This window comes from Rhinolophus sinicus, linkage group LG06 (genome assembly GCF_036562045.2).
Source record: "Rhinolophus sinicus isolate RSC01 linkage group LG06, ASM3656204v1, whole genome shotgun sequence".
In the NCBI taxonomy this organism is placed as follows: domain Eukaryota; kingdom Metazoa; phylum Chordata; class Mammalia; order Chiroptera; family Rhinolophidae; genus Rhinolophus; species Rhinolophus sinicus.
In genome coordinates, this window is record NC_133756.1 from 15,557 (window position 1) to 480,967 (window position 465,411).

The 465,411-nt window shown below is 46.6% G+C and overlaps 4 protein-coding genes and 5 long non-coding RNA genes across 25 annotated transcripts; 1 reads left to right on the forward strand and 8 right to left on the reverse strand.

The window, feature by feature from the left end:
- Positions 1 to 5,381: 5,381 nt before the first annotated feature.
- On the reverse strand, positions 5,382 to 9,675 carry LOC141572352 (uncharacterized). The gene is made up of 3 exons (XR_012497710.1): positions 9,497 to 9,675; positions 8,714 to 8,805; positions 5,382 to 7,699 (listed from the first exon to the last, which is right to left on the reverse strand). It is a non-coding gene; the product is annotated as an uncharacterized LOC141572352 (long non-coding RNA).
- Positions 9,676 to 12,031: 2,356 nt separating this feature from the next.
- On the reverse strand, positions 12,032 to 13,644 carry LOC141572044 (uncharacterized). The gene is made up of 3 exons (XR_012497054.1): positions 12,700 to 13,644; positions 12,513 to 12,575; positions 12,032 to 12,351 (listed from the first exon to the last, which is right to left on the reverse strand). It is a non-coding gene; the product is annotated as an uncharacterized LOC141572044 (long non-coding RNA).
- Positions 13,645 to 15,606: 1,962 nt separating this feature from the next.
- Positions 15,607 to 17,155, reverse strand: LOC109460693 (uncharacterized). 3 transcript variants are annotated; one of them, XR_012497052.1, is made up of 4 exons: positions 16,939 to 17,155; positions 16,717 to 16,778; positions 16,402 to 16,486; positions 15,607 to 15,821 (listed from the first exon to the last, which is right to left on the reverse strand). It is a non-coding gene; the product is annotated as an uncharacterized LOC109460693 (long non-coding RNA). The 3 variants fall into 3 exon arrangements; XR_012497053.1 differs by having other exon boundaries at positions 16,406 to 16,486; positions 16,900 to 17,011; XR_002139541.2 differs by having other exon boundaries at positions 16,900 to 17,004.
- DHRS3 (dehydrogenase/reductase 3) lies at positions 15,717 to 55,548 on the forward strand. The gene is made up of 6 exons (XM_019756341.2): positions 15,717 to 15,911; positions 46,872 to 47,015; positions 47,704 to 47,823; positions 48,174 to 48,412; positions 52,572 to 52,697; positions 55,034 to 55,548. Exons 1-6 carry the CDS (start codon positions 15,717 to 15,719, stop codon positions 55,116 to 55,118), a joined length of 909 nt encoding a protein of 302 aa, XP_019611900.1. The 3' UTR covers positions 55,119 to 55,548.
- Positions 55,549 to 72,837: 17,289 nt separating this feature from the next.
- On the reverse strand, positions 72,838 to 78,489 carry LOC141572045 (uncharacterized). Its single transcript, XR_012497055.1, has 3 exons — positions 77,926 to 78,489; positions 74,341 to 74,454; positions 72,838 to 74,251 (listed from the first exon to the last, which is right to left on the reverse strand). It is a non-coding gene; the product is annotated as an uncharacterized LOC141572045 (long non-coding RNA).
- An 827-nt stretch (positions 78,490 to 79,316) lies between these two features.
- Positions 79,317 to 86,129, reverse strand: LOC141572046 (uncharacterized). The gene is made up of 3 exons (XR_012497056.1): positions 85,722 to 86,129; positions 81,019 to 81,796; positions 79,317 to 80,768 (listed from the first exon to the last, which is right to left on the reverse strand). It is a non-coding gene; the product is annotated as an uncharacterized LOC141572046 (long non-coding RNA).
- A 4,332-nt stretch (positions 86,130 to 90,461) lies between these two features.
- VPS13D (vacuolar protein sorting 13 homolog D) lies at positions 90,462 to 326,865 on the reverse strand. 12 transcript variants are annotated; one of them, XM_074334030.1, is made up of 71 exons: positions 326,735 to 326,865; positions 323,596 to 323,768; positions 317,861 to 317,938; positions 315,202 to 315,392; positions 315,024 to 315,104; positions 312,077 to 312,193; positions 309,500 to 309,604; positions 308,293 to 308,463; positions 307,766 to 307,860; positions 306,796 to 306,964; positions 304,766 to 304,867; positions 304,394 to 304,595; positions 303,449 to 303,628; positions 301,205 to 301,335; positions 300,252 to 300,327; positions 299,654 to 299,824; positions 298,233 to 298,363; positions 296,843 to 296,975; positions 292,753 to 294,966; positions 291,482 to 291,633; positions 284,997 to 286,028; positions 280,654 to 280,744; positions 278,942 to 279,068; positions 277,237 to 277,417; positions 270,530 to 270,712; positions 267,520 to 267,567; positions 265,472 to 265,691; positions 262,135 to 262,345; positions 259,931 to 260,102; positions 259,632 to 259,744; positions 257,658 to 257,870; positions 253,834 to 254,099; positions 252,550 to 252,683; positions 250,142 to 250,297; positions 248,791 to 248,998; positions 247,320 to 247,394; positions 244,829 to 245,035; positions 243,518 to 243,607; positions 241,034 to 241,174; positions 238,484 to 238,606; positions 236,033 to 236,107; positions 232,109 to 232,214; positions 230,736 to 230,888; positions 228,790 to 228,925; positions 227,631 to 227,678; positions 225,216 to 225,366; positions 224,908 to 225,118; positions 220,511 to 220,758; positions 218,848 to 219,039; positions 218,411 to 218,537; positions 216,540 to 216,682; positions 213,350 to 213,480; positions 212,976 to 213,151; positions 208,833 to 208,956; positions 207,785 to 208,020; positions 204,463 to 204,571; positions 199,089 to 199,252; positions 198,036 to 198,144; positions 195,719 to 195,898; positions 193,883 to 193,999; positions 192,942 to 193,091; positions 185,586 to 185,735; positions 184,587 to 184,683; positions 182,230 to 182,378; positions 173,068 to 173,202; positions 171,752 to 171,919; positions 139,977 to 140,109; positions 137,059 to 137,254; positions 104,099 to 104,230; positions 95,140 to 95,380; positions 90,462 to 93,528 (listed from the first exon to the last, which is right to left on the reverse strand). In XM_074334030.1, the coding sequence occupies exons 2-71, from the start codon at positions 323,690 to 323,692 to the stop codon at positions 93,397 to 93,399; spliced, it is 13,206 nt and encodes a 4,401-aa protein (XP_074190131.1). In that variant the 5' UTR covers positions 323,693 to 323,768; positions 326,735 to 326,865; the 3' UTR covers positions 90,462 to 93,396. The 12 variants fall into 12 exon arrangements, with proteins under 12 accessions (XP_074190131.1, XP_074190130.1, XP_074190127.1 ...); XM_074334029.1 differs by having other exon boundaries at positions 232,109 to 232,211; positions 307,766 to 307,866; XM_074334026.1 differs by having other exon boundaries at positions 307,766 to 307,866.
- Positions 326,866 to 337,600: 10,735 nt separating this feature from the next.
- Positions 337,601 to 372,309, reverse strand: TNFRSF1B (TNF receptor superfamily member 1B). Of its 2 annotated transcripts, none has more exons than XM_019756332.2 (10): positions 372,123 to 372,309; positions 354,230 to 354,329; positions 352,380 to 352,508; positions 351,739 to 351,888; positions 351,168 to 351,261; positions 350,539 to 350,777; positions 349,911 to 349,988; positions 349,298 to 349,332; positions 343,406 to 343,610; positions 337,601 to 339,637 (listed from the first exon to the last, which is right to left on the reverse strand). In XM_019756332.2, exons 1-10 carry the CDS (start codon positions 372,198 to 372,200, stop codon positions 339,357 to 339,359), a joined length of 1,389 nt encoding a protein of 462 aa, XP_019611891.2. In that variant the 5' UTR covers positions 372,201 to 372,309; the 3' UTR covers positions 337,601 to 339,356. The 2 variants fall into 2 exon arrangements, with proteins under 2 accessions (XP_019611891.2, XP_019611892.2); XM_019756333.2 differs by lacking the exon at positions 337,601 to 339,637 and adding an exon at positions 342,196 to 342,403.
- An 18,782-nt stretch (positions 372,310 to 391,091) lies between these two features.
- On the reverse strand, positions 391,092 to 455,792 carry TNFRSF8 (TNF receptor superfamily member 8). 3 transcript variants are annotated; one of them, XM_019756324.2, is made up of 15 exons: positions 455,443 to 455,792; positions 442,438 to 442,525; positions 433,973 to 434,086; positions 427,793 to 427,945; positions 422,988 to 423,081; positions 422,458 to 422,618; positions 420,206 to 420,319; positions 417,296 to 417,427; positions 408,019 to 408,112; positions 407,597 to 407,733; positions 406,085 to 406,183; positions 405,874 to 405,927; positions 399,233 to 399,258; positions 396,844 to 397,045; positions 391,092 to 393,252 (listed from the first exon to the last, which is right to left on the reverse strand). In XM_019756324.2, exons 1-15 carry the CDS (start codon positions 455,503 to 455,505, stop codon positions 393,008 to 393,010), a joined length of 1,776 nt encoding a protein of 591 aa, XP_019611883.2. In that variant the 5' UTR covers positions 455,506 to 455,792; the 3' UTR covers positions 391,092 to 393,007. The 3 variants fall into 3 exon arrangements, with proteins under 3 accessions (XP_019611883.2, XP_019611884.2, XP_074190138.1); XM_019756325.2 differs by lacking the exons at positions 442,438 to 442,525; positions 455,443 to 455,792 and adding an exon at positions 441,831 to 441,874; XM_074334037.1 differs by lacking the exons at positions 442,438 to 442,525; positions 455,443 to 455,792 and adding an exon at positions 439,407 to 439,521.
- Between the last annotated feature and the right edge of the window lie 9,619 nt (positions 455,793 to 465,411).

Sequence of the window (465,411 nt, forward strand, 5' to 3'; positions counted from 1 at the left end):
TGAACCAGGGTTTCATCTTAGGTATGACAAACCATAGTAGAGGCTGGCGTGGAGGCTTCTAACCTTCCCTGGTGCCCCCGCAGGGAGCCAACTGGTCAGGGCCAGAGCTCTTTGGTGATAGAACCTGAAACGCTCACACCAGGTGAGGGGGACTTGGGGAGTACCAGGCCTTTCTCTGACAGCTTTACCACATTATCGCAAAGGCTCATCTACTCCCTGCCCCAGGCACTGCAGGCGTCCCCATTACAAGGGTGTGGAAGCCAAGGCTCAGGAGCACCAAGAAACGTGTTCCAAGAAAGGCAGCTGGTGGAGAAGGCACCTGTGCTAATCTCCTAGGGCTGCTGTAACAAATTATCACCAACTTGGCTTAAAACAACAAGAATTTCTTCTCTCACAATTCTAGAGGCCAGAAGTCCGAAAGTCAAGGTGTGGGCAGGGCCACGCTCCCTCTGCAGGAGAAGCATTCCTGGCCTCTTCCAGCTTCTGGCGGTGTTCCTTGGCTCGTGATGCCGTCATCCAGTCTCTCTGCCTCTGTCGTCGCATACCCTTCTCCTCGTCACTGTGTGTCCCTCTTCTCTCATGATGACACAGGTCATTGGATCTAAAGTCCATTCAGATAATCTAGGAGGATCTAGATTCTTAGCTTCATCACATCTGCAAAAGCCTTTTTCCAAACTAAGTCGCATTCTGGAGGTTAGGACACGGATGTATCTTTGAGGGGCCCCCTTGCAACTCACTGTGGTAGGATTTGAAGCAGTGTGGCTGTCACCCAGGCTTTTTAAAGGCATAAAGCATTGCCACAAGTGCCTAGGATGCCAGCCCCTGGGGTTCCTGCCTACCCCAGGTGGATCTTAAAACAAATAAGACCCACTTCCTCAAGATGCCTGGTCATGTGGGGACAGTATAGCCTGGGGGTCCTAAGTACTGGGGACAGGAAGCCTGGGTCATCTTTTCACCTCCAGTAAAGCTTCCCCAAACCCACTTACTCTGCTCTGGACATATTCCACTTAGCTGATGCACATGCCGAACCCTGCCTTTTCCCTTGGGACAACCCCACAGTGTGAATTTGCCTTTGTGACCAATGATTTCTATGTGTCTCCCCAGTACATGCAAGGAGCGGGGGCAGCAGAGTCTGTACCTACTTTTGCTGGACAGCTTATCCTTCCATCATCCAGTGTGGGGCCCCTGGGGTTTGTTTGTTTTTTTATAGCTTTATTGAGCCATAACTCACGTGCCATACAATTCACCGCTTAGAGGGTCCAATTCAATGGTGGTTAGTGCGTGCACAGTTTTACAACCATCACCACCAACTTCAGTACATTTTGTCACCCCAAAAAGAAGCCCTTACACCCATTAGCAGTCACTCGGCCATTTTCCCCGATTCAGGCAACCACTAATCTGTGTTCTCTCTTTATGGATTTGCCTATTTGGGACATTGCATATGAATGAAATCATACTATATGTGGTCTTGAGTGTCTGTCTTTTTCCACTTGGCATAATGTTTTCAAGATTCACCCTTGCTGTAGAATTATACATCAGTACTTCATTTCTTTTTATGGTTGGATATTCCATTGTATAGATGTACCACTTGGGTTTTATTCACTCATCAGTTGATGGACATTTGGGTTGTTGCCACCTTTTGGCTGTTGTGAATAATGCTGCTATGAATATTTGTGTAAAGGGTTTTGTGTGGATGTGTCTTTTCATTTCTCTTGGGTCTTTGCCCTGGTGTGGAATTGCTGGGTCATATGGGAACTCCATGTTTAAGCTTTTGAGGCCCTCATGGGTTTTTAATGAAAGACTGATTGCCCCTCACCAGCCACGTGACTTTGACCTAGCGACTTGATCTCCCAAGCCTTAGTTTCCTCACCTGTATAATGGGAATTGACTTGCCCACTACGTAGTTATTGAACGCCTACTACAGACTGAGCCATATTCTAGGTGCTGGGTCACAACACTGATCACAGCAGGCAAATTCCTGCCCTTGGGAGCTGACGTCCAAATAAAAATAGACAGCCATTTAAATACAGTATGTCAGATGAGAAGTGCTACCGAGAAAAATAAGACAGAGAAGGCTATAGAGAGTGTGGGGTGCAGAATGGGGGCCAGGTGGTATCACAGGGTTAATGGGGCTGCCAGGAAGGCCTCACTGAGGAGGTGACATTGAGCAAAGACTCAGAAGAGGCAAGCGAGTGAGGCTTGTAGAGACGGAGTGTTGGAGGCGTGGGGGTTTGGGGAGATTACACTCATTCCTACTTGTGGGATCTCTTTGCCAGAATCTAATATACACGTTGATTATTTGTGTCCTCTCTATCTTGGGTATAGTTCCTGTGAAGGGAGCTGAAAACCATCATTTCAACTCATTAGAAACCCAGGATGAGATGAATCACTCTACCTTGGGGAAATCTGGGAAGCCGCTGGGAGGAGGTGACATTCAACCTGGGCCAGAAGGATGGGTAGAAATGAGGAGGGACTGGCTGACTCTGCAACCTCTGACCATCAGGGGCTCTCTGGGTGGCTTCTGCACCTTCTCAATGGAGCATCTGTGTGAGTCCAGCATGGAAGCTGACCAGGCTTTCTGAAGCGAGGCTGCCTTTGGGGAGTGCCTGAAGCTTGGTGTGTACAGGGCAGCTCCTGCTTTTATGCAAAGCAGCGGGCACTTCCCTGTCCACAACAGAAGGCTTTGTTTCCTCCACAGGGGCAGCCTTCCTTTCCACATCCTTCTTGTCTCCGTTCTCCCGAAGCTGTCACACCTGTGGACCAGGGGCTAATTTGAAAGTCTGAATCCAGGGCAGGAGAGAAGCAAAAAGTGGCAAGTGACTGCTTTACTCCCAGGCCAGCCTTGGGGAAAACCTCCATCCTGGCGCCTGGCCCTACTTTGTCTTGGTTGAATCAGTAGTTGGTTCATTCACTAGTCCGTTCATTCACCAAACATTTCCTGTACTTCTCCACTGTGCCAGGCTCTGTGCTGGGTGCCGAGGACACCAGATGACTGTCACCATTCCGGCCCTCTCGTTGGGGAGGGAGACCAACATGTAAATACACATGTGCAACAAAATGTCCCTGGCGCTCCGATAGCCATTGTCCTTGGGTGCAGAGCCAAAATACGAGTAGTGTGAGGTCTTGGGAGCCAGACACTGGCTACTGCCCTGCAGCCCAGCACAAAGTGAAAATGCATTCCCCTTGTTCAAAAATCATGAAGGATTTCAAGATTTAACCCTGTGTGGGGCCTTCTCAGTGTGGGGCCCGTGTGACTGCGTAGGTCACACACCCATGAAGCCTGCCCGGCCCATACCTTCCAGAAGCTCCCAATCTGATGCAAGATTTGGACAAGTGAATTTCACCTCCGTCTTCAGTTTATCTGTAAATTGGGTTTGTACCTGCCTATTATATTGGATTGTTGTGAACATTAGATGAACTCTACTGATAAATCTACTAAAACAGAAACTAGCGTATCCCCAATAAGTGATAGTTATTATTCTAATACATTCAAAAAAGGGGGAGAAGGGCCAATGGGTCAGTGGGTGAGGGGCGGTTCCAAGAGTAGCTTTGTTAGAAGTGGTGTTGAGTCAACTGAGCCTTGAAATATGTCTCCACAGACAGAGACAAACTATATGACATTTGCACCTGATTTATGAGGGTACACTAGTTATGGTAGCAGACTCCTTTGTTGTGTTTTGGGTATTTATTCAAATTAGTTTACCTTCCCTAGACCCACCTGGCTCCTCCACATCCTAGCTGTGTAACCTTAACCCCTCCATGCTCAGCTTTTCTTATCTGTAAAATGGGTGTAACAGTAGTATATACCTCAATATGTTGTTCTGCACATAATGCCCTTAGCACAAGCTGGGACATAGGAAGAGCTCTTTATTTTAGTTGGAGGAAGCATCTAGAAGTATCTGAGATGGCAAGAATAAGCTGAGACCAAGCTGAGGGACGGTTTACAAAATCACAGGTGTGTGTTACTTTGCTCGGGCTGCCATTACAAAACATCATAGACAAGACGGCTTAAACACAAACTTATGTTCTCACAGTCTGGATATGGAAAGTTCTAGATAAAGATTTGGTGTTTCCTTCTGTCCTGCAGAAGGCTGCAGATGGCTGCCTTCTCCCTGTGTCCTCACAAGGTCTTCCCCTGTGCACGCTCATCCCTGGGGTCTGTGTGTCCAAATTTTCTCTTCTTATAAGGACACCAGTCAGGTTGGATTGGCACCACCCTACGAGCTTCATTTTAACTTACTCACCCTTTTAAAGGTCCTGCCTCCAAATATAATCAAATTCGGAGGTACTGGGGTCAGGGCTCCAACATGTGAATTTAAGGGGGAACACAATTCAGCCCATAACAACCTGTGCTTTTCAAAAATGTCAAGGTCATGAGAAACAAAGAAAGGTAGAAGTCCAGATTAATCGAGTCAAAAGAGGCATGACGACTAAGTCCCACATGTTCTTCTGGATTACATCCCAGACCAGAAAAAAATTGTTTGTCTTTTGTTATGAAGGATGTTAGTGACACAATTGGCAGAATCTGAATAAGGCCTGTGGATTGCATAATAGTATTCTGTCAATGTCAACATCCTGATTTTGACTTTTTTAAAAAAGTACTGTAGTTATGTAACATAAAGTTCTTGTTTTTAAGACATACGTTCAAGTATTTGGGACTATGGGTCAATCAGGTCTGCAACGTACTTTCAAAAGAATATGGATGGATGGATGGGTGGATAGGTAAAGCAAATGTAAAATATTAACTAACACATGAGTGAAGAGGACACAGAAATTCTTATTCCACTTTTGCAACTTTTCCGTAAGTTTTTTCAGACCTACAGTTTAAAAACTTTTAAACACTGAGCTATAAAAACCAAGGCAGTAGGCAACCATCCAGGGGCAATATGGTGGGGGCAGGGGAGGAAGGAAAGGACACCTATGGGGTGTCAAACAGCCTCTAGGGTCTTACAACAGCCCTGCAAGGTAATTAATACAACCGTCACTTTCAGTCTGAGGAAATGAAGCACAGCATGCTTACCTATCTTGCCCAAAGTCACTTGGGGTTTTGTTTGGGCAGCACCCACTCCCAGGTAGCACCACTTCCAGATGTGGCAGCCAATATTTATACTCAACTCTGTCCCACTTTTTCCACCATCCCCCAAAGCAGCCTCACAGAGAGCCCAGCACCTAGGGAGGGGCAGTTGGGGGAGGTGGGTAACCACTGCTGGATTTACAAATCTGCGGTTTCCTCTGGGTCCCAAAACTTCAGAGGCAGCCTCAGCCCCTTGTGGCCCCACAGACGTTCAGCATTCAAGTAAGATGAAATAAAGACCCAACATGATCCAAACAAAGTGTTTTTATAAACTCATGAAAAGAGTCCTTATTAGAAAGGGCTTAGGCAGGAGGTAGGCGTGGGGGTTGTGACATGTCTGATCATTTCTGCAGGCTCCTGGCAAGCAGTGATCATTAGCAGATTTTCTTCTGGGTAGGCTCAGTGTCAGCTCTACAATATGGGATTTTACGGGATTTGTGCACAGAACTTTCCTACAAAGCAAGGTATTATAGGACGGATTAAGCAGTTCCAAGAAGCAAAGGTTCTGGCTCCCCTGTCTGATTTTTTAGCAGATTTTTTAAGAGGCCCGTGGTCAGGGGCTCTGTGGCCCCACACCAGAACCTCTGTATCTTGCTGACTCTAAAACAAGCATACTTGTACAAAAAGATCACTGACTGGGTTTTTCGTAATATAAACTCATTATGGAACACTGAGAATATGGGGAAAAAAAGATTAATCATCACATGTACTGCTACCCTGCAGACACAGCCACTGTTAACACGCTGACGTGTGTCCTCTGTCTTCTTTCTGTGTGTGGACGTGTGCACACCTGCCTGCATGCATCTGTGCCTGCGAGCATGTGTGCATGTATATGTTATGTGTTCATGTAGAGACGAGAGAGAGAGAGCTCCAGAGCAGGAAGAGGAAGAAGCAGAGAGAATGGGGCTTTGCAGTAAAACTGAGCTAACTTTGAATTCCATACCTGCCATTCATTGGCTCCATGACCTTGGCCAAGCTGCTTGACCTCCAATTCCACAGATGTAACCAGGGAATACAGATCCCACCTCAAGGGAACTGTTTTGATTAACTGAGATTAAATGAAACGAATCTGAAGCATTTCATGCACTACTGCCTGACACACGGTAAATCCCAACCAAATGGGAACTAAATAAATATGAACACGTACTTTAAGCTTTTTCTTTCCAAAAGTGGGATCATATTGGCGATACTTTCTTTCCAAAAGTGGGATCATATTGGCGATACAAATTTGTATCCTAACACTTCAAGGGTTTTGAATCTTATTACTGTGGGAAAACAGATTTCTATTCCCAGGAGCTTAAAAAAAAAAAAAAAGTATAAAATCCCCAATTACACCCTGCTCTTTAGACTAAATTTTTAATGGTGTAATATTGTCACTGCTGTGCATGTTTGGGGTGTTGTTATTCCTTTCCTTGGAATTGACTGCCCCAGCATAAGCTCAAACACCTGACAGGATATATCACGACATCCAGGAGATCTGATTATTTCACCCATGTCCCAGCAACACCACTTAAAACCGCACTGTTTGGACAAGTTACTCCTCCTCTCTGGGCCTCAGTTTCCTCATCCATTAAATGGGAATGGCACCAGTGCCCCTCAGCATGTGGCTGTGATGGCTCTGTGGCATCATTCACATGAAGCACAGGACCTGGTGCCTAGTAAGTGCTCAGTAAAAAGTAAAATAATAATGAAATTTCTTACATTTAAGAGATATAATCTTCACATTACAAATATATGCACTTCTGTTTGTCTCCTACTTGTTTTTTATAAACTGATGAGTGCAATATGCACTAAGACACAGAAATAATTGCCCTAATGGGGCTTTTCAACAATAGAGCCAGAGCTGGCAGGCACTGAGAGAGAGCAGGCCAGTTGTGGTCAAGGAAACAGGAGTCCAGAGTGTCTGGGATGCATGTGCAAAGCCAGGGCCTCACGTCTGTCTCCGCACCTGAAGACAGAGACTGGGCCTTCTCTGGCGTCTCTGAGAGCCCTCATACTAACTGGCAGAGATGCAGCAGATCTTAGGGGTGGTCCACTGTTGAGAGACAATGAAGGGGAGACACCAGGATCTCAAGTTAGACCCCGAGGGTTCTACCTCCTGCTTGAAAGTGTTCAGGCCTGTGGTCGCAGGCCACTGACTCAACATTTGGCAGTCTGTGTCCTCATCTGGTAGGACTGATTAAGACATTACATTTAAGGAGCTAGAGACAGCACTCGGGGTGTGGTGAACATGCGGTACGTTCGCTAGTTGTGATGACTTAAACCCATCATTAGACTCGGGTCAGACTGCTTTTTGTTGTTTTATAACTTTTCAACGAAATCGGTCTCCCCATTGCTCCTCCCCTCCTTACAATGGATGTGATCTTGGGTCCGTCCCTATGAATCCTTTTCCAGAAAGGGCAAGAAAACAGAGTCTGCTTTTCTGAGGCTCATGCTTCATTGATGTCTGAGGTCTTGAAAGATTGACCTTTGCTGCCTGGATAGTCTAGGGCAGAAGTTGGCAAACTACAGTCCACAGGCCAAGTCTGGCCCATGGCCTATTTACGCAGAGTCTGCGAGTCTCAGCATGGTTCTTCCATTTTTAAATGGTTGAAAAGTAATCCAAACAGAATGATATGTTGTCACCTGTGAAAGTTAGATGAAATTCAAATTTCAGTGTCCATAAATAAAGTTTCATTGGCAAACATCCATGCTCATTAGAGAGGGCCTGTCTATACGTTTTATGTATTGTCTATGTACATGTCGTCTGTTTACATATTGTCCATTGAGTCTGTATGACCACAAGAGCCCTTTACAGAAAAGCTTTGCTGACTTCTGGCCCAGGGTAAGTACTCAGCATTCCTCTGGCCTCAGTTCTAGGCCAGTTCCGGTTCCAGGGGAAGCTTTGCACACCCCTCCACTCAAGTTTCCCTACCCTTTACTACCCCCTAGACAGCGGCCTGTCACTGAGGCTCCCTACCTGCCCCCACCCCATCCCAGATAGTGCATTCCTTGAGGACAGGAAGCCAGGAGGAAGACAAAGAACGCCCACTGAGCATCTTCTCCCTGCCAGACACCACGCCCTTCAAAGACACCATCTCAGTACCCGGTAAAATCCCCATTTTAGGGATGAGAAAACTGAGGCTCAGAAAGGCCAATAACCTGCTCAAGCTTACACAGCTACTACATGGCAGAGCTTGTATTTGACCCCAGCCTTGCCAACCCCAGAACCATCCTCACACCGAGACTACACATCCGATTTAGAATGATTTGACAACCAACCAGGAGGCGCTGGGTGCCCTCCTGGCCTTGGCCCAGACTTTCTCAAGTTACACCCCCACCTCCCCACCCCACATTCCCTCCCACCCCTCCCCACCCCCACCCCCGTCTGTGTTCCTGCCACGTTCCCAGCCTTGGCTCTGGCCTACATTTCCATCCGACCTGAGCAGCCAGAATAAACACGGCCTACCCCAGCATCCACTCACAGGGAGCCTGCAGGACCCACCTCCCTGCCGCCACAGCCTGGGACTGGGGACAGTAATGAAAAGGAAGCCTGCCTGGACACGTACACTGCGGCCTGGAGAGGACCAGAGACATAGTTCCATGAAACATACTCAACTGTGTGGGGAGGTTTTCATGGACGGAATGGAGCCATTTTACCTGCTTTGGTTTTCTTCCTTTTTTGTTTTACTGTATCCAATCCTATTAGCCAGGCCTCTCCAAGGAGAAAAGGGACTCTCCTGGCAAATGTTCTGTGTTAGAAAGGGAAGGTGTTTTATGAGGCTTTGAAACACCTCCAGCCTTTGCAGACCAGTGTCTCCTTCCCACGGGGATTTTCCACCCCACCCGTCTGAAGCCTGTTTTCCCCTCTCTGTTTCCTTTAGCCGGTTGGCACCCCAGGTTGGCCATCTCACACAGCTTATGTCCCCCCAGGAGTCCATCTCCACGAAGACCACCCCCACCCCCCCGGCAGCCCAGCTCAAACTTCATGGAACACTGGTTTCCACTAGAAAAGAAGGCTCTCCAAATCCAACCACTTCATTCAACACCGCCAGCTAGTTCTGCTCAGGGCAAAGTAACCAATTGTCCAAGAAAGCCACGGTGTGTGTGTGTGTGTGTGTGTGTGTGTGTGTGTGTGTGTGTGATGCCAAGTATCAGTCCCTCAGGGAAGGGACCTCCTGGGATGTCCCTGAGCTGAGTGCTCAAGGCAGCCTCCAGGTGTCACTGTCTACCAGTGGTTTACCTAGGAGCTGTAGCCATCTCTCCCTGAATGTCCCACAGGGCCTCCTCACCACTGTCCCCATGTCCACTCTTGGTTTCCTACAGGCTGTTCTCAGCCCAGCAGCTGAGAGCTGCTTCTAGAACACAGACCCCATCCATCTCCCCTCTGCTCCTGTCACACTGAAAATGAAACCCACAGCCTCGTGACCTATGGGACCTTACCTCAGCACTTCTCAAACTGCAGTGTGCACGAAAAGCACCTGGAGTTCCTGTTAAATAAAACGCAGAATTTGACGCAGGCGGTCTGGGGTGGCGCATGGGATTCTGCATTTCTCACATGTACCCAGGTGACTCTGATGCTACTGGTCCAGGAGCACAGGCAGCACGGAGGCCCCAGTGAGTTAGCCACACCCACCTCCTTCTCCCGCCCCTCCCCCGCTGGCTGCTCCAGCCCACCGAGCATCCCCCCCAACCCCCCCCAACCCCGTCTTGGTACTTCCTGTCCCTCCATCTGGGTTCTTCACCCAGATTGCTTCGCATTTCAATCTCCACTCCATTCAGGTCTTTGCCCCAATGTCACCTCAGAGAGGCGTTCCCTGGTCACCTGATGAAAACAGCTGCCCAACCCGTCCCCATCAGTCTGACCCCCACCCACTTTCATATCTCTGTCCCCCAACCACCCCCACCACTGTCCCCTACCCCCATCACTCTGGTCCCCCATGACCCTCATCTTTCTTTGCCCCCCCCCCACCTGTATTCTTCCTGGCACTCTTCACCTCCTGGCAATGCCACCCCCATGAGGGCAGGGACTTAGCTGTCTCTCCAACATACACGACAGGGCCTGGCACACAGTAATTGTTCAGTAAATATTTGGCGAATGAGTAAGTGACTGAATGGAGATACACATTTGAAAGATTTCACTACCACTGCTCCCTGGGTTTTGTGTCCATGACTCAGTTTCTTCACTGGGATATTCTTCACTGACTTCACCTTAACACAAGTTAAAGACAAAACACCAATTACAAGATGATGACAGCAGAGCATCAATCCACTCACACAGCGCCGGGCCCTGTGCCACTACACGGTCACACACACACCCGGCCCCGACCCCCAGCCCCCAGCCCCTACCCTTGAGAAGCTCCCAATATGCTGTGAAATTCAATGAGAAAACCAGCAGGAACAGTACAGTGTGATTGTATTGGGAGGGAAGGAAATACAGGAGCCCAGAGGAGGGACCCCTGGGCCAGCCTCGGCTGGGGACAGGAACGCTGGGGACTGAGGGGGCAGCTGGGAAGAGCTTCCTGGAATAAAATACCAATGAGCTAAAAGAAACCCTACAAGATGAATAGGGGTTTACTCAGACAAAAAGAAAAGGTCCTGGAGAAAGTGTGCTGGCAGAAGTGGGGTGGAAGGCGGGGGTGGGGGAGAATGAGTACCCAGCCCGGCTGGTGGGTCCAGTGAGTCCTGACCTGCTCTGGGGCGGCCCAGGAACACCAATGAAGGTGAGGAGACTGGCTCCTCAGCAAGATGAACGGGCCCTGGCCAGCGGGGACCACGCCACCATAAAAACGAGAGCAGGTATTTACTGAGATTCTACAAGTATCTAATCATATCGTTATTACTATCCTCCCTTTACAATGAGGGAGCTGGAAATCAGAGCGGAGAAGTGGCAGATCTGGGATTTGAACCAGAGCTGCCCCGACCCCAAAGCCAGAATCACCGCCATACTCTCCCCTCTGACCCATCCTGCCTTACCCCCTCCATGGCCCCCAGCCCCTATGGGAGCTGCCCAGGTAGAGGACTCAGTTGACTGACTGACAGATTGAATGGGTGAGTGAAGGCAGCCCTGCTCCTCTGTCTTGTTTTCTTGCCTGTTAGGTATCTGTGAAGCTAATGGAGAACTAACAACCCACCAAGAGCCCTTGAGTGAGGGCTCAGTGTCAGGACACAGCCCAAGTGCAAAGGACAGAGGGGCTTACACTGGGGTGAAAGGAGCAAGGAAGCCTTCATGCAGGGCTGGAAATACGAGGCACCACGGATGGGCTGCACAGGGAGGTTCTAGAACAATTGCCTGCTCACAGATTCCTGCCCCCCTACCCAGAGAGCTGGTTCCAGACGTCTAGGCTGGGAGCCCCGGAACCTGCATGTTGGAAGCTCCCTGGGTGGTACTCCACGTTCTGAGACTCTCATGGGTAAAGCAGACAGAGCTGAGCATTTGACCAGGGTTCAAATCCCACCTCCATCTCTTAGCTGCATGACTTTCTTAACTTCTCTAAGCCAGATAAGTAGAAGGCAAGGCTTGAGACCCCTTTATTTTTCCAGCTCTCAGCTGAGAGGATGACAAGAAAAGTGCCCGGTAAAGGGCCACACATGAGCATTCATTTGTTTGGCACTGAGGGTGCAATAGTAAGTAAAAAAAAGATGGAACTTGGCCCCAGGGTGGGGGTGGGGACTGGTTACCTGGTGGCCCATTCAGGGCCAGCAAGTAGGTCACAGGGAAGGCTCTCTTGGGGGCCCACCTGCAACCCTGAGACTGGCTGTCTGGGCGAGAAGGTGGCTCCCGCCTGCCCTGTTGGGTCCTTGCACCTCCCTTGCCGCCTGGGCCAGGAAGGCTGAGTCATGGAAAAAGTTAGTCCTTCAGGCTGTAGCTTGCCTCCCTCCTCCATCAAGTCCACAAAGGCTCCTTTCACATTTGGGGGGGGGGGGTGGTGGCGACTGTGGGGCCCTCTCCCCAGGCTGGGATGTGAAATTTCAAACTTTGCCTTGGCGTTAAATTCCCCAGCCCTTGCCTCAAAGGAAACTAAGGGAGGAGGGGGTACCAAGAGGGAAGGACATGGGGGGGGGAGGGAGAGAAGGAAGCAGGATCATGTCCCATGTGTTCTCACTGAAGCCAGGCCACAGGGACCCTCGGTGCCAGTCTGCTGAGCTGGGCATCCCCCGGCCCAGAACCCCTCACCTTCATCTTCACGTGGAACTTGGGGGTTGGGGCACAGAGAAGGTGACAGCACCTCTCCGCGCAGCTGATGATGGATGAGGCCTGGGGCTCAGAGGGATGCCAGGCCCACAAAACCCACATCCTGAAGGTAGAACAAGGAGAAAAAAAGGTGTGTTTCCTGGCCACGGTCCAACCCCAATTCCTTTTAGGATTGTCTGACATGTTTCTTTTTCCTGATTTTACCCCAAACCTGACGGGTGGGAGAGGTAAGAGAAGCCCCCTGTGTGGCCTTGCGTGACTTACTTAGATTTGCTGAGCCTCTGTCTCCCCCTCATTAAATGGGCACTGTGACATCCGCCTCCTCGGCTGTGGAGGTTAAGTGAGAATATGTGTAAAGGGCCTGATATGCTGAAGGTCAGTTTGGGTTCTCAGCCCCCTGCCCACTCAAACACACACCCATCGAAAATGTTAAGTAGGACCTAGTGGTTACCCAGCTGGTCTGGCATCTGAGCAGTGCAGGGCACCTGCGTAGGATCAGAGGATTTAGGTGACCGTGCGGCTGCGTGTACAAGTTGCTTAACATGTCCTTCAGTCTCCCCATAAAACAGTAGGTGTGTGGGGAAATGAGGCTATGACCTTTGCCAGCCTTTTTAGGCCTGAAAGAAAAAGGACAGCTGGGGAGTTAGCAGGAACAAGGGAGGCTGGAGGCTGGGGCCGCTTGGAGGCGCAGTTTCGCATCCAGGCCACTAGGCGGCCTCAAGGATAACAGATGAGAACAGGCTGCGAGCACCGGGTTCCAGCTCCAGACTTGCCCAGTTATCTTCTTGGCGGGCCTGGCAGACACCGAGCACCGCTGGATGGGGAAGGGCCTATCTTTCCAGGGTTAGGATTTCTTTTCCATTTTTACGGACCTCCAAGGTAAGAGGAGGCAGTCGCTCTGCCAGAGTCCTGCCTTTAGTCGTGGCGTGGGAGTCAGATGAAGGCAATGGCCTGCCTTTCGGTCATCCTTCTAGAGGGTTAGATGGAGACAGGAGAGCACCTCATCCTGCACCCCTCTCCTCCTCTCCTGCCCAAATGGGGTGGGGTGAGAAGAGGAATCAGGTTTGGACGTGGATCCCTCCCTTCTGCACCTTCTGGGAGGATAACCTGGCAAATGGGGATAATGACACCCCCATTGCAAGGTCAGTGGGAGGATTAAATGTCAGAATATAAACTTTCAGTGCAGGAGTCTCTCTTGTCCAGCCCGCCTCTTCCAAACCCTGTTTGCTCTTCCAGAGGCTCTCCAGATAAAGTTTCCCAAATCATCTGGAAGGAAGAGCCTCCCTGCAGAACATCTCCCAGAATGAAAAGGTCTTTGCAGCCCAGAATGAGGTAAAAGCCAGCCATCCACTCCCAAATTAGTGTTTCTCGAGCGACTTTTTCACTGGATCCTCGGCAGAACTACCAGGGGGAACATAAGACACGCCAATTCCAGCGAAACTGCCCCTGCTGAATCAGAATGTTTGGGGGTGAGGCCCAGCACCCCCCAGCTGAACAAGTCTCCTGCTGGACAGCCGCTGCCCGGGGTTACAGGGCAGCTCCCTGGCTCACCCTCTCTCCTGGCCTGGGACCATCAAGGGTAGCAGGAGACAAGTCCCATCAGCACTTTTGAGTGGGGCTGCTTTTCAGTGACTCACCTTCCAGACTTCCTGCAACAGACAGCTCTAAATAGCTGGGTCCCACCCTCCAGCAGGGAAGACGTGCTTGTTGGGGGAGGGCAGAAGGTTACAAGGTGGGTGCCCTGCTTGGGAGCCCAAGGAGACCTAACGAGAGAAGTGGCTCCCTGCACAGCACAGGGGTACAGGTTTAGGACGTTTGTTTACAGGCTTTTGTTATTAAGGAAATTGCTGTCAGTCAAGGTAATTCTAGCCCAGATGAGTAATAAATATGCTCCCAGCTAATCTTATGGGGATTTTATTGGCACCTTGGGGGCAGAGGTTCCTTTACCCTGCCCACCCTTTTCCCTCAAAGCAAAATCCTGCTCCCCAGCTGTTCCCCCGTCAACCTGAGGAACTCGGAGCAGCTTTAGAAAGTGCACTCTAAGTGAAGACAGAAGACGTCTGGGCAAAGGTCGAAAGTGGCTTCCTGGTCCTACCTGCAGGCAGGGGGTGACCAACTGACCTGAAATAAACCCTGGGCGACCTGGTTGGATCAAGGCAAGCGCGTGCTCCCACCCCCGCCCCCACCCCCGGGCCTGCCCCGAACTTAGGGGCGGTCACCTGGTCCCCGAGCGACCCAACTCGGGGAGACCGCGTCCCGGGCTAGGAGAAATGTCTTGAGCAGGGAGCCGGTTCGCAGAAGCCGGTTTCAGAGTGTTCGAGTTACCGCTGCCAGCCCTCAGAGGCACTGCCGGCAAGTCCCGGCTTGCAAAGAGGGGAGCCACCCCCGGGAGAGCGCGAGTCGGAGCGAGGCCGAGTGCGCGCCCGCGCGCGCACCCCGCGACAGCGCAGGGGGAGGGGAGGCCGCGGCAGCCACTCAGAGGAACCCGAGGGAAGCCTCTGACCAACTTTAACTGTCAATCAGACTTAATTGGGTATTAAAAAAAAAATGGGGGGGAAAAAGGGCCGCCCTCTATCTCTGCGCCGCTGCTGCCCTGGGAGCGAATGAATAAGGCGGCGCAGACTCGGGCGTCCCATCCACGCGCGCTCCGCACCCGGGCCCTCTCCAAGTTGGAAAGGACAAAAAGAAGGCAATAAATGCTAACAAGGGAGAGAGAGGGAGCAGGATCGAGCGGCAACTCCCAGCCTCTGCTGGAAGAGAGAGGGAGGGAGCCGGAGAGAGCGAGCGCGCGCGAGGGCGAGCCATGCACGTAAAGAAACTGACACCCGGACCCCCCACTTCTCCTGCACGTTGCTGGCAATCAGAGCGCGTTTAAGCAATTTCCTGAGCCCAAGAATAGCAATGAGTCGGGAGACTTTCGCCGGCTGAAATTGGGAGCTCCAATCACTCCCCCCCACACTTTTTTTTTTCCTGGAGAAGGGGTGGGGGGGGCGCTACAATTTGGAAACAGCTTTTTTTTTTTTTTTTTTTAATCTTGCACTTTGAAACCGCGGGACTGTAGCAGAGTGCGCGCGTGTGGTTGGTGCCTTTTTTTTTTTTCCTTCCCCTGCCTAAACTCCTCTGTCAGCCTGTAAACATTACCTGAGAATTCCCCAGCCGAAAAGGCGGCTGGGGCAAGAAACTTCTTGTTAGAACTTCCCACCTCCGGCTTTCCCTCCACCCCTCTTACTGTCCCAACCTTCTGAGACGCTGTTTCTCCTCCCGAGGAGGATTTATCTTTTATTTTTTTCTCTTTTTCTCACCCGGTGCTTTGCATTTGGGAAGAGGTGATTTCAAGAGTGGCCAGGTGGGACGCCTCTCTCCCCTTATTCGGTTTATTATTGTTTGGGGTGTTTTCTTTTTCAATTCCTGTTTTGTTCGGCCCGGGGAGTTTCGCCCCCCGCCCTGCCCGGCTCCGCGGCGCGGAGGATGGTGTGGAAATGGCTGGGCGCGTTGGTGGTGTTCCCTCTGCACATGATCTATCTGGTGGCGAAAGCAGCCGTCGGACTGGTGTTGCCCGCCAAGCTGCGGGACCTGTCGCGGGAGAACGTCCTCATCACCGGCGGCGGCAGAGGCATCGGGCGCCAGCTCGCTCGCGAGTTCGCAGAACGCGGCGCTAGAAAGGTACGGGGGCCACAGCGAGTCCAGGGGGTGGGGGCTGAAGGTGAGAGCGTGCGCCCACCTGCTACCGCTGCTGGAACCCGCGCCCAGGGTCTGAGGGTCGCCGGCCACCCGACTTCTCTGCGCCACCCGCAAATGCTGAGCTAGTCAGTTTCACATTGTAAATTTCCCGGGTACCGGACTGTCTTTTTCGTCAAGTCAGAAGATCCACTCCTTTGGGATCCGTGACTGACTGGCGGGCTGTTCACCCCCACCCCGAAACTTAGGAGACCCACCCATTTCCCACATTGCTTCCTCCCAGAGGAAGGTGTTGTGTTCCCCCTCTCGTCTTCCCCTCTTTGCCACCACCCTGGTGAGTGCAGGGTGTGTGCGCTCCTGGGTAGAGCTGGGAGCTGCCTGCTCGCTGGCGCTTCATATTTTCCTTGGCAACCCGCTTGCCAGCCCCAACCTGGGCTGCTGCCGCTCTGGAGGCTCAAAGACAGGGGATAGATACTTGCTTTGAGTTTGAAAAGGAGGGGTCTGTCTTGGATGGTCTGGCCTGGTCTGACAGGCACTTGGAGGCCCAGGTGTCTGGAACCCTGGAGAGAAGGGGACAGGGGTACCCAGCAGTTGATAAAGAGCCCTTGTTCTCACCTTCAACCTTGCCCCTCCCCCCAAATACAGCCCCAGAGGGGATCCCTCCAAGTTCTGCTTTCAACTTTTTGGTAGTCCCAGCACCTCTTCCTCCAGTTTTCCCAGACCTGGTGCCCGAGAGTGGGGAGGGTGAGCCGGCTGTCACCCAACTCTGACCCAAGCCAGGCTGACTCACCCAGTGACTAGAGCAATGGAGAGAGATTTGAGGCGGGCCGGCCGGGGTGTCTCCAGCAAACCCTGTGAAGAGGAAGAGCAAAAACAGGGAATTCGTTTGAAACTTAAACTGTTGAGAGCAAGGGGGGGTGGGGGGGAACGAAAGGGCCAGCAAAGCCAGCTGATCTGACTGGGAGCCACATACCTAGGAGATTAAGTAAATATGTACTGTAGAAAACCAAACCTGCATGTAATTCCAGGTTGCTTTTGTTTTGTTAAATACTGCCCTGAGATTTACAATTCCTCCGGGGTGGCGCAGACTGGGACTGAACTTTGGAGCCTCAGCTATCAGCCAAAGCTGATCGCCCATTAACTCTTCCTGCACCAGCAGTAGGCGCCTGTCCTGGCCGAGCTAGCTGGGGTCAGCTGTCCGGGTCTCCTGCTTCTCCTTGGGTGGTTTGGACAGCTGCTTGACCTTGCAGTTGGAAGGGGAGTTCGGAAGTGTTTTTAACCCTTGGACACATGGAAAAAGGAGAAGTAACAGTTGTTCTCAGCAGTTTCATTTCCTTGGGGTGATGCCCCATTGAAGGGCTCCCAAAGCCCTTTGTGGAAAGGACTCAGGATGGCTGATGAGGGGGATGTGGAGTTTGGGACAATTGCATGGGGATGAGGACAATCGCGTGTGATTGTCATTCCTTAGCTGTCTGCATCCCATAGAAACTTTCTATGGACTCTTCCAGCTGGCCCAAGTCCTGGGTCGCTTACTGCTCTTGTAACTGGCTGCAGCAGGCATATGAAGAGCTCCTTTAGTCAATCTGGAAAAACTTGACTGACCATAAACAAGCCTAAATTGAAAGAAGTATATGGCTTTGAGGGAGGAGGGTAGAAGAGTGCAGAGTGGACCCTGCAAGTTCATGCACTGGGAGCCATGCCTTCCAGGGAATAAACCATGTCTTCCAGGGAATAAACCCAAGCCACTTAGAAATATGTCTTAAATTGGTTATCAGGTCTCCAGAAACAGCATCCATGGGGAACTATGAAATTTCCAATGCCATTCTCCCTCGGTTCAGTCATCGGACCAGTCATGATTCCCAGAGCGCTCCCTGGAACTCATAATTATCTGACCAATTACTTGAGCTACTTTTTAATGAGCCATCTTCTTGCTGTCACGGTGGAGAATTTGGAACCCAGGGTTTTTGCCTGAATCTCTCTGGGGCCAGTGAGAGGGTCTTGGAACAACCTCCAGACCTAGGAGTGTTTGGAGGTCCAGTGGGCTTGGGGACAAAGGGCCAAACGTTGCGGGGTGGGGACTTTACAAGGGAGTGCTGGAGTGGGTTGTGTGAACGGTGGACTCCGGACGTGGCTGAAGAGAGCTGGGGAGGCCCGCTCCGCCAGGCAGCCTGCAGTGGTGTTAGACAGGCAATGGTGTCAACCACGGACAACGCTCCGCCCTTTGGTCGAAATAAAAGCTGCATCTGAGCCCTTCCAGCCTGGATTTGGGTGGGATTGGCCCTGGAGGGGAAAGCCCCCCGAAAGAGAAAGAAAGGAGGGAGACCTGAGTCTCTGGAAGCAGCTGGCATGTGCAGGAAAGGTCTGTTTACTTTGCGGGGGAGTGACAGTTTTGCCCAATGACCTTGAGTCAAACAGGATTTGGCAGTGTTTGTTGGCAGTAGGGTGCCTTAGGCTGCAAAGGTGACCCAAATGAGGGTTTTTCTTAAAGGGTCACAAAGGCTCCAGAAATTAGCAATTTCCTCACCTGGAGACAGTTCTCCTTCCCCACCATGTAGTGAGGTTGCCACAGCAGGGCCAGTCATGCTTGGGGTCTTTAAGGGGAATGCTTTGGCTGGGGTATTGCCCACTACACTCCTTTTTTATTTTCTCTGTCCTCCTGCAATTCCTCCCCGAAAGCATTCGGGGAGCTGGGGCCCATCCCGCTTCCTTCCAAGGCTCCTGGCTAGTCAGCTGGCCCAGCCTCCAGTCTTTGACCTTGACGTGGTTTTAGCAGGAGCCCTCGGCAGGAGAAGTGGACTGTCTGTTTGTCAGTATTTGCAGTGGCTGTTCCAGACTTTGGTCCAGTATGAGGAAGTGGCTGGACATGAGGCCTGGGCCATGATTGCAGGCAGAGGCCACATTCCACGGCTGGCCCAGTCCCTCCACCGAGGAGGGGTAGAGCTGGGACTGGGACCCCTTTCATGGAGGTAGTATGACAGCTGGATCAGAATTACGTCTGCTGTGCTATTATTGAATTTACGGTACATGGGTTTATGGCCCTATTCCTAAAGCAGCTAGCCAGGAACCAACCCTTTATGTAAATTGACAACTCCGATTCTTCATCACATCCATTCAGCAAATCCCATGTCCTTCCCATTTCTGGCACTGGGGCAGGCGCAGGCCCAACTATCCATGACAATGGTCTTGGAGAACTTAGTGCAACAAACTTGCCTGAGGTGTCTGTCTGGTGGTTGACGCCACTCCGGACCCAGAGAGGAGAGGTGGGTACAACAAAACTGGATAAAGACGCAGAGATGTGGCCAGGTGCTCACACAGTCAAGGCACAGATTCAGTGTGCATGAGCTTCCTGTGGCCGCCATAGCAAGTTTCCCCTAACTCGGTGGCTGACAACAATAGAAATTTATCCTCTCCCAGTTCTGGAAGCCAGAAATCTGAAATCAGGGTGCTGGCAGGGCCTCACTCCCTCCAGAGACTCTAGGGGGGAACCTTTCTTGCCTCTTCCGGTTTCTGGTGGCTCCTGGCTGGTGTTCCTTGGCTTGTGGCAGCATCACTCCAATCTCTGCCTCCATCTTCACAAGGACTTCTTCCCTGTCTCTCTGTGTGTCTCTGTGTCCTCTCATCTTCTTATAAGGGCACCAGTCATTAGATTTAGGGCACACACGAAATTCAGTATGACCTCCTCTGAGATCCTTAACCAGTGATACCTCCAAAGACCCTGTTACAAATTAGGTCCCAAGGTGAGTTTCCAGGTAGACATGAATTTTGGGGGGACACTACACAGAGGAAGCCCAGTGGAACTGTTAATCTAGCTCACAGAAGGCTTCATGAAGGAGGTGACGTTTGAGTGAGCCTTGAAGAAGGTCCAGACTTTCAACCAGAAGGGATGTGAGAAGGGTGATCGAGGTACAAGAAACCACCTGACCAAAGGCTTGTGTATCTGGCTGAACTTGGGGGAGGGAGGCAGAAGGCAAATAAAGAAAATATTGTTAAAGTGGGATAGGAAGCTAGGAAGGTAAGTACTCAGACTCTGAGTTAGGCCAGTGTTGATATGAATAGGAAAAAGGAGAAAGAGAGCAGAGGGGTGCAGGTAGATAATCTTGTGGATCCCAGAGTAAAATATCTGTATTAAACAACTGATGTGTGATGGAAGTCCCAAAGGCAGGGGTGGCTTGGGGGACAGCAGTGGCCTGTCTTCCCCATCCTCATCCTGAATACAGCATTTGTTGGGAATTTCCAGGAAAAGTACTGGGCTCCCATTTGACCTGGCCTGGGAGTCGGAAGGTCAACTACCTGTCCTACCTGTGGCGTCTAGAGAAAGTCTTTCTGCTTGTAGCATCTGGCACTTGGGTTTCAGACAATGGGCTTTGTAATCTGGGCTGTCTCGTGAATAGACAAACACCTCCCTGTTATGGCCCCACCTTCTTCTCCTGGGGAACAAAGCCAGCCACATCTGGGGCCATTGCCCCCTCTGGCCTGGTTCACCCGAGCTAAGAGACCAGAGACTGGATTCTAGACTGGGCTCTGCTGAGACCCTGGGAAAGTCGCCACCTACTCCAGGCCGCAGCTAAGAATCACAGCTATGGAGAGAGCGGGGACACAACAATCGCTAAGATCCTGGCCTGCTCTGAAAATCTCATATTTTCAGCATCCCAGAAAAGCTCCCTGAGTTGCGAAGAGGAGACTTCTGCAAGAAAACCCATTTGTCCTAAGTGCTGCTGATTTCAGCCTTTCTTGTTAGTCATCAGATTCCACTGAATGAAAAAGAAGCTTCTCAGTTGGGAAATGTGCCCTGGGTGGGTAGGCCACTCCCCCACCCCCACCCCAGGTAGCCATCTGCCATGGATTTATTTCAGTTCTTATAGATGTTAATGTTTTCAACCTGTAGCTTTGAAGGGAGAAGGGGGGCAAATTGCCCAACTAGCATATCAAGCAGAACTTCCTGTGTTTTTTTTTAATCCTAAAATCACCAAATTGTATATTTGGGCTTCAGAGAATGCTCCCTAGATCCAGTAACACAGAACGGGAGTCAACAAGTCCCTCTTTGGTCTACGCAGTAGCACATCTGCTAATTCTTGTTCAGACTCCAGGTGCTCTGGAACTCCAGCTTTTCAGAGCCCAGGGCACTTGTTGACCCCTGCACAGAGCCCTTCTGATTTCTTTGGCATTATGCTTACCTCTCTGGTCCGTTTCCGTCTTGTTATTGGTTGAGGTGTCACTTGAGAAATCATCTCAGCCATATTCATGGGGTTGCCCCTAGCCGTCCTGTTCTCTCCGGGAAAGAGATCTGGTTGTGCAATCACTGCCGCTTGTTCCTGAAGGCCTGGTCCCAGCCTGCCACCATTACAGTCCAGTATAGTTCTGGGTCTCAGTTGAAGACGCATTCCAGACCCAACACACTCTCCTTTGTCTTTGGGCAAAAGCAGGACCACACCTAGAATGTTATAAGATGTTCTCCTGTTGCCTTCAGAAGACACAATCTAAAAAATATACCAAATATATGAGATATTTGAAAGGAAATGTTTGAAACATTATTCCGATGAACCACACAGGCCAGGAAACAGTTGAAACCACTGAACCGGAGACAAGTGAATCTCTGTAGATGTGGCATTCTCCAATGTGTGCTCATGAGGGTGGTATTAGAGTTCTGAAAATGAGGACAGGTCGGATTCTCACAAAGAGAGTGCGAAATACCAGAACAGGTTAGCCAACGAATGGTTGATGGGACTCATTCATTTATTCAACAAAACTATGGTGCCCCTTTTGTGTGCCGGTACCATTCTAGGCACTGAGGATACAGCAGTGAGCAAAGCGGACAAACATCCCCACTGTGTAAAGCCAACAGTTTAGTGGGGCAGGCAGATGGATAATAAACAAGATACATAAAGGAGATAGTACGTTAGATCGTAGTAAGTACGAAGGAGAAAACAAATGAGGCAAGGTGGACAGAAAAGGCCACGGCAGGAAAGGAGGGAGCAGCATTCTATACAGAGGGAAGATGAAGGGCTCTGAAGAGAGAAGGTACCTGGGGTATTTGGGGAACAGCAAGGAGGCCAGTATGGTCTGAGCAGAGTACGTGAGAAGGAGTGGAGGAAGAGTATGGTGGGTGGGGGAACAGGGCAGGGGTGGGGGAGCAGGGCAGGGGTGGGAGAGCAGGGCAGGGGTGGGGGGACAGGGCAGGGGTGGGGGAGCAGGGCAGGGGTGGGAGAGCAGGGCAGGGGTGGGAGAGCAGGGCAGGGGTGGGAGAGCAGGGCAGGGGTGGGAGAGCAGGGCATGGGGTGGGGGAGCAGGGCAGGGGTGGGGGAGCAGGGCAGGGGTGGGGGAGCAGGGCATGGGGTGGGGGAGCAGGGCAGGGGTGGGGGAGTAAGGCAGGGTAGCAGAATAGGGTAGAGGTGAGAGAGGGCAGGGATGGGAGAACGGCAGGGGAGCAGGGCAGGGATGGGGGAGCAGGGCAGAGGTTAGGAGAGCAGAGCAGGAGTAGGAAAGCAGAGCAAGGGGTAGGAGAGCAGGGCAAGGGCTGGGAGAGTAGGGCAGGGGTGGGAAAACAGAGCAGGGGTGGGGGAGCTGGCTAAGGCAGGCAGGGCCCAGCAGTGATCTCTAGAACACTGGTTTTAGAAGATGCTGACGCTGACGTGTCCTCCGGTATCTTTACAGTCAAATGAAGTGTATGGTCGGAGGGGGAATCGGGATCGGCTGGTGTGCAGCTGGTAGAGTGGGTGGGAGTCACCCAGGACCCAGGCCTCAGAGTCTGCTGGGGAGACCTGCTGTCAGCCGGGGCCTGATCTGTTCTTGCTCATGTCTTGGGTGAAAAATGCTGCCCAACTCGAGGGTGACGTGGCTCTGGGGAATTGGGACTATGTTGGATTTGTTCTTTAATTCAGCCAGCTAGACCTTGGAGCTGCTGCAGGGAACCCATAAACAAGGTTCTCTCCAGGTGGCACTGACGTCCTGGTGCGATGACCATCTCCAGATTGATAAAGCCTCTGATGCTTTGGACCAATGAGTGCACTCTAGCAAGGAATAATGATTAATTGCCCTAAAAATAAAATAAAAGTGGCTGTATTGGGACCCGGAGTGAAGGCGATGATTCCTGCTCTTTCGAAGGACTTCTGGTCAGCGTTGTGGTCAGTACTGGTCAACACTGTGAGAGGGGGCTGGCGGGTGTCAGGAGCAGGCTCGGAATGACCAGGACTAGAGGCGATGACTTAGGGTGGGTGGCAAATCCGTGGGCGTTTTTAGGGGGCTGGAGACGGAATCAGCCGCCTCCCCTACTGCAGAGGCATGAGACCTCGGCCAGGGGGCGTGGAGGGCCACAGGCCCCTGAGCATGAAATAGGTGGGGCGCCCATGCTGGGATCCCCTTCCCGCTCTCGCTCTGGGAGCTTCTGCAGGTGAGCAGGCTATTGTCAGCTGGGGGAGTTTGGCTCTGGGTGACTATCCAGGCCCCTTCACCCCTTGGATTCTGTGAACAGTCATTACCAGAGTGACGTCAGTGAGACGTTGACCCAGCCAGGGTCAACGTGGCCAGGAGGAGGACGCCAGCTTTAATCTGCCAACATTTAAAAATTAAAAGAAGGAAACCCTTCTCAGCATGACCTCACCAGGGTCCTTCAGCGGTTATGTCAGGTTATGTCAGTTGTTTGTCCCGGTTTGTCAGGATGCTGGAGAGACGACAGGAGGAGGAGATGGAAGGGTGAAGGGCAGACCTACGTTTACATCCTTCACTCTGAACGTCAGCTGTAACTTGGACCCTGGGGCAGGGGTGGGGGTGCTGACTGCTTCCTTGAGCTCCTAGTAGTTAGTGTATGTGACCGTATGTGATGGCGGTACAACACGTGGCTGTTGTACCGTACGTGACTATACTATTGTATGAGTGGGACTACATGCGACTACAGTATTATCATGAGTATAGTACTAACGTGACGGCGGTACTCTACATGACTGGTACAGTGCATGAGTGTGGCACTGTGCATGACTGTGGTACTGTAAGTGACTGTGGTACTTCCTGGTACTGTGCATGACTGGTACTGTGCATGACTGGTACTGTAAGTGCCCGTGATACTGTGCATGACTGGTACTGTGCATGACTGGTACTGTAAGTGCCCGTGATACTGTGAATGACTGGTACTGTGCATGACTGGTACTGTGCATGACTGGTACTGTGCATGACTGGTACTGTAAGTGCCCGTGATACTGTGAATGACTGGTACTGTGCATGACTGGTACTGTGCATAACTGGTACTGTAAGTGCCCATGATACTGTGCATGACTGGTACTGTGCATGATTGGTGCTGTAAGTGCCCGTGGTACTGTGCATGACTGGTACTGTAAGTGCCCATGATACTGTGCATGACTGGTACTGTGCATGATTGGTACTGTAAGTGCCCGTGGTACTGTGCATGACTGGTACTGTAAGTGCCCGTGATACTGTGCATGACTGGTACTGTGCATGACTGGTACTGTAAGTGCCCGTGGTACTGTGCATGACTGGTACTGTAAGTGCCCGTGGTACTGTGCATGACTGGTACTGTGCATGACTGGTACTGTAAGTGCCCGTGGTACTGTGCATGACTGGTACTGTAAGTGCCCGTGGTACTGTGCATGACTGGTACTGTAAGTGCCCGTGGTACTGTGCATGACTGGTACTGTGCATGACTGGTACTGTAAGTGCCCGTGGTACTGTGCATGACTGGTACTGTAAGTGCCCGTGGTACTGTGCATGACTGGTACTGTGCAAGACTGTACGGTGCTTTTCCACATTCATTGTTTTGCCCATGCCCAGAGGAAGGTGGGGTCAGCAGCTAAGATGCAGGTGAAGTGAGTTGCCCAAGCCTGAGTTGGACTTTGAACCCAGGATTCATAGCTTCAAAACTAGGGCCTTTCCCGCAGGAATAAATCCCCTCAGCCTGGCCCGCCTACCCCATTCAGGGTTATGGAGAGGTCAAGAGACAAGCTGTTAAATAATGGGGCCTAGTACACAGAGGGTTCTGGAGAGAGGACTGATAAGCAGTACGGGAGTCAACAGGATGGGGCCAGGATGTAGTTAAATTTACTTTTACAAAAACATTTTTTTAAGCACCGAGTAGCAATATTTGCATACAATGACTGGGATGCTTGCCAGAGGATTGAGGTAGTCATCGGTTATCAGGCTTTGCTTTAAACAACGAACTGATAAGCAGGAAACCAGCACAGCCATATTTCATCCATGTGACAACCAGGGTAGCACCTCAAATATGCAGGGAGCCAGCTTTCAGGGATGAGTGAGTGCTGGCTCCTTCCAGCTAAACCTGAGGTCACCAAGCTGGATCCTTTGAAGCGACTGAAAGCTCTGACACAGAAGGGAGAGATCACTGTAAATTAAAGGAAATCTTAGAAGACTTCTTGAAGGACGGTGGCCACTGAGGTTGCAGTAAGTTTTAATCTTTTGCTGGTTGTAGAGCCCTTCGAGGATCTGAAGATAGGATAAACCCTATCCCAAGAAGAATGCACAAAGATATATAATTTAATACTCTTAAGGGGTCGTCGGACACTCCCCCCCTCCTTCCATGCCCTCATGCCTATCCCAGACGCCAGGTTAAAAAGGCTCGGACTGGATCTGATCAAAACCCATCTAACTCCTTGAGGCTTGGAGTCATGTCCAGGACTGAGGCTCAAGTCACAGGCAGAAGACCCTCTGGTATCGTGCGACCTAGAAGCCAGGGCCAAGCCCAGGGTGGACAGTGCAGATATGTGGCCTGGTGGTGCTTAATGCCAATACAGTCAGCCTGGCAAAGGCCCCCCAGCCCAAGCTTTTCTGACTGTTGGCCATCCCCTGCTTTGGGGAATGTGACCTGAATCCCACTTCAATAGCCTTTCAAGAAAGGAGGTAGAAAAAGCATTTGGATCAATGAAACCTATGGTCATTTTTGTCCGCACGGAAACATACTCCTGGGGTGTTTATAGATCATTGTCTCCTGTCTACATGTCCCCGCTTCTAAAGACCTCTGACCCATCTGAACCCTGACAGCCTCCAAGGCAGCCCCCAAACGCCAGTTGAGGTTCTAGACCCATATTTCCCAACAGGGTCCCAGAGTCCCAAGGGGCTGCAAAAAGGTGTGACCATGTGGGAGGTGGAGCAGATAGGCTTCTGAGGGGCCCCCACCTCCCCTTAACTAGATCAGCTTCACTTCTGTTTCATAGTTAGAATTCATGTAAGGTGTGTGTGTGTAATGTCATTGCTATAAAGAGAAAAAAGAATAGGCTTGAAAATAACTGCTAGGAAATTACTCAGGACACACTCCTCTCCCCACTTGATGTTCCTTGCTTGGATCTATTGAGTGTCTTCTCACTGGGTCCTCAACCTTTGGCTCTTCACTCAAGGTGAGGAAGCTTGTGGACAAAGGGTCCTCCTCTTAGTTTGCGCCTTTGCCCCTCAGGAGAGGGCCCCCCACTCCCACACCAGGCGTGTGAAACTCCAGGCCCTGCTCACCCCTCGCCATGGCCCCTCCACCACCACTAGGGAGCCCTAATTACTCAGCCAAGACTTAGCCTCCCCACAGGGACCCAGTCCAAATTCAGCTTCCAGCCTTTGGAAAATGTGACGTAGCCCCCAAAGTCAAGGACTGGTCCAGAGGCAGTGTCCCAGCTGCCAAGGGCTTTTGAGCGGTAGAAGCCAGCCCACCAGCCAGAGCATGTATGCCATTTGTAGTGCCAGCCAGGGTTGCTGGGGGTCAGTGTCTGATCCCATAAATTCTAGGGGGCCTCCCAACGACCTGCTGTGTGACCTTGGACAAGTAACTTATCTCCCTGGGCTGCAGTTCCCCCGTCTGAAAAATGAAGGTATGACGATTTCAGTGAAAAACCATACGTAACCTCCAAGTTCAGCATGAGAACATTTGCAAGCAGTGAAGGCTCCATCCCTTCAGGGAGGGGGGTACAGTGGACAACCCCTAGCCCCAGCTCTGTACCTTTTGCTTATTGGACCAGGTGTTCTGCTGGGCAAGAGAGGCAAAAGCAAGGAACGTGCTGACCAGACTCGCCCTGGTCCTGGGATTCCCCAGGAAGGAAGGGGAGAATTCTGCCTGTGCCACAGAAGCCCTCGGGAATTTCAGCTCTTGACCCTTTCTGGAAGCCAGTGGGCGGGAATCACTCTCCCCATAGGGAGGTCTCAGAGCCTGTTGAGATGACTGGGGACAACAGCCCCTTTCTTCATGGGCAGGGGCTGGTCCAGTGCAGGCCCTTCTGTGGCTGAGGCGTGGAGGCTGGTCTGGGGCTGGGCATCTGCTCTGGTCCCGGCTGCCCTTACACCCACCCAACTTCCCCTATGTAGGCATTAGTCATTTTCATTTCTGCATCCAAGTAGCTCAACTGGTCAGGGTTGGGCTGTGGTGAGGTCAAAGTCATGGGTTACCATGGCAACTCGCCACGCTTTGCAGCTACTTGTTGCCATGTGTCTTCTCCAAAAGATTGTAAGCTCCTCAGGGGACAGGGGACACATCCTCTTACTCACCGAGTATTCTAGGCACCTGGCACAGTATCTGACACACAGTAGGTGCTTAATAAATGTTTTTTTGCCTGAGAAAATGCATGACTGACCCATCATAGCTAGTTAGAGCTCATGTTTAGTGAGCACCCACTATGTGCCAGGGACCATTCTGAGCACTTTACAAATAATAAAGTTATTTACTCCCCATAGTAAGCACCTTCGTGGGTACTATTATCAACTTGTCACTGGTCAAGACTCTGAGAGTCAATAACAAGATCACACAGCTAGTAAGCAACCAAGTAGGATTTGAACCCAGGGCATCTGCTCTTGAACCAGTGAGTTTTGTTGCCTCTCGGTTAATCATTCTATGGAATAGAATAGATCACGTTGACAGCCCCTAGCAGAGTCTGTGCAGGGTGTGCCTGCAGCAGCCAGGGAGTCTAAATGGGTCAAATACCGTCAACTACAGCTTTTCTGATGCTGGGTCTAGAGGTGTCCTTTAGATTGGTTTATTGACTTGTGTGACCGACCAGAAGGTCCATGGGGAGGTCTAACTCCAGGCATGGTTTCTGGGACTCAGTGTTGTCAGGACTCTCTCTCCTTAGGCAGGGCCTCTCTGCCCTGGGGCTGTTCACACCTGCCCTTGCTGCCTTAAACCCCCTCCAGTCCAGTGGACAGACAGACTGGTGTCCTCTGCTCAGCGGTTCCAAAGGGTCCAGGAATTGAGTCTCCCTGGCTGTGACTGGGTTGAGCCTGAAGCCATCACTCATAATGGTTCAATGACTGAGTGTACCAGCCCCAGCCACACCGTGGTGTTTGAGAGTAGGGAGGTGGGTTTCTGTGGGTGAAATTGGGTGCTGTTACCAGGATCAAGGGGATTGGGAGCAGATGTCCAGTCCTCCTTCTTGTGGAAGGATCAATCCAGCTTTCAGTCATCTCAAGGGGAAACTTCCAGGAGATCCAGGCCTGCCTGTTAGCTGTCCTCCCAGGTCTAGTCCTGCAGACCTTTTCAGGTCATTTACTGACACTCACAGGTATAAAGATCGGATGGACTTTTCAGGGTTGGACTGAAACCTCCCTGCCCTCAGGGAGTTTATAGTTCAAAGAGACTAAATAAGCAGCCACTCAAGGTGGCCTAGCTTGTTGTCAACAGACCTCGTTGTCATTTTTTCTAGATTTAAGGTCCCTGTGATAGGAGAGGCAAGGAAGCCCCTTTGCTGGGTCCCTGTTCATGGTGAGATTTCCCTGGGTGTGAGAATCCCTCTCTCCCTCCTTTCTGGCTGTAGGCAGGTGAACAGAGGGAGCTGATACCGGGTCCTTACAAGGTGGGAGGAAGAGTTTCTGGGGTCCTTTAGAGCTCCCAGGACCGGGGGGACGCAGGCGAGCCCAGCCGGCCCCAACTGACCTCTCACAGGCCCCGAAGCAGGTCATCGTGGGGAGCTGGGACCAGCATGACTACAGAGGGCAGCATGACCTTCCTGCAGGCAGGCAATCCTGCCAGACACACTCATGTGAAGTCAGGCCACCCTTGGCTCCCATAGCCCATGTCCTCACATCTCACTTGGCAGAGACAGGGAGTCTCACCTCACCTCTCCAGGCAACTTCTGTGAACACACACTGAGCGGGTGGGGTCCTCCAGGCCCTCCAGGAGCACAGGGTCAGTATGGGCTGGGCACACTGTGTCCTCTGAGGCTCATGCCTCCTCTGCTGGCAGATCCATTGTCCTGGGTGGGGGGGCCCCTTTAGCCTTCGTGTTGACAGATGTGTATATGTATGTGTGCACATACGCTCACACATGTGAGCGTACGCACCCATGCTTGTTTGTTTGTTTTCCTTAAATGAGCCAGTATAGAATAATGATTTCCGATTTTGAGCTCAAGAGTCAACAAACCAAAGTTTGTATGCTCGCTGACTTCCACTCACTTGCTGAGTAGCTCAGGCCAAGTTACTAGACCTCTCTGAGCCAGTTTCCTCATCTGTAAAATGGGGATTCTGTGAGATAATGTATCACAAGACCTGAGCACAAAATGTGTTCTTGGTGTGTGTTGGCCATGATGGTCAGATTATGGATCGCGTTTGACTATCCACTCCAACGCCTCTTGTGCACGCTCTACAACAGCCTCTGGGGCATTTCTTTATGACAGAAAGGATTCGTCTTAAGTAATACTGATAGGTTAGTGTGGGGAGGGGCTGCTATGCCCCTGAGAGCCCTTAGACTTTGGAGCCGACAGACTCTGGTTTCAATCCCAGCTCCTCTGGCTGGCGGCCTTAACCAAGTCCCCCAACCTCTCCGTATGAGCTTCCTGGGGCTGCGCTAACACCTTGCCACCAATGCCGTGGCTGAAAACAGCACACATGTATTCTCCTACCGTTCTGGAGGACAGAAATCCAACACGGGTCGCACAGGGTTAAAATCAAGGTGTCAGGGCCACATTCCTTCTGCAGGCTCTAGGGGAGAATCCGTTCCCTTGCCTTTTCCAGCTTCTAGAGGCTGCCTGCCTTCCTTGGCTCGCAGCCCCTTCCTCCATCTGAAAGACAGCGAGACTGCATCACTCTGACTCAGCCCTCCACCATCACATCTGCCTCTCCCTTCTCTGTCTGCTTCCACTGCTAAGGCCCCACGTGGTTACACGGGGCCCACCTGGGTAATCCAGGATAATCTTTCTATTTTAAAGTCAGTTGATTAGCAAATTTCATTCCATTTGCAACCTTAATCCCCCTTTCCTATGTAAAGTAAGATATTCCTAGGTTATGGTGCTTAGGATGTAGTAGGTATCCTGGGGGAGGCCATTATTCTTCCAGCCACTCTCTCTGAGCCAACTTTTCTCATTTATGAAGCTGACGGTGCTACAGTCAACCTCCAGGGCCACTGGGAGGAATCCAGGAGATTGCCTACCATGCCAGCCAGGGGCTTGGAAAATGATGGTTGGATCGTCTCTGAGCACCAGCTGAATACAAAGCTCTATTTCAGGTGCCACCCAGAGTCACTAGGGATGGAAGATGTCACAGTCCCTGCTGCAGAACAGCTGGCAATGTGACTAAGGCAGTAGAACGTTATCAGGGAAGGTTTGTCCTTGGAGAGCAAAACAGAAACGGGAGACTTTGACCCCGCACTGGGTGGGCGTATGCTCCACAGAAAACTATGGGCCATCCGGAAACTCTGGGCTTCCTATGGGGGTAGATCTCCCAGGAGGGAAGGGCATACAGAGGGGCTCTCCTAGGTCACAGGGACCAGGTGGGCATTGCAGGGGAAAAACACACACGGTTCCAGGTCCCAGCCTCGATCTGGCTAGGAAGATGCACCAGTGGCCCTCAGTGATAGGATGGTGTGGTGAGGGCTTTGATGGAGCAAACCATGGCAGGAGACAGCAAAGAGCACATAGCATGGCTTCCAACCAGTCTTTGAATCATTAACAAAGTTCTTCCTACATTCAAAGCGACTTACAGAGACAATCTGATTTGCTTCTCAGAGCACCCCTATGAGGTAGGAACTATTACTGATCCCGTTTTAAAAAATGAGAAAACTAAGGCTCAGAGAGGTCAAATACTTGCCTGAGGTCACACAGCACACACAGAGCCATGGAGTTTGAACCCAGGCAGTCTAGCTTCTGGGGAAGGAAGGCTGGCAGTGGTGAGGGCTAGGGTCTAAGGTGAGGCATCAGGATGAGGTGGGGGCTAGAGGAAAATATCCCAAACAGGGGAAGAGCGTGTCTGGAAAATGGGAGATGAGAGACTTTGGCCCCTTTGAGAAATCCCAGAGAGTTTGGGCTGGCTAGAACTAAAGTATGAGTGGGGAGTGGTGGGAAATGGGCAGGGCCAGACCTCACAGAGCTTGTTGGTCATGGGGTGGAGTTGGGACTTGACTGGGAAAGCACTAGGGAACCAAAGAAGGGTTTCCACAGGATGCATGAGCAGACTGGCAGAATGGAAGGGGAGGGAAGCCTGATGGTGGAGAGATGGGGGAGGGAGGGGGACTCTCTGTGGACCAATGAAAGCGCTTTCTACAGGGCTGGTGCTAAGGGGAAACCCCACCACCTCTAGCTTCCTGGGCTGAGGTCCATGCGGGTTTGCTCCCAGCATCCTGGCCTTTGCGGGATGTGCTGACCAGGCCATTTCCCATCGCAATGTCCCATGCCTCCCCTAACCCCTCAGCTCTGTGGGCCCGATCCTCAGCCTGATAGCTGGATGACAGCCACCAGCCAGCCAGAAGGGTCGACTCCATGGTGTTTGACCTTCGTCTAGCAGAGATTCAACCAATTCCTAATAGCTGTAGGATAGATAGTCACGTGGCACAGCTTGCAAGTTATTTAAAGCTTGTCTTTGGAAGGCCAGTCCATAAATTATGCTTAATTAGTTGAGGGTCTCCCTGAGACACACCAGCGCAAGGACCTCCAAATTTCAGCAGATGCTGAAAGAATTTCCCTGATAAAGTCTGTCTTTCCTTTCCCAAAACAACAGCTATATTCTCTCCTCTGCCAGCAGCGTCTAGAGTGTTGCCAGGCTTGGGTCCCAGCTCAGCTGCTTCCTGGCCACACCCTTAACATTTCCAGGACCTCAGTGCCTCGTCTCTAAAATGGGCCAGTAGCTCAGGTCCACAGCGCTTAGGGGACTTGCCTACATGTGTGGGTCAAATGAAGAAAAAATAATAATTTTAGAGTTTTGGATTGTGGAACTGGAGCTAAGGGGTTGTGGGTTCACTATAAATGGCAACTATGGCGATGACTATTCTGTGATAACTTTTGACCCTAACTCTAATACGCTTCCGTAATGACTGCTTCTCCTTTTTGCACAGGTAGCGTGGGTGTGCAGTCCCCTCGTAGTTAGCTAGCTATTGTCAGCTGCCTATTTGGGATGTGTTATACATTCTGCATCACCAAGTGGCCCTGCTGCCCAGGAAAGGGGTGGAAGGCTCGTGACATGGCATTTGGTCCCTGGGTACTGTTATTGAGCACCCTCTGCGTCATCGCCCTGGCCAGCTTCCTGGGTGTGCGACCTGTGCAGTCACACAGGATCCCACGCTCAGAAGGGTCCTGCACTTGTTAATGTCCTACTGTCACTGTCTTGAAATTCTCAGTAATTTTGGAAATACGGGCCCCGAATCTTCATTTTGCATGGCGCCATGCAAATGATGTGACTGGTACTGGTGACAGCTATGCCGCATGGCTAGTCAACTTTTACCCTCCTGAGGTCCCCTCATGGGAAGCTCCGTTTCACAGGGGAGGCAAAATGATTTCATTTATTGGTTCACATACTCAGCAGGCACCTCATTACCATGACAGGTGCTGGGATGAGAGCCTCCATTCTAAAGTGTGTGTGTGTGTGTGTGTGTGTGCGCGCGCGCGCGTGCATGCGCACACGTGCACACTTCAGGGGAGGGGGCTCAACAGTAAACAAGCAAAGAAATGACTTAAAATTTCAGGCAGTGACAATAAAACAGGGTGGCGTGAGGGAGAGGGATTTAAATATTAACTTCAGTGAGAGAGAGGCTAGAATTGGCTCTGGCGTTAAGCTCTGCCTGCTGCATTCCTGGGGTACTTTTTAAAGACCTGGGGTCATTTCTAGGTTCCCCCAAGGCCCCACCAGGACTTAAGTTGGTGAGGTCCAAGCAGGGAAGGCAGTGTGTGGGGTCCTTGAGCCCAGGGGACTATTTATTCACATGTCTCCACTGCCCCAGCTTCTCACAGTGAACCCTGAAGGCCAAGTTTGGGAGGCAAGTGGGTGAGGAGAGGGCCTGGGTTGGTTTCTCCGTGCATCTCTAAGTTGTCACAATTCCAGGTGCTGCATCTAAGGCTTTTAACGAACCCTCGGAGCCTGGTGAGGGTTTCTTGCGGTTACTTGCACTTGTGACCTTCCCCACACCAGCATAGGGAGGACACTTTGGAATCTGTCCACTTCCCCAGGGGGAGATAGTAGAGCCCAGAGACGCCAAGTGACTCATCCAAAAGTCACACAGCAAATCAAACCCAGAGCAGAGTGCTGGCCTGGCCGGCCCCAGCCAGGCTGCTTTCCATTACTAAGGGTAGTTCAGACAATGGCCGCTGCCAAGGGTTTGCAGTCCAGAGCCCACCTGACAGCTCCCTGGAATAAAGGGTGGCCCCTTGCTTGGTGGAGGCAGGGAGCAGCTGGTGGGGACACTTTGGCATCTGCTCACACCTGGAGAAATGTCTCCAGTACTAGCTCCGCTGAAGAGAAATGAGCTTCCCAGGAAGCTGAGAGCAAAGTCAGGCACTTCCCCAGTGTGGTGGGCAGAAAGCCCAAAGCTGGGGTTTGGAGGCCCCCTGAGGAGGCACAGGACTGGTCCTTACAGGATAGGCTGACCCCAGGTGGGTGGAAGCTGCCAGCCCCCAAGGATGCCCCAGAGGAGGGAGGCTGAGCTCCAGCTGGGCCGGTGCCCGCCAGGGGGGCGGTGGAGGAGGGCGTTGGGACGGTTCACGCTGCGGCCAGCAGACTGGCTGCGTGTTGCAATGTCTGGTGGCGTTTGCAGCATCCTGTCCGTGTGTGCAGCTGGGGTAACCTCAGGCCGGCGTGGAGGAGCGTGTGTGGCTTGCAGGCTGCGCGGCCCAGAGGCTGCTGGCACCTTGCATCTCATTTACAGCTCTGGGTTCAGCCGCAGGTCAGCGGCGCCCGTGACATCACCGCGTTTGTTTACTGCTCGGCTGGAGGGAGGAAGCGCGGGCGGGCGGTCCCTGCTGCGGGAGGGGTACCCCCCACCCCCCATCCGCGCTGGAGCCCCCATCCACACCCCAACCCCGCCCTCTCCCCTGTGCACACCCCCTACCCCAACCCGGCCCTCCTCCTCAACCCCCACCCCTACCATATGTATCCCCCTATCTGCGCCCCAACCCAGCAGCGCCCCTCCTTACCCCCTCCCCATGTGAGCCCCACCCGGCCTCCTCCCCACCCTTTCCCCTCCCCTATCCCCACACCTCCTCCTCCGCACCCCTACCAGATGCCCTACCCCACCTCCTCCCTATCTACCTACTCTTTCCATCATCTTCCAATCCGCCAAATGGGATCCCAGCCCAATCCCCACCCAGGACTCCAGCCCAGCCCCGCCCCATTCCCTCCTGAGACCCCAAGCGGCCCCCACCCTCTGCCTGCCCCCGGGCCCACTTTCAGAAAGACTTCCTGGAGCCTCCTGCTAGACCCGTTGAGGTTTTTCCACGACAGGCTCCTCCTGCCACCCCCTCAGCCCATCATGTGAGCGGCAGACTTGCCTCCCTGCATGGAGCAGGCCTCTGCCTCATTGCTGTCCGGGGCAGGGTTGGGATGGCCCGCCACTGTTATTGGAAACTGGCGTGTTTACCAGGGCGCTAGGTGGGTAGCTGGCCTGCTTGGCCTGCATCCAGGTACCTCTGTTTGGGGAGGCTGCCCTGGCCACCTGGGACTCTTTCCTCACTCAGGGCCACCCCTCCCCCTCCCTCTGCTTACACCCAGTGTTGTGGAAGCTGGAAGGACTTGGGGATCCAAGGCAGGATCTTGTTTTTCCTCCATACCTGGGACTTGCCAAAGTCGCCCTTCCCTGGAGAGGGAGGCTCAGGGGCTCAATACATGGCATCCCCATTTTTCCATGTTCTCAGGTCAGACCCTTTGGGGTCCTCTTCCTCTGGCAGCCCAACCCTACAGCCATGCTGACTCTCTCCTCTTGTATCACCTCCACTCAAGTGCCTCAGCCCCCCTCCAATCATATCTGACACCTGCCTGCCAATACAGCAGCTCTCCACTGCCCTGGTTCCCACCCCCATTCCAAACTGCCAATTCAGCAGTCAAAACTTGTTCCAAAGGCTGTCATTTCTCTGTTCACAACCCTGAAGGGCTTCCCATCACTGGGAATAGACTTCAAAGCCCCCCAGCCCCCCTGGCGACAGCCCCCAACCTCCGTTCTCCACTTGGCTTCCTTGCTGTCCCCCAACATACTAAACTCACTCCCCACCCCAGGGCCTTTGCTCTGGCTGTTTCCTCTGCCTGGAATGTGTGCATTGCTGCTGCTTTCACTTCCCTCGAATCTCTGCCCAAATGTTACCTTATCAAAGGCTTTCCCTGTCTTTGCCCCATCTAAATAATACTCCCAGCCCATGAGCACGCTATCTACCCCCCTACGATGCTTCCCTTACCTTCCATGCACTTTTGGCCGCCTTTATATATTATATAGTTTGTGTGTGTGTCGCCCATCTCCCCACATACAAACATGAATGTAAACTCCAGGAGAGAGAGATGGATTTATTTTCTGTATCCCTGGGCCTCCAATAGTGCCTGGCATACAGTCACTACCCAGTAAATACGAGGGAGGGAGGGAGCAAGGGATGGGAGGCAGGACCAGCAGTAGTGAAGGAGTTTGGCTTTGGAGCTGGACTCCAAAGTGTTGCTTTGAAACTCCTGGCAGTGCAGCCCGTGCGAGTTACTCAGCTTGTCCGAGCCTCCTCCTTGCGCTGGACTTACGGTCCTATTTCTCAGGATAGTAATACTGAAGATGTGCACCGTGCTGGAGAGTAGGCTGTAAATGCGGGCTGTCCTCGCCCCTCCTCGGCACCCGCAGCTCTAGGTCACCTGGGGGTCTCCACCAGGAGGTCCAGAGGGAGGAGCCGGGGCAGAGGTCATGGGGCTTCAGCCTGTGACTCTGGGCCGGCCGCCCCCTGTTTTGCCAAGTGCAGCCTGAGGACAGAGGGAAGGAGGCCCAACTCTTGGGCCAGTCTCCTAGGCTGTTAATATTTGTGAGAAGAAACATGAGCCCATGGGTTTCTGGCTGGAAGTGAGAAGTTGTTCGCTTTCCGTACAGGTCAGCTTTGGAGACAGTTTCCTGGAGGGTTTTCCCAGTGGTCCCAGAACCAAAAAAATTCACAAGAATCACACCCAGGGAAGAGATGGGGACTTAGCCGGTTGTCACACTTGGTTTCTGAGCAGCTGCTCTTGGCAGGTGGCGGTGGTATCAGGTCTTGAGGGGGTGCCCTCTATCCTCGGGAACATGAGGCACCCAACAGAGAGGGAGGCGAGTGTCTCAGCAACTGGAAAAGAGATCTGGGAAGTAAAAAGGCAAGGGACATGCACACAGGTATGTACCGCAGCTTTATTCAGAATTGACAAAACTTGCAGCCAACACGCCCTTCAGTAGGTGAATGGATAAGTGAACTGTGGAACATTCAGACACTGGGATAAACAGAAATGAGCTATCAAGCCAATGAAAGGACATGGAGGAAACTGAAATGCATATGACTACATGAGAGAAGCTCGTCTGAAAAGGCTGTGTGATTCCAGCTAGTATATGACACTCTGCAAAAGGCCAAATTATGGAGACAATACCAGCGGTTGCCAGGGACTGCGGGAAAGGGGGAGGAATAGACAGAGCACAGAGGATTTTTAGGGCAGTGAAATGCCTCGGTATGATTCTGCAATGGTGGATACGTGTCATGACACATCTGTCCAAACCTTAAGAACGTACAACACCCAGAGTGAACCCTAATGAGCACTGTGGACTTGGGGTGACGATGTGTCAGTTGTAACAAATGGTGCTTATATCAGTTGTAACTCTGGTGCTTATATTGATATTGGGGGAGGCTGTGCATGTGGGGGGACCAGAGCTGTGTGAGAAATCTCTGTGCCTTCTACTTAGTTTTGTTGTGAACTTAAAACTGCTCTAGAAAATAAAATCCCGTCATGAACCGTTTATAAAAGTCAGGGATACGGTTGGGAAGTGAATGTCTGTGAGGGTGAAGGGTATTTTACTTGAAGGCATCTCTGGTAAAGACACACTCGAGCAGAGCCTATAAGAAGAGAGGGTGTGGGGAGAGGGCCACATGGGGCAGAGAGCAGAGAAGAGCTGGTATGAAGGCCCCGAGAGAAGTGAGCTGGGTTGGGAGGGCAGGGCCAAGGGCAGAGAGCTGGAACTCATCAGATCAGGTGGGGACTGAGGGCCCTATGCTCATGGTGAACCTGTACATTTCACTCTGGGTAAAATGGGGGCTATTGGGGGTTGTGCCCACAGTGACAAGGTCTGACTTGCGTTCTACAAAGATCTCTCTGGCTGCTATGGTGAGACTAGGCTGAGCAGGGACAGGGGTCTTGGGGCAAGGGTTGAAGCAGGGAGACCTGTTTGGGCTGTTGCTGTGGTCCAGCTGAGGGGGGGGGGGGGCTGGGCCCAGAATGGCAGCCACAGAGGAGGCAAGAAGTGGTCAGCTTCTGGCTTCCAGGGTCAGACGGACCGGTTGGGTGTAGGATCAGAGAAAACATCAATGTGGGACAGTGAGAGTCTCCGGTGGGTAAAGGAACTGGGCACCTCCTGTCCTCATCAGTCCTCCCTCTGCCATGAAGGCCCCCAGGATCCTCACAGTGGGGTGAGGGTCATCATTGTCACCCAGTCAGCAGACACTTGGCCAGCAACTCTGCGCTACCCCATGGCAGGGCAGCGGTGTTCCCTCCTTCCCTGGGAGCTGGATGCCTTCCCGTCCAGTCCTTCTCATGTGGCAAGTGCTCGATGAAACCAGTGCAGTGAATGGAGCTGTCCTTTTATGGGGTCACCTTGCTTCTACAGGTGGAGTTCAGAGGCCGAGGGCACAGGTTGGGCGTCAGACCGAGCAAGTTGGAGTTTGGCCCCACGACGTACTGGGTAACCTTGGGTGTATCGCATAGCCCCTCCGTGCCTCAGTTTTCTCATGTATGAAATGGATGCAGTACCTCCCTCCTGCAGCTGTCAGGACCAGGTGAGAGGCTGCCGCAGGTACTCAGCAGGGTGCAGGCAGGTAGTGAGTGCTTACGGTTATCCCTGTGACTCCCAAGGGGCCGGTTCCGGGCTGGACGTCAGCCGGGAGGAAGTCTCTGCCCAGCTCCAGGCTGTGGTCAGGGACCTGTGGAAGGAGGACAGCCCCTCTAGCTGAGGAGCTTCATAACACTCCTCTCCCACAGCTGAGCCAGCGGCAGCCAGAACATTCTCTGCAGGCCCCACGGGGACGAAGCCAGTGTAAGCCTACCACTCACAGCCACATGGGGAAGTCCTGCCTGCCGCGTGGGCAGCACGCAGTGCAAGGTCAGCAAAGGGGGAGACACGCTCAGCCTAACAGGGAGGCCCAGTGGTTTTGTCACCTCTGACATGCTGGGGTCACGGGTCAGCGGTGGGACACAGGTAATCAACCTGAGGCTGCATAAAGGACAACCTGCGGCCATGTAGAGTTTGGAAACAGGGCTCCCAGGAAGAAAGGTAGAAAGATTAAGAAGTCTGGGAATGTCTCAAGTGGTACCCCATCACTGTCATCCATTCTGAAGGGTTGTCTTTGGAAGAAGGGTGGTAGGCTTGTTGGGTGTGGGTGCGGGGTGACAGGTTGGCACTCCCAATGGGTGAGAGCGAGGGGCATCCAACTGGGGTTTATTCCTAGAGAAAAAAAACCTCTGGAAAAACAGGGGCAACTTGGGTCCCAGAAAGGAGAATGTCGTGGCTCAAGGGTGGTAGCCATTGAGACTTGATTATTTTTTAGCATCAGAATCATTGTAGAAATGACTGGTCTAGAAGCCTAATACAAGTCCCACGGCTCTGGATGACCTGGGACCCTATCTATCAAGCCCCTCTACCCCTCGGCAGCCCCTAAGGGTCCTCACTGGAACCCCTAGGGTTCTCCAGAGCTCGGTGTGGAAACCTCTCTTACTGAGAAGTCCTCCTAACGGGCCACCTGCAGTCCACTCTGCAGTCGGACAGTTTTGACGCCGGTCTCCGCCTTCTTGGGCCAGACGTGTGGACAGAGGAGGGTCTACTAGGTCAGGTGGAAGGATGGCAGTGGAGAGGTCTCTGAGATTCTGTGGTTCTGCCCCAACCAAGGCTGTGTCTAGAGGCAGAGACGCCCCTGCTGGGGTCTTCCAGGTGTCCGTTACCCCAACAACTCCAGTTTTCTGGGGGATGGTGAGATCTTCTGCAAGCAAGGAGGGATCTATTTCTGTTCCTGGGTTAATAATAATAATAAACAGTAATTATAGTTAGCATTTATCGTGTTCTTTCTTCATCCTCTCAACCACCCTTCAAAGTGGGTGCTGTAATAACCTTAATTTATAGAGCGGTTAAGTGGGTTTTCCAAGTTCGTGTAACCCAGAAGTGGCAGATCAGAGACCTGAGCCCAGGCAGTCCAGCTCCTGAGCCTGTGTTCTAGGCCACCCTACTCAAGAGAGAGGGGTCTCTTTTTGGACACAGACAGGGATGGGAAAGAGGGGAGAGCTCAAGATTTAACTTACACTACACACATACCTATGAAAAGTGTTTGCCCATGTTTCAAGTATCACCTGCCGGCACACACACCCACTCACCCAGTTCTCGTTGGTACCACCCCTGCTCTAAATCTAGAGTATTACACATGCAGTTTTATTGCTTGCCTGTTCTCATCTGGCCACAAGGATGGATTTGTATTAACACCCCCTTGCTGGAGGTGCTGGGTGGAGAGCTGTGCGCCCTCTAAATTGCAACCTTCCCACTCCCCACCCACCCTGCACGTGGTTTGGGGTCTCTGGTGGGTATTTTCTTTCCTTTTGAGAAGCCAGCTCAGCACCACTCTGGTCCAGAACACGGGGCCCCTGGGACATGAGCTGGCCTGCCAGACCTACCCAGGGACTTGGATCTTTCCAGGGCTGCCAATTATAAACAGATGCTCCTCGGGGGACCCACCCAGAGACCCCCCCCCCGGCTCATGTCACTGGTGGGACTGTGCTGTGCAGCTGAACTCCAGCAATGAACACCAAATCCAGGCGTGAGTGAGAGCCCCTGGGCGAGGGAGGCAGGGCTGGGTAGAGAAGAGCCTGTTCTCTGGTCGGCAGATTTTTCTGGAGGCCTCCTGTGGCCAGTGCCATGTGCCAACGTTCATTGGGTTTTCCTCGGTGTTTGGCCCATGCTGGCTGCTGAGGTGAGATGAGTAGGATTTTCCAGGGGACCTTGCAAGCTTGTCCGGGAGGCAGGGGGACTCACAAACAGGCCCCAGCCTGCTGGCATCTGTGTACTAGTGGAGGTACAAACAAGGGTTCATGTTGGCGGTTGGGAACGTGAGCTCTGAATCGCACGGCTCTGTGAATGGTGAGCAGTGTGACCTTGGGCAAGTGCTTTTCCCTGTCTGAACCTCACCCATAACATGGAGACAGTAACCATACCCACTGGTGGGAGTGTGAGGATGGAAGAAGCAAACACATGGATGTAGTCAGCACAGCACCCGGCCCCCAGCAAGTGCTCAGTAGATACGAGCCATTGTTATAGTGTTGTTGTCGGGAGGATAGAAGGACCAGCCAGGGAAGCTTTGGGACTGAAGGGGCATTCACGCAGGGTCATTCACGCAGGGTCCTGCAGGATGAATAGGAGTCCACAAGTAGACTTGGCATTTAAAACAGAGAAAAACAGCCTGTTCTGGACACCAGGTAGGGTCACAGGGAACTCAAAAGGAGTGCGATTTAGTTGCTGCCCTCCGAGAGATAGGCTATAAACTCAAAATGGAGATGACAGCACACATAGGGCCAAGTGCAGTATGTAATGTGAGTGTAAACCGGGAACTCTGGAGGCCCAGCCAGCTCCCTCACTCATCCACTCAACAAATGGGGAGAGAGATGCCAATAGTCACCTCACAATGGATGGGAGCCCTGAAGAGGCACTTCCAGGGGGCTGGGGAGCCGCAGGGATTGGACCCACTGTGCTGAGTTACTGTGTGTAAATGACCTGTGGGAAAGCTTAGTGCTGCCCTCCTGTCTTAAGATCATAAATAATGGTACTTGTCCTTTAGAGACAAGCCCAAGGAAGCAAACGACCGGCAGCCATGATTCCACCCCGAAACCACTGTCCCTGTGCTCCCTGGTGACTTCCAATTAACTGGTTACATTTTTAGAGTTGAGCTTATCCTGTAGGGATAATGCTGCACCCTTTCTTCTGAACATTACATCCCTGAGCATTTTTCCGTGTCACGAACACTCATCAATCTTGTGGCTGTAGAGGAGGATACATCAAGGGGCCGTGCTGTGCTTTTCTCAGCTCTTCCTCCCCATGGAAAATAATGAGAGCACGTACTGAACACTCGGTGGGTGCCAGCATCTGCGCGCTAAATCCCCACAAGACCCCACAAAGAGAGGAAATGGCTTTTCTTCTACTGGGAGAGGGAATGGTGGTAAAAACAAACAAACAAAAAGCCTCAGTTCAAATCCAGCTCTGTCACTTAGTTGCTGTGTAACCTCATTAGTTGTTTAGCCTCTCTGAGCTGCAGTTTCCTTATTACACGATGGACGTACCGTGTTTCCCCGTAAGATCAGTTCTCATATTAATTTTTGCTTCAAAAGATGCATTACAGAGTATATTCAGGGGATGTCTTATTTTTTCATGTATAACCATCTACATTTATTCAAATACAGTCATGTCATCTTCTTCTGGAAATTCTTTGTAATGTACTAAATGCGTCCATCTGGCTGACGATCTTAACTGGGGCTTATTTTCAGGGTAGGTCTTATTTTCGGGGAAACACAGTAATATAGCGGCCTCGTAAATCTCCCAATTTAAATGAAGTTCCACGTGTATTCCTCATCCCACTCAGTAATTTGTGTCTGGCTGTTTTCTCATTCCTTCGTGTCTTCTCCCACTGGAACACGGGCTCCCCGAGGCAGGAACCATGTCTGTTTTGTTCTCTGTTGGATCCCAGTGCTGGGCACAGCGCCCAGCCCACAGCTGGCCCTCTGCGGTCCTGGTGAGCAGATGGATGGGATTGCTGAGAACATGGAGCGAGACGAAGCAGAAGAAGGATGGGGTGGAAATGAACGCTGTGCAAGGACACGTGGAATCTGGGAGCAGAATTCTAAAAGCTCAGAATATCCCACCATGCCTTGGGGCTCAGGGGGGCATCTGTGGAAGACAAAGGCTCTGGGTTCAAATCCTGCCTCCACCACCCACTGAGTGTGACTTTGGGCAAGTTACTTCACTCCTTTGAGCCACAGTCTCCTCAGCTATGAAAAGTGGGTAATAATAGCCTTCAACGTGGGGGGCCGCACTGGGCTTCAGGCTCACTGTCACCTCTGTGGGAGTGGCTCTCAGGGAGACAAGTGCAGGAACTGCGTCTCTGCTAGGAGGCCCTAGCTGGGCAGGGCAGCCATGACCAGTGTGAGCCCACCTCCCCTCCCCTGGGAGGCCACAGGTCTGCCCTCCTCCTCGCCTCTCACGAGGCGCTGGAGGACAAGCGACCCGTTTGCCCCAGAGGGGAGGGCGGCCAGCGGGTGCTGAGCTACCCTGAGCCCTTACTTTATAAACCCAGCTTAAGAGTAAATCCTGGGCCGCTGACCCCCCGCCCCAGATGCTCCCTGTCATGGGAGTTAATTAAGAGGAGGCCATATTGGGTTCCAAGGAATCATAAATCTGCCCCCTCCCCACACTCCTCTCAGACCCTGCCTCCTGCCTGCCCAGTCCTCACCCTCATTCTGGTACTGGGTGGACTTCTTATTCTGTCAGCTGTCCAGAGTCAACCCCAGGTGACTCGGGGCCGGGGCCACCTGGGCAGTCCCGCTGAGCTGGACTTGCCACTTTCCCAACTCTCGGTCCCCAGAGAGGTCTGAGCAGGGGACTGGAAGAGAAGCCAAGAAAGGACAGTGGCTACAGTAGCTCCAACCATTGCCCTCACTCAGCTCTGTCCCTCACCTCTCATCCCCAGGGAACTAGCCCCTGGCCACCCCATCACCATGGAGATGCACCCGGGTCCTAAATGGGAACATGCCTAGTCTGGCTCTCGGGGACACTGAGCATCTACCAAGGGCCTGAGGAAATACACAGCAGAGCAAAAGGCTACGCACACACACGCACACGCACACACAGACACTCACACACACACACACACACACACTCACAGAGACACACAGCAAGGCACACACACACACACCTGAGTTTCATTTTCTTCTGAGACTAACCACTTGCTTTGCTTCAAGGGTCCCAGCCTCTGACCTGGCTCCACACCTCACAGCTCAGCTCCAGGGTGGTTCTGAGGCTCTGGGGAAACCTCGGGTGTCGCTTACTCTTGGTCTAAGTAAACTCTGTGTTCAATGTTCTGGGACCCTCAATGGATCGGTCAAGGAAGATGGGATGGTCTCAGCCTTAGAGAGGCCATTTAACCACCTCCCTCCCCACCCCACCTGTGATCCTGAACTTTCCTTCATTCACTCAACAAACAGCACATGGTGAGCATTGGGCTACGAAAATGAACAAGCCAGGATCCAGGCCCTCAGGGCTCCCAGCCCAGTGGGGTTGGGGGAGGAGGGCAGAAAGCAAACCTGTCACAGAGCCCAGGAAGAGGTGGGGCTCTGAGCATGGAGGTGAGGAGGCCAGTCCCGCAGCCAGCAGCGCTGTCCTCCACAGACCCCTGAAAGGAAATGGCCAAGCCTCAGGGTCCAGCCCAGGTGTAGTCCCACCCATGAAAGGCAGTGGGGCCAAGCCTTCGTTTCACCTCCTTCCCCCCCGCCTGTGTCCCTCTCCAGCTTGTCCCTCCAGCCGGGTCACCAGTGCTGGCCTCCTTGGTGCCCTGATTTCTGGCTTCCTGGCAGACCACGGCGGGGCCTTAGACTCCTGTCCGCCTTGCCCTACCTGAGAACTGGGGGGCCAGAGAGAGTTAGTTAATCTGGGCCAGGAGCCCCTAGGCCCTTGGTGCCCCTTCTGCTGGAACCCCATGCACACCTGTTTGTGCTGAGAGCCCAGGGTCCCCAGAATGAAGGGCACGCATATGGGCTGCTGTCCCAGACCCTCTGAGGTGACCACTTGTGCCCCCTGTACCTTCCAACAAGCCCCCCACTTTAAGCCTCCCCTCTGTTGATTTGTCCAGAAATTCAGTCCCCAGAGGCACCTCTCTCCGCCTCAGAGACTGTAAAGAATCATGCAAGCCCCAGGGTCCTGTTCACATATGAGCTGGAGGTGAGATGGGGTTGAGCAGTGACCAGAGCAGGAGAAAGGGGTCATGGATTATCTTCAGCTCAGGCAGACATACTCAGAAATTAGATGGATGGATGGATGGATGATGGGGTGTGGTTGGTAGAAGGAGGGAGGGAGGGAGGGAGGGAGGGAGGGAGGGAGAGAGGGAGGGATGGGTGGGTGGGTGGATGGGAGGAAGGGAAGGGAAGGGAAGGGAAGGGAAGGGAAGGGAAGGGAAGGGAAGGGAAACGAAGGAAAGGAAAGGAAAGTTTGGGTAGGTGGATGGTGAGTGGATGGATGGAAGGGAGGAGAAAGGAAAGAAGGTAGGTTTGGGTGGATGGATGAGAGGAAGCATGGGTGGACAGACAGATGGGATGATAAGGAAAGATGGAAGGAAACTTGGGTGACAGTGACTACAAGGCAAGGGTGAGTTCTGGTGGAGTGGAGGATGCCTCCACCAAATTGCCTTCCTCGAACAGAGATGTTTGTCTCTTCTCTTCTCCATTAAGTGAATCTCCCGAGCCTCTCCTGGAGGAACCCATGCTAGGTCTGTTTTTAGTTCCACAGACAAGAAACTGTCTCTGGAAGCCTGTGTAATTTCAGTCGGGTTGCCCTTGCTGGACTTTCGTGGTCACGGAGTGCCACTGATGGAGTCCTCTCCGTCAAAAACCCTCCCTGTATTTCAAGACTTCAATTAAAATAAGTGGTTGGATGAGGCAGATTTTCAAACTGGGCTTTCCCAGAGATGTTTCAGCAGTTGAGAAAACACTTTTATCTTCTTTTTTAAATATTTCAGAAGTTTTTAAAACTCGAATAAAAAGATCTAATTCATTGGAGACCACCAGCAGCTCTCTGTGTCCCATCATCTCTACCTATTTGGACCCTTTCTGCTTAGGTGAAATTTCTGAGATTTCAAGGTAAACAGCTGATAAACTGTTACTGCCCACACTGCTTATTGGTGTGACTGTTCTCTACACGGAGTCACAAAGCAAATAGAGAAATCAGTTGTTTGTATTCTGTTCTGGTGTGATTGGTGCTCCATCTGTATTTCCCACTTAAAACAATTTGCCTTCCCAAACAGCCTTTCTCTTCTCATTAGTTGCTTTTAGAGTAAGAAAATATGGACTTGGACATGTAATTTATTCCTGGTACTGGTTTCATGCATTGGGGTTTCCATGTTGGGTTTTATTTTTAAAAGAGAAATGTCATTGATAATTTTAGAAAGAGAAGAAACAAAAATAGAAACCCATTAGACGAATCCCAAAGGAGCCTTTTATCTCTTCCTTTCTCTGATTGTCTTCAGCCCTGGCCTCGCCTCCCTCTGTGATAATTAAGCTGAGTTTGAGGGTTCTTATTCCCCGCCGCCCCTCCCCCCACCCTTGACCCCCTGGCTTCTGACCCTTTTACCAACAGGGACTTCTCTGGACCCAAGGACACATCATGAGGAGGTGTGTCATTCTCACTTAGGTCAAAGTTGAGAATTAGCCAGGCTTCTCTGCTGAGCCCTTATGGTCAGCCATTCATAAATTTGTCTAACCCCCTTTAAGAATCCATTTCGTGGTCCTGCCAGGCTCACCTCCTGGCATAATGAGTCCCGAGTTTATTACCTGGGGCGGGGAGGGGAGGCAGTTTCCTTCTCAGCGGGAGCCTGGCTGCCTCTCTTCCTGGCCCTCCTTCCAAGTGTGACTGACTGTGACCACAGCTAGGTGGCCAGAACCTCCCAGTGCGATCTAACCGCTGGTGTTCATAAACCTGGCTTGAGGCCTAATAGTGGAGAAGGCCAGCTTGTTCCTGAGAACATTCTGGAACATTGTATGAAAGCGCTCTGATATTGCTTCTAACTATGTAGGGAAACTGGAATTGGGCTGGCCGGAGATGTTCTGCTGGAAGGAATCTATAAGAAAGACGTAAATAACACGTCGCTCGATTGGTCAGAAATAGGCTCAGAGGGCCGGCCCGGTGGCTCAGGCGGTTGGAGCTCCGTGCTCCTAACTCCGAAGGCTGCCGGTTCGATTCCCACATGGGCCAGTGGGCTCTCAACCACAAGATTGCTGGTTCCACTCCTCGAGTTCCACAAGGGATGATGGGCTCTGCCCCCTGCAACTAAGATTGAACAGGGCACCTTGAGCTGAGCTGCCTCCCTGATGGCTCAGTTGGTTGGAGCGCGTCCTCTCAACCACAAAGGTTACTGGTTCGACTCCAGCAAGGGATGGTGGGCAGCGCCCCCTGCAACTAGCAACGGCAACTGGACCTGGAGCTGAGCTGCACCCTCCACAACTAAGACTGAAAGGACAACAACTTGACTTGGAAAAAAGGCCTGGAAATACACACTGTTTCCCAATAAAGTCCTGTTCCCCTTCCCCAATAAAATCTTTAAAAAAAAAAGAAAGAAAGAAATAGGCCCAGAAACTATTGGTTCACTTCAGAGTAGGCTGTGTCCCTTTAAAAAATCATATTGCTAATTTGGTTTGCATATTCTCTTTGGATGGAATCAGAGAGACCAGTCCTTCAGCAAATTACTATAAATACTGAATTTCTGATGGCACTCATTGATTTGCAATGGCTTACTTAGTGACCAGCTGTTCAATGCTGTTATTCTCTCCTTCCAGATCGTTCTCTGGGGCCGGACTGAGAAATGCCTGAAGGAGACGACAGAGGAAATTCGGCAGATGGGCACTGAGTGCCACTACTTCATCTGTGATGTGGGCAACCGGGAGGAGGTGTACCAGACGGCCAAAGCTGTCCGGGAGAAGGTACGTGGCCTGGGAGGGTCCGTCCTCAGCTCAGCAGGACACGGAAATGCTGGCCAAAAAGAACATTCTCACGTGGCCTGGGGGAGAGTGTTGCTTATGGCAGAATGGCTATTTCAAGGCCATCTTTGGGGAGTGTCCTGTGAAACTGGCCCAGGTTGCATGTGTATGTGAGTGTGTGTGTGTGTGCACATGTATGTATGTACTTGCGGGTGCATGAATGTGTGTGTTGCAGGGGGGAGGGATTTGGGGTGTGGGTTGATTACATAACAGAAGTAATCACCTGTTGTCCTCTTTGGAAGTTTAGACCTTGTGACTTTGTATCCTAGACCCTGGGGGACAAATGTCCCATGGCCCTCTGGGAAAATCCTTCTCCTGACTCCAGCCATGTATTAGACTGAGTGTATCAGTGAGCTCCAAGAGAGCAAAAACTACCCTGTTAAGTATCTGGCACATGGTAAATGCTAACTATTTTTAAGTGACAATAACCTCACTTATTAGAAATGTGTTCTGTGCCATAAATTAGTTCTAATCCTCACAACAACCCTGGTCTGCTCATTAGCTCCATCTCACAAATCAAGGCTGATGCTCAGAGAGGCAATGTGGTTGCCCAAAGCCCCAAGTCCCGCCCCTTCAGGTGCAGGCCACTGCGGCTGGCTGCCCTAAGGCCCTGCAACCCCTCTCACCACAGGTGGGCGACATCACCATCCTGGTGAACAATGCCGCTGTGGTCCACGGGAAGAGTCTGATGGACAGCGACGACGATGCCCTCCTTAAATCCCAGCACATCAACACCTTGGGCCAGTTCTGGGTAAGGGCTGTCCTGGGCCAGACCCAGCCCTGGGAGTGACAGTGACATGTTCCTTCCCTCCGGGGAGCCTGGGTGTTGTAAGGGAGGTGGGAAAGGCTCACTGGGGCTTGGGCTCAGGCCAGGGAGGGACGTTCAAGGGCAAGGGGACTGGACAAGAGGAATGACCGACCCCAGGAGGCATCTGGACTCAGTGCCCTGCAGCAGGCAGCCCTTAGGCCCCTCCCGTCCCAGGAAGGCTCGGTCACTGGAGTAGTACGTGTGTCCGGGATGGTCTGTTCTCCCTGAGAGAGGGGTAGAGGGGCTTTTGGAAGCTATGGCTGCTCCACACTGACCTCCCCACCTGCCCTCAGACCACCAAGGCCTTCTTGCCGCGCATGCTGGAGCTACAGAATGGACACATCGTGTGTCTCAACTCCGTGCTGGCACTGTCTGCCATCCCCGGCGCCATCGACTACTGCACGTCCAAAGCCTCGGCCTTCGCCTTCATGGAGAGCCTGACCCTGGGGCTGCTGGACTGTCCAGGCGTCAGCGCCACCACCGTGCTGCCCTTCCACACCAGCACCGAGATGTTCCAGGGCATGAGGGTCAGGTCAGTGCAATGGACCAGGGCAGAGGCTTACTGTGAACAGAGGAAGAAGCAAAAATATAAAAATAGCCCAGAGCCCTTTGTCTTTGGCTTTGAGGTCTGCTACCTGATTCTCCATCTGCAAGACAGTGGAATGCTATGCTGGTGTAGGGTCCTGCTGCTCAGGTCAGGGAGCTCTGACAAAGTATCGGTGCCTAGTACCAATGAACGCAGTGGAAAACTATCCATTATACAAAAAGAACAGAGTGTCGGTACACGAGCAACAGGGATGAATCTCAAAAGCATTGTGTTGAGCAAAAGAAGCTAGTGACCAAAGAATGCATTCTGTGTGATTCCATTTGTATGAAGTTCTAGAATAGGCAAAACTGGGCACAGACATCAGAACAGTGGCCACCGCTGCAGAGGTGGGGATATAGTCTGGGAAGGAGTATGAGGGAACTTCCTAGTCTTTAGAAAGGTTCTCTCTTCTTGATCTGGGTTGTGGTTACATAGGTAAAAATTAATCACAGCATACACTTAAGATTTATGCCTTTGATTGTCTGCAAATTATAGCTCAGTTTAAAGAAATACTGAAGCCCAGCCACCCCTCCCCCAAGCCAGTTAAATCAACCAGCACGAAGACCACTGGTTTAGAGTGGAGCCTGGCACACGGGGCACCAGCCTACCTGCACCTGTAATGTACCATATGGCCTTAGGTCCCATTAGTTCCCTCTCTGGCCTCCATTGCTAATCTATAAAATGGGGCAAAGACAATGTCTACACCTAGAGTTCTGTGATCAGGATAAACTGGGATCTAGCATGGAACGCCGTATGTGCTACATAGTAAGTGCCCAATAAATGGTGCTGTCATGATGTGCGGTGGTGAAGGGTCATAGGTAATAAACGAAAATCGGGAATGATCCCCAAACTGTATTTCTTGTGTGATGCAATGCAGCAAATAATAATAGATTTGACTTCTACATTATACGCACCCGCTTCTTCCAAACATAAGAATGACAGGAAAGGGTCATCATGAGAAGTTGAGACAGGTGGCGGAAGGCGTTCAGGTCGTGGGTGCCAGGTGGGAACCACTCGGTACACGGCAGCTGTGATTCTTGATGTGCTTTCGGTGATCAGGAATCAAAACACCAGGTCGGGGGTCACCCCTCAGCTGCTGTACAGTTGTGAAATCTTGAGCCAATTTTGTTACCTCTCTAAGATTTGCTTTGCTCATCTGTAAAATGGTGGAAATGATATATTCTTCACGGGATTATTGGGAGAATTAAAAATAGCACATGGAGCACCTCTAGAGCCAAGCCTGGGGCATCCTAGAGGCTCAGTAATGAACCACTGCTTGTATTATTTTTAATAAGAATAACGTTCTTATTTTTAATAAGAAGACGTTCAGAATAAACGTCTTCATAAACACATATGTTATTAATCCTCCTAGCAGAGTGTATCTTCAGGTAGTCGTTAGAAGTATACGTTTCTACCTGACTTGCGTGCAAATTAGCATAGACTTTGAAGGTAGAGGAGGCTAGATTAATGACTATTAATGATCCATGTTGACTTTTCCCCCCATGAGGTCTTGGATTGCTTTCTTTTCATCGGGGCATACAGGAGGTGCTCAATAAATGTAGATTGAATGAAAATACAGCAGTAGCAATCCACAGTTTTAATTGGACACTGAGCACAGAAGTGGGTGGGACATTTGCAGACCTCACCTTTGTGTATCGTCCTCCTTCTAGCATAGTTTCCTCTCCACCACTTTAAGAAGGAAATTCAAGGTTTTCCTCAAGTCATTTTTCCACAGTGGCCCTAAGTGTGGGCGCAAACTGCCCAGGGCCAAATCCCAGCTCCGTGTCACCTGGGGCAAGTCACTTAGTTTTTCTGTGCCTCGGTTTCCCCGTCTACAAGAAGGGGTTGATAATAGTACCCCCAACTTCACAGGTTAGATGCTCCCGTGTGTGAATCAGCTAGCCTGCCTGACAAGTGGTAAACTCTAGGCGAAGGTGACTTACTTACCTGTGGTTGGGCAGGTGAGCCCCGAGGGCTTGGGAGAAGAGCAGTGAAAGGATGATTAGTGCTTAACCAACTCCCATTTCCTGAAAGAGGAAAAGCACGGGCTTCCTCCCCATCCAGGCTCAGCCCCTTCCTAGGGGTGAGGGTGGGGGACACATGGTTAAAACAAGATTGATGGATTTTCCCAGCAAACGTGGCCATCCATGTAGGTGAGTGCTGCCATTTGTAAACTGTTGTCGGTTGCTCTTCTGTGTCCCAGCCACACCAGACACTTTACAAACACCACCTCATTTGGCCCTAAGCAACCCTGTGAGAGCTCTTAGCTCCATTTCACAGATGAAGGAACTGAGGCTGAGAAACGAAGTAACTTGCTCAAGGCCACACAGATAGAAACTGGCTGCGCACGCTTTTCCCATGAGTTTGTGCTGCTCCGTGGGAGTTAACAGCTCTGTCGGCTCCCTGGATACCCTCCCCACTGTGGAGGGAAAGGAGAAAGTCCTGTCAGCAGATGGGCACAAAGTATCCTCTGTCAGCTTCTCTTGCAAGCGTCGTACCGGAAGGGCCCCCCAGAACCCATGGAGCTTGGGCTCCCCGTCCTGTCTTCCCTTCCCCCAGTAGTAGGGCTGGCCCAGGTGGGGACTGGAAAACCAGACTGTCTGCCGTGTCTATAGGGTTCCAACCTCAGTGAGCTGCCTCAACACGTTTGTCTCTGCAGGACTCCGGAGGCTGGCCTTGCAGACTGCTGGCTTGTGGGATCTTAGCGGCACATCGTGACAGCAAAGGAAGCATAGGGTGGGGGGTGAGATCTGTGGATTCTCTGAGGCCAACCACGTCCGAGCTGGGGGCCCAGGAGTTGCCCTTTGCACAGGGTGACATCAGACCCAGGTGACTCATCGCACTTAATCCTCCTGGTGCCAGAGCAACTCACGAGCCCTTTGTGGGATTGAGGTCAGAGCCAGCAGCCTCAGCCCTGCGCCTGCAGGCCCCAGAGGGGTGGGACAAGTAGTGAGTGAGGGCGGGGACAGAGCAGTGGCCTGGGGCTCGGGCAGGCCTGGTTTGAATCCCTCCTACCCCACGAGCCCCCCAGGGCCTCAGTTTCCTTCTCTGTAAATTGGAGTGAATGATTCCCGTGGAGCACCTAGCACAGGCCTGGCACCCAGGGAGCTTCATCACTGCAGGGGTCTTGGGTCAGATGCCTCTGAATAGGCATGAGAAGCCCCTGATGTTTGCTTATTCAATCCTTCATTCATCAACCCCACAGAAAGCGCTCTGTAAATGTTTATACGAATTAATGAATCAATCAATGAATTAATGAATGAGTAAACCAGCAGGCTGGGCAGAGAAGGGCATTCCCGGCAGAGCCGCTGCTTCCAGACAGATGAGCAGGATACATGTGGGGAGAGGCAAGTAATTCAGTGTTTGTTCATTCAGCAAGAATTTATTGAGCACCTACTATGTGCCAGACACAGCACATGGGGGATACAACATGGAGCAAGACCGACCAAACCTCTGCCCGTGTGGAACTCACAGTCTGATGGGGGTGACAGGGTATTAACAAGGAAACAAGCAAATTGGCAAGGCCGTTCTAGATGTGTATGTGCAGTCAAGGAAATTCGCAGGGGGATGAGATCAGAAGCCACCCTGAGCAGGAGCTGGGAGGAGGGAGCCAAGCTGACAGGACAGCTGGTAGAAGGCCCTGAGACAGAAAAGAACTTAAGTGACAGAACGGAAAGATTGGCCAGGATGGCTGGAGCAGAGCGAGAAAGGACGAGAGGGGTCAGGCGTCAGGCAGGGCCCTGAGGGAGCAGAGCTCTGGAGTGCTGGGAGCCCCGGGGGGTTACGAGCAGGGCAGTGACACCATCTCAGTGGCTTGTTACAGGAGCCATCTGTAGTGCTTTGGAGATGGGGCCTGGGGGCTGGATTCAAAGACCTCGATTCTCAAGGGGAGACTCAGTGGAAGAACTGAGGCACTGGGGAGCTCGTGCCGTGTCTGGAGCAGCAAGGGGAGGGGGGCAGAGAATTCCAAACGGGTCTCAAGTCTCCCAATCCCAAGTCTTCTCAAGAAGCCAAAGGGATGACCCAGACCTGACAGCCATGGAGACTTTCCGCAGAAGCACCTGCTTCTCCAGGAGAAACCCACTGTGTCTCTCCCTGCATTCAGGTTCCCCAACCTCTTCCCCCCACTGAAGCCAGAGACAGTGGCCCGGAGGACGGTGGAAGCTGTGCAGCTCAACCAGGCCCTCCTCCTGCTCCCGTGGACGATGCACGCCCTCATTATCTTGAAAAGGTATGGGGCTGGGATGAAAGCTCTGAGCCAGGCTTTCCGACCGTTTCCCCTTCTCCTGGTGGACCCTGGCGGGGAAGAGGCCTCAGGCAGGAAAAAGTACACATGGGATCAATTAGTCATGTCTGCTGTGGGCACTACAATGAAGAGTGTGGTCTGTGTGCCCAGGATTTCCTGTCCTTACTATGGGGCAGCGGTTCTCAAACTCTCAAACTCTCAGGACCCCTTTACGATCTTAAAAATTATTGAGAAACCCAAAGAGCTTTTGTTTCTGTGAGTTGGATTTATTACCATGTACTGCATTAGAAATTAAAACTGAGAAAGGCTTTTAAAAGATTTCTACATTTGTTTATATTTAAAATATTTATGCATTTATAAATAGCAGTAACAAATCCATTCCGTGTTAACATCAATGACTTTTTTTTATGAAAACTAAGTATATTTTCAAAAAAGAAAAAGGAACATAGTGAGAAGAATGTCACTGTTTTACATTTGTGCAAAGCTCTTTATTGCCTGACTTAATTGAAGACAACTGGATTCTTATATCTGCTTCTGATTTGAATCTGTTGTGCTGTCACATGTCATGTAGCCTCCAGAAAACTCAACTGTACACTCGTGAGAGAATGAGTGAAAAAGGCAGATAATGTCTTAGTATTATTGTAAAAATAGTTTGACCTCGCAGACCACCGAAGAGATCTCAGGTACCCCCCCCAAGGGTTCCACGGCCACACTTTGAGAACCACTGTTCTAGACACTAATAGGCCCTAGCCTTCAGGAAGTTTAATGGTGAAGACAGGGCTCTTGACGCCACAGGCTTGGGACTCACAAAAACGTCATAGTATTTACTACTCAGGTGGGATTTACCAGGGCAGACCACCTGGGGAGATAGGCTTTCTAGAGGAGACCATTCTCCTCCAGAATTTGCCCAGTATCACGTTCCCTAGAACCATCCAGAGTTTGGCCAGCAAACCTTTCCCCTCCCAGTCCCACACTGAAGGGGCCATTTCAGGTGCCCCCCTAAGGACACTTTTTATGGGCCTCTCAGTGCTACAGGGAGACCATCCACCCTGGACTCATGAGTGTCTGTAGACTCTTGGTTCCTCTGAGCCCCCAGCCATCTCCAGTCCCCAGTCCCCAGCTGTCTGAACCCCTCTGACCAGGAAGGCCTTTTTGGGAAGTGAAGTACCCCAGTACCTTTCTCAGACATCGACTCCCAGGAAGCCAGGTGCCCCCCAGGCTGTGTGTCCGTGGTGGGCTCCAGGTAAGGAGCCCATCCAATGGCGGGCACAGAAACCGCATAACCGACGGGACACATCAGTCCTTTCCCTTCCAAACTCAAAGGACTTTCAGAGACACAGAGTGAGGGGGTAGGAGCTGGGGGCCCCCGAGGGCATGTGGTCCACTCCTTGGCCTCCGTTAGTCCGTCCTGACTGTTGCTCTGAGATGCTCCTTGGCCACCTCCCAGAGCCCCTAGGACAGCAGGGACAAAGCCAGGCTGCCACCTTCCACCTCAGGGAGCTTGTAGAAGCTTTCAGAACATTCTAGAAAAAAGATAGTTTGTCTAGAATATCTCAGCGATCTCACAGTAAGCCCCCAGCCTACATTTCCTGTTCTATCCCCTACCGCTTTGCCACAGGAAGCAAAGGCCATCCTTCTCCCCATTTCCTGCACTGCACCCCCTCTTTACTTTCCCAAGAGAAATCTTGACTGGCTCAACTCCAGTACCATCACCTGCAGAAAACTTTCCAGATCTCTCTGGCTGGAAGGGAGCCTTTCCCATCTTGCACCTAGAGTGGGCCAGAGCCCTTCAACTTGACTCAACAAATGGACTGAGGCCCTTTCATGCTGGGCCCTGTACTAGGGGCCAGGATCAGAGATGAAATCTCTGCCACAAGTTCCCCCATGAGCTTGACAAGTAAAGAGTAAAGACAACACCAAGGCTTGTTGAGAAAGCCTGGTACTGTGGGGACCCCAAGGAGAGGCCTGGGCGTGAGTGTGGGAAGTTTCCCGGAAGGAAGATACACCCAGTACCTAACTCCTCAGCCCCACACGTCATTGTTTGTTGAATAAGTGGCGTTTGGAGTTAATCGATCTCTGAGATACCTATGGGCCCTAAAATGCTACGAATGTGGCTTTGGAAGTTTATTTCTACCACCCACCCTTTACTTTGTAAATAGCCGTTTATCCATTTATGTGAAAGCCCTTCTTCCTCCATGGAGGTGAGGGGTGGCTTGTGGAATTGGAGAGAGGGGTGAGGAGAGCTTATGGGAACCATCGCTGTACTGCACCATAGGCTGTGGCCACTGGTCTGACCGTCTTTTCTCCCCCCACACCCTCAGCATACTCCCACAGGCTGCACTCGAGGAGATCCACAGATTCTCAGGAACCTACACCTGCATGAAGACTTTCAAAGGGCGGACATAATGGCAGGATGCAGACACGCTCCAAAGCCACGGCGCCCGAGGGGACCATGGCACCTGGGCACACACCCACACGCCTGTCTCTTGGCACTCTTCTGCTGGGTGAGCAAGACTGCTCCTGTCCTGGAGAAGACTCTGTCTGCCCCTCAGGCCAGCCCCAGGACCTTTGCACAGGACTGATGGGCGTAACTGACCCCCATGGGGAGGCAAGAACCCAGCCAGCAGCCACCTTAATACTTTTGTACATTTCTAATTCTGTAGTTTATTGTTCAATTGCTTCTCAAGTCTAACCAGCCTCAGCAATGTGCATAGACTATTTCTGGGAAGGTCTGTGCCCAGATACTCCTCCTTTCCCTCCGAAATCCACTGATCCTCAGCTTATGCAAACTGGTTGAACGGCAGGAATGAAAAATAAAGAGAGATGGCTTTTGCGAGTTCCTTTGCTGAAATCCTTGACCCCTGGTCCTTGGTGAGTAGAAGGGAGGGGACCAGTCTCAAAACCCTGTCCTTTGAAAGGGAGTTGGTCTGCTTAGGATTCCCAGCTGCCAGGAGTGGAATGGGTGAGAAGGGGACAGATCGGGAGAGAAATTGCAGCTCAAGTCTGGGAGTACGTGGCTCCTTGCTGGCTCTGCCAGGCCTCTCCCAACAGCCATGGGTTAAGGGGCACTTTGCCTCCTACCCACCCACGTCCCTGGTATGACCGTCGTGAACTAGGCTTCAGAGAGCTGCCCCCTGCCCTGCCACCGCCCCGCCAGCCACGAAGCTACCAACTCGGGAGAGCGGAGCCAGTCTGTTGAGCACCCACTGTGGCCCTCGCATGTGCTGGTTGCTGAGAGGGGAACGCTGCTGAGAAGCAAAAACTTGGAAGACCGCTGGCACAACAAAGCCAGTGCTCAGAGGGTGGCCTGGGCTCCCACGCCAGATTTGATGGCAGGAGATAGAACTGAAATAACAAAGGAGAAGGGGGAGGTCTGGAATGGCAGCGGAGATTGACACAGGCTCTGTCAGTAGGAAAAATTATAGCCAAGGAGAAGCGGGGAGAGGTGCATGGCTCCCCTGGTGTGTGTTCTCCCCTGCCGCAGCAAGCTTAATTACCTGGCCGTGGGCATGGGGTACAGGTGGACCACGGAATCTCATCTAAGGAGCCTCTGCACAGCTCGTGGGGGCAGAGCGTGCAGGGAGGGGAACAAGCAGTGAGAAGGTCACCGGCCACAAATTCGATGGAGGAGCGTCCCCCAGGGTTGCTGAAAGCCTGCATGTACACAGGACTCAGAGGGACATGAGTCTTGCAGCCTGGACAAGCGTCAGTCTGGTCTGTGTGCAGAAATGCCAACCCAGGATTACATCCACTGTTAACTGAGCCTCTACCAAGGGCCGCCAAGTCCCGAGACACATTTCACTGAGAATTATCCACTGCCCCCAGCAGTAGCCAAAGACTAAAAAACAGCTCTCAGGGACCCCTTTAGAGGCTTCCAACAGCCACCTTGTATGTCAGCCAAGGTCTGACCCCCAGGTCTCAATGGCTTCTAACGATAAAGGTTTGTCTTATGATTGCCGCCTGTCCTTCGAGGGTGGCTGCAGCTCTGCTCTGGGTCATCTTCACTCTGGGACCCCGGGTGACAGGAGCCTCCATCTGGAACGATGTCCTCTCGTAGCAGAGGTAGACTTACCTGGCCACCTGCGCACTGACTCTGAAAATTTCTGCCAAGAAACCATGTAAGGCATTTCCGCTCACATTTCATTGGCCGGAGCAGGTCATGTGGTCAAGCCTGCCTTGAACGCAGCTGGGCACAACAATCCCCTTGGAGGAGTGGTCTGTAATGTTGAACTATCATACAATCTGCCACACCGTGGAAGAAGCGATCCACAAGAACATAAGGGAAAGTTGAACGTAGGCAGAGGATGGAGGAAGCAGGCAGATAACCGCACTGGAGCTGGTAACCGCTCAGTGGTCCACACCAGGCGCTGAGCAGAGCGTCGAAAAGGCACTGACCTTTTGCGGGGGATGGTGGCGTGGGAAAGACCATTTTGCAGGTGAGAAAACAGGCTCAGAGCAATGAAATTGCATGCCCAGGTTTGTGGGGCTTGTGAGTAGCACAGCCAGAATTTGAACTCCGCTCTACCTGATCCACAATCCCCCTGCTGACTGTCACCTTTGTGTTGGTCCTAGAGGACATGTGCCACCAAAGTATGTGGGGGACAGAAAGCTGCAAAAGGGGTCCTCCTGGCACCTTTGCCAGCCTGGGGAGGTCAGGCCTGGTGTGTCCACGGCCACGCGCATCACCCCACTTTGGCGGGTCTGGACGACACGGGGGTGGGGGCCCTGGGCTCGGGCTGCCCCACTGCTGTCCCCGCACCCCCGTCCAGGTGTCTGTCCCCGGCTCTCACAGGAGCTAGGTCAGGGGTAGAACCATCTCTGGTGAGCAGGGATAGAGGAGGAGGAAGCAGTGGGGGTCGTGGCTGCTGACGTTCCTACCGTCCTTGAGCGGCAGGCAGATCTCTGTGCTTGTCACCAGGCCACAGGCCAGGCCTTTGGACAGGATTTGACTTCTGAGGTTTCCATGACGTTGCATTTGGCCTGCAGGCCAGGAGCACAGTGGGGATCCCAGGGGTCCAGTGGACTCGGCCCAGCCCTCCCCTCCCCCAGGGCCACTGAGAACAGAATCATCGCCTTGGCTGTCTTGGCTGCGGTGGGACCTGTGGTTCCCAGAGCCCCAGGGGCTTCTCCTAATAGCAGGGCAGGGCCTGGTCCCACCCTACGCTTCCCTCTCCGCTGGGATACTTTTAGTCTTTTTCTGGATCTTGTCCCAGGGGAACCAGAGAAAAAGCCTTGGGCAGATTCCCAGGAGGCCCGTCCTGGTCCCTCCCCTGGATGGCTGGGCTGCTTGGAGAGCCTTGAGGGTGAGAGTGGGGAGCTAATTCTGTCCCTTAGCTTAGCCAAGCGAGGGAGAGTGACAAGTACTGAAGTCTGGCTCCCTGCACCCCTGAGGGGCCAATCCTGTGAAGAAGACTGGGCCCTGGGAAAGGACCCAGTTGCGATGCCTGGGGCTCCTCCCCATCTCCAAAGAGAACCAGATTTACAGGTGGGCACCAGGCCCGGGGAGATGCCAGACCCAAGCACATCCTGACTTGGTTCCAGGGGACCAGGCTCTCTGGCCTGACAAGTGGTCAGGAATGAGTCCTGTGGCCACCTTCCCCTCCCCCCCCAGGACCAGAATGCTTTGCCTCTCTTCTCAGACCAAACTGATGGCCAGTAGGGATCAGAGTGAAGAAAGCTTCTGGGCTGACCCCCACTTCCAGCCCCTCAGGTGGGGCAGAGAGCCCTTGCCCCTGGGGATGTCCCAGGCTGATGGGGACAAAAAGAAAAAAGGAGCCAGGTCACAAACAAACAAATCCTGCTGCTCAAGGACTAAGCAACCTGGAAAGAAGAGAACAATTGCAGGTGGGTAGATGGGGTGGGGTGGGGGTGTCATTTCAGGGCCCCTGGGGGCCTCCTGCCTCCCACCACAGCATACCAGGAACTTCTCCCTTGGAGGGGTTTTCTTTTGAGGAAAGGCCTTCCAAAGTGTTGGCAGGATCGTTAATAAGAACACAGAGATCAGATAACCCTTGCTTCAGGCAAAGCCAGGAGGTGACTGTCCCTCCTTGCAGAGGAACAGCTTGTGTGCCCTTTGAGTAGGGCTGTTAGACTGTGATTCGATTTACCAACATTCGTTAACATGTTTCGCTTCATAAACGGAGGGCTGCCTACTGTGGTCCAGAGCCTGGACTTGGGGACCACTGCCCTTGGCTGTGCAGGATCCAGCTGTCTCCCCTCCCCTCTCATGGTTCCCTGAGGCCCTTGGTTTCCAGCAACCCAACAGACCCCTGAGCGCCCAGCTGCTCCCAGCTCACCGTGAGGCCAGGAGGCTCCCCAAGAAGTGGGAGGCCCCAGTATCTGGGGACAGAAATCCAGAGCTGGAGTTCCACAGGCTCTGCTCCCTCCAGTTGGGCATTACCTTTCCTCACCTGCAGGACGGACCAGATGTACCTGCTCTCCTGGATCCAGTGTGAAGGCTCTAGAAACTCAAGGGAACAATGTGATGCTGGCAGCTCCGTGGGTCCTAGTCAGGACCCCACCACCCTTGGGACACGTAGGGTCACTGTCTTGGCCTGGCCTGTGATAGCAGCATCCTTCCAGGTCCGGCTGGCTCCCTTGTGATTGGAGTGGGAGCAAGCTATGCCTCAGAAGACCCCGACCTGGGCAGTGGGTGCAGAGGCTGGGGGAGGGCAGAGGGGCGGTGCCTCATCAGGAATGGGGATTGCTGTTCTGCAGCTCACACGGGCGGGGTAGGACATTACTCTGGCACCTCCCACCATTGCTGGCTCTGGCCAGGCCCTTTGCGCCCAAGTCTCTCCATGGCTCAGGATGAAAACAAACACAGAAGTCCCATGAAAAGGCACTGCTGGGGGTGGCTGGGATGACCACTGCCCTGCTCTCAGGACACAGATCCCCTCAGATGGACAGCAGGCCTCAGAGGCAGGGCCCTCAGAGCCACCATCCTAAACTAGCGGGCAGGGAAGGCCCGTGCAGGACAGCTTGGTCTACCCGGGAGGTTGGCCAAGTGCACAGCTGTGTGACCCAGGGGTCACGACTTCTCTGGACTGAAGCAGCTGTGAAGGAACGTTTCTGCAGGGCCCTGAAGCCTGGATGCACTCGGCCCCCTGTCCAGCCCAGCTCACACAGACCGGCCACCGAGAGTCCCTGGGGCTCTTTGCAGCTCGCACCTCCCCTCTCCACCTGCAAGCCCACCTCAGACGTCTCCTCCCAGAGGCGTCTCACCTGACACTTGGGTCACTCCATCTCAGCCTTTCACTTATTACGTACAACGCCCGTCTCACTGTTTGTCATTATTATCATTTTCATATATAATAGCTTCATTGAGATATAATTCACATACCCACAATTCACCCATTTAAAGTGTACAATTCAATGTACTTAGTGTATTCACAGGGTTGTGCAACTGTTACCACAGACACCTTTTGGAACATACATACAGGATGTGGTTTTGTGTGTCTGGCTTCTTTCACTAAGCATTAGGTTTCTTTTCATGGCCAAGCCGTGTCCCATTGTGTGTCCCCACAGTGTGTTTGCCCAGTCTTCACTCTTGAAGGACATTCGGGGCCATTGTTCCTAACTTGTTCTCTTCTTCTGTCTGACTCTCTCTTCCCCTCTAGACCAGACACTCCATGAGAAAAGTGGCAGGTCCACTTCCGCTCAGCACCTGGGAGTGTGTGGCACAGATGACACTGGGTAAATATTTGCTGTCTGAATGAAGAGGGACCGACTCTTTGCCAGAGACAGCTAACGTCGGTGTGTGGTCTTCTTCCCAGCACACCCTTCTCCCATCCACCTTCCCTTACACTTCCAGACGTGGCCCCTGAATAATCAAAGCAGCATTTATCATTGAACCCTCAGGCGCCACCCCAGTGCTTCTCACCGTGGCACGAGGCATTTCAGTGGGGATCATTCTCTGTTGTCAGAAGCCGTCCTCTGCCCTGGAGGATGTTTGCCAGCAGCCCTGGTCTCTACCCTCTAGATGCCAGTAGTACCTTCCCCTCTTCCTAGTCGTGACAACCAAAACCGGTTTCAAAAATGTCCCCCAAGGTGCTAATCAAGTCCAGTGAAGAACCCTGGCCTGCACACATTTTCTCATTGCTTTTTCATCACAACCCAGAGCAGAAGGAATTGCCATTGACTAACAAAGGAACCTGAGGCCCAGAGAGGGTTAGTGCCTGACCACGGAGAGGCCAGCTGTGGAACCCATGAGGATGTGGAGTTCCTGCCCCCAGGGATGGGCCCTTCACCCCCAGGAAGGAGCCAGGAATCAAGAAGACCTCCATCCTCCCTCGGGCCTGCCAGGTCACCACTTGAGTGTCTCTCTTCGGGCTCCGTTTCAAACTCCCTCACGCCGCCCTCTTGGTGAGTTAAGCCAACATTGCAGAATTTTCCGGCCTGCCTCTCCCCCGCCCCCTAAATCCTTATCATTCCTTTCATTTTTCAATGTTCACAAGACAAAGGAAATAAGCACTTGGAGGAAGACACAAGCTGTGTTTGTTCCTTAGCTGCTGCTGCGATGTAACTGGATCCTGCTTGGAGAGGTCACACTGGGACCATGAGCAGTGCCTGGCTGTGGGCATAACTTCCAGTCTTGGCATGTTGAGAGTGAGATGAGGCAAAATGTCCCCCAAGTGTCACGACGGATTCCTGTAGCAGTGGGCTTCTTGTTGGGAGTTCTGGCCGGGCCTGCACCTTCTCAGCCATGCCAGGTGCCCTCTGGCTGAGGGCCAGCTGATGGCTTGGAGGAACCAACTTGGCCAGTCCAGCTGGGAGCCGTGCAGCGTGCAGAGGAGGGGAGAGGCTGTTCTTTGGAGCTGTATCTGCTTGAGATTCCAAACTCTGGCTCTGTGAGGCCTTGAGCAGGTCACTTAACCTCCCTGAGCCTGTTTCCTCATCTGCGGGATGCGATCCACAGCCCTGGCCTCCGTGGAGCTGTTTGGGAAAATCAAGGGAGTAATACACATAAATTAATGCATGTGGGCTTGGTATTGATACATTAATAGATTTATATTATGTTACATTTCTTTTATTATAAAAGTTGTAAGTTAATGGTTGTATACTTGGTACATGACACATCCTCAGTGCTTCGTATGTATTTAATAATTGAAACCCCCCAACACTGTACAGGAAACAGAGACAGTGAGAGACGGAGTCACCTGCCCAGGGCTCACTACACAGCCAGCAACGGGCAGAACCGGGATTTGAATCCCAGAGTCTAGTTGCAAAGCCCTTGTGCTTAACTCCTGGGTTTCATGGTCTCTTTTTTTTTTTTTTTTTTTTTTATTTTTTTTTTTATTTTTTTTTTTTATTGGGGAAGGGGAACAGGACTTTATTGCGGAACAGTGTGTACTTCCAGGCCTTTTTTTTTTTTCCAAGTCAAGTTGTTGTCCTTTCATTCTTAGTTGTGTCGGGCGCAGCTCAGCTCCAGGTCCAGTTGCCATTTTCTAGTTGCAGGGGGCACAGCCCACCATCCCTTGCGGGAGTCGAACCGGCAACCTTATGGTTGAGAGGACACGCTCCAACCAACTGAGCCATCCGGGAGCTCAGCGGCAGCTCAGCTCAAGGTGCCGTGTTCAATCTTAGTTGCAGGGGGCGGAGCCCACCATCCCTTGCGGGACTCGAGGAGTTGAACCAGCAACCTTGTGGTTGAGAGCCCACTGGCCCATGTGGGAATCGAACCGGCAGCCTTCGGAGTTAGGGGCGTGGAGCTCTAACCGCCTGAGCCACCGGGCCTGCCCGGTTTCATGGTCTCTTGAATAAGAAGCTGAGTATGTAAAGAGTGTGGTGTATAATACTTGTCATTATTCATCAATATGGCTCTGGCTATGCACCCAGGCCGCTTCCTGGCCCCTCCATGTCCATGGCGTTGCCAGATTCCAGGAAGTCTTGGCCCACTGCTTGCTCCTGGTTGCAGGTAGGCCAAGGCCGCCAGCCTCAGGCAACATGTTCAAGGTGGGTCTTCTTTCAGAGCTCGTTGGGATCTGCTCTGCCCCTTTGGCTGTGGGCCTGAGAGTGAGCTGTGTCCACTTCTCCAGTGCCCCAACACATCCTCAGACACACATGTGCACAGATTCTCTCTCTCTCTCTCTCTCTCTCTCTCTCTCTCTCTCTCTCTCTCTCTCCGGCCACCAGGGCTGGGCACAAAGCTGGTACTCATGGCAGATTGCTCCCCCTAGCCAATTTTCAACCCCTAAAAAGTTCCTAGGGCCGGCCCGGTGACTCAGGCGGTTAGAGCTCCATGCTCCTAACGCCAAAGGCTGCTGGTTCAATTCCCACATGGGCCAGTGGGCTCTCAAACACAAGGCTGCAGGTTCAATTCCTCCACTCCCACAAGGGATGGTGGGTTCCACTCCCTACAACTAAGATTGAACATGGCACCTTGAGCTGAGCTGCCGCTGAGCTCCCAGATGGATCAGTTGGTTGGAGCGCATCCTCTCAACCACAAGGTTGCCGGTTCGACTCCTGCAAGGGCACTGGGCTGCGTCCCCTGAAACTAGCAACGGCAACTGGACCTGGAGCTGAGCTGTGCCCTCCACAACTAAGACTGAAAGGACAACAACTTCACTTGGAAAAAGTCCTGGAAGTACACACTGTTCCCCAATAAAGTCCTGTTCCCCAATAAAAAAAAATAAAGATCTTGAAAAACAAAAAGAGTTCCTAGTACTCTGCCAGGTGCCTTGAGGGACACTTAACTCACAGGGTGCCTGCTGGGGGAGTGAACGGTGGTGAAGCAGTCCCGCCAGTCCCCGAGCTAGGAGCTTCCTTCCCGTGTTGTCCCCAGCTCCCCCTAGTCCTCAGACCTCCCTGAGGGCGCAAAGCGTTGGTGGTTTCTTTGTCCAGGTCCCCAGCGACAGACACAGACTCTGCCTGCAGAGGTTCTGGAATGGATGTTGGGAGCTCAGAGTGGCCTGGCAGACCAAAAAGCCAGGCTTGAAAACTGGGCAGAGGCTGAACAATGCAGTCGGACCACAGCCTCCCAATCCTGTCACAGGACAGTCTGACCCTGCTGCTACCACCACGGAAGAGGACCCCGCCCCACTTCTCTGCATCAGTTGTTTGCTCAAAGGCTGGGGGAAGCTGGTGATTGGTGGAGTCATGATTGTACGCCTACATCTCAGTAGCCAGGAGCAGGAAAACAAATATGGAGCCTCTTTGTCTATGGCTTTCAGTCAGGGCTCCTCTGGAACCACCCTGAGCCTCAGACAAGGCCTGGTGCCCTGACTAGCAGATGGCCCCCCCATGGGACCGTGGCATACTCCCTGAGTGACTCCTGGTCCCACCCACAACAATTTTTGCTTAGGCAAAAGGAAGGAGTTATTAGTACACATACTAGAAAGCTCAATGCTAATTGCTTTCAGGTATGGCTAGATCCAGGAGTTCACACAGTGTTTCCAGGACCTGGTTCAGGACCAGTTTCTCTATCTCTGTCCTTCAGTTCCACATCCTCTGGACTGGCTTCACTCTCAGACATCTTATTCCAGGGAAGGCAAACTGGCTGCTCAGCTCCAGCCTCACACCCTCCCAGGTTCAAGGGCAGCAGCAAAAAAAAAAAACCCCAACCAACCAACCAAACAAACAAAAAAACTGTTTCTTCATAGTCATCCGGAGTTAGTTCTGATTGGCTTGATTTGAGTCACATGTTCACATGTGAACCAATCACAGTGACTAGCCTGGGAGGAAATTGAACCCACTGAAACATATGGACTGAGAGTTGTAGAAGGGTTGTTCCCCAGAAGTCCAGTAGGGTGCCCTAGCTGGGAGAGGGGAAAAGAATCTGGGTAGCAAAATCAGGTGTGACCAGAATGACCAGTGGTGGACTTCCTGACTTCCCCGGGGCCTTTCAGAATGACAGCTGGCCGGGCAGTCCTACGTTCCCAGAATGGGACTTTGGCCTCTCCTGACTGACAGTTGGCAAGTGTGGTGAGAGGCAGTTGGCGGCCCTCCTCCTGACTCCTGGCCCCTCCTGACTAGCAATCAGTGGGTACCCGGGGGGCAGCTGGCTGGCACAGTGCTTGGCAGTCGACCAGTCCTATCTGGCAGTGCCTCATGGGGCTGCCCTGAGGTAGGGAGGGAAATCTCCTGGGGTCCACTCCATCGCGCTCTGCCTCTGCCCCTTTGCACCACCACTTAAAGAAGCCTCTTGTCCCTGAGTGGCAGCAGGACTTCCTGTCCAGGGGTGCACGAGGCCATCTGGGGCCAGTAGTGCCAAGGACAGTGATTCTGGTGTGCATGGATTCAGGAAAGATTAGAATGGGGGCAGGGTGTACCTTGCTCATTGGGTGTCACTCAATTTCCAACAAATTGTTGTGAAAGGCCCACTGTGGTCAGGCGCGGTGTGTGGCAATGCACTTGACAGGCAGAGCACGTCCTCCCTGAGTTTTCAGCTCATCAGGGAAGGGGCCCAAGTCACGTGATGATGTATGAGCTGTGATGGGTGTGAGGTGAAGGTGGGATGGCCCTCCAGAGGGTGATGTGTAGCTTCGACCCCGGCGAGTGTTCCCCAGGAGGAGCAGAGAGAAGGCCCAGCTCAGGGAGTGTTTCAGGCAATGAAGAAGGCTGGAGCAGCTGGAGTAAGTGGTGTAGGGAGAGGAGCCACCATGCTCTGGAGAGTCGGTGAGGACAAAGCATAGAGGACACGAGGAGGCTCTGGCAAAGATCTGGGACCTTCTCCCAGGGGCAGTGACATGATCGGACTTGCATTTTTGAAAAGTCATTCCAGATCCAGACAGAACTGAGTTGGGGGGACACAGGTGGAAGCGGGGAGAGGGAGGTGGCCCAGAGCAGTAGGGGGCAGATGTAAAGAAGTGGGTGATTTGCGGGATGGCCAGAGCTGGGACCAACAGGCCTGGGGCTGCCCCGTGCTGTGCTCAGTGAGCAGCTGCCGAGGGACGCACACAGTAGGATCTGTTATTGTACAAACGAGGGATTCCCACATGCACACACGCACCCACACATGCCGGGCCTGTGTGCATTCGTGTGTACAGAGAAAGTGGAGGAAAGTCACTTGAGATCTGGGGGAGGGCGGGATGGGGCAACTCATTCTTTATGCATCTTTGTGTTTTCACTGGTCATGTAACGCGGGTTACTCTTATAGTTCTGAGAGGGGATTTTAAGGAATGAAAAGTTGAGAACAGGAAAGTGAGTGCAGCGGCTGAGAGTGCTGGCTTTGGGGTCAGAGCGACCTGGGTTAGAACCCTTGTTCTGTCATCGACAACTAGCAGACCTAAGGAGGGTGACTCGGCCCACGCCAGCCCCCTCTTTCAGCCATAAAGTGGGGCTGCTGCGTGGATTATGGCAGATCACGTGTGTCAAGTGCTTTGCACAGCGCGGGGTGGCTGTCACTGTTGTGATAGCTGTCCTCTCCCCTCCGCCCCCATCCCTCCCCGCCCTTCCTTCCCCCCACCTATCTCCCTCTGTTCCTTCCTTCCACATCCCCAGGGCATATGTCAGAAAAAGGAGGCTAAAATGAGGGGTCTGTGTGATCGGCCCTGGAGAGTCCAGAACAGACGGAACCGGGGCCAGCAGCCACCCCAGGACAAGGGAAGGAGGCCAGCCCCTCTTCCAAGACCGCTGGTCCATACGTTCATCTCCTGCCCCAGGCCAGGATGACAGATGGCCCCCGAAGGAAAGGTCACTGTCTTGGGAGCAGTTGTGTGCTTGGCGGAGGCCTGCGGGGTGGAGTACCTTCTTAGCGCCTGCTCGGTCCATGTCTGCTGTTTGGGGGCCTGGACCTCGCCAGCAACAGGACTTTATTTTGGTTACTAAGGACGGGAAGGTCCAGGTCATAAATTACTGGCTGGCTGGGCAGCCAGCCTCTCCCTCGGGGCGGCCCGCAGGCCGGAGGCCTCTTCAAGGCCAGTGTGTCCCCCTCCTCTCAGCACGGGGCGGGAGGTCTGGTGGTGGCGGCTCGGAAGCCCAGTGGGGAGGCGGGGGAGAGAGGAAAGGGGTCTCCGGGCCTGGGTTCAGAGCAAGGTTAGCCAAATAGTGGATAAATTAGGCGAGGGAAACAGACAGCTCCCCTCGCAGTGAACTTTTCACCCAGCTAACCTGCTCCTCGCCCACTCTCAGGTGGCGGCAGCTCCCGCATGTGGCTGTCACCTCTCGGGGGGGTTGTCACCTGCCTCTTTCCCCAAGTACCGCCACTGCCACCCCAGGTGACAGGCTGAGGCTAGAGCACCCAGGACAGGCTCTCAGGTCAGAGTCTCATTTAGAAACTTGGGGATTTCATCCAGCCTGAAGTTCAAACTTGGACAGGACGGCAACTACCCCATTCTTCTTCCTCTCCTCACCCAACACCCTCACCCCGAGTGGGGCACACGATTCTATCAGACCCAGCACCTGACTTTGACAGGGCCACCGGGGCGAGGGATGCTTGTCTATCTGAAATGAGCCCTAAGGGCTTAGGCAGGTTCTCCAGCAGAACCTTCTACCCAACTCTCCTTCTCTGCTTGTTTCTGGCCTGAGTAACCCTTTGGGGAACCAGCTCCACCCTCAGGGAGCAAAGGCAAAGGCCCTCTCTACGGCAAAGTGGGCTCAAGGGGTGACCCAAGCACAGGCCATTGCCCGAGGCTCCCTGCCACAAACAGGCTTGCCCCTGGGTCACCAGAGCCCTCTCTGAGGCTGGCCCCCTGGATAGGAGGGCTTCATCGGCCATCAGGCGACAAGGAGTGTGCCAGAGGAGGGCATGGGGGCCAGTCCGAACCCAGGGACAATCACCAGGAAGCGGGTCTGCAGAAGAGCTGGAGGAGGTCCTGAGACCCAGTTACTTGGCCGTGTCCTCCCACTGTCACATTCACTGGTGGCTGCCCAGCCTGGATACACAGATGGTGCTCGGAGTAAATGCGTGACGGAAAGTACGGGTGAGCTGGCCAGGAGGGGAAGGGCAGGCGATCCCATCAGGACACGCAGGACACCCTGGAGTGGGGGCTGGAAGTCACCTGGTGTTCACTCCATGGGCACGTTGAGACTCATGCCTGCTTGGTCCTGAGCACTGCCAGGGACACAGAGAGAGTGAGCCAGGCTAGGTGCCACGATCACAGAGCAGAGCCTATAGTGTGGGAGGATGGCAGGTGAGAGAGATGGACAGGCAGATACACAGACCAACCACAACGGCAAATATCAGACCATGACTGGGGTGGTCAGTGAAGGGCTGAGGAGGAGGTGACATCTGAGCTGAAGTCAGAATGATAAGAAGGGGACAATCTTGTAAGGGGAGTAGTGTGGGGTGAGGTGGGGAGCTGGGCGGGCCCGGAGCCCAGGGCTGATGGGCAGCGTCAGAGGCCAGGCCAAGGTCATGACCTTAGACATGTCCTTGGCTGTCCTGGTAGATTGTCCTCTTGTCAGCTTGAGGCACCCCCACCTCCCTGACAGGGACACCACCTGGCCCTCCCCACCATGGGGGGCTAAGAATCGATGAGCCCGGTGGAAGTGGGTGACCTAGATGGAGCCTCGGCTCTTTTACTTGCCGTCTGGGTGACTTGGGCACCTGACTTCATCCTCGGAGCCTCAGTTTAGATTTCTGTAAAATGGGAAGGAACTCAATGCTTCCCAAGGACTGAGGAAGAGTAAAAGAATGCAGCTTCCTGGGGACTATGCATTCCTCCGGAGAGTGGGGTGCAGGGGGTAGAACTGAGCTTGCAGCTTGGCAGGAGCGTGTGGGCATGTGGCCCCCGTTCTTATCGCCATAGACATGTGAACACAGCCCGCACCCCATGCAAGAAACAAAAACTGGACGGCTTTGGGCCCTGCCATCATGCACACGGTGCCCAGAGGCCTGAGGTGTCTGTAGAAAGGGGGGCTGGAGTGTCTCTCATGCTGTGTCACCTCCAACGTCTGTCGCTCGAGACTGTGGACTCTGAGAAGCGGCCTGCTCCTTCGCTGGACCCAGAGCTGTCTTTCCCATTCAACAAATGTATCTCATTTCAGGCCAAATAATGTGGAGATGCTGGTCCCTCGAGTTGCACTCCTAAGAGGGACTCTGCCGCACAGATAAGAGTCATTTCCTACCGCCCCGTCCTTCTACGCGTCAGGAGCCTGGCAGCCAGCGGACAGGAAGGTGCTGGGGTGGACCCTGTGGGCCTCACCCCATAATCCCAGACTGGAGCCACGGAGACAGAGAGCGTGGGCCCAGGAGGGGAGGGATGGGAACCTGACTCTCCTCCAAAGACACCCCTGATCTCAGAGACTCTTCTTGGGGTCCACAAACCGTCACCCTTTTTTCGTCTCCTAACATAAAACTAGCTCTGTGTTTCCTGATTAGAAAAATAATACATACTCATTATTTTTAAAAATTGAAATAATGTTAAAACACATGCAGTTCTCAGTGGCTGTCTCACTGCCTCGGGCCTTCCCTGAGCTCCCACCCCCATCCCAGGACAGCTGAATCTGTCACAGAAGAACCCGCTCTGATGTGTGGAACGAGTGAATGAATGAATGAATGAATGGGGGGATGAACTTACGCGATCCTTCGCAGAGAGCTGACTGCTTTAAGAATGGGTCATTGCGGGTCACCAGCATCCTGCCCCCCAAAGAAACAGGTTCCTTAATGCCGGGCTGTCACACAGTGGGATTTCCCTGGGGCTCGGTGACCTTTCTGCTTCCTGTCTTTCCCACAGTTCCCCGGCCAGGGGCTTCCCAGAGCAGATGGTCTGTCCATGGGCTCATTGTTTTAAAATATTTATTTAGTATTATTCAAAAGATGGTGTCGTGACAAGAAAGAGAAAAACGAAAGAAAAAAAACCGTAAGGAAAGAAAAGGATATTGGGCATTCACCAACTGCCCGAGCTAACGCTACCTTCCTGCCTGCAGATGGTCCTTGGGACCCAGCTCAGCACAAATTCGTACGGAGCTGCAGTTTTGTGTGGTTTTTTTTTAACTTATGTTTACAATATACAGTTTTACTTAACACTCTAATAGAGGTTTTCTGTATTTCCACATAATCTTTAAAATTCACCCTTGAAAAGTCATTTTAATGGCTTTATACTATTCCTTCACGAGGCTGTCCCGTATTTTCAGACAGTTCTTTCCCTAATGGCTGTACAGGGATGTGTCCGTTTTTTTTTGTTTGTTATTTTGGCCATTGACAACAGCACAATCGTATGTACTTTAGCAGCTGTGGCTTTTGTGTCTTTTAAACCTTTTCTGTGGGATGAATTCTAATAGAGGGTTACAGAGACCAAGAACATAAATAGTTTTATGGCTTCTTTTCTGGGCGTCATCTCGTTTCCTTTCCAAAGGCAACATCACTGTGTAGTGCCATCGGCAGCAGAGTAAGGATCCGAATTTCTCTGCACGCTTGCCAATGCTGGGTGTGGCCTTAAAAACATTTTTCTTTTCTTTTTTCTTTTTTGCTAACATACTGTGTTTCCCCGAAAATAAGACTTACCCCCAAAATAAGCCCCAGTTAAAATCGTCAGCCAGACGGACGCATTTAGTACGTTATGACCATTTTCCAGAAGAAGACATGACTGTATTTGAATAAACGTAGATTGTTGTACATGAAAAAATAAGACATCCCCTGAAAATATGCCCTAATGCATTTTTTGGAGCAAAAATTAATATAACACCTGGTCTTATTTTCAGGGAAACACGGTAGTAAATATAAAATAGTCTCTTGGTGCTGCTGTAGGCTGCTCTTCTTTGATTATTAGTGAGGGTAAACCTTTCCCCTAGTGGTGGTTCCGAGCAGGTGAGTTTGGCCGGTTCATTAACCTTCAGCCCCAGACTGTCAGACATAAACGGGAGGATACCACCTCCTCTTGGCGTCACTGTGATCCTTTTTTTTTTTCCAACTCAGCTCATCATTGTCTTTGTATTTGCATTTTTATAGGAGCTGTAGCCAAGGGCAGTGCTTTCAGAGCACCAAAATTAAAACCTGGTCTTTGCCCTGAAAGCAAACAGTCTATGTTCGTATTTCCAGTATTTCTCAGAACTGCCCTATATGAGTCTTTTAAGAGTAGCTTAAATATACAGTAGTAACTCCATTATCTGGAGAATCCAGACAACTCAGAAATAAATTAATTTTATTCCAGACACAGTTATCTGGGTTGTGAATATGTACATATTTTCCAGCCATTCATACCTGAATGGATGGGTGACGTGCTGCAGAAACCTCCTTAGTTGGAGAGATTTAATGAAGACAGCAATGGAAGAGTTTTCTTGGGACAAGCAAAAGGGTTACAGCATTTTATAGGTACTACAGAAAAAAATTAGGAACATGTCACAGTCGCCAAACTTCACATTTGTGGGTTGGATTTTCTTGCTGTACTTTCTGTGACAATTAAATGAGATGTAAAACTCTTAATGCAGTGCTTGTCATGGGATAAACGCTCAATGAATGCCAACTGTTGTACTCCAGTTTCTTTGTATGTCAATGATCTTTTCATGTTCTTTGCTCACATATATTGGACTCTTGATTTTTTTTTTCTTGTTTGTTTTTATGAGCTCTTTATATATGGTAGCCACTCTGCCTTTAGCTCAGGTTTCCTGACATTTTCCTTTGGTCACAACATTTAGAATGTTGGGAAATTTGTGGTTTTTGACAGCTGCTCCTTCCCCAGAGCTGTCCTGGTTTGCATTAGGGTCACCCTGTCCCTCAACTGTCCAAGAGGACTTGGCTCATTGAAGCATGTGGAACAATTCTTTTGAAATGAAAGGACTCAGAATCTCCACATTCTGAGGGGCTCTTTTCCCAAATGAGGGCAGTTTTCTTGATTTTGTGGTGGTTGTTCTTGCTTTATTTTTTCTTTTGCAGCAAATTCGTGCATGCATCAAGCATCCAATGAGAGCCTTCTAAGTGCAAAATGCTGAATTTGGGGACATAATGGTGAGCAAAATAGATATGTCCCTGCCCTAATGGAGCCCACTGTTTACAGGGAGACACACACTGGTTGATGTCATCTAGACAGTGAGTATTTATTGAGCACCTGCTATGTGCCAGGCTGTCTGCTAGGGGCTGGGGACACCCAGGTGCACAGAGATAGCCCATCATTAACCACATAACCACACAGGTAAATAGAGAGTGACATATAACATGTCTGAGTTATGAACGAAGGGCTGGTAGAGCTCTGAAGCCTATGACACCAGGACGTGACCTATTCTGACTGGGGGTCTGAGGGGAAGGAGGGGTATCAGTTAAGGAAGTCTTCCCGGAGGAGGTAACATTGGAGGTGAGCTCTGAAGGCTGACTGGGAGGTAACCAGGCAAAGGGGTAAAGGTTTTTTTATAACAAAGGGAACAGCACATGCAAAGTCCTTGGGGTGGGAAGAAACAGTCCGCTGGGTCCAGGGTTGGCCACTGGGACTCTGGGATGAAAGGCAGGGTCAGTGTTTAGGGGACCCCTCTCACGGTTTAGCCCACCTCAGGGCCCCATCTGCCCCTGCCCTGCCTGGGCAGCCCTCCTCTTGTCTGATGGCAGGAGAGGTGTCAGAAGCTCACTTTTGGAGGACACATGGCAGAGAGCGAGGCAGGGCCATGTGGAACTTCGCTGTCACCCTGGTACTTTCTCTGACCTCGGTGGGGGAGTGGCCTCCCGCCTTCGGGAGTTCACGGGGAGGTGAAGTCTCCTCCCAGCGGAGACCGGTTTCTTCCCCTCCAGGGAGGCCTGGCAAGGCCAGGAAGGGTGTCTGCTCTGACCTCTCCCCTCCCCAGCACTAGGGACCAAGCAGCAGGGGCCCCCATAACTGTCCTGTCCTGGGCATGGGCTTGGGGGCAGGACTGACACCTGAGGATCGCGGGGCTGAGGCCAGACACTGCAAGTCCCCTGAGCATTTCCCTCGAGGCGCAGGGACCAGCTCAGAGCTCAAGTTCACTCTGTGGCCACAGGCCCATGAGAGTGACGTCCACCTGGAGCACGTCAGGCTTTGCAGTGTGTTCTGTAAATGAAGCCTTGGCTCTCTCCCTCGGCAGCACCCAGGGCTGTCATTGGCTTCCCACAGTCCTTACAGGGAAATTCCAGCCCGTAACTTGGGGCCTCAGGAACGTCTGAATAGACTTTGGAGCCAGACAACTCTGGGTTGGAGTTCCTGATCCATCTCTACTCTCTGTGGGACTCTGGGCAGATTAACTTCTTGAGCCTCAGTTTCTCCACATGTTAAAATGGGTTCACCTTACCCTCTTGGGGCTGTCATACTACTGATCGTGACTTAGGACTCCTAAAAGTGCAGGAGTAGAAGGTGCCAGGCCTTTTTGAGACACTGACCTGGGACAGGCACAGAGTGACTTCTGCTCCATCCTACAGTGAGTCATGGGCCAGCCCCGATTCCATGTGGGAGGGGACCCAGGGGAGTGGATTTTGGGAGGTATGATCCCTTAAGGCTGTCTCTGGAGACTGGCGAATCCGTGTGATCCCGGGGGTGGGGGGGGGTGTGCTTTACTCAGTAGAGGGTAGAACAAGCTTTCTTCTCTCCCGGGTTCTCTGTCTAGAGACCCAGTAACCAGAAGCCTCTTGGTCGGGGGTGGGCAGCTGTAATTCTCGCCTCCCATCTATAGACATACTCTCCACAATATATCTATTCTCTGGAAAAATCCCCCAAAGCCTATAATGAGGCACTAGAAAAAAATGAATGATAGCATATTATGTATTCATTTCAAATGTTAAATAATAATAATTGGTATCATTGCTTGAGAATTTACAATATGCCAACATTGCCCTTAGAAATTATATCTTATTTCATTCTCCCAACATCCCTGTGGAGACGCCACTCTGGCGACCCTCGTCTTGTGGGCTAAACTGTAACAAATGGACTCCCAAATGCTTGTTAACTCAAACACAAGAGAAGTTTGCTTTTCGCTTATGACGATGAGAATTCCTGGTCAGCAGGCTGCCCACCTCCACTGACAGTCTGCCAGACTCAGGTCCATCCAGCTCGGGGCTCTGCTATTCGCTGGCTTGCTAGAGAGAACAGAGCGCTCTGGCTGCTACCTGGAGAACGGCCCTAGGTGTGTGTGTATGTGGGGAGGAGGTGGGATTTGACGGATATGCCCTCATTTGCCTTCTAAATCCACTCTCCTCTTCTCTCCCCCCTCTCTGCCCTGGGAGGCTAACCTCCATGGACTGTATTAGTGGACTCCCAGCCTCTGGCTTCCAGTTAGGTTCAGCCTGTGGGAGACAGTGGCAGGGGATCAGAGTCCCTTGCCTCTCTCTCTGCCGGGCTGTAGTTTGACAGTAGCTGACCTTTTCACCAAAGGTCATGGCTCCTCCCATCAGGTGGCCCTTTCCAGCATCTATAGCTCTCACTCGTCCTGGGGGTGATAACAGGAGGTCTCTTGTTGGTGCCCTTGACCACACCCTTACCTCGTAATCACCCCTTTGATAACCTCTCTGCAGCCGTGTCCTCTGAGGGTGCCATCTACATCCTGCTGTGCTCCCGGCTGGTCCAGGGGGCAAGGGTGGAGGCAAGGACACTGTTCAGGAGGCGATTACGAAAATCCAGGAGACAGACGATGGTGAGTAGATTCATAAGATTTTCTGGTGGATTGGATGTGGAGTTTGAGTTAAAGAGATGCTTCAAGGACAGCTCCAAAATTGACCTGAACAACTGGAAGATTGGAGTTATTTATTAAGATGGATGAGACCAAGGTAGAGAGGGGCTTGCGAAGGGAAAAACAAACAAACAAGCAAACCAACCTGTGAGTTCTGTTTTAGACATGTTAAAGTTTAGGGCGCTTTTAAGACTGCCATGTGGAGATGCTGAAAAGGCAGCTGGAGCTCCAAGTCTGGGTTTCAGGGCAGAGATCCAGGCTGCAGATATAAATTTGAGAATTGTGAATATGTAGATGGTATTTAAAGCCTTGGGATTCAATGAGATAACCAAGAAGATTATAGCTGGAGAAAAGAAGATCTGACAGTGAGCGCTGAGTTTTTTCAGCATTTGGAGGCCAAGGCGATGAGGAGAAACCAGCAAAGAAGACTAATGAGGAGCTGTCAGTGAGGTCGGAGGAAAACCAAGAAACAATGGTTTTCCTGGAAGCCAAGTGGAAAAAAAAAAGGGGGTTTCAAGAAGAAGAGAGCCATCAACAATGGAGAATGCTGCTGGTTGTTCAGGTTAGATGAAGCCTTATAACGAAGATTAGACTTGACAAAATAGAAGCCATTGATGACCTTGAAAAGGAGGTCTTGAGGATAAAAGTTTAATTGAAAAGGGCTCAGAGAAGAATAGGAGACATTTCTGGTTCTATCTGTGGCAGAGTGGCTGGTATTGGACTTATGTTCCTGTCACAAATAACTGTAATACTGGACAAAATATATGAAACAATCATTATGTCATTGAACCACAGCCAATGCAAAGCTATGATCCTCAAGAGAGGGGAAGCACAAAGGCTGAACTCCACATTCAACTTGACTTTCTGCCTAGGGGTAATTTTCAAACGGTGGCACAAGGAAGCAAATTCCAAGCAGAGAGTATAGTCTCACTTGGCGGATAAAAGAGAGTTCGGAGTTTAGGGCTGCTAAGACCGCTGGAATCTGTGGGGCAGATTACCAAAGAAGAGGGAACCACAGAGAAGAATCGGCAGAGATGGAGACCCAAAATTTGCGTATGTATTCCCTTCAGATCTGTAGCTGAGTCCTAAGGTGTACACGCACAGGGCAAGACTCCACAAGGCCTAGCAATACACCTCCTTGGGAGCCGAGGCTGAACAGAGATTTCAGAGGTCTCAGTGCTGAAGTGATATTGTGGTTCTGAGGCATCTAGAGAGGAGAGAACTCAGTGAAAACCCTGAGAATGCAACTGAAAATCCAGAAAGGGTACTGTGTAGAAGTAAGTACATAAGCTAGAAGTAATGGTTTCACCCTAGAACTGTGGGAAAACTGAAATAGACTCTCCTTAACAAAGTCTAAAATCAATTCTCAACAAGATCAAGTTATTTAACGGCTTACCAGAAGAAAAGCAAAGCTAAACAAAACAGTATTCTTTAGAGGATGATATCATAATCCAGAGTCCCCACAATGTAACATTCAAAATGCTTAGCATATAATAAAACATTATTAGACATGTAAAGAAGCAGGAAATGTGACACATAGTCAAGAGAAAAAAGTCAATAGCAGTAAACTCAATGTAATCCATATGTTGGAAATGGTAGACAAAGACTAAAATATATAAATGTATTAAAGGATTCAATGGAAAAGGTGAACAAAACATTTGTGCCAATGGGAAATTTGGCATAGAAATGAAACATTTTTAAATGGAAATTCCTGAACTAAACAATACAGTATCTGAAATGAAGAATTCTTTGGAAGCACTTAATATCTATCATATTGGACATGGCAGAAAAAAGGATCTGTAAACTCAAAGACAGGAGGTCAAAATGAATGGCACCTATCAACCCAGATTCACGATGCTTAGTACATCCAAAGGAGGATAAATACAAAAATACCATACCTAGGTCATCGCAGTCAAACTACTAAAATCCAAAGATAAACAGTCTTAAAAATCAGCTAGAGAAAAAAACAATACATCACATTCAAAAGAACAATAAGAATCATGGCTGACTTAGCAGAAACATTGGAAACCAAAAAGTAATAAGAATGACACCTACAAAGTGCTGAAAGAAAACTGCCAACCTCGAATTCTTTATCCAGTGAAAATATCCTTCAGCACTCAAGATAAAGAAAGATATTTTCAGGAAACTAAAACCGAGATAATTTGTTGTCAGCAGAATTTCACTACAACAAATACTGATGATGTTCTCTAGGCTAAAGAGAAATGATCCCAGATAGAATCCTATATCTGCAGGAAGGAATACAGCGCATCAGAAATGGTAAGTATGTGGGTATTTACAAACATTTATTTAAAAGACTATTGACTAGTCAAAGAAAAATAATAATCATGTCTGGTGGCGTTTATAATATATGCAGAAACAAAACATATGACAACAACACAAAGAGAAGAAAAGGTGTAAATGAAATTATGCTGTTCAAAGTTCTTACAATAATATGAGAAATGATATGATATTAATTCGAGGTAGACTGTGATAAGTTAAGGATGAATATTGTAATCTCTAGAGCAACGCTCAAAAAAAACCAAGCATGTTTAAAAGCCAAGAAGATAATGATGTGTAAAAAATGGAGGTTCATCGTCTGTACCACTCTGGTGTGGGAGCTGACAGTGAGGGAGGCTGACACGCTGAGGGGAGGGGGTATATGAGAACTCTACTTTTCACTCAGTTTTGCTGTGGACCTAAAACTATTCTAAAAAATAAAGTCTATTTTTTTAAAAAGTTGAGAGGACATAAAATGTAATTCTAAAATATACTCAATCCAAAATAAGAAAGGCAAGGAAAAAACAAAGGAACAAAGAGCAGTTGGAACAAATAGAAGACACACAGAAAAATGGTAGACTGAAACCCAACCACACCAGTAATTACATTAAATATGAATGGACTAATAAACATTCCAAAGGAAAGACAGAGAGTATATATACAATTGGATACAAGAATGAGACCCAACTACATGCTGTTCATTAAATATAGGGACACCAAAAGGAGGAAGGTACCAGGTTGGGGGAAAGCTGTACCATGGAAACTAATCAAAAGAAAGCTGGGGAGGCTACGTTAATATCAGACAAAGAAGACTTCAGGACAAAGAACATTCCAGAGATAAAGAGAGATACTGCATACTGAAAAAAAAACAATTCATAAGAAGACATAATAATGCTAATTGTGTCCTATTAATAATCTTAATAACGTAGCTTCAATACATGAAGCAAAAACTGAGAGAATTAAAAGACATCAACAAATCCACAATAACAGAGATTTTAACACTGCTCCTTGAGACCCTGACAGACAGCAGACATAAATCAATACAGACAGATAGAGGCTTTGAAAAAGAGAATGTGAGAAGAGGAGGTGGAGAGGGAAACCCCAATCTTTTAAGGAATTTGACTTGAAAGAGAGCAGAGACGTGTGCAGTGGCTGGATTGGGGTATGAGGTCAAGTGCAGATTAAGATGGGAGAAATGACAGCACGTTTGTACTCTGGTGACGAGAGTCCAGGAGGGGTGGGAAGAGGCGATGCAGGCCAGTGAGAGCACAACGGCAGGGCAAGGACCTTGAGTGACAAGGGAGGAAGGGATATGGGCACAAGCAGAACTGGTCTGAGGCGGTTGTTGTTTATGTGTCAGGGGAAAGAACCTTTCCCAAGACACTGGGCCCTGTCCTATGGCCAGGCTTCCTGGGGACGGGTGGGGGGCAGCTGGGGCAGGATCTGCACCAACCTCTCAGGCTTGGTATGGTCCTGTTCTTCTCCACATCTCTGTCCCAAGATAATTCAAGTTGGTCACAGGAAGCTATCCCAACACTAGAGGCTGGGGACAAGAAGGCTGCTTTTATAATTTTCATACACACACGCTCGTATGAATATATATATAACTGCCTGTATCTATATCTGTATCTCTATCTCTCTATCTCTGTCTATATTTAGTTTCTGTATCTCTCTGGAAAAATACACAAGAAACCAGGAAACTCGATAGTGGCTGACAGGAGTGGGAGGGAGGAACTAAAGTAACCATAAATAAAAACAAACACAGAAGGCAACACTTGACAAACAACACTCAGCAGTCTACTCGACTTCCGGTTCCCTTTTTAAACCCTACATTTTATCTTCTATATACATGTGTTTCCGGATTCCATTGAGAAAATATGAAGAACATTTAAACCCAACAATCTGCCCATAAACTAGGCTGTAAGCAGGTAAGAGTTGTAAATAAGTCTGCCAGTCACCTTTGCTAAGCACTTATTTTGTGCTTAGGATGAAAAAGTCTCACCCTATCACTAGCAGCGAGTCCACAACCAGCAATTCGTCATTCCTATTTTCAATCTGTTGACATATCTTAAATATTATGAATTATTGAATTAAAACACTACTATCCAGACATGCTCATCCGTCACGTGTGAGGGCCTTCTTGACTTGATAACTGGATTAACAAAACAAAGCTGAGGGCCAGAATAGGAGCTGCAAGATGATCCAATGCCTCCTTCCCCCAACGCCTGTGCTTTTTAAACATAATTGGTGTCATCTTCTGAAAGAAATTGGCTGACGTGTGGGACCACTAAGTGCTGTGCTGAGGTCCGGGAGCCTTTGGGTCAGACATGGCCACCCAGGCCTCGGCTGGCTTGCTTTTCCTGGTCTGTTTCACATGTGCGTGTCGCATGCCCATCTCCTGCCTCTGTGCCTGGGACTTGAAACACCCTGGGCAGCCGGCCAGAGGCCTTGGTTTTCTTTGCACAGTTGCCCAATCTGATGTTGGTGTTTAGCAAGCAAAGCGAGGCTCTTGGAGGTCAAAGAGAAACAGATGGCCCTCTTGCCTCTTCTGACCCCAGGGAACTCCATGGACCTGAGAGCACCGTGAGATGCTCCCCACATTTCAGAGCCCAGGAGACGTGGGCTGATCTTCCCTAAGGCTGACAGGCAGTCCTCGGATGGACCGGAAATGACAGGGCCAGGCCGACCCACACCGGGCATCCAGCTGTGAGAGAGCTGGTTGCTCCTGACAGCCCGTGGGCCTTGCATTCTTCCAGCATCAGCCTTGCTTCCCTTCTCCGCTGTTCTGCACCCTCTTCTCATCCAGATGAGAGCTCCCCACAGTTCCACAACTAAACAGATCCATGAGCCTCCAAACCGAGGCTAAGTATCTGGTAGGAATCTGCTCTTTGCCCATCAGAAAATTCCTCAAGAGTCAAGGCCTTAACTCAGAGGCCTGGCTCCTCATGGTGGCCTGTATGGCCCCGAGGCCGGGGGGAGGGAGAATCTGGGAGGGCCTGGGGCAGAGGAGCCTTCCCATGTGGCTCTGTCAAAACCCTGCTACCCACTGCTGTGCATGAACAGGGTCTTCACATCACGTGCCAGGCCTGCATTGCCCGAGGGCCCAGAATCCAGACACTTCCCAAAGCATTTTCTTTGCATTTCTGTGTAACAGCCAATAGTGGATGGTCCTGTCATCTACTTCTGTTCTATCCAAGATGGCAAACGCCAGCTACCTGTGACTACTGAAATGTGCCTAGTCTGAACTGATACTCTCTGAAAGGATAAAACACACACCAGATTTTGAAAATGTAGTGCAAAATAGGAACAGAAAGTATCTCCTTAATACTTTTTATATTGACTAACACTTGGTCACACTTTGGGCATAGTGAGTTCAATATATTCTGAAAATTAATTTCCCATTTCTTTTTCCTGTCCATAAAATGTGACTCCTTTAAAATTTTAAATTATGTGATTTGCATTGTATTTCTATAGGACACTATTGGTCTACTTGGTAACACTAACAGCTGCATTTCACAGAATCCCTTCTGGTTCCGAGGTAGAGCTGCCAAAAGGGGAGGGTGCATGAGATTTGGGAGACAAGGGTGAGCCCAGCCACTATGCCTTGAAGGTCATCGATGGGTCAAGGCGGTGAGAAACAGACCTAAAAGGCTGGTGAGAAACAGACCTAAAAGGTTGGTCGGTTCCAGGCTTTCCTTGCTCTTGTCCTGCAGCCAGCTCTTACTCCTGATGGCCAGCCTCGCTGACCGACACTCACCCCACCACAGCCTTTGCTGCAGACTCACAGGGGGCAGCCACAGAGTCAAAAACCTTTCAAAGATGACCACCTGGGCCCCTCCTCAGTCCTACTTTCCATCCACCCGGAGAGGTTAATGACCTTGTTCTGACCTTCTCACCCCATTTCAGCCTTCACCGCCCAGGCTCCGCCCATAACTGTGTGTGGTCTGAGTCCTATAACACAACCTTGATTCTCTAACAGTCCTGTTTCTGCTCCCTCATTGATGATACCGACCCCTCATGAGGCACTGAGCCCTCACAGACTAGTTTGATTGGGAGTAAACACAACTGAGAACGTAAAACACTGGTTAATGTATCAAAATACAACCGACATGTCTGAGAAGCAAGAGGGCCGCTCTTTGCTGTCAGGCTTTCTGTCCTGGCCTCTAAGATTCCATTTCTTGTCATTCCACTCACCCTGAATTATTCTCTTTCTCCTTCGTCATCCCCCTTTCCACGGGCTGCTTCTTTCCTGTTCACAAGCATGCCTATCTTCCAATTTTATTTTCTTTAAAACATCTAAAAAGAAAAAAAAAAAATCCCCACTCTCTCCTACAGCCAAATTTGAAAAATTCCTCCCATTTGGATCCTATTTCAATGCCACCACTCCCAGAACTGCTAGGGAGAAGGTCACCGATGGCTGAGTTTCCAAGTCCGTTAGCTTCTTTTCAGTCTTGCTCAACCTGACCTCAGAGCAGAGCTGGACCCCACTGCCCAGTCTCTGCCTCCTGAGCCCTTCCCCCCAGAACATTCCCTCTGCCATTCTCACCTCCTGACTGACCTTCTCTCCCAACACTTCCATCAGGTCTCCCACAGGTTCTGACCTCAGCCTTTATCTCTTCTCACTTCACACCCTCTGTGCAATGTCTTTTACTCCGTAGTTTATTTAAACTTGCATCTCCAAAGGAATGACTCCCAAATCTTTATCTTGCCAACACTGCTAACTGGATGTTCCAAAGGGCCCCATGTTTAACGTGTCCAAAATGAAACTTCCACCTTCCAGTTCTCCATCTGTAAGACTCTTCCTGTTACAAGCGATCTTCGTAAACAAATGGACTTTTGAACCAACTCAAGCAAAGCCCAGGGCCTCAAGTGATGTCCTCACAATCTGGTCTCTCTTCATCTCTCAGGTCGGCCTCTCCATTTTGCTTCACTCTAGGGCAGGCCCGCCCTACACGCTGGTTCCCGGCAGCTCCAGCCTCAAGTCCAGTGGAAAGAGAGCATCTCTACCTGGTAACTTCTGCCCAACTCCCTGGATTCACTCTGATTGGACCAAGTGTCCATTCCACAACCAATTCCTGTATCCAGGGACAGGATTACACTAAGTGGCAATTGGATTTCATGTATTCACATTTGGGTGGGTAAGAAATGGCTTCCCCTAAAGGAATTTAGGGTCTATTTCCAGAAGAAACAATGGCTCACCCTTCTTTTGCTTAGCACGATTTCAAGATTCCCCCATGTGGCTTTGTGTGCCAGTGGTTTGTTCATGTCTCTTGCTGAGTAGTATTCCATCCTTACGTTATACTTCAATTTGTTTATCGATTCACCTGTTGAGGGACATTTGAGTCATTTCCATTATTTGGTTATTATGATTAAACGTTTGTGTACAAGTCTTTGTATGGACACGTTTCCATTTCTCATGAGACCTAGGAGTAGAACTGATGGGTCATATGGTGAGTGTATATTTAACTCTTTGAGAAATTGCCAAGCCGTTTTCCAAACAGTCTTACATTCCCACCAGCATTATATGAGAATTCCATGTGCTCCACGTCCTTGCCAATAGTTGCTGTTGTCAAATGTTTTAACTTTAATTACTCTACAGGTGCGTGGTGGTATTTCTCTTAATTACTCTACAGGTGTGTGCTGGTATTAAATTGTGGTTTTAATTTGCATTTCCCTGAGAGTGACATTGCACAGTTTTCATGTGCTTTTTGGCCTTTTGTATATTTCTTTTATAAAGTGTTTGTTGAAATGTTTGCTTATTTTCACTTGGGTTATATAACTCATGGAGCTAATTTGCTAAAAAGATTGTTTAAAAATTTTGCATCTATGTTCATGAGAGATATTGATCTTTACTTTTCTTGTAAAACTTCTGTCTGGTTTTGGTCTCAGAGTATTACCAACCTCATACAATAATTTGGAAAGTGTTTTTGCCTCTATTTTCTGAAAGAACTTGCATAGAATTGATATTAATTTTTCTTTAAATGTTTGATGGCTTTAACAAGTGAAGCCATCTGGGCCTGGACTTTTCTTTATGGGAAGGTTTTGAATTACAAATTCAGTGTTTTAAATAGATGTAGAGATATTCAGATTTTCTATTTCTTCAGTCAGTTTTGGTAATTTGTGCCTTTCATGAAACGTGTATCTACTTTATCTGAGTTGTAGATTCAAGTGCAAAAAGTTACTCAGTATCTCCTTGTCATCTTTTAAATGTCTATAGGACCTGTAATGATGTCCCTCTTTTCTTTTTTCAGTGTGGAGTATTTGGTGGGTGTGGAGGGGTTGAAAGGGACAAATCCTAATCCTCCACTGTAGGAAATCAGTAGATAATACTTCTGATGGAAAGAAGTGAAGAATGGGTGGTAGAAACATGATAGTTGGAAAAATGGAAGTAAACATAAGAAGAAATTGGAAAAGAGTTGAAAGTAGTTACCTGTGGGGGCAGGACTGGTGTGGAGTGGAACACGGTGGGGCAAAGCATTGGAAAACAGTTCATTCCAAACCAGTACAAATTCAAGTGCAGGGTTCCCTCATTCTAGATCTTGCATCTCTCATTTGCCTTTCCCTCCTCTCATTCAGGTTGCACTAACGATGTGCTTCATGTTTCAATCCTTCTGTGAAATCCTCTCATCCTCATCATTAGGGGCTATGACTCAATCTGGTCTCCCTGGTTGTCAGACCCAATTCCTATCCCATCTTCAGGAATGGCCGACTTCGACATCCCCTGGGATCCTCACCTTGGGTCAGGAGTGTACCTAGTCTACTTAAAACCCAGAAGATCATTTTTTAATACTCTTGCCTTTGATATGACAAAATTATCTTCAGTAATAATCACTAACAAAACAAATAATAGTAACAAGAATGCAGACTGAAAAAATTCTATTGAATTTTTTATACACAGATATTGATTTCTTTTTTTCTTTCTTCTTATAAAAAATTTTAATTTAAATTTATTGGGATGACATTGGTTAATAAAATTATATAGGTTTTAAGTGTACAATTCTATAATACAACTTTTAAAATAAATAATTATGCCAGTAAAATTTAAATAAATATTATAGTACAAAAAAGGGCAGAACTACTTAATATTTTAATGTTGCTTTTATGTTTATATTTTATATTTATTGGATGGCTTGATTCTTTTTTGTTGTTGTTGTTATTATAAACCTATTAGGTTGGCGCAAAACTAATTGCAGTTTTTGCAAATATTTTTAACCTTTTAAACCGCAGTAACTTTTGCACCAACCTAATATATAACAAATATTTAATTAAATGCCCAGTAACTAGTAACTGAATTTTAATAAAATCAACATATATGCAAAAGGTATGATTTTGGCAATTAATAAATCATTCCACTGATATAATGCTTTAGTTTCTTTACATTTCATTTAGGAACTGAAATTTGCATTTCCAAACAAAAATATTATACTTCATGATCTGCACTCTGTTTCACTGTTTAACATTTTCAACACAAATAAAAATTGCAAGTGGTCACACAGAACGACAGAACTGAAGCAATTCAAGTTCTATTGCTTCACTTTACGATCACTGTCTACCATCGTTTACTTCAAATATACTATTTAAATACAGGGACATGTAGGAACACAGGGTTGGAGACTTGAACTAAGCCTCACGTCGTAGGCTTGAACAATTCCAAATCATTAGACTTCCTCTCAAAACGAAGGTATATAGCTGAGTGTGTGTGTGTGTGTGTGTGCGTGTGTGTGTGCGTGCGTGTTTGTGGAGGGGGGCGGGGGGCCCCTGCATAACTGGGGTTCTCAGAATTAACTTCCATGTGGAATACATACTTTATTAAAGGATAAGAAATACGAATGGGCTAATTTGAAGCTTACGTACATATTATAACAACTCAACAGAAGTTAAAGTCGCTCAAGATTTTTGAGGGGTGGAGAATTTTTATCAGATTTTGTTTAGAATTGCCAAGTGCATGATGAGAAAAAGAAGACTGGCTTTTAGTCCTCATTTCATGATTGTGTTTTAATTGTCTACAGGCACCCAGGCAACCACTCCCACCCTTGGTATGTCGGTCATGGGACGACCATTCTATTGCCACTCTGTCACAGGGAAGGACACTCATTATTTCTACTTCATCTATTCATTTAACATTCAACAAATATTTTACAGTCAGTAAATGGACACCAGCCACAAACATCCTGCTACTCCTCTAACGTCGCCCCATCTCAGGAATCACATCACCAGTCACCTGGTTACTTACGCTGGGAATTACCCTTGATGTCTCCTTTCCCCTAATCCTCTACATTAAATTAACCCCTCTGTTTCATCTATTCTTCGAAAACATTTCCCAAGTCTATTGCTCGCTCCATCTCCACTGCCCTTTCCTCGTGCAAGCGCCGTTATTTCTCACCTGCACTACTGCACAGCCGTCCACTCTTGACTCATTTGACCCGTTCTCCATTTTGTAGCCAGAGAGGTATTTTTTGAGATGCCAATTTTGCAGTGAAATCCTCAGCCTAACACCTTTCCCCTTACCAAATCCAACATGACCTGGCCCCTGGCCAAGTCTCCAGCCTCACGTGACTACACTCCAGCCAGTATGAGATCCTGGTCGTCCGATGTGCTGAGCAGCTTCACCTCCCGGACTTCACACGTGGACCGCCCTTTCCTCTGCCTCTAGTTCCTCTCGGCCCTCCTGGACTCAGCTACCTGCCTCTTCCCCTGTGACGTCTTCCTTGCCCCACCCTGATGTCCACCAGCCCAGTGAGGGCGGCCAGATATGCAGCAATATCCACTACATATCTCTCGCCCCCAGCACCAAGTCTGGCACCCAGGTAGATGCCCACAGCAAGGGCTGGCAGAGGCTTAGTGATGCTGGAATCAGTCACCAGTGTTGTCTGGGAGCTCCTAGGGATGGGTCTCTGTGGACAAACCATCTAACAGAATGGAGAGCTGCCTTTCTGCAGGCTTTGCCAAACTTCCCAGAAGTCTCTGTGTACCTCTGAAGTTAAGTGCTTTAGCAAAACATGCCCCACAGGCAGCCCTCTGCCCCTCTAAAGTGGCCCTGGGAGTCACCTCAGCACCTCTCCCTGCCCTCTCCCCTCACACTACCTCCCTCAGGGGCTTACTTGCCCAGGGTTTCCAAGGGTCAAGTTGGTCTAGATCCATACATTTCCTCTAAGGCAACATGTACCCATGTCTGACATTCTGGTGCTTTTGTGTCAGACCAGAATAAGCATGAGGTGTGACGTTTTATTACCCCGCGTCACTACTTACACTGGGTGTGCTGCCTGGGTGAGGACTGTGGGAGAGGATGGCCTGGCTCCTCTTGAGACCAGCAAGTGGGTGGGCCCAGCTCCTGGGGAAGGGAAGGCAGCGCTGGAGTGCCACTGTCCAGCATCAAATCCTTCTCAAGGTCCAACTGGATTACGTACTTGGCTGCTATGTTTTCTTCTTTTTTCTAACTTTGTTACTTTAAGGACTTATTGCCATTTCTAAGGAGTACAGCAGAAGTTAGAAATTGCTTCTCTGGCCACTTGAAGATGGAGGTCAGAGCTCTCTTAAACACAAAATAAGTAAGATCATACAGGATTAATATAGGCTATCAACTTGTATCTTTAAGTACCATGTTTCCCTGAAGATGAGACTGAGCCGGACCATCAACTCTAATGCATCTTTTGGAGAAAAAATTAATATAAGGCCTGGTATAACATATTATATTAATTATATTAATTATATTAATTATATTAATTATATTAATTATATTATATTATATTATATTATATTATATTATATTATATTATATTATATTATATTATATTATATTATAGACTCGGTCTTATATTATATTAAAATAAAACTGGGTCTTATATTAATTTTTGCTCCAAAAGACGCATTAGAGCTGACAGTCCAGCTAGGTATTATTTTCAGGGGAACAGGGTACGTATGTATGCATCCATTTGCTTACTAACCTACCTACCATCTTTACATGCCTCAAAGAGAATATACTTGTTTCACATGTTCATGGAACATTTATAAAAATTGATTAACTACCAGGAATGAAAACAAAAACAAAAACACACCAGATTTTTATTTTAAAATGTAGACATCTTCAAGTTACATTTACTAATTATAATCCAATATTTGAAATAACTAATTTAGGGAAGCTAAATTTTTTTAATATTTAGAAATTATAAACATATTCCTAGGTGGTTCTTAGACCACAGAAGAAATCAAAAGTAAAATTAAAAACTATATAAATGAAAGAATGTTTAATACCAAAATCTATGAGATAAACAAAGCTGTATTCAGAAGAAAATTTATAACCTTAAAATGCCCTCATTATTCAAGAAGGTGAAAAAAAACCAAAATAAAGCTAAGTACTTACCTTAAAAAACAAGAATAGTAAAATAAATCAAAACAAGCAGCTAAGAGGAATCAAAGATTAAAATCAATAGAATAAACACAAAGTAGCAAGGAAAAACAAATCCCAACTGGTTCTTGGAAAAGAATAGTAACTTCCTCAAAAACTTATTTATGAAAAAAATAAAAGGTAACAAGATGCAAGATTAGGAATGAGAAAGGAAAAATAACCAGATGTAGGAGGTATTAAAATAATTTTGAGAGAATACATGCAACTGTGTGGCAACAAATTAAAACATCTATGAGAACTGAATGATTTTTAAAAACCAAAAATGCCACCAAAATTGACCTATGAAGAAATCGGACATGTGCACCACCAACTATTATGAATATTCCAATTAGCATTGGGCTCATGGGACAGTGATTAAAGGGAACCACTGGAAAAGATTCTGGAACCTGATGAGTCTGTGGCCTACTTTCATCTAACTTTAAAAAACTAGAACAGGAAATTCTAATGTAATTTAAGCATTGCAAACCATAGAAAATGGTAGAAAATCCCCAGTCCACTTTATGAAGGCACCATAATTTTAATTCTAAAATCTGATGAAGATACTACGAAAAAGGAAAATCATAGACCTCTCACTTTAAAGATGCAAAGACTCAAAAATACCAGCAAATAGAACCAGGTAATGTATCAAAAGAATAAATTAACACATTATGACCAAATGGGGCTTATGTTAGAGACTAAAGATGATGCAGGATAAGGAAATCTATCAACATAACGTTATCACATTAAATAATTAATGGAGAAAAAACAACAATGGTCATAAGAAGAGATGCTGAAAGGGCACTTGCTGCAATTCAGCAGCCATTCTTAACTTAAACTTTTACAAACAAATGAAAAGATGGTCAAGTTTACTGCTAGGGAAATGCAAAATAAACATTGAGATACCAGTTTGCACCCGTCAGGCTGGTTGGCGGAGGTGCAGGAAGAGGGCGCTCCCAGATGGCTGCAACCTGCCATGTTCCTGCAGCATTTTAGGAGAGTGATCTTGCATAGAAATAAAATTAGTGCCCAAGCACATAAACGGGGGTCTGTTTATTGTAGGGATGTCCTTGGGGGGGGCAGGGTTGGATGGACTGAAAACTAAGGGAACGCACATCAATATGGTCATAGTAATAGTTATTATATGGAATAGTTGAGTCACTTATAGGACACGTGCAGCATCAGCTATTACGCAGCACTGAAGAGAATACAGTTACGCCAACCTGAGGGTAACACAGAGGCGTTGCAAGACAGTATGTATGAGTCCAACTTTATAAAAACGAAGGTCAGGAAACTCCATACGAATACCTATATCTATATACATGCCTGCATATGCTTACTTACATGAGCATAATGAGACTAGGGCAACATGCGAGGTGATTCGTTTGGAGGTGAAGTAGAAAGGGGGTGATACTGGGTGGGGGAGCAAAGAGGGGAAAAATACAGCAGCAACTGCCCGAGTGTGATAGGACACATATGTGAAATTGTATTTTTGTTTTGCATTTGTATAAGAAACCTAAAAACAAATTTTTAAGTTTCAACAGGATTATTCCACAGACAGTTCCTTTCTTCTTTCTTCGGTATCTACGATTGCTCGAAAATCATCTTCCAGCCAGAGAAACTTAGCCTGGAGCAGCGACGGCTCCTCAGGACCTGGTCATGTAATCAGTTGGTACCTGCAGGGTGGCGCACTGAGCTGGCCGAAGGAGATGTCACAGGCACACTCTCTCTGTGCCAAGTTTCTCCTTGTCCTATGCTTGGACAGCTCGTCTTGAAACACGGCCCCACTACCCTGGCAGCCCTGAAATAGTCTAGTTGTGCTCTCAGTAGGCGGTGTTAGCTGTATCTCCCATGGTCTCCCCCACTTAGAAAGGGAATATTCTTTAGATAAATGTAGCTCCTGCCTTCTCTTAAGCTCTTGGATTTCTGTTGGACATTTGATTCTGTCTGGCTCTTGTCGAGTTCAAGTGGGCAATGTTGGATGGGGCGTTTGAACACACGAGAGGGAACACTTCTTGATTAATTCAATTCTTTGCCTATTTCATGGTGAATGCGCCTAGAGAAAAACACCCAGGCTACCTGGTCTCATTTTAAATTCATGACCACCAACCTCGATTTAACTGTCTGGTCTGTTCACTTTCCTTGTCCCAAATCACTGTTTTACATCTTTTCCCCTCTCTCCAAATCTCTACCTCCCGTCCTGTACTCACTCGCCACTCATCTCCCTGAGGAAACAGAAGCAACCAGATGACAATCTCCTGACGTTTCTACCTCATCCACTCATCTTCTTGGCCAGCTGGTCTCCCTTTTCTCCTTCATTGTCGCCCGTCCAGCCACTTCTCTCCCTCCCGTTATAGCCAGGTCACTCTAGAGAGCTGTCCATATTATCTTGAATTCCTCTTCTTCAATTTGTCTCTTAAAATGACTCCAGGGGCGGCTGGATGGCTCAGTTGGTTAGAGCGCAAGCTTTGAACGGAGTTGCCGGTTTGATTCCACATGGGCCAGTGAGCTGCGCCCTCCACAACTAGATTGAAGACAATGAGCTGCCGCTGAGCTTCCAGAGGGGCGGCCGGATGGCTCAGTTGGTTAGAGCACGAGCTTTCAACAAGGTTGCCGGTTCAATTCCCGCATGGGATGGTGGGCTGCGCCCCCTGCAACTAAAGATTGAAAATGGTGACTGGAGCTGAGCTGCACCCTCCACAACTAGATTGAAGGACGACTCCCTGAAGAAACCCAATATTCCCCAATTAAAATTTATTAAAAAAGCAAAAACAAAAAACGACTCCAGCCCGGCATTCACCCTCACCACGCCTCTCCAACTGCTCTCAGGAAGGAAGGTCTCCAGTGACCCTGATGCCATAAATCCAATATTAACTGAGGGACGGTCCTCATCCTACTTGATTTATCGGCGGCATTTCATAGTTCATCTCCCTGCTCTCGGAAGTCTTTCTGGACTCTGCTTCCAGGACCCACATTCCAGGCTTCATGTCTGTCTCTGGATGGTCCTGCTCAGTCCCCCTTGCTGTTCCCTCCATCTGTCTAACCTCTCAACTTTGGGGAGCCCCAGGGCTCAGACTGGCGCCTCTTTTCCTTTTGTTACCCACACTCAGGCCCTTGGGAATTTCATTCAGGCTCCGCCTGTCAGCCTGTCATTTGTACGCTGATGACGCCCAATGGGAAACCTCTGGTCTGGGCTTTAGTCTTGAATTCCAGACTCCGATGGCCGCCTGCCTTCCTGACATTTCCTGGGGGGATCAAGTAGGCACCTTGAACTTAACAGATCCCTAGTGAACTCCAAAGCTGCTCTCCCTGAAGTCTCCCCTCCTCAGTAAATGACAATTCCCATCCTGCCAGGCCCAGACCAGCACCCTCAGAGTGGTAGGTGGGGAGCAGCCGACATAAAACCAGGGGCCTGGAGAACGTAAAGTGCTGCAAACTCTTGTAAAGTTAAGGACGGCTCAAGGTGCAGGCTTCGTCCTAGTAATGTGCTTCCCTGGGGCGAGGGGAAAGAGGGTATATGTTATTGGGAACGAAATACGTTTGGCATTTGTCACTGATGATGGTTCTAGAATCTACGGAACACCAAGAAACCAGAAGAAAACAACATGTCTGGGAAGTCAACAAAGCATTTTATTCCACAGGAAGAAAAATAATGACTCTGATATGGGAAACAGGTTAAAGAGTCTTAACACATTGGTGATTGTAATAGTGTTTACATGGTGGAGAACCAGATACTTTGTCTTCAGAGTTTTATCAAGCAGCTATGATGGCATTTGGAGGCACAGATGATGCTTAAACACAAAGAGGCCTTGGGGCCTTCTGCACGGAGGTGAGTGCCCACCCAGCAGCGAGACACTCGGGCTGGTAACAGGCTGCTGTTGTGTTTTGCAGTGAGTGGCAGCCAGGCCCGCCCGGGGTGTGGGGACGCGCTGACCTCTGGCTGGCCTTTCCAGTGGGCAGAGAAAAGCAGCTCTGGTTAGGCAGCGACATGGCTGGCCAGCTGTGCTGGCGCAGGGCATTAGGATGGCTTCTGCTTTCTCCTTATCCAATTTCTCCTTATTCAACGGGGCATTCACGGAGCCAGGGCCAGGGCCTGCTTCCTCTGCAGCTTTGGAGTTTTTCCTGGCCAACCAGGAAACGATGTCCAGAGCCCCTGAAACCTTATCGCCACGCCTGGCACGAGGGCTGCCAGGGCAGGGGAGAGCTTGAGAAGGTCTCAGTGGGCGTCCATCCCCACCCCCACACCCCAGCTCATGTGGGCTTTGGATCCCATTTGAACATTCTAAGGCGCAAATGTCAGAGAGGAGTTGTGCAATCAGAGGAGATGGGCAACTATTTCAAGAGCTGATTAAAATTAGAAAGGAGTGGGGGAAGGGCCTCCGAACACCTCTCTGGAGCCCTCTGGGAAGCACCGTCCCTCAACCAGCTTTCTGCAGTCAGAGCCCAGAATACCCAGCTGCTGCTGGGGGCAGAAGGCAGACTTCTTTTCTTTAGTAATACTAAGCTCCTTAATCCGGTACAGACATTCAAGTGACTTCATTCCAGAGAGTGACAGAAGGCTCACTGACACAAACAATCAACTCTTCTGAGAGTCTCATCTTGAAGAGATCACCATCTCAGGCAGTGGGTTACTGATGACAAAACCACAAGCCAAACTTGTGGGGTGCAGGGACAGAGGCTGGTATGGAAGGCCACTAGACCTGCAGGAAGTAACACTTTGGCCATGGACTGTGGATCCTGTGTGTGAGGCTGACACAATCCTGACGGCTGCCCAGCAAAAGCCAGCCAGCCAACCAACCGACCCAAAACCCACCCCAACCCTTCAAAAGCCAAGTTTCCGTTCTGCAGTCCGTGAACTTAGAGTCCAGTGAAGACCATATAAACGAGGTACAAGGTATAAGGTGATCCTTGAAAACACTGTTTAGCTAAAGCACTTAAAACACTTATGCTAAAGCACCCTTCCTGCGTCTGAACGAACACACACACACACACACACACACACACACGCACGGAGAGGGAAAGGGAGGAGAGAAAAAGAGGGGGAAAGAGACAGAAAGATCAGCTTCATTTGTGTCTTGGAAGGGGTTTGGGTTGTGAGTTACAAACACCCAAACCTACAGATCCACTGATCCACTGAGTCATTTTCGGTCTCGGCCACATGTGACAAGGTTGGAGAAACTGATTCGCTTTGTGTAAATAAAAATTTAAAAATCACAAGGCTAGTCATTCATTGTAGAGTGAGGTCCCTCTCATTCCCCCAACTTGTCTCTTCCTTATAGAAAAGGGAAACACCAACAACAAGGAGGGGAAACTCATACCAGCCTTGCTCCTGGCTGTTATTTAAAACCAAGGACAAGAGATATTTTGGCCAAATCTTGGTACCAGGAGAAACTTACAAAAACAGCTTTTTAATACTCAAATTTCATTCCCTTTTCTCAGACTCTCTCCCTCCCTCTCCCTTCTCGTCCTAGTGTTACCATCACTGTGTCCCCAGGGCTACGGAGTTGGGTGCCTGCCTATGGCTTTCTTTATTCAAAAGAGTCCCAGGTCCTTCTTCTCTGTTGCTGTCCCAGATGAAGAACATTCTTACTGTGGATTTTTGATAAATTTGTGGATTTTTGATTTGTTAAAACAAAGAGCTCCATGGGCTGTCTTCCCCTTTTAAATCAGCAGAGCCTATCAATGTTTCAAACTGACCCTCTCCGCTGATAACCCAAGAGAAAATCACAATGCTGGTGTGTGTGTGTGTGTGCGCAGCAACAGAACACAATTTTATCTCAAAGTTTGACGAGACTTATCAAAAGAAAGCCGAATTGATAGGCAGATAAAAAATAGTGATTTGTGATCATGTAAGGGCTAGCTTTGAAACGGGTAAGAAATAAATAAAAGATGGCTCCCCGAGCCACTCTCGTCCATGTCTGTCAAAGGGCCAGCTCTGGTTCTGAATATTTTGGCTCACAGCTCCACCTGGGGAAGTGCAGGTTTCAAAGGCACCTTCAGTCTCAGTCCGCTCTGCTGTGACTACTCTAGATTCCAAAATGAACACGTAACATTCTTCAACTTCCAACAGTGCCTTTTTACAGAGAGTACCCTGAATCGGACCTGGGGAATTAGTGCAATAGAAGATCTGATATACGTTTATATTACTTTACAGTTAACAAGCCTTTACACACATTATAGGGCCTGTTCGGAAACGTGCCTCTATATTTACAAACACAGTTGTACATATACACATGTTAACAAAATACAGGGCAATCTAAAAATTAGATTCATCTCAGGACACTTTTTCTTCTTACGTTATTCAACCAATACCTTTTAAAATTACTTCCCCACCAGCTAAAGTAACCCCCTCTCCAGAAATTACTACAGTTGTTTTCCGTTTGTATCCTCCCTCCTAAGCATTTACTTTCCCTCATTCCTTGATATCGTCCCCCGAACCGTATTCCGGGTTTGCCTCGAATTTGAGCCCAGTCTGTGGGCCACTGCTCCTGATTGGCGTGGCGTTTGGGTCTGGGAGCGCCTCTCTCCAGCCGCTGGGATGCTTCAGGAGTCCAGCTCCAACTGCTCCTGGTTTTCACTGAGTCTTAACATAAGTTGCTGTTCATAGTACAGGCTCTTTGCATAGTTTATTTCTTGTGACAACTTGATAGCGAGGACCTCCGATTTCACATGGACCTGAGGAGCAGAAAAGAATGAGGAACCTGCCCTGGAGGTGGGGAAGCAGAATCACAGGACACGCGAGTTAAATTCATCCAGGCAGCTGCTCCCAGCCCGGCTGCAGAGAGAACAGTCTGGGTGTACTTTTAAGAAGTGGACACCCAGGGCCCTACTCCTGGTTAATGCTGATACAAGGTCTGGGGGCAAGTCCTGGAATCTGTACCTTTAACACATTCCCCAGGTGGGTGACTATGGAGCCAACCCATCATCGCCTGACATTTCCCCAGGGACCAGTTTCAGCTCTGAGGGGATGAGGACCTGCTGAGGTCAGGCTCCAAGCACGAACGAAGGACTGTACCTTTGGGATTCAAATCTAAAATCTGGCGGTCAAAGCGGGAAGGAGAACCAGCACACGACTGTCCCCAGGCCTTTCTTATCAACAACGCCTGGCTTGTTCACTTGCCTTGAAAGGGGCAAAACTGCAGCTGGGCAAGGCTCCCTCCCCATGACAAGGAACTTGTAGAAATAACTCACACTTTTGGGTGTTAATTCTACTCATCTTCCAGCCCTAGCTTAAGCCAATGACCCCAGGGGAGCCTGCACAAGCCATGAGAAACCCAAGTGCATTCCTGAGCACAGAGAAGGTCAAGGGGAAGAGGCCTGATAAGGTCGGTTGCTATTTCTGATCTGCAGGAAGACTCAGAGAAAAGCAGGACCATTTTGAATGACACATCACGCTCACTTGCAGGCTGGAAAATCCTAGCGTGCTAGGCAAAAAAAACTAAGCAGGACTAACCATGGGTTTCATGAAAAGACACCAAGTCAGAACACAGCGGAGACGGGGAGTTTCCTCACCGTGCTCCTGAGTGGAGGCCACAGAGCAAAGGGGTCTAGAAAGCCAGGTCTGGAGTCGCACAGCACCTGGGTCTGAACCGCACTTCCTTCCGGTGTCGGCCGTATAACCAAGTCACTTGCCATTACCAAGGCTCCGTATCAGCCAAGTGGGGACAATGACAGTCCAACATCAAATGACCCTTAAGAAGTATTTAGTATCCAGCTGGGCATACAGTGAGCCCTTACTGAATGCTGGTTGTCAAGAGTAATGATATTATTTAAAAGTCCCGCCATAACAGTGTCTTGTACCCTTTGGAGGCAAAGTATAAATTTTACTTACAAATATTTATTGAGCATTTACCCTGGATGGAAGCCCATGCGAGGTACTGCTTCATCACACACACACACACACACTTTCCAACTGCTATACAGGACAATCAACAGAGAAGCCAGTGCCTGCTCTAACGCCTTCTTAGGTTCAAATGCACTGAAGAGTCCCATTTTAGGAGTAAAAAACCCCATATATCGTGTCAGTCAGTCCTCACAACTAACCAGAGGTGATGGCACGACTCCTCGCCATACGTGGAGGGGAACCCGAGGCACAAGAGCTAAGTAAGTCGCACAGGCTCAGCAGTGGCAGAGCTGGGACAGCAGCGTCTCCCCGGCTCCCCCACACCGAGGATGAGGAGGCAGCACTCCCGGGCTCACAGCCCCGCCTGAGGCTAAAGTGAGTTCCGAGTGGAAAGCGGTGCAGAGGCGTTCGGAGGCAGGGAGGGCCGGCCCGCGTGCACTCACCATTGGCTTCTGGTGGGAAGGGCCCGGGATGGACACTCCGCTACTCGTGTTCACCGCTTTTTTGGTCACCTGCACATACACCTTCCCATGGTCTTTGGAGACCAGGCAGTGGTAGAGATCGTCGTACTTGACTTCTAGGAAAATGGCCTCACGATCTACGTAGTCTCCACTTTTCAGGAAGTAAACGGCCTTGGAGGAGATGAGCACACAGTAGCTATCGATGTTCTCCACGGCTATAAAGCTGCGAAGGAAGAGGGGAGGTAAGAAAGGCACGCAGAGCTGTACCTCAACACAATGGCCAGGCTCTCCTGTCACTAAGCCCACACACAGGGGGTGTGGGCCCCGGGTGGGCCCTGGTCAAAGGCCTGACCTTGAATCCAGGCTCCCTCACTCACTGCACCGTGGGCAGGTGGCTCAATTGCTCGGAGCCTCCGTTTCCTCATTTATAAATTAGGAACAAAAATGACGCTGGCCTCGTGCGGCTAATGAAGCACTGGTCCCCTTATACAGGGAGCCAGACAAATGTCACTGCAACCTGATGACAAACAACAGTATCAAGAGAAATAGTTTCTATCCTGAATCTGTACCATGTGGGATGTTTTCAGTGAGAGTTTGTACATAGTTTAAGGCTTAGAGAAAACTGTACCAATGCTTTATTGGACAAAAGAGAAGAAAAAACGATGCTTCTAAATGCTGACGGAAGTAGCAGCTGAGGAAGTTTGCCATGAACGCAGGGGACGTAAACAGTAGTGGCTGGAAGGCAGGCCCCGGGAATGGCCACGGGAGGGGAAGAAGCGGAATTAAACAGGTGACCAAACAGGAGAGGGTGGCACCATGAGGCTCTAGCATTTTCTCACACACACGTCCTTTCTATCACCGCTCTAATGAGAGGTCACTCAGTCTCGGCTCAACACCTCCAGTGACAGGGAACCTGGAGGCTACCACGCCATTTTCAGAAAATTCCAGTGGTTAGAAGGTGTTTTGTTAGTAACACTGTAATCTTGATTTTCGTAACTTTCAGGCATCACTTTTAGGGGCTTTAGGACCATTAAAAAAAAAAAGTCTCATTCCTCTCCCTCCATGGAGCTCCCAGACTTAAAGCAGAAATGTATGCACAGCAAACCTCTCAGCTCAGCTACTGAATGGAGAGCAGTGACCCTTGGAAGCCACTGTGACAGCTCTCCAGGGCCTGGCTGCCTCCACTGCATCTTGTGACAGCCTTCCACAATGGGGTGGTGACGTTGGGGGGCAGCACAGGAGAACAGATGATGGCAAGAATACTAAGAACGGACCACAGGCTGGCTGTCAAGCCGCGGCCCCCTGGGACTTGATGTCCTGAGAGGAATTTGCAAACTGCAGTTGCCCAGAGCCCAGGCTCCCCCTGGAGCGGCTGGAGGACAAGGTCCCAGGGCGGCTTTGTTGTGGTGTCAGCAGTTGCAAAACACTCTGATGGGATGGAGGGCTTGCCTGCGGGTTTGCTTTCAGTCCCAAGCATGTGCCAGGCATTTGCTCACCTCTGAGCTTAGAGAGCACCCCCCACCCCCAATTCAAAAACCACCTTGTCTCTCAACCTCTCAACTCCCCATCCCAAGGAGTCACGAGTTCCAACTTCTCCATGAAGCGTCTCAAAGTTTTCCCACGAAACATGCCAACCCCACCCCCACTCTTGAACACTTAACTGCTTACCTTCAGAAGCACTGCAAGCACTTACTTGTTCTCTTTGTCTCCTGGATAGGTATGAGGGCTCTCTGACTAACTGATGTAAGAGTGGGGTCCCTATCCTACCCCCACGTCCCGCTGAGCAGCACCACCGGGCGAGCCACCCCGAGTGCTCGCTCAGTAAGCACCCCCGGTTCCAGTCGCCATTTTAATTACAACCTCGCATGACAAAAATTGGGGTTTATTGTTCTATTCTAACTGGTTGGCAACGCCAAGAAAGTGGACTTGTGAAGTCTTGATGCCCAAATTAGAGCCACCCAGCAGCTTTTGGTGGGGAGGCCACTTGGCACGGAATTTCCCACGTCCCGGAACCCTGACAGCACCAAGGGGGCCGCTTCGCCACTTGATCGAATCGAATGGGATCTAAAGTAGCTGGTCCAGGGGAAGGAACGGAGATGGAGACTGAAAGAAAGAGAGGTTGAGAAAAGCTTCCTGATAGGCAGGAAGTGCTACAGGGCCAGCTAGAAGTTGCCGAGAAACCAGGTAAAGACTGAACAACGGCCTATGGCTTCTGGGCACTGGTGGGCCGGGAGGTGGCTGTGGAGGCTGTACTGGGCTCTCAACAGACCCCCAGAGTCAGGCACTGTAGTCGGGGTGAGAGCAAGAATGCGCATTAAAAGTCCAGCTGAGATGATTTTCTTTGCTCTGGTCCAGCACAGGATGGGGCCCTTCCATGCCCTCACCGTTCCCCCACTCTCACCCCACCTGGGAGCCCCTGTAGCTGACATTTACGCACGGCCTCTAAAAGGGCCAAGGCCTGTCCACCCGGGCAGCTGCTCTGACACCAGGCTGGAGTGGCTGACATTATTAGTGTGCTTTCCACACTGGAACACTTTTATAGGCTTTAAAATAGACTCCTTTTCAAGATGCCACAGATGGCGCAAGTCCTGTCAGGCCAGAGCCACTTGGGAAGGGAAAGGTGGCTCTGAGCTGGGAGGCTCTCCTGTGTGGCGTTTCTCAACACAGTGCCGAAGGGACCGTCCCAGCAGGCAGAGAAACCCCACCAGGCTGGGCCACTCCGGCCAGGCCGGCTTTCTTGAAGACAGGGCTCAGTTTGTTCATCTGAGAGAGGAGACACCATTTGACAGCTTCTGTCACAAAGTTGGTAGAGAAGTCAAAATAACTCCTGGTGATACAGAGCTGTGAGGGGACAGGAGCAGTGAATAGGCACAGGCCTCTCTATTCTGAGAGTCCGGGCCCCATTCATACCCCAAAGTTGCTTCAGATAATAACATTTTTTTGACTTTTACATGAAATGTTCTAAAGTCTTTTCAAATCAAAAGCAGATCAGAGCCAACGGTATAACCAAGAGGAGGCGGAAGGGAGACAGTGAGGCTACAGCAGCTGGAGCATCAGGGTCCCCGCAATGGTCTGAGCAAGAACTGAAACTGACCTTGCAAACAGCTGTGCCTCCATTTTCCTCCTCAACACCCAACAACCAAAGACCAAGGCTGTGTGTGTATTTGTCTTTTTTTTTTTTTTTTACAAAATCTGCAAACCATAAAGAATAATTATCTCCAGACGAGGGGTTTACTCCTGTCATGGAGACCGAGCCCAAACTCGTCACTGTGAGAGAGGAGCTGAAACTCAGGGTGCAAGAGAAGCTTGGCCACAGCAGCACTTGTGACAGTGTCCCCTGCCAGGCCGCCCCTTCCTCTGTCCCTTTCTCCTTCGAAGCCGCAGCACCGCCCTCCCTTCCTGGCCATCCACCTGCAGGAGGCCTGCTTCCCACAGGCTTCCGTTTGCTTCACTGAAGAGGCTCGGGGTCCCGCCAACAGAGCAGCAGCGGCCATTGCTGCACGCGCGTGGAGCCCAGGCACTGGACTTTCTACTCTGTGTGCTGCGTGTCTCCACACCTCACGCAGGGCTGCTGCTGGCCCACGAAGGAGGGCCTATTGCAAAACCCCACGGCCGACACAGGGGAAAAGGAAGCCACAGATTTCGGGACATCCTGAGTGCATCCTTCTGTTCTCTGACTTGCTAGTCACTCAGACGGCGGGAAAAACACAAAGCTCTGGACAAGCTTTGTCCTTCAAATATGAAAACTAGAAGTCACCCAGGACCCTGTTCACACATCTTAGGTTGCGTAGATACTATCTTGGATCCTATAGAAAAAACAGGATTCTCAGACCTCAGTCAAAAGTTTTCCTTTAACTCTCCTTTAAGGAGAAGAGGACACTCTGTCCTTGGGGTCAACCTGAGGAAGTTTCTTGGAGAGAAGAAGCCTGGCACACACAGCTTACATCATTCTCGGAGGGACAGGCACGAGTCGTGGGCGCATCTGGCAGGGTCCGCTGTCATTAATGATACCCCAGACCATGGCCACCGCAGGGTGATCACAGCAACTCCCACGGCATCACTGATGACAGCCTCAGACCACTCACTCTGTGGCCCGTAATGATGTCTCCTCCAAATCCCACGGCCAGCGTGCCACTGGAAGCAGCTAGCCCTAGGTGCCAGGTGGCTCTGCCTGTCACTAGCCAGATGGCTTTGCTCAGAGCCTCCCTGCTGCCATCCATAAAACAAGAATCATCACATACTGTACGGGGCCAAGGTGACGATTAGAGCTGATCTACGAACCCGACACAGAAGAGAAGGCTTTGTTACTCTGTCCTCTGCTGAAAACAGATGCCAAGTTCTCCAGACACCGGAGAGCGTCCCCTCTCAAGTCTACAAATCTTCGCTTTAGCGGGTGGAGAAATGAGTGTCCTTCTAAGAGGCCTCACGGAAAGCAGGTTCAGTACCAACTGCCCTCAGGGAGAGAGAAATCTGCCAAGCCATTGTTTCAACCACCCTCGTGGTTTGATTTCTTTCTTTCTCTCCCACTCCTTTATTAAATCTATTTATACATCTACAGTGTACTCATTTTGGAGTCATTTCAAAATCAGAAGAGTCCTGGGTCGTCATACTCCAGGTGCGCTCCTAGAGGAGGCCCCTCCCCGGCCATGTGCCCCGCCCCCCAGGCTATCAGGACCCCCTCACACTGAGCATGTCCTGAGCTGAGCTGCCCTTGCTTCTCCAGTTCTCTCCTCCTTCAGCGTTGCCTATTGTAGTTGGTGGCATCTCCATCCAGCCAAACAGCCAAGAAGCCCCGTGTCTTTCTCAACCCCTCTCTGCAATCAGACTATGAATTCAGTCCGTCTGTGACTCCACTATGCCACCTCCTAAATAATTCTCGGTTCGGTCCCCCTCTGTTCCTCTTCCCTGTCACTGTCTGCATTGGAGGCACTCCAACTCCGATCCATTTTTCTGTGGCTGTCAAGGTTACATTTTTAAAATGCAATTTTGAGTGGGATCCTCTTTAAAATCTCACCACTGTGTAGGGCAGTAAACTTAGCGTGGTTGTCAAGGCGCTCCGAATTTGGCCTTGTAACCCACCTTTCCAGTCTCAAGGCCTCTGTTCCTTCCCTCCCACACATGTGCTATCCCCACATCTGGCTAACTCGAGTTCTCCAGAAATGCCATGAACTCTTCGGCCTCCCTTTGTCCACTCTTCACTGCATGCATGACTGTCTCTCTTCTCTCCTTGGCACATTTCTCCTATTCCCGCAGGGCCAGGTCAATTGTCCACAGCCTTCCCCAGCTTTCCAGGCATAAATTAATCACTTCCCCTTGTGGCCCCATAACACATGGCTCACACTTCTATTTTAAAAGCAATCATATGTTACAGATAGTGGGTAGTACTCTGTTTCCTCTGCTAGATGGTGAACTTGTCAGGGCAACAGCACATTTCTTATTTGTCCTGCACATAGTAGGATTTAATACATTTATGTGTTAAGTCGTCTCAGAAAATGACAATGAAATTACATTGTGAGGTCCAATGGAATTGCCAGAGTACATGCAACTTTGAACGTTGGGTATATTTCACCCTTAGTAAAGTTAAAGAATTCTCTCAGAACGCTTGATTGAACTTACTAAAGATTTAGCAAGCCATTAACCTTGATCAGAATAGCTGAATAACCCACCAAATGACAGTTTTAATTCAGTGGCATATCAAAGAATGTCCAATTCCCTAACTGTCAATGGTTATCGACAGATTATTTCCTGGTTTAGAAAAGGAAGCTAATGAATTCTATCCCATTCCTCAAAAGGACCTGTCTTTTGTTTTTGTGGGGAGACTGTATATGTTAATGCAACGTTTATCTTTATAATTATATGCTATTAGACCATTACAACCTGTGCTCTAAAAATATTTCTGATCTCTCTCTCTCTCCCTCGCCCTCTCTCTCTCTCTGCAGCTTCTCAGGAAAGATAAACAGGACACAAAATACCATAGACACAAAGGGAACAAGAAAGAATTTTACTCTTGATTTTGTATCTGTATTCTTTGAATTTCCTAACCACATGCATGAAGTTTATTTCATCAAAAAGAGAAAGGACTTATCTGGCTGGTGGGTTTATAGGCTGCTTTGTTTTCGTTTTTCCTAGTTTTCTGTATTAAAAAAATCTCATAAACGTTATTTTCTGAAACTTCATTTTGACAATACAACCCAATTGTCAAACTCCAGAACACAGCACGCTAAAGCAGCTCCTCAGCTCGTGTGGCTGCTCACGGCATTTTTATTGAGAAGGTAAGAGCCATCCTAATGCTTGTAATGCCAGTATGTAACTTTGTGATGAAGGATTTGAAGTAAAACAGGTACTTTTTAAAAAAAATGCAAATGAGGTTCCTGGCTACAGACAGACACTGGTTACAAAGAAAAATTAATTTAATGATAGGACAAATTTTACTTTAACATTAGCTTACGCCAGGATCCTATTTCAAAACCAGAATTCAGAAAAATGGGAAGCAATGGTAATTCTGCAACATACCAGAGAAATATTTGATTGATTTGAGACTAAAGCCTTTTCAGCTGGCCAGACCTTAAATCGTATGTCAGTAACTATCTTTTTAATACTAATTAATTAAATAAAATGAAAAAATTAACTGAAACTTGATCTGGGAGAACAAAGTTGAAGTAACCATGGCACTGGGGACTTTGTGGGGTTTTCACGACATCAGGAAGTAATTACACAATATTTTCCAGAAGTGAAACAGTGAGTCTAACTGGGAAAAAATGTGGAAACATTTAGTTAGAACAGTAGAGCAAGGTATTAAAGAACCTTTTAAGGGGTTAACTCTGAAGGAAAATATGCAAACAATTAGGGCTGTAAACATGTTTTTAATTACAATTCTAGGATAAAAGTCAGAGGTATAATTTGGCACTTGTGTGCTTTTCCTGAAAACTCCTTTCTTGCAAAGTGATGATTCTAATGTCCACGTCACCGTGAGGACCCAGCCTGACAACCGAGGATACATCAGAGAAACATTTGCTGATTCCCTGATGGCGTCTTCTTCATACACTGAGGAAGGCCACGGTCACGTGCCTCCTTCCACAAGCACTGGCAAGATTTAACTCACAAACGGGTGGAGACACATGGTTTTCATCTTTAGAGTCAAAATTCATTCATGCCAGTATCTTTTCCTGGTTTGTACGAATTTCAAGGGTTTCATGAAATCTATTTTGCTGACATCATTTTGATTCCCGTTTTCAGCTTTCCGTGGCTATTTTCCAGTGTGTGCATGTCACTGGGAACAATCCTACGTCAGCTGTGTGACACGCTTTCCTGTACTATACACTTTCTCCCTTGTGTTTTTGGCACAAGTCATTCTACTGAAAATGAATTTCGCAAGGACCAGAGATGGAAATTAAAAGCACAATGTACAGTAATTTTATAATCTCAACCTTTGACCTCCCCAAAGACGGAATAGTGAACATGTGTTAATAAAATGTTGAACTGCAGCTATCCGGCTATCATTCATGGCACAAATATTCCCTGAGAGCCTGTGATGTGCCAGGCACTGCTCTAGGTGTGAGGATTCTTCCACGAATGGAACAGACAAAAGCCCAGGCCCTCAGGGGACTGCCATTCTAGCAGAGTTTTCAGTGTGCCCTGCTGGACCTGAGAATGACTCTCTGAGCTTCTGATCCAAAGGCCTGAAGTTCCACCAGCAAAGTGGTATAACGAGCAGTCCTGGTACGAAATCCTGCCCTCAAGGAAGCAGGAATATACAGTCGTCCCTGGAGTGCAACTGCACGGGGATTCTGGACACTAGAATGATGACCAGAGCTGAGGCTGGACGAAGAGAACAGAACATACTAATGACACATGCTGTGTATGGACTGAATTGTGTGCCCCCCGCCCCCACTGAATTCCTATGTTGAAGCCCTCACCCCAGTGTGACTGTTTGGAGTAAGGAAGTAATTAAGGTTCAGTGAGGTCACGAGGGTGGGGCCCTGATCCTGTAAGATGGGTGTCCTTAAGAGAGACACCAGAGAGCTTACTCTCTTTCTGCCATGTGAGGACACAGTGAGAAGGTGGCCATCCGCAAGCCAGGCTGCCTGAGCTGACTAACATCATTAAGAGACCCTCCAATAACACTGCAGCAGATCTGGAGTGCACAAGACACAACCAGGAAGATGCCATCCTACCCAGCAAGCAACAAATGAATTCTAGATTTGACTGTGGATATCCTCATTCAAATATCGCAACAAAAATACGAGATGAGGTCAGCTCAACACCGTCTCTACCAGTGACACCGAAGGCTATCCTGAGAGCCTCTACTTCAGGCACGCCTCCACCAACCAAACAGCACTCACGGCCCTCAGAACCGTCCTAGCTTGCTTTATCTTAAAGGAGATTCATAAGCATTCAAAGAAACTAAACTAGCTTTTTGCTACTCACCAGGCATAACTAACTGCTTTCCCTGGGCCGGTGGTTCTAACACCTTATGTAAGTTACAGAGCACTTTACGCTAAAAGGGTCCCTGCAGAATATCCTGACATACTGAGTTCCACAACAGCAACTTGGGATAATGTCACTAATTGAAAATACTACAAGATCCCAGGGATGTAATGCTCTGCATTCAAAGAGTAACAAAACAATCTTAAGAAAACTGCAACCACCACCCCCCCCGCCCCAAATTTTTAGCTGTTACTGGAAAAAAACTGCCCTTTTCTAGAAACAGAACATTAAGGTCCTGCTTGGAACTCAGTTTGAGAACTACTGCTTGGAGTAGAAGGCGGTTTCCAAGCAGTTCTATCTAAACCTATAAAACATCTGGGCCAAGGAATCTCTGACCAGTTCCAAGGTCTCAGAGTCAGGACGATACTCGGGTCCGGAAGAACCTTCTCAGACTCCAAGACAGAAGAGACAAGTCGGTGAGCCCCCGGGGCTGGTTTCCCATGGCTTCACTTACAATTCATCCTGTATGTTGTCCGTGAGCTTGAAGAGCTGCTCCTGCCCTTCTGCCTGGCTCTCAGAATAGCGGGGGAGCAGCCCTTGGGGCCCCGTGCAGCATCGGGGTTTCCGTACCCTCTGCGCTTGAGTCCTAGACGGGTAAATGGACAAAAAGCAGAGGTTAAGTATTGCCTTAGAATGATTTCCCGTCCTTGTCTCAGATAAAAGCTCACTACCAGACACACTCGAATTAAATTTAGTGACCAGACTCAAACCGCAGCGTTACATGTGTGAATGTACACTAAGATGGGGGTGAAAGACTCCAGTTCTGAATTAGAGCCGCGCTGTTACCGTTTCCTAGCTATGTGATCACGGACAAATGGGTTGACTTTTGTAGCCCTTGGTTCCAGTTTTCTCTGTAAAATGGGATCTGACCATCCCCACAACCACAGGGCTGCTGTGAAGATCCAATCAATGACGCCCATCGAGCCTGTGCTGACAGAATGGGGGCTACCTACCTACCAGTGGTGGTTGTTCCTGTTACTGTCCTTATTACTAGACACCCCATTTTTCTAGGGATCTTCAGGAGACGCATTTCTACACTTGCAGGGTCAGGAAGGAGAGTGAGGGATCTTAGGCATTTAGTCAGCACACACCCAACTTCTGGGTTTCTTCTAAGATGAGCTTTGCTGCCTGGGTGTAGGGTGAGGGATGCAGTGGTCACATGAGGGAGAAGAAGGGCTCCCTGGGCTGGTCCCAGGCCACAGCCTGGATTCTGCAGTGGCTCTGACTCAGGCCACTCAGCTGTCGGCTGCCCAAAGGAATCTGCTTCGCTATGGCTTCCAGGGTAGGCTGATGTTGTCTTTTTCCACAAACCATATACAGGCTAATTGATAAGTACTTTTTGGTGTTTTCCTAGAAACAGGAGCCCGTATTTGTCTTGGAAAGGCTGTGCATATTTCAGATGACTGATAAGAGTATGCTGGTTCTGTCCTCGACCTTGTACTTGTTGTACTTTTCATTATTTGTTCCTGGATTCCACTGAAGCAAAACACCCCTCTCTAGACATATCTATCTAAAACTGAGGAACAGGCATCCACACGGAGTCAGCACTTCCGAACCACGCACTAACAGCAGTGGAGAGAGACTTCCTACAGGGCAAAGAGTGCCCTGGGGGGCAAATCAGGGAGTAGTACAGACAGGACACGCACTGGTTAGCTGCAACACTGGGACACCTGCAAAGCGCCCCTGGACCCAGGAAACACTCAGCTCATCAGGCCATGATGTCTGAAGCCCGCACCTGGGTAATGTTTGCTGTATGCCAGAAAACCAGAAATCCAGTGATAACTGTTCAGATGTTCAGTAGCAAGGATGCCCAAGTACCACTGCTTGTGGTCTTCCAGGGTGATGTAAAGAGACTGTAAAAAAGTTTCAACAATCTGCACTAAGGATGGATAAAAAAAAATGTTTAATTTATTATCATATACTCACATTCTCCCACTAGGCATAGTCTCAATTCCTTCTTTAAGACTTGGGTCCATTGTCGGCTATTTAGACCCCAACTGTTGATTGAATGTAGGGAGGGCAGTGTAGGGAGCTGCTGTTTTAAGGATGCTAGCCAACCACTGCGAGGCAAGGAAACCGATGGCTGTGCTGTTCCAGGTAGCAGAGCCCCGTTCTCCCGCTGGCTAGTCAAACACCTACTGTCATTCCAGACACTGCCTAGGACAGGATCGTAAAGTCTTTTCCCCAAGGCAGTCCCACTCTTCTGTCCCCCGTGAAGCTGCTGGGAGGCTCAGGCTAGTGCCGCAGAAGCCCAAAGGCCCTGCAAAGAGGGATGTGACGGGATCTGCTGCTCATCACTTTCAATACAGGCTTCGTCTGGACTCTTCGCACCACATCTCCCCCAACCCATTGGGAGGGGTGTAGGCTCAATTTTCATATATCCCCAGTCCAACTGTTCCTCCATCTCTATCATAACTAGCAAATGGTCTCTGGATTTGTAATGGATTACTACAACAGCCCTATAATGTCTTCTTTCTGCTGCCGTCCTTGTCCATTCTCCTCATAACAACGAGAATGACCATTTCAAAATACAAGTTAGAGATCAAGTCAGTCACATGCTCAAAACACAATTGCCTCACATCTCACTTAGGTAAAATATCTGCTCACCGCTTGGCTCCCCATCTGGCATGTAACCGCCACGAGAAGATTTTGTTTTGTTCACTGTTAACTTGGGAACTAGAACAGTACCCAGTCCATGGTAGAAAAGCAGTAGATAGGAGCTGAATAAATGAATGAATGCATTTGTGGGTGGGAGACTGGTCTAAGGGCCATTTTGACTCTTGAGCTGAAGAAGGAAAGGGGATATGCAAACTTTGGTGGAGAGTTTGAAGATTAGAGATTCTGAGCTTTGAAAGTCAACAAGGCCAAGGCAAAATGTGACCCAGCTAGAACCCCATCTTCCTGACAGAAAGGTCAGGGGTGTGTCTGTCCGGTCCCCTGACCAAAGCAAAGGAAGCAGCATGAAGGCCAAGCCATGCGATGATGGCTCTGCTGACACACGTATGCTCCTTGGAAGAATTCATCTTTTCCTGAGTAGCCACAGTGGAGAAACATGCTACCGAGGAGGAGAAAACTTACTAAGAGTCCTGAACTCCTCCGGTGGGACCCAAGGAAGCCAGAGAAGCCAAGGAAAGGCGGCTTGTTTGTGGATCTGAGCCCTTGGAAATCACATCTTGTAACTATGCAACAGTTGGGAATGTAAGTAAGTGTGCCCCCTGTTATCTCATTATCAAATAGCTTTCTGGTCCATTTCATGGCCTGACTTACTGGCCTCCCTCAGGGCCTCCCCCAAATTTCAGTGACCCAACCTCACCCCCACTCCTAATACATTGTCTTCTAACTTGCAAACTACAAACCTACCCAAACACAGAGACTACTCCTTGGTGGGTACACACTGCCTCGTTGTTAAGTTTCTTTTCTTATCTGTCTTCCCAACAGGCTGCCAACTATCTTCCCATTTCCAAGGTCCTCACTTTGTGATCAAGCAAATATCAAGGGCAGGTTGGAAACAGTGCTGATACTGCAGATGGAAGAGCTCATTGAGGTATTTGAGGGTCATTTTCCACAAAGACACAGAAGAGAAGAGGGTTTGACTTTGCCAGAGAGGAAACGTAGTCTTCTCTTATAGTTTTATAAATATCGGGACTACTTCTAGAAGGGGTGATTCCAAGATACTCTTAACTAGAAGCAGAAAGTTGGATTAAAGGAATTCTTCCCACAATCTCCTATTACCTTATCACCGTTGGTATCTGAAAAACTATTCTTTCTTCTCTGAAACTCAACTGAAATTTTAACTTCTGAGGTCCAAGTTGGGAGGATGGGGGGAGAGACAGGGGTGCTGAAAGTTACTGTGTGTGAACAAATTTAGTCCCAAACATATCAGAGAACTATAAACAAAAAACAAGCCAGTGTTTTCCACCGTCATAATCCAGCAGAGTTTAAAGTGATATACTTCAGGGCAGGCTATCGTGTGATAGAACTTTTGTCACCTATTGATGTGACACGACGACAAATTCACGTGACCCTTTGAAAACGGTAGGGCTGTGTGTAACAGAAATCCTAACTTGTTCACACTCTGTGATTCAGTAATACAGTGGATCCACTTTTAAGTGGCTGTTCTTACATCACTTTCATGTACATTCCTGGGAGCCCATCAGCTCCTGGAGGGAAAGGAGTCTCTGCTATTTTTTTTAAAAACTGGACTCATCATTATTCTCAGTTCAAGGTCCACTCTCATCATTGGCCTTTTCTTTACTTATTTAAATGAGGTAATAAATATCTGTGAAACCACCATCCCTGGCACAAAACCTCCATCGCTGACCCTAACTTGATCCTACCTGCACGGTCCTCTGCTGTCGCCTCCCCCTCATCCCATGCCTCCTCTACCGCATTCAGCTGTTATTCTGAATCCTGTATCGATCATTTCCTTGCTTTTCTTCTTCTTGTAGTCTTATCGCATTTCAAAGTATGCTCTGGTAATAGTCCTGTTATACTCTGCTTTTAGTTGTGTTGGGCTTTTGAAAGCGGATGTCAGTCCTTTTTATGTTTTGGGACTTACTCCTTCCCCCTTGAAGTCAGACTGCAAAGATGCAGCCACTCTTTCGTACGCAGCGAGAAGTCATTTATTGTGCCTACCGATGACTATCCCACTGTCTGGCTGCGCCATCGTTCATCGTCTGCACATGAGTGACTGCCGTCCCTTGCTATTACCAATGATGCTGCAGTGAACACTTCTGTACCTGTCTCCTGGTGAACGTGGGCAAGGGTTTCTTCGGGTATATGTCTAAGAGGGATTTGCTGGATCACAGGGCATGAACATTCACCCAACAAGGTAACTCGAATTATTTTAAAGTGGCTGAACCAATTTACACTCCCACCAACGATGCATTTAGGCAGCTAGTAACCTACAGCTTATCTTTCTAACACTTGGTATCGTCTAGGACAACCCTGTCCAATACATAACAACCATTGGCCACGTGTGGCTACTGAGCACTTGAAATGTGGCCAGTGTGACTAAGGAACTGAATTTTTAAAATTTAAAGTAAATGTAAATTGTACATAGACAGCATTGGTTTAGACTCTGAATTTTTGCTGCTTGAATGGGTATAAAAATAGCATCTTTTCTTCTTATTCCCACCTTGTCCTTTCAACCTGAACGGTAATGGTGTTCAACAAAAAAAAGCCGAGCAGACATGGCGCCTGCCCATGGGCACCAGAGCAGAGAGGCCAACTTCTAGGCCACTCAGGCCCACCACTGATGGGCAATCCCAGGACCACCCTCCAGCCTCCCCTGGTTGACTTGCTTCTCTTCTCACGATCACCTTTACTGTCAAGACTGGCTGCTTCGAGGGCAGGGTCTGGTCCTACACCCTGGGGATAATACATCATTAAACAAAGGGGTGGCAAAACTTCACCCACTCACCTCTCATTAGTTGACAGCGTCTCTTACTAACACTCGACATAAAAGGTAGTTTACAACATGAGTCTGTTTAGTGCACATGCAGCAACTCTGCCTCCACAAACCTTTGTTTAGCCAAAGGTCTGCGGTGTATTTAATTGCTGCCAGCTGGGGGCTGGTCGGCCATTTTAAGCCCTCAGCTGCTGCAGTTTATAAATTTCACAGTGTATAGAAAGAAGCAGGCCTTCCAGTCAACCAGCTAATCCAAAATGTCAGCACCAAACCAACTTGAGCTTTGAACTCCATGAAAATGTCAGGGAGTCGGCTGTGCAGCACGGATGACGCTCCCCCCAGGGAAGGGGCTGCTGATACAGTGGCTGATACACTGCAGATATCCACCCCGCGAGAGAGATCGATACAGGAGACGTCTGCGTCTGGCCACTGCTATCTGACACATACTGGAGGCCCCAACCCGAAGATCAGGGTAATGAAAACAATCCATGTCATTTTCTTCAAGCAACAATAAATCCAAACAAGGTGACACAGGAAGATCTAACCAGTTCCACTCGGCTGATCTTGCCTTTCAGCCTGAGGGTCAACAGTTGGCCAGCCATTACTTGTTCTTCGCGTCTATGATGAGTAACTATGTCATAGTTCCATTAGTTGAAGACAGATGTTGTACACACATACACATACCCCTGTACAGCTTAAGCTATTAGTCGGTTGAGAAATCTGTCATGGCCAATGTCTATCAACCAAGTGAGGTTCAAAAACAATCAGTAAACGAGGAGAAAGTGTGTGTCAAACGTGTGACTTCCTAGCGTAATAGAATGTTTATTCAACTGATGGCTGCCACCTTCCTTAGGGGCAGTGTGGACTGACCCCAACAAAGTGATGGATTGTGCCTGCATTTACTTCACGAGTGTATCCAAGGCTTTTGTTGGAATTAAATACCTTTCTGACCTATACTGTGCTCGGCTGGGCACCAACAAGCAGGCTGAGAACAGAAGGGCACCCCAGACTATCTCTCCAAATGCTGTGGGTGGATCACAGCTACAAGATACCAAGATTCGTGACTGAAAGCTTCAATCAAACATGTGTCAGTGCCCGAAAGGGAGCTCAACGGTCTGTCTAAACAGTGCTGTGCGCTGAGTGTGCCAGCTGATTGTCACTGCAGTGCAGCGTCTCCAAGTTCAAGACGCTTGCCACGCCACGAGCGACATCTCATGTCTGACCTGCAGCCTTTTCCTCCCTGTCGCATTCCCTTTCAGAAACTTAGGAGAAAAGCATTTCTTCTCCACAGATTGTACCCCTTGCAGTGAACACTGTAATCAGAGAAGACTCTATTTGAGGATGGAAACCTCTCAAGTTTGGCTCTGTTTACATCAGAAACTCTGCCCCACAGTTCCATGATAAACAGAAACCCACTTTCTAGAACCTACCCAGAGACAGTATTCAATCCTTAGGTTTAATAATAACTACTGAGGTCTGACTGAATTAAACCCTGAACCAAGAAAATTGCACCAAATATCTGCTACAATTTGGAATCTGAATACATGAAAAAAACAGGCTGGGTGGAAAGAAACCCTATGGCAGTAGAGGTTGGCCCTTAAATGAAATTACTACCTGAGGGTCCAAACTAAGGCAGCCAGAAAACAGAGCCTGCTCAGAGCCTTGAGAAGGGCTCGCGCCTGCCTCTGCCCCACCTCCCACCCCGTTTAATGAACTTTTCCCGAGTGTCACACGCGCAGGCCAGAGCCGAGGCCTTTGGGAAGACACGATAAATCCCGTGTCCAGGGAGCCCACGGGAATCTAATGGAGGGGATAAACAAACAGGCGATAATGCTGAGAGGACAGGCCCTGGAACCCGGCTGCCTGAGGGGGAATCCCAGTTCCACCACTGACAAACTGCGACCTATGGCAAGTTGTGTGACCTCTTGGAGCCGTGGTTTCCTCACCTATAAAACAGGGACGACCACAATGGGGTTGTTGTGAGGAGTAAATACGTCAGCACCTGCACTGTGCTCGTAAGAGTCCCTGGTACCTCCGAGGCAGTCAGGAAGATGCTTCCTACGGTGGTAACGCTGGTCTGGAGCAGGCCATGGGCGCACAGGAGGGCCCTGACCTAGCTCAGGGGCCGAAGCCCAGTGGGAGCGAGGGTCCAATGGCCAACCTTTCTCACTTAGTTGCTTATTGGGGAAACGGCTTCAAATGGAAATATTCCTCTTTCCTTTTGCTTTCTTGTTAACGACATTGTAGTTACCTCTCCCTAGAGTTCTGAAGTCATCTGTGTAACAACACATAAAATCCCATTCAATTGTATCGTTGCAATTGAAAACATGGGAAAGATGGTGATTCATGAAATCGTTAGAAATTCAATTACTGTCGCTGTTAAGATTTGGGTAATTTGACGTCCTGCAGTGGGAGACGATGCTTCCTGGGCTGGGTCTTCCCCATCATGGGATTCACACCTGACTTGTTTATAGGGGTCATGGCTTCCTACAACCTAACACATATTTTGGGGACTCCATGACACTGCAACTGTGACAGCTGGTAGGACTAATGCCAACACATATGCCTGTTGGGATTTCAACTCTGAGAACAAAACCACTCCAGAGGTTATTTTCCTCGTCAACTAACCGCCTCTGCGTAGACTACCTGTTCAGGAGGCTGGGGGAGGGGCAAAGAAGACTGGCTTCATAAAGAATTCCAACCACGTGACAATGTCACAGGGAGACTGCAGCCTGACAGATGGGTTTCCAAAATGCCTAACTTTCGCGTGCCTTCTGGGGTAGCTCTGCTTTTTTTCTTAAAAAAAAAAAAAAAAAGTAGACAACTTATAAAATGGCTTGCAACTTTCAACATCATCACAAAAATGAGGCATTTTACGCATGCATGCTTCATTTGCAAGTACATCCTGAATCGAGTGTGTAGTGCTTACAGGAATCCCGCAAGCCAGGGTCAAATTCCCTGCTACACTGTCACCTCTAATGCCAATCCCAAGATCTTTCACATGGGCCCAAATACACAATTTCTGATACATTTCATTTTGTGGCTATTAAGTACAAATTCCAATGATAACAAGCTGACTCAACTAAATAAACCAGATTACTTTTAGATTGGTTTCTAGCAAATGATTACATACTTTTAAAAAATCTTAATATTCTCTCTCTTCTCCCAAAAGCTGATCTCCTGAGAGACAGATGAAAGTTAAGGGCACGGTGGTCTAGAGAACATGAGGCGCTGGAAAAAGACCGACACAGACTGAAAGCCCAGTCCAGTCACTCATTAGCTGAGTAATTGTGAAGAAGTTATTACATGGCTCTCAGCCTTAACCTTATCAATAAATGAGGATACTTACTTGGTTGATAATGTTGAGATGATATACGAAAAGTGCACACAGCACAGTGCCTGGCACATAGTAGGTACTCAAAAAAAATGGTCTCCCCCTCTCCTGCCCTTACTCAAAATTATTGGGTGTCAATTTAAAATACCAAAATGCAAAAGTTTAAAAATTTTAGCCTGACAGAACCCTACGGGAAACCCGACTTACTGAACATGTAAGGAAGACTCATTAGGAGTACATCAAGTGTTTGGACACGTAGATATTTTCTAAAGGAACCACTGCCTAAGTGTTTACTCACTTGGTGTACCCCATCCATTCCTTCTTTGCTTAAAGAACTTTTTAAAGAAGAGCTACAGCTAACCAACGTAGAGGCCCAAGAAATTATACCAAAATGTCAAATTCTTAGAATTGGAATTAATCGAGTTTCGGAATACTGCCGTGAATAAAATTCATCACATCAGAGCTTTTCAGTGGTAGGGCACGTTCTCTCCATGGAGTCTGTAAGAGAACCTGAATCCATTGAAGCCCCAAGAATGGAGCTACCAGGCTGAAGAGGGGCTAGGATGTGTCCTTAGCAGCCTCCACCCCCATCCCCACCCGCCTCCCTTGGGACCAAAGCACAGCCTGTATGGGGTCTGTTCTGGGATTTGTTTGTTTGCCTTTTCTAGACTGCCCAGTCAGGTTGCGTTTCATGCAACCTTTTACTATCAGACGGAGTATGGTGGCAGATGAGATGGAAAAGAAGACACTTCAAAAACAGGCAGGGACACTGACAATGAGAATGAAAGTTCACGCACAGTTGTCACACCCACGAGGATAAAAACAGGATGGGTTTCAGGCCCCGAGGTTAGATTTTAGGTGGTAGAGAGAGAAACCGAGGCCCGAGGAGGGTCGAAGAGCGAGCCAGGGACACGCCCGCTTTCCAGCCACCAACTTTCCCAGGGAGGGGCTGCTGTTCTGAACCCAGCCACGGCCTGCAAAGTGTGGTAAGAGCTCAACGGAAGACACGGACCCCGAGCTTTGCGTCTCTTCTCTGCACTGTTGGTGCACCGGGCACTGTGCCCAGCACACAGTGGGTATGCAACGCACACGTGAGAAAGGAACAGACCAGCGGCCACAAGCCGGTGTTACGACTGGTGGCTGGAGAGCCACAGCTGCTGCTTCGGAAGCCAAGGGAGTGGAGGAGGCAGTCTGTCGTGGAACTTCTCCTCTGAGACAAGCCAGAGACAGGGTAGGAGTTGGTAACGACCCAGGAACCCCTGGAGCACAAGAATGCTGATCATTCCAGCTCGGAGGGACACTAGAAAGTTATTGACCTAGGTCATGTTCTCCAGGGGCAACTGGCTAGCTGCCTGGTGGCCTCAAGACAACGGGCTCCGCCTGCACTTTTCCAGGAAGGAAGAGCAGTGGGGCCTGGAGCTCTGGACGCGGCCCAGGGGTCTGGGTCCCTATGGATAGTCCAGTCCAGGCCTGACACTCAGCACTTAAGCAGCTCAGAATCTTCTGGCCAAGGTGATGGGATCTCTGCACTAGCTCAAATTCCAAGAATGTCTTCAAAGGATTTCTAGTGTGGCTTTCATTAGCTCAGTCCCAACTTTTAGGATCTTTCGACCTAGAAACATAAAAAAAAAATCCAAAAAAAATCAACTCATCACCTACTCCCCTCCTCTGACCCGCTGGCGCTTTTTTAGTGTTTGTCCTCAAATTTAACCTGTGGCCAAGCTTTCTCAAAAGGCCAGGCCACCTCTACTCAAATCTGCCCCTCTACTAACCAGAGATGGCACCTTCTCTTTGAACTTGTGTCACACGGGCTCCGGCCCATCATCCAACACCCCCGAGACGATCTTGGATTTTTGGGACAGAAGAGGAGTGTCCTCTTTGTTCTGGCTCTCGCCACAGTGCTTGGATATGAAGCCAGAGCAGGAACGCGCGAGGAGAACACCCCTGTGTGTGAATGGGGCTGGGTTCAATGGTGTCCTTTCTGTCTCGACAGGAAGGAAGCAGAACACAAGGGGGCAGCTCGGTGATACCCTTCGGTGCGTCTACAAGAGGTACATTTCTGCCTGGTACCACGACGTTCCACCCGGTGACAAAAGACTATTGTTTATCTGGTGATAAGAAGGTCAAGCTGCCTTCTAATTAAGTGCTGCCAGTGTGAACATGAATGGGGCTGATCGCCACAGTCCATCCGCCCTTGGCAAACTGGTTTGTTTGGTCTGGACAGCAAACAACATTCCACACTACTGGATTTTTTTTTCTCCCAGATCCCCTGCGGCCCCATCACCCCCCAAACCTTTTTTAAAAATTACAATCTGTTCTGCTGTCTCGAGTTACATTCTGTAAATAATAAGCAACACTGATGAAATGCAAAAAGCTGAAAATTCGGAAAGCAGAGAGATCTGCAGTATGTCCCACATCTGTGTCACATTAAACGCGCACTCCGCAGATTTGCTGATTCCCGTCTAATCAGCACACGAGGGTGACGTGGGCGAGAAGGGGTCCCGTGCTGCATGCCACAGCAGGCCTGAGGGCCACCAGAGGCAGGCCAAGGGGGGGCGGGAGCTGGCATGACGAGGTGGAGACGCTGAGCCCACAAGGCAGATGACACTTGGTCCAGCCTGCCCGGTCCTGGCACATGTGCACCACAGCCTGGTGGGTCACTGCTGTGGTTAGGTCACGGGACAGCGACTGCTCGGAACGCTCCTTCCCAGTCTTCCATGTTGCTGAGGCTGGGCCCACGGCGGTTAAACCAAATAACATGTTTTAATGACAAAACGTCTCCTTTGAAGGACTTGGCTCCCTGTACATTAAAATGACTACAGAATAAAAATAGAACAGAAGGAAACCAATTAAAAGGCCACTTGGCCAAATGCTTAGAGGCTACCAGAGATGTTAGTTAGTTGCTATGCCAGGCAAAATTTGATCCCATCTTTATTTCTTCCGAGCATGTTACATACATACACGTGCACACACACACACGTGATTGTGTACACACACATGTGCAGGCACTCGTGCTCCCATTTAAGAACAGTTGGCAGAGCGTGAGAGAGAAACGGGCATGATTTAAATTTGTGGCATTGCGCTGAGCCCCTGCATGATCACAACGCTCCGTGTTGGGAAAAAAACCAGATTCAGATTCAACAAAGAGTCTTTCAGCAGGAGCACGAGAGCCTCCGAGGATACTCTGGAAAAACTTAGTGCATCGCCACCTCAACCAGCTCTCTTACATCTCTGTTTTCCCATAACCTTAGGTGAGAAGACACGTAAACTAAGACTGGTGGGCCACCGGGGCCCACAGTATGTCTCTATCCCTGCATTCATGGCATTGACTATGCACTGGTCACTCTGATCGTCACAGCCTTCTTACACGAAAGTGTTTTATTCGTATTCCATTTCATGGAAGAGGAAACTAAGCCTGAGAGAGATTATGAAGTTTGTCCGAGGCCATTCAGCTGATAAGTGGTAAAGACAAACTTGATCTTGGGCTGCTCTGATTCTCTTGGACTCATTAAGCTTGCTACCAGCATGACTGCTGATGAGAATCTCTTTAAGACAGTACTCTAAGCCCATCACTGTGTTAGGCCTTCTGGGGAGCCTGCAGGGCTACAAACGAGGCAACAACAGGCCCTCAAGAAGCTTACAATCCAACTGAGAAGAGAAGACTCACGCCCCTGAAATGACAGCGGAAGAAACTCAGGCCATGTGCTCTGATGGAAGAGCTAAGGAAGTCTGGCCCACATGCTACAGAGGAGGATGGGCTTCCTGGGAAGGCCAGGCTTCATGCAGGGCCCTGCCTAATGGCAGAGTAAGATTTTTATTACTGCAACAACAGACAGCACCAGTACACACCTGCCAAGTTTTGCAAGAACTAGTGGTGAACAAATACTAAGAAATAGAAAGAAACAAATAACAAGATAAAAGCCGGTTAACAGATCACACCACAATCTAGAAACATGTGACTGAAGCCTCATTCTAAATGGTTAAAGCAACTGACTGAAGAACTATAAACAGTGACAGCTCTCCTTTTACAAAGTCATGATGCAGACTTTCACTCACACGAATGAAATTTGCCAAGCTACTAATCTAAATTTCATTAATATTTGGAAAAAAGATGTACTAACATGGATGAGAAACTGACAAAAAGACAACTATTGGAAGGAAGGGTGGGATCCAGACAGGGGAGAATAAATGAAAACAAACCCACTAAAAAAGAAGACAAATGATGACATCAAGGGGTTTAAAAAGGATTGTGGGAAAGAATATGCAAAGATAATTTACAAAGGAAGAAATCCAAATGGCCAACTGACATATGAAGAGACGATTCAACACCCCTCATTGTCAAAGAAATCCAAGCGGTAATACTGAGACATTCACTCTCTCAGATCAGCAGACTTAGTAAGAGTGACAATGCTTTCCTCTTTGAATAGTATCCACTTCATGAAATTCTTGACTGAATTTTGAATGAAAAGCAGACCTGGTAGAGGGCTGGAGGAACGGGCCCTCTCGAGCACTGTGGGTGGGAGAACAAACTGCTTCAACTTCCTAGAAGGCAATTTGCAATGGGTTTCAGAATACAAAATGTATATACCCTTTAACCCAGCAATTGTACTTTTAGAAATTTACCCTAAAGAGAGAATTACAAAAATTGAGAATCGCAAAAATTGGAAATATCCATCAATAATGGACTACTTGAGTATATTATTGTATATATGTGATTTGTTATTATATATATTTGTGGCATTGTTAAAAATGGCGATCTACTTTTGGAATGGAAAGATGTTCTAGAGTCACCGTTGAAAGAAAAAAGGTTACGCATCAATATGTGTGGTCCTATTCACATGAAATCGTACACGTGCGTATTTATGTATTTGTGGATGTGTGTACACATTATCCATTCATATGTAACCTGGCACAGTTACCATTTATTAGCTTTTTGGTGATTATTAATGGCCAATGGGACTGCGTTCTTTTTATTTTCTTTTTGGAAATGGGAATCGTCGTACCTATCTAATTGGTTTGCTATAAGAATTAAAGAGATCATTAGTGCAAGGTCCTTGGAATAGTGCCTACACACTGTGTTTATACATTGTGTGAATTTTCAAAACAGTTTACATTTGTACGCATCTTTAAACTCAAACAATAGAATTAATTTTTCAAAAAGATGATTCAGGAAGCAGCCAGGCACAAACACCGAAGTGTCTGAAGCACACTTAAGCAGCAAAGCATGAATGAGTACAGATTCCTACCACCACATACTGTACACAAGCACGGGCTGGGTACAGACTAGGAAAGAATGAGTCAGGACAGCCAGGCCTCATCTGGAATGGCTGTTTTCTGGATAAGAGGCAGTCTGAGTGGAGCTTTCTCGTGAGGAATGGGCCATGAATTGACCATTCCCATGGGTGCTACTTCTCCTAAGACAGGGAGGCCAGGCTTGTATCACCCTGGAGGGTGGTGTGGCTCATGGATGGATCTTTGTTAACCTGAGAGAGCCCTGCAGGAGGGCTTCTCCCCAGCCCACCTGACTGACTTCTCCTGCTCTGTCTTGCATTTTGACCCTGAAGGGAGGGGAGAGAGGGCTTCTCTTGCAGTAACTGACCAGCTCAGAGCAACATATCTTAACTGACGAGTGGGAGGGGCTAGGCAGGGCCAAACCAGACCCAGGTGCTCACAGCCCTTTCCCTAAAGAGCCCGTTGAGGCATGAATTGCAAGAGGGGTACTTCAAGAACGGGTGAAAGCAAAAGCACTCTGCCTCCCAGCTTGCCCCACGTTCCCCTCCTGCTAACACAGGGGGAGAACATCTGGAACTGGTTTGAGGCTCTCCAGATGCAGAGCCACTAGAGTGAAGTTCGTGTTTCATTGGAAATTGCATTTCAGGGGCTTACAGACTGTCCTTTCTGATTCTCATCAGGGTGAAGTACAACCTAGAAGACAAGCCGGTTCAGAGACCAAATCAGCTTTGCTTTGAAATGTTCTCCTTTCCCCACCCCCTTTTGAAAGCAGAATTAATGGTCCAGGTGGTGAGAAATCAAAAAATGAAAGAAAAGGACTTGGGGTCATCTCAGGTGCATTTCTATGCCTTCATAAAAATCAGACACACACTCCAGGTCAGAGCCCACACCAAGCCTCCAAAGCACTTGTCCTCCTAGGAAACAAGAACCGATAAGACGGAATCCATTTAAATCGTTGGACTGGGGCTTGCCTTTATAGGACTAGAAAAAAATGTGGATTCAAAATGTATTTGAACTTGTTGAAAGCCAGGAGGTGGTGGGGAAAGATGCTACACCCCTTTGGACAAAGGGGGCAGCAGAATCAAGCCCCCCAGATCTGGTGCCAGCCATTGCTCGCACCCCACCGCGTGCTTTTGCAGTTTCCCCCCAGGCACTGGGACACAGGCTTGCAAGCCGCACAACCTGGTCAGCAGTCGGCGCCAGCCCCGCCTCCTGGGCCTCACTGCCTCTGGGAAAAGCAGGTGCATCCAGGAGCCCGTCCACTGCGGAGGCAACAGCGCCTCTTCTTACTGTGCTAACGGTGAATACGGAACCTCTATTTTCGTCTCTCCTGCCAGCTGAGGGTTCGTTTCTCCCTCTGGACCTGGGGGGCAGTTAGGGAGGGTGGGCATGGGGCCCTCCAATGACCAAGTTTCTTGGGGTAGAGAGACACAGGCAGGCCTGGGACACCACCACTGATGCTGACAAAGGGTGAGTCACACAAGGCAAGAGGTGGCTTTTTAGCTGCTGCTCTTTGTGAATCAGATGCAAGAAGCTCAGACTGGATTTCCTTCCGCATGTTACATAAAGCACTGGAACTTTCTAGTCCTTTCTGTCTTAAGGTTTTTGCAGATAAGAATGCTTACAAATCCAAGTTAGTGTGAATGATCTGACTACCTCATGGCATCTTCAATCATCGTTAAACTGAACAAAAATAATTCAGTAGAGCAGCAGCCCACAATTTAACCACGACCTACTCCCTCAGCATTTCTCTCTTCACTTCCCAAAAAATTAGCCACAGCATGGCTGCTTGAGGCCAAATGAGCTCATATACATGACAAAGAGAACCCCCAAACAGGTGGCCCAGTAAAAGGTCTGCTAAACTTTGGGTTTAGCAGTCATTTCATGACGTCCAGACCACATGTTGGCTCCATCCAGGAACTCACTCTCAGAGCCTGTTTTCTAGGCTTTTCAAGCACCTTGACCAGGGAAGGATAACTAAATGGACTCGAACAATCTCGGGGCTGGCCAGCCCCTTAATCTCTTCTCCTACCTCTAGGAGCCTTTTTACAGGCCCCACAGAACCAAAATACACAGGTGCCATCCTTGGCCACCACAGGTGAGCGCATACACACTGCTTGGACGTTCTCCTTCCAAGGCTTCCTGTGCTGAGTACCAGCCGGAGTTCCCGGTGGCCATCTGGTGAACACGGCCCTGGCTGGATGGCAGAGCAAAGACAAGTGGGAGCCAGGATGTGTGTTGGCTACTCTGTGAAACTGGCAAATTCTGAACTTGGAAGGCTGCTATGGTTCATCATTTGGGGAGGGGCTGAGGGGGGCGTAGGTGATGACACGCAGAATAAAGGACCAGGCACGGGACAGCACAGCTGCCGGACACAAACCTCTGTGACCTGGATCTGGTTAAGCTGGTAGGGGGTGAGAGCAAGTGATAAGCACGCTTCACGCTGTGAGGTCAAGTTTACAGTACCTTTCCTCCTAACTTCATTAGTGTCTTTTCCCAAATCTTCCGGATCACAGGCAGATCTCCATTCCCACCTTCACATCTAAGAGTCAAAAAGGAAGTGGATCTGAGACCTGGTAAGATACCTCCGATTTAAACCAGGGGGTCTTCTGACGGGAGAGACCACAAGATGTGCCAGAAGTAGCACAGCAGTTAGGAGTGTGTGCTCTGCATTCAGACCGCCAGGGTTCAAATTCTGGTTCCTTCTCTCACTACTTTTGACATCTTAGAAAAGCTGTGTAACCTCTCTGTGCCTCAACGTTCCCATCTGTAAAAAGTGGGGAAAATATAGTACCTGCCTCACTGGGCTGCTGTGAGGGTTACTAGTCATACACAAAAGATGCTTCAAACGGTGTGTGGGATGCGGGAGCACTCAGTACTTGGAGCATCGTCACCCGGAGCACCTAAGAGGTCTGGTCTGTTGCAGACAAGCAGAGATGGAAATGACAGAAATCCACGTCTTGCTGGACGGCATGAACAAAGGGACACGCAGGTCGCCAGTTTGGCCAAAGGATGCGACTGGCTGACGGACAGGACGGAACTATACCCCTTGACCCACTTTTTCCTTAGGGTCCACCAAAGCCTTGTCTATCTGTCCATTTACTCAATGCAGCGTGACTGTGAGAACCCAGGCTTAGCCAGGCCTCGCTGTGGCCATGCACCCGTCCCCACGCCCACCCTGGTGAGGGGGCCAAGACCCCCCAGGGCGGCCCGCCCTCAACAGTCCACGCACCGGGCTAACAGGCCCCTCCACGGCACACCCTTCCACCTGCTCTGTTTCACCATTTAGACTCGGCTGTGGGAAGCCAGAAGGCGAGGCTAGCCGCAGCCTTCATGGGGGCTGGGCACGGGGAAGGGAATGGCATCGTCCCGAGTCTCAGCAGCTCCACTGTCGGCATCTAACCACCTCTGCCACCAGTGCAGCCTCCTCGGAGACGGGTAGGTTTCCTGTTGTGTCAGCCCCGTTTCCTTCAGCAACATTATACTGCAAACACAGAGCTACTCTGAATGAAGCACGATGGTGTCCCATTTCTGCCGGGGGAGGAGGCAGACTGCTCTGCTTCTCCAGAGGGAAACATTACCGTGCCTTGCCCCTCTCTACACAGCATCTCTTCCCTCGCCCCCGTCCTGAAAAGCTGTTTGAAGAAAAGAAACGTGCAGGCTTTCCTTTCTGACCTCAGATGGGCAAATCCTGAATGGCAGCTGGGTCTATTACATGCAGTGTGAGAGGGTTAAACAGGACAGCCTCAACTCCTTATAAACTTTTGCCCTGTGGATATGTACTCATTGGCGGCCGTACAAGACTCGAGCTGTATTACACGCCTTAACGATATGGTTCAACTGTCGGTCAGGCTTGGGCCTGGCACCGGGCCAGACCGCAATCAATGGGACACAGAACCTCCCCCTTTCAGATCATCACGAAGGCTCATATTATCTCCTTCTCGTCGTGCTGGTTAAATTTATGGAGCAGAACCCTGAAGCCACATTCCTCGGCCTGGGCCGGCCCACGCGGCCCTCCCTCTCTTTGTTCGGTACTGTAAGCGAGCCGTGCTTCGGACGACTGCAGGGTTGTTAGTTCAGGCACTGACTGTTTGCTCATGACTGAAATGAAGAGAGTTCAGTGGAAGGGCAAAAGGACAGCCCAAGTGTAAAACCCCATCCCAGCAGGCCCTGGGCCCCTCCATACAGGCCCCAAGCCGCTCCTGAACATTCGATTCAGCTCTGTTCTCACAAAAGCAGAGTCTTCAGTCTGATCTCTGACAGACCTTCTATGAATCAGCAACCACGTCCTCCTGCATCTGTGGGTCCTCAGGTACCACAGGAGGCAAACTAGCTCTCGGTGCAGCCAAGATGTTAAACGGAGCCCTAGCTCCCCGGCCACCTTCCAGTCTTCCCAGGTCCCACAGTGGCTGGTCTTATTTTTAATATTAATGCAGAAAAAAAATAAAACTTATTTTCCAGGCCTTGGCTGGAAAAGGGTGGGATCCATGAGCAGTGGATGTGGATGTGTGCGCGCGTGTGTGGAAGGGAGGTGTCCACAGCAGATTCGGTCTCCTGGAATCAAACTGGAGAAGGTCCCATACATTGGACCCGCTGAGTCTGCCCGTTTGCTCTCATCCTTGGCCTTCAATATCTTTGATTAGTGTACAGAGGGTTAAACCAGTAGCCCGATGGACAGGACTTTGCTTTAGTTTTAGAGGAGAGCACTCCTGCAATGGCTTCTGAGGTGCACCTGCAGCTCACCCCAGAGGATGCCACCTGATGTCCGGACAGGTGAGTCTTCTGGGAGCTGAATCCAGGCTCTCCAAGGGAGGAGCTGTGGATTCGTGGCTCATCATGTATGTCTGTGGTGCCTCGGTGGGTCTACCTATAAAATGAGGCTACTGGAGTGAACTGTGGACATTTGGAGTGATTGCTAGAAACCTTCCAACCAAGGTCCAAGCATAATAGAGAAAGGAGCTGTAAGAAGAACAGAGAGAAAAAACACAAACCCAAGCCAAACCAAAGACATGGTGAGAGGACCAGGTAGGAAAGTCCGTAAGGGGAGACACCGACGACTCTGTAAGTGCTTTACTGCCAGTTTTGTCTTTCAGACATTGTTACGCAATACCAAACTAGGGCCCAAGCTTGTTTAAAAATAAAACCAGAAAGCCCATACCAGCAACAACATGTAAAAGGGCATTTTCCGATTATGGGTAGAGGCACCTTCCTTGATGGAATCTAGTAAAGTCAGTGATCTGTTTTGAATCAGGCCCTGGTTCAACCTGAAGGTAAAAGAAAAGTCATGCTTCCTCAACCATGTATTTCTGAATGGAAACTGTACGTACATTCTTGCATTTTCTTCATAAGGTTTCCTTATCCACTGTGTTGACGTTTACATATGAGCTAATGACTTTGTCATGCCAAACTCTAAAGCACCTTTTTGGGGGCAGACAGGCGGTGCCATGGAATGAATGGATTCCAGAAAACTGTCGCTTGTTACTGAGAACCCCTTGACTTATGGTAATTCTTCTACTGTCTGCTATTTGTTCTGGCGTCTTAAAAATAGAAGTGATAGAGAGCCACTTCAGTCAGGAAAAAAGAGGCAAGAAAAAGTTAGGGAGGATAATTTAGGAAAGTCTCAAAACAAAAAAATGTGCACTCCATTCAATCTGTCTCCAGGTATTCATACACAGGTTCAGGGTTCAACTAAGTCTTGAGTCATAACAATGCCTCCCACCTCCCGGGACAATCTACACAGCACGTGCACACACATTATCACACAGGTGACATCAATCCTCATAAATGCATCCAGTCTCTGTTAGGTGTCGGCGCGTAACAGAAGGACTCTTGGAGGCTTAGTTTGGCCCATCATGAGCCCAGATGCATCAAGATTCTCTGCTACAGTGAAATCTGCAAAACTGGACCCACCCCTGAGAATGACTCTATTATGGGCCAAGACAGCCTGAGAACTTAGAAACAGTGACCTGGATGCTCCCACTTCCTGCTGGACTTTCTCCATTTCAGGGTCACTTTGATGACCGTATTCCAGGGACATACAATCATGAAGAGGCCACACTCCAAAAACGCAGGAGTACAAGCTGCTTACAAACAGGATGCAGCAGCCGCCACGACACATGCCGGGAGGGGCCATGAGCGGACTTGCTGCTGCCCACACTTCTCCTGGTGTGCTCTGGGCTGCCTTCTCCTCGAGCCATTCGCCACTGCTACCTACTCTAGCCCTGTGGGGAGGGCTGAGGACTAGTCTGATACTAGCTGGGGAACTAAAGGGAAATATATTTTGGAATGTGTTTTTTCACACCACACACATTCCTTCTTGGTGCAAAGGGCCTCTGTCAAGGCTTTTTTTTTTTTTTTTTTACGATTGATTTCTTGGCCATCAGCTAAAAGAAATGGAACATTCAAGTACCTCTACAATGACCAAGCAGGAGAGAAGCCGTCCGTTTGCAACAGTGTGCCTGGATGTTGTATTTGATGTACACTGTCCTCATACCCTCCCCCCATGTGATCTGGCCAGCCACGTCTGGGGCCACTTTAGTTTTCCCAGAGGTGAGATCAGAGGGAGGGCTGAAGCAGTGACAGGGCAGGCCCAGCCACAGATTGAACCCCTCAGGGGATTACATGTAACCGGCTTAAATGGTGCTAGGCCCAGCTGAGGGTCAGGCTAGGGCCAAGGGCTGCTAAGAATGTTTTAGGTACAACACTGCTTCAGATTATTAACCTACGGACTTCGTATTTTTCGATAACGTTATCAAACTTTCATACGTCCCGCCTGAGTTTTCTTCATCTCAGTGCCCAGCTTCCTCCCTGATGGCGGAGCCAGCCGTGGGAAGGGCCCTCTCTGTGAGTTACACAGCTAGTCACACACCTCAGCCATGCAGACAGGACCAGGGCAAGGAGGACGCTCTCCCTCTTTGACTTGAGGAGGGGATACGTGGCTGTCTGCACAAGGCCACAAAACAGGAGCGTCAGGGCTGGAATCAGGGTGCTGGTCTCATGATTTGTAATCCTGTTCTTCTGCCCCGAGGCCGCTGCCTCTGGTACCCAAAGGGAACATCCAGGTAGGTTATTTTGATCACAGATACTTGAGTCGAGGAGGAACTGATCCTACCCTGGCATATTAAAAGAATGTGCACTGTCGTCACTCCAACACAGATCAGAATGGTATTCCCTGCTCCTCAGTCTAGAGGGTGCGTGGTGAAAGCAGTGTTTTCCAGAGCCTGTCATACCTTGGCATTTTGGAAATAAAAATAAAGTCCCATGAACCCTACCCCCAAAGTTAAAAAAAAAAAAAAAAGCATATTAAACCTCAATACAAGTGTCTTTAAAATCTTCCCCTGGAGCACTGTGCACTTGTCACAGGGTCTGTGTGAGTCCAAGTCCCAAACGGAGTGCCAGCCTGGATGTCATCGCCCTAACTTCCTCACCAACCCTATGGCACCCAGAAAATCCTAGGAGTTGCAAAAGGCAACAGGAGCTCAATTGCTGGAATAGGACAAGTGGGAAGATGAGCTTTGAAATGAGTTATGAAGTTAACATTTATAATCTAGAGAAAGCTCATTTTCAAAGCCTCAAAGCTTTACAATAATCCGGAATGATCTCTACTTTCATTATGCAGAAACCATGAACTAAAGGGTGCACGATGAAAGCAATGTTTTAAAGGGCCCATCATACCTCGCTGGAAATGAAAGAAATAGTTTTTCCTTTCAACTCTAGCCCTGAACCCGAGAGCACTTTCTTTTTGACAGCCACTGGGGACCCCAACCCACATGATAACATTGTTGTGAGTCCGTCCTGGCGGGAGCCACACAGATAAGCCCCTGACAGTTCCAACAGCCCCACAGAAGGGGGAATCTGATTCTACAATTCAAAACCCTTCAATAATACTGAACAGCGGACTGTCATGCGTCTGGAAAACATAACCGTTTTTGAAGAATGCTTTCCAAACCACGTAATGCTTTTAAAGCTGTTTATCAAAAGAGCTGGATGAGCAACAGTGGCCTGAAACCGTTTGTCAGCTGTTACAGGGTCGCATGCCCCATCCTAATTTCCGTGAAGACTCCATCATTCTCGGTTGTCCTGCCCTCGGCAGACAACAGATGCCAATGTTTGGAGACATTCGCTACATAACTTTTACCCGACAAACCTGGCTCCAGGACAGATTTCCATGTCATGTGGGGCTTTTGGCTGAACTCTGCTCGAACCCAGAGGCATATCATTTACAGCAGACACTAACAATAGTTTGGGATCACCTGCTCTTCACAAGTGAGTTCAGAGCAAGTTCGTGGCCTCTGCACACCTTCTCCAGTGGGGTTCTCACACACAAAGGCTGAGAGCCCAGGTGAGTTCCTCTACCCCGCGAGTCCACCCATGTGACTCTCACACGTTTGCAGGGCCGAATGTAACTGTCTCTTGTGTGAAGAAAGAGAACGGGAAGGACAAAAACCCAGCAAAGCCTATGAACTTGACGTAGTGTTACAGCAAGTGGCGAGCAAGTTTTCAGGGACAGGAAAAAAATAAGAGCTAAAGACATAATTCCTGTTTCACTTACGTGCAACGTCCCACATATTCAGAGAGAATGGGGACACAGATGCCATTTCCTGAGCCCTGACTATACGCCACATGTCAGCCCAAGTACTTTGTATACATTGTATCATTTAATCCACACCACCTCCCACTGAGGTATGCATTATTATTCCCATTTCATGTGAGTCAAAGGAATCTCACCTCAGAGTTATGAATGGGGCGGGCGGGGGTGGGGGTAGGGAGGTAGGGGGAAAGATTTGCTCCAGGCCACAGCTATGAAATAGCAGTGTGATGACTCAAACCTGGGCTGTCTGACTCCCCACAGGCCCTCTGACCCAGTGTTACAGACGTGGGAACCAAGTGCTGTGGGAGCCCCTTCTTCTTTCCTACAAATGCCTGCTTCCTGTTCACACTGGCCACCACCACAGCGTCCCTTTCCCATTTCTTCCCCACAACCGGGAAGACCTGTAATTTTATGTTATTTCCACATCTCTCTCTGAAACAAGCTCCTCTCTTTGAAGAAAGACCTCTTGCCCTTGGAGTGTCAAGATAAGAAAACTTTCAGCAACTTCCTTTGGAAACTACAAAACACCCATCAGCACCCAGGATCTAAGTAGAGTCGCTCACCAGCTGCCCGCCCCTCTGAAGCGCTTTTATGGTTCAACGAGGGGTGGTGACAGGGCCATGTCACTACCGTGGGGTGTGCGATTTCTTTCATGTTCCTGGGATCTGACAAGAGCCTTCTGCAACCTGTTTCTTTACAACACACAGAATGAGAGATTAAAGACCAGTACCAGACTTAAAGCTGGGGCTGGGACTAGCAACAACTTCTCTCCAGATGCATTCTAAATCTTCCTGTGAGAGAAGGGCCACTGAGCACCTAAGCACACCCTGTTCAGAAGTTGTGACAATTAAATGAGATAATACAAATGAAGTACACAAAACAGTGCCTGGATTATAGTAAAGGTTTAAAAATGTTAGCAATACTATCTATTATTGCTGTTTATTAATGCCACTGAACATCAAGAGTGTTTCAGCAGAAATAATGGATATGGATTTCAGCGAAACCATGTTAGTTCAGAGTTACTAGCTGGAGGTGGAGGGGAAAGGACATCAAGAAAGGATGAATGAATTAGTGAAAAGTCTACATTATATTTATAGGACTTCTGATTAAATATGACTGATTTAGTCCAGAGACCCCTCTGAAGTGAAAGCAAAGGGATACAAATGGCACGAATCCAAAAGGATAAAGAGAAGGTGTCAACAATATTTTAGAAGCTGAAAAGCAGATGGGCAAGTGGTGCTGAAATGTAAGCCTGAGGGAGTGGAAGCCACAAAGCAGTAAGCTAATTAGTAAGGGTAGAGCCCTAAACTTCAGAAAGATGGAGGCAGGAGAGGCTCTGAAGCCCTGGGGCATGAGGGAGGGACAGGGGGGCGTGTGTGTCTGTCGTGGTGGTGAAAACAGGAAGATGGGTTAAAAGTCTGTGTAAGAAGCAGTGAGACCTGTAGGTCCCTCTTTCACCCCCACTCAGCCTGATCCTCCTCAGCAGGCTAGAATCAGCAGGTCCCCACCTGACCCTCCCACCGGAAGGCACCCAGGCCCCACAAAGGGAGTCCCCAATCGGCTTGTTTAGAGCCTGGTCTTTACAAGGGAACAGAACAGCTAGTCAAGAATCACCAAACATCTGGGAATTGTCTCTATTCATGAAAGAAAAAGACCAAAACGAACTGGAAGAAACTTAAGAGTGAGTACGTTACTAGGGCACTAGCTGGATAGATCTCGAGAGCAACCAGTCCAGATCGGAGCCAGAGCATCTAGGGGAAGAATTTCCAAGAAAAAGAATGAAACCAATAAATTACTTAATACATTTTTAAACATACAGAGGAGAGTTTGTGGATAAGTTAGTAATAGACAGATAGACATTATTTTTTTTTTAAATGAGTTGCTAACCTCAGAGTAAAAGAAGTTGAAAGTGAATAGGAATTTGGGGGATAAATTGGGAATATGCATACAGAAAATAAGCAAACAACAATAAAAGTAGTTCCTAACTCCAGGGGGAAAAAACAAACCAAAAAGTTAAAGGAAACATAACCATAGTAATGTATGTGACTTCACTGGGAATACTATTTACAGTCATAATAATGTAAAAACTAAACATTGATTTACCCAAAAGGGATGATATAACTATTGAAAAATGGGGAGAGGGAACATGGAGGTATAGCAATAGCAAGTGAAATGATACCAAGAAATAGTACTAATTTGTTTTTGTTTTTAGAAACAAAACCTCCAAACTGAAGAAACAGCCAAAAGTGTAGAAGAAAGTGGTCGTCTCTGTAGAAAGAGGAAGGGGAAGGTGGGGCAAGAGACTGCTGGTTTTTGTTTTCAGACAGGTAGACGTCTTTGACTTTGAAAAGTATCGATGTGTTTATTTTGATAAAATAAAATTTAATTTGAAAAAATTAAAAAATTGTTGGAGTGAGATAAGGTCAAAATCACCGGTTTTAAAAAACTGTCCTTATTAATTGTAGATACTAAATAATATTTAGTAAAAACATATAAGGTATCTGAAAAATCAAGAGCTCATTAGCCACGTGTAAACAATTAGTAAAACTATAACGATTTGTTTTGAAAAGAGCTGTGACGGACCTGGTAATAAGGCAGAAAAAAAATGCCTGTATCTACCAAACCCCCCCAACATACACTATCACACACAAATGCAACTTTGTTTTTTTTCAGGAACAAATAAAAAATCACTAATGAAGGGGTACTTCAAGAAAGCTACAGGAACCTTGCTTTTAACGAACACCTACGAGTAATTGAGGAATCTTAGCCCCCAAACAGCTTGGTGATGCTCAAGAATCTGGAAGTCTTCAAAACAGTCTGTCCTCAAGTATTTAAATAGTCGCAGTACTCAGTACCTATTGTATCCCTGGAATGCAGTAGGTCAACACTTAATCAGTTAATGCATTTCCACCGTCAACTTTCCTATATTTGAACTAATGTGTTTACTAAGCAATTGGATCTAAATATCACAAGGTCAGAATTGGCTAAAGTGAATTAATGGGGCCCCTCAATAGTTCAAACAAAACCATAAAGACGGTTTGAGGTTCGCATCTGCTCACTGGGGACGTGAAGGCTCGCTACACATGGTGACTTGGCCTTTGACGGCCAAGGAGGCGGGCAGGTGCCGGTCAGGAATTGGATGCCGGAAATCAGTCCAGTCTAGAGAACAGCCTGCCCTCCGCCCACCGGGCAGCTCTCAGTGACGTGGCGCTGGACCACCTAACCCACCACCCAACCCACTGGGGTTAGCTGGGATTCCTGCGAGCCATCGTCCACATAATGAGAAGTTTTGCTCCTTTGAAGTTTTCTGCGGTCCTGGGATTTTATGATACGGCTTGGGTCACCCCTGCCATTATCTATGTTTGAAGTATGTTTGGGGAAAATTGACCAGGAGCTGGCTCTGATGTTAACACAGAACAACTGCCTCGTAAAAACAGCTTTCTACGAGAGTTCAAAGGAGCTTATCCAAATATTGTGGGTTTGTCCTGCTCCCCCAACTTTGCTCGGGTAGAAAGCTGAGGTTTGACCAAGTAAACTCTGACACAGCTATACCTTCTCAATTTCCTGACACAGCTCCGGGCAGTGCTAACTCAACCAAGTGGCCTTTTGACGAGACAGACTCACACTTTGAAGTAATCTGCCCTCCATTTACCACGCTGCGGAAGTTAGAATTTACTGGGGCGGGAGGTTAAGGTGAAGGACTAAATGAGGTAAATTATTGGGAGACGTCTTTCTGCTACGTGATAAAATCTTTCCAACTGTTACTTCAAGAAACCCAGGAAAAGTCAGGAGCAAACCAAGAAGGCTGCTGGCAGGTAGCCAAAGAGAAGCATCACGTTACAGTGGCTCCCACCGTTTAATCCACATTCATCCACCTCTCCCGATAGGTGCTATTCATCAGCAGGATGATGGACCATCGCCATATTCTCAAATAGAAAACAGCCCGTCGAGGAAATTCACCAGGTACAGGTAGTTGCTGGCTGGTAGAATATTCATGGAGTCACAGGAGGTGAGGAGAGTGGCACTGTTTCACATTTCTGCAAATCTCTTTGCGTCTTGCTCAACAGCTGCATTCTCTTATCTGCTCCTACAGTCAATCTGTTGAAACGTCACACCTTGTGCAGCTTCTGCAAAACTCCACCATACACTGATTAGAGAATATTATTATAAAAAGTTTTTTTATCTATCTGTATATGAATTGACATATAAATATATAAAAATAGGCTTGACCTTATGGATCCCTGAGAGGTTCTAGGGTTCATGGTGGGGGGGGGGGGTCCCTGGACCATATTTTGAGAACCTCTGTTCTAAAAGGACCCATATGTGCAAATCTGGTGCTAATTCGAAATCAGTTTGCTCCATGTATTAAAGTAAATCCACTAAGGATACAGATTAGTCACATTGTTAATCTGATTAGAGTTACATAAACCCCATATAATAAAAGTGTTTCTTTTAGAGTATATTGTGATTAAAATATTTTAGTGATTCAATCTTGTTTTCTCCACATTTGACACATTAGTGAGAAACTTATTAAGAATCTGTCTTTGAGAGGCAGTCTGGCAAAACAGCACTAGATGAAGGAACCGGGGCAATGAAACAGGGCTAACTGTAACACCCAAACCTATCTTTTCTCCCCGCCAAGATTACAAGCCTTTGCTTGTAATACAACAGTCTTCAGTTCCCTGCTAGCCGCTGGTCCTCTATGCAGCTCAGACTTGCCTTAGTCAGAAGCTCTGTGGGAGCAGGGATCGGAACGCAAACCTACGTCCTCTCTTGAAAGGAGACTGCAGTTTGTTTTCATCCTGAGCAGAGGGGATGAGTCTGCACGGGGTGGCCATGACAGACACAGGGTAGTTATCGAAACCTAAAAATAAGCAACCTAATGCCTTCGCAGAGGAACGCCATACACAGTAAATGGTTTTTCATGCTTCTCTGATGCACGAAATAAATTTTTTTCCTCAGGAAGAGATATACTGTTCTGTTTCTTTTGAAGTTCAAACCAAAAATCTCAAATGCACATCTTATGTACACAAGACTGGGTGTCATTCCAGAGTCTTATTAGAAAAAGCAAGTCACTGAACAAGGCAGGGACTATGAATGGACAACGGCCTGATTATTTAATTTTTAAAAGGAAGAACGCAAATCTCTCCGTTCTATCTTCTTTGAGCAAAGACCTGCTGCTTGAGACACAAGGTCTGTACTTTAAAGATGTACACGCCTAAAATAAGTTTATTTTTACTTTTGGAAGCAGGACTGTGCCGTTTCCATGAAGTCAGTCATCTCTGCATGCCAAAAATGGCAAAAAATAGACGCTCTCCTTTCTAGAAACGATTATAATGTACCATGACCAAAAAAGTGGTTTTTTTCCCCTAACAGATAATCTTGCATAAAAATGAGTCATGGGATTTCAGAAATGGAAAGGTTTTTCTCAATATGTGTGTGCAGGAACACACACACCTTCTGTTTCTTTCAGCAACAGATAGGAGCCTCCCGTAAGTTCTGCTATGAGAATGCCATTGTCTGGAGCCTTTGAGTGAAAGGGGAGCATGGTATTTAGAGTTCAGCAAGAGGGAAGACGTCTGTGTTAGAAAATAAGACTTCTCTGCTTGTGTTCCTGTGAGATGAATTTTAACTTATAAGGCATGAAGGACTGTCAAGATGAAGATCATCTCAGCTTACTTTTAGACCTGAGTGAGACATCCTGTGCCGTTAACACAGCTCTGAATGCTATTATGCCTCCTGGGATTGCTCAGGAGGGAGAAAATGACCCAGCTCCCGCCAAGCATTCTGTGGAAAGGCGCTTTGGCAAGATCAGGAAGTGAGAATACAGGGCTTGCACCTCATACATACCCCAGGGTGAGCAGAAGACAGATAAAGTGGCTGCCGCTGTCAAGTTCTGTGCCACTTTGGGGCAAAAGAAGAGAGAGACGAACAGTCCCTTCCCTTCAGTTGGACGCGACAATAATTTTTCAGTTTCACTACAATTTAATTCTCTCTCATGATGAAACTGACATGCCAACCAATGCACTGGCTGCCCTGCACAGTAAGTAGCCAGTTACCAAGCCAACAGACATAAGAAACAGAGCCTCAGGGTCAAACTTGTACCAGGCTCTGGCTTTTCACCCTTACCGATCCACATGTGTCTGTATCGATGCTACTAGAGTCCACAGGACTCTTCTGGAAGGAGCAGCTGTGCTCCTTAAACAAGTATGGGGCAGCAGCCACAGGACGACACGGCTTCTTTCTGAAGGGTTCATTTTACTGGGTAGCAATTAAAACCATTTTCTTATTAAAACAAACATGGGATAAAACGTAAAATTCATTTAGTTTCAAGACAAAATGGTAACGTTCCAGGAAATGTTGGTTTCATTCTGCCCCAGACATATGGGCCATCAGTGTACTCTCCTCTGTCCGAGATGGAAAAACGTGAGCACACTGGTGTAGCCTAACAAACATTCCCATTTTTGTTATGTTTTTACCTTTGGAAGTTCCCTAAAGGCCAATTCTGCCTGATGTGTTACATATAATACCAAGAAGAGCAAATGGTTGCTTTCGGAGGCGAATCATTAAAGGCAGGGCTGCCAAACCAGGATGAAAGAGCCGAGCAAGCACTGCCTAGATCCCCTTCGCGCACTTTCTTCTGACCTGTCGGTATTCAGGCTCTGGTGGCCCAAGAACATCTTAACCCTTTTATCCCAGAGAGTCATGGGTAAGACACAAACACTAACAGAAAGGGCTTTTCCTTAAGAAAATCCACTTCGGTTTTACATCTAAGAGGCCATAAACGGAGAGCGTCTTTAACAAATTTTGGGTGGTGTCTCAGAAGTGTTTTTACTGTAAACATCAAATATGCCCACCATAAATCTTTTCTGTGAAGTCAACCAAAAAGTGAGGTGAAAGCTCTCAGAGCAACTGGAATTTCCATCTCCGTGCACAATACAAGGGTCCTGGGATTCCAGAACACTATCAGAGCCCTGATAGCTGTGTTCTTAAACACTGGTCTGCCTTACCCTTCAAGAGCCCCTTCTTCCTTATCTAACTTAAGTAATGAGATAAGCTCCAACACCCCTGAGCTTTGTTAAATTAGTTTAAGTATTTCAAGTTCTGCCAACTCCCGCTCCGCCCCTGCCCCTCCATTTTGGGTCTTGATTAAAAGGGTGAAGAAATGTTTTGGAGGCAGCCTCAGGGCCCGGCTTCATAAATCTTCACGTGCCACTTTCCTATAATGCCACGCAACCCAGAGCTGCAACAGATGGCACTGACAGAAACAAACAAGCAGACCCACAGTCCAGGCGGACACACCTCTTTTCAATGGTGTTTTTGCCTCTATTCTGAAATGGCTGCTCCTGTGTCCGTGCAGCTTTTTACCCAAGTATCTTTTCCAGTATTACCATCAAATACCACCACACAGGCAGAGATCTGGCCTGCATCCCAGTGGGTGCCCTGCTCTGGCCTGGTCTGTTTGAAGGGTGGAAAGGCTTTTCTCCATGGCTTCAATGGCACCACAAGTGTGGCTGCATCTGTGCCATGTTCCTGAACTTGACTTGGGAACAGACAAATGTGGCCCAATACACGGAGACTAGAAGATGCAACCTGAGCCAGCAGAATGCTGCCTTGGAGAGGCTTCTGAGTTCAGTTCCAAACCACACATACTTGTACAGTTAACAAATGCAGCAAGGGATCCTGGCCCACAGCAGTCATGCTGAGGCCCAAGGCTTGGCCGGCCTCCGCCCTCTTTCTTCTCACCCCCACCCCCACCTGCCTTCCCCAGAACTGTTAGATCGCATGGAAATTGCAGAGAAAGGTTAGGTGGCTGTCTTTTGGGAATGCCTGCACACTCCAACAAGGAGAGGAACTTGGAAGTATTTTAATCTAAAGGAACTTAAGGAGGGGGGTTCCCTATAAATAAAGTCGTGCTCAAATAAACACAAGAAGGAGCCAATGTTTCCTGTAAGGGCACTTTTCAGATGGATTACTGGAAGGAGTCTTCTTTCACAGTTTTATGGCTTACTTTGCTATCATCTGCTTAAAATTTGGGTCATTTAAAACATCGATGCTAAGATCTGAGCCTTCATTTGGATGAAATATTACAAAGGAAGCAGCAAGTCTCATTCCAAGAGCAGACTCAGAGGCAGAACTCTTGGACTCCTGGGTTCTATTCCTGGCTCAGTCCCTGGGCTCAGGTCAGCCCTCGGTCAGAATCTCACTTCTAATCCCTTCAAATCATTTGTTAGTCCCTGTTGTCTAAACAGTGGGGAAAAACCCTGAGTAACACCCCTGGATCCTGTTCAATCAACTGGAATGGCTGGAGATGGTCATAACTCACTTCCAAGAAACCAGGGTGATTTATCCCTGAGTAGAACTATCACGCTCCTAAGGGATCTCAGTGTCATCAGAACAAACCCTCAAGGCCCTGAAACATTTCTCCACCTGCAAGAATCTCTGTGCTCCTTTAATGTGACTTTCAAAAACAGTACCACCCAGCGTTTTATAGTTCTTTATAGCTTTCACATTAAAATAACTCTGGTGAGGCTTCAAACCTCTGAGAGGTACAATAAATAGACAGGTATGTTTATCCCTAATTTACAGATTAAAAAACGGAGGCCTAGACAGCCTAAAAGACTGAGCGAGGGCCCAAAGCTAATAAGCAAGGGGGTTGCGACCCAGATCAGTTGTTCCCCGAGACAAGTGTTCTTTGCTCTCTAACGTTGATCTTCACTAAGCACCTTACTTCTGGACCTAGATAAATGGTCTGAGGGAAATTGGTTCAAGTGTATCAGAAGAATCTGTGTTGCCTTCTCAGTGCAACAAAGGGTGGAAGGTCAAGTTTCTTTGAAGCGCGGGTTAGCATGGGTCTAGCATGTGCCCCACTCACCTCCCATACCTTCGGCCACGCCCCCCCCTGCTGGCCCCCTCCCCTGCCTTTGCGCTTCCACGTCCACAGGCCCATGACTACCTGGCTGCTCCTCACTCATCGTTGCAGTTTTTGTTGCTAGGAGGCCTGAATGGCCAGGCAGATGGCTGTTCTGGGAAATCTGCAGTGTAACTTCAGTTAGACTGCCCAGTTACTGTTTGCCTCGAGGCAAAGTGCATAGCTTCTCTGTACCCATTTGATTCTCTTCTCTTCACCTGGTCAATTCTGACTTATACTTCCTCTCAAACAGCACTTCCCTGGAGAAGTCTTTCTTGACCCACTGACCATAGGTTAGCCAACGACCAACCCTGAGCTCTTAGGGAATTTTCAGTCAATATTTACCTACTGAAAAGGAATGAATGACAGATAGAGGCTGGCTGACACTAACTGGAGCCTGCTGTGGCATGCTGAACACTGGTAAATACGACAAGAACACCTGGCTTTCTGCAGCAACCATTCTGTGCCTTTCTCGTGCTCCTAAAAAGAATACAAAGCTTTATCGAGACTTCCAAAGTGACACTGTAGAAAATGCAAGTGATTTCTTCCCGGTCAACATCATTAAAGCTCACAGCACAAAATGAAAATACTTAAACATTTTCACATCTATTACCTCTCAATCCCTTGACCGCTTTGGGATTTTAAGAATAAAGATTTTTTTGGGGGGGTTCTTAGGGGTGTTCTGCTTTACTCCCACTTCGTTAGGTTGTGCTGTCCTAACAAAATACCAGAGGTACAATTCTTGGGCTTGGAGCAGACACGGGAAAAGTAACTGGAAATACTTTCGAGGGCTCCCTACCGCCCTTCCCCCTGACTTCATAAAGCCTTCAAAATATACTCAAGGATTGTTTGAGTTCTGTCGCTGAGAATAGAATGTAACTTAATTAAAGTAAACTACAGATCCTTTTTTAAAAAGCAGCTGCTTCCAGATGGAAGACATTCTGGCAGAGTGCAGTGCATGGCCCCAGTCTAGTCTTACGCATTTCACTACTGCAGTACTGTGTCATCAGTAAAGTTTTCTGGCGACAGACAAATGGATTCATTTGAATTGGGGACGATTTCACTTCAAATTCTATTTGAGGGAGTGCTAGGGTGTGGACATGGCCCAGGCCCTAGGCATCCTAAAAGGGCATACTAATTCACTCAGGAAATATCTACTAGGCAGGCAGCAGCAAAATCCTTCTGGGCTTAAGTGGGGTCCAGCCTGGCTCGGTACCATTCATTATAGCCTTTGTTGATAAGATCCCCACTTAGTCACTCTGAAATGAGGAGGCTAAAATAGGCCACAAACACAAATAGCTAAGTTAAAGGAGTAGGGATTCTGCGGGATTGGGAGCCAGCTGGGCTGTGGCTGATTTCTTGTCTCAGCTGGTACCAAGGCCAGACAGCACCCCCAGCAGAACTGCCATCTTGCTTGGGGAGTTTCGTTATGAGGCTGGGGGACTGGCTGGCACTTTCAAGTTGAAGGAGAACGAAGAAGGGACAGACCCACATGGTGAACCACAACTTCAGGGATTCTAGAACTATGCCTAGGGGCTTAGGAGCAAGACAGCTGAGGGCCTGACAGTTTTCTTAGTGGGCATGAGGGGGTCTAGTTAGTGTGGCAAACGGAGGGTTTGTAAGGATGCAATCCTGTTTCTGATCGCTCTAATGGAGAAAAAAACAACATTATACACACACCCACACACACTCCCAGTATATGCACATATACAGTCAGATACAGGTATAAAGATCTACAAAACTTCATGCCAGACTTTTGTGCCTCATTTTCATGTATTTACATCAGGCAAGCCAGAAATTTTAGCTATGTATATTCAAATATATATATAAATCACATCACTAAAGCAGAAAGTATATGATTAAACATATCAGTATGGACTAGGAGAGGGAGCAGACCCGGGCTAGAAATTGCAAGTCACTGCCCCACGACCACTGACCTGGGGCCACTCAGTGTGGCTGTGTCTCTCACCGCCTGGGCTGTTTCTGATGCAAAATCCAGGGCGCCTGCCACTGGCTTGGTTACAGTGCCAACAAGCCCTTTCCCAAGGCCAGAGATGAAACCGCTGACACCCCCTTCTGTTTTCACACCTTCCACTGTTGAGGTTATAACACTGGTCAGTCCACCGATGATACCTGGCAGAAAAGACAAGGCTACTGTAACCGGACCAAGGACAAGAGCAACAGCGTTTAAAGCTAAACCCCCCAGTTCCGTGCGAAGCAACTCAGGGGCATTCTGTCCACCTCTGGATAGGCCACAGGCAGGACAACTCACGATGGAAAACCAGCAGATTTGTCCCTTAATCAGGAGTCAGAGAATATATATTATATATTAGTCAGAAGTAAAGTATGCTTTAAAAAAAAAATCAAAGCAGAGCTAAGAGGTTAACAGTGAGACTTTGCAATTCCAGAGCTGGGGCAGCATATGGGCTGTCGGAAGAGGATACAGACAGCAGGATTGAGTCAACAGACTAGAAAACAGGACTCTGGGGGAACGTTGGGATCCCATAAAACATAAGGCAGAGAGATAACTAAATACAGGTCCTCGGTTTTCACAGAACACTATGACTGGGCAACACCACCAAATATTTGAATGGGACAAATGCTCCCACACACTATGCACTAGGTACAGGCAAGCAGAGTAAATGATGACGCCTTGATGAAGGTCACCCCCAAAAAGCTGCCAACGCCAGCCAGGACCCTCACTGGAGTCAGTTCAGAAGACCAGCCTAGGTCAAAAAGACATTCAAACATTTTGACAGCAGTGACCTTAAAGAGCCTCAAAAGTAGCCAGAAGTTGGCCAAGGCTGGCGAGGACACGGGCTTGCAGGGAAGCAGTGGGCTCTGTCCAGGGAGCATTTCCAGGATTTGTGCCAGGGACACTCACAGGATGTTTACCCTTTGATGGTGGGGGTGTGAGGAAGCTCTCTAGACTCTTCAGCTCTAGTGAGACAAATTGGTAAAGGAAATTCCTTGGGTGAGAACGTACTAACAATTCACAACGTTCCTTCTGGACTCTGGGTCCATTTGCTCCAATGAGGCAACATCCATTCCCCAACCTTTGGCACAAAGTTCATGGCAGAGACAGAACATGACGGAACCTGGGTCAAGCAGGGCCTACAGTGAGAACTGAGCAGGACGCCTGGTTTTGAAACCAAGGAGATTGTTATCTTTTAAGGGCTTTTTCATCGTGAAGGAAGAGCTCAGTCTAGGCTACTGCTTTTATGCAACCCAGAGCTAAATGGGTCTTCTCTGGATGACGCCACTGGCTCTTGGTCTTAGAATGGCCTCACCATCTCCTGGAGCTGCTGTGCGCGTCATCTGAATGACCCGTGGTGGGAGGGGGGCTGGAGACCTTGAACCAATCAATCATATTCTCAGCACACAGGTGTGTTCATCTAAAAAGTGAGGACAGCCATGCTTTCTCCACACCCCAAGGATGCTGGGTAGATAAAGGCAATTATGCACAGCAAAGCATTTTATACCCATTAAAAAACAGTCCTCTATTTGTTCAATGCACCATCATTACAGTTACTAGAAAGAATGATTAAATCTTTAATCCCAATGATTGCTCAATAATCAACTTTTAAAGTACATAAACAGATTAATGTTACTTCCAGCTTGATGTCCCTTGGGGGCTGCTCCCTTTCCAGGTGGGCAGGCTTAGGGAAACCAAACCTCACTCTTAGGGAAGTTGATAAACAAAATCTCTGTCCTAAATATTGTGTCCTACACACAAAGAGAATATGATTTTTCATTATCCATATTCCTTCTTCTTTCTCCAAATGCAGACAATCAAAACTTGATGAAGTTTTCATATGAATTCTGATCGCTTCAGACTGTTCCTAAGACTCTGGCACAAACAGTTCAATTCAGTAAGCATTACTAACGCATGAGCTACCTGCCAGGGCATCACGAAAGGTACCACTAGGTGTACAGGTGAATACGAACTGTCCTTCTGCTCTCTTGGTTCTCACAGCCTATCAGAAAGTAAGACACACACAGCTGGCTCCATACACAACCCAGACTGCGCGTGTGCTGTGTTCATCGTTCATTCTAACTGGGGAGGGTGGAGCTGGGCAAACGTCACTTGAGTTGAGACTTACAGGCTGAGGAGGATTTTGACAGGCAATGAAGCAAGGCAGAGTGCGGAGAGCAGAAGGACAGCAAGCCTTGGAGGCATGGGGGGCAGTACATGGCTCTGGGCGGCTGAAGGACAGCGTGGCCGGGGACAGTGGTTGGAAAAGTTGGCTGGGTTTACATTTCCAAGGGCCCTGCACGCCACGCTACAAAGTTGTTGAGAAAAATACAACCAAAGGCAAATGGGTCAGAACAAAAGCATTGAAAGTTGGACTTCAAACCAACTCAGAGTCTTAACACACTTATGCCATCACCTACATGTCCTGGGCACATGGATTTACAATCCCGGTGAATGTGCACGTACGTTTACAAGACTCAGAAACATCTGGGTTACAAGGCTGGCAGCCAAATTCACTTGTCACTTTCTGCGGAAGGGGTACTTAGTGAGCAGAAGGCATGTCTTGAAGCAGCAATTCCATATTCTAAGGGGTTCAACTGATTACACCAGAGGACACTTTGGGAACAGAAGCCAGAGAACAGGAAGGAACTGCAACTGCACAACCTTGTGAAAATGAAGGAAGAGTTCTCATAGGCTGTACCATTTCAATTGCAAGGGGGATAAAAACAGCAGACAGCTCGGAAGGCTAGCAGGCACACCCAGATACCAAGCCAGGGTCTCCACTGCTGTCCGCTTTCTTTTTCTACTTGCAATCGGATGGGAGAAGGGGCACCTCTGAGGAACTGTGGCTCCGCGCCTGACAGCGCGTGACTGACTTACCGTGAGCCAGGCCGTGGATGCCGGCGACCAGGTGCTCCCCACTCGTGGCTGCGTGGTACCTGATATACTCCCGCTCCGACTGATGCCGACTATCCATTGTCTTCCCTAGGCCGTCTGATAACGTCCCCGCAAACTGCGATGAATGAAAAACAGAAGGAAAAGAGTTTGAAACCTGGAGCAGTGTTCTTACTATTTTAATCATTTTAAATAAATACCTTCCCTTGCTCTTAGCTGGGATTCAGTAAACAGCAATGGACAGAGACATGAACGGCCAAATTACATGCACTGTGTCCCAGGAGAGTGGTTCCCAAGCACTGGACACATATGAAGTGTGGGGTGCTCACTGGTGGGCACGAGGCTAACAAAACAACTACTAAAAACCCGTAATGCCGTCTACCTTCCACAATACCTACTGCAAATTTCCCAAAACAGTAAAGGTGTAACAAAATGGCCTGGGGGAGAAGGGGCGAGCTTTGGGAGTCTACTAAGTTAAGGACAGAGGCTGTTTGCTCAACAATCATTGGGATACAAAATAGGAAATGTGGCAAACTATGGCTTTAGGGTTTGGTATCACATTTTTAGAGATAGCAACTGCTCTTAATGCCTTTTCTTTCACTTATTCGACATTTACCCAGCGCTGAGGTGCCTGGCCGCAGGTGTCAAAAGGAAACATGAAGTATATGGGCAGGTTAACAGGTTAGGTCACTTTTCATGCAAAGTGGCAGACTTGAACTCATGACTTTAAACGCAAAATCCTCCCCCACCAGTCAGAGAGAGATTTTATTTACCTTGGCATATTTTAACCAGAGAAGCTGTCTCATTCATCAAAGCTGGATAAAAAGGGCATAAAGCTCTGTTTTGTCACAAGACAATTTGAAAAGGTTTAAAGTGACAGTTAATAAACCACAGGGTACTTATCCTCATCGTTCAGGCATAAAAAGGGAAGGATATCAAATATATAATTAACCTTCTCGGGAAGGATCTACCAAAACAAGTGGTTTAAGTGCCAATGACCCAGGACTAACCTCACAGGAAAACTCACAGGAATGTTACTCAGATATAAAGCTCAGTGGGAAGATTCGAGGCAAACAGACTGCCTTGAGGACCCGGTATGCTGGGCAGCCGTCGGGGGGCCCTGTTACATTCTGGTCTGGCAAGGGGGGCTAGTCACACAGATCTGCCCTGGAAGCCATCGGTCCTTAGGCTTTTTGACGCTAGTGACAGGAGAAGGTGAGCTCTGGGCACGGAGGACTGACAAGAGGAAGAAACAACAATTCCAGGTAAACCAATGGTTCCTGGAATAAGATACAGGAACATGCCTTCCTCTTGCTCAGTCCAATTACTTTTCCAATCGAGGGCAGTGATTACTGGCCTTTCTGGAGATGCAATCCCTACAACTATGTGCTTTCGCCTTACCTTCCCTGTCACTTCCTAATTAGAGAACTTAAAGTTAACGAAAATTAACTTCACAGTTTCCGCTACGATGGAGACACCATGGGATGTTGCAAAGCCGACACCATGAATCACTAAGTGGGGGTTTTAGGCAGGGACCCCACCTGAGAGCCACGAGCCAGAGCATCTGACCAAACCAGATTCTAGTTCTTTCTCATCCATTCCAGTAGCTACGTGACCCTGAGCAAGGGGCCCCATCCCTCTCAGCACCTGGAGGACAGAGACAGCACCGACACTGTCACGTGGCTGGAAGGGCTGGTGACAGTGGCTCCGGGGATGGGATCTAGTTAGCATTCTTACTGCTGTTACTAGTCAGCTGCTAGTCCGAGCAGGTACATCTATGTCACTTGACAAAAGCCTCCAAAGATTTAGTATTATGGGCACTCGCACGGGGCTTTCCCATAAAAAAGAAAACCTTGCTTCCCAGCAGATAAACACCAGCCTCCAAAGTGCGTTCCTGGAGTGGTACCGTCTATAAGATTAGAGTGTTGGTTTCCAGAACGCTTTCCAGCTCTGACAGAGTGCGATCTGGGAGCCAAGTTCCAATGTCTTTATTAAGCACTCGCTCTGGGCCCAGCACGATGGCCAGGACACAAACAAGCAGCGGCCTGGGACCTATGCTCAAGGATGACAGGCTCATTAAGGAGACAACAATTCCCTACGCCCCACAGCCAACGACAGGAACCGGAACATAAACTGGTAGCACTAAGGAAGCGAGAGAGGGGAGGGAAATGTGACCCTTGTTTCTGGAAAAGGGGGAAAAAAAGAGTCCCTGCTGTTTTCTGGAATTATGTAGGGCGGCAGCGCTCTTCATTCAGGGTCTGGACAAAAATGCCTCTCCCTGACACCACAAAAGAGTGACAGGGGCCTAAGGGAAAGAGCTGTCAGCAGAAGCGCAGTGTGAGTGCTTCCAGGGGCACGTGGTCCACCTGAGAAGGTCCGGCAACACCCAGGCTACTTCCGGGGTCTTGTTCAGTATGTTCCCGTTTTCTTAAACTCCCACTTTGTGTGAAAAGAGGTATTTCCTTGGAAGACATATTAAAATAATAAGGCAAGGCCCTGTCGACCTGTTCTGGCAGCTGACTAGGAAGAAATGAAAAGTCCCCAAATGTCCCCCTCCCTCCACCCCAGAGAATAATCTCGGCAAACTGCCCAACAGCAGCCCCTCTCCATCAAGTCCCCACTGATAAGACAAATTTCACACCCAGGGTTTACGAGTGAGGCTGTAGCAACACCTAACTGCCCATGATGGTGCTGCAGCAGCCTCGGTGCCCCCAGCACTGTCTGGCCCCGGGTACACGCTGGACGGAACCACACTGACCTCAGGAGGTTGCCCTCAGAGACCACTCTTCCCCCGAAATGCTGCATTCGCCTGTGGGCTTCTTAGGTGCCTTCCTTTTGCCGGGGAAAGGTGCCTACACCTATTCAACTTACTCGAGGACTTCTGTCTGAATTCCCACTGCTCTGTCTATAAAAAAATTACCCATGCAAGCTAACTGGACTTGTCCTTTGTCACTTGTGAGTAAAAGACATAAAGACATTAACAGGATATGATTATAGAAGTCTTTACCCCTAGAAATGTGACTTTGAGAACTCAGAAAACTTGGGAAGAGGTTGAAATCTGTGATGCAGCCAAACTCCGACTGATGAAAGGTCAATCGGATTTTACTGAGACGTTTTGCAGGAACGAAACCAAAGCCAGCCTGGCAAAGGGTCCTGTGGTCCGAGGCTGGGCCTTGGGCCAGTCCGCTGGGCTTCTGAGCACTGAATCCAGGGCACCACAACACTGTGGCCTTCTCGCTCAGGGTGGGAGCATTTAGTCATCCTTAATTCTATCTTTCATTGCCCACCTCAGTGGGAAAGTAAATCACACCCCGTATCTTATTTCTCCCTCAAAGACAGGGCTGGAGAAGGGTGTGATTCCAGTAAGCACTCGTTATGGGTGCCCTCTGGCACTGTCGTCTCTGAGGCTGGGCAGGGTATTTCACCCATGTCCTTGACATTGAAGACGACGGTGGAAACAGAGCAGAGCTATCCGTGAGAGCTACAACATCACGCAGGAGTGACGGTGCAGGACAGCCTTAGGATTCAGTTTGCAATTTTTTCAGAGCTGATGTGCTCTCTGGCATGTTCACGGATGATCAAAATGGGAAATGAAGTATGGAGGCTGATATTCTGATTATTCAGACAAAGGGAAAACTAATGGCAGAGGCCCTGGGGGAGAAGCCGAAAAGCATCAGAACAGGAGCAAGTGCAATCCAGCTATGTGTCCAGTCAACCAACCCATCAACCAAACATAGGAACCCTTCCTGTGTGCCAGGCAGGACAGTGAGAAGCCTCAGTGAGAAGTGGTTTCTGCCTCCTATCTTCAAGGACGTCTGTCAGAAGGCTGATGTGTGGCATAATGGAAAGACATTCACACCAGAGTTCGAATTCTGACTGTGGCATTTTACAGCTGCGAGATCACAGACAAGTAACGGAATTAACTTCTGCGAGCCTCCGTTTCTTCACCTTCAAAATGGGGGTAAGAATGTCCACTTACACAGATGCCATCAGGGTTAGATAATACATGTACAGCACTAGACACTACATGCAAAGTACTGTTATAGCACAGAGCCTGATACATAGGAGGCCTTCGATAAAAACAGTAGCGAGTTACCGGAACTTCAATTTCTTCATGTGTGACATGGGAGCAATCAGATGGCACAGGGCTGTTGTGAGGACCGAGTGAGATGGGGCGTGTGGAGCCCTTGGCAGAGTGGAAGCCAGCATGGAGGGGGCACAAAAGCAGCAGGGCAGAGAGCATGTGCCAGGCTCGCACACTGGGAAAGGACTAGCAATTAGAAGGTAATTTGCAGATAATTTGTAACTCTACTCGGTATAAACATTACCTCAACACCAGAAGGAGCATTTGCAGAGACTTAAGTCACTACAGCTCATTTTGTAGCAATTTCAAGTCCACAAAAACTGAAGACTGCAAGTGAATACTATCCTAGCGAAAATGAAAGGTTCCAAGGGACAGAATGTCCTTCAGAAAACCTGCTATTATACTTGCAAAGACAACAGTGATTTCCCCACCTTCTTTCACTGAAGGAAGCCTCACACACCACACTTGTGAATTCTGGCCACAGCCTGAAGTCATTAATTTCTGTAAAGCTATATTTTCAACTTGGGGGTAGAAACCTCCGAGGAACTCCAGGACGCCAGTTCTACTGCATAGCTGACACACGGTGCGTGTCAATACCCCACCTTCCAAAAATAATCCCATTGTCTACAGAAATGGAGCCACCACAAATTAGGCCGGGTTTGAGGCTGGGCTCAGAACAGATGATTTTATAAAACCGAAATTCAAGTAGATGCTGGAATGGTGCAAGAGGAAAACTTCACACTGTGTCCCTCTGCTGCGTCCTGTCCGTCTTCCTGACCCTTGTAGGATATTCAGTAAGCCTGGGATGCCAAAGATACTTGGCCGGTGTAACAGGAGCCTGGGCTTGAATTTCTCCCCCTTCTCTGGGGTTCTTCTTTCAGTTCTTTACCTAATGGAAATTTCCTCTTTAATATCCTTGCTCCACTGAGTAATTGCTGGTGACAGTAACCTTCTTGTCACCAGAGTAGATGGTGAGCACGTATGACAGGGAAAGGGAGAGAGGTGACAGGACTGTGCAGCGTGAGGGAGGCTCTCGTGCTTTTCCGAGCAGAATGTCGTACAGCTGCACGTCTCAGCTACCAGCACAGTTCCAATTCTGACCGGCTGCGCATAAATTCGGCAAACCCAGCTATACGCTGTGTCTGTACATGAGGGTGCCATGCCCTTTGTGGGGGCTGCCCTATGTAGTCAGTCAGGCAGGGAGGGGCAGAGGAGTCAAATTCTTAGTCTATCACTGACTAAACATGTGCCCTGGTGAAAGCTGCTTCACTTCCTTAAGCCTCAGTTTACCCATCTGCAAAAACAAGGACAAAACAAAACCACCAGATATTCTCCACTCTTAAAGGATGCTTGGAAGGGTTAGGGAGATAATGCGAAACGCTTGGCATAATGTCTGCACACAATCCACCGATGTTTACACGTTTCTTAGAAGTAGTGTGGAGGCTTACACTCGTGTCCTTCCCACCTCCGCCGGTACCCGAGTAGGAAAACCTCCTCCGACTCACGTAGGACCCAAGTCACTTCAGAACTGAGGTCTTCACCTCTTTGCTCTGTTTCACACTGTTAACATAGCCAGAGTTAAACATGATTCTCAGAGTGTGAGTTTTGCCTTGACATTGAAAACCAACCCTCCTGTGATACTCGTGAACAGGGAAGGGTTAAAGGAGAATGTGACCCAACAAGCAGCGGGTATCTGTCACAGACACAGGCAAACCCAACAGCTAGGCCTCACTCGGCCAAGTGGTGAAGGGGGCGGTCGGGGACTGGGGAGGGGCACTGAAAAAAGAAAAGACATGGAACAAGTTGAGGTTTGGCAAGAAAGAGGCATTTTTGGAACCCAGATCTCTATCCACTAGAAGTAGAGCAGGTTTGTTTGTTTTCAGTTCTACTTGGTTGTGATTACGTGTAGCCTCCTTAAGGCAAAGAGACAAAGAGGAGAGAATCCAGAAAAGGGACCCTGAATGCGACAAAGACATTCTAAAGCTGGGACTGACATTCTACTCCAGTAACAGGCCTAAGCCAATGACCTTGCTCCCCCCCGCCCCTGCCACCCCCGGCTGTTTTTTTGGTCTCTGGAGATCTAAAAGCCCTCCTACCCTAAGACATACACCATGTTGCTATTTCACGGATAAACACTTATCAGGCAACAGACACTCCTTTTCAGTTAAGAAACAAAGTTATCCAAAGCCACCCAGAATTATCTCAGCACACAAGGTCTAAACATAAGCAACAAAATCAGACCTCAAGATTGTCCCGGTTCTTAACTAGCCCAAGGCACACGCCTGCTGAACTGGCAAGTCGCTCTGCTGTTCTGACCCACTTGTGAACTCAGATGTGTTTCAGATTAATCTGGAGGCTCAGAGTGGTTTGAAGCGCTCTTGGAATAGGACTTTGCCTTTTCTTTAAAAAGGAATGGTAAGAGTTGACTCCAAGGCTACACACAGAACTAAGCAGAACACCCACAGGAAGACTGAGTTTCAGCGGCAGACAAGTGCCATGGCTTAGTCATGTGCTATGTTCCTTACGTTTTCTCTATACCAATGAGAAAGAATCACGTGGGCAGGGTGAATCTTTAAACCCAGCTGTGGGCTGGATGGTGCCCTGCCTTCCAGCTCTTCATCAGCTGGGTCTCATTGTGCACTTGTCCCCAGGAGAGTTAGGGTGTCATGTTGAGGATTCCAGGCCCCGCCTTGTCTACTGCTGAAAACTCCTTGAAGCACGCAGAGAGAAGCCAGGGGTGGGGTTCTGCACAGTTAGTGCTAGACAAGGGGGATAAGCCCTCCCACCCCGTGAGCCAGCCCCAGTTCTGGCACCCTAACAAGGTTTTTCAGTGTGCCTAAACGGTCCATGCCTCAGTATGAACCAGGAGATAGACTCCCTCGGTCTCCCTCGGGGACAAAATCCGTCTGAGATGGCCACTCCATAAGGCCTGACGTGGCAGATCAATCATGTCCACACGAGGAGAGCACACAGGCTGTGAAAGGCATGGAGGCCTGAGCCCCGCTCTGGCACTAGTGTCAGCTGGGAGAACACGAGCAAAACACACACTCTTCTTAGGCATCAATGTCTCATCTATGAAACGTGGAGAACACTAACCACAGAGTTGCGGGGTTAATCCAAAGACCTTGGTTTTAAATTCTGGAAGATTCTATCAAGCTTCTCCCTGGTGAAAGGAAGTACTGAAGTATTTTGCTGTAAATGTTGTTAAGAATGCATGCTCAAAACTGAGGATTTTTCAGTCCACTTGTCCTTTTGGTTTAATCATTGTGGTTTTTATTTTAAGCAATTGAAATAAAACTATAAACAACCAAAAAAATAAAAGTACTTGGGGGACAAAGACAAAGCAATGAGTAAACGCCAAGGGTTATAGCTGCAAATCCTATTCTTTCTTCTAATGGTATTCCACTCCCCCCTTCCTCCCCAACTGAATCCGGTGTGTCCCATCCTGTGCTATGGGAATCACCTTATATCTGTTCTGGAACAAAGGACAGCATAAAGAAGTCAATTCTAAATACACTAAAATCTCAAAATATAGAAAATTAAGACATGAAACAGAACATTTCACAACAGAACAGAAGCTCAAGCTTATCTCATTCCCAGTCGCAAAGACTTCATCCTTGTAAACTACTTGTATTGCAAATGAACAGATATATTCTCTTCAATGCCGAAAGCTTGGGAGGAAAGCAGATGGGTGACGTCATTGAGAACAATCATAGACGCAAAGTACCAGCGAAATACCAGCATAAGCTGAACTTCTTACTGAAAAAGTCCTATGTTTTAAGGGTTTCAAATGCCTTGGTGAGATTTTTAAGAAAGAAATCTACCCCCAACTGGATCTTCTCATAAGAATGAAGTTTTAAGCGAGTATATGTGCAGAATTGGTAAAGGAAAGCTCCCAACTGCTAAAGACCATGGTAACTTTTGGAATTATAAACATGAGTCAACAATGTTTATGACGACGTATCAGGCACTGCTCAAAGGGCTTGACAGTTATGAAATCATTTAATTCGTTTTATCCTATCAGGCAGCCCGTTATCACAGCTGTACAGATGGGACTTAAAAGAACATGATTATCTCTAACAAACGTCTGCTGAGTGTCTGCTTACAGTCGGTACTGGGTAATACATGAAGGGAACCCAATCATGACTTTATCTCCGCAGAAGTTCCTTTCCTGAACGCCCATGAAAATCTTACAGAGACACCAGGTAAGACATCTTTCCTTTCCCAAGCAGTGGCAGTAACAAAGGAAGGTGGCTGCGGTAAGTGCAGGTAAGTGCATCAATGATAACGTTTCTGAAAAAGTTACATGCAAACACGTGGACAAGACAGTGGTGGGTCAGGCTATCATCCTCTTTCTCAATCTCAAACAAATCCGCAACTCGGACACCTCACCCATTTCCATCAGCAGACTTTGCCCGAGGCCATACAGCCCAGGCTCCACTTCCTCCCTTCCCCAGCCTATCACTCTCACAACTGAAAACGCTCCAGAGAAAGAGGTGGTTCTTCGAACGCCCGTTCCTCAGATCACAGAACTAGTGTGTACCATCTGGGCTGGGAAGAAAGACAGAAGCCAAACTGGGGTGGGGACTGGGACCAGTGACTTCCAGAGCTCCTGCCTGGGGAGAAGAGGCCTGCTCTTTCACCCAGCTTCTGACAGAAGGATTTGCTGGAGCACCAAACCTAAAAGATTTAATTCGTCAGAACTGGTCTGGTCAAGCAAATCTAACTCCAGAAAGAAACTATGGGGAGAGAATAAGGAAAAACCAGCCATGCTCTTAGGGTGAAAAAAGATTTGAAAGTGTATCGAGTTCAGTGTTCATTCCTCTTCTCTTCTTTGAGCCACTCCTCTGCCTGCCCAAGATCACCCAGCCATCTAAGAGTAAGGGGGCGGTCACTGTGGAAACGAAGGTACTGCTTCTTACCACTAACTAGCTTTATGGGGGTGGGTGGGATAGAGCCTGCACTTGCGGAAGCTACATACACAAAGGTCAACACTTCTTTCTAGGTAGCATCCAGGAAGTTACCTGAATGCTAGGTAAGACCTAGGACTGGGAACAGGTCTTCAGCATCTGGGGCAACAACAGAAGCTGAACTTCTCTTTTTGGGGGGTAGCATGGGAATGGGAGGCAGGTTAGCTCCAAGGTATTTAAGTTAAGTCCTGTCTCATGTCTCCTGAGACTTGGCTTGATCCCAGGCTCAAATGAAAGGCCAAAAGAAGGTGCTTTTAAAAATGGACTCAAATGTTTCTTTCCACCCTTCAGATGGGCTAAAATAAAAATACAAGTGCAGTTTAGCTGTATCTCCCAATAGCTCCTCAGAACCCTCTCGTCTTTGCCTGGGATTCCCTTAGAGCCCTTTCAGTAGGTGCTCTTACCTTTGCTACCTCACAACCCCCCAAAGGTGACATTTAGATCCACACCATCTACTTCCTGCAGACCTGGTGTTTTTAAAGCAGAATTAGCCATTCATTGCTGAATTAGCCACTCCTAGGTTAGGAGATCTCAGGTCTAAAAAGCAAGTCCTGGGATGAGAAAGAAAACACAATCCATTTAGCTCAATAGCTGCACTTTCTAAAGGTGACTCAATGGGCCTGTTCTGATATCTTGTGTTGTTTTTAAGAGAAAACCTTTAATTACTAGAAAGATAGGAAAATAGGGGTGCTGGTTCAATGTATTTTCTACTTAAAAGAGAGCTAATCAACCCTTGTTTACTGAAAAGATTCACCTATTTTCTGGTCTAAACAGAACTGATTCTTTAAGACTAAGTTTTCTCAAGGGCCTCTGTTACAACTGTAGGAGTTGAGTCTGATTCTCTACCTCCTCCCCACACTCATCCCCTTCCACTGTCTATCCCCAGAAAAAAAGAATCCTTCCTTCAGATTCTTCCCTTTAAATACCAGGCTTTGATCCTTATTGAAACACAAGTCCCTCTGGGACATTCTTGCTATTATATACCTCTCACTGCAAATGAAAAGCTCAGAAAACAAGTTTTGCAGGGGAAGTGCACCTAGGGGAAATCAAAGCACTGCACACTTGAAGATAGAAGGAAAGAAGAAATATAAATCCTCTCTGGAGAAAAAGAACAGCAGCCAGAGCCTCTAAAATTTTTCTTACGTGATGTCCAGCATTCAATAAAAATTACCAGATATGTAAGTCAACAAAATGACTGAAAAACAAAAAAGAAAAGAAAAAAACACCCAGAAAAGATTATTCACCAGTGATACAGACATTAGTTATTAGACACAGAGTTTTAAAAAAATAGTGTGATAACGGTCTTCCAAAAAAATTATAAAAAGATAGAGAATTTTATCAGAGAATTGAAATTAAGATTTTACTAGACGGCTAAAACAGCAAAGTAGATAAGAGGATCAAAGAGGATTAGTGAACTAGAAAAAAAGTCAGCAGAAAATATCCAGATCAAAGTGTGAAGGTAAAACAAGGGGGTGAAAATACAGAAAAGTGACTAAGAGACATATGAGACACGGTGAAACAAAAAGTCCAACTTCCATGTAATTGGAGTCACAGAAAGAAGAGAGAGAAAGGGCAGAAGCAGTATCTGAAGTGACACTACCGAAGAATTTTCCCAAATTATCAAAAGCCATCAAGCTAAAATTTAAGATGTTTAACAAATCCCAAGCAGGAGAACCATACCTAGGCACATTATTACTCAAAACTAAAGACAAAGAGTAAATCTGAAAAGCAGTCCCAGGAATAAAGACATATCACCTTCAGAGCAGCAATACTGACAACTCTTTCAACAGAAATGACAGAACAGCCATGGAATGATATCATTAAAGGACTGAAAGAAATTTGCCAATCCAGAATTCTAAATTCAGTAAAAATATCTTTGAAAAATATAGGTGGAATAAAGATATTTTCAGGGAAAGAAAAAAAACCCAAAAAACAAAAAACCCTGAGAAAATCCACTGCCAGAAGACCCACAGAGGAAGTTCTTTGGCAGATGGAAAAATGACGCCATATGAATATGCAAAGAAAAGAATGAATAATAACAGGACAAATAGGTATAAATCCAAATGGATACTGACCACTTAACACACAAAAAGTTAATGTTTTTTGAGGGTTAAACGTAATATATGTAGAACTAAAATACATGACATCAATACCAAAAAAAGACAGGATAGGATAAATGGAGGTAAAGTGTTGTAAGGACCTTGCATTGTCTGAGAAGGAAAAAAAAGGAACACGGGACAAATAAATACTCGATGACCCAGTAACTTTTCTCCTCAGTATATACTGGGGAGATTCTTATACATGTGCTCCAGGAAACATGAACAAGAATGTTAGTTGCAACAGGCAAACATTGGAACAGTCCAAACATCTAACAATAAAATAGATAAATAAATTATGACATATTCGCACAAGGGAATACTAGACAACAGTGAAAATGAAGGAGCTACAGGTACATATATCAACAAGGATGGATCTCAAAAATGTGATATTGACTAAATAAAACAAGGTCACAAGGGGATATATTCAGTACGATTTTGTATATAAGTTCAAAACTGACAAAATTTTAAGTGTATTGTTTTGTGACACATACAAGTTTGGCAAAACTATAAACAGAAAAGAAAGACGTGATTAACACAAAATTCAGGACAGAGATTACCTCATGGTATGAAGTGAGTGAAGGAAATATAATCAAGGAAGCTTCAAAAGTAGTAGAATATTCTAGTATATTCTATTATATCAGCATGATATTGTATTATAGTCTATTGTTGAAGCTGAATGTTAGGTCGTGTTAGTCATTTGATTGCTCTTTAAAGAGTACACACACTATACAGTACTCTATTGACTCTTCCATAATTTAAAAAATATTTATGAAACTGTTTTCCTAAACATGCCACCAAAGGCAAATTTCCTTTTCTAAAAACAAAAATTAACTTCATAAAAATTATGCTTGCATTTGAAATGCCGCCAAATTCAAAAAGATCATAAACAAATTCAAAAAAGATCTAAATTTTGCCAAGTGGGTAGAGAAAGAGGGAAAAAGGAAGGAAACCTAAGGAAAAAAGTAAAGATACCTCAGACAGCTATTTATTAGAATCTTGCAGAAAACATCCATTGTAATGATGGAGACAAAAGCAAACTGTACAAAGGTCCTTTCTCTATTCAATACCCTCCTTTTCCCATCCAAAGCAAGGGAAATCTTAGAAATGAATCACTCGGCCAAAGAACGAGAATCTGACTAAAAAGTAATGGAGAGATACGATAGCTTGCATATTCAAATAAACAAGTTAACCACAGAGCCTTGAGACTCTTCTGTTCAAACGCACAATACAAGTTGCTAACAGGACTTTAGTTTCATCTCTTAGTTTAGAGCTGAACTGTCCAATAAGGAGACCACATGCCACCGGAGGCTATAAGCCCTTAAAATAGGATTAGTACAGATTAAGATAACGCTGTAAGTATAAAATACATACGGAACTCAAAGACTTAAGGTGAAAAAAAAAGAATGCAAAAATCGCAATTATTTTTACATATCGATTACACCGTGAAATAATATTTTGGATATAACGGGTTAAATAAAAACATTAAAAATAATTTCACCTGTTTTTTTTTTCCTTCTATACTACTAGCAATCCAACTACTAGAAAAATTTAAAATACGTATGTGGGGGCGGCCAGTTAACTCAGTTGGTTAGAGCGTGGTGCTGATAACACCAAGGTTGCCGGTTTGATCCCCGCATGGGCCACTGTGAGCTGCGCCCTCCTTAAAAAAAAAGAGGGGGGGAAAAAAAAGGTCTGATTTAAAAAAATAAAATATGTATGTGGCTTACATTGTATTTCTATTGGATAGTGCTGGTTTAAGGTCTGATTCTAAAATGCGTAAGGACACAGCTTATTAAATTAAAATTAAACTCAGAAGGTACTCAAATCTTGAATTTCAGTTATTTCCTTCCATTGAGACTTTATGTCTAGAAAACCAATAATATCTTGCAAATGACTGCTATTCACTTGAGCAGAGAATAGATGAAAGGCATTGGTTTGGATTTAGGAAGAAAAGCTTTTGTTGAGACTCAAGATGGAAATATCTAGTAGGAAGGTGGGAAGAGAGTTAATTACGGGGACGTACCCACGTCAGCTACTACTTTTACTGTTTCTGTTTTCGTCACAAGGCTACACAGGCGGCTGCATGGAATGCTTAAAAGCTCAGAGTCCAGCGACAGGGAAATACTGCACATTTGGTCACCTGGGCACCCATACCCCCCAGGATAGTGCCTGGAACACTGACTGTCAGAGCGAAATAAAGATTTGCCTGGCATTCCTTTTCAACTCTTTAGCACCTAGCCCCACCCCACTTCATAGAAATGAGATTCTACTTCACTAAGAAAAAAAATTCTTCCCCCTTCCACCTTGAATTGAATAAATGAACTGACTAGTCATACATTGAGAACCTTCTTCTGTGCTTTTATAAGACCCTGTCTTGGATATTGGTCATCAATCGTATCTTGTATCTTCAATCTTTCTGAACTCTTCCTTACAGACTGACAAATAGAATTAATCTGCTCAATCTTAAAAATGCCTCCTTTAACTTTCCCTCCCATTCAAGCTATTGCTCATCCATTTTGTTCCCTGTGGCCCTACCTTTAAAAGGGTTCTACACTTATTGCCACCCTGCCTGTTTTCCTATTAACTGAAGGTTCTGAAGGCACATGCCTATAGTAAATAATACAAGACAGGGATCAAAACAGCTAATGGTGCCACTCAATACCCACACGTTTGGATGTAACAGGAACCAGAAACATAGGGCAAAATATTTAGTGGCAGCTGATGACTGATCTCTCAGCACCTCATAAGCTGAGCCCAGACATCATTTATTCCTGGGCTGCAGGTATAGAGCTTCAGGTGTGTCCCAGATGCAGCACCTAGGGAAGGAAACAAAAACCACCCAGAGTCCAAGGCAGAAGGCAGGAGAGCAGACAGGAGGAATTCCCTGAGGTGGACAGGACCTCTACCTTTTCTTTTCACAGGTGCCTATGGCTTTGCTGATGGGCAAGAAGGGGTTTCTCAGGGGATCTTAACCTGACGACTGCTGTTAAGTCTACCAAAGGGTTGGAGGGACCGGAAAACTGGAATTCAACGCTTTGGACGTTTCTCCATCTTCAGATAAGTGCCACCTCCTCCTACGTTAGCAAAAGAAAAGTGCAGGGGGCGGGGCAGGGTTTGCTGAGGGGCCGGAGACCTGGGAGGACGGTGTGTGTGGGGGAGGCATCGAGGACGACTCCAAGGAGTCTGAGCAGCTGGGAGTAAGGAGAACGGAGAACAGTTAAAACGGTGTTGTGCCTGGTGATCAAAGATTAGTTCTGTACATGTCAAGCTTTCAGTGCCGATTCAGAGCATCCAAAATGGGATTAGTTTGGCCAAACTGAAGCCAGGAAAGATCTGCAGAGAGAAAAGTCACATGAGAATATATTCAGCAGTTGGCTCGATTGTACAAACATCCCTATACTGGTTAACTTCCATGAAAACACAGAACACCTCTCATTCTAAAATTCTTTGTCTGTCAAAGAGGGGGTGAGGTGCCAACTTCACATGGTCAGTGAGCAGTGGACGCAGAACCATGCTGGCCCCAGTGAACAGAATTGGATCCACAGAAAAGAGCAATAAGCCATGTGGTGAGAATGCAAGAAAAATGTAAAGAAACAGCATTCTGTGTCAGATGAAAATTGGTCCAACTCCTGTGAAAGTGACTCAGCCCACCGAGTCCAGTACACACACGCTCAAGCTCTGGTGACAAGGCTGGTGAAACAACTGCAGAACACACACCGAGGGACACGGGGAAAGCAAGACATTTGATCAGGTTTTACTTGACAAACCATTTCTTTTTCACATTTGCCAAGCAGCCCAATCTAAGTTCCATCGTGAGAGTTAAGGGAGGGGCTGACGCCACCCTGCACTGAGATTTTGAATGTAGGGAAAATGTTAAGGCTCAAAGTTCCAAGAAGCCAGCAGGAAACTTCCAGAGCCTTAGCTTAAACATTGGGAGAGGCAGCAGTCATTCCTATATCAAGATAAATGTCCCCCTTTGAATACATACACGCAAAACTAAAATTCTAACTTAAAATTTGGACACTGTTACTCGCCTTGAGTGGAAAAAGGAAAGGAGTGATTTCTAGAGAAAAATTTTGAAGTGGATGAGGCAGGGGAGGGTTGAGGTAGAAAAACCATGAAACGCATTCCGATATATAATGTGCTCTTCCCTCTCAAATTGAGGCCATGCCTAGTTTAGCTCTGTCTAAAGAAAATGGTGAAACAGTTTAATGGACTGATCCAATAGGGTCGGACACGTCAATTTTCTATAACGTGGATTGGGGATCAATGGCAAACAAACATTCCATCTGGTGTGCTTCAAATTATGCAGAAATGCAGAGTGGAAGAAAGACCACTACTCCTCTTCTTCCTGACTTTCTAGCCCAGTTGGTTTAAGTGAGGTCAAATGCCCTTTTTCCTTTTAACAAGGATCCTGAGTTTGTTTGCTCGGGGTTTCAGGACGGATGGTTTTCTGCTGTCTAGATGGAGACACTATTAGGTTAATTGGAGATGCTGGAGGCAGTCCACGGCTTGGTACTAGATGGAGTCCCTCTGTGGCTGGGCTTGCAACCTTCTTCTGTGAACAGGTTATGATTTGGTTTTAGCTCTAATTATATAAAAAGCAAGTCACGTTTGTTGTTTTCCCCCAAGGGAGTGTGTGTGTGTGTGTGTGTGGGGGGGCTGTTTGTTGATTTCGTTTTGGCCCCCTCTGTGAAAAGTGTAACTGCTCTACCCACACACATACAAAAGTACTTGCAAAAAGTTAATAGTAATATTTGATATATGCAGATATGGTCATATCATGACAATAATACTAGACTTAAAAAGTAAAAACTTCAGTTAGGTCTCTCCTTCTTTAAATTCACTTGTAATTGGTAAGGGGAGAGGAAAGGGAAGGGATGTGAAATGGCAGGCCGGCCTCTTCCTGAGCAGGCCAGTTGGTCAGAGGCATGTGGCATGCTCTGTGGTCCTGGGGACCGCCACGCCACCTAGGCCTGGTGCTGCTGCTCCACACCCGAGCCTCTCCGTTGGGGCTGCCCCCTGTGCCCTCCTGTCCCCACCATTTCCTGTCTACAGGGCGACATCTCCTTAAATGTCAAGCTTCAGCCCAGGTGCTCCCCCCTGACCTTCCGTGCCCTGGGCGGAGACGTCTGCCACCCGTTAGTGCCCCACTGGACCCGCACAGGCTTCTGTCCTGGCATCTGGGACACTTCCTTGTAAACATCTGTTGACAGGACCTTCTCCCGTTCTGGACTGTGACCCTGAGGGAGGAAGACCTTTGATTCATGTTTGCATCTCCTGCACCCAGCACAGAGCCGGGCTTTTTTAATTGCCCACATACAGCTGTGACCTTATTGTGCAGACACAATAAACAACAGATCTGTTAACATGAGGTTCTGCTTCCTGCACCTAAGTCTATATTTAGCCAGTGCTCATGTGGCACTAGAACAAGGTTGAATTGCCCTCAGCAGCTGTGTCGGACAGAGCGTTTCCTGGGTCTCGGCCCCACGCTTTGGCTCGGACAGGAGAGCATCTACAAAGAGCTCACTGTACAACAAGAGGGTACTGCAGGAAAGCACTTTAAACAGTGACTCAAATTCTCTGCACCCTCTCGAGAATGCAACCTTAAATGGTTAATTCCTGCAAACATGACATTGCAGAAGGACCTGAGAACGAAGCCTACGGACACACGGTGCAACTTTTGCCGGGGAAGGTCAAGAGTACGGGCTCTGAATCAGAGAACCCAGGTTTCTAACCCAGCTTTCTTCACAGCAGTTGGCAACTCACTTAACTTCTCTGAGCCTCAGTTTCCTAATAAAGGGGGGCCGGGCCAGCAGGCTCATTGTGAGGATTAAACAAGCCAACCCCTGTGAGACTCAGACAGTACCTGGCACAGAGTGAAGCAGTTCGTAAATATTATCTGGTGCCGTGTTTAAAGATTCCCATTCAGCACGAGCTCAAATTCAAAACCCCCTTCAACTGTGCAGAATCAGTGTCCATCCATGTTTCTGTACAGAACACTGAGGAATCAGGAGGAACATAGTCAACGTTTTTAACACTTAAAGTAAGCTCACACTAACATATTCCACATAGTCACCTTAATTACTCCACTGCGGCTTTTTCATACATTGCACAGTGAACAAGCCTCCTAGTCAGCTTTGACAGCAGATTATGTGAGACAAGAGGCAAGGAAATACAAAATTAACATTGTGGTTATTTCTTATCAGAACGCAGACAAAGCCAGATACACCAACAGTCGGGAATGAAGGAAACAGGTTGTTGGCTTCTGACTGGAATTTCCTAGGATTGTTACCATGTAGTACAAGATTAATCCAAAAGCTTCTTTGCGCACAGTAAGCTTATGTGAAACGTATCAGAACTGATACAGCAGGGGCTTTGGGTTTGTGTGTGAACAAAACTGCTTTCAAGAAATGTATCATTACCATGCTGATTAAGAAAATACCAGATTTAAAGAACCCTAGGTCCATAAATAAGTTAGTGTACCGCTTGTTGGGGGTGGAGAGTCTTCAGGCTAACTAAACAAAACAAAAGAGCAGGTAGACCAAACAGAGTCAGGTGACTTCTTTTCTGAAGCGGGTGGGCTGCCAGACCAATTATGTTAGTACAACACAGTATTTTCAAGACAGTGCATGCTTTGACATTTCAAACCATAACACCAAATTTAAGAGCATTACTGGGTATTACTTTATTTGACCCTGCCAGAAGTACCCTCTACAGCTGGCAAGTGGATTTCCCAAGCAAAAGGAAAAAAAAACTACAACACACCACAAATAGGTAATGATTGCCCAGATGTGTCAAAAGGGGGAAAGGGGCAAAATTCAAGTAGCTGACCTACTGTATTCCAAGAACTGGATGTCCCTAGGGAAAATGGGACAAAATAAGTCTTTGATGATATACGTAATTCCATAAAAATAGTAGCTAAAACCAATACACCATCAGTCTGAACAACAATTTAAGATTAGAGATAACCAGATGTTTAGACTCTTTTATTTTCTGTTTTGAGGGATGAGACAGAGGAACAAAGAATGTGCTGGAAATTTGGAGAATGTGCTCCAAACCTCTCTCCCTGCCACCCCTCTCTATCTCCTCCCTCCTCCTCCCCCTCCTCTGTAAAAAGCCTTTAATTAGCTCACATCCTCTCCTGACCTGGGCTCCCTAATCCATTCTGACACCAGCCTGTTGGCCCAGCAGTAGGGTCTCCCAGGGTCACAGTGCAGGCCCGATGAGCAGGCTCCCAGCGGACCCCCCGCCGCTCTTATCTCCCACACATGCCTGATGAGTTTGGTATCTTCCCTCCCAGCCCTCCTGGGAAGCCGCCCCAGCAGGTGCCCATTGGCACTAGTTTTGTGTTACAGGCCTGAATGAATGATCCCCGCAGGAGCTGCCGACTGTTTTCACAGACACAGAAGGCAGTCAAAAGTCCACCGCGTGAACTTGGAATGACCCCAGCTGCAGAGTCACTGGCGGGTTCATCGGGAGGGCAGGCACGCTTTATTAAACAACTAATACTCTTCACAGATAACTTTCCGAAAAAGCAAAAGTGTTAACTCTTTGCAATCTTGCTCCAACAAGCAAGCAGAGGGGCTCCCCTTTGTGATTGAGGGTTTGAACCCAAATGAGGATTCTGAGACAGAAAGATGGTGATTTCCCCTGGCCTGGAGAAGGGTCAGGACCCAGTCACCATTTGGTCTGTTGCTTTGTTAAAAGTGTTCCAGATTAAACTAAAAAGGCAAAAGCAAAGGTTTCAGGCACCTATTCTGGTGAGGACAGAGACAGGCCAAAGCCAGGCCGACCCTATGGCCATGCCGGAAGAGGGGATACCCAGACTCCCCTGGGACACATGGGGCAGAAAAGGATGACCAAGCCGTGATTGCTCCAACTGCCTTCATCTACCAGGGTCAGCGTGGAATTCATTTCGTTCACAGCAGCCAGAGGCAGCACAGTTAGTTCGTTTTCGAAGGAGGAGTCAGAAAAGGTGCAAGTTCAGATCGAAGTGTTCTTGTAATCGCGTTCCTTCAGGCTTGCTGGGCAGTGGGTGACTGACATTCCATATCTGCAGTGTTCACCCAGAGGAATAGTAAGCGGCCGTTTCTTCCCTAGGTTAGAATCAGTACCGAAGGTCCCCTTTTTTCTTTCTTTCTCTCTCTTAACTCACAGACTTTAGAAGGAACCCAATGACAGCAGTCATTAATTAACAACATGCAGATAAATGTAGGAACATTAGGAGAAATTTTAAAAATTCCATTTAACCAACAAAGTTACATGAATTTTGGCTTCGACCAAAGACTATGCTATGTGTCTATCAAAGTTGTTATCTTTCCCATCTGTCTCACCCGCTGCCCTCTGAACATAATGACGAGGGCCTCCCTGATTATTTGGGGGAAGGTTTGTTTTGTTTTCAGATGGAATACAATCTTGCCTGGGTTTATTCATCGGAGGAGATCCTGATAAAGGACACGAGGTGCTTCCACGGAGCTATACTTCCCTCCCCATTCCGGTGAGCCGACCTTCATCAAAACACATTGTTTCTGCTCAACAAGGCTGCGCGGGCTTTCTACACACCATGCAAGGTGCTTGGGGTTAAAAACACCAACATGAATACAGCTTAGTCCCTTATGGAGACAGACGTATAAACAGATAAGATCAACATAATGAATGCTGAGGAAACGTACAGTCCGGGCTGGGGCCCCGACTCGCCTCTTCCTCACTCCAAAACGGACAAGAAGAAGGTACCATGGCTGCGACTCCATCTCAAAGACAATACCAGATGTGGAGTCAGGAGGCCTGGATTTGAGAGCTGGACCTGCGACTCACTGGCTGTGAGAAACTTACTGGGTCTCAGTTTCTCTGTCTGTAATTTGAGAGGGTGAAAAGTGACCTTCAAGTTCTTTCCCAGATCTGTACCCTGAGACAGTCCATGAAAGTGTCAGAGATTGTGTTGAGGGTCTAGACTGGGCAGGGCTGGCTTTGCCACGTTTAACTGGAAAGAGCGAGAAGAATCGTAGGTTCGGGACCTCTCTTAGGAAGACATAGGGCTTCAATGGAAAGGCAGAGGTTAGAAAGTTAAAATACCACATGAAGTATTATTAAAACGAGGCTTCTCACAGAACGCGTTTTTTCTTTAAATGTAAAATTGAAGTTAGACACTGTTCACTGCTGTGTTTTATCTTTTGAAGAAAAACCAGTGGCAAGTTCTTCCTTGTGTTTAGTCCTAAGAACTGTCCTCTCTGCACATAGCTCACTCATTGAGAGACCTCAGTTTCTCTTGCCAATTGACTTTTAAACAACTGCCCTGTAGCAATCCTCCAAACTTGACTCGCTGATGCTACTGGGTGCAGACTCCACACAGGCAGGTAGCACTCTCAAAAACAGGCTGAGACTATCTGGCTGGCTTTGCCCCTTTTGCTTTGTTTCTAAGTGATCGTGAGACTGAAGATTCACATGTTCGATTGAGATTTCAGAACCGACCATTCACACAACCTAGCGTGGGTGCCAGGAAAGTGAGGCCCTCTCTTGGAAGAAAGGCTTTTTCACAGCTGTCTCCCCACATCAGAAAGCCCCTCTGGCCCTCCTCTGAGAAGACAGTCTGGCAGGAAAAGCAGGGGGCTTAGAGCGGTGAGGCCTATGCGCCAACCCTAGGTGCCAACACTGACCGCATGGTTTTGGCAAAACCACCCAACCCGTGGGACTGAATTTCCCATCACTACAAGGGAAGTGACCATCACACCCGTCCTGCTGGCCCCATAGGGACTTGCAAGGTTAAATTATCTCACAGACCTGAAAGTACTCTAATTCCTGAGTGAAATGGGTGCTTTCCCAAGCCTCCGGAAGAGAGCCCAGGCTGTAAAGGAGCCCTGGGTCCTCGACCGCCCCCACGGCTCCCTGTTGGTCCTCCAGGAATCGGTTACCTTTGCCGTGACTCAATTTCTTCTTCTGTCAAGTACAAACAATCATACTTGCACTTTTTATAAGTTGGTGAAAATCAAGTAATAACAGGAGTATGTTACAGAGGTTTAATTTCTATAAAACTCCAAGGAGCTATCCGTTCTTGTTTTATAACTAACTGGCATCATCCTTGCCAATTTGTAAGTTACCAATAAAGAGATAATAATCCCACTGGCCACAATATCCTGCTCTGAAACGTTACAAAGGCAACAAAGCTGAAGCGATGGGCTGTTTTTGGAAGCACATTCTGCTTAGTTTTCATTTTCAGTGCAAATACTGAAAGTTATTGCTTCCAAACCAATGTGTTGTTATATAAATTCAATAGCTTGCAGGAAATGTTTACTTAAATATTTTCCTCTAGTAAAGCAGGCAGATATTTCCCATAAATATTAGTTTAATTCATTAGATTAAGAGGGACTGGGTTTTTCCCCTCTTCCCCCTATTAACAGTTTCCCAAGGCTTCGTGCTACCTTAAGCAGAGACTGGGCCTGACCCAATAATGCGTGCTGGTCCTCACTCGACCTAGACCAGGATCTTAGGCCTGAGTGATGGGGAGGGGAGGAGAAGAAATAGGACCCTAAAAGTCAACAGATTTTTCCTTACTATACATATAGCATGATTTTTGGATATCAGTCAGCTTACACATCTATTTGGGCGGAAAGTCATGAACTTTTAAAAAGTTTCTATTTCACATAAAAACGGTAAAATAGTTAGACAATAAAAAAAATCCAGCAGGTATGTCCCTTATTTAATAAGTATTTGTTGAATGTAGACCATCTGAAAATGCTACACTGGATAAAGGAGAGCCCATGTGGATACAACCTGGATCACTTCAATTTTTTTTACAGCAAATATTTATGGTTAGTCACAGGGGAAATTGGCAAGAAATGAAGACAGATAAAATCTTTGCCTTCCAGGAGCGTGAAGTCTACTCTGGGATGCAAATGAATAAACAGACAACTGTATCACACATTTCATCTCAACCGACCTCATCCTTAAGGAACAGAATAAAGTGTTCTTTCCCATGGCCCCACAGCACGTACCTCACAGAGATGCAAATGTTCTGCATAGGATCCCAGGTGCAAGGCTTATTCTCTCTGCATTATGATTACTTATAAGTACTTCTCATCTGCCTTACCTGTTCCACACCCCTCAAAAAAAGTATTTTTTTAAGTCTTACTTTCCTAAGTATCTGCCACAGTACCTAGTACCTAACTGACAATGATAAATGTCTGCTTGAATGGATGTTTGAGACATGTGCACAAATGGTTATTATTTTCCAAGGAAAAATGCGGTCACAAGGTGCCCTGGGAATTCAGAGTGGAGACAATCTTATAGGCATTTGGATTGGACCTCCTTATGAAAATGGAGCCATTTGGCCAAAGATGGGGAGAAGGGCATTCCAAACAGAAGTAAAATTATAAGCAAAAGAGCAAAGGTGAGAGAGAACAGGCAGGGCTGAGGAAACAGGAAGGTTGGAGCTTATCTCCAACCTCCTCACGTGCCTAAGTAGGAAATTCCCTTGTCCCTAGAAATGGCATAGAGCGTTTCCCCACTGGTATGTGAAAGGAAAAAGACGCCATCTTTCCCACTTGTCTGTTTGAGGGAAGGCTGGTGTGCCTCTGCTATTCTTTTCTGACCAACTGTGCCGCCCAGTCACCACCACAGGACATGCTAAGCCTCCCTTAAGAGTTCGGCCTAGACACATCATCGCATGGCTACGAGGAAAGCCCAGGGAAAGCCAGACTCCTCCCCTTCTGGAAGTACCTTCCTTTCCTTCCATCGTCTCTCTTATTACCTCTCACCTCCAACAATGTAGAAATGACCTAATGTCCAGATATAAGCTTAACACTTTCTCCCTACCACCCCACACTCCACAAAAAAACTCTGCTTCAAGAATTGTTCTCATCACACTTCTGTTTGTGAGCACCCAAATACATGGTTCTCAAATATTTCACGTAAACAGAACCATGGTTAGTGAGTAATGCAATAAGCCTCTAAAAGGGAAAGCTACATTTTTCTTCACCTCTGTTCTCTGAAACCCACTCTGCAGGGAAGGACATGACAACAAGGCTCAGGCAACACTGACAATAGAAAACGCACATGTAACACAGGAGATCGTCAGTTTCTACAGTATCACGTAGGATTCAAGAAGCACTGTCCAGCAATGTTCTAGAAGTCAGGAGACGGAGGAAGAAGTCCAAAGCTCTCCCACTGTCTGTGTACAACCTTGGGCAAGTTATTTACTTCCACTGGGACTCAGGGTTTTCAACTGTAAAATTGTGGTGGTGGCATCATCATCACCACCAGCACCACCACCAGCACCACCTGCCTGCCTGGTTTCTGGCTTATAGAAAGGATCACACATACATAGATGCTTCGTCAACAACTAAGAATCAAGACAAATAATGGTACTATTATTATCTCAAAGAAAAATGATTAAATGCTACTAAGTTCATCTTACTACTCCTTCCCTCCAAGAAGCAAGCCACAGAGAAAGTCTGTAGAACTAACCATAAAACTCTCAGGAAACACCCACTGTCCCCAACGTTCCCATCTGGCTTCTTAACTCAAACAGTGAGATCACTAAGCATCCGAAAGCCAATCTGCCAACAGAACTCAGAGACAAAAACATCTCCACAAAAACTGAAAAGCTGTACTGTAGACTAAGGGGGAGGCAAGAAGGAAAGAAAAGGACTATTACAATGAGTTTATTTTCTGCCATCAATGGATAGCAGGAAAGCACAACTCTACCTAATTTCATGTACTCTGTGCTGAACACCAAATATTTTTATTTTAAGATGACATCCTAGTTATTTAGAAATGCTTAAAGAAGTCCAGGAAATGGCTAAAAGAAATTACGATTTAACGCGTACATTTGGAGGAAGGTGGCGCTCAGAGCACACACTGAGGTGGCCGGAAGCTTGGGTCTGCTCCCTGGGCAGCGCAGGAGGGAGGGCTGAGTGCTACAAATGCTACAGTATTTAAAGAGGAATAAATCCTGGGTCAAGCACATCAGGTGTGTGAGAAAGTAGTCAGTTGACTCAAACGCTTTTGAGTCACACAGTTTCGGTTTGGATAAGAAGACTCTTTCAATCCTTTTCTCCTATTTCAATCCTTTTACATGAGATTAGGGATTCCCAGATAATAAAGATTAATTCAGAAAGCCTAGAAATCACAGTTGGAAAATCCCAAGGTCCAAGGCAGATGAGTTAAAGTTGGGAACAAATGGAAAACTGTTTGAACTTTACTTTTAAATGCTGTTGTTTCCAACTGCTTGTGTTTTTGCTTTTTACAATGTTGTGGGTTTGGTAGAGGATTATATTTGAGAAGCTGCATTGTGTGGAGAAAAAACATACAGGCAGACTCTCAAATTCACTTTTTTCTAAAATTTCTGGCTCCGACACTCACTCATTGTAACTGACCATTCATTCTCAGTCTCCTTTTTTCTTACCTATAAAACCGAGCCACCTCCTTCCTTGTGGGGTACATGTGAAAACTAGGCAGATGGAAAGCTCCTCGTCCACACCTGACATATATATAGTAGTTAATAAATTATGGCTATATTGTCCACATCCCTTTCTGATCTTTAAGCATTATATTGACCAAAGATTCCTCTTCCTCCTAAGAAAACACTTGGATTTAGCTTTTCTTCAAAATAGAGACTTACAGAGACAATGATAGGAAAGAAAGAAGTACAGGAAAACAGCAAGGGCCTTGCAAATAGAGTTAGTGTTTTGATCTTTTACTGCCAAGAATTAGAATTTGATTTGTCCTTCAATGTTTACAAAATTGAGTTACCGTTCGCCTCACCTTAAGTTTGTCACAATTTTTCAAGAAGCGCCAGATACTGATATGAATAACATTAAAATGCAGAAAAGGGATGTGCTCCTACACTCCTGGGGTAACCACCCAACCTAAGAAAGCTCGACTACATTGTCCTTTTTCTCACCACGTTTACACCAGGGGAGAAAACCACTACACTTTGGGGGACACAGGTATTTCCTGTCTTTTCTGTTTAGCAACTGCACACACTTTGCCACCCACAGACTGCAGTCTTGGAAGCTAAAGTGAATTCCTCTGGAACAGGAGGGGTTCAGTCTAAGAAGATAACTTAAGGACCTGATTCTTAACTGAACTGCTATTTGGAAATGAAGCAAAGTTTTAAACTTTTCAGTCTTTCAGTTTCAAAAATACAGCTTCACTGGTGGTGTCGATCCCCCGCCACTAGACCTCCGGCCGTGGAGCTGCCTGACTGGTGGGGAGGAGGGGGCTGCCAAGCCCCGTTCACCGAGCTCCTTCGTGAGAATGAGCTACGTTGCTGAACAGGGTGGGTGGAAACTGCCTGGGAATCCTGGTCACTCATGTGACTCTCTCGCCACTGCCCAACTCCTACCCCACCTTTCCCCGCCCAACACACTTCCAGTTCCCACAGATATTCGAGATTTGACCAAGTTAGGATGGGTCACTGAGGGGTCATGCAGCATCTAAAATTTGCCTCTAACCAAGAAGACCTCAGACTAAGGGAATTGTTTTAGTTAGTATTCAAGGTTATCAGAGGAAAATAAAACAAAAATTCTGTTGCCAAGAATTTGAGTCATTTCTCTATATACAACAACTCGAAGGCACCTCCTTTTGGCTGGAAAAGAAATCCCTTGGGGGACTTATTTAGGATCAAAGTCTTTTTGAAAATAGAAAACTCGACATTCTCTAAGGGATAGATCACTGTCTGAAGTGAATTTCATTTAACCTAAAGTTTTGTGCCAACTTAAATACACTAAAACCCCAATGCTTAGAAGAAGGCATTCACCTATTACTTGCTTATAGGTACATGGAAAAGCTATTATGGGGATAATCAGCTCAACTATAAAATGGAACAGTCGTACATAATGACAAAAACAGATACAAGTCATAAATTGCCTTTTCCCCTTCAGAATCCACACAGGCAGGCACTCAGTACATTCTTTTGTGCAAAGATAAAACGTCTGCCTTGCCTAAACAGGACTTTTAGTCTTGTTTGAGCCTTTAAATATATTGCCTACAAAACAAACACAAACAAATGCTATTTCTTAACAAAAGGCAGATGGACCCCTCTGCCCTCACAAGGTCACAGTATGTGGCTAGGAGGCTGGCTAATGGCAGGGGCTGGCTGAGGGTCTCTGGCGCGGGGACACCGGATGGCGGCTATGCCCCAGATCTGGTTTCCTGGGCACAAAGGACCAGCGAAAGGTCCTCTTGGAAGGGAAGCGGCTTCTCTGCATACTGTACCCCAGAGAGAGACAACAGAAATGGAACAGAATATTACCTAAAGTTTTCCACCCAACAACTGAAACAGTCTCAATTTCTATTTCTCGTTCTCACTTAACTCACTTGTATTTACCTTCAGACAGTTTTCCTAAAAGTTATCAAAGTTCATTCTGGGACTAGGCAGAGCTTTTGCTGGTTTGCTTTTTGTTTTTCTTGTTGTTGCTTTTATTTTTTAATATATAGAAGCACGTCTAGAACAAATCAAGCGTTTAGCAATACGTATCTCAAATGTGTAACTAAAAATGCGTCAAGACACGAGTGCAGAAGATCCGGGCTTGTTTCTGCAGTTACCTGTTGACCTTGGGCAAGACACCTCACCTCTCTGGGCTTCAGTTTCTTTACTTATATAATGGGACTAATACTACCTACCCTATAGACTGACCAGGTAATTTTGATGATCCGATGATATCACATGAGTAAAGCCGTGTTCGTATGCCTTTTCAAGGGAATGGTGATGGTCATGACCAATCTAACACGAGAATGACCACGACCACCTGAGGGTCTATTTCCTGAGGGTCTGCTTTGTGACACAGATGATACGGTCGTAGTCACCTTACCAGCTAACAAAGTCACATAATAAGCTTCTGGTGGGAAGTTAGCAGTAATTAATTTCTATATTCTCTAGAGTGCCTGTAAGAAAAACTAATATACACAAAGGAAAAACATTATGTAGGAAAAAAACAAGGCCTTTAGAATTAGCTACACTTAGTTTCAAATTTATCCCTGTCATTTCTAGTTGTATGATCTTGAAAAAAATTACTGAACTTCTCCAACTCTCAGTTTCCTGATTTGAAGAATTGAGATTAACATACATAAGACAATGAAAGTATGTAAAGGGTCTATCACAAGGCCTGACAAACAGAAGGTATTCAATAAACACGTCTAAATCAGTATGTGTTCCATAAGGAAGGAGGATGTTTTAACCCTGCTCATACATCTTTTTCCTACTAATGCTGTTTGCACCAAGAAATAATACAAAACTGCTAGGTCTTTATTCAGTTCATGAAAAAAACAAAACTGATTCAAAACAATAAAACAATGGCTAAAACTATATAGAATAAAAGGCATTGACTAAAAAACCAACCGAAAACGCCTATCGCCTTGACAAATATTTAGATCTGCAGAATTCGAGCTGAGAAATTTGGGCTTATTAGAAATAAACGCCATAAAGCAAAAGATGAAGAAATAAACCTACCATACCCCTGCAAAACTTATCAGTAAAATTCACATGTAGCAAATAATGAACCATGAATTCTAATTTCCATGAACAACTGACGCTGATGAAAATAATTTGTTAAAAATAGGGAAAATTATTAAAATATTTGCATTCATAATCATAGAATCAAAACATAGCTGGGATCAAAAAAGTACTCGGGATCAAACGCGTCCTATATTGCCTTGATAATGACACAAAGAGCAAACAGAAAGTAGGACAGAACAGAGCAGAGGTCCCATTAGTGATGATCAAAAGTCTGCTCTCCCTTGCTGGAAGAAATTAAGTATGTTGTTGGCTGTCCTCCCTTAGGAAGACCAGGTGACAGCTGTGCAGAGCAAACACTGAGTTTCTACAGGGGCAGAAAAGGGAATGGGATCATTTGCTCTATTGTTAACATCTGAGATTTTCTCCATTTGAAAAGAACTTTTTATTTTTTTGAGAATAACTATGTAATTTTCCTGTTAAGTGTATGAAAATATTACACAATAATTACAGACAGAAGAGAAACTGGAGTCTACATAAGAGGGAATTTGTTCAATGGGCGTCTCCCCAATTCTCTGGCTTTGAAAGAGGTTAGAGGGTCTCGCAGACACCCAACTAGGAAAAATTCGTGCTGCAGAGAGAAACCTGTTCCTCTGACATGGTTCTGGGGTTTGAAATGCCGTGCTTTTCTTAAGTAAATCCTATTCCAAGAAAAGATTCCGGGCACGATTGGCTTGGTCTTAGCAATGGGATCAGGTCTGGAGTCATGGGATAGAGGCTCGCAGCACGATGGCTAATCCCTAAATCATATCATCTTAGATCTGGAATCCATACGCTGATTTCTGGGGCTTGGGAGATGAGAGAAGGATAAGAGAAACACGAAGGGGATACAAAGGGCATAGACCATTTCCCAGTTATATTTCTTTGAGGCTAATAGTAAATAAACTAAATAACAGTTGAAAATGTAATGAGAAATTCCAGAAGTGGATATGATAGACCCAAAACTAAAAATTTGCTGTGAATGACTCACACCTATCCGCAGACAACTAAGAGCTGCAGGTCTATCACCATCTTATGTGACAGAATGAATTCCCTTTGAACTTCCCATTGGGTTTTCACATACTTCCTCTCTTCTGCTCCTCAGGTTGTTGGGACGGGGAAAATCACTATCACCTTTTCATAGGTTGAAAAAAAGAACCCTCAAGATTAACAGAGGAAAAGATTATTTAAAGGGAGGAAGGGGACTGGAACTCAAGCATCCTGACTACTGGCCCTAAGCTCCCCTCAACACACAGCCCTACATCTACAACAATGACATAGTCTTTGGGGAGGTATGAACCTCTCTGTGAATCCAATAGAAACTTTAGATCCTTGCTCCAGAAAAATAAACATATATGCACTATTTATAATCAATTTCAGGAGGTTTCTCTGCTCCACTCAAAGCCCATCGAACCAAGGTGAAAGCCCTTTGCCTGTGCAGCCAGGTGCAGCAGGCTGGCTGGGGCTTGGCGAGGGCAGTTCTGTCTCCTCTGACCCCTTTCTTTCATCCCTGGAACTCAGGCACTCTTTAAAGGAATACTTCCCACAGGCCAACAGTTGATTATTGTGGTCATCTGCACTTCCTTCAACTCCTCTTGCGTACACAGAAAAGCAAACACAACATTCTCCCAAAGCAACATTAAAGATCTGATTTCAACCCACAAAACTATAAGAAAATGGAGATCTTTAGCCAACCTACATACATGCACAATCACAGATGACCCGAATGGGTATTTAGTTGATCGACCTGCCTTTTGGAGCTACCATTTCCAATATGAAGTGGTAACTTTAAGTTCCTTTGCTTTCTCACCTTAGAGCTGTATGAACTAATTTTTATAACACATCCAGGGGTCTTGGTATCAAAATAAATTACATAGTGATTCCTCTGAGTAGCAACCTGTGCACCAGTGATACTGATTAGCTTACTAAAGGCAAGAGAAATACACGAAGGACCCAACCCCCTGGGGAGCAGCCTTCCCATCTGAGAGGCCTTGGGTCCTGGCAAGCGGTCCCCTTACATACATCCGACAGCAACATAAAGCATGCCATCCAATAAAATGCATGATCATTGTCACCTAGGCGTTCATCCAGATTTGGGAGTGAAGGTAGGAGTAAGGAGTATTCTGCCCTTTATTTCGGCTTAAGTTATATTCTCATCTTCAAAAACAGTTTCCCAGGGGAAATAGAAGAACCAGAAAACGAATGAGGCTTCAATACATGAGGGAGAATAAAGGAGGGCCAACCCTTTTCGTCAGGATATTGCAGAGAAACTCCGGAGAAACCCACACAAAGGCTCACCCGTGGAGAGGTCACAGGCGAGTTTCCAACTTACTCATTCTCATCCAGAAGGTTAACTACCGAGGGAGGGTCCCTAAGAGCCACACTGGGCCAGACGGACTCTGAGTCTCCCACTCTCCGTGCCTGAGACCCTCCTCTACACTGTAACACACTGGCTCTCATGTCAAGGACATTCAGTTTCCTGGTGGCTAAAGTCTGAACATTTTACATTGATGTAAATATAAGATCAAAGTGAAGACCCATTTCTCCTGTTCAAGTCTATATTTTTCGAAGTTTTCATAGCATCGTATCTCATTTTATTCTCACAGAGTGTAAGCCTGTAAAGTAGGTGCATTTCTATTCCTGGTTGAGGAAGACATCTCAGTAAACCGAAAGTGCATTTATTCTTCAAATTAAGGCAAAGCCCAGGGGCACAAAAACAAAACAGGAAGTATAAAACCAAGGAGACTGGCTAGGTTAATTAGAATTTAATAGTGAGGAATACAATCTTTACACGGAGTGTTTACAACTATTTAAGTGCATCTATTTACATCGCGTTTAGTGGCTAAAATAAGAACAGCAAGGAACCTGGCCCCTAGCGTGATGTTGTGCTGCCTGCGGGGGTGACATGGGCAGCAGAAGAAATGACAACGCAGAAATGTGTGTGCTCATTCAGACTTTGAACCTGACTCTGTTTCCAAACCATGATTTAGAAAGTCTCTCTTGCCTCTACCTTTCACCCTTTCTCTAGAAGTAAATGTGTTGCCTATTTTGAACCATAAGCCAAACTGTAACTTTTGGTCTGGTTTAATATACGAGTATAACATTAGTATTAAGAAAAGCGATCTGACTAAAGAACCATCAGCTCTAGAAAATAGTCTGGACAACAGGAATAAATTCCCAGCTTCCACACATTAGCACCAAGAGTGCCACACGATATGGATATGTTATCAACTCCACTTTCTTACCTGCTCTTCAAGATAAAATTCTATGTGGCACCATTGAAGCCCCTTTACAGTAAAGCCATGTTTACATCCTCGTGGCCAAGGGCCCAAGTGCACCTAGGATTTCACTAAACAAACACTCTGTGGTAAACAGGCAGAGAGCAAGGTGCGCTCTCAAACCTGGTTCACTCGTGAAAAGGTCAATTTCTACAAGAAATTGGCTGAGCTGACAGGAAGGGGAGGAAAGCAGAGACCTTTAGAGGCCTTTTGTATGTTGTCAAATAGCACGCCCCAACCCCGTACCCCCTCCAGCTTCAAACATAAAATCCGCTCCTGCCAAAAAATAAATCGTGGAATAACAAAATATCCAGCAAACAAGAGGCCAATGAACAAAAAGCCACCTAGACAGCAAGACACGGGAGAACTACAGCCCTGCCCTTCCCTGCTGGATTCAGATGACGGAAGGGTGCTTCATTCCAGAAGGCTGGATTTCAGTTTGCATTTTATCCTGTAAGCTCTGGGGAATAACTGCAGGATTTCAGGCAGGTGGGCGGCACAATCAGAGTCTATGTTTAAAGCGCGAGTCCCTGCTGGTGGCAAGGTGAAAGCTGCAGTGAAGTCGGGGGGCCGGGGGGCCATCACAGTGGCCCACAGAGGACATCACCAGAGCCTGGACAAAGGCAGTGGCGAGGGAGAAGGAAGAGGAGGTATTTCAGGGGTGCACTCAGTGGGCTGGGTGCTGGGTTATCGGAGGTGAGGGGAAGGCAGGGCGTGTGTGCAATGGAACCAAGGCCACATATGTCACTTCTCACAACCTACGACGTACCACAGAAATTACAGAAACATAAAGGACTCACGCGGTTGATGACAATGGAATTCCACCTGTTTCCTTACCTTGGCAGCAGAGTTTGACACTCCATGTGTGACATTTCTGATAAGGCCTCCGACATTTCCATACTTTATCAGTCCAGTCACTCCTTCAGAAACGTCATTCAAAAGCCCCATGGGATTGCCTAGAAAGTCCACGGATCCCAGGATCCGAGCTGCCTGGCTGAGGAGTTCCTGTCAAATGGAGCAGGGATACAAGAAGGAAAGCAGCAGCTGTTACATCTGCAGACAGTGGCCTGAGCAAAACGCTTAGAATGGGATCTTGAACTACATCACCAACAACTACCTTGGTTCTCATCACGGCAAGCTCCTGTCCTTTCAGGAGCTCCACCTAACCCTCTCCCAAAACACAGGTCCCAGAGGTTGCTTTCAATACGCTCATAAATACACTTCAAAGCCTTTTAGAAGAAGGGAAAAAGGTACGAAACAGAAAAATGTCTTTACAAATATTTATTAGTATATACATGATACTCTCCTTTCCATTGTTCTGACGAACAGGAATTAATCAGCAGCAGGGAGAGTTTGTAAAGGAAAGTAAGGGAGGAGGGAAGATTTGTGGTTCCCTCATAATCTGTGGAGGGGCTGGGGCATAAAGAGGGCACATTCAGACCGGGCAAGTAACCTTCCACTTTCTGTGCCCCTCCACGGCCTGATTCCAGGGTCCAGTGATACCTGTGTATCACTCCTTACAGGTCAATGGAAATATCACCACGTAGGAAAAGCAGGGCAGGAAACAAAGAAGCAAAAGGACTGAGCTGGTGGGGAGGAGGGAGAAAAGGAAGCAAGAATAGGATACATTTTAACATTCACAGCTAATAAATTTGATACGATCTTGACCTATTTATTCATCGTGGAATATATCTTGACTTTATATTTTGGTTTTCACAGTATGCATAATAAATACAAAATGGAAAATATCCAACGTGGTTAAAAAAAAAAATTTAAGTTCAACTCTAGGGCATCTCATACGCCCCAAGAACATTTGTGTGGTTGTTGAAAGTAGGCCCGTGCCTGGTAAATAAAGCGTTCACAGTATTCTCTGTTATCATCAAAGCATCAGTGAAACCCATAAGAGTTGTGACAAATGTAGTGGAAGCCCCTGAGACTAGTTCTGAGGGACAACATTCACAGCTCACACTAAATCAAATGCACTGTTTTGGGATTTTCATGATGTGTACAAGCTTCATGGGCTGCGACCTGACCCATAACTCAACAATCAGAGCTGAAACGTTTAACTGGGTTCTCCATAGTAAGGTCTTAGTAACCAAAATCTGCAAACAAGTCAAACAAACATTCTGCTTGTGCTCCAGCCCAAAGCTCACCTCCTGGAAATGTTTGAGGATATCATTGATGATGAACTCCTTGGTCTCATAGGGATGCACCCGAGTGAATGGGTCCAGATTAATCACAGCATCTTCAAACCGAATCAGTGGAAACCCCAAAGTACTTTTTAGGGCCTAGTCAAGGAAGAAAGAAAACGACATGCTTTAGCCATATGCTGGCCTTCCAGGGTACTGTAATTCTGGATTCTATGACAGTTACAAGTCATGTCAACTTTCCCATGAGAGTTGGGGTTTTGATCTTTATAAACAAGGATTTTCCCTGTAATTATATAAGTGAAATACGAGGAAATATGTATACATATATATAATCATCCCAAGTAACATATATCACACAGAAATAAACACTACTAGCTTCACAGCATAATTCTTTCTGATCTGTTTTGTACCTACGTTTGTCGTGTTTACCTTTTTGACTCAAATATACCACACACACAGAATGGTGCGATAATCAAATGCACAGGTCAATGACTATCAAAGTGAACACAACCATGGAACCACCATCCAGACCAGAAAGTACATTATTATCCCGTTGTGGAAGCACCCCCTCCCCATTCGCCGACTCCGGGTCATTCACTACTCCCTCTTCTCCTAAGGAACCACTATTCTACGTCTATCGCCACAGATCAGTTTTTCCTGCTTTGAATTTTATAGAAATGAAATCATCGGTATGTACGTTGTTGTATGTGGCTTCTTAGAGTCAACCTTAAGTTTGTGAGATTCACTAGGTTGTTGCATACAGCTGCAGTTTCTTAATTTTTACTGCTATATCATATTCCAATATAAGACACTACATAACCTCTGCTGTTGGTGAACAGCTGTGCTGTTTCCCATTTTTTGGCTATTATGAATAATGCTGCTATGAACATACTTGAGCCTGTCTTTTGAGGCACATCTGTACGCATTTTTTCTTGACTGTATACCTGGGAGTGGAACTGCTGGGTCATAAAGAATATACACGTTCAACCCTGGCATACACTGCCAAACAGTTTTCCAAAGCTGTTCAACTGGTTTACGCTCCCTTCAGCAGTCTATGAAATTTGTTATTCTAAATCCTCATCAACACTTGGTACATATAGCTTACCAAAAAAAAAATTTCTGATGCTAGTAATGGTATTTCAGTGTGGTTTTAATTTCCATCAAGCCCCTTTTAATAGGCACACTGGCCATTTGGATATCGTTTTTGTGAAGTGCCAACTCAAGTCTTTCGCTCATTTTGGCAGTGGGTTGTCTGTTTTTTTCTCTCATTGCTCTTTAGGAGTTTTTCTTATACATTCTGTACACAAGGCCTCTGTTGAATAGATGTATTACTACAAATATTTCTTCCCATTCTGTGACTTATTACCCTTTGAATGGTGTTTTGTGATGATCAGACAGTCTTAGTCTTAATAAAATCCAACTTACCAATCTTTATGTTAAGAGCTTTCTGTGTCCTGGTCAAGAAATTATTATTATTATTATTATTATTATTATTATTATTATTTTACCAAGGTCATAAAGATATTCTCATAGGCTTACTTACAGAATTTTTATTGTTTTACTCTTCACATTTAAACTTATAATCTACCTGGACTTGATTTTTACATACAGTGTGAAGCAGAGGTCAAGATCCATTTTTTCCAGATGGATATCTAATTGACTAAGTAATATAAATTGAAAAGATAATCCTTTATCCTAATCAATTTGAGGAGAAATGACAACTTTACAATATTGAATCTTTCAATGTATTAACATGGTATGTCCCTTTAACTATGCAGGTCTGTAAAAAATTCTCTAAATAATGTTTAATTATTTTCTTTGTAGAGGTCTTATGCACCCTTTGTTGAATTTATTCCTAGGTACCTGTGGTAGGTTAAAGATGTCCATAAATTCTTTGCATCTTCTGCCGTTAGTGGAGTCTACTTCCCCTCCACTGAATCTGCACTCACCTTGTAATTTCCTTCAGCCAATAAAATGCAGCAGAATTAATAACATTTTGTGACCTCTGAGACTAGGTCTCAAGAGATCTCGGAGCTTTTGCTCTGCCCTTTTCTGGTGCTTCCACCAGGTGAAGAAGCTGAGGCCATGTGGAAGGAGGTTCTGTTGGCAACGCCAACCGCCTGACATGAGAGTAAGTCATCTTACACCATTCAGTCTCGGTTGACTGCCCGATGACTGTAGCCACGTGAATAACCATAGGTGAGTCCAGCAGAAGAAGCTCCCAGCTAAGTCCAGTCCAAACTGCTGACCCACAAAATTGTGAACAAGTAAAATGCTTGTTTTAAGACATTAAGTTCTGGGGTAATTTGTTACACAGTAATAGATACTGTTAGGTGAAGTTTTCTTAATGCTATTATACATGGCATCTTTCAAATTTTCCTTTTCTCTAGAACTGGTGCTGACATGTAGAAATACAATTGATTTTTGTACACTGTCTCCAGTGACCTTGCTAGATTTATTCATTCTAATAACTTGTCTGTACATTCTTTTAGATTCTCTAGGTAGAGAATCATGTTCTCTACAAATAACAAAGGTTTCATTTTCCTGCCCAGTTCTTATACTTTTTATTTCTTTTTTAATCTTTCTAGCTTTATTGCGTTGGCTACGATCTCCAGAATAAAAATGAACGGACGTGGTGATAATGGGCATCCTTCCTTGCTTTCAATATACAACACTGAGTATGACGTCAGCAATAGCTTTGTATAGATATACTTTACCAGATTAAGGCAGTTGCCTTCTAGTTTTTGTCTGCTGAGTTCTTCTCATAAATGGATGTTGAATTTTGTCAAAAGGCTTTTGTGCCACTATTGAGATAACCATATTTTTTTCTTCTTTCATTTTGTTGATGTGGTGAAATGAAAATATTAAGCTAAACTTACATCTCTGGAATAAAACCAATTTGGTTGTATTTTCCTTCTTATACATTGCTATATTTGATTTACTAATAATTTGTTCAGATTTCTTTCATCTATGTTCATGAAAAAATTGTGGTCCATAATTTTCTTTTATTATTTGTTTTCAAAATATAAACTATAGTATTCTAGTAAACTTCTTAATCACATCTGTAGTTATTTTAAAGTTTGTGTCGATAACACCAACATCTGGTTTATCTGAGGGTCTGTTTCTAATGTCTATTTTTTCTCTTGTTCCTATTTCTTGGTAGGCCTGGGAATTTGTGACTGAATGCGAACATTTTATAGGAAAACTTACAAAGACTTTGGATGAGTCTTTAGCTTCTGGCAGGCAGTTAAAGAGGCTTAGTCCAATGAGGGTTGGGGCTTTCTCAAGGCTAGATTTTAGTCTTTATAAGGCCTCATACAGTCCTTCCGTGGTCTCAACTGCAAACCAATCCCATTCCTCTACTTTTACTCTCCCCAACACCATAAAACTGCTAAAAGGTCTATTGAGCTCTTCAGCTTCTTGGCTGCCACTTTTTGCTTGGCTTCTGTCCGACTAGGTTACTTAGAAATTGGCATCTGCCTCAAGAAATAAAGCGGCTCAGCATATTGGGGTCTCTTTTCTGCCTATCCATTCTCTAAAGATATCAGCCCCTCAATTACCAGCTCTCTTAGTAGCAACGAAGTCCAACTTTTGCTTTGCCAGCCCCATGAGATTGCCAAAAGCTTTACTTGGATTCTCTGCCTTTTGGCAGCTTTCTGCTTGACTTCCCTACCTTTCTCCCCACACCACTTACAAATTAGAAATGTCTCAAGAATAAAAGCAGAGTAAACGTTGGGCTCACCTTATCAAGTTTCCCTCCTTGCATAAATCTTGGACCCTCAAGTCCTGGCTGTCTTGGTAGCTTTCCAATACCTTCAAACAGATTTTTGGGTTTTTTATATCTAGCTTTTCTTGTAGTTCTCAGCTGGTCTGGGTCTGCTATATGCCAGTTAACAATTTCTGGATATGCTTTATTTTTCCAATTGTATTTTTATTTAACATAAGTGATATTTCAAGAATTTTAGAGAACATGCCAAATACTCTTCTTTCTGAATAGGAAAACACTTTTTCATGCTAGTAATGTTTGTACGTCTCTTAGCAGTGATCTTTATGTAGAGTGTGAATAATAAATCTAATTTTACATTTGTCATTTCGTTATCTAGTTAGTCTAACAGCACTTATTAAAACATCTATGTATTCCCCAGTGAATTGAGATGCCTTTATATTAAAATCTCATGTGCAATTTAATGAATATCCAATTTTCCTTTTTTTAATCTTTTAGCATGTATTTTCAGAGGCTGCCTCAAATTTTATTGGAACAAGAGTATGTTAATAATTGAAATGAAATAATATAATTGAAAAAAACACAGATGACACTTTCTAACACCAGAGAGTGGGGAACCTTTTGTGACTCAAAATTCAGATTCAAAGAGGCAAAAGACTGATAAATTTGACAACATAGAAATAGAAAGCTTTTGTATGATTAGAACACACACACCAAAAGCAAAGTAAAAAGACAAATGAAAAATCAAAGAAAAAATACTTGCAACTAACATCAAAGATAAAACTCACATAAAGAGCTCCTAAAATTAGAGGACGTGAAAGACCAATATTATGAACAAGTGATATGACCAGACAGTTTAGTTTAGAGAAAAAAAAAAAAAGGGCCCTAAATCATATGGATTAGGAGAAGAAGGAGAAGCAAAAGGACACTGTGAAAAAGACAAGGAAAGAAACAGAAGGGTAGGAAGAGAACCGGAAAGGACAGATGTCAAGAACAGGGAGGTCAGCAAGGTCAGCAATATCAAATGGCTGACGGACCTACAAAGATAAGGACAGAAAACCGGCCACTGGATTTGGTGCCTTGGGAAGTCATTTGCGACCTCCTACTAAATAATTTCAGAACAAAACATTTTAGAGAGTAAGAGCATCCTCAAATTAGCCTAACCCGCTAATTCGGCCTAACACTCATTTTTAAAAGAGATAAAACCAAAGAAACGTTAAGAGGATGGTAGCGTAGCGAGTTGTTAGTAGCTCTTAGACTTGAACAGGCTCATTTTCGTAGTAGTCACTATCTATTTAGTAGGTGGGAAGCATGGAGACCAGAATGGAGGATTATATTATTTCTCCTGAAAAACTTTCAGCTATACATTCACACACGCCTCACCCATCCACACAGTGAGTGAGGATGAAGCAGTAAGCACGCGTTGTTTTCCTCTTTTCACTGACAGAGAAACTGAGGCCCTGTAGGCTTAAGTGCTTTGCTCAGAGCCACACAATACACATGCCGGAAAGCCAGGTACTGACAGCTCAGCAGTTTGTTTTGTCAATGCGACTCCGAGCATTACTTTCTTCCCAAGAAGAGGAAACAAGATCAAAACAAAGGCTTAAGGCAAAAAGCTTTCTGCCCCAACTTCCTCATGGTAACCAAACATTGAAGAGGAGGAACCACACCAAGCAAGCAGCAAAGACTCTGAAACCTGTATCAGGAAGTTGTTAAAACCCTCACCCCTTTCTGAATGGTTAATGTGCTTTATCTAAACCAAGGACATCTTCTGGGGCTTCAATAAAAATAATCTTTATCTAGTCATTGACGAGTCTGGGGCCTCCCACATTTGAAAAAGCTGAGCAAAAGCTATTGGTACGAATTATCCTGCCACCTTCAGGCTGTTCTGGGTGAAGTAGAAGCGATGAGAGGGAAAGAGACAAACCCCTTTTTCTTAGAGTAACTGAAGGACTAATCAAATACAGTAGTATACAAAGTTGCTGCTTATTTACTCAAGTAGCAGTTTCCTGTCATAAAATGGATTCTGGAGAAAACAATCTGTGCTCATAAGTTCCTAATAAAAATAAGAAACTGTCTTTCCCTACCTCCTCCAGACAAAAACTGCTGAAGTCTTCCAGAAACTAGAGAGTTGAAAGAAGAAATACCTGTCCATATGCCATAAGGTCTCAGATCACAAGCCAGTCCCTGGGCCACGTCCTCTCCTTTCTTAGTTTATCCTGCACTAAACAAAGCTGTCTGGAATTCATTCTTTAAAGGTTTATTTATGGTACATAGAGACTGTTTATGTGAAGCAGGGTATTTGCCCATTTCCCTCTTGGGACGGTGTTTAAAACTACAGGGATATTTCCCTCTCTGGCACTTTCTGAAATACAATTAACAATACTGGATCTTTTTTCCTTTAACAAATCTGGTTTTTATTTAGGAAGGGGAGGAAAAAAGTAAAGGGTCTGAAGTTTCCCAACAAATTATTTCAAGCCTTTGAGAAGACAGTTTTAGGCTTTTTAAATAGTGTCTTTGTTTGAAATTCCCCCTCACCCCCACCCTCTTGCTCTCTGACCATTAAAATGTGGGTTTTCTTCCAAACTAGATTGCTCAATTAAAGCCCTTCTTTTGTAATACCCCAGTGCTCTAAATGGGAAAAGAACTGCTGTAGGCCACCTTGTGAAACCTTTTAAAGGCTCCTGGCCTCTTTTGATCTTAAAAAAAACCCAAAGCAACACTTAAGCTACCTGGCATTTTCGCTATTGCTCTGCTACTCTCTAAACAGGCAAAGTTGGGAGAATAATGGAGGGAATAGGGGGAGGGGCGGGATGTTGTGCTTCTGACTCTGAATTTGTGGAAACGAACGATTATCTCCCCTCCTTCCATCACAGAGTAAAGAACCCAATTGAGACAGCAGATGTGAAACCGCCTGGAGTCCTGAACAGACACTGTATCTGGCAGTAACGTACCCTCAGCATAAACCTGAAGAAGAGACTCTGCTCGGAGATTTCTGACAGATTCGCTTCTGGCCTGGAGTCAAGGGAATCGAGGTAATTATTCCTTCAATACCAAAGACACCGTTACCTTTCAGGCAGACTTGTGATTCCTGCTCCGGGATGGAACTCCATTCCCTACGCACGTACTTTGAGGCATTACATATTCATCGCAAAGAGCATGTTGCTCTTCTGAAGAGCGACTCATAAGGAGATATTACTCTGTTAGGAAACTCTTTGAATAAATGACATTATTTTATGAGTCCCAGACTCCACTAGGAGAACTCAAGACAGTGAAACGGTGACTTCCACAAGCTGAGAATTTAACTCTAAAGTTCCAATTCCCAGCACCTTGCTTGAAACATTAATGGACCCCATTCCGAGTGGCCCCGCCCCGCACCTCATAATGTAGCTGCTCCATTGAATTTACTTCATCATTTGAAAAACGCCTTGAAAACATTCCTTAAGCATCGTGCCAAATGAAACATTCGCCTTCAATGATTCCCAGTCTATTGTATGCAGCGCATACGTTCAATGCCATGTAACAGGGTCCGGAGCTACCTCAACTGGAGAAAATCATACTGCATTTGTCAGTCTGGGGGAAGTTTTCTGCTGGGAGCAATTTGAAAGGCATATTTAGGTGTCTGTGTTTCTTAGTAAGATGATTTAAAAAACAAGAAGTCCTTAACTCTCAGGAAATGCTTAACACTGGTTTGCTGGGCGAGTGCCAAGTGTTCTGGGGGAATATATACTTTATCAAACAAACCCATTCCAAAGGGTCACATAAGTCAAGTGGATACTTGTGGATATTAGCAAGATAGTGGTTTTCCCATGGTTTTCCCCCAACTCCCATGTGAATTATAAATAGCTTCAGTCTCCTGGGAAACATGAAATTAAAGCAAATGAAGCAGACAGGACAGTTGGTCAGGAAGGGCACCATGCACTGTTCTCAGGATGGTTGCAGGAGCAATTACTGCTCCCCTGGTCCCGACCAGCACGCCCAACTGCTCAGCCCCAGTGCGTGCCTTAATCAAGCAGTCACCCCTGGCCTGTCCTTATCCAAATAGGACCTGATGTTGACCAGACTACTGTCTCGTTACCTGTAAGTCTATTTTAGAAGCTGTGAGCTGGCAAACTGTGGACCACATGAGGCCCACACATGTGTTTTGTTAGGCCCACAAGGTTTAAAAAAAACTCAAATTGGTTGCCAATGTTTAAAAACCAGGAGATTCCACATAAAAATCCAGATTTCCGGCTTCACTTTAAAAATCTGAAGATCTGGCAACACGGGGTTCACATCCCTCCCCCCACAACTGGCTGTGCTGCGCTGCCCCCTTCAGATGAGTGTGGCCCAGGGGCCCCAAGCACCGCTTCAGCTCCCTGCACTGCCAGACGGTCCGTCCCTATAGGCATCTGAGTTTATGAATCTAGGTTATTACCTATTTGCTCATATCTCTAGCTATTCCTGTTCAGAAAGAGACCCTCTTGCAGCATCTGAAAGGAGGCCACACGGGGCGGTGGCAAAGTCTTGGATGGTGGGTACTGGGTGGAGGGGTGCCTTGATTACTATCAGAAGAAGATCCAGAAGCAACGGGTGCAAGCTGCACAGAGGCGGATTTAGACTCAACCTAAGGAAAGGCTGGCCAACAATCACGTGGCTCCCACTCGTGCTCCTCTCGCTCCCTACACAGGCGTGAGTGACAGAACACTACGAATTCCAATACCCTGCTCAGTGAGAAAAGGGAGTCACCGAGGACTCTCATGGCTCTAAAATTCTGTTCCTAAAGTTCTAGGAGGCAGCACAGAATAGAAGGAAAACAGAGACTTTGGAGTCAGACAGACTTGGGCTTGAATCCCAGCCCCATCCCTTGTTTTAAAAAGAGATTTTACTGCAAAAATGACAATGGTATTCAGGCTATCTGTCAGGTATGTACCGAGATGATTTGTAGGAACGTTACATCCTGCTATGAGGGTAGGCGAGGTCACAGCTCTGTGCGTAGTGGGTGTGCGGCCGAGACCTCCTTCAATGGGGCAGACATTTCTAGTGTCGACCATTCAAGATGAGGTGGACACTTAGAGGGCACGTAGGTCTTGGGCACAAAAGAAAGATTCTGTCTTGGTTGTAGCTCTCCTCTTGAGTCTGGGAGTGGCCCTAGGAAAGGAGGCGTTCACCTCATTGAGATAAGCCAAGAGCTAAGCAGAGGGTGGACGGATTTTAGTGTAATTCTCTGTTTACTCTCTTTTGTTACTCCTTAATCTTTAGCAAAGTCATACTTAAACATTAAAACAATGAAAGAGACATATATATATACATATGTATGTGAGTCAATAAACCTTCTAAAAAAGGAAATCTGTAAAAATATCTGCTATAAATGATGCTGAACAGAAAAAGCAAATACTAAATACATTCATTCTTTTCCAAAGAAAAGTAATTTCTTAAAACTTATTCAGATATCAGCTCACCTTAAGATCCAAGGGCAGCTTGTTGGAGGTGAACACACTTAGCTTGATCTGGGGAATGCTGATTTTGAGATTTTCAAAGTAGTATCGAATTGGTGTTCCACCTTGCTCAACGGTCTTTTCATGGAGGCTTTCATCATATTTTTCCACCTCTGGTACAAAGGTAGAGTTGTTTTATAAAAAATCAATCTCCTGAAGTCTCATGATTCAAATACTTGATTCACATTTTTAAAAATTCATAGAAAACTGCAAACATCTCTGTCTCTAAACTTAGTTTTTCGGGGTTCAGTAAAACGGACAACATCTTGATGCCACTACTTTGTAAAAGCAGGTCTGTTTTATGCTGTTCACCAAAAGCTCTACAGCTTAATCTTTTGATTTTTGGCTCCATACCATCTGGCAGGTATCATCTTCGGAAAAAACAATCCAGGTGGGAAAGCCAGAGGCCATGGGTGTGCTTGATGGCAACAAGTTTTCTAGAAACCATGGTGTTGTTCTTGTTATTATTATTATAAATGACCTAGATTTTCTAAATTTATTTCATAAGATCATATCCAAATAAGTACTTGGAGGGTAGTTTAACTGAACCATAATGAACAACATGACCAATAAATAATGACTATGAACAAAACATAATGCCTTAAAAAGAAACAGGCTGCAGGCTATGACAAGCAGCATGCTCTTTCCCAAAGGGTGGACATCATTTAAGTGGCATAGTTGAGGCAGATTTTTCCCTTGTTCTCTCATGAAACAAAAAAGATTAATATGGACGAACACACAGCAATGTGCTCTCTGACTCCAAGCTGTACCCCCATCTATTTGGGCAGCTTTTTGTCACTTGGCTTCATGTGTCTTACAAATAAAACCAAAGGGATCGTACATATCTACTTAGCAAACAAATTTATACTGTAAGCTATTTAGTTCTATTTATAGAAAAAAGGAATAGAAAACAAAACAAAACAAAGAGACCTGTTTATCTGTAGTCAGGAAACAGAAATAGCTATAGAAAACAGGGGAGGTACTCCAATGAAAGGCAAGCAAGAATTTTACAAAAGTCTAAATCCACTCTACGATGCTTGGGGAGAAATTTACTTAAAGCAATTTACAAGAAAATCGCATCTAATCAAATTTAAAGTAAAACTTCTCAGGAAGGAACCAAGAGAACAGATACCTGGCAGGCAGGCTCTCAAGTTGCTGTCTAAATACAAATAAACACCGGCATTCCAACCCAAAGTGGAAAACACAGCATTAAACAGACAGCATCTTGCTCTTGGTCCCAAATACACGTAGAGCTTAAATTCTAAGTCTGGGATGAAAAAGGCAAAAATATTTTTCTTGCATTGTGTGTATGCATGTACCTATGTACACACATTCTGGTGTGTGTGTTTTTTTCCACTAGTCAACACGGGAAATAAACATAAAAGTCTGTATCTTATAATTTCTTCAGGCTCAATATTTACTTTGAAAAGACTAAGCATCACTGACTTCTTTCCAGGCTATGTATACAGTCTTGCAAAGGCCATAATGAGAAATCTAGAAAAAGACAACAGCTAAATTATTTCTGTAGCACTGCTAGAAAATTTAGGTACAGTGGTACTTCGGTTTTCGAACGTAATCCGTTCTGGAAGACTGTTTGAGTTCTGAAACGTTCGAAAACAGCCGACAGCTAGGCCTCAGGATCTTGCACTCAGTGGAAGCTGAGCGACATGTTCGACTTCTGAGGCGTGTTCAAAAACCGAAGCATTTACTCCCAGGTTTACGGCGTTCATAAACCAAAATGTTCATCAACAGAGACGTTCAAAAACCGAGGTACTACCGTATTTCAACAGCTTATCTTACCCCCCTCTCTGAAGAAGAGTGAAGTAACTAAAAACCTTTGCGAGGCATAAAGGTTCGAATGTTAAAACTTAAGGAGTTGAGGCTAGCCAATTTTTTTTTGTTCCTCAACTAAACCAAAGGAACTGCCAAAGGGATTTCTGATTCTTGGCCGAGTCTGATTAATAAACAAAGGTTAGGAAATGAAGTGGTTTGCTCAATAACTAACATCATTTCTGTCATCCTAGAGTAGATGAATCAAAAAACACAAAACAAAGAGGAAGAGCACACCGCTTCCCAAAGGCTTAGCACTGGGCATTCCAGGACACCTCTGAGAGGTTTCCTTCATGCACAGGTATACCTCAATCTGTCAACAAGCCACACTCTGAAAGAGACCTGAAACACAAACCTTAGCTTCCTAGCTCAGACTACAAAGTGGGAAGGGCGCTTATCAGGCACCCCAAAATACCTATTTTCACAAGCAGGCTAAAAAATGCCATCCTTGGGCCAATTCCCAGATACAAACCTAAAACATTCAACATTACCTGATTCTGCTTGATCGTAGCCAAAGAAACTTAGCAGCTTCAGGAGCAGTTTCTCCTCAATTTGCACCGTGAATCTCTGAGCCGTGATCATCAGATGCTAGAGAAAAAGAAATTCTGATTTACAGTATAAACACTAGAAAATATCTTCATTAAGTTTTTCTGTCATTAAGACCCCGATGACATGACATGGTTTCTTTACTCAGGTGATTTTTTCGTCATATTGCCAAATTATTTCTGGCTCATCTCTCTATCTACATTGTTACAGTTAGCTAAAAGTTCCAGAAGATTAGTAGACAATTCAGCAACCTGCTGTTTGGTTCCCAGGGCACCTGTGTCTTGTTGGTCAGGAGGACACTTTCAGATGCACGGTGGTGGGTGAACGCTACGGTCCTGAGCTCACATGGCTGGCGGCTAGTTTAAGGAGCACTGGGACTGGGCCTGTGGATTTGAACCACATGCAGGCTTGGCCTCACTGACACCCGTAACAAAGGACCAGAAATGTGGGCAGCAACCTCTTAGCACCCACTCTTCCAGAATTTGCTGCTGTAACAGCTGGCTTGTACACGGAGACTTCTCTAAGAAAGAAGGTCTATCACTTTAACTTGTCTGCTTTAGTAAATGGTGTGGCAGCTTCCATAGGAGGATGTGGGCCCCAAGGTCAGATCCCACCTCCCCATTTTTCCAACAGTCTCTGGATTACACCTGGATCATGCCTGGTCCTGACAAACTAAAAGGTGCTATGCTTTCCTACAGACTCTTCACTCTGATGAATACAGCCTCTGGACCCTCTGGATTCACTACCACCACCTGCAAGGCCACTGAACACACAGTTGAGACTATAAAGTGCTAAGAGGAGTTCCTGTCAATTCCTCTACCCAATTTATGAAGTCACATGTGACTTGAGCCCACAGGACGACTTCCCCCTGCACCCTGCACCACTGCGCTGACACGTGGCTGAGAGAACAAATCAGCCTCCGCCGTCCAACCCCAGCGGCCTACCTTGTAGATGTTGGTCAGCGCACTCTTACTGGGGAGCTTCACTGCGCTCACTTGCACGGCAGGGCCCGTCTCAACGACCTCATTCTCAGTGCTCAGGGGAGTCACGTAGAGCATGAAGGGCTGAGTGGTACCGATGAGCTGATTGTCCACCTAGGACACGAGAAAGCAGCAAACAGAAACAGACAAGTTGCTCAGTTCTCCTTTTGACCTCTGAGTGGGGCCTCACAATACACTGGCCACTCAGAAAGTCCCCTTGCCATCTGACTCTATCTCAGCAGCCGCCGGAAAAATATAATTTCACTGAAGACCAACAATAATAATAGCATTTCAGTCTCAGTGGAGATTGGACAGGAGAAGGATTGCAAAAATTATGTCATAAAGAGAGGAGCTGTCTTGATAGCATGACAACAGAACTCTGGTAAAAACTGTCATAATCCACTTTTTCAGAAGTCTGAAAGTGAATCAAAAGTTTGCAGTAATTCGAGAAAATTAGCTAAAACTCAGGAAGAACAGCGAGCTCTGTGGCATTTTCACTTGTAATTCTCATTCATCTTCCCCAGGTCCACAGAGGCCTCAAAACTCAACAGCCTTGCAACCAAAAACAGCCTGGCAGTCCGTGGGGAGGGGCCAGAAAGAGCTTGCAGCCCCCCCAAAAGCCCCATTCCCAGAGAAATGTCAATGCGGTGACTCGTCTGGCACCCCTCCCTTTCCTGATCTGGTAATTTGTGCCTTCTCTTTTTTCTCCTGATCAGATTGATCTCAAAGAATCAGCTTTGATTTCTTTCTACTACAGTTGCTGGTTTCTATTTCATTGATTTTTTGCTGAGATCTTTATTATTGCCTTTCTTCTGCTTATTTTGGGTTTATTTTGTTGTTGCTGTTTAGCAGCTTAGCAGTATTCTACAAATTCTGATATGCTGTTTTCATTTTCAATCAGTTAAAAATATTTTCTAATTTCGACTTTGATTTCTTCTTTGATCTATGGGTTATTTTGAAGGGTATTATTTAGTTTCCAAATATTTGGGGGATTTTCCTCTTTTTCCGTTATACCTACTTTAATTCCATTGTGATCAAAGAGCATACTGTGTGACTTGGATCCTTTTGAATTTCTTGAGAATTGTCTTTATGGTCCAAAATGTGGTCTGCCTTGGAAACGTTTCAAGTGCACTTGAGAAGGATGTTTTCTGCTGTTGCTAGGTGGAGTGGTCTATAAATATCAATTAGGTCTAGTTGGTTGGTAGGGCTTCGCAAATCTAGTATATCTTTGATGATTTTCTGCTTATTTGTTCTATCAATCATTCAGAGAGTGGTAATGAAATCTTCAATTATAATCGTGTATTTGTCTATTTCTCCTTTCAGTTCTATCAGTTTTTGCTTCATATATTTTGCAGCTCTGTATAAACACTCAGGGTTGTTATAGCCTCTTGATTAACTGTCTCTTTTATCATTAGGAAATTACCTTCCTTATCCCTGGGAATACTCTGCTCTAATTTATTCTGTCTGATATTGCCATTCCCATTTTCTTATGACTAGGGTTACCTTGGTATAGCTTTTCCCCTTCTTTTCCTTTTAACCAATTTGTGTGTTTATTTTTAATTTTTATTTATTTTTTATTGGGAAAGGGGAACAGGACTTTATTGGGGAACAGTGTGTACTTCCAGGACTATTTTCCATGTCAAGTTGTTGTCCTTTCAATCTTAGTTGTGGAGGGTGCAGCTCAGCTCCAGGTCCAGTTGCCGTTGCTAGTTGCAGGGGGCAGAGCTCACCATCCCTTGCGGGAGTCGAACCGGCAACCTTGTGGTTGAGAGGACGCACTCCAACCAACAACTGAGCCATTCGGGAGCTCAGAGGCAGCTCAGCTCAAGGTGCCATGTTCAATTTTAGTTGCAGGGGGTGCAGCCCACCATCCCTTGTGGGAGTCGAGGAATTGAACTGGCAACCTTGTGGTTGAGAGCCCACTGGCGCATGTGGGAATCGAACCGGCAGCCTTTGGAGTTAGGAGCACAGAGCTCTAACCGCCTGAGCCTCCGGGCCGGCCCAGTGTGTTTATTTTTAATGTGTGTTTCTTATAGTAAGTACATAATTGGATCTTACTTTTTTATCCAATCTGATAACCTCTGCCTTTTAATTGGAGGTATTTATAGCATTTACATTTAATTAACTGATAGGTTTGAATAAGTCAACCATCTTCCTATTTGTTTTCTATTTCTCCCATCTATTCTTTTCCGAGTTTTCTTCTTTTTCTGCCTTTTCTTGGATTAATCAAGTATTTTTTATGATTCCATTTTAACTCCTTTGTTAGGTTATTAGTTGTAATTCTTTTGGTGGTTGCTTTAGGCTTTGTAATATTCATCTTTAACTTATCAGTCTCCATTCAAATGACACCATACTACATCATGGGTAAGAAAATTACAGACTGTACTGCCATTTCTCCCCTTCCAGACTTTATGCTATTGTTGTCATGCACTTCACTCTAACATGTTATAGAGCCCAAGATACAGTGTTGTTATTTTTGTCTAAACAGTTGATTATCTCTTAAAGGGGTTTCAACAAGAAAATAATGAAATACGTGGCTTCCCCACGTGTCTGTCGTTTCAGGTGCTCTTCATCCCTTTGGGTAGATCCAGATTTCTAACTGGTACCATTTCCTTTTGCCTGAATGATGTTCCTTAACATTTTTTGTAGTGCGGATCTGCTGGTAATGAGTTCTTCTAGTTTTTCTATGTGTAAAAAGTCCTTATTTCACCCTTGTTTTTGAAAGATATACTTGTTGGGCATAGAATTCTAGGTTGACAGTTTGTTTTCCTTTCAGTACTTTAATTGCTTACTGTCTTCTCACGTTCACTGCTCCCAATGAGGTTGTCATTCTCACTTTTGTTCCTTGCACGTAACTTGTCTTTTTTAGTCTGGATGCCATATCACTAGTTTTGAGTATTTGATAATGACATACCTTGGTGTAGTTTCCTTCATGGTATATGTGTGTGTGGTTTCAAGTTTGAGCTGCTTCCATCTTGAGTTTATAGTTTTCATTAAGTTTAGAAAATTTATGGCCCAATTTCTTCAAATCGTTTTCCTGTCCCTTCCTCTCTCTCCTGTCCTTTGATGATTCCAATTATCCATATATTAGGTTGCTTGAAGTTGTCCCGTAGGTCACTGATGCTATTTTGGTTTTGGGGGGATTACAGGTATAGCTCACAGATACCGTGGATTCGGTTCCAGACCACCACAATAAAGCAAATACTGCAATAAAGTGAGTCACATGAATTTTTTGGTTTCTCAGTGCATGTAAGTGTGAGATAGCACTATGTCTAAAAAACAACATATAAAACACTTTATTGCTACAGAATGCTAACCATCATCTGAGCCATTAGTGATTTGCTGGTAGAGGGTCCTGCCTCGATGTTGATGACTGCTGACTGATCAGGGTGGTAGCTGCTGAATGTGGGTTGGCTGTGGCAATTTCTTAAAATAAGACAACAATGAAATTTGCCTCATCAATCGACTCTTCCTTTCATAAACAATTTCTCTGTTGCATGTGATGCTGTTTGATAGCATTTTACCCACAGCAGAACTCTTTTCAAAATTGGAGTGAATTCTCCAAACCCTGCTGCTGCTTTATCAACTAAGCTTACATAATGTTCTAAATCCTTTGTTATTTCTACAATGTTAGTAGTATCTTCATCAGGAGAAGAATCCATCTTAAGAAATCACTTTCTTCCTTCATCCATCCAAGTTTTATCATGAGACTGTGGCAATCCAATCACATTTTCAGGCTCCATTTCTAATTCTAGTTCTCTTGCTATTTCCACCATATCTGCAGTTAACTTCCTCCACTGCAGTCTTGCACCCCCAAAGTCTTCCATGGGGTTGGAATCAACTTCTTCTAACCTCCTATTAATATAGATACTTTGACCTCTTCCCACGAATCATGAATATTCTTCATGGCATCTAGAATAGTGAATACTTAACAGGTTTTCAGTTGACTTTGCCCAGATCCATCTGAGGAATCAATATCTATGGAAGCTATAGCCTTACGAGATGTATTTCTTAAATAATAAGACTTGAAAGTCAAAATGACTCCTTGATCCATGGACTGCAAAGGATGTTGTTAGCAGGCAATGAAAACAACATTAATCTCGTTGTCCATCTCCATCAGAGCACTTGGGTGCTCCATCAGGGGCACTGTCAATGAGCAGTAATATTTTCAAAAGGAATCTTTCTTTCTGAGCAGTAGGTCCCAACAGTGGGCTTAAAATATCCAGTAAAACATGTTGTAAACAGATGTGCTGTCATCCAGGCTTTGCTGCTCCATCCATAGAGCACAAGCAGAGTAGATGCAGCACAATTCTTAAGGGCCCTGGGAGTCTCAGAATGGTAAACGAACACAGGCTTCAGCTTCAGGTCACCAGTGCAGGAGCCCTAACAAGAGTCAGCTGGTCCTTTGCAGCTCTGAGCCCAGGCACTGACGTCTCCTCTCCAGTAGCTGTGACAGGCCTGGACGGCATCTGCTTCCAGGATAAGGCGCTTCACCTACACTGACAACTGTCGTTTAGTGGCGCCTCCTGCACTAAGTATTTTAGCTAAACCTTCTGGATTAACTTGCTGTGACTTCTCCACCAGCACTTGCTGCTCTGCTTCATCTTGCACTTTTATATTATGGAGATTGCATCTTTCCTTAAACCTCATGAACCATCCTCTGCTAGCTCCCAACTTTTCCTCTGCAGCGTGCTCACCTCTCTCAGCCTTCCCAGAACTGAAGAGTTATGGCCTTGCTCTGGATTAGGCTTTGGCTTAAGGAAATGTTGTAGCTGGTTTGATTTTCTATCCCGATCATTAAAACTTGTCCCATATCGTCAATAAGGCTGTTTTGCTTTCTTATCATTCGTGTGTCCATTGGAGTACATTTTTAATTTACTTTAGGAACTTTTTCTTTGCATTCACAACTTGGCTAACTGGCTCAGGAGGCCCAGCTTTTGGCATATCTTGGCTTTTGACACGCCTTCCTCACCAAGCTTAGTCATTTCTAGCTTTTGATTTAAAGTGAGAGACACTTGAAAACTTAGAGACTACTGCAGGGTTATTAACTGGCCTAATTTCAATATTGCTGTGTTTCAGGGAACGGGGAGGCCCAAGGGGAGGGAGAGAGACAGGGAAATGGCCCTTTGGCTGAGTAGTCAGAACACAAACAACACTTATCAATTAAGTATGCATTCTTATATGGGAGTGGTGGTTCGTGGCACCCCAAAACAATTACAACAATAATATCAAAGATCACTGGTCACAGATCATCGTAGCAAATATAATAATAATGAAAATGTTTGAAGTATTATGAGAATTACCAAAATGTGACGCAGACATAAAATAAGCAAATGCTATTGGAAAAACGGCACCAACAGACATGCTCAATGCAGGGTTGCCACAAGCCTTCAATTTGTAAAAATGCAATACCTGTAAAGTGTAATAAAGTGAAGTGTACTAAAATGAGGCACGCCTGTATTTTTCTCTGGGTATTTCAATTGGAACAGTTTCTACTGCTATGTCTTCAAGTTCACAAATCTTTCCCTCTGCAACGTGTCATTGCTATTCATCGAATCCAATATATTTTTCATTTCATTTTAATCTCTAGAAGTTTGAGTTGAGTTTTTTATGTCTTCCATGTCATTACTTAACTTTTTGAACATGCAGAATAGTTATAATAACAGTTTTAATGTCCTTTTCTGAAAATTCTAACATCTGTGTTAGCTCTGGGTCCATTTCAACTCATTATTCTTCTGATTATATATTGTGTTTTCCTGCCCGTTTGCACAGCTGGTACTTTATGATAGGATGCCAGATATTGTGAACTCTCCTTGGTTGGATGCTGGATATTTTTGTATTCCATTAAATCTTTTATTTATTTATTTATTTTAAAGATTTTATTGGGGAAGGGGAACAGGACTTTATTGGGGAACAGTGTGTACTTCCAGGACTTTTTCTAAGTCAAGTTGTTGTCCTTTCAATCTTAGTTGTGGAGGGCACAGCTCAGCTCCAGGTTCAGTTGCCATTTAGTTGCAGGGGGCACAACCCACCATCCCTTGTGGGAGTCGAACCAGCAACCTTGTGGTTGACAGGACGCACTCCAACCAACTGAGCCACCCAGGTGCTCAGCAGCAGCTCAGCTTAAGGTGCCATGTTCAATCTTAGTTGCAGGGGGTGCAGCCCACCATCCCTTGTGGGAGTTGAGGAGTCGAACTGGCAACCTTGTGGTTGAAAGTCTACTGGCCCATGTGGGAATCGAACTGGCAGCCTTCGGAGTTAGGAGCACGGAGCTCCAACCGCCTGAGCCACTGGGCCAGCTCAATATTCCATTAAATCTTGAGCTTTGTTCAGTGAAGCAGTGAATTTCTTTGGAAACAGATCTATCCTTTCAGACCTTCCTTTTAAGATTTGTTAGGTAGGTCTGGAGCGGTGCTCAGCATAATTACAGCTCAGCATGGAGGCAAGACTTTCTGAAGGACTCTTCTCAATGTCCCATATATAATTAGTTTTTCCAGTCTGGCTGGGGAGAACAAGCACCGTCTCCAGCCCTGGGTGAGCAGCAGATGCTACCCTGAGATCCTTTCGGATGAGTCAGATGGTAGATTCCTCACATGCATCACTGAGCTGCACTCTGCTAAGACTCACAGGGCCCTTCTGCAGATCTCCCAAGTTTTCTTTCTGTGCAGCATATTCCTTCCAGGTTTAGCCGCCTTGGTCCTGTGATTCTCAGCTTTTTGTTCAACATATCCACTCTAATTCTCTCTTCAAGTACCATGGCCTGGAAACTTTCTCAAGGGAGTAAGCTGGGGCCACTGCAGGGATCGCCTCTTTTTTCCCCCCACCTCTCTGGTCACTGTCTTTTGTTGTCTGATGTCCAGTGTCTTGAACCTGCTGACTCCTTGTTTTATCTGGATTTTGGCATTGTTTCACACTGGAGAGTAAATCTGGTTCCTGTTACTGCATCTCGGCTAGAAGCACAAGACCAGTTCCCCTGTATTTTCTTCCTGTGATGAACTTCAATTCCCCTAAACAATGGTTAGATGATTTCCTTTTTTTTTTCTATTGGCAAGATGGGGAACCATGGGTCACCTTCCTCCATGCCACCTTGACTAAGGTACTGAGGGACTAGCTACTAGATTCAGAATTCTACTAGACAGAAAAATTGGTGACACAAATGTAGGAAGAAACAATTATATGCATAGAATGACTTTTTGAAGGCTACAACAGGATATTTCCACCAAAGCACTGAAGTTTCTAGAACAGCAAACACTGGATCTGGTTAGATGTTCAGCAAAAACAAGGAGATTAACAAGTTCCCAATGCACCCCTGCTCCTTACCTGTACATCCTGTATGCTGAGTTCAAGCATATGACTGGTTGCCAACTGTGTGTAGTGCACACTGATTCCTGTAAGACTTGCAAAGACCAGTTCTTCTGGGACTTTATTAATTAAGGACAACCCAATTCCACCTTCTAACTTCACAAGCACCTAAAAGGAAACCAAAACATGGCACACCGACAGTTTAAACCACAGCGCAAGGCAGCCAAGAGAGTACAAGGAAATACAAGGCTTGAAATGCCTCTGCCTTACCTCTGAACAGATGAAAATCACTTAGCAGAGTCTTATTATTCACATGATTGCTCGAATCCCATCATCGCCCCCCATAACCAGAACTCCAGAGTGATATGATAATACCTCTATTGTAGCACTGATGACATTCTACATTTCACTACAGGAAAATAATTGTTCGAGACCCTATCTTCCTGTTTGGGATGCAAGCTCTTAATAAGTTATTCATTGAGCTACCATAATATCCAATACATTGCTTTACATATAGGTATTTCATTTTTTTTTTTTTAATCACTGAATAAATATCGAATAGGTGTGCTTTGTCATGTTCTTTTTTAAACTTTTCACTTTCTTTCCAATTCCCAAACAGGGAGGGAAAGGAAGCTATCAGAGTCAACTAGGGCAAACAAACAAACAAACAAACACCTATTTTGCTTGTTCTCCACCTTTAGTCCTGCTCAAATTCAAATAGTTTAGCTTTCTTTACTGTCACCTTACTTTAGCAACATTTGTTACATTCAACTACAGCTGTCACATAAATACCATATTCACACATTCATGTTGTGATAACATAGAACATTGTGAAGCAACACCTGTATTTAGAATTCAGCTGGGGCATAAAGAAAAGAGGTCTAAACTGAGAAAACTGCAGAGCCAAATTCTGACCCAATTTATGATAAAGAAATGAATTTGCAATACTTAAAACTTACTTCCAACTCCTGCTCTGTATCTGGATTCTTTAATTTCTGCAGCTCTTGTTCAGTAACAGGAAGTTCATCCATTTCATACGATGAACGGTCACTTTTCCGTTGGGAGAAATCTGTTATCTGAGGTCAAATAAAACACCATATTAAGTGGGCTCATACTTCCATAGTGAGACCTATTCCATATCACTTGTATGGGTCAAAACTCACTGCATGCGCCATAATCCTGTGGAAGTTAATTGCTTCCAAAGCTAAGGTGAAATTTATGTAATAGTGAAGTGAACTTGGTTTTAAGTCTACATGGCAAATGCCACGCTGTAGACATTGGAAGCGTTAGGCATCTAGAATTATCGCTGATGTCAAAATATGCAAAACTCACAATCACTGCATTCAATTTTGCCTTAAAGAAGGGTGTTTTTAAAAAGGCACATGGATTCTGATGCATTACCTCAGAGAGTTAGTTCACTGTTACATACCAGCATTTCTCCTTTTTCCTTAGTTCTCCAATTACCATGACCGGATCAATCCGTATCTCCAGCACAGGTCTCTGCCCTGAGCTTCACACCCATGTTTACACTGACTTCTGGACATGTTCATGCAGATCTCACACACTGAATAAGTCCAAAATTCCACTCTTCATTCTCCCCAGAAAATTGCTGCATGTTCATTGGCTAGTGATAGGGACTCTCGTCCTCCTCGTGGCTCAAATCAGAATCCTGAAGGCCATTCTTGACTCCTTCCTCTCTCTCATCCTCACATTCAATCACTAAATCTGACTGAACTGACTGCTCCTTAATAAGCTTTCATTTCTATTCATTTCTCTCCAACCCCCTCATCCCACCCCTGCCACTTATTCTAGTTCGGGTCACCGTAATCTCTCATCCAGATTACTGCAAGAGCCGCCTCACTGGTCTTTCTGTCTGCAATTTGACCCCACTCCATTCTGCACACTGCAACCAGAGTGAGCCACCAATAAGAAAGTTCTGAGCGTGTCATTCTGACTCCTTGTTGACATAGAAAAAACCACAAATCTTTAGCATGTCTCAGGCTTTCAATGATCTGACCCCTGCTTCTATCCCCGGACTTATTTCTGAGCATATGCCCTGTGCCAGTTGGGTCACTCTCCTATCTCCAGGCCTTCCCTTACCAATGTCCCAAATACGAAATAATTTACTCATTATGTTTATTGTTTATTGCTTGTCCGCCCACTAGAACGTAAGGTCCAAGATGGCAGGGAATTCTGTCTGTTCGCTCACTAGTGTGTGTTCAGTACTGAGAACCGTGCCTGGCTCTAGTAGGTGCTTAACAAACAACTGCTGAATAAACATCCTCACTATTAGGGTGCAGCCCCTCCTCCTTTCCCTCTTGATTTGGCTCATCCTTTCAGTTAACTTTTAGAGCTCAGCTTAAACATTACTTCTCTTAGGAAGCCCCTCCAGCCTCCAAATCTAGGACTATAAATCCTTTCTATATACTTTCCACAATACCCTCCGGTCCTACTTTCATAACACAACATTTTAATTGTCTGATTGTTAAATGTTATTAATATACCAATTACTTAAATATATAATAAATATATAATGATGGATAATATTAATATGTACCATTCTTTGCATTATCTTAATTCTTATACTTTATTTTTTATATCATCTTATATTCACTTATACTTTAATTCTTCTAACAACTTTGTGAGATAGGTCTTATCCCTATTTTATAAATGAAAACGTTATATCTTCATATCCAGTATAAATAATTCAGTAAACATTTGTTGAATGACTAACCATTTGGGGGAAAAAGGCACACTGAGATTCATCCATGTCAGTGCTTAAGATAAATTATCACCTGGAGTGCTCTAGTGGGTCCATCTGGGATGACTCTGATGGATAACATTCCAGAACCAGGCCTCATTTTTTGGTTAATAAATTGTTGCTCCGGTGGAACTGGCCCCAGAAGTTCCATGGAAGTGTCAGGACCAAGAACAACTTCAGCTCCATCAAACAAACCAGACAGCCCTCCTTTGGCCTACAAGACAGAGTTAAGATGTGGAAGAAAAGGCAAAAGTGAAGGCATTAGCTTTGATCATTTCACATGTCATTTGAAACAAGTTACCAAATTTAAATTCTCTTTTGAAGAGTCAATGTACAGAAGGGCATTTACTACTTTTTTTCAGCTTTACAGACGAAAAACAGTAGAATTACTTGAGCAAGATGGAAAGTTATGCTGTATGAATTTAGGGAATGCTGAGTAAAGTAATTCCATGAACAGAGTATTTTGGTTTAGTAGTAACTTCTTATTAAAATCAACTTTTTAAAAAAGTACCAAAATACTTGTTTTTCTGAGTATTCTCATTAGGGTTTGCTTAAAAATCTGACACAATCTGAAAATAAAGCAATGACCACTATCAGCTTTCCAATAAGAAGCAAATTCTAGAGTTGAAAACCTCCCCGAAACAGGCCTATGCCTGAACAATCAACCCAAATATTCAAAAGATGGTGCCCCTTCTAAAATAAAACAGGGAGCTGGGAATGTCATCCGATGCCCATTCAGGCCTTTGCAGAAAAGCATCTGTATGCTCCAAGTACAATGGAAGTCTATAGGATGATGCGTAGGAGAGAGCAAATACAGGGCTAGAGACGGCAATGGCCAGAGTACCTAGATCCCCTTAGTTAATTTGCTGTAAATTCTGAGTAACGAAAAGGATACTTTGAACTGGTTTATAGGACAGATATCAACATGGAAAAAGCTATTATGACTGTTGTAAATTTAGAAAGAAAGTGCCTACACAACTTTATAAGGGCCATGTCAGAAAATGTTAAAATGCCTTCGATTACTTTATATGAAAATAATACAATTGAAACAAGCTAATTTCCCAACCACAACACCTTCTGCTCTGCTGAATACTGTATTACAGAGTCATTCACAACCAGAGAAATGATAAAATAGATTCAACAAACAACAAACACCAAAAGGGATTTGGGGGCAGGGGGAACGCTCTTAAGAGAATCGGAATCACATGGGCTTAGAAACAAACCAGAAGTAAAGTCAGGGTCAGACTCAGAACCCAACAATTATAACAAGCCCTCTTTTGCCTCTAGAAGTCTGAATTGTATTGCTAATTGAAAATCACAAATCCATTCCAGATGTGTGCTTCATATAAGTAAGCAGCTTGTCTTTGATGAAAACAGCTCAGGGCAATAGAGATAAAGAAAATAAATCTCACCAAATAGCAGTCAGAGGCTCCTTAGAGTTTTGCTCGCTACCCTAGAGAACAATTTCCCATTATGGCAGGACAGCCTGCTTTCACAGGGACAAAACACTGCAAGTCTCTAGCCAGGGCCTAATGTTCTAGTGTTTACCTTTGGGGTAAAATCCCGGGCTGAGGCAGAAATGCACACAGTCACACGTGTTGTTCTGCCAAATGCCCAAACCTCTGAAATGTGTTCCTACCCAGGCATCTCAGACTCATGGTCTCATTCCCGGCCTGAAGCCAGAAGGGCAGAAAATCCAAACTCCTGGTAATTTTCCAAACACATATTTGCTTATACAGTACTCGGGAGTTCATCCTGGGTAGACTGGCTAAACAGAGGACAGAGGAAACTGACCACAGCAATCTCTGTTCTGACCTTTGCAACGACAATTAAATGCTGATTTGGGCACCACTAAGAATGAAGAAATAAACAGAATCGAGAGCATGAAGAGCTCATTATGATTAGTCACCACCTCAGAGAACACTTTGTAAGACTGTTGTAGCCATTCTATTAACTTCACAGGTCTCAAACTAATCCATTTCACTTAGAGGTGGGCTTTTCTAGCTGACATTTTTCTTCCGTTCTTCTTAAAATTATGTAAGTAATTTATGTCAAAGAATAAAAACAAATAAGCCAGTAAAAAAAAAAAAAAGCCCATCACTCAGAGGCAACCAACCATTCCTAATAGATTTCTTATGCAGCACCTTTAAGAACATTCCCCATGTAAATACACACACATGCACAACCAAAGTTAAGTCTTGACTTTCCTGATTAAAATGAGATAATACGAATTTGCTCTGCAATTAGTTTTTCCCACTTAACAACATATCCTGCATTATCGTAATTGAGACTTTGTTTCAAAGAAGCTCCACCATTGCTTGCTGCTACTGAGGATGTGACAACCTACAAACCTGGACAACCAGCCCATGTAACCCGCAGGTCAGTTTTCCTTCTCGGAAACTCCACGTCTGGGTTGTGCTTCGTCTGCGATCAGGCTTTCTTAGCATCAGCGGCTCATATCTGGGATAAAGGAAAATGTAATGAGTCCTCTGCGTCACATATTTCAGGCCTGAAGAGAATAGCAGGATCACAGTTTTCCTCTTCCTCCTTCTAATATCCTCTACTCTTACTCTAATGGGCAATTAGCCTGATTCCTGTGGCAACTAGGTAGCTCTTAATGAGGAAAGAGGGATAAAACAAAATGGAAAGCAACAAAAAGGGGGACACACAGTAACAGTAACACTTTAAGGATTCATTATATATATTCTTATATAGAATATTCATTATTTATATAAAAGATAATATATTGTTGCATTCTAACAATGACTAGCTGTCATGCAGTATGAGAAAGGTTGCCTGCTAAATATATCTTTAAACATTTTCAATAGTCTTTGCTGTTTTATTTCCAAATACATTTATTTTATATTGGGTTTTAACTTGTTTGTAAGTCATCAAAAATGATTTTTGAAGTAAATAATGTATTCACTGGAAACAAATACACTGATTTCATGGAGAAACTAAGGCAAATAAAATAATTTACTTAAAGTTAAAGAGCTGACTTGAACCCACGGAGTTAGCTATTAAAAAACACATTAGATTACTCTCTAAATAGTTTCTTTCTGCTTTCGAAAGATTTAACAAAATTCTTAAAAAGATTTAAAGTAAGAAATTCTTCTGGATGGAAGTTTGGGTGAGACATTCAATTTTCATAACACATCCTTCTTACTGTTTGAATTTTTAAAACATCTCCAAAGACATTTCCATAATAGCTTAAAAAAAAAAAAAATGAAGGCCCAATGCTCATATTTGGGAATGCGACAGGTTTCCATCACTGAAGAAAAATACACACATAAAAACACAAATTCTTACTTCATGTACAGACTCTCGCTTTTTGGTATAGATTTCCTCTGAGTCTGAATTTGAAAGCAATGAACTTGAATCAAAAGCTGCCTAGGAAAGTATACCTGTTGTCAGTCACTGCAGCAAGACCAGCAATATCCAAGATGGCAGACCCCTCGGCAGAGCGGGCTGCCGAAGGCTTATTGGGGTTGTGGGGCACGGAAGAGCCCTCGTGGGCCAGCATGCCCGTTCCGGTCATCCTCCACAGCTGAGAACGCTTCCCTGGCTCCTGTTGGGCAGACACACAAAAAGCCATCATGTGCAGCCATAGCTTCATACAAGGGCTGAATCAGTTCTCACGTAGGAACTGTATGAAAGATATTTTCTTTCATAAATTCATTATGTGAAAAAGATATTTTCACATAAATTCTTAATTCAAAGTTTCATTGTTGTTAATCCCCAGTTGCACTCGGGATGAAATAAGCTACACTCTTGAACCAAACCAAAAATTACAAATAATGTAAATTTAAACCATTTATTCTTGTCATATACTTAATATTTTCTGGGCAAACTAGTCCGTTGAAGTTCAGGCCAATCACTCACTAGCTATTTTGCTCTGATAACTGCTGCTCCAGATGGTGCTGTGTTCAGGTGTCCTTACCTTAAAGAGTGATTCAATTATATAAAGTATATATGGTATTCTTAACATGTGCTCACTGGTAATACTCATAACTAGCTGACAACCGGAATTTACCAGCAGTCTTCTCCCCTCCCATGTTTATAATGGAAGTATCTTATATTGATGGTTTCCAATTTACAAATTGATTGTATTCAAATATTAAGCTAACTATATTCAAAGGTTATACTAAGTTGATTGCTGTTAATTCTAAATATTTTCTCCTTAGGAGTATTTTATAGACAGTACTTGAACTTCCAGGCCAATCCGCAAAAGTCTATGTCATCTATACATACAAACAATCATCATCATCGTCCTAAGACTCATTGATAATTTACTATGTACCAGCCACTTATCCATGGGGTTTACATGTAGGTAAGTCATTCAATCTTCAAAACAATCCAATGAGGTATACACTATTAATTGTCTTTATTTACAAATGAGGAAATGAAGGCCCCATGAGATGAAGAAACCTCCCCGTGGTCACATAACTAGCAGGTGGCGGAGAGAAGGTTTGCGTCTGCAGCCTGATTCCAGAGCCGACACGCTTAAGCCCTCTGCTACGCTGCCTTTCTACATAATCCGCATAGTTCCATTTCAGTAACACCTAACCATGTAGAAGACTCTGTCTTCGGGAACATACACTCCAGCTAGGCCTGTCAGGATCATATCCACTCTCACCAGGTGGGAGCCCCTCCACAGCCAAGACACTTCTGGGCACCAAAAACTCATCCACACGCTGCCCCTGCACTGGAAAGAGAACTTCCGCATTACATTCTACAAAGTAAGAACTAACAAAGTAATATGAGTGCTGCGCCAAGTGCAGGGATTTGAAAGCCAGCTACACCATTTACCAGCTGAGAGACCTTGGACAAGTCACTGCATCTCTCAGAGTCTCTGTTTCAGGAACTCAGCTGCCGCTTAGGGGTCCTGTGCTAAGTGTAATAAATACAAGGCCCTTAGCGCATGCCTGGCACAGGGTCTGGCCTCGCTAAATGCTCACGATGTTACTATGATTCCACCTCTTCACACAGCACTTTATGTACATTACCTTAGTGGCTCCTTCTCACACACCTGGGAGACGTGGGAAAAGGACACAGTGAGGAATGCGAAATACCAGGTATCACATATTTTTAAGTGATGAAGCCGGAACTCAAACCTAGAAAGGTATGATGCTACTGCCTCCTACATCTGTAAGACATGAAGCTGAGCTGCCTTCCCCATCGGCAACCCCCACGTGCTTCCTTCTGCATTCGCAGGAAGAGAACACATCTATCCTCAGCACCAAACCACATGGAAAAGCATCTGTTATTCTGCAGATGTTCCAGGTCAGGAATCAAAGCGCAGATGCCCAGGAAAAACCACGTTTTCATAATTTCCATTTAAGAATCTGAGATGCACTACTCTCTTCCCAGATCCCTTCTCCACTTCGCAATTTAGAAATAAAACCTTTAGATGAGACTGAAGAAGGCAGAATCCATGGGGGGTGGGTGAATGTGTGTGTGCTCCAGGGAAAGTACAAAATGAGCCCGGAAGAACTGGTTGTGTCAGAAAGTAGGGAAGTGCTCGAGGAATGAGGGGCACGTATCAAAGAGCACGGGAGGTTAAAGAAGCGCCTACTGGCCAAATATGAGAATTAAGCATAAAAATAAACACTGACAGATACTCACTGAATAAAGTAGGAACCCATAAGGACAAACAGAATGCTATGGACTGAATTGTGCTCCACCCACAATGCTTATGCTGAAGACCTAACCAGCAGTCGTGATGGTATTTGGAAATGGGGCCCTTGGGTGATAATTAGGTTTAGATTAGGTCATGAGGGTGGAGTTCTCCTGGAGGAATTAGTGCCCTTATGAGAAAAGACCAAAGGGCTTGCTTTCTATACCCCCACCCGCTGCCATTTGAGGACACAGAGAAGGCAGAAGTCTACAAGCCAGGAACAGGGCCCTGACCAGGGAACTGAACTGGCCAGCGCCCTCATCTTGGACCTCCCAGCCCCTAGAACTGTGAGAAATAAATTCCCATTGTTTAAGTCCTCCAGTCTATAGTATTTTGTTATGGAAGTCCAAGCTAATACATAAATAGAAAATTGGATGACGAACAGGATATTTACATAGTCTCAAAGTATATAGTCTCCACAAAATATTTACTAACTACAAGGGGAAAAGAGAAACTTCGCAGAGGAGAAGGCTAGGAGACATCAAATCAATTAAGTGCTAAAGTAAACATCACCAGTAACAGGATAAATCAAAATCACAGCATCACTTCTACAGAATTTCCGCCAATTTTTCTATAAATCTGAGATTCTTTCGAAATAAAAGGTAAAAAACCAAAACCAGTTTTCATCCTCATCAAATGAAATAACAACTATGAAACTGTGTGTAAATTATAAAATCTTATTTAAAATGTTTTTTTGCTACTAATAAAAACAAAAGCCTGTTTTTGTCTGCTAAAAAGGTACCTGACCATTGGAAATTACAAATATATTTACTATTCATGTTTTGCTGAACATATCTGGTGCTCATATCGCACTTGATAAATCATCTTACTACTGAGTTGGTTTTCTTTCTTTTTTCCTTTTTTTAAAAGATTTTATTGGGGAAGGGGAACAGGACTTTATTGGGGAACAGTGTGTACTTCAAGAACTTTTTTCCAAGTCACGTTGCTGTCTTTTCTTTCTTTCTTTTTTTTTTTTTTTCAGTTGTTGTCCTTTCAATCTTAGTTGTGGAAGGTGCCGTTCAGCTTCAAGTTGTTGTCATTTCAGTCTTAGTTGTGGAGGGCACAGCTCAGCTCCAGGTCCAGTTGCTGTTGCTAGTTGCAGGGGGCACAGCCCACCATCCCTTGTGGGAGTCGAACCAGCAACCTTGTGTTTGAGAGGACACGCAAACTGAGCCATCCGGGAGCTCAGCAGCAGCTCAGCTCAAGGTGCTGTGTTCAATCTTAGTTGCAGGGGGAGCTGCCCACCATCCCTTGCGGGACTCAAGGAATCAAACTGGCAAGCTTGTGGTTGAGAGCCAGCGCTCCAACCAACAACTGAGCCACCCGGGAAGCAGCTCAGCTCAAGGTGCCGTATTCAATCTTAGTTGCAGGGGGCGGAGCCCACCATCCCTTGCGGGACTCGAGGAATTGAACTGGCAACCTTGTGGTTGAGAGCCCACTGGCCCATGTGGGAATTGAACCGGCAGCCTTCAGAGTTAGGAGCATGGAGTTCTAACCGCCTGAGCCACCGGGCCGGCCCTGAGTTGGTTTTCATTCACCCTAATATCCTCATGAACTTGAACATCCTTTGAAGGTCATCTGACAATATCATTTCCAAGTGCTCTTCCATTTGTTTTCAATTCATTTGACTCTGTCAGATTTGCTACTTCTTTTATCTTTCGATTATAACTTCAAAATTTTCTTTTTCAAAATTCTCAACAAAAGCCTAAAAAATTGTTTACTTTCAATTACTATGCCTCATGGTCTCTCTCCTCATCACCATTCCCAAAGCTTATTTCTAAAAGGCATCTCACAATAAGCACAGCCTTAAATACAAGAGTGTGACAACATCTGAAAGAAATTTGAATGATGTGACTTTGAACTGATATAAAAATACTCGCAGGAGTATTGACAGACTCATAGATGGATGGACTTTGAAAACATTAGATTAAGTGAAAGAAGCCGCTCACAAAAGACCATTCACATGAACGTCCACAGTAGGGAAGTCTCCAGAAACAAAAAAGATTAGTGATTACTTAGGGCTGGAAGTAATGGGACCATGGGGGGCGACAGCTAAAGGATACAGGGCTGCTCCCTGAGGTGATGAAAATGTTCTAAAATTGAGTGTGGTGGAGGTTGCACATATCTGTGGATACACTACGAACCACTGAATCGTGTATTTTAAATGGATAATTTGTACGGTATGTAAATTATATCTCAACAAAGCTGCTGAAAAATATAAAGCTGAATTAGAAACACATGTATTACAGTTTCATTTGATGTACAAAATTTGAATTAATTTGAATCTCCTCCCCAATTAAAAATCTGACACGAGTTGCGTAACTTCAAAGCCAAGCGAATCATAAACAAGCTGCATTACTGCTCCACGTGACGCCACTTGAGGTGACAAAAAGTCATCCTCGTCAGCATCAGGGCCACTTCAGTGGTGAACAGACACCCTCTGTCAGGGGCATTTTTGGATTATGTGATTTCCATGATGCAAAACATAAGGAACGCATCCCTCCGGTAAATGTGTTACAAATAATTAGTTAGTGATCTCCCTCCTCTTAAAGTGACTTCTGAACCTCTGTTCTCAAACATCTTTCATTTTGAAATGTGAACTATTTATTACCCATCCTTCTGTCATGTGTAATATTTTTACCCAAATTTTACTGTCTCTTTCTCTCTCTCTCTCTATCTAGGTCTATTAGCATAAATGTGTTCCCTAAGCAGACTTGAAAAGACTGTTGGTATAAAAAAAGGAAAAACAGTACGTTTGATCATTTTTCAATTCTGTTTAGGAAAAAATAGATTAGGGAAGTATTATAACAGAAAAATAGAGAAATGAAAATGACATCACAAATTTGAGGGGAAAAAAAAAAGTTCAAGAATTAAGTTTTCCAGAAAAGGCACCAAAGATGAGAAAGGGCTGGGCAATTCCAGGTATCATGGGACAGTAGGAAGCACGTGACCTGGAGCAGTCAAGACCCGGTGTCCCTACCTGAGCAAGTCATCCAGCTCACGTCTCCATGTCCTTAGTTATAAAACGAGGGGCTGGACTATAAGGCCTGGGTCCCTCCCAGCGCTAAGAATCTTTCATTATAAACTCCAAGTTCTCTTACCTTCTTCTTTAAAATGACTCTTTGTGTCTTCGGTGAAACATCCAAGACGAGCTCTGCACAGGTAATGGCCTTGTTGGAAGCCACAGGCCTTCCTGTCCCCTTCTGCAAACTGGAATTTAAAAAAAAATTATATATCTCTATATATATAGATTCTCCCACATGTATACATGCATGTACATATACGCACACAAGTATTCAAGTACTCATAAGCAAATGCCTAAATCCTCCACTATAAAAAAGAGATTTTTTTTTTAATTGTAAGAGATAAAGTCTGACACAAGTTGCAGAAAACTCAAGGTTGTGTTGTTTTCCTGTATAGCTCAAAGATTCATTTGTCAGAAGATATACTCTGACATTTCTCCTCTCCTGATAATTTTATTAAGTGGCTATAAAAGGATGACGATGTATCTTTAGAGGCCAAAAAACAACAAAAAAACCTAAGCCAGACATTTCAAGGGCCCAAGAATTAGCTCTACTCTTTGCCAGACAGAACATCAGCGTCACTACATCCCCAAGTCTTGGTAAGAAATCATAAGCCCCTTTAGGATGAAAAGTAAACAAAGGTTCATAATCACCTTTCTCCAAGTCAATGGTGTGCTTCACTGTGGCTTAAGAACCCGAAACTTTATGGAATATTGCAGCCTACCTACACTTTGGAGTATTTCAATGAGATTTTGTTTAGATTATTCTCCTGTTTCTACTAATCTTTATCATCAAAAAAGGGGGCTGATAAATTCAGAGTTAAAAACTAGTTTTCTTGGGAAAAAAAAACTAGTTTTCATGACACCACAAGCACAAGTGACAAAAACAAAAAAGATAGATGAGATTTCAACAAAATTAAAAACTTTTATCCTTCAAAGACACCATCAAGAAAGAAAAATGAAAAGCCACAGAATAAAAGATACTTGCAAATCATATATCTTATATGGGATTTGTACCCATATTATATAAGGAACTTTTAAAATTCAACAATAAAAAGGCCAAAGTCAAATTTTAAAATGGGCAAAGGATTTGAATATACGTTTCTCCCAAGATATACAAATGGCCAATGAGCACATGAAAGATGCTCAACAGCATTAGTTATTAAGGAAATGCAAATCAAAACCACAATGAGATACCACTACACACCCAGATGGCTACAATTAAATAACAACAACAACAACAACAAAAAACCCAGAAAATAACAAGTTGCTGAGGATGTGGAGAAACTGGAACCCTTGTACATAACTGATGGGGATGTAAAATGATTCAGCTGCTGTGGAAAACCATATAGCAGTTCCTCAAAAAGTCAAACATAGAATTACCACAGACCCCAGCAATTCCACTCCTAGGTATATACACAGAAGAATTAGAAACGAGTAACTTAAACAAATGTCTAGGCATGCTGACAGCAGCCCTACTGACAACAGCCAAAAGGTAGAGACAACGCAAATGTCCATCAACGAATGGACAAAATGTGGTCTACACATACAATGGAATATTACTCAGCCATAACAGGAATAGAATACTAATACATACATAGAGTGAACCTTGGAAACATGCTAAGTGAAAGAAGCCAGACACATGAGATCACATATTTTATGATTCAATTTATGTGCAATATCTTGGATAGGTAAATCCCGAGAAACAAAAAACAGATTGGTAGTTGCCAGGGCCTGGGAGAAGAGGCGAGTAATGGGGAGTAACTACTTAATGCGCTTGGGTTTCTTTTTAGGGTGATGAAAATGTTTTGGCACTAGAGAGAGGTGGAAGCACATTATAAATGTACTATTAAGTTGGTGCAAAAGTAATTGCGGTTTTTGCAATTATTTTTAACCTTTTAAATTGCAATTACTTTTGTACCAACCTAATAAATGCCGCTGAACTGTTCACTTTAAAATGGCTAATTTTATGTTGTGTGACTTTCACCTCAATTTAAAATAAAAAACAACAAAAACAAAACTAGTCTTCTTCCCCATCGTTAGTTCTCTCCAAAACTGCAAACAAATGGTATCTAATAAACTCCAAAAGATGCCTCAACCTCAGCACAGCAAAATTCCCAGAAACTTCTCTTTTTATCTGCTCCTTATCTGTTCAACCCACTAAATTCATAATCCTGCATCAGGATTCTTCAGTTAAAGAGCTTAGTAACTGCTGGAATTTAACATAAGAACATGAAAGGAAAAACATGATTAGCAACCAGATTCAGAACTGGTTTTTCAGGCACTAAAACCTTAAGCATGTCACACTGTTAACTGTCATAATCTTTCAAACGAAACAAACAAACATGATTCACTTAATTATAACAGGATAAGAATCCCAGCACAATCATTACCAATAAGAACTGCAACAAACAAGGAAAAGAATGGCTATTCTAAGGAAAGGTGTCCATTCAATTTCATTCCTAGTGGAATCTGGACTCTAGGTAGATAAGATACGGCACAGACCAGACACTGTTTTGGGGGCCTAAGGCACATACAAAAGTATCATTCATAAGCAAAATTATTCAGAACATTTTGGAAAGGAATATGACTTTAAATGTGCTGTTCGTCGGGTGGTTTATATCTGTAGTGCTAAAGATTCAGCTAGTTTCCCTGTTTCTTCATGGATAAACTTTAAAACTGGCCCTGGAACCAGCATGGAAACAGTCAACTGTATTTACATGTTGGTGGAACGACTACTGTTTGAAAGCCCAATGTTTTGATCTCTGTGTGCCAATCCATACACCAACCTAACAGGAGAATTAGAATAAACTTGCCATTCTTCACCAGCATTTTCTAAATACAACTAGTCAGACGTCAGTGAAGATCATATTTCTAAGGCAACTGGAATGACTGTCAAGTCAAGCTCTTTGTTTGGCTTCAGGTGAATATTAAAATAGACCCTTAAGTGTCTGCTTAATCAGGATTCTCAATGGGAAAAATAAGTCAGACTGATGATTTGAATAATTTGATGAAGATTAGTCAGTTTTAATGAGGAAAGAGATAAAACAAACTTAAAAATAGCAGCAAGAAGTTTAAAAAAATAACATCTTAAAGCGAGAGGAATTTAAGAGACTGTAAGAATAATACCTTACCGGAGGAGCTGTTAAATACGAGAGTGGATTATTAGGGAGATCTTGAGAAAGAGAAGACTCTTGCCTCTTCAGATGAATGTTAATCTACCCAGAAGACAAGGGCTTAGACTAAAGACCTCTCAAGACAGACCTTGAGCCTAGGATTTAGTAAAGAATGGAAGGAATCTTTCTTCATCCTTCGGCCGCCTGAGAACTGCTTAGAATTTAAGACTAGCTAATAATTAGAGCCTCCTGCTTTACAAGAACAGTAATTTAACCCAGAATTACCCAGAGAATGTATGTGTAGCAGCAATATAAATAAAATTCTCATAATAAAGCTGTCGGTTATCCTGGAAATCATTCATGTTGCAGCTGATCTCAGAGGAACCTGCGCCTTTGACAGTGAGAGTGATAAACGCTGGCAGGGTGGGTTCGTCCCAGGCGTAATCCAATGAAGTCATGGGCTTCACTTCAGTTCGGAGCCGGGGTTCAGCTACACCGTGCTGAGTAAAGACAACTGGGACCTACAGTGACGGCAGAGAGGGTAGAGAGGACTTTCATTCAGATTGGTGTTAATGCAAAATGATTCCGCGCTTCCTACAATACGTTTAAGTTCCAGATCCTTCCCAAATGAATCCTAGACAGGGCATAACCACAAGAGAGGTTCATCATCGTATCTCTTCAAATGCCTTTCTGATCATCTTTCAAACTGCGAAAAGCCCAATTAAAAGCCTGGGCTACAGCCTGTTGGATAAAGGGCTTTAAGAAGCGTTGCCACCCCAAATACTCAGGGGAAGCAATTCTATCCTTTCAGTGGCGTCTCTTCTACCCTCATCCGCCCCATGACACACTTTGAACACAGAAAGGAATAACAATTTTAGAATTCAGCCATGGAGAGTCACATATTGTAAGACGTCGTTATTCAAAAGCATAATTTAAAACAGTCTAATGATTTCCATTTTTCTGCTTTCCTTGTAAAAGCTATAAAAATGCTCACAGTAGAACTGCCCATTCCCACTGTCACTGGACAACCTGATTCTGATTCCTGTGTGTGGACTGGCTGCAGAAGCCACCATGTCAACCAAACGATCAAGCCAGAATAAGCACTGGAGGCTGACAAGTCACGTCTAGACAGGGCTGCCCAGCAATCAAAATGACCCACAGAAATCCCCGTAAGGGTAAGGATTTCTAAGGTTCTCCAGCGACAGAGTTCCCTGCATGGCTTCTTTTAAGCCCAAGTGTGAAATGCATTCATCTTTATCTTAAGGGCAGTCCATATGCCACCCTCCCGCACACGTATAAAACAGCCAAACTGGCTCTCAACTCCCCTTGATACCTTAGAAAAGTTGTCAATGCGGAAAGGAGGGGGCAACTGATCTGTGTCACTAAAGGAGATCCTATAGGTGGCTCCTCGGAGCGTAATTTCCACACGCAGGAAGAAGCATTTCCCCAGGGTATCTCTGCAGAAAAAGGAAACAAAAGAGGCTGCATCAAATGGAGAAAACAAGTTCCAATTCACTTTTCTCTCATCCTTCTCACAATCAGGTCATGGACTGCAATCAATAAATACCACTGTGTGTTCTTTGAGAACATTAAAAAATAGGAAGTGACAGTATAATCACACAGTAAAAAGAATTCATTCACGTTGTACCACAAGATCTACAAATTTTCATTAGTGGGTTTGTTTTGGCTAATAGTATCTATGTAGCAAATGAGTAACTATTGGTTGAACTACACAAAACTGTTGATACTAGACCATTTTTTACCTAGAAAAAGAGCAATTGCATATGATTCAAACTGATATATTGATGTTATTGATAACGAGGGTTCTCACTGTAGGACGAGGGAAGGTGAGGAAGAATCCTGTGGAATGGAGGTGTCAGTATGTAATCGTGATGATCGAATTTAGCAACATCAATAATGGGCCCAACAGACATCACTGGCTCTTGATGAGACGCAATCGAAAACACAATGCACCACTTAGGTCGTATTCTTACCAAAAATGTTTGAGCCAAATCTATATATATATAGGAAACTATCAGAAAAATCCAGAAAATAGGACATCCTACAAGACACTGGCTTAGACTCTTGAAAAAGGTCAATGTCAATAAAGACAAAAAAGTAAAAGTGGGAATATTCTAGATCAAAGCAGAAGAGATCTATCAACCAAAGAAAATACATGAGCCTTGAATTAGTCCTAGATCAGGGGGAGGGGACTGCTATGAAGGACATTTTAAAGGACTATTTATTAGAAAACATATCAATATTAAATTTCTTCACTGTGCAATGATAGTGTATCATTTAGAAAAAAAATGCCCTTGCCTTTAGGTGATGAGTGAAGTTTTTATGGCTAAAGCATCATGATGATTCAATTTACTTTCAAATGGTTCAGAAAAAAAAAAGTATGTATGTGTGGAGAGAGAACATGAAGAACACAGCAAAATGTTAAAATGCAGTAAATCTAGGTAAAAGACAGAGGGGTGCTCCTTCACTACTCATAAGTTTTCTGTAGGTCTAAGTTGTTTCAAAATGAAACGGTGGAGAAAGTAGAAGAAACAGATGGCATAGGTCTACACTCAGTATTCGAGGACGGCACACTAAAACTATTTCAAAAGGATTAACAACGGTACCGGTCCTCTTCCCCCACCTCCACCCATCTCTCTCTCTTTCTTTTTCTCTCTCTCTTAATCACGAGTAATTTTTTTGTTTAATTCGAAATTGGCTTCTCCTTCTCAGACAACAGATCTGGGCAGCCTCCACCCAGGCAGCGTATAAACCAATGGTGGTTTTAGCTACAGAACTCCTTACCTTCCGGGCCTCCAGCCCCGCAATGAAATCTTGTGGGAAACACATGATACTAAAAGACAAGAGTTCTGGAAAAATGTTTTTTCCTGCCTTAGACCCCAACTACTCTTAGGAACACAGCTTGAAAACCTCTCCCAGATGCAATTAACTCTAATAAGGGCCAGGCAAAGGATAATTAAGAAGGGCACCCCACCAACAAAAAGAAAAAAACCCTTGGATAATGGCTTTTTTAAAAAGTCAGATGTAGATACTATTTTGGGTCATCTATTATTAAGTTGGGCATTTCTCTGTCCCCTTACAATGATGTTCTCAATGGAGAACAAACCGTAAGTATAAAAGATTAAATTTTGCATCTAAATGTGCTGAAAAAGCTCCGATTTCAGTGTCTTTAGTTTCCAGAGCATTTGAGGAACGACATGACAGATGACACAAATCAATGGAAAGGCATCGCCTATTCATGGCCTGGAAGACTTACTATTGCTAAGATGTCAATGCTCCCCAAAGTGGATCCCATGATTTAACGCAATCCCTATCAAAACCACAAGTTGCCCACCCCCACCCCCAGAAATAGAAAATTTCATCTCAAAATTCAGATGGAATCTCAAGGAGCTCTAAATAGCTAAAATAATCTTCAGAGAAAAAAAAAGTTGGAAGTCTCACACTTCCTAATTTCAAAACTTATTACAAAGCTACAGTAATCAAAACAGAGTGACACGGCATACAGACAGACATACGGACAAATGAAATGGAGTCCAGACATAAACCCTTGTTTATAGGGTCAAATAGTTTTTGACAAGGGTGTCAAGGCCATTCCATGGGAAAGGAAAGTCTTTTCAACAAATGGTGTAGGGAAAACCGAATATCCACAAAAAAATGAATGAAGTTGGACCCTTATCTAACACCACATACAAACATTAACTCAAAATGGATCAAAGACCTAAAATATAAGAGCTAAAACTGTAGAACTCTCAGAAGAAAATATAGGGGAAAGGCTTGACAATATTGGGATTTGGCAATGATTTCTTGGATACGACACCAAAAGCACAGGCAACAAAAGTGCAAACAGATAAACTGGACTACATAAAAATTAAAAACGCCTATACAACAGAAAACACAATCAACACAGTGGAAAGGCAATGTATGGAGTGGGAGAAATATATGCAAATCATGGTATCTCATAAGGGGTTAATATCCAGACTGTATAAAGAACCAGAACACAACACCAAAAAAAGCAAACAAACCAATTCAACACTGGGCAAAGAACTTGAGTAGATTCTCTCTCCAAAGAAGATGTGTAAGTGTCCAACAAGCACGTGAAATGAAGCTTGACATCACTAATCCTTAGGGAAATTTGAATCAAAACCACAACGAGGTATCACCTCATACCCATTAGGAGATCTACTATCAGAAAAGCAGAAAGTAACATGTGTTGGTAAAGATGTGGAGATATTGGAACCTTTGTGCACTGTTGGTAGAAATATAAAATGGTACAGCGACTATGGAAAACATTATGGCAATTTCTCAGAGAAATAAAATTGGAATGCCCCAACAACTGCATTTCTGAGTATAGACCCAAAAGAATTAAAAGCAGGAACTCAAAGAAATATTTGTACATCAATGTTCAGAGCGGTATTATTGACAACCCAAGTGTCCATCGGTGAATGAATGGATCAACAAAATGTGGTATATACATACAATAGAATATTATTCACTGTTAAAAAGGAAGGAAATTCTGACACGTTACAACATGGATGAACCTTGAGGGTATGAAGCAAAATGAAACACACCAGTCACCAACAGACAAATACTGTATGATTCCACTTATATGAGGTCCGTTGAGTAGTCAGATTCACCGAAAAAGTACAACAGGGGTTGGAGAAGGGGGAAATGAGGAGTTACTGTCTAATGGGTATAGAGATTCATTTTTGCAGGATAAAAAGAGTTTGGAGATTGGCTGCACAACAATATGGATGTACTTAACACTAGTGAATTTAAAAATGATTAAGATGGTCAATTTCATGTTCTGTACCTGAGGCCCACAAAACAATCTGGATCTTTATGGTATCTTTCTCATACGGTACGTGTATTTTACCACAATTAAAAAAAAAATTTTTAACACTTAAAAAGAAAAAAGAAAAAAGCATTTGATGAAAGCAGAAAGAAAAGAGTCATCCTGTGCACACTGAGGCTACGTTTGGTTGATTTTTCTTAACAATAATGACCTGAGGGTCACTGGGTCCGGCCAAGGCCAGATGATTTACTGCAACAGAACTAAACAAGAGAGACTTTGCAGAATGTGTAAGAACAGACAGAAACCTTTGTCATCAGTGTTACCATCTAAATGCAGACAGAATTTTCAGACGTGCAGGCAGCCATGAGCTCAGTGCTGCCCCTCCAACTTGTAACCTCAGACCACAGCAATTGCACAATGCTCAAAACTGTTGACATTCCCTTGAACTCTTTCCATCAAAATGTTCACTCATACGTACCTGGCCTTTGCAAGTTTTAAGACCTTTCTCTGAGCCAGAAACATGTGTGTCCACGTCATGAAAAGTAATATTACCATTTATAGCTTTACAAATATTTAAAATTTCAATGGTATTTACAACTTACTATTTACTTACTGCACCTCAAACAAAGCTCCTTTTCGTCTAAATATAGTTTCTGAACTTACCTCATGTTGATGTGGAAAGAATTATTCTTGTTGACCTCAAAGCCGCCAGACCAAATACAATTGGGAACATCCATTAATCGGACACACAAGAGCTGATCATAGTCGTTCCGAGGCCAATGGAACACCACACTGGAGCCAGGAAGGGTGGAAATGTAACCTTCAGGATTGGCTGTGCCCTAAAACACGCGAGATCACTGGCTTTAGATCAACAAGTCTAAGTACCCACTCTGAGCCCTGCCTCCTACCACAGCTATTCAGGCATGAAACGGTTACTCACGTCACAAAACCTGCAGTGCTGATGGGGAGATAAGCCATGACATGAAAATTCCCTGTGCTTTTAAACACTACCCATTCTTCAAAAGCAAACTGCTTACCTGTCCCCGGGCAAATTCTCTCTGTGCAAACGCAAGCTTGTGAGATGATTTATTATCTAACAGGTAACGGGGGGCAAAGATGACCATACAGGTATCAATGTATCGACCTCGGCCTTTCTTGATGTCAATACCTACAAACGACAAGAACCATTGCCAGGAATTAGTCAGAAAAAAGAAAATTCGTGGTCTGACAAAAATAAATAGCCTTCACAAGTACTTAGTTTCTCTGAGAAAACAATTATATCACCCAGAGAGGCTGTCAAGCCTTCCAAGAATGAAATGAAAACAGCAAAGGCACTTAAAGTATTAATCTTTATTCCCAGTTATGCCTTAAAAAGTCTCAGGAGCAATATCAATATCCCCATAGTTCTTAGCTTCTTCATAAAATGTGTACCATTATACCAGCAACTAAAAAACGCAGGATACCTTCGGCTTCCATTTACAAAGGGGACTACTAAGACAGTTTATGTAATACATTTCTGCTTACATCTGGGACACAAAATTTCCTCTTAGAGAACTTTCCCCTTTTACAGGATATACTAGAAATTTCAGATTACTTAATTGCATTCTGCACTACCCTGAGCTCAGGTGACTCTTCTCTCATATTTCCTTTCAGCTCACTGCCCAAGAGTCCGGCTGAAACCTAATGCTAAATATTATAGAATTTATTCATTCATAAAATAAATGTTTTCAGCACATACTAAAAAACAGCAAACAGAACACACAGAAAATTATAATCAATGAGAGGGAAATCTCAAAACAGCACATCCAAAAGAAAGAAAGAAAGAGAGGGAGGGAGGGAGGGAGGGAGGGAGGGAGGGAGGGAGGGAGGGAAAGAAAGAAAACAGCATTGATTAGCTTAAAAACTCTGACAATTTTTAAAATATGAAATTCAGTGGGATGAATTATTTATTCATTAGACAATAAATATAGCAACTATATTCAAGGAACTGGGCTGAGCCCTGTTTTATACAATGATAAAAATATTTATAGTAGAAATAATACAATATTATTTATTGAACTCTACTACATGCTACGCCCTCTACCAAAGGCTCTACATTTAATCCTCAGAACTACCTTATGAGTTAAGTATTTTCATTCTTTCCATTTTACAGATGAGGAAACTAAGGCACGGAAAGCTAGGGAACTTGCCCTAGGTCACAGAGCCAGTAGGCAGCACAGCTGGGATTCAAAGCCAGGCAAAGCCTGCCCACAAAAGATGTGTTTAACTTGAATCTACAGTGCCGAGGCTCAATTTTTGGAAAAAAGCCGGCTTTTTGTTTCCTGGTGCATCTTAGATTACTCTGGCAAACTCCCAGTAAATGAATAGCTGATAAGATAAAAATGTACAAAATCCTTCGTTTTGGAGGTACATGGGAGATTAAATGGCCAGGCCGTCCCTGGCTTTCCAGCTTGGGACTGTGCTTTAAACCTTCCTGAGAGGCAGCTAGTTATCTATCCAATTCTGCAAAAATATTCAAGTACGAGATTCCACACATTCCCTTGACATTACATGCCAAGAGCTCATGATCCTGAAGAATTACGAAGTCCTAGCTTAGCACACCGTCTATTCTTTTCCTTGGTGTAACAAAATTCAAATCACAGTCTTGTCCCTACAAAGTTTTAATAGTAGTAAGTTTTAATGAATGCTCCTAGCATATGCATTTATACGTGCATTCACGGCATATTTCTGATTGAACAGCTCAATTTGCCTCCTGGCAAGAATTCTGTGGTTCCTTAGTGCCAGCTGCTTTAGAAGGCAGAGCTCCGTTTCCCCCAAATTTGTCCCAACTCTAGCTTCCGGCCAACCTGTGGTAGCTTGTGTTGGAAAGTGTATCAAGGACAAAATACCCCCACAGAAACCCAAACACAGCACAAAGCAGCTTTTGCCTACTCAAGACAAATGTGAGCAAACAAATGTGAGAAAAGAAAATGATCCTCAGCTAGAGGATCAAATAAAGTTCATTTCTTCTATTAAAAATCTAATGTCAACTTTACAGGAGAGAGCCCCCATGTCAAAGGAGAATGCACACAAATTCATGTTCAGAAACCACAAAAAGCGAACTATACTTGGAGGAGACTCTATTATAATAAATCCTCAAACACGTAAACATGTCTAACTCTACGTGGGACCCAGGGTAAATAGCTAAATGATACCACCTCAGTTTTTCCTTCTACAACATGCCTATATCTGCACTGTCCAATATAGAAGCCACTGGTCATATATGGCTATTTAAATTCATTAAAATTAAATAAATGAAAAATTCAATTCCTTAGTCACACTGACCCCATTTCTTAGCGATGTACTCTCAAGCTCTCGACAGCCATACATGGCTAGAGCTGCCGTATTGGACAGTGCAAAATAGAACATTTCCAACATCACAGAGGAGTTCAACAGACAATGCAATTCTAGATGCTTTTCCAGAATTCAACACTAAAAGGTGCTTTGAGATCCCTGGAAATCACATAATAAAGGAAGGATGCACTGCTAACATTTTAAACCTGAGGCGTATTTAAATCAAATTAATCTTAACTCTTCAGAAAATCTTTTGGGCATTCTAGGTGGATATGAGGCATATATCAATAGGTATTCTCCCCTGTCCACCTTCCACCTCTGTAAGCTAAGCTTGTTTAGTGGGCTTCTAATTACTATAACCGCCAAGTGCATTTTATCACATTTTCTGCTTCAAATGTATACATCCCAATCATAATTCCACTTGTGACCCAGACTTCCCCTTTAAGTGGGCAAGTCACTTAACCTCTATGCTTCAGTTTCAAGAGCAATGCTTTCTACCCTCTTAGGGTTTGCAAATTTTAATGAATGCGTGGGAAATGCTTGGAGGATGAAAAGCATTCTAAGCGTTCCTATTATTCCCATGAAAAACAAGGATTTAAGCCAAACTGATCCGTCCCTGACACAGGTGAGTTTGAAATTAAACAGAGCCCCAGATCTCAAAGGGGCAGGTGTTTAGGTAGCTCCTTAGATCCCCAGGAGAACAGATCTGTGTTGATATCCATCTACCATTCAGAGAAAAAGATACCTGACCCAATGCTGAGCAAGAAAACCAGCACTTGCCGCCAGGCCAAAATGTATGACAAGCTTACTCCTCTATGCCTGAGGTCATCGGCCAGCGGTTCTGAGTCTCCTGCTGTCCCGCATGTAACCCACCAATTTAGAGATCAAACACACCAATGTTATAGATCAGCCCTGGGCGGTTTCCTTGCTGGATGACTTTCAAAGCTCGGACACCGCTGCCACCATCCAGTGAAAAGCCCTGACACCAGCCGGGCATGCCTTCAGGATGAATGCCCCTTCCAATTCTCATCGTGCAGCTGTAGGACAGAAAAGCAAAGATTTATATACTCACCCACGAGAAGGTCTCATCCAGCTGTCCTACCCAGGAAACACTGCTGTAGCTAACATCCAAAATCAGAACTTGAATATTGACTCTTCCTCACTCTCACATGATTCCCAAACACAGCAAGGCAATTATCAGTGGTCCAAACTCTATCTTAGAGGTGGCCACAGTACAACAACGTGCAAAATGTATGGACATCTTCAACTGAGCACTTTAGGAAAAAACATTATGATTCTGTGAACATAAGACATGGGGGAAATGCTACCTATTATTCCTCTGAAAAAAACAAGAATTCCAGGTAAAAGGATACTTTCCTGACTCAGGTGTTTCAAAGGTTCATGAAATATTAGGTTGGTGCAAAAGTAATTGCGGTTTTTACAATTATTTTTAACCTTTTAAACCACAATTACTTTTGCACTAACCTAATACCTAACATAGAAAAGTGTGCACACCATTCTGTGCATCCAAGAAAAGTTGAGGCAGAAGATGCAGCTAATGGTACGTTCCTTCTATGGCCTGGTACTAGTGCAATGACAAAGCACTATCTAGTCAGCCAGTGTCTTGCCACAGATCCTGGAACCGTAATCCCAAACGTGTGTTCCGGTTCTACCACGAACAATATAACCCTGGGTGGGGAAACTCTCTCTCTGAGCCTCAGTTTCCTCATCTTAAAATAGCACTATTTGCTGCCCTGCCTAATCCACTGGGATGTTGAAAGAATCAAATGAGATGGTCTATGTGGAAAAGCTTTGGGAAGTGTGAATTCCCTGGATAAAACAATCTGTTGCAAATGTCAAGTCCTAGATCAAAAACTGTCAAAATCCTTTCAGGAACCGTGAGAATGGGCTTGCTGACCACGGCTGGTGTCTGTACATCCACTGTCCAGCGCCCTAGTCAATCCTCTCCTGACTCCCGCACCAACCTTGACGCCAGCCGCCCACCCCCCCATAGGCACAGCTGCCCCCCACTGGCATGCAGTGCTCCCTAAGCCCCCCTCGTAAGCTTGGAGCATACTTCTGCAGATAATGGGGTACAGCATTCTAGCGGTATCAATCAAATATGCCCACTTATCTTTGGATTAAGGCCATAAATTAGAAGACTCCTGTAAAAAGCAGAATGTCAAAACCAAGAACAAAAGTGAATTAACGCTCACGCCATCCATTATAAGGACATGCCATCTAATCAATCCTCACAATTGTTGCCTTTCCCTGCCTTTAAAAATGCAGTGAGAGCCTGGAGATCTTGAAATGGCACATTCTAACTCAAGGGTAAAAGATGGATTTCAAAACCTTACACAAAACTACCTGGATTGGTTAACGGGGTGAAGGCTTTACCAAAGGACCAGTCACGTCACCCGCCGGCCCTCCGTGCCAGCTCCTCTGTGCTGAGAGCTTACAGGGTACGAAAATTGTGCAGAGAACATGTGGGCTTCTCTTCATTGGCAGAGTTATGAATAGAACTACTTCAATACATGTAAAATAAAACTAGCTTTCATTATAAACCAACCAAATGGTTTATTTTCACTATCAAGTAACAGAAATTAGATCCGAAAGAATCCCATTAGGTCATGGTCCCATTCCCCTGCCAAGTGGGGATTGTTATCTACAGTATATTTCTACTTCCATGGATATACTATAGCCTTTGCTAACTTTTCCCCTTCCCTAGGAGCTTATTCCCCCTCCCCATAAATAACTGTACTCACAGGTTCGGCTGCTCTTTGTCAGCATAGCAGAACAAGAGAGGGCTCAGGCTCCGGGCCAGCTCATGCTCCTCAAACTGGCCTGCGGCGTCTGTCTTGCCATTGTCCTGTCTGAAGATCAGCGGTAACCCTTTAGGAAGGAGGGGGAAAGTTTACATCAATCTCACCCAGTCTATCCAACACAGATGCAAATGGTAAAAGAACAAAATCATCGAGGGGGAAAAGAGCGAAAACGGAATTTATTCAGTGGGTGCAGTTCATTGTCTAAAAGGACAGTTTGGACCCTGACTGAGCACTGATTATGGAAGCAGGAGAGTTCTGGCAGCTCGGACGGTTGAAGTCGTCGATGTGCATTAGCTCCATTTAGTGAGCTGAGCAAATAAATGTGAATTCCCGTGACCAACGCCAAAAGTCCCCTCAAACAGCCTCTCTGAACATACCTGTTTTGTTAATCAACCAGTAAGGGGCAGAGATGAAGATCTTCAAGGACCCTTCTGCCCGACACACAATCCGGATGGTGAGGTTCAGCTGCCGCCGGTTGATGTCGTAGAGTCGCATTCTTACCATGTAGTTTTGGGTTCCAGGTGGGATGAGTAATTCCTTACAGAGCGGAAAATTCTCCAGTGATACTCCTAAAGGAGATGCAAGCTATTGTCTTTTTGGTTTCTCACTTTAGTTTGTCAAAATACCCACAGCCAAACGAAACTGGATTCCTTTTGGAAAAATCAGTAACTATGTCTCTAACTGGTAAATAAAAAAGTCTCATTAGTATGGCCATTTTCCTTTGCGGGGGTGAGAATACATACGAAACAAACCAGATGGCCTGGATGTCACACTAGGGGGTCTGAACTGCACAATTAGAATGATGGAAATACCAAAAAGCTATCAATAACAGCCATGACAATGAAGAGCTCTCTATTCACAATAAAGGCAAGAAGAGGATAAGAGTCAAGGTTTCTGCCGCCAACGGCCTGGCTTCCAAGTCCCCGTCCGGCCTTACTAAGCTGCCTGGTGCAGAAAGCTATTTAAACTCACTGCGCCTCACCTGCCAAATGGGGTAACAGCAGTACCTATGTCACAGGATTGTTATGAAAAGTGACGATCCATGTAAGGCAGACGGGGAAGCTAAAGAGTGCTGGGTATGCACACACTGGTGGTCAGGACACTTCTGTTCCATACAGGGGCCCAATAAACATTTGCTGAAGAAATACTTAAATGTCAAAGCACAGACCTATTTTCTTTAGAAGGGACAACTAGCACTGCACTATTTTTATTTTCTAAAGTAAGCTCAAGGGTTTATATATTCATTGACGTGCAAGCTTCTCGCTGTGGGACACATGGCTTAAGGTCAATGAGGTTCAGGTTCCTGTCTATAAAATGGGGAGAAGAGCTGTCTCTCTGCCTGAAATGTGGGCTGTTGTGAAGATCAAATGAGATGATATACGAAACTGGAGAAAGATCAATAGCTAAGTCATTATTATTTCAGCATATCTACAACAGCCTTAAAGAAGCATACTTCCCGCCCAAACTCCACAAGGACCTCTCTGTAAGAGCTACAGATATGGTGGTGATTCTCTACCTCAACTTTCGCCCATCCCTACAGCTGAAAACTACTTGACGCACTGACATCCCAAACCCCAACTTCTTCCTCAGTAAAATGGGACAGATAACTACTGCTTAAGGATTACATGCGATCGTGTGTGAGGCACCTGACATAATGCCTGGAGCACAGTGTGCTTGGCACATGTTTTTGCCTTTCCTGAAATGAGGAGAGAGAGACATAGGATTTGGCTCATTTTATAGCTAGAAAAAGCATGGTTTGAAAAGATGAAATGACTTCCTAGAGCCATACATCATGTGAGCAACATAAGAAAAAAAGGCTCTGTTGAGTGCTGTCTCTGTAAATCTTTTGGACTTGGTCAATTCTTGACAATTTTCTAATTTAGAAGTTTTATACATTTTTTTAAAACTGCATGAATCCTCTGAGCTAGCATACTGAGATACCATGTGTGCTATGATTTCCCTAAAATGTTTACCAAATAATCACAAAATACTGACATTTCCATGGAATTACTACAAATGGTAATTTGACTAAATCCTTACCCAGTTCAATGTTCTGGGATGTGTCAGCTGTGTGCAGAGCCACCTCTCTGCCAGGTTTCAGTGTCCCATTAATTGGCATTCCTTTAACATAAAAGTCAAGTTCACAAGGTAGCAAGTTGCAGATTACCACAGTTGGCAGGAGGTATATGGTATGCCCAGGCTGTCTGAAAATCTGCTTTGCACTGTCAGAAAATATGTTCGAGGGCATGTAATCTGGGTAATTCTCTTTTTTTATGGCCACACAAAACCTATGAAGACAAAATGGTGTAAAAACCATCAGCCTGAATGAAGAACTTGAATTCTTTCCCCTTAGCTGAGTATCAGAAAGCATAACGTTAAAATGGTTCAAGGCTTCAGTAAGGTAGTTGCAATTTTCAATCCAAACACATTAAATGAGGTATAATTAAATCACAATAGAATGTATAGATTTTAAATGTTCAGTATGACTTTTGACAATTACATACATCGCTATAACCACCACCCAAAACCAGTTATAGAATATTTCTCTCACTCCGGAAGGCGACCTCATATACCCTTCCAATCAAAATCTTCTCCCCCATCATTTAAGCAACTACTTTCTGATATTTGTCAATACAGATTAGTTGTGCCTGTTCTTGAACTGCATACTAGGCTATTTTTGCATAAAAATGGAAGTTTCGACAAGATTCAGCCATTTTGTATGCATCAGTATTTGATTCCTATCCCAATTTATGAACATACCATTTTTAAAAATTTACTCATTATCCTGTTGATTGATAGGTTTGTTGATAGCCAATTGGGTTGTATCTCTGGATCAATTTATTGAGAATGGAAAGCCTAACAATACTGAGTCTTTCCATCCATGAACTTGGTTATTTATTACTACTTAGTTATTACATTGGTTTTCTTCAATCTCTCTCAGCAAGGTTTTGTATTTTCTGTACTAGAAAACTGGTACATCATTCCTTAGCTTTTTGATGCTATTGTAAATGGTATGTTTATTAATCACATTTTCCAACTTTTCATGGCTAGAATATAAGAATACAATTGATTTCTATAAATTGATCTTGAATCCTGAAAGCTTTTCTTTTTTCCCCCTTCTTCTGCCCCCACTCAGGTTCAAGCTGTTGTTTCTCAGTCCAGTTGTGTAGGACACAGCTCCCTGGCCCATGCTGGTGTTATGAGCCTTGCGCTCCCCCAGCTGAGGCAGTCGGTCGCTGGTCATCGGTCGGCCGCTCACAGCAGCTCATGGCAGCTCTCACCAGCTGCCGGCCGCTCACAATGGCTGCCCGCCACTCATGCTGGCCACCAGCCGCTCATGGCAGCACACGGTAGCCCACGGCCGCACACAGCAGCCCACGCCAACCTCCAGCTGTTCACAGCAGCCCAGCTCCAGGGAGAGCCATTGTTCACAATCTTAGCTGTAGAAGGCACAGCTCACTGGTCCATGTGGGAATCGAACCAGCGACCTCTGCGTTAGGAGCACAGCGCTCCAACCACCTGAGCCACCAGGCCAGTCCCGAATCCTGAAATCTTGATAAATTTATTTAGGTCCCATAATTTTCCATGGTGTTTTCTACATACATAATTGTGTCATTTGCATATAAGTTTTACTTCTTTTCAGATCTTTATGCTTTTCCAATTTCTTGTTTACTTATTTATCCTTACTGCAATGGCTAAGACGAGTGCTACAATGTCAAAGAGAGTAGCTGCTTCCCAATCTTAAGGAAAAGCATTTAAGGTTTCACCATTAAATAAAATGGTAGCTGTAGGTTTATGATAGATGCCGTTTGACGGGTCGGAAAAGTTCCCTTCAATTCCTAGTCTGCTGTGAACATTATCAGGAAGGGTGCTGGATTTTAGCAAATGTTTTTTGGTTTTTGGTGGGCTTTTTTTTTCTTCATTTACTGAGATGACCTGATGTTTTTTTAGTCTGTTAATATGGAAAATTACATTTACTGATTTTCAAATGTTAAGCTAATCTTACATTCCTGGGATGAACTTCACTTGCTGGATTCTATTTGGTAGTATTTTGTTATGAATTTTTGCAACTCTTCATGGGGGGAATACAGGTTTGCAATTTTCTTTTTCTTTCTTCCCCTTCCCTCCTTGCTTCTTTCCTTTCTTTATAATTATCTACATCAGTTTTGGTATCAGGTATATGCCGGCCTCCTAAAATGAGTTAGGAACTGTTCCCTCCTCCCCTACTTTCTCAAAGAATTTGCATAGAACTGGTATTATTTCTTCCTTAAATGTATGGTAGAATTCACTAATGAAGCCATGTAGTCCTAGAGTGTCCTTTGCGGGAAGGCTTGTTACTAAAATTAATTTCTTTAATAGTTATTGGGCTATTTGGATTTTCTACTTCCTCTTTGTATCGGTTTTGGTAATCCGCTATTTTCAGGAAATCTGTCATTCCAGTGTGGAATTTACCGTATTTTGCCGTTTATAATGCGCACTCACGTTTTTGGCCCAAACTTTAGGGGAAATTTCATTTCAATTTTTTAATTCAAATTTATTTGTTTACATTTAGGTACTTGTTTTTTGTATTATAAAGGAATTTTAGCATTCATTTTTTAACATATTATGGTACAACCAATTTTATGTAACAAATAATTACAAAACACAAGAACAGATACAAGGTATAAGAAATTTTATGTACTAGTAACAAATTTACAATATTGATACCTCATAGAAAGCCAAGAACTCTTCATGTTGCAAGTTAAGTTCAACAAAACCGATTATTGTATTCCAGGGTATTATTTTGCATACAGATATCATTATTGAGTTCTAGAGTTACACTTTTAACTCATAAGCATAAATAAAAGAATTAAAAACATTTATATAGATATGGAATTAATACTACCCATGTATAATGCACATTGTTATTTTTCCCCTTACAAATTTGGGCAAAAAAGTGTGCACTATACACTGCAAAATACAGTAGCTGCATAAAACTGTTTATAACATCTCCTTGTAAAGTCTGTAGTATCTATAATAATGTCTCCTTTCTTTATTCCTTACATTAGTATTTTGTGTTTTCTCTTTCTTTACCTTGATCAGTCTTATTGAAAGTTTATTAAACATGAACCTTTCCAAAAGTCAATTTTGACATTGATTTTGTTTGTTTTTCTATTTCATTGACTTCCATACTTATTTTTATTGCTTTTTTTCAATTTGTGTTTAATTTGCTCCTCTTTTTCTACCTTAAGGGAGAAGCTCAGATTACTGACTTTATATCTTCATTATTTTCTAATATGAGCATTAAAGCTATACATTTCCCTCTAGAACTGTTTTTGCTACATCCTCCACATTTCAATATGTTTTAAATTTCCTCTGTGACTCCTTTTTTGGCTTGTGGGTTAATTAGAAATGTACTGTTTAATTTCCACATATTTGGGGATTTTGTAGGTATCTTGTTATTGATTTCTAGTTTAATTCTATTGTGATCATGAAATATATTTTATATGGTTTCAATTCTTTGATATTTATTGTTCTTTGTTTTATGGCCCCATAGATCGTCTCTCTTGACGAATGTTTAACACATACTTGAAATGACAATGCTACCTGGAGTTGTTGGTTAAAGTGTCTTATAAACAATTATGACAAGCTGATTGATAGCACTGTTCAAATCGTTTCCTATCTTTATTGGTTTTATTTGTTTTATAAATTACTGACAGGGTAGTGTTAAAATCACCAATTATAGCTATGTATTTACCTATTTCTCCCCTTAGTCTGTCAACAACTGACAAATATAGGTAAAGGGTATACTGGAATTCTTTATATTATTCTGATACCTCTACTGTAAGTTTAAACTAAATGAATGCCTGTCATCACTGTAAAGAAAACTAAAGTTGATAATCTTTAAATAGGTTTAAAGTCTAAGTTTAAAACATCTAACATCAGCAATCCAGTATTTTTTCCAATAGTAAATCTAGCAACATATTACTTATACTCTTCCAGAGAGGAAGAGTCTAAATGATTAGATAATTTTGTACAAGTCGCCAAGAAAAGTCAGTACTAGGCCCATGAACCTTCATCAAAATTCCACTGAAATCTGTCATTTGAAAAATTCTTAACCCCAGGGTTTTGCTTCCCAATTGAGGAATGGGAACTGGTAATTTTTCTTCCCTCTCTACTTACCTCTCTTTCTGCTGACACGTACATATACGTTTCTAATCTTGTATGTGTGAGCAGTGTGTTTTTTGGCTGTTTCTCCCATATATTAGATGATAAGCAACAGTCCCTACCCGCACTGAGGGTTCACCCTTGAATTGTTATGAACTCTAACACCAGAACAGAAGGAATAAGAACTTTAGGATTTTAAATAAGCACAACTGAATCACTAGGGGTCCTTAGGGAAAGAATAAAGGGAAAAAAGAAAAGCAGGACTGACGCCCCTGCAGTGCTGTGCGTACCTGAAGAACCGGCTTTTTTCCGTGTCCATTGAGTGGCACTCGCGTTTGCTGCTGCTGACCTCTGTCGTCTTCACTACGTTGGTCCAGTGAATGGGAGCCTTACAGAAAAATACACCCAGTCCTTTGGGCCGGGCCTGTAGCCGCCAAGAAGTGAGGTGCAAAGGCACAGCAAAGGAATCCCCTGGCATGATAGCGGGGAGCACCACAGGCTCTGCCACAGAAATAAGTGTTAGCACTTTTGGGCAAGGTTCCACCCAGAAGTCTGACTGTCTCAGAATGAAAGGGAGACAGACTACGTCAGAACTTACTGTCTGGAGCGGACGGGCTGTCCAGCCTTAGTTCCATTGGTGTCTCAAGTATGTTCTTCACCATGAGGGCAGATCGGACGGTGATTACTTTTCGAGCACTGCCTTCCATGGTCACCGCAAAGACCACCCGAACAGGTGGGAGCGACGAGAACTGGGGAAAAGACATACAGTGAAAAGGGTGTAGCTGTGCTTTTCAAACAAACACACGAAAATGCAATACTAACCAGAATGCCTAAATCAAAAGCATCTTATTACCACTGTAGCTGTCTGGTGAAATTAGTCATTAAGCCCTAAAACCACTCAGCTTTCATAGGAGTGACTATCCCATAAACATACACTATTAAAACAGCCAATTCTAAACGTTTTTATAAAAGTAGATAATCTACCGTGTTTCCCCAGAAAATAAGACCGGGTCTATATATTTTTTCAAACAAGTTCCAAATTATATTCAGGGGATGTCTTATTTTTTCATGTACAACAGTCTACATTTATTCAAACAGTCATGTCATCTTCTTCTGGAACATCGTCATAATGTACTAAGTGCGTCTGTCTGGCTGACAATCCCAACTGGGGCTTATTTTCGGGGAAACAAGGTATGCAGAGATGATATCACAAAGAAAAATCAGTCCTAGGCCTCTAGACACATTATAAAGAACTTCACTTAAGGCTGGTAAAAACCTATCAAATTTTCCAAACATCCTATAACTTGGTAAGAAAGTCTCTACTGGAAATTATCCTTCATTCACAACGCCACTGGGTTCCTACACATCAGCCCTTATATGGAAACTGTGAACAAAACTTATTTTCAACTCTGCTGGAGGGGAATAAAGGCCATCCAAAGCAACTAAAAGTTCAGAAACATTGAGGTAGGACTTTGCAAAACAGTAAATGATTTACCTTCTGTGGTATTTTTCTCCCAGACTAGTATTAAAGTGCGAAAACATTTTTTGAACACTAATAATGGGTTGAGTGCTGTCTAAAATATACACAGAAAAACAGAAGGAAGTCTTGAGATTATAACTTGTCTTTGTAAACTCCAGAGAGTGTGTAATAAAGAGTTGTCTGTATTGATGGGCCTTTCACAGCAACAAGAACTTTTTTTTTTTCTAATGTCATAAAAATCACTCTCTAGGCCCATATTTGTTGACATGCCTATAGAAAAATCAACATTTTTTATTTCAAAGAACTTTAAAAACAAAGTTCTCCTTCTTTGTAGTAACTTTCTAAGTTCCGTACAATAATCACTCTTTTATAAACAGGACACCCAGTTTCAGGAACTCAACACAATGGAGGAAAATATTTTATTTTTTGGTCTTGGGTTGCAGTCACTACTTTCTATTTCCATACGTTTATTCACACATTCAACATACATTTTGTGCTACAACCATGGGCCAGGAAACTTTTTTTTTTTAAGTATAAAACTCCACATCAGGTAAACAAAAGAGGTCTCTGAAACTATTATTCTTAGCATGAGTGTCTAGAACATACCGACAATGCATTTTTTATTGGAGAAACAAATGACACCCCATCCAAGCTTTTCATACTGCCAACTTTTTAATTAAAATGAACGGTATGTGAAAACCAACCTAATAAACAATAAAATGAAGAGCTCCATGTTTTGAACAGAGATTTGCAGGCAGTCCCAATGAAAAGGCAAACTACAACTTTCTGGAGTGTTCTTAGAGAACAAGCCCAGGTACAAGCATTACCAAAGCACCCACTGACCAGCCTAGTAAAGACCCAACAGAGCCAAGCCAAGAACAACTGCTTTAAATATTGATCTTGTCACCTCCAAATGTACCTGAAATGTCACATTTCAAAATTTACTATCCTAAGGAAGAAGAAATTATACGCAAAAACCTAAAAACATTTTTAATGTCATCTTGTGATGATGTTTCAAAAGCCAAATGGGGGAGAAAAAGTCTTACTATTTTTCATTCTTATTTATTTTCATGACCTTTGGGCCCAAACCTATGAAATACATATAGCTAAACAAGGGGTAATTTATACAGAGGGTGCCAAAAAAATGTACACACATTTTAAGAAAGGAAAAAACTACATTAAAATTGTAATACTCACTATATACCGATAACAAAAGATGAATACAAGTCGTGTGCATACATTTTTTTGGCACTCCCGGTATTTTAACTTAGAGAGAAAAGGAGACCATGGACCAAAACATTTGCTTTTTCTTCTCCTTGGCTGCAATACTTGGTCTCACATCCAAGTTAGGTGAAAACATTTTCTTGCAAGTTCTTGTAAAAGGAAGGTAATCATTAATAGAAAAGCACAGAGATAAATTCCAATCATTTATATGTCATAAAGTCCTCTGATCATCAAGAAATAAACACGTATATATGGTTCAGGCGCAGTATAAATACTCAATAGACAGAAACACAGGAAAATCATACTCACATAAACCTGGGGATGAATAATATTTGTTCTGCTGCTTGGGCTGCCGATCTAAGAAAGATTCCAAAAGTGAGAGAGTCAGCACACACCTAAAATCATAACACGCATCATTAAATTCAATGACAATGTAATTTGCTTGAAAGCGTGATGTTTGTAAACGTCACTCTTAGTAAAGTACGGTCTTCTATGAAAACACATTATCTTCAAAGATATGGGAAAAGTAACACTCATTTTACAACCATTCCAGGTACACAAATTTCTTCAGAACATATCAATGCAACAGAAAGTACCTCTGGGGGAAATTAGGCCTTTCATTACTAGACACGAATCTAGGCAGAAAAGTAATCTTAAAAGAAAGTTTCCTTTTCTAAGAAGCCTGGAGCACAAGAGAGGAACGGTAGAAAAAACAGTGTTCTCCAAGAACATTTTTCAAGAAGAAAGCAGGTCTGACAGGAGCTACCACATGTCTGCAAATCCACGCCACCCTACTTGTCACTGGCTGCCTAAACATGAGTGCAGCTATCGCAGGAAGCATCAGGAGTGCTGGGCCCGAGCACCCACGGTGGCCACGTCAGCTGCGATGCCAGCCTCTCCAGTACCTGCACGTTCATCACTCCCCTGGCTGGTCCTCCAACCCCTGGAACTGCAGGCTGGGGAAAAGCTTGGGCAAGGGTATGTGAGAGGATGTGAGATTAGAGAATATGTTAACAGTGGTCATCCATCTTTATGCCAGAGTGGAGACACTGGAGAGACAGCGCCAGAAGGGTAAAGGAGCAGCATTATAAGCAACTGAAAGAAGGGAGTATATAGAGGAAGCATAACAGTATGTGAAGTAAAGCCAATACATATTCGGCAGACTAGTAAATTGCCAGGGGGGCCAGCCGCGTATGAAATGGACCTGCACAGGTGAGGCAATACGTGTTAACGTCAATTTTACATCTTGTTTTTCTACTGCAGTTAACTATTGGCGGGCTTATCTACATATTGTTAACCAATGCTTGTGACTGAACTGAAAAGATCTTATGTCTTCTTCCTAGAGCTAACGGAAATAAGGAACAAGAAATCTTCACTAGAGCCAGGCTCTCACAGGCTGAGCTGTCTGACGCTGGCTTCAAGGGGGTGGGGCCAGGGCGCAATCTACAGCCATTCCCTAGCCACACACCGTAGAGGAAGATGAATTCTTATCTGGTGCTGCATATCGGAAAAAGGTGCCGACTTTGTCCACAGACACGGGGCTCACTTGCTCCCAGCCGTTGACTCTCACTTGCAGCTGATGGATCCGTAGGTCATGGGTGTGTCTGCAGGCACAACACAGAAAAGACAGTGAGCACGACCTTACAAAGGAAAGGAAAGGAGAGGCAGAGTCAAATCTGATTTACTACACGATGACAGAAAAACCCAGTTGGCTAAGCCTGCTGGTGATTGCCTAATGCAAGGGAAATGAAGAGGCTATATTAACTGGGTTTCACACTTAAAACAAAATTGCAAGATTCGCAAACCTTGAACAAGAGTAGCGTTTGCCCTCCTTTTGTATGAACCATGCAAATCTGTACATCAGCCCAGGTCTTTCCCTCACCAACCCCACCCCAACCTTTATAAACTAGTGACGTCAGCTAAAACCATTTCAGTGGGGTAGTAAAATGTTGTACTAGCAATTTAATCATATAACCATACTCTTGGAAATGCATGCAACGACACTTTCCCCTGGGTTCTTTGTTGAATAGCCTACTTCTCTCAGAATCACACTCGGTTATGTGGCTTCAGACCTACAAGACTACAGACAGGTTACGAGGTGGAGCCCTCTGAGTTTAAGGGCTGAAGTGCTCGGCTGGAACTGGAGCAGAAGGCAGTGGGCAGAACAGGAAGCACAGGAGGAAATGGCACATTTAATTCTATTTTAGATTTTGCCTAATTCAAGCCAGAAGTCTGAAATGGGGGACTGGATTTGAGGCTGACAGGAAGAAGGGAGGGAGGCAGGGAGTGGGATACAGTGTGCCAAAAGGGGAAAAGCCAGAAAAGGCATTTATTTTGATGAATTCAAGCAGAACAGTGGAACTTGAAATGGGTTCCAAAACATGGAAACTGACAAAGAGGTCAAACCCCTCCTGATATAACAGAGGCAGTGCTCATTAAGAAACACATCCAACAGTTCTATGAGCTTCTCCAGGAACTTTGTGGAACAGGAAAATGCCCAGAACTCATCCTTGGAAATTCTACCATGGCTTTTGGGTGCATATACCCAGCACAGCGATTTTTTAAAACTATATTTTCCCTGTAAAATCACCGGGGGCCCACAAGTTCAGAACTCTTGCCACGAGGAACAGAAGTTTGCTGGTACAAAGCTAGGAAAAGGAAGACGATTTTGACTTAGGAGCAGGTTTGCACACAAAGGCTTAGAGCATCACGAAAGCATACACTACAGAGGGCTGAAGCCCATCCTGCAAATCTCAGCTCACCTTGGAAACAGATATGAGGCTCAAACGCTAAAATCTTAACCTATTCACTACTCACTGGCTAGCCCTTCCACTTAACAATGTTTGCAAACAGAAGAACACTTTATTAGACATTTTATGATCTCTCAGTGACCAGCCATAACCTCTTTAACGTGTTCCAGTCCCTTGGATGGATGTGTCAAGAATGAGAACATTAGCGAGCGGTCACCCTAGATGAGCTGTTCTTATCCTCCTCATCATTCTGGCTCTGCTTCCTGAAAACATCTGCTTGCTGAAAGTGCTACGTGGCACATATGTATCGTAAAATTGAAATCAACAGGCTTTGATAAACTTTTAAGAATGCCTTGTCACCACTGCATCATGAAAACCAGGCTAGGAGGCAATGAACTTGAGTATTACGATCTATCTCTGCTTCAACCAAATTACGGAAAAACACAGGTTGTCACCTCACCATGCCAAATAAAGAGGTAATTAATGGGGGGGGGGGGGGGGAAGTACGTCCAAGATAGAAAGACAGTCATATTTTTTAAAAGGAAACACAAATTTTCAAAATACCTTTTAAAAATAAAACATTATTTGTGAAAAGACAGAACACTAGGGACTATCATATCGTATCATATCGAGAGCGGGGGAGGGAGAATAAACCACGTTTTACCTGTGTCTTAGCTTTCCTCGTGCTTCAAATTCAAAGGGAATCTCTTCACCCGTGAGGACTTCCCGCCATTCACTAACATTGTGAGCATCATCAAGAAATGTTCCATTCCCTTCTGGAACTATCCCTGGACTCCCGCTGTGAGAGAGTGCAGCCCTGGAACCAAATCAGACAATACCAGCTCGTCCCTCTGTCACACAGAGCTGGGAGCAGAACCCTCCCGGAACGCGACCATATAACCTGACTACAAAGGATGACCTAAAAGGTCAGTAAGCAAAGTTACCTTCATGGTTATTCACAGCTTATCTGACACTTTAAAAACAGCTGATAGCTAGGGGCGGCCGGATGGCTCAGCTGGTTAGAGCCCGAGCTCTTAACAACAAGGTTGCCAGTTCAATTCCCACATGGGATGGTGGGCTGTGCCCCCTGCAACTAAGATTGAAAACGGCAACTGAGCTGCGTCCTCCACAACTAGACTGAAGAACAATGACTGATGCGTCCTGGAAAAACACACCATTCCCCAATATTCCCCAATAAAAAAAAATAGCTGAAAGTTATCATGGCACAGTCACTTGCCTCCAGCAATAGAGTCTAGTAGTCTAGTATATAAGGTGCTTTGTAAACTGAGTCATGATTTTTAAAAGTAGATATTTAAGTGATTACCTAAAATTTAACAGATCTAAACTCTTTTTTAAAAACATCTCCTGTAGAGCATTAGCATACTTAGTGGAGGCAGGGAAAACGTGGTTTCAAACCAATTGATTCTGTGACTCATTTCATGTACTTTGTTACCTAAACTGGACATATCAGCATGTATTTGGAAAGTTGAGCCAAGGTCTACACAAGCAGAAAGTTGTTAGAGAACATTCTCACTCGGCTTAGGTAAATTCTTATTCTCCAAACTCCACCCAATTCCATCTGGAGTAAAGGTCTGTAAGATAATTCTTATGGGAGGGGGAGGGGCAAAGGTGGGGTATGGGAGGTGTTTTCAAAGCAGTCTTGGAAGAAAAATGTAAAATGTTTGGTTGAATAACCATGTACAGCTTCCTTTAAAGTGGTGGGGGAGGGACTGAGGAGGAAAGATGGAATGACTTCTCTTTCACACTTGCCACTTGCATCCTTAATTTGCTTGACTTTCAACATAATGTACAGCAGCACCAGGACCTAATTTGGATAGTTTAGACTCAGGACCTACTTCTCTTGCTATGAGTCCACACAGCACCAGACCCTCCAACATAAATCCCAGCCAGACAGCAAGTTCCTGATTCAAATGGGACCCAGGAGCTTCAAGCAAGGCCCACCTTGCTCAGTGGGGTGGGCACACAGAGCCTGTGGTGGCAGAGGGGGCTCACGGGGGCAGACCAAGCACTCCTCACCTGGTGGGCGTGGTGGTCAAGGTGGCGAACCACAAAGTGCAGCCCGTGTGATTCCTCAGAGCGAACGGGACAAAGGGCTGCCTGCGCTTGGGGGCTTTTACCTCTGCTGCGGACAAAGAGAGAAGAGTGTTAGTATCCCCAGTCTGTGTGGCAGACCCTCCCCGGCTGTTCCCACAGACAGCGCCCCCAATGGTCTCCTGTGCAAAGGGGCTGAAGGTGGGGAGAGAGAGAAGGTACTGCCACAGGCGTGTGGGCAGGACAAAGGGGATCTCCACACGTGGGGCTGCCTGCTCTGGGGAAGACTCAGTCCTTCCTGCCGATGGACTCTTCCCAGCCCCCAATTCTCCCACAGCTCTCAGGGCCTTATCTCAGCAGAAGGCATCAGGGCCTAACTTGGCTAGAATCGAGAGAGAGAGAGAGAGAGAGAGAGAGAGAGAGAGAGAGAGACCCCCACTACCCCCAAGAAGTACACTCTAAATAGGTAACCCAAAGTGCACTAAGATCTATCACACGTACTTAACTAAACTCTGTCCAAAATGCCAGTCCTTTATCAAAGCCTCCTTTGTGTAAAAGTTACGCTTCAGTCTTATTCTGCACGCCACAACAAAATAAAAACATTCTTTCCTATTCTCTTATATTAATAGTTGGGTTTTTTCTTCCCTCCCTGGAAGATCAGAAATATACTATCCCAAAGCTTTTTAAATAAAATTTTTAGCTCATTTTTTGACATAGATATCACCACCGTCTGCTACAAGATACGTACTATGGAAACTACAAAAGGAGCATAAAATATGGTTTCTTTTCACAAAATAGCTTCTAATCAGGGAAACTGGAAAGAGACACTGATCAATACAAGACTGTAAATAACCAAATTCTAGAAAGAGTTGACCTAACTATAAATACTGGAAGAAATCAGCGAAGTGAGAGACCATGAGGCCAGAAACAGCCGAAGAAGGCTGTCCAGTGCCCTGCTGCCCTGGATCCGGCTGCCAGCACCACTGCCCGACGTGTGGCATGGGACAGAGTGTCGTGAGGGGGGGCACTGGCTCCTCTAACCAAGGGCCTGCGGCTGCTCTACTGGCCACACAAAGAAAAGAGGAGGTGGCAGCAGGAACCACAGAGACGGCTGTCCAGTGCTGGGGCCTCCAGGCGGCCGTGCTCCTGTCACACAGACAGCAGCAACAAAAGTGGGTGTGGCCCCGCCTCCCTGTGGGTCCAGCTTTAAAGCACGGAGGCAGCCTACAAAAAGACCAGGTCCCAAATGGTCTGCAGCTGTGGAGAAAAGGACATGTAGAGGTGACTGCCACCGCTGACTGAGAACACTGGAGCAAAAGTAAAATCATCTTCCAGGATGGCATGTTTCCTGCCGGCAGAACAAGACCACAGACTGCCGCAGACCCTGCCGCTCCCACTTCTTGAGAAAGGCATGGGGCAGTGTCCTAAGTCAGAAATTATGACTGCCTTTCAAAAAGTGATCCCTTTTTTTGTCCCTTTCATCTTCTAAAGTTTTCAGAAGTTAATACTAAAAACGCTACAAAACAAACAATTTCCGGTTAAGGCAAGTTCTAGTCTGGTAATGACAATGGCTCGGGGAAGTCTGACAAATGGCCATATGCTTAAAAAAAAAAAAGAGCAGTCTACAGCGTGTTCCCATAATCCGTGGTTAGTCTTTAGAGACACCCCAAATACTTCCAGGGATATTCTCTGCCTAGAATATACCCATTTCTCTTCCCAATGGCTTCACTTTGGTTCCCAAGATTTGTTAAAAAAAAAAAAAAAAAGTGTTCACCAAGTAGAAAATTAAGGAGTAGCTGTGAGGCTGCTGACTAGAGCAGAGGGGGAGTAAAAACTTTAAGAGCTGTCTGCAGGGTAAACAGTCCTCATTGGGGCACCTTGAAAGGCACCTCCCTCTCCACAACTGCGCTGAGAGCGCTGCTTTATTACAGCAGATAAAGGACCCAGGAGGAAAGGAAGCCAGATGTGCTTTCATATCCCACTGTGAGCCAGACTGCAGGTTTCCATTTGCAAATTAGATTTAAAAAGAACAGGTGGCAAATGGCTTTGATCACATTGTAATACAGAATAAAGTGCTAGGAATCCATATAAAGATATTCACAAGTATATTGCTTTGGAATTACACAGCCTACCGTGTTTCCCCGAAAATAAGACATAGCCGGACAATCAGTTCTAATGCGTCTTTTAGAGCAAAAATTAATATAAGACCCAGTATTATATTATATTATATCATATCATATATTATATTATATAAGACTCGGTCTTATAGTAAAATAAGAGCGGGTCTTATATTAGTTTTTGCTCCAAAAGAAGCATTAGAGCTGATGGTCTGGCTAGGTCTTATTTTCAGGGAAACACGGTAGGAAGGCACACTTCTTAGGTCCCCAAGCTCCTTGTTTTGATTACACATACCGGCACTGACTTCAGCAGCCTGCTTCTCGGAGAACAGAAATACATGGGAGTGCTCACAAGTCCAAACCCAGCAGCAGGGGACAAATCTGACATCTCCTGCGTTAGGGTCCAAATCTACTGTGGACTTGCCCTTGGCACAGCACCAGAGAATAAAAGTCCCAAGTCCATCAAAGAGAAAGGAATTCCCTGGTAGCCTCAGGAAATCGGCATCTACGGTAGTGACCAAACCTAATTTCTTCATGGGCTGAGAGAACCTGAAGCTCCTTACATCCAACTTTGGCTTCAAATGGCTCCAGCTGAGGACATTTCTACCCCTTTGGACTTGTTTCACAGAGCAATTTGACCATTACAAACAGCGTAGGTTTTCATCATATATAAGCAGCTCAGTCTGTCAGAAAGGACCTGGTTTGTAAATCATAATAGATTAAAGCCCCAGGCCCGCTACTAGCTAGTCATGTGAATGCAGGCAAGTTATGTGATCTCTCTGAGCCTCTGCGACCTCATGAGGTAAATAGGAATAATGCTCTGCTTAGCCTGAAAGAGTAAATAACTGACATAATGAAGCTCAGGGAATAAATCCATGAAGGTTCAATCATGGGCTTTCTTTGTGAACCATCCCCAAACAATTACCTCAGTAAATCCTTCCCAAAAAACGCCATAGTACTGGCCCATGTATTAATATTCTGAACTCCTGGTAAAGGAAGCTCTGTTGGCCTTCCCCCCCACCCCAATATTGAAGGTCATATGTTTATTCGACATGCATCAAACTATGCCATGACCCAGGCAGGATCTGGTGTCAGCCAAGTACAAACATAAATCATCTGATGATACGCACTCCTTCAAACAGATGGAGACATGCACATTGTGGAATTCCAATTCCTAGGTGTTTCTGGTGTTTTCTATCATATCTGCTTACTTACCAGCCAAATTCTCAAGGAATCATGCAAGGTCACAGATAGAAAGAAAGAGCATTCTCTTTTCTATCTCCTAAGCACCTCAATTCATAGCAAAAGAAGTTAAGGCTTGTGTCTAAGCAATTATTTACTGGGAAATACATCCTCGTTTCCTGACCATGACAGTTCCTATTCCACAGAGCCCCTTGCATTACCATAAGAATGAACGTTCACTGGAAATGCTATAAACAAAGATTAGCAGCACCGCTTGATGGGCGATGGTTTCCTTTCATTTACTTGCTTTTCATTATGAGACATCACCTCTAACTGACACTGCATGTCTGTGCATCAGACGCTGTGGCGTGGACGCTACTTCTACCGAGGGTTAAGGCAGATGGAAGAGACAGCATACAAATCAGCCCATCACTTCCTTCTTATATGAGGTGTCGCTGTGTTCATTAGTTGGAAATCTCTTTCTGGCTGCTAACCCAAAGTACTCCAACCTGGGTATACTCCCACTCGGCTCCCATTCCCAGAAAATTGGTGTCCAAGGCAGTTCTCAAAACAGGAAAATGAAATAAGCCCTCGCTTGGCTATACTGTACCTCTAGCATACATCTGGTGCTCTAGGTTAGTCAGACTGGCTGTGCTCCTAGTTCTAAGGTAGACAAGGGGAAGGCCTGGTAGACAGGAGAGACAAAGTTAGAGTGAGAATAAATGGAGTTAATAAGAAGACTCACCTTCAAAGCATAAGCACAAGTAGGATACATCACAAAAACAGCAAGCATCATGCGGTTACAGGGTCATTCCCTTCAGTGCTTCCTAAGAGCTAAGAAGGCACCTGATAGAAAGTGAGCCAGACAGTTTTGACGCTGGCCTTTATTGGGGAGGCCATGTCAAGGAAGCATGCTGCTCTTTTCCTCAATTGGGGAAAGAAAATGTATTCAACATTCTTTTGAACAGAATGACAAGCCTTTTGAGGATTTTTAATTTAAAGCATGTATGGTCTTAAACGGCCCAGAAAAGTCGCCAACACCAATCAGTACAGATTTTAGTGCAAGTTGCTCCGTTCCGCTTGGAAAAGCAGGAGCAGTTGAATGCTAATCCCTCAGGAGACTCAAAAATTCAAGGGAAGAGTCAGCCTGTGTTCCAGGTTTCAACAGTCTGTGCTAAGTATTTACTTCACAGTAAATTATACCTCACAATATAATTATTTATATTATAAATTAAACATGGAAGTTTTTAGAATATTTATGTTTGACATTTCCATAAACTGGCCTTGTAATACAAAGCTAGTAAGCTCAGTAAGGTGCCACATCATCCAGGTTTACCTGCAGAATCTCAGCCCTTACTCTACAAGGCCAACAACTGTTATGTCAAAAGTGAGGTCATTATTTTCCTTCCCCTGCTAAAGAAAGAGTGAGAAATCAGCAGCTCCCTTAGGCTGAATTTCATATTAAGAATCTCTATTCCAAGGGCTCACATTGACACTGGCTTGACTAAAACATACAAATTTGGGGGGACAGTGACTAAATATTCATGAATAAGACCTGAAAGCCTGTGGTCAGTTCAACAAGGTTCAAATAGACCCACCTTCAAAACAAATGCCCCACAATTATTTTGGTAGATCTGTTAAAATACAATCCCATGTGGTTTACTACCACACCGGAATTTCCAATAAGAAGAGGTTTGGAAATTTAGGTACATTCACTTATGTCTAATTGAAAAGATCACACCTTTATAAGCCTATGTAACCATAAAAATCTATAAGTAAATAAAAATCCGGCTTTAATTTAGCAGAGGCATTTAACATAGATAAAGCAGCTTATTAACTATAAAGAAAGAGGAAAACATTTAAAAAAGTGTGAGGGAGGAGAGAGACAAAAGAAAAGCCTTCACTGGAATCCTGAAGATTAGGCCGTCCTAGCGTTCACACCCACCTCCTGGATAAATAATGTTTTTAGAAACACACTCTCTAAGACACATGACACATTACAAAGATTATTCAGAGTCTTCTGGGTAGACTTCCATGTTACATTCTCTTGACACACAAATTGGGAAGGTTAGGGGAGGAGCAAAAATTGAAGCTGATGATATCTGGAAAGCCCTGGCTCCTAAGCAATGACCTTGAGGCTCAGGAGCAAGAGCCTGGGATACAAAGAGCAAGCACCGCTGACCTTTCCTTGTCCCTCCTTCTAGGAGTACAAGGCAGATAGAAAGTCCATTTATACACCCTGAAGAGAGACGAACCAGTTCAAATACTTCATACACTACGAAAATCCATCTTCCCCGTGACACGTTTGCAGACCAGATGGAATATTTAAGTATTCATGAGCCATGTGAAGTCCAGCCAAGACTCCCCAAGGAAACCACACTGAAAGAGCTGGGGCTGAGTTGAATTTGAATGACAATGGCTTGTGGAACAACTAAGGACCACGCAGTAGGCCACTGCAATCTCCCCAGCTCTGAGGAAATCAGAGCTCCATGAAGCATTAAATGAGGAAAGAAAACATCGTTAACAGAGAACAAACTGACTCCTCTTTCTTCAAGAGGCTGGGTATTCAATTCTTTTATATTTTGTGAACAATACAGGGCCCCCCTTCTAACAATTTTGTCCACATGGGATCCTGCCCTCCCTCTCTTCAAGAATATATCCTAACTATCTCTAGATTGAGAAGACGGAAAAGATGTTTTTAAAAATCCAGCCCAGCAGTTCAATCAATAGGAAAGTTTTGCCGAATAAAACACAAACTGACCAACAGATGGCTGACGGATGTATACCCAGGTACACCAGCTCACATGCAATGTTACCAGAATTTAGGAATTGCCTATCACAGATCCTTTCTCTCCCACAAAGGTGAAATTAGAGCTCACATTAAAAGTATTTTGTGCCAGAAAAATGTCTCTCGTAAAGACTAAAATAGAACTATAGGACATAGTCAGAATTTCCTGTTGGTTTTTCCATAAAAATGATGGCTCTATTCGGATTTCTCAATGAAACATGGCTCCATAGGTCAGCATTGATTTAGTCAGACATCTGTAGAGAAAAATCTTACTTTGTCCAAAGCATGGAGGATCCACTGAAGAGCCCATCCAGTCTTCTGATGCGGTTGAATCGATTTCCTTGTCCTGCTTACAGTAATCTGCCATCCACGATTCCTTGGTGCTTACGTATTGGTCTAGAAAAAATTCCCCAAAGACATTATGAACAGAAGTCAAACAGACTGAAGGTTCACGTCAGATAATTTCTTTTTCCCCCCTTTCTTCTGCCTCCCTCGCCCACTCGGTTCAAGCCAGTTGTTTCTCAGTCTAGTTGGGTAGGACACAGCTCCCTGGCCCATGCTGGTGTTATGAGCCTTGCGCTTCCCCGGCTGAGGCAGTGGGTCACTGGTTGTCGGTCGGCCGCTCACAGCAGCTCACGGCAGCTCAGCAGCTCACGGCAGCTGTCACCGGCTGCCGGCCACTCACGATGGCTGCCAGCCACTCACACTGGCCACCAGCCGGCTCCTGGCAGCCCGCAGCAGCACACAGCAACCTCCGGCTGCTCATAGCAGCACAGCTCCAGGGAGAGCTGTTGTTCACAATCTTAGCTGTGGAGGATGCAGCTCACTGGCCCATATGGGAATCGAACCGGGCACCTCAGCATTAGGAGCACAGCGCTCCAACCACCTGAGCTCCCGGGCCAGCCCCAGATAATTTCAATTCAGCAAAGTAAGCTTTTGTCGAATGCCTCACTATATGCTAGCAATATGCTAGGTTCTAACGAAGTCTGTCCCGTGGAGAACCTCATACTCCACAGGAAGAAATTAATGTTAACAAAACAACCATTACCGCAAAACCATACCACAATGTGAAAGGAGCTAAAACAAAGATATAAATACAATTCTATGGGAGCACAGAACAGGGGAAGACCTCCTCTGCTTTGGCAGAAGTAGGGGGTTACACACCAAAATCCATGGGAATCTTCGGTGCAGGGATCTTTGTCCTGGGCCGTGAAGAATGAGTAGAGATTACAGTTTACCAATGGGATTGGGGCTACAGGGCCATTCCAGGCAGAGAAGAGCATATGCAAAGATTTCAAATTAAGAATGTATATGGCACAATCAGGGAACACTGAATACTTGGATGGGACTTTTGGCACAGTGTTTTGGGGTAGGAACAAAGCAAAGAGGTCTACAAAAGAGAATGACTTAGTGTATGAAGAGCATGGAATCCCACGCTAAAGGACAGGGTTAGGAGACAGAAAGACCACTTAGGAGGCTGTTAAAAAACCCACCAAATTAAAGAGGCTGACATTTAGCTGCCAATTCCCTAACCTGGTTTTACTCTTTTGAGAGAATTACAATGGGGAAAGGTAACAAAATAGTTATTACAATGTACCACACGTGGATAAAGACCTTCTATACTAATTATGGTATTATACTTTTTAGAACAAGAATTACTGGTTTCTGGTTTTCAGTTTCAATAGTTGGTTAGATAAATAAGATTTATTTAAACAGTAAGCAATCACAGCAATGTTTCTGGGTTTCAGCACCGTATTAGGAATAAGAAACTGAAGGTTAAAAAAAAAAAAAAAAAGCTTCACCACTGACAAGAATACCTTTTGGAAGAAATTTTTAAGTAGACAGATATTCACCAAAAATATCAATAGAACTCTTGTTTGACGTAAGCTCTTATTGTAGCTTTTCAAACTTTAAACTTGCGGTGAACAGATTATATAAGAAATAACACGAGTCAAAATAATATGGAAGGATCATAAGATCAATTTACTATTACATAGGAAATGCTACTATCCAGGCAAATGAATAAAAAATATCTGATCATGTAAAACAGTGGTTTTAAAATTTGGGGACCAATACACTTATGGTCTCATTTCACTATACATTCTCTCCAGTTCAGTCTGACATGAAATAAACCAAAGGATCTTCTGAAAGACTCGATCCAACACTGAAGAAACTTCACAGATAATTCCAACAATGAGTGTAAGTTTTCATAACGAAGGTAGTCACTACCTGATTGTATGATAGTTACTCTTCTTTTAGAGGATATTTATACAAGCCTAGAGTGGTTCTGATTCACTACATTGTATCCAGGAATGTACATCTCAGTGTTGTCAAAGACGTTTTTAGAACACACACCATCAGCTTGACAACCCTGTAACCCAATGATTTTTCAGTTAGCTCAACATGGTACTTGATGGGAACCAGTACAGGCAACTTATCCTGCAAACATAGTCAAAATTACATCTTTTATGAATTATTTTGTGAATAGCCTAAGAGAAGTGAATCTAAACCGACTTCTAGGACATTTAAAAACCCCAGTGACCAAGCATGATGGGGAAGAAGTTCGTGATGGACATTTAGGGTCCCCAAGTAGTCCAAGCTCGTGTTTCAGCATTGACAGCATTAACACGGGATGTCAACTCTGGAGCAATGGCTTGCGAAGAACCATGAGGCCATGTTAGGGTTTTTCAGGAAAACAGCCATGATGCGTAAGTGATGTCTCGAATGGGACCAAGCACTTGCTAAAAGGGGATTAACAGTCTTCCAGACAAGGGACGTATGTACAGAAATGTACCAATCTTCTAAAGGCAACTTTCCACTCACCAATTAATACTGAAGTGATATTGACATCCAAACGGGTCTTAGCCTTGGCTTGCAGCTTCAGTCGAGGAGGGTGGAGACGACTAGTTGCCTGTTGTTGCCAGGATACAGAGCATGGCCATGGCTCAATAAACGGCTCCCAGCCTAAAAGAACACAGGAAAGAAGACATCTGTTGGGCAGATACCAAGCGTTTATAGGGGAGCACTGTTCACAAATGTTCAACCAGGGCAAACTATAGCTTAACAGCTTTCTATTTCTAATTTGACTTCACAATGAAAGCACCATCTTTAGCTACAGGTAACCTTACAGGTGCCTGCGCTAGCTAGAGACTCTGAGTAGAAAAGCGTATATGTACCCCCTGACCATGGTCTTCCAGAGGTGAGAAGTTTACGTGCCCTCTTCTACTAAAGAGAGCAGGCAAACCTGTTTTTTTGAACCACTCAAAATGAAAAAGGAGTTTCAGGCCGAGGTTGGAAAGTAGTATCAGTGGCTGAAGTAACTATTAAATTTGGTTCTCCTGTTTATATCAAAAATCCATTGGCTAAACAGATAGGTATACTTGGAAATTAAGTTTTTTAAACTTTTTAACTTAAAACGTCATGTACAAAAACATATATGTATAGTTCAAAGAATAAAATTACTGCAAACACTCATGTACCCACTATTTAGCTTAAGCACTAGAAAATTACAAGTGCCTTTGAAGCCCGAGTGCCCCTCCCCCACCTCATTCCCCCCTTCCCACCAACCTCTCCCATCCAACTCCCGGAAACCATTAGCTGGAATCTTTAATCATTTCCTTGCTCTTCTTTATAGTTTTACCACATATGCATGCATTTCTTAAGAACTTAGTGATTAGTTTGTCCTGTTGGGGATCTTTACATAATGAAATCCAACTGCCTGTGTTCTTTTGCAAGTTTCTATTTTGCTCAACATATCTTTGAGATTCATTCATACTGATGCCATGTAGCTGTGACACATTTGTCTTCACCACTGAATAGTAACCCACTTAGAATATACCATAATCCATCCATTCTACTGCTGAGCGACATTCACTGGATTTGTTTTATTGCTATCATGAAGAAGGCCACTATAAGCCGAGTTGTGCTCACTGCCTGGTACACACAGGCTAGAGAGTCTCCCCAGTATAGACGTGGAAGAAGCATAATCCTGGGTTGTGAGTACACATACACTCAACTTCACTGGGCCGTGTCAAATTGTTTTCCAAAGTGGTTGTACCAATTTACAATGCCAATAGGAGGAAATAAGAGTTCTATGGCTCATTTTCACCAGTACTTAGTAGTGTCACACCTAATTTTTGCCAGTCTGTTGGGTGAGAAAAATGGTATCTCACCATGATCCTTTTCAAAGCCAGTTAATTTTTAACAGTTTTCTAAATATACTCAATCAGTCATAGCTCAGGTGGTTTACCAATACAAATACAATCCAATATGCAGCACAAAATAAGTACATCAACACTTAGTGACCTGAATGTGTTGAAATACAAATTTCAAAGTAAACAACACTTGCTCTGAGAAAATAAATGATTCTCAGAAAAATAGCTACCACGTGTCCTGGAAGAGTTTCTCACAAATACCAAGACTTGGGCCCTTATTCTAAAGTTAAACATTTTGAACAATTATGAAATGCGATTGCTACCTTTGAGTGAATCCAGAACAGAGAGGGAAAAGGTTAAACAATATAACATTAAATGTGACATCTACTCTAGAACAATCATTCAGCAGCACAACAACAAACTGAAGCTGAATTTTCCACTGAAATCAAAGGGACAATCCCTTTGAGGTCAAAGCCTCAGATGGCATCGCAAGGCTCTGTTTACTTTGTCCACACCTACGGAAAACTCTCTGAATGTACAGTCCTTCACAGCTCAAGCGGCTCGGCCCTAGTACATGACAGTTCCTGAATGTCAGTCTGTATAGGCCCTGACCTTGGCCTTTCTGATGGCAGGAAAGAAACCTGAAAATGTCTTGCAGTATATGCAGGTTTTCTGTCTCCAGGAGAATAGCTGGCTCTGACCACCTGTGTTTTACTTTAGGGAGTAGGTACGGTAGGTTACACTTTATCAGTGACTCGGTATGCTTCTAATGAAACAAACAAGTCTGGTAGGGAGTAAGGAAGCTTGAAATTTAAAATGATTATGGGCATAAATCTCCCTTGAAATTTAGCTACTATCAGGGCCAGCCAAATGATCCTTCACTATTGAGCAATTTCATGCTCTAGAATGAGCCAAACTTCAGGACCAAAAGGAATTAACTATCGAAATTTCTATTTAAATAATTCAGTTGCAACATATCAGATATGTTTTTAGAAAAATTTGTATCTTTTGTGCTTAAGTAGTCACTTGTTTTTAATCTTTTCCTGTCCTGCCCCACCCCCTTTTTCCCTCATGCAAAATTTATATAGAAATAGGCCCAGGGATGTATTTGTGTTATTTTTTAAATCCCACCATAATATATGCTTAAACTGACCTGACAGAGCACGGTTATAATAATCTCCAGAAAGGGTGAAGTGGGCGTAGCCTTCAGGGCTGGCTCTCACATGCTGAAGAAAGTTCAGACCTGCAATGAAAGCAAATCTTACTGCAACGCTCAGGCGGGAACAACCAAACCTTTCTTTTGCAAACAAATCCCATCAAAGCGAAGTTAGTTACAGCTAACACTGATGAGCCCGTAAGAAAGCACACAAAAATTTGATATTTGGTTCATCATGCACTTTTTTTTGCATAAATTCTGATTTTTAAAAACATTGCATTAAAATATTATTCATCTGAATTACTGAGGGTTTTGGCACCCCTTTAAATGTTGTGACCGAGGCAAACGCCTCATTTGCCTTCCCCAGCCCCAGCACCCAGGTGTATCTGAAGTCTGTGGGAACATTAAAAATAATTTCTACCTGAATAACTGAAAAGAAGGTAGAGTGATTAAGAGTCGTCATGTCCTGATGAATATTAGCTCAAAATAGTATGCTGACCATAGAAAGGAAGAAATAGTGGTGCCCTGCAGAAAGGATACTCATGGAAATAGTCCACATACCACTTAGTTTTAATCACGTGGCCCTTGTAGTTTGCACAGGGCAAAGCCAAACCTCTACAATGTGGAAAAGATCAACTTAAATCCCCAGAACCAAATTTTTCTTGAAGGGAAAAGAGGCCAACAAGATCAAAACAAAGGAAAATCAAAATGAGATACAGCGGGAGAAGCTCCTTTACTCTGCTCAGAAGCCTCATCGACCACCACTTACAACGGTGTGACTTAGGATAAAGCACTTCTACCCACGTCCACATTCTACTGCGGACAACTCTCAGGAGGACAGGGCTTCGCCTCCTCCCTGGCCCTAAGGAGACTCTGAGGTGAGCTTTCTAATAAGACTGTGTCTTTTATTTTCAAAGGATGTACAGGGTAGAAGCATTCTTTTCTGAACTTATCTTATAAATGCCTTTAATAACACTACAATCACTATAACCTTTATATACATTTTAAAAAAAACAAAATGGAGCGATCAGGAATTATTTAGCTAGAGCTATTAATATAACAGAAATTTTGTCAATGACAATTTCAATTATTCCCAAGCTATAGGCTGAAGGCCACATATGGCCAATAAATACACATTTCTTCAAAATACAAATAATGAAACACATATGTAAAACCACTATCTAAATGTCACCCATACTACTAAGTAGAAGAGAGCATGAATAACATTTAAAAAAAGAAAAAGCCCCAAATAATTCAGCGATCACCGAAAATCTTTTCGATGACCCTGAAAACGAGGAGAACACTCACGGGAGAAGGTGAGCTCGGCGAGAGGAACGTCACAATCCATGCAGTCATCAATGAAGCAGATGCACACACTCTCGGCTTTAATCTCCACGCCCGAGATCAGCTGTGCTGGCACCATCCCCTGGCTCTCTCTGCTGTTAGACGCCAGGGAAAGGGACTTCAGAGGTTCAGCATTCTTAAACAACCAACTGGCTGCCTTTTTCAATTGGCCTTCAAAGAAATTAAAAGGCGATCAGTCCTACCAGTTCCCACAGCTACGCAAGCAACTCAGAGGAAAGAGAGAAATAAAGAGTCGAAGGACATTCTGGACAGCCCAAGAGAACCCTGATCCCAGGTGTATTCTTAGACAGCAAAAAGAAAAAAGTGTAAAAGGAATTCTGCTTTTAAGCAATTAGAACAAGGTCCTCTTTGTTGCATGCCTTCCGCTCCAGTTGACCACACCTTCATGTTCTGGCTCAATTTGCCCCCAGAAAGCCATCCTTCCTCCTACTGTGGCATCTGCTGAAAGAGACGATCCAAACAGGTGCCGCTTGGAACTCAAGTCCTAAATCCACACTAGGTCATTTTGCATATATTGATATGGAGATTTGTAACTAGTCTCAAATGTCTTATTTTGTGCATACTTCATTTTCTCAGCCAATCACAAATTCCTTGAGAACAGACAGCAATGAGAATTGCATGTGTGTAATATACAACTCTTAAATAACAGCTCCCTGAACACAACCAGATTGCTAGAGCTAAAAAAGAAGTAAAGAAAAGCAAAGCAATGCAACCCCCACACTTACAAATTACCGGAGGAACAGTGCTAAGTGGTTAGGGCATGGGCTCTAGAACAAGCTGGCCTGGCTTCCGATCCTGGCACTTACTTAACTAGATGTTGGATCTTGGGCAAGTTACCCGATCTCTCTGTGCCCGACAGCACCCATTTACAGAACTGACATGGGGAGGAAACAAATGAGAACATGGGAAATTCTCAGAGCAGAGCTTGGCATATGACAAAGGCTCTAGAAACAAACATTAGTTACTATTATTGTCTTCATTATTGATGGAATGAAACCTTAGTTACTAAAGAAATAAAAATTAACAAAAATCCAAAAGGCTTGAATTGTTAAAGAGAGAGTTAAAAAATAGGAAATGCAAACATTAAGAGGTATAAAATTAATTAAACCAAAAAGCAATGATGAGTAGATCAAAACAAAACTAAAGAACATAACTAGGTCCACCTTCATTTTTTTCAGAAGGAAAAAGATAGTTAATGCAGACAACTACGTGGTAAGGCCAAGATTTTCACACATTACTTGATCAAGAGAGTAACCTGGTACAATCTTTTTAGAAGATTTGTCAATTCATGTAAACAGCCAAAAAAATAAATCTATACCCTTTGATGCAGTACTTACAATACTATTTACACAAAGGAAATACTTAAAAGATGTGGACAAAAGTTCATACCAAAACATTTTATTATAGAATTGTGTATAATATTGAAAGAATGCAGAGCAACTGAAAATGTTTAAGTAAATTATAATATATCCTTAAGAGGTCAATGTTTACAAATTGTTTACAAAATTCTAATGAGATGGGAAGATACTAAATATGTCATAATTAAATTGTAATTATTCAATAAAATTGCATTTCAAAAAGGCTATAAAACTGTATTTACGATACAATCAATATACAAAATACTACATGCATGTAGATATATATGTGTCTATATATATATATCTACATATTCTAGAGGAATAGAAAAAGAGAACAAACACAATTATAAAGACTGAAATAAAACACAACTTTTGCTGTATCTCTTTTTAAGCAGAAGGGGAACACAAACGGAGGTAGGGAGGTGGTGTGACGCAGCTGAAAGAACACAGACAGACCTGGCTTTGAGCCCATCCTAGCCCCTCACCAACAGATGACCTTACATAAGTTTACTGTACCCATCTGATCCGGTTTCCTCATCTGATGTGGGGATAATAATGCCTACCTCCAAGGGTTATGAGGACTCCACGAGCAGACACAGAGTCAGGCACACAGGAACTCAATACATGGCCATGACTCCCAGGATCCCCACCGTTACCACTACCCGAGTAACAGCGGCTAACATCTATAAAGCACTTGATGTGTGCCAGGCACTTTTTTTTAAGCGCTTTGTATATGTCAAACCTCCAAAGGAAGAAGTTAGTCCTCTTATCCTTATTTTACAGATAAAGAAGCACTGACTGGTACAGAGAGACTAACTTGCCCAAGTCACTAATAAGTAGCCAATAAGTGGCAGAGTCAGGATCTGAAGGAAGCCGGGCAGTCAGCTCCAGAGCCCATATTCTGATCCACCAGGAAGTACTGCTGCTGATTATTACTGACCCAAAGAAGACCACGGAGGGGCTTCAAAATACACTCCGGCTCTCAAGTCACCTTGTGGGAGGAGTAAGGGAGGAAATGGAAAAGGAATACACTATCAAGATAAAGAAGAGGTAATGGAAATACTTAGTCAAATTACCTTGACACACCAAAAGAGCTTTACGACAATCATCCATGCTGAAGCCCAGCTCCTGTAGTCTAGCCAACTGTAACTCTAAGGGAGAAAAAGATATATGATTTTTATAAATAAATTTATGTAAATTAACCCATAGACTAATTTAAGAAAAAAAGAAAAAAATTCAGAAGCTGGTGACTAAAACATTTCATTTCTCTAGGCAAAGTAGGTTCCTCGTGGAAGACTTTTATCAAGTATACCCCGAAAATTTTAGGAGTCTTTTCCACATATTGACTGTGTTTTTAAAAGCTTAAAAATGAAACTTAGCATTATCCACACAACTTTGGAGAAAAACGCAGTTTAAAACTAAACCTTAGCATTATCCATAGAACTCTGGAAGAAACTGTAAAAGGAAATACAGGCTAGAGCAGGTTGGTATGGGGTGTTTTGTTTCTTTTTAAATTAAAAAAATTAGGCATAATTATGACTTACAATTATACTTAATGACATACAGTTACACTCTGAACAATTTAATAGGGCAAAAATAAATCTGAGAAGTGAAAAAGAAGGAGAGTTGGGGCGGCCAGATGGTTCAGTTGGTTAGAGCAAGAGCTCTGAAAAACACAGTTGCCAGTTCGATTCCCACATGGGCCAGTGAGCTGTGCCCTCCACAACTAGATTGAAGACAACGAGCTGCCGCTGAGCTGCCAGAGAGGCAGCTGAATGGCTCAGTTGGTTAGAGCGCGAGCTCTCAACAACAAGGTTGCTGGTTCAATTTTCGCATGGGATGGTGGACTGCGCCCCCTGCAACTAAGATTGAAAACGGCGACTGGACTTGGAGCTGAGCTGTGCCCTCCACAACTAGACTGAAGGACAACGACTTGACTTGGAGCTGATAGGTCCTGGAAAAACACTGTTCCCCAATATTCCTCAATTTAAAAAAATTTTTTTTTTTTAATATTTTGTTGGGGAAGGGGAACAGGACTTTATTGGGGAATACTGTGCACTTCCAGGACTTTTCTCCAAGTCAAGTTGTTGTCCTTTCAATCTTAGTTGTGGAGGGTGCCGTTCAGCTTCAAGTTGTTGTCCTTTCAGTCTTAGTTGTGGAGGGCGCAGCTCAGCTCCAGGTCCAGTTGCCGTTGCTAGTTGCAGGGGGCGCAGCCCACCATCCCTTGCGGGAGTCGAACCCGGCAACCTTGTGGTTGAGAGGACACGCTCCAACCAACAACTGAGCCATCCGGGAGCTCAGCGGCAGCTCAGCTCAAGGTGCCGTGTTCAATTTTAGTTGCAGGGGGCGCTGCCCACCATCCCTTGTGGGAGTCGAGAAATTGAACTGGCAACCTTGTGGTTGAGAGCCCACTGGCCCATGTGGGAATCGAACCGGCAGCCCTTGGAGTTAGGAGCACAGAGCTCTAACCGCCTGAGCCACCGGGCCGGCCCAAAAAAAATTTTTTAAAGGAGAGTTACTGAGTGGGTTTTATAGTCAAACACCTACCTAAGACAGGATCCAAGGTACGTTTTGTCCCGTCTCTGATTTCCTCTCCAACTCGAGCCACACCAGGAAGGTAGCTACCAGGACTGGCCTCCAAGGCCACCGCGTCAGGCACTGCAGTATTGGCTTGTTCTGGGATGGATTTTGCAATGGCAAGAAATAGCTGAACATCATTATAGGAGAGTCTGATATCCAGGGCTTGTAACTGAATCTATCAAAATTAAAAAGGCGGCAGTTTTTTAAGTTGCATTTGGTTTTACATCCACACCTCCTACAGGTACAATTCCTAATGCAAGTTTTAGAAGTCTAATAGACACTACACTAAATTTCTCATTTTGAAGACTGGGAAGACCTTGAAATTAAGCACTAATAGTCATGCTAGGAGATCAAATGTTCACAAAACTGTGCCAAATAAAAAACACTAAGCTAGGAAAATTACTAAAACTAGTATTTCAGTAGGACGACTTTCATACAAGTAATCACTAAAGCAGAGGGTCAAAGAATGACTCCAGGGGAGACAGGATCTCCTGTTAGCGACATTAGTTAATCAGTTTTGCTTTGATCTATTTAATATTTTAAATCTCTGAAACAAACTGACCAACCAACAAAATCGTCTCTTCTTTATTCAAATGTAACTTTCAATGAGTCGAGTGCCACACTATTATTTCCTAAAAGCTGGTCTTCCTCAGAGATTAGCTGTACAGACACCAACACCAGACCGCTTTAAAAAATGGCATGACTGTTCGAACATTCTGGGTATGGTGCCTTATTTATTTACTTATTTTTTAAAGGCTGAAAACCAAAATGGCTTTTCTGTCCCTGACCATCTCCTTTGGTTCAAATGGATTGATTAATAAGCATTCCCCCTCGACCAAAGAAATAAAACGCCAAATTCATAAGCCTTCCTTGCCTGGCTTCACCCTCCCTTGCTTCTACACCTTACAGCCTCCTCACTTCACTACATACCTGCTCGTTCTAGTGAGAGTTTCTTGTCTCACGTTTGCTGGGCCATTCCCGCCCGACTTCACTGCTTTCTAGCATGCTCTCTGCCTATTTACATCCTACCGCTCCACTCAGACAAGCCTTACTTTGAATTCCACTCACAATCAATATTCCCACCTACATTCTTTCTGTAAACTTTTACAGAACTTCAGGATTACACCAGACAATTAAAAGGTCTTTTATCCTCCACAAGACTGCAAGATCTTAGGACAGAGATGATGTCATTTTTTATTCTGTATTTGCTGAAGGAACGAAAATGTTGTTGGGCTCAGCACAGTAAATAAGTAGTTCACGGGCAGGAAAGTGTTGGAGACTTCATCAATGTGTTATACAACAGATTTTTCGTCATTACCTCCAGGATAGGTGGAAAATCTTCACTGTTGAATGCATCCATCAATCCTGAACTATTCTGATAAGAAGAATTCCCCACCAGCTCCACTTGAATTTGTACTGGATCAACAATTGAAAGAGCTGTATCCTGCTCATTCCCTAGTCGGCATGAAAACACCTAGAGAATGAAATGCAATACAGCAAGAATTCATGTCTGATTTAGAAAGAGTCCAACCAGCAGCAGAAAAAGAGACTATCTCAGAAGCAATCAGCCCTATATTATCACAAGACCACTAACAACTGATGAAATAAATACTGTGAAGAGTGAGGCCGGTACTCTCACCCACTCTCACCCACTGCCATGAGCAAGCACAGTGGTTCACCATAGGAAAGGCAGTTAGACAATACATAACAAAAGGCTTAAAAGTCTCACACTCTTAGATGCAAAAATCCTATTTCTTTCTAGGAAATGGCCTAAGGAAATAATGCAAAAATTCACTGAACCATTATTTAATAGTTAAGAAAAACAATTAGGGGCAATCAAGATTGTATCATTCAATCTGTACTATCTACTCAATGGAATGTTTTGTAGCCATTTAAAAGTGATAAAAGACTATATGGAATGCAGGAAGATAGTTACAACAGATTATGTGAAAAAGCAGCCCATTCAAATTAATACCACGCCCCAACTTTAAGGAAAGAAACATTTCAAAATGTCTATACACATTATACACGTATATGGAGGGATAGGTGACTTTTCCCCCTCCTCCCCCAATTTTATGTATTATAGTTGTTACTTTCATAATTGAAAATAAATATATGAATTACTGCAGCTGAGTACGAGGTACATTGGGGTTCATTATATTATTGTTTACTTTGTCCAAGTTCGAAATGTTCTATAATAAAACGTTTTAAAATAAATAAATTTTATTTATGAGGAGAGAGAAGGGCGGGAGGACTCCCTTCCTGGGACCAAATTACTTCGCATACTCAAGAAGAGTACAGAAGAAAGCATTCATTTTGGGCTCCCTTGCTCCACCCCCTACCCTTTTTGCTTTTTTTGCTTTTTTGGCATTTTCTAGTGCTATTGAAAAACATGTGACACCAAGGTCCTTCGCTTTATTTAAAATTAACTCATTTTGCTTTCTTTATAAATTCTCCCCCAGTGACGTATCAAGGAGGTATTAAAATTCAGACCCAATTGTGCAGCCTAAAAAACAAGATTGAAAGGAGTTTCTAGGAATCTCAAATATTTTGCCATGTAGCTTTTCTAAGACTTTGAAGCAGGAAAGTTCCATTTTCCTTTTTTCTTCAGGGGCTTCTGCTACACAAAACCCAATTGTACCTAACAGTTCATTAATCAATCACCAAGATTTTCCATTCAAAGCTGGTATTGTGGTGGCCTGGAAAGCAGATGAATTGCAATTTCATGATCAACTCACATCACACCAGCACGTAAATCCTTCCTCTCAAACTGAGGCTTCTTTACATGAGAGAAGTGGTCAAGAAGTGAAATCTCTACAGGTTTTAATCTGCTACATCTGACCAGAAGAAACATACTGTATGCAGTTGACAGTGAAAAAATAAGTTTTGCTCACTCAATCTCTGAACAATACCACTGGAAAGAACAGGGCATGAAAAGTTCAAATGTAAAGGGAAAGGAAATGATAAGTAACCCTGACCAAATACTCTAATATTATCACAAGAGGAATGTTAGCTGAGATCAGTGAATTAAGGACATTTGATAGAGATAACAAGCTGCCTCATTTCCCCTTCTGTCTCCACAACCCCTGGCCTACAAAGAACCAAAGCAATTTTTGTTAACTATTGTACAACGTAATTTTCAGGCTACAAAGGCCAATCCAGTGCCAATTATCTCCTTCAGGAGATTAAATCAGGGCCTAGAGTACCACTAGCAAAGATTCACTCCTTTAGGGAGGCATGACTCCCTGGATGTGCCCTTTTACAGATCAGATATTCCTAAAAGGAAGACACATAAAATCCTTAACACCGTCTACAAACAAGTTCCCATGACCACAAAGACCTTGGCCTTCATAGCGGTCATGGCAGGGGAAATAAGAACCACTCCTCACCTCCTCACATTTGCCAAGGACCAGACCTGCAGAACTGCAGGACACAGCAAGGAGCCTGACTGGGTGATGGGGACTAGGAGGGTCTCCCTGAACTACTCGAGGAAGGGATGGGGTGAGAGGGACCCTCCGCACACTGTACAGCCTGACATTGGAGGACTCGATTCACAGATTACAATACCGTCATAGATCTGAGGAGAAAACGAAGAGAAGAGGGCAGGCGTCCTCCAGTTCCATTAACTCTTTGCCATAACGGAAGTTTAGGAGGTACAATTCTCTTCCAGCTGCTTTACTCTTGAGCTGAACATGTAGTATTTTGAATAACACATAGATTTCTTACCTCGATGCCAAACAAACTTCCTGAAAAAGGGCGATCGACAAACCGGGGCTTGTAGGTGAGCACTGTGGTGCCTTTGAGAATAATGGCATTGGTATCGACGCAGGAAACATCTTCCACGACCACAAACTCCGTGCCTGCAAAGGACAGCATCGTCAAGCAAGCCACCGCTGCGAAGCTGGAGAGTACCAGGATGTCGCAAGCCAGGCACTCGTTTCCACCGGGGGTTGGGGGGGGGGTACATTAACCAGTAAGATTTGCTCCCCAGGATGTCTGTCGACATTCTCCTTCATGTCATCCTGAACAAATCCTCTGCATTTGGCCAGGCACAGCTGAGCCAACAGGGCACTGCACAGGCAGAAAAGACTGGAGTGCACCCTCTCTTTGTAATATATGTTTAATCTAGGTCTCCAGGGAGGACTAACAGATATCCAGAAGCTCAGGATCATCCCTTCTCCAAAGGATGCCCTGCTTTAAAATCCCAGGAAGGAGATTCAGGTATGAATGTTGGTCAGGTAGCGCAAGACACTACATCATTTATGCAGCTGTCCAAGCTGCTTTCAAAGAATATAGACCAATCTAATGTAGATTTTTCAAATTAGTACCTGCCGTTTCCTACTCATTTGTACATGGCAAGTTTACTTCGCTTTACGCACTATGTGTTTTCATCAAAAAATCATGTGTACATTGATCTTTCAAAACTAAATCAATTTAAAATGCATTGTACTGCCGGCTTCCAAGCCACCAAATAGTACACAGGGAATAATAAAAGATAACAATAAATATACAAATATCAACAGCTGTATCAGAAGAGTTCACTAGTTAACAAAAACCATAATAAATCTGTTTGCAAAGGAAAATATTCTTTTTGTAAAGAAAATAATAATCCCCTCACTTATGTACCTTCTAAACTGATATTTTCACGTGCCAAATTTGCCCAAACTCAGTAAGGCACATCTGTTGGGGCCCTGAAGATCAAACAGAAAATTGAGGCCCGATTTGACACTGGGAAAAAAGACCAGGGCTGAGGGAGTACTCCAGCTGCACATGTGCATTAAGCAGGCAGAGGAGAGGGAAAAGGGACCCTGCAGCCGCAGCGTGGGCCAGAGCCAATTTGCACCTAAACCCGGAAGTCAAGAGCTTCAATGCCTGTTGGTCTGTAAAAGATTCAAATGTACAAGGGCTCTTGTCAAAAAATGAAAGACAATAGAAAAGGTCTCCGGCCAGACACATACGGAGCCTAACATTCAGACTAAGAAGCAGCGACTCACACCTCCTCATGCTCACCTGTCACATTGATCTTCACCTCCAGGTGCCTTTCAGTGGACACAGGAAGGGAAGACCGCTTGGTAACTACTCCACTCTTCACAGTTTTGGGAACTATAGCAGATTCACTGCTAGAGTTACGGTGGCGAGAAGGAGTAACATTAGTTTGTTTCTTAATATCACTGGGAGTGTGGAGAAAATCATGGACTAACAGCAGCCAGTCAAATATGAGAAACACGCGGAGATTGTTGAGAACTACGGTAAAACAGGAAGAATCCTTTGTCGATCTATAAGACAGAAGACAAAAATAAAATAGGAAAGGAGAAACATATTTCATGAACTTACAAATGTATTACTCAGTTTTGGCAGGTGGTATTCCAGCATTTTCTAAACTGACAGCGTTGAGTCTTAATAAACTCTGAACAATGGTTTTAATAAAACATTCAATGTATGTTTTCAAAAGTTACTCATATTTTTAAGCAAGAAGTAATATGCTGTGAAAACGCAGTATAGTGCAGTCCAGCGGTTCTCAACCACTTTTTGTCCCCTAGGAGACATTGGACAATGTGTGCAGACATTTTTGATTGACACACTGGGAAGCCTACTGGCATCTAGTGGGGAGAGGCCAGGGATGCTGCTGAACAACCCACAATGCCCAGGACAGTCTCCACACAAAAAATCATCTGACCCAAACATGTCTGTAGTGCTGAGGTGGAGAAACCGTGATACAGTACAAAGAACACAGGCTGAAAACCTGTCACAAGTTGTATCATCTTGGGTAAGTCACCTACCTTCTCGGAGCCTGTTTTCTCCCTTATAAAAATGAGAATTATTAATATCATAAGAGATAAAGCACCAGGCACAGAATAGCTGTTTGGTAAGTGTCAGTTCCCTTCCCTACAGGCTATTTCACGAAGATCAATGAGTCTCTCTTTCTTTGATGACTAGGATCACTTCTTTATAAACACCAACTTTACACACTATACTAGACGGGTTCTCTAGCTGGAACTGACCTGAGAGTCCAGATCTTTTAACCTGAAAAGGAGGACAAATGACATTTACTGTGGGTATAACCCCAAACACCCTAGAAGAGGAGTTGGGGGGAGGGGAGGAAGAGAATGTTTGTTTTGTAGCCCCCGTTACTCCAAATTCTCTATTTGAGGTGAAAACTCAAGGAGGACTCTCAGCCTGGCTCAAACCATGGGGTGGTCAGGGGCTTATCAGACCCTATTAGTACATAGTAGGCAGAGATGGGGAGGACAGAATAAAAATGGGCTAGAAACACCTCTGTAGGGTTTTTTGGGTTGAACTTTTGTTCTATGAGCCCCAAGTGACTCTGGGGCTCTAGCTACTACGTGTACGTGGTTCCTTGCCCTGACAGCGCTCCTATTCTGGAAAAGCTGATTTGGAGATATTTGCAAGGCTGGCTGCCCTAGTCTCTTATTTCTCCTAAACCTGGCTCACTGCCTCCAGAAAAAGGGCACAATGATGTATGTCTCCTTTATACAGACACAGCATTTTTCACAGAAACACTTTACCCTTTTGTAATAGAGAAAAAATGTTGCCCTCAGTAAAATTTTTCCACCCCATTTTGAACACAGATCGTCAGAGCTATGCACTAACTGGAAAGGCAAAGTGTGTCTGATCTCTTTTCTGGAAAATATTTCAAGCCTTTAAACACTGTGAAGTGATTTATATTTGACATACAAAATCCCAACAGAAGAGCAATTCTTCTTGAGACACATAAAGCGTTCAAAAGTTCCAATCAAGAGAACATTTTAACCCTCTCACTAACAATGGTACTTTTGTTAGCAAGAACCAAGGTAAGACTTTATTATTTGACTCCAAGAAATTATATACCTTAGTATATAAACAGAATAGCATTTCAAGGCTGCTTATGATTTAAAAACAAGATAGGTGGAACAACTAGCTAATAGTTTAGGAAGCCAGATCAATAATAATAAAGCAAATCCAAAAAGAAATTGTTTCTGCAGACGGACCAAATATATGCAAGCCTCCAGTTCAAATAAACATCATCTTCAAACAAAGGAGCTGCGAAGCCCAGCCAGCCTGGCTGCAATGAGCCCGACTGCTAGAAACATGGCGGGCGTGAAGACGGTTAGAAAGGACCTGGGCTTTGCAATCAGAGGCCCAGGTGTGAGTTCTGACTACTACACTTACTAGCTGTGTGACCTTCGAAGAGGTCCTTAACCCCCTCTAAGCTTCTATTTCTGCATCTGTAAAATGGGGAGGAAGTCACCCGCTTTGCAGACTTGTTGTGAGAATTAAATTAAAGGTAGGTAAAGTGCCTGGCTCACAGTAGGGCCCTAAGAGGCAATTAGCACTCCTATTACTGAGCTTTTTAAAAGTGCTTACACTGATGCTGAAGTTGAATACTACTGAATGTCAACTATAATTAAATATATATACTGGGGGTGCCAAAAATATATATACACATGACTTGTAGTCATCTTTTGTTATCAGTATATATTGAGTATTACAATTTTAATACAGTTTTTTCCTTTCTTAAAATGTATATACATTTTTTTTTGGCACCCTCTATATACAGACTCACGGGATGTGGAATACTGCATAGGGAATATGGTCAATGGAATTATAACAGCTATATACAATGTCAGAGGGGTAGTAGATTGGGGCAGGGTATCACTTTGTGAGGGGTGTAAATGACTATTACATTGTTTTGTACACCTGAAAATAAATTTTTTTTTAAAGTTTAAATGTTTACTTTGCTAAACTTCCCAAAGGCACACGGAGAGACCAAGACCTCTTCCTAAAAAATATCTCCACCCTGAGAAATTCACTGAACAGCACACTGAAATGTCAGGCATATTTAAACATGTAAATATGGGAATTATCTTGATGATTTTTCATTTTTTGCCTAACCAAATTTTACCCAGCCTTTCACTGACTGGTCTATATTCACAACACAGCTGATGACACTACGCACTAATAGATGAAATGGACGTCGGTTCCAAAGGCCTCCTTCTGGATTTGCATTGGAGGATTTCTTTAGATCAGGCCTCATTTTTCAGTTTTCAGGTCAATGCTCACTTAGGCATAAAGTCTCACAGTAGTGTACCATAAAGTAACACAAGCTACACCGAGAATAACGCAGGCAGGCAGTGCGCCAGAATTATCTCATTTAATTCCTACCCATACCTTATAAGGTAGGTACAGTGACTCTTTTCTATTTTATAGAAGAAGAAAATGCGGCTCAAAGAGGTTAAACAACTTGTCCTAGGACACACGGCTAGAAAGTGGTAGATCGAGGTTTTGTGCCCGGATCTGTATGATTCTAAAATAGTACATGCACCTTCCACAGACATTACTACCTCCCATAATACCCAGGAGAAAAACAATCCAGTTCAAAGAGGTTAACGCTCTTTTTACATAGAGAAGTGAGTCAGCAAGACTTGCACAGATAAATTAGTAATGCAAGTCAAAACCACTTTCCCTTCTGTTATTTCTATAGACAAAAGTCTCTTTTTTCTCAAACGAGCACAGTTTCTTCCTTCCCCAAGTTGCTTTACATACTAAAAAAGTCTACAGATTTACAGGCAGGTTGATTTCAAGAATCTGGCTTAAAGCTAAACATTTTTTTTTTTTAAACAACAGAGACATCTTTTGGCCAATAGATGAAACTGCAAGGTTACAGGAACACTGAGTTAATATCCAGCATACTGCACTGATACGCCATTATCTATTTATCTTTTCAGTGGTTTCTTGGTCCTTTGATGCTCTAGAGTCGACAAGGCCTTGGACCACTGGCCACAAAGGGAAATACGTCAATAAAGAAAGGCAGAGTCAGGGTCTGGATCTGCTACCTGAAGTGCAGTTCAATCTGAATGGATCCTTGGGTCGTGCTGCTGTTCTTGGAGGGCTGAAAGATACAACTGAATACGTTTGTCATGCCAGGACTGGTCTTCTGCCCAGCGTAGCGGGTGTCAAAAGCCATCATGGAATGGGAAACCAAGTTGATGGACTTGGTTTGGTTGGAAAAGGTCTCACAGAGCAGTTTACATTTCTTGAAGTCAAATCTAAAAGCAAGCAGACAAGACATTAAACTCTTCTATTCTACAAAATTATGTGCATTCAAGATAAAAAGAACAAAAGAAGAAATATGCCTAAGTTCTACAAAGGAGAATAATTTTCATTATGAGATCTTTCACTGATTTGAACAGTGGATTTCATGTCATTGCGCCCTGTATCTTATTTTGCATTTCCAAAGAGATGGTCTTGTCCACAGGAACTTCATGAGGAGGAATCATACCACAGGTTTACCATATCCCTGGTTCATTCGCATGCTCATTTCTCGCCTGAAGTCTAAGAAGGCTGCACACTTGCAATAATCCCCACGGGATTGCTGAGGGGCCCTTCAGTCCTTCATCTGCCAATGTCTGGCCTACCTGAGGCTTCTCTCTCCAGAGTCTGCTGATTTTTTAAGTAAGACCACTATAGCTGAATGGGAACCACCAGATCAAATAATACTCTTCATTACAGAGAAATAATCCACCAGATCAAATAATACTCTTCATTACAGAGAAATAATGCAACTCATTCCCACAGGAAATGCATTTGGGACTGTGTTTTCTTTTTTTAAATAATAAAGAAAGCTGCAATAAGCAACTCTTAATTCTTCAGCACACCACGACAATCCATACAGAATTACTCCACATTGGAAAAAATTAAGGCATAAAAACAAAACAAACAAACAAACAAAAAACCACACTGCTAGCTAACAAGATAACAAATCTGGAGTCCCAGCTTCATTATAACATGTTCTCATCAGCTGAGTTAGATACAGAGCAGGATAGATTTGCAAGGGAAAGACAAAACAGAAGATAGAGTACTTCCCTGGGGAAATTACTAGCCTTGAAGTCCTATTTTAAAATATTGAACCACTCTTCCAGCCGTATCGTCTTACGCTGGTAAAAATTCTATCAGAAAAACAGGAGTAATATCTGCATAACCTTACTTGGCTGTCAAGAGATCCAAATGAGAAGGCCGCCCAGTGTAAAAACACAATGCATTCTTGAAGGTTCTATACTGATTATCACGAACTCCTGGTCTACATCGACCAAGCAAATGATATAAATAAGTCACTGCAAGGTAAGCACATGTTCTTTTGAAAGGTTGCCCAAGTTGCCACTCAGCTTCTATATGTTTCTAAGTCAAAACATGGGTCCAGTATTGCCAAAGCTTCCAATTTTTTCCAAAGAAACTGAAATCCCAACTCTTTATGTGAAAACCCCCAAATTTTAAATGTTGGCCAGTGAGGTGGTCATCAGTGCTGCTCATTGCGGACTTCGGGGTCTCCCACTGTGCAGACACACAGTAAGACTACATTCTTACACACAGTAAGAGTACATCCTGACTCCTTTGTGTGGGGGGGGACCATGTTCTAGCCCCACGGGGTTTGCCAGAGCCTTTAACTGCCATTCGAGACCACTCCCTCTACAGCACCTTTGTTCTCACTGGCACGTCTGTCTACGTTGTCAGCCGAAGTGACTGCAGTGAGCAGAGAGCAGTCCGAGACCCACGGGGCACGAGGAGACAAACATCTTCACTCTTCTAAGTCACTGGTGTTTTGGACTGCCTATTACTACAGCACAGCCTAAACTATCTGGACGGACACAGCGACAAATTTAAACTTTTGAGAAGCACTGTGCACACCACAATCAACTGAGAACCATCCCTCTGCAACCCCTGCTCTACACTGAAGCAAAATACGGGCATTATTTATGTTACTGTTACTGTAATATTACTGTTACTAGAAAATAATAGTATTAAAGCCATACCTGGCGAGGGAACCAGCACCTTCTTTTCCTTTCGGATCTTTCAGCTCTAGACTTACATTTACCATATCCACGAGGAAACACATGCACGTGTACACTTCTCCGCTCAGAACAGTCTGGAAAAGGAAAATGCTCATCAATTCATAGCAGACGATGCCAACGTAAAAGTGGGGTTAGACATGTCAAGACAGCAAATTTGTTCTTCCGTCTTCTTTCCCCGGATAAGTCTGAGGAATGTATGCACAGGATGACCCATCAGCTGAGACTGGGAGACTCACAGAAGAACGTACGGTCTCACTCACATGAATTCTTGGGTCTTGTAAATCGTAAGGCCGCATGAATTCCTCTACGGGCTCTCCAAGGTTGTTCTCTAATAGACCACGGATCAGCTTGTATTTGTACAGATCCAGGGAGCAGTGGACTGAGGAGAGATTGCCATGGATAGATATGTCTGGAACGGTATGACTTATTTCTCTATGAGAAAAAAAAAGGTCCCTTTCACAAATAAATCACTAACTTACAACTGACATATCTCACACCCAAATATAAGAGCTAAAGTGCACCCACCTACATTTTCAACCAGTTAGTTTTTAACTTCCAATGACAAAACTTTCACATGGCTCCGCACGAAGCAAGTTAGTACGACTGAGCGTCATTCTTCAACTGCAGAAAGCCCCTTTTCTCCCAAAACATACATTGACAAAAATCCCCAAATCTGAGTTAACCAAGTAATCTACTAATAAGGAAAAATCTCAGGAGACTCATAAATAATTTAAACATTACAGCTGGAAAAGCAATAAGGAAACGAAGACAAGCTCTTTATTTAATTCTTCAGTTTTGGTGCTAACTAAAGGAAGACATCAGAATTTCATACTGAGCCCAGATGGGACATCAGGACAAAATCTGAATTAGTCGCTTGTCTCAGCTGAGATGAGCAGGAGTAAAGTTGATTATTTCCTGGCTGAGGAAATAATACACCTCACCCCCCCACGGAAGACCTTTTTCTCGACCCTCCCAGGGGTGAAGGACCCATGAGGGGTCCTGCAGACACTACACTCTGAGTTTATAAAATAGAGGGTTAGAACATGACGTGAAAGAGGAATATATAAACAATTCCTTTGTACAGAAACACCTAGATGCAATACAGTGAAAAGAGACCAGTGATGCCACCAGCAAAGACAAGCTGGGGAGGGTTACCAAGTGCCCGCCTGGGTTCCTGCTTGTGCGGCGTGAGACGCTAAGAGGATACCTTGTGTTCAGTTGTCACCTTCTATCTGGCCTAACAGAGTATTATTACCTGCCCGTAAACACTGATGGAAGTGGGTAAAGTTTAGATAAGCAGAGTAGCAAAGCACATTTTGGGGGGGGAGGCATTACTTGAAAAGAAAACAAAGTGTTCCATTTCTAAATAATGAAGCTCCTCTTAAGTCTGCTAAGCCAGTAAAACCAAATACAGCCCATGCCAACCATAACTGAACGCCAGCCAGGGAGCCAGCCCTTCAGTAACAAGAATGAAATGCAAAAATCCCAGTGAGAGCAGCTAAACTGCATCATTAATCCAGACAGGAATGAAAAAGTGACCTTCGAGGACTCGCCCAAGCCCAAGGAGTGCAAAGGCCAAGGAGGGATTAAATCGTGCTCCATACAAACAAGGAGACTGCTTTACAAAATGCTACAAATGAAAACCTCTTTCATTACTTTACAGCCACACCTCTTCTTTCCCTGGCGTTAAGATGCAAATGCTGCTGCTTTCTCTAACATTAATGCCCTGAATTGAAAGACATCACACACTGTACCAGCAGTTTCCCGGCGAGGCACAGGACCAGATGAGCATAAATACCACCGGGGGACCTGTTAATACACACTTGAGGCTCAGCCCTGAGAATCAGCTTCTGGAGGTCTCAGGTAACGTCTGGGAATGTTTAATCTCAAGATCTTTCCCAGCCAGATATGGAATAACAACTGAAGCAATGTTCAAAACTACAGAAAGAAGCATCTTGTGTTTTGAGGCAATTAAAAGGTAAATTAGAGCCAAACTCATTCGTCTTTGTGGAGCACTCTGAGATTGCTTCATGGGATGAAATGGGCAAAACTGTTATTCCGATTAAAGTGGAGCTCCAGGGTAAACAACCAGATCCAGAATCTATTGTACTTGGAACAAATAATTCAAATGTGTCCTCGTCCAAAATGCTAAACTTATGTTCCTTCCTCTTGTTCCCAAGGCACCTGCTGTGACCCCCTGTTTCTAACACTGACGCCAGCACTAAAGTAGAATCATCTGCATGCCTTCCTATAGCCCGCAGCAAACTGGAAGCTCTATGGGGGCAGAAGTTTTTTCTTTCGTCACAGTAGCCCTCGTGTCTACCACATGGGAGGGATTCGATGAACATTTGTTTTACACATGAAGAAAGAAGGGCATGCCTGCTCTCTTTTAGACTTACCTAATAGCACTCATTTCCAAATTAAGATTCTCCTTACGACAGCTATTCAGATAGAAAACACTCACTTGTCCAAATTCCTCTCCACCTGCAATTTCAGGCGACAAGGCTCAGTCAGGAGGCTCCCCCCCGTCTGTCGCACCAAATATGACGGGAAGATCAGCGCTCCACTGTTGTCGTCTGCGGCCTTAGAATATTCTCGTGGACGTCTCTCTGCAGCAAAGATGTCCATGTCTTGTAGATCCACAACAATGCAATCCAGCAGGCACACGTGCTCGTCTACATGGACCCAAGGAAAGAGAGAATGAAGAAAACGAGGCCCGGAAAGGGCTGGCCCTGAACAAAAGCACAAAGCCAAAGGAAGTTCATTCTGTCACGGGAAAATGTCTAGAACTGTCTGCCGCAGACAACTGGGTGTCTGGAAGTCCCCATTCTGGCAGAGACCTCCCTGCCCAAAGCCCCATGTGCTGGACACCTCCTGCCTGCTCTCCTCCACGCCAAGTAAACACTATGCCCCATTTCCTCAGTATCCCTCAGTGTCCTTCCCGTTGCTGTGCTGAGACATTAACTGAGGTTAATGGGGTTATGACTAAACTGACTTAACACGCATCCCTCCCCAGCATATCCAACAGGCCTCTCGTGTAGAGATACCGTTACCCAAAGGTTACAAAATCTTCCAGCAGCAAAACTCTTTTTCAAACAACAATTTCTATCACCCCGGACCTAATCCAACCCACTTTCATTCTTCCCTAGAATACCATAAACTCCTCTCCAGTATACTGACAAATATCCTTCTGGCCCTCACAAAACCATTCTGCCTACAAAATGCCAGAGTAATCCCTTAAAAAAAAAAAAAAAAAAGAAAAACACAGAAAAGAAAAAAAATGAGACCATAACATTCTCTTCCTTTATACACTTTAATGGCTACATTTAATCCAAGGATCTTTCTGTAAATCCCCAGAAGATCCTGCGTAAGCCCACTGCCTACTTTTCCAACCTGATCTTAAGCCATTCTCCACCTTGCTCACGAAGCCTCAGGCTCACTAGCCTGTTTCCCAAAAAAATGCCATGGTCTTTGCTGTCTGAACAGCCTTACCAATGGCGTCACCCTCTTCTCAGTCTCAACTGGGTCCTCTCTGTCCTTTTCGTCCCATACCGTTCTGTCTTTCCTATAACACTTCTCTTAATCTGTCAATATTTAGATGCTTATTGAATGTCTTTCTCATGTAATATGAGAACCATGTCTAACAGTGTGCTAACATACAGGAGAACAAAATACTTTAACACCTGGCATTACGCAGGCACTAAATAAATTAGTTCTTGGTTGTTTTGACTATGTTGATAACTCTGTGAAACAGATGAAAGTGCAGCTGATCTGAAAGAAGGGGGTTGAGGAGATTCCTTCGGGTTGTCATAGAATTCCAGGAAAACACAGAAGCAGTATGAAAACCACTGCTGTAATCCAGTCTTAGCCACAAACAGAGGAATTCCATAAACAAACAGCAAATCAGGAGGAGAAATATTGTTAGGAAAGAGATCTTTCTATTAAACATTGCAAATCACTTCTTAGAGGCATCCACCTCCATGTAAGGCTGGCCTTCCTCCTAACCATTGCTGTCACCATAACAACAACAGAAGACAACACACACGAGTGGCACCATGTGTGCGTCCCACTCCATGCCCCGTATAAATTGACAGGCACCATCACATGGGTTAAGAATTCAGCTCAGTGTCACTATACCATTTACTACCTATATAACTATGGGCAGGTTAAGTTACTTAACGTCTCTTAGCCTTTGTCTCGTCATCTGTAAAATAGGGATTAAAAAAGAACTCTAACAGGGGAGTTATGAGGATGAAATGCAATAATTTATGTAGAGAATGTGCCACAATGTCTGGCATATAGTAAGTGTTCAATAACCACTGCTATGGTGATGATTGTATGATCTCATTCACTCATCAACATAACCAATAAAAACCTTCCTGTCACCTCGTGGGACTGCAAGGAACTGCGGGAAGAGAACTACTCCTCATTTACCTGACGAGCGTGTCAGCAGCCTCCTTCAGCTCGTGTCCTTCAGCTCCCCAAGTCCAATCACATGGACGGATTTTTGTGGCTAATCATATATTCTGCTTCCCCTCTAGCTTCTTGGGGCAACACCTCACTTACCCAATTCATCACCCAAACAGAACCCATTTGAAAACGGTAAGGCCCAGATTAGGCTCTCATTTGGAATGACTAATTCTTAATGCTAGGGAAGGACACCAGTAACTAGATGGTTCAGGGCTTTTCAAAAATGTCAGAGCACCTCTGTTAACTCACACTGGTATTTTTTTAAAGCATTCTTTCTTTCAATTGTTTTAGAATTAAATAGTGGCTTGCTAGGATAGTGTCTGGACAGTGGATTGCAAGGATGAGTCTAAGGATGCAGGAATCATTCCAGTTATAATATCACCATCTGTTGGCAACTCTCTTGTCCTATAACAAAAAAGTCCTAAGAGACAACCTAAATCTCTTTTTTTCTATTTTTTAAAATTATAGTTGACATTCAATATTATTTTATATTCATTTCAGGTGTACAGCGTATTGGTTAGACATTGATGATATAACTGATGAAGTAATCCCCAATAACTCTAGTACCCACCTGACACTGTAGTTTTCACAACATTATTGACTATATGCCCCACACTATACTGTACATCCCCATGGCTGTGTTGTAACTACCAATCTGTACTTTTATACCTTCCCCTTTCTCACCCAGCCACCCAACCCACCTCTCATCTAGTAACCTGTATCTATGGGTCTGTTCTCTGCGTCTATGGGTCTGTTTCTGTTTTGTGTATTTTGTTAGATTCCACAAAGAAGTGAGATCAGATGGCATCTGTCTTTCTCTGACTTATTTCACTAAGCATAACACCCGCTACACTTTCCATGCTGTCGCACCTAAATCTCTTTATTTACACTGTGTCTTGCTAATTAAAGCCACTTTAGAAGTCACCCAATGCTAAATCTACATCCTAAATTTCTTAAGCCTACTAAAGCAGTATCAAAATCACATTATCAGGCGGGCCGGTTGGCTCAGTTGGTTAGAGCGCAGTGCTTGTAACACCCGGTTGCCAGTTCGATTCCCACATGGACCAGTGAACTGCGCCCTCTACAACTAGAGTAAAAACAACATCTTGACTTGGAGTTGATGGGTCCTGGAAAAACACACTGTTTCCCAATATTCCCCAATAAAAATTAAAAAACAAACAAACAAACAAACAAACAAAAAAACACATTACCACTGAAGACACGCTATCACCGTCAGCACCTGCTTGGACAGGATGCCTTCCCCCTGAGTTGCCTGCAACTGTCTCCTGAATTTCCCACCTTCATTAGGCAGCGCTTTTCTCCTCTTTTACCTGGACTACTGGAAACCTGGCCGACAGAGGGTGTGGCTTGTCCTCGCTGTTTGGCTGAGGGTCTGGGCACAAACTCACTCTTCAGGCTGCCCAGACTCATTCCGACAGGAGGCATCACAAACAACCCCTCTGAATGGGTTCCCTTCGGGTCCTCCGTGCTTGTCATTTTCCCCAGACTGTGTTTGGGAGTCCCCACTGGGGAAGCTGAAGGCACAGATTCCTGGGAAGAAACAAAATAAAACTAGAAATCGAGAACAGTATCTTTACTATCCCGGAAGTCCCATCCCAGCCCTTGGGCTCCTGAAAGACTCTGTGACACTTGGCACTTCCCAAGCCTCCCATATCCCATACACAGAAGGGTAAAGGGGACCATGACATTTAGGCCACATCTAATTATTTGCAGAGGTGTTACTATAATTCAGTATTTGTTGAAAACTGGCAATTTTGCAGGAAGACATTATCTTTTGTCTTAAGAGCAAATGTCAAGATGCTAATTGCCACTGGTTTAACTAGATAAAACCAACAAGGGCCAATCTCTCAGCCATATGATACATTGTTGCATTGCTAGAGGGGAGGGCCTTATTGTCCTAAGAAAATGTATCTAACAGCAATATAGTTCCAATGGAAGTGAGCCATGGTAATGTGTTTGCACTTTCTAGAAATCTCCCCTCATGGGTTTACATTACTCATCTCTCAGTAACTGCAAATGAAAACAAAATGGAAAACATAGGCAGTTAGCCATTCCTATTATGTTTTGTTCAAGGACATAAAAATTAAGGGCTAATCCAAAGTAAAATAAATTCTATAATTCTACTGAAAATACTACACACTTCTTTTACATACTTAGTACCTTAACTGCTAACAGGGGTAAATCTTTTTCACTAGAATGACCTAATAACTGGCTTTAGAACTTCCCATGGTTTCTTCACCCAGGCCTCAGAGCTATCCATCTGTGTGGCTTCTGCATCACCAGTGTGTTCTCATCTAGCCTACATGTTTATCCCTCTCATCATTGGAAAAAGAGATAACAGTGCTCTCCTTTAGTTATCTTGGGTGGTAATTACACGTCGCAGTGAAAGAAACCAGTTCTTACTTTCCGAAATTTTTTCTTACAAGGCAAATTACAAGGTAAATGCTATTATTTAAGTATTTCAACATTAAGAACCTTTCCTCTTGCTTAGTTTATTTAAACTCTAGAGTATTTGTTGCTCTTTCATTTGACTCAGCTCTACATCTTCTCTGTAGTTGGTTTAAATAAATCAATGGCTTGAGGAGATTAACTCAAAGCTTTTGAAAGACTGACTTAGAAATTATGATTTAAGTACAAGCTATGATTGAGAAAAATGAAAGGAAAGCATATGTAAAACAACTCAAGCCTACACTCATTAAGACATGGATTTATGTAAAACAATTCTAAACACACAGGAGTCATGAAACTCAAAGGCAAATAACCCCTCTGCAAGCTTTGATTTCAGAATCATTTCCTGTTCTTTAACCACTGGAATGCATTCTAGACAAACCTCACACATGCACGAGTATTGAAAGGCACATGTAAATGAAAAGCGATTTTGGAGGAAAAAAGTCGTTATTCCCTTTACAAGGCCTAGATCCACTGAGCTTGACTGTGCAGGTGGAGAGGCGAGCTTCACAGATTAGTTTATCTGATTACAAATAGTTTAACAAGCAACACACTCCAAGCAACCCTTATGGAATTCTACAGAACAACCACTGGTATGTAACAAGATAAAGTTTTTCCAGGATTTAAGGAAATTAAATCACCAAGAAAGCACTACCTAGACCTTAAATCAATCAATCAATCAATCAATAAGTTGCTTTTGATGGTCCTTAAAACAGGACGTCTCTCTACACAGAAGGAAAGTGCTTCACACACACACAAAAAGAGAGCGAGAGAAACTTTCCCAAGTAATGAGACATTTTAAAGAGTTAGTTTTTTTAAATTTTGTTTTTTTAAGTACATGAGTGTGAATTGACTGCTGAATCCCATAAGGTTTTTCAGAATAACCAGGAGGCAAAAAAGCATATTATACCTTGAAGCAAAACCGATCCTTGTATGCACTGCCACTTAAAATCAAATCCTCAAAAACAAATACAGGGAAAGTTTTTCATTAAAATGCTACAAACTATGTGCATTTATTTGGTTTATTTCACAAAATAAAAACCATTTTGCAAAAATTTCTTGAGATATTTTGTAGTTCTTCTTTACGTTAACTTCAGAGTCAGCTCATGAGCCCAAACACCAGGGGTGCCAAAAAATGTAAGCACATGACATGTATTCGTCTTTCGTCATCAGTATGTATTATTACAATTTGAACAGTTTTTTCCTTCCTTAAAATATGTATACATTTTTCGCGCACCCTTGTATAGATACATCTGTTATAGAAAATCAGTCCTTTACGTTTTTAGGAAGGGAGAGGAACAAAAATGATATTATTGAACTTGATCATCCGTTTTGGTGAACTGATCTCTTCCTAAAAAATTGAGGCCTCAAAACTAAGACTTACCACATACAAGAATGTTCCAAAAAACTTACTGTAGGTTCCAAAGATGGTTCCCTAGGAGGAATTCAACTCAACCTTGGGAAGTAATAGCAGCGGAGTTGGAAGGAAGATGTACCCTGAGGTGAAAATGGGAACAACACTCGTGGACAAACACCAGTTCTGACACATTGATTAATATCTAGTCGTGTTAATTGTAAATACCTCATACTAAGGAAAAGTAAGTAAGAAAGTTTAGAAATAGTTCCCAATCTTTCTTTTTTATGAACGGATCTTTCTGTTATGTTGTTAAGTCCGTGAACAGCATAAGCTTCTCCCTCAACTGTGACAACAAAGTTTCTTCATGAAGACCAAGGTTACTCATTCTCTACTCATCCTACTGTGAAAAGACCGATGATGGTGGATTTCACTTTTACTGTCGCAAAAGGGAGCCTGTTTCTCCCGATCAGAGCAGCCTCCGGCAGTGAGGCCTACTATTCCAACAGGAAGGAGGGCTTCTCACCGCAGGGTAAACACGCCAGCTCTCAGGCATCAGCTCTACCTTAAGACTTGTCTGCCAAGCATGTGTGAACCCGGTGATGCCCTTCCTCCTGCACTGCTGCTTTGCTTCACCCTCTGCTCTCGTCACTAAATCTGGTTTATCTGAGTGGCTGTAAGTAAGGTGCTATGTGGACAATGTGACCTCTAGCCCTTCGTCCAAGTACCCTTCCGCCGAGTCCTGAGCCCAAGGTGACGACACACGGCCATGGTTCCTGTGGTTCTTTCTCACTGCTTTGTTGTGACTCCTCTCCTTAACCTACACATTTCCACTCACTGAATCAAACATTTTCAGTTGAGGATGTTTAGGTTAGTGAGTAAATGGATGAATGAGAAGTAAAACAAATGAAGAAAAATATGGAAACAAAGGAAGAACAATATGGTTTGAAAATCATAAAATTAGTTGAGTTCAGGCATTGCAAACAAATATAGCCTTCCTGTCACTTTCTGCAAAGAGCTGAAGTCCTCGGCAAATTCCTGGGAGGGACTCCATCCTACTCACTCTCCTTCATCTTTTCTTTCTATACCTAGAGAAGTAAACAATAACTACTCAAATTTCTATCTTTTCTGTAATAATCTTTGGAATTCGCTCCTGTAAGTTATTTTAATGAACTCACTGCCCCACCCTTTAGAAAATTCAAAACAGCTATAGCTCAGGAAAGGGCCAATAAGACACACAGCAGGAACAGACTTGGCCAGTTTATTTTCCCCACATAAACCTAATCCTAATACTGGAAAGTAAAACTGTATCGTATCACAGTTAAGAGCATAGAGTATGGAAGACAGACATAAAATTCTAAAGTCCACACTGCACTCCTTACTTACTAGTTGTCTAATCCAAAAGAAATGACTTCACCTTTCTAAGTCTCAACTTATCTAGAAAAATGATGTTAAATACACAAGCTACCTCTTAACGTTGCTAATGAGAACAAAATGAACAACTATGGAAAGAGCTCAGCACAGGCTGATGTATAAGAAGCAGTCAATAAACCTCAGCTACTTATGCTTCAATTGCTGTCAGTCATAAGATCTTACAATCGAGTCTCGGGCAGGGCCCTCTTCAAAGGCTCTCTCCTTCCCTATTTTATTAGCTGTTAGACTAAAAATTAGCATAACTAGCGGGGAATTTCAGAAGTCCTTTTTATGACAAGCTAAAGTGAGTTTACTAATAAGCAGACAGACTGAAAAGCTGCTGTGGAAACTAGCAAGGTTTCATTAAAACACACAGAGAGAACGACAAGACCGTCTGTGGTTCTATTAGGTTGGTATAAAAGTAATTGTGGTTTTTGCAATTATTTTTAACCTTTTAAACCGCAATTACTTTTGCACCAACTTAACAGCAATGTTACTGGGTCTCCTCAAATGCAAATATGGATGGGAGGTGGCTCATTAGACCACACCCAAGGTCCTCTTAGCACTAAGTCTGTGATTTACTAGGTTTTCCCACTTTTATCATTTATTTTCAATTAAGTCCCAATTTTTCCAAATGAAAACAATAGCAAGTCTCATCCCAATTACCTTCAAACATTGTTGTAAGAAATAAACAAGTGCTAAAGTAGTTTTAAACTGTAGAGCCACATACTGTATAAGATTTTATTAAGACACATTTAAACAGCTTCTGATAAACCTTGATGTTCATGATGTCTGCTGAAAAAAGTCACAGAGCGTAAAAAGTTGACTATTATAAGGTAAGTCCATGAGGAAAGCATTATAAAGATGGAAGATTAGTGCTCGCTTCGGCAGCACATATACTAAAAAGATGGAAGATTGGTTCTGTTGGTTTGTTTGCTAAAATACTTCATATAGTTAGTAAGCGTTATAATTTACACTATCTCTATTAAAAGGTTAATTGAAATGTCAATAAAATGTCAAAAAAATTTCTTCAAGCCATATATATGACAAAAGTAACAGCAGTTAGAAAGCATCTTATGGCAACATACGAATTTTTCAATTGGTGTTCAAACACTTAGTTGAACTGACAAGACAGTGGGTATTAACAGCTCACCTTATCTTGTAAGGAAAAGGTCCCAGGAAAACCAGCAAAGAGAAACTTGTTCTTGACTTTCAACTTCCCCAAATTTGCTACAATCAGATTATTTGATCTGGAACTTTCTGGGATGAGGAGAACAGGAGCACCGGCTTCAATATCCAGGAGAATCCGTGAGCAGCGCTGGGCTTGATCTCTCACCTAAAAGAGGAAAGAAAATTGACTTAGAGGTTCAATTAATTCCCTAATTTTACAATCAAATAACCTCAGGTTCCCAAGTTTCATGAATTTATAAATCTAAAACAACTAAAATCACATAGAGTATGGAGTTAAATTAGAAATCAGTAACAAGAAGGTAACGGAAAACCCCAAATATTTGGAAATTAGGTTACTCACTTCTAAATAACCCATGGGTCAAAGAAGAAGAAATCACAAGGGAAACAGAAAACTATTTTTACCTTGGTGACTTAAAAAAAAAAAGCATATTAAAATTCACAGGATGCACTTAAAACAGTAGAGAAAATTGTTTAGCATTAAATGCTTATAAAAATTTAAAATCAATGATCAAGGCTTCTATCTTAAGAAGCTATAAAAAGGAAAAGCAAAATGAACCTAAGTAGAGGGGAAAAAAATAATAAAGAAACCACTTATTTAGAAAACAGATAAAGAAAAATCAATTAAACACAGAACAACTACCCAACAACCTCTTTTCAAGTGCTAACTATAATATAGGCCTCATTAAGTTGTTTTTTGGAAAAGACAGATAAAAATGATAAACCTCTACCTATACTTATCAAGGAAAAAGGAAGGAAACAAAAAATGCCACTATCAAGGAATGGGGGACGTTGCTACAGAACCTACAAACATTAAAAAGATAAGGGAACCTATGAACAATTTCATGCCAACAAACTGACAATTTAGATAAAGTGGACACACACAAACACAAACTATCTATAACTAAGATCATAGTGGATGGTGAAAGAATGTTTTCCCCCTAAGATAAGGAACAAGGCAAAGATATCCACTCTCACCACTCCTTTTCAACACTGTAATGGAAGTCCTAGTCAAAAAGTTCAAAAAGGCACTCTGGTTGGAAAGGAAAAAATAAAACTCTTATTCTCAGACAATGTAATCATCTATGTAGAAACCCCTAAAGAATCTAAAGGAAGTAGAATAAGGAAGTTTATCAAGATTGCACAACACAAGGGCAATATACGAGGTATGATAAAAAAATATGGTTAATGTTTAATTTTTAAAAACTTATTACAGTAAAAGATACATTGCCATTAATCCCCCTCAAAATACTACCCCTCACTTCGAACACACTTGTCCCATCGTTCTTGCCACTTTCTGAAGCAGTTCTGGAAGTTCTCTTTCGTGAGTATCTTTAGTTGCACTGTCATGGCTGCCTCAATGTCCTGAATCATTTGGACTTTGGGGAAGAGCCAGAAGTCGCACAGCACCAGGTCTGGTGAATAAGGTGGATGAGGACACACCATAATGTTTTCATTTGACAGAAATTGCCATATACCAAAAGTGATGTATGACACGGAGCATTGTCATGATGGAGGATGATTTCCGGCACACTTTAAAACAAACCTTCTCTCAACCGTAGCTCACACCCGACTGACTGCAAAAGTTGAAATCTGTCACATACTGTTACTAAGGTTCAACAAGCCGCTTACCATATTGGCGATCCCCACCTTTCCGTTGGATGGCACTCGGCAGCAGCATTCACCGTATTTTTTGATCATACCTCGTACAAGTCAACTATATTTCTTACACTTTCAATAATTGGTCATTGCAGTGTTTTTTTAATACGTATAATTTATAATAGCATCCAAAATTGGAAACACGGATAAATTTAACAAAATATGTGTAAGACCATCTAACCACAAAATACTGCTGAGAAATTGAAGACCTAATCAAATGGAAGGATATACCACACTCAAGGGTCATGTAAAGGTATTTATTCTCCTCACCTCCATGCGCCATCCCATGCCTCACTAGAGTTCAGCAATGGCTGCGTTCCTCTAGGAATCCAGCTTTCTCTGGATTCCCATAGCATTGTTTAATCCCGTGCCCTTTCAAGACTAGTGTGGGTGACAATTCTCCTCATATAAAGATTCGATGCAATTTCAATCAAAATCCTAACTGACTTTCTTGTAGGGTAGACAAGCTGATTCTAAACTTTATAAGGAAAAACAGAGGACCTACAATAGCCAAAATAACTTCAAAAGAAAAAAGATGTCTCAAGACACACCACAAAGCAACAGTACACAAGACAAGATGGTATTGGCATACAATATAAATCAATGCAAAGAACAGAAAAGAAATACACACATACATATATGGTCAATTGATTCTCAATGGAAGTGCCAAGATAGTTCAACGGGAAAAGAATAGTCTGGATATGTATATGGGGGGGAAAAAAATCTCAGCCCTTACTTCACAAAATACACAAAAATCAACTCAAAACAGAAGAGATCTAAAATTGTAAAACTTCCAAAAGAGGACATAGAAGAAAATTTTTGCAAAGATTTCTTTAATAAAACACAAAAACCATAAAAGAGGAAAATCTGACTTCATCAAAATGAAAAACTTCTGCTTTTTAAAAAACAGTGTTAAGTAAAAAAAAAAAACAAATTAGATGAGCCACTGCCTAATCATAATTATTTATCTTTATTCATATTTGTATCTTCCCACTAAAATATAAGTTCCATGAGGGTAACGACCTTGTCTTTCTTGTTTTCCATTATGTTCCTAACACCTGGTACAGTACCACACATCATTCCACAATAAACATTCACTAAATAATTGAAGAAATGAACAAAGTTGTCATAAGATCAAATGAGAAAATATATGTGAAAGCACTTTGAAAACTACAAAGCATCATTAATACAAATAAATAATTATTAACCAATGTACAACATACTTATTTTTGCTATCTCCATTTTCCTTCTACAACTAAGTCAACAGAAGAACAGCAAGAAAAAAAACTCATTGCTGGTCACATAGCTTATAATGACAACACCCAGACTGCAGGTTCTTGTTCCAAGATTTCTAAACTGCATGTCAAAAATCTGTACTCTTGTTCCTCAGTGAATAAAGAAGTTTAATATAAGAGACATCACATAAGGTAGAAGACACAGGAAAAGTATGTCATACTTCTGGGGTAAAAAACAAAGCAAACAATTTATATATGGCACAGTCGAATTAGGTACATGATCTAATTTCAAACATCAAGATTAAAAAGAAATTTAAAGTCCCACTGGATCATTATTTACAGACACTAGAAAATACAGGAATAAAAATACAGCTAAAGTCAAAGGTAGATAATACCACTTGTTACCAGTACAATATTAGGAGAAAGGAATTTAAATATCAAACAAAATAGCCTCTTAATCTTATCAGCAAACAAACGTAAGTCTCTTGCTCTCTCTGTAAATCAAACAGCTAGGACTCAAACAGCTAGGATTAAAGATCCTTGAGAAAATCAGTTTTTCTTCAAAATCCACACATTTAGCACTATTCAAAATAGAGAAACATTCCTTTAACCTGCTTGTTTGATATAATTTGATAAAGCAAAGCTTAAAAGACTTATCTGTTTAATTTCTGCTTCCCCCAGGAAGTTAAACCCAGTTACTCAGTAATGTAGTGTCTCATTTCCCAACCTAAATGGTTCCCCACACTAACACTTACTATTGTTTAAACCACACGTAAAAATAATTGTTCTAAATGTACATAATTCTAACAGACAACATTTAGTAAAGTTGTATTAAGAGTCACAAAACTGGGGACCGGTCCGGTGGCTCAGGCAGTTAGAGCTCCATGCTCCTAACTCCAAAGGCTGACGGTTCGATTCCCACATGGGCCAGTGGGCTCTCAACCACAAGGTTGTCAGTTCAATTCCTCGACTCCCACAAGGGATGGTGGGTAGCGCCCCCTGCAACTAAAATTGAACACAGCACCTTGAGCTGAGCTGCCGCTGAGCTCCCGGATGGCTCAGTTGGTTTGACTCCCGCAAGGGACGGTGGGCTGTGCCCCCTGCAACTAACAACGGCAACTGGACCTGGAGCTGAGCTGTGCCCTCCACAACTAAGACTGAAAGGACAACAACTTGACTTGGAAAAAAGGCCTGGAAGTACACACTGTTCCCCAATAAAGTCCTGTTCCCCCTTCCCAATAAAAAAAAATCTTTAGAAAAAAAAAAAGAGTCACAAAAATGTACATGGCTTTATAGAACTAAATCCTATAAAACAATACCACTTACAGTATTCAATACCATGAGTAGGATTCATTCCTATTAAAATTATTCAAGAAATAAACTATGTACACAAAGATATTCACGGAAGTATTACTCATAGGAATGAAAAACTGGAAGCAATTCAAATGTTAAAAAATGAGAATATGGTTAAGTAAACTGACTTGCTGGACTATACAGTCATTAAATAGGACAGCTATGAAAAATGCAAAGAAAGATAGAAAAAAGATTATGAAAAAAGGTTATGAGAAGATGGATTCCCAAAGTACATGCATAAACACATTTTATGTATTTTATTCTATGTACTATATGCTTTTCTTCAATTTAAAAGTTTTTTTTTTTTTAAAGCATATGTAGACCATAAATATAACACCATTTTATACTCAGTAATTGGCCCAAAATAAAAAGGGTGACGACAATGCAAGTGTTGGCAAGGATATGAATTACAGGGAATTGTTATGCACTGCTGATGGGTGTAATGGAAGCAGCCATTTTGAAAAACAATTATCTTGTAAAAAGAAACATGCAATTAGCCTATGGCTCAGTAATTCCACTCCTAAGTATCTCAGAAAAACTCTTACACACATGCATCAGTAGACATATCACACAACAGCAAGACGCTGTAAACAACCCAAGTATTCAACAGGAGAATGGATAAATCATGTGTGTTACACCAATGAAATACAACAGTGAAAGTATATGAAATGCAATCACATGTAACAACCCGAATGAGTCTCAACACACTAAGTGACAAAAAAAAGCAAGTCACAGAATAGTAAACACAGTTTAACAACATTTTGTAAAGATTGAAACAAGCAAGACAAGATACCACATAGGAACTTTTTTTTAAAGCGATAGGTAGACCCAAAATCAGGACAGTGGTTACCTAAGGAGTTGGCAGGGGACTGGGGTAGGGAGGGATACATGCAGCAGTCTTAATAATGTTTTAGTTTTTATTTTGGTGGTGGGTTCATGGATGTTCATTTTATTATACTTTATAACTTGTATACATGCTCTAGATATTTTTATATCTGTCAAAACCTCGTATTTTTTTGAAAGTTTTAAGGAGAGAAAAAAAAGTTATATACTCCCTGATTATTAACCATAGAAACATGTATAGGGAGAAAATGAAAATATATTAAAACATACCTATGGTGCCATGAGATTGGAAGACTGATTCTTTTTTCTAGATTCCCTATAATGATGATGCTACTTTTAAATTTTTTAAAAATATATTATCTGGAAGACATACAGGAAACCAGTAACATTGGTTGCTTCCAGGGAGAGAAACTAGGTGGTGAGGAAAAATAACTGAGAAGAAGACTTTTCTCCAAAAGTCCTTTTTTACTTTGATTCTGTACCAAATCAATATACAACACATTCAAAAATTTTTAATTTAAATTAAAACATAAAAATTTTAAATGTTGCCACTATAAAGACAGCATTTATTTCGTAAATTATAATCATTTAACTAATAGTTTAAAAATAAATAAAAACAAGTTTTACAAACAACTTTATTACCATCCTTTTGGGTGGTTCCCAGACTGTGGGCCAAGGTACCACAGGACACTGCCACACACTCACAGGTATGCACACTGCCAGGACATTTTAATTTTTTAGGGAAACACATCATCTGTCAGACACTGCACAAACTACTAGCTTGAGGGAGTTCACATTCCATGTCAAATCATGTGACATTCCTTTCAGTGATGCCTTATCTTTGCAAAGCTAGGTCGTAAGCAGTTGCTATGACAAAAAGCAAGAACCATGAGAAAATAAACATGGAACAGGAAACGAGGGCTGTGATGTCCTATCTGGTTCCAAGTTTGAGAAGTTGTACAAAGCCCACGAGTACATACATATAACTAGTAAATAATTGTGGTTATTTATAAATGAAATAAAAATATTACTCTTTCACTTATGTGTTATTATTTTCCAAACAGCTACTAAATTGTTAGGACATATATACTTATTAAATTGTTTAGTCTTCATTACTTTTCAAATGGAAAGGCCATTAGGTGTTTCCTTTGGCCTAGGATGTGCCATGGAGAAACCTCTAAGACATTAAGGGAGCAATGAACTAAGAAGTTTAGGAACTTCTAATCTATTTGCAGAAACCCTCTTTATGTATGTTCTTCGGGACCACTTTCCAAGAGAAGAATCCTCACTAAGTTCTAGAAGGGCCAAAAGCCTTAAGTGGGATCCATAAATTTCTTTTACCTTTTTTTAGAGAAAGGTAAAGCTAAACTTTAAAGGTGATGAGAACGCGATATAACGACTTAAGTTCTCCAATAACAGTACGATTTCTATAGATAACCAACTACATGGAGGACATTACTAAGCATAAAATTACCGAATTACCTTTACTTCTTTCAGTGAAATTTTCCAGATTTATCTCTAGAGGCTTAAAAGTTCCACCGATCAAACTGAAAAAGCAACTTGGGGAAGTGAGAGAACCTACCGTCTGCCCCTCAATTGCAGCTCGCTGCCGTCCTAAGACGTCTTGCAATTGAGTGAAATGCTGGATGAAGGCCACCACCTCGGCCTGGAAGCGCTGCGTGTGCACATACTGCACGGAGGCCATCTGCAGGCTCACTCGGATGTCGTGTTCTCTCCGGAGCAGAGGGTCAGGCCGTCCATATCTACGCACCAAGGCAACAACGTGACTGACAGCAGCAAGGTGCAAGTTGGTATTTAAAGAAAACTTGCATCGATTTAGGGTTTTCCCTAGAAAACAGCTTTAGCTATTCAATGGAAATCCACCTCAAGTTTCACAAAGCGAACTCCAATAATTACTGCCTTTCGAAGCTACAGCAATGTGTTCAGGATGTTAAACACAAGTCTGGTGATAGCCGGGGCTATAAACCGGTAGGTAGGCAGCTCCAGGCACTAAAGTCATTTGATTCCAGAACTCACTCAGAAACCACTTGCGGTTCAGACCTTTCACCTGGGCCTCTAATTCCCTGACTTTAAGGAAAAGGGATTATTCCTGCTCATTCTGTCCTAGCAAAGACTGTGACAATATGAACTTGAAAGATAATAAAAACAAGGCCATGAAACATTGGGTAAAGAAAGGCAACAGAACCAGCATTTCTGGGGGAAACTGTCTTCCAGAGGCAGAAAGAAATCTTCTTTTAACTTCAGTGAAATGTTAGCCAAAGAGACTTAGCATCTATCTTCCAAGATAAAATAGAAAACTTTTCCAGATGGTTTTTGATTTAATGGAGCATGGTGTCCTAATAATAGATTATCATACAGGACACAGTCACTTTTGCTAAGCACCTATTTTGTGCCAGGCAGAGAGTTAAGAGTTTTATATTAATTATCTCGTGTATTACAGAACCATGACACTGGCGTAGGTAATAATATAAACAAATCAATCTAAACTCTCAGTAGAGTATGATATCCTCTCCCTGAAAATGAAAGAAAAAAAGTTCTCAGACATCTTTAGAAAGTTTTTCTCAATTGTTTGAACATCAGAATCACTTTGGCAAGTTAAAAAATAAATACATTTAAAAAGAAAAAGGACTGAGAACTACCCTAGATCATAATATTTGGGGGCAGAGCTGGATATCTACATTTTCTAACAGCTCCCCCAAAGGTTGAGAAACCTCCATTTTAAACTTCCTGCCTTCTGAGAAAACCATTCTTTTATACCTACTTAGACCTAAAGATGCCTTCTGAATTCTAAAACTAACAAGACTCAATCCAGATTATGTTTATACAGAAAAAAAATGCATAATGTAATTTAACACCCATATCTTCAACAACTTTCTCAGGCTGAGATCATTGCAGAATGTTTAGAGCTTGATGGAAGCTGATCTAACATAGTCCCTTCGATATTTAGATAAAAAAACTGATGCGTGGAGATGAAGTGAGTTGCCTGAGGTCACATAACAAGTTAGTGTGAAACTGGAATGAGGGCCCAGGCTTTTTAATAATCAGCATTATTTCAATCATACCCCATCTGTTTATGAAACCTGAGTAGCCCACTTCAACACGCATCCATTTTACTATAAATCAGGATTCCTCACAACTAGATCATATCAAATTTATGTAAGAAGGTAAACATTTTTTAAACTTTTCTTCATTGTTTAGGTAACAAGAATTTGAAACAGTAAGCAATTATGACAAAATGTCGAGTGAGAAAAGAGCGATGTTTTTACTTAAAAGTCTGGAAGATGAGTGCTTCTTCCCCACTTGTAGTGAACCGTTCTCTGTAGAACTCTCCGTGGGCTGTCAGGTCACTTAGCGACAGGCTCCCGAGACTTCCCTGTAAGGCCAGGTCTCCCTCTAGAGATGTCAAAAGTAGAAAGCATCATGTATCTTTTTGTTTTGTCATGCATCATAAATATATCTGGAATGAAAACTGATACACACATGCCTTAGGCTTTTCACTATTCATCAAACTACATGACAAAAGCACATTTTCATACTCCAGTGTCCCCAGAAAAAGTGTTTTATGCAATTTCTCAAGTAGTCTCAGTGCAGAAGTCCAAAGGGGACTGAAATAACGCAGCAACATCATACTTGAACATTTACAAGAGGAAAGAAATTAAAATACACAATTTAAGGCATAACACATTTACAAATACAGATAGAAACGTGATCCCTCTGTGATAAGACCACTGATTAGAACTAGTGAAATATCTAAGGTCTATTAATTGTACTGTGGATAAAAGAATAAAAGAGGAAGTATCAGAGATATGGCAGGTGTTCAAGCCACCTTAAGTGGGTTTTGGTGTGGTTTAATTAAAAAACAAAATTAATGAGCTAGGCAGACACTGGAGACACAGATTTGAAACTACTGCGATGTGTATCAGACGTGAAGCCCCTGGATGGTGGTAGAACAAAGGACTGTGAAACCATGTACACCTGAGATGCGAAGCTATCATGAGTTATTCTTAACGTGGGGTGGATATTAAAAAAGGGATGTGCTGAACTGCTGCTTCTGTAAAACAAATTTTATCATAATTAACATTATAAAACAACGACTAAGGGGTTTATACTGGGCATGCTGGGTCATCTCCCAGCGAATCAAAGACACATACTTATTTTGGATTCTTAATGTCCTCTGGCAAAAATACCCAAGCTTCTCCAATGTGAAAGATCTCTCTCTTCTGGAAGCATTTATAAAGTAATTTATAGCAGGTATAAAAACCTCACTTTCAGTTCATTCTGTCCCCAAAGGACATTCTTGTTTCTAACTACAGTCCACAGTGAGCTTTGTAATCTTCCATATTTCATTACCTGCTCCTTCAGGAAGGAATGGCATTTTATGCACTTTATAAACCCCTACTGTTTAGAACTTGATACAGTGGATCACTTGTGTTCTCCTAAGAATTTCAACTGAGTCCCATTAGAAAGAATGCCAGGTGTGCTACCATACCCTCCTGCTTAAAACCAAGGCCCCTACTAGTGGCTCCCCCTCTTTACATCAACAGTGAACACATGCCCTGGTCTCCCAGAGACAGCCTTGTTATACACCAGGTGTTAGTTAGCATATGATCATTTCCCAGGTGTAATTATTAATAATGCCCCCTTCCACTCTCAAAAATGTCCCAATTTGGAAAAACAAAATCAGATAGTCACCCAGATAGTTAAAAACACAGGTGCCAGGGCCCCATGCCAACGTACTGAATCAGATTCCTGGGATGGGGTGGGGTGCGCCAGACACCTGCATTTTTAACAACCTGTCCAGACGATTCTGATCCATAGGCCAGTATCTGGGAAACGCCACCACAAATCACGGCCAGACCAATAACCACAATCAAGCCACTGCCTCCACACCTTACTTAGCATGTGAGGACAAATCGATTTGTGAACAAGATGTTGAAATTCTTACCAGATTTTGCAAGTTTGATTTTTCCCCACTTACCAATCATTTCTAGGTGTGCCACCAATTTGGACACATTCGCTTTCGCAAGCTCACTGGTGGTCTTATTCAGCACGAGAGAGAGCGAGTGAACCTAAGAACACAGAAGACAGAGCAAGGCAAATATTACTGGGGAAAACAGGGCATCTTTCAGGCAAACAGCAGGACAAAAATCAAGGAAGAAACAGAGAGGCTCAGGAGACCTGAAGCTTTTGTTGATGCCAATCTCATTTCAGCTTTCTTTAGTCAGTCAAATCTAAGGAAAGAGCTGATGAAAAAAGAACTCAACTGCGCAATCTAAAACCCAGGTCCTATGGTGTCTTCGTCTATGGTTGCCTTGTCTAGGCTGTTAGTGAAATGTTTTACATTATGAAACAATTTTTCTCATTTTTGCATTTATCTTTAATATTGCACTCTTCTGTCATCATTCATAGAGGTTCACTAAGTCTCACACTAAGAAATCTGTCAAAACAAAATGACACATGTAATTTAGAATCCTTAATGTCTTTGGACAAATACTTAATTGAAGCTCCTGTTGACTATTGGGACTTCATCTAGGAACCACAGTCAAAGATTTTCTTTCCAGGGCGGCCGGATGGCTGAGTTGGTTAGTTAGAGCGCAGTGCTCATAACCCCAAGGTCACCAGTTCGATTCCCACATGGGCCCTCCACAACTAGATTGAAAACAATGACTTGGGGCCGGCCCGGTGGCTCAGGCGGTTAGAGCTCCATGCTCCTAACTCCAAAGGCTGCCGGTTCGATTCCCACATGGGCCAGTGGGCTCTCAACCACAAGGTTGCCAGTTCGGAGTCCCACAAGGGATGGTGGGCTGCACCCCCTGCAACTAAGATTGAACACGGCACCTTGAGCTGAGCTGCCTCCCGGATGGCTCAGTTAGTTGGAGCGCATCCTCTCAATCACAAGGTTGCCGGTTCTATTCCTCGACTCCCGCAAGGGGTGGTGGGCTGTGCCCCCTGCAACAAGCAATGGCAACTGGACCTGGAGCTGAGCTGCGCCCTCCACAAATAAGACTGAAAAAACAACAACTTGAAGCTGAACGGCACCCTCCACAACTAAGATTGAAGGACAACAGCTTGACTTGGAAAAAAGTCCTTGAAGTACACACTGTTCCCCAATGAAGTCCTGTTCCCCTTCCCCAATAGAATCTTTTAAAAAAAAAGAAAGAAAACAATGACTTGACTCGGAGCTGATGGGTCCTGGAAAAACACACTGTTCCCCGATTGAAAAAAAAAAAAAAAGATTTTCTTTCCAAGAACAACTGAAAACAAAAGAAAGTCAAAATCTTCTGTCTTAGGAATAACATTCTTTGTAATAAATAAATTCTGTATTGTAATATTGTTATCTGAAATATTCAAAGGACGTGTACGTCTAGGATGCATTGAGGCAGGCACGTCTGAGTGCCATCACTGGGGACAATGAAGGAGCAAGCGGAAGTTCAAATCTCAGTTCACACTCACTGCTCCCGAATGGCAGAGACCGTGCCATACTAACCCCTTCATCTTCAGTGCCGACCACAAAGTAGGTGCCCAGAAATGTTGGATGAATAAATGATTAGGGGTAAAAAAAGATGAGGGAAAGAAAGAAAATGAGATGAGGAAAGAAAGAAGGAAAAACACTTGTAGAAGAAGGCAGGGAAAAAAGGACTGATAACTGCAGACGGAGCAATGCGCTCAGGGACGGAGCAATGTGGCTCCAGGGCCACAGAGGTCCCCTTGCAATAAGCTTTTTGACAGAGACCACAAAAGGATCTCAAGGGAATGAGATTATCGTTAAGGGGGAACTATAAACCCTCTGGTCACTTAATCACCAAAATAACAAACACTGGGTCTAAACATGCTTCATTTGGAGCAATCCAGCTGTCACCACCTGAACCACTATCTTAGCATGAATCTTGGCGTCACTGCAAGTGGGACAACCAGATGTTGTATACTCCTGACATAATGCGATAGGATGCACTCAGCCCCACATAAGAAATGCTTTTACCCAAGAGCCGAACCTGAATCTGATCAACTATCTGAAACTAACTTCATTTCTAAAATGAGAAGATGAAAGAAGTCAGATGGCACCCCAAGGAAACAGACAAATCTGGACCGTCGGACTGTACCGCACGCTAACCCAGTTTCTACAAGTCAATTGCATAGGGGAAATAAAGGGGAGACAGGCTGACTTAACTAACAGAGATTTAAGAGACAAGACAGCAAATGTAACGTGTGAAACTCATTTGAGGGTCTCCATTCCACAAATTCATGTCATTTTACTTAATTCTCATTTTGTAGAGGAGGAAACTATGGCTCAAAAAAGCAAAGTATCCCACTGAACTGTGGGTATCAAAGGAAAGACGTGAAGTTTCCTAAACCAGTCATTCCTCTACAATGCACGGGAAATGGGCATTTTTGAGACAATCAGGGAAATCCAAGCATGGACTGGCGGGTGTTAAGTAATACCAAGAAACGCTTGTTAATCTAGATGTGACAGTGCATTGTGGTTATAAAAAAAAGTCTATTTTTATTTTTTAGAAATGAATACTGAAGTACGTAGAGGTGCAATGATATACCTGGAATTTGCTTTAAAATATTTCAGCAAAGAGGTGAAAAAGGAATAAAGTAAATGTGATGAATCTCACAGGCTTGGGAATGGGGGTTCATTATACTATTCTCTCTATTTGTGATGTGTTTGAAAGTCTTCGCGATAAAAATGTTCTCAAAAATTCTTACTCTAAAAAAGCGCATTCTTGAGGGGCATTTATCTAGTCTTGTTCTCCTGTGAAACCAGCTACATCCATCTATGCAAAGCCCCTAGAAGCGCTCCACACCCAACACGAAAGGGTTCCTAAGGCAGGTAATTACTAGGGGCACCAAAGAACAAAGTGATAGTCACGAACACGTGGAGTCCAAAGGAATGAGGGAAGCCTCTCCAGGTGCCGTTCATCTTGCTAAACAAGGTACCAGAGGCCAGAGTTCTGCAAAGGCATCCAGCCACACTGAGGGGTAAAACTGGTTCACGCCCAACTCTTCAGAGAGCTCTCGCCTTTCCCGAGGACTGAAGCCTACTGCCAGCTTAGAAAATAAGAAAAGAGCAACTAAATAAAACATTGTTCTCCTGTCTGACTTCTCCCCATCAGCAAACGCAAGTCCACACATGCTAAGATGCGTCCAGGAGGAACTTCATCCGACGCACACAAATGTAACCAGCCGCTAGCAGGGGCCCAGGGCCCAGGGCTGGTACTAGCTACAGCGATGTACCACCAACTGGTCCTTAAATGTACTACTGCCACACCTCACTGTTTGATGACACAGAGCAGAACAGCCTTAAATTCAAATGATGTCTTCATGTGTGTTTTGTTTGTTTTTTAATTTATTGGGGTGACAATTGCTAGTAAAATTACATAGATTTCAGGTGTACAATTCTGCATTACATCATCTATAAATCCCATTGTGTGTTCACCACCCAGAGTCAGTTCTCCTTCCATCACCATATATTGGATCCCCCTTACCCTCATCTCCCACCCCCCACCCCCCTTACCCTTACCCTCTGGTAACCTTCATGTGTTTTTAAACATTTGCAATGAGTACAAAGGACAAGTTACAAGTATGGCAATCCACGTAATAGTAAAAATAATAATAGCCATCATTCACTGAACGCTAATTTCAAGCCATGCACACTGTGCAAAGGGCCTTACCTATATCACCTCATTGAATCCTTGCAGCAACCCAATAGTGTAGGCACCATTTAACACCATCAGTTTATTGATGAGAAAAATGGAGGGAAAAAGAGGTTAAAAATTTGCCCAGGGCCAAATAGCTGTAGTTTGTGAACAACAAAAGTGCCAGGCTTCCAACCCAGGCAGTCTGATTTTTGAGACTTCATTTCTTACAGCTGTATTGTTGCCCTCAATGAAAAGCCAGAAATGTTCTGAGTGAGTGGGGAGATGACGATAAAAGCCACATTTTAAAGGACCTACTATGTACTAGACACTTTGCAGGGTGCCTTACACACATTACCTCATTTATTATCTTCCTTAGATGATGGAAGATGAGGAAACTGAGGCTCAGAGAAGCTAAGTAATCCACTGAATTATACAGTACAACCCAAAGGAAAGACAAACAGTTACTTAAGCCATTCATTTTCCCTGCCTCCAGATGGAATTTACACAACAACCTTCTGTCAGATAGTAATGTCTACCCTTTGGTAGCCCACATCTAGAAAACTGCATAGCTCCCCTGCCAATAAGACCTATTTTTTAGAGTAAATGTACAAAGCCAGCATTCAAATAAACAAACCAAAATGCATTCTTAGAACTTCAAGGAGTGAAAGGGAACTGATACCTTGAGATCCAGCTTGGTGTTAACTGGGTCCTGAAGTTCAGACTCTGGTACAGCGTTTGACTCCGACCTCACGTTCTGCAGAGGGTCCTCAGGCGGTACCTTCATTGCATGGTTGTCTGCAGTGGAGCCAATTCCAAAGAAATCAAGTATCACAACCCAGGTCTGCAGAGTGATGAGCACGTCCAAGCAGTTAAAATCAACATCGATGCTTCGGTTCACTCGGTTATAAATGGAAGAAAATTCGGGATGCTTCTTATCTACCAGGAATATATTGATGTGGACCAAGGAATCATCAAATTTACTCTTTCCAGCGAGTATCCTGGGCTCGTCCACTGATGGAGAAGGTGGGGGGGTCAAGGGGCAGTCCTGGTCCTGGACTTCCTTGGGCTTCTTCCGGGACGCCGAGGTGGGTCTCTGATACAGCTGGAAGACATTGGGCGCTTCCTCCACGTGAGAAGGGAGAGACCGAGGCATATCAGGATACTCCACGTTGGACACTGAAGGGCACGACTGAGAAAGATATTCTTTCTGTGCTAAACTAGAAGGCTTAGGGGCGCCCCGAGACACCATCAGGTTCTTATACTTGGAATCTGGATTTTTCTCCAGTAAGTCTTCCATCAGCAGAGAGCGCAGGGCGATCTGAATGGAGAGAGTCTGAGGATGGTCTTTACTGAACTCCACCTCAAAATCCTGAAACTTTAAGCTCACGAGCCCCTGGGCCCCCAAAGTCAGATCTCCACTTAGCTGAACTTGAAGCTCTGCGATACAAAAGTTGGCTTGAATCTGGGTAAAGGATTTCACTTCCTTCACAGACAAGGACTTTTGAGAAGAGTTGGAAAGGCTGGAGTGGCTGAACAAGCCATTCTCCTTCCTTTCAATGGAAGGTTCTCCACAGGTACTGAGGGAAGGCAGAGGAGAGTCAGGGCACGGTGAGGAGGGAGCGGTGCCTGGAAACTGATTCAGATCTTCACTGTACACGAGCGTATCCAGCGTTTGCAAAACCTGCTCATACACGTGCTTTGCTAACACCACCTGTACGCAGAGAGAAAAACTCAGTTACTCCGCGACTACCATTAGCTGCACTCGGCTACACTGGCGACAGATTTCCAAAGCTGATTTGTACGGGTTTCTCCTGAGTGATTATAAATTGCTGGATAGCAAGGACTGTCTCCTGTGTTTCTTTTCTGTCCTTACCTCTCTGTAACCCATGTCTATTCACAAGGCCCTCCCCTGGTACCTCACAGAATAATCTAGACACAATAAATGTTCAGTAAGTACCACTGATCATAGGCCTGAGTCAGCAAAGTCACCCTAACCCCACAAAGACAACTGCAGAGATTGAAGGGAACATGGCCAAAAGTCTAACGTGGTTATACCACAGGGCTGAGAAACAAGACCATCGGTTCTAAAACTCACAGGCCACCACCAATTAGTGTAACAACCTATGTTTAGTAAGCTAGACAAACAGACAGTACTTTTTAATGAAATAATGATGATCCAGGATTACTCATGTTTCCTTTCTCCCTTACTTTGTTTTCAATTACAATTTCTTACTAAAACTATTTTCAGACAAATTTTTTATTTACTTAAGGGCAATTTTTAACAGAGGAATTCCAAACAGATATAAAAATGATAGAATTAAAAAGTGACCATTTTGTAACCCCTAATTAAATAATTTATCCCATCCCAGTTCATCGATGGAATAAGCCCTTATAGGAACGATTGACAGAGAATTTTACAATGGAGGGATCAGGTTCCGGCCACTTGAATGCAATCATCAATTTCAGCATCACTAACAGAGAGACAGCTAGACATTATAGGCCTCCTGACACAATGCAATATGAAGTCCACAGCACTACCTTTTGAAGTGTCTGCCCCCGCCCCCAAAAAGAACCAAAAAAGAACGTGAATCCAATTAAACCTGTAGAGTTAAGTTACAGTTTACAGCAAATGTGGGGGAACAAGTTAAGTGACACCACAAACAAACAGCCTAATCCAGAATGTGGGACATTCTGCAAGAGAGCTGACCTGGTTTTCATAACAAAATAAGGGCCTGGGGTGAAAAATGAGGGGAAAACTAAGTTAATAGAGACCCACAAGATGTATCACATAAATGCAATGCATGGACCTTCTCTGGATCCTGATTCAAACAAACCAAAAGTGAAAAGACATTGGTTTTCCCGTCAAGGTGGAGGAATAGGTAAACGCTGTGCTTACGTCATCTCACGACCACATCAAAACTACAACTAAACTACAGAACAACCCGTACTCAGAATCGCCTGAAGTCCTACAATTAAGGACATACAGGAGAAGCCACATTCGAGACTGGTAGGAGGGGTGGTGATGTGAAATGGGCTGGTCGCACACCGTGTGTGGCGGTTAAAAACAGGGAGGGCTATCTCACTGCAGAGGTCCCCCTGAGGAGCGAGGGGTCCCACCCCTATGTCAGGCTCCTAGCCCAGGGTTCCAGTGCCAAGAAGAGAAGTCCCCATAAATTCTGGCTGTGAAAACCAGCGGAGACTGGCTGAGTGAGATGGAGGGCAGCGGCAGTCCCAGGTGATCCTCTTAAAGGGACCATGCATGAACTTACTCGCTGACAGACTCACTCGCTCTGAGCTTCAGAGCTAGAGCAGCAGGTCGAAAGGCGCCAGGGACATACGGGGAGGAACTAAATTGTCTGGCCTCAGGATGAGGGCTGGAGGGACAGCTTTCTCCCTACAGAAGTGCTGGCAGAATTCGTTGTTCCTTTGTTGAGCCTTCGGCCCTCCCAGCAAATGCAAGTGGCTGCTATCTCTGAGTCTCCATCAATGTAACTACAAAGTTTGCCCCGCCCTGGTGAGTCCGGGACGCTGCCCTACCCACTTCCAGGCCCATCCAAACTGCTTCCAGTGGCTTTTCCATACAAATGGCTTATCTTGGCTCATGCCATGTATTTTCCTAAAATCTCTCAAAGGTTCACAAAAACCAGGCAAGCATCTGGCCTCTGCATGCCCTGTATCTCTTGCTGAGTAGCCCCAAACCCGGCACTAGTGGCAGCTGGCCTTGGTTCACAGCTTAGCCTCTCCCAGGCGCCTCCAAGCACAGCGCTGATGGCAGCCATCTGCAGATTGCTTTGTGGCTCATTCCAGGTAACCCCAGGCAGGGCACACACTAAACTTGGGCTATGGTGGGGCCCCTACCAAGAGGTCATGGGGCCAGCATGCCTGGTGGCCAACTCAAAGCCAGAGCACCACCCAGCTGCCTCGATGGATGACACACCCAAAGGGCAGACTGGGCAGGTACCAGAGCCCCGCTAAAGTGAATCCTGCTCTGTGGGTCAGCCCTGCACAACAGCTCTTCCACTAGCCATGTAGTCACGGCTAGTCCTCACAACACATCAGCCTGAGGAGGGTCAATCTCAACCACTGACATGCAAACAGCAACCAAGACTCAATTACAACAGGAAGGCACACACAACCCACACAAGGGACACACCTAGAGCACCCGGCTCTGGTGACCAGGGAGATTGCATCACTGGGCCCCACAGAACCTTCTACATAAGGCCACTCAACTAAGACTGGGAGACATAGCAGCCCTACCAGATACATAGAAACAAACACAGGGAGGCAGCCAACATGGGGAGACAAAGAAACACGTCCCAAATGAAAGAACAGAACAAAGCTCCAGAAAAAGACCTAAACAAAATGGAGACAAGTATTCTACCAGATGCAGAGTTCAAAACACTGGTTATAAGTATGCTCATTATCTCCCTGAGAACTACAAGAGGTAGGAAACACAGAAATGGAGACAGAATACATAAAAAAGAACCAGTCAGAAATGAAGAATACAGTAACTGAAATAAAAAGTACATCAGAGGGAATCAACAGTAGATTAGAGGAAGCAGAGGATAGAATCAGCAATTTAGAAGGTAGGAGAAAATACCCAATCAGAACAGCAAAAAGAAAAAAGAATTCAAATAAGTGAGGAGAGTTTAAGGGGCCTCAGGGACAATATCAAGCGTACCAACACTCACATTACAGGGGTACCAGAAGGAGAAGAAAGTATAAAATTGAAAACGTATTTAAAAAATAATGATGGAAAACTTCCCTAACCTGGCAAAAAAAAAATATATACAAACCTAGGAAGCACAGAGTCCCACACAGGATGAACCCAAACAGGTATCTACAGCAAGATTACTCTACCCAGCAAAACTATTGTTTAGAAATGAAAAATAAATAGCTTCCCAAACAAGAAAAAGCTAAGCATTTATCACCGCCAAACCAGTATTACAAGAAAGGTTAAAGGGACTTCTTTAAGAAGAAGAAGGAAAAAAAAGGATCAAAAATATGAATGGCAGTAACTACATATCTAGCAATAATTACTTTATATGTAAATGGGTTAAAATGTCCAAAAGATATAGGGTGTCTGAATGGATAAGAAATCAAGACCCTTACATATGCTGCTTACAAAACACTCACTTCAGATCAAAAGACATCCACAGACTGAAAGTAACGGTATACAAAAATATTTCATGAAAATGGAAATGGAAAAAAAAAAACTGAGATAGCAATACTTATACCAGACAAAAACACCTTTAAAACAAAGGCTATAACAAGAAACAAAGAAGGACCCAGTAATCCCACTTCTGGGAATTTACCCAAAGAAACCCAAAACACTACTGCGAAGGGACATGTGCATCCCTATGTTCACTGCAGCATTGTTTACAATGGCCAGGATATGGAAGAAACTTGGGTTTCCAACTATGGATGAACGGATAAAGAAGAGGTGCTACATATATACAATGGAATAGTACTCAACCATAAAAAAGAATGAAATCTTGCCATCTACAACAACAGGGATGGACCTAGAGGGAATTATGATGAGTAGAGTAAGTCAGACAAAGACAATGCCATATGATTTCACTTATATGTAGAATCTAAACAACAAAATAAACAAACAAAATAGAAACAAACTAAAAGATACAGAGAACATTTTGAGGGTTGCCAGATGGGAGAAGGATTGGGGAGATGAGAGGAAAAGGGAAAGGGATTAAGAAGTATGAATTGGTAGTTATAAAATAGTCATGGGGATATAAAGTACAGTATAAGGAATATATAGTCAAAAATATTGTTAATAACTATGTATGTTGTCAGGTGGGTACTAGATTTATCAGGGGGATTACCTCATAAGTTATATAAATGTCTAATCACTACGTTGTATACTTGGAACTAATATACTATATGTCAACCATAATTGAAAAATAAAATTACTAAAAATATGAAAAAAGTTAAAAGACATTTTTGAAACAATCAAAAATGTTTCTGAAATCAGAAAATGGATTAAAATTTAGAAGACACCAAGGAGTCCTCGTTAATTTTGTAAAGCATGAGAATAGCAGTATTCGAGTGTGGTAAAAATGGCATGAAGCCTGGGGTTTGCCTTAAAATCTGAGTAATGGAAAAAAAAAAATCTGAGTGATGGATATATAAGGTTCATTAGACTGTTCCACCACTCTTGTGTATGTTTAAAGTTTTTTCACAATAAAATACTTTAAATTATTTAAGTTACTAAGTTAAATTATTAATTATTAAATATCAATGATTAATAACTTAAAAAGAATTCTTTTTAATTATTTTAAGTAAATTTTTTTTATCAAAAACAATATTAAGTCAACCATAAGACTATGTCAGTGGAATCCAACAGAATTCACATTATGTGCTACATTGAAGGTGAAAATTTGGGAAAGCTTTGGGGAAAGTTCTCTCACCCAGAGACCCATATCCAGGAACCACTGATGTCAAAAGGTACACAGTTCTGTTAAGAGCACTCCTATATTACCCCAGAGCAGCTGCCAGACAGACTAGTGACCAATTACTGCCCAACAGTCCACTGTCCTAAGATCCTGCCTGGCCTTGCTGTTTTATGTTAATGCTCTTTGCCCTCATCCCTGTGAAAGAAAAACGACACTTTTAAAGGAAGAGGGATGACATGTATGAACGCGCACACACATACACATACATACACACACACACACACACACACACACACAAATTCCTATTCTGGCCAATTTCATTTCAAAGAGGACAAGACTAATTCTCCTTTGAAAGAATCTGTCAACAGCTCAGATAATCAGATTGTTTTATAGGACGGGCCAAGTTTGTCAAAGTGTGACAAGAATTATATCCTCCTGGGGAAGAGACACTGACTACTTAAGCAGTAATTTTCCTCGTTTCTGAATGGCAATGGAATTAAGGGTCTGCCCTCTTCCTCTGTGTAACTCACCCCTCCTCCACTGAAGAAGGCTAACAAGACTGACTCCCCAGTGATAAAAGGACACGCTAAAAGGACATGTTTACTCCATGGAACAAGTTATCATCAGTAACAAGCATTAATGATATCTCTTTGAACAGTTTACATACATAACAAAATACAAACGCATATAACATAAATATAAAATAAATATGTGACTTCAACTGTCTTGACATGAAAATCAGTAAGGTGCTTACCTGAACTGGATTGACAAATTTGCCTTCGATCTTCATGATGCTAGAAGTTCCCAGATCATCTGGACTAAGGGAGAAAGTCAGCTCAGATTCTCTCTCTATAGGGATCTTCTCCAGTTTAAACTGAATGGTCGTGTTGTTCAGGATGTGAAAGGCTGGCGTGAGAGAGGGGAAAGGACAATCTGAACACACCAACGTTTACTGCACAATTGCCGGTTACATGCAGGCTACGTAACATAGAGCCCAGGAGTTACTACTCTTAGACCACGAGGTCCACGATGGAGTACAAACTTTGATGACTATGACTCTCCCAAGACCAAAACTCATAGTGAGCAGAGGCACAAGGTGAATATATATACAAAAAGAAACAATATTTTCCTGACATGCTCCATTTGGTGGCTTCAAAGTACGATATGGAAAACATCAATCCAGGCCAGGGTCTACATTAAGTTTCTCTTAGTCTCCCAAGCTGGCGTTTTCCAAATCAAATTGCTCATCCTTACCCAGCTTTCAGATACAGATTGATTCCTCTCAACGGGCCTCAATCAGAATCAAGGACAATGTAAGGTTCTCAGTGAACGACTTTTATCCCAAGCAGAGAAAGCAATCACTTTGTAAGTATGTAAATGAGTCAGTGAATTAATACTTGAGAAGCTAGAGGAGTTCTCAAAGGTATTCATTTCTTAGCCAATAAATAAAGCCCTGCTCCAGGGCGGCCCTGATTTCTGAGGATGCCAAGAGAACACAGTGAACTGTCAGGTTTTAACATATCAGATCGAGAACCCAAAGACAGGCATCTTATTCCTAGAGCCCTGTACTAACCCATTATAAAAGGTGGCAGAATATTAAAAGGAGAACATAACATCCACTGACTAAATTTCATATCCCATTGATGTCAATCCCGCCAGCTCTCTGGACTACAATATTTAACCAGGAAAGATCTACAGCTTAGGAATTGAAAAATCAGATGTATTTAACCAAATTAAGTAATACTCTTTAACAGAACCCACTCACTGAAAAATCCCTATGCATGAGCACTCACCCAATTTCAACGAGGGACACTTAGAAAGAAATTTCCAAATATGGCAATCAATGAAAAAAGTTAAAAACATCCCAACCTAAGGTGAAACCATCTATTAAAATTCCATTATGATGTCTTAAATATTACTGGGGATAATTCTAAAAGAAAAGGTTTTTGTCGTTGTTTAAAGCAAACTACACACGAGCTGGGCTTGGAATTTGAAACAAAATGAGACGTGATTGATGCTCCTCACCTTGACCTCTATGCAAAGATTCAAAGAAATCATGTCGGGTGAAATGAGCTTCCTCCTGACTATTCACACTGGCAGACCCAGAAGGAGGGCAAGACGCCCGACTTATGTCAGACCCAGGACCCTCTCTGCCTGCCAACTGGGTACAATTCAAAGAATATAATTTAATGTCTTTGATTTCCACCTGCAGACGGTCACTTCTGGATTGATCGTCTCCTGCCACAAAATTCTGGATGAATATCTGTCCCAAGTGTCCTACCAGCAACTCAGGGCTCCCAGGCTTCCGAGGGATAGAAACAACTGGTGATTCAATGTTGATGTTCAAGATTAGCTTTACAGTGTCGGAATGAGAGGGAGCCAGGCCGAACCCATATATTTCACTTTCTTCTAAGATAAAGGATTCCCGTGTCTTCCTTGGAGTTTCAAAGAGTGATACCATCTCACTGTACTCAGCTGTCTTGGTCGCTAAGACTGTGGTCACTTTGGTGGCTGCGCTTTTCAGCATACTTCGAAAATTTTCTTCTAGTTCATCCATGGACATTGTCAACTCCTTCAAAAATTTAGCAGAGTGGTTATAATGCAAGGACGCCATCTTGAGGTTGAGAAAACATTCCTGTTTCGACTTCTCAACAAATGTGAAACTCAAAGCTTCGTTAAGGGCTGCATCTTCCATTCTGACAAACACAGATTCAAAGTAGCCAATATCGCTGATGATGTTTTCATAGCCGATGGAATTCCCAATGCTGACAACATACTGGTTCTTAACATTATCTTGTGTCAAATCCATAAGCTGCAAACAGCCAAGAGAACCATTCATATCAAACGTGCTGCCCATTGAGACGTTAACTTTGGTGCCACCTATACTTGCAGTTGCAATTTTCCTGCCATATTTCTCTCCATTTGCCATTCCCAGTGTCCGAAGGAGCAGTAAGTTAAGTCTGTGGATTTCTACTGCAACCTCAGTGTTTTGCTCATATGTAGATTGGTAAGTTCCTTCTTCCCAAAAGCTTCTTTCAAAATCAGTCATTAAAGGCTGAGGACTCACATCATCTTTTTCCTTGGGAAAGGATTTTTGAAGAAAACCAATCAGCTCCACAATTGTCTCTGGATTTAGGATAATATCCAAATTATTCACCTGCAACGAAATCACCTGAAGAGAGCTATCCAAATTCATCGACGGGCACTCTGAACTCACAAACTGATATTCCAATTTAATCAGGGACTCTTGTTCTTTGGTGAGAACTCTGTCCAGTGAAACGCTAGTAGCTGATAGGTCGTTCGGCGTGGCAGCAGGAGTGAAGTGGACCGCACTGGATCCAGAGACAGGAGACTGGGCCCTGCTATCCCGGAGGCTTCCTGTTGGGATATCGAAGCTCAAGTTCTTATGTGAAGCCATCAAAAGGTCAAAATCAGCACCATATGTCTGCATGGTGTCCACCAGGAGTAAACCATGGACAGTTAGTGAGACTTCAGCATCGTAAGGCCTCTTCACAAAGTGAGCGTTGGTACCAAATACCTTGAGCACAGAAATGTACCGGCCATTGCTCTCCACACCAAGTTGCATACAGTTCACTTTAAACTCAGCCAGGAGGAGCTGTGACTCCACCAGAACCTCCCGGGTATGCTGCTCCAACATCACAATGCTCTGGGTTAAGTTCATGACGGAGTCTTGCAAACTTCCCCGCTGACCACCTTCGGGGAAAATCTTCTCTTTAATCTGAGTGTCGGAAGTCTTCATTTCCGGGGTGGTGAGGAGGGCAAAGCAATTCTTTAGGGCACATATTTTATCTTCATTGATGTGGATTTTTAAGTCTGGCAGGTTGCCTGAGAGCACGGCTCCAGGGTACTTGGGGTCTGAAGTATAAATCAATCGACGTTCTAACTGTAGGTGAACGTTGAATTTCTCGACCACGTGGGTTGGCCCCACATCAATATCCTGGACATGCTTCCAATTGTCCTTCACGTGTCCAACCATGATCTGGAGGTCCATAAAGGACAGGGAGTACCTCTCATACATCTTCGTGCTCAACAAATGTGCTTGAAGCTGCTCTTCACTGAACTCAACTCCAGAAAATGAAGGCGTCTTCTCCCCATTACTGCTGCTTGTCTCGGGGGGCGGGGTGTTGGGTGGTGTGGCTAGAGGCGTCTTATACTCATCATCACTAAACTGATTGTCTTCAGATGTGGACCCATCCCCACTTTTCCTCTTGGAGTCATCTGCAGGTAAAAAAGAGAAGATTCAAAGTCTATGTCTGCTCTTGCCTGCCTCTTTCCTTCAATGCACTAATTAAGAAAAGTAGAGAATCGACCAACTCCAATTTGAGAAAACAAATGGATGAAAACTCTAAGCATAATATTCTGTATTTACCATTTATTCAGTGTGAACTTAACTATTAATTTTGCAATCAAAACAAAAAGAGAAAGTCTATGAACATGAGAAAAGATGGAGACCTGCTGACATAGGAACACATGTCAAGGTACAAAAACCAACAACCTGTTGCCCAAAACGAAGTGCTTCCCCCCAATTGGAGCTGCACTGCCATGAGCTGCTATCGTCAACCTTTCTCACATCACTCTCCATAATTACTTGGTTACTTTTTCCCGTATTTGTCTATGTGTTCATTTTGTTCCCCCACTAGAATGCTCCACCAGAGCAGAGGTCTCCTCTGTCTTACTCAACACCACACCCCAAGTGCTAGATTGTGCTGGGCAGGCAGTAACTGCTCAGTACATCGTCATGTCCTAGCCGAGTCCATGCTCTTAGCCGCCCCCCTCCTTTACAGCTGAGCAGGGCTGAGACAACTACAAAAACACACGACTGGCTTTGGTCACCTGTGTTTCTGTTCCGTGTTTATATTTTATAAATTTAAGCACGTGCTTTCTGGAGCTGTGTGATCCTTTTCTCCAGATCTCATTTCCCTTTTAACAGTCCCTCTAGCACCAAACTTTCCCACTACTGCTCAAATCCTCTACCCTCTTCTCCTCTTTTGGGTCTTTTCAGTGAAGTGAAATAAAGTTGAGATTATTTGATAAACTTCCTCAATCTCTCTAACCCCATGAATCCTCTCTTTCTTCCCTACCAACTCAAGGTAAGCAACGACTTTCTTTTTGGCTCTAATAATAGTAATGAAACTACCTTCCAGGAGTCTCTTTTTATACAGGAGTCTCTGTAACATCCCTAAATAGATCAAACCTCTATTCCTGAAACTGAGTACTGAGAAACGATGTTTATTAAAATATAAAATGTCACATAAGACAAAACACACAATGAGATACTACTTCACACCCATAAAAATGGCTATAATTTAAAAGAAAGGCAACACATGTTGGTGAAGATGTAGAGAAATTGGAACCCTCATACATTGCTAATAAGATAGTAAAATGGCACATCCATTTTGGAAAACTATCTGCCAGTTCCTCAAACGTTAACCACAAAGTCAGCATATGACCCAGCGATTGCACCCTGACGTACACCCAAGAAGCTGGAAATGTGTGTCTACTATACAAAAGCCTATACATGAATGTTCACAGCAGCGTAATTCTCACTAGCTAGAAAGTGGAAACAACACAAATGTGCATCAACTGATGAATGGATAAGTAAAAGGTGGTCTACCCGTACAATGGGATATTATTCAGACATAAATAGGAACGAAATACTGATACACGATACAACATGGATAAACCCTGAAAACAGTACGCTAAGTAAAAGGAGCTGGACACAAAAGGCCACATATTGTATGATTCCACTGTTATGAAATGTTCAGAACAGGTAAATCCACAGAGACAGGAAGATTAGTGGTTGGCAGGGGCTGGGACAGTGGCTAATGGAGAGTGACTGCTGATGGGTTTAGAATTTCTTCTGGGGATGATGAAAGTTCTGGAATTAGATAAGTGACAGTTGCACAATTCTATCAACATGCAAAACCAACTGAATTGTACATTTAAAAAAGTATCTCAATAAAGCTATTATTACAAAAGCAACAAGTGAACTTTGGAGTTTAACCGCGTTAAACCTTTTCTTAAGCTTTACTTGGTTAAGCAAAGAAGGACAGACCAATCTACCAAGATGTGTTCCCATGACTTCACACTATACCTTGGGTATTTGTCAGCAGCATTCTTCCTAGATCCACAACAACTAACACAGGATTCTTGAATTTGAAATCATCAGGAAATATCACTTGAGGGGCAGAAATATCTAGTCGCACACTCCACCGCTTACTCTCCTCCTATAGGAATAAAATAAACAAGTAATCAAATAACTGCAATTGCTGAAACTGAACAGCTTGATAAGTCAGGCCTCAAGCGTTTCTGAAAGCACACCTAGTGTCACAGCATGACTTAATGGTCTATGGTAATACAGTGAAAAGTTTAAAACAAAACTAGCCAAATGCTTGAGGATTTAAAACACTATTAGCACAGGCAAAGTCTGATGTGGGGGGAAAGTTAGTAAATTACTGGTTTGAAGGTTTGTCGGTTCTTTGATGAGCCATGGTTTAAGAAATATCTTGTTTCTAAATTTACAGAACTCAATACCTTAAAGTATTGCAGAAATGATGGAACTCGAATAAACATAGAAATTCAAGCTTTTTTTTTTCCTTCATGGACACTGGTAACCATGGACTTCCGTGCCAAACTATCTTAGTGAGAAACATGAGCTTTGATATTTGAAATATTAAAAATACAACAATTCATGAATTTGTTACCTGTTCTTCCCTGCAACTAAGATTAATCTCAAGGTACGTAGTAAAAGCTAATTTGCATGTTATCAAAAGGAGACCACTTTTTCTAAGATAAGAGGATACTAATTGTAATTTGTGTTGAAATTCACATACGAAACCAAACAACAGGAGTGATGCTCCATTCCCCCACTACACACGCCTACACATTTCACTTAGAACATGCCTGCCATCCCTGCACTCCCGACTGGCCGACACTGCCCCAAGGAAGCCACACTCTAACTGCCCCATCTGTGGCACCTCAGCAGGGCACCTCCATGCAACTGTCAGAAACCAAGTTTTGCTGGGCTGTTAAGATGTTTCTTGGCTCTCCCTGTTTATGGCATCCTTGCGTCAGCTGGTCACTTAGCATCACAAAGGGACCATCATACCCTGGAATGAAAACCTGGGTGTCCATCTAGTTGTTTTTCCTTTGATAACAGTAAGTGAAAGGGGGTGCTCTTATTTACAAAACATCAGGTCCAGAACATGGAATACAAGCAGTTGTAAAAGATCACATTTGTACCAAATTTGGTACAAGGGAGGAACATGCGCTAATCAGTCACTTTTTGTGTGTGTGGGGGGGGTCTTTTACTCATTAAACCCTGACTGTAAAGGACATATTTTTTGCTAGCCAATAAAAATTTCATAGTTTTAATTTAATCAGTGTAACAGATATAAGCAGATCTACAGCAGGTAAAGAACTTGACAGAAAGAATGCCTGCCCCTTGCCCTGCCCCCCAGGAGTGTTCACATATGCCCACTTACAATGAAGTCGCCCACTAGCAAACGATCAAGAGTTTGTCGGATTTCTGCCTTGGTCTGCATCTTCAGTTTGTTATATTGTCTTCGGGCAGCTTCAGCCACTCTCAACTCAAGTTCAGACTGATAACCAAAACCTGCCAAGATTGGAAATATAAGAGTCAAAACTTTCAAATGGCTGGGTGGAAGGAAAAACTGCAACATCTGTTCTCAACAAGAATTTCCACCAAAGCTAAACAACAGTCTGTACAACAACAGTTCCTTACTCTAGCCTGACCTGGCACTACATAGGGTAACAGGAAAGAAGCAAAAATGGGTGAGGGACAGTCGTGGGGAGAAAGGCAGTACGCGAGGGAAGGGAACCAAAGTGACTACCGTGTTTCCCTAAAATAAGACCTAGCCGGACAATCAGCTCTAATGCGTCTTATTTTACTGTAAGACTGGGTCTTATGTAATATTATTGTATTGTATTGTTTATATTATATTATATTATATTACATTATATTATATTACATTATATTATCCTATCCTATACTATGTAATATTATATCATACCATATCTGGTCTTATAGTAAAATAAGACCAGGTCTTATATTAATTTTTGCTCAAAAAGACACATTAGAGCTGATTGTCTGGCTAGGCCTTATTTTCGGGGAAACACAGTAGAATTTCTCAACCTATTGTCTGAAAGATTCCAAACCACTATATTTCAAAATCCTTAAAAGCAAGATACTGCACTGAAAGAGAAAATGGAATTTAGAAGGAAAAGCCTTCTAAATTCTATCAGTGATGGAGCAATGAAGTCAAGACATTTATGGCTACCGTTTACATGAAAAGACTCAAAACAATGGACCCAACATTAAAACAGCTTCATTATTATAAAGAGGGAGGGAAGGGATACATTTAGCAAAGTAATGTTGTTTTATCAATTTCCCTGTCAACAAACGTTCTTCTGCACCTACTGTTTCAAATCTGCTTGGGGAACAAAGAAAGGCATAAATAAATCAATGATGACATGGGAGAGGGCAGTGATGAACTCTGCAGGGTTTAATGCTACACCAAGCAGGTAAAACTGACCACTGATCCCGTGTCATCTACAAGGAAATTCTTGGACATGCCTCCTAAATTCACTGGTGAGCCAGGGAAACCACCATCCTAATGGAATAGGAAGTATTAAAAAATGTTTGCTAAATGGAGGCAAAGAAGAAGAAAATATTTAAGGATACTGATCGCTCTTGGAAAAGTGACTTTCCTGGGACCCACTACTTTGATTCAATAACGAGGGACAACCCTATTTACTCACTCTGCAGGCCTCTCCTGCTACTACCAAGTCACCTGAATATGTAATAACCCTTCTCCAGAGCACCAGAAATGACAGGAAAGATGTCTTGAGAAAGAAACAAGATCAAACAAACAAAAAAGTTAACCTGAGGTATGAACCTTTCCCTTGTAGAAAAAGTCTGCTACTTTTTTAATAGCCTGGGGATTATATATGATGTTCAAGGGCCTCGTGCTGACATTCAGCCGCCTCTCGAAATGGCTGTGCACTGGATTTCTCTCGTACAGCATTTCAAAAACTGGGTCATCTGGGTCCGCAGCTAAGGGAAAGAACCAGAGAAGGAAAATGGAACACAACAAAAGAACAATCTCCTAATTCTTAATAGACCCGGGAAGAATTCTGGAGAAAAGACATTTCCTCATTTCCCAATTAGTTCACATTTATGCACATTTTATAAAATAGAGAACCCAACAAGGATTGGCCCTTAATTGCAATAGGAATTCTCAAGACCAGTTGTTGTATTTGCTCCCATGAGGGAAACCAAGAATCCGGATGCCCTGCGAGGTTGCCCCGGTTACACACGGGTTAACAGAAAGCTTCCAGCTGCCTCCAAGTCAAACATGGATCCACACAGCCAACCGCTGGGCACAGAACAGGACACACCGCCTCTTTACTGCTGACCAAGACTACCAATCTGTAATCATCGTATTTTTCAGGATTCGTTTTAAGAACATATGACAAATTACCAGGGTAACGATCACTTCTGTCTGTAGATGGTGTTTGGAGACCAAAGGACTGTGAGACTCGGCCAACTTCTTTTTGCTATTAAACACACACAAAAGGCATAAATGTCAGGGGGAGAGGGGATGAGTCACCGCACACACACACACTCCTGTTTTACCCTATGGCATCACTCTCACTCAGCACAATCAAATCAGAACTCATTAGGTATCACCTCACTGAGGACTTGCAGCCTGATCCCTCCAGTTTGTGTCTTTTCCCAACCTAGTAAAGCCACGTCTCTTCCTTTGTACTGACAGTGTGCTACTTTGCATTCAGCACCTTTAATGAATGATTACTAAATGAATATTAAATGTGTACAGTTTTTCAAACTTTCACTTGGCACTCCCACCCTCTCCACAATTCACACCACACCCCCCCAAAAAAAAAAATTACGGGCAGAGTAAGTGGCTAAATATTCAATTATTCTGACCATATATTTGCCAATTTGATAAGATCAAAGATCTTCTAATTAAGAAAGGATATTATATATAAAAATTAGCATATATATAATTTGATGTGATTCTCTTTTGGAACTCTGGAGGGATGAGAGCTTCTATCGAGAGACTAAGGGTCAGAACGCATGAAAATGACTGTCAGATACAGAGGAATTCCAAACATTGACTTTGAAATGCAGAAAACAGTGGTGCTTATGGCATTTTCTTCCAAACCAGAGCAAACTAGTCCATGGTGGCTACAATACAGGAGAGGAAGAAGGCACTGCCATAAATTCCGCCAAAATTTGCTCTCCAACGAATCCAAAACACTTATCTAACTCCAGTTTGTTTTTATTCGGTCCATCTGTCTCAAGATGATCAAATGTCAAAATGCATCAAGTTAACATGACTTATTGCTTGCCTAAAACAGACCAGAGTTCACAACACCCTAGATGGATTCACCAGCCCACTGTTGTACGTACTGGATTAGGGAAGACCAGAAGAGGAAACATAGTCCCTTCTGTGGCCAGGTCTCGAAGGAACAGTCCACCCAACCGGACTGACAGCAAAGAGGAATTTCTTCGAGGAAGAGATTCTGCTAGAAGTTTCACATCTATAAAACAATAAATGTAAGAATTGATATTGACAGTATGCCGAGACAGCCTAAAGTGTTATAAGAGCAGTAAGTATACTATTTGACAGAGGACTATTAGATAGCATGAACAATTTTTCCTTGAAGTTAGAACCAAAAAATCCCTATCTACCATGTTTCCCCGAAAATAAGCCCTAGCATGATTTTTCAGGATGACATCCCCTGAGCATAAGCCCTAATGCGTCTTTTGGAGCAATCCTTAATATAAGACCTGGTCTTAGTTTCGGGGAAACAAGGTATATATCTGTCTATGTACATAAACCTACTTATATAAATATATGAGGAATATTAGACACTTCCTAACAGAATGAATTTTAAACAGAGCACTTTACAATTAAGTTCAAGCAATCCGCTAACACACACTAACTTTACAATACCTCAGCTCTCAAGATTACAAGGTCAAACAAACTGGCATTTTTCTGGTCATTTGCCTTTAAGCTACACTGAGAAACCTCAGACACGAGGCTACTTTATGGACTGAAGTAAACATACTTGGGAGATGTGAAAACCAACAGCCGGGTATTTATTTATTTATGCACCTTTAATTCAAAGTCACAAAAAGAAGTCAAATACAGTCAGTCCTCATTACTGGCAGATTCCTATTTGCAAATTTAACTGCTCCCTGAATCTGTAGCCCCAAAATCAATACTCGCGGTACTGTCGAGGACATGGGCAGGGCAGCCAAAAGTCAGAGTCACCTGACGTGCACATTCCTATCAGAGGCTGAACAAAGGAACACTCTGCCTTCTTGTTTCAGCTCTCGTATTGTACACAGTGCCCTTTTCATGGCTATTTCGTGCCAGGTATTTTGCATTTGTGCTTTTTGTTGGGGATTTCATTGTTCAAAATGGCTGGAGTATCAGGCTAGAGTACTGGCTCACATTCCTAAGCACAAAGAGCTGTGGTGTGCCTTACAGAGAAAATATGTGTATCAGACAAGCTTGGCTCAGACGTGAGTTATACCGTGTTTCCCCAAAAATAAGACCTAGCCAGACAATCAGCTCTCATGTGTCTTGTGGATCAAAAATACAAGATCCAGTCTTATTTTACTATAAGACCGGGTCTTATATAACATACAATATGATGATTAATATAATACCAGGTCTTATATTAACTCTTTTTTTTTTAAGATTTTATTGGGGGAGGGAAACAGGACTTTATTGGGGAACAGTGTGTACTTCCAGGCCTTTTTTTTTCCAAGTCAAGTTGTTGTCCTTTCAATCTTAGTTGTGGAGGGTGCCGTTCAGCTTCAAGCTGTTGTCCTTTCAGTCTCAGTTGTGGAGGGTGCAGCTCAGCTCCAGGTCCAGTTGCCGTTTTTCTAGTTGCAGGGGGCGCAGCGCACCACCCCTTGTGGGAGTCGAGGAATTGAACTGGCAACCTTGTGGTTGAGAGGACGCGCTCCAACCAACTGAGCCATTCGGGAGCTCAGCGGCAGCTCAGCTCAAGGTGCCGTGTTCAATCTTTAGTTGCAGGGGGCACTGCCCACCATCCCTTGCAGGACTAGAAGAATTGAACTGGCAACCTTGTGGTTGAGAGCCCACTGGCCCATGTAGGAATTGAACCAGCAGCCTTCAGAGTTAGGAGCGTGGAGCTCTAACCACCTGAACCACCGGGCCGGCCCCCTTATATTAACTTTTACTCCAAAAGACACATGAGAGCTGACTGTCCGGCTAGGTCTTATTTTCGGGGAAACAGGGTCATGCTCTGTTAATTAATTGTAAAATGCTCTGTTTAAAATTCATTCTGTTAGGAAGTGTCTAATATTCCTCATATATTTATATATGAACGTCAGCCATACGTTCGATATTAATAAATCAACAGTATATACTGAATCAGGTGTCTTTAATGCAACCACACATAAAACAAGGTTATGCATGGATCGGCTGATGAATGATACAACCAGAGGCTCCCAGGCACCTAATCCTATATCTCCCCTAGGGGCAATGATTCAGTATTCATAATTTCAGTCTTACGGCAACTGTCTAGAACGACCTCAAATAACGTGATTCGAGTGGACACTGGCACCTAGAGCGAGCACGAGCACCACCACCAGGTGGTTCTCTGCGGGCAGTACCTGAAAATTCGAGCTGCATGAACGCGCTTTCGTCAGTTTGAGGCGTTCCTGGCTTCTGGTGTAACAGAGTCACGGTACCTCGCTGCAACTGCAAGTTCAGTTTGGCAAAGACGTGATCTCGTTTTGTATACGTGTTCATGCAAGAGGCATCCGCAGTGGGGTCAAAAAACTCCTCAGTGCCTGAACGGGAGGCAGAAAAGCCATGCGACGCTTTAAAGAGCACAACCATGCAGGGACGCTGATCACAGTCATGGTGACACTGTTGAACTATTTCCCCCTTTTTCAGAAAAGAACTTGGACTGTTTTACTCACTAATGTAAAACAACCCCGACTGTTTTATAAGGGCTCTTATCAGATTATTACCAAACCAGGAGGACGTTAAGATTCATGATAAAGGACAGCATAAGGCAGAGCTGCCCGATACAGTGAAATGTCTGCATCTGCACTGCCCAAGACAGTGGTCACTAACCAAGAGTGGCTCCGGGCACTGCTGGCACATGTGGCTCACGTGGCTAGGGCAACTGAAGAAGTGAGTTTTTCTTTTCTTTAATTTTAATGAACTCAACCTGAAACAGCCATTTGTGACTATGGATACCATACTGGACAGCGCGGTCTAAAGAGTGGTGCTGGACTGGTATTCAAGCGGCAGAGTTTAAAGCTTCTGAATTTGCTCAAATTTAGTAATTTACAATCGCCGTCACTCAGATTGATCCGAAACTGTACTAATATTCAAATTTAGTAAGAGAGTTGCAAATAAAGTCTCTCTCAGAACATCCTCTCTCTGCCTCACTGGACATGAGACAAACTGTTTTACAAACGTCTACTTATTTTTTATTTGAAATTTACCATGGGCCGTTTCACAAATAACTGATGAATTGTTATGAATCAAGCGTCTCCCTTCAGTGCAGCCCAGGGGGATAAAGTGAAGGCCCACTCCCACCTTACCCAGGATCTCCTCAGGCATCCACTGCTCGTGCTGCTCTGCTGACAGGCCCTCGACGGGTCTCCCTTCGGGGGTCTGCTGCCCAGACCAGCCCCCCCAGCCAGGAAACCAGGACTGAAGGTACTGCAGCATGCCGCTGCCTCCACCCGTTTCGGGGTCTCCAGGAGAGTCTCCTGGAGAATCAAATTGAGGCTCTCGTAGGCTCTGCGTCAATCAACAATGAGCAAATATGAGTACCCAAAGCCAGAAAGAAAGAAGTTGTGGTATGCCACGGAGGACTCTGTCCCCACAGAAGCATAAGCACATCAGAACTGAAGCACTTTGCTAAGTGTGCTGGGTCTGAACACACCTTCTTCTCACAGAGGATTTCTCACCTCAGCCAGTTCTTCCTGTTTGTGAAATCGTTCATGAACCAGTTCACGCAAAATCTTCAATTCTTCAAAGCTCTGCTCCTCTTCAATCCGACACATTTCTTCCTGTTTGGGTGAAAACGACAACCAACCCACCAAACAGGTATTAAAGCTCCAGAAACACTGGACACTCCCATATCACTATGAATACTGTGAAAGCACCGATCTGGCCCAGAAGCAATGAGAGACTGCTAGGTGCATGTTCGCTATGTTTGTGGTTTCTACAGCTCTCCCACACAACCCCCGTGTCTACCTGGTCTCTGCAACGTAAGTCCAGAGGAAGCAAAGAGCAGCACTTAGCTGAACAGGGGGAGCTGAAGTGTATGTGTTGCCATGGCCTACACGTGGCACAGCCCTGCCAGTTTACGGAGGACTTCCACACCATGACCTCAGCTCATCAGAGGAGGTGATTAGCTCTCAGTCTCCCATTCAGATGAGGAAACGAAGTGCGGGGCCTCCAGCTCCTTCGTTTCACATGGGACATTCGCAAGGAAGTGGCTGTTTCGGTTCATGCTAGTTAGGGAAGAACAATGGCAGCCACCTACATGCCCAGATGCCAAGGACAGTAGAATCAGCTATCCGAAACTGTTTCTGAGGCCCTGACATTCAGAAAAGGAGATTATATGTGTCACTTGCTCACCTCCATTATAATTTACTTTTTTTTTCCTCCCTTCACATCTTTGCCTGTGTCTTTAAGAAAACCATCCAAAACAAAATGTCTGGTTTAGTGCATCCTTTTCATAAGGTTCCCATGTCAGTAACCACACCTGACACTGGTGAAAAAAGCATGAACAAGGTGAGTGGATCATGCTTCAGGGTGCTGGCAGAAAGGGTGAGCGTGCCCAGGGAGTCACACTGCCGTGGTTACCACAGTGGGGTGCTTTCTGGGCCGAATGCTTGTGTCCCCACCCCAAAGTCACTTGTTGCAACTTTAACCCCAGTGTGATGGGATTTGGAGATGGGACCTTTGGGAGGTAATTACGTTTAGATGAGGTTGTGAGAGTGGGGCCTTCATGATGGGATGAGTGCCCTTCTGAGATAGGAAAAACCAAGATCTCCCTCCACCAAGGGAAGGCCAGTGAGCACACAGAGGGAAGGCAGCCAGGAAGAGAGCTCTCACCAGCACCCAGCCAAGCTGCCACCTTGACCTTGGACGTCCCAGACTCCAGAACTGTGAAAAATAAATGGCTGGGGTTTTTTTTAAAGCTACCTAGTGGATAGCATTTTGTTATAGCAGCCTGAGCTAACACAGCTGCTAAAAGGAAAGTAATATTCTTGTTTGCTTGGAAGGGTTTACGTAAGAGACAGTGCCTGCGCTGAAATACTGGAAACAGTCTGAATTGCTTTGCAAGAGTTGATGCTCACAAAACCGAAACAAATCCAGGAGCAAAGCAATCCCCACCCGCCTCCCGCAGCAGATAGACACACAGACTGGAGCAGGGCTGGGGTCCACATAGCACTCCAGCAGGGGGTTCTAAGAGTCTCTAGCCCTACAATTAACTAGAACAAGAGCTTGCCTTCAGCCCGTCTGCCTAGCCCCTACCTCCAAAAAGCCCCAAGGTCAATCAAATCAATGGGTTTAGGGAAAATGGAGGCCAAAGCCCACAGAGATTAGCTACAGACTTAGAGGGAAAGAATAATGACGAGGATGGGGCTTTGAAGAGACATCAGTGACTAAATGGAAAGTCTCTCTGAGCTCTGCAAAGAGAGCTGGGGGGGAGGGGGCATGGACACGAAGGCGGGGCAGGACCACGGCCACCTTTTCCTCCTCCCACCCCATGGCCCGCTCTCCTCAAGCAGCAGCAGGTGGAGGATGCTTCTGGCCAACGTGAGGCTGCGGCCTTCCAGAAAATTCTCACCCTACGAAGACCAACGCTATGCTGTGACATTATGACCCTCAGGCAAGGGACTTGATTTCTCCACAGGTTCCACTTTCTTCAGCCTTTGAGAGAACAACATTCTTATCCTCTGAATGAAGACAACAGTCCCCTCACCTTGTCATCTGCAGACAGCAAGCCTCCTTTCAATTTGCTGAAGTACTTGTCAGTGTAAGACACAGCATCGCGGGCGCGGTGCAACAAGAAGCCCCAGGTGCAGCACTTCCTCTGCTGTCTGATCTCATGCAGGTTAGCGTTCAGGGCAAAATACCACCATTCCCGGCAGCTGAAACGTCATAACAATGTCATTACTCCTGATAATAAGAGCAACTAAAACGCCATCAACCCAGGGCAATCCACGTAACACCACTCCTCTTCGGAGATAACTTTTCTCTTGTCAGCCATCAGTTTATGACTCAAACCCATTTTAATACCAGGCTAAACTCAACATGTGGGGAAAGTAAATCTACTGACAAATAACAGATGCTCAATTTATATCAAAATTAACATATTACTCAATTGGTGAGTGTAAGGTAAACACTGTCATTAAGATAATTACCAAGGATTTGACTAATATAGGTTTTAAATGGAATACTTCAGAAAAGACATGAAAATACACAGGACCTAAAAAAAAGTTTGAATACTTATATACTGGACTGGTCAAGTTTAACACTACAACATGAAAAGATTTATTTTGGATACAGAAGTTATAAAGTGTACTATGTAAGTGTTGACCAAATAACCTGGGGGGAAAGACATAGAGAAGTAGGTTCAAAGAATTCTGCCAAGTGTTTAAGCAGATCCCACCAGAGCAACACCAGTCTACTTGCTAAACAAGACTGAGAGGGTCTTTTTAATTCCACTACGCTCGATCGAAGACTAAACCTGAAACGCCAAACCAACAGACAATAAGACTATCAACAACAATTAACAACAGGAATGGCATTTTAAAGGCCAGAAAAATCAACAGTACTTTTATCTCCAACCATGTGTAAAGGACAGTGAGGCATATTTCTGATCTATGTACAAAAAAAGCTGAGCCCTGCTACAGAATGCATGTCGCACCCAACAATTGACAAGCTCTTACTTTTCAGACACGGCCACTTTGGGTTTCCATCTTCGGAACTTCACCTGCCTCTCTTTTCGTTCCAGCTCCCTGAGGAATTCCATGATTTGTCGGTACTGCAGCTTTGCATTGGAGGGTAAGACACACCAGGTTAGCACCGATTTGTTTCTTTTACACAGTTAAGACATATATCTAACAAGAACGATTCATCAGTCAACCCACTGAATTGAAATCCAGTGCAAACTAAAAGACCAAACTGCAGCATCAGGTGGCATTTCTCTCTGGACACTGACAGGTAAGTAGTGATATTTACTATGTGCCTCTTGTACTCTTTGCTCAGCACTGGAAAACTCAAAACTAACCTACTAACCTAACATCAACCCAATCCAACTGTACAACAAACAGTGGTTCTGCACCTACCCCAACTTTGGTCTCCACGCACCTTCTCTCCCACTGGGGTCCTGTAGGACCCTTCCATCAACCCGCTTCCTTCACCCTGGTTACAAGTTCAGTAGTGAGAGCAGAAAGAAAGAGAAGGAAGAGGGTACCTGAGAGAGTTTCAAGGGAATGGTCTCCAGCTGGATATCACATTCAATACGGGGAGTGTGCCGAGACCTCAGGGGCTCTTTGGAGCAGTTTCTCTTCAACAGAGCAGACGCGCACACAGGCTCCAGGATATAGTGATGCTCGCGACTCTCCATGCTCTTACCCATGGCCTCCTGAGTGTCACAAGAACGTCTGTCATTACAGCACATGTTTTTAGGAGCAAGTCACATGTTGGTAGATACATTACATCAGAATCCCAAAATAGGATAAAACTGGGTATCGAAAGCTATCTAGCATTTTTAACGTTTTATTTATATTTCTTATTAGTTCATACAGTCACGTGGTTTAAAATTTAAAGGTAAAAATATGTACAGTATCTCCTGTCCTCCAGCCACCTCAGTAGTTTCATCCCCAGAGGCAACCAATAATCGGGATCTTCTGGAAGCCACCAGAAGTATGTGTACATACTCAGAAAACTCCAATTTTCTGGTTTTTTAGCCATTCTTACACAAATGGCATATATGCTGTTTTGCCTTGGTTTTTTAAACATAATACTCAATCTTAGAGACCATTATAAATTCATCATAAAGATCTTTGCCTTTATTGTACACAGTTGCACACTGTTCTACTGTTTGGAGGTACAGTAGTTATTTAATCAAATTACTAATAGCAAAAGAAAACCATTCCGTACGATAGCAGGCAAGCCAAAAATAATTTTAGGGGAAGAGAGGGAATGAGTCCTTTTTTCTCTATTTCACTTAAACCATCTACAATTTCTTTACAGAAAGATTAAACTGAGACTTTTTTTTAAATCCTTCACAATACTTTATATCCAATGAGTTACAATGAGGTTGAGTTACAACCTGAAAGCCTAGTACACAGTGGCTAAAAGGACGCGTAACTATAATATGCTGGATGCTCACAATGGATTACTATGCAGTAATCAGAAGCAATGAACTAGAAGTATAAACAGCAACACTGATTAATCTTGAAAACATAGGTTTAAGTGGAAAAAAGAAAAAAATCTATAATATAATGCAAATGTGAAACATACACAAAACACCGCAGACTGTTCAGTTACACACATAGCAAGTATCTCAAGCAACACACTTGAGTGGGAGGCGACGGGGGACGGGGGATCGGGAATGGGATCCTACATCACTTTCCCTCAGTGCAGTGTTGCAATAAAGCCCTCTGCCAGCATCATACCTGTAACTCCACCTGAGGCAAATCCCCCAATAAAGTGCAATTGACATCCCAATAGATGCTAAACTCTGCCACATCCAATTGCTTTTTCCGCATTAATTTCTGTACCTGAGGTAAGACAGACAGGGAAGAAAACAAAATGACTCTTTATTCACAAATTTATTCATTCACTCAACAAGCCATTTGTGAAGAATCATGCATCAGACACTTTGCAAGGTGCTGGGGATACAAAAACTAATGTAAAATGTGGTTTTGCTCTTACAGAGTCCAAAATCTAGCTAACTGAGGATACAAACACGCAAACAATTGTAATTAAGCAGAGGAAATCAGAGGCAGAATATGTAAGAGGCCATGACAAACAAAGAGAAAATGTCCCTGTGTGAATGAGCATCAAAAGATGCGTAAGTTTCAGCCCTAGGAGAGGGTAAGAGGGAAGGACTGGGACACATTTCAGAGGAGGGTCAAGGATACAAAAGGCCCGCTATGCTCAGAAAACAGTGACTACGTACGTCTGTGTAACTGCAGCACCGTCCATGTGGTACGGGGGACAGTACTGGTACACGTGTATGAACACATACTTGGAGTGAGGAGTTAGTTAAGTCTTAAGAAAAGTAGCTTGAAATATTACTAGGTGTACTAGGTTGAAGTTTCCCCCCCACCCTCCAAACAATTCATGTCCTCTCAAATCTGTGAATGGGAACTTATTTGGAAATAGGGTCTTTGCAGATGTAATCATGCTGGATTAGAGTGTGCCCTAATCTAATGACCCGAAAAGAAAGAAAAACCAGACACACAGGGGAGAAGGCCATGTGAAGACAGACGCAGAGACCGGAGTGATGCATCTTCAGGCCAAGGAATGCCAAGGCTACACCAGAAGCCAGGAGAAAGCATGGGACAGTTCTTCCCTCAGCCTCCAGAAGGAACCAACTCTGCCCACACCTTGAGTTTGGACTTCTCCCCTTCAGAGCTAGAGAGAATGAATTTCTGTTGTCTTAAGCCATCTCGTTTGTGGTCATTCATTACAGCAGCCCAACGACACTGATACACTAGGAAAGGAGGTTTATGCCAAACCAAGGCATTTGGAATTCATAGTTTAAGTAACATGGAGCCTCCGAGGGTTTTGATGTAGGTACGCACCGGGGTCAGGTATGGGTTTTAGAAATATTACTCTGGCAACAGTGCGAAGAAGCGCTCCCCCCACTGGTGTGCCAAAGAAAAGGAGTCATGAGTGTGTCAAGATAATGAGCATGTTTATAGATCGAGTTACTTTTTAGAAACACGCGGTTACTCTGAGCTAACCACCTCCAGCCCCCAAGCAGCCATGTCCACTTGCTCCAGTGTCTGGTACAAATACTACCGTTTCTACATGTGCTGTGCTGTGGAAAAGGGTGGGAAGCGTCGGTATAGAATGAATCAAGAGTCTGGGATGGGAGTACGGAGGACACAGAACAGGATATTTTATCACCCAGGCGAAGTTCGTAGGATCCTGAACTCAGACAGTTGCAGTGAAGATAAGAGGAGAGCCACACCTGAAACATTTTTCAGGACAAACTGGCAGGATGTTGTGACCAAACGGATGTGAGAGTTCAGGAATAAGAGATTAGTGCGGTGGCTAAGAACACATGCTCTGGAGCAGGAATGGCAAATGTTTTCTGGAAAGGGCCAGACAGTAAACATTTAGGCTTTGTGGACCATACAGTCTCTGTTTTAACTACTCAACGCGGCCACTGCAGCGTGAAAGCAGACTTAGAGATACATAAACAATGGGCATGGCAGTGATCCTGTAAGTCTTTATTTGCAAAAACGGGCAGGGGGCCAATTTGGCCCGCAGGCCACAGTTTGCCAAGCCCTGGCCTAAGCTGCTCCACCTGGGTTGGGGAACTGGCTCCACCACTCACTTCCCATCTCTGCACCTGTGTCCTCAGCTGAATTAGGAGGATAACAGTGGTGGTGAAAAGTTACAAGAATCCAATGAGGTAAATCACGCAAAGCACTAAGAACAGTGCCTCACATGTAAGAGGCCTCCTAAGATGTTAGTTTTCATTTGCTTGTTTGAACACTCAGTAAGTATCAGAGACGAAAGGGAAAAAGTTTCAAGGGAGCAAACTGGGCAGATGGAATATAATGGGATCATTTTGGTTATGACAAACCTAACATGCCCTAGAGTCTCCCATAGGTAGTCAAAGACCGTGAATATTCAAAGTCGGAAGGGAGGTGGAGAACAGAATTCCAGTGGAACCATCGGTAAATATCCCCAGGTGGTAGCTGAAACTATGAAACAGAATGATTCACCCAGTTACATAGTATGAGAAAAAAGCCACCTCTATTTCTTCATGTATAAAATGAAAGGGGCTGCACCAGCGTTTAATGGATGAGTAAAGTAATGAGAGGTGGGAGAAAATTAACTGTTTCCTTTTTCAGCAAATTAGATTCGTGGCATACAGACCAGAGACACACATGCCAGTGAAAGAACAGGGTGGAAAGAATGCGATCTCGTTTACGTAAGGCAGAATGACAAAAGGCAGAGCCCCAATTTCCTGAGAACTATTCCGCCCTGGTTCAGTCCTAGTTCATACTCACAGGCTCATTCACAGCATTTTGCATGGACACGTTCTTAATGCAGATGCCAAATGCAAAAGGATGGGAAGGATTGGTAATGCCATCTTCGAAGCGCAAGTGGACATCTTGAATTTTTAACTGCGAAAGGGAGACAAAAGAAGAGCGTGTTACACAGCTGCTGCGGGTGGACTGCTTACTACAGCGGGAGTCCGACTGCCCTGGGCCACATGTAAATTACAGCTGGCGTTTCACACACACAGACACACGCCCAGTGCTCTTCCAGTTCCTCAGGGAGTGACGGTCACAAACTGGACATAAACAACATTGCGCTGTGACTAGTGGAATCCCAAGAAGGGAGCGACAACACTTTCATTAAATCACCTCAGAAGACACCTTGATGAGACACTAAAAGAAAGTAATACCATGATATCTAGATAAACCAGCTTTCCATTTTATACAATATCCGCATCTCACCTCCGTGTCCCCTGGACACAGGAACCCCTACAGCACATATACACTTGGTACTTGTTTATTTCCCCTTGCCCCTGTAGGCAGGCTACCCAGAAGGCACTCTGCGTCAGTGAATTAAACAATAGGCAACAGAAAATTAAAAAACAACCCATAGACTAGAAAATATTTGCAAATCATATATCTGATAAGGGACGAAAATCCAGGATATATAACAAACTCTTACAAGTAAACAATTTAAAAAAAAATACACACAAATAAGCAAATGTTTAAATGGACAAAGGATCTGGACTTTTCTCCACAAAAGATCTACAAATGGCCAATAAGCACATGAAACGATGTTCAAATTAGCTGCTAAGAAAACGCAAATCAAAACCAGTGAGATGGCACTTCATACCCACTACTCTGACTATAATCAAAAACAGTAACAAGCGTGGATGAGAATGTGGAGAAAATGAAATGCTCATACATTATTGGAGAAACTGTAAAATAGTACAGCTTCTTTGGAAAACAGTTTAATAGTTCCTCAAAAAATTAAATAGTTTCCATATGACTCAACAATTCTACTCCTAGGTATATACTCAAGAGAACTGAAAACATGTTCACACAAAACCCTATACACAAATGTTCATAGCAGCATTATTCTTAAGAGCCAAACAGTGGCAACAACCCAAATGTCCATCAGCTGATGACTGGATAAATAAAATATGGCCTATCCCAAGAACTGCAAAAACTCTCAGCAGGAACACTCTGTTCAAACCCCTGCACTGAGAGACCTGACCAAACTTTGCTATGGTTCCCAGCAGCCTAAAGCTGCGTTCCTTTCTTACTGTCTGGAAATGCTCAGGGCTGCTGGTTCTAGCCAACATCTGAGAATCAAGCCCCTGACCTCCCCTTCTTAGAGCATTTACCATTAGGGGCTTACAACTGTGAATCCTTTTTCTGTCCGTTTGACGTAGGGAGGGAGGGAAGGAGGGAGGGAGACAGACAGACATGCTAAAATTCTGAAAGGCATTCCTTTGGAATGCAATCTTCAGGAAGCACAAAGCCTCTGTCTCCCAGTCTCTGAGGACAGAAGCCGTGCTAGCAGACACAGCCGCCTAATCACATTTCCATGGACCAACCCTTTGTAATTTTTCACGTGAGCCCCCCACACACATACCCTCACTCTCCCTTTAAAAGGCCCAGTCAGTCACCTCTGTGCAATTCGGAATGGAGTTCTGGTCTTTCTCCAGTGTCAGTAGTTACTGTGCCACTTTGTTTATCTTTGACGATCCATAAAATGAAATATATTATCCAGTCATAAAAAGAAATAAAGTACTAATACCTGCTATAATATGGATGAACCTTCAAAGCATTACACTACGTGAAAGGCAGACACAAAAGGCCACACAGTGTATGATTCCATTTATATGAAATGTCCAGAATATGCAAATTCATAGAGAAAGTAGATTAGGGGCTGCAGGGGGCTGGAGGGAGAGTGAGAACTGAGTGACTATTAATGGGGTACAGGGATTCTTTTGGGAATGATGAGAACGTTCTAGAAGTAGACAGTGGTGATCAATGCACAATTTTGTACACATGCTAAATATACTAGATTGCACACTTTAAAAGTGTGAACTTTGTGGTATATGAACTAAATCTCAATAAAGCTATCAAAAAGTAAAATTTAGTAAAAATTTTTAAAAACCAATGACAACTAAAAAAAACCCTGCCTGAAACAGAATTCAAAGCAGTCCCTTCAAATGTACCAATCTTTTCATCAAAATTATGAAGCTAACAATCTTAGACTCTATTTTAGAGGGAAGCAGTATACCGTGAATGTATTTTACCAGTGTCACCTTGGCATTACAAGAAAACCTTGGAGCTAATAATTACCGGCTAACTCATGACATTCAGGAAAATTAGCGTGGACTCTGATCTAGTTTTTGAGGACAAAATTGTAATTAAGGCATAAAATGTGGCCAACAGCCCTAATGCTGTAACTCATCAAACTGCCACCAGATACATCAGTGAGAGATTAAATATCTTAGTGAGCTGTTCACAATTCACTGTGTAATCAACTAGACACCTTGTACCTGACCTCTCTCATTTTACAGATGAAGAAACTGTAAAGAGGTTAAGTGATTTGCCTGAAAATAATACAGTCATAAAGGCTTAAGCAACCTGGCTTCTTAGGAGCTAAATCCTTAGCAAGTGGGAGTCCAACATTCAAAAAGAAAGTGAAACAAAATGTAAGTGAAACGAAAACTCCTACCCACGCTAACTGAAGCAAGAAAAACCTGCGCACCCAGAGTCTAGACTGGGGACCTGCTTTTCAGGTTTTCCCTTTGGCACCACCTAGAAAAGGGCACACCTGAGCAGTCGGCCCTGTCTTTACAGAGTACACCCTGTATCAGTGAGACCCACGAGAAACAAGCAACTGAGACGTGAAATACTCTTAAACCTGAGAAACAAATCCCTTTCATGTTCACACTTTATAAAAGTCAACAGGACTTACTTCAATATTCTCCACAATTCTCGTAACTACGGAGGCAGTGACTGAATACCAATAGGATTCCCCCTTCTGCTGGCGTTCATTCTACAAAGGAAAGAAGCAGTGTTAGCAGAATCAGTGCTCTTCTCCCTTCAAGAGTCTCACCACGCTGCTCCGATGGACGAAAGGATTTCTGCCTTGCCTTCCACTTTTCCTCCAGGGCTTGAAGCAGGACTTTCTTGCGCTCCCTTTCCAACAGCTTCTCCTTCTCATCATTGAAATCCTGTAGTTTTTCAGGGGCTCCAATTAAGTGAAGGCTGGAGATGGAGATCACCCAAGGGTCCACATGGGGGCGATAAAAGGGAATCTGAAGGGTTACTTTGCCAATTAAACCTGGGAAAAGAAAAGTCTTGTTAAGGCATATGGTTCATTTCATTCGTGGGATACAAAACTGAAAGCAACAAAGAAACAAGACAAACAGATGAAGAAACAAAAACTCATAGACACAGACAGCAGTTTAGTGGTTACCAGAGGGTAAGAGGGGAGGGAGATGGTAGATGAGGGTAAAGGGGGTCAAAGATATGATGATGGAAAGAGAACTAACTCTGGGTGGTGAGCACACAATGTGATATACAGATGATGGATTACAGAATTGTACACTTGAAACCTATGTAATTTTACTAACCATTGTCACCCCAATAAATTTAATTTAAAAAAAAAGTCTTGTTAAATGCCTATACACGTTTTTAATTCTATTTTTCTGTATCCTTCTAGTTTTCTTGAAGGAGCATTATTCCTTTTACCTTCTTTTTTTTATTTTAAGAAAACAGGTAGCAGGTTCTCGTGCATGTGAAACAAATGTAAGAATGAGGTATAACAAATTAGAAACTGGAAAAAGTTCAGTGTGACTTTACCATATTAAATGCGACATCTCTCTCCTGGAAATTACCTCTTCCCCAACTGGACTACATCTTAAATTTCCTTGGGGTGTCTGTCTTCCCAGGGCACCTGCACAAGCCCATGGGCACAAAACTCATTTCCTGCTTATTATTAACTGACTGGCTAATAAGTGCTTATTAGGAGTTATCAGACTTACAATATGTCCAATCTTGAACAGACCAACTGAAGCGTGGGTAATGTTGCAGCGGCACTCTATCAAGAAAGAATTCTGATTCTTCATGAGAACGTGGACTGATGGGAAAGCTAAAGAGCCTGGTAGAATTGTGATACTTACTACCTAAGTTCCACCATTTCTAGCCAAGCCTCCTAGAACAGTCTTCTTCAAATTCAATTAATTAGAGGCAAGTCGCCACTAAGGAATAATGCATAAGAACATCTGAATTATCCTAAAGGATCTCTCAAAGATCCACAGGACCCAACTAATCTACCTCTGAAAGCAGCGCGTTATCAGAGTGTGATCATTACCCTCTAAGATCTAAAATTCAAGACGGATTGATCTGTTACATTTAAGATAAAAGAACAGCATTAACAACGACGCCTTTAAAGATTACAAAGTGATCAACTGTGTAATCCAGTAACAAATTAAGAAATTTTACAATACTGAAAACAACATTTTAATTTGAATTTTATCTAGAAAAATTAAAATAAGTTTTTTATACTTAATAAAATGTATAACTGAAACCAAATACCAATTTTCACAGCAAACAATTTTTTTATTAAATGTATTGAGATAACATTGGTTAATAACATTATATAAACAATTTTAACAATAATTAGTGCACAGTTGCAATTCTAACCAAAATTAATTGAGGGAGAATGCATAATATTCTGATAATTATATGACTGCAAAATATAACTTCTGCTAGGTTTCATTTAATTTTGGCAGTACAAGAATAAAAACGATCTTTTTTGCAAAAATACTAGAAAACTTCACTAATTTTTCCCAAGAGTCTCTCTTAATCCTTTGATAGTCATACAATAACTCTTGCATCATCATTCTTGAGAGTTACTTTCAGATAGGAATTTGTCAGTGCCTTTGCTTGCAACTCTGGAAGTTTAGTATCACTTGAATTGGCTTCAAGAAAACCTAAATCTTTTATAAGATTTCTATTCTGTTTCACCCAGCAACTGATTTGCATTCTACTTGCATTTTACTGTAATATAAGCACCCCAAAATAAGGAAAGGACTGACTGACATCAACACGTTATTGTTGAATGATGAGGGGTGCCTGAATGGGGGCTAATTTTATAAATGGTCACTCAATAGAGAATATTTTTATTCCATCACAATTCTTGCTTCCTTACCAATCCAAGTGACTGCAGAACTCCTATATAATTGCAAACGTCTATTGATTGTGGCAGGCATTGTCCTAATTTTACTGTATTAACTCAGGTATTCCTCTCAACAACCCTATGACATAGGTACTATTATTATCCCATCTTAAGGATGAGGAAGCACACAGAGTGGTGAGGGAACTTACCCAAGGTCACACAGCCAGAAAATGACAGAATAGAATATAAACCCAGACATACTGTTCCAGAGCCCACTTTCATTCAAAAGAGTAAACTCTCTCTCAGTAATAATTATAACGAATTCCCTGAAAATAAGAAGCCCCCATTTCTAGAACAGAAGTTCTCATACTTTAGTAAACGTAAGAATCACCTGACGTGCTTGTTAAAAATGCAGCTTGGCTATTCTGATTTAGTAGGTCTGAGGGCCACCTGACCTCCCCACCACCAGCCCAAGGTCATCCTGATACTAGCGGCCACACTTTAAGATGGATCTCTACACTTCCTATCCTGCCTCTTCCTGGGCAGAGACCCAAACTCAAGGGCTCTCTGTTCTCAAGTCCCAAACAATGTACACTCAGAACTGCCTCCGACTCCTTTGTACCACGTACCAGCTTTGACTTCAAATGGTAATTCCAGTTCTTTCAAGGCATCTTTCTTTAATGGCAAGTTTTCTAATTCAACAGCACCTAAAAAATAAAAACATCATAAAATGTTCATCCCACAAATGCAGTAAGGTGCCTACTGTGTGCAAATCATTGAAGGTTCCAGGGAAAGTTCTACATCTAGAACCAGGCTATAAAAAGCCACAGGATGTATGGTGATGGAAGGAGAACTGACTCTGGGTGGTGAACACACAATGGGATTTATAGATGATGTAATACAGAATTGTATACCTGAAATCTGTGTAATTTTACTAACAATTGTCACCCCAATAAATTTAAAAAATAAATTTAAAAAAAAAAAAAAAAAACAGAAAAAAAAAAAAAAGCCACAGGAAGCGCTACCACCCGCCTGTGCTTTGTCTACACTAATTTCCTGACCACCTCACTCTGACATGTAAATAACAGCTGAAGTCTGCCCTCAGATGAAGAGCTTTTAGGCAGGGATCTAACTTTTTCTGTAATGAGCCAGATAATGAACATTTTAGGCTTTACAGGGGTCTGTTGTATATTCTCCTTTTGTTTTTCTTTTTCAAAGCACAGGCCTTTAAAAATGGAAAAGCCATTCTCAGCTTGCAGCTGGGATATGGCTGCTGGCCAGTTTGCAGACCCCTAGTTTAATGTAACATTGACCAGAGGGCTATTAACATCTGAATCGCCTGGGATGAAATGCAGGCACCTGGGCCCCTGCCCAGACAGCTCTGGGATTGAAACACAGAAATTTGCAATTTTTAACAAGCTCCTTCTACCCACTCACCCACCCACCCCCACCCCCCCAGAAATGGGCGTACTGCACACCACAACTGAGAGCGGGTAAAAGTTAAATAAAGTTGGTCCGCAAAAGGAATTACACTCTCTCCTCTGGGCAGACCAGCTCCGCTGTGTTCGCTTCTGCATCTCCATTTGCAGGTGTAATAACCCGTAAGAAAGCGAAGGAATGAACAGGTCTGCCACTGAAGAGCCTTTTCAGACCCAGCTGATACAATGACTTAAACCCAGAAGGGTAAGATGTCTCCAAAGCAGTTTAAAGGAACAGTGGAGAGGATGCAGCTAGATCTCTCTCCCGGCTGTGGACGTCATCCATTCACACACAGACACCAATCCCTATCCTGTTGCATGTTCTGTGCTGGCCACTGGGAATACAAAAAAGGAGGCAGGGTTCCCATCCTCAAAGAGCTGGGGAGACGGCCATCGTTTTACAAAACTGCTTGCACCACATAAGGCAATTTCTGGGCCACTGAACTCTGTCTGAGGTACACATGTTCAAGAATACCCGGCAACCATTAACTGGTAAGAGGACCCAGAAGAATGGCAAGCAGGCCTTTTCCTCCAAAGACAAACTAAGGCAAGAAACTGGAGTATTCTTCCCTTTAAATGACTGTTCAAGGCTTCTGCGTTATTGGCTTCTAAAGAAGTATTCAAATCTAGCAATTTGGCAGATTCTGAGCAAATGCAGTGAACTTATTTTTCAGACTGTTGTGGGAGCATCTGTCCACCTGGGAGACCACATACCTTAAGACTAACCAAAAGGAGTGAACAGCCCCAGAAAGCCCGGGAACAACCATTTCCACATTTGAGGAGAAAATGATGGAAGGACAAGATCATCATGAAACATGTTCCTTTTCAGGTGAAACTGACTTAAAGGGAGGAAAGTGTATCGTTTCTTCTTCTCTTGAAGAGCAACATTTGCAATATGAATCATTTGCCCTATTTTTCAGCACCGTATCTGTCACAAAGGCAGGCAGCCCTAGGTTTCCTTGGCTGCAGTACAGCTTAGAGAAGTGGAAGGAATTGTAGGCGATCCGCACTATGAAAAATTAAAGAAGCTGAGGCACAGAGAGTGAAGGAGGTGGTCTGGACAGGAGCGGAAACACGGGGAGAAGGAGAACAAACTGCAGCCAAAACAAAAACAACTCTGGCAGAACAGCGGCAGCCATGGTTCAAGACAGAAGGTCTGCTACCTCCCCACCCACTCAAATATGCACCCACCACTGGCCCTGCTGGGAAATGTGCCTCCAGGGGGCCGGGCCCTAAAGTACCAGCGTCGCTGAGTATTTTATAAATGATATGTTGCTCATTTATTTCCAGGTGGATAATTTGCAGGCTTGGTCATGGATGTCTCTCTCATCCAAAAATTCCTCATCTTAGATTAGCACGAAATCTAGTCACTAGGACAGGGGTGAATATAGAGATTGGTCTTTTTAGGTAATCACTAATGACTACTGAATCCTGTCCCATGGGCTCTAGGTTAAAGGGCCAACTTTTCAGAGCTTACGAAAAGAAAACAGAGAGAAATCTAATTTGAGTTACAGACATGCCCACAGCCCAAGTTCAGACTCCTTGACATGGCACTGGCAGCTGCTACCTTCTGGCCTGAACATGTCCTGCAAGCTTTCAGCCTTCTGCCTCCGCTTCATTCTGCCCGGACTGTGATGACCCATCTGCACCCCTATCACAATCCTGCTAAGATAAGACCCACTCAAAAGCTACCTCCATGACAGCTTTCCCAGGGTCCTACCGACAGGAGGAATGGCTCCCGCCCTTTGCACAGAGCTGCATTACGCCCACATCACCAGTATAACACTTTAACATATACTGCTTTGCATTACTGCGTCTTTCTGTCTCCCCAACAGTGTAACAGTTAGCTCTTAAGAGCAAGGACTATAGAGATGAAGGTGGAACAGCAGGAGTAATAACAACAACAGCTCTCACTCAGTGAGATCTCACTATGTGCCATATGCATCATCGCATTGAATCGCGACGTTATGAGGAAATACAATTCTCTGCTCCATTTTGAGATGAGAAAAATGCGGCTTAGAGGACAACCAGTTTGCTTAAAACTCACAGAGCTGGTAAATGCTAGAGGTCCGATCTGTAGGATCTCCGGTGGGAAGAAGGAGAGGAGGTGAAGAGGAAGCTTAAGCAACTTGCTCACAAACAGCTTTTTAAGTAGTGAAACCAGGGTTAGACCCTGCGCCTGAGCTCTCAGTATCTTCTATTACCTCCCTTTTTTTTAATCACTCCATAACACAGTCTTACCCAAAGCAGATGCTCAGTGAGTGTTTGTTGAATGACTGAATGATTGAAATTTTATACCAGTGCCATCTCTGTTCTTCAACTATTCATATGCTAACTTTGCATTTTTATTACTTTTAGCACGTGTGTATAATCTACCCTTCAAGTCCAAACCACCAGCCAATCATAAACTGAGGACCCACTATGTGCCAAGAACAGTTCTAAGCTCTTTGACCTCCATTAATATGTTTAGTCCTCAGAACCTTATGATAGTAATATCTCCAATTTACAGAAATGGGACTGGAAGCATGAAGAATCTGAGTAATTTGCCCAAGTTACTGGTAAATGGAGGAACCAGATTCACACCCAGTCTGGCTACAAAACCCATACTCTTGACCACTATTTCAGTCTCCTTCGCATCTCCCAGAGCATCTAGAACAGTAAATATTTGCAGATAGATTGAAATAACATTCTTGGTCCGGTCCGGTGGCTCAGGTGGTTGGAGCCCCGTGCTCCTAAAGCTGAGGTCACCAGTTCCATTCCCACATGGGCCAGTGAGCTGCACCCTCTACAGCTAAGATTGTGACCAACGGCTCGCCCTGGAGCTGGGCTGCTGGGAGCAGCCAGAGGTCGGCGTGAGCTGCTGTGTGTTGCCATGGGCTACCGTGTGCTGCCAGGAGTGGCTGGTGGCCAGCGTGAGTGGCCGGCAGCCATTGTGAGCGGCCGGCCAGCAGCCGGCGAGAGCTGCCGTGAGCTGCTGTGAGCGGCCAACCGACGACCAACAACCAACTGCCTCAGCCGGGGGAGCACAAGGCTCATAACACCAGCATGGGCCAGGGAACTGTGTCCTACACAACTAGACTGAGAAACAACGGCTTGAACGGGGGTGTGGGGGGAGGAGTAAGAAAGGGACAAAAAAAAGAAATAACATTCTTATTCCTATCTAGTACCCTCCACCCCAAACACTGCTTAACTGGAACTATGTCATCAAGATCAATCAACAGTGACAACTTCTTGGTACATGAGACGCTCCAATACTTTTCTGGCCAAGCACCACCGTGTGCTTTGGATCCATAGGATGGGACACCACACTAAGTGGTTAGGAAAGAAAAGCATCTTTCTGTTTTGCAGAGAAACATTCCTCAAATACCACGAGTTTGTTATAAGCCCTAGAGAATTTTTGTTTAAGGAAATAAGCATAGAAAAGCGGTTAAAGGCATCAGAGAGGCACGCCATTGTGGTTACAAGATAGATTCTGTCTAAAATTGCTGAGATTAGAAATCTGTTATCGGTATAGGCTCCATAAAATCAGGTACCACAAATCTCTACTTATCCATTTGGTCCGCAAACCTCCTCTGACTGTTCCACTCTTGAGAGAGCCAGCTCTTTTATTAGCAAGGCTGTGGTTTGGTTCTCTTCCTGGGCCCTGTCACCTGCCCTGCACAACTTGGCTGGCTTCACAGTGGGTATGAGAACCTCAATAAATGACCAAAGAGGTGAACTTGACACGACTATTGTACTCTGAACACATCCTCTTCCCTGACAGACTAGACACTTGCGCTTTGCACTTAGCAGCTTCCTTCTAAGGACAGAAGGAAAAGCAAGAGGAGGAGATTAGGAAAGAACCCACTTCTGTTTCCAGTGAAGGGACAGGAGTGGGACGGGTGACCATGACAGTTCCCCACAGCCTGCTGCTGCCACAGTCATTTTACTGGTTTGGTTTACTTAGATGGGTCAGAAAAACCTAGAAAGCCACACTTCTGGGGACAGCGAAACCACTGGAACCCTATTCTTAGACTACTGCTCTCTGTATCACTGCTATCTCCACTAACCCCTTCTGGTCTCCTTGGCAAAACTCACGCTCCAGGAAGCTGAGGTTTCCACCATATTGGAGGTCTCCTTCCTACTTTCTGTGACTCTACATGCTTGCAGACTGGCTTTATCTCCTTTCTCTAAATTGTTAAAGCGTTCCATTGTGAGTTGGGCAAAGAGAACTTAAATTAAAACAAGGAGGAGAAAAAAGCAGTTTTCCGATCCCCACACCAAATCACTGGACTGCATTTACCGAGTATCGGCCTATGGGGGCTGAAATGCCTCAAGCTTCCGGTACTTTACTACTTATTACTAAGCGAGACGAGACCTGAGAAATTCTGTCAAAGACCTCACAGTAACATACTTCAAAACACCTACCAGGTGTGTATGATATGCCAGCAGAAGGGCTTCAAATGTCACTCCATCTGACCCTTACCGCACCCCTGGAGACGTACAGTACCCTCTTTTTCTAAAGAAACTGAGGCTCCAAATTTCAGTGACTTGTTTGCGTAGCTAATCAGTAACACAACAGGAGTTGAAGCCAAAGCCAATGCCATTGTCACTCCATCATGACTGCTTCATAAAGCTAAAAAGTTAATTAGGGTAAAGCAGCCACCAGCAGCTTCGTCTTGTGCATATATATTTAATAGGTCCCTAATAGCCACAGCAATACAGCTACGTACTTAAGTTACCCTGTAATAACTGGTGTCATATGGGAGAACCTGTTTCCTTTTATACATATTTAGTGCAGAGCCATCTAGGGAAATGTTTTATTTCTCAATACAACAAAAGAATATAAAAAATAGAAATGCCATCTGCAAAGCCATGCTTTACCAAAAAGAGATATACGTACTCACCTTTCAGAAGCGCAACAGAGAGCTGGTCAGTGTTCAGATTATTGACGTACTTCCCCAGATAGGTATTGAGAACCCAGGCTACGAGCCCTTCCAACATGACTATATCCTCAAGACAAGGTGTTTAAAAATCATGGATCATTCTTTATTTTTCGCTCTCATGGTCACTGAAGAATCTATGAAAGAAAAAAAAAAAAAGGAAATCAACAGAAAAACCAGATGATTTTCTAAGCTGATTTCCTACTCTTGCTTCCCTGAAGGTGGACGAATGAAAAGCACAAGTTTAAGATGGGGTGAGAAGCACTGTAAGATGCCCTGATAGTAAATGGAGGATCAAACCAATTCATCTACATTCTAATGAGGCTACAAAGAATAGTCACATAAATTCACCAAACATTACAGACAACCCAAAGTTGCTTAACTTTTCAATGTAACTGATCATTAAGCTGTTTGCTTTTAGTGACTCACCTTGGGACTAGATTGCCCTGATCAGGTTCTCATCCAGGTGTCATTTGGCAAGTCTAGAGACAATCTGTCATGACTGGGAAGTTACTCCTGGTACCTTATGGGTAGAGATTATGGAAGCTGCTAAACATCCTACAATGCACAAGCTAGCTCCCCACAGCAAAGAATTATCTAGCCCAGTCTAGATAAGGAAAGAACCCAGGGAAGGGACAGGAACCCATGCCTAAACAACCCTGTCCTAGATTGAGGCAAAAATGCCCTAAGCAATTGTATCAATGAACTTCATGTTCTGCAATGCTCATCTTTAAGACTTCCCTAATTCAATTTTGCAAGTTTGTTCATTGAAATCATTTGTACAATAATATAAACGGACAGGAAAAGGCAGTGGTTTATGACTGTTCTTCAATGTCCTGGAGCTCTATTACTGGTACCTGGGCACTAGATGATGCTGATACAATGAACTATATTAGTCCGTAATCACAAACAGCAGAAATCCTCTGGTTCCAGGTACAGTATTTACATTCAGTACTTAATTACGACTGCCTATTACAATACTGGTGTCTGTCAGCGTGACAAAAAAATATCCTGATTACTTTTAGCATTACAAAAAGCTAACATAAGGGAACTTGAGACACAAACGTTTAAATGGGTCCCGAGGTCCCTCAGCTAGTAGGTCCCAGTTAGAAGCGAGCTCCAAATCTTGCTCTGAGCCAAGCACGTCAGACACCAGCACACCAGGCTGGACACCAGATTCGCTATGGCAGGCGTCCCACTTGGAACCAGCCCTTTCAAGATCCTTTCCAAGCACTGTGCCCCTCCTCCAATGATTCATCTTAGTGCCAGAAGATAACACTTATCCCAACTGAGAGGCTGCCACACCCAACCTAGACCCAAAACACAAGGCCCTGTGAGAATTAACTCAACCTCCAAGGAAGATCGACTATTTGCCAACAGAATCTTGCATTTCCAGATGAGATTAACTTTTATTTGTCAACAATGACCATAAAAATAAATAAGTAAAACAGCATTTAGTTAAATATTAACTTCTTTGCAAATATATATTTTTTAAAGCTCCATTTTGTATAAAACCAGGAATCTGCTAAAGACTATTGGGTACATTTACTTAAAGAGATGACAAGAACAAATTTTTAAAAATAAGAAATGTTTCAAGTCTGAGTAAAAGAAACCTTTATTTTAACTTTAAACAAGTAAATCTGTGAAAACAAAACGTGAAGCTCACTGATCTAGTCTTACTATGCAGACTCCAAATACACTTAGGCAAAGCGCCAAAGTCAGTGTACTCTTTATTTTTGAAGTTACTGCCATTGATTTCAGCCCTAAATGCCAACAAACTCTCTCCAAAGTACCAACCACGAATGCTCTCCCAGCACAAGATCAGGCCCTACTCTACTCACCCTGAAGTGGGAGCATGAAAAGCACAGCTTAAAAGATGGGGGGAGAAGCACTGTAAAATGTGCTGGTTAGTAAACTGAGACCCAAGCCAGAAAGCATTAGCTCCGCTAAGCATCTAGACCAGGCTTGAAGCCACTTCACGTTTTCTCTTAAGGGACCCGGTGTCCGGAAGGGCCGCCAGACTGGACAGAATCCCAAAGTGTTTACACTCTGGGTCATCAGGGTTTCTAGGCAGCTGCCTAGCACTAACCCCCAGCTGGCCTCCCCTAATCGGAGAGGCAGGTGACACTGGGGATCAGTGCTCAGCCCTCGGGCAGACAGAGTCGGGCATGACCTTGAGCCAGGCCCCTCCCTCAAGGGGCGGCCAGAGCCCGGAGTAGGAAGGACTGGCTACTGCACCCAGCGCCCCTCCCCGCGGCTCCAAGGGATTAGCGCTGCCCGCGCACCGGAAGCCTGGAGACAGGGGGCTGGAGGCGGGTGGGCCGGGGGTCCCACAGGAACGAGAATGCAGGGAGACGAGGCTCCTACAAGCCTCCTGCAGCCCCCTCTGCTCTCAGAACCCAGAGCTGCGCTCCAGGGGACGCAAACCCCACCTCCCAGATAAAGCCTGGAGGGAAAGGCGCCGGGGGTCCCACACCTAAGAGGAGGGGCTCAACCAAGACACGACCCGGGGAAGCGAGGGGTAAAAACAGGTTTGAGGCCTGATGTGCCATCGCAGAGCGTGACCTCAAAAAGCTGGATAAAGGGGGACATTAAGACACTGAAGAACTGACTGCAGCTCTGTTCTTGGGCGTGAGGTTGGAGGGCTCGCACCCCGGGGTCCCGCATTGAGACCGGCGGTCAGGAGGGAAGAAGTGGGCTGACACCCCCCACACACCCCAGGGTGCCATGCTGCCGGGGCCCTGGAAAGGGTGCTGGCTCCGAAGGGGGACTGGACTCCCCAGGACACGGACGCCGGGAACCCGGAAAGCTCAGGCAGCCCGAGCCTGTGGCTGGGGTGCCCGCGGAGGCTCGGACGCAGGGGTCCCGGGGACGGCGGCAGGCTCGGGGCCGTCAGCGCCTCGGACGCTCCACAGCTCCCAGGAGGAGCTCAGACCGCCCAAGGACCGGACCCCGGCGTCCCGGGCTCCCCGCGCCGCGCTCCCCGCGGGCGGGCCCCAACCCGGGTCTGAAGCGGAGCCGGAGCGGCCGACAGCCGACCCACGCCCACCCTGCGGTCCCCCGCCCTGCCCGCCGCCCGGCACCGCCCGCTCTCAGCCCGTACCTGTCGCTGTCTCGGGCCGCCCGCCCTAGCCGGGGACTGCGCGGTGCTTCCTCTCCGCCGCTCCTCAATGGCGCTTCCAGCGGCGCCCCGGCCCGCTCCGACCCAACCAATCGAGCCGGCGACGCGCCGGCGCCTGGCCAGCCGAGCGCCGAGTCATCGAGGAGGCGCCCCCTGGCGCGGGCGGCCGCTCCTGCAGGCCAGGGCAGTGCTTGCTGCAAATGAGCCTGGCGCTGACAGCATTGGAACCCAATAAATATCCTTCAAGTCGCCCTGCCTTCCGTCTGGCCCACCCCCAGTCAGCTCTCCGCTTAGCAGCCACAGGGGTCTGTTAAAACATAATTCGGACTAGGCCACTTCTCTGCTTCAAACGGCCTCTCCATTATACTTAAAACCCACCTCTTTTCAAAGCTGATACCAAGATCCCACTGGATTTGGTCCATTCCTATTTCTGCCACTTGTTTCCCTGGCCCACTCTGCCCCAGCATCCTGCACTTCCTGCTGCAGGACCTTCCATTTGACATTCTCTCTGCTTGGGATGCTTTCCCTCTAGACCGCTGCTGTCCAATAGAAATATAATGCAAGCCACGTGATTTCAAATTTACTGAGTTGGTACATTTTTTAAAAAAGGAAAAAAAATAGTGAAATTAATAATATATTTTATTTAATCCAATGTATCCTGAATATTATCATCTCAACCTGTAGCCAACAGAAAAAAATATATTAATGAGATATGTTGGGGGGTTACACTTACAGCACATCTCAATTCAAACTAGTCACATTTCAAGTGCCCAATAGATTTATGTGGCTAATGGCTACGAAGCAGTTCTGGTCGCCTGAACTGGTAGCCCATAAAATGGGCTCCTTCTTGCTTCAAATGTTCCACCTCCAGGAGGATTTCCCTGCTACCCTTTCTAAAGTTCCCCTCATCTATCACCCTGTTGTATTTTCTTCACAGAACTTAATGCTATCTGAGATTATCTTATTTATTTGTTTATACATACATTGTTGTCTTTCTCCACCCTTGCAAGTTCCCTGAAAGCAGAGATTTTATCTTTTTCACACGTTTCTTCTGTTCCCTAGCACAGAAGAGACTCAATAAATAAATGAATGAACCAAAGAGTGAACAAATGAACAATTCATCTTGCATTATCACCGGAAGGACAGGAAGAACACCCCAGGCTCATAAAAAGTCCAAAAATGCAGGACAGGAGGGCAAGGTTGCAAGAGTATATTTACCATAATAATTATCAACCCTCATAATGCTAAGCTCAGGGAGGTGATTGTGGGCTGACCCACTCCTAAGCAAAACCTGGGTTCCTCTGAGGTGGAATGAACGTATCAGAATCTCCATACTGGGTCCCCTCAGGGGCTGAGGTTTGGGTAGAAAATCCCTGGACTCCACAAATGGGAAGCAGAAGGAAAGCAGCCCATCAGAGCCGAAGGATCCCAGAGTCCAGAGCTTCAGCACAGAGACACCTGGCTGTACTTGGGGAGCTTATTAAAAATGCAGATGCAAGGGCACCATGTATTCAACCACTATTACTGAAAGTGTTTATGCCCTCAGTTTCTTATCAATCTAAACATACACTTACCATACAGTTCTCCCACCCCAAGGTATTTACCCAAGAGGAATGGAAGCACATAGATACACAGACTTACACACGAATGTCCATAGCAGCTTTATTTAAAAGAGTCCAAAACAGGAAATAATCAAAATGCCCATCAACTGGAGAATGCATAAACAGACTGCAATCTACCCATACAATGGACTACTACTCAACAATAAAAAGAAACAAACTACTGATATAAGCACCATCTTGGAGGAACCTCAAAAGTGTTAGCTTTGCGGGGAAAAAAAAAAAAAGCCAGACCACAAAAGACCACATATTGTAATGATTCCATTTCTATGGCTTTCCAGAAAAGACCAAACTAGAATGGCACAAGCAGATCAATGGTGGCCAGGGGCTGGAGGTGGATGGCAGTGATGGTCATGAGGGAACTTTTCGGGGCAATGGAACTGTTCTGGATCTGGATTATTGTGGTGGTCACAAGGCTTGTACACAGTTGTCAAAATTCATTGACGTGTCCACTTAAAATTCATAAATTGTGTTTTCTGTAAATTTTTCTTCAGTAAAGCTGATATTTTAAAAATCCCTGCTCTCAAGGGGCTTACATAGCAGCAGGGGAGAAGAGACAGACAATAAACAAAGTCAGTGTCAAATATCAAGTGAACCAGATGGTTGTAGGTGCTAAAGAGAAAAATAATGCAGGGAAGCAAAGGAGACCAGGGAAGACCTCATGAGAAGACCTGGCCCCCAGGGCTAATTCAGTGAGTCTGCAGGGGGACCCAGCTCCCAGGTGATGGGCTTGGAAATGCCGAGCTGGTCCAAAGCCCTCATTGTACAGAAGATGGGAAAAGGGAAGGGACTTACTTCAGGTCATACAGACAGACCATGGGACAATCCAGGTCTCTGCTACAAGCCTGAAGTCCTCTCCAATATGGTCTCAGCTCTTCCTGCAACAGCTCACTGCCCTGAGTTATCTGTCTTCAACTATTAGAGCAAAAGTTACACCTGTTGTGGGGGAACCAGGGAACAGAGAGATCAAATGTTGGCCTGACCAATGGGATAGGGTTGTGCTGGCCACAGGGAAGGACCTCTCTGGGTCCTCAACCATGTTGTGACCCCTGAAGCTACAGGCTTCAGACATACAACAGGTGAGGGGCTGCAAGAGACGGGGGTCGTCCCTCAATTACCACCTGCACTAGACCTGGAGACGCATGTTCACTCAGAAGGGGCAAGTTTTCTGAGACAGGTAGATTTGAGGGACCCTGCTCAGTACTCCCCTCCCCACCTCCTCTCAGGCCCCTCCCCACCTGGCCTAGTGTGTGTATCACCCTCTAGAATCATCTAGACCAGAAGGGGTGCAGACAAGCCACCCAGGCTACTACAGAAATGTTTCCTTTGGCCCACACTAATTAATTAATTTAATGCTTTAAAATTAAATTAGTTACAATATTTTAACAGCTGGAGCTTACATGTGAAAATCTATATTTGGAGGTTCTCTAGAAAAATTGGAAGATTAGGCAACATGGAACCCCGACACTTCCTATGCTTACTTTCATTCATTCACCTTTTATTGAGCACCTATTATATGCCTGATACTGTTCTAAGCACTTGGGGCTACATCACTGAGCAAAATAAACAAATCTCTGTCCTATTGGAGCTTGTGTTCTACCAGGAGGAGTAGACAGCAAGCAATAAATGTAACTGATGTGTAAACTATACAATATTTGAGGCGATGGGGGAGGTAGTGATCTCAGGGATAGGGGAGTTGCAATTTTAATTGTGCATTAATTTAATCAAATATTGAAGGCATTTAACTTTCCATAGCAGCACTGTCCAATAAAAATAGAATGCAAGCCACAGCCACATACATAATTTTCTGGCAGCCACATTAAAAAGAGTGAAAAGAAGCAGGTGAAATTAATGGTAATATTTTAACATAATCTCTCCAAAATAGTATTTCAACATGTAGTCAGTATAACAATAGGTCCAGAGTGTCTTGTGAAAAATGCAGGGCAATTGCTACTGTCACCCTGTGGGGAAAAGGACAAAGGACAGACCACAGCTCACGAGCCAGCCCCTCGTCTTACAAATGGAGATTCTGAACTCCAGAGATGGACAGTGGCTGCTCCAAGTTCACACAGCAGGTCACTGATTTAGGTTTGCCCCAAGTAACCTCTCAACTCAACCTCCCAGCTTTTGGGAGGCTGCCCTGCTCCATGGCTTCTGAACACGGAGCTCCAGGCAGAGAGAGAGAGAGAGAGAGAGAGAGAGAGAGCATTTCCCCTTTAAATCTACCCGTCTGTCAGTGACTTGCTTGTGAAATTCTAAGGAGCTGGTTATTGGGAATTTCCCACAGTAAACAGACTGTCCATCCTATTTAACTCCTTAGGTAAGTAACACACCCAGCCAGCCCTGCCCTTCAGAGTCCTCGCCTGCAAAGCAGGGATAACGGGTGCCTTGACTATCTCCTGGGGCAACTGCGCAGATAAAATAACCTAAGCTCAGTTTCCCAACTCTTAGACCAGGCAACACTACAGAACTTTCCACACTCCCTGGTTCAGACCCGCCCATCCTTGGAAAACAAAACCTTACATTCTTTCCATGGCTTCTGAAGCCACCCTCCCCGACCTCTTGTCCTGTCCTACCCCCAGGTTCAAAGGCTGACCTGCCCTCCCTTCACCAAGGCTGCTCAAAGTCCAGCTCCTCCAAAAAGCCTTCATCAACCCACCTTGCAAACTGGCAGCACCCCACCCTTTCTGTCCCCTATGTTGCTTTATTTTTCTTCTTAGCACTACCACCATATGGCATAGCCTACAGGTATTTCTTTACGTAGTACCTTCTAGCGTGTCAGCTCCAGCAGAGACCTGGTCTGTCCTGGACTGTGTTGTATCCCCAGCATCTACACACACACAAAATAGTAGCTAATATTTATTGAGCATTTACTATGTGCCAGGCACAGTACCGAGCATTTTACAAATAGAGTACCTCTGAGGGAAATATTATTTTAACCTCATTTTACAGTTGAGAGTGAGGCACAGAGAAGTTCATTAACTTGCCTGAGATCACACAGACAAGAAGCGGTGGAGCCAGGGTTCACCCCTGGGCAGTTGGGACACAAGCGCCCACAATTCCTGGGCTAGTCCATCAGAGTGCTCCAGAACAATGAGTGTATGGAAACTAGATAAAAGAGAAATCAAAAATTTGCTGCCTTCCCACCCCACCTTAGAGAAACCACTTGCTTGTAGATGGTTAAAGAAAAAAAGGCAGGAGAGGTTGCACCTGGCCCATTTTGACTGGTTCCCCCATCAGGCCGGTGGCTACCTCCAGTTGCTACAAATTGACCACCTGTGGTGTTGTGATTTATACAGGCATACCTCATTTTAGGGCGTTTTGCCTTATTGTGCTTCACAGATGTTATTTATTTATTTTTATTTTTTTTTCACAAATTGAAATCAAGACCCTCCGCCAGCAAAAAGATGACAACTTGCTCTATTGCGGTGGTCTGCAACCAAACCCACAACATCCCTGAGGTACGCTTGTCGTATGAAACAGATGTCTGGTCTTCTTCCTCTGTTCCTGGCTCACAGCTCCTAAAGTCCGTGGAATTTCCTAAGTGATAACAGCACTGGGAGCAACTTTCGTTCTCCCAACTTGTGTCCTCATGTCCTGAAATAGCTCCAAAGCCACAAAGGTGAAACCAGTGTCTGTTATTCATAACAAACCCCTTCCAACCACACCTGAGTTGGTATTAATGGGTGACTTTGATAGCCCCTACCCCCACGTCTGAGGTGGGGAGAGGGGCTAGAGGTTGAATCAATCACCAATAGCCAATGATTTGATCAACATGCTTATGCAATGAAGCCTCAAAACACCCAAAACCGTTCATAGAGCTTCCAGGTTGTTGAATATGGGGAGGGGCACCCAGAGAGGGCATGGACCCTCCAGCCCCTTTCCCACCTAAACCTTACCCTGTGCATCTCTTCCATCCTGCTGCGTCGGAGTTCTATTCTTTGCAATAAACTGGTAATCTAGTTTTTCCTGAGTTCTGTGAGCCGCTCTAGCAAATTCATCAAACCCAAGAAGGGGATCGTAGGAACCTCTGATTTGTAGACAATGGGTAAGAAGCACAGGTGGCAACCTGGACTTGTGACTGGCACCTGAAGTGGAGACCGTCTTGTGGGTAGATAGTATCAGAATTAAGTGGTAGGACACCCAGCTGGTGTTACAGAATTGCTTGGTGTGCAGAAAGAACCGCCACATTTGGTAACCAGAGGTGTCCAAAGTAGACGATTAAGAGCAGAGGACACACAGGAAGAGTTTTCCTTTATACTCGCTCACACCGAATCGCCCATTATTACCCCCTTTGTATAGATGGGGAACCGCACCAGGGATTGTTGGGACAAGAGAGAGAGTGGTGGCAGCAGAGCACGGCAAGGGGGTGGTTACAGGCAGAAGCCACAGGAAGGGGTGTGGAGAGGGGGAAATACACCATCCCTCGCTCTCCTCCCACCCCCCAGTCTCCTGCTAGTGCCTTCCCATGGGCAACCCCTGCTGGAAGCCCAAGGGCAGGGTCTGCAGAGAGCAGCCTCCCAGGGTACAGAGCTGGTCAGAGAGGAACTGGAGGGATTTGTGCAGAACAAGCTGCAAATTGCTGATGTCTTGGCTTCCCCTCTGCCCTTCCCTAGCCAGCCCCCAATGTGGCCAGAGCAAGGGCACTTCGGGAGGGACCCCCCCACCTCCTGATAGTGAGAGGGCGTGAGAGCCAAGGACGAGATTAGCATTCCTCACACCCCACTCCCAACCCACTCTCCCCTCCGCACCTGGAAACATCTTTCCAAAAGACAGATCTGGCCATGTCTCTCCCCCCGTTGCAACTTTGCAGTGAGTCCCTTTTCCCAGCACTGACGCTGACCTTAGCAGGACAGCAGAAACCCGTTGGACCTGGCCGTGCTCCGTCCCTCTCCTGGCGCCCCACCGGGAACGTTGGGCTCCTCACTCAGTTCTGCAGACCTCTGCTCCAATCACCCCTCCAGGCCCTCCCCTGACCTCGAGGCAGAAGGGCCTCTGTGTCCACTTCATCGCCGCGTGCGCTTAGCTGTTCCTGTGTTTTCTCACTGTCTCTCTTCCCACCTACTTTTAGTAGCTGCTGCATCTCAGCACCAGAGCAGTGCCCTACGTGAAGAAAGCACAATAAATACTTGTCCCTTTAAACGCTGCAAGCTGGCAGAATACGTTTGTGGTACTTAAAGCCGTTAAACTGGTTGGGACCAGCAAGGAAGTCAGTAGGAAGTGAAGAGGCACCAAGAACTGAAAGGAGGAACCTGTGAAAGAGGCAGGAACCCTGAGATGGTAGGAGAGCCAGGGGAGGGGCTGGTCACTTGGGCCCAGTGCTGACCATGGAGGAAGCGAGAGGAGGCCTGAGATCCACCATTGAATTTAGCAGCAGGCCCGGCAGCGGCGACCTGGACAATTGGAATTTTAGTGGCGAGTTGGACGCAGCCTTACAGGAATGAGCTCAAGAGAAAGTGAAAGAAGATAAGTTGGAGAGAGTAAATATTTATAGACCACATGTCCTAAGCGCTTTTGCTATTAATAACAGCTGGGAAATCTGACAATAACCGGAAGGAGAATTGTTATCACTGAGGGTTTTGTTGTTCTTGTAGTGAAATACACTGACATAAAATGTAACCATCTTAACCATTCCGAAGGGTACAGTTCAGTGGCATTAAGTACAGTCACATTGTTGCTCAGCCATCGCCCCCATGCATCTCCCTCTTTCATTTTACAAAACTGAACACTCTGTACCCGATAAACACTGACTCCCCATCCCTCACCTCTCACCCCCAGCCCCTGGCAACCACCATTCTACTTTCTGTCTCTATGAATTTGACGACTCTCAGTACCTCGTATAAGTGAAATCACACAGTATGTGTCTTTTTGTGACTGGCTTCTTTCACTCAGGATAACGTCTTCATGGTTCATCCTTATTGGAGCATGTTCAGAATTTTTTTTTTAGGGCTGAATAATTCTCCATTGTATGAATATACCATTGTTTGTGTATCCATTCATCTATCAGTGGTCACTTGGTTTGCTCCCACTTTTTGGCTATTGTGAATAATGCTGCAGTGAGCATTGGCGTACAAGTATCTGATTGCATCTCTGCTTCCAGTCCTTTGGGGTCTATACCCAGAAGTGGAGTTTCTGGATCATATGGTAATCCTGTTTAATTTTTTGAGAAACTGCCATACTATATTCCATAGCAGTTGCACCATTTTACATTCCCATCGACAGTGCACAAAGGTTCTGATTTCTCCACGTCTTCACCAACACTTATGTTTTTTTATAGTAGCCATTCTAATGGTATGTGGTGGTATGTTGCTTTGTAAATGGGAAAACCATTAGTATGTTTGCACGCAGACAGAAAAGGCCCCGTAAACGGGGAAGCTGGTGCTAACAGAAAGAGAGAGGAGGGTTGTCAGTGCAATGTCCTTAGGTGAGGTGAGGTGAGGAGGGCGGGAAACTAAGTTCCTGTGCAGAGAGGAGGGCACCTTTAGCCAGCAGCCTGGGCGCTTATCCACAGTCACAGGGGAGAGGGCTGAGGATCTGGGCACAGATGTAGGCAGGAGGGTACATGTGGGGGAGAGCCTGACCATGTTCTCTTGTGTTTATCTTCTCTGTGAAACAGGCAGCCAGGTAACCAGCTGGAGGTAAGGGTGGGGTGAGGCCAGAGGCGTGAGAGAAGAAATGGTGTGAAATAGTCTACCTAGGAGTGTGGGAGAGCATGTGGTGGGGTTGGCAGGCTGGATAACAGCCCCCACAAAGACATCCACATTCCAATCCCTGAAATCTCTAATCATGCTACCTGGCAGGATCTTGAGATGGGGAGATGAGCCTGCATTACCTGGGTGGGCCCATTGTAATCACACATGTCCTCGTTGGGATGCAGAGGGAGATTTGACTACGGAAGATATTACAACGCTGGCTACGACGATGGAGGAAAGGGCCACAGTCAAGGAATGAAGATGCTTCTAGAAGCTGAAGGCAAGGAAATAGATTCTCCCCTAGGGCCTCCAGGAACAGACTCTCTTCTAGAGCCTAACAGCCCTGGCAACACCTTGATTTTAGATTTCTTATCTCCAGAACTGTAAGAGAATAGAGAATAAATGTGTGTTGTTTTAAGCCACTAAGTCTGCAGCAATAGGAGACTAATACACCAGCAAGGGTGGAGGGGGACATACTGTGACTGCTGGGTGGCACCAAGGAACCCCTTAGTGTTTCATGATCGTGAAATTAAAGCGAGACCAGCCAGCATGGTTGACTGTTTTGGTCTTGTCCCAATACAGGCGCACAGGGGCACAGGTGCAGGTGTGGCAGGCACAGGATGTTGGATTTAACGAGTGAGGACAATAAAGCAGTAAGAAGACCAGAGAGTTGAGGGTGCATGCAAGGGATAAAACGAGTGGCCGTAGTCTTTCTGTCAGATAAGACAGGAGAGGACAAGGGACACAGGGCTCCTAATGAGGGAGAAAGACAGAAGTAGTGTTGGGGTTGGGGGGTGGGGGTGAGGGAGAGTGGGATGCTTGAAATTGAGAAGATGGTGTGGCTATCAATAACGACACGTCTAAAGCAGGGCTCAGCAAACTACAGACCACAAGCCAAATCCACCTGCTGCATGTGGGGTCCAAGTTTTATTGGAATACAGTCATACTTGTGGTATAGTAAGAAATCTATCTGATCCTTCTCCCCAGTTCTTGGTACAGAGTGCCTAAAACCCTTGGAATTTCCTGAGTGATGAGAGTGTCTTCTGTCATTCACAAGGAGCCCCTTTTGAGCACACCTGTTTATGCTAATGAGGTGACTCAGAATGGAGCTGGTCACCAGGAAGATCAAACGATTAGAGCGTGGGAACGCTCCACCTCACCTGAGGACCTCTGAGAAGACGAGGGGGCTGCAGACGAAGCTCCATAGAAACTCAAACAAACTGAGATTTGATGGTTGCCTAACAAGCCAGGAGGGTGGTGCATCCCCACTCCCAGGGACAGAAGTTCCTACACTCAGGACCCTTCCGGACCTGGCCCTGTGTTCCTCTGCATCTGGCTGTTCATCTGTGTCCTTTACAACAAACCAGTAATGTAAGTAAACATTTCCCTGAGCTTTGTGCGCAGTTCTAACAAATGATCAAACGCCAAGGGGCGGTCATGGATAGCCGCCGATATGACAGAGGCACCGATGCCATCCTGGACTTGCGGCTGGTGTCAGAAGTGGGAGCAGTCTTGTGGGACTGCGCCCTTACCCTGCGGGATCTGACTCCATCTTCAGGTAGTGTCAGAATTGAGTTCAGTGTGTCAGACACTTTGTCAGCGTTGCTGAGAACCGGGAATTGCTCAGTGGGGCAGAAAACTTCCCACCCATTCTTGGACGTGTTGTGATGTATTGGCCTTCATGCTTCAGCAGCAGAGTTGAGTAGCTGTGACAGAAACACCCCTCACCCAAGCCTAAAATATGTATTCAGTGGCTTTTTACAGGAAAAGTTTGCCAATCCTTGGTCAAAGGTGAGTGGCTGAGACAGGGTAGAGGGCAGGGCTATGGGAGAAGAGGACGGGATATCACCAACAATGAAAATTGTTATGTTGAGGTAGTGACAATGAGTCTTGGAAGGAGGGTGAGTGACCCAGGGGTCCGCTGAGTGAATTCAGCGGCCAGGGTCTCTCCAGGCCTCTACATGAACTCCCTTTGCCTGCAACTTCCTCTCCACCCCTTATTCTGGAAGTCTGCTATGCCTCAGGAACAGGTCAGAGATAATTTCCAGAACTCTCCTCAACCCCCTGGCTGTGCCTAGGACCCTCCTCTGTAGGCCTTCTCACCCCTGCTTATCTGAGCACCCAGTGAGGGGTCTCACAGGCGTGACCCAGACTGGGGCCTCCTGGAGACCAGAGCCTTGCTCGTCTGGTGAAGTGCTGGGTGGGTTGTATGTGAAAAAGCAGATATGCAGAGACTCCACCTTCACCCCAAGAACAGGCTGAGACCAACATGAAAGGGCATGTGATGAGGGCTACATGGAGCCCAGCTGGGTGCTTCTGGGCAGGAAGCTGCCGTCTTACTGTTCACAGGCCGAAGGGAGCAGGCAGGTTCCCAGCAAGGGGTTGTTGTAATAGGGGTGCTTCCAGGGTCCAGCCAGAACATGGTCTTGTGAGACTCCAGTGGCCGTGACCCCATCTCCCCCTATACATTGGTGGTAGGCAAGCAGGACCATGGACAAACCCCAGCTCAGACCTAAAGCCAGAGCCAGGGGTCAATGTCTAAAACAAACGAAAGGTTTATTTATAAGCAGGAATGCTGCCCAGTACACACTGCAAAGTCTCATTGTCTTGGGATCAACGCAAGCTGGGAACTGAGGTTACATCCACAAAGGGTTTCCTTTTCATTCACTTCCCTGCTCTGCTGGGGTGATGGCAGAGGCCTCAAGTCCTCCCAGGACTGACCACCAGGGGGCACATGTGCTCCATGACAGTGCTGGGTCCAATGTGGGCGGAGGCTCTGACCAGTCCAGGCAGTAAGAAGACATCTTGATTTCCGGGGCGGGAAGCCTCTCTTGTCTCTATGGTAATGGCTGGACACTCCAGCCCTCTAGAAGTTCAGCTGCCAAGTTCAAGTCCAGTAGAATCTTTCAACAAGGGATCCAAGTACCTCGGATCCAAATGGTTTCTCAAGGAGCCCCCGTCTCCTTCCTTCCAGAATCTGGTGAAGGCCACACTTGCCCACTGTCTGTAGGATGTGGACAAGTGTGTTTGGGAGGGGCTGGGCTCACTCTTTAAAAGGTAAGAACCTCTTGGCAAAACTGTTGGCTTCAGCTGCTTCAGGAAAGCCATTCAACCTGATGACGTTGGCTACACAGACCCACAGCACACGACACACACACACACAGACTGGCTCTCAGCATCTCACATCCACACGGGCACAGTACCAATGTGTCCCCACAGCTCCCCTGGGGCCTGGGACTCCAGGAACAGCAGGAGGGGTTCAGGGGGAAACAGGAGCAACCCCTGGGAGGCAAAGGAGGAAGGTCCAGGCTGAGGTAGGAGGAGAGAGATGGCTGCAGGGCCTCGGTCATCTCCAATTCCTGAAATTCCCTGATAGGAAAAGGTGTGGCCTTGGAGCCGCACACCAGATAGTGAGGGAGCACACCAGATAGCCAGGGAGCGAGGAAGGGCTGGGGCTGTGAGTAACCTGGAGTGAAGGTCAAAGGCAGAGGAGGCAAACTGACTTGGGTTTTGTTGTTATTGGCTCATTTGCCTCCATGGTACTTACTTTTGTTTTTGTGTGTGTGTGTTTTTATTGCCACATGTTAAAATTAAAAGGTTTGCTTGTAGAGGTTTGCCGTCTTGCCCAAGTCAGGGCACTCCTTCAGGTTGCCTGCCTGGGCCCTCTCGGTGTCTGATTTTCATGCCATTGTACAAGAGGTGGAGCTAGCAAGAATGGATTTGGAGGTGGTGCTTTCTAAGGATCCTTAGCTAACCCAGGGGACCCCCTTCCCCTATAGAGGTTGTCACCCCCTCCCTGCACAGAGCCATCTGACCTTTGACAGCCCCGAACCCTCACTGAAACCGGCCCGCAGTCTTTGCATTCAGGCTAAAGCACTGCCCTTTCGCCACTGCCCCTTCTCCATGGATGACTCCAGCAGGCCCCTCTGGAATGCAGGATGCTGGGGGCTCCCAGGAAGCCAGAGCCGGTAGAGCCCAGAGATCACAACAAGGGCTTCAGAAGCCAAGTTCATAGGACCAGCTGGGGTGCAATCTGGAGAGGCAGGGGCTCGCCCCAGGCTGCCCAGCACAGCCAGCCAGCCTTGCAAGAAGGACGCACACCGTGACAGGAGAGGTTCTCCACGACTCTCCCTGCCTTGTCCTTCTGCCTGCAGGTGAGAGGAAGGCTGAAGTTGTGGAGGCCACTAAAGGAATTTAGCCCAGAAAGAGCCAGAGTGCTGGGGGCCAGGGGCTGAGAAGGCCCAGGGGTCAGCCCATCTCGGCTGTGATGCAGCCACCTCGGCTGTGAGGCGGTTAACTGGGTTTCATCCCAGCATCGGGCACTCCGAGGGGCAGGGGCTTCTCCTCCGGGCTCTGCAGCAGAGTCTCTGGGGCCCCTGGCTGGGACCCAAAAGGGCACTCCTCCTTGGAGAAAGGGACCTGCTCATCCTTCAGGGAGTCTGAGGAGCTGGCGTCCGTGTCCCCCATCGTGGAGCTGGCCTGGGAAGGGCACTGAGAGCCATGGTCGGAGCTGCTGCAAACATTCACGATGCAGGTGACGTTGACCTGGGTCCCGTGGCTGCCAGGGGAAGACTCTGCACAAGATGAGAGAGGGTGGTCGGTCAGGGGTCCTGGAGTGGGGAGGTCTTCAAAGCCTGTCTCCTGCCCCAAAAGGCAGGTTAAAACACGTGGGAAAGAGCACGGAGTCAGGAGCCAAGAGGCCCCAGCTCCAGCCCAGCTCGGCTCTGTGACATTGGGCAAGTCACTTAATAGTTGTGTGCCTCAGTTTCTTTATCTGTCAGATAAGAATACCCAGCCCAACAGAGCCCATAGAAGGGAGGAACTGATTATATAAAGCAGGTGAAGGAGCTTCAAGAACAAAACATTCTTCCCACAAAGAAGCAGAGAAGTGAGCAGGAACAGGAATCGCACGTTACAGAATAGTGGTCAAGCAATGAAAACGAGGCCCTTTCCCGTAACTGCTACAAGGAATCAGCACTGCAGGCCACACCAACTGGCCCATCATCTGTATCTGCCAAACGATCGCTCCTTTATGGAGATTAAGCACTGACCCTGAACTTGTCTTCATTTGCAGCAAATCTTTTTCCTCTGGCTAGTGCTGCCTCTGCGATTTCATAAATCTGGGGTTCCAGAATGGGGAGGGGCGGTAATTTGTCCTCATCACTGAGATTGGAACGTTTGGAGCTCTGCAGCCTGACAATCCTGGGTTCGAATCCCTGGTCCGCCCCCATGAATTTGGCCAAGTCACTTAACCTATTGGAGCTCCCATTTGTTCAGCTATAGAATGGATATAATGACCCTGTCCATCTCCTGCAGGCAAGGACGACTGTCTTGCTCATGGCCACATCTCCAAAGTCTGACTGGCTCCTGGAGATAGGGTGACATCCTCAATGAAGCCGGGGTTGAACAATGGCCCCATATATCCAACCACCTGTTCATCTCAACCTGATTCCACCCCCGTCTCCTACCCAACCCACTTCTCCCTGTCTCTGTTCACATTGCCACCATCCACCCAGCTGACAGACCCACAACCTTGGACTCTCACACCCCACCTCCAATCCATCAACAAGCCTTGCCTGGTCCACCTTCAAAAGAGACTTCAAGTTCACCACCTCCTGCTATCTCCCACGCAAATCTCCATCCACCCCCACCGGGACCAGTGTGAACAGCCTCCACCTATGTCTTGGCTTCTACCCCACCCCTCTGCTGTCCGTTCTCCACCAGCAGCCAGAGCCCGCCCTTTAAAACTCAGCAGATCACTTCCTGGGCTGTTCAAATCACCGTCCTCACCAGGGCCTAGGAGGCGCTGCAGGACCTGCTACCTGCCTTCTCCCGCCCATTTCCTGCTGCTCGAAGATCTTGGCTGGGTTCCTTCCAGACACATTCTCCTCCCTGCGGCCCCTTGAGTCCTCCAAGCCTCAAGGCCTTTGCGCATGCTGCTCCCTCAGCCTGCAGAGCTCTTCCCATGGCTCACTCCTTCTTTTCGCTCAGGCCTCCGTTCAGAGGGGCCTTCCTCCAAGTAGCCGCCCCTGATTTCCCTTTCTAAAAACATTCATCTCCTGTCCCATCCATCACTCCCTGTGTCCCTCCCTCTGCTATGATCTCCAGGGCCCTGGCTCCTCACACTGTACAATCAATTTCCTGGGTTGCTCACTTGTGTCCCCCCACAAGGCCCTGAGCCCCGGAGGGCATGGACTGTTCCCTACTGTGTCCCTAGTGCTTGTAACAAGGACACGTGAATGAATAAAGACCAGCCCATAAGTGTGTTTTGTTCTTATTGGTGGTTGTGTTTTCAAATAAATTGGTTGCCAACATTTAAAATTCAGGAGTTTCCATTAAAAATATCTGGATTTATGGCTGCCCTGGGGAGCCAGATGTGGGAGATCTGGCCATCAAGGGTCCACATACCTGAATGCAACTGGCAGGAAGGGCTTCAGGGTGCAGGTTCGCCCCCACTTTCTGGCCCAGCCCCTGCGGACATCTGACTGAATTCCTTAACTAGTTGGTGAGGGACCAAATGATAGATAAGCCAGGAGGCGAGTGGAAGCGGCTGGGTGCACAAAAGCCCCACAAAAAGTGCTGGCTGCTGCTGCTGCTGACACTGTGGGACCGACTGAATGCCCAAACGGATGTGGTTGTTTATTTTCCAGTCCTCTCCTCAGCCCTGCTCCCCTGACTCCAGGGGCACTGAGACGAGGATGGAGCAGCGAGCTGCTCTACTCAGAACAGCCCCAAACAGGCCAGGCGGAGGGAGGGCTGAAACCATGGGCCGGAAGGAAACTTCCACCCTGAGCCACCACAGCCCCCAAATGTCACCCAGAGTCACCATGGCCTTTGCACATTGTGAATGAGACATTGCGGGGGCGGACAGGGGGACCACAACGGGGCACAGCATGGGGTTTACCCGTTCCCACAGTGGAGAGAGGTGTTGGGGTGGGAGGGAGAGCAGGGGAGAGCAGAAGCCAGAGACGCAAGTGGGGAACGAATAGGGAAGGGGCAGAGGTAGAAGGATGGGCAGACACGGTCAGAAGTCCATGCCAGGGCCGAGAAGGAAACCACACCAGAACAGCCATGGAAGAGGTGTCGCTAAGGATTGGAAAGATGAGTCCAAAAGTTGGACAAAGACCAAGAGTTCATATTCGAAGCTCATTCATTTATTCAACAGACATTTCAGGCCACCTGCTACGTTCCAGGAACTGACTCAAGCCCTCCCTCATGGAGTTTTCAGGCTGGGGTGGAGACACTGACAGGACATCACACTGAAGAAGACGGAGGGCTATGATGGGAAAACATCAATGGGGCACCTCGTCCACGTGGGCTGCCAGGGGAGGAAGCAACACCTGGGCCGGATGACAGGTAAGAAAGGGTGTTGCGACCCTGCCAAGGAGCTGCCATGGCTCATGTCTAAGTAAGGAAACAGGCTCGGCGGGGTTAAGGAGTCAGCTCAGATTCTCTGTCACAGAGCAGCCAGGAGGGCTGTCTGAGGATGGCCATGGTCATCCCTTGACTTCCCACCAGCCAGCACTGCCATGTGAGAGGGAAAGAGGCCAGTCAGCAGACTTGACCTCTTACTACAAAACACACCCAAGGAAGCTCCAGGCTTTCCGGGGAACCTTTACAGGGGCCCCCTCCAGTGTGGGCACTGGAGATGCCAGCCAGGGTGACACCTGCCACCATCCATCCAGGACAAAATGCAAATGTGTAAAGGAGGCAGGGGCTTCTCCAGACCCTACACCCTGAGGTCCCTGGGGCCTCAGGCCCAAAAGGACCGGACAACGAGCCACAGTGAGTGGAGCCCTGGAGCCCAGGGGTGATTCCTGGCTCTACATTTACTAACTGTGTGCCCTTGAACAAACTGTTTAACCTCTCTGGGCCTCAGTGTCCTCATCTGTAAAATATAATCAATATTAATATAATAATAGCATATTAAAAATACACATATATAATTAGAATACATTATACAATAACTATATAATACTGTAACATTAACATGTAATGTTATTATGATATATATTATAACAGACAGGAAAACTCCTTGCCTGGACATTGGGGACTCAAAGGACAAGTTGGAATTATCTAGAAGGAAGGGTGTTCCTGGGGAAAGACCCGACACAGGCAAAGATGGAAGAGAACTGAAAGAAGCTTGAGGCTCAGTGTTGCACCTGAGGGCAGTAGGGGGGCGAGGCTGGAGGGCGAGCCAAGGCCAGTCAGGCAGGGTTTCGAAGGCCCTGCTAGGAGCTCAGGCCTCAATCTGCAGGGGAGGCCCAGGAGGCGATGGCTCAGACAGAAACCAGGGAGAAACACGAAGGGGAGATGAAGCCAGCTGGGCGCCCGCCTCTTACCTGAGCTCCTGGAGCTTGCCTGGGCCTCCCCAGCACAGCCGGCCTTCCCTGTGCCTGGTGCCTGCGGCTGGGTCCTGCTGGGCGGCTTGTCTGCAGTGCTGGCCGAGCTCTCCAGGGAGCTGCTGCTGGAGCTGGACGCCGTGGTCAGCAGGTGCTGCTGCTCAGGGCCGGGAGCACCCCGGGCCGTATCGGCAGGCAGGTGAGGCTGGATGGGGAGGAGCGGAGGGACAGCGGTCAGGCCATCAGCCAGCCCCTCTTCCTTTCTCCTTCCCACCACCATCTGCACCCCATGCCATGAACACTTTACAGTTTACATGGCGCTTCTGCCCACACCCACACATTCTTTCCACACGTCGTGCTTTCAGGGCATGTGGTTCTCTATGGTTTCTGTGATTAGCATCCGGCTGCCCTACTGGAGTGTGAGCCCTTTGCAGGACGGGGCCAGGTAGCCCTGTTCACCAGTCTTAGAGGTGGGGCAGGATTTTCATCCTTTTTTGCAAAATGAAATAGAGGCCCAGAGAAGGAGACTGACTCTCCTAAGGTCACCCCATCAGCACAGGGCGATGTGGCCCAGCCTAGCAGCCAAGACCATGGACTCTGGAGCCAGACATACGAGTGCAAATCATGACTCCATCACTCACTAGCTGTGTGACCTTGGGTAAGTTACTTAACGTCTCTGTGCCTCCATTTTTTCCATCTATAAAGGGAGAATAAAAAACCTACTTGTGAAGATTGTTGTGAAGGTTGTTGTGAAGATCAAATGGCTGAATATTTGTAAAGTGCTCAGAACAATGCCTGTTAATAGTAACCTCCATACAAGGGTTTGTTAAATCAGGGGTAGGCAAACTACTGCCGTGGGCCCAGTCTGTTCTGCCACTGTTTCTGTACAGGCTGTGAGCTAAGGATGGTTTGTACATTTTTAAATGGTTGAAAAAAATTTAAAGGCTACTATGTCATGCCATGTGAAACTCAAATTTTAGTGTTCATAAATTACAGTTTTATTGGAATACAGCCAGCCACTCCCATCTGTTTATATACCGTCTGTGCTGCTTTTTCCCCACAACCACCGCAGGTTTGAGTAGTTGTGTCAGAGACCTATGATCCAAAAGCCTACAGTATTTACTACCTGGCCCTTTGCAAAAAAAGTTTGTGAGTCTTTTTGTTCGATCAACCAATCCAGTGCAGAGAGCCTTTTTAGTTAGGACCCTCAGCTAAGCTGCCTCAGCAACCCGCCACAGACGCCCCCTTCAGGTTGCTCTGCGACTCCTCCTAATGCCTTTTTCTCATAAAACATAAATAACAACAATAATCATACTAATAAAATATTAGCTGACATTCAAGTGCTACCTAATGCCAAATGCTGTGCCGACGTCCTTCCGACACTATCTATACTGATATTTCCAACAGCCCAGTGTCGGCCTCACTTTGCAGATATGGAAACCGAGGCCCAGAGAGGTTGACTTACTTGGCCAAGGTCACACAGTTAAGACGTGGTACAGGTGGGCTATAAACCATGATGCCTTTCCTGGGTGTCTGGGGTTTCAGGGAGGCTCCAGACACCCATGCTGAATTTGTTGCTTGTCCACACTAACTGGCACACCAGCCCTTGCCTTAGGGTTTTGATAGATCTCTGGATCCCAGAAAGAAAGGAGACGAAAGGGTCCGAGTTCCCACCCAATGCCCAGGATGAGAGGGTCCAGGGTAGGATGACAACTGAGGCAAAGTGAACTGCTGGTCAGACACTCTTAGCACGGTACGGGGAAGTAAGCGTTAGAGAGTGAGTCTGCTATGGGATGAGGGGGCACAGGCACAGCAGACCCCCTCCCCGGGGAAGACTGAGACCCTATGGCCTCACTCCAGGAGAAGCTACAATTCCAGGTGTGCTCTAAGCAGTGGCAGAGTACCTGATCCCTCCTTGGACTGGCTAATTCCCACAGCCTCTGGGGCCCCCAACCCCACCCACCAGGGCTATGGCCTCTCGAACACCTGAGCCCTCGAGAGGAGCCCTCGCTATCCTGAGCCAGCCCATAGCCTCTTAATTTGGGCTGGAAGGATCCTTTGCGAGCTGTCCCAGTGAGGCCATGGGAGCCCAGAGAGGGTGAGCCCCCTGCTCATATCACACAGCTAGTCCACGGCAGGGGCAGGACTAGCCCACATCAGTGTACCAGAGCTGCTGGCTTTCCACTGCATCCTGCCTCCCTGGTTCACCACCCCCAGCTTTGGAGGGATGGAGGGCATTTCAAGTTCATGTTGAACCTTGCCCAGGTGGTCTGCCCTTGGCCACTGGACCCCACTCCTAGCCCTGCTCTGAGGTTTGAGAGGCGAGGGGAGGGAGGGAGAGGGAGAACATCCAAAGGTCATTCCTCACAATGCACAAAGAAGGGGCTTTTGGGGCCCGTGTCCCGCTCCTCTGGTGGCCAGGGCGAGGCAGAACAGAAACCCCCAAAGGTCACAGCCCGCCTCCCTCCCCTCAAAGCCACAAGTTATAAAGTTCAGGCAGGCTCTGATAGGGCAGATGCATCCTGAGTCCTGTTCCTTGGGCTGGGACCCCAGTAAGAGGGGGTACTGGGTATTGAGGGGTTTCATGCAGAAAACAGGATCCCAGCCAGCCAGCCAGCCCGCCCCTCTCACCTTCCTGCCCCTCACCGCCCAGCCCTGCCGTGGGCAGAAGCAGAGACCCCGGCAGAGCCACTGGCTAGGTCCTCCAGGTTCCCACAGGGTCTGTGTCTGTCAGCACGTGTGAGTGCGTGTTCCTGAGGCTCACACATCTCTATATACAGGTGTGAGGATATATGCAGTGCACACACACGTGTGTCTGTGTGTGTGGGGGAATGTGTGCACATCTGTGAGAGGTGCAGTTAGCGTGCGTGCCGAGAGAGGCACTCCTAGGTTTGCGTCCCAGGCCACTCTCATTAGCTGTGTGACCTTGGGAAAGCTATTTAACTTCTCTGAGCCCAAGCTTGCTGGGCCATAAAACGGGAGCAATAATCATACTGTGCGTCATAGCATGGCTGTGAGAATAAATAACGCTCAGGACTGTGCCTGGCATACGGACGTTCAGCACCTCCCAAATGTCTGTTCTCATCAGTACAAGTGAGCCCGTGAACGACCGTGTCTGTGGGGGTGACTGTGGGTGAGCTCACACAGGTGGATACGTGGACCCTTTCTCAGCAAAGGGAAGCCACTGTCCCGCCACGCCTTGGGGTCACTTCTGCAGCAGGAGGGATGGGGCGGAGTTGAGTCGCACACGCTCCACCCCAGGACCTAGGCCTGGGGCATTACCAGGCAGCCTCGTAGCAGGGACCACTGCCAGCCAGCTGAGGAACAGAGTGAGGCACAGGCTAAGCGAGGGGGCGCGGGTGGGGGAGGGAGTCTGGGGACTGAAGGGCACCTGGGAAGGTGACCAACCTCCTCCGGCAGGCCCTGGTGGGGCTAGGGGTGTTTTGGAGTAGCCTTGAATGTCTGGCCTGGCAGAGCCTGCAGATTCAGATTGAGTTTCAAACCTGGGCTCTGCCACTTATCTACTGGTCTGACCTGACACAGGGAACGGAACCGCCCTGAGTCTCAGTTTCCTCATCTGTAAAATGGGGGTGAGGGTACTGTGTAGCTCATAGGGGTGTGTGCGGATGCAGTGTCACCGCACAGGCAGAGCCTGGCACGGGACTCGGCCAGTGGTACGCGGGACCAGCTCAGATCTGTGCGTGAGTCTTCCCAGCCCCACGCTCGATGAGGTCTGGGTAGCTTAAAATTGACCACGGTGGGGACGTTTATAACACAGAACTGAGCTAACACGATAAAACAGCGTTTTGGGTTTTCAGTTACCAGCACCCCACTGGCCTCTACACACAACACTCAACAAGAAATAGCTGAGTTGCTCATACGCAGTGGACAGAAAACTCAGTGAAGGGAAAGGGGAAGCAGAGGCTATGGGGCCACACCCGGGACATCTTCACTGCACTGAGTATTGGGAAACACTTGGTGGGAAAGAATGTGGCAGCTGGGCTGCGCGGTTGGAGCCTGGAGGACACACTTGCTCTACGTGTCACCAGGCAGCAGCCGTCAGCATCACTGAACAGAAGCCAGAAAAAGGAAGCAGGGGCATTCGCACCCTGGGGGAATGAGGAAGAGTTCGAACTCTCAAACCAATGTGTGTGCCTGCTAAAATACTGTAGGGCCGGCCCTGAGCACTGGGCCAGGAGTCCAGAGACATACTGCTGTGTGACCGTGGGCAAGTCACTTTCCCCCTCTGCCCTCTTGGCTTGTCAGCAAAATCAGGACATGAATTCAGTCTCTGGTCCGTACCAAGTCCAAAGCCCTGTGTAAACCTCAGGCACTAGGCCGCTCAGGGCTGAGCTTTTCCTTAGCACAGTGGTTCTCAACCGGGGGTGATTCTGACCTGCAGGAAACATTTGGCAATGTCTGGAGACATTTTTGGTTGTCACTCCTGGGAGACATCTAGTGGGGAGAGGCCAGCGATATTGCTGAACAGCCTACAATGCACAGGAAAGCCCCCTAAAATGGTATTACCAGCCCCAAAATATTAATAGTGCCCTGGCTGAAAAACCCTGCCCCAGCAAGATGAGGGACACGGAGGGAGTTCCTTGGGCTCTGTTTCCTCATCAGTAAAACTGAGTAAAAACCTTACCCTGTTTACCAGATACAGGATTACAACAAGTCACCGTGTACTGGCTTACGCCACACCCTCGCCCCTGTCCTCCACCACGGAGGCTGAGAAAGCAAAGTGCCCCCTTTTCCAGCCTCCCTTGCAGCGAGGGGTGGTCACATGACACCATTCAGGCCAATAAGACAAAAGGAAAAGTCTACCCGGGACTACTGGGAGAACACCGTAATTTCCTGATAAAAGGCACCATGGCTAGAGTGGCCATTTCCGCCTCTTCTTCACACCTCAAACATATGAAGTGGTGCTCACCCTCTTTAGACATGAAGCCACAAGCAAGAGAACAAAAGCCAACACACTAAAAATGGCAAAGCCTGCGGCCCTACTGGCCTCTCAGATGGATGCAACTGAACTATCCCAGTAGCCATCAAGCCCTCGACCTCTAGGTACCGTGTTTCCCCGAAAATAAGACCCAGCCAGACCATCAGCTCTAATGTGTCTTTTGGAGTATTAGAGTTAATGATCCGGCTAGGTCTTATTTTCGGGGAAATACGGTATATGAGAAAAATAAAGCCCTTTTATTTGAAATCACCGTTAAGTTTTTGATTACTTGCAGCCAAATGCCTTCCTAATGGAGAATTGATAAAATACTATGTCAGTGTTGTGTCTCTAACAAAAGTCCTTCACAGACTCTATTAAAAAAAGATCAAAGGTGACCTGCTTTGGTTGAAGTGGGAGGACGCAGGGCTCAGCCCCCTAGCCTTCACCTCAACCCCAGAGATGTCCCCTAGGGACCTCTGTGGACCACCGGGGTACCCCAGCACTTAGTTTGAAAATCACTGCTCCATGAGCAAGGGCTTTGTAAGCACCACAGAGATGCTGAGAACTGCTGCCAGCTGACTGAATGGCACAGCCGTGCAAGCTGGGCTGACCAGCACTGTTTCTGTATAATGGTGAGTAAACACAGCCACAAGCAATTTCACGTCTGCCCCAAGGTCACACCACGGGTCCACGACCACGTGCTTGCCACTGATACCACTAACCCCTGCTGCCTGATGTGGCATTTCACATTCAGCCTCCTTTCTTCGCCCATGGAGGATTGCCTACCCCCAAGGACAGATGCTGGCTGGCCTTTCCGCAGCCTCCCAGGGCTCAGCCTCACCACCGGACACTAGATAGACCAACTTAATCGAATTTGCTGCTTCCGGTGAGACAACCCAGCCCACCAGGAAGGAGAGCAGGGGAGGAGGAGAGGGAAGGCAGAGGGTACTCACCACCTTGGCTTCTCCTTGCACGCAAAAGGGCTTCTCTGCAAAGAGGAGAGAGGGGACAAGTCAGGGAGAGTGACTTCCTCAGGCCACATCTGTTCTAACTAGGATGGCAGCACGGGGCCCAAGCAGTGCGAGTAGGCCCAGCCCTGGGAGGACCGATCACCTACCAGCCAAGATACACAAAGACCCCACACCCAACTCTCCAGCTAGCCTGACAGTGTTCCACTCCCCTCCACCACCCCAACTAGTTTCCAGCCTCCCCTCCTTTGATCATGCCATGCTCTCTGCGTCGCATGCCCTTTCCTTCCTGCACACATGCCCCCATCAAAATTTTACCCAGCTCAAATGTCACTGCTCCAGAATGCCTGAATACCCCAGGATTCCCAGACAAGAATCCTGGACTCTTACCCCCTCGAACAGCCCAGATGGTGTCTTGCCTTTCAGTAGATAAGTTAGAGGAAGTGCCTTCTGCCACAGGCTTTAAGCTCCTACAGAACAGAGACTACCATATCTGGCTTTGTCTGACCCCTGAGCTCATAGGAGGCCCCCAGCAAAGCTTCCTGAACAAGTGGATGAATGAATGGGTGGATGAAGGGAAGAAGGAATGGAATCTTACTTTTCGTCTGGGTTATGATGAAACAGTTCACCAGCCCTATTGCTAGCAGTCCCAAGGCTGTCACGCCCACAATCAGTCCTAGAAGGAAAAGTGAAGCTCAAAACAGCTGCAAAAAGCAAACTCAAATGTAGCAGGGACTCAGCAGTTCCCCCAGTGCCCAAAGATGGCTGCTGTTGTCACAGGGGAGGGGCAAGCCCAGAACACAGGTCTCAAATTCAATTAAAAAAAACAAACCCAAAAGTGTGCCGAGCAATACATGTCTGTGGGCCATATTCAGCCCAAGGGCCACAGTTTGAGACTTGGGGCCTGATTAGTCCAAACCCCAGACAGAGAAGCCCAGGAAGTGACCCGGCCCAGCCCACTGTCTTCACAGCCTAATGGGTTCATTAGAACCGGCGGTCAGGAGACCACCTCCACTTTGGGATGAAAGCTGACCCCTCCCCTCCCGACCCAGGGATTCTTAGTGACAGCACCAGGTCTTGGGATATTCTAGTCCTACCCAGGACAGTACATCCAGCCTACAGAGGGTTCTCAGTAAGTCTCTGAGATGGGAGAGAGGGAGGGAGGGAGGGAGAGAGGGAAGGAGAGAGGGAGGGACGATGGCTGAATGGGCCCTCTTGTGACTTACCAATTGGAAGAGAAATGTTCCCTGTGCTGAGCTCTTCAGTCGGGGGACTTGGGACCATTGGGAGCAGGACAGAGGTACTTGGAGCTGTGCTTGGTCCTGGAGTTGGCTCCCTCTGTTGGGATCTCGTGGACTGAGGCTGGGGCACGAGGGCTAAGCTTGGGACCACTCTCAGGGGAGGGTCCCCAGGTGTGCAGACCGCATCCATGCTTGCAGTGCCAGGGGTGGCCACCGAGCTACAGCTGGGGAGGAGGAGGCTGGGTCAGAAGTCAGCAGAGGACAGAATGGCTCAGGGCGGCTGGGTTCACTTGTGGAAACCAGGCCAGCGGGCAAGGGGCCCCGCAGCCAGGCCGGGGGAGTGCGCACATGCGCCCTGCCCTCTTTCAGTACTCTGCCTTCAGTCTTGACATCCACGGAAAAGCTACTGTTTACCGTGCTCTCGGGCCTGGGACCAACCCACTGACGGATCCACCCCTCCTGGCACTGAACAAGGCTCGGCAATGCCTCAACCCAAGGGAGGGAATGGGGGGATTCCAGGTAGCACGGCACAGCTACTCTATGCTCTAGACCCCACCATCACCCTGGGACAGCCCCTCCCTGCTCCTCCAGAACCAAAGGACTCAGCCACTCACTTCCGGTGGGGCCTGCAAGTATCTGTGGATGAACTCGTGTCAGAGAATGTCCCTGGGGCACAGGGCGCACACCGCACATTTGACATTGAAGTTCCTGCAAGGAAAAATTAGAATCTGTCACCAACTCAGATGTCCCATGGATCAGATAGGCCTTGCTACTGGAGCCCTAGGGGAGGTCTTGAGGGGCCCACAGACCTCTGTCTGCACTCCACCCCTTAAAACACACACACACACACACACACACACACACACACACAGCTGGGCAGTTTGTCCTTTAACCAATTCTAGTGACTTCCTGGTCTCCAGGGTCACGCGGGTTCATCTTCCTGTGGCACCACCTGATTTTCCAGTAGCTTAGGGATTAGTTTGATCCATCTCTGGATCCCCAGGGCCCAGCCCACAGTAAATGCCACAGGAACAATGGAGGAAAGAATGAGTGGGAACATGTGGACAGATGGGCAGCTGGCACCTGGCTGCCACTGACAACGTTCCCAAGCTGGGTTGATGAGTTGATGCCCATAAAGGAGAGACCCAAAGGGGTCCCCAAGGCCCACCGGCCCTGGCGCCATACCTGGTGTGACCACACCAAAGCCGGGGGGACACTTGCGGTGACGTACACACTGCCGGCACCCTTCCAGACGCTTCAGCGTGCAGTACCAGCCTGGCTCGCAGACGCATATACGGTTCTGTACCCGAGTGCAGGCTTGAGTTTCCGTCTGGCCTAGAGGAGCAAGAAGGCAGCCCAGGGTCATTCCTGCCTCCATCAACCCTGCCCACCACCATGCCACTCTGCCCTCCCAGCCCCAGCCAGCCTACCACCTGCAGAGAGCTCTGGTCTCCAGCAGGCTGGTGGGCCCCACCCTCCCCAGCAATGGGGCAAAAAGAACACTGGCCATGGAGTCCCAAGGACTCAGTCTTGTTCTGGCTCCATCACAGCATAAGCAACCAAGCCTGCTCTCCAAGGCACAACTTCCTCTACTCGAAACTGGGCACAGTTCTCCCACCGCTGCTCTTGGCCTGCCCGCCCTATGGAGCTATTGAAGAGGATTTGGTGAGGCAGAGGATGAAAATCCCACTGATGAAGGGTAAAGAACTGTACCCATGCAACCGCATGCCGTGGGGCATGGAAACAATGGGTCTGGGGTGATCCCAGCCAGCTTTCAGCCAAAGGGGGCGATGTTGAAGACCACCCCTCTCTCTAGACCTACTCACCAGAGCTGCAGCGGGATCCACAGCTCAAGCACTCAGGGACCCAGTTCCAGAGCTGGGTGTATGTGCTGTCCTCGCAGGCGGTACACACTGTATCTGAGGTCTTGGTGCAGAAGACTTCTGCACGGAAACCTAAGAAAGCAAGGGTCAGAGGTCTCAGTGGGGTGGGGCTTCTGCTCAGACCCTGGGCTCATCCACTGTTCCCCAAAATCCCCGAGTTCTGTAGCCTAGCTGGGAAGGCTCTTTAATGGGGTTCCAACTACTCTATCGACCCATCTCACCTCTAGCATGTACCACGTGTCACTCTATCTCTGAGCCCCCACTGCTCTTTCCAGATGCCTGAAATTCCACCATTGGAACTACCTGTTGTTAGTCAACCACATTTTAGTGAGAACTGGTTTGCCAGCTCCTTTCTTTATATTTGGCTAAAATTATCCACCTGGGAGTATAAACTGGAGGGAAAAAAAGGCAGTAGGAATGTAGTATAGTTCCTACCAAGGCCTGAGGAAAAGGCATGCCAGGGGATAGGATAACACCAAGGCAAACCTTTAAAGAGTTTTTCTGAGCCCTGAGCCCTACGCTGCCATATTCACTGCTGTGCTAATCTAGTAACTTCTTACAAAGACCCTGCCAGGTAACAGAAGAAAGAAGAGTCAGTTCCCCTGGAGTCTCATAAAATAGCTGTGGAAGGTGACAGGTCTATATGTGCCTGCCCATATCTCAAGCTAATGGCTCAGAGCCCTCCAACGGGTTTCTGGATCCTACAGAACAAAATCGAAACCCCTTACCACAGCCCCTGCTTACTTACTCAGTCTGGGCCACACATTGGCCTTGCGATTCCTCAAGTTCACCAAACAGTCTCCCACCTCAGGGCCTTTGCACTTGCTGTGGCCTCCTGCTTAGTATGCTGTTTCCCGCATACTTGCATGACTCACCCCCTCCCCTCCTGCAAGGTCTCTGCCCAAGTGTCAGCTCTTCAGAGGCCTTCCTGGACCACCCGGTATAAAACATGTCCTACTCCATCTGTCTCTACCTGCCTTCCCCTGCCTTGTTTTCTTCACAGCACTTACTCTCTGATAGGACCACACATCTGTTTCCTTTGTTGGTTCATTTGTCTGTGCTTCTACTGGAATGCAAAATCCATAAGGGCGAGGATTTTGTCTGCCCTGCTCTCAACTGTACTCCCAGCACTTAGAACAGTGGCTGATACTTAGTAGGTGCTTTATCAATATTATAGGAATGAATGTATAAATGAATGAATGGACAGACGACAGTGGGAGCTGGGCCACCCAGCTTCCCCAACTGGGGCTAGACCTCAAGTCCACCATCTATGAAATGGATAAGCATTCACTGATTCAGTCAAATATGTACTGAGCACCTAGTATGTGCCAGGCGTGGTGCCAGGTGCTAGGGTTTCAGTGGAAAACAAGCCCAGTCTCTGTCCTGGAGGAACCTACAGTAGGGGTGACAAAAGAGGAACCAGGCCACAATAGCACAGGGTAAAAAGAGCTGCTGCCAAGGGAGACACCAGAGACCATTGGAAGTTCAAAAGAGGAACCACCAGATCTAGCCAGGCAGTATAGGCAGGCTTCCTGGAGGAGTGGGAGATCTAAGCTGAGGTCCAAAGGATAAATAGGAGTTTATCAGGGAAAGGGAGTTGGGAAGAGGGAACAGCATGTGCAAAGGCCCAGAAGCAAGAGGGAGCATAGGGCCAGTTCATGGAACTAGAAGATCCGTAAGAATTGCGGGCTATGACCCTGCCCCTTAACCCTCGTACACACACTCCCTCCAAGGCCTTAGCCCCCAGGGACCCAGCCAGTCTGAGGGCCAGCGTCCCGGTGGCTGTCCCTCACCAGGGGGACACATGCTGCAGCACATCTGGGTCTTCTCCTCATAGTACTCTCTCTGCTTGCACAGGTTTCCAGTCTCCGGGGCATAGGGGGTGAATGCAACCTGGAAGGGGGAAGGAAGAACAGTCATCAGCTTGGCCACCTGTGGATTCTGCCACACCTGACGCCCAGAGCCCCACCTGTGTCCTGCAAGTGTTTGGTTCTCTCCCTGCTGGGGCTCTATCAAAGGACACAGGGACTTCTCCCTTTGGGAAAGGTGGTGGAGGTAAAAGAAGGGAGAGTCCTGCCTTCTTTCACCTTCCCTCTTCCTCCTTCACACACGCATGTCTGCTGGTGGAGGCACTGAGGCAGCTCGCCGGAGGGGGGGACTGGCTCCTAACAGTGCCAGGGGCGGACACTGGGTCCTGAAGCTGGCCGGAAGGCAGTGGCCTCACTCAGAGAACCACAGAGCTCAGCGTCACGTGGCCCTCCGCCTAGGATGTTTCCCCTTCCCTCCTTCCTGCACCCGGGAATCACCCCTTCATCCTTCCAGCGGATTACTGCGTCCTCTGGGAAGCCCTCCCCACCTGACTCGGGTTCCCCCTCTTCTGGGCTCTGAACGCTGGATATAACAATCATCGCATTGTGCTGAAATGGGTGACCTACTTGTCCTCCCATCCTGTGTGGGTGTGCATGCACGCACATACACACACTCCACGTCTGCAGAGCACAAGGCAGAAACGACGGCCTCATCGTCTCTAGACCCTCAGCTTCCAGCACGTGGCCCACGGCAGAGCTGGTGCTCAGTAGGTACTTATTGATGACGGTCACAATGACCATTTCTTGAGCACTCACAGGATGCCAGGTGTTGTCCTAAGTGCTCCAGGTGCTCTAGTCAGTGGGTACTGTTGCACCCACTCAGATCCCCTATACCAGCCGGGCACCCCCTACCCCACCCCACCTAGCTGCCATGAGTGTTGCCTGATTATGACTCCCAGCCTCCAGGAGGGACGGATGCTCTAACGGATGCTAGAGTTCATGCTCCAAACACACCCCTGCCTCCCCCGTCTTCCCCCATCCAGCTGCCCACCACCTGGGGGTCGTGAGTGCCAGAGCCAGGGTAGCAGGGCCCTTGGCTGGCCCTTGCATTGAGAACCAGCAAACAGGGACACCCCGCTGGCTTTCCTGCTTGGACTGGCAGGTAGCCCCAGACCCACGCTGGTGTCACAACAACCCCCAAGGGCTGGGGTTTCCTGTTGTGGAGCAATCTGAGGCTCTTATTGCCCCCATGTTCTTGCCCGAGCTGCGTCCTCTGCCTAGAACAGCCTGGTACTTCCTCTAGTAAAATTCTGTTTATCCCTTCTGACAGCAGCCTCCACGAGGCTTCCCTGCCCTTACCCCACCCTGACTCATCACTAGTACCCCAAATCCTGACCTTCCTCCTTCAGGGCTCCTGGCACACAGAGCTGTGCTCCCCCTAGATGGGCGCCCTCTGAGGCTGAGGGCTGGGGTGCCGCTGCTATTGCCCCAGAGCCTCGCATGTCGTAGGTGCTCAGGGGGCACTAATCGAAGCAGCAGCCTTCATTACAATGTCCTTTCCTGGAGGGGGACCAACCTTGGCACCAGAGCCATGAAGCCCAAACTTGGGAGCACCCACCATGCTGGCGGGCCCCTGAAGCCCTTTCCCTACCCCCACTCCCACCCCAGGCCCGGGGCCAAACCCCAGGAAGTCAGCTCTAGTGAGGATGAGAGAGATACTGGTGGCTGGCATGGGAAGTGGGAACCGTTCTGCATAACAGAGTCTAAGAAATAACTCCCATTCCAGTGTGGACCATAAGCTCGGCGCCCATGGCTGCACAGGCACACACGCACACACGCACACACACTCCATCCCAGTCCTTCCTCCCTCCCCATTTGGTCCCGGAGAGGCACCAGCCAGGCACGTGGAAGAAAGGGGTCGTGAGGCACCTCATAACAGGGCTCCTCACAGAACGGGGTGGGGCTCACTGCCAGTGACTAAACCACCTGGGGGGCCTGTTATTAATACCAAGCTTGGGTGGGTGGGCCCAGGAAGCTGTACTATTAAAAAAGGAAAGAGGCAACCTCCCCTGGTGATTCCACTACTTAACATACAGGGTTACCTGGCACCCACAGGGGGGCAAGAGGACCTGGGGTGGGGATGCACGGAGGAGACCCAGTGATCAAAGGGGGGAACCCCACAACCAGAGATCTCGTACCTTCTCCCTTGCACGCACTGTGGTGGAGGCCTAACTGCCCCCCCTTTACCCCCCAAAAAAATGGTCTTTCCTGCAGGCTGCTGCTGTGTGGCTTCTCCCAGGAAGGGGCTGTGCCTCCCCCCTCAGATTGCACGCCAGAGGGCAGGGAGGAACTGCACAGGATGGCCGGACCCTGCATCCCCACGAGTACCCCCTGCAGTAACTAGGGCCCTCACTCATGTGGGGCCAGGGTGCTCCCTGCGGGGCTGGGGAGACAAACACTCACCCCCCCAGGACAGCCCCTGGGGTGCAGCACAGGGAGGCCTGCCCAGCTGAGGGAGGATTTCTTGTCAGGGCCCAAAAGGCCTGATGGGAAAGGGCCCTGCCTGTGCCAAGTTTGGGCTTTCTCTCCACCCACAGGCCAAGGGTTCCTGGACCAAGGCAGGAGGCTGGGCCCCGTGGCCCCCAGGCCACTGCCCAGAAAGCCTCCACATGGCCTCCCCTCGGGGTCTTTTTCTGTTTCAGCTTTGCTCTCAGTGCCCTTCCCTACACTTCCTCCTGCCACTCTGTGTGATGGGGATCAGCCCTCGAGCAATCTCGAGGCCTGTTTATCCTCAGAAAGAAAGAAAAAAAATCAAAAAACCCACAGCCCTGTCATGGCTAAACAATGAGGAACAGAAAGCCCCTCAGCTGAGCGGAACAAAAGGTCACTCCCTCCACTGCAGGGCTTCCCAGAGCAGAGGCCTGGCAAAACCACAGCCCTGGGAGCCAGGCCTCAGGTCACCACAGGGGCCACACAGGCCCGGCATCCCTGGAGGCCCCCAGAACGTGGCAAGCAGCCTCTGGGAAACATAGGGCAATGGAAGCTTCCAGTTCTCTTGGCTGGTGCTGGGGAGGCTCAGACCCATGTGCCACCCACCCATCCACAGGGGAGCAATGACTGACATTTTAAAATGAGGAACTAAACGGGTGAGTAGTTGATTCACTCAGCATGTTTAGCAGACCCAAGCTTTCAAAATAAAGGGTCCCCAAGAAAAAACTTGGAAATCACTGATGAGCGTTAACCATCCATTAAAAGGCTGGACAATCTGTGACCCAGTGGGAGTGGGGGATTAGAGAAGATAGATGGTAGACAGGTAGATGGTGGACAGATAGGTAGATTAGACAGAGACTAGACAGATAGATAGGCAGGCAGATAAAAGGAAGGAAGGAGAGAAGGAGGGAAAGAGGAAGGACCATCTAACATCCAATTTGTGAGGCAGGTCTGATTGTGCCCATTTCCCAGATGAGAAAATGGAGATAGAAAGCTACTCCTTGTTCTCCCAAAGGCTCTGGGTCATGCCAGGGTTGGTGGCAGGCTGATGGAGGATTGTGCATAAAGCCATTGGGGCCCACCCCTCACCCACCACAGGCCTCAGAGCTGTCAGGGTCTGCGGCCCCATTTTCTCTCCTTGACATTGGCCTCCGTCCTCCTAGGACAGGAGGCACCTGTGCTCAGGAGTGCCTAACGTGCCCTGAGCACCTACTCCATCCCAGGAGCGACTATGTGAGTTCCATCTGGCAGAGGCTCCTCACCAACATTTCACAGGTGCTCAGCGAGGTGACAGGACGTGTCCAAGGCTACACCAGAAGAGCTGCATACTTTGCTGCCCCCTAACCTGGCTCCCTTCTCCTGGCTTCCCTCTCCCCTCAACACAGACCCAGGACCCCAAGTCCTTCCCACCACACGACCTTCACCACTCCTCCAGGTTCTCAGCTTTGGCACTTCAGGGAGGAAGGAAAATAATGGGACATTTGCTAAGTGCCTACTATGTGCCAGGCAAGTTTGCACACACTTTATAGAATCCTACTTCCACCCCAGAAAGCAGGAGGGTGTGTGCCCATTTCACAGCTCAGGGAGATTACATCGCTTGTCTGAGTTCATCCAGGAAGAAGAAGGCCAAGCTGGGATGCGACTCTTGCCCTGGTCCCTCTGCAGAAATCTTTGGTCCCTTCTCTTCCTCAGGACAGCTAAAGGAGCCGGCTCCTGGGATCCACCTTCCACCTTCGTCCCTGAGTCACTGCCATGCCACCAGCCATCATTCATACACTTTCACAGCAAACAGAGACCATGGTGCTGGCACACGCGTGTTCTCTCTGTCACTCAGGCTCTCTCTTACACGTATACACATGCACGCACGCACGCATGCAGGGGACCCCTCTTGGCCACAGGCCAACAGCCTCTGACCTCAGCTCTGACCTGATTCCCAGGAGACTGCCAGGAACCTCAGAACGAGCCAGTCTCCTGCAGCAGGCAGGGACATTCAGCACCTAAGACCCAGCTCTGCCCAGAACTGCCTGTGTCCCTGGGCTCTGGACAGGGCCCAACCTCGGGCTGGCAGCTCCTCAGCACCAGGAGGAGGGCAGCAAAGCCTCAAAGGAAGGAGTCCGTGAGCAGAGAGGGTTGGCCTCGCTGATCAGCAACTGTGCCAAGTGCTAGAAAGGCACGTGGGAGCTGAGGAAGTGGGGGCGGGATTGAAGCGCCACAGCTCAGGGTTGGCAGGAACCTCAGACATCCCAGACGACCTCCCATTTAATGGTGGAGAACGTCCAGGGCAAAGGTGGAAACGTTCACGCATTTACTCATTCATTTATTTATTCATTCAACGAACATACTGAGCACCTGCTGTTCCAGGTGCTGGGCAGACCGCGTTGAACACGGCCAAGTCCCTGCCTTGGGAAGCTGAGCTCTAGTGGGGGAGACGCAGACACACACGGTAGAGGAATGTGAGGTGGCAGTAGGAGCCCAGGAAAAAGGAAAAGCAGCGGGTGACAGGGAGAATGTGCTCGGCATGCTCCACGCACAGCCAGGAGGCCAGGGCAGCTGGGCCGGAGTGGGTGAGGGTGAGGGTGCTGGCAGACAAACACAGGGGCAGCACCTTCTCCTAGAAGCTTGCTCCAAGCCAGCCATCGTGCAGTTATTTACATACGTCACTGTCTCCCTGAGTCCTCATCCCGGCACCAGGAGATCGGTATGTACTACGATTATTGCTCCCCACTCACAGATGAGAACACTGAGCCTCAAAGAGGCCTCCTCAGCTCTGGCCCAGTTTCTTCCCTGGCATCAAATTGACACCTGTCTCCCCCACCCCAGGAAGATTGGATTTCAACCCCTCAGGTCTACCCCAAAGGTCCTCCCTCCCCCGCTCAGGTACTCCCCCTACTGTGGGTGGTAACTGGATTCTCTGTGCCTGTTTCCTCATCTGCAAAATGATGATGTGGGGCTGGTGGATGCTCTAAGCCCTTTCCAGCTCTGGCTTTTAAAGATGTGTGTCAAAAAGCTCAGCCCCTCCAGAGACCTCAGAAGTACTGGGTGGGTGGGCGGCCCACCCACACGAGAGGTGGAAAAACTGAATGAGCTGGGAGCTAGGGTGGGAGGCAAGGCTGAAGGTGGGTGTGGGGTGGGGCCTCCATGACCCAGCCTCTCCCCTCATCCCCTCTCCCAGAGTGAGGGCAGCCTGAACAGGTGGCCTCTGTGAGGAAAGGAGCCAGAGACGTCTGCCCTCCCAGGTGCATAGACACCTGGCATCATAGGAGGAGCATGAGGCGTAGATTACAGGCTCTGGGTGCATGTGCTAGTCACAGGGGACTTGGGACATCACTCTCTCTGAGTCTCAGCATTGCCACCATAAAATGGTGACATAGTGCCTTGCCTTGATTCCTCCTGGGTTGTTGTAGGAGCAAAGGCAAGAGGCCTTAACTTGGGTCTGTCATCTTCTCCCAGACGCCCAGGGGACCCAGGGGTGGGGGGAGCTCTGAGGGGCTGCACAGGCCCTGAGCTGGAGACTTGTGTCAGACAGAATGTTAGGACTGGGCTCCTTCCGCCTGGGTTTCAGCTGAGAACGGGCTAGGCGGGGACAAAACCCTAGGCAGCAGGTTGCCTGGTTCCAGTGAGGTGCTAGATGGCCCATGCGGGCCTTGCAAAGGCGGGGCAAGTATGGGGAAGGCAACCTGTGACCCTTAGAGTTATGGGGTCACCCATAGGCTGGCCCCAGGCCAATTCCTTGAGAAGCCTAAAGTCAGGAGACCATGGCAGGCCAGCTGCAACGACACGGGGTTGAGGGCTTCATTGGGGCAGAAGGAGGGAGAGATTCTCACTGGCCAGATGTGGGCTTCCTAAGACAGTGGCTTCAGTTTGTCTCAAAGGGACTTTACTCAAGAGAAACACCTAGAGGAGTGGCGGGACCCCAAAATAAAGAGTCTGGGTGAGTGGCCAAACCCAGAGGCTGGAGGTCCATTCAGTGGCCGGACGACACAGTGTGCAGGATAAGGGACAGCAATGTGGCTGTGAGGCCCTAAAAGAATGTGAACCTCAGAGGCCGGTGAGGGCTAGAGAGAGCCACAGCCAGACTAGACTTACCTGGCGAGTCAGGCAAGACTCTTCCCGCTAGCAGCTCCCCCGCCCCCCTGTTCCTGACCCCCGCCCTCCACTCACCCTGGAGGATCAGAAACCACAGCTGGCAGCCTAGACTCAGGGGCTGGGGGAGAAGTCAAGGTGAGGGGCAGAGCCGGGGAGGCCATGCAGGTCTCAGAGCCTGGAGTCCACATCAGCTCTCTCTTGAGAATTGGGCAACCCTGCACCAGCTGACTTCTTGCCCAGCACAAGACCCTGCATGTACCCCAAGGTATCCTTCTCCTATTTATAAATAGACAATGAGATAGAGGAAGACAAAGAGAGGCAGGCCTGGAAAAGGAGGAAGAGTTGGCCGCCACCAAGGCGGGTCATCTGAAAGCACTATGGTGCCCTCTGCTTTTCCTGCCACCATGAGCGCAGCATTTTAGGGTCTTCAAGGCTTTTTCATTTTCTGGATACTCCCCTTAGATGCCAGTACTCTTGGGATGAAGTCACAGCCAGCCTCCCTGGGAGCACCCTGGGGAGGGATCCCACAGAGGGCCAGCTGAGGGCAGAAAGGGCATGAGGCTGGAAGGAGGCCACAGGGAGAAGCTTCAGGCTTTGGGGAGTAGCACGCCTCCCAAATTTTGCCTTTTCCCAGAACTGGAAAGAGCGACAGAGACTGTCCACACCCAGGAGAAGTGCCTACTATGTGCCCAGCGCTGGGCGCGTTCACAAGCATTCTCTTGTTCTATCCCTGCAAACCCAGCGAGGTCAGTATTATTCCATTTTAGAGACACAGACCCAGTTCTGGAGAGTCCACACTATGCCCGATGCCACGTTGCCAGCAAGTGGCAGACAGGAGCCAGTCACAGGTGCACCTGCCTCTGTGTTCTCCAACAATTCCATGCCCTGTAATCATTTTACAGACGGGGGCCCAAAGATGGGGGGGTGACTCCGAGCAAGGTACAGGTGGGTTCAGTAACTCTTCCAGGCTAAAGGGTCTCCAGGGTCGCAGGGGCAGACACCGCAGCTGTGGGGAAGGGCAGGTGTCTGCCCAAGGACCCGGGGACCCCCACACAGGTGGAAACTGTCTTCAAGCAATATAGAAACCGCTGCATTTGCATAGCAGGTCCCAGGGGCCCCGGGGTGTGGTGAGAAACAGCAGAGCCGTTTCGTTGTCCATCTTAGGGGGTTTGTGGGAGCCCCGTGGACCGTGGGGAGCAGCCACATCAGGCCAGGCCGACACTGTGACGACCACACGGTGGAGGCTCGTCTGCCGTCACGGGGAGCGGGTGAGCATGTGCGTCAGGAAGGACCGACCACATCACAGGTGGTGGCCCAGGGGTGACACATCCCACTCCAGTCCTGCCGCCTGTGATGTCGCTTTAGAAGTGTGCTGGGGGCAGACAGGAAGCCCAGGCGGGTATCCGGTTCTCAGTACAAGGCTTCGTGTTAAGTGCCAGGACTCAAAAAGGCCAAGGAAGCCTAAGTCTAGCTGCAGAGAATACCCCAACCCTTTCCTTCTGCCCCCCCACCCCCATGGCCTGTCGGTACCACCGCCTCAGTCTCCTCCTGGCTCCTGCAGCCCACAACCCTTGGCATCTCTTGCCAGCGGAGCCTCCTCACTCTTGGTCCCCAGCCTTTCCAGACGGACCTGAAACCACCTTCCTACATCCAAGTCTGGCTCTGCTTAAAAGCTTCCATTGGCCCCACTGCCTTCAGGCCGAAGCTCGCTGTCCCCAGTGCCCGGCCCTGACAGCATCTCCCGCCCGTCTTCACCTCCCCCTGCACCATCACCCCTCACAGCCTCTCACCCAGAGCAGCACCTGGCTCCCTCGCCCTCCTTGGAGGAAAGGCTTGGGCCTTTACTCCTGCTCATCCCTCTCCCGCCGCCCCCTTCGCAGGGTTAACTCTTCAGCTTCTTTCAAAAGTCCTCTCCAACACCATCTATCTCAAGGAAACCTCCTCCAAACCACCAGATGGGGTCAGAGGGCCCTCCTGGGGGCGCCACGACAACCCGAGTATATCGCTCTACAGCCCAGACCATTTTCTGGTGAATTATTTGTTTTCCCGTGTCGCCCCCTTAGGGCAGGGACCATGCCCTCCTCTACATGTGCTCGTGTGAGTTCTGAGCCAGACACCCAGGTTTTAATCCCACTTGTGCCATTCACCAGCCTCAGTTTTGTCATCTATAAAATGAGGACAAAAACAGTGCCCGCCACATAGGGCTGTTATGATTCACTGAGTCAACTTATGTGAAGTGCGCGGCACGGTGCTGGCCGTTAGTAAGAGCAGAGAGTTCCTCGTAGGGTTTTTATTACTCATCGCTCTACGCCCAGCCCAGGACACAGACCATAGCGGGAGGGGGGGGGGGAGCCTAATAGACGCTGAATTGTTAAACAGAAGCAAAAGTTTTCATTTCCATTAGCTGAAATGGGTTGGGGCTAGCATGAGAACTGGGCAGGAAATGGGCTTAAGAAGAGAGGGGGAGGTGTCCCCAGGGAGGGGAGACTGGGTGGCAGCTTTCAGGTAAGAGCCCCCCACAGCCACCGTTACATCTGGGTGGTGGTTTAAGCACAGAACTCTGGAGCCCGACTGCCTGGGGTGGAATCTCGGTTCTGTCTCTCGTGAGTGGAGATCCTGAACACATAGCGTAACCTCTGGGCCTCAGCTGCCTCTCCCATAAAACGGGGACGTAACAGTACCCCGCCACAAGGCGCTGAGGAGTAAAGGCATTCGGTGTGTGCAGTGCATTGGACCCTTGCCTGGCACCCACCGTGCACCCCTGGATGTCAGTTGCAGCCCTCGGTTCACTGCACTCCCCCAGCGTCTCCCAGCCCTAGTGGGAAATGACAGAAAGGGACACTTTTATTCCACCTTACCCCTGAGGAAGACCAAAGCTCAGAGAGGAGCTCGGGGGTCCCAAGGTGCTCTGACAGCAGAGTCAGACAGGTCCCTGCCCGTGGAGGTACATCACATCTCACACCTGAGGTGAACAGGCTAGCCCTGCCCCGTCTCATGTCCACCCAGCAGAGGCCAGGGTGACCGAGGCCAGGCTCATCCTGGGGCTGACCGTGAGAACTCCAAGAACACGTGAGGCTGACAGTGACCAGAATAAGGTCACTTGGCTTGGCATGGGGCAGGGCTGAGGCCAGAACGGCCTCCTGCTGCAGGACTGGGTGGAGAGGGACAGCGGCTCTTCTCCTGAGTACCTCTGTTCCCACCCTAGGTCTTCTGTCCAGTCCAAAGCCCTCCTCCTCCTCCTCCCTGAAGTCTTCGATCTTTCCTTCCTGTTCTGCTGCTACTCCCTCAGCCTAGAGCTCTTGCCTAAACTATCGCAATAGTCTGTCTTTCCCACTGAGACCAGAGTGATCTTCCTAACATACTCTCTGTTCTGGTCACTCCCTTGCTCAAAAACTATCAGTGGCTCCCTATTACTTCAACTCCTGATAGGAGGTGAGCATGGTAGCCGAAAGCATGGACTCTGGAGAAAAGATGCTTGACTTTGAATCCAGACTCCCCTCTTACTAGCGAGGGGTATCAAAGGAGTTCGTTTTTTTGTTTTTTTTTTCAAATAAATGAGGTTAATGAACCTCAGTCTTTTCATCTGTAGAATGGAACTGACAATAGTACATACCTTGTGGGGCTATTACAAAGATGACATGAGATAACACAGGTACAGTGTTTAGTAAGCATTCCAAAATTTAGAGTTGGTACAATTTTTTAATATAATTGATATTACAAATTTCTACTTCCATAAACTGGCCCCACACAGCTTATAGCCTCACGTGCCATCACTGGCCCTAACAAGTCTTTTGCTCCAACTACGATGGTCTAGCCATTACCCCCTGCTATTCCTGCCTCCACGCTTTCTTCCTGGTATGTACTCATCCCAACCCTGCCCACCCTCAAGGCTCAGCTTTTAGAAAGATCCCTGTGTGGTCATTGTGGGAAGAGGGCCGGAGGGGGGCAAAGTCAGGAAGGTGACAAGAAAAGAAGAGGGCAGTGACCGAGAGGCCAGGCCAGGAAGAGAGCGAAGCCATAGGGTGTGGGGGGTGGGGAAGGGGAGGAGGGGATCATGCCATGAGATGGGGGAGGTGGGACTCAGGACAGGAAGAAGCAGGATTGGGGCTTGTGAATCCAGAGGAGCAAGGGATTGGAGCAGCAGGTGACAGGCTCACCCGGGACAAGTTGTACCTGGAGACCCTGTGAGTGGCAGAAAGAAGCTGGGCTGTGGGTCAGCAGGAAGCAGTACAGGCAGGGGTGCCCCGGACAGGTGTCCCACTAACTAAGGCAAAGTGCTGGGAGCCTTTCCCCAGAGACTCACGTCCAGTCCAGACCTGGGCATTCTGAGCCAGGGCCATGTGGAGGCCAGAGCTGCACTCCAGCCCCTGCCCACTGCCACCAACTCCCCTCACCCCTTCCCCCAGTATGACATTGGAGGCTACATGACTCTAAAGGAGGGTGGGTGAGGTCCTTGCTGATTTCAGATTCCAGCTGGGGCAGCTGAGATTCCGAGAGGAGAAGGAAAGTAGCCAAGCCCTCCCAAGCTGGAGCTGAGCCAGGACTGGGCCTCGGACCCCTGACTCCCACCTCTAGGCTTAGGTCACTTCGCAGAGTCTGGCATCTCTCCTCACAGGCATTTGAGAAGGCCTCCCACGGACAGCCAGGAAGACATCCTGCCTGCCTGCCCCCAAACTCCTTCCCGCTCTGCTCTCACCCTCAGGCCCACTCAATTCTTTGAACCCGCGGCCACATCAGCCATACCCACTGCAGGCCAAGCTCAGATTGAAACACACCGGTGGGCCACTGTCTGGATGGCAGAGCAAAACAAACAAAAGCCCCTGGGGATTTCTGCCCTGTCTCTGGTCAGAGCCGCTGGGTCAACCCAGATCCCGGCTCCAAAGCCAGGGACAGAGTGACGGTTTGCTGGCAACTCAAGGGCCCAGCTCTCTGGAAAGGGATTCGCCCCATGGCTCTCGAAGTCATTCCACACTGCCAGTTTTCCCACCCGTGCACATTTGCGTCTGCTACCAAAAGCCAGAGAGCAGCTGGCCCACCTGCGGGCTGGGAAGCAGGCTTGGTGTGAAGGTGCTGCTAGCAGGCCTTCTAATTCTAGGGAGGATCAAGTCCGGTGATTATAAACCTGCAAAGGTGACGCCTGAGGGGAGCCTATCCCCACTCCTCTGCTAAGATGACATGGACGCTCAGAAAGGTAGGGCTGTGTTTCACAGTCAACAGGAAAACGGGCAGAGCTGGACTCGGGGCCTCCTGAGCAGCTGCCCCCTCCCCGGCATTGCTGTCACTCAGGGCAGAAGGAAATCTACTCTTCCAGACCCCATTCGGTAAACAGACACTTCCTCCTCGAGGCATGCACCCCAAACCACAATGATGTCACCACCGTCTGTGACCTCACAACGTGCCGTGGTGGAAAATGACTGTGGGCCCCACAGGGGTCCCAGCCCCGTAGTCAACAGCTGGGCAGAGGGGGACAAAAATGCCCAAGGCCGTGAAGGAGGCCTACAGGACGCAGAATGGGGTGCCCATCACCAGAGACAAAGGGCTTCTTCAAGGAAACTGCCCCCCCACTCAGGGCTTCCTTGAATCCGTGGGTTCCAGAGAGCAAGCCCCGCAATGGATACCCACAGCATAGACTTTCCCACAGCCTGGGGCCCCAGCGGGTCTGGCTTCTGAATTTTAAAAAGGTGTTCACTAGGTCCTAAGGGGCAGGGAGGTGGAAACCCATGACCCTGTTCCTCCTGAGAGCTCTGCATCTTGTCTTGGATACAAGCTGCCGGGAATTCTCGATGCCACTGGAGCCTGAGTCCAGCAAATCATTCCAGCCAAAGCAAGTGGGACTGAGATCAGCAAGGAGAGAGGCTGGGAAGCACAGACATCAACGGTGGGAGTGCTGGGCTCTCCTTCCTGGGAAAACTTTTAGACTCCCTCGCCCCCAGTCCATGGCCTTTGTCAAGCACATGCAAAGCTGACAATTCCCCAACCTTCCAGGAGAGCGATGGGAGCAGCGCTGTTTGGGTTTTACAGACAGGGATGCTTAAGGTCATACAGCAAGCCAGTGACAGTGCCCAGACAGGTTCTCTTGTCTCCTGACACCCAGGATGGTGCCCCTTCCTTGGAGCCCTGCTGTGTTGGAAGTCATGTGGAGGCTAGGGAATGGACAGCATGACCTCAGAAGTGCCTCCACAGGGCTTCCCCTCCTCAGGGTGACAAGTACACAGAACCTTCAGGATCACAGAGGGTCGAGATGGAAGAGATTTTAGAAACAGCCTGGACTCAGCCATGCCCATCTTGCAGGTAGGAAAACTGAGACCTTCTGCAGCCCCGTTTCATAGACGTCATGAGACTTCTCCATACTATGCCAAATGCACCCCTCACTCACCCTCAAATGACATACAGCACCTGTCACTCACTGAAAGGAGTGGGGAGGGGCAGAGTAATGATTTCTGACCCCACAGCCTTTGCCATATGCCCAGGTCCTAAGGCTAGGTAGGCAGTTGGGCAAATTGGGCAGTTGGGTTTAAGAGGCCCAGCAAGGGGGCATCTGGGCAGGAAGCATGGCCAGGCAGGAAGAAAACTGTTCTCAGGGATGCTGGGCAGGAGCTCTGGGCAACTGGTGGTCTGCCACCCACGCCTCAGGGCCCTGTGACTCAGAGCTAGTGCGTCTCAGCCCGTGCATTGCCCTGGGACCCAGAGTCAGGTCAGGCCCTGTAAAGCTATGAATGCTGAAATAAATAGCCACCAGTGGGCTGCACAGCCTATAAAGTACTTTTAATCCTGACAACCAGCCAGTGAGGTGAGCATCATTCCCATTTTACAGATGGGAACACAGAGGCTCCCAGAGATGGAAAGAACTGCCAAGGTCATCCAGCCTGTAAATAGCAAAATAAAGATTTGTGCTGAGGTTTAAATCGGAGGCTGGGCCCTTCTCCTAAGTCATCAATACTGCTTCTCTGCGGCTGGCAGCACGTCTGGAACTGGGAGCCACAGCGTCTCCACTTTGTTCCTGTTTCTCCAGTGGCACCCCTCTTCCTGCCCCTAAGCCTCAGCTTCCCTCCCTGCCTGCTTCCGGGCAAGTCACATGCCTACTGGGGGCCTGAGTCACTGCTAGTGGGTGGCCCAGTCACGAGCCAGGGTTGGGATGTGAGGGAGTGAGCACTTTTGGGAGAGCACCCCTAGCCTCAGAAGACCCAATACAGCAGAGAGACAAGCCCAGAGACATAGCCCAGAGAGAGGGAGACAGTCTGGAACCCAGTCCTGTCACCACTAAGTTTTCAAACTCTTCTAACTCATCCATAAAATAAGGGCACTATAAAGGTCCGATGAATATTTTCGGACACTTACTCTATATTTTTTGCACACCTACTATATGCCAGGCACTGTTCTAGGCCAGTTCTTCTCAACCAGGGGCAATTTCCCCCCAGGGGACATTTAGCAATATCTGGAGACATTTTTAATTGTCACAGCTAAAGGGGCGGCTGCTACTGGCATCTAGTGGGTAGAGGCCCAGAATGCTACTAAATATCCTATGATGTGCTAGGCAGTCCCCACAATGGCTACATAGACCAAATGTCAAGAGTGCTGAGAATGACACACCCTATGCTAGGCTATGAGTCTATAGCAGTGAACAAGTCCCTGCCCTCACTGTGTGTGCATGCTACTGGGAAGACACAATAAAAGTGGAAGATATATAGTAGGTCATGAGTGTTCCATAGGAAAACAGCAGGTCAGGGAATGAGACAGCTGGTGGGAGCTTTTATAGGCAGGATGGTCAGAGAAGGCCTCTGAGAAGAATTCATTTGAACAGAAGGAAGTGAGGGAATGAGACCAGAGGACATCAGCAGGAGGAACATTCAAGGCAAGGGGAAAGCAAGTGCAAAGGCCCTGAGGCAGGTATGGGGGAGGAGGGGCACGTCTGAGGCACAGAAAAGCAGCCAGCATGGCATAAAACTGAGAACTAAGCTGATGTGTAGAGTTGAATGTCACACACTCACACACTGGTTGGCATCAAACTCTTCTCCTTCCCCTCCCCACCCCCACATTCTTCCTGGCTATTCCTCCAGGAAGTAGTGAATGCTTAGGGCCATAAAATGTCTCCCAGCCCTGGAAGGAACAACACTCCAGGAGCCACTGGGCCAGGCACCAGGATGACAGTGAGGACCAGTCTCTGCTACAAGAAGGCCAGGCAAGTTCTCAGTCTTATCCTCTCCAACGCCTTTCATACCCACTCGGCTCTGAGAGGAAGGCAAGGTAGGAGGTGCTTTCCACATCCACATGTAGGAAAAGAGGCTCAGGAACTTAGCCTAGGCGACAAGGGCAGTTACAGGCCGAGCCCAGGTCGGTGACCATTGACAGTGTGGCTCCTAGAAGGCTGGAACCAGGTCATGGTCCTCTTGGGGTCCCTAGAGCCCAGTACTGGGCTGGGCTTGGAGGTGGTGTCCATAATGTTAGGGGAATGAATGGGCGAATGGCACTGCCTCAAGGTACCCGGCCAGCTGGCCACTGCCCTCTGAAGGAGTGCCCAACCAGTGGGCCACATCTTCAGTCAGCTCACAGGTTCCCATCTGGGCTATGAGGCAGGGAGCAAAGGGACATCCCTGGACAGCAGATACCCTGGGTCACCCATCTCCACTCCAATGGCCAACGTCCCCAGGCCAGCCTGGGAGCACCCAACCTCTGCCCTAACTTGAGCTGGCCCCAGGCCCCTGGGTATTGAGGAGGCAAACAGCAGCCCCTCTGCCTCAAGACTTTCAGGGATACGTAGGTCAGACCCAGCAGGTAGGGACCCCTCAGTCCCCTCCCCAGCAACAAGAAAAGCTAGACTGCTGCCCCCTATCCCTATCACAGGGCATCAAGCATTTACCTATCCTGCCAACTTTACTGGCGTTTACTTATCGAATGAATGAATGACTAGATGAATGACTGATGCATTCCACACCAGCCAACAAATACAGCTTTTAAACAAGGCAAGAGCCCTGATGACACAGTGACTCTGCAGTACCTTCAGCCAGCTCAGGTCACATGGGGTCCTTTCTGCAACTCAATCTAGTTACAGCTAACATTATTGAGCACCCACTGTGTGCCAGGGACCCAGCTGGGGATACAGACACAGGGAGGGTATAGTGCAAAGAGCTTTGGAATCAGGCAGACCTGCATTCACATCCCACCCACCCCACACCCTAGCTCTGTAATCCTGGGAAATGTCAGAACCTGAGTTTCCACATCTCTAAATGGGAACAGCACCATCCACCTTTTAGGAGTTGCTGTAAGGAAGATTCTAGTGAGGATTTGTAATAAAGTCCTACTACAGTGCCTGGCACTTAGTAGGTCTTCAAAACAACTGGAGCTATTATGCTGGCAATCATGAGGAAGAAGACCCACAGTCCCTGCCCTCAAGGAACTGTCCATCTGTTGAGGTGGATAAGACACAACTAGATTAAAAAGCAGAACGTAGTCTGCCCTCGAGACAGACAAGGGCTCTGAGAGTTCAAAGGAGAAAAGATGCAATGCAACAGGAAGAATGAAGAAAGGCTTTCCTGCAGGGGTGGCCTTTGCAAAAGGCCCTGGGGATGGGAGCAAAGGGTGTTATAATGGAGAGGGGACAGCATGGGGTACGCATGTTTCACAGGGTGTACTGTAGGGTACAGATGCAGAGGGGTAGCAACAAGAACCCGAATACCTCACTCACTCGGGCCTGGGACACCTGGGGAGTTTCTGCCTTGGTCACAGGAGGTTCCGCAGGCAGGGAGAGAGATGCTCCAACTGGAGGAGGGTCTCCTCAGTGTGATGCCACCAAGGAGGATGGGGGAGAGGGCGCAGAGGCCAGGAGACCCCCTAGGAGGCTGTGGAGATGGTCCCAGAAGGAGGGAACCTGAGATGACTGACACAGGAGCTGGTCAATAAGGGAGGGAAGTGAGAGACACAAGGGGAACCCCTCAAACAACTCCAGGACTCGGGCCTGGTGTCCCGTAGGCCACAGAGAAGCCCTGTGCCTCCTCCCCCAGAGGTTTACATGCCACCAGAGCAGGATGACATCTCTCAAAGCACTTCAGTCAGGCTGGGGACAACAGCCATTGGCATCCACGCTCAGTTCTGACCACTCAGGACCACCTGTTTCCAGGAGAACCTCTGAGGCAGCCCCCCAGGACCCACTCTGGCCCCCACTGTGGGTGAGTCAATTCTAGCCCAACAGCTTCCATCCTCTGCTCTCCAGAATCGGACTCTAAAGATGTCTTTAGCCTTGGCCAGTGAGTCACTCACATAACCACGTGAGTCAATTCCACCGCCCACCTTCCTTCCTGGTTGAGGTGTCCAGATGTGAGAGTCTGAGTAGGATCAGAAGGCAGGGATGAAGGCACTCCTCCTCCTCAGGCACAGGGGGAATGGAAGAGTGCCCCCCATGCCCTTCTGTGAAGTAGGAGGAGTTCTCTGAGCCTCAATTTTTCCTCTCTGTAAAATGGGGTCCTTCTATCTTACCAGACCATGGTGACAGCCAGAAGAGGCAGAGGACAAGCAATTCCTCTACCTTGCTAGTATGGTGGGTGCAGTCAGTACTGAATAACAGCTCCGGGAGGGGGGGGGGTCTGCTCCCTCCATTTTCCTGGAGCCCCTTAGAGATCACGTCTGCCTTGATAATCACCCAGAAAGCCTCTCTCACGTCCTCTGTCCCCAGAGCTCAGGCACAGGCCCTCAGGGGAGGGGAGGCCAGGAGAACCTGAGGACACTGTCTCCTCCCCATTACCCTGGAGCCCACAGAGACGAGGCCCTAAAATGGCTGCTGGACATACCAGGTGACCCCTGGGGAAGGGGTCTGGGCAAAGGACGTGGGAGACGGCGCACTGTGCTCTTACCGAGCGCTTACTGCATAACTGGCCCTGTTCTGTCAGGCACATCGCCCTTGAACTTCTAAGAAAGAAGAAAACCATCGCCCAGAGGAGGAGGAAGTCATCTGAAGAGGGTGCCGGTGTCGGCAGTGGGGGCAGTGCCCCAGTACAGACCACCTCCTTCACCCCACGGGAAGGAAGGCTCTGTCGTGGCAGTCGCAGGGGTAACGGGTTGGGGTCCAGGGTCTAGCTGCGATCCCCAAACGCTGTGGCCGAGGGACAGAGTTCCGGCCCCCGGCGCATATGTGCCCAACCAGAGTCCCCAGCGGATCTCCAGCGGCGCACTGAGACTTTCTGATCCGGGGGGGGGGGGGGGGGGTGGCTCCTCGGCGCCCGGGCCAGGGCCCCCCAGGGTTGAGGTTTGCGCGCCAGTCCGGGTGGGCGCGAGGGGCCGGCGCTCCCCGTGGACCGCGCAAGGCACCCACCTGGGAGGGCACGGCGTGGCCCGCAGCCCAGAGCTGTAGTCCAACGGCCAGCGCGGCCCAGACGGCGGCGGGCGCCATGGGGACGAGTGGTGGCGGCCGAGCGCGAGCGGGATTAAGCTGGCCGGGGCCCTCACTCCTTCACGCCTTCTCTCCCGCACCGCTGCGCGCCCGCGCCTCCGACTGAAAGCGAAAGCCGGCTCTCTTAAGAAGGCGGGGGCGGGGCTAGAGGACACACCTCCTCCTGCCTCCTCCCACGGCCCCGCCCCCCAACGACCGCTGCCTGGCGACCGGACCTCGACTCACCCCGGCAGGTCCCAGTCTGGCCCCACTTTCCAAATCCGGCTGAGTCCATACCTTCCAGCGTCGGCCACTCCCAGCCCTCGGTGACCTCTCAACCTCCCTCTAACGACCACTCCCCTAACACCCCCCTCCCAGTGTGGGGGCAGGAGACCTGCACTGGGGACAGGCTCCCTGCACTGGGGACCAGGTTTGTGGCTGCCCTGAGCCTGTGCCCGTTGATCTGCTCTGCGACCACCTACCCCTCCCACCCTTGCAGGCTCCCCATTCCTGTTGGGGTGTGGCACTAATTTGGAAACACATGCCACAAAGCTGAGGGTAGCTCTGGGGAGACCACCGTGGTTCTAGATCATTCACTCATTTAGACTCTAGAGCCAGACCACCTGGGTCTGAATCTCTGCATCAACCTCATAGAGTTATTACAAAGATTAAAAACTACGTAATACACATAATATAGTATATATTACATATGTATGTATACTTACAAAGTAAGTGTACATGTAATTTAGTAAGCTCTGTATACGAGTATGTATTAGCTGTCATTACTATTATTTATTTGTTCATCCTTAAATATTCTTCAAGGCCTTCTCAGTGAGCCACACCCTGTCCTGCCTTCCTTCTTGAGTCCCCTGTCCTCCTGTCCTCGTAGCTGACAACTAAACAGAGGCTGGGACAGAAGCTTTCTAGGGAGTCGTGGGTGCCCAGAGGGCGGCTGGCCCAGGCCAAGGGCCATGAGGGCTGGCCTCCCTAGAGTTTACATCATGACTGAGCACCCACTCTAGTTGCCATCTGCACCCCCTTCACTCTGATGCCACGGCCAGCCCTGTGTGACCAGAACATATTCCCCCAGCCCTGGGAGTTCTTTGTCCCCAACACACAGGGCATTTTCTGAGGGGTGGGGTGGGCAGGGTAGCAGGAGGTGATTCTATTCCCTTGTTCCCTCACTGCAAGGCTACCCCCAAGAGGTACAGATGCCCCCTACTCTGGGCCACCAATCCCGGTGATGGACATACCGAGGATGGTGCTTCTAGGCACTGAGTGAGAAACTGGAAGTAACTCCGAGGGGATGGAAAATCCCACCTTCTGATCAGGAGGCTGGGAAATCACCTGGTTCCCACACGTTTGTGAGAGATTGGCCTCACGGAGGGTGCAGGCAGCACAGCTCACAACTGTTAACTCCTCAGAGAGCGTCAGCCTCTAAAACTTGCATGGAGATTTCTTCTGACCCTTACAAGTCTCACCTGGGAGCAGTTCTGAGGACTCCCTGATCCATAAGAGAGCCAAAAGCCCGGTGTGACGTGTCACTGGGTGGAAGCAGGGGTAAATGATTTCCCATGGATATCCCCACACACCTCAAATCCAGTGGGTCCCACTGACTCATCCCCTCCAATAGAAGCCCAGCTCACACCCCACGCATCCTGTCTCACTCCAGCTTTGCCCCCTCAGGCCCATGTAGCCAAAGGTTCCTGTCACAAACCTTTATCGAGCATCGGCTGTGTGCCAGCCCTGGGGCGCTGGGCATTCAGTAGAGCACAAAGCAGACAAGAATCTCCCATCAGTCTTGGGGTCTCTAAACTCCTGCGATATACTCCAGAGTGGTTCCTGATAGTTCCTCCTGCTTGGCCCCAGGTAAAAGGAAGAACCCCCCATGCTTGTCCCAAGAGGTCAAAGTGGGCACTCAGCACAATGGTGACTCCTTCCCCAAATCCTTTCTCTTGGCGTCTCCAACCCTGATATCTTGTCTAGACTGGAGGTGAGCAATGGCAAATTCTGGGTGAACCGGAATTTGACATTGAATCTCTTAGTATGACATGCACAGGTGGCCCAGGACTCTCTCTTCAAGGTGGGGTTTGATCTTGGCACCCACCATATTGTAGCTGCCATTGAGGAATCTGGTAAAACTCAGTAACAGCACAGGGGTCCCTTTAACACGCTGCCCCAGTCTGGATCACTGGCCCATCTCCTCCTGTCCCACAGCCCATCCCTGGCTTTGGCCTTGGCCATTTCTCACTTGCAATGCTCCCTTGGCCTCCCAGCTGGTCCTCTGGCCTTCAGGCTCATCACTCTAATCTGTTTTTTATGCTGTGGTCAGGGCCAGCTCTCAAAATCATAAGGTAGTCACATCATTCTCCCCAATCCTGTAGTTCTCAACCAAGGGGTGATTTTGCCCACTGCCCCCAAGCACATTTGGCAATGTCTGGGAACACTTTGGGTTGTCAAAATCACAGGGGGCAGAGCTAGGTACTCCTGGCATTTCATGCACAGAGACCAGGGGGGGATGCTAAATATCCCACAATGCACAGGAAGGCCCCCAAAATAAATTATCCAGCCCAAAATTTGATAGAGGTTAACAAAACATGCTTTAGTCCATGGCTCCCACAGACTTCAGATCTAAGCTCAGTTCTTCAGCGAGATGCTGGAGGCTTTCACCTGTAGGCCAGGCTGCTGGCCACACAGATGTCCCCAACTCCACACTCTAACCACCCTCAATAACCCCAAGTTCCCACCTCCATGCCTTGTCCACACAGGTTCCTCTGCCTAGAATGTCTTTCCCTTCTGTTGCCTGGGCATCTCTTTGTCCTTCAGACCGAAGCCCAACTCTCTCTCCTCTGTGAAACTTGCCCTTAACCACACCACCAACCCAGGCAGCGGTTGGGACTTCTGCAGACCGTTAGCGAAATCCTCCCCTCGGCATGGTTAGTCTCTCACATGTCCCTCTCCTCTCTTAGTCATTGTGATACTGGCAGTTATTGCAAGTCTATTCTGGGCCAGATAATTTGCAGACATTGTGTTGGAAAAGAGGGGTCAAGCTTTATAGTAAGGTTATGTGCCTCGTAGGGGGCACAGCAATTCAGACCAAGTTTGGCTGCCTCCACAGCCTCAGCCAAGCTGCTGGACCATGTAGTCCTCGGGGGCAGGGGGACTCGGTCATGGGCCCTCTATTTCCCTGGTGACCAGGTGACACACAGAGGGAGGAGCACAATAAAGTTGAAGTGCATGAGGACTTTGTGCAGGACTAGTGTTATGCAGGAGGCAATAAAGAGGTCCGTGAGTGAGTGAGTGAGTGAATGAATGAGTGAATGAGTGAATGAATGAATGAGTGAATGAATGAGTGAATGAATGAGTGAATGAATGAGTGAATGAATGAGTGAATGAATGAGTGGGTGTCAGGGTCGAGGCCCTGGAATCCAGCCCAGCACAATCACTCCCAGGCCCCACCCACTCAACCTGGTCTCTCAGACCATGCACATCTTTGACCCCAGCCCCAAAGTGCAGAAAAAGCCCACTTGCTTCTAGTTAATGGATAACACGCAGGCTTCCAGCAGATAAGACCATGGCTCTCTGGGCTCCAACTCAGGGACTGCATGCACGGTATCTGTAACCTTCTCCTGGGTTCCCTGGAACCTTTCCTCACTTCCCAGTGCAGCCCATAGCCCTCAGAGGGTCCCCCCACCGCCTCACACACCCATCTAGTTGATGACTATGCTTTGCAAGTGGGTGTAGATGAAGGTTCGGCAGCAGATGGCATTGTGTGCAAGAACAGCCAGTCCACCAGTACTTCCTGAACACCTACTATGTGCCAGGTGTTCTAGTAGACCTTTTGGAGGGATGGTTCTCCAGCTTCAGCCAGCGTCAGAATTATCTGGAAGGCTTGTTAAACAAGCAGATGCCTGCCCCCCACCCCATGTCTGTTGAGGGCCTTATGGATGGATGATCTGGCTTTTAATGAGCTCCCAGGTGACTGACGGACACCTCCTGGGAAACACTACAGAAGCTTTAGCTGCAGCAGGTGTTATGGCTGAGGGCGGTTTGGGAAGCATGGCTATTGGTTGTGCTGGAAGCAGCCATGTACACTGGGGAGGTCCCAGAACCAGCCACAAAACCAGCTCCTCTGACCTGGTCTCCGGGAGGCCCAAGGGCAGCTTGTCTTGCAAGACCCCACCGTCCCCTACCTCACCCTCCCCTTCACCACCCAGCTTGGCCCACTATCAAGGCAAGCAGCTTTTTCTCCCATCCCACTATCCTGCTAACCCAGCGCCCTGCCCCAGCCCCTTGATGACTCATGTCCTTAAATCAGAAACAGGAAGTGACACTTGGTGTTAGCCCCAGCCCTTGCAAAAAAGTCTCTTTCATTTGTCCCTCCTACCTGCCCTCCCATCTTCCCCAGGGCCACATCTTGGGCTGAGCCGGCCATAGGAAGCTGGGGTCCTGGGGCGCTGCACTGAGAAATACTCGCCAGCTCCTGTCCCCATTTCCTTACAAAGAAGAAGAGGGCTGGGGAGTGCAGCTCTCCACCCCTCTCCCCCACAAAGAGGACCCCAGGCAATTTAGGGAGGGGAGCCAAGAAAGCCTCCAGGCCTTCTCCTCCCCCGACTCCACCAAAACCTCCCTGTTCTGGGTTGCCTCTTCCCAGGAACCAGCCCCCAAGTCAGGCTCAAACCTTCTCGAGAAAACCCTAAGTTTCTAAGCCCAGTAAGTGGGGCCCACTACGACTCAGGGGAATCTCCACCATTCTAGCCCCTCCCTGTATGACCTTGGGCCAGAGTCCTCATCTATGACATGAGGGGGCTGAATTAGATCAGGGGAGACAGCCTGGTTTCATCCTAAATGCCAACTCCAGTTGGAGGTGGCTGCCTACGGCTCTGTGTGCCCTGGGAGGGGAAGGGGGCAGCCATACCACTATTACCTGGCCTCTGCCATCTCTGGACTCTGCCTCTCCTGTCCTGATTTTACAGCTTTAATGCGATGTGGGAGATGGGAATGGAGCAGGGCTGGGCTTGATTCGAAACACTTGCCTTTAACAGTACAAAGGGAGTGTGGCCTGTCCTACAGGAAGGACCACCCCTGGTCCCAAGCAGGCCTTACCTGATGGGCAGTTCTCCCTTGCATCCTACTGCAAACCACGCTGCTGTATTTTACATCCATCTCTCTTTTAACCTTATATTGTCTCTCTTCAGATTTTTTAAGTTTAAAAAATTCAAAGCTTAATATAAAAAACACCCGTATTCCCAGTACCCGGAATTGACCAATCCTAACAACTGGGGCTGTCCTCACTTCTCTCTGACCTCATAACACTTGTCCCCTCTGTCCTCCTGGCTGGTCCTGAACACACAAAGCATTTCAGGCCTTCGCATTAGAGTTGCAGTTCCCTCCACCTGGGTCACCCTTACTACAGACACCTCCATGACTCAATTCCCCACCTCACTCCAGTCTCTGCTCAAATGTCACCTCCTCAGGTGTCGCCTTCGCTGACCCTCCTAACTAGAACAGCTGCTTTTACGTTTCTTCATAAAAGTTTTTGTAATTCCTTTGTTTATTTAAGGGGCCTTGTCTGTTTTGTTCTCTGCTGGGTCCCCAGCACCTAGAAAGCAGCACAGATAACCATTAGATTTTTTGTGTGTGTGTTTTTAATAGGAGGCTCTCAGTAAACATGTGTCTGTGTCAAATTATTCTTTGCTTTCAAATTCTTTTATTTTGTGATTAAAAGCAAAATCCTTTTTGACCCCCAGTCCCAGTTCTAGTCCCTTCTCTTTCTCCCCATAGGCAACTACCCCTCTGAGTCTGCCATGTTCTCTCGCGTCCATTTTCTGCCCTACATATAAACGAACAATGTAGAATATTATTTCATATGCGTACTTGTGCATTTATACAAACCATAGACTACTAGGCGTGCTGTTCCGCCCCTTGATGTTTTCCCCCGCCCCTCAGCTGTGTTTCTGAGAACTTTCCGAGTGGATCAGTTCAGTCCTGGCTTCGTCTTTCCACCTGCTGTGTGGTACTCCCTCGTGCCTGCCCCACACTCTATTTACCTGCTCCCCTGCTAGTGGGCACTCAGGTGTTTGCATGTCTGCTCCGGTCCATGCTCTGTGATGTGCATTCTTGCACCTGTCTCCTAAAGCACAGTGAGAGCTTGTCTAGGTCACAAACCTAGAGAGTACAACTGCCAGGAGGTGGGGTTTGCACATTTTCAATTTCACTAGGTCCTGCCAAATCCCTCTCCCAAGGGGCTGTACCCATTTCCACTGCCACCAGCTGCATGTGAGAGTCCCACGTGCCCACATCAGTGGGTTTCTTTTTATAGCCCTTTATATTTTCAAAGTGCTTTCAATTCTCCTACTTCCTTCTGTCTCACCATGTCCCTGCCACGACGAGGTCTGACAATTCGCGAACTCATCCTAGAAAACGTGCTACATACCTTGTTGCTGAATATCACTTAGGTCACCTTCGAAGTACTCCCCTTGGGAAGCTATGCACTGACGCCAGCACCTAGTCCACCCTTTAAAGCTATTTTGGAACTCTTTTTCTGGAATGGCCATCAGAGCTGTTGTCATATTACCCTTGATGTCCTGAATGTCATCAAAATGTCTTCCTTTCAATATTTCCTTTATCTGTTTACTGGCTAAACACTCCCTCAAGCCAGTGCCTCGTGAGCTGGTGCATTGTCGTGATGCAAGAGCCATGAATTGTTGGAGAAAAGTTCAGGTCGTCTAACTTTTTCATGCAGCCTTTTCAGCATTTCCAAATAGTAAATGTGGTTAACTGTTTGGTTGGTACAAATTCACAATGAATAATCCCTCTGATATCAAAAAGTTTAGCAACATGGTTGCAAACAAGTTTGCGAACTGAATTGTCAGGCCTCATTTTCCTCTCATCTGAAGGATGAACGCCCCCCTCCTCTAACTCCCAACCCCAATCTCTAACCCTGCCACACCTACCCTTATTCTCCCACCCCTTCCCCTCCCCCACTGCCGTTCATCATCCAGTCCACTCCCCAAACACCTCTCCTCACCCCATTTCACAGTCTCTCCTTCGGGTCCTGGTGGAGCCAAGAAGCAGCTGGTCCCCACTTTCTAGTTAAAGACACAAAGACAAGCAGTGGCTGTCTTCCACCCAGCTCTCCCCACCTTACCCTGGGCCTCAGTTTCCCCACCTTCCCTGGGACCCCCTCTGAGTTCTCCGCCCTATGACGAACTGGGCCACTCTGGTCTGGGCAGCAACTGGACTCCCCTCAACCAGCCCCTCCTCCAACCCATTTCCTTATTTGTAAGTAATTATCCAATCCTGGATATTTAATAATTTGGTAGCTGGTGGGAACGGAAACTTTTTTGCATAATTTTTCTCTCGCTCTGAGCGTTTTGTACCTCACTTACAGCAGATTCAGTGACTCTTACTCCTCAGATCTTGCCATGCTTTCTTTTTTCCCCAACCCCTGCTCCTGTTGCTCTCCCACCACGAGCTCAATCCATGTAACGTGTGTGGTGGTGTCTGTGGGTGTCTGAATTTCTCTGGGATGGGACTGTTGGATCTTGGAGTATTTGTGTACCTATTTCACTAATACCGCCAGCAATTTCTCTGGGATGACCACACCGGCCACACTTCCTCCCATCAGCAAAGTCAGAAGGTTCTCATTTTTTTCACACTCTCCCCCAAACTCACTATTAGCCGACATTCTGATTGGGCCAATTTGATGGGTGTAAAGTGGATTCCACTTTTATTTCATTTGCATTTCTCTGAATACTCCTAGGTTTGCGTACCTCTTCATTGCTGGTTAGTCATTTGGGTTTCCCCTTCTGCGAACTGCCTATTCACATCCTTTGACCGTATTTCTATTATTTCCTGTCTTTTTCTTGTAGCTTTGCAATAATTCCTTGTATAGTCTAGATATTAATACCTTGTCATTTTTAGACATCACAAATACTTCCCTCATTATGTCGTCTGTCTGGTATCCTTGTTTATGGTGTTCTTTGTTTAAAAAAACAAAACACCTTAATGTAATCAAACCGATCAATTTTTTTGCCATTTAAATCTTAGTCAAAAGGTCCTTCCCTACCTGTGGAATATAAAGATATTTTCCTTTACTTTCTTTCATTAGCTTTATGATTTGACATCTCACATCTAGGTCTTTGATACAACCAGATTACGTGTGGTGTGGAAGAGCTAGGGATAAAAAAGAAAAAAACACTTCATTTTCTCCAGAGTGGGCCAGCCTTTCCCACACCATTGGCCAAATAGTCCATCCTTTCATCATTACTTGTAATTGCATGGGTGTGTTGCTGAATGATCCAATCTATTCCATGTGTTCCATTGGTCTTGTTCCTAGACTAGTCCCATATGGGTTTTTTGTTTGTTTGTTTGTTTGTTTGTTTGTTTGTTTTGGGGGGAACGGTGTGTTTTTCCAGGGCCCATCAGCTCCAAGTCATTGTCCTTCAATCTATCTGTGGAGGGCGCAGCTCAGCTCCAAGTCCAGTCCCCGTTTTCAATCTTAGTTGCCGGGGGGTGCAGCCCACCATCCCATGCGAGAATTGAAGCGGCAACCTTGTTGAGAGCTCGCGCTCTAACCAACTGAGCCATCTGGCCACCCCCATGGGGTTTTTACTAGTAGAGCTTTGTAGAATGTTTAGTGTCTTGTAAAGTGATTCTCTTCTTTTTCAAAATTGACTTAATTCTATACAGTTCCTTATTTCCCCTACACACTTTAGAATATATGTGTTAAGTTCCTCAAATTCCAGCTGTGATTTTAATTGAGATTGCACTGAATTTATAGGTGATTGGGGGGCAGGAGAGAACTGGGATCATTGCAGCATTAATCATCATGGTATACCCTTCATTTGTTCAGAGCTTCTTCTAAGTCTTTTACTAGTTTGAATTTCATTCTGGGCATTTCGGTGAGGCTGAGGTGAAAGATGTCAACCTTCCTCCCTAACTCACCACTTCTATATCTGGGCTCCCATTTGATATTGGCAATAACTCCAGGTGAGTCAAATGGCAGGGCCTATAGTCCTATTTTACAGATGATTCTAAGCAGTTCGTCCAACAGAGTGAGGACACATAACACAAAATAAATCTCTCCACAGCAAATCTCATTAAAATCTAGAAAGTCTGTTTCATGAAGGATTTCCCAGACCCCAAGGCAGTGACCTCCTGCGTTCAGTTGTACCATTCATCAAAAAGAGGCTCCACTACATAGATGGAGGACTTGGCATTCTTCGCGTGCCATGAACACAAGGCTTCGTCCAGGGCCAGCCCTCAGGGAGAGGTAGAATTACCGGGCCCATATCACCCCAACGCCAGTAGCCCATACTGACTCGGAGTCAGTGGCCCCAGCTCTTCAGACAAGCCCAGCCAGGAGGCAAAGGCCACACCTGTCACATCTTCTTCGGACTTTCCTAGGGAAAACAGCTTTCTTGAACCTGTCCTCACCTCACCCTTTGCAAAGGCTTCCTGCAAAGTACCTCCTCAGAGGGCTCCCACCTGGATCTCCAGGCAATTTGGGCATGAACAAGCTCACCTCCTGCTCCTGATGCTAGACCATCCTTCCTTCAATGGCTTTGCTCCAACCCCACCTTCTTGAAGCCCTCCAGGATCTCCCCAGCCCACAGGAGTCTCCTGCCCTCTTTACAAGAGGTCTGGCATTGGAGAAAAAGCACTAGAAGGATCTAAACCAAAGATTCTTAAAGATTTTTATTGGCAATAAAAACTCTTTGTTTGAATAGAGTCTTACTTAGATGGAGAGAGAAATAACTTCATTTTCTCACATTGTTTGAGTTTGGATCCCAACTCTACCGCTCATTTTGGACAAATAACTACACCTCTCTGAGCCTCAGATTCTTTACCTGTAGAATGGCAATAATAACTGTAGCTGCCTCCCAACATTGTTGCAAAGACTAAATGTGAAAAAAAAAAAATTATACCTAAAAAAAAAAAAAAAAAAGAGTAAATGTGATGATACATGAAAAGTACCTGGCAGATGGTAAGCACTCAATAATGACAACTATTAAGATGGGAACCCAGTTTGTGAAACAAATCCAAGGGTTGCTGTTTCAACTGAAGGGGCCGGGGAAGGCCTGCTTCCGGTTACTAAGTTGGCTCACTCTTGGGGGATATCCCAAGAACCCTTAAATCTTATGGTCTGGATCAGGGATCCCAACTCTGTGGAATAATGTGCAGAATCGAAAATCGGAAGTAGGCAAGGTGACACCGTTATACAGCACAGATGTTGGGAAGGAGCAGGACTTGTACGTAAAATAAAACAAAACAAAATAAAATAAAATAAAATAAAATAAACAAGAACTAACAGCAGGAGTCCTCTAGAAGTTACCCTTCAGAGGCTCCATGGAGGTGAGGTTCGTGCTGATAGCCCAAGTCATGGATTTCTAACAATTTGTAACTAGGATGGAACTGATTTTAACTGTATGAGGAGGGTGAACTCATACCCGTAACAATTACAACCACAAGTGGGGAGGTTTTCTTTTGTTAATAAATCACTGAAGATAATTTAAAGTATTATTTAGAAGACAGGAAAGAAACCAAAATGTGTGAGTGGTTATAACAAATGATGAGATCATATATAATTTTTATTATTTTCCCTATATTTTTTCTTGGCTTTTTTTTTTTCAGTGTTTTTTTAAATTATGGTTAACTCTCTATTTATACGGGTTTTGGTTTTTGTTCAACTTTTTAAAGCACCAGCAACCTGGATTCTAGTCCCGACAGGCACTGATTCTCTGTGTAACCTCAGACACAACTCTTTCCTCGCCAAGCCTCAGTTTCCCCATCTGTACTCTGAGAGGGAGGGGCTGATGAAACTATGAGGTCCGGGAGTCAGGCATCCCTCATGCACACCAGCACCCCTATGCACCCCGTTTTCTCCCGGCCACCAGCCCAGATGGCCTACAGCAGCATGAATCAGCACACATTTTTTCTCCTTAGTGACGCTTCCACTCAGGGTTCAGAATGGGAGCAGCCAGGGAGGGAGGAGGGACTGACAGGGCCTGGGTGGGGGTGGGGGGGCAGTTCCCTTCCAGGCTGGATGTGGGGTGGCTCTGGGCTCATTTCCCTGACATGATACCCAGCCTACCCTTTGGGAAATACAGCACATGAAACCAACTCCCCACTCATCCGTTAGGAGCACGCAATGCTGAAGTCACTGACCTCATTTCCACAGCAGATTGTCTCTTCCCCAATTCAAAAGGAGGAAAAAGTAAGTAATTTTTCCCCGTACAGTTTCCCAGTCTTCACACATTCGGATATTTATGAGTACATGTCTACCGGCCAGAGCTGGCAGGGCTGGACAGCAGTGACTCAATGAGAGCACACTCCCTGCAGGAGCTCAGAACAGGGAGGCACAGAACTTGCAGGAGGGACAGAGGGACCCTGACTAAGGAGCCCAGGGACTCCTTGAGTAGGTGACAGTGACTTGGCCACCTCCAGTTCATCTCCTAGTTGAAGTTCTTCTGCAGGACCTCACTCCCAGGGAACCAGATCCTCCTCTCCCTTCCCTTCCCCCCAGGCCTGTCCTGTCTGTCTGTCTTGCAGACTCCACACATACTTATTGAGCATCTACTATGTGCCAGGCAGAACTGTCCTTCACCCACAGATCATTGAGACCCTGCCCCAGCCATATGCCCAAACGGGGATTCCAGGTAACTTTAGCTCCAAGAAATAAATGGTGGAATTTCAAGCACCAAGAATCAATTTTGCCACCACCTAGACCTGGGTTTAAGTCCTAGGTCAGGCTGTTTATCAGCATGTGACTTTGACCTTGGACAAATCACTTCACATCCCTGAGCCTCCATCTCCTCATCTATAGAATGGGGAGAAATAAGTCCGCTTTGCAGGGATGCTGTAAGGATCAGAGTTTGGGAGTCTACAGCGCCTGGCATACGGTAGGCCATAAATGTAGCCATATATTCTGCCCCGCCCCCACATGGAGCTCTTCATTCCCAGAGGTGTAGGGGAAGGTTTACCTTTGGAGTTCCCTGAGTGTTCACCCTCTCTCTTCCCCTTCACACTCAAAGGAAACCCCCCTCGGGCCCCAATTCCCCTGCAGTTCCCCAACCCTCTTGAGACTGTTGCAACTTCTCACTCACCACCTAGCCCAGCCCTTCCAATCTTCCTTCCCGCTCCTGCAGAATAATTTCCGCCTTGAAACTGCCTAGAGACCCAGAGATGCGAATGCAGGGGTGGGGCAACCTCCACCCCAGACTCAAACACCCTCGTTTTTGACACCCCAATCACAATTGTTCACTTTCCCCGGCATGCCCTGAGTTTCTCCATCCTCTCAAGCCTTTGTATAGCACGTACCCAATCCCCGAGGCCTGGCTGCACACCTGATCCCCACTGAGGGTCCTACAAGCCACTGCAGTCTGTCTTTATAGCAGTTACCACTGGCTAAGGTTATCTCATAAACTCCTAATTGTCCCTCTCCAGGAGGACAGGGCTCTGTCCTCAGCACCCAGCAGCGCACATCGTTTTAGCTCAGAAAGATTTATCTAACAAATTAATGAATGAACTTAAACCTCGCACCTCTTTTTGGGATAGGTGCTCTTACTACAACCATTTCACAGAGGAGGAAGTAGAGGCCCGTTATCTGGGTTAGATGCCACGCAGTGAGCACTACGGCCCATGCTTACCTCAGTCACAGCAATGATCTTGCCCTCAGTCACTGCCTGCCGCCAGGCCCTGTCCCTATCCAGCCCTATCGTGTTCCCCAGCACAGTTCCTGACACATAGTAGGTGCTCTATACCGATCTGTTGCTTGAGTGACTGAATGGCTGAATGAATGAAAGAATGAATTAATTAATTTCTTAATACAGAGGTATTTTTTGTAAGGCTTCTGGAATTGGGCCTCCAACCACAGTCAGTGCTATGGAAACTCAGGGGACACAAAAATCCTAGTCCCAGGTGGCCCTAGGCAGCTTTCTGGAGGCATAAGAGAAAGCTGAGGATGGAGGTTTGGGAGTTAGGGCACTGAGCAGAGATTTCATGGTAGGGATGTGCCTTCTGTGTTTAGTAACTAGGGGGTGGGGGACACAGTTGGGATTCAGAGGGGCTTGGGATACAGGAGCCCTGAGAGGTATCAGGACATACCCGGGGGGACTGGCCTTGCAGACTTTGGCCTGTAAGTACTGGGGAACTATCGAGGGTTCTGTGAAGGAGTGGTCTGGTTATAGCACAGCTTTGGAAAGGAAAAGTGGAAGGAAGCCAGGAGGCAAACTCCATTCCCTGTATGTTTACTGAGCCCTGTGGATGCCTGCACAGACCGAAACTCAGAGGTGGGGCCACAGCACGGTGGTGACCCAACCTGAGCCGCAATAGAACAACATAGCCAAGTGGTTGAGAACCCAGACTCCAGCCAGATAGATGGTTTGGGTTTGAATCCTGGCTGCACCTCTTAACTGCTGTGGGACCTTGGGCAAGTGACTTAACTACTCTGTGCCTCAGTTTCCTCACTGGTAACATAGGGATAATAATAGCAAGCACTTCCTAGGGCACATGAGATAGCACAAAAAGCCTCATGAACTAAGAGTTCTTTTTGTCGGTCTACCTAACGTGTGACTTCCTGGGTGACAGAGAGGGAGCCTCTTATATCTCTTCATCAGAACCCAGCTCAGCTGGGCACAGAGTGGCTCTCAGGGAACTTTCAATGAATGAACCGGGCCCAGGGGACCCTGGCCCACCTTGAGAGTACCCCAGTGTTCACTGGGGTCCTTTGCCTGAGGTGAGGCGCCCTCCGTTCTACACCTGCTCAGGCTGTGGGTATTTCCTGAGTGAAGTGCAATCACAGTGAAAAACAACGTCCCGGCGACAGCCTGTTCTTGCATAATCTGCCCACAGCTCTCTGTGGCTTCCTGACCAGGCTCTGTGCAGCCCCAGGGAGGGCCCCATCCTGTTCTGGATGGTGCCGGACCCTGCCCCCATCTCAAAGGAGGCCCAACAAGACCTCTTGGAGGCTCAGTTTCCCCACCTGGAAAACTAGGTCATTGGAGTTGATCATTTCTAAAGCATTGGATGTTCTCAAATCAGACAGATGTGGGCATGAATTCCTGCCTGCTTACATGGGTCCCTGAATGCACAGGTCAGCCCCAGGGTCCAGAGCTCACACTGTGGAGACAGACAAACTTGGATTCAGATTCCAGCCAGGTGAACTTGGACAGGTTAGTTTGCTTCCTTGAGGCAACTCTAGGAACAATAAGGGTCAAATCATTGGGAGAATGAAATGGGGCCAAATGGGAAGGGCTCAGCACCGTGCTGACACACAGGAAGATCTCACAATTCCTTGGCCTTCCTCTCGAGGGGTGGGGTCTACATCCCCTCCCCATAAATTGGGGCTCTGTGACTGCTTGACCAATAGAATGTGGCAAAAGTGATGCCGTGCCCGTTTCTGGGCCCAGATTTTGAGAACCTGGTGGTTTCCACTTCCTACCCCGAGGCTGTTTGCTCTAGGAAACCAGCCATCATCCCCTGAGGAGGCTCTCACCGCTCCATGACAGGCCATGGGGAGGACCCCACAGCCAGCACCCACTTGCCAGCAATCAGAAGCGCTCCAGAGCCAGCGGATGCTGTGCGAGTGGAGCTAGGCTTTCCCCAGCAAGCCCAGGCCAAACTGCAGCTTCGGGAGCAAAACAAACCACGGGTGTTGTTTTAAGCCACTAAGTTTTGAGGTGGTTTATGGTGCAGCAAAAGATAACCAGGACACTTTAAGTCAGTTACTAGCCATTCAACACTCTGATAAATGGGCATCAGCCTGCTCGTTTATAATTACGGCCACTGTGAGGTTAAGTGGCAATGTATGGGAAGTGCTTTGGCATTAAATTCCTGACAGACGATTTCCCTGCCCTCTTATGCAGGATCAGCTACATAATTTGTGGGACCCAGTGAAAAATGAAAACACAGGGCCCCTTGTTCAAAATGTGTTAATAATTTCCCAGACGGCAACAACAGGTCATTAAACCAAGCTCAGGCCCTTCTAAGCAGAGACCCTATGTGACTGCACAGGCCATCCTTACCTGTCTGGATATGGGGACCACTTTGGCTCTTGCAAAGCTGCCTTATAAATACGAAATCAATACTCTTACTGCAGCTATTTTTACTTTCACACCAAATTAAATAATAATAATAATAAAGATTGAAAAACAGCAAGTAATCTTTACTGTTTACTTAAACGAGATTGTGATTCCCCCACTCTAGTCCCAACATACACAGCAAGGGACCAAATTTACCAAGCTGGGACCTTAAGCAAACCTATTTACCTCTCTGGGGCTCAGTTTTTCCATCTGTAAAATGGGAGGCTTGTTCTCAACCTGTCTTCCTTGGATCCTGGGATGGGGTGGAGAGCAGGATACAAGGAGTGACTGAGACGGTCAAAGGAGATCCGATTGTCAGGGAATTTTCCAGCACAGGTTCTCTGCACTGCCTGTCCCCCAGGCCTGTGTCCGCCTGACCTCAGAATCAAACCACCATCATGGAGTGAGGCTCTGGCTGGGTTAACTCTGCCTCAGAGGGATCAAAAGGCCACACCTGGGCTGCTGCTTGAGCACAGGTAGATTACCCAGCCTCTTGGAACTGTCCCTGCTTCCCCATAAAAGGAGGAATAAAATCAACCTCCTTCCTGTCTCCCAGTTCTGGTGACTTGGAGGTGAAAGGAAGCATTCCCAGAGGGCATAGTGCCGGACAGTAACCGTGATAATGAAGCCCAGACCACAGAGGCAGTCTGGCCGTATTGACAGAGGGGGCATTTAGAATCAGAGTTGAGGGGTTGAACGCTATCTAGCTCTGGCACTCCCTGGCTGTGTGACAGTGGGTCAGTTGCTTTGCCTCTCTGAGCCTCAATTTGTAAAAGGGAGTGCTGATACTCAGCCTATTTACCTTTCAGTTATGATTAGGAAACCCAAATGCATGAGAATGTAGAAAGCCTTGGGCAAGCTCGAAAGCTCTTAAAATGCAGTATATGGTGACTGTCATTTGCTGAACAGGGAACATGCCTGGCACCAGGCCAACCACTTTCCCCACATGACTACTGGCCTCACAACCACCTTACAAGTTAAGCATTACCTCTGGCAGATCGGGAGAGCGCTGAAGGGCTTTGCGGAGGCCAGGTAGCTGGGAACTGCTGGAGGTTGAACGCTGATGACCCATCCCTGCCCCTACATCAGAAGCCACAGCAATAAAATGGGACAGAGGCCAGTGCTGGAGGACACGGAGGCACATGAAGGGCATGATGTTAAGCTAACCCACGCCCCACACCAAAACACAAAGGCCTCCAGCCTCCCCAGGATCTTGGTTTGGTTTTTACTCTCCTGGAAGACACCCAAAGAAAGAGGAACCTGGACTGCTTGACTCCCAGCCTCCTTCAGTGACAGAAGCCTGGACCCAGAGCTGCGATTGTTCACCAGGAATGTAGCCTTAGCTCTGCCCTTTCTGAGAAAACACATCCAACTGCTTCCTGACTACCAGCAACCGCTGCCTCTCTCTCTCTGGCTACCTTCTGAAATAGATTAAAAGAACCTTTGCTGCCCCTGGTTTGGCCTTTCACGCCCATTGCTGAGAGAATACCAGGATGTTTATTGTTCTAATGGGAGGAAAACAGAAAAATGGAGTCTGTTGTTCTTACGATACAATCAGAGTGTCTTACGACAGCCCACCAGGCCCTGGGTAACCTGGCCCCGCTGGCCTGTTCGCTCACCCCCTTCTTCTCTCTGCCCTGCTCACTATGCTTCTACCAGGTGTGCTTCTTAAATCCCAAGGCCAGGTGCATTCCCACCTCAGGGCCTTTACAGCTGTGGTTCTCAACTTCCCTGAATGCTCTACCCTCAGGTCTCCCCCTCTCTCACGTGTCATGTCACTCAGGTGGAGCTCAAAGGGTATTTCCTCAGGGAAGCCTTCCTGGACCACCCTGCCCTCCAGACCCTGCCACAGTCCCCTGACTGGGGCTTCTCGTTGCACATAGCGCATCACCTCTGGAATGGCCTTGTTCACATATTCGATTATGCCATCATCGGTCCCATCCCCTGGACAGAGCCAGTCTGAGTACAGTGCCTTCTCTGCAGCTAGACTTGGGCCTGGCTCACCACAGGTGTTAGGAAGAGGGAACGAAAGGAGAGAAGAAGAAAGGAAGGGAAGCAGAGAGAGAGAGAGAGAGAGCGGAAGGGGAGAGGGAGGGAGGAAGGAAGAAAGGGAGAGAGAAAGGAGGCCACTCAGGAAAAATCAGGAGCAGCAATGCAGTGCAACCTGGAATGCACTGGAACCATGAGCAGGATGTCCCCTACAGAGGGACCTGCGGCACTTCACAAATGCCCAGAGTCACAGACATCTGACTAACAAACTGCCAGCCCTATGACTGTGACTTGAGGGGTTCTCCCGGTCCCCCACAGAGCAAGAAGGAAGGCCAGGTCCCAGGAGAGCCTGAAAGCCCTGGTTAACCCTACTGGAACTAGCGCAGGCTTTGGGGGGCCAGTTCCAGAACCACCCACCAATTCTAATGTTTTTCTGGGAGAAAAGTGTTCTGAGCCCAATGCCCTTTTGAAGGTTACCAGTTTGGAAGTCAGAGGGGGCTGAATTCTACAGGCCTAGAAAGGGCTCACTCTTGGTAAGTGGCTGCTAGGTTACACCAAGGACAGAAGTTGCCACGTGGCAAACACAATTCGTGTGTCAGATGGTATCTAACGGAACCCCACAACCCTGTCAGATAGAGACTGACCAGGAAACTGAACCATTTCACAGACCAGGAAACTGAACTGTAGGGAGATGGAGGCAGATAACCAAGATTGCCCAGCTGGTAAGTGGCAGACCTGGGATTCTGACCCCTGTCTGACCCAGCACCCATCCCCACCCACACAGTCTGCGCCTCAGAGAGGGGCAGGCAGGCCTTTCTGCCTTGCACCTCCTTCCCTCACACCCACTGGGCACCTAGTCTTCCGGGTCAGCCCAGCAGGGTCCAGGGGTGTGCACCCAACACGTGTTGCTAGCCCAGAGCACGGGGACTGGGGACGTGCAGGAACCCCTAGGTGGGCTGGGCCAGCTTCTCCTCAGGCCCAAGTAACAGCTGCCTGTCTGTCTCTACATAGTCGTCACTTCTGTTCAGCCCAACAAAGCTCCACCTGGTGACTATGGGACAGAGGTGACGAGACACCGTCCTGGGAGGGATGGGAGGAGGAGAGAGACGCTCTGCAGATTCAGTCTCTAGCTCCATGTGTGGGACAGGAGCTGCCCTTAGAGACTCTAAGAACCTAGATTCGTTTCCCACCTGTGAGACTGCCTTAGGAAACGGGGTTTTCTTTGAAAGCAATAGCTTCCGCAGAACACTTGTCACTCACTGTCACTCCCTGACTTCAATTGTTCAGGAAGGGGGGTGTGCATGTGTGTGAGAAGGTTCCTTATAGCCTGGGGACTGCTACCCTGAGTAGCAGGGGGCCTTGTCCATCTGCCCACCTGAATGTCAGAACAGCCAGAGGTTAAGCAGGGCCCCTCGTCACTGGTAGGGTGGGGATATTTGCTGTCTCTCCGACTGACCATGTGCAAGGCAGTGGTTGGTTCAATTTTGAGGTCTGAGTGGGGACTGGAGTCCTGGGGATGGGGTGGGCAAGGTCTGACCGTGGCCCTAGGTCTCCTTCCTTCACCCTACAGGGCAGCCACAGTCAGAGGGGCCCAGGCTGGCTGCCTATGGTGGGGAGCAAGCCCCAAACTGACTGAGCTGGGGTGGGAGGGGCCGGCTAGGCCCTTCCTAGCTCAGGCATGAAGCCCCAGGCTCACATTTACCCCTCAATCCCCTCCCCGCCCTCCCAGGTTGGGCCATTCCAGCTGCTTTTGTGACTCCCTCTTGCCATGTATGGGGCTGCTCAGGCCCAGCCCAGAGAGAGGCAGGCCCAGGGGAGGCCCGGGATCCCTTTCTGCAGATACCCAACGGAAGCCTTGGGTAGAGCAACTTTATTCTGAATATAGTCGAAGGCAAGCCTTAGGCCAGGGAGTGGGGGTTACACGGAGAAGGGATAAGGAAGAACGTCCGGAGTGGGGGGGTGGGGAGGTCTGCCCCAGCCAGCAGGGAGCTCCCTGTCCCTGGAGGCTGGGGCCGCGGCGAAGAGGGAGCCCGTCCTCAGAGATTCTCAAACACTCTCAATCCCAGCGAGCGTTTCCTTCACCTTATGATAGTTTTTGAAGGACTTTATGGATTTTTAAAGGATCGAAAGTTTTGTGAAGGGCCCCTGGGTGAGGGAGTGGACCATTTCATTAAACATGTGTCAGTACCCTCACATCAAGGCTGTCTGAGCCCCTGCCCACTGGGTGTGGGGCATCGTCAGGCACCGTAGGCTCATGAGCACAGAGCTGTCCACGCTGGTTTTGCATGAGGCATTCTGGTAAATATGGTCCATCCCATGTAAACTTCTTCAGGTTCTGGTGTAACCGCCTCTCACAGCGTCCCGGCCACTCCAACTTTCCCCAAAACATCTGAGCAGTTTCAGAAACTACCCTTGTCATTCCTGAGCCAGCCCCAACTTCCTCCAGAGATGAGCAGGCTGGTGAGTAAACAGCAGCTTTCAGGCCTAGCTTCCAGTGGGTAATTCCAGGAGTCTCCAGGCAGCCTCGACTCAATTCCCCAGGCTGCCACAGACTTGTCATCTGCCCACAGGTTCCTTTCCAAGGCCACTTGTTTGTTTACACAAGCCTGAAAGCCCTGGGGAGCGCAGTCCTGCAGAGGAAGCCTGGGCAGCTTTATTTCTTAGTGAGATGCAAACATCCTGACCTCCAGACTGAACTACCTGATGCTCTTTCTTTCTGGCAGTCCAGAATAAGGCTGAATAGGGCTTTTGACCACCACATCCCAAGTGCGGTGCTGAGCAGCTGCAGCCAGAAGACTGGCAGCTCTGGGGGGCGATTCACTTCCCCACAGGGCACAGAGCAGGTGGTGCCCAGCCAGCAAGCAAGGACCCAGGAAGGGCCCTCGGTTCCCCTTCTCTGTGTGTGGAGGAAGCCCCTGGGCAAGGCCAAGCAGGCCTTTCTCCAGGTGGCAGCTGGGTGGGTAGGGTCCCTGACTGGGACGGGGCACTGCATCTGCTGAGGGTCTGCAGACATCTGTTTCGTGAGATGCCTCCCTGCTGAGGGGACTGGTGGGGACATTCTGAGACGAGAGAGTTGATTCTAGGCCCTGGGCCACTGTGAGGGCTACAGACCAGGGAAAGCAAGTTGCACTAGGAGGGTCCCACTCCACCCAAGCGGCATAGGGTACAGAACACAGCACGATGTCTGCAGTTGAGATGGGGCCAGATGACAACGCCCAATCTCTCTACTTCCCTTCTGACTCAGGAGAAACCACAGGCGCTGCTGGCTCAGTGCCATAGGGGGGCCACATTTACAGTAACTGGGGGCTATTGGCATAACAGTAAGGCCTGGCAGGTATCACTCCTGAGGCCCAGGGTGAGGTACGGGTCTCACAGCCTCTGCCTCAGGTGGGTTCTGGCCCTGGTAGAGTATATCTGATGCCCAGGGCTCTGGGGCATCTTCTTGGCAGTAGCAGGAGGCAGGGTGTCCACTCCTTGCCAGCAGTCTGTTGCCCCAACAAATACCATTCAGATCCAGCCCCTGGGTTGCCCCATAACCCACTTCCCTAGGTTTGGGGTTGGGGGGCAGCTGCGTGGAGATGCAGGTAGAGACCATCAGAACCCCTTCCTGCATTGCCAGGCTCTTCTACCACTGGAGGCTGGACACTCAGTTCAGGCCAGATGGGACTCTGGCAGCATCTTGGTGTCACCAGTGCAAGCCTGGCCTCCCAGGGAGCACCCAGCTGCCCTCTCAGCCCCAACTCAGGCCAGGCTTCATTTCCCAGAGGCAGTTGTGGGCGAGGGGTCCTCCTTTCCTTCCTCCTCCACCGAGAACATGACGTCCCTGCCGCTGCCCAGAGGTGGTTCTGTCTCCTGCTCCGGGTAGTGGGGGGCATGGTCCATTTCCAGCTCTCCCTCAAGCTCAGGTGCTGCCGGCCCCGCCAGGCTCCGGCCCTCAGGCACCTCAGTCTTCACGGTCCCCACAATCACCGTGTCCGCCTTCATGATATAGATTTTCTCTACAAAGCAAAAGGATGGGTAAGGTGAGGAGACCAGAGCCCCAGAGGAGGAAAGCAAGGAGGCAGAGGAAGAGCCAAGTCCCAGCTCTGCCACTCATGCTGTGTGTCCTCGGGTAGGTGGCACAACCTCTCTGATGCACGGTAAGCCCTTGCCAAACTTGCAGGTGTCCTTGTAGGGAAAACAGCTAGGAACTGTATGCTGAGAAGTTAAAAATTGGCCCTCTTACTACTTACAGGAGATGCTGGTGAGTCCCCGGCACTGGTAGGGAAGGAGAGAACAGGGCTAGAAGAGAAAGCAGGTCATGGGGAGAAAGCAGGTAAGGACATCCATCGCACCAGGGAACTTGTGTAGAGGTCTGCCTATGCTGGATGCTGTTCCAGACACTTTCTGCCCTTCAGTTCCTGAATCCTCACATCCCTCCTACCAGGTAAATAGTCTATTATTGTCCCCATTTACAGGTAAAGAACCTGAAGCCCAGAGAGGTTAAGTGGCCTGCCCAAGGTCACCAGGTAATTAGTAGAAATCCCAAAAGAAACTCCCGTTCTGTTCCTCTCCACGTGCCTAAAACAGAAACCTGGGGTGACCACCTTGTCCCGGTTTGCACGGGCTGCTCCTGGTTTTAGCAGTGGAAACCCCCATCCCAGGAACCTCTTCAGTCCAAGCAAACACAGACGGAAACCTCAGCCCTGTTCACCGTCACCAGCAGTCTGTGATTGGGACAGCTTTGCACGGGGCTGGTTATTGCTTACTGTCTTTCCCCCACTGGAGGCCCTCACGGCTCTGCCTGCCTAGCACACAGCAGGGCTGCCTGTATATATCGCTTGGATGAATGGCAGCCCAGCCCATTGGAGCTGTGATCCCCCATGGAGCTTGGGAGGCTCAGGGGAGTTAAGTAAGCGGCCTAAGAAGCTAGGAAGTGGGGAGCCTGGCCTGTCGCCTAGGTCAGCTGACTTCAAGCACCATCCGCCCAGCTTCTGTTGGCCTCAAGCTCAGGTCAGGGCCCCAGCTTCCAGCTGCTTAGCCCATGGACTCTGGAGGCTGAATGGGGAAGCCAGGAGGGAGCGTGAGAGCCGGGGGTCTAGGGATCCCTGCTTCTCTGTGTAACTCAGTCACACTCCTCTGATTCAGGAGCCCCCAAACATTCTTGGGGCCCCATGTACCCTCAAACCCATTGCATAATGCCGGCTCTTCCATTTCAGTTTGAACACTCCCAGAAAAGAGAGACGTGTTCAATACAGCAGCAAGAACTAAAGAGAAGGGTAAGAAGAGAGTGAGACAAGCTGTGGGCTCGCGCACCCCTCTATCCCAGAAGAGAGAGCAGGACCTCAGGTTCCCCAGCCACACACCCCTCATCAAGACCTGCAGGCCCCTTGCCCTGAGAGGTGACAGATGGCACAGAGGAGGCCAGAGAGAGAGAGAGAGAGAGAGAGAGAGAGAGAGAGAGAGAGAGAGAGAACGAGAGACACAGAGCAGTAGGCGGTTGAGAGAGATGAGGGTAGTTTTGTTCTGATAGAAGAAGCCAAAGTTGGGGCCAGGCTATCACCCTCCTCACATTCCCTGGGTCTGATTCCACTGGCTCTGTCCCCATCACAGGGCTGCCTACCCCTGAGTTAGGAGGGGGAGGGTCTTCCAGGAGCTGCTTGACTTCTGGCCTCACCCAGGGCTCCAGAATCCAGGGAAGTTGTTTTGGGGGGATGGGGGTGAAGGTGGGGCAAAGGGGCTGCCCTGTCTAGTGCCAGGAGTGGGGTGATGAAGCTCAGGCCAGAGTTTGGTCCCCCTTGGGAAATGGACAGGGGGTACTCCTCTAGGATGGTGTCAGGAAGACAGAGGGCTCACTGTCCCTTGAGTGTCCCAAGAGAACTTCCAAGGCCTTTCCTCCCACCCCACCATCCCACTCACCAGCAAGTCTTGCAGGCTGGCTTGGCTCCAGGCAGGCTGCCCATGCCCCAACCCCATGCCCCAGCTGTCCCAAGAGCTTGGTACCTGCCTCCACCACCCCCTCAAACACTCCCGGGGCCCCACCCCTGCAGTTCCAGGCAGTACACTCAGCACTGGCTCAAACAACCACATCAGGACTTCATAGGAAATTTGAAGGAGATGTCTTTGGTGGTATTTCCCAAAATTCATTTTTTTTTTTTTTCAAATAAAACTTGCTGAAAACTACAATTCCAGAAGTTTCCATTTGGTACAGAAGACTCTACCCCAAAGAGTTCTATCCACCAGCGCTTGCCATAGAAATATGTGGGACAATTAGAAATGCCTCTTTAGTATTATCCGAGTGATGGTTAACCCTCCAGAGAAGACAGAGATGGGGCCCACTGAGGCCCTGCCCCAGGGGACTCACAGACAGGTGAGGGAGCAAAGAGGAGGCCACAAACACAGTCATATTGTTTGTTGCTAAGGACACTGGGCGGGATGGCCCAGGGTCTGGTGGAGCACCGCAGAGGTGCATGTAGTCTAAACAGCAGAGTGGAAAGGACAGGAAAGGCTTCCTGGAGGAGGAGGCAAATAAGCAGGTTACTCAGGACATCAGGATTTAACTAGATTTGAGGAGGTGGAGTTGGCTGTTCCAGGTGAGCAAGCAGCTCCCACAGAGAAGCTTAGATGAGAGAGAGAGGGCTGGGTAAACTCAGGAAAGTGTCACTGAGTGGGAGGGCATGTGGGGTCAGGAGGCAGGTGAGTCTGGTGGGGAGAACGCAGCTTGCGACTAGCACTGAATGCCGGAATAAAAATCCTACAATTCATCCTAAAGGTAACAGGGACCCCTGGAGGTCTCAATATGGAGGGTGTCATATGGACAGGTATACATTTTGGGAGAAACATTCTGGTCATATCAGGACAGAGAGAAGTAGGAGGGGAGGCAAGGAGCCCTGGGGGAGGCCGCAGCGGAAGGCTGGTCGGAGCAGGAGGGCGGCTGCAGGACGGGAAGTGCTGGCCTCTGTGCCCACAGAGGCCAGGTGGAGGTGTGAACAAACCAGGAGTTTCAGAATCCCACAGATGTGAGATTGAGTCCCAGCTCTGCCACTTCGTAGCTGTGTGTCAAGGAAAATCATTTCACCCGCATGAGCTGCAGTTTCCCCAATTGTGAAAAGAGGAAGAAGATGTCATCCTCAGAATGAGAAGTGACATTTGCGCGATGCCCAGAAAGTGTCAGACAAGTGGCTGGTCTTATGTAACTGTGTATCTTCCTCCTGTTCCCCTCAGGGGCTCTTTGTTGGGATCTTGGGGTGCCGTTGACTTTTCTCTTTAATAATAACAGGCACCAGGCACGGGGAGCCCGTTCCCCCTATCTCCACCCCGCCAAGACAGCTTTGTGTGATTATGTCATAAATTCTCACAGTGGCGCTATGTGATCAGTACCACCACTATTGCTATTTCATAACCTGCTGATATATCTACAAACAGTTTAACACTTTCTCCAAAACCATCTCCTACTTTCAAGGGCCTGTGGGAGAATCCACGCCTCTTCCTGGCTGGTCCTTCTGGACCCAGGGTTTCCGGTTCCAGTTGGGGGTCCAGGACCCAGACCCATCTCCCCACTGCCCTCTTAACCCTGACCACACCAGGAGCCCCTAAACAGGCCAACTCACCGATCTTGTTATTGGTATGCTCCGTGGTCACTCGGGGCTCAGGAAGGTCCCTGGGGGGCGAGGGGCTGTCATCTGGGCTGGCATCCAGCAGCGGCAGGCTCTCCAGGGAGGTTGCCCCCACATTGGGGCAGGTCTCCACAGCCGGGGGGCTCATTAACCCCAGCTCCTTTGTGCAGGGCTCTGTCACAGTGCTCGTCAGCAGCTGTGGGCACAGAAGAAAGGCGCTGATACAGGGTGCCCCGACCTCCTCCATTCTCTAAACTGTGAAGCCCCCATTTCTTTATCTCTATAGACTCCAGTGAGTAAAGCTGACACACACCACCCCACCCAGGCTTCTCCGCCTTGACAGCCTGCCGCACCAGTGTGCAGAGTTCCAGCTTTTGACTTGTACTAAATAATAAAGATCACGGCCAACATCTCATACGGTGTTACCGTGTGTGTGTCCCTTGATATATGTTCATTCTCACAGCCACCCTGTGAGGCGGCTAATATTAGCATGCTGCCCATTTTACAGATAAGGAAACTGAGGCACAGAGGAGTCAAGTAACTTGCTCAAGGTTAGTAAGCATCCGGGTCAGTACTTGAACCCTGACATCTCGCTCCAGAATTCACACTTGTAAGGGCCAGTCTAGAAGCGCCAGCTCCAGGCCACCCCATCCCTGACCAGCTGGGACAGTCTACACTAATATATTCTAAAAATAGCTACATCTTCAGGAAAATGTTGGTTTAGGAAGTGCAAAGGAGAAATGGTGTCACAGAATGTTGTAGTATACAACATTTACCTGCAGCCCTCAAAATGGAACGAGTTTGAATAATTCAGAAAACATAGCTACATAATCCTGAGTATTCTTTAATAATAATTAGAAGTCTAAAAGATGGCATTATTAAATAATTTACTATAATGAGTCGGCCCACGTAGCCAAAGGCATTTGAGTATCTTACAAATCGTTAAATACCTTTTTCATGAAATTTCTCGGTATTGTAACAGAACTTGTCTGACCCAAGCATATTTGTGGGGTTTTTTTAAGTTATCCTATTTCTTTCTTTTTCTTTTTTTCAGTTTCAGGTGTACAAAATAAGGTAATAGTTAGACATTTACATGCCTCACAAAGTGGTACCCCCCCAAGCTACTACCCCTCTGACATCGTATATAGCTGTTACAATTCCACTGACTCTATTCCCTACGCTGTACTCCACACCCCTGACTATATATATATTAAATTATAGTTGACATTCATTATTATTCAGCTTCAGCTTCAGGTGTACAGTGCAGTAATCAGGCATCTACACCATCCCTGAAGTGGTCTCCCTAGACCCAAGCATATTTGAATGTGATCTCCCATAGTCTGAAATTTGAACTCGTACTGTGGTTCTATTATGTTTAAAAATTGAAGAATGGAAACTTTTCTCCATGTATGCATGTTTGTGTTAAAAGAAATGGAAGAATTGATAAGTGGAAAAAAAAAAAAAAAAAGAAAACGTAGGTGAACCATACATACCTGAGACCCAACCATATAGAGGGCTTGGTCCCGCCCTATCCTTCAGCCCCAGAGGGCAGTGCCCCCACTCCCACCCCACTCTAAGCTGCCCCTGGGAGGCTGGGCACAGAGCAGGGTGCCTGGACAAGCCTACTGAGGACCAGGTGTGTGGGCCCTGTCCTAGGTGGTCCTAGGATCAGCATTTGCAAAGCCCCCACCCCGGGCCCCCGGCCTACATGAGGTGAGCACTTCATAAAAGGCAGACAGAGGTGGTCTTACTAGGAGGCAGCTGGGCTTTGGAATCACACAAACCAACCGGGGCTCAAATCCTAGTTGATCTCCTTTCCTGTGGAACCACCGTTCCCGTCTGGGCCTCTGTTGCCTCTTCTATCAAACAGGACAACAGTACCAATGTCCGCATGCTGTAAGGAGTACCCGAGATAACTTCAAGAATGCACAAAGCGAGGTGCCTAGCTCATGGGAAGTGCTCGGTACAAGATAGCTAAGTTTTTAAACATCCGCGCTACCGATTTGTCATTCCAGCTGCGAGGATAAGACTCAGGAAGGAATGCAGGGAAAAAGGGGAAATAAACATAGCCTTCCTCCTGATCACACCTGGCACCCAAACTGGCCAAAACCAAGTCCATGGTCTGGCGGGCCCTTCTGGAAGTCCCCCGTGGGAAGAGCCAGAAGCTGAAGGCTGCTGTGGGGGTGGGGCTGCAGTGTCGGCCAGGGCCTGGCTGAGGCCCCACTCTGCTCAGAGCCCCTGCATGGGGCAGACCCAGCCTGAACTCGCAGGGGGAGCCCACACCCTGGGCACTGTGGGAGGGGAATGACCCCGCAGATCTGTTTAGGAAAGGAGTCAGATTTAGGGGCACCAATCTGGGAGCGGAGGGAGGGGCACTACTTACTATTGTGTTCCTCCGTGGCCTGGAATCTGCGAAAAGAAAAAGAGCAGTGCCTTCACCAAGGAGGGTCTGGTAGCTGCAGGGTCCTGCTCCACCCCTCATGTGGGCAAATGCCCCGTCCCCCACCCGCCTTGTTCCCCATTGACAGCTGGTACTCAGTCAGGCCCTCGGTCTGGAAAATAGTGGGCAGGTTTTGGGGTCAGTGCCCACTGTCCAGGCTGGGGTCACCGGGGCTCACTTGCCCAGAGACAAAGAACTGGGAAACCGTGGCTGCTGCCACTACCTTGTAGCCCCCTCGGGTCTGGAGAGCCCAGAACTCCCCAGATTCCACACGAAACACACAGAGGACCTCAAGGCAGGGTGATAGAGAGTGGACGACAGTCCCAGAGGATGTCTTTGAAGTCTGAGTCAGACATTCTTGAAGCCAGTCAATCCCAGAACCTTTTTGGCTCAGGCCAGTCTGAGTTCGGGGTTCCATTAGCCATGCCTAGAAGAACCCATGTGACCACCTTGGAGGTGGACAACTGGTCACCAGCCACCTCACTCCCTGCAACTCTTCGGTAGGCTTGGGAGGTGCTGAGGCAATGATTCTTAGGGCACCACCTTTATCTTCTCCTCCCAAACCCCCACCCTCCACTCTAATTTTTTTCTCACATTAAGTAGGGTGCCAGGTCATGGCCAAGTGTATGTTGACATTTAACCATCAAAGATGCCTCTGAGAAAGTGGACAGTGGTGTCCAGGCATCTGGTCTGTCCTAGAGCAAACCAACTCCCAGGGGCAGACGATCCCCTAGGGACACACAGCCTTTTATGACTCTCGAGGAGGCCACCTACTCAGAATACCTTGCTGTTAGGTGGGCACACCCAACCAGAGAAATCTGCTAGAGATGCCAGTATGCCAGCTAAGTCACCTCCACAACCTCCTCTCTGGTTTTAGCAGCTCTGGGGAACCACCAGCCCTGAATCCTAGCTGAAAATTCACTGGAGGCCGACCAACCACGATAACGCAAATAAGATGGGCAGACTGAACTCGCTGTGCGGACACTGGGTGAGTCTGGGAAACACTCTTATGGGTCCCTTTTAAATGCCCATCAGCAGGTAGAAAAGTGTCTAATGGGGAAATAGACCAGAATGATGACGAAAAGAAGTGCGTGTGTAAAATGACACGATTCTTCATTGTTGATTGAACAAATGTCCTGAGATTACGAAGTCTGATAATGGCTATTCCCAGCATAGTGGTCACCTGTAGGGGTAGGGGCGTGGCTCACTCCCACCAGGCGACCACTGTCCACTGCCCAAGTGACCACTTTGAGAAACACTCCCTGGCCTGAGTGAGGCACATTCTTTGAAACGAGGTCAGTGAAGCCGAATCATCGTCTTCTGAGAGTGATTTTGAGTTCTGCAAACAGCCAACTGTGATTTGGCACCAAGTCACTGGGATGGTGGGCGGTGGAGCGAGGGAGAGTGTGTGACAAAGTAACGAGACAAATAAATAAAAATGATAAAATTCAGTCTTGGAGAGGACATGGGTAAACAGGAACACAGCTGCTCATGGCCCGTAAACTGGTTCCATCTTTCTCAAGAGTCATCTGGCAATAAAAATCTCATAGCCTTTGCCCCAGTAATCCTTCCTCAGGGACACACCCTCAGGAAACAACCCAAAAGAAAACAGGGCCTCACACACTGGTGATATTTATAATGACCAACAAGCTGAAAGCAAGCCAGATGCCAAACAATGAGGCAACCTAGCAACCCTAGAGTGTTGAAACTTCTCCCAGCACATTGCTCTACCTCTCCCAGCCTCAGTCCTCTTATCTGGAAAATGGGACGGATCGCACCAACTTTGGAGGGTTTTTATGAAGAGTAAATGAGATCTTGAAAGTGAGGGTGCCCAATGATCAATCATGTTGAGATCATGTCCCCTTACATGAGGTGATAAAAATGACCATGTGCCTGTGTGGTCTCCTACCCTAAACCTATAATCCCCAGTCTAATCAGGAGGAAAACATTCCAATATTGGGGCATCCTACAGCATAACTGAGCAGCCCTTCTCAAAGCTGCCAAAGTCATCGAAAACAAAGAAAGTCAGAAACTGTCACAGCCCAAAGGAGCCTAAGAAGACATCATGTCCCAAGATTAGGGACAGCTACAGAATTACTGGTGGAATCTTTAAAAGTGGCAAGCTCATGAACGTGAAGGAAGAAACAGGAACTGACCCCAAATCAAGGAGACTCTGGAGACATAACAACCAAAGGCAACACGAGATTCTGGACTAAGCATAATGTGGTGTCCTGAGTGGGATCCTGGGACAGGGAAAGGACATTAGGTAAAAACTAAGTAAATATGAATAGAGTATGTGCTTTAGTTAGTAGTAATGCAATATTGGTTCGTTTATTGTGAGAAATGCACCTACCATACTAATGTTAGATGCTAATAATAGAGGAAAGTGGGTGTGGGGTATATGGGGACTCTCTGTGTCATCTTCTCAAATTTTCTGTAAATCTAAAACTGTTCTAAAAAACAAAGTCTATTTCAAATTTTTAAACATTACAAAGAGAAGGTGCCCAGGACGCTGCCTAGCACGTAGTGGGACCCAGGATGTTAATGTGGCTTGACACTCTATCACACTGAAGAGAAAATCAGCTTTCAATACTGACTTTCACAAACAAGGCCAAAATAACATAAAGGTGATAAAATAGGATCCAGAAGTTACCAATCTCTACCTCCAGCTGAGTTATAACCCACGTGTGTTGTTTGATAAAGACCCAGAACACATTGTGCCAAGTACAGAGGTCAGATTTTGTAAGTGCTTTTCCCCTAAAAGTGTTGCTTCAGTCCACTGTCTTCATTTATTGGTTTTATTGCTTTGGGAATAACTATGATCTTCTCATAAACATATCCAATACATCCAGGATGCACGCCCCCTGGGACAAGTGCATGGTACCCCAGAACTGCCCTGAGGGCCGCTGTGGCTGAGCTCGTGGGTTCTGACTCACGAATTATCGAATTATCAGTCCCTTCCATCACCATCACTCTCCCCTTTCAGTCCTATACCCTCTCTGTCCTGGGGTCCCAGTTGCTATGGGAAGCGGAACAGACATAAGGAAGGAATTTGGCAGAGGTTCATCCAGTTTGGCAAGCGGCACTCCTCAATTCAAATCCTGCTCCTTGGAGAGATGGCTGACCCCAAAACTTGTGGGGCAGGAAAGTACAAGCTAAGCTGGGAACATCTTAGAGTAAAGAAGTGCTCCACACACAAAAGGATGGGGACAAAAGGACACAGCAGCCAACTTGAAGTAGCCCCCACCTAACCGGGGTCTATGTGAACACCAAACTAAATAATGATGGCAGCAGACTAAAGTAGGAATTCATGAGTCAGATATAAATATATAAATGAAGAAAAGGAAAGTCTGATGAAGAACGGGTTATTTACACAGCCTCCAAGTACCTCCCCTCAAAATACTTAGCAATTACCAAGGAGAAGGGAGCAACTTCACGGCGGAGAAGCACCGCACGGCAGAAACACCTCAATCTAGTGCTCAAGGCGAACCACCCCAGGAAAGGGACAACATGAGGCCTGGGGGCATGGATGCCACAGAGAAGAGCTCGGCGTCACTCCTGGATGCTCCCCACTAAAGACGCTCCACCTGAGTCCAGTAGTGAGGGAACATCAGGAAAATCCAAGGTGAGGGACAGCTACAGAATCACTGGTGGAATCTTCAAAAGTGCCAAGGTCATGAACATGAAAGAAGAGACAGGAACTGACCCCAAATCAAGGAGACTCTTAGAGACATGACAACCAAATGCAGCACAAGATTCTGGACTGGATTCTCTTGCTATAAAAGGACATAAATGGGATAAAAGAAGAAATTTGCATGGGGTCTGAGAATTTGTTGGGGTAATGCATCAAGGTGAATTCTCTGATTTTTGTAGTTCTCCTCCGGTTGTGTAAAACTTCGCCCTTATAGTGTGTGAGATACACACTGAAGTATCGAGATGATAAGGTATTTGGTCAGTAACTTACTCTCAAATGGTTCAGGAAAAGTAAGTTCCTGGTACTGTACTTGAGACTTTTCTGCAAGTTGGAAAGTGTTTCAAAACAACAACAAATTTTTTTTTTTCAATATAAAGCTGCCTGACGTAACAGATAAAGTCATGACTTTAGTGTTCACTAAAATGAAGGATTAAAAGAATTTTAATCAGTGTTTCTCAACCAGGAGTGACTCCCCCCTGCCCCCAGTGGACCTTTGGCAATGGCTGGAGACAGTTTTAGTTGTCACAACAGGGAGGTACTACTAGTAATCTGGTGGGAAGAGACGAGGGAAACTGCCTAACACCCTGCCGTGCACAGCACAACCCCCCATAGCAAAGAATTATCTGGTCCCAAATGTCAATAGTATGAGGGCGAGAGACGCTTTGCACAAAAATCTCACCACCAGCAAAAGCCTGGTTGTACTGCTTAGTAAACACGTGGCCTTCGACAAGTTCCCTCATCTTCCTGTGCCTCTGGTTCCTCGTCTGTGAAATGGGGCAGTAACAGTGGGTGCCTCACCAGGACAAATGAGATCACGGATGTGCCTGCCACCAAGGACACACACCACAAAGTCAAATGAATTCAAGAGGTGGTTGCTGAGCATCTGAAGGGCAGCCTACCCACATCTCCAATGTGCTGTTAAACAATCCAAATGCCCCCAACAGCCACGCAGTTCCAGGGCAGGGAGGGCTGGGGTGCACACTTCCATCCTGCTAGCCTTTAGTCCCTTTAAGCAACTGACACTGGTCTAAAAGCTCAGGAGAGCCAGGAGTTTCTGTACCCAGCACAGAGCCGCTAGGAAGCGCTCAATGACATGATCTGAATACATGAATGAGCGAATTGATGAATGAACACTCCTTCACCCCTGCGGCACCCGTAGCTCCAGAGAGATGGGTGTCCACCCTGCTCAGTCCGTTCTCATACTGTGCTCTGCGTACTGATCCTGGCCTCACCTTCCTGCCTCTCGGGCCTGCAGACCCAGACCCCCAGGGACCCACCGGAAGCCAGAGGGCCAGAACTGACCCTAAACAGGATGGCCATCACTGAGTCTCAGGGCTTGGGATTCCTTGGAGACCTGGCTTCTCAAGGGAAGGTGCTTTTTTCTTTCTCTCTCTCCTTTTGTGCATGTCACAAAACTGCTATCACAAAGGTTCGAAGAAAAAAATAAACTGACGGCAATGGAAATTTTAATACTAGAAAAATGTCAAGAAAGCAAACACGGGTTTCAATGAGACGTTGAGCCTGACAGCTCATGGAAAAAGGCTTGAAACTATCAAAACACAAAAACCCCCCTTGCAAAGGGAACACTAGCACCTGCTTGTGAAACTCATCAAATTCAAAACATGCCTCAATGGACTGGGTTTTTGTGCCCAAGTCAAAAGTCAGGCCACGGCAAGGCTCTCCGAGGGTCCTGAGGAGAGGGGGGCAAGGGGCCATGGCCTGGCCTGGGGCTGACCACTGGGCTACTGGGTGGGCATGGGGTAGTAGACAAAGCTGGGGGGAGGAAGGAAGAGGGGGCAGGACTGAGCCTTCTTCAGACAAAACCGAAATCTCAAGGGCCAGCACCTGAGTCTAGCAGTGGCACTTACTGGGCTGTGTGGCCCTGGGCCAGCTATCCACTTCCTTACAGAATGAAGAGCACCACCCATTTCCCCTGGGGCTCCTGGCTCACGGAGACCCTCTGGGGGAGCCTGCCTTGAAACCAGAAAGGGAAGCTCTTTCTCATTCGCTTCTTCCCCTGTGGTCAGGGCCCAGCATACACAGTGCCGAGGAAGGCCTTGCCCTCCCTTGACAAGAGCTGCACAGGAGAGAGGAGATACTTGGCACAAGATGGCTGGGACCCCACCCCCACCCCCAGGTGACAGGTGGAAGAGTTCTGCTGCCTGGATTGGGGGGGAGGGCCAGGGGTTCCAGAAGGCGCCTGGAGGATTTGCCCTGGAGGCTGGGCAAAGATCAGAAAGCAAGGATGGGACCAGGGAGGGGTTCAGAACAGGCCAGAACTCAGGAGGGCCTGGGATCCCTGGTGAGGAACAAGACCCCAGACGCAGGCCAGTCAGCAAACACAGCGGCCACAGCTCACTGAGCACCGGTCGCAAGCAGGCACTCTGCACAGCACTTAACAGGCCCCACCTCGACTGATGCACACGCCCACCCTCTGAAGTAGGTCCCACTGTCCGCATGTCACAGACGAGGAAACTAAGACACAGGAATTAAGTAACTCACTGAAAGTCATGTAGCTTATAAGTGGTAGAACCAGCCCTATCAGCTTACCCTACTGAACCCCATGTCCCTCAGTGACCGGAGAGAGGGAGTGGGAAGAATGGGGAGGGAAGGAGTAGAGAGGCTGAGAAGGAGAGAGAGAAAAGAGGAAGGAATGCAAGGCTAAGCGGAGTTTTAAACCCTCATGCCAGCACTCCCTCCACACGCTGTTCAGGGCATGTCATGGCTTCCACCCACATTAGCTGCCCATTACACATGAGGTTGCAGAGATGGAAGGAGCAGTTTGTGGGAAACCACGCAGAGGGACCCCGAGGAAGCCCTCCGCCCAGGGCCCACAGCTGCTGTGTGTCTGTGTGGCTCGAGCAGCCCCTCTGGACATCTGGACACTTACCCACGGGGTCCGGCTTGGGCCGGAAGGTATGGACTGGGTAGCACAGGTGGAGCTCTGAAACGACATCAGGAATGACATCAGGAAGAGAACTGGAGGTGCCAGCTTCAGAGAGCGTCAGAGGACAGGGCATGGCAGGGCAGAAGCAGGGACCCAGGCCCGGCTAGCACAGTGCACCTGGCCTCCCCAGGGACCCAAGGACACATCCACTCACTCTGCCGAATCCACTTCCAGCACGCCCTCCGGTGGCACAGGAGGAAGGAGCTGGAGCCAATCACCACCAGTAGCAGCACGATCAGCCAGAGCACGGGTTCTGGAACACACAGGTGGCCCTTCACTCTCTGCCTTGACGCCGGTGGCCCCCAAAGTCTACGTTAGGGGGTAGTGAGCCAGGGGCCCTGTGCAACCACGCAGGACAGCGCTCGCCTCCACGTGGCCGCCAGGAGCCGGGCCTTTTCCAAGCCAGGACTGAAACCCAGACCCTGTACCTATCTGGTCCAGTCCTTACCCACTTGCCCTCCCTCACCTGGCTCCAGGAAGCCCACCAGGGTGGCTTCATAGTGAAGAAAAGAGCAAACCATTTCTAGAGGGTGAGGAATTGGGGAGTCAAGGAGCCAGAATGAAGGAATTGAGGTCCAAAGGGACAGAGTCTGGGGGACTATGGAGCAGGACACATGTGACATGCAGCCCTGGGCAGCTGGCAGGCAGAGGGTGAAGTGGCGAGTCCGCTAAAGCTTCCAGCCTCCTGTCTAGACCGGAAGCTCCGTGAAGGCAAGCATGGGCTGTACTCCGCACACAAACACATTCAGCAGGTGTTTCCTGAGTGAGGGAATCGAGAGGCCTATGCCATGGGGGCCATTACCATCTCCGTTTCACAAGCGAGGGAAACTGAGGCTCCCAAAGGTTAAGTGACTCAGTCAAAATCACCCTGAGGGTAAATGGCAGAATCGAGTCTCGGGTCAGGCCAGGGAGACTCCAGCGCCCACGCACTGAACCGCTATCTGGGTACATTTCTTTACATATTAGTACTTAATTTGCCTCATTTTGTCTTTGGTCGCTCACGGAGATTGTGTCACTAGTTACTGTTTTTAGTGCATTTTCATATGTTTAAAAGTTGTATGTGCCTGATAAGTACTTCTCAAACTTAATGTTCAAATGAGTCTCCTGGGGACTGTGTTAAAATGCAGATTCTGATTCCGTGGGGCTGGGGTGGGGCCCATAATGTGTTTTTCTAACAAGTTGCTGACGCTGCAACTCCAGGACCACACTTTTGAGAACCGCTGGCCTCAGAACTACCGCCACCTAGTGCCCAATGCTAGACCTGCAGGTTCTAAAACGAGGGGCACTTAGAGCGGATGGCTACAGGGAGCAGGGATTGCTGCCCGCTACATACCACCCTGCGTGGTACATGCTGGTACAGTTTTACACGCGAGAAACGTGGGGCTCAAAGGCATTAAGCAACTAGTCAAGGTCACGAAATTATTCACCAAGTACTTTCTGGGTAGCAATTACAGGTCATGGGGCAGGAAGCTGTGAATGAAATCCCTACTCACAAGAATTCAGGAATAATCACTAGCAAGTGAAAGAGCCACAGCCCCTGCCCAAGAAGCCAGAAACCTGGGGTCCACCTTAGTCCCCCCACCCAACGGATGCCATCACCCAGGGAGGAGCCTCCCTTCTTCTGGCCCCCTGGGAGGAAGGCCCTGGGGGGGGGGGGGATCATTACCTGAAACCAGAAGGGGCCTTCCCATGGAGGAGAAAGAGATGGGAGCACTTGTTGAGATGGAGGCATCCCCCCGGGCGTGGGTAATGCCCCCTCCACGTCCCTCACTGGTCTGGGACTCTGCCAGATAGAGGGTGGTGCTACAGGGAGAGAAGCAAGAGGTAAAACTGACGATGGAGATGGGAGAAAGGAATTGTGTGAGCGGGAATAATTCTTTTTCTCTATAGATGGAATAGACGAGGCCTGAGTCCCCAGATCTGCCCACAGTCTCTGCCAGGCACGCTAGGCTCTCTGGCTTTCCAGTGGTGCCAGCACAGAGCTGGGCACACATCCTCCAAAATGATTTGCAAGCTTGGCACAGAGACCCAACCCGGGCCCCACCTCCACCCCAGCCCAGCTGGCCCCACAAGGGGCCAGGGAGTCACCTGGAGGGTGCCTCATGGTCCTCTGGGTTGGTGCTGCAGTTAATGTGGGTCCCTGGGGAAGGCGGCTCATGGGTGGTGTCCTTCTCAGCTGTACCTGTAGAGAGTGGTCTTAAGAGTCAATGCAAGGAGCCTTTCCCAGAAGAGACTGGTGACTTCTAGGGAGGCAGCACAGCAGGGCCAGAAGGACACTGCAGCTGGGCAGACCCAGGTTTGTGTCCTGGGTCTGTCTCCTCCCTTCATCTCTCCATCCCTTCCTCCATGCAGCAACTCTTTATTGAGCACCTACTATGCACCGGGGACTGTGTTGGGAGCTGGGAGTAGCAAGTAAAATATACAAGATCCCCACCTTCGGGGGCTCACAGGCTGAGACTCAGATGTCACACTAGGGCACTTGGGGTCCCTGAAACAGGGGACTCATCCTTGCCTGAACTGGAAGCTTCTCTGAGGAAAGGATTGCAGGGATGTGAGCAAGGTGGAGATATCTAAGCAGAGGAAATAGACGGTGGAGAGGCCCAGTGGTGGGGAGGGAAGAGAGAGCATGGGAGAGGCCGGGGGAAGGCCAAAGAGGCTGGGGTGCGACCACATTAAAACAGTCAGGTCTCTTGTACACACTTGTTCATAGCACATTCTTCATAGTAGTCAAAGAAGTAGAAATAGCCTACATAGCCATCAACTGGTAAATGGATAAACAAAATGTAGTGTATCTGTACACTGGAATATCATTTGGCAATAAAAGGAACAAAGTATTAATGATACATGCTACAGCATGGATGAAGGTCAAAAGTGCTATGCTCAGTGAAAAAAGCCCCACACAGAAGAACACATATTCTGAAAATGTCTCAAAAATGCCAAATCTAGAGGGACAGAAAGTAGATTAGTGGTTGTCTGGGCTGGGGATGGGCAGGGGTTTGACTACTAAAAGGCACAAGGTTTCTTAGATCTTGCTATTAACCTTTTATTTAAAAAACAAAAGGCCAAAGTGAGAGGCCACAAGGTCCAAAAGAAGCTATTTGGGAAGCGCTGATTCAGGCGGAAACCCAAATAGTATTCAAATTAGGAGGCAAAGACAAGGGATATTTTTGATAAAGGGAAGGGGAACAATTATATCAATAGAAAGAAATTACAGCAATAGAATATTAATTACATCAACAGAAGGAAGGCATTTCTATAAGAGCAGATAACACAGTGATGTTAATTCTAAAACGTTTTAAATTTCTGTCTGGAAGTCATAATATTTGCTTTCCTGTTATTTTTGCAAACAGCTCTCTGGGACACAATGTTGCTTTAGGTCCAGTCCAAAGGTTATTTTGCCTGGTTTTAACATTCCAAAGGTTTGAGGCATAAGACATGCAAGGCAATTCCTCTTGGATGGCAGCTCTGACCCCATTTTTGTTTTATTAAATCTACTGGGGTAACATTGGTTAATAAAATTATATAAGTTTCAGGTGTACTATTCTATAATACAACATCTATATGTTGTAGTGTGTGCTCACCACCCAAAGTCTAGTCTCCTTCCGTCACCATATATTTGACTTCCTGTACCCTTCATCCTCCCCCTCCCCCTTTCCTCTCCAGTAACCACCATACTGTTGCCTGTGTCTTATATGAGTTTGTTTGGTTGGTTGGTTGGTTGGTTGGTTGGTTGGTTGGTTGGTTGGTTGGTTTGTTGCTTTCTGATTTATATCCCACATATGAGTGAAATCATATGGTTCTTGTCCTTTTCCATCTGACTTACTTTACTTATATGTTTTCAAGATCCACCCATGTTGTCACAAATGGCAGTATTTCATCTTTTCTTATGGCCAAGTAGCATTCCATTGTGTATATATACCACATCTTCTCTATCTAATCATCTATCGAAGGACACTTAGGTTGTTTCCATGTCTTGGCCACTCTGAACAATGCTGCAATGAATATAGGGGTGCATATATCTTTACAAATAAATGTTTTCAATTTTGGGGGGTAGATACCTAGAAGAGGGATTGCTGGATCATATAGTAGCTCTATTTTTAATGTTTTGAGGAAACTCCATACTGTTTTCCATAGTGGCTGAAACTATTTCAGTGTATGAAGTTTCCTTTTTATCCACAGCCTCTCCAACACTTGTTATTACTTGTCTTGTTGACAATAGCCATTCTAACAGGTGTGAGGTGGTATCTCATTGTAGTTTTAATTTGCATTTTCCCTATAGCTAGTGAGGTTGAGCATCTTTTCATATACCTGTCGGGCGTCTGTATGTCTTCTTGGGAGAAGTGTCTGTTCAGGGCCTCTGTCCATTTTTTAATTGGATTGTTTGTTTGTTTGTTTTTGTTGAGTTGTATAAGTTCTTTATATATTTTGGATATTAGCCCCTTATAAGCGGTATCGTTTGCAAATATCTTCTCCCATTCAGTTGGTTGTCTTTTTGTTCTGTTGATGGTTTCTTTCACTGTACAGAAGCTTTTAAGTTTGATGTAGTCCTATTCATTTATTTTTGCTTTTACTTCCCTTGTCTTTGGGGTCAAAAACCTCTCTGGGATCAAGATCCTTAAGTTCAGTTCTTATGTTTTCTTCTATGTATTTTATTGTTTCAGGTCTTATATTCAAGTCTTTAATCCATTTTGAGTTAATTTTTGTGTATGGTGTCAGATAGCAGTCTAGTTTCATTCTTTTGCATGTGGCTTTCCAATTTTCCCAACACCATTTATTGAAGAGGCTTTCCTTTCTCCATTGTGTGTTTTTGGCTCCTTCACTGAAAATTAGTTACCCATATATGTGTGGGTTTATTTCTGGGCTCTCAATTCTGTTCTGTCTATGTGTCTGTTTTTCTGCCAATACCAGTGTTTTGATTATTGTTAATTTGTAGTACAAGCTGAAGTCAGGGAGTGTGATACCTCCGGCTTTGTTATTTTTTCTTTTGTGGTCTATACAAATTTGATGATTTTTTTGGTTCTATTTCTTTGAAAAATGCCATTGGGATTTTGATGGGGATTGCATTAAATCTGTGTATTGCTTTAGGTAATGTAGCCATTTTAACTATGTTGATTCTTCCAATCCATGAATAAGGAATATGTTCTCACTCCTTTGTGTTTTCTTCAATTTCTGTCTACAATGTCTTGTCGTTTTCAGTGTACAGGTCCTTCACTTCCTTTGCTAAGTTTACTCCTAGTTATTTTATCCTTCTTGTTGCAATTGAAAATGGGATTGTCTTCTTCATTTCTTTTTCTGAAATTTCATTGTTAGTATATAGGAACACAATAGATTTTTGTACCTAGATTTTGTATCTTCCAACTTTGCTGTATTTGTTTATTGTTTCTAAGAGTCTGGCCCTATTTTTATTATTTTTTTACCATGGTGATAGTTTCACAACTTTGTAAATTTGTTTAAAATCATGGAATTGTACATTAAAATGAATAGATTTTATGGCATAGAAATTATTTCTCAATAAAACTATTTTTAAAAGTCGGGTCTTTCTTCCCAAAGTGATGATTTTAATTAGCGATGGGATGAGATCAGTGTGGTAGGTTGCATTATGGGTCCAGCTCCTTACCCTGCCCTATCAACACCGTTTGCCAGGTGACTCTGCAGCTCCTCCAGGTCGAAGCAAGTGTCTATGTCCAGGATTCACTGATGCCTCAATGTGGCTGTGTGACTTGTCTGGTCAGAACAGGATGGAGGTGACAGTGTGCCTGTGTCCAGGCTGTTCTTCCACTCACCCCACCCCCCTTTATGTACTTCCACTACTTCCATGAGGAAACTGTGCCCCAGGTGGGTAGCCAGCCCCTGTTGGGTCCCAAAAGTATGAGTGAGAAACACACAGAGCAAACCCAAACCAAACCTAGGAGCCCAGGCAAGATAGCAGAGCCACCCAGCTGACCTACAGAGTGAGAGATGAATGCTGAAATGAATATCAGGGTTGTTTGTAATGCACTGTTCCTGCAGCGATAGCTGGCTGAGACAATCAGATTTGTGTTTCAAAAAATCAAAATGGAAAAAAGGTGGTCCTCATCTCCAGCCAACTGTGCTCCTGCAGGAAGGTGGCGTAGTGACTATAAACCTTCTAATTTTATTTAAGAGAAACCTGATAAATAATATAAATAAATAATTTAAATAGCTCCTGATATTTAAAGGTAGTCTCCATTTTTAAAGTTCTTTTCTTTTGAAATCAACTTTATTGAGGCATAGTTTATATAGAAGAAAATGTCCCCTAAGTGTACAGTGATGAATTTTGAAGAATGTATACTTCCCTGTAACTATAATTCCATTCAAGATCCGGAACAATTAACTTGATCCACCACATAAGCAAAATGAAGGATAAAAATTGTATGGTCATATCAATAGATGAAAAAGCATTTGACAAAATCCAACATCTATTTTTGATAAAAAACTCTCAGCAAAGCGGGATATAGGGAACATACCTCAACATAATAGCCATATATGATAAACCCACAGTTAACATCATACCCAATAGTGAAAAGCTGAAAGCCTTTTCTTTAATATCAGGAAAAACACAAGGATGTCCACTTTTATCCCTTTTATTCAACGTTGTATTGGAAGTCCCAACCACAGCAACCAGATAAGAAATAAATGGCATCCAAATTGAAAAGGAAGAAGTAAAACTGTCATTATTTGCAGATGACATAATATTATAAAGAGAGAACCCTGAAGATTCCACCAAAAAAACTATTAGAACTGATAAATGAATTTAGTAAAGGACCAGGATACAAAATTAACATTCAGAAATCAGTTGTATTTTACACACCACTAACAAACTATCAGAAAGATAAATTAAGATAACAATCCACTTACAACTGCATCAAAAAGAATAAAATACCTAGGAATAAATTTAACCAAGGAGGTAAAAGACATGTACTCAGAAAAGTATAAGACACTAAAGAAAGAAATTGAAAGAAATACGAATAAATGGAAGGCTATACCAGGCTCATGGATAGGCAGAAATAACATCATTAAAATGTCCCTACTACCCAAAGCAATCAGTACAGTTTCAGTGCAATTCCTGTCAAAATACCAATGGCATTTTTACAGAACTAGAACAAATTTAAATTTATGTGGAACTGCAAAAGGCAATGAATAGCCAAAGTAATCTTGAGAAAGAAGAACAAAATTGGAGTTATCATACTACCAGATATTAAACTATACCTCAAGGCTATAGTAATCAAAACAGCATGGTACTGGGCTGGCCCGGTGGCTCAGGTGGTTAAAGCTCCATGCTCCTAACTCCGAAGGCTGCCCATTCGATTCCCACATGGGCCAGTGGGCTCTCAACCACAAGGTTGCTGGTTCAACAAATCGAGTCCCGCAAGGGATGGTGGGCTCTGCCCCCTGCAATTAAGATTGAACACGGCACCTTGAGCTGAGCTGCCTCCTGGATGGCTCAGTTGGTTGGAGCACAGGCTCTCAACCACAAGGTTGCCAGTTCAATTACTCGAGTCCCGCAAGGGATGGTGGGCAGCGCCCCCTGCAACTAAGATTGAACATGGCACCTTGAGCTGAGCTGCCGCTGAGCTCCCGGATGGCTCAGTTGGTTGGATTGGAATGCGTCCTCTCAACCACAAGGTTGCCGGTTTGACTCCTGCAAGGGATGGTGGGCTGTGCCCCCTGCAACTAGAAAATGGCAACTGGACCTGGAGCTGAGCCGCGCCCTCCACAACTAAGACTGAAAGGACAACTTGAAGCTGAATGGCACCCTCCACAACTAAGATTGAAAGGACAACAACTTGACTTGGGGAAAAAAAAAAAAAAAGAAAGGCCTGGAAGTACACACTGATCCCCAATAAAGTCCTGTTCCCCTTCCCCAATAAAATCTAAAAAAAACAAACAAACAAAAAACCAGCATGGTACTGGCATAAAAACAGACTTACAGATCAATGGAACAGAACAGACAGCCCAGAAATAAACCTATGCCTACGTGTTCATTTAACATATGACAAAGGAGGCAAGAATATACAAGGGGGTAAAGACAGCCTATTTAATAAATAGCGTTGGGAAAACTGGACAGATACATGAAAAAAATGAAACTGGACCAGCTTCTTACACCATATACAAGAATAAACTCAAAATGGATTCAAGACTTAAATGTTAGGCCCAAAACCTTCTAGAAGAAAATAAAACTTCTAGAAGAAAATAAAACTTCTAGAAGAAAACATAGGCAGTAAACTCTTTGACACCACTCTTAGTAGTATTTTCTTTTCTTTTTTTCTTTTTTTTTCCAGATATGTCTCCTCAGGCAAGGGAAACAAAAGAAAAAAATAAATAAATAAGTGGGACTACATCAAAAAAAGTTTTTGCACAGCGAAGAAAACCATCAACAAAACAAAAAGACAACATACTGAATGGGAGAAGATATATGCCAATGATACATCCAATAAGGGGTTAATATGCAAAACATATAAGGAACTCATACAACTTAACACCAAAAAAAAAAAAATCCAATTAAAAAATGGTCAGAGAGGACATTTCTACAAAGAGGAAAATGCATAGCCAATAGGCATATGAGGGGGCTCAACATCACTAATCATCAGGGACATTCAAATTAAAACCACAATGAGATATCACCTCATAACCTATCAGAATGGCCATCATCAATAAATCAACAAACAAGTGTTAGAGAGGATATGGAGAAAAGGGAACCCTTGTGCACTTTTGGTGGGATTGCAAATTGGTGCAGCCACTACAGAAAACAGTAAGGGATTCCTTAAAAAATTAAAAATGGAACTACCTTATGACCCAGCAATTCTACTTCTGGGTATTTACCTGAAAAAAATCCAAAACACTAATTATAAAAGATATATGCACTCCTATGTTCATTACAGCATTATTTACAATAGCCAAGATATGGAGGTAACCTAAGTGTCCATCAATAGACAAATGGATACAGAAAGTGTGGTACATTTATAGAACGGAATATTACTCGGCCACAAAAAAGAATGAAATCTTGCCATGTGGGACAGCTTGGGTGAACCTAGAAGGTATTATGCTAAATGAAATAAGTCAGAGAAAGACAAATACCATATGATTTCACTTACATGTGGAGTCTAAAAAACAAAATAAGAGAACAAGCAAAACAGATACAGAGAACAAATTGATAGTTGCCAGATGAGAGAGGGGTTGAGGGATGGGTGAAAAAGGTTAAGAATTTAAGAAGTATAAATTGCCACTTATAAAAACTGTCACAGAATGTAAAGTACAGCATAGGGAATACAGTCAATAATATTTTAATAACTATGTATGGTGCCAGATGGGTACTAGACTTATTGGGGAGATTACTTCATCAGGCATATAAATGTCTAATCACTATGTTGTACACCTGAAACTAATATAATATTGTATGTCAACCGTAATTGAAAAAAGTTTTAAACAAATAAATGGTAGTAGATTTTTACGTCTAGGCATGAGTAATTTTCATTTATCCTGCTTTGCTCTTGGTAGGTCCTTTCCTCCTGAACCTCCTATTTTTCAGGTCAGGTACACAGGGTAAGTTGGGGCACGACTGTGGGTACAAGGCCTCGAGCACACAGAGACCATGTTGGGAAGGGATGCAAGAAATGAGGTTTGGAAGACCCAAGGCTGGTACGGGGTACACAGAGGGAATTAGGCATGAGGCCTGGAATGTGCCAACTGGGAGGGCCACACTAAGGTGGTCAGCAGGCCTAGGCTCGGGCTGTGAGGTTGCCAAGGCACTGTCCACTCTGGGAGCACAACTTAGGTAGGGCACCACTTGATGTCCCACCCACACGCCCTGCTGACAGACTATGTCGCAGAAGCAGCAAAAACCAAAGGAAGCCCAGAGAAGCCTCTTTCCTCCTGCAATGGCCCCCCAGCGCCCTCTACTGGCAAAGCCTCACATCGTGCTCACAAGGAGAAATGCTTGAAGAGTCCAATCCTTTGTCGCTGACAGGGTCCTGAAGGGTGAATTGGGAGCTGAGAGGCAATAGGTGGGTAAGAAGCACACTTTCTAAAAGTTATCTCTTGTTCTCTATTCCTTCATTGTTCCTTTTCCATAGCATTCTCTTCTCACTTTTGGATGTTAACAACGTCTGGAATTTTTCTGTGGACTAATCCAATTCTATTCAGTTTTCTTGTATTCCTAGATTGATCATTGCTTCATCTGTAGTAAGTTTTCCTGTTTGCCTATGTTATTATTCTCTGGTTTCTCTCAAAGTCTGAAGATCGTTACTGTTCATTTATATTATAAGAAAAAGGATTGCGCTGAATATTCCAGCAGCTAGTGGGGTTTCTTCTGCTGTGTTGTTAGTACGTCCTTTTCAAAATGGGTCTCTTCCCTGAGTAGGAGGTCCACCTGGGAACTCTGTGCCTCCAGGTGGGAAGTGTGAGCTGGCAGTCGTCACTTCAGTGACTGAGCAGAGATAGCCTATTGACAGGGCGTACTCCCAAACACACAAAGAGGGCTTTATTGCAGAACATACAATAGGGTAAAGACCATAGGACAGTACCACACCGGTAGCCCTAGCTTTCCATAGATATCCCCTCAGTGTCTTTAGTCAAAACGTCGATTATTGTCATCAGGGGTAAAAACCCAGGCACCATCTGTTCAGACTGGCCAGTGCCCATGGTATACCATTGTTAGAAATTTTTAAATTTTATGTTCAAAATGAAGTTGCACCTTGCAGTTTCTCCATTTCACTTGCATCCTTTGTCTGACGTGCCTGCTCTGAGCCCAGAACCTCTCTGGGGATCTTATGAGCAAGTTACCCCTCACTTTTCCTGCAGCCCTCGTGGAACAAACTCTGGGGTGATCTTTCCTCCACTTGGTTTCATTTGTCACTACCCTTCCCTCTGTTTTCTACCTCCTAGAAATTTGTTGAAATCTCTCAGCTGCTGATGAACCTTTTTCTCCCCCACTGTCCAGGGGTTATACTTTTCTGTGCTCTAGCAAATGTCCACCATCTCGAGTTGGAAGCCTCTTCATAAACTTATATTCATCTATCTTGAGTCAATAAAACAGCCTAGAAAACAACTCAAGATTTTACCAGCCCAACAATTTTAGGAAAAAGAATTAAAAAAATCATCAATGATACAAAGTTTTTGGTTTTTTTTCCCAAAATCATCTTACCAAAATGACAAATTTGGATTTTATTCCCCTCACTGGATCTAACTATTCAAAGAAAAAACAAAGCCCAAACCTGACCTAGTTAACAGCTGGGGTTGAAGGTCATTTGCCCAGTTGGGGGTGGGGAGAGGCATAGCTGTAGGGGCACAGACCTCTGCCCCTTGGTTGGGGGTGTGGACTGCTCACGCTGGCGTTTGGTGACCTTACCTGGTGGGGAGATGGGACAAGCGACGCAGCGGGCACAGGAGTTGGTGGCTGATGTGACACAGACCATGCCCGGTCGACACTCACAGACGCGGGAGGAGTTCCATGTGCAAGGTGTCTTCTCCACGAGGTCACCTAAGGGACACAAAGAAGGGTCATGGGGAAGGACCAGGGATGGCAAGGGCAGGGGGTGCGGAGAACCCCCAGGAGGGCAGAGAAGCATTGGCCCAGGAACAAATGCTCATTTGTTCCATTGAGCAGATCTTCCGCCGTGCTCAAAATAATTAAGCTGAGTGAAAGAAGGCAGACGAGAAAGGAGTATATACTATATGATCCCGTTCATCAAAAATGCTAGAAAATGCAAACTAGTCCACAGTGACAGAAAGCAGAATGACTGGCTGGGAATGGGAGCAGAGGTGGGGAAAGGTGGGAGGGATGCTAAGGAACAGGAGAACTCTTGGAGGTGATGGCTACTTTATTGTCTTGATTGTGGTGATGATTTCACAGCGGCACCCATGTGTCAAAACTTTCCAAATTGCACACTTTAAACATGTGCATTTTATTGTACATCAACTACAGCTCAATAAAGCTGTTAAACTAACCCAGAGGACGGGGGTGTGTGGGCATGGACATAGTTGAACCATAACTGGCTGCGACTTGATGGGTCTTTAAAACGGGGATAGCCCGTAACCATTTCTGATTCCCTCTACCTCTGAATAGTTTTGAATTTTTCAATCGTTAAAAAGTGTTGTTGTTGTTTTCAAAAGCAAAAAATAAAATGAATAAAAAGAAGAGGTATAATAATGCACTTATATATGCTTGGGAATATTTTGCATGCTCTATGGGTAAAAAAATAAAGTCATTGCATCAGTAGATTAGACAAATGTGACTTGTTCAGTAAGAATACTTCTCCTGGGTGGGATACTTAGAGACCTCACATGAAAAAGATAAGGGACTGCACAGTCTCTTCCTGCAACCTCCAGAGAGAGCGGAAACTGGAGAGGATTTGGGAAATTTGAACAGAGCAGGGCAAGAGCGGGCTCAGCAGTCAGTGAGATGGCTTGGGACGATGACAGCTATTATCATTACCATTAATATAAGCACGTGCATATGGCAGTATTCTTAAGCACTCTTTGCAGATTAATCTAATTTAATCTATTTAATTCCCACAACAACACTCTGAGATACCGTGTTCCCCCAAAATAAGACCGGTTCTTATATTAAGTTTTGCTCCAAAAGACGCATTAGGGCTTATGTTCAGGGGATGTCATCCTGAAAAATCATGCTAGGGCTTATTTTCCGGTTAGGTCTTATTTTCAGGGAAACACGGTCGGATTGTTATTATACCCATTTTACAGATGAGGAAACCAAAGCACAGAGAGGTTAAGAAACTTGCTGGAGTTGGAGTTTTTAAGCTACCAAGTGGTTGACCCAAGATTTGAACCCACACTCTTGAGCTCCAGAGCCTATGCTCTTAGCCCCTGTGCTCTATCCACTCCATTGCCTCACAGGGCTTCCACTATGAGGGTTAACGGAATTCGTGGGCCCAGAGCCATTTTGTTTCTCCATCTGAAGTAGTGGCTGTGATAGATTATATTTTTTCCAACAATGGCCACAGCAATATTTCTGGCCCTGTCTACTCTTCCAGAGCTCTCCACTTACCCACCAAGAACCTTGAGTTTTTCCTTCCCTTGACTCAACAAGTAGAATGTGGGGGAAGTTACACCGCGGGACTTCCGAGGCTAGGTCATAAAAAGGGATGTGGCTTCTCCACCACACCCCCCACCGCCCACCCCATCCTTGGCATCCAGTCACCAGGCCTTGAGATAATCCAGTCTCCAGCCCAAAGTAAGCCACACAGAGGCCAATATGGAGAGGAACTGAAGCCCCAGACACATCAATGAATAAGTTTTCAGATGATTGTAGCCTCCAGCCTTTGTATTTTCCAGCTGAGACCCCAGACGACCACGGGGAGCAGAGACCAGTTGTCCTCTCACTGCCCTGTCTGAACTCTGACCCACAGAATCCATGAGCACAATGAATGGTTTGTTTCTCATCACTAAGTTTTAAGAAAATTTGCTACGCGGCCTTAGTAACTGGAACAGTGGCCCCCAGGGATGACAGATTGAGTGTTCTTTCCTCTCTCTGGCCTCCCTTGACTCTGGTCTGGGTTGGTGCATGAAAGAAACCCTGGACAAAGAGACAGAATCATGCATTCCCCCAATGACTTCTGTGAGTGGGCTGGGCAGCTAACAACAATGGCAGCCTGGGTCCAAGGTCACCTCCCCTGCTCTGTGTGGCTGTCATGGAAGTCATGGGGCAGTTGGGGGTGCTATGAGGCTGCGGTGAGCGGGCCACAGGGAAAACACGGGCAAGACCCCATCCTACCATGTACACAGCAGTCACTCCATAAGTGCTGGTCCAGGGTGTGCTCTAAGAGGCACACAGTGGAGTGACCAGAGCCCACAACCTGGTGGCAGATGCCCTACGTTCAAACTCCAGCCCTGCCAGCCTTGAGGGCTTGTGGCCTTTGGAACTCCCTTGACTTCCCAGAGCCTCAGTTTCTTCTTCTATAAAATGGGGACAATAGCAATCCGTGCATCACACGATAGTTATGAAAAATCATGAGACAAGTTTAGAACAGGCAGGTGATGAACAAATGTTTCCTTGCAGGAAAGAGTGAGCAAATGGAAGCTCTCTGAAAAGGGGTCCCTGCCATCAAAAACCCACAGTGGTGACTGGGAGTCACTCGAAGCTGACTGCTCAAAACGCCAGAGGTAAACCAGGTTCCCAAGGGCTGAGCAGTCCAAGACCAAACGTGGGCTCTCCACCCCCAGACTCTCAGCCTCTCCTGTGAGACCCCAACTCCCTGCTCCCTGGAAGGAACCCCTGGAGGAAAGACAAGGCTCTTACCTCCTGAACAGCTCACACAGGCCTTGCAGCGACCGTCCCTATCCAGGAAGTAGTCCTGATCACACTGCTTCCTGCAGTCAGATGACCCCTGCAGGCACAGCTGCGGGGACGGCCCTGGGAAAAGAAGCAGAGAAGCTCCAGGCCGGGGCCACGTGGGCAGAGGCCTCACCTCCCCCCCAATCACTGAAGCCTCCCAGCTCCACAGCCAGCTCCCAGACTCCACATGTCAAATCAGCCCTTCAGAGGGAGTCGTGAGACTCCGAGAGGCAAGGAATGTGTCTAAGGCCACACAGGAGGAGAGGTCCTGAGCCTCCCCCTCCTTCCACCCCTCCCCCGGGGCTTCCAGTCCCCCCACCAATGAGCCACCATTTCCACTCTGCCAGCACCCTCTCCCCACGCTCACTGCTGTGTCACTGCCCTCCTCAAGCTTTGGTACCCACTTTCCCTTTGAGATCAACAGCAAGCCAAGGACATCCTACTCTCACAACTAAGCGGCATAATACGGGGATCCCAGGCAAGGCAGTGAGGCAAGAAGCAGAAATAAAAGTGCTAAGGTTTAGAAAGGAAGCTGTCAGTCTGTTGTGGGCAGATGACGTCGCCGAGGGCACGGACAACCCCAAAGAATCTGCAGGTACATTAATGAAACGAATAAGTGGGGGCCGGCCCGGTGGCTCAGGCGGTTAGAGCTCCATGCTCCTAAGTCCGAAGGCTGCCGGTTCAATTCCCACATGGGCCAGTGGGCTCTCAACCACAAGGTTGCCAGTTCAATTCCTCGACTCCCGCAAGGGATGGTGGGCAGCGCCCCCTGCAACTAAGATTGAACACAGCACCTTGAGCTGAGCTGCCGCTGAGCTCCCGGATGGCTCAGTTGGTTGGAGCGTGTCCTCTCAACCACAAGGTTGCCGGTTCGACTCCCACAAGGGATGGTGGGCTGTGCCCCCTGCAACTAGCAACTAGCAACGGCAACTGGACCTGGAGCTGAGCTGTGCCCTCCACGACTAAGACTGAAAGGACAACAACTTGAAGCTGAACAGAACCCTCCACAACTAAGACAGAAAGGACAACTTGACTTGGAAAAAAAAGCCTGGAAGTACACAGTGTTCCCCAATAAAGTCCTGTTCCCCTTCCCCAATAAAATCTTTAAAAAATAATAATAAAAAATAAAAGGTATGTGGAAATGCAAATGACCAAGAATAGCCAATACGCTGTTGAAGAACAAACTTAGAGACGTTACTCAACCATCCATGGAGACTTACTGAAAAAAACGACAGTAATTAAGATAATATGGTATTTACACAGCACAGACAAAAAGACCCATGGACTAGAATAGCAGCCGGAACCACAGCCGCACGTCTCTGATTTACAACAGAGCCAGCATGCAGATCCAGGGGGAAAGGACGGTTCATTGGATACGTGGTGCTGGTTCGACTGCATATCCTCGTGGACACTTTTAACGTGACCACTGCCTCACGCCACACCCAAAAGCCAGGGTGGACGGCAGAGCTAAACATGAAAGGCAAAACAGTAGTAAGCCTAGAAAATAAGTGTAGGATGCCTTTGAGAATTCAGTGGAGGACTTACAAAGCACTCGTCAAAGCAAAGATGGAGCAATTTGACCACATTAAGTTCTATATCTCTTCATGGAAAGACACCATAAAGAGAACGAGACGGCAAGCCCAGCGCGGCAGAGGACATGGAGACATAACTATAGGACAAAGGGCTCAAAACGCAGAATTATAAGAAGCCCTACAAATCAATTTAAAAAAATACAACAAGAGACATGAAAACATACATTCATAACAATGACTTGTTTTTCGTTATTCATTATAGCCAACAGGCAGAAACAACTCAACTATCCAAAAACGATTTGGATAAGCAATGTATAATGTCAGTGGAAAGCTGGCTATTCAGTAATAAACAGGAGTAAACTGGTCCCCCCCATCTGTCACCATGGGAACCAGGAGGGCATCAAATCCATACTCACAGAGGCTCACCTGTGCTATTAGAAGCACCAGCATCTACCTCAGTGTCTGGCAAACAGAACGTGCTTAAAAGTGGCATTAAATGAGCAAGTCCTTCCATTACCTACTCTGGCCCTCGAGGCCTCAGCCCCAGGAGACCGTCAGACCTCTTCTTGCCCCACTGGGGAAGGTCTGGTCTCAGTGGCCCAAACCACCACACACAGGTCACCCACCCACCAATCAGACACCATTGCTCTGGGAAACAGCCCACAGCTTCTCTGAAGAAATTACCTGGATCCAGACTGGGCTTCCCCATGGAGGGGAGAGAGCTGGGATCCCTCATCATTTTGGAATCATTTTCCGGGGTGAAGGGAGGGCCCCCGCCGAGAAGCGTGGTCCTGGCATTAGAGCTTACTGAGGTCCGGATGGGTTTGGCCTGGAGGGTGGTGCCACTGGAAAAGAAGCCGGAGATGGGACTGACAATTCTTCTGATGGGGCAGGGAAGGTCTGTGCTCAGGGATAACCGTTTCTACAGAGAAAGGGTCCCCAGATCCTCTGCCCACAGTCTCTAGCAGGTCCACTGTCAGCTCCTGGAAACAAAGGCTATTTTCTAGGCTGCTGGGTCTTCTGTGTACTCAGAGCAGGCTGGACACACAGTAGGGCCTCAAATGACTGTGGGCTTGGCAGAGAGGCACCCTGGAGCCCTGATACCAACCCAGCTGAACTCCACCCGCACCCCAGCCCAGCTGAGTCCTGGGCATCCTGTGGCGTGAGACAGCCCCACACGAAGGTTAGCTGGATGCGAGAGGGCGGGTAGTCACCTGGCAGATGCCTTGCAGTCCTCTGGGCTGGTGCTGCAGTCAGGGCTGGCCCCTGGGGAAGGCAGCTCACAGACAGTGTCCCTCTCCGCTGTACCTGCAGGGGGGACACAATGCCTCCAGACTTGGTACTGATGGGTCTGAAGACTCCAGGAATTGACTTTTACCACCACAAACCATAGTCCAGGATGAGGCGCTTAGGAAACACAGTGGCTATCGGCTGTTTGTGCCTGCCTCGCATCCGTTCCACCTTGGCGTAAAGCAGCCCGATTTTCCCCAGAGAATTATTCTTCCCAATCTCAGTATTTGTGTTTAGGGGCTGGGACTGACTGATTCCCAGCCCCTACCCTTTCTGGAGTAACCATGGGACCAGCCTGGACCAATCAATCCATTCCATTCCTCTGGCCATGGTGGACTGGCTCAGGAATGGGCTCACGACCCAAGTCATGTCTATGAGATGCAGTTTCAAGGTTTTGTTTTTGGTTGTTGAAAATGTAGGAAGGAGAAGTTATCTTTCCACTGGGGATGGAAAGGAAGCAAGCCTGGGGCTGTGGGTAGACAGCTTACAGATACCTAAACATAGGGGAGTAGAGATGAGAGGTAGGAAAAGGCAGAGCTCCTGGATCCAGCCATTCCTGAAGCTATTCAGAGCTATCCCCAGACTTTTTAGTTACATGAGCCAAAAATATTTCAGACTTTGATACTTGAAACCTAGAGAGTCCTGAAGATGACTGGGTAGAGGCAGAGTGGGGAGGAAAACACACAACACTTCCTATCAAGTGGACCTGAGTTCGCCTGTCACGTCCTAGCTGAGCCAGGCAAGTCAAATGATTATAATACTACATCTTCACAAGGATAAACAATCAGTGTACCTCATGTGCCTATCACACGGTGTGACATACAGTAAATGCCAACAAATCAATGCCAGTAAATCCCTTTTCCTCTTCTGGACCCTTGCCCAGCACTTTGACAGTGACCCCCACGCGTGCGATATGATCTGATGTTTGCAGTGGAGGTAGGTATGAGCAATGCTGACTTACCTTGTGTGTCTGCAGTGTGGTGGGGTGACAAGATCTGGGGGTGACATTCAAACCCTGGCTGAGAGAGGCTCTGCTCTGTGGTCCTGAGCAACCTGCCTCATTGCGGGGTGGGGAACTGGCAAAAGAATTGGAGGCAAAATCTACGGGACTGCGGATTGGACTGGCTGTGGAGGGGTATGAGTGAGGGAAAGGAGGAAGGAAGGAGGGTGGGGGAGAGGGGAGTGGGAGGGGGCTTTGGAAAAGAACCAGGTTGGGTGAAGAGATCATGGGCTCAGTGTGGGCACTTTTCTCCCCAGTGGACATGGCTCCCTCTGATCCCATCTTGCTCCCTCCCCGTGTCACCTGTGTGGCTGTGGCATCCCTTCTGGGCTGTGGTCCAAAGCCCATCCACTCCCCATGCCTCCCTTTTGAAAGGTACTCTCAATGCCACCCACACAGACTCTGTGGCCCTGATCACCATTCTGGCCACTGACCCTCCTTGTACTGTCAGAAAATTAGAAGCCCAGAGAAGATAAGGAACTTGTCTCTGGCCTTCAATGTTCTCACTTGTAAAATGGGGCTAATCCAGTCTGCCCTATGGAGCTTTGAGAATTTCAGGAGAGAGCCTAGGCAAGCTCTTAGCGTGGAGCTTAGCTAAGAGCTGAATCTAAAGCAGAAACTACTACTTTCTTTTTCATAGCTGGAGAGACGGAGGCTCTGGGTGTTGCCCCGTGGGGGAGTCCACAGGGGGAATGTAGAAGTTAGCCAGGGCTTAGCAGCCAAAGCGGCATTGTATAGAAATATGAGGTGAGTCATACAGGTCACTTTAAATTTCCTATTAGCCACATTAAAAAAAGTAAAAAGGAACACGTGAGATTAATTTAAATAATGTATTTAACTCAATAGACCTAAAATATTATGTCAGCAGGTAATCAATATAAAAAATAATTAACAAGATGTTTTACATTATCTATACTAAGTATTTGAAATCCAGTGCATACTCTATACTGAAGCATGTCTCACTGTGACTGGACACATTTTAAGTGCTCAACGGTCAAGTTGCCGGCCAGCAGGACCGCCTGGGGCAGCTCTTGTCTGGGGGCAGTAAAGAGAGGCCTATGGCGCCACCGTGTGGCAGTCACAGGAATACCACTGAGAGAGCCTCGCCCGCCTGAGCTGATCCACCGGCCCTGGTTGGAACAACTGAACTCAAGGCTACTTTTCACAGAGATACGAGAGTTTCTGAGCTGGAAAGGGATCCCCAGGGCCTTCTAGTCACACCTCCGCATTTGACAGACAGGGAGACTGAGGTCCAGAAAGGGGTGGGAGTATGCACCATAGATGGCTATACAAAACCCCAGTTATCAGATGCCCGGTCCAGAGCACTTTCCACTCCACTATCCTGCCCCTGCTTGCAGGTGACCGGCTGCTGCGTGTCCCTTAGCAGAGCGTTTCGCATGACCCAGCTCAAGGCTGAGTAGGCATTAACTAAGTGAATGGGGAGGGAAGGTTGTCCCAAACAGAGGGAACAGCATGAGCAAAGGCCTGATAGAAGGGAGAAGCACTGCTCGTCCATACTAAAATAAGACAGACCAGGTGGGGCCCAGAGAGTGAGGGGCTGGTGCTGAAAGCTGAGGCTGGAGGAAGGAGGGGTCACACCACGTAGGTAGGGTCGTGTTAAGTCCCGTCCTGGAGGATGCACTTTACCCTCTGCGTCTCACTAGGCACAGTTAAAAGCCCTGGACCTTATGCATAAAACCAAAACTGAGAGGTGGGGAGAAAAAGGCAGATCCGGAAGAGACTGGGGACCCCAGGAGGAACGACACAGTGCTGAGTCCCTTGGGTTTTCTCTTTGCTTCATATGTCCCAGACTTGGAGCCCACTAAGCGAGCAAACCCAGAAATGATAAAGGGCAGACCTAAAAAAAAAAAAAAAATCCCCTAAAAAACCTGTTCTCGGGCAGGCCCAGTGGCTCAGGTGGTTGGAGTAGGGTGCTCCTAACACCGGAGCACTGAGGTCGCTTGTTCGATTCCCACATGGGCCAGTGAGCTGCGCCCTCTACAGCTAAGATTGTGAACAACAGCTCTCCCTGGAGCTGGGCCGCTGTGGGCAGCTGGAGGTCGGTGTCATCCGCTGTGTGCTGCCATGGGCTACAGTGCGCTGCCAGGAGCGGCTGGTGGCCAGCGTGAGTGGCCAGAAGCCACTGTGAGCGGCCAACAGCCAGCGAGAGCTGCCATGAGCTGCTGTAAGCGGCTGACTGACGACCGGCGACCAACTGCCTCAGCCGGGGGAGTGCAAGGCTCATAATACCAGCACAGGCCAGGGAGCTGTGTCCTACACAACTAGACTGAGAAACAACGGCTTGAACCGGAGTGGGCGGGGGAGGCAGAAGAAGGGGGGAAAAAAAGATTTTAAAAACAAACAAAAGAAAACCTGTTCTCTTTTACCAAAGCATCATGCCCTTATCGTTAGAGTAATGGGAAGATACTAAATGTTTCAGGCAAGTGTGTGTGTGAAGAAAAGAAACACATACAACACAATCTGATTTGGTTTTTGCAAGGGAGGCTCTGGCTGTCTGCCATAAGGGAGCAATTGCGGGGTGGGGAACTGGAGAAAGAATTGGAGGCAAAATCTACGGGACTGCTGGTTGGGCTGGCTGTGGAGGGGTATGAGTGAGGGAAAGGAGGAAGGAAGGAGGGTGGGGGAGAAGGGAGTGGGAGGGGGCTTCGGAAAAGAACCAGGTTGGGTGAAGAGATCATGGGCTCAGTGTTGGCACTTTTCTCCCCAGTGGACATGGTTCCCTCTGATCCCATCTTGTTCCCTCCCTGTGTCCCCTGTGTGGCTTGGCATCTCTTCTGGGCTGTGGTCCAAAGCCCACCCACTCTCCATGCCTCCCTTTTGAAAGGTACTCTCAATGCCACCCACACAGACTCTGTGGCTCTGATCACTTCTCTGGCCACTGACCCTCCTTGTACTGTCAGAAAATTAGAAGCCCAGAGAAGATAAGGAACTTGCCTGCGGTCACATAGCAAATTGGAAAAGAAACCTAAGATCTCCATCTTGATCCTGGTGCCCAATCTCTTGGCTCCTCCAACTACCTTCCAAGGCCTCTGTCATGCGGGGCGGCCTGCGGGGTCTCTGGTCCCACTCCCCACATAAGAATGCAAGATATGGCTAGGCCAAAAAGGAACACCCACGGAGCCATAGATAGGGGAGTCATACCACTATAGTCTCACTGGAGGATCCACACGACCTGCAACCTGCTGTCTGCTTCTCTGGCTGCCAACCAACTAACAAACCAACGCAGCCACAGCAGTTATATCAGTGGCTAATCGGCTAACTGGTTACAGCTGATGGCCATCTACTACCCGAGTCAGCACCTTTTCACGTGAGGCCAAGAGCCTGGAAACTGTTCTCTGGGACTCTGTCCCCACAGCTTCGATTGTGAAACAGGGAAACCAGACCTCATCTGGGAAACTCCCAGGACACAGACTTGAGGTTTCTTTCTTGTTTATCAAGCATCAGAGAATTTTGCCCCAAGGCTCAAACCAACCCAAGACCTCTTCCAGCCAGGCCTGCACCTTGGGCCACCAGGGTCTCTGAGCCTCGAACCCAGGTGAGGGGAAGGGGCAGCAGGGGGTTCTGGGTGCCTGGTGTATCATCCTGAAAGGAGATGTGATCTGTCCCACAGGCAGGAGGAAGTGGGAGGTGGGAAGTCACCTGGAGGTCAGGATGGGGGAGGCGGCATCAGCACAGGTCTTGGTCCTGGGCTGAGGGTGGGGTACTTACCTGGGAACTTGACAATCATCCCTGTGGGGCAGATGGAGTGGGGGAAGCAGCGGGCACAGGAGTTGATGGCTGTTGTGGCACAGAACATGCCAGCCCGGCACTCGCAGACACGGGAGGAGTTCCATGAACACGGCTTCTTCTCCACGAGGTCATCTAAGGGACATAGAGAAGGGTCACAGAGGACAGAGGGAGGACGAGGGAAGGGGTCCAGAGGACCCTCCCCCCAGGGACAATCCCACACGCGAGAGAGGATGCTGCTGTGGCTTTTAGCTGGGCAGGGCAGCCGGCATGCTCAGCCTTTCTTTCCAGAGTATTCTTTAGATGAGAACAAGAGGGCCGGTGGGGTCCCTGAGGCAGCCTCCACCTCTCAACCCACATCCCTGGAGATCACTAAAATGGTATTAAACATAAATTAATATCCCAGTTTTAAAATAGGCAAAAAAGAAGGGACATTAAATGAATATTTCTAAGTAAAAGAAGCCAATTTGAAATGGTTACATACTGTGATTCCAACTACATGACATTCTGGAAAAGACAAAACTATAGAGACAGTAAGAAGATCAACGGTTGCCAAGGTTCAGTGGGAAAGGGTGGGGGAGGATGAATGGACAGAGCAGAGGAATTTTAGGGCAGTGAAACTACTCTGTATGATACAGCAATAGTGGATCAATGACATTATACATTTGTCAAAAACCATAGAACGTACAATACCAAGAGTAAACCTTAAACTATGAACTTTAGTTAATAACGTACCAATACCAGTGCATCAACTATAACACTGTACCCCACTAATGCAAGATGCTGATAACAGGGGAACCAGGGGGACCAGGTGAAGGAGAGGGGGCATATGGGAACTCTCTGTATTTTCTGCTTAATTTTTCTATAAATCTAAAATTGTTCTTTTTTAAAAAGTCTATTAATTGTTTTTCTAGTGAGCCAAGGATTTAAGAAAATGTTTCTTCAGAGAAGATATATAAATGGCCAGAAAACGTATGTCCACACTAGCAATTGTACATGAATGTTCATAGCAGCATTATTCATAATAGCCAAAAAGTAGAAGTAACCCAAAGGCCCATCACAATACACAAAATGTGGTCTGTCCACACAATGCAGTATTATTCTGCCATAAAAAGGAATGACATCCTGACACACGCGACAACATGGATGAATCTTGAAGACATTATGCAAAGGAAAGGAAGCTGGACACTAAAAGCCACAGACTGCATGGTTCCATTTATATGAAACGCCCAAAGTAGGCAAGTTCATAGAGACAGAAATTCGTAGATGGGAGGAGGAAAGAATTTGGGAGGTAAGGAGTTTCTTTTTGGGGAAGTGGAAGTTCTGGAATTAGACAGTAGTGGTGGTTGTATATTGTGAATATAATAAAACCACTGCATTGTATACTTTAAAATGATGAGTTTTATCTCAATAGAAAAAGGTCACTGGTAATTAATTAATTAGTTAATTAATTAAAGCGAACATCCCTGGAAACCAACAAGGGGCCTCCTTGGTTAACCAGAACTGAAGACTTCCTGAAATATGGAAGGCAGATGGGCATGGGTGGAAGAAGGAGACCACAGCCCCAAATACGGCCAAGAGGATTATGCTGGGAGAGGCTCTGGAGTGGGTGCCTCTCCAGAGTGGGTGCATGGCAGGGGCCAGCCCTAGGGAATCTGATAGGGAGTGCAGCAGGAGCATCCAGATGGGGCAATGTCACCAGACTGCTCATCCACTTATGCCACGGAACTAGAAGCCAAGTATCTCCCCAAAGAGGCTCCTGGGTGAGGTGAGCTGGGCAGCGCTCTGGGGCTGGTCAACCTGGGAGGAAAGGACCCTAAGACCCAGATGACCAGCCACTGGCAGACCCTGCCTGGCACTCCACACCACCGGCTTACCAGCCATCGGAGCTGGGTTTCACAAGCCACATGAGTCATGAGACACAATGTACAGGACTAGAAGTCACCAAACACAGGGGAAAACCAGCACCAAGGAAAAAAGAGCCCCAAACTCAATGAGAACTAACGCTTGAGGAAGCAGATAGAAAACAGAACAAGTCTTTAGAATCAGTATAAGTACTATTCTCAAAGATGAAAACGGAAATTGCAGCTATAAAAAAAGAGTCCCTGGAGCATAATGCTGTGTTCACTGATTACTCTTTCACCTAGGCTCAAAAAGGACTACATTTCCCAGCCTCCCTTTGCAGTTGTGTTGAGGTCATTTGACTGGGTTCTGGCCAATAAGATGTGGGCAGCAGTGATAAAATTCCTCTCCCAAGCCTGGCCCTTGAAACCATCTCTGAGACTCTCAACTTTCTCTTGCTTGCCATAGCGACCCTGGTGTAGCCCCTAAGTCTCACCTGCACCCCAGAAGCTGTACTGAAGAGAGAATAAATCCTGAGAATTCTCAAAAATCTGGAGAGAAGCATTCTGAGGGTAGTGAGTCAACATCCCTGAAAAACTAAAGGAAAAACCCTCAGAATAACAGCCGCACATAATGTCACTGGCCTGGGCAGAGGTGGAAAAGACTGTCTGGACTTGTCCACTTCCGGGAAGCCGGGCCAAGTGGAGGAAATGAGCAGAATCCCCAGGAGTGGGATACACCCCTTTCTAAGCAGCAGGAGCAGTGATAAGGACTATCTGACAGAAGGGAAAGCAGATCCCTTTGAAAATCCCATGTCTGGCTGCATGCTGCCTCCACCCAGACCCGCAGACTCCTCCAGACTCCTCAAATGAGTTTCAAAAGGAACACTCAAGATTCTTTACGAAATTAAACGTAGAATTACCACATGATCAGCAATTCCACTGCTGAATATACACACAAAAGAATTGAAAGCAGCGACTTGAACAGACATTTGTACAACCATGTTCTCAGCAGCATTATTCACAATAGCTAAAAGGTGGGACAACCCAAGTGTCCATCGACATGAATGGACACACAAAATATGGTAGATCATGCAGTCAAATTCACAGAAAATAGAATGGTGGTGGCCAAAGGCTGGGGGATGGGGTTGGACGGATGGGGAGCTAATGTTTAATGGGAACAGAGTTTCAGTTGAGACAGATAAAAAAAAGTTGTGGAGCTGAATGATGGTGATGGGTGCCCCCAAATGTGAATGTACTTAATGCCACTGAACAGTACACTTAAAAATGGCTAACATGAGAAATTTTATGTTATGCATATTTTACTACAATTTTTTTTTAAATTTTTATTTATTTTAAGTGTGTTTTTCCAGGACCCATCAGCTCTAAGTCAAGTAATTGTTGCAATCTAGTTTTGGAGGGCACAGCTCACAGTGGCCCATGCGGGAATCGAACCAGCAACCTTGTTGTTAAGAGCACCGCGCTCTAACCAACTGAGCTAACTGGTCGCCCCACTACAATTTTTTAAAAGTAATACTCAGTCCTCAGCTGAAACTCTGAGCTGAGAAGACAAACTAGAGCCCAGTGAGATGGGGCAGGCATAAAGGGGAAATCACACCCCCTGTATCAGGGCATAAAGGTTAAGCCTGAGCAAGAAGGCAAGCTATTACAAGGCAACTCTGCAAACAAGCTATAGCAGGAAAGAAGCAAGGGAAGAAAGAGGGAAGGTAAACAAGAGAAAGATCTAAAAAAGATAGGACTATACAGTTTACAAAGACTAAGAACCCAGTCTAAAACAAATAGAAACAATCAAAGAGTGCTTCACACCCTAAAGGAACTTACTAAGAATGTAAGTTCAGTAAAGGAAGAACACAAAGAAGAGATGATTTTTTTTAAAGGATGAGATAAGAAGGAAGAGCTAAAAACAAACAAACAAAAAAACAAAAAACAAAAGAAAAAACTGAGATGTACAGCACCAACATTAGAAATCCGATCAATAAAATATCAACGTCCTGGGGGCGCTGGGGATACTGGGAGGCAAGAAGCAGGAGATTAAACAGAAAACTGAGTTAATGGCATAAAGAAAAGATTTTGAGAAAATACCAGTGAATGCAAAGTAAAAAAGACAAAGATGTTAATGCAGTTAAAGAAGTTGGTAGACAAGGATGAAAGATAATCAAACATAAGGATAACGTCAGTCCATAAAGTTCACATTGAAATATATGTATTTAACAGAGAGAAAAATCCATGTCAATTTCCCTGGAATGAAGAAAGAACTAGATCTGGAGATAGAAAAGACAAACCAGACACCAGGAAGAATTGTGTTTCCCAACAATTAATATGCCTTGTTTCCAAACAAGGCATATTCTGGAGACATTTTTGGTCCTTAAGGATAAAGCCAGAATTATTCTTGCAGTCTCCTACAAAGAGGAAAAAAGAAGGCTGATTGCAGACCCTGCCACAGCAACACCAATCACAAGACAACGCACCAGTGCTTACAAAGTTCTAGGGAAAACATGTCCCAGGAATAACATTATACCTGCCCAAGTTGTCATTCAAGTATAAAGGCAGTAAACCACTCTCCAACATGAAAAAAGTCAAGGAAGGTGCAAAGGTGAGTCCTTCCTGAAAAATCCACATGACTGAAATTAAGCAATAAATCTAAATGAGAAATTCAGGAATAGAGAAGCGGTGGTAAATGTACTCAAAGTGCACAATGAATAAATGTAAAGAGCAAAGTAAAGCTAACATGCCAAGGACTTAGGGTCGCAGAAAAGGCTATAAACATCATTGACTACGACAAAGTAAAACTATGTAAGCAATGAAAATCAGGAAGAAAACGGAGAGGCCGGTAAGCTTAATTACTTCATTTTTCATTACAGGGAGCCAATCTACTCTACACCGTCCCAACATTTTTAACAAGTAGAATATGACTTTAACACAAGAGTTATTGGTTCCTTAAATGATTCCTGACTGCTTATTGATTTTCATAACCTCTTTTCTTAACTTTAGAGGGTTTCTTTTTTTTTTAGGAAATACTGTCTCTTGTGATAGTTTAGTTTCTTCACTTTAGCTTCTTCCTGATACATTTCCATAACATTAAATGTAATCATTTTAATGCCATAAATAGTATGATGCCATCCTCTTAAAATTCCTTCTTTCTATGGTTGTATAGTCTAGCTACTAACCTATCCATTTTTTCTCTATATATAGATATACAGAGAAATGTCAGTCATCCAGTGATGGGGGAGGGACAGAGTTGGCTTTCTTCCTTACACTTCTGTATTGCTTGAATTTTTTTAATTTTTGATAGTGAACACATGTAACTTTCACTTAATAAAATGCAGTCATTGATTTTAAAAATTTAAAGCTATAGCAGCGAAATGCTGACATAAATAAAGAACGACAATACTAATATCCAACAAAAATGGAATTAAGGCAAACACACTATAAGGGACAAAGAACTATATTTCATGATGATAAAAAGTGCAACTCACCAAGAAAACATAATATTCATGAACATTATACCTAATAACGTAGCTTTGACATATATATATACAAAGCAAAACTAGAACACAATGAAAATCTGATAAAATACAAGTATAAAGGGAGCTAGATTTTTAATAGATCCATCTCAGAAATCAACCCCTGTGAGGTGACAAAAATAAGAATGTATATTATTTAAATAATACAATTAACAAACTTGATCTAATAGGTATATGTAGAATTGTGTATGCCACAAACAGAATACACATTTTTTTCAAAACACACTAAACGTGCTAAAAAATATGAATGTTTATTAAGCCAAGAAATCTCAACAAATTTTCCCACCCCATTTCCCAAAAAATCCACACAAAAGCAAAACAAACACCAGACAGCCCACAAACCACATTCATTACCCATCATAAGAAATTAACAACAAAAGCACTATTGAAAGAGTTCTCCTGGAAGCACAGTGGTCTCAGGGAAAAAACACAGCTCTTGATGTCAGACCATGAGCTCAAACTCCACTTGGGCCTCTTACCGGAGTTTTGTAACTTTGAAAAGTCCCTTAATCTCCCTAAGCCTCAGTTTCCTCACTGTAGAGCAGGGATAAGAAAAGAACCCAACCTTCCCCTGGTGGTTTTGGGAAGATTAAACTCAATAAATGTGAGTCCCTCTCTTGAGGAAACATAACTAAGTTTCTCCAAAAAGTATAGATGCAAAACATCATGGCCGATATCAGTTCACAAATCCGGGGGGTAAACTGAGGCACCAGGAGGTCCATTCAGAGTAGTCACCCAATCTTGAGGATCCCCACCATCCAGAGGACAAGTCTTACCTTCACAGCTCACACAGGCTACGCACCGGCACTCCTGGTCCAAGTAGTAGTCCTGCCCACACTGCTTCCTGCAGTCAGATGGGCCCTGCGGGCACAGCTGCTTCAGAGACAGCTCTGGAAAAAGAAGCAGAGAAGCTCCAGGCCAGGCCACATCAGCAAAGACCTCACCTCCCCACCCTCCACCTCTCATCTCTGAAGCCCTTCCCAGCAGCACCTCTAGACCCCCAAACGTGGCGGTGCAACTCTTGTGTTACAGTTGGAGGTACTGATGCCCAAGAGGACAGACCTCGGCAGGCAGGCGGAAGCAGCAGCACCCGTCAGGGAGAAGAGCTGGCCCTGGGAGTCCAGGCTGCCACATGCCAACTGCGTGGTTTTGGGCGAGTCACCATGACCTCCTGGGCACGATTCAGTTAATAATAGGATGAACCTCCTAGGCTTGTTGAAAGGATTAAAGGGATTGTGAAGATAAACACGTGTAAAGTCCTACAGCAGCCCTGGGACACAGCAAGCACTGGCTGAGCTCTGGTTGTTATCATTCCTGGCAGGTAGGAACTGGGGAGCCATAGTCCATAGACCATGAGGAGCCCAATCCAGCCTGACTGAGAGGCACACAAATCACCCCGCAGTCCCTGACTCCCAGTGTACAGGGATGGGAGATGCATGACTTTGAGACCAAATCCATGAGGCAAAAGGGTGGGGGTACTGGCTGTCCACAGGATGTTCATCTGCCCTGCTCCCTCTCTGTCTGATGTTCTAGCCAGGATGCTTCTCACAGCCTGCTTCCAGGACGAGCATGTGACCCAGGCAGGCCAATCAGAGTACATCTCCCTCATCACTGTGATTGGTTCATGGGCACATGACCCATGCCTGCCAACGAGCGTCATCTCTGAGAGTTTCACAAAAGCTACCAGGAAAGAGCCCCTCTTTTTACATTGGATTTGGATTTCAGGTTGAAAGGGCAGTTTAAGCCCAGAGCTGCCGGATCATGGCTGCTGTTGTTTGGGCAGGGCCCACCTGAGAAGGAGGCAACTCAGAGGCCACAGACGCAGAGAAATGGATTCCTGATGACATCATTCAAACCTGAATTGATGGTGCCATGGGCTTCTCTGTCATTGAGCCAATTATTTCTCTTTTGTCTTGTTTGGGCCTGAGTTAGGCTTCTGTTAGTTACAACCAAAAGAATCTAGACCAAGGATTCTCAACATTTCTTGTGCCCCTTAGTCATTTGGGGGAAACCTGTGGATACTGTTCAGAATCATGTTTTTAAGAGTATAAAATAAAATACATAGGATTACAAAGGAACCCAGCTATGTTGGAATACAGATATTAAAGCATTAAACAAAATAATTTAACAGTAATATGTGTTATTTTGGTAAACGCATTCAATAAGATCTAATAACTACCATACTTTAAAAGTAGTGATGAGGATAAAGAGTATTTCATGATACCTGCAGCAATTGTGATATAATTGTAATATAATATGAGACCATCTGATTTCTACTGATGGAGAAACTGCAAGGACTACTATTACCACTGTGCTTCTTTGCCTTAATTCATAATGGAAGGAATTCATAAAGGAAATTTTAGTTAGAGGCTAATGAAAATAAGTACACTCATTCAGGCACACCGACCCCCTGAAATCTACCCGTGGACCCTGGGGAGTCCATGAGCCTCTGCTCTAAAATCGTATGCAAGTTCCTCTCAAAAATATTAGCTTGATGGCTGATACCCTCTGGCTCAGAACACTTCAATAGCTGCTCCCCAGTGGTCTTAGAGGGATACATCTGATGCCATTACTCCTTGCCTAAAACTTTCAAAGGCTTCTTGTGACTGATAGAGGCCTAGGTCCTTACCATGGCTAATGAGGTATCCCCCTTGCTCTCTGATCTCTAACCATACGAGGGCTCCCTGTTCCCCAAAAGACCATGCTCCCTTCTGCCCCCAGGGCCTTTGCACAAGCTGGGCCTCTGCCAGGAATGCTCCTTTCCCTTTCCCCCCAGTAAACTCCCACTTGGCCTTCACATCCCAGTGGAGACATCACTTCCTCAGCAACTTGATCAGGACCACTGTCATAAACCGTCAGAGACCTATGTACCTCGCTCTCCTGTTGTAATTGCACAATTATTTGTGGGATAAATTGTCTGAGTGTCTGAATTCCCCCTGTGAATGTCAGCTCTTCCAGGATGGATCTTTCCGTTTCTGCTCACCGTATCACTGGACCTGGCACATATTTGATCAATACATGTTCTGCCAACCTAATCAATAGAGTTCTCAGCCTGGCACTGCCAGGCCGCACTCTGTCTCCAGACTCCTGGTCTGGTATTGTTGTGTATCACTCACTGCATACACTCTATGCTTCAGTCAACCTGGGCACATTGGTCTTTCCTCTGATACCCCTCATGTATCCTGGAATGCTGTTATGGGTTGAATTATGTCACCCTCAAAAATATATGCTGAAGTCCTAACTCCTAGTATCTCAGAATGTGATTTTATTTGGAGATAGGGTCCTTACAGAGGTACTCAAGTTAAAATGAGGTCATTAGGGTGGGCTCTTATCCAATATAACTGGTGTCTTTATAAAAAAGGGGAAATTTGGACACAGAGACCAACATGCATGCAGGGATATGGCCTCGTGAAGATTGCAGTCAGGCGGCCACAAGCCAAGGAACTACCAGAAGGTAGGAGAGAGGCCAGAACCTTCCCTAGAGCCTTCAGAGGGAGCATGACCCTGCCAACGCATTGGTCTGGGACTTCTAGCCTCTGTAACTAAGAGACGATTAATTTCTGTAGCTTAAGACACTCAGTGTGTGGTACTTTGTTAATGGCAACCCTAGGAAACTAATACACATGTTCTTTGCCCAGACTGAAATGCTCCTCTATCTCCATGTGTACCCGCTGGGAGACCTTCGCATCCAGCCAAGTCAGCCTTATGGAACTTTCCTGATCATCGGACGCCATCCAGATCCCCTTTCTGGGCCCCTTTAAAATTGCCTCTCAGTGCCAGGGGCTGCCCTGGGCTGGACCTCAGAAACCCTCTTCTTCAGAAAATACATTCAAGGGCTCAGTGTGACAATTTGGTAGCGGGATTGTTTTTTCACTTAACTCGGTTACTGAGCACCACTTTTATGCCAGAACTACTCCCATCGAGTTTACAGCAGCTTGGGGAACAGAGACAAGCAAGTCAAAGAAATTAGCGGGCAGCCAGTTGGCTCGGTGGTTAGAGAGAGGTGTTCATCACACCAAGGTCGCCGGTTCAATTCCCACATGGGCCAGTGAGCTGCGCCCTCCACAACTAGATTGAAACAACGACTTGACGTGGAGCTGATGGGTCCTGGAAAAACACATTGTTCCCCAATATTCCCCAATAAAAATAAAAATTAAAAAAAGAAAGAAATTTGCAAGTTGGTTCCCAATGTGGGTACAAACTGAAGAAAATAAAGCAGCTACGAGTAGGAAAGTCCACACGGAACGGAGAGAAGAGCTCTAGGGAGTGTGGGCTGGTGGCCTCACTGAGTCCCAGGGGACTGAAGGCGGTGGCAGCGGCCCAGAGAGCTGGGGGAGAGCATTCCAGGCAGAGGGCGCTGCTAGTGCAAAGGCCGCGAGGGGGGATGAAGCATGGCTTGTGCAAAGAACAGAAAGGCCACGGGGGCTGGGGCAGAGGGAGCAGAAGAATTATGAGTGTTTATTTTCTCTTTTCTTCTTTCCCATTTTCCACAGAGATCTCGTTCCCTGAGTATCACTTTCCTAATCAGAAACCTTAAGAAAGGTTTCCGAGTTGTGGTGGGGCTCTTAGAACTGGTTCCCAAGTGTCCCTCTGCCGTGCCCTGCCTCTGGCCATACTCTACTTCCAGTCTCTGGTCAGCGCCTTATCCACTCCAGATGTTCTCAAGTTTGTCCTAACATTCCTGTCACTGCCTCTCACCTCTGGCTCCGCATCGGGGCGGGCAGGCCACCCAGTCACAGCTGCTTTGGCCCAGAAACTCCCCTCACGGAGCCTGAGACCCAGGCCCTCCATCTTCCCCTCCCCCGCTCCCCGTCACGCCCAGTGCCCGGCCTTGGCACATTCTGTGCCCTCTAACCAGAGCAAACCCCCGCTCCACCTTGGCCTAGGACACTCCTGCTCATCCTTAGGACTCCTTTAGATGCCAACAGCTCAAGAAAACCCCCCCTGAATGCTCCAACTAGGTTAGGCCCCCCAGGAATATGTCCCCACGGCTCCCAGCAGCACCGCCCCAGGTTCTAATAGCCTGTTGCAGCAGACACATATGTTGAAGGGCTTCCCAGGCCCCAGGCTGCCCTTCTTGATGAACTCTCCCACCCGCTTCCCCAGCAGTAGTCCAGGACAGTCCTGGCCTTGGGGAACCAGAGCAGAGGTGGACATTGGGACTTATTTGAGCCATCAGAGGCTTTCTTTTCGGCTTTGGAATTGGGGCTGAAACATGTCTGTCAAGTGTCCCTCCTGTTGCCTGAAGGAGAACCACAGCCTGGGGAGGGAGTCAACTTGGCCAAGGGCAGGCAGGCAGGGAAGGCCACCTCCTCTTCCTCCCTCCTGCTTACAGCCCTTGGAGAAACCCTCAGCTCCTGGGAGTACATGGGACACTCCCACCTGGCCCCAAACAAACCATGGTCTCCGCCTGACACCAGGCCTGGGTAGGCCTTGCACATCTGCAGGGAGATCCCTTCCTATGGGGAGTGAAAGAGGGTATCCAGGAAGCAGGGTGCAGAATAATGAGGGGTTTGTAGACCCCCGTGGGCTCTTGCCTGATATGCTCTGTGGCCGCCAAAAGACAATGCCTTGGGGGTCAATACAAATAAGACTAAAGCGGGGCCGGGCGATGGCTCAGGTGGTTAAAGCTCCATGCTCCTAACTCCGAAGGCTGCCGGTTCGATTCCCACATGGGCAAGTGGGCTCTCAACCATAAGGTTGCCGGTTCAACTCCTTGAGTCCCGCAAGGGATGGTGGGCTCCGCCCCCTGCAACTAACATTGAACACGGCACCTTGAGCTGAGCTGCCTCCCAGATGGCTCATTTGGTTGGAGTGCATCCTCTCAACCACAACGTTGCCAGTTCGACTCCCGCAGGGGATGGTGGGCTGCGCCCCTGCAACTAGAAAACGACAACTGGACCTGGAGCTGAGCCGCGCCCTCCACAACTAAGACTAAAAGGACAACAATTTGAAGCTAAATGGCACCCTCCACCACTGAGATTGAAAGGACAACAACTTGAGTTGGAAAAAAGGCCTGGAAGTACACACTGTTCCCCAATAAAGTCCTGTTCCCCTTCCCCAATTAAAAAAAAAAAGAAAAAAAAAAAAAAGAGCGTGGCCCTCTAAAATAAATAAATAAATGAATAAATAAATAAGACTAAAACATTTGGGGTTTCAAGTTAGCCGGCCACGTTCAAACCCCCCCTGCCCCCACCCTGAGCCACTTACTAGCACGTGACCATGGACAAATCCCTGAACCCTGGCATGTTCAAGTTTCCTCTCTGGGTTTGCCATCTGGGTTCAGGCAGCTGATGTGTAGGGAAAGGGCTCAGCACCTCAGCACCGTGGCTGACAGGAAGCATGCTCCATCACTGGTAATTGTTACAGAACAGTGAGCGAGCTTCCTGTCACTGAGGGTATGTAAGCAGAGGACCGAGGATCAGCTGTCAACGATGCTAGAAAGGGCCCTACCAGCCTGGGTGAGAGGAGGGATTCAAGACATCTAAACTCAGTCTCAAAGGTCTTCCCGTTTCCTTCCTCCACCAACCCGCCCCCGTGTAAAGCCTGCCAAACAGCTGAGCACTGATGGTAGCGGGCGGGCAAAATGTCAGAAATTTCCCCAAGAAACCGAGGAAGGGGTTTTTGTGGGTTTTTCGTTTTTCCTTTCTTGCCTGCCCAGAAGCACAAGGTCAATAAAACTCCACCAAAATGCCCCGCCCACCACAGCAGCATGAGATGCTTAGCTAACCCTAGTCACCGGGCCTTGGGGAAGGCACATGGTGGGAAGGGAGCCCCCTCTTCCCAGTCATAGCATCTAAGTGGGGGAGGCTGCCACCAGGATGTCTGTCTCTCAAGACCTCACCAAGCTGGGATCCAGGGGGCTGGTGAATGAGGAAGAAAGTGTCTGTCTTTCTCCCTGCAGCTGGGACTGTGGGTCTTATGGAAAGTCACATGAGGGCCCCTGCACTCCAGAGCCCTGACTGCACTTGGCCTGGAGAGAAACAGTGTGCCACCAGCCACACAGCACTGGGCGGATGTGGGAAGGCTTTATGGAGGAAGGAGTGTTAGGACTGCAGCAGGTGGGGATGGTGGCAGAGGGTGTCCCAGGTGCCAACAGGCATGTACAAAGGCCCAGAGATTTGAAAGCACACAGTAGGTTCAGAGGACACCAAGCACAGCAGTTCCTGCAGAAAGACCAAGGAAGGAAAAGCTGCAAAGGTGACAAGTGACCTCACTATTAGAAGGAGGAATAAAAAATTGTTGGATGGATGGGTGGAAGTATAGATGAAAAGGGGGATTGGAGAGTGGTGGGTAGATAGATGGGGATGGATGGGAAGACAGATGGGAGAGGGTTGGGTGGGGGAAAGGTGCTATGGACTAAACTGTGTCCCCCACAAATTCATGTGTTGAAGCCCTAGCCCTCAATGTGACTGTGTTTGGAGACAGGGCTTTTAGGAAGTAATTAAGGTTAAATGAGGTCATAAGAGTGGAGCCCTGATCTGACAGTGTTGGCGGCCTTATAAGAAGAGGAAGAGAAATCTCTCTCTCTCTCTCTCTCTCTCTCTCTCTCTCTCTCTCTCCCTCCCCCTCTCTCCCTCTGTCCCTCCCTCCCTCCCCCCTTCTTCCCTCCCTCCCTCTCTCTCCCCCCCATGAGAAGGTGCCTGTCTGAAAGCCAGAAAGAGATTTCTCACCAGAAACCAACCCTGCCAGCACCTTGATCTTGAATTTGTAGCCTCCAGAACTGTGAGAAAATAAATGTCTGTGGTTTAAGCTGCCCAGTCTGAGGTATTTTGCTATGGCAGCCTGAGCCACTGAGACACATGGATAGATGGATGGGGGACGGGTGACTGAAAGAACAGGAAAGGGAATGGGCGGGGGAGGAGGGGGGCCTGAGGAGATGGGAGGAGGGCGGGCAGATGAGTCAGTGACTGGGTGAAAGGATAGGCAGGTGAACAGGCAGGTACATAGGTGGGTGTTGCTGGCCAGTTAGGCCTTGAAGCCCCAAGCATCAAAATAAGCACAGGGACCCACCTGATGTATAATTCAGAATCAACACTCAGCCCCAAAACAAAGGCGAGAAAGTCCAGTAAAGTTCTAGTTTTTTCCCTATAATGACTACTGAATGAATAACTAATGAATCATTTTTAGGAATAGAAAATATCAAATTCTTTCCCCAAATGTTTCTCTCGGTCCTTTGGTGGCCCGATCATGGTCTCACTCAGGCCGCAGAATGAAGCAGAGGCCACAGTTCTAAGAATAGACTGACTGGGGCTCCTGCGCAGCTCCAGCTGCATACCCTTAGTAATCCTGTGTATCATAGCCTGTCACCACCCTCCAGACAGCAATGCTGGGAGCCTCAGAGGATCATAGGTGGGTACCCTCCCTATCGTGAAGACGCCCGCCCACTTCCCGTGGCCTTCTGTCCTCAAAGCACGAGGCAGATGTGATGAACAGGTCACATCCAGTCCTCACACCCTCCATGGGCCTAACTAACATCTTTCCTCCCCCATCAGTCTTTGTTCCCGGACGTTAGAGACCAGAGTTCAGCTTTATCTCAGGCCCCACCCAGGCAAGGCCACTGGACGCACCTCTGGACTTTGGATGATAGCCACAGAGGATGGCAATGCCCTGTGCCCCTCTTTACTTGCTCACCTCCTCCAGCCTGAGCATCACTGCACAGTGGGAAGAACAAGGCACACCGCTGTTCTGGAAGGACTTCCTGGTAACCTAGTCAGAGCCAATCACTGTGCAGGGGGTGGGTGACACTTCCCGGAAGCCAGCTCCACCTAGTAAGACTGGTCCCCGAGAGAGCTACAGTCCAGGCAGCCCGGGAACAAACACATATTCTGGGCTGGAGAAGATGAGGACTGCAAAGGGTGTCCAGGCCCAGAAATGAGGGGCAGTCAGGAGTGTCGATAGCCCAGGCTCTGGGGTCACAGAACCCTGAACTCCTGCCTCAGCCAGTTCTGCCGTTTCCCAGCTCTGTGACCTTGGGCACGTTACTTAACCTTGTAGCATCCCAATAGCCTCATCAGCAAAATGGGGATAATAAAGGATAATTGTGAGGCTCTGATGAGACGATGACACGCACGTGAAGGTACATAGTACGTGTTCAATAAAGGGCAGCTATTGATTAAAATCAAAAGGTCACAGAGGGATGGCCTTCATAACCTATAGTCAACATGATAATGATGATATTGGCTCCCATCTTTCCCACTCCCCAATCCCCCCTTATTCCCAGCCCCAGCACCCGACTCACCTGTGGGGCAGCGGTGATAGCACTTCCCAGCAGCCTTGTCATAGTAGCAGCCAGGGTCTCCAGGACTGGCATCCCTGGGGGCTCGACCCTGGAGAGTGGGACAAATTGGTGAGGGTGAGTGGGTCCCAGACACCCATCCTCCCTCCAGCCCCTGAGGTCCCATGAGGCCGGGTCCCCACTCACTGTCAAGACCGGGTCTGAGAACAAGCCTCATTTTACAGAAGAGAAATCAGGACGAAACTCCTGAGTTCACATCTCCCTCAAACCCGCTCCAGCCCCCCATAACTCAGGCAAAAACCTTGGAGACCCTTGTCCTGCTCACATGCAACCCATCAGCAAGTTCTCCCAGCCTCTCTGGACCAGTATTTCCAACTCCTGTGCCTGGTCCCAGCCCCATCCTCTCTCCCATGGATTAATCCAGTTGCCTCCTACTTGGCCTCTGGCATAGGCCCGTAATACCAATTTGTACTAAACGTGTTTGCTAGGATTCAGTTTGGTACATGGTGTGAAGCAGGGTCAAGACTCACTTTCTTCAGAAATGTGCATTTTTAACAGCTCACCCATATGTTTCCAGGGCTCTTGGAAAGTTAAGCCTGTCTGTTACGGAGGGTTCAAGAGAGGAAAGGCTCTGCTGAGAACCTCAGGGAGGAGTGTTTGTCCTTCCTGGTCCATGAAAGGTGAGCATGAAGTAGGTTTCTGGGCAGACTTATGACAGGGAGCCCCAGGGAAGGGAGGGTGGGAGGGAGGGGAGGAGAGACGGAAGGAAGCAGCAATATCCCACTTCTATATCTCAGCCTCTGAGATGGTGGCCACTTATGGGATGAATGGGGAGGGTCTTGGTTTGGGGGGCGGGGAGCAGAACCCATTTACTGCCCGAGGGGAGAGGCCTGGCTGACCCAAGGGGCTTCTCTACTCTTCTCTCCACTCAAGGGAACAGTAAAAATTAATAAAATTTTCTGCTATGCTCAGAGAGCAGCCAGGAGGCCAGTGTAGCTGAAAGGGAGATACTTGGAGTGTGGATTACATTCTTCTTTTTATCTTTTTTGCACATCTGAAGCGTCACCACATAAATTTGAGATAATAAGTATAGCCTGACGTCTGCACACCACCAGTCACATGGCATGGTCTTCACCCACATATACCCGGCCCCCTCCCTCCCCGAAGGAGCTCATTGTTCTCAAGTAAACCAGGGGTCTCCTGGGGGCCTCTCCAGGGGCAGAGGTCTGCTGGGACAATCCAAGGTTCTCCCTGACCCACAGCATCTCACCAAGTGAGCTCGGAAGCCTACTAGTGGGGTGGGCTGAGGGTGTAATGGTTCGGCCCTATTGGGCCTGCTGAGTGTGGGGAAAATTCTGGGTCCCTGGTCTGGGTTTTCCCCTCCTGGCCTGCCTGCTCACCTCACTGATAGCTATGGACTCCCCAACGCCTGGGGGACAGACGAGGGGTGCTTGGCTGCTTACCCTTCACCTTCTGACCCCACACCCTAGGTCAATGGAGGGGTAGAGAGTGCAGAGAAAAAGAGGGAACCCACGGTACTGTGTATCACTCTCCCTTGTCACACATCTCCTCCTTATGCCACCCCCAGCTCTTTGGGGCCAGATCACCACCCCGTTTATAGGTAGACGGTCTACTGATGTTGAATGTCTGAATTTGATAACTTGTTTATGTCAGATATCCTTGTAGAAGAAACATGCTGAAATATTTAGGGGTTAACGATCAAAACGTCTGCAACTAACTTGCAAATGGCAGAGAAAAAGAAAATAGTAATAATAATAATAATAATAAGTGTATACATAGAGATATAAATAAAGCTATTGTACAAAACAACATGTGTACTAAATAACTGTCTCAGGAAGGAGACAGCGGCTTAAAACTAAATATGTGTAAGTCCAAGGTTTGCCACCAGAGGGCGCTGTGTTCTTGCTGTCCGGAGGGGCGGTGGATTCTCGGTCAGGATGTCCAGCTGTAGCCCATCAGAGCCCCACGAAGGAAGGGGAGAGGACTGGAGTCCTCCGTCCCCATGTGGGGCTTATGGGGTAAAGGGATAGCCCCCATAATCCTGTAGACCCCAGCTCTCCCAGCTATTCCCACAGATGTAGATGGGGTGCAGGTCTGGGCCCATCTCAGCTCCATCTCCCAACATCCACCCCAGATGCCCCTGGGCCGCTGGGGCATAGCTGGCCTTCTTTGGCAGAGACAGTAGGGAATGTTTTGTGTGGGTTTTTTTTGGTTTTTTTTTTACCTATGATGTCATCGTTTTACAAGCCCAGGAAATGGGGTCAATGCAATCAATGCACACATGTTGTAGAAGTAACAACAGCGGTTATTGAACCCACAGCCTGTGAGACCCTATTCCCATGGAAATTGAAAAGTGAAAGACCTGTCCAAGATCACACCTTGTGGCAGGGTCAGGATCTGAGTCCAGGTCAACTGACTCTTGACCGTTATAAGAGTGCATTAAGCACTGTCATGCAGGGTGTCACGCAGGGTCTCTGGTCCCGCTCCCCACATAAGAACGCAGGATATGGTGAGGCCAAAAAGGAACACCCACGGAGCCATAAATAGGGGAGTCATACCATTATATTCTCGCTGGCGGCTGGGTTGGAGACACAGGAAGCAGGAGCCACACAATCCGCAACCCACTGTCCGCTATTCTGCCAACCAACCTCACTTGCCAACTGCAATCCACTGTGCTAACTGCAATCTGTGCCTCTCTGCAATCCACACTTGCTAGCTTTGCCACAGCCGTTATTCCAGTGGCTATGGCTAACTGGTAACAGCTGATGGCCATCCGATCACAGTTGATGGCCATTTACTACTCGAGCCAGCACCTTTCCACATGAGGCCGAGAGCCTGGAAACTGCACTCCTGGCTCTGTCCCCAAAAGCACCTACTGTGTGCCAGAGAGCTGAATGGGCCCCAGAACGCCCTCCAGGAGCTGTCACTCCAGTGGGGGAGACAACCCCACCTTCCCAGGGTATCCTTAGCCCATAAGTAGAAAGAAGGGGCATCTGGGGACCTGAGCTTCACCCTTGCAACACTGCCTGTGGCCCCCAAAAGCTAGCTGTCTCATGGCCCAGGCACAGCCCTCACCCCTGGCCCATGCACCGCTTTCCCTTTGCCATCTCTCCCACTTTTCCCACTGCCTTCCTCTTGCCCCCCTCTACCCATTCACACAGGCCCTTCACCCACCACAGCTCCTGGCAGAGAAGGTAGCCCCAGGGCATCTGACCTCCTGAATTTTGAAGGTCCTACCAATTCCCACTGGCCATAGACCCAGGGCCTGGACAGTCCATCAGCTCCTGCTACTGCTGGGGAAGGGGAGACACAGCTGTGCTGTGCTCTGGCCATGGCCTGGGAGGGAAGAGGGGAGTCAGGGGAGACTAGGAAGGGGAAGTCCCAGGACTGGAAGGGGGGCTTTTGGGTGGGGTTCCCCCTGTAGGGTTTGAAGCAGAGCAAGGTGTCTACAGCGTGATGAGCTGTGCAACCAAAAGTCTGTGGCCCAACCTCAGTGGCATGAATCTATAAAGAGAGAGTGACCTGAAACCTTCCCATTTCTAGGTCTCTCTGTTTTCAGGTTGGTTTGGTTTTCCCTGTAAAACCTGGTAAATTTCACTTTCAAAATGCCCCACCTGGTGTCAGCGGCGTAGCGGACAGGAGCTGGGCCACACCTGTAGGAGCTGGGAGTCTGGAGCTGGGGCATGAGGGGAAGGATGGGGGTGGAAGAGTCAGATCAAATACCCAAAGGGACCAGAGCTGGGCAGAGCTAGGAGGTACACCCCAACTCTACCCTGGGGGTTCCCCACCTCTATTACTCAGGGTGAAGTGCCTAGGCCAGAGGCACTGTCACCACTTGGGAACTTCCTCAAAATGCAGAATCCCAGGCCCACCCTCGACCTAGTCTCTATTCCATTTTACAGATGGGGAAACTGAGGCACATAGCGGTTAAGAAACCTGCCTAAAGTCACACCGCTAGGCAGTGTTAGAGCCGGGATTTGGCCTGAGCCGTTTTGCACAGGCTCTTACCCTCAGGCCTCTGTGACACTAGTCCTGTCTGCCTAACCTCCAGTTCTACCCTCAAACCCACCAGCTCTTCGTCACCTCCCCACCATCTGGACTTGACAATGGTCGTCCAAGTGTCTCCTCACATCCACGCCATTCCATCCCCTGTTCCCCACTCATAGTACAGCTGCCAGAGGGATCTTTTCAAAACAGACCTGGTCTCCTCCCCAGCACCCTATTGAAGACGCTCAGATGGCTTCAACCCAGCTATGGATAAAGCTCAAAGTCCTGACAGTGGCACAAGAGGCCCTGGCCTGCTGGCTGGGCTCATCTGGCCTGTGCATCCTCTGGCACCTTCTCTCCCACTGGCCTTCCCCCCATCCCCTCTTGCACCCACTTCCTCCCTCCCTCCAGCATCCTTGTACATGCTGTCCTCCGAGCCCCATTCCCCTCGTACAGTACACCCCACTCTTGCATGCCACTTCCTTAGAGACCCCGTCCCTGAAAACCCCCACCAGCTCAGGTCTCATTGGGCTAAAATCAAGGTGTGGGTAACGTGGGGTACCTGCTGGAGAATCCATTTCCTTGTGGTTAAGACTGAGGTCCCCTCTTTGCTGACTGTCAACTGAGGCCATTCCCAGCTTCTCGAGGCTGCACCATTGCTTGGTGCGTGGCCTTTTGCCTCCATCTGCCAAGCCTGCACCAGTGGGTCGAGTCCTGTCACAGCTCTCTCTTCTTCCATATCATCTTTCTCTAATGCAGCCACGAAAGGTTTTCCACTTTTAAGGACTCCATAAGGACAGTCCAGCCTAATCTCCCCGTCTCAAGTACCCTTAATCGCATCTACAAAGAACCCTTTTCCATGTAACGTGACATATTCACAGGTTCCAGGGATTAGGATGTGGATATTTTAAGGGGACATTATTCTGCTAATCACAGCCGAGCTCTTAAGTAACCACTAGGCTGGGTTCTGTCATCTAGTCCTAGGCGGGTCTGAACCCTGCTTTCCACCCCAAGGGCTCATCTGAGCTCCAGACCAAGAGACGCCCTAAAATTGGAGTCATCTTCTGACCTTAAACACACCCTCAGGCACACAGTCTGTTCCTGCCTGCACACAGGTGGCCTCCCTCACGGCTGTCACACCTGTGTGCAGGAGCCAGGTCAAGCTTACCCCCAGTTCCCACCTTTGGCCTCCAGGGAGCTGAGGGGGACTATTCATGGCTCCCTGTAGCTGGAAATAAAACCCAGAGACAATAGACACAAAAACAGCCATAGAAGATGGAGCCTGGAACCCCTGGCAGGAAGAAGCCCCAACAACAGGTGAGCACCTTCTTGGAGATGGAATTTACAAGAAAAGCAGCCATTCTCACTGCGAATCTGCCATGTGGGAGGGAAGAAGGAAATGAGCAGGAGTCTGTGCTCAGCAGAATGGGGCCCCTCCAAAGATGACCCCATCCTCATCCCTAGGACCTATACCTGGGTCACCTTACATGACAAAGGGGAATTAAGGTTGCTAATCGCTGTCCTTGAGATGGGGAGCTGATCCTGGATTATTTGGGGTGGTCCCCATGTCATCACAAAAGTCCTTAAAAGTGCAAGAAAGAGATAGAAGAGTCAGAGAGTCAGAGAAAGACATGTGACGATGACAGAAGCAGCTGGCATAAAGATAGAGGAAGGGGTCACGAGCTAAGGAAGGCAGATGGCCCCTAGCGGCTGGAAAGGGAGGGAATGGATTTTCCCCCCAGAGCCTCCAGAGAGGAACACAGCCCTGGCCACACCTTGACTCTAGCCTAGTGACAAGCATTTGGGACTTATGAACGGAAAGATTGTAATTTGTGTTGTTTTAAGCTACTGAGTGTGTGCTAATGACAGCCACACCAGGCAACTAAAACAGGGCCACACCTGAGAGGACAAAGAATAAACCCAAGTCCCCCCCATCACCATGTACTCACTGGAGGTCCAGCAGGACCCAGGCACTGGACCCGTCGCTGGCGGCGGCACAGAGGCCGACTCTAGACAGTTCCGTTTGGTGCTGTCTTCTCCCAGAACAGACACACAGGAGACACTAAATAGCGATCCACAGAATGGACACAGGAAGGGAACCTCAACGATGAGATCAGAAAAACCCACGAATCACTAACACCAAGCAGAATAATGTGTCATGAGAGACGCAGAGACAAAGAACTTGGGGGATTCGTGATGGATTCCTGCGGGAACAGGTCCATTGATTCTTGCAGGATGGGTAAGATCTCAACAGGAGAAAGTGAGGGGAGAGCATCCAGACAGCAGGCACCACAGAAGCCAGGGGCAGAGGCAGGAAAGAACTGAGCTGCCGGGTCACTCAGTAGTCAGATGGGCTGGACAGTGGGTGCAGAAGAAGATGGGCCCAGGACTCAGGGCCAGACCGTCTGCCCTTAATTGTCATTTCCCACATAGTGGTCCTTCAAATGCTGGTTCTAAGGGACACCGTCAGGCGACAAGCAAAATACAAAGAATCACCATCTAAAATGAAAACCATCTGAGAGGTTTTCATTTTAAATCGTAGGACCTCCCAGGTCCTTATATGTGTTTCCTTGCCCTCTGTCTGATTCTCTGAGGAAGGGTTGGGAGGCAGACAGACAAAAAGTCTCCCAAACTTATTTGGCCATAGAACCCTTTCTTCATGGAACTGCTACTTCCTGGAAGTGACTTTGGAAAATGTTGCCCTTGCGATGGGAAACCACAAATGGCTGTAGAGCATTAATAAAACAGGGGCTGGGTGGGATGGAGGCACATAAGTCGGCATCACCAAGGTCTGGCCTTGAGTCCAAACCCTGCAACTACTTACTCCCCACTTCCCACTGATGCCCTTCCAGCCCTAGAGAAGCCCTGGGGCGGCTTTGTGAGCCAGTTGTTCAGATTACAGTCTTCATGAAAGTTCTAGGGCTGCATCAAGTGCCTGAGCCTGGGTGCCTCCTCCCTCACCGACCCAGGTGGAGGTGAGGACAGGCCCATGTCTGTGGGCTCCTACGGGCCTGAGACAGTTCTCCACACGACTGGTTACACTGTCCTGTGTCCCTCTTCCCACGCTTCTGCCCTGGAAGAAAACCCCTGTAAGTGGTTCACCTTCATCCTGTACCCATAATGCCTAGCAGACAAGTACTTAACAGCTTACGTTTACACAGCACTTGCTATGTGCCAAGAGCTGTTCTCAGCACTTTTCACATATTAACCCGTAAAATCTTTCCCATAGCCCTACAAAGAAACGACTGTTATTACCCCCATTCTGTGGATGGGGACACCAAGGCACAGAGAAGTGACTTAGCGTGCCTGAGAACACCAGTGTCAGAAGAGGGTCTAAACTTGGCAAGATGACCGAAAAGCCCATACCCTTGACCATCATGCTCTACTTTCCCCCCACACAAGACTTGACAGAGGCAGCGGGCCAGATTAAGCAAGATGAAATGTGTGGTAGACTAAAGGCGCCAAAGATGTCCAGTTCTTAGCCCTGAACTTGTGACTACGTTCCCTTACATGGCAAAAGAGGCTGTACGGATGTGACTCAGTTTAGGATTTTGAGATGAGATTATTCTGGATGATCTGTGTGGGCCCCAGCGTAATCACAGGGGGCCTTAGAAGAGGGGGGCAGGCGGGGCAGTGTCAGAAAAGATATGACAACGGAAACGATGGTCAGCGTGGTTGCGGGGCCCTGGACAAGGAATGCAGGCAGCCTCCAGAAGCCTGAAAAGGCAGGAAACGTATTTCTCCTAAAACATCCAGAAGGAATGCAACCCTGTTGACCTATTTTAAACTTCTGATCTCTAGAACTATAAGATAATAAATTTGTGTTATCCTAAGCCACCAAATTTGTGATACTTTGTTACAGCAACAAGAGAAAACTAACAGGATAAACGGAAGATGCTACTTTTGGGGTGGAATGAAACAAAAAGATAATGTGGTGGCCAAGAAAATATGGAGTGTTGGGCTGTGTGAATGGAAGTAAGAGGGCTCCAGCCACAGAGGAGGTGATGTGCTCCGCTCTGGCCCAGATGACACCAGGAGTTCTGCAGTCGCCTCTGGTACCAGAGACCCACATTGGGGGCCCAAACTCTGCACAGGACACTCAACCCTCACTGGACACTCGACCGTAGGCAAAATAGACCTCGTGCTTTTCTCGAAAACACCTCTTCTCCCCAGGCCCAGTTTTCCTGCCTCCATAACCGACACCACTGTTCAATCAGATATGGAGCCTCCGCCCCTGGATAGGATTCCAGCTGTCCTCTTGCCCCGTGCCCTCACTCCCAGGCCATGGGCAGGTCCTGTGGATCCAGTTCCGAAGGATATTCCTGGCTCCTTCTCTGGGCCACAGCACTAGCCTGTCTTCCTGCCCCCATCCTGCCCGCTCCCCTGCCCTCCCCCACCCCAGGAGACAGAGAGAACTTTAAAGCAGGCCATGTGATGTCACTCACCGTCCAAACCAGTCCACAAAGGTCTGTGTTATCCCCTACCTCACCTCCCCACCACCATTTCCACCACACCACACGTCACCCCTCCTCTCCAGCCACACAGGTCTCCTTCCTGTTCCTCCGCCTTGCTCTTCTGCTCACGTCCCATGGACAGGCTCCCTCCTTTCATTCCTGTACATGTCACCACCCCTCAGAGGACATCCTCTTCTCCCCACATCTCTCACGCTACGTGGTTGTACTCCATGGTAATTTGCACCAGTCTGTCCACGTGGGATGTCAGTTCCACGAGGCAGAAACTGGATGTGCTGTGCATGGATGTCTCTGCAACGTCCAGAACATTCCCAGGCATGCAGTAGGTGCTTGATAAATGTTTGTGGGATGAATGGATTGGTAAGAACAGACTTCGAGTCTATGCCACGGTGGAGGGCCTGGGTGGTGTGATTGGCCAGGAGACCCCCGGGGACCCAAGGTCACAGCCTTTGTATCACTAGGAGGCATTTCTGAGGAGGGTGGAGATGACTTGCTTATGCAGCCCCAGCTTCCAGAACCAGGACGGATGGGGAGAAGCTTTGTGGAGCTAGATTTCAGCGCCTCATAAGGACTGTCTGAATGTCGGCGCTAACCCAGGATAGCACGTCACCAGAGGCCTACAAGCGGAGGCTGAGTGATTGCCTGGAACAGCCTGGAACAAAGCCCCTGGAGCTGTGCATGACACAGGGCAGCTACTCCTTTAAGATTTTCTGAGTGAGTGAATAAATGCAAGAATGAATAAACGAATACTTGGATGAATGTCCCCAAAGATCTAGGCATTCTGAGTAATTAGACTGAGTGGCACATAAAAAGTCCCTCCCCACCAGCGAGGCCATTGAGAATGCCCCGTGGTTTCTGACCATAGGCAGCGAAGATTCTGGAACGAGGTCTTGCTACCGCCAGCCCAAAAGCACACTGGAGGAGGTGGGAGGAGAGAGAGGCGCTGCTGAGCTGGCCCTGCTCAGAGCTGTCTTTTTGGACATTCTGTCCATCGGGTCTGAGCTCTGGACCTGCTCCACCTCTGACCAGTCCTGAGACTGAGCAAGACCCCCCCGTCTCCCCACCTCTGGGCCTCACATCCTGGTCTGGAAAATGGGAACCACGATCCTAGATGGGCCACCCCAGGGTCAGTGCATGGGCCCAACGATGCCACGTAGGGCCAGGCTGAGCCAAACTAACTGTGTGCCCAGGATCCCCAAGCCGCCAGGTGCTGCCCAGGCATTCCTCTTCCCGTGTTCATGTGATGGTGTTCCTGAGATGAAGGGGGAGCAAAGAAGGTGCATCTGAGCCTAAGGATGAATCACAATGAACTCAATAAACAAGTCTAGGTCAGATATGAGTGGGAGCAGAAGCAGAAACTTACAGTAAATGCTGCCCTTCTTCCAGGACTGACTGCTCTCAAGCTGAGTAATGGGCCCCCACACACACCCCATCGTGCTCTCCTAGCTGCCCCAGTCTCTCTCTGAAGAAGGGGAGCCTTGATTTAGACCTTTCAGCACATCCTTCCCCGCTTCACATTAAACCTCCCCACCAGGGTCCCCTCATCCTGAGGCAGAAGGTGGAACTCTGACCCCATGCAGGATGTGAGCAGTCCTGGAAAAGCCCGATCAAAACCAGAAAGTCTCTCCAAACCCCGCCACTCTATGGGGTCACTAGCTAAGCTTTGGTGGGAGGAGGGACACATACAGTTTTTTTTATCACCCTGACAAAGTTTCCTCATGAGAATCTCCCCCAGCAGGAATACTGACTCAGGGCAGAGGTCTCCATCTGGCTGGAAGAAAATGGGGCTGGAATGGAGGGCGTGATGTGGGAGGGAGGCTTGCTGTAGATAGCCTTAGCACTGGCCTGGAAGACGATGGTGGGGAAATTCTAATCCGCAGCGCTCATGGGAAATTCTTGGGCCTCCCTCCCCTGCCACCTGCACCCTGAGAAGCCTGGATGGAAAAGGTGGGGGCCCTGGAAATGTTAGGGCAAGGAATTCTTCTCTCAGGATTTGCAGCAGAGTAATCCTGGGTCACATTACAAAAAAAAACCACTGTTGGGAGACTGTGGTATGAGGCGTCAGAGGCCAAATCTCTTTCTCAGAAGGTGACACACAGCAAGAAAGCATTCTTGCCCAAGGGCGAAACCACACACACACACAAAGATGGCGTCTTGTAAAATCAGAAGACAGCGATGAAAAATAGATTTAACATTTAAGCCCTGATTTGGGTTTTGGAGTTTTGGGTTGTTTGGTTTTTTTAAATAATGAACTTCCCAAATCTTTCCTGGGGCAACAGAAGTGGAAGAAGGCTTGAAAGGTCGGTCAGAGGGAGTACCAAGCTGGGCAGGCAGCACCCTCCCCCACGGGCGCCCCCTTCCTGCCAAGAAATAACCCAGTGTCAGAGCCCACAACACTCAGCCTCTATAGTAGGCGGGAATGCAAATTAAGACAACAAGGATATGGCCCTTTTCACAGATCACATTGACAAAAATAAAAACTCCGATAAGATCAAAAGTCGGTTAGGATGTGGGAAAGTCACTACTCTCATGCTCTGCCGGTGGGAGGGTAAATTGTCCAACCTCTTTGGAAGGCAATTCAACAGCATTTTAATCTGAACGCATTTGCACCCAGCACTTCCACATTCTCTTCTCAGCTTCTTCTGTGGCAAAGAAGTACACGTGCCCCAAAGCATTCATACAGGGCTGTACGTCGTGTTAGCAAACACATCAATAAGACGCAGTGATAGGAACCTTACCACCCATCCACCAGGGACATAAATAAATAAACTGTGGGACCCTCATTTGATAGAATGCGACGTAGCATTTTCAAAGATAAGCGGGGGCTCTGTACGTATCAGCATGGAAAACCTCTCCAAGACATACTGCAGCTACTGTAAAAGTCAAATGCAGAACTAAATGTTCCATACAGAACAGTATATGGAAAACCCTCTCGATTTCTATAAAACCAAAGCCATATGGCGGTTACGTCTTTGCAAGGATCAGGATGAGGGGATGTCTAGAGATTTAGCTTTAGCTGTAGGGTTTCAACTTTTTGCTTTGAGGATATATTCGTATACTCCTTTTGTAATTAAATACTTTTTTTTTTTAATTTAAAGAGGGATTTCGCTCTATAGAAAGGAGGTACGTGAGCTCCGGCTACCAAACACTAGGAAAGTCTCCCCAAACCCCTTTCACATTCCTTCCTTTATCCACCAAAGACCTTGACACCCCAAACTCCCACCCTCCCCCAGGTCATCAGCAGAGGGCTTGGAGGATTAGGTGAGGGGTTCTCTAGCCAGTCTCTTTTGTGTTTCTATCAGCAGTCCCCCTCCCCCTCTGTTGGGAGGGGCGTGTCTCACATTGTCCCACTGAAGAGGGAAGGGGGACGTCTGCTTGTCCCCTTCTCCCACCTACACTCTCCCTCCTTCTGTCTGAAGCCTACCTAGCTTCCCTTCTCCCCCTTCCGTCCAAGGCTTAAAAGAATAGGACTGAACTCCACCTGTGGACCCTCCTCTGCCTGTAGGATCAAAGGAGGGGGACCCCCCACCTCCCCGCAAACTGCAGTCTTTCTTACCTTTGCCCTCTGCACTAATATTCGCCAGGCACTCACCAACACCCACTTTGTCCTACACAGGGGTCCACCAAGGTATTCCGGTCTGCCTGGGCTCTCTCCCCTTCAGACCCTGCGCTCAGCCTTTCCACAGTAGACTGCGTCTGATGAATCTGAGCTCTCCCCAGCCCCCAGCCCCCCAGTGCCTAACTCCACGCTGGCCACTAGTAAATACGCAGCTTTCCTGAAGCAGTCCCAAATTCTGTTCTGGGGCTCCCCACAACAGATGCCAGGCCCACCATTGATATTTTTCCAGGGGCTGACACCCACCACGTGCTCCAAGGCACAAAATCCACGTGTTGTTTGGCTGAACAGGGAGGGGTGGGGGGGAGTTCATCTAGGTGATCTAGCACACTCACCCCCCACCCCCATTTTTCACCCAACTCTCCCTCACCCCCTAGACCTTCTTTGGCCAGTAGCCAGCTTAGGGACCACTAAGAGTAGCAGGGAGAACCTCAACACCAATCTCTTCTGGGCCAGGGGACCCCACCTGGCCTGGGACCAGAGGCAAGCAGCAGGGAGGCCCACAGAGGGCAGGCATCCACCAAGGAAGACCCCACCTGGTGCGCCCAGACCCCTCGGGACCTCACCTGCTCTGCCCAGGACTCCCACCCAAAACAGCTTATATCCTACAGGCAGTCACCTCAGCTCAATTAACAATAAATAAATGAATAATCCCAGCTTTCTATGAGGGTGGGAGGGGGCGCCAACACTGGCCTGTCAGCCAAACCTCCCACTCACAATACCTGCGTATTCTGGTCCTCTGCTTGTCACCTGTGCCCCCTGAGCCCAGCCGCACCAGCAATGAGGTGAGGAGCGTCCCTGTCCTCCCTTGCACCCCAACGTGCCCCCACACTGTCTGGGGCTCAGGGCAGCAGCCAGAAGGATGGGGCTCTGGCTCGCCGGGACCTCCCCAGGCTCCTGAAACCCCCTTACCTGCGGGAAGGCTCGGAGAGCCCCCAGGAGCAGCAGTCCAAGCACTGGGTGGAGGGGGCACATCCTGAGCCCGGTTGGGGGGCGGGCTGCGCTCACAGCCCGCGCCCACCTAGGCAGCCTGGGAAGCACGCTGCGCCCACGTGCAGTGCCAGCCACCCAGAGCCACGCTTGGGTAGATCTTGGAGCCGGCAGTCCTCCCTTGCGTACCCAGCGGGGCGCCCAACCACAAGCTGTGAAGTCGCTTCAAGGGCTGCTCCCAGTGCAGCATTCAGCCCTCTTTCCTTTCCCCTACCTATCCGAGGCGAGGCGCACGAGTTAACTCAGAAATGCTTAGAAAAAGAAAAAAGAAAAAACAGAAAAAAAAACAGGCCACTAGCCCACAGGGGAAAAAAACAAACACGTGCAAAGATGACTCAGGACAAGTCACACTCCCCCTTTTGCTGTTTGAATGGCCCGCCCAGAATTTGACAGGACAGGGTTGAGTTGTCCCCAGCCCAAGAGAGCTGGGCTGGAAGGGCAGAAAAGGCAGCTGCTGCCCCTGAATATGGGGGACTCACAGGGAGTTGGGGGGCTCCAGCGGGTCCCCATGGTCCCATCTCATCCCCACCCTAAGGAAGAGCAAAACCTGAGTAGGTGCCTGCTCCTGACACTCTGATCAACCCAGACCTTCTCTCCTGCCTTGGGGATTGTGTGGGAGAGACACTACAGTCAGGTGACAGCAGAGAAAGCCACCACTCCACCAACCACTCACCTCCATTCATATATATTTACTATAAAATGAATCAGTAGGTGGATGATGGATGGATGGTCGAGTGGGTGGTTGGATGGGTGAATGTGTGGTTGGATGCATGGATGGATAGATGGATGGATGAGCAGATAGGTGGATTGACAGACGGGGAGATAGGCAGGTGGACTATTGGGGGGACTGATGGAGAGCAGAATAGAGCACTAGGTTATCAATTCACAGGTGTTTGCCACCCCCTGAGAGTTTTCTGCCTAGAGGAGGAGCCTAGCAGTCTTACCTAAAACAAAGAAACTATACAAGCCTCATTCGAACTAAATTCTCATTGGCAGCGGGATGGTTTTCCCTTCCAGGGCTTCTCCATTCCATGGGTTCTCTGCTTCTTTCAGTCTACATTCCGTACATATTTACTGAGTACCCATGAGGCAGGCTGCAGGTCAAGAGTTCATTTGCTTGTCTTGTGTTTGTTTTTTTCAGATGTGGAAACCGAGGCTCAGGAACCGGCAGCCAGTCCTAGGAGTTCTGGTCAAAGATGCTCCGTTGTTTTCCCAGAATGACCCAAGGACCCTCCGGAGTCTGCTCCTCAGTCTGTTCTGCAAGGGTCATGTCAGGCCCCCATCTTGTCAGCTTGGCCCACTGGCAGTTGTCTCCCAACAAAGTCTCCACAACTGACCATCCCTTGCCCAACTGTGTAGAGCATATAAAATATATATGTTGGATTGAGGTTTGCACAACAAGTTGTTTACTAGTAGGGATGCGAGCCAGGAATATGGCCGCACATGTGTGAGACTGATAAAAAAGTGAAGTGAAGAGGTGACCGGTTAGCTCAGTTGGTTGGAGCTGGTGCTGATAATACCAGGGTTGCCGGTTCAGTCCCCGCGTGGGGCACTAGGAGCTGTGCCCTCCTTAAAAGAGTCAGCTATGCAATTGTAGCATGGAAGCAATATGTAACCAATGACCATGGCTGTGTCCCAATCAAATTTTTTTTTTTAAAAAGAAGGAAAGAAAAGAGTGAAGTGAAAAACATGTTTTTGCGCGAAACTGAGCATTACAAAATTGAGTGATAAACACCTTCACCAAAACAACTTCTGGTTATCACCTAAGAGGTAAACAACTCCTGGCAAACAACTTCTTGTTATCAGCTAAGAAGTAAACAAGTCCAAGGAAAAGAGAATAAACACAGAACTCTAGAGCAATGCCATGAGTGGTCCGACTGGGAGCTCCAGCTAAGCCCCTATGCGAGGCTCTGAACGAGACACTCCGAAATGTTCCTCTGGGACATTTGTCCGGGAGATCTGACAGAGTCCTCTGCGAGGTACAAGCCACGATGCTCCGGGCCTCTCTGAAGCTCTTCCTTGTAAGACCAGCTTGCCTCAGACCCGTCCTGGACCCAGTCATCTCTCCCAGACCAGGGACCTTCTCCACCTCAATTGACTCTGGGTCTTGGTTCGTTATCAAATTCTATTTTATCTTGTATAAGCTTCTGTGCTTATCAGACGATTGGCCTCTGGAGGGACATTGGTTTCCAAATAAAGCTGTGTTACTCACTCTATCTGAACCTGTGTGCCGAGAATTTGCTCCCCACTCACATCACGAGTACCACGCAGAGACGTAGGGCCCTGCCAAGGGTTAATAATGTCCCCTTGACTTTCAGGAAAAGAATGAAATGTCGCAACTACCTTTCCAGGGGCTCACGACACAAACCCTCTTTGAGCTCTTAGAGTCCTCTTGGAAAAACTGCGTTGGGCAACCTTCCAGGAGACCCACCTCTGAGGTCTCCCCATGATGCACCGGGCCCAGCGTCCTGGCATGTTTGAGCTGGGACTATGTGAAACAAGTAAGTAAGTGATTATGGAAGTGACCTCGCCTGATGTTCACAGAACTCAGCAGGGAGAGGAGCAACCCAGGACGCCTGCTCCCCAATCCGGAGCTTTCTACAACAGAATTGCTGGCGCTCTGAATAAATAAATGCTTGTTCAACCCACACGCACAACCAAACAACATGAGAATGGCTGACACAAGGGGAAATACAAATTAACAGTGATTACAAGTTTTAAAAGTTCCATCTTTCTAGCAATTGAAGAGATGCAAATGAAAAAAAAACTTTGCTCCCTTTTAGATTTATTCAATCAGCAGGGTTTTTTTTCTTTATAAAAACAACTTTGGTAAAATCCCACCCCAAAGCTATGAGGAAACTGGAACATGCATTCCTACACTGCTGGTAAATGTTACAATCCTTTTCAGAAAGCAGCCAGCAATGCTTAGCAAAGCCCCCTTCTCAACCCCCGCAAAAAAAAAAAAAGAAATTATGACGTGGCTCAGTAATTTCAATCTAGTAAAGAAAAACTGAGGAAATGTTTCAATTGGAAAAAAAGAAAACTATAAACACAGTAATGTTTCCTAAAACATTATTTATCATTTTTGGAAATACCCCAAGAATCACAACAACAAAGAATGGTTAAGTAAACTGTGGTACATCCTTTTAATGGAATATTACACATCCATTAAAAATGATCACTACAGGGGTCAGCCAGATGGCTCAGTTGGTTAGAACGCCAGCTCTCAACAATAGGGTTGCCGGTTCAATTCCCACATGAGATGGTGGGCTGTGCCCCCTGCAACTAAAGATTGAAAACGGCAACTGGACTTGGAGCTGAGGTGCGCCTTTCACAACTAGACTGAAGGACAATGACTTAGAGCTGATGGGCCCTGGAAAAACACACTGTTCCCCAATATTCCCCAATAAAATTATTTAAAAAAAAAAAAAGATCATTACAACGATGGAAACCTGGCCTCTCCCTCCTGTCCTTCCCTTCCATGGGCTTCCAGAAGCACCTCTGCAGAGAACCTTTGCCCGGGTGCAGTGGGGGAGGGGGACAGGGGTCAGGCTTCTCATCACCTGAAAAGACTATAGCATTTACTTAATGGTGATAGTAATAGATGCCTTTGAGTGCTTACTTTATGCTAACAGTTTGGGGGTATCGGTTCCTTGAATCCTGGGGGAAATTCCATGAAGAAGACCCTATTTTTGTGCCCATTCTGCAGGCAAGGAACTGACGCACGCAGAACAGTGAATCCACTAGGCCAGGCTTCCCCAGAGCCAATCGTACTCAAGGCCCTTCCCAGCCTGGCTCAGACCTGTTTCCCTGGCTTACTGTCAGCATCTCCCCCTTACTCCCACTTCAGCCACACGCCACGCTTTTCCCCTTCCACGCCTTTGCCCGCGCTGGTCCTCCTCTTGGAACACACCTCAGACTCCTGTTGATCTGCAGAACCTGCCCCAATGCCACCTCCTCTTTGTTGCTTTCCTGGCATTGTCCCCTCCCCTCCCCTCCCCCAGCCACCTTCCCAGTCAGAAAGGCGGTTTCTGTCGTTTTTGGTGCCTCAATTCTAGAACTGATCTCATTGTGTCACGACTGTAATGACTGGTGCATGCATCCCTCTGCCTCAGGAAACTGTGGGCTCCGGGAGAACCAGGAAGCCCAGGAGCCTGAGGCAGCACCTGGTACGTGGTGGGGAGCCAATGGCGGGCCAGCTGGATCCCGGAGGAGTTCGCCTCTACTGTAGAAAGTGCAGCAGCCTAGAAAAAACGGCAGCTGGGGAGACTCTGAAGAGCAAGCCCTGGATGGAGCCGACTCAGGTCTCGGCGCCTTCTGCAGGTTTCAGGCACTCTTGAACCCTAAATGCGTATGAAAGTGATTTGAAGAGTGGGAGGGGAAGTCCCTAGGCCTGTGAAGCACAGCAGCGGGCCCCATTGTGGGATTGCAGGGGGTCAAAGGCCCCTCCTGGGCCAGCCAGAGCAAGCTGTGGGAGCCAAGCCCCCACACCTACAGGGGTCTGGCAGGTGAGCAGTGTCTGTCTCAGAGGAAGGGGGCAGAAACAGGTGTTACAGGAAGCTCTCCAAAGGGAACTGGGAGCCTGTGTCACCAAAAGGATGCTGAGCAAGACACCAGGTTCAGGAAATTCAGGGACTTCCCCAACAGCTGGGAACCCCAGCCCCAAATGGCCCCAAAATACCCTAAGCAGAGAAAGGGATTCTTTCTACCACAGGCACCAGCAGGCAAATGGGAGGCTGAGAACCGGAAGGGGAAGCTTGGACTTTTCTGCTCTGATTGGCCCAGGTACCCTGCTGAGCACCTTTCCCGAGAACCTCGATGGAAGTAGGGGGCTTCTCTGGTGGGACCTACATACCAGGCTGCCTCTGCCTCAAGTCCCCAGAGGTCTCCCTTTCTCGAGGCCCAGGACACTAGCTGGATCTTGGTCACTCAGCTCTGGCCCCAAGGATGATGGTGAGAAGTGGTAACTGAAGGCTGGTGCCAGGAAGTTCACTCCTCAGAGTTGGGAAAGAACACACATTAGGGGCTCCCAGCTGCCTGGGTAAAGCCCAGCACCGCACACCCACAAGCAGAAGACCCAGGCCCTTGGTCAGACATTTTATTCCCTCCTTTCTTCTGCCTCCCCCCGCTCCACTCCAATTCAAACCGTTGTTTCTCATTCTGGTTGTGTAGGACACAGCTCCCTGGCCCATGCTGGTATTATGAGCCTAGCGCTTCCCCGGCTGAGGCAGTTGGTCGCTGGTCGTCGGTTGGCTGCTCACAGCAGCTCATGGCAGCTCTCGCCGGCGGCCGCCCACTCACGCTTCGGCCAGACATTTAATTCTGGCAACAAGATTTCAAGTCGGTATTGCTATCCTCACCTCATAGATGAACAAACTGAGGCTCAGAGTAGTTAAGTGACTTGTCTGAGGTCACACAGCTTGAGAGTGGCAGGGCTGGAATTTGGCTCTGAACCTGACTTTCAAGCTTCAGTTGTCTTCTCTACCCTCTCTAGGCCCCTGTTGCCCTTGCCTTCCCCAAGAGAAAGAGTATAGGAGTCCTGGTCTGGCCAGGTGACTGTGGCCAAGTCACTTCTTTTCTCTAAGCGTATTAGTTATCTACTGCTGTGTACCTCAAGACTTAGCAGCTTAAAGCAACAATATTATGTCCTCTGTATCTGTGGGTTAGCAATTCAGGAAAAACTTGACAGGGTCATTCTGGCTCAGAGGGCTCTCACTAGGTGACAGTCAAGATATCGGCTGGGGCTGCTGTCATCTGAAGGCTTGACTGGGCCTGAGGACCCCCTCAATGGCTGTGGATGGGAGTCTACTTGAGTTTCCTCACAACATGGCAGCAGGCTTCCTCCAGAGCAAGAGACCCCAAGAGAGCAAGATGGAAACCACATTGTCTTTTATGCTCTAGCTTCAGAAGTCACACTTCGTCATGTCCACAATATTGGTTATACAGGCTGGCTCTTCCCAATATGGGTGGGGACTGCTCAGGTGCGTGAATATTGGGAGGCGGGTGGGGATCTTTGGGACATGTTTTCTTCTCTGCCAGATGTGGATTTTAATACTACCAGGCAGCCTTCTGAGGGTTACAATGAGCCCTGAATAAAACAGCGGACAGAGAAAGCTCTTTGGAATGCAAGGGGAGAAATGCAAAGGGCTTGGCTGCCCTTTGCCCACTCCCACTGGGTACCAGGCCCCTGCTACAAGCCCCAGACGTCTCCATCCAGGACCACAGCTGGAATGCTCATGGCCTGGTGTTCCCCTTCCCAAGGGATGAGTTTGCCATGGCATTTACCATTGTAGCCAAGAGTGACGTATGCAGGAACTCAGGTACTGCGGCAGACCCACAGGGGAGGACCTTGGGGGTCAGTGGTCTTTCCTGGCCCCTCAGATGATGCCAGATGGGCAACCATCTCCTGTGCCTCAGCACAGGCCAGGTCCCTGGTCACACAGCCACTGTGGGGACACTTCCCCAGGCGTCTGGCACCCAGGTCTGGGCTCAGCTGTGATTCCAGCTTGATAGGTGGCAACTCTAGGTGTGGGGAGACTTGGTTGAGAGTTGGGAGCCCAGGGTCGAGCCCAGATCTGCACCTAGCTATGTGACATCCCCTTTCCAAGCCTCAGCACCTTTATTTGTAAATTGAAGGGCTTGAAATAGATGATCTGCTTAAAAGTCCCCTGTCTGAGGCCCCAGGGAGAGTGGGGGAGATAGATAGGAGGCCTCCATCCCATGTGGGCCTGGGGGCTCCTGTAGGACACTTCCAGCTCTGTTCTTCTGGGCTGGCATTGACCCTACAACCAGACAGGGTCGACTCCTGTCTCTGTCACTTACTAGCTGTGTGGATTTAGGCAAGTTACTTACCCTCTCTGAGCTTAATCGCTCCATCTAGAATATGGGAACCATCATATCACTGCAAATTGTTGTAGGGAGGATTAAACAGGTTAATGTGAATGGCACCACGAGGGGCCCTGGTCTCCCAGGCTTAGCCTCAGGAGGCTGTTAACCCTAGGAGCTCCTGAGACTGGTAGCTGGGAGGAGTTCCCACTGTTCTTTCCAGTTTCCAATATTTTCTCCCACCTTCCAGGGAAACAGAGGAGGAAGCTAAGACCAGAGAGGGAAAGAAACTTGGCCAAGGCCCACAGCATGATGGGGACGACCCCTAGGGCCACAACTCCCCATCACGGAGTCCCCGTCTCCCCCCAACCTTCCTGCTCACAGAACCGTTGTGAATGGGGTGAGTCATTTAGACTCTCAGGAAACCAAGCCTACTCCAATATTAATCACAGAACCAGAGACATTGGGTACAAGAAGGAAACAGAAGCAACGGATGGTGACAGCCACTCAGTCAAGGAGAGCGTGTACTCTGGGCACGCAGGGAGGGCCTCGATCCTGTGCACCTGGAGGGGAGGGCCTGAGGCAGCCCCTCAGAAAAGAGAGGACCATCCCTCACCTGGCCCTTCCTGTCCGGGTGAGCCACACAACCCCATGAGCACTGCCCTGAAAAGTCGAGGCCGGGGTCTGCTGGCTTCTTGGGAGGAAAAGAACTCCCCGGGGCAGTGATTTTGTCCTATTCAGGGCCTGGCTCAGGTAGGCATCCAGCACAAAATGCAGAATGAATGAACCAAAGGTATTGACAAAGTATCTGGCACAATAGTGCTGCAAAGTGACAATTTTTAAAAAATCCATGGGAAAACAGATATTCAGGGAAGTAACTTGCTCCCAAGTAGTAAGTTCTTGCCCTTGCTGTAACTTGCAGCCCTGCGTCCTGTTGTCCTGTAGGCCAAGGGGCAGCCTGCACCCCCTGGGCTCCCTGGAACTTGCTCTGGGCTCCCAGAGCTGTCTGTTGGAAAGGATTTGCTCTACAGGGATTGGCTTCGTGTTTCCTGTCCCCCTCCCCGCTCCTTCCCTTTGGGTGGAGTCTCTGGCAATCAGGCCTGGACAGACTCCCAAGGACCAGCCCTGGAGCACTTGAGGAGGCCAAAGGCACCCTGTCCTCAAATGGTGGCTCACGACTCAGAACGTTCAAGAAGCCAGCTTCACCTTCCTGAAGGCTGAGAACTTAGACCCCCAAGGAGGGATGGAAGGCTCCCTCCACCACTTTAACTTAAAATTCCAACATTACTCACTCCTTTGGATGGAGGTATTGAAGGCCCCAGTGAAAATGTAACTCATTTCTGGGGGAAACCACTCACTAAGTCATTAGAGGGCCCCACACGCTGGCTTCTCAGAAGGGCCTGCATGGAGACTAGGACTCTAGGGTCTGCTGACCACGTGGAACGTGACTGCTCACTCACCAGTCAACAGGGTATCGAGGAAGTGCTTAGTATCAGACCTGAGCTTCTCACCTCGGCCAAAAAGGCCCCCAGGTGGGGCTCCTGCACCCCATCCCCAGTCACGGTCCCCACTGGCCTCCTCTCTGCTCCTGGGGATGCCAAGCTTGTTCCTGCCCCAGGACCTTTGCACTTACCAGCCCCTCTGTCTGAAACCCTATACCCCTAGCTCTTAAAAAGGCGGTCCCTCCAAGCAAACTTTTGGGGTGACAGATATGTTCATTATCTTGGTGGTAGGGATGGATGTATATACATGCCGACAATTATCAAATTATACACTTTACATAGGTAAAGTTTTATCATGTGTCAATTATACCTCAATAAAGCCATAAAAATCAAACATCATTCCTACCGATGAATTTAATAATTGACTTTATCTGGTAATGATCTTTTTCGATTCATGAAATAACCAGATTCAATCAAATATGCTGTTTTTCTGTAGCAAAGTATATAAATCACATAAAGAAAAAAAATCCCTTTCTCTGCAATAAAATAAGCCTAAGTCTAAATAAATAGATAAATAAATAAAGCCATAACAAATAAATTTTTAAAATGCTGCCTCTTCTTATCCTTCAGGTCTTGGCTTGGATGAAACCTCCTCAAAGAGACCTTCCCTGCCCACACAAGCTGATGTTGCCACTCTCGTCACCTCACCCTGTTTATTCCCTTCTAGGGACATATCACACCACTTTCTGAAACTGTTTATTTGCCAGTGGCCCAACTTTCCCCCTAGGACGTGAGCTCATGGGAGCAGGGACTGTCTGTCTTGTCCACTGATGTGAATGGGGCTTGGATTAATGCCTTTTGGGGGGATGACTGGATGACCAAGGCCAGGGGCCCTAGGAGGCATGGCGGACACCAGCCCTGCCTCCCAGAGCTCCCTCCAGGGGCTCAGTGCGGAGGCTGGGAAGGGCAGACACTGCTCTGAAAGTGAAACCCAGAAGAGAGCTGCAGCCCTCATGTCTACGCCATCCATCATCCATGCTGTCTTTGCAGGGGAGAGGTAAGCGCGCTCCTGGCGAGGGAGAACCCTGTCCCCAGCAGGAACTGCCCTTTGGGATGTGGAGTTCATTCAGAAGATCCCGCCGGGGTTTTCCCCCTCGGTCCCTCCAAGCGCCTCTGGGGGAGGGTCAGCCCCACCCTCAGGACCTTCTCTCCCTCAAAATAGAAGCCAGGAGGACTTAAGGCCTGGTTGGGCCTGGGGCTCACCAGGCATGAAAGCTTCGAGATCTGGGGAAACTGAGGCATGGCCCCAACTCAGGCTTCAGCTAGGTTTGGAGACTCGTGGGGTCCCCATTGGAGACCAGGACTATGTCTGGGCTAAGAAAAACCCAACAGTTATTATCCACAACCCCCGGCTACTCATTATTAACTAACCTCTGGTTTGCGTAAGAAGGTGGCTCAGAGTGAGAGAGCTGAGAGGCATCTGGAGACTGTGAGTCTGTCCCCCAGCAGACGAACCCTCCCCACAAATTTACACTGACCCTGAAGCCCGAGTCTGCAGCCAGTTAGTGCAGGTACACCCCCAACCCAGGCTTCTGACCCTATCCAGCTCCTTCGCCACCACCTG

Bases quoted from the DNA above. Each gene is read 5' to 3' on its own strand.
- DHRS3 (XM_019756341.2), top strand. From the start codon at position 15,717: ATGGTGTGGAAATGGCTGGGCGCGTTGGTGGTGTTCCCTCTGCACATG. The intron at 15,912-46,871 runs GTACGGGGGCCA...CTCTCCTTCCAG, and splicing joins CAGAACGCGGCGCTAGAAAG to ATCGTTCTCTGGGGCCGGAC. The intron at 48,413-52,571 runs GTCAGTGCAATG...CCCTGCATTCAG, and splicing joins TTCCAGGGCATGAGGGTCAG to GTTCCCCAACCTCTTCCCCC.
- VPS13D (XM_074334026.1), bottom strand. From the start codon at position 323,692: ATGTTGGAAGGGCTCGTAGCCTGGGTTCTCAATACCTATCTGGGGAAG. The intron at 227,679-228,789 runs GTGTGTGGCTAG...AATCTTTCTTAG, and splicing joins AGAATTCATCTTCCTCTACG to ATCGGCAGCCCAAGCAGCAG. The intron at 104,231-137,058 runs GTCAGTGGTCGT...TTACCCGTCTAG, and splicing joins GCCACACTGAGTGGCCCCAG to GACTCAAGCGCAGAGGGTAC.
- TNFRSF1B (XM_019756332.2), bottom strand. From the start codon at position 372,200: ATGGCGCCCGCCGCCGTCTGGGCCGCGCTGGCCGTTGGACTACAGCTC. The intron at 351,889-352,379 runs GTGAGTAGGTCT...TTGCTCCTCTAG, and splicing joins TGGATCCCGCTGCAGCTCTG to GCCAGACGGAAACTCAAGCC. The intron at 339,638-343,405 runs GTAAGAGGCGGG...CATCTTGTGCAG, and splicing joins GGCAAGCTCCAGGAGCTCAG to AGTCTTCCCCTGGCAGCCAC.
- TNFRSF8 (XM_019756324.2), bottom strand. From the start codon at position 455,505: ATGTGCCCCCTCCACCCAGTGCTTGGACTGCTGCTCCTGGGGGCTCTC. The intron at 434,087-442,437 runs GTGAGTCGGGTG...TTCTTTTTCCAG, and splicing joins CTATCACCGCTGCCCCACAG to AGCTGTCTCTGAAGCAGCTG. The intron at 405,928-406,084 runs GTGAGTGGATGT...ATGTCGTTTCAG, and splicing joins CTGGAAGTGGATTCGGCAGA to AGCTCCACCTGTGCTACCCA.